At 36.9% G+C, this 482,480-nt stretch overlaps 1 protein-coding gene across 1 annotated transcript; it reads right to left on the reverse strand.

The window, feature by feature from the left end:
* Positions 1-159,015: 159,015 nt before the first annotated feature.
* On the reverse strand, positions 159,016-407,229 carry DIAPH3 (diaphanous related formin 3). Its single transcript, XM_067292601.1, has 28 exons — positions 407,080-407,229; positions 399,535-399,567; positions 388,291-388,467; positions 382,687-382,791; positions 373,812-373,942; positions 369,872-369,946; positions 369,712-369,781; positions 369,214-369,350; positions 368,635-368,740; positions 354,533-354,643; positions 353,979-354,097; positions 353,714-353,830; positions 352,438-352,556; positions 352,234-352,298; positions 351,465-351,569; positions 348,669-348,998; positions 347,538-347,652; positions 310,964-311,059; positions 309,860-309,954; positions 303,380-303,481; positions 281,476-281,715; positions 272,418-272,547; positions 257,104-257,228; positions 248,183-248,347; positions 244,043-244,178; positions 226,596-226,691; positions 226,097-226,156; positions 159,016-160,517 (listed from the first exon to the last, which is right to left on the reverse strand). Exons 1-28 carry the CDS (start codon positions 407,227-407,229, stop codon positions 160,258-160,260), a joined length of 3,570 nt encoding a protein of 1,189 aa, XP_067148702.1. The 3' UTR covers positions 159,016-160,257.
* Between the last annotated feature and the right edge of the window lie 75,251 nt (positions 407,230-482,480).

Below are 482,480 nucleotides of genomic sequence, written 5' to 3' on the forward strand. Positions count from 1 at the left end.
AAGACTGGGGTTTTCATTTCCTAACCGAGTATATTGATAGTATTTTAACTAAGCCATCATCTTTATTGCACTTCTACAAAGACCTTATCACAAACCAGTGGTGCTTGAGGCATACTAAAATTATAAGGCTTTTCTCTCTCAAAGAATTAACATGATGCCCCTCTGGCACTGTTTAGAAATTCTTTATTTGCTCTACAAACATTAAAATGCTGGCAGAGCATGAGTGTAACAGAGAACACCAAATTAGCATTATTTAACAGCATTCAAAAGCAGCCTAATTTTTATAAATGATATTTGGAATGTTATTATCATTTAACACAATCAGTGATAGAAAATAAGGAGACAGAAAGTTTTCAGAATTAAAACCAAAGTTACTAACATTGTGATATTAGGGTGGTTCACCTACACCCCATGGTTCACCTACTTTTGTTTGGTAGTGCTAAAGCAACAAGCTCAATGCTAACAAGAACCCCTATAGCAGTAACATTTCCTAATGATCAGCCCTGTCTTTTTCTCTCTTTCATTTTTCTATTAGCCTGTTGTAAGTGAATATCACGAGTACTCTCACACCAAGCTATTGCAATTTAATCAATTTTGAATTAAAAGTAGGTGATTTTCTTGTTGTTATTCAAGACACTCTTAGTAATTTCAGACTTATCCCTAGAAGATGGCTTGCAGCTTCTCCAGAAACTTGATCAAAGGGTGCGCTGCACTCTTGTTCCAGCTGACTCCTGATTAGGGACGATGAAGCAGCATTTCAGCAGGTACTTGGGAGAGGTGCTTGCTGGACCTAGAGAGAGCAGTTTGAGCTGAAGGATGCAGAGAAGGGGGCCAGAAACTCTGCTGAGGGCAGCATACACCTGCTCAGCAGTGGTGGTGACACGCCACAGGGCATGGTCCTCAGCACCCACTGGAGCAATTACCCTGGCACATCAGAGTCTTCGTGTGTGACCGAGCTCCCAAGGGCAGTCGCAGCTCTGCAGGTCTGAGGCTGCAGAGGTGCCTGGAGCCTCTTGCTGTGGCAGAGGCAGTGAGAGACGAGCTCCTTGGCCACAGGGGGTGTGCGTGGTGAGAGTCTTTTTTTGGGCCAAGCAAAGGAGCTGTGGGAGGAGGTCAGCAGATGGTGCAGCATCAGGGATGATGAGAAAGTGATCTTTTCCAAGACCCTACAGCACACAAATAAGGAAGTGCCTACAGGACAGCATTATGGGGGAAGTCTCATACCTTTTCTGGGAAATCAGGACAACTGGGTGCCCATGTGAAGTGCCTGTACACTAATGAACCCAGCATGGGGAAAAAACAGGAGGAATTACAGGTTCGTGTGCAGTTGCAGGACTACAATCTCACAGAGATGTGGTGGGATAGCTCACACAACTGGAGTGCTGCAGTGGAGGGATACAGACTCTTTACGAAGAGCAAGCTGCGATGACAAGGAAGGGGAGTTGCCCTTGATGCGAGGAAGCAGTGGGAGTGCATAGAGCTCTGCCTTGGGAGGGATGATGAACCAGCTGAGAGCCAATGGGTGAGGATGAGCGGGCAGCCCAATGCAGGTGATATGGTTGTGGGTGTCTGCTACAGGACATCTGATCAGGAAGTAGATGAGGCCTTCTTCAGACAACTGGAAGAAGCTTCACATTTCAGACCCTGGTCCCCATGGGGGATCTAAACCACCCTGATGGAGGGAAAACACAGCAGGACACAAGCTATTCAAGTTTCTATAATGCACTGTTGATACAAGTGATCAAGGAACTGAAGAAGTAGAGATGCTCTGCTGGACCTGAAACTTACAAACAAGGAAGAACCAGTTGGGGATGTGAAGATCAGTGGCAGCCTTGGCTGCAATGACCATGAAATGGTGGAGTTCAGGATCCTGCGAGGAAGGAGCAAGATAAATAGCAGGATCACAACCTTGGACATCAGGAGAGCAAACGGCCTGTTCAGGAATATGTCTGGAAGAATCCCATGGGAGGTGGCCCTGGAGAGAAGAAGGGTCCAGGAGCACTGATTGATTTTTCAGGGAACACCTCCTCCAAGCTCAAGAACAGTCAGTCCAGAGAAGCAGGAAATCAAGCAAAGACAGCAGGAGGCCTGTGTGGATGACTAAGGACTTCTGACAAAACTCTAGCATAAAAAGTTAGCGAATAAGAGGTGGAAGCAAGGACAGGTGACCCAGGAGGAACACAGAGACACCATCTGAGTATGAAGGGATGGGGTTAGGAAAGCCAAAGCCCGCCTGGAGTTGAATCTGGCGAGGAACATAAAGGGCAATAAGAAGGGTCTCTACAAGTATATCAGCAGCATATATCAGCAGACTAGGGAAAGTGTGGACCAGCTGCTGAATGGGCAGGAGCCCTGGAGGCGCAGGACATGCAAAAGGCTGAGGTACGCAATGCCTTTTTTGCCTCAGTCTTTACTGGTAAAAACTTTAGAAATCCCAGGTCCCTGAGACCAGTGGAGAAGTCTGGAGAAAGGAAGACTTGCCCTTGTGCGTTGGTGGAAGAGGATCAGGTTAGGGAACATTCAGACAGACTGGACATACACAAGTCCATGGGTCCTGATGGGATGCACCTGGAAGTGCTGAGGGAACTGGCCAGTGTCACTGCAAGGCCACTCTTAATCTAAAACTGAACTCTCAGTCTGAAAGGTCATGACAACTGGGGGAGGCTTCTGAGGACTGGAAGAAAGCAGAAGTCACACCTACCTTCAGGAAGGACAAGAAGGAGGATCCAGGGAACTACAGGCTTCACCTCAATCCCTGGGAAGATGATGGAACAAATACTCCTGGAAACCCCTTCCAAACACATGAAGACCAGGAAAGTGATTGGAGTAGTCAGCATGGATTTACAAAGGGGAAATGATGCTTGACCAAACAGAGCCTTCAAAGATGAAATAACTAGCTCTGTGGATGAGGGGAGAGCAGTGGATGTTGCTTATCTAGACTTTAGTAAGGCTTTCAACCCTGTCTCCCATAACACCTCATAGACAAACTGATGAAGTATGGGCTATATAGGTGAACAGCAAGGTGAAGTGAAAACTGGCTGAACTGCAGAGCCCATAGAGTTATGAACAGCAGCACAAAGTCCAGTTAGAGGCCAGTCATTAGTGGAGTACCCCAGGTGCTGATACTCTTTAATATCTTCATTAATGACCTGGATGATGGGACAGAGTGCAACATTACAAGCTCAGCAAGCTTAAAAATGATACAAAACTCAGAGGAAAGAGTTGATATACCAGATGGTTGTGCTGCCAGAAGGACCTTGACAGGCTAAAGAAATCAGCTTACAGAAGCCTCATGAAGTTCAACAAAGGAAAGTGCCAAGTCCCACACCTGGGGAGGAATATCACAATGCACCAGCTGAAGCAGGGGTCCGACTGTCTGGAAAGCAGCTTTGCAGAAAAGGACCAGAGGATCCCAATGGACAAAAGTTGAACACACACCAGCAATGTGCCCTTGCAGCAAAGAAGGCCAACAACATCCTGGGCTGCACTAGGAAGACTGTTGCCAGCAGGTCGTTCCCCTCTACTCAGCACTGGTGAGATGATGTCTGGAGTGCTCGGTCCAGTTGTGGGCTCCCTAGTACAAGGGAGGCATGGACATATTGGAAAGAGTTCAGCAAATGATCATAAAGATCATTAAGGGCTTGAAACATCTCTCATATGTGGAGAGGCTGAGACAGCTGGGACTCTTTAGCCTGGAGAAGAGAAGGTTGGAGCAGGGGCTCTTACCAATATGTATTAATACTGGTTGTGGGGGGATGGTGGGAAGAAGACAAAGCCAGACTCTTCTCAGTTGTCCCTGGAGACAGGACAATGGGCACAGTCTGAAATACAGGAAATTTCATTTAAAAATAAGAACTTTTTTTATTGGTGGTTGAACACTGGGAACATGTTTGCCAGAAAGGCTGTGGAGTCTCCATTCTTGGAGATACTCAACACCTGACTGGGCAAGGTCCTTAACAACCTGTTCTAGCTTACTGAGCAGTGGGGGTGGACTAGAAGATTTCCAGAGGTCTCTTCCAATGTCTGTGATTCTGTAATCCTGTGAAACTAAATTCCTTCAGATTGATCTGATATTCCATAGTGCTAAACAATTAGCAAGAGGCACCTTAATGCATGATGAAGGGACCTGATTGGCCCTGTTCTGCTGAAAGTGATCCTGATGTTAGCCTATTTTTAATGAAGATGGCAGACATATAAACTGCTTTGTGTTGTCCTCAATTAATGCTAATTAATGAGAGCAGCTGTGTGGGGGGGAAACAGTTTCCAGGAACCTTCAGTAGAGATGCTAATAGAAATCCTCATAACTTTAAGAGTGTTCATTAGAAAAGGCATCTTCTAAAAATCACTATCCAACCATCAATGTATGATCAGTCAAGCATTTATTCTAAAGATACAGTGTTCCAGCTGAAGCTTCCTTCATTCAAGAACATCCTGCTGGTGAGGAAATGGGCATTCTCCATAACCTCTACATTCCTGCAACTAGGTTTTTGAAGTCTTTGATGTGGTTCAGGAGCAATGCACTGCTCTGGTTCAAGCAGATTTGTACTCCTGAGGCACCAGGATGTTTATGATAACATCATTTCTAATCATGACTGTTTCACACAACTCTCCAAGATCCCTTCAGAAAGAAAAGCTCTAGTGCCAAACAAACATCCATTCAAAACAGCGTAGCTATGTATCCACAGTATCTCTCAGATATTCCTTTGAGCATTCTTTTTCAGCCAAAGCTGCCTTCATAACAGTAATGCAAAAATGAAACTTACAGAAAGAGACAGGCATCAGCCTCAGTTTTAAGATTTGCTGGGAGTCAGCTTGAAAATGAGTGCCACTAGAAAATTCAAGTATTTAGAAAACAGCTTTAAGCTTATCTTTTTGATTGGTTTTATCACAAACGGCATAATCCCACATGAGGTCTATCTGTACTGCTACCCTCAGTAGTGCACATACATTGTTATATATAGCAGTTTACAGCCATATATAGCTCTCATACACCCTTAGGATCCCCAAAGTAAAATAGATTTTAATTGTGAGTTATAGACTCACCAATAAAAAGACAAGGGCAAGTATCCTAGCAACTTCCAAGGAAAAACAGGAAGAATGCATGTTTAAGTGAGGCAACAGTATCATGTAGTTCATTTAAATATTTTTAGTTTTTAGGTTATGGTAAGTCATAAAATGAGCCAAATACAATCATAAGTAACACACTGCAAAGGAGAAAAAAAGTTGGGATGCTATGTTGATCAGATCATGAATACAGGTGGAAAGGAGCAGGAAAAACAGAAAAAGAGGATAGATAATCTGCATGGGGATTCTGTCAACTAATAGTACAGAACAGTGAACTTAGCAGCTCTGGGCCACCATCTCTGAACTCAGCTCTTCATCACTCTTCATTAAGGAATACTGAGATCTGAGTTTCTGCTGCAAGTAATTGCTACATATTTCCAAAATTATTCCAGCCAGTACTAATTCTCTCTGTGGTGAAGGTAACTATTGCCCTTGAGCATGGATTGCACTGGGAAATGAGTTATCTTTGTAATGACGAAGGGATATGACACTAGTATAGGAACAGACACTGGTGTGTGCAGCAGTCATGGATAATGCTTCATTTACTTCAGTAGTGCTCTCTTTCCCTCTCTCTCCTTCCAAACTCCTTCCCAGTTATTCATTATTGCTGCACTGAGGTGAATTAGTGGTGCTTTAAATAGGAGGGGGAAATGGCATAAAAAAATAAAGCCTAGAACGTAAAATATGTGGGAAACTACATTCAAAAATAAAATTGCTATATTAATAAATAAAAAAGAGTAAAGCTATAATAACATCATTTACTGTTCAGCTACATCTGTGAATTAACAGTACCAGCACAACATAACACAACATTCATTTTTAAACTGCGAATTTAATCAACTACTAAGGCATGAGACTGAAATCCTATATATACATACATACAAACTGATGAAGGCATAGATATTAAACTATATATATATTTTACCTTAACCCTAATTATGGTTTACATTTATATGTTCTTCTGCTCTGTTTTAGGTACAGTAGGTACACAAAGGAAAATTGAAAATACAGTATCATTCTTAGCCCTGCAGGTCAGCTTCTTCAAATGGAGCTTGATTGTCTTTTCATTTGTTCCAATATAATTAGAAATAAATTCATTGAATTTGGAGTTACAATTAGAGACAAGCTGTGATGTATGACAAATCCAGTCTATTACTTTTAACAATAGATTAATGTATTTATTTGATGTTAAACAATGGTTGTGTCTAGTGCTTTGGTCTAAATCATGCATGATTCAGTTCAATAACTGCAAAATAGACTCCTTTCACAGGAATCTAAACAGAAAAGTTCATTTCATATAAGCACCGAACGTGCATCTATGTCATGATGGGGACCTAAAGGTCTGAACATTTGGACTGCTTTGAACCACACTCATAGCAGGGATGTTCAGTCTAGGGGATCATGCTAAAGTCAGTCCAAAATTAAAACTCCAGACTTCATATAGGGCAGATGTAGGTGCCAACATGACCTGCTTTGATCTGCCGATCCTTCCCCATTCAGCTGAATTATTTGTTATAGTAAATGCAGCCAGTAACTATTGATGCTTTACATGCTGACTCTTACCAGTGGTGGGTGTTGTAGTCATAATGGAACTATTTCACCCTAAAAAAAATTTCTGTCCACAAATTATCTTTTTTCTTCTTTTTTTTTTTTTTAATAAACTGTTTGACATCTCAGATCCACCTTGGAATTTATCACCTAAGGAACACATCCGTTGATTTTATGTGGCAGCAGGTGCTCAGCTCCTTGTAGTTCTCTAAATGCCACAATGTTCCACTTTACTGTATCGATATATGTGCTCTCTTCACTAATTCAGGATGGTTTTGACCTGCCTCACTTCTCAGTTTGCATGCTGACAAGGAGATACAGGTGGCCATTTTTTAAACTAAGTGGCAATGCAGTGAGCTCATGCCTTAATTTTAGGACATCTGTGACAGCAGATCCCCCAGAATGGGGGAATCAGAGAACCAGTGAACAGGGTACATGGCAGAGCACAGTGTACTGTCCCCAGGTTAGACAGCTTTAGAAAACTAAACTTTTATTTCCTTGCTCTGTTAAATCTCCTATAAAGAGCAGGCTGAATTTGTTGTGTCTGTATGCTTCCTCCTAATCTTCCCTGGCACAATTCTCTTTCTCCTTCTGTCTACCCACTGTTATTTTGCTCGTGTTGTCACCAACAAGTGGGGGAATCAAATAAACTTAAGAAACATGTTCACTGTAGCAGAACGGAAGAGCATTCACATCAAAAAAGGGAAAGAAGAAAAGAAAAAAATTTACATTGACTCACAGTTTCACTAATGCACTCCAATTTAAGTTGAGATTTCATGAGGTAAATGGCCCAAATCAGGCCGCAAAGGCATTTGAAAATGCATATATACCTTAAGGCTCTATATGGCATTTGGCTTTAAAACAATTATTGGAGAATTCAATTAATTTTGCAGGGTACTTTATGCTGATCTGTAGATGTCATAAAAGACAACTTCAGGCAAAAATAGTGCTTTCTCTTGGCATGAACATTGCCAAGTAAAGCAGCTTTCCTGGGACTGTATATATAGTTACTATATACTATACTATATAGTTACCTTTTCCTGTACCATTCTGGGGGATTCGAGGCAAAGGAGGGAGGAGGGGTACTATCAGCACTGAACACCTTTCAGATTTGCAATCACCTTTTAGTAATGGCTGTCGAGGAGCCATTTCACGGTGGCATTCTGCAGCACAAGGGAAGCTTATACACGGTCCACCTGAAAAAACAGCGAGCTGTTGGGGAGCAGTGACAAACAAGTAGTTTAAACCGACTTAAGTGTCCTGGATGCTTTTCATTTCAGTATCGTAATTTGCTGCATTAGACAAAGTAAATTAGTTTATATAACATTCCCCTCTGTATGATCTTAGATAAAAATCTACATAACACAGCACTATTCAGATAATCTGGGGAAAGAGATAACCCAAACAAACAAGCCTGATTCTTCTAAATGACGCTGCTCTGCTCCATTTTCAGTGAATGCTGTGAAGGGGTAGGGCGTGTGAGATCTGAGATTAGAGATATTCTCAAACCTTCCTTGCACTCCCTGGGAGAATATAAAGAAGCCCAAAGAGCTGCTGTAAATCTGTCCAACAGATAATATCCTTAACGAGTCGATTCTCCAGCTGGAGGTGGCTACTACCATGCATAGCAAACTACCATAACCCAAGAATGTCCCTCTGTAAATCAAATTAACCATTTCCTTTTCATAACAAAGACAAAAAAAGGTCCCAGAGAGCAAAGTCTGACCCAGTATTTTTGCATCTTTCCATGAGCCTCTGTAATTTAAATATGAGAAGGAGACAGGAACAAGCAACATTTTACTGCACAGTGTTAGCAACATGTCTGGTACATGCCTTCATTCACCTAAGGAGTCCATTTAGCATTTTGGGATGGATTCATTTGTCTGAACATCAGTGCTCAGTGCCTTTTGAGACACTCCAGGGAAGCCAAGATGTATGCAAAGGGCTGACAGGTTTCACACAGGAATTACAAGGGCCTTGTACCCTTCTGTAGCAGCAGCTGGAAGCCAGACAGGATAAACCTGCAGGATCTCATGAGCAAAAGGTTATTTACACATGACATGACACAAGTGCATAAAGCTACCTGGGTATTTGTAGAGAACCTGACTTTGCCAGAGTTGTAGAGTATAATGACAGATCTGACAAGTAGGTCTGAAGGACAGTAAGCATGAAACTAGCCCAGGGAAGGAATTTCCTTCCCATCGTTCCATCTCTTTCAGCACTGGACTGTTGGCACTGTAAAAATTTGTTGATATTTAATAAAAGCTAGCATCTGTGCCTTGCCTGTCTCCAATTACATAGCTTCATCCTAGGGCCAGTTTGAAGCTTCTTACAAGCACTGATGCTTGAAGCACAGCTATAACAAAAGAGTGGACTGACAGTTTTTTCTGCCTCTAGCTACATCTCAGTGCTTTTTTTTGCTTTTTTTTTTTTGTCTCAATTTTGTTTCTGGACACCCTAAATGACCAGCCTGCAGCAACAGCACCCCTGTAGGAGACCGTTTGATCAATCCTCTCTCTACGTAACACCTCCCCAGAACAGAAACTGTCAGTGAAGGATGCCGCCATGCCCCAGTTACATGCAAACACACATCACCACCACTACAGCATTGTCAAGGCTACTGAATTGGCTAGAGAGAATAATGGGATTTTTCGTGATAAGCCATGACAGATATTGTGAAAGTATGGTTTATAATTGTCAACAATGAACTCAATATATGAAGGTTACTTCAGAATCACTGTATAAAGCTACTTAGGGATAAAATTCACTTCAGATCATGGTCAACATTTGTTAGAGGAAAGCAAAAGCTGGAGGAAAAAAAACTATCCGATTTTATCCATTCTAATCTCTCTAAGAGTCTCCTCTGATAGCTAGATGACTAAAAATAACTGGTTTAGAACTTCACATTTAGGAAGTAGACAATAGAAAATAAGAAAATAGAGAAACAAGAAAATGTAAAAGGCAAATTAAGTAGTTCAACTGGCATCTGAATTGCATCGAACCAGGCATGCCTTCACCATCTACCAATCATTTGTTAGTTAAATAAATCCAATTTTTTCTGAGTTTTCAGTCTCTAAATATTCTGCTTTTTCTGCAGTGACAACATTGGTCTTTCCTGAGTCACCACTATTAGAGCTGACCTTTTTTATAGATGATTAGTAAGTCAGGTATGATTCAAGCAAAACATTTAGGCCATAAGATGATTAGAAATCACATTCTGCTATGCATGTAATTACAGCTATAGTAGAGCAAAGAATTTCTTGAAAGTAATGTAAGTTACAGGAATGAATATGTCTCTAATACATGTCTCTGTGTATACTTTTAATGTATAATTTGTTACATATTTATATATGTACAGATCATATGTATTTCTGGGGATTCATATGTAAGAACTACTAATGCTGATGTAAAGTAAAATGCACTTTGGTAGATAAATCTCTGAATTTATTTTGGACTGCATGCTTTAACATAAACTATTGAATTTGGTTAAGTTCTTTACAGACCATCCAAGATATCATTTCAGAATGCTGTGAAAATTCACATTTTAAAAACAAGGCCTTTCCAAGGTGTCTAGGCACACAAAATTGAGGCACTCGGCAATTCTGAAATTCTTGGACATAAAATTAAGAAAACATTTTCTTTTGTTAAGTGACATGCATAATATCAAGTGGTATTACTGATCCAGATCAAAAATGTATATATAATCTTCTGTGCAAAAATACAGATAACAGCATATTATTTTTGCTGTATTGCAAAATATTTCTCTAGGGAGATGCCTGATATTCCCACCACACTAGTCAAAGCTCATCTTAATACAAGCTATTGCAAGTAAGAGGAATATGCTTCTTGCATGCCAAGAATCAGGTTAAATCCAACATTCTCCGAGAGACAGTAGTTTTTTCCCCTTTCCCCCTAAGGACCTCCAGGTTATTCAGCAAATGAAGCTGAACCACTCGACTATTTTTCAGTTGCTGAGCAATAGGCCCTAAATGGAAAAGTAGTCTGATTGTGACATATAGCTTCAGACACTGATCTGTCATCCCACTCAACAAAATGCTTTACTGAAGAGTACCGAGATAGTAAATTTCCTTTCATACTCATAGCTGCAATTAATTACAGATTCAGTCTCACCACCAGAAAAGCCCCGAATAGACAATCAACACTGATGAGCACTGGGTCAAAGAGGAGCTAAGCACACACTACATCTCTATTTTTCCCTTTAATTGAACTTCCTTCTTAACGGTAGCAATTAAAATCTTCTTTCTCTGCTCATAAAAATCACATATAGCTACATCTTCAAATTCTAGTTTCGAAAAGAACTACATAAGTATGTCCACTCTTCATAAATATATAGCTGATATTTATAAGATAAGCAGCTCTTTGTGATAAATTAATAGATCGTTTATGAGCTAGCCTACCCTTCTGTAAAAATCCACGCTATTGAATACCTGCAGAAAACCAGTAGGGATTTTGTTGATTTTAAATTAAATGTAACAGACAGGTGTTACTTCTTTCTCTTTTCAAATAGGTAATTTTCCTCAGAAAACATGACTACCTCATATACAGGATGAGCAGGACTCACAGCACCTTTTTAATGTCTAAAATGTCAGAAGGTAAGTCCATTTCTTTGAAGTCTTGTAAGGCTAGAAATTAGAGCTTTATACTATTGGAAAGGATCAGTTTCCCAGTTTCTAACTTTGGAGTATCCCAAGATACTGGATGTTAATGTCATGACATTTTAGATATAGAGGAACTCTTTTAAGCTATATTTAGAGATTTCAAAGACTCCCTCTGAAACCTGCATGCAGTTGTACCTGCAGCAACCAAGGAATCTAACTTTATATTAGCTGTACAGGAGATAATCCATAAATATACTTTAATGCCTCAAAATGCACCTAAAATAGCTTCTCTCTAACATATGTGGCATGTACAGAAAATATAATGATATGATTATACATTAAAGGTTTTATCACCATAAATATAGGTCATCCAGAATAAATACTACTGATGGTAAAGACTTTCAGAAAAGTTAGCCCAAAGGGAAAATTTTCAGTCTGCTAAAGAAGAAGTCAGCTTCTTTTTTTTTTTTTTTAAGTCCACACAGCAAGTATTTCTCAATGAAGATATTGCTTTTTTCATTGCAAAATTCACACTAGAAAATGTCATTTCCCACTGCCCTGTCCCCCCCCCGCCCACACACACACAATGAAACTCACTCCTTTCTTCAGCACCAGAAGTTCTATGGAAAAAATAATAATTATTTAAAGACTAACCAAGCCAAAACTTTTGGTTTACAGGTTCATGAGACAACAAGGTTTTGTATAACTTTTTGAAATTTATTATGTTGTTTAGCTATATAAAGAATGCATTCGATAGTATATTTTTAACTAAAAGGAAAAAAATACATACTTTTAGAAGGTGAATAGATAGTAATCCAGGACCCTTATTTTTAAAGTCCACTGGAGTTTGATTTTGTTTTAATGTATATTCTTCATCATCCTTACCCAATTACCACCTATGAGCTAATAATAGAAGTTTTAAAAACCACAATCACCATGGAATATAACAAACAAAAAAAGGTGTAATAGTTATTTTGGTTACCATCTATTTGTAAGTGTATTACACTGACTCAGTCCTTCTCCTGTATTCTTCCCCTTGTTCCTAGAGAGCAATTATTTATTCATTTGTTAGACCAGATAGAAATAAAGAAAAATCATAATCCTAAGCACTTCCTTCAGGCTAACATTATTTCTGTGTGATAAATTTGTGGCATCAAATATTTGTCATTGAGTTTGATTTGAATGGTTTCTTTATGAATTAAAGAATAAACCATGGCCAAACACCCCACTTTATTACCCCAATGAATTCCATAAAAAGCAGCAGAGTTTTACCAGTGCAACACTGAAAAGAATTTAGATTAGCTTAGAAAAACTTAGTATGTCCTTTTCCTTTCTTTTCCCCTATAAATAATATAAGGTCATCCATACGCAAGTAACTCATATGGTGCAATTTATTATTAGTTATATTACTTAGCAGAACTTCTAAGCTTTAGGAAGCAGACCTCCCAGAAAGCCAGCAATTTAGAGATTGTTTTACAATGCACTGCAAAAATAGATGTTTGCACAAAGCCAGTTTTCCTATAAATGAGGTTAATCTGTGTTAGCAAACTGTCAAAGAACCTGTCATATCCTATTGTCTCTCCAAGTACAAAAATGTTAGACAGATTACAAGAGAGAAATAATACCCCAAAGAAATCACACACAATGAAGAAAATCAGCAGGTTCATAGCTTCTTATTTTGAAGTTATGTTTACATCTGATTTTGAGAAGTATTTGTTTTCTTAATTGTGTTTATTGAAGAATAGTACCCTGCATTCTCATGAGGTTTATTTTACTTTTATTATTTGCTTTAATAAAGTAATCGTTCTGGGGAACATGATGCAAGGGCAAATGTTTCACTCCATTATAAACTTGCACTAGTAAGTTTATCCTTTTCATTCTCTACATTTTTTAATGAATCAAAATATAAAATTTCTCATATTTGTGAAAACAAATACAGACTAAAATGAGTAAAAAGGGCTAATTTAATGCAGCTCTTTAAAATAAGAAATAGTACACCATTATTACTGGAAATATTCAAGAAAGATCCTATTTGTGTTGTGGCAACCACATGGCTAATATGATTATCAATACAATATTTGTGATTTTAAAAGCCTTAAGTATAGATTCTACTGTTCAGAAACTTTATGTGAAATTACCACTACAAAGATATATTTGAGATAATTCTAAAGAAATAAGTACCAAGAGTTGCCTGGCACACTAACAGGTGGAATGGTTGGAAAATAGTTTACAGTCCCAATTCACAATTTACCAGTAGATATCACTCCTTGTCTGACAATAAGAAACTCAGTGCATCATAATGCATAATATAAGGCAAATTCTGGCATCATACTGGTTTCCACATGGTTTTGCGAATAATTGTTTAGATTTCCTAGGATTTGAGTTAACACAAAAAATAGGACAAACTGAAAAATTTAAATATTCTCTTAATGCGTAATTGAAAGAAAAAATCAGTAAATATTTTAAATTTCATAGCTATATTAACTTCTGTCAGGTAAATTTGCTACCACTCGTATAAGAAATATATGGGGAAATTGGCCATTTTACCTCTGTTGCTTTCTTTTTCCTTTAAAAAAAATGCATTCAGTCAAATGCTTTATGTTAATATAGAATACTGAAAAAATAAGTCAGTGAATATTCTTCCTCTAAAATAATTCAAAATTGCTTCATTGTAGGCAACCGCTTACATACTAACTGCTTGCTGAAATCGCACTATATTTACTTTAGTATTATTGAAAGCAAACAGCTTTCTTTACTGTGTAAAGTTAATGAGTTCAATTAATGAGTCTCCAATACATGGGAGGAGAGATAAGGGAAAATAACATTGAATTCAGCTGTGTTACCTCAGGGAAGAATTTGTCATATTGTGCCTTTGAACACTCTCTCTCTCTCTCTGATAGCTACATTATCCCATGATTTAGTTTAGTTCTAATACTCAAAAATAGACTTTAAAAGTTTAATAAAAAGTGCAGTGTCCTTCGAGGCTGAGCCTTCTCATGATACATGCACCAGAAAAGTATACAAAAGTCACTATGTCCCTTGGTTAGCACTCATTAGACCGATATTTATAATTTCACATGCACAGGACTGAGTCTTATCATCTCCTATGAGGTGTAAGTACTTTGAACTCTCATCGATTAAAGGACATTTAGCATTTTTCAAGATTCAGAAAAAAAAGATATGAGCATGAAACCACATGAACCATTTATCTAGACAACAAAGTTATGCCTGCATAAGCTGTGAATTTACAATGTTGTCATATCAGTGTAACTCTCTCATAAAGAACTCCTTCTCCAAATGAAGTGGGTGTGGGTGTGTATATACATACATACATACACATACACATATACATATACACATATACATACATACATACATATATATATATATATCCCAATAGTTTGGAAATGGATTAACCAAAACCAAAGAGAGGTAATTTTATTCCGGAATAGGAGACTCCATATAGAGACTTATATCAGTCTACTGCAGCTTACTTTGCCACTACAACTATAACAATATAATATAAAAACTCTTCTATGGAACAGATCCTTATGATGCAGCTTAACCAGCATATTTCTAAATGGTTGAGACATCACTCACATGAAAAAAATGCAATCCACTAATCCTTCGGTGTATTTCATATTGAAAAATGTAGCCTCTGGAGTAAAATTTGAGATTTTTGATTCACAGATGCAACAAAATTTACTGGATGACCAAACTCAAACATGCTAACTATTCACAATATACTGTGTCATATCTCTTGACTTTTATGTCCTGAGTAGCTTCATCTGCCTACCAGCAAAAAGCTGGATTGAATGCATCCCTTTCTCTGCACATAAATACTTACCATCTATAACCTCAAACACAGACATATCACCTAGAAAATATTTTCTCTCTGAAGCACTCTTGTTTTCATTCTTTTCATTAAACATGAAAAGCAAAAGTATTTGAAATCCCCATTTTTTTTGTCTTTCTTCATTATTGTTTCCCAAATTGCTAATTAGAAAAGATATTTCTTACAAATGATTAGCTCTTACGTCTGCTTTAACACTTGAAAGGTTACAGCAATAGGAAAAGGAAGAGCTTTAATTAAAGAATGAATTATTGAATACTCAATTTTAATTGATATAGCCCTCTGCTATTATTTTGTGTGTTTATAGATATTTTATGTGAATCAGTAATCAAGATGACACATACTCACAAAAACAAGACTTTAACTACTGAGGCTAAAAGAAGGCAGGGCTGCTGTATTATCACATTCAGCCATTTAAGTTCAAGAATCATGTGAAGTATGGTTTCCATGACAACAAATCACTAATTGCTAACATAAAATAAAGTAAAAATCAACCTTGACTAAATTTGGCACTGACATGGAAGGTGAAAAACCCTTAAAATAATTATATTACAGTTTTCATGTATGATGAAGAAATACAGCCTACCCCACGTTCTGAGATGGGATGAAAGCATTTAGAGTCCCAGGGTTATTTCAGATTTGGCAAAGCTAGCTGCATACAAAAGTCATTGTGTATTACACTTGATAGTCAACACCTACCTTCAGCAACAGATAAGAAGAGATGTTTGTGGTGAGATGATGAAGGATTTTTGAATCCTTGGGCTAGAGATCAGCAAAGGAAAATGCTGTGGAAAATGCATGAACTAAATAAAAGACACAAATAACAGGATTTTAGCATAAATTCACAGACTAAGAAAAACAAATTAGAGGAGAGTGGAGGGGAAGAAAGGGGCTAAACTCATACATGCCTCCCATGCTAACTTATTAGTAAGGGTTTCAGACACCTCTGGCCTGCAGATAAAAAGAATCCTTTGAGACTAAGGGAAACTATTTGGGAAGAACAATGGTACCATTCAAAATTCACTGATTTATGAACTGCTACATATCATTTGTAAAAATTGCTTCAGCCTGAGTTACCTTTCACCAGCTCTGTAAGTCGACTCACTGGATCACTAGGAGCGAACAAGAACATTTTGATAAATTCAGTTTCCATGACAATGAATTAGCCATGGAAAAGGAGGAGGTGTTGAAAGATCTGTGTTCTGTAGAATACTCTTCAAATGTTTGCCTGTTTTCATTTTTAGCCATTTAGTTCTCATGGCTCTGTTCCAGGACTCTTTAATTTGCCAGTAGCTGTTTTTCCTCTGCAGATTAGAGGAGTAATTCATCAGTGAATGTTTCACTCAGTGGTCCCATCCAATGTAAGAGAACATAAAAATGATTTTTTCCAATTATGCTTTTTGTTTGTTTAGAAAGAATGCAGCAGGCTCTTTTTTGTTGTTGTTCCACTACAACCTGGCTATAGAATGCTTAATCTTTCTTATTTATTGCCCACTACTGTACTTATGAGTACAACTGTAACCCGCAAGATGCTGGGAGTTTGTTTTAAATACCAGTGAGCCCCTGAAACAAAACAAAACAATGATTTGGAGTTTGGTTCAAAAGGAACAAGCCAATAAAAGAATGTCATATTCCAAAACCCCGTATAGTCTACATGAACAGGAACTGCTGAGAAAAAGACTTGAGAAAACAGCTAGTATTTATTTCTGATAGAACTGCTTAAAATCATATTTCATTTGCCTACCTTACAAAGGGCTAAGAAAGTAGGACATTGCTTGAAAGACATTCAGAGTATTGAATGTCTTTCTGCTGATTTCAATGGCACCTGGATCAGGGCCTTATACTCAAAATATGTAGAGTGGAGGTATTTAACCATTCACAAAAATATACTTAATTCAGAATAAAAGGTAGCAGGAGCTCAAGAGAGCTGTTTCCACTGACTATTGGGACAGATAGTTTGCCATCCAGAGACAATCAAGACAAATTTGGCTCCTTCAGAAAGTAAGCTTGTTTTTACGTACTGCCAGCAATATGCTCCCCTTTGCCATAAATAGAAATTGAAAGGGCTGAACACCTTGCTTCCACTGCCTGTCTGCTGAATGGCATCATTTTATGTGCTATACAAGAAATGGAAGGTTTTTCTTCTGCGAAGTTGTTAGTGGCTGTGCCAGCCCAGCATGGGCCGAAGTGGCTGAACGATTTGTAAAAGAAAGAAAATGTTACTAGCAGAAAAAAGAAAAAAGCCACTACCTAGAAAAAAAAAAAAAGAAGGGAAGGAGGGAGGGAAGGAAAGGAGGGGGAAGGAAGAGGGAGGGAAGGGGAGAAGGAGGGAAAGAAAAAAGAAATGGAAAGAGAGGAGATAATACCTTTGTATATACACCCTAAAAAACATCTTTCTGTGTATTTCAGTAAGAGACCAAGTTCTGTTCCTTAATATATCCATATAGTATTTGTAATATAATAAATATATGCATAAGTGTTTTGGTTTCTATCTGTCTATATATGTAATTCACACACAGGAATATTCGCAAATAAGTGTATATTTTCACTTGCTGTCATTCACTCATACACATACTCATAGACACAAAGATGCTTATTTAAAATTATACTGCATGTGAGGCATTTATCCCATCCTAAGAAGCTTCTGATTGAAAAGAATGCTTATTCTCCATAATGCAAATGTCATCTGTATTAGGGTATTGTGAAAATACTGCACGGCTGGAAATCAAATTAGCTGTTTTAGTCAACGAGATTTAGTTGTTCTGAAGCAGCCCCTCACAAAAAGAAAAATAAGAGAAAGAAAAGATGAATATGGGTTGACTGAAATTCAGTAAACCTGTAGCCTTGAGTCTCTCAGTCTTGATTTAAAATAGCAGGGGCAGTTGCTGTCAGGCAGTTGAGTGCATGTGGACAAGAATAAGCCTAATGACTTCTTTTGTTCATCTGCCATGTGGAACTGTTTCAACATCCTTATCTAGGATGTGAATGAGGTGTGCTAATAGCTCCATGCTTCCACTCCTGGAGTCGAGGAACTAATGCAGGTAGCAGGCGCTCAAGCCGCATTGATATTAATGGTGTGAGATCACTCAGCCTGCCGCTTTCAGCAAAACACGGTGCAGTGCCCACCGTGAGAGACAGATGTCTGATACTTCCTCACTCTAGCCATGACCTTCAGCTGGCACCAGACGCTGCTGCATGTCTTCTCTTGTTAACATTTTCACAGGTGAGAGATGGATAAACAACAGTTGTCTCAAACCTGTAGATTGTTAATAAGTGTCACAAAAATACACACTGGTGCTCAGGTGCAGATCATTAAAAAAGAAGCAAGAATGAGAGGAATAATGACATGTCAATCCATCTTAAGTCAAGCTTGACATCCTCGTGATACTAGTTAGCACCATGCACAGGGAATTTTGCCTTCTGCTCGTCGGAACTTGGACCAGGAGTACAGCCATGGAACTTATTTCCAGATGCTGTTGGTTAAACTTTGAGCCTTTGCTCACATTTAAGGGAGAGAAGAAGAACATTCAAACATTCAAAATTTCATTTTTTTTAATAAAGGTTTAAATGATCTAGTCAAGCACTGTGAACTTTAACTAATAGTTTCATGCTACAGTAATGGCACCTATTATTTGAATTAATTCCCCTACTGACAGTACAACTCCACACTATGACATTTTAAGTGACTAGTGCTTTTCAGATGTACTTTCTACCGTACACATATACGAACTACAGAGTATAACATACATAACTCTGTATGTGTCTGTGTATGTATCTGTGTCCATGTGTCTGTACCTGTGTACACTAAAACTATATTGCTTTAACTTTCGCTATTATGTGGAGATATATATAAAAAATGTGGACTGTCCTTTAAATATATGCTTTTTTTCCATGCTAAATTTAACCAAAATAGGGAAATGCTTCAGATATATGATAAAATTTCAGAAGTTTTCATTGTTTCAGTCAAGTCCACACTATTGGAGCCTTTATCCTTATCACTATATTTTATAATCTAAAAGATATGAACTATAAGAAATAAATAGAAATGGTAGCTCCAGTATTGTGCGGAAAATTATTCAAACACAGATATTCTTTAAAGGATCATTCATCTCTCACAGTACCTGCCATAACTACCACATGTAAAGTCGCTCACTCTGTGTGTGGTAATTCTTATACACAAAAACAAGTCACTGGCTTTTCCCTGAAGTGCACTGCAAGCAGACATACAACTGCAATTTGGAAATCCGTACCTCTGAATAAGGAGAGACGTCTACTGAGCCACCTCTTAAACAGCGATACTTGCGGTGCATAAAATTGGAAGCTGATCCCAGACGATTCATGGAAAAATGTGGCAGGAACATTTAACTGCAATGTGTTAACTTTTGGTTAATCTCAATTAAGGGATAAATCCTGCAGCTCAAAATCTGGCATCCTATTCCTTCTGAACTTGGTATACAGATTCATGTTAACACTTGAATATTACCACTGACTGGTATAAACTAGTCTAGAAACCAAAGTTTTTAACCACAGAACAGGGATTAAAATAGCTCTTCATAATGACCAATCTCAATACTGAGGCACCAGTACCTTTTCTTTTTAATGAGTTTTGCAAAAAATAAAATAAAATCCAGGAATTTTCTTTTCAACAAAATATTTTCTTTAAAAATACATATTTTCAGGCAATGTGAAATAGCTTCATGTATTAACAGGTTAGTTACCATATGTGCTTTTTCCAATCATGTTATGGTTATGGTATTACAACATGTATTATTATATTATTATGGTTATGGTATTACAACATGTGAATATATTTTCCACTTCTCCATCACATCCGTTATGAACTGAAATCCTATATATACTCTTTGCATAGTTACTTTTGAGAATGAGGGGACATTCTGGAGACATACTAAAAAAACAGTTACTAGATCTGGCCTTACAGAAATCTTGTCAGTGTTAAAAATCAGTAAAACCTGACTTCAATAAATGGTATTAGGTTCTCAATAATGCCAAAGTCAATAGCTGCTCTTGTAACAGTGTTACAGTTTAAGCACTGTTGCAGACCTGTGCTAGTCTTGAACATGGGATCAAAGAGATAAAAGCAGAGTGACTTCATTGCTTTCACTTTATATTCTGACACTCCAAGGATCTTTACACGAGTTCGATTGTCAGTGACATTTTGTCATTGATCTTTTTTAACGTATCTTTTTCATCAATGTTTTTTTCAGGAACCTCCTTCGAGGAAGATGACGTCTGGACTAGTTAAGAGCATGTGTATCTACTCCATATAAAGGAGCGTGGAAAGTTTGCCCATCACCTTTACTAAAGATATGTAAGCAGTGTGCTGGAAGAAAGATCTCTATGTCTCATTGTCCAATTATTTCTGTGTCATCAAGCATTACAGACAGATTCTTTTGATTCAAATGCAGGTCAAAACAGAAGACGGTAGGTGAAATCCTCATCCCAGTGAAGTCAGTAGCAAAACTAACATATCAAAACTTACATTGATCTAACTCGTGCAGGTTTCACTCAAACTTATTAAGTCTCTATTGTAATGTATTATGAGCCAGATTTTGAAGTGACTGTGTAGCTCTCATTGTAACATTTTGCCCAGCGTTTCATTTTGTACAGATTTTCCCAAAAGCTCAGCAAATTCAGTGCTGAACTGTTCTGAAATCTGGCTGCTTTTTGGTGATATAAACAAAAGATGAGCTCTCTTTAAAATTCTCTTTGTGCATAACATAATACAAGGTACCAGAAATTATGTTTTTCATTGCTTCCAGTCTTGAGTAGATGGCTAAGAATCTAGATAGTAGAACACAACATAAACAGTAGAGAAGTCTAAAAGTAAGAATTTTATTTCATGAAAATGCTGAGATCCTACTTTCTATCTCAGTTTAGAAAGGATCTCGGACTTAAAAAGAAAAATAAAAACAAACAAAAACAAAAACCAAAAAACCCTCATCCTCATCACAGAATATTCAATAGTCAGAAGTCAGGTTGTACACTGGGGAGATGTATGTTCAAAACGCTCTACAGATTCTATACTTTTCCAGTTTTCAGGCAGTTGCTCTAACCATTAATCTCTATATGTGAGCCCAAAGTCTTCCTACCTACTCAGGAGAAAGAGACCATTATCTCCAGGGAGCATTTTGGACTTCAAATGAACTGAATCCTCCATTGGAGGTCCATACTTCTTCACAATGGAGACATTATGGGAAAAAAAGGACCATAAAATGAGAAATTCATAGTTTAGACACTTTGGTTAAAAGCCTAAAATCAAGAAGAACAAGCTCTGGACCAGTCTGGTTCACTGAATATTTCCTTATTCACTCAAAGAAATTTAACAGGAAAAATTGAGAAACTATATCTGCCAACAATTTAAATCAGAGATCTGAAACTATTTCTTCTATACTTAAAGCAAAAGTCACAGGCACTGAACTACAATTCAGGAAATTTTATTTCCGGGCAAAAATTTTGTCTATCCACAATATTTAAAAGCAAAATTACACCTTCCCACACAAGCTTTTCTTTTCAATTAATCAAGAAATTTTGACAGTAAAAAGTCCCATTTAATCAGAAAAAAAAATGTCTGACACTTCCTTTCCTTATTAGATAATCAGACCTTGCTCTACAAGTCATAGCCAGTAGTCTCGTATTTGGAAAAGGTGGGAAAAGTTGACAGTCTCTAGGAGGATAAAAGTCAGTTAAATATCAGAACTGAGTCATTTTAGTTTCCAAAGACAATCATATAGTACATGTGGAACTCATTCAGCCTGACATATCAAAAACCTAAATTATAATTCAAGAAAGGGCTATTTATTGTTTCAATAAAATCATGATTGATTTAAAGATAACAGTGGAGAACAGCATAAGAAATTTAGTTGGGAAATATCATTAATAGTATGGAGACTCCATTTGATCCAACCTTATCTAAAAAGATATATTCAATAGAGTGAAACAAGCTGGTGAAAGAATTAAAGTTACTGAAACTAGCTGGCAGATAAGGCCAGAATATACTAAGCCTATACAATAACGCACAGGAAAGACCATATAATGCAACAATTTTGTCAATTTACTTTCTTACATTTATCATAATATTTAAGCCCATGCATTCTTTCTCAACTGTTCTGTACAGCATATGTGTTGCTATTATGAGCGAGTCTGCACAGAGCTCATTCAGCATGAAACAAATTTTTCTCACCACTTCTTTTCTATTCAGGGATAAATATATTTGTTACGGTCTATTCAAGGAAAGTCCTGTTCCTTACAGGGAGCTGGTATATCATCATGTCTTACCAGAAAAATCCAGGTCTTCTTTATCTCACTGGCTATTTTTTATTTATTAATTTGATTTTGCACTTGTATTATCATTTGCATGATGATAATATCTCACAATTATATGTAAGTAGGTCGGTTCCTTTGTCACCACACTCCATTTTATTCTTCCAGAAGACAACGAGCAATATGGAGCAATATAATCATGTATTTTTTTTTTAATAAGTGAAACACTGGCTATGTAACCAAACTGCTGTGTGTGAAACCTGCAGTACAAACATACAGCAGAAGAAGCTTTTGGAGATCCCTAAAAATCCTTTAAAATATTTATAACGATATACTAAGTAGCAATGTTGTAGCTGTGCTTGTTTAGGCATGTAAGAGACACAAGGATCAGGATTCATATCATCATAACATACGGAAAGTAAACATCTAAGTCCTAGTGAGCTTTCTTGATAGTCAAAGGAGAGAAATGTTCTCTAGAGGGTAATTCATCTGACCTACCCTAAATACGTCCTTTAAGATGAGGTGAATTCTTCTCCGGAGGCAATTATTTTTATAAAGGGAATTTATAGAGGATAACTCAGCTATAGTAATCCAACAGTAAAATGCCTATCAAAAAAGAAATGAATCTTAATCAAAGCTAATAGGGAGAAGCTGTGTATCTTATTATATCTTCCAGTAGAGTTGGAAAAAGCACAGGAGCTCTGTCTAACCTGCTGAATGGACTTTGTGCCTGCAAGTATATCTACTTTTTTTCTGACTGTATTATCTGACCTAAAAAGAGATCTCTCCTTATAAACTTTGTGTCTCTACAGACTCTTACATTATCGTACCTCTTTTTCATCTTTAGAATACTTTTCGTTGCCACTGGATTTCTGTGTTCATAATTGTGCCAGGCAAGTGATGCACTTAGGTTTTTGAACCCTGAATACTACAGAGGTTATGGTTACTGTGGGAGTTTTCATATTAAGCTTTAACCTCACTTTACCGCACATTGCTTTCCTTTCAGGTATTTTGCTTTGCAATGAATAGAATTTTATGTTATTACATCTTACATTTGCATGTCTTTCCTATCCACAGAGATAATTTTGATACAGCTTATGCATATTTTATTCAAAGTTCCAAGAACATTCATTTTGTCTAAGTCCAGATTTAATATTCTTCGGTAACTTTCTTCTTTTTCAGTGACTCTTGACTCAACAGAACTAACAGTTTCATGATATGTTACCTAAATGGTGGGGGGGAGCAGGACTGCAAATAATTTTCAAGTCCCTTAGAGATCTGTTGTTATTGCTGCTCTGCAGCAGCCCCTGCTGGAAAAGGGTAGCTCTCAAATTCACATTTCTTGCCACAACTATGCCTGTCAAACCTGCTGTTTAATCACTGGCTAGTGGTGTTCCAGCAGTCATGACTGACCTGTAGGTTCACTGAAACCTGGAACTGGTTTTCCTACCATCTGCAGAATGGCAACTGCTCATTCTTATCACAGTCAACACTGAATGCCAAAAGAATAAATAGTGCTTAGGAGCTCTTTTTTTTTTTTTTTTTTTTTGTGTGTGTGACACATTTGTAGCCCAGAAAAATAAGGAAACTGAAAAATATTAGTATAAGAAAAGCAAAGCAAGATAGTTTAAGATAAACCACCTGAAAAGACTTTAGTTAAAGTACAAGTCATGACATAGTGTCAGAAAAGCATTTTTCACCAAATGAAAGCACATTAAATTATGCTAGTACTGTCTTCTCTTCCATGTGGTTGTTGACGGATGTTTGGAAAAGAAAATCTTCCTTTCTGCTTGACCTTAAAAGCTGTCCCACACAGATCTGGTATATTTACAATGCTAAATAAAAAATAAAAGAGGGAATCTTCTGGGATAGAAACAAAATACTTTGCCATGTTACTCAAAGTACATAGAGGTGATATTAAAGATGTTTCTCACAATAATATTAATAATAATTATTATAATATTTATTGTTTAAAATACAGTAACTGGAGTGGAAAAAAACATAGATGATGCAATTTGTTTTATCATGCAACAGTGAAAACTCCGTACAGTGGAAAGAAAATTTTGCAGGCAGGTTGTGATAAAAACATATCTATTTTCTCATATTTATCACCACATTTAAGCCATTCTTCCCAAACGGCTCTGTAAAAGGTATGTGTTTGTAACAGGGGTAATATTCCCTCGAGGTGAGGTTGAGTGAGAAACAGTACATTACTGTGAATCATGTAATGGAGAAAGCTGAAGGAGGTGGGTTTGGGGAAGAGAAGGGACAAGAACAATGGAAGACAGGAAACCAGACACAGAAGACAAAGTGATTTAAAGATTTGGAATGACTGGCTATTTTTGTACTAGGAAAGCTGTCTTAAAGAGGAAGACTGATGAAGTTTTAAACAATGACAGACACCAAAATAAAAGTTGTTTCAACAGGAACAGTCCCCTGCAAAGGAAGACGAGTGCCTCTGGGTTACCTCCATGAGGAGCTTCATGTCTCAGAGTGGTTGGAGAAGCAAGTGATATTTTCCTGTCGTTTGTCAAATCCAGACAGACAATCATACTTTTCCACATATTAAAAGAAAATCAGAGAGACATGACTTTGCTCACATTTCTGTTGTACACAATACACAGGCAATACAGGCAACACAGGCTAGCGTAGTATCTACATTGAGCAATACAAACATAAAAAAGAGTGATGAATTCAGGAAAAGTAGAACTAGAAGTGTGTTTCATCACAAAAGAAATAATCCCCACTACAACTTTTTTTTTTAATTTAAAAGACAAAGACTTTAATAAATATTTAAAAGAATTTAAAAGACATTCAGTAAGAATCTTCCTTATTTTGCCAATATTGATATTTGTATTGGGAAGGAATTACTTTCCAGATTGTTTTAATTTTAGAAGGAAACTACTGCTTTATTAGACCAAACTCTCCTCAAACAAGCTAATTGCCTTGCAACCAAACAGGGTAGAAGTATTGCATCAAAGCATTTTTACTCTGTTTGTCTTATAGCAAATATTTTGTTTTGGAGTAACAGTAACTATTAAACCAAGAAGTTCTGCCATTGACAAAGAGACTGTGTCTGGCTGTAAGTACTGACTAGTTAACTGGGAAAATTGTGCCCTAAATATTAGGCAAGAACTGAGAGGAAGAAACATAAATGGAGAAAGGAAGAAAGAGAGAGTAAGAGCTCCAAAGCTGGGCACTGAGCCTGTAAATATGACGTTAAGTTTACAACAATGGCATCTGATGGCATATTCACAGGATACATTGTTTTACAATTTTCGTGCTTGCATAAAACATTGCAGTTCTTAAATAATTTTCTGTGATTATCTTAGCAAAGTCCAAATTTCAGGGAGATATTAAAATTTACTTTTTCCTTCTTCCAAACAGCAATACTCAATAGACAAGTATGGTCAACCAGCCCAATTAAAAAATAAAAATAAAAATTTGTTAACTTAAAAAGTGGCCTTGGGTTTTTGATGTATATGAGCCTTTCTTATTACAGCGCATTGAATTTTGTTATGATACTTTGTATATAAATAAATACACTAGAAAAAGATTTTTATCTTTAAAATGTAGTGGGAACTAAAGGTTGAAAAGGAATTTCTGGACTTCTTGCAGCACTGATTTAAAAAGAAGTAGGGTGCAAGTGAGATAGTGTAAGCCATCTCTCTCTGTGCCTGCCCTCCAGCTGCCAGCAGTTCACCGCACCGCTGCCTAAGAAATATCACTGCCATAGAGCAATGCTGAAAAAGTCACTAATGTATTACCATACCCAGCCAGCAGAGCTCTCTGGAATTTATCCATTGTTAATGAATTAGCAATGCTTGGAGATCTTTATATGCTTTTGCACAAAAAAAGTAAAGTTTCATTATACCAATGGGTATTTGTACCTTTGACAATCTTCTTGGCAACTATTATAAAAGCTGTGTCTTTGAAAAAAAGTTGTAAGGGACCAGCTTATTAAATTTTGTAAATCATAAGGCCTGTCTGCAAATGCAGAGCACTGTGGCTGATTTAGTTGTTGGCCTAGAAACTGCTGTTAGGACCATTAAACAGGTCCAGAGTTTAAATTGTACAGTAAATTATACACAGAAGAAACAGCCACAGAATCTTGCTCCATGTTTCCTGTCTTTAACCATGGACTGGCTGCATTGCAGCACCCAGAGACTCTGACAGTATATGTTTGCTCTTGGGCTCCAGTTTAAAAAATCATGCACCGGTTTTCACAGGCTCAGTCAGTCCAAGGAAGTGAAGGTTATTGTGCTCTTTACCGAATCCAATGACAAGAAAAAAAGAATAAACTGGACTCTTAGCAAAGCTGGTGTGAGACAGTGAGGGGACCCTGAGCCAACTGTCTGTTACACATCCTCCTTCCTTACATTATAAATTACTTAAAATGCTATCTAAGTCTGACTAGGGTGGTCTTCATCTTTGCAAATGCTCTACTTGCTCTTCCTTAAGACCAGAACCAACTTTAAAAATAAATAAATAAATAAAATCCACAAAATAAACCACGCTGTCTGCATAGTTTATGAAATACTGAAACATGAGGTAATTACTGTAGACAGCATAAGATGATGGCAAACCAAATCTTAACTCAGGACAAAGGATAAATTACTTCTCTATCTATTTACTCTTATGTGTTAAGGGTGAGTATGCAATTGCCAGAATATAATTAGCAAAGTTCCACACTCTCTTTTGATGAATGTCCAGCTAGAAGCAAGTCAGGTAGCACTCGGGAACAAAAGAATGCTAATTCAACTGAAGCATGCTATGTTTTGATTTATAATTCTTAACAAACCACTTTCTCCTTTTACTCTGACTTACAGTGCACGTGTTGAAGTGCAGTGTGATTAGAAACTGTCTGAGACTGTGGCCTTCCATGAGCAAGGAAGCAAATATGTCAGTCTAACATGTTTGGTTTCTATTTACTCAGCAGCCCTGTTAGAGCTCAGTTTTCTATTAGCTAGCAAGAATTTATTTTTATTTTTATTTTTTTATAATAGCTGAACACAGGACTCGAGGGTTTTTTTATACTTAACTGTAGGCAGGCATTCCTTTTGTATTTAGGCTAATAAGTGAAATATTATGTTCCGTATTTTGAGTAAATAGAGTAGCATACCTAAGTAATGAAAATCTGGCTACATACTGAAAAATGTAAATCATTCTATACCAGCTGTCAGCAGGGGGAACTATTAATTCATGCAGCAACTTTTGAGGCTGCAATGACATGGACTGGTAACCCAAACAAGTTCACAAATGTTCAGAGACCTGAGGACTGGCAGCCAAGACTAACAAAAGGTGAATAGTGCAAAGACTTATGACACAACTTGAACTTATAAAACAACTAAAAACAAGCAAAGAGTATGTCCTTTGAAATATTTTATGGACATTGAAGCCCACAGTTAAAATATAATATGACCTTGATATATTGAAAAAAATATTCTCGCTGAAATCAGTAGAATATGATTCAATAAAGACAAATGGACAGCGGCTACTGTAGGATGGAATAACTAAATGTACATGTACACTTGTTCACGATACTGCCCCTCCAGGCATACCCCAACCTAAAACAAGGTGCTTTGATGTTTCTTTGGCAATATTCCCGCTCTTGACAGGAAGGCCATTCATGGCCATGCAGAAAAGGGCCAGAGACATGTTTGGCAAGGCTACTCAGAGTCATAGGTTTTATTAAAAAGGTTAAGGAAAGACTAGCTCCTTAGTGGAGATATTTGAAAGGACAATATCACAAAGGGTTTGAAAGCACAGATCACAACTCACTAATATGTTAGCAAGAAGTAGTGTTTGACAAATTCCATCAAACTTCTCCTTCTCTTCATCCTATCTAGGATGTCCCTCAGACCTCCATAATCTCAATGGATCCCAGCCATGTGTAGGTGACAAAGCCTCTTCAGATTTAGATTAATGAGAGAGAGCAAACAATAACAGGAAAAAGAGTAGAAGAAGTATATTTAGAGGCTTAGTGGGTACAGAAGATGATAGCATGTTTGTGAAATTAATAACACATGGAAAAATCTGGCTTCGTTGTAAATGAAAAACTAAATACATTTCACAACAGTACACTGTCACAAAGACAAATACAATATTGAATACTGTTAATAGACTTATCGCATGTAAAACAAGCAAAGTAATTATTTTGCTTTCCTCAACACTGATTAGGCCTCAGCTGGATTACTGTGTTTAGTTTGGGGCACAACATTTTTAGAAAGACAGACAAATTGGGAAGAGTTCAGAGGACAGCAACAAAAATGATAAAAGGTTTGGAAAATAAGATTTATGAGAAAAGGTTAAGTGAACTGGGCATGTTCAGACTAAAGAAAAGAAGACTGAAGGGAGACATGATCTGTCTATAAATACATAAAGAGTTGCTATAAAGAGGATAGGGACAAATTATTCTCATTAGTCAATGAGGACAGAACAAGAACTAATGGGCTTATGCTGCAGTAGGGAACATTTAGGTTAAGTGTAAAAGAAAAACTTTAACTAATAGAACAGTTAAAAATACAGCATGCTGCCAAAGGAGCACAAAAACACCCTCTGAGATTGAGGTTTTAGCCTATTCTTGATTTAACCTTGTAGAGGAAGGATTGCACAGTGGTTTTGGGTCCTAGCCAGTTTTTTTTCACTACAGGTTTTTTACATGATGTTGGGCAAGCCAGTTACGCTGCATTTTAGCTCCCCAGCTTCAAAACAGTGACAAAAGCAGTTCCCTAGCTCTCCAAGATGCAATAAGGATAAATAATTCAGGATTCTGAGACACTCCTAGTGCCTAATCTAAGCAAATAGTGCAGTTTACAAATTAAACATTCAAACGTGCCACAGCACAAAGACACCAACTACCTGACATACCTGAGAATCCCGTCCAAGCGAAATGACTTCTGTGACTGTTGCAATGTACTTTAGCTAATGCATGCAGTCGAGACATACCACATCTGAGAGCAAAAAGTAACAATAAATCAATAGTTGTACGGCTGATTTGACAATTCACTAGCAGCCTGACCCAACTATCCACTGAAATCAATGGAGAGACTAGTTTCCATAGAAAATGGTTCAAGACCAAGTGCTAGTTATTAAGTGTGAACAGGGGCCAGTCATCAGAGTCCTGTCCTAATTGTCTAAAAATGTTCAGCCACAGCAGTGTGCTGAGGCCAAACGTGGAAAGCAGATTAAAATCTAGTTGGAAAGGCAGAGAACATTAAATGTAAATGATAAAGGATATTCAAGGAAAAGATTTTTTTATATATATATAATTTTAATGGGAGTGTTATTCTTATCTGATGCTTAATTTCATATGGTTAGTTTTGACGGTTACAAAGGAGTTGCTTTTCTTACATAAAATAATTATTAATAATATGTTATCTGAAAGCTCAACAATAAAGGAGCAGCAACAACATCCTTTTTTAAGGAAGGAGTTATTAGTGATACTGAAAATAGTTGAGATTGTGAAAGCTAAAATATTGTTGTAAATAAATCTAGCCAATTTATATTTTTCATTTACTTTCTGTATTTCACTCAGCATTGACTGTGAGAAGAGATTAATCACATTCATTTTTCTAAATTTTCCTTTATAGCCTTGATGCATTTTCATTTTATTTATTTAACTTTCTAGATAGATTAAATACACATCTCCCAGGCTCTCTGTTCAGTGAGACTCATAATAACATAATGCAGTATTTCCCAAGCTATTTTGTCTTGTGCCTTCCTCTCAAGTGAGCCTTACTATTCCCACTCCCTCTCTCAGTAGCTCAGTTAAGGCATCAGACTGAGGTTAACTATAGTGAATGCAGTTCCAAAAACTACTTTTCCAAACACATCTCCCACATTCACTCCCTCTCCGTCACCAGTTTGCTGCTGTAGTAGAAACATTCCTTTTAAAAGATGCTAAAACCCACATACTTAAAAGACACACAAAAAAAGTTTAGTATCATCTAACTCTTCCATTGCAATAGGAAGCCCTGAATAAACATCAAAAATAAAAGTAAGTCATGAAAAAGAAATCATTTGCTATCAACTTGTAGATCAAAACAGGCAACAAAACATGTAACAAATCACTACGAACTAAAGCATTTATGTAAAGAATAAACTAAAACAATGTGAGATTTCGAGTGCTGAAGCAAAAAATGGACACATTTCAAGAAAAGAATAAATGTGTCCCCATGGGCACAAGTGATTTCACTGACTAGCAGCTACGTAGAGAAAAGTGATAGAGTGTAAATGACAGGATAACTGTAAAGTCATGAACCCAGGTGGAGCAAATGAAAAGCATGATATAGGATCTCAAAAGACCTTGACAGCACATAGCCACAAATAACTAACTGCCATTAACCCAAATGTTATATGCTTTTCATTTGGGAAGTTAAATAAATATATTACCTCATGGAATTATGTGCTATATACATATTCCTATCCATCTTCATGGCCTTTCTATTAGAGCTATGTGAACAAAGGATTTTCTTTTATTCAGTTGAGAAACCAGTGACAAAAATTCAGCTTAATATTTTGCTTTGTTTTCAAGTTATTTCAGCCATCTTCTAATCCTCTGGGGGGAAAATGTACATCAGAATTAGAAATGAAAAAGTTTGTTTGAAATAGAGTCAGAACATTTTGTTTCAAAGAAAAAAAAAGTAGAAACTAGAAAAAGACTGTTAGGTGAAAAAAAATCTCCAAAGGGAAAACAAAGATGCAAGTCTAACTTTGAACTTAGACACTTCCCACATTGTAATCAAGTGACTTGCCAGCCAGCCACACATGCATACCAGAGAAACAAGTGAGAATGAGACTGTGGGGAGTGTGATAACAGTTCTGCACTCACAGTGCTTTCATCTTGTAGTACATATATTTGTGCAGTTGATACATTTACCAATAGCATTTTTTTCATATTGTATGCCCAATAGTTTGTAGATAGCACTTTGCTACAAAAGTAGGAATTTAAAGGTTTAATAACATACATGCATCACACAAGAGATGGTCTGAAAGGTTTTCGCATGTGTATTCCTCAGCGACTCAGTCAAATTACTTTCAGGTTTTAGACCAAACAGGAAATACAGAATCTCTTCCCTCTCTCTTTGAAATTGCTGAGAAGGTTATTTCCCCTAGTTCCTATGGAAATAATAGAGATATTCTATTTCAATCTTCAAGAAGCACTGAATGTCATGGAAAAAAATAGGAGATTGCAAAGTATTTCCTGGTGTTATGTAGGAGTGAGTCATTTTGCAGTGCACGTTAGTCTAGAGCCATCATTAAATATTTCAGTAAGTTTCTTGTATTTATTTGCATTTGCTTTCCTTCAAGCTTTATAGCTTGAATGATGCCAGTATTAGAGGGGAAGCATGTTTGTCTTCTCTAACTGTCACTGATGACATAAATAAGTAAAATGGATGTGGGTGTTTCTGTTTTGTTTCTTACTAATGAGGCTTCTGAAGTATTTCAATAATGAGGAGTTTGACATTCAAAGTGTTTGCATCTATTGCCCTCAGCTGGGTATCCCATGAAGACAGAAGCCCAAAGTTTTTTACTGATATGAAATATAGGAGTAATCTAGCAAAGACAACAACAACTAGGGGAAAATGCAAACAAATTTAATCCCTCAGGTTTGGTGAAGCAAAACACATCTGGAGGGTCGGTTTGGCATGAAAATAAATATATTGCCAGTGATGCAGCTAGTGAGTAGATAGACAGTGGGATGACAACAGAGCCCACAGATCTCTCATGAGCTAAGAAAAGAGAAGAAAGAGGCAATAACTGGTATGTAGTTGGGGATGACTGTTTTCATCCGTGCACTTGGGCCCATGCCAACTATTCTACTCCCCTGTGTGCTATTAGATTATTTTTACTAGATCAATTAATCTAATTTTAGACTGCTCAGGGGAAGAGAAGATCACTTAGAGGAATATATTGATGATGGCATCAGATATGTTTGATTCAATCTTGTTTATTCACCAAAAATGTACATAGTCTTGCTTTCCTGAACACGGCAAGAATCAAACATTTTCCCTGCTGACTGCTTCAAGCTCTTGATAGGTAACAATCAGCTTCAAAACTAACCCTTTCCTCCATGTCATATTACCCCACTACTGAAACCATGTCCATTTCTTCCTTATTACCATCTTTTTCTTTCTTTTTCTTTCTTTCTTTCTTTCTTTCTCTTCCTTCCTTCCTTCCTCTTTCTTTCTCTTTCTTTCTTTCTTTTTTTCTTTCTTTCTTTCTCTGAGATTTTTGCCTCTCTCTCAGACCCCCAAAATACAATATCCGAGAAAAATCCCTCCACACTCATACCTGTCTCAAATATCCTGCTGGTGACTGCTGTTGTTTCAGTTGTCTGCTTCCACTGAGAAGTTTCACGGTTTCTCACCTTTATCCCAAAATGAAACAATGCTGTTTACATTCACTAATGAAACTAGAAGGCTTAACCTACTTCCAACAGTACCATTTCAAGAGCAATTGCTATGCATTAGGAATCCTGATGGAAATAACCCAACCCCAAAGCTAAGTCATGAAAAGAGATCTGTTCAGAAGCAACAGCTTAAACAGTACATCAGTAGATCTCTTTTGCTAGAATTGGGAAAGAAACCCGACATGAGAAGACATAGAAAGGTACTGTCAGAAAGGACATTGCCCAGGCTTCAAACCTTCCAGTTTTAGCATTGGCTAAAGAAGGTGAGAATAACATTTCCTTTAAAACTTATTGTCTCTTTTTCTCTGACAATAAAAAGAAAAAGGCGTACAAGAAGAACTGATTTGAAAATATAAAGAAATCTTACCTCTCTTTTACTTTCTCTAGCATTTTTCTCCCTCCTCACATGAGTTTTTAGTAATAAAACTGTTAAAATGGAAAAGCTATTTCTTTCCAAGACAGGAAACAAAACCGAAATGAAAAAATTTCATCAAAATGTGTTTAGTCAAAACCTATATGTTCTGCCAAAAAAAAAAGAATAAAAACTAGGTAATGAGCTATATTTGTTCTCTTTCTTCATCACTAGAAAATAGTGATATCCCTTCCCCCACCCTAATAAAAAGGAAATGCAGCAGCTCCTTTAAAAAATCAGGCCACTGGAAAGAAGAGTGAGACTTGGCAGCGACAGTCTTCCCTATGGCAGAGATCAAGCTTGCCTCAGCAGCACTGATGAAAGGATTAACTAAATAAGAGATAACAAGGTGGGATTCATGTCACTTACTTTTTTGCCTACAGTGTGGACACCTACCTTAATATTATTCACCCTAGTCACTTTTAACACTCAGTATAGAGAAACAGGCATGTCTAAGGTGATTCATCTGACCTATTTTAGGTGTTTACATCAGGATGCGGTGAATTGTACCTCAAGTGTCTTACTTTCTCCAGTGGGAGATATAGGAGCTCAGATACAGACATCTACGTTGTGTATCTTCATTGTAGATGTCTCCATTTGATCATATAAATCTTACTCCCAAAGAGAACAAAACCAGAGGAAAAGAGGGAGAAAGACTTAAGGAGACATCATAACACCAGAGATCCCAGTACATAATGCACCCTAAAATTCAAAAGCTAAAATGATACAACTGTAAAATTAAAAGAAGATAAAAATAAAAAGGCATCTCAAAAAGTCATTGAATATGTCAGTTCCTCCTCATTTGATGGATTAGAAGCAACATGTAGGCCTTTCCCCTCCCTTAGAGACCAAGAGGTCATCTGCTCCACTTCCCTAACACTGCAAGTTTGTTCTGTGTGGTACATTTAGTAGCATCCTGATAAGCTTCAAAACATATGAATTCAAGGGAAGTTACTCTTTCCATAAGGACTGAATGAAAGATTTTTTTTAAAGGCATCCTCACAGAAGTCTTTTTTTTCTGAAATTAACTGTAAATATTCTTTTTCCTAATTTGATTCTGTTTCCTTCTTATACCTGCTAAATAATTATCTCTATTTTTACAAATATTAAGCTACTTATTAGTACTAATTCTGGAAAAAAGAAAGGGGGTTAAACTCTACTATACTACAGTTTTAGCTGGAATCAAAGCTGTCAACTCAACATGGAGGTCAAAGTGTAATTAACAGATTTATAGATGAAATTATCTCATGACATTAAATTACTAAATTACAATAACTGCAGGGTTTGTTGGTTTTTTTTTAATTTCCAAATTACCATGCCATATAATATCGGCAATTTGAAACCTTTCCTTTTTTCAGAGTGAGATGGGGTTTAACAATTGAGAGTGAAAAAGAATATGTAAGAAAAAAAGCAAAGCACAAAAATTTCACTCCATCGGTGGAAGAAACAGTTTTTTGTGTTTGTTTGTTTGTTTGTTTGTTTGTTTTTGCAATTACAGAAAAGGCACACATAAAAACAGCCTGGTTTGTTTTAGATTTATTTGGGTTACACTTTTTTTGCTTTATATACAACTAGATATGTAGAGCATTTTGTACACAGCTTAAACGACTACCGCTTTTGAGCACTTTTGTGACTTTTTAAAGCTTTATAACAGTAGAAAAGGTTGGTAGCAAGAGTATTAATGGGGAGAAGAACCGAGTATGACGGGGAAGTTTTTAGAGTCTTTTGTCTCTTTTATACTTGCTACATTCAGTACTTCAGCCATTCTTAAATACTTTCTCTACCAGAGCTTTAGTATTCAGTTATACAATACTGCACTTCAGGTAATCTTATTTGCAAATGAATCTGTAGGATTGATGTTCATATGTAGTTTAATTTGTTAGACACAATCTTGAAAAGTCATAAACTCACTTTGCATCTTTACATGCTCATATATTAAAGAGGTATAATTTATAATAAACATCTGCTTTATAATACCAATGTGACAGAAGGCATTAGACAAGGAAAATTGACTGTGGGTGTGAGAGACACCACACACAAATATGCACATATATAATTAAACCTTTAAAATACAGCTGAGTGATTTTCTTATGCCAGTCCAAGGATTATTAATACACGTCAACATCAAATTTAATAAAGCTGTTGCGTTAATTGTAACTATGGTGTCTTGTATTAACACCTGTCAAGGTATTTCTGGTGCAGAAAATCTTTGTCATGAGTGAGCTAAATGACATAGATTATAAGTGAACTAGCCTTTTACCTCAGGAGAGTTGGATTCAAATACTGCTTTCAGTCTCAAATGAGTTGTTTGTCACACCCCACTGAACCTCCAAATACGGCACAGTTCTGCATGGTTGGAAGTCTGCACTCAGGAGAGGTGAAGGAGTGGGATATCAGGAGGTATCACTAATCAAGATTATGGTATATTGGCAGAGACGAGTGAGGAAGAGTGTGTGCAGCAATTGCCAGCTCCTTCCTTCGCAAGCCAGCACTATTCATGTCTTAACTTCCATAAGCAGAAGTCTGTTCACAAATTTTGGACAGAAAAATAAGCTGTTCTTACTAATGTCAGCTTTTGCAGATCAGCCTCGCACAACTGTTCATGATATTCTCCCACCGGAGGAACTATTACCCATGTGAGCTGCAACCAGTGCTATTTGATGTCTGAAAGTGCCTAAGACCATCTTTTGGAACTAAAATGCAAAGAGCCATGAATACTGCTACTTTATACATTTCAGTTTGGTACAGAACTGCCGTGGTATAAAATTAAAAATTTTGGAGAAGAATCTTATTCACGAGAAAAATGAAAGATTCCCAGTGGCATGTGAAACATTATAATCTTGCTGAGTTCAGCCAGTCAACAAAATGTCTCTGTAAGCCAATAATAATATTTGTTAGTATCTCTTTGCAGAAATTGTATCCAATAACATTAATCTACCCATTTTTTAATGTAGATAAGGCATCATATCAAAAGGCCAGCACAGTGCTGGATCTGTGCAGAATAACAGCTTACACTCATTTATATAAATGTACAGAGCCAGCTAAAGGCAGATTGTGTTATGTTCATGTATACAATATACAGGAACTGTGGAAAGGCGGCACCATCTTTCCTTAGTGAGCAGAAGAAAGGGAGAAGAGGAAGGTGCTAGCAGTACATTTTAATGATACAAACATTAGTAGAGGATATCATGGACTCACATGTCAACTTGCAGTTCTCATTGTTGAGCATTCCCTTTTCCACACACCTTTCTCTTGGACATGCCTTAAGGAGATATGTGCCCCAAGTTTGTATAGATTTAAGCAATACATCATCAACAATCTCTGGGCTGAATGTGGAGATATGAAGCCCCAGCTTACAAGTAAAATGTCTTTATTTTCAACATAAAGCAAGCAAAACACTAAGTAGAACAAGGCCAGGTTCATACTAAGCAGTGGGCTAGGCTAACTTAAAACAGTCCAAAGTCAGACTTTCTATATAACCTTAAAGAAAGCAAGAAGCAAAGAACATATGCAGAGTATATATAAGTGCTGCTCCACTTTGTAGAGGGTGAACACAAAGTAGAGAGTGACTTTTATGCTATAGAATAACAAGCCTTGAATCTTGTGTTAGCAGGCATTTGACGTATGCCATCTCAGTTTTACTAGCACAGTCTCCTGGCAGATCATGAAGAGGAGGCAAGAACCATTTTACCTTTACCATCTTCCTAAGCGAAGGATCCCAGCTGAACAGACCGAGCTCTCCCAAACAAAGAAGACTGAAAAGGGCCTCCTTAGCAGACTTCTTTTACTCCGAGGTTTCAGTATAGAAAAGTAAACTCATGTCCACATGTGAAAATCTGAAAAATATTTCATTTTTAAATATCCAGAAGCCAACAGAGAAACTGACACGGCCAATTTGGGCACGTTCATTAATGCACCATTCACTAATGAAAAACTGCCTCACTCTTAAATGGGAATTTTATTGCATCAGTGTAGATTGGGCTTTGTATTAGTACAAAATCACAAAATGGCAGAGTTAAGTGAAAAAGATTATTGAAATTACAAATAACTTTTCAGAATGTTTTTATAGGAGTATCTATATTAACATGATAATAGCTCAATACAATTTACACAATATGGAACCGTTACTGTGAAAGAGACATTAAAATAACATCTCTATAACACAGACTGACTCAATACCATTTAATGGCTCAAATGGAGCCAAATGTAGAATTATATGTTAGTCAAGAGCTCTGTTATGGTCTATCAGTCCAGTAAGCAACATATATTTTATAAAAAGCCTAATAAATATTTACATAAATAAACTGTTAATGTTCCAGAAGGTTAATGTAAATGTGTATTCAGGCATTTATTAAAACAGCAGTCCTATTTCAAAATAACTTAAAAATCTACATTTATACAAATTTATACAGACAGAGATAAGAATACAAAAACCTGTTCAAAATCTAAAACTGCACAATGATAAATAAAAGATACAAAAATCAAAATTAAGGCCAGATGCTATGCTCAGTTATGCTTATTATGTAAATGGTATTGTATAGGACAAAAAATATTGTCTGTGACTGTAATTCATATGCTTGTCCCTATGTCTTGCAGCTGATGTAGTCTTCTAGAACAGCACAGAACAATATGTGACATTTTGACACACTGATATTATAGTGAGGTAAGAAATAAATAGTGAATAAATAATGTGTAACGTGTAAATAAGAAGCACAGAGACTTAAGGAATAAAAATGATTTTATTCAGACTAGCTTTTCTGACATTTACCTTCAGATAAAGCAGTCATTAGAAAGCTATAGATACACACAGATATGTCCACATATATTTGTGTCTGTTTCTCTTCTAACCAAAAAGGAGAGGTAAGTATTGTTTCCCTCTCAAAGAGAAACCGGTAGTAGAGTGAGGTGTTTCTTTGATACAATCCTATTTGTTTACAAAAATGTTCAGAATTCTGGTTTTCATAACAAAGCAGGGAATAAGCAAAGGAATTAAAAATACATTAAACTGCCTTTGGTCACAGTTTCCAGCGCTATTTTTAATCAGAACATTTCTCAAAAGCTTTTACTCTTACCTTTTCTCCAAGCTGCAGTCTCAGGACTTGTTCAAAAGATGTCTGATCCTTACAGTCCTGCCTATCAGCTTCTCTGCACTTGCCTTTCTGTTTCACAGATGCGCACATCTTCAAAAACAATAGTCAGCAAAACTCTTTCATCCATATGGGCACATGCACATGCTTGCTTTCAGCGCTTTGGTTAGTGGCAGATGGCTGAATTTGGGGTAGAGGGTACTATTGTTTCAACTATCTGGTTCCATAAAGGATCTTAACTATCTCTTATAATTATATTAAATCATCCAAAAGTGGATTTTGTCCAGCAAATAAAAGATACATGTTTGCGTGTGCACAGATTTAAATGCATATTTTCATACAATTCGTGCAGAATCCTAATGTTACTACAATACATTTATTGGATGTACAAGAGATCAAAACAATTTGAGAAAATGTTTGTCTTTCATGGGAAAAAAAAACAGTACAAAATGGATAAAAACCATTCAAGAATTAATTACACTCATTGCTCTAAGATTCACAGAATGACTAGCAGGACCACAAAGTATACTCACTGGTAATTGAAGGGAAAAGATCACAAGCCTTTATTTATGCATAGGTAAAAAGAATTAAGTAAATCTTTTAAAAAGATAAAAAGAATACAATAAGTGATATACTGAAGGAATTAGCCAATCCAAATATTATTTTATGCTTTATCAAAAGATTTCTGGGACATCTGGGACATCTTTTGTCAAAAAAAGCATACCTTGCTCCATTTAATGTGTCTTTTGATTCTGATGGCCCAAAAAATACTAAGACTGAGAAAGACTGAAATGTTTTTATCTGGATAAAAGAAGCAGAAGAGTATCATCCATAGCTCTGAAAAGCTTTGAGAAAAAAAAAAAGAACAACTGATTTCGAATTAAACAATCAAACATGTAAATTCCGGGGACTAATGAATCTGGAAAACATGGTAAGTTGGAAAAGGCTATGAGTTTGCTCTTGATGTGGGTAGAGACTTTGATTGCCATGCCAGCCCCAAATAAAAGGGAAGAGATACAAGGAGCCCTTGGAATGGTAAAGCATAAAAGAACGTTTATAACGAGAACAGAAGTGCTACTATGGAAAGAAAGCCAACAGCAGTTACTTGCAAATCTTAATAAACCTAAGAAAAGAGTCCCTAATCCAAAGATGCTTTGGCAGGAAATTAAGTTGTCTCCAGGCTCTACCAAGCAGGATGTAAATCCAGTCCAGTAACAGGAGTCTGGTCAAAATTGCCTAATGACATAGTAATGAAACATGCATGTCAGTGCATTCAGACGGGGAAGGAGATTTTAGCTTTAGTAAATGGGTACAGAATGGCTCATCTCTTTAATTGCAGGAAGCCAGCAATAGATGAAAACAAACTGATTGTTTTGACATGCATTGTTAAAACTTAGGCAAGTGGAACTTAGGCAGAAAGGATCTCCCTCTGGAGGCGTTCAAAGGCATCCACTGCTTTTTACTGACTGTGTAGAGAAGTGAAGCACTCACTCTAAGAAAATCGATTTTCTAGCTGCTAAAATGGCCAGTTAGTTGACTAAACTGGAACAAGTGGGTCCCATTCCCCAAGTATAAAAAATTTTCCTTTGGTTACAGATTTCAGATTTGCAAATCGAGCATAAATCCAAGAAAGACCTGAGGGCTGTGCAGTCTGTGGAACATTCGACAGAAGTGAGGTAAAACAGATTCAAGTGCAAGATATTGTAGGTCAACTTGATTGTTTAAAAAGTAGCCTAGGAAAATATGCAGGCAGTGATTCTCAAAACAATCGCTCAGGAGAGGAAGTTGCAGAAAGTGTTCACAGCTCTTAAGATAGGACTAGTTACCTCCAGTCTCAAACCTTATCTGAAGACAGAGCTCTCAGGCCTACATGAAACTTTTCTTAAAGATATCACACATATTCAGCTAGGCACAGACTCCCAGAGCTTCCTGCAGAGCATTGATGATAACTTCCTGATACAGGTGGTGGAGGAGCCAACAAGGAGAGGTGTGCTGCTGGACCTCGTGCTAACAGACGAAGAAGGACTGGTTGAAGATCTGAAGGCTGGGGGCAGCCTTGGCTGCAGTGACCATGAGATGGTGGAGTTCAGGATCCTGCGAGGAGGAGGCAGGGCAATAAGCAGGATCGCAACCCTGGACTTCAGGAGAGCAAACTTTGGCCTCTTCAGGGACCTGCTTGGAGGAATCCCATGGGTTAGGGCCCTAGAAGGAAGGGGGGTCCAAGAAAGCTGGTTAATATTCAAACATCACTTCCTCCAAGCTCAAGATTGGGGCATCTTTACAAGTAAGAAGTCAAAGAAAGGGGACAGGAGACCTGCATGGATGAGCAAGGAGCTCCGGGCAAAACTCAACCAGAAGAAGGAAGTATACAGAAAGTGGAAAGGAGGACAGGCCACTTGGGAGGAATATAGGAACATTGTCAGAGTATGCAGGGAGGCGACGAGGAAGGCTAAGGCCCATTTGGAATTGAATCTGGCAAGAGATGTCAAGGACAGCAAGAAGGGCTTCTTCAAATACACCAGTAGCAAGAGGAAGACTAGGGAAAATGTGGGCCCTTTGCTGAATGGGGTGGGTGCCCTGGTGATGAAGGATGCAGAGAAGGCAGAGTTACTGAATGCTGCCTTTGCTTCAGTCTTTACTGCTCAGGCCAGCCCTCAGGAACCCCAGACCCTGGAGACCACAGAGAAAGTCTGGAGAAAGGAAGACTTTCCCTTGATGGAGGAGGATCAGGTAAGAGATCATTTAGGCAAATCTAACACCCACAAATCCATGGGCCCTGATGGGATGCACCCACAAGTGCTGAGGGAGCTGGTGGATGTTATTGCTAGGCCACTCTCCATCATCTTTGAAAGGTCATGGAGAACAGGAGAGGTGCCTGAAGACTGGAAGAAAGCCAGTGTCACCCTAGTCTTCAAAAAGGGCAAGAAGGAGGACCCAGGGAACTACAGGCCAGTCAGCCTCACCTGCATCCCTGGAAAGGTGATGGAGCAGCTCATCCTGGAGGCCATCTCCAAGCACATGGAGGACAAGAAGGTGATCAGGAGTAGTCAGCATGGCTTCACCAAGGCGAAATCATGCTTAACCAATCTGATAACCTCCTATGATGGAATGATTGTCTGGGTAGATGAGGGGAGAGAGATGGATGTTGTCTCCCTTGACTTCAGCAAGGCTTTTGACACTGTCTCCCATAACATCCTCATAGACAAGCTCAGGAAGTGTGGGCTAGATGAGTGGACAGTGAGGTGGATTGAGAACTGGCTGAATGGCAGAGCTCAGAGGGTTGTGCTCAGTGGCGCAGAGTCTAGTTGGAGGCCTGTAGCTAGCGGTGTCCCCCAGGGGTCAGTACTGGGTCCAGTCTTCTTCAACTTCTTCATCAGTGACCTGGATGAAGGGACAGAGTGCACCCGCAGCAAGTTTGCTGAAGATACAAAACTGGGAGGAGTGGCCGATACGCCAGAGGGCTGTGCTGCCATTCAGAGAGACCTGGACAGACTGGAGAGGTGGGCGGAGAGGAACTTCATGAAGTTCAACAAAGGCAGGTGCAGGGTCCTGCAACTAGGGAAGAATAACGTCATGCACCAGTACAGGTTGGGGGTTGACCTGCTGGAAAGCAGCTCTGCAGAGAAAGACCTGGGAGTGCTGCTGGACATCAAGTTAAGCATGAGGCAGCAATGTGGCCTTGTGGCCAAGAAGGCCAATGGTATCCTGGGGTGCATCAGGAAGAGTGTTGCCAGCAGGTTGAGGGAGGTGATCCTCCCCCTTTACTCAGCCCTAGTGAGGCCACATCTGGAGTACTGCGTCCAGTTCTGGGCTCCCCAGTACAAGAGGGATGTGGCACTACTGGAGCAAGTCCAGCGAAGGGCTACAAAGATGATTAGGGGACTGGAGCATCTCTCTTATGAGGAAAGGCTGAGAGAGCTGGGCCTGTTTAGCCTGGAGAAGAGAAGACTGAGAGGGGATCTTATCAACGTGTACAAGTATCTGAAGGGAGGGTGTCGAGAGGATGGGACCAGACTCTTTTCAGTGGTGCCCAGAGACAGGACGCGAGGCAACAGGCACAAACTGAAACACAGACAGTTCCATCTGAACATGAGGAAAAACTTGTTTACTGTGAGGGTGACAGAGCACTGGAAGAGGTTGCCCAGAGAGGTTGTGGAGTCTCCTTCTCTGGAGATACTCAAAACCCGCCTGGACGCAATCTTGTGAAACGTGCTCTAGGTGACCCTGCTTGAGCAGAGGAATTGGATTAGATGATCTCCAGAGGTCCCTTCCAACCTCAACCATTCTGTGATTCTGTGATATTCTACTCCAAGTTAATGTTGGAAATATTGAGGACTAAGATAAATATTGAAAACTATCCAGGAAGATTATTTATGGATGCCAAAATACAAGCCAATGTTTAGAGACAACATCTGCAAGGTAGGTATCAGTGTTTACCTCATATAGTAAAAACAAAAGCCAAAATAGAAAAAGAACTCATGTTTGTGACACAGGAGAAACTGCACATAGAGCAGAAAGCAGGCACAGATTTGTTGATGTTAACTGAAGAAATTTATTTCTTCTACGCTCACATTCTCATTTACATGAGATAGCTTTACAAGTGGATTTTACAGCTGACTAGATGGTTATGTATATTCTACCAATTCTTGCTGAACTGTACTTAACACAACAATATCTAATGATAAATATAAGGTTTTTGTTTACAAGTATAAAAAAATTGCAGAGGAGTTTGATGTAGTCATATACATGAGTACATGCAATCTACAACCTCTAGAGATCCAGAGGAGTAACATTTTTTTTTAACTTTCTTCCTTTTTAAAAGGTTAGAAAAGGCTTTTTTTTACTCATAGCTGGGAAATGTCAGAAACATATAGCTCATTCTGAAAAAGCTTGTGGAATCAATCTCTGATTGATTTATAGTACAATTAAATTACAGGATAGTATCAATGAAGCATGAGACCATTGCATCTTGGAAATTTAATTTTTATGATATTTTATTATGAGAAAACTGAAAATAAAACTGCATTTCAAGTTAGAAACTTACAGTAAAGAAAACATAAATTTGCATAAATCTATATGGGGAAGTTCAAATAAATAAACCTTAAGAATGGAGAGTTGCCAACAATTCATGTAAAAGTTGCATGAATCTTGCACGTACAATCCCTTGCACCTAAATATTGTTCCAGTAAATTGCTGTTCACCAGTCTGGACAGCAGAATAGGTGAATTTTTTTCAAATTTCCCCAAAAGAAGGAAATAAGGAGCACTAAGTCCAAGATGCTTTCAGCAAGGAAACAATTTCCTCAGGATAAGGCAAATGAGTCTCAGAGCATCATACTATCAAAATCAAAGGCTAACCAATTTTTACCAACAGCATTTTTAATATCTCAGGAGAAACTTGCAAGTACAAATTATGACTGGGTAACTGATTTGAGGAAAAATGTTTAAGATAAAAAGTTTTGAGGCAACTTAAGCTACTCATAAATGTTGCTTGTATGGAAATATTAGACTTAGAAAAAAATATACTTGAATTATTTTTTTTTTCCATTTTGGAAAGGCAATTGTATTAAAAGGATATTAAACTGATTTTATGAAACCTAGATATTTGGAAAAAAAGTCTAATTTTCAGGACATACATTATTTCTTTGTCATGAAATGAAATTTGTAGAGATTTTCATTTCACTGAGACAAAAACTAAAATATTGCACTTTGAATGAAACCCAAAGTACTTTTTCCAATGTTGTATTTCAGCCACAGAACTAAAAAAAATCAGTCTCTCAGTTTTTTCGTACTAACCCTTCTCTTATTTATTTGAGAAAGGAATAAGCAGGTATTATATTTTTCAGATGCTCACATAATGTAACAAGGAGGTTCAATCAGAAGTACCACAAGTATAATTGGGACTAAGACATGAGTGAAGCAAATCTCTGCCAGCCTCCTTGTCTTAAGATGATCTGTGAATATCTCATTCAGAGCAGCACTAGCCCCAAGCGGGTAATGCTTCCAGGTATGCCGGTACTTCACCAACACGATATTAATGGCTTCACCATGGAAGGAAACTTTACATGCTACTGGGCAATGATTATGAAGGAACGAACAAAAGAAGCTCATTTTGAATCTCCTTCCAGCTTTACAAGCATATGAGAAAGGATGATAACATAATACTAGTCCTTGTATGTGTGAACAGCAACATGTATTGGATAATTAAGCAAAAGTGTGGAAACTAACTGTAGGATCATTGGTGCCACTATATGCCTTGCAAAAATTATTCACACCCTAATATTATGCTTGCATGCTGAGTTTTAGAAGCAATATCATATAAAGTTCTTTTAATAATACATATCGTTCTTCCTAAAATTTATCATCAAATGAGAATGTAATAGGGTTTGGGGGGGGGGGTTGTTTTTTTTCAATACAGCCAGTAGAATGTAGCCTCACTCTATCTGGAGTTCAGCATTAAGGTATAAGCCAATATATACCTGCTAGTCCAATCAAGAGTCTATCTTTCAAAAATATCAGGAAGCCAAGGTCTCCCTACACAGAAACACTATTTCCAGCTCTCCATACACGCTAAACAAAAAGAAAGGCAGGTCAATAATACAGTGATCAGAAAATTCAAAAAGTTCTTGAACACAAAAATAAAAAAGCACATTATTATTAGAGCTGCAATGCAAGACTGTTGGTTTATTATTTAATAATGGATTCTCTATGGTTAACACAGCAAGGCCTAATTTATTCTATCATTTTCCGTCGGGTACAACCAAAGCCTTAATGAATGCCTGCTTTCATTTACCTAATGAACTTTAATTTCTAATTTTCTCAAGGAGTAAACTATATATTTAACAGGTTTTTTTCTTTTATTTTACTGCCATGTGTAAATGTCTTTGTATACTTTCATGATGGCAAATCTGCACCTCATGTAGATTACACATTTATGCAGTCATGTGACAGACAAATACACACCTCTGTCTAAATGCATACAGTGTGTATGTAGGTTTGTGGGATTCTCAAAATATTGTTTAGACAACTAACAGCAAAAAAGCATAGGTGGTATACTTGCCTAAAGCAGTGAGCAGCTTCCAGTAAAATCAGTATGAAATTATGCTCTAATGAAGCAATCGATAGGGAATAAGGACATTCCAGGCATGTCTCCAACAAGCAATGGAGTGTGGTAGGAAAACCCTGGGATAACAGTGATGAGGCTATCTTCTGAGCTAGAATGGGTATAGACCTGCCATCAGAGCTTTATTTTAAAACTAACTAGCTCTGCTGAGAGGGTGGGTTCAGCAGCTCAGTCACAAAACTTCACTTACAGCACTGGTTTTGCTATCTGAGTTTGTGCCTTTGCACAACTCTGCTCTACAGTATGTGACACACCAACAAGATGAGTTCTAGTCGAGGAGTGTCTCCCAAGCCATCACCCTGTGAACCTTTGCTGATTTTATACCTGACTATAGCGGCAATCTGAAACGTGCTGTCCAGTCACTGTCATGTCACATACATTAGTTCCTCTCTAGTTGTTCCTTGAGATGACCACATACAGGAGACTTCTAACCCACTTTTTTTGCAGTCTGAGTACTGAAAGACAAGATCTTTAAATGGTAGCCCCTCTGTATAAAGCATAATTTATTATTTCTCTGAAAATTTGAATGCATAGAGAACAACAGTAAAAATATTGTAAGCTTGGGTGTTCTCTTGCCGCTACAGAAGTTCTCAGTGCAAATAAGAGCAGTTTTAGCTTGGAAAAACACACCTGCAGTTTAGCAATAAGAAGGCATTCAGACACACCCCTTTCTTCCATGTTTCCTTGTGGACTGCCTCTAGGCAGCATCTGCAGACTATGCCACTTTTTGTGAATCCATCCCTCAGGCACCTCTCTCCCCCTGTGCACTGTGCAAAGGGCCCAGGTGCCTCAGAGACTCCTGGATTCCAACACAGGGTCTGAGGCATATAAAAGTTAGGCACTGAAAAGCTCAGCATTATGTCTTTTTTCAGACTGGGCTTTCTCACCCCAGGCACGTTCAGTCTGCATCAACACCTAAAGTGTGAGCCATTGCAGCATCTCAAGCAAGGCTCTTACAGCATTTCCCCTCCACCCTATTCTTATTTGCCTTCAGCATCCCTATTCTGTAACCCCATCACATAATCCTACCTAAAGAGTACTGCCTGACATTGGCCAACAAGAATTCAACAGGATTCTCTCACTTCTCTCTCCATCACCCTTTTGACTTGCATTTTGAACTACTGAAAGAAAGAGAAAAGATTGCAGATGATTGGTAATAAAGCTACAAAAATTAAAGTCTGGCAGTTTGGGTTTTTCTCTCTAAACCTTTCAATAGTAACAGGACAGAAATTCAACTTTCACTTCTGAACTTGCCCTTACTTCCACTCAAGGAGTCAGAGGTATGTTCGTCATTACTAGGCTTCTTCCTCATCACTGTTTCCCAGGACAGTGAAATCAATGCATACTTTCTGAAGCAATAGCACTGAAACTTTAAGTGTGAATTTCTTAGTTTGTAGTCTTCCCCAGATTTCACATTTTGTTTTACCTATGTGTCTTCGTGCTGTGTGTTGTTAAAAACAAACGAACAAAACAAAGGAATCTTCAGATTGTTGATCGCAATAGATGATAATAAATCTTACGTGTTATTATTAAGGAGAAACTAAGGGAATTTTAATCTACAGTGTATCAATACCATACATCAAACTACCTCCTTCAGAGCAGTTACAGTCTATCATCACAAAATAACACACAGTCAGTATCATACACCATGCACACACAAGAAACCTGCATATTAAAGCCTTTATTGATGCAGTCACATTCTATGCAGAGTGGCTGCTTGATAGGCCTCAGTATCCAATGCATTTACTTTTCCAATAAAAATATTCAAACCTTCATTGCATTGTCTAGTACAGAGAATGCTTTAAGACAAAAACCTGAGCTGTAAAAATACATAAGAAAATGCTTTACTTCTGTACAGCTTCTGCACACTTTTCAGACAAGTATATCAATGCTATTTACAAACATTAATGAAAAGTTTCAACACCTCTGCAAGACAGTAAGATAAATTACTGTTAATGCATGGAGAGAAACTGTGAGTTGCAAGATTGGCAAGTCACAGCAGATCTAGTTATTGAATCCAGATCTTGGATTTCTATTTCTTTTTGCTAAGATAAATAGCTTCCCAATAGGGGGGCCCTTTACTATGATCAGTAGGACCTTAGAGAATTGTTGTTCCAGGAGGTTATTGGTAAGAAAGCACAGCTTAAGTAAAGGAAAAAATAGGGTCTGGAGGCACCACTGTCTTTCCTCTCTCTCCCTCTCTCTCTTTCTTTCACTTTCCTCTTCAAACACCAAACACTTTGTATCACAAATGTGGAGTCAGATACAAAGAAAATAAGACAAAAAGGAGATAAAATAAGAGAAAGCAAAAATCACAATTTGCTTGCATAAGTAAATGATCTTGAGAAGAACTTTCTTGAGCAAGTGTGCAATCTTTAGCCCATACAGGGAAAATTGCAAAGGCTTGATTTAAAACAAATGCAAACTAAAGCTATGTCTAGACTGCAGGCCAACAGCATGCCACCTCATCCTTTCCCCTGACTGCCCAAACTGGAGGACAAAACTGAGGCATACCATGACTCTCCCACAGATTCACATTTCTTTAATATGCAAACTAGGGCAAGAAGAAGGGGAGTAGATGGTATGTATCTGGGTCTTACCTCCAAATAGATGCCAGTGCTGGAGGCATATTCATCAGGGCCTAGACCTGAGAAGTGCAGAATAGCTATACTATGAATTGTAATGTATACTCCAAGCTCTAATGGAATTTAGGTCTTTCAGAGAAAATCCTAGAGCTCTCAAAATCTTTATGGACACACAAAGATACTATATGAATTTTATCAATAACTGAAAATGAAGACTGATGGAATAACAAAGTATATTGCCAAATTGGACATGATGGCTGGTGTGTGATTCACAAATTTTAGGAGATAACTTAATTTGTGATAAATCAGTAACAGAAATAAAAAATACAGCAGCTGAAGTGAAAATGCTCAGAGATCCCATAGAAGCTCCACAGAAACCTACAGGTATGTGCAAAGTCAAAAAACTCCACAGAGCTTTAGTTCAGCAGAAAAATTGGTAATTTACTGATCAGCATCGAGAAAGCATGAAAATACAAAGGGAGAAACACCAAAATCCTCCCGAAAACAAATAAACAAATGTAACTCAAAGAAATAATAAGGCTACAAGGAAGACTTAAAAGCTCTGTGGAGAAAAACTTGATTTTGGAAATTCTTTGCATATGAGGCCATAAAGAACTGTTGTAGTGGAGTATGCTAAATTGGTATGCTAAATCAGGGAAAATAGGGGAAATACATCATATCAGGTAAGTAAGAATTGATTCAAAGGTTCATTTTTTTGTGCATATATGGCATTAATACAGTGGAAATAAGCAGAAATAAGTTGTTTACAAAGCGTGCACTGGCATCACTTCAAAAGCAAGATAGTAGAAAACATAGGAATTTTAAGGTCAAATAGATAGCAAGTTCACTACACAAAGATACATAGGCATAGGTACATAGGCAAAGAAAACAGCTATCAAACTAACCTCTATTAAAATCATAATATGGCATTTGCAATATCAATTGCAAGTCTAAAACTGATGAAAAGTATATAAGGGCTGGAATTTCAGGCATCTTGTCTGAAACAGGAACAATGCTTTCAGATACAGCAAGTTAATTCATAAATTTAGAAAAGTTCAGGCAGGGACAAATGATTCATACTGTAATCAAAGAAGAATCAAAGAAGAATCATGCTCTAATCAAAGAAACACCTAGCAGAGACAAAACCACTGTGGTACCTATCTGTTAAAGGTTACCATGATGTTTTTGAAGATCTGGAAAGGCTTCTTCTATGTTATATATGAAGATGGATGAATCTATGTTGCTGGAACAGCACCTGCCCTTCCATGTACCCAGTGCATTAGAAAAACAACAAACAAATAAGAGAAGCAACAAAGTAAATGGTATATGAAGACATCTTTGTGAAAGTTGCAGAGCATGTAAGTTGGCTAAGTAAGCTGGTATGGTAGGTATTGAAATGTCAGGCAAATGAAATGTCATGCCAAATGTCATGAAATATTACCTGACTTGGCAAAACCAAAATTTAAAATTAAAGGAAAAAAACTCTTGACTCAAACTCCAAAATGCAGAAAATAGATATTGGCAAGTACTATTGAGTAAGAAAAGCGGCTACCTCACTGTATTTTGCATAACAGAAGTGAATCCAAATTGTTTGATGATGTTCTCTGGAATGAAAGGTAGGCCAGCTATATCATGGTTGATGCCAATCAGGAACATTGCAGAGGATATAGCAGATCACAGTCATAAACTCCTTTGCATGCTAAAGGAACCAAGGAAGTCAGTCACAAACTTCTTGAGTACAGGACAACTTCATGATCAGCTACACTTACTACTGTACATGGCACATTTAATGGTTCTTTCTTTTTTCCACCAACATCTTAAATATAAGAAAGTAAACACAAAGTAGGAAACATCCACTCTTGAGATTTGTCAGAGGCTACTAAAAACTGTAAAAATACATGTATGGGGGGAAGAAAAAAGAAACCTGTGTGCAAATCTTTGAAGCTGCTGCTGAACAGAGATGTCATATGACAGTTAGTTCAACAACATGTAGCCATTAGATGTATCAATAAAGGGGTAACCAACCTTCTAATTCAACAATGGAGTGGTAGGAAAAAAACAGCTATCAGCTGAAGCTAGTGAGATGGGACACAGGGCAGTGGTCTTACAGAAGAGACAGCTTGAAGTTGTTATGTCAAGGATTACTGGCATCACCCAAACACAAATCAGTCAAAATTGAAAAGGAGTGTCTTATAATAGTGTTTGCATGTGAAAAGTTCAAACAACATGGTTCAAAGATACAAAACCATTCAGTAGGAAGTACCCAGAAATCACCTGGGAGTACTTATTAAAAAAGACTGTCAGTCACAGAAAAAAAATACAGTCACAGTGTATGCTACTGAAACTGCGAAGTGTACAGAATGAAAGAGACTGACAAATACATTGCTGATTTCTTATCCAGAACAGCCTTGCAGTGCACAACTTCAGCAACTGAACAAGAATGTGAAATCTCTAGCCTGATATTAATGCAGAAAATGCACAGAGACATAAGCATCAGCTAAGTCTGCGATATGCCAGTTTCAAGGTAGGGGCTACAAAATATCTAAGAACAAATGATACAAGACACAGATTTACGAGTGCTTGCATCTATCATTCTGTCACACTCTGTCAGGACAGCCAGATGCTGTGGGAGAAGCCTTGTCTGCTTCCCAAGAATACTAGAACTACCCAGATGAGCTGAGAATCCAAGATAGCATCATATATAAAGTCAATTGAATCATAAAACCAAGGTCAGTAAAATAAATTCTTTCAGGTACACACTGAAGCTGTACAGGAACAGTGTTCTGTTCATCCAGAATGAAGTGACGTTGCATGCTCTGCAGCAGTGCTGCATAAGCCAAGATAGCGAGACTTCAAGAGTAGCTTTGTGATACAAACGAAATGGAAGCTAGGATATAGGACACTGTGACTACAAAGTTTTATTGTGATGTTGCTAGTTGGTAAAAGGCAATGAAATTATACAGAACCCCAACAGGCCTTGCGAAAAAATCCACAACAATAATTATAACTGGACCACACAGATTACTTCTTCACTGCAGTCTATTATTCAGGCATCAGTGGCAGAATTCAGGTTGTCTAAATTTTGGTGTCTGCAAATATAAGTGTCTACATGTGAGTTAGGTGCCTAAGATCCCGTTACAGTCAGTAGAGACAGTCAATACGTGAAGTCCACAGGACTCTTCAGCTGACCGAATGTATACGTTTATTTTACAGGGATTAATTACTCTCCTGTTTCCAGGATAATGTATTGACTAGGCCTCTATCAACTGTGCTGGAATTTTAGACACCTGGTGCATATATAGACATCTAGATATATTAAAGACAACTAAATTTAGATATTTAAATTTAGAGCTGAATCCCACTCTAGTGAAGTCACTCATGTTGCAATTTTAGTCATCTAAAATTTAATATCCAGTCTAAGCATGTTGTCAGGTTCTTTCTGTAGTCAGCAGAAGCTTGGCAGATAAGCACTTCCAGTGGATGACTCATCACACCTACTTAAGGCCTCATCACACCACTTAAGATACTGTATGCCTATTAACAGATGCCTGTTACTCTCCACTGACTATGGAGGCAGTCTGCTGAGGAAGACTAGAGAGAACTCATGTCAGGCGAGACATTTTCCACCCCAAGGCACTACTACAGTGACTGTCAATACTCCAGTGAAACGTTTTAACAGGCTATCTTGTATCCTGTATCTACACCAAGAAACCAAAAATCACTTGGAATAAGTTTGTACAATTGATTCAGGAATAAAAATTTACTCAGAACACTTAATGAACACCCCACATAAAATGAAGAGGGAAAATGAACCAGCAATTAGAAGAGAAGATTATTTAAAAGGAGTGAGAAATAAAAGAAAATGGCAATAATGAAACCCTCCAAAAGAAGCAATAACAGCTGTACATTAACATGCTTGATATCAAGATCAGCAAATACCTCAGTGCCTAGGGCCAAAATTCTATTAAGTATTTCAAAGTGAATGCAGAACTAGGCATCTAAATACTTTGTTGAATCTGTCTATGCATCTAGACCTACATCCTTAATAAAAATACAATTGCAGGGTGGAAGAAGTGACAGATCAGTGGGAAAGAAATACACAATTAGTAAAGCCTAGTGCATTCATAGTGCTCTCTCAACAGTTACATCTTAATGAGTGTCCAGACTGAGCTAGTTCATGTCCAAATAGATTGGAGCAGGAGCAGACCAAAGTTGATGCTCTGCCCTCCTTCGTGCGTACATGTCCTCGGGCATGCTTTCAGGTGGGACAGAAGGTCTTTCCCCCATGCATTACACTTTTCTAAAAAGCAGAGGGAGAAGAGGAGTCATAAAAGGTTCCCAGGAAAGAAACTCGTGAACAAGGAAGAAAGAGGAGAGAGTGTGCTGTTGAGCCTGGGTGGCATGAATAGTGAAGTTCACTTGGGAGAGAGGTGCAGAGCAAAATGCTCAGAGAAACCACATCAAAGAGCATCTCATATTCCACTCTGGGAATCAGGAACTTAAAAGTTACTAATTGCAACATTCATTCACTCATTCATTCATTAAAAAATGGATAAATAGTTTGCAAAGCTTTATTAACTGAATGGTTAATCATTTGGTAAAGAATCTAACAGAATAGTAGATAGCTTGCATCTATCAATAACACCTTCTAATGAACAGATTATAACCATCTATTAAGTATTTATTAACAGTTTATCAGTACATTATGGACATAAGCACCATCTGTTACAGATGATTATAACCATGTTGATAGGTGTTATAACTGATTATAAGCCACATATTGACTGAGTTAGACTTTATTATAAATGATTAACCATTTTAAAGAATCATTTTGTAAACTCAGTATAAACTATTCATAAATGAATATTTAAAGGATTTCAAGCCTTGTTTGTTTTTCAAGATCAGACGATATACATCTAAATATGTGTTTTTCACTAAAGAAAGGCAGCCAGGTTAAACTATTGCCATTTAAAATGTATATTAGGATAACACGTTGAACAAAATTTGCCATAAATACACATACAAAGACTGAATTTTGAAGTGGCCTTTCATGATATATGCAATCTGGTATGCCGCTCATTTAAGTGATTGCCATGACTAATTTATGTTCACATTTAACTTTTCTTGGCTGTCTGAAAAATACTCTATTAAAAAATTAGACAAACCAAAGGGATTAAAAAAAAGAGCCTAGACTGAAGCTATTTATGCCAAGCTTTGTTCTGAACTGAAGAAACATTAAATTAGAATCTCCAGTTCAATTACATCACTAAAGCAGGGAGAAAATAAGGTTTTATGACAAAAACACTGACAACAATGGCAGTATAAGTGAGCACCACTAAAATATCCCCATCTACAGAGGAAAATGCTCAGCTCTTATACACACTTGTACTACAGATGGACACAGCTTAGCAGAGACATGCTCTGTACTTTAGCTGTTTACTTAAGCAGCAACAGAGTTCTAAGAAATAGTTGCTATGCCAACCCATCACAGGACTATATATATACGTTCAAGACCAGGGCTTATTATCAGAGCTTTGTTACCTTTTCTTTCAAAAGTTTAAATATGCTGCTGCTATATTGTTTCCATTAGGGCAAAACTCTAGTCTGTGGACAATTCGCAGCCCTGATTTTTTTGAGGTAGGGTGTGGAGTATATGGAATAACACGATGAGATTTCAAACAAGGAGCAGAACAGCCTTTTGACATCACATTTCTACAATCACTGAACAGACTGTTCTATTTGCAAGCCTCTAAAGATTTGGTGTTTAGATGATAAAGGGCACTGCTTTTTATAATCTATTATTAACTGTCGTGTGCGTATTACTGCAAGAGTTCTCTGAAGAGAAAGCAAAGCATGTTTTGGAGGTGCAATGATGAAGTGGTTTTTTTGGTACTATTTACTAGAACAAATTTCTGTATTAACTCCATCCAGTCAGTTTTCTTTTTGTAATACAGGAATAGTACGTAGTAATCTACCGTTGGTGTTTAGTAGTGATACCTTTATATAAATACGCACTTTTTTAATAAAAAAATCATAGAGGGAGCTCTTTAATTATCATTTTCTGTATATGTTACTTTAGGGGCTGTTTTTCAAGTGCATCTGAATTTTCAGTCTATTTATTTTATAATTATTGGATGACTACACGCAGAACAGCCATTTAAATTAGATCTTGGTGGTTGATAAAACCATTGTTGATGGGGAGTGTGTAAATGAATGAAGGGAAATCACATTAGCAGTGTTTGTGTTGTTGCATTTAAATAAAACTAAATGTCCTGGCAGTGATGTGATCAAATCCAAACATCTGAAGAGAGAAGAAAAAAAGTGAATGGGGTGGGAAGGGATCAGATCAGAGAATAATCATCTTCCTTTAGACATAAGGTTTTCTGAAAATGAGCTGTTTCCTTTAGACACATAATTTTAATTTCTGGAGGGCATAACCACTTTTTTTTCAAAGAGATTAGAAAATGAAAAACAATCATATAATCTCTTCTAACAAGAGTTTTGCAACTAGGCAGACTTCTTGAAATGTGAGGAAAGCAAGAAGATAGGAAAGATCTCAGTGCAGATATGGAGAGCTCAACCCACTAGAACTGATAAGGCAAGAAAAGCCATTGTGATAAATTCCAAAGGTTAAGACTTTCTGTCTACTGTAAAGATCAATACGAAGGGGAGAGGAGAGGAGGAGTGTGATAACACTTCCATATCCAGCTAAGAATGACGATATACATGCCAGATGAGAACCTGCATCAGACAGTTATTTTATTTTAGAGTAAAAAAGAGCATTGCTGAAGCAATTGTCTGTTGTGTCTCTCAGACTGAAATGAATGACATATTTTGTATTCATTCAAATGTCTAGAGAGAAGATACATGAAACTGAGGAAAAGTGTGGAAAAAAAAAATGTCCTGAGTTAAATTTGATACAATAGGGCTGCCACAGTCTAAATTCAGATCTCTTTTCAGTCTCAGGGCCTGATTCAGTTCAGCGCTGTTTTAGAGTCCTTCTTTGGATACGTCTCTAGGAAGCAACAAAGCCCCTTTCTCAGTGAGCTAACTTATTTTAAAGATTATCATATTCTGATTACTAGAGAAACTATGCATTTCTTGTTTGAAGGTCTGTATCCAATCTAAAACTTCTTAGAAGTAATTTGCTTTGTTCACACTTTGTACAATTTTATTTTATTCTTGTTTTTTAGACCTTTTTCTTTACTCGAAAGTAGACTGACATGCTACTATTGTTTCTACATAACATTGCTCTGTATCTTGCCCTCTTTCTTTGAGGCCAGGTAGGCAATCTGCAACATACATCAAAAAAGGGACCTCACCCTGTGTCTAAGCTATGTCAATACTGTATTTCATATGCAAACCTAATTCACAGTCACAAACTGTACATGGAGATCCTAACCCAGAAATGGGCTTGATACAACTTTAAGGAGCATGAAAGAGAAGAAAACGCAGACCTACAGATCTCACTAGCATAGTCTAAAGTGTGAACTTACTTGCATGGCAAATGGACAAAGAGTGCTATAGGTCACGGAAACTGATAGGAGCACCAGCACAAAATATAGGGTCTTCATTTGAGAAATCTGGATGTAATCTGTCAAAGGACAAATACAGACCACCACTGAAGGCTTGCTGTTCAAAAACAACATACCAGGGATATGCTGAGCTACAGATGTAGCAGATATACAGATGCAGCAATACAGACAGATAGAGCTATCTCAAGGAGCATGTCAGGTCTCTTATTTGACCTACTAAAGCCAGTACAGACAGACCCATAGTAACCAACCATCTTCCAGACGTGCTAACCAACAAACGTCTCTGACAATGTCAACAGCGTCATGGCACTTGGGTTCAGGGCACAGCAGTCGGTGACAGATTCTGTTGCAGAAGTGTTATATGACTTTGAGGCCGGGCACAGATAGTGCAGATACTGAGGCAGTGAAGATAAGATATCTCTGTGATTAGCCTTGACCTCCAGAAGAATCTCTAAGTCTGAACGAATCCTAGGGTCCCTAAGGAGGGGCTGAGGAGGTTGTTAACCTATTCTGGAGGACATTATAATCCTCGTTACGAAGTAACAATCTAATAGATTTTCACATGTCAGAGAAAACAATCAGAATGCATATATCCATCCTAACTGTTTATCTGATCTTTGCACTGACATTAAAGACAGATACTTTTAAATTAATTTGTAAATTTCAAATGCAATTTTAAAAGAAATGACATGTTTTAAGTTTACTGTTATTATTTTTAATGTAAAGACTTACGAAACTTTTTCATTCGTTCTTTGAAAAGTAAAGGAAAAAAGGTCTTCTCCAAAGTACATTCCATCAAATGGTCAAATTCAAAGCAGTCAGCAGACCCTCATCCTAAAGCCAAAGAAAAATAAATCAACAATGGGCCCAAATTACTGCAACATAGGAAATGTTTTCTTTCTTTCCTCCTCCTTAAATTGAATATAGCTGGCTTTCCTAAATGATTTATGGGGCTGGGAATCCTGCCTCTCTTATCCCTTCAAGAACAATCATGCGAGGCTGGAACAGTTTGAAAGGCTGAGCGAGGGGAGAATCTGCATCCTTTATCCTGTAGTACTCTGGTGCTCACCGATCTGTTGCCTCAGTGTTCTGCTCACAGCAAAACTGCTGATCTCCAACCAGCTGCATTATTTCTGTTTTAGTGCTCAATCAGTAAAGAGAGAAATACATGAGAGATTAATGGGAGCTTCTTCTTCTCGTGTTGTTCAGTTTATCTCACAAAATCTATTTCCTGAGCCTTTCTTTCCAGATCTGCCCAATACCTCTTTGTTTCCTCCAACACACCTCTCCAATTTCTCATTTTCTTTTCCAGTGCTTCCTCAGCAACTTCTCAAATTACCACATTATGGGAGAATAGGTAATAGTTAATCTTACATTTCCTGATAGATTCTGGAGTCACAAACATCTAACTGTGCACTGAAGATGAAAAAGTAAAAAAAATTTGCTGCCCACATACACCAAGAAAATTCTCACAACTATCATTCTATGCCACTAATTCAGTTTTTCAGTTGCTTGTAAAAACAGGGGAAGTAGACATGGCTGAATATTGAAGTCACCTCAAAAACTCTCATGTGATGGACATGCTAACATAAGCCTAAAAAATAGAGTAATATATAGACATTTCTTTCTCTTTCTTCATTCTGCTATTCTGAAGAATTGATAGTATTGTTGAATTCTAATAACTCCTGTGATTATTCATAGTTTGCACATTCCTATAGAATAAATGCCCAGAAAAAAGGCATACTAATGAAGTTTTTATTCTGAAAAACAAATAAAAAAACAAAAACAGTGTTTCTTGGACTGACACCTTGGTCTGACACCTAGTGCGTCTGATACCATTCCAAGTAACAGTGGCTGCAGAAATGCAGCGCAAGCAATTACTCACCATTTGTGTACAGTGAAATTCCTATGGTTTTGTAAAAAGGGAACAGTACTTAAAAACAGTATACTCACCCAATAAACAAACAAAAGAAGCCATGAAACAAAAGCAACAGTTTTGCTCTTCAAGACAGCACGTTTGGGTAAGGCTTCCTTTTCTTCCCTATCAAAGGGTAGAAGAAATTCCCAAAGACTATGATCACTACCATGAATTTCAGCAGCTGCCATCTCAAATGCAGGAAAAGTCTTCTTGATCTTGATTTCAATTGCAAATATCCATAGTATTGCATACATGAAATATGGAAGTATATGCAACTTTTTAAACTGAAAAACTTTGTATAACTTTCCCCTTGAAGGAAGGAAGGAAGGAAGTGAGAATAAGATGTGTCAAATGCTAGCCACATCAGTTAATGACCTTCTGGGATATACTCATATATTACACTGCTGAAGGCTGTATAAAAACCTGGGTAGAAGAGAGCAGAAAATTCCAACATGAATAATTACATTCAAAACAGATTCCTTGTCACAGTGTTTCAATTAGATACTTTTTTCTTCTCTACTTCCCACAATGCATTTTTGCCGTAGTGTTGTGTGCTGTTAAGCAGATACTGAATTTGTAATACAGATGTGCCTATGTATCTGTAGTTTGTCGAGTTATTTTATATGTTCATTTTATTGAATGCTTTTTTAATCTTTCTAGGTGAAAAGTGTGTTTATACATGTAAGTCATTATCATTCAATCTATCTTTAGAATGCCTAAAAGTAAAAATAATGTGCAATATCTTATCTATATAGATTTTCTTGTAAAGCTGAGTAACTGCAGAAGATATCTAATAGAGCAGTCACAATCATACATCCCATTACAGTTTTGGGGCCATTTTGGTAAACTAAAACTGGCTTCCAATGGCATAAATGGTATGGTTCAATCTGTGAAACTCAGGTAGGACTTCGATTTTAATTACAATGCTGCAAATCATAAACAAGAATACTGATTTTTGTAGAGCAGTTCCAGATTTTCAGTGAGATAATCCTGGCAGAGTTAGAATCTGCCTCTATGCTTTTCCACCCAAATATGTCTCAGTGCTGTCTTATTTCAATAGTCAAATCAAATTATTCTCACGATTCAGCTGTGCATCTTCTAAAATTGCTGCTGTGAAGGCTTCCCTCAAAAATAAATTAAGGGGAGTTTGAGGTGCAGGGAAACCTCAGCTGCCACTATTTGCGTTTCACCTGAATTAGTGTATTTATTTCACTTATTTGATTCACTGAAACAAAACAGATTTGTTTTCTTTGGTGTCACTCACAAGCCTAGAATTCAATTTTAAAGAAATAGTGGGATAGAAACTGTATTATTAGCCTGCTCTAAAATACTTACTGAAGATACTTCTTTGGTAAGCAACACTCACGTCAACAGAAAAATGATGCACTAGAGAACACACACACAGCAACAGGAACAGAAGAAGTATGGAAACCTGTGGCTCAACTGTCCCCGTAGGTGAGTAAAATTTTATTACAGATATCTCACACAGCAACTGTACAGCTAGCCCCAGTTGGTACCAGCAAAATCTTGGCTTGTAAGGCATATAATTCCTGTCTTCCATAGAAGTATGTGCAGCTTTAGCAGCCTGAGAAGCCTTTGAATGTCAACACAAAAGCTTCTGGGAGTTACTTCTGATAGCTGATTAGGAGGCAAGTAAAATGAAAATCCTTGTTTTATTGCTAAGTGTGATGCTTAAAAATATATGAACTCAGGGGAGATATTTTTAGGCACATATATTTTCATTTTTTCTTCTTCTCTCTGTTGGTATTTGAACATGCAAGCATAATAGTGATACCTTTCTATACACAGCAACTCTTACACAGGGGCAAATTCTGTTTGGCCTTCATGACAAAGAGGGCAAAAGGTACAACTACACTTTCAAAACCTTATCCCACATAGATAAAGACCAATCAAAATTGCCTGGTGTATGCACTGTCCCTTTTTTACTTTTCCAGGAACCCCAGTACCCTTGAAGGAGGAAGAGATATGAAGAAGATGGGGACATAGCCAACCCCTCCCACAAAATGAATCCTTTAGCTATCTGAGTGAAGGTAATAGTCACCTCAAAAGGTGTTGCAATTGCAGCCTCATGTCCTGTGCATGTGCAGAAAATTTTGAAGTTTTGCAAAAAAGCTTCAAATATTTTCCCTGAGGTGGTGTGTGTCAATATTTTTCAGAGTCAGTTAAAACAGAGTCACAGTGACATTAGCAGAAACTACAGAGAAGTAAGAGTCAGTTAATGGGAGAGTGGGAGGAAGGAATTTTATCATGTTTCTGAAGTGAATGCCTTTGGCACAGTACCATAATTAGCCCTAATTTACTACATTGCAAAAAAATGCCCTGACTCCAATTTTGAAGCTTTGGCATATTTTGCTTGTGTCTTGATTTTCATTTTATTTTCTTGATAATAGACAAATTTGAATAATATTACAATGTATATCAGGGCCTTAATCCTCCTCACGCTCAGAGAGAATGCTCATTAAAGGAGTGAATGGGTGAGCCCTTAGTACCAACACACTAGTCGTACTAGACAAGAGGAAGATGGTCATTTATCACAAAGGCACAAATTCTGCTACCAGGCAGTCTATCTCACCCAGTTTGATTTCAAGATTTTTACTGAAGGCAATATTCAGCTTACTGTCTTGTTCTAAGTTTTCACACTATTTTGAATTATACCTTAGAATTCCTTAAATACAAGTTGTAAAAAAATCCAAAGGGACTGAAGCCCACAATTTCCGTTGAAAAGTAATAGGAATCTAAGGTGCTGTAAGGTGTTCCTTAACATTCTCCCTCCATCTGATAAATCTGAGGAAATTTTTCCTGCACAAGCCATAACACTGGGAGAAAAGCTCCCAAATGGTAAATTGTGAGTAATCTTGGACTCAGAATTATTAGTACTTTACATATGGGGGATATGTGCTCACATAGGAGTCAAAGTCTTCCTAAAGAATAGAATTTATGTCACCTAGCTGCAACTATCTAATAATTAGGCATCTAACTGAAGTTTGATTTTATAGTCAGAGGAAAGATATAAACACTATTAAAGAGGTGAATTTCTCTTTTAAAAGTGAAATTCGAACACCTATCCTAAGCACATGTTAGGATGTGAGAAGATACTCTGGAGACAGAGTGCACTGGCAGTCTAGACATCTAGCTTAGACTAATATTTAACTTTTCTGTATCTGAAGTAAATGGGATGAACAAAGCTGTTTACAAGCCTTTTGATCTTTGTCTTCACTTGTGTGTCTAAAGAACATTGGGGTTGAAGTCTTAAGCAGATTGAAGGAAACTATGGTGAGGTTGAAGTACAACAGAAAGATCTGAAGATGTGATTCTTTAGAGTTTTCAAGAATATGCAGTTTGGGCCATACTTTACGTTCATGGGAGTCAATAAAAGCCCTTTTGATTTCAGCAAAAGCATGATTGCAACAACAATGGCTGCTTTGGAAAATTATATCATAGGAGTAAAACCACTATTGAAAGAAAATACAGAAATTGAGTCAAAAAATAAAATGGAGAGGAATTGATGGGATTAGAAGGACTGTTGAGTACATGTTCACAATGGCATGAGCAAGGTTGCAGGCCTGCTAGAGCAACAGCCCACAGTACTGTTAAGATGGGAGGACTGTGCACATTTACACTGCCATATTATTGATTTCATGGGTACTTTTGAGGAGGCACATTTATTGTCCATTTTAATAAAGTGATTAAAAAAATTTTTTGGCAGCTTACTTTCCCCCTTTGTCTGGTGGGGAACATTATCACTGTTACCACCCCAAGGTAACAATTTTACTGAATGCCCTTTCTTTTTTTTTCTTCCTTGATCACTAAAGATGCTCTGCCTAGAATAAGCTAAAGAGGAACCGAATAACATAAATTCTTTCAGTGTGTCCTCTGAAATGAAATGGAAACTCAACCTTCCTTCAACTCTTCATCTTCCTTCCATTACTCTATCAGTATTTTGCATTCCAGTTTTGCCACTTATTCTTCTATCTTCTTTATATTTTGATTTCATGCTAAAATCAATGCTGAAACTATCTTACAGTAAAAGATTTCTCTACTACAGATTGGCAAGAAGAAAAAGCCAGCAAAAATGCAAGCATTTTGCAAAGCTTAGAGACCTGTCATGGTAAGAGTCATCTTGTGAAACATTCTTGTGGTCTCTCAGCAAATACTTGACATACATCTTCAGATTCCACTTTATTCTTATCTTCTCTCTCCACCCATATATTTATCTTGTCTTCCCCTGAAAGATATTGTTGTCAGACTTTGAAACAAAAAAGCATAGGAACAAACAATTTAAATTAACTCTACCCTTTTCTCCAAAATAGGGATTAAACAAGAACTTTTCCCCCTCAGCACTCAGTAGAAACACATGAAATGTGCTAAAACAAACAAACAAACAAAAAAAGATTTCTTCATTGCTTACATGTCTTGAGTATAATTTTAATAACAGTTTTATACGCTTAGTATAATTTTTGCTTGATAATGTGTCAGAGAATGTCAATGATGCTTCTTATAGACCACTGACAACTCACAACAACAATGAACTTTAGGGAAAAAGACATGGAATAACCTCTCACACAGAGGATTAGACTAGAAACCATCTGACACAGAAGTTATCAACAGATAGAATATGACATTTTCATTAACTGAATGATCACTCGGACAGTCCAAATCTGCTGAGGTTTACAGAACTATCTGAGTTACAAGAAGTTGGCTTAGAGCTCAATGCAAGTCATAGCACAATGACTCTTACGTTATCATTACGTCACTTCATTTACACAGCCACTTTAATTGATTTTAATAGGTTCTGGATCAGAGCAAATATACAGATAGAAAGACTGGTTCTACAAAACTGGAATGCTTTTATTCAGTGTGCCTCAAGAATATGTAATCTCACAAAAATCTCTAAGTCAGGGCCTGGAGGCTTTAGGAATTTGTGATAGTCCATTCAGAGACATTTTGCCAGCTCTGATTTCATTTTGAAAAGATGAGACTTCCAGAAACTTCTTCAAGGGATGCATTTAAACACCACACCTGTCTCATGGACCACTCTCTGTTCACACTGACCACTAACATCCAGCTAATGATTACACACAGTCGAAATCATTTGCATGAAAACATAATGTTAGGAAACTATCTTATGACCTTTTTTATAGCTTTTTTTCAGTACGGCTTAGAAGGAGAAAAGAAAAATAAGAGGGCTGCACTATGTGACAAGCAACAATCTATACAGACAAAACAAAGTTTTCTGCAAACCATAAGCAGTCCACAAGCTACAGTTTAGAAAATGCTGTTCAAGCTGATATTGTGCTACAATGCGTCACTGCATTGTTCCGTTAGGAAAAGCAGGTTTAGATCATAGGCAAAGCTATACAGTCTGTTTTGTGAAAAAATGTTTTAGCCCATGCTGAGAATCAAAAATCACTAGTGTGGGTATTTTTGCCACAAAATGCTAAGTAAGTGTGAGGGACCTTTAGATCTTCAGAGCCTGATGTTCGGATTGGTCTCTGCTTTTATCTAAGAGATTTTGCATGCACAAACACCTGCCTTGATGCTTTCTCAGTATAAGTTCCACTGAGATCCATGGACTAAATTTGCATGCATAAGTCCATGTATGAATATGTTTTGCATGTGCAAATTCTAGATCCAGCAACTGTCAGGGTTAGCATTTATCCATTATACAAAAATACTCATTCTGGAAATATAAAACTACAAAATTCTAGAATGAATACTACACTGAACTCTTCTGTAAATCACGGTCTTAAATTGTATATACTGTATTCCTCTTTTGTCTAACCACACAAGCATGCCATTATTGTACTGTTAATATATTTATGAAAAAGAAAAGCATATTTGTTGAATGAACTAGTTGTAGAATAAATCGGTTCTTGTTTGCTGTATGTGTGACAGTAGCTCATCTTGGAACAATCATTCCTGTTTTGTTCCTGACATAAATTTCTCAAGGCTTATTCTGCTTGTGCAAGCTCACCTAAGATATTGGAATACTCAGTATATCCCTCTCTCACCCTCTGCTCCACCTTTTCCCTCCTCTCTCCATAACCATTTCTCAGTCTGTCAGGGCTTTTTCTTCCCCTCCTATTTCCTAGGCTGTTTTTTTTTTTTTTTTTTGGGGGGGTGCTCTTCAACTTCTCTGATTTTTAAAGACAAGAGAAATGAAATGAGATATATAATCAAGACAGTTTTCACTTTCTTTGTTTCTCTAAGAGACATTTAAAAAGAGATTTTGATGAGGAGGAAAAACAGCTCTACTATGTAATGATCTTTTCTATGGTATTCCACCCACAGGGGTATTTTAATATGTAAATCACGTTATTGTCTCACACATGACAATCTGATGGATTTTAAATTCCTCATTTGTTAAAGTATAATGAACAGCACTTTTGCTGTTTTTATTGATGCAATAGCACTTTGTTCACACATGAAGGCTTAGTTGTGCCAAGCTACATAAGGTGATACTATTAATGAATCATTTGAGAGCTGGCAAATATAAATAGTAAGAAGCTCATTTCCATAGAAATACACTCTCACCCCATGCTGGCAGCAAAGAGGTACAGAGACATTTTCATGTCAGCAAGCAGGTGTCCTCTGGCCTGCCCAGAGAAAATAATCCCCTTACTAAATTACACACACATAAGTAAACCCACACAAACACATATATCCTCATTGTACACAGATATCTAGATGCCCAATAAAATAAAACCAAAGGCAGGCAAAGCTCTAAGGACTGATTAATAGGTATCAAAGCTATCACAAGAAAAACAAACTCCTCTTCTTAAACACTGCTCTCTCTCAGCAGCTCCAAGATATAGGCAAACACAAACAGAATGAATCTAAAGAGGAGATAAAAATAACTGGAGTATCCCTTAGAAAGCTGCTGCAAACATACTTTGGCATATATTTATGGGAATGGCATTCTCTTTGCCCCATCTGCATCTTCTGGAGAGTATACAGCATATTCTTTTTAAAGATGTAAACATGAGAAACACAGACTCAAAAATTGTGTGTATGTTATATTGTGATCTTGAAAAGCCAACTCTATTTTCTAGAAAGGGCAGAAGTCTCAATACTGCTAATATCAGCAGAAATGAAGGTGTACAGAGTCAGAACAAGTCCTTTATTGACCTTATATCTTCTAAACCTTCAAACACTAAAAAAACAAAACAAAAATATTCTCCCACCAGATCACTGAAACTGTAAGTCTCATTTTAAAATATATCAAGAACATATAACGATCTTGAATAAAGGTCACTTCTTTGGACTGTCACCACCTTTTCATACACTACAATTGACCAATGAAAGATCCTTTAAACAGTCTTGAACATGTCTTTAAACAGTTTTAAAAGCTATAGCATTTCTTTCAGGTTCCTTTGCACATGTATATGATTTGCCTAGAAGCTGATGGAATGATAACTCATAAGTGCTTTTCTATTTCACACTACTATTTTTGAGACCTAGGAGTATGGGCACTTCTGCAAGAAAATTAAAGATATATGTAGACACTTTTTCTGACTAGTTAAAAAAGCCATAATGGATTTTACATAGAACAGGTATCCAAATCAAATCTAATTCTGAAGAACCTAATGGATAGCAAAAAATATCATTCTTAAGCGTAATAACAGATCTAGGGTGGTTGTGCAGCTTTGCTTTATTGTTGAAGTGAAATCACTAAATAACTGAAGAAAAACAGTGCTTTACTAATACTAACATTACTACTTTGACATGAGTATCAGAGAGATGGAGAGAAAATATATTTTTGCTGTGACCTTAAACTGCATCTAGCAAAATAGAATTGCTCATCACAGTAGCAATACTGTACAAATGGTAAATGAAGAAATTAAAACACATCACAGGAGTTAGAGTAGAGGCACATTAAATAATACTAAATATTTAAGATTACTATCTGTGGTAGTGGTTCTCAAACATTTCAGACTAATGGATCCCACCAAAGCAAAAATTTCCAATGGATGCCACACATCCTGATCCTCAAGCTTTTTATTTGAACATGCTATGCATCTTCTCGTTTAATTGTAGGTAATCAAAGTGGTTTGTAAAAGAGAGGGTAAAATGTCATGCCAAGAGCAGCCCAAACTTGTCAACTGTGAATCAAATTGCATCCTAACTGCTATCATTTCCAGTTTATTTCCTAATCATACATTGCATGGACAACCACCACTCTATGCCACTGAAAGTCTTCTGCTTTAATTCAGTCTTCCACTTCTTTCTTTACTCTTTTCCCATGTCTGCAATTTCTGAGGTGAAGAAAGGTCTATTTCTTAATGAATGTCATATTTTTGGTTAGGCTCCATCTAGAGAGCAAGCATTGCTGACTGTGGTGTAAGAATTTAGGATATCATGAGATTTTTTTTTACCTCACTGGCTGGGCACAGTGAACTGATTTTTCTGTTTTTTTTTTTTTTTTTCTGTCCGGGGAAACTAAGCAATTCCGATATTGTCCTGTTCTCCAAGGTGCTATAGATACAAGGTAAGACCTTAGGTGGGATTCATTTGACCGAGTGCAGACATCTAGAATGGAGACATTTCTGGATATGTCTGTAACACTGGGGGAAAAAAAAAAGCAAGAAATTATGAGCTGTCCCCCAAGACTAATTGACACTGCCTAGCTCCTATCCAGTTATGTAGAGCTAAATATTTCTCTGACAAGAGAGAGCTAGCTGGAACAGTCCAAAACAGAGCCAAGAAATGAGATAGCAATTAATCAATGTGGTTGTTCAAAGGTTTGCTCTTTGGCCCTCTTTTGTTTAGTAATGTAGACTTGCCTCATGTCTGAGATTGTCACACTAAGCTTCTTTCCAAGCCAACGAGTGGAAATACATAATTCTCAGGAATGACTCATCTAACAGGCATTTAATACTTTATGTTAATCATGCCTTGAAATATCTGTTTCTCACCACTGATTATAAAGGAAGGTTACAGAGGCTAGTTGAACTACAGAAGTTTGCAGTGGTAACATCTAAAGTTAGGTGAGATAAATCTCACCTCTGTGGACACTAGACCACAAAAACCAGGTTATTTGAAGAATCTGGTTTTTTCCCATTAATCTAGGTTAAGCTGCTATATGGAGAAAAAGAGGAGGAAGTGAAACTTCAAGCATGTTTCTTCTAACCTTAAGAGGATTTAGGGATGTCTTGTCAACTGTTTGTGCAGTCCTAACCAATTTGAGAAAGAGTACTATGGTATATGCACAGTATACATTCAAGGTCTACATTTGGTCTATGGCCAATTCTTTGTCCCACACATAGATATAGTAGCCTTTACATTTATTAATATAATGGTTCACCCAAACTAATAATTTAAAATATTATTATCTTAAAACATAATTTTAAAATACATTGTGGTTTTGTTTGATGTTCTGGCTTAAGGGAAAGATGTTAGATATACTTGCACGATAAGTATGACATTGCAACTACAGTTTTATAAAAGTATTTTTCAAATGAGTGATTTCATTACAACCATTTTGGACGATATACATATCACCTCATTTTAGACATCTATGGTGCAGACAACTACAGCTGAATAACTCACCTAAAATTCCCTTTTTAGTCAGTGAAGAAAAATGGACATCTGAAGGCACAACTCTTGTGACCTACTTTAGAACAAGATGATTCATGCCCTAGAAATGCCTATTTCTCTTCATAAAGGGAGATTAAGATGGCTGACTTGGATGTAGTCCTTTAAGTTCTATACCTCTACATTCGGTGAGCTGGCTCCCATTCTTTGATGTATTTTTACAAAAGTTTGTGTTGTTTTGTTAAATTGGAGAACTAGAGGAGACCTGAAAGTTAAGTACTGCATTTTTGGTTGCAAGTTACTAACAGATGAGAGGGACTATTTCCATATCTAAGTGTGCATGTCTGTGTGCATATGTGAACATATACAGTTCCAAAGATGTTTTGGAGTTTAGTTTTACTTGGACTTAATCTCCTTCTGGACTAAGTACTGAATATAGAGGTTCTCAGAAACTGGTATACATTTTTCATTTTTCTGGCCTACCAAGCACGTTAGGTCAGATTCTTTTCACTCTTAAATCATTTTCAGATCTCCTAAGCAGCATTGCAACACATTTTTGTCTTTAGGAAAAGGAAAACTTTTGAAAAGGCATGTTATAATCTTTGATAGGTACATTTTATATGGGAGTTCTTCCAGCTCTACTGCTGAAAGCAGCTACCTCACAATTTTGCACTGTAAAATGTAGCTAGACACCTATATTGTACTGTAATCATTACAAATAACATATTCTTTAAAACCAACCAAAAGCATCTAGACCTGTCACATTTCTAAAAATCAACATCTTTGTCATAGGTAATTCTTTACTGTAAACAGACACTGCACATAGAATAAAGTATAGAGTTAGGAGGAAATGAACATAATGATAGACTTTTTATTAAAAGAGACATAGAGAGCTTCACTACCAAGACATGGATATGCACGTAAATAACCCACTCAACTATTCACATGAACGAGTATTTATTGATGCAAAACAAGTTCCATGGAGGAGTCAATGCTGGAGACAACATGGCTAGAGGCAAGTTTGCAGAATTCTACCATTTTTATCATTTTAACCTTCTTCAGGTTAAAGCTTGTGGTTTTCTGCTTAAAGCAAAATGAAACAAAATCTCTATGATTTCCTTTATAAAGGAGACAGTCTATCCTTTTCAGACTAACACTTTTCTTCCTCCATACTGGTACAGCCACACACATTGGATTAGTTGTCTGTGACTTTTCTCTGATAATTACAACTCTCAGGACTTTATTATTTTTTGAACAGCAGTACAGCATTTGTTTTCTGCCAAAGCTCTTGCAACTCTGCCCCTGTCTCCTTGAATTTTCAACAAAAAATTATGGGTGATTTAATTTTACTAATTCCTTTAATACAGTAGGAAGTATATTATTCAGAACCAATAATTTCTATGTGTTTAAATTTCACAAGTATTCCTATACCTAATTTTCTCCTATTTAGCTTGTCTGACTCTTTTTATGCGACTGTTTTTGTAGAGATCACATTTTCATTTGGCTAATCAGTTCTCTTCTGACTTGAAATTTTTTTTTTTTTTTAATGTGAAATGCCTTGGATCCAGTTAAAATATTTAGTAACCTTTCCCACAGGAGCTATCATTCACTCCATAATGAAAGAACAATACCATATTCTCAGCCAAGATCCTATGCCACTGAATGTTTTATCAGGCTTACTACTTCTAGTACATAAGAGAAGTAAAGAAATATATGTATCACAGATTTCTGGTTCTTCTCTCCTGTACTCCTAAAACTATGTTGCATTAGTCTTGGTACAGCACTGCTACTGGGTAACTTTAAGAACAGGAGATGTGCCTAGTGTAGTAGTAGTATATGTTAAATAAGTACCATTCATTACTTCCCCACAGACAAGGAATTTAAAAATCCATCAATTCCTCACATGTAAGGCAGATTGTGATTTACACGTTAAAGTGCCCCTGTGAATTTATTTGCACAGGAAAGACTTCTGGGGCGCTGATGCAAAGAATTAGTGAGCATGACAAGAGTGATATTAGCACAGAGAATACAGATTCTCTTACAACACACCCTTCAAACAACGTAAATATATTCATCATGAATATATAGATCTTGGTGGGTTTCCCAGTCAGGAACAAAATAAAGGTTTTGCTTAAGAGTTGGGATTCTAAGGAGATAAACACTGGGTGAGCCTTGAAACACAGAGTCAGAGAGAAGTATTTGCAAATGGGCCTTTCTTACACCAAACTCAACTGGACCTTTTGGTTTGCTTCATATGGTGAGATGTAAACATCTATACCAGAGATAATTACCTAAATTTCCTTTTACAGACAATGTGTTTCCACACGTAGGAATGTAGCAGTGTGTTTCATTTATCCTAAGGCACACCTCTAAAATAATCAGCTGAATTGCCTCTTGCTATGATCATGTTTTACTCTCAGTTTTTTATAATAGAAAACAACAGTACAGACAACTGTACAGCCTAAGCTCCCATCATAGACAATGCAGAGCTCATCAGCATAGTTACTGGAGCCTTTTGGGCTATTCATCTTAATTCTATGGTAGACAGCTACTTGTAGGTATCTACAATCCAAACTTGAACCCCTACCTTGTCAATATCTGGAATAGGATTCAGCTGTCTAAACAAAATCTTCTAGCATCATTTGGCTCTGTGGAGTATCCTTCCTCACTTATGGCAAACTTCAGTAGGCACCAGATTTCTTGTATGTCCTGGATCATCATATCTGTCTGTCTTGGGTATCTGGGAAATCTCAGATAGTACTAGGTGCCTGTTTTTAAGCACCTAACTCAAAACTCAGGTAAAATGAATCACATTTTTTAGTGCACTAATACTGAGAAGGTTGTTTAAACTATTCTAGTCCATCCGAGAAATGGGATCTACTATATAACATGCTTGTTGGATTGTGAAATAGTCTGTGAAATCTATAGGCATTCTTTTCTAAGTAGCAGGACTGCTGATCAAGAGGGGTTTCCCCTCCTTTTTTGCTTCTACAAAAGCAAAATATAATACTGGTAATATAATATTTCTCAGTAAGTCCCATTTTTAGAATACAATTTCAGTGATATCCACTTGACTCTCTTTCTTCCTAACTGATTTTATATTTTACCTTTTTATGATGGGAACATACAAAAAAAAAAATCTGTTAAAGTGGACTTTCTGTGTACTCCACAGAGGGGTTACAATGTCCAGTGTAATGGCTGTAAGTTTTTATATACTTCCTTCTACTTTTGTTCATTCCACAGTCCTTCTTGATGTAAATGCATTCTACTTATTTTTAGTTGAAATATATGAAACATCTGGCCTGAAAAGCCTTTATAGATCAAGTATTTCAAGAGTTTAAAATTGTGAATTATTTTCAAGGCCTTCAACAGCACAATGAGCACTTTCCTGCAGTAGATAAAACCTGGACCAGTTTGGAAGCCAAGGCATCCAAACTCTGAGTCTTCAAGAGGAGGCTGTGCAGAGTATTCACAAAGTCTATCTTTAACTTATCGAGAGTAGTTTGCGTAGGCTCTATCTACAGTTGGTAAGCAGAAAGGATTCTCCAGTATGTGATTCAAAGCAAGAACCTAATTTTAGGTGCTCATAATAACCCCTGGTGAAAGTGCTCCACTCCACTGCTCATAAAGGCAGCCTTGGAAAAATAGTCCCTACTAAACTAAAGCTAACCTTTGCAGATATTTTCATTTATCTTGCCTCAGATATCTGCAGCATTATACTTAAGTAGTAATGAATACCTAAGCCAAAAGGGTCCCAACTCAATGCCGTTAAACCAGGCCCCAGTTCTGGAGTGTCTCTTGCAATCTATAGTCCCACCTTTCCCAACTGGGCCACTTACCTTTACAAGAGGAAGGGTGCCTCCAGCTACCTTGTTACACCACCCACTCAGGGAGACAGAGACAGTGGTATGGGCTGTAAATACTGGACTGCACAGGAGCAAGGAAGACGGTAAACTGTTATGTGTCTCTTTTGAGGAAAAGGTGGCAAGAGAGAGAGAAGTACACGTTAGGCTGGAGGCTACTAGTTGTGGGGAGGTAGAAATGAATTCAGGGTCTTTGTATACTTTCATGCTTTGCTGATTGAAAGTTCATTTTGGACTTTACCTCACTTGTCTTCTGCTGTTTCCCCTCCAGGAGGTTTGAGAATTAAATGTCATTGATTCTTCCTATGGAGATAAAAGACTGCAAATAAATTAACATTAAAAGGGAAATGCCCTTGAGAAAGCCTTTGTCAAAACACCAAGCTAGAGAACATCAGCTTTAAAAGATTTGGCTGAGGTTAGTGTTCTTGATGTCTTAGTATTGTGGCACTGACTGCAAGAGTGAAATTCTTTGTCTTCTGTAACATACTGCCCAAGGCACAAACGCTACTAGGATTTAGAACAGAATATCTTTATACTAGGCACAGTCCCACTAAAGTCAGATTATTTCAGGGTTAAGTCCCTGTTTTCTTCTTTTTGAAACAATGCTGCTGTATCTTTATATACTGCTGTTGTTCTCTTTAACTACAAAAATAAAACAACTGAATGTGGTTATCTAACGGATATTTGTAGATGCTGCACAACAAATCTTTTTGACTGTTAAAGATCGAGCTATTCAATGTGCAATAGGAATTGAGGAAAAAATTCATTGTTATATGAATTGCCTGCTGTATATGGAAGATTTTTAGCACAGTTATTTTTATTTTAAAAAAAATCTTATTCTGCATTGCTTTTCCTCTGTTTAGGACACAAATTAATTGAGGTCATGTTTCTGTTAAGGGAACACAGTCATATTTCTAGAGAAAACACCATGAAAAATTAATTTGCATCTGAAAGACTTTTGACCTTTCCAACTTGCAGGGTATTTATTATTCTGATTTTATTTTATGTTAGAAGTCTTCACATTCATCTGTTCTTTTTAAATGTTTACATTGTGACTTCGATGTGTAAAGTACCAGGTGCTTAGCTTGTACATAATGTTCATTATTTGTGCTGGTGCTTTCCTTGACCATTTTCCATTTTGTCAAGGGGTCTTCCACAATTATAAGTAACGCTCATCTTGACTACTGCTTATTAATTATATATTATAAATTATCTTTAACAATTACTTCAATGAAGTATGAAAAAATATCTGATTGAATGCAATTGCAACCTTCCATTTTTAATATATTAGTCTCACCTTCCCCACTTTTTCCCTTATGATCATTCACTTTCTTCTTTCTCAGGAAATAAATCTAAGTCTTCTAAACTCATTTATACTTTATATTTCATATTTTATTTATAATCTTTGTTTCGATTGCCTTTACTGGTAATTTATTCCACTTCTTCATTTATCTTTTTATGAAATACAGTAATTCTTTCCAAGTTCCCTAATTTACCTGTTTTGTTTATTTTGTTTTATCGTCTAGATTTTAACCCCTTATTGGAATTAAAAAAAAAGTCTCCATGTCTTCTTATTCACAATTTTGTATTTCCCCTTCAGTGTTTTATATTTTACTTTCAAGTATTTTCCAACACTTATTAGATCATGCTGAACTGTTATACCGTACTGTTATAAAAAGAACTAGCTATGCTAATCATGTAGTGCATGATTTAATTTGGTGGGTTTCTTACCAATGGGTTTTAAAAGACTTAAAGCCCTAGAATAAAAATCTCTTCAAGGTCCGATTACTTACCTATGCACCCTTTCCAAAGCAATTAAATCATATTTACAGTATAGTTACTAACATGGGCCATGATATTCCAGTGTGTTCTTGAAATGCTGTCCTTATTCAATAAATAAAAGTACCATATACATTTTTGCTTTCATTTGCTTCCTCCTATTACCTATATATTGATTCTTTTCTAAGTTCCCTGGTTGATCCAAGACAGAGTATATAGAAAGAGGTTTTCACAGCAGTTCATCTAAGAGATTCTCATTTTCCTTTTTGAGTTCCTGTGTGGATCTTTTGTGTTATGGAACAATAAGATAATATTTGAAGAAAATATTTTAAACACAGTAAATATCTGTAGGGATGATATTCAGCTCCTCTGGATCCAGCTATCTAAAACATAGGCAACTAATCCCAGCCAGTCACTTTATACTTTTTCAGTAATGTGTGGAGAAAGGCAGGAATACCACACAGGGACGGCATTCATCCTGTGCTAAGGATAGGTGAACAAACTAGGGATAGGTAGACACTAGTGAATTAAGCAATGCTCAGGAACCCTTCCAGGCACTGATTCCTGCCTCTCGGTGTTGTTAAACTACTCAAACGTTCCCAGGTAAAATTTTGGTCAATGCTAACAGTCACTCTCACAAATAGCTCCTGGGCACAGTCTAAGAATTAGGGTGTCCTAGGGACTATTCCCAACAGACAATTCACTTGCAGCCACACGGCTTTGAGGCCCTGAAAGTTTACTAAAAAAAGACATGGGGCATTATACACCAGCTGGCCTGCCCTACTTCCTCGGTTCTGATAAATGTTCTGAGGAACATAGCCTAAATGTCTGAACTTTAAATTGCTTGAGAAAAACATTATCTTGGGGAACATTTTGCATTCCAATTGCAACTACACAGAGTTCTCTCTTCATGAAAGCAACTGCTAGAATGACAGCAGGACTTTATTTTAAATATTTGTATTTTCTTTAATGAAATTTAATGAATGAAAACAAAAGAACCAGCAGCCAAGGCTCAGATACACACTATCTAGTTTTAGTTACTAACTCAGCCTTCAAGGATAGAAGATTAGTCTCTATAGCTAACAGAAACAGGTGTGCTGAATTTTTTTTAGCAGACAGAACTCTACAATCAATTTTAGCCCACAGACCACCATTTCAAACCCTTTCTAATGTGGTATTTTTCTATTTTCAATAAGGAAACAAAAGGAAAGACTGTACCAAGCGCAATCTCTTCTCTTTGGAAACATTTAAAGCTGGCTGTAATGTCCTTTCATCTTCTAACAATTGGAAATAATATTCAAATGGCAAGGAATCCTCTTTTTAACTTTTTTATTGTTCTGTTTGAGAATATGTGGTCAGCTCTGGAAAACAGATAGATCAAAATTTTTACTTACTTTTTCTTTTTTGTTATACTATAGAAAGATGGTATCTCATAGCAAAAGCTGGAATGCATAGAAAGAATTACTGAATTTAATTAATAGTCATTCTACACTGTCAATGTAATTTTTCAAGTTCTTTGTACTAAGCTTTACTATTACCTCAACATCTTTTTTACCACTCTGCTGATACTAGCTACATTTTCCAAAGTGGGGGAAGGAGGCAAAAAAATAGAAAAAAATATTCTTCATAAGACAAAAGTAAATTTCACTTTTCACAATATACAAAGAAGTAAAATGCTTTAAAAAATCAGGCAGAGGACCAGAGTTTCAAAGGGTTCAATACAGAGCAGGTCTACCTGAGAGAAAACTTTCTGAAAATTTACCTATTTAGGTGCTGTAGTAGGAGTTGCCAAGTTTGAGCTGTTTTGAAAATCTGCCCACTATTTACTCTTACTATAAGAACATGAGAAATGCCCTACTGCCACAAGGGCTCACCTTCCCCAGTATGGCCAATAGGAGGTGCTTAGGGAGTAGTATAAGAAATTGGGTATGCACAAAGCATCCTCTTTCCTAGCTAGGCCTTCCTAAATAGCAATTATTCCATATATATATCATTCCTGGTGCAGGTGCTAATCCATAGGTTCTGTAGCACAAACCAAAGCTCAGCTGTAAAATCAGACATACACAACGCAGGTGCTTCTACTGCAGCAGCAGTACTGTTTCCTGCAGCAGTAAGGAGCTGCTCAGTAAAGTCGTATTTTGAGGAGAAATACGATACCAGCGTTGGCTGCAAATGGATAAATACCTAAATAAGCTGCACTGTTTCACAGACGTCACAAAATTTTTGTGACCTTTTTCCAGTTTTGATATATTTTACAAGTAATATTTTCATGAGTCTTTTTCTTCTCTTCTAATTTTCTAAATTTAATGGAAATTTTATACAGTTCCAGGTCTGTATCCTCAACCTTGTTTTTTTTTAATCTGCTGGAATATTAAACAGAATTCTGTTCTTTTATAGGCAGGGGAGGAAGTAAAACAGAATTCTGTTCTTTTTTAGGCAGGGGAGGAAGTAGGAAGAAATTCATTCATCCCAAATTAATTAACACAATAAAGAACAGATCCTTCTGCACAAAGAAGGAGATTAAAAGGTAACTGCCTTTTGAGACACTTATTACTAAACATTCTTTGTCAAGACTTAGAGTTATAGGAGAAAGTTAAGGGACTATCCATGTAAATACGGACATGTTGGCAATATTCTTCTTAAAAAAAAAAAAAGAAAAGCAAATTTATGCACTCCAAGCACAACTCCCTCAATAACTCAGTAAGGGACTTATTTTGTTTTCCTTTTACTAGCTCCTCTTGAGTACTTTATGGACCAGTTCTCTCATCTTAAGTGTCTGATCCCAAGACATAAATTAATTTTAGATGCACCTTTTATTCTTTGTGGCTGCTAAGGCAATATTCACTATTTGTTTTGGTTGTCATGGAGAAAATTGACTTCCTGTGGTGGCAGAAGCCTTATTTGTGGTATTAAAGGGGCTTGGGTCCAGGGATTCTTTAATTTTCGTGCAGTGAAGAAAGTCATTTCATCAACAACACCTTTGCAAAATTTCACTCCCTCATAATTTGAGTCAGTCTTGTTACAATCTTGTGAATATTTTGTCTGGTTTTGCTCTGCTTCTGTTTTGTAGCTCAGCCTGCACGCTCCACAACGCTGACTCAAACCACAGGGAAGGGCAGATAGTCTATTTATTAGTGTTGTACATTGGTCAGGCACAAGCTCCCAACAGCGTATTATCTGATAGAACATCAACAGAAACAAAGATAATAAAACATTTGATTACAACACAGTCTTCGAGATGAACGGGTTAGGATTCAGGGACAGATGTTTCGGACAAACAATCCTGCACTGAGGCTGTCAATAAGCAACAAAAAGCAAAGTTTATGCAGTTTATATTAGCCGTCTTACTTACACAGCACTAAAGTTTAGGTGACTCGTACCAGAATGGTTACACAGATCTCCAAGCTAGAGCTCAGCAGCCATATACTCAACAGAGAGAGGGAAGCATGTTCCAGAAGCACAGCCTAGAGTCTATACATTAACCAGAAAACAGCTTAAAAATACCCACTAAAAAGTTCCAAAAGCAGAGGTGGTACATAGGTGCTTGAATCAGATGTTTCCAGCCAGAAAGTTTGGCAAAGGACTTCGTGTGCCATTCAGCTCAGGTTTTGTTTTGTTTTAGTATTTGCATAAAGAGCCAGCATTGGCAATCTGGCTCTGGCCAGGGAAGCGCAAAGATGTAATGTTTAGCTTTGGCAAAATTATAATATAAACAATCCATCCCTTTTCCCATGTGATTCACAACCCTGCACTCCCATATTCAGGCATTACCATGTTAATTAACAACAACAAAAAGCTAAACAAGTAAAAAGAAGCTGGGGCTAACATTAGGTGTCTTGTGTAGAGAAGTAAACTGTAGTACTGAGCAGATATTTATGTACGGCTACCCAAGATTTATATGCTCTTCAGAGTAGCTTGGTGCAGCTCAGGTAACTCTGTGACACTGGCCAGGAGTCGGGCATGAGACTGGTGGCAAGCACAGCTCCCCACAGCCAGAAGCTCAGCTGTGGCCCTATCTCTAGCAGAATGGACTGCGATGTGATGCGATATACCAACAGATGAGCTCCCACTGCACGTATCTTGAACTTGAGATAGCACTGCAAGTCCCTGAGGAATACTATCTCTAAGTCATCCAGCTGCACTGGTAGACTTGCATGCATTTCCCAAGCACAGGGCTTGCACTGATGGCACAACAAAGCCTTTGGACAAATCTTCATTAGTAACGAGAACAAAAAAGGGATTTGTCCTGTTTCCAAACTAACAGTGGATAAAAGCATATAAACACAGCAGGGATTATAAATGGAATCTACATTAATCCCACGATTAGCTCTCTGCCCTCCAACTCCCACCTCCTACTTCGAGGGTTATGCCCTTTAAAGCAGCAGATCCATTACAGTTAACAGAAACCACACAATAGACATTACAGTTCTTTTCTGGCACATTGGTTTTTTTGTTGGCTTGTTTTTAATTTTGGTGTACAATACCAAAACAATCAGTAGTATTATATTCAGGAGTATACTTTTGTCCCATGGAAATGATGTCATTTGCTCCTCAAGCATCTCATGGCAAAGGAAAAAATTAAAATCAATAATAAAAATGGAAATCTTTGAGAACAAGTAATACTAAAAAAAACTTAAAAAATCTTCTTTTAAGTGCACAACAGAAAATCAATTTGCCATGAACCTGAGAGCTGGGTATTCTTGTCCTTGTGACAGCAGAAGAAAAAAGAAAAGAAACAAATTAAAGCAGTACATAAAAGTCTTTTTGCTTTCCAAAGACTTTGGAGTGTTTTGAGCTAGGAGAACATTTAAAGTAAGCTTTTGAATTTTTATCATTATCGTCTTCAAACTTTTTTTTTTAGTATCTGCCTTAGCCCTCTAGTATATCTGTTACTTCTCCCTCCTTTTCTTTCTCTCTCTCTGCATGAAGATTGTCCTTTAGGTAGGCAGCAATCTGAGCACCTCTACCACTGCAGTTGCCTCCTGTGTTTATAGTCTCTCCACCTAATCCATTCTTATGTGTTTATTAAGGTTCCTTTTTTTTTTTTTTTTTTGTATTTATCAAAATCTGCATCTGAATAATAACTGAAGATCTAACTCTGAAAATATTCAGAAAATATTCACAATGCTCATTCTGGACCTGATCCAGGACTGATCATATTGGACCAACACACTGGATCTTTCAAAACATACAGAATAGCAATGTAATCTTCATCAACCCTGAAAAAGCAATTTTCAAGCAACTGTCTCACAGTTCTCTGAACTGCTATTGTGTTCAGCTGAAATTTCTATTAATCTTTTTGCTTAAATTAACTGAACTGAAGCATTCAGGGGTTCTTTTACAAAATGTTCATTTCTGTACAGTATTTCCCAAAGAACAGCCTAATACAATGCACATATGAGAGATATGAAGAGGAGACAACAATGGTAGTACTTAATTTTGATTTCCTAAAATAAAAACTTAAATATAGCTTTCTTACCACCTTTGCAAATGAAGTTAATGTCAGAGGTGTTTCAAGCCTCTCTCCTCATATCTGTACTGATACTGCATTTGGAAATCCTGAATAGAAAAATCCTATTTTCTTATTATAAGGTCAAGTTACATCAAGTTCTTGCCAGTAAAAAAAGATCTTTAGCATCTTATTGGAATGTTAATACATTTAAAACCTCTGAGACTCAATATTGTGATCTTTCATGATGATTTACTGTAGATAAAACTCTGCAGCTCCAGCAGTTCTTTAATACACAAGATTTTACTAAGTAGAAAAATATTTTCAAGCTAAAGTAACCATATGAAAAGATTCAATCTAATGTCACTGAGTTTGGAAACCTGTGTTCTAAAAATCCAACATGCATATAGTGTCCAAATATAATATCAGCTCTTCCCCACACAGATATGGTAAATGTGAACTCCCTGCACCTTAATACGGTTCAGAAGTGCAGTACAAATTTTACAGTTGCAAATAAGGCACCCAATACAAGATATTGCTAAAGTCTCTAACCCTTTTTTCAAGCCTACCCACTTCATATTTATTCATCATCTGCTCCAAACTGTGAATGCAAATATCAGGTTTACAAACTGCAAGCAGAATTCCATTAAGGGTATGGGATTCCCGTATTTTTGACCAAATAAAATATATGCATAATTTCCGCAGTGAAAGATGAAATCCACTTTCTAACAATATAAAGTTTGAGCCTGGCAAGGGACTAAACTAGATGCAGTAGCAGGTGCTTGTAATCCTGAATTCATTAACGCTTGGGGTTAATAACCACAGGTGGTAAATGCATTCAAAAGCAACAAACAGCCGTTCAAAGTTGAACATTTCCAGTTCTTTTACTGAATTACTCAGAAATGCATCTTTCCATTGTCACACATTTACAATTTTTTGCATACAATACAAGCCTAGGGAACTTGATTTTTTTCTTATAAATGGTGATGTTATAACTTTGTGGATTTTGGAAAACTGATGATTGGATTTTGTAAAATAAATCTCATTGGTGAATAACTTAAGCATAGGGATATGCATAACTTTGCAGAACTACCCAGTTAAAGGCCATTCCTTCTCTTACTGAATCTCATTAAAAACTTTATTAGTTCAATGGATGTTAGAATAAATTCTTTAGGACTGTTTCCAATTGACTTCTACTTCAGCTAGTACTGTATTCCCACAGGGAACCATGGCAATGAATCAACACAGGAAAGCAAAATTCTGGTAGTCAGTGATATGTTGGGTTTTTCACTCAAAATCTGAAGTTTAGTTTTAAATGTATTTCTAAAGTACTTTTTTCAGATACACAGTACCAAAATCATGTTTCCCGTTTCCCTTCCTCTGCCATCAAATAATACTTAAGCCCAGAACGAGCAATTCTTTTTATCCCACAAGTAACATGTTTAAGGTCCAATATCTTACAACCATGCAAGGCTATAAATGTGAGCTTTACACCACTGAAAAGAGGCCTCAGATTCTCATAATGGAAGGTCAGGCAGCATCAGGCCATAAAACAGTCATATTATTATGTATGGGAAAGCTATTTTACAGAAGGTAATTTTTAGAGGCTTCAAACATTTATTAGCTATAATTTTCCTCTCCCTCTGTATCACATATTCTGGAGCACATGGTAAAAAAGCCAAGCTAGACTTAAAGTAGAAGGGCATGAGAAATAGTAAAACAGTAATAATAAAAAAAAATAAGCTAAAAAATTCTAAAACAGTATTTTGTTAGAAGTACTGCATAAACAGCATGGACAATAGTACAGCGTGATATATAGGAATTATGGGTAGCGATGTGGCAATTGATAATGCCAAAATAAGAGCAACCAAATTCTCAGTTGGGAAAAATTATTGTAACCCTTTTAACAAAGCTATACAGACCAGCTCAGCATCTTCTCTCCTTTCTTCTCCCCCCAGATATTCAAGCTATCAAAAACAAGAAGTGCTAGCTCCCAGTATGCATGGATTAGTACACAATAATTAATTATGTGATTATAGACACTGTTTTTTTTTTTTTTTTTTTTTTTTTTTTTTTAACTAAACTCCTATGCCATTCAGTTAACAGAATGGAAACAAGCAATTGGCAGACTGACTGGATACCCACAAGGATCCACACTGGGACTTTCACTGAATTTGTATGCATAGGATTTCGCTGTGAATCCATAGCTATTCAATGCCACTTTATATTCCAGTCTTTATGTATGTACTCCCAAATCACTTTTATCATACATGATTCATTTTAATTTCCTTCTGGACATCATTCTTATGTTTCAGAAATTTTAAATAATGTATCACAAAAATACAGATTATACCATTGTCCAACTGGGCCACTGAGCTAAAATTATATTTAAGGTATGTCTACACATATCCTACACTGTGCTACTGGTAATGTCACTTCGGGCAGAGATTCTTGAGCTTATGCCAGTCCAAGCTAGTGAACTGTTTTGTTTATTCAAGAGATTGGGGAAGCTTGAAGCTGGCAAGGCTCCTTCTTTCACATACATAAATTGTTTCCAGAACTAAGCTGATGATACATCCACACAGTACAACACAAGTATCCATTAATATTTTGTGCTGAGTATGAAACACCTAGAACCTGATTTTCTCTGCTCAAATTGCAGATTCTGTTCAATTCACTTGCAATTTTTAGGTGGTAGGATTTCTGTAGTCAGTCTCAAGATGGAAAACAAGACAGGTCAGATGGACGACAGTCTAATAACGTTTATTTCTCTTCATTGTCCGTAAAGGGAGATGAGTTCAGTCATTCAAAATAAGTCAGAAGAATCCCGCTCCAGTTGTCTTAGAATAGACAAACAATGAATGAGAAACATTTATCATATCACTTTTCCTTCAAGGGAAACTTGTGGTATAAGTATGTTTCAGGATGAGAAAAACCTCTGTATTCCTTGAATTCCTGCCTTATTCACTACCAACATACCAATCTCAGCAGTAAATGAGGTAGGGGTCTTAGAGGCAAAACCTCATGCATTTTACCAGTCTGATTCTTTCAGGTAGTCTCAACAATACGCAGCTTTGTAACACATGAAGCAGGGGTCCCACTAGAAAAGTATTCTCTGATCCCATATCAAAAGGCTACACTGAAAGGGAGGTCGATTTAAGATTGCTTAGGCGACTTAAGTATTAAGCTTGATAATTTCTGTGTTTGTTTCTTTTAACTCTGATATTCTGATAGTTTAATAATATAAAAACTGTAAAACAGCTCTGTAAGATCAGGATTTTTAATTACATAATTATCATTTTTTCAGCAGAATCAAACTAAAAATAAGTTTTATTTTCCATTACAGAGAACTGCAAGGGGAGAGGAGCCATCAGTAGAGATCGAATCTTTAGACCTACAGTACAGGTCTCCATCCCCAGAGCTAATGGAATAACTATAGATGTAGTATACTGCCATCCTTCATGTGGGACAGACATCAGAAGGGAAGAAAGCACACGTTTTGTGACTGGATTTCATAGAGATTGGTTGACAGTACATTGATACTGCAATTTTGTAGTCATGCCTCGTATTCTAATCAACATCTTCTACAGGGAGAGCTAGCATAAAAGTGACAAATACCAGCTGAAATATACAGAGAGAGAAGTTTATTTTAAAACTTGTAATTGCTCATGCAAGTAACGACCAAGTGTACATTATTCAGTCAGGCAAAACTGAAGTCAATAGGATATAGCTTGACCGAGAAATTCATGATGAGGCCATGACAGCACAGTGTAGAGAAATAAGCAGAGAGGCCTGCTCATGAGACATATAATGTTGATGCACATGATGGGATTATTCATTGGTCTTTCTCAATAACCTCTTGTTAGCAGCATGCCTTTCACAGCTATTAAAAACATTTTTATTTATAAAGGATATTCACCCTGAAAACAACTTAGGGGTAATGTACTCTGTCCAGATCAAGCTGTTCATGAGATTAAAGCTTTTAAATGTCTGCATGTTTCGTTACTGAACAATGAGCTTATATTCCTGAAAAAGAAAGATAATCTTTCTGAACACTATTAAAATGCTTTATTATACTGTTTTTTTACACACATTTTAAAAAAATGGTACTCATATCTAATGTCCAGAATATTTGGAAGCATGTTTGCTTCTAAATCATCTTTTTAAGTGAAAAATACTTACTAAACAACCTCACTAGAACATCATGAAAATTACTTTTTAAGATGCTGCAAGATTGTTAAATATATTATTTTGTTGTAATACAGTCAAAGAAAAAAAAATCCACAAATCTTTTCAACATAATTCCATCAACAGTGACCATCTGTTTGCTGTCATTATTTTTAATCATATCTGTATAATGCTTGGTGTTGAATTAAAATGTATCACCAAGCCTCAAACCAGCTGGCTTAACCTGTTATTTAGAAATTCTCCTGCCTACATTGTCTGTCTACCTCAGGCCTCTTGAAGAAGAAACATGGCCAGAGCACTTTTGCACTAAAACAGCAACCCGCTATTATAATGGTTCCTCAGGGCTTTCTGAAGCTGTTATGCAGGACTGGCCCAGCACCTCCCAGCATTTACAAACATACGTGCATACGCAAAAAGGTGAGATAGGATTCACAGGAACTTTTTGGCATGAAGAACTGATACTTTGAAAGGCAGGCAATGACCAGGTAAGAAAAATATTGGGAAAGCTATCTGAACGTGACTGATGTAGTTTTTAGGAAACTGTAATTTTATTAACATAGCCATGTATACATACTAGCCAAAGGATTGATAGCAGAGGTTGATTCATATCGTCAGCTTCAAAAAAACACACATTCAAGCTAATAAAAACAATTTCTTTAGTTAGGAACATAGGACTGAAGGGGACCACCTGAGCCTTTGAATTTATTCCCTGCTGTCTCAGGCAAGTGATGGTTAGTCCAGAAGAGTATACTAAAGATCTCTTTTATATCTTCTTATACCTCACTCTACAAAATGTTTCCACGCATCTAAAAATAAAATCAAATGCAAAATAAAGTTAGACTTTGTAATACAGGCTCCACACAGCTGCCTGACATTGACAGTGAGCTAAAGACAGGCCATTTGAGATGCCCTGGGGTATGCCTTCTGGCTTCTAGATCCTAGCACAGAAGGGTGTAGGTCTCCTGTTGGTTCTGGTCCCAAATCTTCCAGTCCCAGTTATCTCCCAGATATCCTGAAGAACTTTGAATGGTACTCAACAACGAGGTTTAGGAAACTGAACAGAGCCTAATGAGGCAAACTAGGTGGGGTTTAGCTCACAGGCTAGGAAGCCCAAATTTAGGTATCTATAAGTAGAGGTATACACATGAGTTATTTGTCTAAGATTCCACTGTACTCAATGGTAATCTATGGTTTGATTCAACAGTCCACTCACAAGGTCCAGTGCCATTTAAGCTTCTCTGTGGTTTCCTTCCTGGCCTCTAGCTTTTTTTTCAGAAGGACACAGGTCTCTCATAGGGTCTATGTCATATCTGCCAGCTCCATGTGGATATCTCAGATACCCTAGGGCATCTCATATAGTGAGGTTGTACCCCGCTTCTGGTCAATAGTTAGAGGCAGCTGGAGAGCTATCCAGCTGACAAAATGTAGATGACTAGTCTAGGATAAGCTTGTGTGCCACAAGATGGCTGCAGACTAAAGTCTTTCACCTTAATTCTCCATTGGACTTGAGCACAGCTGCAGTATTAGTAGCAATCATGGCCCTAAACCAGCTGGCCCAGACAGACATAGCAGAGGTGTTAGCCTACTTTATCACTGTGTGCCCTGTCTCATGGGTGTCACGCTGTCATGCTATGAAGGTTCGATAGCAACGACTGAGACAGTAATATAATAATAATAATAAAAGATGTTTATTTCCTCACACAAGTTCTTGGATTAGTAACATCCATTAAAATAATGCGATTACTAATTTAGAAAGGATAACACAAAACCATCAGTTACTAATTTAGAAAGGATAACCCGAAACCACCGATTACTGTGTTATTAATTGGAAGGACTGCTTATCCCTACTTGAAAGCCTTCTTGTTCACTCTCCTAGTGAAAGGACTCTCAACCTCGAGGAGTTACCTTAACCCAGCATCCAAGGAAAAGGGGGGGGGGGGGGGATACTCACGGTCCAGCCGGAGAGGATGATCAGGTCACGTTCCCATCCCTACTCAAACTCTCCTAGCTGCCAAGTCTCTTTTTATACAGCTGGGGCTCTGGGCAAACACTGCTTTTGCTGACTTTTAGCAAGTTTTGCAATCACAGGACTGTTTGTCTGCTTGGGGGGACCCTGCTAGCGAGGCAAGACCCCAACACCTCCGTATTGCTTCTCCCCTCCCCGGGGGTCCGTGCAGATTCCAGGTGGCAGACTTCACTTCTCCAGTCTTGTTAATGCTGCCATTCCGCAGCCTTGCGCATATCAGTCCTTGCGCATATCGGTTGGCAGACGACTTTAGTCCTGTTAACTCCTCTGTTCAACAGCTTTGTGCAGGTCAGCTCTTGTGCTGTCAGTTCTTCTGCATATCAATTGACAAACTTCAGTCCTGTTAACTCTTCACTCGCCCGTCAATGGGTATTGCATATACCAGGCTTTGGTTCCATTGTGCTCTCTCTTCCCTCAGCAGAAGATCCCAGCATCCTTGATATTTAATTCTTTCACCCTTCTACACTAAGAGGAGAGACTGGCTTGTGTAGAGAAAGCATAAATATTCCTTTTTACCAAGGATGATCCTTTGTTCTCTGCCTTTTAAAGTCAGGATATGCAGTATGCAGCAGACCTAGCGAACTGGAAAATCCATTTCTATAGGTTCTATAGAATGAAATACAGTTATGCAGAAATTTCTCTACAAAGTTAAGAAATTTAAGAGGAAATTAGGTTATTTCTGTGCAAGGTTTAATCCGGTCTATAGAATTTAATAGAGAATTATATCTTTGCTATAGAGAGGTTTACAGTTCCCGGAGAAAGGTGATTATTCTCTATTTAACTCCCTAGATCTTTTTCTATAAGGGTAATTTTAGATTCATTCAAGTGATATGCTTCTTAAACCACCATGAAAATTTTCCCACCTTCATTTTACCATGTATTTGGCATGGACCCATTAAAAGAAGTAGAAACATGAAATTTCCATTCCTAATATAAAAGTGCAATGCTATACTCTTTCATAACTTTCCATTTGATAATTCATACATAGCAGTACCATCATTTTCCATTGAATTTAGATTTTCATTCTTTTGTTTTATTCAGAGAAAGGTCTAGCATGATTTGGCAAAAATCATGCTAGAACTCTGGATATTTCAGGTTACAGTACCACTCTCCTACTATCTTATTCTACTCAGTACAGTCCTTTTTTGGTCCTAAATGGTATTAATCTTTTCAACAAAAATTATTTTGCAGGTAAAAAATCTTCTTATTTAATCTGTAAATGTATATGGATTGTAAGGTCATTAGGATAGAAACCTTCACTCCTTACTTTCTGGTAAAATGCCATGCACGTAAAAGACACTACATAAATACTAAATAACAATTCCTTGAATGTTTTGCTTCATGTACAGTAGCTTTTGTGAATACCAGTGCGTTTCAGTTGGTGAAATGCAGTACAATTGGAAAAAATAAATAAATTACATTTGGACAGGAATAAAAGAATTCAACCATTAAGAATTTGTCACTTACATTATGAAAGTCTTGTTCATATCAAGAATATGCACATGTATCTTCTATTAAAATTAACCAATCCCAGTATAAGTGACTAAATATATTTTACGTTCTGTAACCTCAAGAGTAAGAAAACATTGAAAATAGATAATCCAGAGGCAGCTGAACTAGTATGCAGAATTAGCTGAGTGGACTGTAGCTGCATTGTAGGGGTGCAAATGTCACCCAAACCAGCACAAAAGTTATGAAGTAAACAAAGGTAAATAAACAGTGAAGTGCAATTATATCATATAACATCAACTATTTCTGCCTGGAGGGTCCACCCCTAAACTAATGACCTTAGGATTTTTTTACTTAGTGGAGAGAAAAAAACATGTTAAGATTTACGTCACAGTCATCTGACTAAGTAGGATGAGACTGTATGCCCTGAGTACATCTGTTTTTCTCCACTGATTATAAAGACAGCCTATGGTGACTGGTTCACTAACACTGTAGATGTCAGCCTCTAGTCAGATGAACGTCTCCCACTGTGTCTGATTTTAGTAGAAAGAAGCACAATGGCCATCAGCAAATATCCTTTTTTTCTAAACTGGTGTCCCTAAAAGTATTTTGTGAGGAGTCCAGAAGAGCTGGTCATTTGCATCATATAGATTTGCTTTATTTTAACATAAAGGAGCCTGCAGTAAAGCTGGAGCTTACTAGCTCCAGTGAACTGTGTGCTGCTAGCCATGACTTTTCTGCAAGTGTTCTGCCAGTGTCTCAGAGATATTGCACTCTTAATGAATTGAATGATGAACATACTCTAGTTTCTTGAGCAAATATTTTTGACTCTGCCATAGCAGATTCAATTTGGCTAGCAATTAATAATGGCTTTCTGTAAAGTTAGCTCTAATGCTAATAATACTCATTCACTTCTGCTAGAGATGGCTGATTTCATCTTAAGTTGATTTCAAATAATTGTATCAAATTTGCTGCTATACTGGCATGTAAAAAGTAGTTTCTGTGAAACTGTAATACATTCATTTCTAGATTCCCCTCCTTTTTCTGAGCATTTATGAAACATACATCCTTCTAGCACTGTGTTCACTTTTTACTCTAGTTTTCAAATTATTCTTTTAAGACGACTGTAAAGCAAGTATATAATTCTTGAGAAGTATTGTGTAAATATGCACAAAAAAAATCAGTTAAAGCATGGTTAAGATTGTAAGTCATGGAGTCACTGTGTGTCAAAACTGCATAAACATTTTTTTTGCCTTCACCTAATTTATTGTTGAGTTCAATATTTTTATGTATTACTTGAAATTTAAAATCTGAGTACTTTTTTAATTTCTAAGATACTTTAAAAATTTTGAGGTTAAAAAGTTGTTAAATTACATGGTTTCAATCTGTAGTTTTAAAAATTCTAGTTAAAAATTTACATGCTGCAAGGAATTCACATTAATCAAGTGAAACAGAGTACTGCTAACACCATAACCATACAAAAGCAATAGCCGTAGATGCTAGGGAATGAAAATTCACACACACACACAAAAAAGACAAGCTGTTAAAAGCTGCAATAAAGCTAAAATTTAAAATATGTTAGCACAGAAGTCTCCAGCACTATGTAAGATGGAAAACAAGCAAAACAAAATGAGGAAAAAAAACAACAAAAAAGAAAAAAATGAATTCATTTTCTCCTTAATGTATATGACATCAAAACACTGGAAAAATTTGATTCCTCCACTGAATTCAGTATTTTTGACTTAGGTGATAGAAAATTCAATATTCTCGTAGAAAGAAATGAAGCAAATACAGAGAAAAAAGTCTAGACTTTTAGATATCTTCCCAGCTATAGACCAAGAATATTTTTAGAAAAATTGGATTTAAGTGACTAATAAGTGTGACTGTCACCTAACAAGTTTATATGTGACATTTTCTTCAAGCAACAAAGCCTCTGAAATAATGTGTATCTGTATGTGTATGTGTGCATGTTTGTTTAAAAAAAAAAAAAATCAGGCTCCTCTATAACTTTTAGAAGAAGAAAAGTAGTATATTTTTTGCTCCTGAAAGATGAAGCACGTAAATAAAACCAGAAGCTAATTTTCCTACTAACAAAGTGCTAGATGGATGTTTCTTTAGGTGACGCAGAGGTGAACAGAATAATGCTAGTGCTCATCCAAAATTTATTCCTTACCTGAAATACTTCCTTCAGAGAAATTCACTTTGGTATAATTTGTTCACAAGCCCTGGGAAGTCAGAGGCTTCATATAAGGCTGGATTTTGCCTTTGGGTTCATATATGGGCAAAGTGAGGTTTAGTATAGATCAAAAATATTTCATTTTGTTTCCATCTAATAGATCTGAGGAATTATTTTAAGAGCCTTAAAACAAGTACACAATTTGTGTCAGCATTTTAATAGAGTACAGCTTTTTTCCTGAGCATTGCACTTTGAATCTGTGTCCTGATATCCTGTACAACTCCTTCTGATATGGCAAAATCTCAGTATGAACATTTATCATGAACAGATTTCCTTATTTCAGTACAGAGCTTTTTTTTTATGTTGTAATGTTTTCTAAATTTTTAGTCATAGCTTATGAACAAATCAAGTCCATCTTAAAAAACAAAAAACTTTATTTTTTTGCAAAGCTTCTCTATGATGTTATTGTCTGATATATCCTATTTGTTTACATTAATCCAGAGTTTTAAAGGAGTATCTTGTCTAGTATTAAAGCATCCTGTCTTCCAATGAAGGTGTCTGTGTCCACAGTCTCACTGAATCTGCCAGACGGAGGTATGCCAGGCCCACAAATCATATTGAAAAAACAGGGTCATAGTCTGAGTGCTAGGATATTAATTCAAGGTTGAGGAAAAAAGGTAAAACAAGTATTGCCTGTCTCAGAAATAGACTCAGAGGAGACTGAGTAAAACAGCATTGCTGAGTCATTAAACAATAGCTCTATATCCTCTGATTTTAATACAGTTACTTGCTGAGTGAAAAGAATTTACTTAAAGATTTTCCTAAACCTGGCAGAAATATTTACAAACTTCTGTGTCCTTATCTTATTTAGAAAGTCCAAATATATTTGCTTTTCATTTCTTGTAATGTGCTGTTACTGTATTATTTTTGTGGTATCTTAGTTGGTTTATGCTTTGCAACCCTAATAAGAAGCATATGTGGACATATGTGATACTTAATGAAGAAATTAAATCCAAATTGATTTATCTGCTCTACCTTTGTTTTCAAATGACTATTCTGCAGAGCAGGAAGATAGGGTATATGTTGTTTGTTTGCAGTAAGTGTTTGAGAAGCGAGCCTTATTTTCGAATGGCTTCATTTGCATTAAAATCTAGCTGAACTTATTGCTATAGAAAAAGTTTAAATGAACCAAGAGAGAGGCTCTGGCAATTGAAAATGGTAAATCCCCATGAATAATTTACACAGTTTTTGCGTATGCTAATGAAAACCTCTCATTTATCTCTGTTTTGTACAATTATTGCACAGTTGCAAATCTGGAAGAGTTTTGCTGAGCACTGTTTGGCAGGTCAACAGAGTTCAAGGTTATCTTTTTAGTAAATGTTACAACTCAGATGTGGATTAGATTTGGGTACCCACCACAAATGGAAAGACTTCATTATGACCCCAAGAAACATTATCAGACAAAGAGTGACAGGACAGAAGAACACCTCTGTGTTGACCAGAATGGAAAAGGTAGAAGTGTAGGAAAGGAAATAAGAATAGTTACCACTAAATATGCGATTTTCTTTTTAAATGAGCTGACATAATTTAAGCTATTCAGTAGCATATGTATTATACTTTCAATCAGATTTCTTCTTGTTAAAAGCTAAACACTGTAGTAAACCCCAAAACATATACATGGTTTCCTCTTGGATCAAATTTAGGAAAATATATCATTGGTAATTGGAGCAGCAGGTTATTGCTACTTTTATTTTTGCTAAAATGTTGTGAATAGAATACAACTCATGTACTAACAAGCTCATTTCTAGATACAGAATTTTGCTGCAGAGTTCAGATCCAGATCTGATCTTATTAAGTTTCATGCACAGACTATACTAGTCAATGTAATAACTTTTCAATGGAAAAAGAGAGCTTCCACCTTTTGCAGCTATGGAATCCCCATAAAAAATACAAATATAGTGCCTTGATGACTCAAAAAACAGTAAATCATATAATAAAATCCAAGTGTATTTAATTTTTAAAAATCATATTTAAAATTCATATTTTATCAACATTGCCTATTTTTGAAGGGATTAAAATGTTAGTTTTGAAGACTTGGGGTTGACAGCCTGGGCATCCAGATTTGATTTTCAGTAGACACAAAAGCTAAAATAAATCTATTGTAATAAGGGCTACATGTATCGATAACAGGGACTTGGTGCAGCTGCTTTCAAATGTCAAAAGCGAGTTTCTGGGGGCACTTCCATTCCTCCTTTTATCTTCTGTCACAGAGACCAGATTAAAAAATTATCAGGAGGACCCAGTTCCATATAGGTCTAAACACAAATGAGAAGAGTGAAGTCTAAAACAATTCTTCCAATTTCAGCTTTCCCTCTGGCTCTATTCTTACTACTTCAGGAATATTAAAAAGGAATGGGATGTTTTAATGAATTGTTGGCAGCATTGTTTTCATTAACAAAAGGGAACTCAATCAACTGTTCTGCCAAACCTCTCTATCTGTTCTTTGATGGGCATGATAAATGGTGCCAAGCACTGACAGATCCTGCCAGATTAAATTAAAATGATAGGTGTTCAAAACCCTTTAGGACTAAGCCTAATGTAATTTTGACTATTTCATCTGGAAAGAAAAAGAATAGTAAAAAAGTAGATTAAGGAAAACATTCTCTCATTAAAAGTCTCTTTCCAAGGTGGTAGGAATCCAAAATATGTCAATTTACACATGACTGCCAGCACTAGTAAGAGTAAGATGAAAAAAAAAAATTGCAATTACACCACAGAAATAAACTTTAAAGTAGTGACATAAAATGAAAATGTGTGTAGTGTTTTAAAACAACCCAAATTTTAGCAGGCTCTTAACTATGTTAAAACAGTAAGATTCTGCCTAGAATTCTTTTCAATGCTAGTAAATAAGGAGAAAATACAAAGTCTTTTCTATGGGACAAGGTGTTAGTAATTACAGATAAAGAGTTAAAAAGCAATAAAGAGATAAATAGCAGTAATAGTCATATTTGTACTAGCATGAAATAGCCTACTAGTTCTAAAGCACATCACGTGTTTAAACAGACAAATTCTACTCAGAATAACCAGTAAATTTGATGTCCACACAGCCAACAAGTAAAAACAGTGGGTTCAACACACTCCTGGCCTCTTTAAAGGAAGCCTGCCCTGCAGAACATGCTTTATTTCCAGAGGTGTAAGCACTCTCTTAGGAGTTTCAGGGAGAGTGGTATCTTAACCTAAATTTGCAGGTAATACAATCCAGATCTATTAGAAACTGTTGTTACCACTCTAGTGGTATTATCAAGTACAAACATCAATGACAGAAATACTAGTTTCAAACAATGACTTTGCAAAACTGCTGTTCCTATCAAAGGGAAAAGTTCTGGCTAAGAGGCAGCTATTATACCAAACAGAACATTAACACAACATGTAGGATTATATTTTGCTTAGAGCTGAAGGTTGGCAGCAGTTTTATAATAAGTCTTAAGGAAGTGGTGTAAGATTTACCACTACTATATTTATTGTTGGTGGTCTGGTGGGCCTATAATATTGAAGACATTTATGAAATATTCTTTACTTTTCTAACTTTATTTTATGTCAGTAGTTCAGATAATTTATCACTGCTGTTATGTGTATATCTGTACAGTGAAACTGAGTTTGTTGCAGGCATTCTAGCTCTCGTGTCTCCACCTACAATATGTCTTTTAATTTGCAGCTCTACTGACACAGTGTACTTGATTAGGGACTAGTATTGAAGTTACCTCTGTAGGATAAAATGCTTGTTCTATTAGCTGTGTTGTTATATAAATTCTACTGTGTGCATATAGAAAACCTGAGAGATGCATAAAATCTCTTGGTGTAAGTTGGAAACTTACACACACAAAAAATCTGAGACTTTGGCCCACAGTGGTTATGAAATTAATATGATAGGAGCAGCTAATAAGCAGTCAACAGATGCAGCAGTTTGCACAGAAGGGTGCAAAGAAGGGATCCTAATTTCAGTTCGGAGATACACATGGGATGCACCCACGAGCCCTGAGCAAACTGGCTGATGTCATTGCTAGGCCACTCTCCATCATCTTTGAAAGGTCATGGAGAACAGGAGAGGTGCCTGAGGACTGAAAGAAAGCCAATGTCACTCCAGTCTTCAAAAAGGGCAAGAAGGAGACCCATGGAACTACAGTCCAGTCAGCCTCACCTCCATCCCTGGAAAGGTGATGGAGCAGCTCAGCCTGGAGGCCATCTCCAAGTATGTGGAGGAAAAGAAGGTGATCAGGAGTAGTCATCATGGCTTCACCAAGGCGAAATCATGCTTAACCAATCTGATAGCCTTCTCTGATGGAATGACTAGCTGGGTAGATGACGGGAGAGAGATGGATGTTGTCTACCTTGACTTCAGCAAGGCTTTCGACACTGTCTCCCATAACATCCTCATAGACAAGCTCAGGAAGTGAGGGCTAGATGAGTGGACAGCGAGGTGGATTGAGAACTGGCTGAATGGCAGAGCTCAGAGGGTTGTGCTCAGCTAGCGGTGTCCCCCAGGAGTCAGTACTGGGTCCAGTTTTGTTCAACTTCTTCATCAATGACCTGGATGAAGGGACAGAGTGCACCCTCAGCAAGTTTGCTGAGGATACAAAACTGGGAGGAGTGGCTGATACACCAGAGGGCTGTGCTGCCATTCAGAGAGACCTGGACAGGCTGGAGAGATGGGCAGAGAGGAACTTCATGAAGTTCAACAAAGGCAAGTGCAGAGTCCTGCACCTAGGCAGAAATAACTCCATTCACCAGTACAGGCTGGGGTCTGACCTGCTGGAAAGCAGCTTGGTGGAGAAGGACCTGGGAGTCCTGCTGGACAACAATTTGAACACGAGCCAGCAATGTGCCCTTGTGGCCAAGAAGGCCAATTGTATCCTGGGCTGAACTAGGAAGAGAATTGCCAGCAGGTCGAGGGAAGTGGTCTTCCCCCTCTACTCAGCCCTGATGAGGCCACATCTGGAGTGCTCCCCAATACAAGAGAAATATGGATCTACTGGAGTGAGTCCAACAAAGGGCGACTAAGAAGATTAAGGGACTGGAGCATCTCTCATATGAGGAAAGCCTGAGAGAGCTGGGACTCTTCAGCCTGGAGAAGGCTGAGGGGGAATCTTATCAGTGTGCATGAATATCTGAAGGGAGGGTATAAAGGGGACAGGGCCAGACTCTTTTCAGTGGTGCCCAGTGACAGGACGAGAAGGAACAGTCACAAACTGAAACACAGGAAATTCTGTCTGAACACAAGATTTTTTACTGTGAGGGTGACAGAGCACTGGAACAGGTTGTCCAGAGAGGTTGTGGAGTCTCCATCTTTGGAGATATTCAAAAGCAATCCTGGGAAACCTGCTCCAGGTGACCCTGCTTGAGCAGTGGGGTTGGACTAGATGATCTCCAGAGGTCCCTTCCAACCTCAACCATTCTGTGATTCTGTGGTTCTGTGGATGATGTGTTCTTTTATATACTTTTGTTATTTGTCATGTGATAAGCCATTGTTTTGTTTTCTGCTACGACTAAGGGCCTTCATAGGTAAAGTAGTTGGACTAAATTGCAGGATTTCAGAGGTCTGTTCTCGTGAAGTAAATGAAGATGTTTTGGGGAACTGTTTTTTTTAGGGCTATAAGAGGCATTTTTTTAGCATGGATGTAATATGGATTATTCTATAGCATGCTCTCTAGAGACATAAGAGAGCAATTATAGCTAAATTGAGATGTGATATAAAAAGATTTAGTGATATGAGGAGGCTTAAATTAATCCTTCCTAAGGTAATATCGACATGGTGTTAGTTTTCTCTCTGGTTTGTCTAGTGCTTTTCCTTCATTTAAACTGTTTGTGATAAAGGCAATGGCACCACATTAGGTCCATCAATAAACAAAAATAGTCCAACAGATTCTCAAAATCTAGAAAAGAAAAAAAAAGCTGATGAAAAAATCCTAATGGCTGATTGTCTTCAAGGACTGTATCCTCACGTCTTGTTTGATTGCGCTTGAAGCAAAATTCCTTGCTTTCCTTCAAGGCCAAAGCAGGCTCAGTGTACTCTGGTATGCGTGAGAGAGCGGACAGAAAAAATCAGGATTGCCTCTTTATGTTGTGCCTCTGCTGTTACGGCCTGAGACACTCTCAGCGCCTCTGCACAGTCGACAACTGGGAATGTCTCTTCCTGGCAGTTTGGCCCTGCTAATGTGCATCCCCCAGGGAACTGCAGGAACATCTTGTAAGGCATGGCGTGGTGTGCCTCCTCCAAGCCCGCAGCGCAGGCCAGCTGCCATGTTTCCCACTGCCACGCTGCCGCGAGGGCACGACTCCCGGACCACACGAGACACCGTCTGACAGTGTGGTTGAAGCTCCAGCCCACCTAGCCCCACAGCAGTGACTAGAAAGCTTCCTGGGAAGACCAGAACAGCGACAGCACCGGACTTTTTGGCTTCAGCAGGCACCCGGCCTCTTCACACCCGCCTTCCTCTTGGGGCCCCCCCGCTGTCAGCAGCCTGCACAGAGGAGGGTTTCCAGGTGACCGAAATCTGCCTAACAACCAGTGATGTCATAGCCTGAGCCAACTGCAGCCAATCACACATCACCAAGCAGCCTCCTGTTGGCACCACTCTGCCAGCTCCTGGGGGTGCCATGTTCCCCTCGCCCTCCGGCCTAGGTGGCAGAAGTTGCCAGGGAGAAAAGCCCGGCAGCAGGAGTCTTTACTTCCACGCAGTGCCATCGCAGTGCCGCGCAGACCTCCCCACGCCGCCGTGCTCCAGCCCCGCGCCTAGGCCGCCCCTGCTTGCTCCCTCCCAGCTCTGGGTCACTGTGGCAGGGAGCAACGGGATGGTCGCAGGCCCCCATGGGGTGCCCCCGTTACCTCGCACAGCCCCGCGCCGGCGGTGGCCTGAGGGTCTGTGGCTTTGCTCCTGGCATCAGTACCTGAGGGTTAAAACTTTAGAAAACCTTTCTTAAAAAAAAAAAAAAAGTGGAAATGAGAATACAAAAGCTGTGCATCCTGTCTGTCCTATGTGAAGGACAATTCTCTGACTTTTTACATCTAGCGTGATTAAATACCTGTTCTAATATGACTGTGGTCCCATTCTTCATGTGATCTTCAAAGGTGAAACCCAAACTCCCCCGAGCCCCCTAAACTCAATGGAACTCTTCCTCCTTTGATGATATTCCACATAAAACACTTCCAATACATGGGACTTTAATTAGATCTGATCCTGAAAGCTGCAGCACTAGAGCGGACCAAAGGTTCATTTAGTCGTGTATCCCATCTTCAACAGCGGCCAAAGGCTTTGTAACTCTCAATGGATTTCTCTTCCACGTGAAGTCTCCACTTGAACCCACTCTAGATGCTCTGGCAAGGTAGCACTGAAATCTGCGTAGCCACTGAATAAACATGATGCAGGTTAATGATGCAGGATATTCTGAGACAGGAAACAAAAAAGAGAGTGCAGAAACAATAAAAAGCATGGAACATCGGATATTGCCTGGAAAATGTCAGAAACTGTAATAATGTGACTTGCTAATATAGCTTTGGAGGGAGGGAGCTCTTGAGCTGAAGGCCATAAACTTCAGAGAGAGATCTAAAATTAGAAAAATCCTGTTTAAAAAGCAGCTTTGAAAATCATAAATTGAGCTACCTTTTGAGGGCAGTTAAATACTAATCTCAGGGGACTGTGGGCAGAACCAGACAGATTTCAAATGGCTATAGCAACATTTTCTTGAAAGAAGCAATAAAGCTCGTGCGCTGCTAGCTTACAGTCTCAGACAGGGGAAAAAAAAAAGATCTATTTTAGCAATTAGGAACTGTATTGGAGCTATGAAATATAAAACAAAAGAAATTTTTGAACTCTTTGAAGATTTCTATTAACTCCTTCATACTTGCAAGAAACAGGTCTCTGGAGATAAAAGGTCAGATTGTGAAGGCTAATATGTCCTGTTACTCAGCAGAATAAAAGACCAGGTTGGACTGTCCTTCTGAGGCTTAGGAAATTCAAAAGTGATTTAAAAAATATGCCAGCAGGAGAAGCTTCAGGGCTTTTCCACCTGTGTTTTTTCTTTTAGGTTTTCCAAATGTACTGGTAACATAGGTAGCTTTGAGAACAAATTTGCCTTTCCATTGTGACGGAAGTAAATTTCATGCATTCCTATACCACAGAAACACATTATAAAATATAGGTATTATGGATCCACTTCACTGTTCTGTTTGTACAGTAGAGTATTCTCCATTATTATAGCCACTGGAAACTGAGTATCTTCATAGTTGTTGGTTGAGACATGCTTGAAACTGGGTAAATGGAAGGTGAAGGAAGGTAGAAAGCAATCTGGACACTGCATAGCTGAGTTCAATTTGAAGGTGGGATTTGGTTTTATTTGGAGAGATTGAAGTTGCCAATTGTAATCAATTCAAAATTGCAATTATTGCTCATGAATGTTGTGGTACCTTGGCTTGTCTAGGTGTATGTTATGTCGTTCTTGAACTGAAAAGAAAGACTGAAAGTGTCCCAAGCACTAGTGTCTACAATGGAAGGATTTGTGATAGCAGGCCCCAGGAGACTGACAGTCTTACCTAGTAGGTGCACATCTGTGAGCTCTCTGAGGTTGTCTGACATAGCCATTTGGCAGAAGCTGTGCTTCTTCATCTTAGTCTTTGTCGCTGTCTCCTGAATTCTGCACTGAGACCTTCCTGCTGATCCTCAACAGACTTTTGACTGCACTCTGATCTTGCCCTTTGGTTTCTGCTTTTCCTGATTCTGCTCTCAGCTTATCCTGATCATGGTACTTGGCTCTAGCTCCAACTCTTAGCGGTTATGCATGACTGCCCACATACATACATACATACATACAAGCTCATCTTGAGCGTACCTTTGTTAATATTCTTGCATTTCAGATAAGCAGAAGTTTTATTGTGGCTGGAGAGTCATTAGTGTAAAGTATAAAAACTTCTGCCACACAATAATGATAAGTTCAATTCTATCTCTGCTTATAGGTCAGGGATATTATAATGCTCTCAGTGGAATTCCTTCTCACCAGCTTTTTTTCTAGAGGCGTGTAATCTGCTGTTTGACTACTGCTGGCTCAAAGCCAGAATTAAAATACGGTCTCTGCTTGGATCTCAGCATTCTTTAAATATTGTTTATATAATCTTCATTTACTTGTGTTGGTCACTTCACCATTATCTTAGAAAATGAATCTCATTTCATCATTTTATGACTTAAAAAGACCATATCAGGTTGGCAAAGATTGACTGTATTTGCTCTAATGAAAGCATCTCTTTCATACCTTTTAAAAATAAGTTATTATGGTTTAGATTTCTGCACTGATTGTTCTCTAAATATTGTTAGTGTTAATAAAAATCTTCCTGGCCCACTTCTAATAAATATTTTAACAACTTGGGAACCTCTCAGAACAGATGACTTTGAGACTGACATGAATAAAGTTCAACTAGTGAGAAATTATTTGTAACAGCAAGAAGCTAAGCACCTGTTGGAGCACTTGCTAATAACCTGTTTGCCTTACCAGAGATAGCAGCTCTTCTCCAAAATTAAAATAACTGTATTTTAATATAGATCTTTTCTTCCAGTTTATTATTCTCCACATTCATTCTCTGCAAGTTCTGCCCAAGTATATTAAAATTTACGTAACATCCAGTACTGTAGTAGTGGAGCACTCTTCATGTGAAGTAAACCCAGGGTGCCTTTCCCTCCAGAGAAGTGCTCTCATTACAGGGCTACAAAGTCAAACTTCTTGCTTATTCTCTCCCAAATGCATAAGCTGGCACTCTTTTTCATGTTGTAGTGATAGAAAATGCTTTGGAAATCATAGAATCATGTAATATTTTAAATTGGAAGGAGCCTCTGAAGGTCATCTAGTTCACATTCCAGTTCAGAACAGGGCTAACTTCAAAGTGAGGTCAGGGTGCTGGGAGCCTTGTCCAGCTGAGTTTTGAAAATCTTCAAGAAGAGAGTTTCCAAGCCTTTTTGGGTATCTGTGCTCACCTCACTGTGAAGAATTTTATCCAGCCAGGATTTCCCTTGCTGAAACTTGTGACTGTTGCTTCTTGTCCCTCACTGTGCATATCTGAAAAGAGTCTGACTCTGTCTTTTCTGTAACCGCCTTCTCTGAAGGTGGGATTTGGGTCTGTCCTTAGCCTTCAGTTTGCCAGGCTAAACAAACCAAGCTCTCACACCCTCTTCCTGTATGTCAAGTTCTCTAGTTCCCTACACATTTTAGTGACCCTCCACTGGTCTCTCCTCAGTTTCTCATTATTTTTCTTGTACTGGGGACCCAAAGCTGGACATAGTCCTCCAAACCTCAGAATGATGTAGTAGGAAGAAATAATCACTTCCCACCCCTTGACCTACTTGCTATCCTCTTGCCAGTGCATTCCAGCGTGTGGTTAACCTTCATCTCCAGGAGGCCGCGCTGCTGATGTACGGACAACTTGTTCACCACAATTGCTCCCCCTCAACCAGTTCTTCTCTGCATAGCTGCTGCCTGGCAGCAGCTCAGGGCCAGCCTGTGCTGGGTGGGGTTATTCCATCCCAGGTCAGGGACTTTTCATTTGTCTTTGTTGAATTTGCTGAGGTTCCTGTTAGCCCATTCCTCCGCCTTGTCAACATACTGCTGAATAGCAGCCCTGCTCTCAGCATATCAACTGCTTGCCCTAGTCTCGTGTCATCTGAGAACTTGGCAAGGATGCTTTCCATCCCATTGCCCAGATCATTGATGAAGACATTAAACAGTACTGAGAGGGTAGCTAGTGGCTAGGATGTATACGAAGCTTGCAGAGGTAAAGTAGAGGATGGTTAACTGCTCATTTCTGAAGCATTCAAATACAGTAATAATAGATGCCATAGGGAAAACCCATGCAGAAAGTAATAATTCAGTCTTCAGAATGACATTTGAATAGTGTGCAGCAAATAGGGCCTGAGGCCACGTGTCAAATACTAAAGATAAAAGAAAAAAAAAGCATGTGCTCACTCTTCGAGCATCATCTATTTTTCGTGCTGAATGAGTCAGTATTTTTTAATAGTATATAGTCTTCTTATTTTGAAAGTTGTGTATACTGTTGCTACCATTAGTGTGTTCTTTTTGAGCATTAGCTGTGTAGGCATTTGGAATAAACTTCAAGCCCACTTCTGTCTTTAATCAGTAGCTCTTACTGAAGCCTATACCAAATGCACCTTTGTTTTGTGTATAAATATCTAGATGTTGAAAGGGGCTGATGGTATGGCATACCAAGACTTCAAATATTCACTTGCATTTTTTGCCAAGGGGGAATGGTGTGAAGAAAGTCACATTCAGGATACTTAAAAATTTTCCACTTCAAATGCTATTAGTGTGCTTATACCATGTGCACACAACATGTGTATACACAAGCACTGGGCTGAAACTGGAAGGCAAAGAAATTATTGTTACTTGTATTTTTTATGTTTATTATGTTTTATTACTGTTTTATTTATCAACTATTTTAGAATTCTAGCTGAAAAGGAACGGCAAATCATATTGTATAGGTGTGAAATATAGCCCTTTAATGATATGGTTTGGATACATGCTGCATATCTTACAATTTTCTTCTAACTAACTGATAGATATTTACTGTTTATTAAAGGACAACACATGATAAGGGAAGTGCAGATATCTGGAATGTATTCAGATGCTGAAAAATACATGGCCGTTCTTAGTTCAGTGAAAGTATGATTTCTGCAACTTATGGTTTCTTCTAAAAGAGAAAAGGCACCAACTTACTTGAAAAAGTAAGACTTGAAAAATCCCTACTTGCTTGCTTTTCTAGCAAGTTAGTGGCTTTTCTTTTTTACAAGAGAATATGAAGGTCAAGAAAGAATGTCACAAGGAAATTTGTTCAGTTTGAAAGGTGCTGAAACAATTAATTGGAATATCAGTATTATAATGAAGCAATCATGTATTAACAACTATTACGTTTACTAATGATCTGCAGAAGGCTTGTATTTGCAGCTAACTGGGGCGCAGTTTTTACTCCTGGAACTTTGAATATCTCCCTGTCTCTTATTAAATAGTGCCGTAACTTGCTAGCAAATTTAATTTTCACCTGAGCAGTAGAAAAAGCATGTTATGTTAATGACAAATATATTAATAAAATTTTTGAAGAATCATGATATTGCCTGAACTGCTGCACTGATTTCTTTTACTGTGCAGTCCCCAGTCCGGAGAACTTTAATTCTGTTCTCTCTTATATAAAAAGATGTGCATTTCTTTTCACTGGACATTGTAATTGCCCTTATAGGTGGCTATTGCTTCATAAAAGTGCCAAACTTATAAATAGATTTTTCCAGCTATCATATATATCTAGACATAGGAATTTTTTTACTACTACATTGAACTTCCACAAGAGTGTTAGCATTAAATAATGCATTTTAAACACCTAGAAACCATAAATTCTAATAGCAGTATTCTTAATCTCTTTTGTAAGGCAAATCTTTCACTGCTGACTAAAAGATAATAGTGGGGAGATGATCACAGATGGCAGTGAAGGACATATTTAGCTATGTAAAAGTAAATGTCATATTTTGATGTTCTATCCTGAATGAATGGGATGTTTTATAAAAACTAAGTAAATGAAATGCACATAGTCCTCTTTTCTTTGCTGTCCTGTAATCTACTTCAATACATTACAGATCATCCTGCCCAGCCCTTTGGGAACTGCTTTGTGTGCCCCCTGCTCTGTTAAGAGATACTGTGGTGTGCCACTTCTTGACTTAACGACAAATGCTTCTGGTTAGCACAAGCTCTTGAAAGTGGCAGACAGATCAGTTCTTCCCCATGTAAATTCCTCAGAAAAAGGAAATGAATTTGTAAAGTTTTAGTTTCACAGTTGGGTTTCAAGAGATTCTGCATAAAGCCTCTCAGAAGAGTTTATTTATACTTCTGCAACACTGCCATATAGTGCTGATGGGAGTTCGGACTATGGAAGCTTTGCTAAAAAAGTACAGAAATCTTTGGCTTCAATTGCAGAGTTGCACAGTGCCAAAGTTCAAGCAAGGTGAAGACAAAAGGTTTTATATGTGATGTACAAGTAAAATGTATAGGATATAATATGTGAAAGCATTTTCCAAAATTACTGTGAAAGGAGTTTATATTTTTTCTTTTTAATTTTAAACTAAGCACATTATTTATCACACGAATGGTTTCATGTCAAGTAGGCAAAGGAATTATGTGAGCTCTAGTGATTAAACACAGAGATTTTAAACCTTGTCATAGCCTTGTGTTTGTCTCTTGGGCTGTCACTGTAGGAGGTACCAGCTACTGAGGCCTGTCGAAATCGATTAAATGTGATCTGCTGCCTAATGCCCTGGATCTGAAGACAGGATAGGGAATCCCACAATACATGAGGGGGGAGTATACAAAACAGTAAACATGAGAGACTCCCTGCTAAAGCATGGAGATGTTCTCAGCATCACTTTTTGGAGATCTTTTTTGAAAAATAAGATGGGAAGCTGCAACAAAGGGGTGGTTCAAAACTGGAGAGGAGACACTGGTGGCTTTGGTTTTTTTGAGATTCTCTTTTTTTTCCTCTAAGACATGAATGGGAAATATCTGTCTGGTTCAAACTAAGCTAGCATTGGTCTTCCAGTGATCAGGAGAATCTAAATCTGTTATCCTATTAGAAGGGTCCTTTCAATCCAGGCCATGAAGGTTGTGGATAAAAATATACTTCCCAGTGAGGCCATGGAGGTAGACCTAGAAGCTGACAGACTACACAGGACAAGCACAGAATAGGACTTGCATGCACTGTTGCTGTATGTACAAAATAAATGCAGGAAAAAAGACTTATTCCTGTGCAATCTTTCAGTAATTTCTCAAAGGCGATTACTCACATCAGTGCACGAAAAGAATTTGTACCATAGGTTTTTAGTTTTCTGTTCGTTCACATCCATTTAAATGTGTGTGGGCAGAAAAAGTAATTTGAATTACATAATGTCAGGGCCCTAAAGGCACCACCAGCCCTTCCTGTCCCTGCCCACCGTGGACTCCCCCCCGCCCAGCCCAGCCCCATCGCAGCCCAGCCCGGGACCGTCAGTCGCTGCCCTGCGTCATCGCAGTGGTGCCGGCTCCAGCCCTGCCATGGCCCTACCCCGGCCCTGCCCCTGCCCCTGTCTGGCCACAGCAGTGTGTGTTTCCATGACTTTTAGGGGAAGAGTTTCCACGGTCTAATAAAACTTCACTGGTGAGATCACTGAAAGAAGCCTCCCTGTTTTGCAGTGTTGTGTCATTTGATTGAGAAAAACCTATGTTAAACCATTATTTGGGCAAAATCAAGAAATGTATTTAAAATTCTAATTACATATATCCAAGCAAAATATCAAAGGGACGTACAGTAGATTTGAACTAGAGTGGCACCTTTACTGTATTAAATGTTTGCTCAGTGGTTAAAGCATAAAATTTTTTGAGTGTTCACAAAATGTCCTAGGCTTTTCTTGTTTTTTGTTGTATTTTCTTCTCATAAAAATACTAACTTCAGAACTATCATACTTTTTTTATGGGCGCTTACTGGGGTATTAAATTCGCCCCACTTCCTGAATTCACAAATATATACACAAATATACAGGAATATTAAAAACTCAGGAAATTTGCCGCTCAGTTTGGACGTGTTTTTTATATCCATGAGTTGCTAGTGTTTTATGTAGGTCTAAAAAGAATCTCTTAGGTCATAAAGCAAGAATTCTTCTCCTGCACACAGGAAATCACAAACATGATTTTATAAGTTTATCAAGTGCCATCTTAGAGCTAGATAGGATTTTAATCTCATTGTTCTACTCTATGGCTGTTCAAAACCTCATTTCTGTAAAGGTTAGAAACCCTTCTCTAACTTGCAGCTTAATTATGTTTACACATTTTGTTAATTTTTGTGCCAATCTTATCCTTTAATTTAGTTTTTCCTTCCCATTTTTGCTATACACTTTTGGAAACAGGAAACATCCCCTCTTAGCTTTCATCTTGCCAGGCTAAACAAACCCAACCCTCACTGGAAGGGTTTGCATTTTCAGTCCTTGTCCTAACACCTCATGTATACCGACTGCAGTTCATCTTTCTTGACTACAAATGACTAGAATAATTTATTATTTTAGTCTATGTAAGGCCTGTTTTAGTCAGGCCATAAGAAAATCTAATTCACTGACGCAGTATATTTTGCTTTGGTAATATAGTGCCCTATCCTGTGACGTTTTGAGAACCTTTTGGAAGATGCAGAAAGTACTCGATTGCATTTAGATGGAATTGAGGTCCTCTTTAGGTTTGTGGAAATTTGGGTGCTGACTTCAGTGAGGTCAGTATTTCAGCTATTCTTTTCAGCAGTTTTATGAGTCAGCGACACATCTCGACATTTTGTGGGTAAAATAAATCCCTGTAATTATAACAAAATGTTAAAGCTCCACAAATGTTCTATAGATATTACACAACTGGGAAATGAGGCAGTGTTCAGAAAAAAAACAAATATTTAAACTAAAGAAGAGGTGGACTGGGGAATAATACTGCTCTCTTGATAAATGCAATAGCAGAGTTATATTTATAGCACTTCATTTTCACTGCCTCTAGCAGCTGGGGGAGCTATCTGGTTTTAAATCCAGTTGTTTCTTTGATCTGTACATGAGTTCCCTAAAGCTCCAGGCTGGGCTGAGAAAAGCTGTGTATGGCTAGAGCTGTGGTTCAGGTATTAGTGGCCTGAAGTATTGAACCAGACTAAATCAAAGGTGACTCATTTTCTGCCACTGCAAGTACAGTAAAAGTTCATCTTCACATCCATTCCAGTATTTTCAACTGTTTCATTATCGTTACCAGTCACCTGCAGCTCATCAGGGCTGTTGTGTCTCCAACACAGTGGTAGCCTCTCTCTTATTTGTTTTACTAACAGGCTGCTGGCATGGGTAATAAAAAATTGTCCTGAGACAGAGACTCCAGGATCTGATAAAAATTAGCATTATGTCCTGATGGCATCCTGTTGTATGTCTCTTCTTCAGTAACCTCAATATCAAATTTAATTACATAGGTTGAGCTTTTTAGACTTGTCTCAGGATATAAAATTAATTCCCATAAATCTCATGCTCTCCTCATTCGGCTCTCTGCAGAGGTTAGCGAACAACTGTCCCCCTTCCTTGCTGTTCAAGAGGGCTTTCAAAAAAGCTGTAGTCTTAGACATAAATATTATCGAAAGACTGACAGACTTCTGCAAAACTAATTTTCCCATACTCTTATCAAGGATTTTTAGACAAGCAGGCACATGGAAACTGCTGTTTAAAAGCTGGACAGGGCAGGCTAATACTTCTAAATGGAACTGGCTGCCTTAGGTATATTTATTTGTTATTTTGCTTGTTCCTGTCCAGATTCATTCTCCCTCCCCTCTTCCCATGGAGTCTTAATGAATAGTTATTCATTTTCAACTGGTTGAAAAATAAACTGGTGGAGAAGATGAAATATCACCTCAGAGACATGACAAGGAACTGCATTGCTTAACCTTTCTGTATATTATTGGGTCAGTTCTTTATCATACTGGAGACATATCCCTCAAAAAGGCATCAGGAAATAGACAGTATCATGCAAATTTTAATATGAAAGTTAACTGTCCCAAAAGCAGACTGGGAGTGTGACTTTTGGGGAATTATTAACAGAATTATATATATTTTATAGTGTATGTGGGGCCCTTCATGCATGCATTTTTAAAGACTAGAGCACTTGCGTATTATTACACGACATTGCAATTTCAGGTATAATCTATAGGAATACAAAGAAATACGGAAGACATTTGTGAAATAACATGAGAGAAGAATGCATATCCCCAACAGCCTCAACCGTTCATTTTAATAGCATCTTGTAAACAATGGACTTAACTCTGCACTTATCTGCAGTATATGTATAATTTGTCAGCACAATCGTAGCCTGTTTAAAAAATAGGGCAGTAAGGTTATAGTTGTCATAAATAGAACTGGTCAGGAATTTTCCAATGGGAAACTTTATTTGATGGTAAAAGTTATTTGCAAGTAATAATTTTTAAAAATGCAGGAATATGTGTGCTAGTTTCAATAATGGTGGAATTTAAGATCAGAACAGGAGGTTAGCTCTGGGCTCTTTAGTATGAGGTGGGAAATCAGGATTAAGTTGCCGTTCTGCCTGATTCAGAAGGACTTAATCTGCACACTTTCCATTCTTAGATGAGTGGCCTGACCATCACAATTTGCAGCTACCCTGGATGTGCCTCTCCTTTTGGAGTTGTTCCACTTAAAATTAATAATGCATTGAGACAGAATGAAGGAGACGACTGGTTTCAGCATTGCTTTTGGGTATGGAAGATGAAAGATCAGATATCTTTTCCAAAGGATATTTATTTATACATCAAGTAACCCCAACAAAAGATACAAGAAAACCCTTCAATTTCCTTAATGGCTTAGTAGCCTAGTGGATTAGACAATCATCTGGGATGTCAGAGACTGAAGTTTAACTTGTTGGACTAGATCGCCTAAAATAAGCACTAAAATTTTAGCCTTTCTTAACTTAGGTGAACAGCCAAATATGATTGTGTGAGGATCTCCATGTTTTCTGTTCTGTATTTGAACCCATACAACATATCAGTAGCAGGATAGGAGGGCTTTCCTTTCCACTGATGCCATCATTTGGCAGTATCAAGTGACGCTCGAGCAATTCCCTGTCTCTAATGGTACACCAGGTGGAACTGACAGCTCCCAAGGCATGTTTTGTAATGATGAAGGGACTTCTGCTTTGTAATGCTAACTGTAGCATCTTTGCCAGAATTCACATCTTATCATTCAGTCCTTCAGATATACATTTGCTTTCTAATATCTAGAAGTTATTTAATATTGTCAGATAATCTAACCATCTAAAGCATGTATTACTGAACTACTAGATGTAACTTCTACAAACTGCTTTTGCATACCTGGGGATTAAATGGTGTTACACAAAACTGATTTTCATTCCTTTCCATATTAGGAGCGCTCTATAAAGTTAGTAACAAGAAGAGCATAGTTTTATCAGTTAGATTTTCCAGAGGGTGGTACTTTTTATTTTTCTTTATAATAACAATCCCAAAGCACTATGGATTTACACTTCTAGCAGAGAGAAGAATTTCACACACACCTAAAGCCATTTAATCTGAATCATCTCTATTTTCTCTCTCCTTTCTGCTTTCATCCTACTACATTTATTGTTGTTGTTCTTGACAGTGGATAGACATAAATGCTGTTGCAGGAACAATAGAAAAGCAGAAACATATATTTATGTAAACTGGTATTGATTCAACAAAAAAAAAGAAAAAAACCCTAAGGTTTTCAAGGTCTGTGTTGCAAATCATTATGATCAGCATTGCCTGTGTGCAAAGAATTTGTGGATGAGTTCTGTTGGTATTGCTTGGGTCTGCTATGGACATACAGAGTTAAAAATTACAATTACTATATGTAGTTAAAAATCTCTGTGCAATATTCCTCATCGGATCTAGATCCTTGTGTTGTTTTTTCATTGGTCTCACAATGATGGCTGTTTGATTTGTTTATGCAGCTCTGTGCTCTATGGTTGACAGTTCCACTTTTGGGAAAATCAGAGAAAGAGGTCACATGACCTTTCCAAACACGGGAAAACTCTGTTCTTCTCAAGATGACCTGAAATGTTCTAATTATTGCTTATTCCCTCTAGTTGGTGATACAGCCAACAAGCACATAAAGTTCAGTGAACCCACAAGTGTACAGCTGTTATCTTTGACTTGTGGCCAAAATAAAAATTGGAACAGAATTTATCCAGACAAGTAGAAAGTCTTCTGTTTAAAGCAGTTATTTTCTAAGCCACATAAACAGATTGAAACTAAGAAGGAGTGAATCCTTTTTCTATAAACTTTGAATCAAACCAGGGTCAGCATTTCAGAGATGAGATGTTAACACGGATTACCTACTTGACTGCACAAGTCTCCCAAAGAATGCCAAAGTCTCAAATCTATTGATGTGGGTGCAGTTTTACCTTTTAATCCAATTGTTCCAATTTCATCTCTTAAAACACGTCATCCTTTCTTACAGACCTGAAAAGAAGTTGATTTTATTTAGCTCCTCCATAATCAAAGTGAAGGTTGAAAGGTGCTAGGCTGGTGTAATTTGTGACACCCACCAGTGATATCTACACTAATGTGCCATTTCGGAGCACCAAGAATGAGAAAGAAATATTTCCGTACTATTTTTGCCATTAGTGCTTCCTGGAATATTTCTGTAGTTAACTAATCTGAGTCTTTTTATATGAGGTCAAAGAGATACAATAGAGATCATAAAAATAATTTAAATTGTATGCACCTCCTCTTGCTTCTGCTTATCCAGACACTGCTGTCTGCTCTGTTCTTTAGATCAATTTTGTATGACCCAGCACTGTAGGGAGACAGTGTGTTCAGAAATATAGTTTCACAGTGCTTTTCATAGCTGGAAGTCTGCAGTGCTTGCCTGTGCTGTACAGCAAGGAGGTATAAAAAAAGCTGATTCCTGAACATATGTAAGTCACATCTGTGGTAAGCGAGAGGAGAGAGGTCTTTCCACTACAGTGAATGTGCATATCAACTCATCCGAATGGATATTTGATTTCTGTTGAACTGTATCATGAGTTGCAAATCAGCTTCTACTTTCCAGGTAGCATAGTCTGCTTGACTGATAACAAAGCTTAATTAATGTGCATCTGAAAAGCTCCTTCCTCTCTGTTTATTTTGAAATGAGGCACATTTGTACAGGGAACAGTACAGGTCTTACTAGCAGATGTAATCCTATCCAAAATTCTCCCCACACTATCTGTTTGCAACAGTGACAGAAATGCAGCAGTTCACTGAGATAAGACTTTTTTGGATTAGAAAGCACCTTGTTACACTGGATGGCAAAAGCAATTGTAACTACAACCTGTTACAGTAAATTCTAAAATAGTTCATTTTTTAGGCAGTCAGCTCACTCATCTGTGCTGGTCAGGGACAGTTTGCGAAAGTCTGTTGCACAAATGAATAGAATGTCTCAAACTTCTGCAAATTGGGCACCTCAAAAAATAACAGTAGCTGGCTGTTCAAGTCATGCTTAACAGGATTGATTTAAATGTGAAATGCTTTTAAAGGACTACTGCTTTTGTATTGGTGGGAAATAGGACTTTTCATCAACTATCATAAAAGGAGAATCCTTGTCATGAGAAATAGACAAATATATACAAAACAAAAGGGAAATATTTCAAGGTAATGCTTGATAGACCAAGAAATAAGAGGCAACAAATTGGTGGTTGGATAAATGTGTGTATAAAAGCAATGTTACAGTCAAAGGTTTCTGCAAACATAGGAGATTATCAAAATGTTTCATTGCAGGTGTTGTGTATTTTAGTGAGAAAAGTACTAGCAAAACTCATCCCTCCTAAACTATCTGTTTCCTGTCCTTAAGTGGCCAATGACTTCTTAGCCAGGAAATGGATTTTCTCTCATCTTTTTCCTGTGGTTTGAATAATCATTTATTTAAATGTATTAAGCAATCTTTCTACCTCATTAAGTTCTTCCTGAGATGTCTCCCCAGTCTGCAACCCAGGCATTTAGCAAATAAATTGCTGGATAGAGTAATGTATAAGCAGTCATCTCCATGCTGTAGGTAGCGGAGTGGACATGGTTCTTTTCAGTATTCCAGGTATGAAGTGCTTTCTTTCATGTTTGGCTGCTTGTCTCTGTTTTTTCCCTGCAATGGGTGCTCTTTGTGAACTTATCTATCTAGTGCTTTACTTGTGTTATTTAAAGCACATTTTTCCTAGAAGACAAGAGAATAGGAGAGCTATTACCAGCAGGCAAACAAGATGGATTAATCTGTACGTGATAAAGTAATCAGATTTCAAATTAAAAAAAAAAAAGGAAAAAGGAAAAGGGAAGTATTACCATGGAATGTTATGAGAGGGACCCACACTACACAGAGGGAGGAAAGAGCATCACACCAGAATATATATTTAAAAAAATAAATATCAATAAAAATTATAACAATAGATTATTTTAACATTGATTACAAAAAAAAAAAATGTTATACCATGGACTGTTTGTTTTTTTTTTTTTTTACCATCTGAGTTCCCTAATGATTCTTTCTCCTCAGATCTTTCTGTCACAGAATTTCTTTGTAACCTTTCTAGTTCAGTTTCTTCCTTTAGTGGAAGGAGTGAGGAGGAGCCAGGAGAAAGATGAATTTGGGTTAGGGAATGAAGGAACTCCTTGCCGCTTGATCAGAAGTTAGTACTACTGGGAAGGATATCCAGATGGAGGAGCTTGGTTTGTTGCCCAGAAACCCTGCTTGTGTGTGACATGAGCAAGAGAGAATATCAGGTTGCACCTCAGATACATGTGTAGCACAGTCCCACTTGCTGAGCCATTCAATCAATCCTGCTGGATACTTTGAATCTTCCAGCATCCTACAGACTTGGTTAAGATTTGTTGTATTTTGAGAGCAGAGAGGTAAGAAGATGCCCATCAGGCAGATTAAAAGGGAGCTTAAACACTAGCAGGAGGGAATGCTGGAGAGGAAATATTCCTGAAAAAAGACAAAGACAGTATGGTCTTAACAAATTGATGTGACAAGATGGGAGCCATAGAGAGAAAGCAGGCACAGGAAAAGTGTGCCATCAGTGAGAAAGGGTGTCCACTGGGAGATAGCCCACTCTGGCAGAAGAGTAGTCTGGGTAAATAAGAAAGACTAATATGCTAAGGGGAGAGATGGGGTGAGGGTGATACCAAATATTTATGGCAAAGGAGAATGAGTAAGATGGGCAGTTGTGAAGAAGCAAAACAATAGTTCAGACAGTGGGCAGGAAGAAGCCAGGCTGTTTGAATGGCAGAAGATAGATGCAATGAAGTCAGGGAAGAGGAGGGAAGGGGAGCTGCAGGAAGCAGGTGCAGATGTTGATGGACTATCATGAGGTGATGCTTTTGGAGAACCTGGGGGTTAGAAATGACATAGGAAAGTTGGAAGTTTGGAAAAATGGCAAGTAGCTGGTAGCTGTGAAGTGGTAGCTGTGGCAGAAATGAGTGAAGGACAGCTTATGTTACAATCTGCTTCAGGCACCTGGTGACCTGCAGGATAAATGATGGTAGCAAGCCGGATGCATGTAGGGTATGTGCTCAGCTGAGATGGGCTTGATGCTGCTGTGTCTTGTGACCACCAAGAGGCTTGCTGCAAGCACACTTAACCCTCTGAATGTTAGAGAAGGAGATTCATTAATAAAAGCCAAGCAGGGAGAACATGTCTGCTGCTGCTTTCTTTACTGTGTCGTACCGGCCTCAGCTAAATAACTCTAAACAGCATTTGCTGCAGACTGAGAAGAAAAATGATTTTAAACATTTAGTGTCCTAAATTTGCCGTTATCCTCTGCAACAATGCAGAGCACCATTAAGGTTCATGACATTACACCGTAAAATACAGGGCAGTAAACTGCATATAGAAATGGGTGCAAGGTTTGTGTTTAAAAACAATGTTATAAGTGGATTGAGGGGCTCTTCTGCTATAAATGATGGTAACAACAGGATTAGTGGTTATATAGTACAGTTGTTCTCTTTAGTCAGTTAAACTGTATTCTTATTTACACTACCTACAGATAAATTATTCTAGATTTTAAAGAAAAAAATCCATAAATGCAATAAGGAGAATATCTATCACCATTTGTCATCTGCACAGGGGGACAAGGTCTACTGTACTTTTGACACAAGCACAAAAAAGTTGTGTTAGATTTATGAAAGTGTCAGCTAGAAAATGAAATTCTTCTATCTCCTATCCTGCAGAGCCCCCTATCAATGAGTTTATTCTGTGCAACTTGATTAATCTGGGGATATCTTGTAAATTCTTTTGATTTCCCTGCACATTATGAGTTTTTCCTCTCCAGAAGACACTGTTATGTCTTCCATAGACAACAGGTCACAAGTTTTTTTTATTTTGCTATTAAGCAAAGGGTTTTCTTTGAACACAGAACTCTGCAGCTTGTAAGTCAATGCAGTTATTTTGGGGGAAGGAACCTAAAATATATGGAAACATAATGTGACTGATCCTTTTGAACAGTTAGGCTCTGGCATGAACTAAAGCCAAACAGGCGAACCAGTTTGTCTGTGTTCACTTCTACAATTCTGTAAGATGAGAATGATTTTTAATGAAGTTGGGAATCAATGTCTGTTAGTCTTGAGTTGGAGTGAATCTATTTCTACTAAATGTGACTTCTCCTAGTCATTGGCAAATCAGTTGCCAGAAAATGTGATACAAATTTGTGCCAGGAAAAGCACCAACAAAGAACTTCAGAGAGAAGTTTTTCTTCTGGTTGAAATGAACAAGTGACATTTTCACCTTCCTGTCTGGGTTTTACCTCCTTTGCTGCTTCAGGTTTTACAACATGTCCACACTGCAGCCAAAAATGCAGCGCAACTACTGTAGGCTGCTAGCTTTGGTACAACAATAATGTAGTAAAAACAGCTCAGAGCTGGCTGAAGAAACCCTTAGGTATATAACTGGTAGGTATAACCATGATGAGCACCCTTCTTCCCTCACTGCACTGCTAGCAGGACCCAGCTTAGCTACTGTTAAAACAACCTCCAATACATCAGCATGAGCCACTTCCATAATTCTATAGTTAAGACTCTTCTAGTAGGGAGTAGGGCAAAGTCATCTTTTGTCTGGCCCCATTTCAGTGGGTCTGACAAAACAATGGAGCTCCAGTGGATGCCTCTGTATTGCTAAATAAAGGCGGGCCAAGGAGCAAGCTTGAGCAATGGACCCTAATTGTCACTGTATAATTATTAGTTCCATCCTTTTCTGTGCACTGAACTGCTCCTACCAGTTCTCTCCAAGACAGACCTTATATGATCGTTTGCAGACAGATGCAGTGTAGTTTTACTTGTAGTCTGAGTCAGACAAACAGAGACCAGTGTCAGTATAAAATCCATGCTGTGCTCTAACTCAGTTCTATGCTGTGCTTCTCAACATCATCATCATTGGCTGTATTTTTTTTTTAATTAACTGAATTCTGTCAGCATCTGTTAGACATTCTTCAAACTGGGCATCTGTGAGTGGATATGAAAGCTAACCGTCTCTGCCTGATGCTTCAGGACTTTGGAAAGAGATGTGTACCTGTCTCCCAAGGCAGGGTACCTCTAAGCTGTATCTATCTTTTAGGTGCCATGAGAGCATGTAGAAGGCCCAATAGTCTGTTTCTGATAGTGGCAAAAGAAGATGCTTTAGAGAGAGAACACATGAGCCTGTCTACTTTCTGTGATCCACCCCCTTGTACTACTCTGGCATTCACAAATATTGCATTAGCGATATTAAAGGGTGCATCCCTGTCTAGTCCTTTTAGTGTTCGTTAATAGATGTGTTGTCCCTGAATTTATCTAACCCCTTTTAAATCCTGCTGATACAGCCTCTGTGGTAGCAATGCTACCTGCTGCGTAAAAAAAAAACACTTTCTTTTACTCAGCTTAAACTTAACTCCTGCAGTTTCATTGGTTGCCCCCAGTTTTAGTATGTGGGATTTGGTAAACAACAGTTCTGCACTCAGCTCATCTATTGCCGTCATTATTTTGTAAACCTCAGTCATATCCCCTCTCCTGCTTATCCTTTCCAAACTCTTCAGCCTGTGCTCCTCATAAGACAGCTGCTCCTCACTTTTGATCATTTTAGCTGCACTTTTCCATGCTATCTGCAACTCCACTACACCATTCTTTGAGATGCTGACAAAAGAATGACACACACAACTCAGTGTGTGTACACAGCGAGGTTTTTATATAGCAGCAAAGTGATGCCCTTTTTGTCTTATGTTCAGTACCTGTCCTGATGATGCCCAACATTTTGCTATTGCACATAGTGCCAATGATTCAGAGAACTGTCAGCTCTGTTACTCCAAGATCTCTTTCATTAATTCTAACAGCAGTTCTGAGGTCAGCACAGTGTAGACATCATTTAGATTATTCTTCCCTAGATGCATTATTTCATGTCTATCTACAAGGAAGCTCACCTGCTCACCTTTTTGCCTTAGGTGGCTTAGCTTTCTGCAGATTAGGACATTTTGCTGTTTACTCCCTTTTCCAGGTCACTGTTGAAAATACTGAGTAAAACTAGTTCCCATGCTGATCTGTGGGAGACCCCACTAGTGACTCTTCTCCATTTAGAAAAGTGACCATTAACCTTCTGCATAGCTCCTATTCTTTAATCATCTTTCAGTCCATAAAAGGGTCTTTTCTCCACTTCCTGCGGCAACTTAGTTTCTTTAATAACCTTTGATGTAGAATCTTTAGACTTATATAGACACATATTATGTAGACAGATTCCTTTTATCCAAATACTTACTGACGCCCTCTTCAAACTCAGCAGGTTAGCAAGGCAAGATTTCACTTTACAGAAGTTGTGCTGACTCTTTTCCCAGCAATCTGTGTTCATCCATGTTTTCAGTGATCTTATTCTATATTATAAACTCTACCATTTTACCAGCAATGGAAGTCAGAATCACTAGTCTGTAGCTCCCACGATCTCCTCTAGTGCTGTTTCTGTAGATGGGGGTGATTCACCTGTACTTTGGCCCTGTGGCTGTTTGTGTCTGTAAAAATAGGCTTCACGCCTTGGCCAGCAGCTCTATAATTTCACTTCTGAATAAATAAAATACAGACTGGCTGAGAGCAGATTAATTATTTTGGTACCTGGCTAGACATCCAGCTTTGCTATATAGTGTGGCTCTCCTGTAACACATGTAATGCACTTTCTGCCTACCTTAGAGTCTCTGTCTAAAGCTGATATTGCCTTTGGCAACTACAGAATGTCTCTCACTCTCAGCTTCCAGGAGAATGGAAGATGCTAATACACTCATGCTGTTCTTCACCTTGTACTTGCTGTTTCACTCAGTATGTCAGTACTTGAAAAGTGCCAGGCATATGTTGGTTGCTGAATGTCATTCTTGCTGCCTTGGAGTCTTGAGAGACATACATTAGATATGTGACATATGCTAAGAGTGAACTGTTCATGTTTGAAAAGGATTTCCATTGCTTAACATCAACTTTGCGAGTGTTAGCCCTCCAGCTTCTCATACCTAATTCTATTTGTGTCCCCTGACTAGTTAACTCTGTTTTCTTATGAGCCTGCACAGTACGTGGAATTTGCAACATAACTATTTAGTGAATTTAATCAGTTGCTTATCAGCGCTTTCTTTGAGCTCTGCTTTGTGAAGATGAATTGGCAAATCCAAAATATTTTCATCCCTTGCCCTACTGTTCATTCTTTCATCTTTCATCTGCTTATTTTCCTCTTACCATTTAATTCTTTTGTCCTTATTTTCCCTCTTCTCTGTATTTAAAGAAGGTTTTAATGTATTTATTGCCTCTTTCCTGTTTGATTCTTTCTCCTATCTGTCTGTCACTCTTTCCATTCTCTAACTCATTTATTCAGTGCCTCACACTGCAGCGTCCAGCAAGCTAATGCTTCCAGAACTGGTTGAATTAATGATTCCCTTGGGTCAGAAGGATAACCACTTTAGCCTTGTATAATCAAGGAGGCATGGGTTGGAACTGCCTGGCATACAAGGATACAGTCCAATTTATTGTTAATAGGTCCAAATCCCAGATATCATCTCTTTAGGTGTTCTAGGTTTACATAGCTTCATTTGGACTAGATGGTTCAATGACATTTGCGCCAGTGAAGAATCTCACCCTTGCATATGCTTAAGTGAATGCCAGTCATACTGTGCTATGCTTTTCATCCATTCAAGCAAGTCAGAAATCAAAATAAGTATATAATAGTTGTATCACAATGAAAGTAAGATTTTACAGGTACTGTGCATACCAGTTCACGCCTAAGCATAGTCTTAATCAAGTCTCAATAAAGATCATAGAACTCCTTGCTGGTACAAACATAGCCAAACAGAGTCATTTAACTTATCTTTAAGTGCTGGAACCGGGCTTTTTTATTTCATCAAATAGAACTTCAAAATAAATTAGAGATGTGGCAGGAAGGACATACCAGCTGTCTGCTATCTTTTTTCCAGGAGAAGCAAAAATGCCTGATTTGCATGTAGAAACAGTGTTGTAGCTGCAATGTTCCAAGGGTTATAAACGAGGCAATTTTTGCAGGGAGATGTAATAAGCTTGATTAAACTTACTGATATAGTCTGGGAAAAAAAGACAAGCTTGCAGATTATTTTAGTGGTGATTTAGAACAATTTTCATGGAGGCTGAGTATGATTCAGTTTGTTTTCTTTCATTCACTTGAAGGATATGTTTGTTTCTGATCCTAGTATATTTTGGGGGGAGAGGAATAGACAAAATGAAGGAGATGCTTTTTTTTTTTATCCTCTTTTGCATGTAATGTAGTCATAATGGTCTGATAATCAGGGTTATGCATAATATATTTTCTGAGGATGATGTCATATTTCATGGGCCTCCAACAGAGATGATACAATCATTTCACAGAAGGAGCTATATGATGTAATTGCTAGTAACACCACATGGATCAGTAGCCCAGCAGGCTTCATTCAGTTCACATTTCCTACAGTGCTAATATGTCTTTTTAGGTGTTTTTCCATCTGAAAATGTCACAGTGAATAAAATGTTTTTCTATTAAGAAGTTTTATTTCAAGTGTGGGGTTTTTTTGTTTTGTTTTGTTTAAATAAAGCCATTTAAAGATGTTGTGATAGTTTTTAACTTGTGTGTTTTCTGCCTGCTTTCCCTGTTTTATAACCTAATCCTAGGTTATAAAAATATTAATTGTAAAGACACCTGAAGCTTTTTTCTCCAGCTTGCCAATTGCTAGTAGACTCTCAGGCATTTCCACAGTTATATATTTTTTACTGATCAACATAAGAGGTAAAGAATGGACGTCTACCTTGAAAAGTGAAATCCAAGATCCTGGTAGTGTTTGTACTGTAAGAAAGAAGAAAACCCAGATAGTGAGCTGATAAAAACATATCCCACCTGACATGTCCTCTTACTATTACTTTCCAGTATATCATATGTCCACAGAGCCAAAAACCTGCATTGTTTCAATCATCTCCAAATGTAATTTGGTAGGGTTACCATTTCAAGTCAATGGGACTTGATCATCTTAAAAGTTTATAATCCATTCAAGTGTTTTAGAAAATCCCATTCTGAAATGGGAAGCTGCCATATCTGGAATCTCACAGGCTGACCTGGCAAGTGATCATATTCCAAATGTATATGTCCAAATGTAAGGTTCCTAATGTATTTCTTAAATCTGGAAATTTTGCTTTGAAACTGGTAGTGAATCCTTTATGGCTGACCTGTGGGTGTGGGTCTAGAGATATACAATATTATATGGAAGAACTGAGGTTAATAATAGTGAAGGATCTCATCTGGAAGAAGAAATGGGAGGACATGCCAATTATTTCTTTGCTATCTTTATAAATGCCAGCTGTCCAAATATTTTGCAAGGATAAAAGGGAATCCATTGTAGGATTCTACCTGGCTTAGTGAAATAATTATTAACTGCGGTCTCAGCAGGTTCAGCATTCATCTGGAAAGAAAACATTCTGATCCTGAGTCTGCTTGATCTGAAATATCAGACAGTGCCCTGTCCTGTCACCATTAGTCAGGTTTATGCATGCTCAGTGAAACTGACCTTGCATTGTATTAAACTTTTTATTGCTTAATTATCCCAGAACCTCTCACCTATTGTTCTTTTCTTTTCCCCTCTAACTTTCAGGTTAATTCAATCCTCATCAATGTGTCAAGGTACTAGTACTTCCTTATTCCAGATATAGGGCAAATAGATACCATGAAAACTTACCCTCACATCTTTGTTAATGCATGTCAGTTCTGTTCCATTGTCTTCCTTATCTTCCATCAGTTAGAAACTACCAATCAGTGACTAGTCATAGGGTGCAAACAAACATAAGACCACATCAATTATTTCCTTACTCAGTTTTTACTAAGACCAGTTTCTCTTTGAAGTCTTCAACAGTTTTGTCTAAATAAAGATTGGATTAAATAAGATTCGATCCTCTGGAACTAAGAATAATGGGACTAAAGTTGTTTCCACATGCAAATTAAGTAGAGAATAAATTCAGACATTTACAAAATGAAGTATTGGATCTTTTATTTCCAGACCTTTCTTTCAGTCATATCCTGTGATGGCTTGCCAAATGAATGCAGTACTGCCCTTCTGACTGATCTCTGATTGCAGACTCTTATTATCAGCACTCCTCTTTGTGTGTATCAGAAGATACTAACACCTATTCTCTGGATGTGTTCAGTTGCCCTGGTCCATTCTTTTTTTACCTCTTTTCTTTTTCTGGGCTCTTACCGCTCTCTCTGTTTCTAAACTTTCACACTGCCGTTTCTGAGATTATGCAAAGAAAAATATAAATAGTTCAGGTTCTTTCTCTGAGATGATTATTAATGTGGTCCTCTGCATAATTCTTCTACAGGTTCTGAGCCATGCAGGTCTAGAATACAAAATCTTGTTTCATGTTCAGCATGTGAGCAGAGGGTACCTGTGCTGTGGGCTTTAGGAGTGGATGGATGCTCATTTCAACACTCTCATTACATTAAGAAAAAATCATCAGTGTGTCCCAGTTGCATCTCAGTGCGTCAGTGCATCTCAGTTACATCAGTGCTGTACATTCACTCTGGGCTACTAAGCTGCTTGCTCACATTGGGCCTGAACACCGTTCTGTTGAAGTTGGCTGGAAAAGAGAAAATCTGAGAACTTGCTTAAGAGTGCCCAATCTCAAACTAAGCTGCTCTGCAAGCATGGAGTCTTTCTGAATTGCTTAATCTTCAGTGTCCACTGAGGTTCTCTCCTTTTAGTGACTGAACAAAAAATGGAGTCTTCTTCTGTTACACATTTCCTGCTAGACCATGCAAGCATGATGAGACAGCTTGACTTCTATAGCCAGAGTTGAAGAATGGGATTCATTGCCTACAGCTTCAGCTGTAATGCATAATGCCAACACCCATTTGCCTAGCAACCCAAGTTCCGACGAACTTATTAACATACCATAAGCAATGGGAATCACAGTACTCCTTTTGCATTATTGCTTTCCATCAATATATGGTCTGAGTACACAGTCTGGTTCTAATTTGGTTGGCTCTCATGTGGAGCTTTCTGTAAAACCCTCTTAGGTAATACATGTTTTCTCTGAGCTCTGAGATTAGTGTCCAGTAGATACTGCTCATGTAGTAATGGATTTAGGCATGGGAAAGGGATATTTGTTTGGCAGGAGCTTTGCTCTAAAATATGAAAGCCAGTGCAAGCTGCGATGAAGTGGCCAGTGCTTTGCTGCTCAGATCCAAAGGCAAAATGCTATAGAAATACCTGGAGACATAACCATGCCCATTAACAAATAGATACAAGTCTTTTCCCCACTTACAGGAAGAGAAAGATTGGTTTTCTGCTTTTAATTGGATACACTGGAAAGATGCAAGCATTATTCTAGTCAGATTATATATGTATTTAAAGGGTACAGATCATGTTATTGGATGCTGAATCAGGATTAAAGAACTTCCAGAAATATCTCAATTACAAATTTAAAATAAAAATATCCAAAAAAAAGGTAGAAAAGTAGTAAGTTTTTTGAAAGGTACTGTCATCAGAAATGCAAATTGTGAAGAAAAAAATTCAGCACACAAAATGTCATCATTCCAAACTTTTCTGAAACACAGAAATTAATCCAGGTCTCCTACTATCCTGTTATTCAAGCTGTACTTACTGTTTGGTAAAATTGCTTGGTTATACTCAGATGTGAACTAGATTTGACATCCATGTTTCAAAATTCCTTCTCTTATTTCGTGTATTTGTCCTAGTTGTTTAAAGTTACATTGGGATCAGTTTCATTTGTGAGCATATATACACAGAAGTAGGTTCATCATTCAACTCTGATTACTCATATTTAGGTGGTCACAGCCCTTTGAAAATTAATTGTTTTTCCTGGATGATATACACTAAAAAATTGGTAAAGGTGAACTTCAGAACTGTCTCCATCAATATTTCTTTATGATTTTTCTGGATATAAATGTGTTTCTTTGTTGTTCTTACCCAAGGGTCCTTCAGACGACAGTCACAGTCCATTATCTTGGGCAGAGCTGAACACTAGCCACTGTTGCTTTAGAAACTGGTCGCTAGTCAAAAGTTTTTAAATGCAATTCCTTTGTTTCCACATTGGATAAAGAATAATCTTGTCCATTTCTTTCACATTTTGAGTTTGTGTGAATTTTGATCTTCGTTTAGATAGCCCCATTTTCTTGCCCTGTGTTTCATGGTCTGTCCTCCCAGATTTGTAGTGAACTTCCTCTTTAATGAAGAGAAATGAAAATGGCTTACTCCAGAGCAAGGGGCAAGAGCAGAAATTAGAGAAATGTAAGGATGTTGTATTCCATTTGATTTTTATGATAGAGTCTCTGATTTCTTTGGGGATGATTGCCCAATTTATGCTTTTACAAGAACTGAAATCAAGTGATTACATTGAAAATATGTCTTGACAGACCCGGCTGTGCAAAGTGCAGTCTTCATCATTTCCTCACACCTATTATCTGTAGCTTGTTCCCTTCAGAAGAAAAAAGGACTATCTTCTGTTTAGATATGATATTTTTTTACCTCTGATTTTTTTTCAAGCGGAGACCATCAAATAGAGAAAATGGATCTACCTGTAACTACAGACCTCCACCTCATGGAGCTCAGGTTAGTAATATAACACAGTGTATATGATATGGAATTTTCTAATCAGCCTGTATGTAAAAAATGATATAAGCCATTTAACAACTTCTGGGACATTTTGAAATTTCTTAAAACAGTTTTATTATTTGGTTACAATTAGTAATTTTAATAGTACCTCCTGCTCCTTTTATTGTTGCATGTTTTCCTTTGAAGCTTATTAATGCCATTTTATTGATCTCTTTCTGGTGCTGGCACTAATTATAAGATAGAGGTATTCTTTCTTCATTCAATAACTTGCAAGAAGAAGTGATTTAAAGGGAGATGCTTAGCATAGAAAACTCATAAACTGCCACCTAAATAAGCAGTTAGAGAAGAGCAGATGTTTTTAGATTGCATTGGTAAATGGTGCAGTGTTATAGACCAATCAATACAATTTATGCTAATTGTAATGTACTTTTGTCAAAATTATGCTTTTTCTTAAAGTTAATTTCTGATTTATACCATTTTCCATAGAGTAATTTTGAAAACCTGGTTTAGTTTTCCATTTGGTGCCTGCTAATGGAAAGCTGGATTCATTTAGATATTAATCTGGCTCAAGTATATCAAAACAGATTTCAGCATGCTTGATGGAAAAGTGTATCAGATATTTACAGAAGACTTTTCTTCTACTTTTTCATGCTGTTGTGTTAAGTTACTTGGCTTAGTATAAACCTAGTACAGTTCAAGAAGTTTCAAAGTCCAAAATTCTTGAAATTGTAATTATAATCTCACGCTGTTTTGTACAGTTGCATAATGCTGTTGGCTTTGGAAGCTTAACTGTTGAATTAGAAAGCAAATTGGATTTCTTGCTTTAGAAAGTAGGATAAATTTTTTACCATTTGATTTCTGAAATCCTGTAATTTGAAATAAGTGCTTCTAATGTTTTGTTTAAGCTCTCTCACAAAATCTTTGTGACAAGGGCTGTGTTGTATTATCATTGTGTACAGTACCTGGGAGAGTGGACCATTTTTTGAGTGCTGCCATCATGTAAATTGTAGCTGTTCTGTGAAGGAAAATGGTTTCTTTTTAAGTAGGTCACTTTGTACAGCTCAGCTCTTCTGAGGTCTTAAGTGCCATTTTGTAGGCCATTCTTTGATCATAATACAATAAAATACACAATACAAAATACACTAATATAATGAACAGGCTCACCTGAAAGGCAGGCAGCCTCTAAGACAACTGCGATAATGAAAGCAAAGTGAAAATATTGAAGAATTTTATGCTTATGACATATCAATATTTTCCTCCATCCACAACACTGAATATACATATGCTACACATACAGAAGGAAAGTTTCTCATGCCAGTTGCACAAATTTAAAAGAAAACCAAATGCAATTAGTCTGGGCCTACATCAGTCTAATGCTTGGCCCACTGATTTAGCACAGCTATATTTTATACATGCACTTTATTGACATCTGCTCAGGCAACTCTCCCAACATTAAAGTCTAACATTTCACAGGCTTTATGACCGCACATTTATTCTTCTAATAAATACTTGTTCAGAGCACTTCCCCTTCTGCCCTCTTTTCTTGGAATAAAAAGGTATTATGCAAGTGCCTACATCCATACAGCAGTGACAAAAATAGACAGTATTGCTCTGACTTCAGCATACTCCCTGAAAAATGGACTGAAAATAAATATTGTCTTTGTGACACTGCCAGTCTGAATTTTCGCTGTTGCTTGTACAAACAGTGACTCTGACCAAGGAAGGCGTTTTCTCATACCCCCAACATCAGTCTGAAATCATCTCATTAGCCTAATGAAGGAAAAGATGGAAAGAGTTAATACCACTGATCTGATCAGCAGGCATTAGAGTTGTTCCTACCTACACAGCTGGACAGTGGCAGACAAATACAGACTGTATACTGACAGGTCACCACTGAATTTCAGGATGAAGGAAAAGAAAGGCTTAGTTCAGATTTCCATTTGATTTTTCAACACTGTGCTTCTCTGTGCTCCTTCCTGGAAACTTTTTTAATGCATTCTGATACTATTTAGATTAAAAATGTCATTCACATTTGGATAGAGCTAAATCTCCAGTGTCCCTTTCTGCCTGTGTTCAGTTCATCATCAGCACAACTCCATTGACTAGGGTGGAACAGGGCTTTCTTATATTACTAGGATTATTGGTAAAATGACCCTCTGCTATTACTGGAAGTACCTCCTTTTCCTTTGAAATACTGAGAGATGCAGTATAAAAATTTCTGAATAGTTGAAATCTACAGTACACTGATACTTAGTTAATTTTTCTCTCTGTTGGGCTATACTGGACATTTTAAGCCAGAGAGGGGCTGTTTTGTCCCATTTCAGGAGTTCAAATGTGTAGGGACTGACAGATGCCAAGTGAAGTGCAGTAATACTGAAACAGTGGTTGATGTTTGCCTGGAAAACCTCCAGACTATTCTTACTTTTTTATAGCCTGGGATCATCAAACTTGAGACTAGCGCTAGATGAAGCTCCCTTCTCTCTCAGGCAGTCAGTACGAGTTGTTCTTTTTCAGCACGGCACTGACTGGGAGCCAGACTGCCCTTTAAACTCACGCAGCTGGGGAACATGGTGTGAAACTTTTAGATCTCCCTGTCTTTGCCTCTGACGCAGGAGAGAAGTGAATACCCCTGACCCTGTCCACCTCCCTGCTAGAAGAGACACTGGTGCATAAAGGGGAAGTGGGGAAGGAACTGGGTATGAGAACTTATTTCAAGTTTTCGTTATCTGAAAGGCTTCGCTGAAACTCAGCAGAGCTGGGAGGAAGGAGATTAAAGGCCACGTTCAAAAAAGCTGGGTCAGGATTGTGTCTCGAAAACTCTTTTCTTTTTTCTTTTTTTTTTTCCTGAGGCCTGGTTTACTGTACATGAGGAGGCGAAGAGCGTTGTAGTGCTTTTGGTCGCAGAACATGTTATCGGCTACATGTCTGCACATCCCTTCATTTACATTCTGCCCACATCAAATCCATATTTTCTCCCCTGCCCACCTCTTTATGTGTCAAAACTAGTGACTCAAAGGCACAGATCAAAACTCTTTTTATAGCGATGTACCTTCCAGTCTTTCAGTTTTCACATAGTTTCTTGGCAAGTAAGTAAGTTAGATACTCACAGGCCAGTCTATACCAAAACATTTACATGTAAAGTATCTATTTGCCACAATCTTTTCTGGAGTGGGGACCGATCCTGAGCACACCTCCTTGAAGTCAGTGAGGCAATGTTACCAGCAAGAATTTGTCAAGTATCCTGATAAAGTTGATTTCTGTGCTTTTCCTCAGGAAGATACCTTCTGAACTATTTCAGGATTCAATAGAGATAAAATTAGTTCAAAAATCATAGAATGTAATACAGGATTATGCTGTCTCCCACTGATGTAACTTTACAGCAGCCACTTCTTTTCAGACTCCTTAGGATTTTTCAAAAACCCTGAAATGTCTATATTTTAAAATGATTTTCTAAAAGGAGTAAAGAAAATACACAGGAACATCAGTGGCTTGAAATCTCCACATGAATCTTGGTCTACTGTCCATTGGCAGTGCAGTGACAAGCTACTTCTTTTTTGCCCAAATAATTAAATTTTATTTCAGTCTTTTTGAGTTCAGCCTAATGATACAGGATTCCATCCAGGAAGGGATCATGTGTGGAAGCCTGTCAGATAGAGTTTTCTTGCTTCAAGAATATACAAGTGTTCAGTTCACAGAAACATGTTAACTAACTCTTTTTTTCCCAGCAGCAGCTTGTTAAAGAGAAGTTTTGCCCACAGTGCAGAAGCACTCGTATGGTGCTCATGCTTGCTATTATTCCCATTTTGGCCAAACCTGTCCAGAACTGCAAAATGCTTGTGAAGATATTTTCTATTAAGGTTCCCTGAGGAAAGTGGGTTCTGACAGCATCAACTTCCTCTCTTGTTCCTTCAGAGATATATACCTCTCTCACAGTTGGAATTTCAGAGTTCAAAAATAAAGTAATAGTAGGAGAAGCTGATGCTAATCTCTGTAGGCCCCATTAGCTCAACAACTTGCTTAGTCTCTAATGTGTGATAGCGGGGTGCAAGGGAGGTTGCTATAGTGTTAGTTTGGCTTCCCGTGTATCTTTTAGTCTTAGCAGCTATGCAGAAAAGCCAACAAAACTCAAAGTAATTGTTGTGCCATGATAATCAGAATTGCTGTACTTTGTCAGCTTATTAGGAAGGAAATTTATCTCATGTACAAAGGAAGTTTTTGGCTGATGATTAAAGTACAAGACTGGAAGTCAGTTACCTAGGATCATGTTTCCATCTCCGTTGTGTTTTTGTTTTTTTTCTGTGAGAACTTTGATTAACCATATTGTACCTCAGTTTCCTTTCAGGTAGCAGGAAGATAGTATTTTGGAAGTTTTTGATTGACATGTTTAATGTTTGTATGGTCCTTTGAGGTGTTTAGATAAAAGTGTCTCTTGAAGTGCAAATTACAGAGGTAAGCGTGGCCAAGGCAGAAGTGCCCTATTCCTGTTTTGTTGTTGGCAGCTACCAGTGACAGTTAAATCTTTAACTGATTTTCTGTGAATGTCTGTCTGGCAGTAGTGGTTGATATTCTGCTCCAGGAGATTCATTCCATTTATTCGTAATGTCTTGTTTTGCTAGGAAGCCATTGATTTGTTTCCTTTCCTCAGAGGAACCCTTATTTAATTTTCTAGAGTGTTTAAGGAAGTCCATAAGCAGGACATGTAATAATTATTGTATTCAAGTAGTTTGGGTAAAATATTCATCTTTATTGAGGTGACTGCTGCACAGAGGTAAATTTCAGCTGATCAGAGTCAGCTTGTTAATGCTTAAGTTTAAATGCTAAAAGCTCAAAGAATGCTAAGTCTATACCTAGCCGTCCTTCGACTTTTGCCAAGAGGACCTCAAGGTGTACAGTCAATGTGTCTTTGTCACCCTTGAGCCATCTCAGCTCTCAGGTCTCAGACATCATGGTTCTTGGGTGGGAACCTTTTTCTCCCTTCACAGCAGAAGTTTAGGGAGAAAGTCATTTGGTGATTCTCTCTTTCCGACTTAGCCACCATGAGTTTAGCTTGCTATTTGAGCTCTGTACATGCTCTGTGCACAAATAACATAAGTGAGTCAGGGCGCTTGGTAGTTAGGCACCTCACATTACTGTACTCAGCCCTCAGGGTAGCTTCCATTCAATGATTTCTTTTGACCCTCCAGTGTAAATGAAAATGGATATACCTACAGTAACTCTTGGAAAACTGAAAAAGGGAGAGATTTTTAGGGGTAGGTCTTCATTAGGCTTCAGCTTCACTGCCTTTTTAGGCTTTACACAGCATCACAAAAAGATCTTTATTTATAAAAAGGGCAGAGGATATGTGTTTTGGCCTATCTGTGTATGAAATCTTGGCCTGTTTTGTCAGAGACTTTTTCATCTTATATGGGTGATGTTGGGAGGGGCTGGCAATTGAGGGAAGCTATTAATCTTGCACTTTTTTCACTATACCATGTCTATTTTTTAAAACTGACCTTTGACTGATATGCATTACTTTGAAGAGACAGAGCTTTTCTAAAAATCCACAGTGATGAACATATATGTGTGTATGTGTGTGTATACACATGCAGGCTTATAGATGTAAACCAAAGAGTTTACAGCTTCTGTAGTGATGTGCTCAGCTATGGGGACTTCATGTGGCTTCCAGCTAGAGGTCAGCACCTCGTAGGAATAAGCCAGTAGTCCACCTCCAGGTGGACAGATCATATTCACTTTCACTGTCTGAAAGGTGATAAGTTACAGTATTAACTTTAAAATGTCCATTGAATATCACTGTCTAAAATAACCACTTTAAGCAGCAATGTCTCATATAATGCAGCTAATGATTTCCTATGAATTTACATAAAACCTTGCATTCTTTTGCTTTAGTATCCCTAGAATTTACCAGGGAGGTGAGGTGTTCAGTTCTAAGGAATCTTCCTAGACCTCTAAAAAGGAAGCAGCCTTGAGGTCCAAGAACACTAGAGGACCTCTGTATTTAAAAGCAAAAAATAAAATAGTAGCATTGTCAGCAGCAGAGCTAAGGAAGCCTGGTTTTGTATGATGTTTGGTCTTCCAGCCAGATTATCTGATATAATTCAATTGAAAATTTTGCTAGTTGGAGCATTTCTAATGCACTTTTTTCACTGCAGAATGTCTTTGATGAAAAGTAATATCTGCAAGCTTTTCCTTGGAGGAGAGGGGACATTAATAGACATCTTTACTTGGCCACTTGCTTATGTATCAGTGATATCATTAACACTTGTCAGATTTTTTTTTAAATACTTTAGTGAGTTCAAAAGTTGTAAGGGGGAGGACAGGATAACATCTATGCATACATGCACTTGTGTAAGTTTTTTTATCATATACACCTCATAGCATATGGAAACCAGGCTAAAATATAAATCTGCAGTGTTAACAAGGCAGCAACAAGGTTAATTTGAGGGGAATAGGCTTGATGTTTCTTGCAAATCCCTGCTGAAAAGCTTGGAGTCAGTGGGAAGATAGGAAGCACTTCCACCTTCTGTGGTCTTTCCTTGCCTTGAGAGCGCAAAAGACTATACAACAGAAGATTTGGTCAAATACTCCCATTGCTCCAGGCCATTTTCATACACAAAAAGTGTAAAAATCTGTTGCTATTCTATTTTGCTTTTACAATATGTAGTATGAAAAGTCAGAGCTGTTACAAAATTCATTATAATCACAAGTGTGAGTGTATCTGGAGTAACTTTAGAAGTTGTTGAGTCCTCTGGGGGATGTTTATTTTAGTTGTTTCATTTGTTCTAGCTATTTAGATTTTGTCCCTTGCCTGGATTCCTTTCTCTATTTGCTGCACCTTCAAAGCAAATACATATCTGAGAGCCCTAACAGCTGACAGCTCTCTTGGGTTTAATAGAAGAAGCATATTTCTTCTTTCCACCCTCCCCACCGTTGAATGACTTAAATACTGTGATACACCCTCTTGGGCTTATGTGTTTCTGACCATACATAAATAAACCAGATGCAAGTTCTTTGGGGCAGGGTTCCTGTCATTCTGCATTTGTCTGTAAAGCACCTTAGTAAGTGTCTTTGGATTTAAACAAACAATTCAGTCTTATATCTGATAAAGCAGTACAGGTAATAATGATTAATCATATGAATTGTAATCTTCAAGTCTAGCTTTAAGAAATATCTCAGGATGACTAAAACCTTTTTTCTTCTTTCCATGTAAATGAGTTATTTACAGATACTAATTTTAAATCACCCTCAAATTTCACATGATTTATTTGTAGGGTTTTTTTTTAATGACCAGCTTTAAAATGCTCTCAGCTATTCTTATAACCCTAGTGAGTAGGTGAATTTTTTATTTTTGGTGAGTGAGATATTTATTTCAGCAGTGTATTCTGATATCTTTCTGAGATTCATAGGATTTTATGTTTAGTTATACTGTTCAGTTACAAGGATTTCCTTGAGGACTTCTATCTTCAGGCAATGAACACATTCCTTCTGTGTTTCTTTACCAGCCCCTGAATGTGTTAAGAAAGAATACTACCTGATTTTTTGCTTTTACCAAGCTGTTACATGACCATATTTCCCTCCAGTACATCAGCAAAAGGTTACAAGGACTGCAGGATACTGAAATTCATACATCTAAAAAGACAATTTAGCTCAGTTTGTAATGGATGGCTTGATTTTGCTCTTATGTTCTGAAGTAAAATGCTGTGCACTTCTGAACCTCAGTGGTGTAACTAAAGACAAAATTTGCATTTATAAAGTTTCAATGTATCATTTACATCTTTTGTCTGATAACTCCATAATACGTTAATATGTCCTTCCAGGTGAATACACTGATGTTACTCACAGTCGAGTATATATTTGTGACAGGCTGAGAGCAAGGATGCCTCTGCCAGTCTGAAACCTAAAGGCACAACCAAACCTGTCAATGACTGGTAGCAAATGCCACCATATATCCTCAAGTTCTCCCTAGTTTTTCTTACCCCAGAGCCACAGCACGCATCGTGGCTGCAAAGGCTGAACTTCAAGTTTCATTTCCAACTTGCAGACTAAAAGTCAGCTTGGTAATGTGTATAATTCCTGAGAGATTGTCTTTCTGGGTAGACATTTCTTCCAAACAGATTCAAGAACTGCACTGAGATATACTCCTCAAAATGCAATCTTTCTGTGAGTAAAAGCAAGAAAGATTCCTCTGTTGGTTAAACATCAAAGCCCAGTCCTTAGAAACAATGACAGGGGTAGTCATAACTCCTCATTTATCAACAAATGCTGAGCAGTATAACTATCAATATGAGAATACGTCAAGTTATATATTTTGAATGTTTTGTCTTAGCCAATTCCATTTTTTAAGCAGAAGTTGTAATTTGCCTCAATACCCAGAGCAGATGGTAAAGCTTTCGTTATTGAACGCTATTTCATCTTGGTATCTGCCTCAAAAAGTAAAAATGGCTGCTTTAAAATGGCCAGTGGACCTGCTTAGAGAAAAGAATAGGAAAACGTATCCAAGTTTTCCTGTAAACTTTAATTCTTCAAGTATTAGTATTTCCTGATCTAAGGGACACAAGATAAAAATGGTCTAGAAATAAAAACGGGGGTTGATGTCCAAGGATCTGTGTTTGTTGTTACTAGGTGAAGTTTGCCAGGCGGTCATGTTTTGCATGTATAGAGCATTGCATGACTGAGGACAGCAAATCTGAATGAATCTGGATGTAGGAATTATCTCAGTTAAAAGGAGTTGGGACTTTTTTGCTGTCAGTGGTAGGATATTGAGACTCCTACCTAAACTTCTGAGATTGCTTTGCATTTGGGGTTGGACTAGATGATCTCCAGAGGTCCCTTCCAACCTCAACCATTCTGTGATTCTGTCCAAGTCTCCGTTGCCTACAGAGTTATTAGGCCAGGCTTTAGCTCTGTGGGTGCTTGCCAAGGCTGGCAGCCTGGAGGTCAGAGGGACGCACCCTGATGGGCCTGGGAGCAGGGCACATCCCTCTCTCATCAGCCTACCCTCCACGTGATGGGATCACACAAGCTTTTGAGTACCAAGCCCAGCCTTGAGCCCACCTCCGCCACTGCCTGCTGCCAGCCCCGAAGCCAGGGTGCAACCTTGGTGGGGCAGCAAAATGAGCAGAGAAGTGTCAAGGGCAGAGTGTAGGCATCTGCCAGCTCATGCTCTAGCTGTCTAATATCTAAGATAGATATTAACAATATCTATCCAGCTAAACAAGGGCTGAGGACCAAGTGCTGACCCCAAGTGACACTGACTGGGTCCCTAGCCCTTTCTGTAACAGGCTGGCCTTGGTGAGACTGAGCTGAAACAGTGCGAGGCAGAGCTGTGGCATGAACTAAGGGTGATGATAAGGGGTCTGCCGCTAGGCCTTGCTCCGTGGACCTCTTTTATTCACATTACACACTGCTGCTGCGAAGAAAGGGAGGGCAGAAATTGTACAGGTAGCGCTGATCCCCAGCAATGTTACTTTAAGTTATTATTTGACATCCCCAAGGTGGCAAAATTCAGTTTTGCCTACAAAGCTGAGAAGCCTTGAACCAGCCATGGAGACTGACAAAATGTGTAGTTTCTTGCAAGCACGCAGATTATGTTAGTTAGTGTTGACTCTTCTTTTCAAGCTTTTCAGTTTTCTCCTGCAGGCTGTAGGAAAAATCCTTATAAGAATCTCCTTGATTTACACTTCTAAATCCTGTTTTCAGAAGTGAGCAAAATGACATTAACTGTCAAGGAGACTTACAATCCGAAATGCCTGTCCCTTTCAAAAGTGGGGCTTAGCTTTTAAATCTGTTATTTTTTGGAAATTGAAACTAGGTAGAATAGAATACAAGACTTTTTTGGAGAAAGACCAGATTTTAAAGACAATAAGATAAATATTTTGATAAATATGTATATATGTTGGTAAATATCCAAATATGCTTCACTTATAGCTGTCTGTGGAAATGTTTTCAGTTTTAAAAAATCAAGAACTAAGTGTTCATAAAATAAATAATAACTAATATTAAGTATACTTAGCTGTTCAAAGGGAAAAATCAGCTGTTGCTGAAAATGTTTATCAGCAATTAGTTTTGAACACTTCTCTGCTGTATGCATGTCCTTGTTACAGTTAGTGAAATGATGCCCATTCAGGATCTATGGAAATGACAACTAAACCATCCTCTGCAGAGATTATATTTCTAAGAAAAAAAACGCCAGTTTTTATTCTTTTATTTTAACTTAGAGACTCTGAATAATTATGTAGCAGAGGTACAGCTCTTCATCTTTTCCCTATACTTCTTCCCCTATACTTTTCAACAGTTTCCATTGTTTTTTCAGCTGGCATTACAAACCAAAATCTATGTTTATTGTAACAAACTCAGCAACAGGGACTTGCAATGGGAAATCCTTCTTTGACCTGCATAACCTATAGCGTGTGCACTAGCATGTCTATTATCAATACAGTGCACTATGCAACTGCAAACAGTAATACAATCAGGTTTTCATTTATATTTATGTGACTAAGCTCTGTGTTTGATCATGTTAAAAGATACATGATTTCTAAATGTAATTCCCATATATTAATATATTACTATAAAATGCTATTGTTTTTGTAGTGTGACTCACATGAGGATTCTGAATGAAAATTTATCAGTGAGACTGGCAAATATTCATATTTAGTTTTAGTTTAGAATAAAATTTTTAAAAAATAGAATTTACATGAAATCTGTAAATTACCATCAGAAGCATATTTACCACGGCCATCACGTGACAAAAGTTATCGTTATGTATAAAGCCAAATCCCACAATCCTGTTCACGAAAAGGCCCGTTATTACTGAGTGAAAACTGAACTTTGCATTCCTGCTACTCAGAAATCTCCTTAATGCATAGGAACTTTGGCAAAATAAAATCCAGATGTCAGCATTGTGGACCATAATGATCTCTATATTGTAATTAGGGTTATGCCGGTAATTGATTTTCCAGCAACTAATATTCATAAAGCTGAAAGTAACCAACAGCCTTGTACTCAGTAATGCAGCAGTTAGAGAGCATTCTTGAAATTCAGAAAACCTGGCTCAATTCCCTCCTTTGGGTAAAAGGACTTGAACTCTCATTTCCCAAAGAAGTCCATTTAGCTTTTGTTGTTAAGTAAACATGGACTGGAACAAGGACTTAGATGCAAGTACTCACATGCTGAGATGCCCTGCTTTCTGTCCTTACTCTATTATTATTATTTTGTGCAGTTCCTCACTGGAAACTTTTTTGTATGGCACCAGCCCTGGCTTCAACCCCTTCAAAGAAAGGAAGGAATTTAACCTGAGTCTTCCACCACCTGAAAAAGTGCATCCCCAGAGAGGTATGAAGTAGAAATATGTATACATAAAAATGTTTATACAAAAATGTGTATATATAAAAATGCATACAAATACATATTTTTCACAGATGTCACCTCGCTCTCCTGAGAAGATAAGAAACACTACATTCTTCTGGATACGTCCTTAAGATTTCTTTTCACACTGCACAGATGCTAATATAGTAGTAATTGGAGCTCTGTTAGTAAATTGGAGCTCTGTTCCCATTTACTTCAAAAATTCATCTGAACAGCATCTTATGTTAATATCACTTGGTTAGAGAATGAAAAGATGCCAGTTTGATTGCTTATTGGTACCCTGTATGCCTCCATTTGGATATCGCCTCCTTCCCCTAAAGTAAATTTTATCCTGCCTGCCTACACAGAGTTAAAGGTTTTTAAGAGGTAAAGCTACAGCAGAACAGGGAAAGCTACGGGAGATGGAAAAGACACAGTATTACACTATAGGGATTCTCTCTGGAGAAGTTAGGGAGTAAGCATTTATTGAGGAGTAGTTTAGCTAGGCTGGGAAATTTTAGTCTGCCAGGCTAAATCTAGTTTCAGAGGAGATAGTGAAGCCTTAAAGATTGGTAGGGTTTACCAGGAGTGAAGATGAATAATAATTTGTTACCAGGAGCTGTATGGAAGACTCTGGCAGAGAAAGGGATGCATAAACTGAAGGAAGCAGATTGCATATACTGGGCTGACTGGAATATATCAAAGCTTCAAGGAAAATTTACTTTAGGGGGAGGAGGGGACTATCTAAAGAAGGTTATTTTATTTTTAACTCTCTGCTCTGCATGTGTGCGCCTTTGAAAAAATGAACAATTTGTTCTGAAAAAGCCATTTTGTAAAAGCTTCAGTCAGCTCAGTAGTCACAAATCCCTGAAGGAGGAAGGGTTCACAGATGCCAGATGTACTTGTCATGCTACCAGAGTGGAGAAATGGGAATGGCTGGCTCATGATCCATTTCGAGTTGCATCTTTTGAGAGAGTGGCCCTATCCCTGGCTACATGGAAGAAGGATGGAAACAGTCCAAAGGGAAGCTCTCCCAAATACGATGACCTTCAATATTGTTCTGTGGCTGTTTTTAGTGGGTGACAAATACAGCTGAAGAAGTTCCTGCTCCCAGCTTACTACACCCTCAGTTTTGCCGACATTACTTCCTCCAGGGCTGCATTATAACCTGGAGCAGCAAAAGCATCAGGTTGAAAACAACCAGACAGACCTGGACTGGGGATATTTTTAAAGCCAAAGTCATGCTCCTGACCACCAGGTCAGTGTGGCCCCATGGTCACCTTGGTGTTACAAAGAAAGAGGCAGATGGCAGTGTGAAGCTGTGAAGGACGGGGAAGGGGGGCACCCTTTCGTCCTGCTTGACCAGTGCTGTTTACACCCCCGTGTGGTACTCATATTGCAACGGTGTGCACTAGGGGCTGGCCCTGTGCTTCAAACCGTTGCATGTGTTTCTAAGTTACAGTATATACTGAACAATGGTCTGTCATTGATCTGGAAAGATATGGTTAAATGGGCGTGGGTTTAATGTGGACACTCAGATTTGTCAAGAGAGCTAAGAAGTCTTCTTTTTCTAAAAGTATCCAATACCCCTGATTTTTTGCTTGCATACCTAAAAATCAGCATTTGTTTACAGAAAAGTCTAGAATAAGAGAGACAATTAACTTGGAGGTAATTAAAATCTTATTCTTATCCATGGGTAGGGGAATGACCTGGGATGTATCTTTTATATTATATGAAGTACAACATAAAATCACTGAAGAAATATCAGACGGCTCTTTGACACTGTATTATGGGGTGCCACAACATTACTGAAAAAATACTGGCATTTTTTAAAGTGAATGCTGCGGTGCACTTTTCCATGAGATACTGATTAATATGCTATTGAGTCTATAAATAAGGTACCAACTAATGTCAGTTTTGACAGCATTTCTGCTCTTTGCTGGGATGGGACTGAGATCAGTAACTCAGTTCATATAGGCCAGCTATCTACTATCTAACAGTAATGAATGGTGAAAGCCAGGATATGAGTTGCTATTTAGAGACTAAGTGTTCAGAAAAGAGCACAAGAAGGTCAAGATGAGAATTTCCTCATACAACTTTAGCTAGGTTACAAACATACTCAGACAGAAAAATGAGAAGTGTCTAAGTGCAAAACAGGCAATAAATCCAAAGATAATAAAAAGCAATGACTGACAGTCCAAGGCCACTAACAGCATTTCACCATGTGTATTAAAAATAAACCCAAAAACCAAAACAAAACAAAAACTGTGGTCATTGGTTTAGGCTTAAGGTAGTTAGCCCATCATGTAGGACTGCATCATTTCTCATTCAAGTCCCTTTTTAATACAGCTTCAATCGGTCTACAGTTGAACAAATACATAATAGCATAGCCTATATTTTCTGTGTTCTGGACCAGATTCTGATTTTGAAATACCATTATGGATCTCTTGGAACATTCTGGAAATAGTGAGAACACAGTAGAAAAGTCAGAGAAATGAGGAGAACTGTTTCATGAACTGCTCACTGAAGTTCTCTGCTTCAGGAATTACTCTTTCAGTAGGGTCCTGAAAGAAAGGGGGCGGGGGTTGTAATTAAAAACTCCAATTATCCTAGGAGGTTAATGAAAGTCTGCTCAGTCTTTTTGTCTCCATTAGAAGTAATGAAATAGGGTAGTTCCCTTAAAGAGATATAATAGGAAATAGAAGTCAAGCATACACTAGGAGACAGAAATTTTAATATCTTCTATATTCCAGATAGTGGTTTATAACTACTGGTAGGGATTACATTTTTTGTGGCAGTTGTGTATCCTAACCAACACTAGTTTAGAAGAAGACCTATTTGTATTGTCACATCCTGTATCAGTAATTTGTGTAAAATTTATTTTGCTTATAGTTAAGCATTCCCAGTAAGCCTGTGACATTGTCTGATGTAGGCTTTTCCAGGAAACTATCATTAAGAGGCAAGTCATCAATGCTGATGATCTTCAGAGAAGAGCAGATACTACCAAAATTATACCAATTGTGCTCAGATGGAGGGCAGATAAGGTGCCCTCTGCAGGCAACTGTATTTCAACTGACTACCAGAAGAAGGTAAATGACAAGCTTAGATCTAGATTTCTGACTTTCAGACCTCTAAATTATGACAGACACATCCCACCCTTGTGAACCTTGTCATTTTTTGCCTCATATTGCCACTCATAGTGAACATGTTATTCACCTGAATGTTTTCAATTTAGACAGTGGCATTCCTCAGTAGTGTAGATTAGTCAGAGTAAACATAGTTTGATATGGAAAGCTATAGAAATCTTCAAACAGGGCCCACATCAAAAAGTTCTAATTGAATTCCAAAATAACTGTTTGCTGGTTTTTTGCTCATAGAAAATATTTAAGAATGAAAATTCTGGCTTACTTTTTAAAAGTAAACCACTGGCTATTTAACAGCTGTGAATAGAGATGTAACAGAAAAGTGTGAAAATAATACCATAAGAACACAATGGTATAGGAGAGGGGAAAGGAGAAAAGAACATTAAGACAACATAGTCTTCTGGAGCTGAAGAAATTCCAGCTCTTGAATACCCACAAACTGTGGGCAGGCAAAGCTTGGAGGAAGAGATAATATTTATGTTAGACCAGCTCACATGACTAGAGAAGCAGCAAATTTTTGTGCCTACAAGAAGCAGCACAGAATCACAAAATGGCTGTAACTGGAAGGGAACTCTGGAGATCATCCAGTCTAATTCCCCTACTCAGTAACATCCAGATACATTTTGAATATATCCAAGGATGGAGGCTCCACAACCTCTCTGGGCCATTTGTTCCAGTATTCAACCACTCTCATAGTAAAAAAGCAAAACAAAACAAAGATCATTATTATGCTTACATGGAGTTTCCTGTATTTCAATTTGTGCTTATTGCCTCTTATTCTGTCACTGGGCACCACTGAGAAGAGTGTGGCTCCAACTTCTTTACTCCCCCTCATCAGGTATTTATACATACTGATAAGACTCCCCTGAACCTTCTGTTCTTCAGGCTGAACAGTCCCAGCTCTCTCAGCCTTTCCTCATATGAGAAATGCTCCACTCCCTTCATCATCTTATTAGCCCTTCGCTGAACTCACTCCAGTAGCTCCATGTCTCTCTTGTATTGGGGAGTCCAAACCTGGACCCAGCACTCCAGCTATGTCCTCACCAGAGCTGAGTAGAGGGGCAGGATCACTTTCCTCAACTTGCTGGCAACGCTCTGCCTCATGCAGCCCAGGATACTGCTGGCCTTCTTTACCATGAAGGCTCACTGCTGGCTCATGGTCAATTTGTTGTCCACCAGGACCCCCAGGGCCTTCCCTGCAAAGCTGCTCTCCAGGCAGACAGCCCCAGCCTGCACTGGTGCATGGGGTTAATCCACCACAGCTGCAGGACTTTGTATTTACCTTTTTTGAACTTTATGAGATTCCTTTTGACCCTCGAGAAAGGTTTTGCACACCTGAAAGCTCATCTGCTTTGGGGTTTTGTTTTCGGTTTGGTTTGTTGGGGTGTTTTTGTTCCACCTGCAGTAGTGTGTCCAATGATAGATGCCAGCTATCCCTGCAAACTTGCTTGCACTTATGTCCTGAGGTCATAATGGCTATAGCACTAATACTACTGCAACTGATACTGTAGAGTATTCAGGGTACAGATTTAGCTTTGGTGGTTTAGTTCTTTATTTCCCCAATAGCATCAAGTTTATAACAGGAGCAAACAATAAAGTTTGCATTCAGTCTTTTCCCCTCAAGGCCATTTTTGGATTGGAAATTTGCAAATTGGTTTCCTTGTTACTTAAAAAATTCATCCCTTTATTGATAGGTCTTTAAGAAAAGTTACTTTATATGTAACTATCAGTAACAATAACGTATACTGCAGTGGAATATAGAAACTGATCTGCATGCTAATTTAGGAATTGTCATATGAGGGTATTCAGACTGATTAATTTGGGGCATCTGTCTGTCCATGTTTTGAGGTTAGTCTGCATTACATAGGGGCTAATACCAAAAGCTTTGGAGAAAACTGCAAGAAAGGTAACGGTAGGATATAATCTGGTTTCTAATATGTCTTCCTTACAGGTCAGCCCTGAAACTTTAAATTCCACCTAGTGTTGACATTTCAACTGGACAATTTTATTAATAGGATTATGTGTAGACTTCCTTTAATCCTGCAGGTTTATTAATCTCAAGAGCATCCAGTGACAATCCTTTCCACTGGTTACATTTTTTTGTTTTTCCTACTCAATCTTTTCTTCCTTATTCAAATTTGAATTTGCTGTCTTTCAGTGTATCTGGCTGTCATTTTAGTCTTATCCTGAGAAAAGAAGAGAGAAGATAGCAATTATGTTTTTTACACTATTCATTATTTACACTTATTATCTCTTGCATCTCCTTCTGATTTAAATGCTTTTACATGAAAAATCCTATTCTCTTCATATATGATCTTTTTTTTCTTGTAGTAATCATTCTTGTTTCCACAAGAGCTTTGTTTTTGCAAATGATGTCAGCAGAATCATTTTATGGCATTTTAGCTTTATGCTGAATGGTTGTATATCAAAGTATATAATCACGTCAGGTCTGATGATTGACTGATTACTGTTTTTCCCTGTAAACATGCACACAGGTATCTCTCTTTGTATTTCACCTTGCCAGCACAATTGAGTGTGATTTTCCTTTAGTAAAAAAAAAAAATCTATTTGACCACATTTTTTATTTCTTACCTTTCCTAAGAAAAAAATCCCTTCCTGCCCGTTATGATTTCCTTGCTGTTTACCAATGGGACATCAATTAAAAAGATCAGGCATTATGAAAAGTCATTTTTGTTTAAAGACTTTAAAATCTATGTTTTTGTGACTCCCTTGTTTCCTATTTTCATATAACCTCTTCCAAATTTGCTAAACTGATATGAATTGAGATAAATGAGATCATTTGTAGCCTACTCTTTACTGCCAAATTCAGATCAGTAGTCTATGTGTTTTCTTGTACAGAGAATGACATTGTATGTTGGGGTCTCTTTGAGGATAAAATTTTGGAGTTAATTTTCAGTGCAGACAGTTATTTTGCTTCCCCTGTGTAGGCAGTTTTTGTTTTCCTCATTTTCTTTCCACAATTGTCACCACTTACTTTCCCTGTGCCAGTTCTGTCCAATGCATCTGTACTTAAGAAAATATCAGCAGGTTTGATTGCAGTGTCCCATGGCTCTTTGCATAATTTTAAAAATTTATAGTTGAGAATAGCCCTGCAGGTGTTGTGAGCTAGCGTTTTCTCTTTTGTAACGATGGCAAGTTACTTCATTGGGCTCACATTTTTTGGTTTACAGGGGATTTGGGAATTCATTCATCTTAAATGACAATCTTATTGAAATATTACCTTAACTTATTTTGTGCCAAATAGTAATTTCCTATTTGATCATCTAATTAGACTCACACAGAGGAGAACATTTGTCCTTGTGTGAACTGTGGCTGGCTTTGAAGGATGGAAAAAACTCAGTATTGAAATAAGTGCCTGATTCTGCAGTCTCTGGGCCTTAGTTTCTGACTTAATATGCATATTTTCTTCTTTTAAGAAATGTGTATCTTCTAGGGCTCAGTTCATCCTGCAGTACTCTCTGGAAGAATAGCAAAGAAAAGTAGAGCTAAGCTTATAAAACACTTGAATTTTTGTTATATTTGGTTCGCTTGAATTTTTTATCTGAACTTTCCAAATTACAGTGTTTTTGAGTGGAACCTGCCTTCTAAAATACCCCCAAGTTTGGTTTTGTAACAGCTTGATAAGATTTTGAAGGGGAAAAAGCTGTTGTACATCAAATTGTCTCTCTGAAACTTGACAAATTTAGATTTCAAGAGCAAGGTTAGGATTACATTAGGTGTTCTGGCAAACTGCTGGGTATAGTTAGTACTTTGGAAAACTAGGTAACTTATTTTCTATTCCAGTTCAGAATGCAGAAGAGTAACAAAGCTGCAAGTACTTTTAAAGGGTTCATCTTAGCTACGGTTTGCCAAGACTTCACTGAGCTGGTTAAAATTGTTATTCTTTTCTACTTACTACACTCCTGCTTCCAAAACCTACAGGTGCTCCAGAGAATCAGAGAGAATAGAGCATCTTTCTGTGGTTTAAAAGGATGTTAAAGCTTAATTGATAGAAACTCTTCCATGAGTTGCCTTGCAGTGTATATGTTGAACAGTTGTTTTGCTGCAAGTGAATCATGACTTCAGAGGTCATGATTTGGTGCTGGGTCAGACTTGAGGAAATGAAGTGCTGCTGCTAGCAAGCTGCTGCATTAAGGATGGGTCTGCACAAAAAAATTGAAGGCTCTAAGAACTGGATTTATTGATTAGGAATCACAAAATGACCAACGATGATTGTCCTGTGGGACCCACTGTTTCACCACAAGTCAGCTGTAGTTCACTAGCCACATGAGCAGAGCCAGTACACTAGTGGTTTCCGGTGCAGGCACTGTTTTTCTGGAATGTGTAGTGGGAAGGGAATAATGATAAAAGAAGGGTCTCAATCAAAGAACAATACAAGATTTGCAAATAAGCCAAATTTTCTCTTAAAACTTTCCTTATCCCTCAGTTTTCAGTTTGAAGAAACTGCAGGAAAAATGTTGAGCAGGTACTTACATTGTACTGGAGCTGACCTGGTTTAGAAAAGTGACAGCACAGCTACGGTACTTTAGCAGTACTATGTTGATGAATTCATATCTTCCCCTCCCCCCCCCAAAAAAAAAGATTGTATTTCTGTGTATTTTTGTATTTTTCAGCCTTTGGAGTATATCTGGGACATGAGTCAAGATAGTCACTTTAAAGATTGTTAAGCTGATCTCTACTTAAGCTGGGCTTAGCCACTGAAAAATCACCAATAGTGATTCAGGACCGCATAGCCCTGTACATTGCTAGATTCATAAGGTGCCAATGTATATGACTCAGACATACCTGTTCTGGAAAGATGAGTATGTACTTATCCTTTGTTAATCTTCACAGATCCAGAGGCAGATGTATAAGCACCTCAACTAAGTCACCAGAAGAAGCCTTCAAAAGTTAGGCATGGTTGGTATTACAGCTAACTTAGTCTGAGAAGATGATGCCTAGTTTACGTCATCAAAAGTAATTCAACCAGGAGAATATACCTAGGAAAATGGGAAACCTCAGTCTAAACCTCAGTCTTTAGGGGGTTTGGCTGATGAGCACATACAGATCAACTTCCCTATGTATTTATGGTGAGAATTTCTTTTTTTTTTCTGGAGATATTTGTCACAGTCTCACAAACTAGAAGGTAAAAGCTAAGAAGAGCAGAAGAAGGTATCATATGCCAAAGCTAATTATAATTGTTGATTTTTTGTATCAGCTTGAGCAATCAAGATCAAACTGTCATTGCATATGTGACAAACATGAAAGGTATAACAATGTTGTTCCTTTGGGAATCCCTGTCTATGCTATTTCCAAACTGTGGTAAATCTGCTACTGCAAAGCTCCCCTAGGCAGTACATGCCCCCTTGCCTGGTCCCTGGAGAAGGGAGGGAGCAGCCTGTGGCAGAGAAGACCACTAGTACATGGCCTGACACCATCGTTGGTTGCCACTGACCAAGGAGGCTGTGGGAACTTGATTTGTGCAGGACTAACAGACATGCTTTCTTTCCCCATTACCTCTTCTCTCTCCCTCCCCCTTTCTCTACTTGTTCATGTGTTTTCTGTGGACTGAACAGCTGGTGACAATATTGTCTCTCTCTTTTCTTTACCCCTTTCTTCACTTTCTGTGGCTGCCACCCCCCACCAGGTAACAGAGCTAAGGGGCTGGAGGATGCTGTGAGGACTAGTGGGGAGGAGAGGAGAGGCAGCAATACCAGCAAAGAAACATCCAGCAGGACTCAGAAAATACAGAAAATAGGGAATGTCCTAGACTGTCACAGTTTCTGCATTCTGCTGGCTGCCATAGTCAGAGTGTTTCAGTGAGAGATCCTCTTTTCTGTGAAGTGAAATGTAGGACCGTCCTCCAGCATATAAGTTGGCACTGCAGATGCCCCAGCTCCATGCCAAGGTGTGCTGTGTCTCTTGACTGGACCTCACCAGTGATGTGGTGGTCGGTAGGAAAAAAAAAAAAAATCACTGGCATAAAGGAAATGCTGTGAAATAAATTAATCTGTGGGTCTTAAAAAGGAGAGGATTCTTAGACAGTAGCTGCCAGAGGGGGCTGTGATCTGTCTGTTTCTACTTTGTTAGCAGCACTGGTATGGATACAGCATTGGAAGACTTAAGATTTATACTTTCTTTTCAGAGCATAACAAACTGATTCAAATAAACAAAAAGGGTAAGATTGGCTGGCAGCAATTCATGCTTCTGAGGAGATCACCCACTGCAGATTTTGATACCAAAATTAGTGGCTGAAACGCCTCAAAATTGGATACTTTGGGGAAAAAAATACCAAAATACCTTTGAACACCAAAGTCAAGTTGGAAGAAAAAGAAATCAGAGGACTTTGAGGAGAAAAAAATGCATGCTTTGTGTTGTTTGGAGAAAATGTAAAAGTGAGACATTACCATGTACCAGTGGAGCTGAACAATCTCTGTAGCAGATGTGAGCTGCTGTGATCCGTGAATATGCATTGTCACAGGTCAGAGCAGGACTGAAACCTCTGGTGAAGGGGGGCCCTTGACTCCTTGTATCTGTGTCAGAAGATCTGGTGATAGATTAAAAGTTCTGTGCTTTCCCCTGTATAATAAAAAAGGCAAAAGGAAAAAATATATCTATTTTGCTTTTACAAGGGAAAAGGCACAGATTTACTGCAAGAAAGAGATTTGAATTGGGATCCTGTTTGCACCCACAGTTTGCGAAGTCTCAGTGCCAGCTCATCCATTTGTAAGAGTTATGGGTCTTATAGGGTGTAAAATACAGGGTGTATATTCTGGAGGAGATCTAGCCACAAGACCAGTTACTTTTGTCCTCAGGATAAAAACAACATGAAAACCAATTTATACAGGCTGGGAAGGAGGACATTGTTTCCCTAGCGTGCTTATTTTCAGTGAACTAAACTTTACTATAAAACTGCTAATATATTGCTAATTGGCCATGAGTTCCGTCTCTCAACAAGGACCCTCTCTGGGTAAAAAAGCTAATAAATTGGTCAGGCAGAACAACAGCAGAAGCTGGAGGACTGTTGGAAGAATTGGATCAGTATAAACTCCCGAAGGTGTTTTTGTCAGTACTGTGGAGTGCCATATGGTAAATTATCAAGATAAGGCAGGACAGGTGTCCATTCTCCTTCTCTGAGGCTGGGTCCATCACACCTAAAGTATCTCAAACTGATGTTTGTCTAACGTTTTCCTTGAAAATCTTTGGTGATGGGTATCATGCCTCATGGCAAAGGTGTAGCTGTTGCCCACTCACTCCTGGGTTTTTTTCATCTCAAAAGCTGCAAGCTGGCAGCACAAGCATCCTGTGCTGGCTCACTGCAGGATGGCAACATGCATTCTCCAGCCCTTGGACTTCTTCAGGATTCAGGGCTCTACAAAACACTTAAGACTGATCTGTCACTTCCACAGAGGCAGTGCATCCCAGTTTATCAGCTCCACCCCATCTCAGTTTGTCCTGTGACACTGGGCTGGCTTTTTAATGAAATAAATTACAAATGTAATTATCTGGCCTCATATATCAGAGGAATAGATACAAAACCTGGAGGAAGAAGATTACAAATGAAGTAAAATTTAGTCTTAACAGAGGGATATGTCCTTTATTCCAGTACTGGCCTGGGATATAGACTACTTCTCCCATTTCATCTCTTCTTAGCAGAAGATCATTATTTTCCAGGATTAGCTTCTTCATCTCTGCTCAGGAGATTCATACATGTCTTCAAAATCTCTTAGATTTAGAATACTCCATGTATGGTGCATTGCAAAAAGTGTTGTATGCATGTTCATTTGCATCAGTGGCCTGCAGTATAGTCTCAGATTTTTATTATTAAAAAGGTACCACAGGACTAGATACTTTCCCTTGACTTGTCTCTAAAGGCAGGCAGTCACCTTGTGTGTGTATGTATTTATTTATTAATTTTTATATATCTTACTTCCCCTCAGTCTTTTCTCTTGGATGCAGAGTCTTTTAACCTTTCCTCATAGATCTTATGTTTCCAAAAGTGTTGTCTCTGTTGTCTTCTACTGGATAGGTGTGCTGCTGGACCTTGTGCTAACAAACAAAGAAGGACTGGTTGAAGATCTGAAGGTTGGGGGCAGCCTTGGCTGCAGTGACCATGAGATGGTGGAGGAAGAAAGCAGAGCAATACTTAGGATTGCAACCCTGGACTTCAGGAGACCAGACTTTGGCCTCTTCAGGGACCTACTTGGAGGAATCCCATGGGTTAGGGCCCTAGAAGGAAGGGGGGTCCAAGAAAGCTGGTTAATATTCAAGGACCACTTCCTCCAACCTCAAGATCAATGCATCCCTATGAGTAAGAAGTCAAGCAAAGGGAGCAGGAGACCTGCATGGATGAGCAAGGAGCTCCTGGCAAAACTCAACCAGAAGAAGGAAGTATACAGAATGTGGAAAGGGGGACAGGCCACTTGGGAGGAATATAGGAACGTTGTCAGAGTATGCAGGGAGGCGACGAGGAAGGCTAAGGCCCATTTGGAATTGAATCTGGCAAGAGATGTCAAGGACAAGAAGGGCTTCTTCAAATACTTCAGAAGCAAGAGGAAGACTAGGGAAAATGTGGGCCTTTTGCTGAATGGGGTGGGTGCCCTGGTGACGAAGGATGCAGAGAAGGCAGAGTTACTGAATGCCGCCTTTGCTTCAGTCTTTACTGCTCAGGCCAGCCCTCAGGAACCCCAGACCCTGGAGACCACAGAGAAAGTCTGGAGAGAGGAAGACTTTCCCTTGGTGGAGGAGGAGTGGGTTAGAGATCATTTAAGCAAACTTGACACCCACCAATCCATGGGCCCCGATGGGATGCACCCACGAGTGCTGAGGGAGCTGGTGGATGTTATTGCTAGGCCACTCTCCATCATCTTTGAAAGGTCCTGGAGAACAGGAGAGGTGCCTGAAGACTGGAAGAAAGCCAGTGTCACCCCAGTCTTCAAAAAGGGCAAGAAGGAGGACCCAGGGAACTACAGGCCAGTCAGCCTCACCTGCATCCCTGGAAAGGTGATGGAGCAGCTCAGCCTGGAGGCCATCTCCAAGCACATGGAGGACAAGAAGGTGATCAGGAGGAGTCAGTGTGGATTCACCAAGGCGAAATCATGCTTAACCAACCTGATAACCTTCTCTGATGGATTGACAGGCTGGGTAGATGAGGGGAGAGCAGTGGATGTTGTCTACCCTGACTTCAGCAAGGCTTTCGACACTGTCTCCCATAACATCCCCATAGACAAGCTCAGGAAGTGTGGGCTAGATGAGTGGACAGTGAGGTGGATTGAGAACTGGCTGAATGGCAGAGCTCAGAGAGTTGTGATCAGTGGCACAGAGTCTAGTTGGAGGCCTGTAGCTAGCGGTGTCCCCCAGGGGTCAGTACTGGGTCCGGTCTTGTTCAACTTCTTCATCAATGACCTGGATGAAGGGACAGAGTGCACCCTCAGCAAGTTTGCTGAAGATACAAAACTGGGAGGAGTGGCTGATACACCAGAGGGCTGTGCTGCCATTCAGAGAGACCTGGACAGGCTGGAGAGGTGGGCAGAGAGGAACCTCATGAAGTTCAACAAAGGCAAGTGCAGGGTCCTGCACCTAGGGAGGAATAACCCCATGCACCAGTACAGGTTGAAGGTTGACCTGCTGGAAAGCAGCTCTGCTGAGAAGGACCTGGGAGTGCTGGTGGACACCAAGTTAAGCATGAGGCAGCAATGTGCCCTTGTGGCCAAGAAGGCCAATGGTATCCTGGGGTGCATCAGGAAGAGTGTTGCCAGCAGGTTGAGGGAGGTGATCCTCCCCCTCTCTTCAGCCCTGCTGAGGCCACATCTGGAGTACTGCGTCCAGTGCTGGGCTCCCCAGTGCAAGAGGGATGTGGCACTACTGGAGCAAGTCCAGCGAAGGGCTACAAAGATGATTAGGGGACTGGAACATCTCTCTTATGAGGAAAGACCGAGAGAGCTGGGCCTGTTCAGCCTGGAGAAGAGAAGGCTGAGAGGGGATCTTATCAATGTGTACAAGTATCTGAAGGGAGGATGTCAAGAGGATGGAGCCAGACTCTTTTCAGTGGTGCCCAGTGACAGGACGCGAGGCAACGGGCACAAACTGAAACACAGACAGTTCCATCTGAACATGAGGAAAAACTTGTTTACTGTGAGGGTGACAGAGCACTGGAAGAGGTTGCCCAGAGAGGTTGTGGAGTCTCCTTCTCTGGAGATACTCAAAACCCGCCTGGACACGATTCTGTGCAACGTGTTGTAGGTGACCCCGCTTGAGCAGGGGGGTTGGACTTAGATGATCTCCAGAGGTCCCTTCCAACCTCAGCGATTCTGTGATTCTGTGAATAATGACAAGAATTCATTTTATCTATTTAATTATTATTTCAGTATTCTGTCCTTCTCCTAGCCTATGCTTCTATTGCCTCATAAAATTATTGCTCTAAGTGGCTGATCACACATAATCATTTTTATGAAAATGGATGCAAAGAAAGAGATAAAATATTTTAGCTGTCTCTGTGCCATTAGTTATTTGCTGTCCTCTGATTTGAATGATCAGCCAATCTTTTCCTTTGTCTTTTCCATACCTCTATTTTTATTTGTAAACCCTTTCCTAGTTTCCTTTTATGTCCTTTGTTACTTGTAAATCATTTTGAAACACAGCTTTTCTGATTTGATCCCTGTATGCCCTTGCTGCTTCTTTAATACTGATGCAATCAAATAAAGTGGCAGGTTCTTGCCTGTAGTACTAGAAATAGGGAGTTGCTTCTTTGTACAGTAGGCAAATGTGGGAATCCAGAACTAAAAAGCCATTTCTGCAAGATGTTGAGATGGAAGTCTTCAGCCCTAATTTGTTCCCAGGGAGCACTGAACATCACAGTGAATGTGATCTTTAATGCTTAAAGAAAATTGAACTGGATCACTTGGAATTTCTTGATTTCCTATAGATACAATGTGGACTTACCATGCTATAATAAAATATATAAGACAGCTTCCTGAGTAATCTTTGAAAGCAGGCTAGTACATATCCAATGGAATAATCTTCAAATAATGTTTTTTCTGAGAATTGCTGTAAGTTTATATGTTACCTTCTCAAAGTATATGAGTACAGAGCAACTGAAATGCACACAGTTCTGCAGTGAAGGGCAATAGCCAGGCAGACTGTTGACAAGACAGAGAAAATGCTGATGAAGGACAATGGGGCAATCCCTCTTTTCGTGGGAAAAGCGTCACTCATTCTTTAACGTCCTTGCAGAGCAGACAAGGCCTCATTTTCCACACTTCCATATTATCATAATGGCTCTCTGTTATACATTGAGCAGGCACTAACAACGCTACCCCCTGCTCTTTCTTTTTAATTACTTCCAGATTAATGCATCATGTTTCATCCAGGTTCATTTGTGCAGGCCACATTTCTCCTTGCTGGATGCCCATTCTGGCCTCTCTGTGTCTCTGTGCCTCAAACACTGACAATATGAATATCAGTCTCAAAGTAAAAAGTTCCTCTGCCTATCAGACAACTCTGCAATTTACATTTAGATTTATTTCATTTCTCAGACTGTGCAAGTTACAGAGCTGGGAACATTTTGGCCTGCAAAACCTTTTTCAAATAGCTGAAGCCGCATTCTCATCCTCTTTTCAAACCATCAGACACCAGGTGCTGACCCATTCCCATTAACCAATTACTCACACGTCACACAATTAATCTTTCACTGCGATTCGATCAAGTTCATTCCTATCTCCATATTATTCTTTACAATCCCACTGCATAAAAACGTGCACATTTTTGTCACTGTTCATTTTCCCGTGGTCTGCACTGCTTCAGGCTGGGAAATGAAGTGACTGTAAATGTAGTTTATAGAATCATTGCCTGTATGGAAACTCTTTTCAGGCTGACCTGATATGACAGGTTGTAATCGTTTCTTTTGAACCATTCTGGTTTGTCAAGCAGACAGGCTTTTTCCTTTAAATATCCAAAATAACAGATTTGTCTGAGCAGGATTAGGTGGTGTTCAGAGCTCTATTGCTGTCTCATCCTTTGTCTCTTTTGTTTCACACAAACCCTTGTTCTTGCAGCCTTCTCTTTATACTGAGCTTTGGAAAGAAAAGGAAGGGAATTCTAGCAGGAAAAAATTAGGTACCAAAATTGAAATCTCCACCCTCATCTTGTACTTCAGGTATTTGAACTGAATTGAGTAAAAGCCTTTGCTGTAGCTGGAGTGAAGGAGTGTGTGCTATCTCTTCTGACAGAAATAAACCTCATCTTCCCCCTTTCTGCCCTAGTATTCACATGCAACGGACAGGGCATTGAGTTAGCATTAGGCCCGCACAGTGCAGGGCAGTCAAACCTCCTGGTCTGGGTCCAGAAAAAGAATAGCACATGCAGGCCACACGTTTTGGTGTTAGTGCAGGCAGATCAGTGTAGGTGTCAGAGGATTACTCTGAGTAGCGTATCATGAAGGAGGAGGAGAAAAGTCCTGTTTTTCAGATGGACGAACAATTAGAGGGCAAGAGGGGACCTTAAGAGATTGCTTACTTAATTCACTGCCCTGCCACAGGGCAGACTCAGCTCTAACTACAGAAATCCTGATAGGCACTTGACTAAGCAGCTAAAGGCTTGCAATGTGGGGGCTGCACATCCTTTGCCGATGGGGGTGTTTACAGTGGACGCAGTACATGCAGTGCAATCACTGCCCCGCTCCACACTGCTGTAAAGTTTTCCTTATTGTCTGTCTTGAATCTCTGTTGCTTCCATTTAAGTCCGTGACTTTCATCCGAACCATCATAGGCACCAACAAGAGATTATTCCTCTTCTTGTTGTGATCCCTTTTACTACTTTATCATATCCCTCCTCATTTTTTTCTTTAGGTAAAAAACCTCAGATCAATAAGTCTTTCCCTCTAGGTCATGTTTTCTAGTTCTCTGATTATTCTCCTTGCTTTACTCAGGATTTCTGTGTCTGGATCGTACATTTATTAAAATGCAGTGCCCAAAAATTAGACACAGCTTTCCAGTTGATGTTTTACCACACCTGAATAAAATGGTAGGATTACTTTAAGGATGCATCATGATGTACAAGCATCTATAAGTCCCAGTATGATAACTGCCTTTTTTTGCAAGTGTGCTCCTGTTCACTTGTGCTTGCTTTTGTTCTACAAAAATCATATTTTTGCTGCCACTTAAAATTGTTTTTTGTCTGTATTTGTGCTAAAGATTACCTGCCTACTACAGATTACATTGTTCTGATAAGCTTTTTAACTATTTGGGATTCTATTCATGTAGTCTATGTTTGCTAATTTTCTTTCATGCAAAACTGCGCGAAATGTCATAATGATGTCAAGGTAAATGACATTTTTAGCTAATACTCTATTGCTTCTCCTTCTTTATATTAGGCACCGTGCTTGCTGTTTTCCAGTCTTTTTGTACTTCCTGACCCTCAAGAGTTCTCAGAGATGATTGCTGACGTTTCATTAGCTGGAATGAAGTTCCTGAGACCCTGCTGATTTGAAAGTGTTTAACTTCTTTATGTATTTAAAGCTCTCCAGCCCATATTTCCCTATTCAAAACTGAGGTCTTGTCCCTTTCTCATTCATATGAACTGTGACAGCCATGTTATTACAGTTGCTCTTTCCATAAAGCATGCAAAAAAAAAAAAAAGAGCTTTCTTGAAGTTGTCTGTTGATAATTTTCTTTCCCTGTTGAATATCAGATCAACACTTCTCTCAGTCTTTGTGTTACCACCAGTGTTGTTACAAACCAATTTCTTGCTACCTGCCATGTTTTTTGCTAGCTGAATCTCATGTTGCATTGCTTACTTCCTTTTTTGTGCCTTCGGTGCCTTTTTTTTTTTTTTGTCCTTAGAAGCCAGACTTAGATTTGGCTCCTTGTGAAATCTTTGTCTCTCTCAAATCCAGCTTATTCCTATTGGTATCTCACAACATATATTACCTTTTTCTCTACAAATTTGTACTTATCCCCATGGGTTGCTTTTTTTTTTTTTTTTTTGATTTGTTAGGGTTTCTATTTTTTTAAGGTAATACCATCTTTCTTCAACTCTTTTTTTTCCTTTGAATCAGATCCCCAGCTGATTTTACCCAGCAAATCTCTGAATTCATTGAAGTCTCCCTTCCAGAACTCTATTATTTTATTATTATTCTTTTACTGGTATGCATTACCCACCCAGTTTTGTTATGCCACTTAAGTTATAAACTTGATCATGTATTAAGACTTCCATCTTCTCCTGTTTACTTGCATTAGTATACAATAACTGATTTGTTCTGGGGACTGATTTACTGTCCTCCTTCATATTCGTCTGTTGACCTGATCGCGAGACCCCCAATCTCCCATCACTTTTTGGGGCAGCCTGTTTATACTGTTCCTCTCTTCCTTTATCTCCTTTCAGTATCCTTTTTATTAAATGCAAATAGAGCAATAAAGTGGACTTAATCTTTTCCCAACAGCTCATTGAGCAACAGCCCACAGATGAGAAAGCCAATACTCCAACGCTACCTCCAATGCCTTCTCCGTTTAACTGAAACGTGACTCTTTTTAGGGAGAACTGGCACATGCAAGTTTTTCCACCCATGCTGTAGCTCCTTGTAGTCACTTTTGGTCTGCAAGGGTCATTCTTGTCAGTATAAATACCATATGGATGAGCAGCATAGGGTAGCAGTTGGTGCTGACTTTCCCAGGATGTCATGTCTGGCTGACAGATGTGTTCCTCTTTTGCCCTTGGGAAAGGTTAAGCAATCACCACCACAGCTCTTTTGCTTCCTTCTGGAAATGATGATGAATTGCAGAGCCTTTGGAGTGTGTCCTAAACTGCCTTGCAGGTTGGAGCTATACCTACAACACAAGAATTAGGGGTCATCACATGGAGGGAGCAGGAGTCAGGTTGAAAACAAATAAAAGGAGATGCAGAGTCGGGGTAAATGGGAAAAGCACTTTGCCAAAAGACAATGTGGAAAAGAGGTGTTTACATGGCTGGACAAATAGCAGAAAGAGAGATCAGCTGGGAGCTAGACTTGTTTACAGAACTGAATGGTTTCTATAGCAGGTAACTCCTCCTGCGGTAAAATCTGCAGTCTGCTAGACACAGGTAAATCCCTGTGTTCCCCTCCAGGGATCAGAGATGGGTTGCTGTTGTTGCTATATTCCCTTAACTGTACTCTGGTTATCTCCAGAAAAATCTCATGTTCTTTGTGAGCTGCTACAATAAAGGTTTCTCTGGATTCAGTGGTACAAATATCTTTACTTAGGAATAAAATCTTACTGCTTTTCATCTTGATGCCATGCGTGTGCAGCAATCTTGGAGGACTGTGAACTTTACATGTCCCTTTGTTAAAAAAAATGCATATCTACACTAGGTCTTTTGCTACGTAACAACAGCTGGGCCTTTCAGAAGTCCCCTGCACAAAAGCGACACTCTTAGGCTATTGCAATGCAACAGTTGACAATCTCCCTTTGCTTTCTGTGAGATGGTGCAAAACTGCCGCAAAGCCAGAGGCTTTTTGTGTCTTGTTGCACCTATGATCTATGAAGCATCTTGGAACACTGTGTCAGGGGATTATACAGTTCTGCAGGTAGCTGTAATTAGGTGAGATAAAGGTGAAACTGGGAGGTCAGCATTCTGGGATGTTCTTGTTTGTGTGAAATTAAGCAATTTTTTTTGTTGTTATTTTCAGAGCGTTTTCTTAAATAATGGCTGTAGAAGACACCATAGCAAGTCCTTTGCCATGTAAAACCTATACTATATCTTCTTTTTATTTTTATAAAGAACTTACAGCCATATTATAAACCTTCAAGGTGAAGTTCAAGTAGTTTGTCTTGTGCAACAACATTTTGTGGTTTGGTTTATATTCAGAATAAGCAGCTTCTGCAAATGCCTCAGCTTTACACCTGCATGCAATCACCTATAAAAGCTGTGTGCTATCTCATAGTCTACCACTAAGAAAATTCTCTTTTAAAAATAATGCATATAAAATATACAATACAAGACTGTATTTTTACCTCAGGCTTTTGATGACAAGAACAAAGGTTGATGCAAGGCAGAGAAACGTACAGGAGAAAGAGGAAAAGAAGACAGTTCTTTGCTGTGTGATTTCTTCAAAGTTTATGCTGCTGTCTTCTTCAACCTGCAGTATCTGTTGCTTTGTTGATGGATTGTTTTCATTGACTAGTTGTATTGCCTTGGGCTTAAGAGTAAACTGTGGTGGCCAGGTCAAAGGTGACTATTTAAGTTCAAGGAGTAAACTGAGTGGAAAATCCCTGAGATGATAGACACCCTATAGTACTAAGCACCAGGTTAAAATGGGGGCAATATTGGATCATGGTTAGGGCTCCAGCCCTCAGGTTGTATAAACAACATGTAGTCAGCTGCAAGGCAGAAAGAAGGGCCCCGGGGAAGAGAATAGTCTCAGGTATTTTTTATGTTCTGGAAAAAAAAAAAATTGTGCTTACACTATTCAAGGAGAGATTTTTGTGGCAAGAGGACTCAGTTCATTTGCTTCTTTTGAGGGCTGCAGAGACGGCTGCTGTTTTAAGTCCAGCAGGAAAGAACAAAGCAAGTGAGGTTCATGACACGATGCTGAGCTGGGGTTCCTTCTTCCCTTTATTCTTGATTTAGGTAGCATGCTGGTTTCTGTTATCATTTGCAAATGCTCAGGGTCATCTGTCCACATCTGAGCTGGCCACCTCAGGCCCTCTTTCTAGTCAGAGCAGGGAAATAGGCATGGCTACAGATTGATTTCTCTCTTCCCAACATATGCAGTCAAAATAGTTTTGTATTGGAAGAAAGCCAACATGAATGACAAAGAAAAGCCAAATGAATGACAATCTTAGCTGGAGATGTTTACCTCAGAAACATCTCAAGTTAAGTGAGCTGAATCCCACACAAGGGATCGTGTATTGTTCCAAGCAAAAAGAATTTTCTTTTTACTTTTGTTATTAACAAGAGGTATTTGTACAGAATGCATTTTGCACTCCATTATATCTAGATTGTGTGCAGGGACCCAAGATTGCAGTGGCACTGCCCTCCTGCAGCCCTCAGTCTAATGTTGCTAACAATAAGCATCTTCTTTTATGCGTGACATCTCCCAGGGAAGCATAGAATGGTGTCATATCACAGACTTCTGGGCCTCAGTTTTATATAATTAACTGGTTTGCCACCTGAAATGTTGTAATTAAGCTTTCATGTGAAAAGCAGGAGCATATGCCACTGTCAAATGAATGTGAATGAGACAAGTCAGGCATTTCATGTTAATTTAACTTTACCATGATTAACTTTCTTCCACTTGTTAGAGGTGACCATAGGCACAATACACTGGTGGGGACTACTGAAGGCAAACAAACCTGACAGATTTCTTGGTAAGGTTTTGTACTGCACCTAGGTGCACCTCAGACATGTACTTATAACTTGACAGATCTTAAAGCAATAAGTTAGTTTAGTCCAGCATGACTAACCTCAGTGGCACTGAGAAAATTTTACCAAGATTTCTCAATTCTAGTCAATAATCTATGACTGAGTTAGTGTTGGATGGACAACAGACATGTGTTCAACTACTTTGTTTTTATAAGAAAGCTAGAGTGTGTTAGAATGTGCATTTCAAGTTCATAAAAGCTCTGACTATATTAGTATGCTAAAAGGGGTCAGGACATCGGCCCTTAATTGCCCCTACTATATAAGTGTTAGAGTTGCCCCTGACATAAGTTTGACCCACGCCAACCAGCCCCTACACAATTTTGGGGATAACACAGCAGGCAATATGGAGACCATGTGTTTTGGGATACTTGGAAGTTTACCTATCCAGACAAAACCATGAAATGGCACTTGCCTTTAGGGCTGGATGATGAGTGTGTTATATTTCAGTAGAAAGACTATGTGTTCTAGGTGCATTTACCTCTGCAAAAAATAGCCCTTGCACCACCCACCATGCTATGCTACTTTCTAGTGCTGTGGCCAAGTCTAGCCTTAGTAAGGCTGATAATAAAACATCCAGTTCTGAGCATTGGGCCTTCAACAACTGCTTGCCCATTTCTTTGCCCCTCAGTTGGTTCAGCCACTAACTGAAATTTTGCCGTGTAGACCATGTGTCTTTTTCTGTTGAGTGGATTCAGTAGCTGTGGCTCCTTTAAGAAAAATGAGAACTGTACATAAGACCCAGCCTTACTCTTGCTTGAGAGCCTTTCTATTTTTTCCTTGAGGAGCCAGTGTTATGGCAACACATAAGTGTTATGTGAATTCTGATTGCAGGATCTTTACTGCTGGTTAAAATATCAGGCAGAAAGAATTCAACTTGCCTATTCAGCGTTGTGTTTATTGGGCTGGCAAATAGAAAATAATAATTATACTTACAAACTGCACAGATTGGAGCTGGAAGCAATGAGACAATAAAGTCCCACAATACCATCTGTATAGCTGCCTCCAGGCAAGAGCCACACTTCGAGTCATCCCATTTAGGAGCTGTCTCCAGCAGTCACTGAAGTCAACAAGAGCCTTTGATTTCTTCTCAGTGGGTGCTGCATCAGATTGCTGTAGTCTCCTTTCAAAGTCTAAGAACAAGGGGCCAAAAGGCAAGTTTAGTGAGATACACTGTACAGATAAAATAATATTACTTATCCTTCCCTTTGGAGGAATGTTAAATCTGCAGGTGGATGAGAGTTCAGTGCACTGCAATTGCTACATAATATTAAAATTTCATCAGTGAGCAAGGACAAAGCTGAATTTCTAGGCTACTGCTTGATGTCCAGCATGAGAGGTATTTGCAAAAAGAACCATGTTTAGAAAACATGACGATCATTTATAAATAAAAACATAACGATTAACAATATAGTTTGCGTGCAAGGCAGTTGCAGTTGAAAAGGTATTATGCACTACCCTGGTGCTTTACAGCGGTGTTAGAGGCATCTACTGAGTATCTATTGCATATACGGACAATTTTTATTTTGTACTGGTGACCTATGCAACATAGCAATCCTTTGGCAAAAAAATTGCCCAAGAGGCAATTAGAGGGGGCACATGAATTGGTTGGTTAGAGCAGTACCTGTTCCTTTGTCAAGGCCAGTCAAACAGAGGTCAGTTTGTCGTGCCAGGAAAATGTCCTAGAAGGAATATTTTATTTTACCTTTGTCAGCACTTTGGAGAGGATTTTACTCAAGTCACCCTTGTATATTTTATTCATTAGGGCATGATCCTGAAAGGCTATAGTAACACTGTGCTCTGAATGATTTTGTGCAATTTGAGGATGATGAGTACCTACCAGGATATGCAGAGGACCTCATAGGTTTAGGCCCTTATTTTGGCCATCTGCATTCTTTTATTGGACTTGTGTTCTGATCTGAAAAATGAGATGGGTTCATTCTTTGGGACAAGGTGCTGAAACTGCGATCAAGCATGCTAATAAAATGTGTAGCATGAACACTGAATCTTCTAACTCTATTTTAATATAGATTTGTGTATTTAGTAGTATAGATAGTGTAAGGGGAAAGGGAAGCAATGATCCTGCACAGCCTTTCTCAGGAAGAGTTTAATTTGTTCTTGCCTGCTGATTTTGATGCTCTATCCAGGTGCTATTGAATTTAAACAGTTTATTAATTTGTGGAAAGATTTACTGTAGTGCAGTGCTTCTGAGAAAAATAAAAACTTTTGATCCTTCTTTGGGGATCTGGTAATCAAGGAGAAGAAAATTGTATTCTGGAGCCAAAGTTAATGAGTGATCATTCTGTTCTTTATGGGCTAGATTGCCCTGCACTGCCCGCAAAAGGGACATGGAGGAGCTGGCTCCTGTCCCCCCTCATCCTGAGGTTTCAGCAGTAAATCCTGCAGGGTGGATTTGCAGGGTGGAACCTGTTACACCTCGAGTGAAGAAATCTCTTCCCACTTCAGTTACTATTACATCTGATTCACCACAATGTCAGTTGATTCAAGGATAATTATGAAGATGTGATTTTAGTTATCTTACAGGGACGCTGCAGCACAGAATGGCAAGGTGCCACCAACTATGCAGCGGGAACACATTCTTTCTGTCTAAGCATTTTTAATGCAGTGCCCAGGCACCTTGGAGATAAATTTGGCATAATCAATTCCACTTCTACAGGGGTGGAAAGCTCTTATCCCATTTTTCATTTCAATCCCCTTTCTGTGGTTCTTCTGCCTCAGTGGCAGTCTTTCAGGAGAAACGTTGATGGGTTGTACTCTGAGATTCATTACCGGAGAAGTCCTGTGCAAAATTGATGGGTCTTGCATTATACTGTGAAGATGACTTGTTTGACTGGACTGTTTTGCTTTCCCATCCATTAGCAGAAACTACATTTCATTAGTAAAAAATCCGATCAGCAGACTGCATAATTGCCATTTTTGTTGTACTTAATGGAAGGAGGCTTGTTGCACTTCGTGTTTTCAACTACGTACAACAATCTTCAAATTAAAATGCAACAAATTAAGCAGTGGCTTTTACGGAAGCCATTTTTTTACTAACTGTTATAGACTGTGAAGTTTATATGGCTTGGTTTGGACTGAAAATTTCAATTAGAGGTTGAACAATACCTAATGAAGAAACTTAAATGAGTGAGAATTAAAGATCCTTCTGAACATGTAGATTGCATGGAGTCATCAGAACCGGAGACTTGATGTTATAGCTCACGTATTGCTTAAGACTTTTTATCAGGAGTATACAGGTATTCTGCTGCCATTTAGACATCCTAAGATTTTAGAAGACATAAAATATAGTTTCTTTTTTATACTTAATTTGTGTCTGTAGAATTGTTCTTTTCTTATTATGATCCCATGAATTGACCCCAAATTTGTTAGTCTTGACCCCTATATCTGGCTTTCTCCACAGTATGAAACACTATCAGGACAGACTGCCTTCTGCGCAGCTTCCTCCATGTCAGCCACTGCAGGTACCAAGAATAGCGTTTTCCAGCAGGGCAGCACAGAGGTATTTTCATTATATGGACTCATCTCAGATTTCTCATCTCCTCCCTGTATGTATCTAAGTGAATGGGAGCAGGACCGACCCTTGGATTTAAGAAAAAAATATCCTTAGATTTTTATGGGGACTCATATCTATCTCTGTCAGACTTTTCCTTCCCTTTATGCATTTGAGCGCTTTGAGAACTAACAGCCCAACAGCATTGCCATTTGGAGGATATTCTGATATGTGTCTTCGAATAGACAAGATACCTTGGCCATACCAACTCTGGATCACCTACCATCATTTCCTTCATGACCTTTAAGGATGTCAGATGAGACAATTTTTTTCCAGTTGCTTCATTCTGCACTAGATGCAATTTCAGGTCCCACAAGTGAAATAAGGCAGCACATTAATCAGCTCTGCTTCCCAGTCTTCTCACTTCTGTCTTTCCATAGTTTATTTTTCTGCCTAATGTAACACAGATTTAAAAACAGGGGTATATTACCCTCTCCGAATACATTCTGCTCTGATATTAACAATGGAATGAGCTCACTTAGATGAAAGGAGCAGTTTTGTTTGGGGGGAGTGAAATACCTTGTCTTGCCTCGAGATGCATTACATTCAAGTGTTATGCCTCCTATGGTGTACAGGAGGATGTTGCATGCAAGTCATCTGCTCAGTGTATTTGTGGTATGTTGTCAGAAAATATTTCCATTAATAACTCTTCAGTGTAAAGCACTATATGGATCACAAAAAGAAAAAGCCACATTAGTGAAGGAAATAAATATACAGAAGGGCTTAAAATGTACTCTGCTAACACAAGAAACTTAATGGCTACCTCTGTAATTGAGAAGGAGGAAAAAATTGTAACTGGACCACCTCTTGTTTATTCTTTGCTGATGTTAGAATGACCGGAATGTTTTATCAGCATGGTTTTACAATAAAATATATAGCCACAATCTTAATATTATACTTTAGGTAAATACACAGTAGTGTGATGTAGAAAGTGCATTTGGGGAGTAAGAAAATGTGTTTGCTTTGTATGCCAAAATAATTTAATTCAGATTGATTAATCTATGGCATACTTAATTTAATAGCAGATGGTCATTTTAGAATTTCTTAGATATAGGAATCTTGGCATAAAATGAGACTCAAAGCTGGTAAAATCTGCAAGTCTAATAGTTTTTATTTCATAAACTAGACACCGGTTCCACAGACAGAATTATAAGTAAAGGTATTTTTCTGCTCTAGTTCAGTCATGTAAAATCCACCCATGACATACATACATTAAAAAAAAAAAAAAAAAAAGTGGTTTGGTTGTGTTGTATTTTGTTCTAGAGAAAACAATGTACTCATGTAATTTTTTTTTTCCTGAGCTCTTTTATTTGATCCTGATTGCTTATTATAATGTTTTAGCTAGCACAGTTGAGGGTTTATTGACCCTTGCTTGTTCCCCATTTGTTTTATAGTTGCTAAGTATTGCAGTGCTTGGAAAGATTAGCTTAAAACATTGTAATTTAGTCCCATTCATTAGAAATGGATGTGGAAAAAATGTGAGCAGTAAGTGTCTTCTTTTTCAAGTTTTCTGAAAAAGCTTAAAGGGCTGGAGTACCTCAAAGTACTCATTCAGTTTAGGAGAGTGTGGCTTTGGCTGGGCCAGGGTGAGATTTGGGCATATGAAGTGGCTGTAGGGGAGTAAAGCAAGGAAAATTATGTTTGTGTGTTGGAGGAAGGGGGTTTATAACAACTGCATGTGAGATGTGTTTTCAACATGTGGTCTTTCCTGTCTCATAAGCAGTAGTGCTGCCATCATTAAGGGGGGCCCAAAAGTAATTAAAATTCTTTCAGGTTGCTGGTCCCTGCTCCATTCATGGTGCACCTGGTTCAGAAGATCATCGCATCTCATGGTAACCATTTTCTCCTGATGCTGTTATGCTATTTTATAATAATGTTGCTACCAGCATTTTTTCTGTTGGGTTCACATGGCCTCATGTATTACCTACGGTCCATAAGCAGGATGTCAAGCCTGGTTGCATGCAGCTTGAGGAGACTGATAGCAAACATAAATATCTTGATAAGGTCAAACCATTACAATTTGGTACATAGGAATTTAGACTACTGCCATGAATAATATGGTATACATTAACTAAAAATTGATGTAGTAATCAAAATTCTTTTACTGAGTGAAATGAAAAGTCATCCAAAATGAATGTGAAGAATCAAAAAAGTGTTAGACCTTTACAATTGTGCTGAGAAGAAAAGCTGTTGGTATTTGTGCCTTGTGTGTGCTGCTCAAGTAAAGAATAAGCAGTGGAATGCACCTCACAACATTATCTTATTTAAAAGACTTTTATTTGAACAGTCATGTTTGAAGAAAGCAGAAAGCTCTTTTTATAAGGATTTAATTTTCAAGTGTGAATTATAGAAACAGAAGGATTTTACTGTATGTGAAACCTTCTTCAATACCTAGCACAAGTGGTATATGGTTCAATCCTACAGTTCAAGCAATAGACTTGATACTCAGTAAAATTGTCTTACTAAATGTAACTAGCACACAACATTAAAAGTGTTCCTAATTCTTAAAAACTGAAGTAAAACTAGAATCCCAAACAATTTATTCCATATAATTTAGAAGCTGAGGTTTATACCTAATAAAAACATAAATACATAGAAATAAAATCCAGGCATAATATTTTCAAATTTATTTTTACCTGAACTTATAAGGCAATATAAGTATTTTTCCCATTAAAAATGTCCTGTGCATTCTGCATTCTTTTATTTATTTATTAATTTTGTTATAAAGTAAGTTAGACAAAGATGAAATATAGAAAGAAAACCTACTGTGTACTTCAACTGTACAAGTCTGAATCAGTCAAATTATGATTGTACAAAGAAATATTGAAGGGGAAAACAATTACATATTGTATTTGAATGGGTTCTAAGAAGTTGTATAGCTTTTTATTATTATTATTATTATTATTATTATTATTATTATAGTTATTCAAAAGAAACCAAGAATTAATTTGATGGCTGCTTGAAAAGATTAATTCAGAAATACAATGTCTAAGCAGGACTAAAAGCACTGGAATACACTTTTAAAAGCTTCTCAAACTGTAAAAAAGGTGGCTTAAAATCTATAATTTTAAGTATAAATGCTATTTAAAAATAGAAGATGCTAGGCTGCTGGAAGCTCTCTGCTCATTGAAAATTCCAATACAGTTTTGTAAATTTTATTTTCCTGAATAACTACACAGTAGTATCCTGAACTGTCAGCTTTCTATTGTGGACTATTAGCCACTAACTCAAATGAACAAACTTACGGTGTTCAGGACAATGAATTCGTTCTTCCACATTCACTTAATAGGTTGTTGTGTTAATATTTTAGAGACAGTTCTCCACTCCCAAAACCTTTTGTTTTTAGCATCTCTTCAGCAATTGAAGACATCCATTAGATGGTTAATATCTTTTTTTCGTTCAACATACATACATTTTCTCTGTGTTTGAGATACTATTTTAGTTAGTCATACGTAATGTACTTTGCAGATTGCAATTTGTACTGTACCCTGCAAATGGGGGTACTAAGTCTTGACAACCGTGGAGTAAAAGAGCTTAGTGGAACTTTAATAATAGTTGTATTACATACAATTATTGCATACAATTTACTGTAGTAATTGTACAGGAAATTGTCAATTCCAGTGTGACTCATACTCTACTATAGTATGTGGACCAGCACTTGCTACTCATCCATTAAAGATGCATTAAACCCCAATTCTGTGCTATTTTGAGCTACCAAAGGCAGCCTTGTATGACAGCTTTGCCCATTGCTTGCAAGTAGGGCTGAAGAGATGACCATCTGATAGGATTTCTCTGCATCTTTACAAATCTGATTTCTGTTTATAGCTGTATTTTTTTTTTTTTAAGCAAAAGTGGGAAGTGTAATTAGAGAGTTACAACAGCCCCAGAAACAGGAGATTGATTCCCATGATGGCTGAAAAAAACCCCATGCAGTGTTCATAAACAGGCCCAGTTTCAGAGTTCTAATTAACTTTATTAATGTTTAGTGCAGGAAGTAAGAAGGCAACTTAAACAAGGATATAAAAAGCACTGAAGCATTGAAACACTGGTTTCATGTAACTGCCTCTTATTGAAAGACATATTTCTCAGGATTTTGTAAAGAAAAATAGAGTAATTTGGAAGAAAGATATTAGATAACTAATACACTCTTATTATAAGGAAGCTTTAAATAATGGAGCAAAGATACTAATAGTAGCTTCCTGCTTGATAACATAGATAGCAATTCTTTATGATGTGCAATTAATAAATATGATAGCGAACATGCAACAATGTACAATGACAGTGCGATAAAAGAGATGCAATTATGTGCAAGATTCCTATTGTGCCAGCAAATAAGATTTTACAGACTACTGGAGAATGAGGCTGTGAAAACACAATTGTAAAAATCTTTTCCATTTTATGTTCCTTTTACAGAAACATATTAACTCACATGTGAAAAGTTAAAAGATGACATTGGCAAATAATTTGAACAAAGATTTTTCTTCCCCTATGGACACAATAGCAAAGCATTGCATTCACAGAAATATATATTATTTTGATATAATCATCATAACTAAGCTTAACAGCAGTGATATATTTATTAATCGTACATAAAGTATATTCTTTGCATAGATTTCTTGTTTACTGCCCATAGATTTCCATTTTGTAAATGCATATATAATTCAGCAAGCTTTGGTGCTCTTCAGTGAACTCAAACTGGAACATAGCTGAGAAATTTATATGATACACATTTCCCATCATTATAATTGCAAAGAATGCTATAATAATACTTCTTAGGTGCTAAAATCACTTAAGCATAAAAACTGTAGTACAAAATGTAAGAATACTTTTCCTGTTATTTATTGACCCTGATTCCCAGGCATGATGATTTAACAATATTTAGAAGGTATTTTACTTCTATTTTGAGAAGCTCTCAAAACACTGTGGTCAGCAGTGTGTCCACTAAAAGGATTGTGCCTTGAAATAATTTAGTGTCTGTTTCTTCTAATACTTTTCGCACACTCGATAGGTAAAAACATATAAAAATCTGCTTACAGTTAAGCAATACTATAGTATCACTTTGTACAGTTTAGGAGTGGCGTATTCACATATTGGGAACTCAAAAATGTGCAATGTCAGTAATGGAAAATTAGTGTATCTTTACAAGATGTAAGCTATTATAGTGTATTTGGATTTAATCCTTTATATGATTAGCCTACAGTGCTCGCAGTCTTGCCAGGAGAGCTTCTACTTCTGGAATGACTTCTCCCTTAGAAGGAGACCCAATGTGCTCTATTTTCTTTTCTTTGTTGCCTTCTCCATTACAAGCTTCCTTTCTCCCAGCAGCCTTGCTCCATGCTGTAGAAGAATTTGTTTCCATATCATAAGAAATCTCTTTGGTGACTGGGCTTCTTGTCGAGTTTAAACTGATATTGTGGTGTGAACATGATTTCTCTAGCTGCGCTTTCTGGTTTTCTGTGGAAAATAAAACAAAGCAAATCTCATTTCACAATCACAAAATAATGAAATTGAGTATTTCAATGTGAAAATACATCTTGATCAGACAAAATTTTACATGCAGATGAAGTACTAGAAGGAGGAATGATTGCCAGGGAGGCAAGAAAAAAATACTGTCACTTCAGAAGTAGTGCGCTTGGCCCATTGGAAATGATACGGAGTTTACATGCCTTTATCAAATTAGCATTCATTTCCCACAAAATCAGGGATAGATGCTGCCAATATCTTCCTTTCACACTGGAGTCAAAGAGAAAACAGAGCACTCAGCATTTCACAGTGGCTTCCAAAATTGTATCTAGATAATTATATTTCCTATATATTTTGTAATTGACTGAATTTTTAAATTCATAAAAAATCTATTTCAATTTAATTATCCATAGTGATCATTTTTCTTTCCTTTATGATCTTTTAGGCAGCTAAATAGTTTTAGAAATTTGCATAAATGCTGCTACTTTTTGCTAAACATTACTGGTTTTGACTGTCACAAGAAGGGGTATCAGTTTAAGATTCAGGAGCTTTGCTGGATTGACATATAGTAACAGACAGATTTTTTTTTCCTTAAATCAAGTGACTGTTCTCTATACTAGCATCTGAGTGATCCCTCTCATAGATCTCAAACTTCTTAAAAACAGGCATACTCAATATTCATGTAACCTTGAACAAGGCTTGAAAATGGCTTCAACAAACTTGACATGACATTTAAAGTTTTTTGGTTATTCACTGAAAGATGTTCCATCATCCCAATAGTAATGACTTTGGAGCACAGGCAGTCACTCATGACAGTGTGTTTTATGTGAGTGCTGAAAATTCCTACCGAAAACAGCTTGTACATTAAAGGCAGCTGCTGAAGATATTTACTGCACTGTCATTCCCTGACCAGGGGCTCACAGTGATGGATGAGGATTTTACACACTTTCTTGGACAATCTCAGCAAATTTTAGAAGTATGATCACCTTTCGGCAATTGGAGGAAAATAAATATCTTCTTTCTATCATCTTCTAAATCAGATAAACAATTCTTAATTAAAATCTGGGAAGAGCTGAATTTTTCACTTAGCTGAAAATGGTAATTTCTATTTTATGCTATGGAAAATAACTTGACATTGAAGATGAAGCAGCACACATTTCATTTTTCCTGAATCACATAAGGCCAAAGATCGAGGATGAACACATCTTTATAATTACACAAAATAAACCCATCATATTTAATTAAAATAACTGTGGTATGTACATTCTTAAATATATTATTCCATTTAAAATGCATATATTTATTGATTTGAACACATATTTGTAGGCTGATAAAAACATACTACCTCTATCAATATACAAAATACTAGCTGCTCCTTAGCCCTTTTATTTATATTTAGTTGAAGACAGTGTAGGGTTAGTAATAAAAATACTTGGTCTCTTGAAAATCAGTATATTTTTAAGCATAAAAAGATCTATAATCAGGGTTAAGTATAGATGTCGGACTTCAGAAAAGGCAAAGGAAATTAGGTACTGAAAGTATGCTTTTCAGAATCAGTTCCTCAAGCATACCAATACCCAAATTCTAACTACTTTGCAGTTCAAAGGAGTCTTCACCTCAAAATAGGCATGCATGAGGATTAAGTATGATGAACTAGGCTGAATAACAGATGCAGTGAACATTTATGCATTGAGGCCTCAAAGTAAAATCCAGCAATACGTTCCTCAGTTTTTCACATTTCACAAGAGGCAGAGTTAGGTGTCTTAGAGTGAGATTTAGAACAGCAAATAATCTAAGCAGGGACCTACTTCAAAGGAAGCTATTAAGAAATAGTAGATGTTGAAGTCGATTTCGAATCTTGTCCGTCTTTGAAAACTAGTAACTGATTTAACATTGCAGAAAGATGCCTCCCATAACTGTTGATCTGCAATCTGGAATTCATGTTTGAAGGTAGTAATTGAGTAAAGTTGAGTACAGCTTTCTCTTTTTTTCCCCTTAAAACTACAGCAACGGTGTTGGTAGTCATGACTTTCTAGGTATAGCCTAATGGATAGAGAATTCAAGTTAAGACCAGAGTCCTTTCCTTCTATCTGAGAGGTCCTGCGACAACAAGCAGTGTGAATGGGAAAGTGCCTTAATCACCAGCTGCTTTATGTGAGTAGTCCTAATTTCACTTGTTGTACATACTGCACAGCAAAGAAGTCACGATTCACTGGAAAATGAAAAAGTGATACGTCCATAATACATCATGCTGTAGTCTAGCAGTTAATGCACTTCCTAAGAAATGAGAACACTTTGGTCTCAGCCATGGTACAAAAAAATACTAAGCAGTCAGTGTCAATTCCTGAAAAAGATTTGGACACACACATTTTATCTAAATCCAGTGTTATCATCTCAAAGCTGTGATTTCAGCTGCTTCCTACATCAGACGGCATCTTTACCCTGCATGTTTGTTCAATCAGGAGGAAGTTCTCCATAGAGCGTTGCTGCACCTAAGAGCACGTCCAGGTTTGTCTGCAGGCAATTCCCTGCTTCAAAGTTGGCTCTTATGAATCCCATCCAGAAACACAGAACTTTGCCAGGCACAGTTTAGAAAGCACACATACCTTGCTCTGAGCCCTAGATTGCATTTTGGTAAATATGAACCTAAAGAATTAAATGCTGCAATGCTTGAGCTATATATACAGAATACTGGTTGTATTCTTTTCATCCAAAAACTCACACTGAAGGATCACTTCCATTTAAGTCAAAGTTTAAAATTAGTTAGGTGCTAAGAAGTTTAAAAGGAGAAACTTTCACTATTTTCTTAGAAATACTAATTTTTACCTTGCCACTTTTTCAAATAAAACAAGAATTATGTTTTGTTAACTCCAGGCACTCACACGCTCTGTACTGCTTCACACATTCCTTTAAAGCTTTCATACTTTGGTGCTTTGGTACCTCATCCTTTCCACAGTCATTTCTTTGGATTGTTGCTGCACCTCCCTCAAATGCTGGGCTATAGGGGTAAAACTGAGAAAGTGCATTTTCAGTCTGTTGGAATGAGTGGTTTAAAAAAGCCAGGGCACATTGCGTATGAATTTAAAAGCACAAGGATGCAAGCTGCTGCAGTTTAGCACATAACTGACCAGGACCGAAGAACTGGACTTCTTTAGGTTAATGTAATAAAGGATAGGAGGAATATGGTTACTTATTTTCAAAAATAGCACCAAGTTGAGATTAACTGACAAAGTGAGCAAAAGAATAGATGGCTATTAATAAATTTGTTAAAAATTAGAATATTTCTAACCATCAAAATAGTTCTGGAATGCCTATATAAGTGAGAGCAAAAAATATAAGCAGTTACAAGCAGGAATTTGATCTGTTTCTGAAAAGAGTATTTGATATGGCTGCCTGCAACAGCAGGGAGATGGTTTAGTGACATTGGGCCACCATTTTAATCCCACATTTCTAGAACAAGGATACACACAGAAACTCCATATATCAGCCAGAGAGTAACAGACTTTTCCTAAAAAGTCCTATAAAGTTTTTCTGTGGTAATTTCATCAGTAAATTCCGTCATGAAAATTCATTTAGCTTGTGCTTTTGTCAGTGTCTATTTTTGAAAAAAAAAATGCAGAATAAAATAAATATGTTTACACACTTACACATCTCAGCTCAAATGCACTTTTAAAGAACTTAAAAGAACAAAATTATGAAAGGTTAAAAGAAAACTATTTATGGAAAGGCACATCTTCAGGAGGTCCTGTTAACAGGAAAGCTTACATTTCTGGAGATGCGGTATTTGTCCACCTAGTATAGCAAAGTCTACTTTCAGGTAGTAATAAGTCAGAAAATCAGAAAGGCATTAAAATCACTGGATAAAGATGGAACTTGCTAATCGGCTGTATACACTGGAAGTAGTTGCATTGCAGAAGACTGAAGTTTCTAATGTTTGGTCACTTTTAGCAATATTAAAAACAATCAAAAGTTGTCATTCACCTGTATCATAACAATCCCTACTTGTGCAGATTAAAAAAAAAAAAAAGGCAAAAAAATTGAATTCACAGTAAAGGTTTCTAAAGGCAGGCAGGGGTGATAAAACATTTACCCATACTAGTTTTGACTTTACCAGTGCTGAATGCATCCAGGCAGTGGTTAGGCAGAGATCCCATTTTACAGTACTAAAGCCTCAGTGTCCAGATTCCATAATACTTAAATCTTTTTCTTTCCCTTGTTCAATACTTAACTGTTGTGGGTCCTTGACATTTTCAGACCTATTAAAATTCAGTTTTCTTAGGTATGAAATTCCTGAGCACTGTTGTTAATCAAAAACATTTCAAAATCATATTCATATAACCTACAGTCAAATAGCTATCATCTAGATACAAGTCTTTTAAAATTACTTTGATTAACAGCAATGCTCAGGAAATTCAGTTGACAGAAAATTGTCCTTAATAGCTTTCCTTGGTTTAAATGGTGTCCTAGCAGAAAATAACTTATAATGATATGCTTATAATCTATTAAAGGCTACATACTTTATATTCAGAAAAAGGAAATTGTGCAATAATATGTGAACAAAAGAGTCAGTAATGTGAGACCTGCCTGCTGTAAATCTGGGGAAACAAAATATGATCAATTGGAGATTTTAAAATCCTGCCTAATGCTGTTATATATTACATTTAATAGTAAACAAAAATGATTGTAAACAACTTACTGAAGTAGAGATATGGATTTTTTTAAAGCCACTAATAAATATCTAAAATAAAACAGTACTTTGAAAAGCTTTATTTCATTGCATAGTTTCTCAATAAAAGTCTTGATACTAAGGACATATTTACTTTTTATGTAAATACTTGTACACTGATTGAAAAATAAAGTTACAAAAACAAGAAGGAAAACAGTACTTTACATGGCACCATATGCTTGTATTACAGTCATATGTTTCAATGTAGGGCATGATAAAATCATAACATAGGAAAGAACAATTGCAGTTACAATCTCATTACATCTGTTATTGAGAGTTACTATGGAAAACTGTTCAAAACCCCAGTGGAATATTTCTGGTACCTCTGGCTTGTGCTCCACAGGCAACATTGCATTTGTGAAGCTGCATCTACGCTGATAGATTTTCTCTAGCCCACACATACAGACCACCCTTACCACCAGTTCAAATTCCTTTTACATTATGGGTTATGACACATCTGTGAAATATATTCTGGCAGCATGACCTTATGTCAAACAGCTTCAGCTTGGAAAAAGTAACAGCCCTAGCCATAATCCTCCTCATCAGCTCCCCAGCATGATGCCATAGCTTGTCTTTGGTTCCCAGGCCCTGATGTGTGAAACTGAAAGTCAGGGAAATGCTCACATGATTTCCCAGCACCGCACCACAGGAAAAGAGAACATGCTTTTGGAAGCCCTGTTGATCTTCCACACATTACATTGACTGTGCCATCGTTCACATTCCTATGAAACCTTTCCAAGTGCATTTAGACCTTGGTTGCACACCATGGGCCGTGTCAGCGGATCAGTGTATACCGCCACTATTTCCATATGCTTCACCTAGATAAAGAGAAGTCCTTGAGGTTAATCTGCAGATCAATTTCTAATGGGTTCCCTTGCATATACCAAGCTATAAGGCAATCCTGGCGCTTTGCTGAAGATACGAGGAAAATAGCAAAACAGTTTTGAAGTGTGAACTACTTTTTCTGATGTAAACTGGGAAATAATGGCTTATGTTTCAGCTGGTTGAGAATTACTTAGATTGACTCTAAGTTTGAAAGGCTGAATATGATCACTGCTAGCAGACATTTTAAGAATCTGTGTTTTTAAGTTCAAGACAAGGTTGAGGTTCTGAATTCCAGCTTCAGAGGCATTTAGCTCCAGCTCTAAAGTAGAGAGCTTGGAGATAACAGAACTCAACCTATCTTTTAGCATTTCCTATTTTAATTTCCAGTTAAAAAAACAGCATTTTTCATCATCATTTTCAAGTTCCAGATTACAAACTTCTGGCTTTTTACTAGGAGAAATGCCAAAAGGAAAATTGGTATTTCTTGTTTTCCTCTCATGTAGGAAATGAAGGGTTCATTTTCTGCATTGAACTGGCATTCCTATTAAGGCTCAATGTACTGGACCCTGGTGAGCCATGATTTTCTTCGGGCACCCAACTTGCCTTAATGTAATTTATACGGCCCAAAGTCAGCCTTGTGAAATCCATTTCCAAAGCTTGGCATTGGTGTTGGAACACAAAACCTAATTCTCTTTCTCTAAAGTCTACCTTATTACCCAGAAACAGAATTTAGAAGTAATGAGAAAGACTGCTATAGCTAGAAGCTCCATGTCTATTACATCACATCACTCATAAAAAAATGGGATATCTTCTTGCTGCATAGTATAATGGAAATTACTTAAAATACTTTTTATTGCCACTTTTTATTAGTTTAATATTTTTTCAACAATTTCTGTGACTGACAAGGGCAGGATTGAAGAATGTTCCTGAAATGTTAAAGGAGTGTTGTGGGTTGCGAAGACTTCAGTTACGCCCTGCAGCCCCTACCCCAACACCTAAAGTAGTGTCAGCTGTACTCAGATGATGTTGGTTTGATAAGTAGTTTCTGACTCCTTAAGACTTCCTGATAGATGCTCACAACTTGACTAATCCAAACCAGGCAACAGCAGCAACATTAATGAAGCACTGAAATGTGTTACTGAATTTTGGAAGTTTTTTTAAACATTTATAGCATTTCTTTCATTTAATAGTAGCTGCTATTCTTGTATAAAAGCTGTGGAATGCAAGGAATAACCACTGTAATCAATAAGTTCAATTTAGATGAGATTTACTAAGTTTTCAGAACCAGTGAATATAATTTTTTGTTCATTTCAAAGGAAAGAAGAGAGCAGGCCAGCACTAAGTGAGACAAGGATAGAGGATTTATAGGAACTAAATTTCAAAGAAAATCAATTACAAACTGTGAGCAAACTGATCTGTGAAGAAAGCAACTATGCCACACCAGCTCCTTTTTACCTGGCACTAAAACAAAGCCTTTAAAATTTTTTTAATCACTTACCAACCTACACCTTCCCAAAGACTACTTTAAGCTCTTGCTGACCATGCCATTCAATCTTTTTTCCGATCATTTCCAGATATACTTTGCATTTGTGTTGAAATGGGACCATTTTCTCTGTTCGAACTAATATATTCTCATCTCTAATATGGCAATGACTTTTGTTACAAGAAATGCAACTTAAAATTACTGGAATTTAAATGAAAGTCTTGAGTGCCTGTCAAGATTAAAAGAGAACATTATAGACAAAAGTCCAAGGAAAAAGATTAAGTATTTGGTCAGCTGATGATGCCTGTTCCCCCCTCTGAATTTAATATTAACCTCTGATGTGATTCATGCATCCTTCTTTTCAGAGAAGCTGGTGATGGCCAGCTGGATGATGTCTATACCTGGATAGTGTGTGGTTAGGATATTCACAACACCCAAACTACTGGGCAGTATGTGCCAAAACTACTTTTAAAATTAGGTGCCTGCCCCTTCAAGTATATATGAGACCTCTGAAAGAATTCACTCAAGCTTTTTATGTAAGTGAGGGAAGGAACCTCTGAAGGTCTCCAAAGGCTGATTCCCTGTTCCATGCTGAAATACAGTGGATCTTCTGAGTGGATCTTCCTATGTATCTTTCCTCAAACCAAGGTGCATTCGGGAGTTCCTAGCAAACTGAATGTTCCAAAATGGAAACATTCTTTGTGGTCATTACTGATTTTTAGAGCACATGGCTTGAATCACTCTTAAAAAACTAAATGGCTAAGTCTCTTAATTCCAAAATAAACAACTAAATTGGCACAACTTAAATATTAATAAATAGCAAATTAATCCCCTCTTTATTTACATTGAGAAGAAGGGGATAAAAATAAATTGTGGTACTATCTACATGGCTGAGGCACACCCAGTGGCAGTGGGTCTTCTGGAAGTGGCCAGAAATGTTATGCAGCCTAGGTGTTTATGGAATTACAAATAGAGGTACAAATAGAATAAACATCAACTTTTCCTCTTTTTAAAGACAGGAGAGACAGGAAAGATTACAATGATCTGTGATAAAACTAGAAGTTAACATATTTAGACTATTTTAAATTCCTTAAATGTATTAAGTTTATTACTTGTGTTTTTACTTTCTTCTCAAGGAAACTGAAGCCTGCTAACTCTAGACTGAAGCCAGTCTAGAGTTAATAGTCAAAAATGATGACTGTATCAGATGGTGATCTGTGAACAAAATAGATCAAGGCCCATAGTCTAAAGTCATCCTCTCTTTTCAGCTGATAATAATTCATATAGGTTCCACCTACTAAACTTCCACTGATACCTTTAAGCAGTAGATACATTTAGTCTCCAAGCCTGTCTGCACAGTATCTACCTATAGATGAATACTGCTTTCAAGGTAGACTTTGATAAAGAATTTAAGCAATATGTATAAAGATTGCTGCCATCAAAGGAAAGCCACTGGCAGCTGCAATGGGTAATGATGAATAATATGCTGATGAAAATATCCAAAGTGGAAAGGAAACGCAAAATTTGTGGCTTTCTTTTACCAAATGTTGTGGAAAAAACACAGTAGGAAGCCTTCTACCCATGAAAAAAAAGAAAAAATAAAAAACAAAACAACAAAACTCCTAAATACTAAGCTATGTGATTCCACTTCTTTCAGTTCTAAAAATGTTTTTTGTTAAGTATTTATTATTTTAGCATGAACATTTTGCAAAAAAAAAAAAAAAAGTCTAGTAATTGCCTTAAGAGTTTAACGCTAAATTATTTTTATCCACCATTCCTGGTTTTAAAGGTTTACAGACAAAGATACTAACTATTCTGATAACTGCTGAAAACATACAATTTATATTCCCTATTTTTAGCCCAAACTTCCATTCCTTGGCTTATATGGGGAACCAAGGTATTGGTAGGCTATATTACAGAAGGCAGTGCAGAATATTTTGTATTGTCAGAAAGTGATGTGACATCCTCTCAACACCTTCTGCACTTCTCTCTTAATGAACCAATTTGTTTTTAAAGGGAAAGGGAAATCTACAGAGTCTTGCAAATATTTTGGGGAGCAGCATATAGGGCTGGGGCTGAAGGTAAGTTAGGTGCGTGTTAGTCTTAACAGTTGAGCAGAAACTTAATTTTCTCCCATTTCCATAACAAGTACTAGACCAGTGCTCTGAAGAAGTTTTTGCCCACACAGGTCTCAGTCACAGCAGGCTGTCGTTCACTAGTATCCAAAAGATTGCAAGAACAGCATATGGCTCTCAGGCTGCTCTCTTAAAAACAGGTCTCTGGAGGGAAACAGAGCAAAGAGAGGGCTGCTGTTGCTCTGACAGGTGAGAGGTGTGGTGATTTAATAATCGGAAAAAGTATTTATGCAATGAGAGCTCCAAATCCTAAGTAGATAAAAAAAAAAAAAAAAGATTTACACAACGCTGATGTCAGCTTAAAGATATCTGTACTTCCTTATAGTGTGGGTGCTTCTCTACAGCACAGAGGCAAAGACCTGTTTGTGAAGTTCAGCCTCTGTAAACTGACATCCAAGATTGCCTTCATGAATAAACTGGAGATGGGATGAAGAAGGATTCTCTTAGTTCCTGTAACTTTCATCATTCAAGCATTACTATTGTGGTCCATTCCCCGATGAAACGTTGCAGACAACTTATGGTCAAAAGCATGCTATCAAGTAGACTGTAACTGTGTAGCAGGAAATACAGTAGCTTTTTAAGAAGTTCTTCACACAAAACTGAATATTAGTCAATAAAGATATATGAAAAGTGATTCAGCTTTTGCTAGTTCAAGATTATTTATAAATTGCTTTAACAATTCCTCTTTCTCTCTCTCTCTCTGTCTCCCTCTTTATGTGTTTTCACTGAACGGTTTTCTCTCTTTGGGGTGGATTCTAACTGGGCCTTGTTCATGTGCGGAAGGAGATGAGATATATAAAAATTTCTGTTCTGCACATGATCCAGCAATAGCTGTGTTGGACCCCCAAATGCAAATGTGACAGATCACTTTGCAAAAGGACCAGGATCTTCACAGAGTGTACATAAGGAAATATTTTTTAAAGATGGCTTTTTATTGAATCTTGACTTAAATGTTCCAAATATCGTTGAATTATCATCTGAGACAAATTCTAGACATGCTGTCATGGGTAATTAATTGTTATTGTGCTATTGTGAATTCAAAATGCAGTGTTTAACATCATTAATAATATGCATTTTTCAAGCAATGAACATATTTATTGCCCTATATTATAATGATTAAGGTCTTAGCAGCCACTTTACTATGCGAAGTTTTACTTTAAACATCAGAAGCCAACTGTGCCATTTCCAGTTTTCTCTTTCCTTAATCGATTGCACAAAATTACTGTTCAGCCACAAGCAAATATCAGCAGAGCCCAGATAACCAAAAGTTAAACCTGCTGTGTAAGAGATTTTTTTTTTTTAATTTCAAAAAATTTAAGACACTATGCATTAGAATACATAATTTGGGCTAAAATCACTTAGAGGTAAGCTTAAAGTAGAACAGAGAACCAACCAAAAAAATTAAACACAACAACCTGCCCTCCCCCCCCAACAAGACTGAAAAAAAGGAATGTTTTACGCTTTCACACACATTGAGAACTGAGGCAGAAAGCAATTCAGACCTCTCAAGGCAATGAAACAAAGTATTCTTATATATAGACTTGGTTTTCCTTTGTCTGTTCTGACTTACAAAGCAGCCTTGAAAATGTGTCTAGCTCAAAAGGTGATATTAAAAACAAAAGGTTAGACATCATCATGGTATATTAATTATGCAAAAGAAGCCAAACTGAATTTAATCAGAAGCAGCAGTCTCCAAACAGGAAAAAACTTCCCTTTTTTATGACAGAGACGGTTAAGAAAACATTTATGGTAATGCCAGAGCATCTGCTGATTACAGTCAAAGCTGCAGGATGCCAACATTAAATCACTGAACCATCTTGACAGCTTCTGGGTACTCAAGTCACATTCCAATAATAATTTGCTGTGAAATTTACCCAAATCTGAAAATTAGTCGGAAAATGTTTACAAAGAACATAGGTGAGAGTCAATAAAGCAGATACAAAATTGATTTGCATCTGAAAAAACCTTATCTAAAATAAATGTTCAGCCCTCAGACATTTGAGAGATGCATTTAAAATGATAAATCTTTTAAAAAAAGACTAAGCCCTTTAAGAACAAAATATAATTTTATCATCCATTTCCTATTGCCTGTGACCTATAATTTTTTTTTGTGTAGAATGCTAGTGTGCTTATTTGTTTAATATAAACACAGTTTAGCAATTTGAAGAAGGTCTGAACCGTTTAAAATCAATTTTTACCTCCTGACACCTGAGGATTCTGCACAGAACAATATACTTCATTGTAAAGCTTTAATTGATGCATCTATGTGCTGCAGAGGGTGATTGCTTGAATAATAAGTATGAAATGTGTGATCTGGTTGCTAAGCAAATGTGAATAGGAAAAAAAGCCCAAGAAACTATGTAACAATGAATCAAGGTGTGATGACAGGATAATTATTCTGTGAGCTGTCATGTTGAAGGACTTGCAGAACATTGACCTGCACATGATCACACATCAGAAAATTGCCTGAGGGGTAATTAAAATAATAACACACAAGTCCAGTCAGTCGCAAAGAGAAAAATATAGGCTTAATTTATTTCTCTGTAGCATGCATGGTCAAATGCATTCTCATGTTAAATGTAAATGTTTGAAGTGCAAGAACTCAGGGGACAACAGATTAAACTGAAGACCATTGACATTTATGACCACTGAAGTTAACCTGAATTAGCACTAATACTTTTCTTTCTTCAGTAACTCTGGACATTTAACTATTATTGATAATATGACACATTAAAGCACAAAACCTGTGAACTAAGTTTCTGAATGAAGTTGGAAAAGAAAATGTAATGCTTTCAAAATACGTTTAAGGCTGTAACATAATACATTACAATGAATTACTGTTGATACTGTAACAACTCTGTACTTAGTTGCCATTGTACATTTAAATTTGATAAGAGCTGTATTATATTTCACGACTGTTTTAAGATTTTCAAGACAGACTTTTACAGATTTAAGACTTGCCTAACACATTTCCACTTCTCTCTCTTTAGGATTTTGTTCAACTGTTTGCTATATCAGTCTATATTGGCATACATACCTCTACAGCCCTATACTGTAGCTCAAAGTACGTGGCTCCTGATCATTCCCAAATCACACTAAGTATTGTATACATCCTTCTTGCATGCACATATGCAGACATATTTGAACTGTCTTTAAACTAGCCATTGGCAGTCTTGTTATGGCAGAAATTATCTTCGCATAGCCTCACATCTGTGCTCTTCATCCTGCTTTTTGGGTGAGCTTTGCAGACTGCATGGAATCATTGATGGTTACTAGTTTGTGGCTATAGTGGTTATAGATGTCTACTCAGTGTAGACAAACACACCAAAGCGATCTAGTTCTGGCAGCAAGATATTCTATGATGGAAACCACTTGATTGCTCAGAAGAAGAATAAATTCAGAAAGATCACTTTTTTTTTTCATTATTCCCTATTTCTGTAAAGACACAGCAAAGCAACTAATTAGGAGAAATTTTGCAGATAATCTTCAAATATTCAAGACCATTGAGATCACTGGAAAAGAATTTTTGGAACAAGATAGGCATATAGATTATGTATAGACAAATTCATGTAGACCAGGATGTCCATTGGTTATTTTTATGTCACACTCTCATGTCTCATGATCATTGCACAATTCTAAAAAAGAAATTTCATTTTATCCCATCCTATTCTAAAGAAAAGCTAAAAACATCTTTTAGGAAGCACAGTACATATAATAATTGAAATTGTCTTAATGACACTTCTTCCTAGAATGAGTATATTTTCTAAAAACATTGCCAGCTCATCAATTAAGTTACTCAGTTAGGCTAAATATGCTACAGTTATATTTTCATTTTTTTCTAGCATCTTCATTAGTGCTCATTTCAAAAGAGTAATACTATACCCAAATAGCTTTGAATGTTGTGCATAAAAACAAATACCATTGAAATAAATGCCAACATTCAGCAACTCATTACGGTCTAAGTAAAATTTATTACAAAGCAAATCTCAAACACAGAGGTATTAATTCCAAAGTAACATCCTATAGAAAATTAATTTTCAGTTTTGTGTTATAAAATAATACCATGTACAAATCTAGATTCACAACATTAGCCGGCATTCATGAAGAATGACAATTCAGCAAACTCCAAAGAAATCTATAAAATTTTCGGAGCAAAAAATAGCAGGCTAGATATTTACATATTTTCACTTCAGAAACATCTTAACTGAGGAAGATTATAAGGGAGAAAAAAACAAGGAATATCCTCTACCTCTAAGAATTTAACTATTACAACCAAGAATTTATCTAGTGTCTTTATTTTAAAATATTTGCTTCTTCTAAGCTTAATAACCACAGAGTTTTTCCATACTTTAAGCTTAAAACCAGGACACTTTCAATAAGTTGAAGTGAATTTGTAAATTTAACTCTATTATTATCTCAGAGTATAAGAGCACAAGCCAAAAGTTTGATTACATTTGTGTAGGCACACTTCCCCTTTCTTTAAGATAACAAACAGCTTTTTGGTGGCAATGAATACTCTAAAACACTCACAATTCCCTCCAGCAGAGGGAAATCTAATATAACTGGGCTTATTATAACTACAATTAAGAACCATATTTAATTCATTGACCACAGATACATATGTACTGCAACTAGAAAAACAAAACCATCTTTTTTCTTCAATATTGTATGAAATTAAATTGATTAGGCTTATTTGAAACAAGGGAGCATGCTTGGTCCTGTGTGTCCTTATGCCTGACCAAAGGCCATTGATCCCAGTGTGAGATTCATTGGACTAAATTAATTTGTGCTCGTTGCCTTAGGCTCCCTTCACAGTCAGTGAGGAGAAACGAGCACTTCTAGAGTGTGGTTCGGTTCATCCTGATGTAGATATCTAAAACAGCTAAAGAGAGTTTAGGATGACTAACTTGGATGCAAATACCTGCACTCTATACACCTAAAACTAACTGAAAGTCACCACAAACTATTTTTAAGGGCTCCAACTTTTGACTTGAAGCAAAACCTGCCTAAAAGGTGGACTTGCTAGCCTATTGTGAGGGTGTGCTCCTTCCCCCCACTGACGTGCTCTCTCCCCCTCAACCTGGCCTCCCTGTAAACAGCACGTATGTAGGGGCTGGTTGAGCATGCGCCAACTAAGGCCCGTCTAGTATGCAAATATGACTATGAGTCAATCATCTCCCCCCCATAAATAGGGGGCAGCCCAGAGCCCCTTGAGCTCTCCTGCATGGCAGCGGGCTGCACTGCAGAACCTCCCCTTGAGCAGGGACGCCTCTCAAGGTTACTCCTCGAGGTTGAGAGATTCCTTACCCGCAACAGATCCTCGGTAAGTGACTAATAGCATGCTGAACTTTTGTGAACTTCACAAAACTTTGCTGAGTTATATCTCTGACTAATTGTGCACATAATCCCTTAGACATGAACCATTGACCAAGTCTGAGATGAGGATCGGATCCAGCCGCACCTAGGCTCCTCTCTGAAGGAGTTTAGAAAACAAGGGGGTCCAGTCTGAACCTCGTGACTCAACGGGAGGGTCTCCTTTGCACACACTCCTTTAGATATGAACTGTTGACCAAGTCTGGGACTAGGACTGGATCCAGCCACACCTAGGCTCCTCTCAGAAGGAGTTTAGAAAGCAAGGGGGTCCAGTCTGAACCTCGTGACTCAACAGGAGGGTCTCCGTTGCACACACATCTGACCCTGCCCTTCATGCAGTAAATAACTGAGTGAACCTTGCCAATCGAACCTCATTAAATCATTTTTATTTACGATTGAACTTTGTTAAGTCGCCGTCTTACTGCAATAAAAGTAGTGCTGCTTCCCTCTTACGAGTGAAGTGCATCACTCCTTTCGCGACACCTATATGGTGACAGCAGATTTTAGAGATCAGAAGTTTTTCTCTCAGAGGAGAAAATGAGGGAGGGAGGACAGGGCAAGATTTCAAAGATTCGATGTTTTTAAGACCTGATAGAACATTATGGGCATCAATCTGAATATCTATTTAACACAAGTTATAGAATTTCACAATGTTTTTTTCTGGATCCAATACACAAAGAATAGAATTGAAATAAATTATATTCTGTTTGCTGTAGTGAATAGTTTGAATATGTACAGCTAGAACTCTTTTTTATACAGTATACTGACATGAACCATAGGAGGGAAAGTAGCCATTGTTAAAGTAAGTCACTCAGCCATTATTTAGCACAAATTTCTCCTTTAAAAATCTTTCTGTTCAGTAACCATTTTTCTAAGTAAGCGTAGATCTTAAAGGTATTTAGGTTCCCATGTTTTACAGATTTGTGATACCAATACTTTTGTATAGTTTTGCAAGTTTCTGACAAGCCTGAAACATTTTCGGGATTTAAAATCAACCTATGAAGTAAATAATCCCTATTTCTCTACTGATATATGTAATATAGGCCTCACATGAAAATCATCACTACCTTAAACTGAATTTGAGTTACATTTAATCCAGGCCCACCAAGAACTTTTAAATACCAGCAGTGTAATTTCAAATTTTGGAATTTCACAAGCAAGGAGGACTGCGGAATTTAGTTTTAGTCTTTAGGGATGAAGACACAAATGTGATGCTTTGCATAACTAAGCAACTCTGCCATTTTTTGAAATTTATTATTCAGGCCCTTGTGTTTGAATTCTTGTTAACTAAGAGACCTAGGTTACTAGATGAAGGAATTAAAGGAAAAGTGATTTAAGTCCCATGAAAATTTTACCAACTTTCAAAAAAATCCTATAACAGTGCTTATGGAAAGTATGCAGCAAGTTAAAAAAAAAAGATGAAAATAGTATGTAGCAAGACAAACTATAGCAGCACCTGTTATTCAATGCTGCTTTAATTCATACAGTCACTCATTGCCATTCAAAACACATGGTAAACAAAAAATTTTCATTGGATCTTATCATCATATTTTATGCATATATTAAAGTTTATTTGCCTCTTGCTTGTAAACATACTAAATATGATGTTAAATTTGAATTATTCCATAAAACATCAAGCTAAAGAATTAATAAAGAAAGCCTTAACAAAAGTTAAAATTCCATCATAAGAAAGGCAAAAATAAAAAAACAAAGGTTATTTTTGGTACAAAATAAATACAGGCAGCTACTTAGGTCTCAATTTTTGCACATCTCTGGACTCAAACTTTGTTCACTTTTCCCTATGTTTAACAGACTTCTGCACTATATTCCACCTTTCATTCACAAAGAAATCTGAGTGATTTGTGCCTACCAGAATTAAAAAAGAAATGTTACTTCCCTTGTCAAATTATGCACGGTTCCATATTCTTCCACGCATGTAGGAAGGATCTGTTCTGCACAGAAGAAGTCCTGCTAAAATGTATCTTAAATTTATAAGACACCTTTTTCATATGCTTGTACCTAAATCATTTGTAGGTGGCTGACTAAGGTTGTTTAGTACTGTACTATGCAATTTTCAAGTGCAACACAGAGTGAGGGATGTTGTCTATGGATTCTATGCATCCACTAGTGCTTTACTGCACTAAGATAAGAGCGTGTAGAATATAGTAGCCCCAGTGCAGAATCATTATGCCTGACTCTGCAGGAGAATTATGGTAAAAAGATTGCATTGGGACCAGTCAAGGGACATAGGCTAACTCCAGACGATGGCTAAAAACATGTATTTTATATATCGACCTCCATCTTTTGGTTAGACTGAACCTAGCTTAGATTAGTTTTTAAATAGATAAGTCATGACAGGTGGATCAGATCCCACGTAATTAAGTGGAATACACCTACATCACACTATGAACTTTGTTTACCTGTTTTACATGTGTCTAAACTTGTCTGAGAACTGCCAACTCGGAATGGCAACTTCTAACTCATCTTTTTAAAAAGTGTTTTTTTCACACAGAAGTGGTGCAAGGCAGCCAGGGTAGGGAGCGGGTGCTGCTAAACAGAGCACGCAGCAGATGGACAGCCCCGGCTGACAGCAGCGTGCTGCGGTGGATAGGTGGCCGCCTGCTGAGGAGGTACAGGTGCAACTTCCCAACCAGAAGTCCTGGTAAATCTCGGACTGATAGCAGAGTCCTTAGCCGCCACTGGTATGCATTTCTGTTATTTTTGGAGAATAGTGACTCTTCACTGCTTTAAGGATGAAATGAATGTGGTTAAAAAAAGACTGTACTGCGTGTGCTAGTTCAGTAATAATGGAATTGTTTCAGCTGCAATCTGTTTCCTGTGCAAGAGTTTAATTCTAAATCAGGTCTTAATGAAAGCATAACCTACAACCTAATTCTAGCATCTTCACCAGTTCTAGTATCAACTGACTGCTTTTATTTGTAGTTTTACTTGCTTTTAGACAGATTTATTTATAGTTAAAGAAAATGGTGAATAAATATTTTACCGTGAGATAGAGTTAATTACGTGTATTTATATAAAGCATTCATAACTACATATGTATTGGTCTTAGATGACATGGTGTCTTGGAAAGAATTAATGTAAGCAATTATGATGGATGAGAGGATTTTGGAAAATCAATTTCGGCTGCCTGGTAGTATGTAGGGAAAAGGACAGGGAAAGAGAAGATATCCAAATTGATGAGAATATAGATCTAAGGCTCAAAACAGCACTTAAATTTTATCCAGACTTATTTAACTTGGAAACATGTGAAATCCACTAAATGGGATCACTTACAATAGGAAGTTACAATACAGTAAGATGCTGGGTCCAGTTTAAGAAAGTACTCAACCACCTGGATTTTCTAGGTTTGGAAAAACATCTTAGAGAAAAGCTAGAAATGAAGAAATGCCATGGCTATGAAAAAATATTTTAAGTCTCTCAGTTGTAGTATAATTTTTGATCAATGCTTCATACTGCTTCTCTTTATTAGCTGAAATAGTCAGCTAACAGCCTAATTAAATAATCTTTATTATTACTAAAGCATGAGATTTTTATTGGGTTGAAGTAATATAAAGCTAGATACAGCACCAATTAAATATTTTATTCTCAAAAGTACATTAATTACTACTACTTGATATAAATACAAGATGTTTCTATTGCAGAGTAAGACAAAACATTCACTAATGTTAAATCATCAATCCTGGAATTCTAACTTCTTTGAGATGTAAATATTCACAGATTAGAAAGTATAATTACAAACAGACTATCAAAGACAATATACTATGACTAACTGTAAAGCCTTTTTTAGCTGTTAAAGTCATCATGTAAAATGGTTTTCATTGAATAATTCTCATATTTCAAAAAATACCGTAAAATGCAAGAGCAGATTGAAGATAAATGTTCTCACAATTCACCCTTACGATTTGCAGCAAATCATAATTTTATCATTTTTATTATTCGTTTCAATAACAGGCTTTATTCTTATAAATAGGAAACATTGAATTTGGCCTCATTTGAAAAAATAGGTCTTCAATGTAATACACTTCAATGCATTACTTTTTTTTTTTTTAACAGAAAAACACAAGTTTGTAGTAGAATGCATACTGTTGCAAGTAAGACAGTGGTAGCTGTATCACACTTTATTGGTAGCCAGAGTTTTCTATGAGTAGTAGGAGAGAAAATGTCCTTATTTAAGACAAAAAAAATAATAATACAATAGATGGAAGCAATTAAAAAGATATTCACTACTACTCCTTTTAGCAACAGGCACTGGAAAATATTTAGGGTCCAAACAGTGTTATAGTATAGTAAAATTAGATACATCTTTGTGAAAAATGACCCCCCCCAGAGAAATAGAAAAAATGCAAACACAAACTGCACCTTAGATGATATTTTATATGGAAGACTTTCAATTCTTTTAAGATAAACTTCCATCTCTGGTCATAAATCTAATTGCATCCTTACCACATGTATTGCTTTTAAGCAGTGGTAAGAAAGAATTATTTCCCCAAAGTAAACAAAACCTTACATACTTGTTCCTCCCCCCGCAACCAACAGTAATGTTGATTAAATAACTACTGCTCATTTAAAAAATGTGATTTTTTTTATACAGTTTTTAGTTGATTTCAGTTAAAAGAAATACCAGACAGTTATTAATGGTACATTACTATAATGTAAAATTAGGGGCAGTTTAAAAACCTGTCGCTTGATGCAATTACTGTTTCACAACGGGAGGAATAATTTCTTGTAGAGTGACATGTTCCTTTATGTCACAGCTATTCTTCCTTTACAAAAGCCATTACTTTGATGGGGAGGACAAATGCCTGCCATATATTACTATGCAGTCCATTACAATGGGTTCATTCATATTTATAATACCAATCTGTGATGTTGATGCAATCACTTTAGACTTCACTGTTATTTCAAACAAATCCATAACTGAGAAAAAGGCAGGCTGTTGACAGGAGTTAATGTGGGTTTTACTCTGTTTACAATTGCTTTCTAATCTACTAAAGGGCTGTGAAAATTGATGCACTGTTAGAAGTACTTTTATACACTACTACAGATAAAGGGCTGTTATACTGCAGTAATCTCTGTAATGCTAAATCGAATTTTCAATAGTGTTTTTTGTTTTTTGCAATTTGAATGTGACAGGGTAGGCTACTCAATTTACGGTAAGTTTAATTCCACCAGTTCATAGCATTTTCCATTTTTATTAATTGAGATGCCAATTATTGCTGGAAGAAAGTTAGACATAAACTTGTCAGTGTCAAAAATATATATTTTAGGAAGAATCTGTAGGGAGCCAATACATGGGTCAGAGTTACAAAATTTTGCAGTTGAATTCAAGATCAATTGAAGAGATGCAAGTGAATCCTCGGCAGGTAAAGCATAGCAGCATACAGCTTGCAGAACTGCTCAGCTTTTCATTAAGGTACACACTCTGCTTAAACATCACAAAATGAAATTTGGAACTGATGAGATCATCTGCCAATAAATAGCTTTCCAATGGGATTTGAGGGAGATACCTAGGGATATTTTTTTCTTTACAAGACTAAAGACCAATGAAATCACAGTCATAAAGAAGTCCAAAGAATGTAAACCTTAGCTTACTATCCTGAGAAGTAAGTCAACCAGGAAAAAAAAAAAAAAAAAAGCCTATTAAGCTTTAAAAATTCCCTTCCCTAAAGAAATACCAAGACAGTTGCTGATATGAAACTACGTAAGACTTTGGCATAGTCTCTGTAGGATAGGTGCCCTATGAAATCCTGATGCACTTCTCTGAAATGTCTGGTGTCTTGTTAAACACTTAGAATAAAGAATGCAAGACTAAACATCTTTTTATGTTAATCAAGGAGATGCTAATTTTCTATATGAATAATAGGAAAATAATACTAAAAAGAGATGAACAAATACATTTTTACATGCCTTCCAATGGAAAAAAAAACCCAAAAAACTGTAGGATCAAGATATTTGCATGTCTAGTAATTATCAAATTTGCCAGCATGTTTTAATTCTACTGGATTTAATAAAGAGGCATACATCTCTCAGAAAGAGACCTCTGAGGGTATCTGGTTCAAACCTAACTTTTAAGTGAGATACAGCTGCTAAATTGGATCATACATTTTTTCAATAAATAGGCTGTTAGATATGAAGATGAAAACATCATAAGTCATCCAATGTCACTGGTGAAATTTAATCACATCAGCTGACTTAAGTAGTCAAATATGCCACAAGAATACCCACACATTTCATGCAGGAGAATATTATTGGTCTATGCAGAGTGGTGAAATTCACTTAAACAGTCAACAAGAAGACATAAATGCGTAGTAACCAGGCTCCATGAACAACAAAGCTCACAGAATATTTTATTTCTCTTGTTTTTTTTTCCATGTGACTCATCATATTTGTTTTCTGAATGTTAACTTTTTTTCTTCTCCATTTTGAAAGCAAAAAGGCTTAAGGGCTAAATTCTGTAACTCATACTGACTCAGATGAAGGAGAACTATTAAAGCTAAGTGCTACTCAGTAAGTCTTATAGATTCTGCACCATAAAGAGTAAACGAAAGCTTGGTATGTAAAGACTGAATAGCTTTTAGAGGATGAAAGAATCATATGAAGGTACTTCCGGAGTTGTTCTAAAATATACCAGGATAATATATCACTGGTAAGCTATCACTGATAGTTTAAAACTACAGTAATGATTGCTGTTACAAATGGAATTTCTTCCCCTACCAAATTAAATAAAATATTATTCAAAGGGGATATATAGATAAGTGATAATTTTGCCTGAGCAGGGATAAGAAAAAGACAAAAACCTGCTGCACAGCTGTTTTCCTCCAATATTATTTTCTTATTTAAATCAGCTAATATAACTAGAAAAAATATAAGCTCTTCAACACAAGCATGTTTTTTTCCAGATAATCAGCAGGCATTTTCTAAAGGCTATTTAGTATCACTTTGTCCTAACTTGTAGTCACTTATGAAACCTGACCAAAGAAGCCAGATAATTTAGCAACACTGCTTACTTCAAATACTGTCATTCTTCACGGCTATGCCACAAATGTTGCTTACATTGAAGTTCACCATTTCTATAGAGCTTCTACTCTGCAACACTGCATCATACAACACTGCTTTCAAATTTTCAAACATCTAAAAAATATGTTTAAAACTACATGGAGAAGAAAATAAAAATTACAGAAGACTCATAAGCATATTATCTGGGAGACTAGCTCAGATTAAATTTAGTCTTTGTTAGTCTACACAGTATCTCCTCTGTGTCGTCACAAAATCCAGGAAGTTGGTATAAGAAGTGTCCCCTCTTGTGTATTATAATAATATATTTGCCACATAGCACTTCAAAATATGGCTAACTGAGCTATTCCTAACTACGACTGAAAGACCAGATTAGGAAAAAAGGGATATTTACATAATATTGAGAAATACAGTTTCCTGGAAACTAAACTTTTAAGAACCATTTTATTTTTGCTAAAATATTCCAATGCATTGGAAAAATCAAAATCAATAAATGAAAACATTAAATATTAAATATTTTAATAATATCTATATGAACATGACAATGCTTAGTAATACTATTTTTTTCTCTTTTTAAAAAGCATAAATAGCACAATGTATAAAGATTTATTTTTACTAAAATTGCTACAAGAATCACAGTGAATATACCTGTTAGAATGGTTAAACATTTAGGAACAACTGTGTGCTATAAATAGATTAAATATGTTAAATTATCATATACAGTTTTCAGAGTAATGTTAAATATTCAGTAATCTAATCAAGTTGCATTACTATGCTTTTCTGATGAAAAATAGGTAAGATTCTCAACTTTTCATTTTGTAGACAATATATTTCATAACTGTTCTCATATACATTTGAATATTGAATACTGAATTTTTCCACTCTCTGAACATTTTGAGTTCCACATTTTTTCTCTGTCTTTAGTACTTGACTAAATGCAACTATTTAATTATCATACAAAATCTTTATTGTATAATTTCCCAAAGATTTTGGGGGTTCCTCATTCAATGTCTTTTAAACTGTCAACTCTGATTTCTCCAAAGTTATTTGACCATCTCGTGCTCGGTTTCAGTTTCAGCAGCCAGCTAGTCTTTTTCTCTCCTTTCCTTACTCTTCATCCACTCTCATCCTCCTTCTTGACAAATTTTCCAGCCGAGTTGCCCTCTCCCTGATCAAGCTTAATAGTTCCAGTCTGCCAGAGCCTTGAAAGTGAGGGACTGGTCTTCTGCCCCTACAGACGAGTTTTAGTTCAGTTTCTTTTTTTATACAGTTTGGGTTCTTCTGTGAATGTGGGGCAGCAGAGGTGAAAGTGAACACCCTGAGGCAAGGGGGATGATCAACCTGAGACAGAAGTCTGTAGAAAATCTAACCTCAGGAAAAAGAAAAATACACTCAGCAGGCCTCTTTGTGCCAGTTCTTAAACTGTCTGATTTTTTCACTGTAGTTTTCAATTTCATATGCCTTTGCAAATCTTTTCTTTTTCCTGCATACAGTGAAAGGTATTTTCCTTTAAAGATAGTGAGCATACAAACCAAGATGACAGTGGGGAGCCTACAGTCCTGAAAGGGAACGGAGACATAAAAAAAACATATCGTTCTTTGGTATTGTCTAAATACGTAAATCTTGAGTCCCTATACATGGCCATATTAAAATTGGACCAAATCTTATTAAAGGAACACAGGATCAAGTCCCACTGTTATGTTGGATGAACAGGCTTAGGCACTGTAGTATCATGAACCCCAAGGTTTGCTCATACTGTATATAGTAGCACTGGTTAGCAAAGAACAGGTCCAAAATGGACTCTCCAGCCTCTCATAGATCATCGGAGCCACAGTGTGAAATCGTTCTTAAGCACTCAGTCAAAAGTTTTTTAGAAACTGCTGTATTTTTATGAAGAGTTTCTATTACGCAAAATGAAATTTTCTCGACAACAGGTGGTTTCACAAAATTTGTAGTCATTTCTAACATACAGTACATTCATTTCTGTGTTCTGTATATTTCCATTTTTGCTGTCATGGCAGAAAAGCAGAAATTAAGTAATAATAAAAACTCACCTACTCATCCTAAAGGAAAAGAAATTACAGAGATCAATTATACATTTCTAAAGGAGACGCACATTTTGGATAGAAGTCATAATGAAAGTGGTAGCAACTGAAAAATGGAGTTATTACTAGTATGTAAAACGATATGGTATGTCAGGATTGGCTGGTCATTTAATGAGTTACAACATGCAGCATGATTCTGGAAGGCTGGATTTCTTGTTTAAGTACAAAAGTCAATTTAATAGAAGATACTGCACCTGTGAAAGCATAAGCATTTCCCCTCTAGTAGGTTGATGTGCACGTGGCAGACATACAGTTCTGTAGAACTAGACTTCCAGAAGCTTTACCTTACCATGCTCTAAAGAGAGACTCATTACTAGTAAACTGTAGTAAACATGACTGATTTGAGATTTGTGGAAATTAAAATTACCTACTTTGAATAATGTACATAATACAAAGGATTGAAACACTTGGAGCAGAATTTTGTACATATTTAACAGAAATAGACATGTATGATTACAGAGAAGTTTGACAGTATTTCATAAATACACTTAACTGAATATCACAGAAGTTGAATAATATTATAAATGAACTGTAGTTGCCAAGATTTTTGAATTTTGAAAAGAGGCTTTTCTTGAACAACAGGTTCATAGAACTGTAAGATCCCATTTTTTCTAAGACACAGTGAGGTGGGAATATGGCAGTTACACCATTTGATAGTTCCTTCTTTTCCTTCTTCTCCCATATAAGCCCGCTAAAGTTTTGTTGCCTAGCCACACTGGAATCAATCTGAAATATTAATGAGATCTTTCTTTAGAAGTTCATATGAACATCTCAGAGTTAAGAAATAAGTTTGTCCTCAAACTGGCACTACAATAAGATAATTCCATGTCTGTTGCCAAAATTATTCACTGCAAACAAGTTTCCAAAGGATTCTATAACAGGCAGCAGATATGGACATTTACTTTCATACAAATGAATACTCATATCTCACCTAGCCCTTAGATATGTTGCAGATAAGTATCAATTACAGAATTTGAAACTGGAGATGAGTGTAGACAATCATTCCCCACCTCTCTTAAGAGTCTGTACAAGTGCATTCACTGAGGAAAGGCGTGCTAATTAGGGACAGGGAATGATAAAGAATAACCAGAGTGGCTGAACAATTGTAAATTTATAAATTTCTCTGGAATTTTAAAATAGATTAAACTGAGAAGGCCATCTTTTGGATCTTAAACTTGGGAAAGTACCTGCAGATGGTACCACGTGTACTCTATACCACTAAATAGAGAAATGACATTTTCTTATAGTGACATTTCCATACAGGAAACACCACACAATAGATGAGAAATCTCAGGAAAGGTTCATACAACTTCTCTTTAAGACTTTAACACTGACTTTGAACAATCTATACATTGCAATACAGGAAGTTATTCTTTACAAATCCTAAACAGATTCTAGAGAAGGACGAAATATCTGGATGGTGACAGCTCAACTGAGATGTTACTACTTTGCTCTGCTGCTTGAATAACTGCAGCTTTAAGCTGCAGCCACCGGCCAAAATTCTACTATGTATTCCTATCCTCATTAGCCCCTCTAATTCACTATAGTAGTCCAATCCAACTCCTTCTTTCAGAGCACCATTTTTACTTTGCTGCATATTCCCTGTACTTCTTATTCTACTAACATGAAAATGTTAGTAAAAAAATGAAATATAGGTCTGGCAAACTGATTATATCTCATGCAATCAGACTGGAATCTAATCTAAATCTCGCTGCAATCTACCCTAAGTGGAAATGTTCAGGAATACTTCTATACCACTTAGTTGCCCCTGGTATGTTTTGTAGCTGAAACCTACAACTCTTACCTTATATGTTTCTTTGAAAATTTGATTAGTGAAGTTTAGCTTTAAAAATCTAAATCTATTTCACTTTTTAAATGAAATACATTTCCTGAAATGTTATTCAATTAAAACATAAAGGAAATTATGATTAATGGGCATAAGTAGTTAAGATAACAGTGAGTGAGATTTTAGTATACAATATTTTTAATGCTTTAAGTTAATGAAATTTACAGTTTTGTCACTAACTTTTGATAGAATTGTGATAGGTGATAATTTGTTACATCAACTCGGGAAGTGATTTTACCATGAAACTAGGCACTAAGTACGGGCTATCAACTCGTGAAGTGATTTTACCATGAAACTAGGCGCTAAGTACCGGCTATCACCACAATGATTGTACTGAGCCAGCAGAGCGATATTGCATTGTGAAATGTATGCGCGCGACCTGAAGGGCACCACGCACAACGCAGAGGAAGACCCCAGCTTTCATCCCGACCCCCCCCAGCAACAGCCGGCGCAACCACAGAAGTTACAGGCATATAAGGGGACTGTGAGCGGGGATCGCGCGCGCCGTTGGTGGAGCAGGAGACTCCCCGGCCGCCCAGCGCTGTTTTGCTTACTTGTGACTTGCTCAATTATTCTATTAAATTGGGATTTATGCAACCCGGCCCGAGTGGTTGTCAATTTGTCGCGTTTACCTATAACAGAATTACTTTGCACCAAATGCTGTTTTGAAAAGAAATACACCAAGTTGCTTTGTTACTACTCGTGCCTCTTAGAATTCCTTCTTTAGGCTTCTCAAAAGCATATTTTATCCCAGTCAACTCAATATCTAAAAATATTACTATTTTTGGTTCACTGTTTCCAAAACAAAATATCAGATAAAGCCTATCTTCAACAGTACAAAACTTATTATTTAGTACTGCGAAAATTTTTCTTTTCCCTATATACCTTGTTAGTACAAAACCAAAAAGAACTTAAGTTCAGCTTTATAATTTGTCTCTTGAAATTGTGTCTAAAAGATAAGAAAATGAAATCAATCACAATTGTCAGCACTGTTCTTTTAAGATGTTCGTTGGTAACATTACAGAAGCTGCAGTTTAGAAGCATATAATTTTAGGTCCAGATTGCCTGATTTACATTACTGATTCCCTGATCTAGCCTAGTTGAACACTGAATTTAAAAAGAAGTGCTTGAATTCAGGAGGGACTTACATATGTGCTTATATGATGAATCAACATCCCATTGCAGCAAATCACAAGCACTGTATGTTTAACAAACTTAACATGGCAAGCATATCTACCTATCTATCTACTTATAATGAAGCCAAAAATGATACATCTCCTTTATGCATTTTTGTGAGTTGACAGAAATTAGCAGGCAACAATATCCTTACTTCATACCTCCATTTCCTTAGGAAGAATTAGTTTAGCATAATAAACCAGAGTATATATTTTGAAGTTGAAAAGAAAAAAAGTCCAAACTGGCACACATTAGCTGTTTGTTAACTGTGTTTTTCCTAATGAATTGCCCTGTTGCTCTGCATCACTCTGATTGCAGTATAACAGCTTTCATTAGTTACTGTAAACAAGGCTTTGCGCCACCTTATTTACATTCTTACTGCAAATAGCTAGAACTTCATGTTATAATAATTCAGGATACTTCTGCACTTGCTGGAAAACCATTTGATAATGTCTAGTACATGATTTTACCTTAAAGAACCTTTAAACCGAATCTTTTTAAAGTATTTTTGATAAAACTCTGCCACCAACATATTTCCACCATGCCTAGTGTGGGGGGATGCTCCCGGCTTCCCCCCCATCTGGTGCCAGTTACAAGCAGTCTGCATTCCTGTGCCTCACACTCCAAAAGGGAAAATGTCAAAACTTTGAGATAAGGCTTGCTGGGGCAACAGGACTTTGAGAAACAAAGCCTCCTCTCACTGCTGGGGCAGTGTTAATCACTGGGCTCTGGAATTATCTCCTCTTCATCAGGACCTTGGGAGACAACACCTGCTTTCACTGCTGGGGCAGTGTTAATCATTGCGGACTGGAATTAACTCCTTCTTGTCCCAGCTATGGGATCTCTCCTTGGGACCACCACTGCAAGAGTAAAGCAGTCATTTGCAGTCACTCAAACTCCTTTCTTCAGTGCTGAAGATTGCGCAAGGCAGCTAGCCTGCCCTTGGGGGTGTTCGGCCACTCCCCACCCCATGACTGTGAGTGTGATCATCATAACAAGGATGGAGGAGAGTTGAACCCCGCAGCAGCCAAGAGCTAGGGACTGCGACTGCGTAAAGAGAACTGCAACTGGCCAAGAGACTACACCTCCACCTTCCCCTAAAGGGTATAAATAGGTTGGCCCTGGAGGTTGTCTGGGGCTCTTCAGGGATGCCCTCTCTGAGTTACTTCCCTGGGATTGAGCGTATGCTGTCCGCGGAGGCAACGCGTGGGTAAGATCAATCAGAATTGGCTTGCCTAGTTCATTTGTTTGGGTAGTTACAGAATCACAGAATCACAGAATCACTGAGGTTGGAAGGGACCTCTGGAGATCATCTAGTCCAACCCCCCTGCTCAAGCAGGGTCACCTAGAGCACATTGCACAGGATTGCATCCAGGCGCGTTTTGAATATCTCCAGAGAAGGAGACTCCACTACCTCTCGGGGCAACCTGGTCCAGTGCTCTGTCACCCCCACAGTGAAAAAGTATTTCCTCATGTTCAGATGGAAGCGTCTGTGTTTCAGTTTGTGCCCGTTGCCTTGCGTCCTGTCGCTCGGCACCACTGAAAAGAGTCTGGTCCCATCCTCTTGACATCCTCCCTTCAGATACTTGTACACGTTGATAAGATCTCCTCTCAGCCTTCTCTTCTCCAAGCTAAACAGGCCAAGCTCTCTCAGCCTTTCCTCATAAGAGAGATGCTCCAGTCCCCTAATCATCTTTGTAGCCCTTCGCTGGACTTGCTCCAGTAGTGCCACATCCCTCTTGTACTGGGGAGCCCAGCACTGGACGCAGTACTCCAGATGTGGCCTCACCAGGGCTGAGGAGAGGGGGAGAATCACCTCCCTCAACCTGCTGGCAACACTCTTCCTGATGCACCCCAGGATACCATGGGCCTTCTTGGCCACAAGGGCGCATTGCTGCCTCATGCTTAACTTGGTGTCCACCAGCACTCCCAGGTCCTTCTCCGCAGAGCTGCTTTCTAGCAGGTCAATCCCCCACCTGTACTGGTGACTGGGGTTATTCCTCCCCAGGTGCAGGACCCTGCACTTGCCTTTGTTGAACTTCATGAGGTTCCTCTCCGCCCACCTCTCCAGCCTTTCCAGGTCTCTCTGAATGGCAGCACAGCCCTCTGTTGTATCAGCCACTCCTCCCAGTTTTGTATCATCAGCAAACTTGCTGAGGGTGCACTCTGTCCCTTCATGCAGGTCACTGATGAAGAAATTGAACAAAACTGGACCCAGTACTGACCCCTGGGGGACACCGCTAGCTACAGGCCTCCAACTAGACTCTGCGCCGCTGATCACAACCCTCTGAGCTCTGCCATTCAGCCAGTTCTCAATCCACCTCGCTGTCCACTCATCTAGCCCACACTTCCTGAGCTTGTCTATGGGGATGTTATGGGAGACAGTGTCGAAAGCCTTGCTGAAGTCTAGGTAGACAACATCCACTGCTCTCCCCTCATCTACCCAGCCTGTCAATCCATCAGAGAAGGCTATCAGATTGGTTAAGCGTGATTTCGCCTTGGTGAATCCACACTGACTCCTCCTGATCACCTTCTTGTCCTCCATGTGCTTGGAGATGGCCTCCAGGATGAGCTGCTCCATCACCTTTCCAGGGATGCAGGTGAGGCTGACTGGCCTGTAGTTTCCTGGGTCCTCCTTCTTGCCCTTTTTGAAGACTGGGGTGACACTGGCTTTCTTCCAGTCTTCAGGCACCTCTCCTGTTCTCCAGGACCTTTCAAAGATGATGGAGAGTGGCCTAGCAATAACATCCACCAGCTCCCTCAGCACTTGTGGGTGCATCCCATCAGGGCCCATGGATTTGTGGGTGTTAGATTTGCCTAAATGATCTCTAACCCAATCCTCCTCGACCAAGGGAAAGTCTTCCTTTCTCCAAACTTTCTCTGTGGTCTCCAGGGTCTGGGGTTCCTGAGGGCTGGCCTGAGCAGTAAAGACTGAAGCAAAGGCGGCATTCAGTAACTCTGCCTTCTCTGCATCCTTCATCACCAGGGCACCCACCCCATTCAGCAAAGGGCCTACGTTTTCCCTAGTCTTCCTCTTGCTACTGATGTATTTGAAGAGGCCCTTCTTGCTGTCCTTGACATCTCTAGCCAGATTTACAGTTACAGTTAGTTACAGTTACAGTTAGTATAAATTAGCTACCTTTTTCTGTTTACTAAGTAGTTACCGTTAGCATAACTTTTAGTGTAATTAGAAAATAAGTATTCTAGTTGAGTTAAGCTTCTGTTGATAAGAATCATTGCTTTGTACCGTTGTAACTTGTGCAGTAAATTTTGATCTTTGAGACAAGTTGTGGAGTTGTGCAGTAAATCTCCTTCTCCCCCTCCTCTCCTCCCTCGCGCCATCGGAAACCCACGCCACTTGAAACCCGTGCAGTCCAGGACTGTAAGGTAGTCAGTCGTCCTGTGACACCCAGAATTCCTGCCAATAAAATAGCTAAGGGAATCAGAAGTCTACTGCAATGAGACTCTGCAAACTAGGCTTCTCTTGTGGTAGTACCGTCACAAAGGGAAACAATGATATTCAAAGCTTAAGATATGATTATTGTTTGAAAATGAACTTACATTGTAAATAAACACAAAAAAATGATCTTTCGAAAAATCAGAATCACAAACATAAACAATAATACTTTAAATAGTATAGCAATAAGATGTTTTTCATAATACACAACTATTTTCTAGCTACTTTCAGTAGTATTTCATTAAAAGGCTTTATTTTCTTCCTTACACTTTAGCTAGGCAAAGAAGAGAACGATAATCATTATCCACTACACTATTTGATGGTAGACAAACTTTATATAATGTTTGTTATTGACTACATTGTTTTATATAGGTCAATCTGAAGTTAATGACTTTCAGTAACCACTGACCTATTCTGAATTCTAGCTAGTGATCTAGGCATAAAAGTCCAGTATTTATTATCCAAAAGTCTAAAAAGACACTCTTTTCTTTCATATTTAATTTTTTAAATCAAACTGTTTTCCTAAAGTTGAAAACCAAAAGTGATTGAAAGCATCTCCACACTTGAACAATAAATATTATAAAGAATATTTTTTACTATTAGTATTCTTCATATCCATGACTTTGGTACTACTGAAACAAAATCTGTGCCACTTGAAAAAATACATGTATTTATATATATACACACAATACATATAAGCTTTATTTATCTATCTAAAACTTCAACTTTAATAAAACTGTTAATTCCCACACAAGTTTTATCAGTGCTCTACACTGATTCTTTAAAACAGTGACAGTTAGCAAAATCCCAGCTGGCAATCTAAGTTCAGTTAGAAAAAGACATTTCACCTTTTAACTAACTTATTCTGCCAAAGAAAGATTTATCAAGTGCCTTACAAGGATTCCAAAAGAATATTTACATAATATAATGGGAAAAAGTACAAAGACATGCAAAAATGTCTATAAATGAGGCTTAGTCAACAAAAAGAAAAAAAAGATAATCGCTTTCTTTGAAAGAGGAACAATGCTATTTTTTAATTCATTTTTATCCTTCCCAAAATGAGGAATTAAACTTCTTCTGTTCAAATATTAAAATCTTTTCAATGAACAGGTAAACACTCTCTTACATTTAGTATGTTCCTCCCTGTCTAGCTAAGTCTATATGCATCTCTACAATCCAGGCTGTATTCAGCATGTCCTGAGCCATGCTGCTGTTGAAGATAAACCTTACACTGAGGGTTTGTAAGCTATAAACTTCAGCAAGTAGGAAAGAATAGTAATATGAGGGATGTAATTTTTAGGTATATTTGGTTTATTATTCGGCTGTTTTTCTTCCCAGTTATGTGTTGGCAATACAACTCTGCAAGGGGCTTCTTTTCCCTAATTAACCATACATCACAGAAGATGTGGCACCTACAATATAAACCAGTTCAGCAACACAGTTCCACAATTGACATACTTAATTTCATGGACGAACTGGTTCTTAGAATAATTTTTGTATTCTTCTTAATATTTGAAATGCTCTTCTAATAGACTTCTAGACACAATCTACTCACTTTCTTTCAATGCTAGAATCATTTCCTATTCAGTGAAGATGAAAAACACACTGTTAATGCTGGTCAACTGCTATGGCTGTGAAGCTAGTTAACTGCATTTTTATCAAGCTCTAATGTAGTAACTTTAATCGAAATATTATGCCTTTATCTCTAATGAAATTATCACCTAGTTATTACATAACAGGTTCTAACACTTTGTACTAACAATGAGATCAACTTGGCATCATTATATTTATGCAGTAGCATTACAGGGTTATGTATAGCTCAGAATAAGGACATTAAGGCAAACCACCCCCTTCCACCAACATACTCCACATATGCTAGAACACTAAGGATAATTTCTGTGTAGGAAAGTAAAGAAACATTTACTACACACAGTGAAAAATTTCTCCATTGCATATGTTGAATTTGATATGCTGAAGAACATGCTCAAGAAAGCTCTACAATATGGTCAAAATCAAGGAGAACTTGGTGTCTTTTTGTGTGCAGATTAATCAGTAACTATCAAGTGATCTAAGCATACTATCCATTTGAAATGCTAATCTAGTTGGAAACCAAACAGATTATCAGTATGAAGAGGTACCTACTTTGACCTGCCTGATATGGGAGTTCAGAAACTTTATCAACCAGAAATTTTACCAAACTATAGATTTTAAAGTACTCCAGAAATCAGATTTAATGCCAGACAACCTAGTAATTCTCTTTTCTTAGATGTAATTAAGGAATAAAATAAACTGGTTTTCACCACAAGAGAATATTTTTCTTCAACTGCTTTAGAAAAAAAAGAACATGTTCAAGTCACGGGATACACTACTTTACCTAATCTTTAAGAGAGAAATTATTACTTAGTGCTATTTTTATTTAAAAAAAGGTTATAATACCAACCTTTTAATTTAATTAGCACTAGAAATATTTTAAGTTCTCAGAAAAATGCTTTAGCAAAGGATGAATCCAGGCTTTAATACCTTTATCATAAACACAACCCACATTATTTTTTTTACACAGAAGTAAGTTCCCATAGCAAGAAATCTTAGGAAAAAAGAGGCTTAAAATTACTGGCACATTTTTAAGAACATGATATGAAAGTCATGAACCCAAATTATCTCAATGCAAAGAAAGTACAGAAAAGGTAGTATGAAATCAACATGATTAATTCACAAGGTCTTCTATGACTTGAAATTCAAAAAGGAAAAAACAGAGAACATTGTAATTGGATAGAAATAGTAATGATGAATATACAAGAATAATATGATTGTGTAAGGACAAAAAAGAAACATCAGTGAGATATAACTAGCAAACAAAATCATTCTGTAAGTACATGAGTAAGAAGGAGACTTGATTCATTACTCAAAAAGGAGTAATGACTTCTTTTACTGCATCGTACACTAAAATCATTTTTGGAACATAATTAATACCACTGACAGAGCACTAAGAGTCTGGTAGGAGTAAAGGAAAAATATGTCACAGAATGCGCATCTAGCTTTGTATTTTCAAAATAACTGAGTCAGAGAAAATCAAGCCCAGGGCATTAGTTAAAGTAACCTCAAAAGGACTCACGGTTACATTTGAGAACTTTGGTAGAATGATTTGATTTAAGAAGACTGAAAGAATGTTTCTAAGAAAGTTCCATCGAGAATGTACACTGGACCCATCTGCATGATAGGGAGATAGATTAAATACCCTCTTAGCCATTGCTAAGTATTATGATTCGGGCGCATGGGGGAAGGAGGAAGAAGTATCCAACATAGAAAAAAGTGAATTTACTATTCCTCTTACACTGTGAGTATTATAACAGCATTTTGTTTTCCTCAAAATCAAAAGAAAGCACAGAAACACAGCAAGATCACTAACAATGCAAATATGGATTTGCTGCAAAAAATCTGTTGCTTATTTGTCACAAAGAACATAAAACTTCCATTTAATCCTTGTTAAAGCATCATTGAGAAGATAACAATGTTTTTACCAGTTAAATTGTGTTTGTGAACCCATTTTTTTAGGTAAACTTCTTCCTAGCATTCATTAACAGCTATTCCACAGTGAGAATAAATGGAGCTAAGACAGAAAACTAATTTTTTTTGTTGAAGTATCTAAAATGGTCTAACACAGTTCTTACTTAAAACTTGTTCATTTTGTTGTGAAATTGGACAGATATAAAGCAATGGCACAAGAACTGTGACTTTTACTGCAGACTTACTGAAATCAAGATCAAACTGTATTGAAGTCTTATAGTCATTGTAGTCTACACTGAAGCATTTTTATTTGGCTACTTCTTCCTAGAGTCTTTTTTTTTCTCTTTTAAGTTGTAGAACACATACACAGTTATATTCTAAGAATGTATAAATACTCTAAGTCTGATTTACACATGAACAAAATAATATATTAATTTCATTTGCAAATAATTGTTAGAATCATATTAACAGTCTGAATGAGCCTAAAAGCAAAGAAACAAATTAAAACTATGTTAATTTTTTTTCAGAACAAGCTTAAAATATGTATTTATATGCAAGATGAGGTACAAAATGTGTGCCAGTTAGGCAGCTGGGGATAACTCTTCTCCCTTTGTTTCCTATAGTTTTCTTTCTGGCTACTGTATATCCTTCTTCCTACTATATTTAACAATTTGTTTCATTTGGTTTCTAAAATTTAAAGTTCTGTAGTGATGAATATGAACATTACAAAGAATTAACTCAATATATGAACTGGGCAGCTACGCAATAATCAAACAGTTAAAACAGATAGACATGACAGTAGATCTAAAGGCTCTAATATTGGAATGGTATGTGCACCCATGGTTTTACATCTGCAGACCCTTTTCCCACAACACATAAATACACATTATATATATAAATCTCATAACAATATTAGGTAGCACAAGCTACAGTGTTTTTCTAAAGCTAGTTCTTTTCATTCTAGGATGTATCTTCACACAGAGACATTATCTATTATGTTAAAACATATCGAATTTGATGTGCAAGCTGACAATAAATATTATAGTCCATACCTTAAGTATTCATTCAGAGACATCCCCAAAACACACAAAACTTAGCACTGGTAGGGCAGATTCAGATATTTGCATATCTATAATGCATTAAGGTGTATTTTGAAATATTACATATCTGAATGTATTATAGGTATACACACACATACATGTGCATGCATACAAATCACAGAATCACAGAATCACAGAATCACTGAGATTGGAAGGGACCTCTGGAGATCATCTAGTCCAACCCCCCTGCTCAAGCAGGGTCACCTAGAGCACATTGCACAGGATTGCATCCAGGCGCGTTTTGAATATCTCCAGAGAAGGAGACTCCACTACCTCTCGGGGCAACCTGGTCCAGTGCTCTGTCACCCCCACAGTGAAAAAGTTTTTCCTCATGTTCAGATGGAAGTGTCTGTGTTTCAGTTTGTGCCCGTTGCCTCGCGTCCTGTCGCTCGGCACCACTGAAAAGAGTCTGGTCCCATCCTCTTGACACCCTCCCTTCAGATACTTGTACACGTTGATAAGATCCCCTCTCAGCCTTCTCTTCTCCAAGCTAAACAGGCCAAGCTCTCTCAGCCTTTCCTCATAAGAGAGATGCTCCAGTCCCCTAATCATCTTTGTAGCCCTTCGCTGGACTTGCTCCAGTAGTGCCACATCCCTCTTGTACTGGGGAGCCCAGAACTGGACGCAGTACTCCAGATGTGGCCTCACCAGGGCTGAGGAGAGGGGGAGAATCACCTCCCTCAACCTGCTGGCAACACTCTTCCTGATGCACCCCAGGATACCATGGGCCTTCTTGGCCACAAGGGCACATTGCTGCCTCATGCTTAACTTGGTGTCCACCAGCACTCCCAGGTCCTTCTCCGCAGAGCTGCTTTCCAGCAGGTCAGCCCCCAACCTGTACTGGTGCATGGGGTTATTCCTCCTGAGGTGCAGGACCCTGCACTTGCCTTTGTTGAACTTCATGAGGTTCTTCTCTGCCCACCTCTCCAGCCTGTCCAAGTCTCTTTGAATGGCAGCACAGCCCTCTGGTGTATCAGCCACTCCTCCCAGTTTTGTATCTTCAGCAAACTTGCTGAGGGTGCACTCTGTCCCTTCATCCAGGTCATTGATGAAGAAGTTGAACAAGACCGGACCCAGTACTGACCCCTGGGGGACACCGCTAGCTACAGGCCTCCAACTAGACTCTGCGCCGCTGATCACAACTCTCTGAGCTCTGCCATTCAGCCAGTTCTCAATCCACCTCACTGTCCACTCATCTAACCCACACTTCCTGAGCTTGTCTATGAGGATGCTATGGGAGACAGTGTCAAAAGCCTTGCTGAAGTCTAGGTAGACAACATCCACTGCTCTCCCCTCATCTACCCAGCCTGTCAATCCATCAGAGAAGGCTATCAGGTTGGTTAGGCATGATTTCCCCTTGGTGAAGCCATGCTGACTACTCCTGATCACCTTCTTTTCCTCCACATGCTTGGAGATGGCTTCCAGGATGAGCTGCTCCATCACCTTTCCAGGGATGCAGGTGAGGCTGACTGGCCTGCAGTTCCCTGGGTCCTCCTTCTTGCCCTTTTTGAAGACTGGGGTGACACTGGCTTTCTTCCAGTCCTCGGGCACCTCTCCTGTTCTCCAGGACCTTTCAAAGATGATGGAGAGTGGCTTAGCAATAACATCCACCAGCTCCCTCAGCACTCGTGGGTGCATCCCATCAGGGCCCATGGATTGGTGGGTGTCAAGTTTGCTTAAATGATCTCTAACCCACTCCTCCTCCACCAAGGGAAAGTCTTCCTTTCTCCAGACTTTCTCTCTTGCCTCCAGGCTCTGGGGTTCCTGAGGGCTGGCCTGAGCAGTAAAGACTGAAGCAAAGGCGGCATTCAGTAACTCTGCCTTCTCTGCATCCTTTGTCACCAGGGCACCCACCCCATTCAGCAAAGGGCCCACATTTTCCCTAGTCTTCCTCTTACTGCTGATGTATTTGAAGAAGCCCTTCTTGCTGTCCTTGACATCTCTTGCCAGATTTAATTCCAAACGGGCCTTAGCCTTCCTCGTTGCATCCCTGCATACTCTGACAACATTCCTATATTCCTCCCAAGTGGCCTGTCCCCCTTTCCACTTTCTGTATACTTCCTTCTTCTGGTTGAGTTTTGCCAGGAGCTCCTTGCTCATCCATGCAGGTCTCCTGCCCCCTTTGCTTGACTTCCTAAAATGGTGAGTGGATGAGCAAAAGCCCACTGGCCTTCCTACTAAAATGTATTAATATAAAACTACTATAATAGGTGTTCTCCATGTTGTAATTTTTAGTCAATGCCAAGTTTCAGAATACAGTATCTTTAGAATAGGTATTGTTTATATCCTCCTTTTCTCTGTCAATGGAACCAGGAAAAATATGGTGAAAGGAAAAGCAGAAGATTTTAGTAAAATAAAAAATGGAACTTGTTCAGTACCTTGGTAGAATTCAATTAAACACCAGTATCTGGTACAATGTTTTTAAGTGTTTTAGAAAAAGGAACAGACAAATTAAAAATCACGTTCGCCCAATTGCTATTCACAAAAAGAGAATAAGGAAAATAATATGCCTTCTGTAAGGGAACATTCTGCATTATTTACCTTACTTAGCTTATCAATTTCTTCTTTTGCATTGGTCTTTTGCAAAGTGATAATGGTCAGAAAAACATGAAAAATACAATAATAAATCCACAGAAAATAAAAGTGGAATACACAGTACTAAGTATAAATGCCTACAATTAAAACTTCAAGTGACAAGGTGTCCTCTGAAAACTCCTAACACAAAGTATTAAGCTGTAAATATGCCATACACTGCAGTATGGCATGGCCTTACACATTAAGCTGTAAAAGAGGAGAGTAAAATTAAAAACAAATTTAAAAAACTAAAAATAATAATAATTTATAAAAAAAGAAATAAAACAACCTAAAATTCATGGACAATGTTACAGAAGCAAACACTGAAAGCCTTCTATATCTTTTATCTAAGGTATTAGATAAATTTTAAACAGATTAAGTGATTCAACTTAGCTTACAGTCATGTAACAGTATTATATAGGAAAGCTTAAAGATAGAAAGTTATAAGTGCATTAGAATATTTTATACAAATCGTGACCATCTAGAATACAAGATGATGAACCTGGTCAGCTGGAGAAACATCACTCTACAGGTTGCAAATAACATTGCATTTGCACTGAAATTTGTTTCAAAGTTATAATGAGCTTTATGACACTTCTTTGACTAGAACAAGTCAATTGATGCAATTACTGACGAATTTTTCCAATTTTTACACAAAATATTGTGTACAGACAGAAAGGAAAGACAATAACTCATATGGTATGGAGGACTGTAAAAATGAAGCTAGGAAAAGCTGCATGACTCTGATCTTATTCTGCCCGTTTTACTGAAAAATACATTTTTGCTAGTGGTTAGTACTTACTGAAAATTCTGTTTTCCCTACATGTTCTTGTAATAGTCCCTAACAAAAAAAAGCAAAAACAGAACAACCCCCTCTCCCTTCCCTGTCCCCTTGTGCCCCCCCCCCAAAAAAAAAAACACAAAAAGCCACACTCATACGGACTGGTCTACAGTTCAGAGGAAAAAAAAAACCTTTCAGAAGGACATTGTTCACTTCTTCACTTTATAGATGGGAAACAAAGTCACTTAACCCCGAACCTGATGAATATGATAAATTACCACACTAAGAAAACAGCTGACAAAGAAAAGGGGGAAAAGAAAGATAAATAAATAAAGCAAATACTTGACAGAAAATAGGAAAGCAATGGATACATCATCTGGATACTTGAATATACATCCATTCCAAGGAGGACTGAAAGCTTGGAAATTAATGCTAGTAAGTCTAAGCAGGAATGAAGTTTTTGCTGATGAGCAAAACCAGCATCTGGAGTTGAACGATGTGCTATTTCTTTGAAAATCTCAAAACATAAAGGGATCACAACACAGAGAACCAGCTATGACAACGTAGTGAAAAAAAGATTTTCAACAAATAAAACCAGAACTGAATCCAATTTTATAAAACAGTCTTTCAGACTATGTGTTCTGATAGAAATAATTAAAAAAAACTCAGAGAGTCATATCCTGCTTATCTCTATGCCAGCAGTAGAGGAAGAGACAGTGTGAATGTAGCTGAAGGGCATGATCTTGCTCCTACTGAAAAAAAGCAGCAGAACAGATTAAGAAATAAAAAGAAAAAAAAAGCTGATGACCATCTGTGACAAATGAAATAGCTGTAAAGTTTGTTCACAGTTTGCTGCATGGGTATAGTGATGCACATTTTGTGAAAAGAATGTATCAGCAGGGAGAAAGGTTGCCCGTTTACCACCTCCTGACCGTTGCAGACCAGGTGAAGTTGAACCTTCTGGAGATGGGGGGAAATTGCTTTTTGCCTGAGAAAGTGAACATGCTCAGCTTTAATGAACTTTCCTAATGCAGGATAGAAGGAATGGAGAACAGATGCTCTTTTCCTGAAGTCACTGAGGACAGGATACAAATGGCTTTTGAAAACTTTACTGTCATCAGGCTTTCCCATCAGTTCTGATTTTTCACTATATACAGAATTATTTTATTCTTTTCTATATTCTTATATAACTGAAAAGATAGATAGGGAGCCTTTGGTCTCTATTGGTGCACTTACTTCAAAGCTTTGGCTGACTCAGAGTCCCATCATAATACTCTAATCTAAAAACATGCAAGTTTCTAGGGCTTTTGACATACCAGCTTCTGAGGCAAGAAGCACCTTGGGAATCTCAGAGGTGATTTGGTCTCAAGCTATAGCAAGTCAAAGGACAGTCTGATGAGATACTATGTAAATGTTAATGAAATACTCTCTGAAATGTTAATGGACTAATACAGGTGACCAGAAGGAGCATCGCTGAATAAGTACAATAAGAAAAATTGGTACCTACATATTAGCTTCATAAAGCTGGCCAAAGTAATGAAATCACATTAATGAAAACAAGCTATTAATTTTTCCCATCTGTAACTATGATCAAATGTCATATCTTATTTAGCTTACAGGGTATGTACATTCAGATACTATCTTTTAATTCTGTTTCATATCTATTTAGTATAAATACTGTTTTTGGAAATGATTACTATTGTATGACTCATACTGGATAACTGTCCCCAAGGAAGAAAAGGTTCACTGTATCTAAGGAAAGGTGACGAAGGACAGAATTTCTAGAATTTACACCCTTAAGCCCATTAAGGTCAGAAGCTGGATTATAAATATTGCATGCGAGTGACTCGTGTTGCTGTCAAATTTTGTTAAGTAGACATAGGAGTCTAAAACAGCAATCAGAAAATAGGAATTTGGGTGGGGGGGTGGAGAGAAATACTAGTTTAATGACTGAGATAATACTTCAGAAAATTTTTTTGGGGGGGAGCGGGAGGAGTTAGAAATTAGGGATATCATAATGAGCATACAATCAGTATAGAGCAGGCATTTTAACTCAGTAAGAGTCTCAGTAAGAGTCCTCACCGCAGTGCCAGTCTGTAATGAGCAAGCGTTCTACTCACTTGAAGAACTTAGTGTATTACACAAATCACTAGGATATAAAAATATCTTCTTGGGGAAACAAGCATAAGAAGATAAGCATTAATGATGAAGTGGAACAGATAAAATAAGGAGACAAGGATACAGAAACACCACTAGTTTAAATACATCATTAGCCACAATCACCTTTGACACAAGCTGTTTTGCTATTTCAGTACTCCACCTGCGTTTAAAATTATGAACTTTAGCACCTTTACAACAGTGTCTTAAAGGTTCCAGCTAATTAACCCAGATTGTCTTCTGCAAGTCCTAGATCTGTTTCTTGTGGGACAGAGCTTTCAGCTTTGGGTTTTTTGTTTGTTTTTTTTTTCACAGCTTAAATTGATCAGATTTGCAGTGTTACTCTTTTTTATACAAAAGTGGTATAAAAGCAGAGGAAGTAAATGCATCATTTTCAATGAATAAGTTGTACAGAGTTTTCAGCCAGTATTTCTAGATGTGCTGCAATCAGTCAGTAATCTGAAGCAACGTATTACGCTTGTGCTCTTATGCCTGGCTGTAGCTGCATCTAGGTAAGATGTAAGATGATCAGACTGCATAAAGCCTGAATAGTTTAGACCTCAAGTCTTCAGAAACTGTTTTCTCTCACAGGGAGCAGTGTTTGGTTATTTGTTCCAGAGTAACATATTTAGCAGCTGGAATAGTGACCTCATTTCAAGTTTTTTCACTCATAGAAACTCAAATTCTTTATCTTTAAGATTATACACATAATATTGCCTTTACCTACATCTTTAATCCCAGTTGTTTCAATTTTCTCACTCTCTCCAGATTCCTTTCAGACTTCAATGCTCCTTTTGTGCCTTCTTTAAATCTCAGTTTCAAGTGCTCTATCACAACACCTATGTAATTGAAACAGATTTCCACTTCTTATCCACCTAATGCCCTCTTTAAACTGTGTTTTTAAGAAAGCAGTATGAAATATGAAGGTTCTTTTCTTCCATCAGTTGGCTTTTCCTTCTCTGTCCTGTCTGTAATGTTGCTCTGAAAGGATATCCATTTTGAATTTAGCAGAAAACAAAATAAACATTTTTGTTAACATGCAGATAGATTCTCTCTGAAAAGAATCTAAGCAATGAGAGAATTTAAGTAATGAGGAATGGAAAGAATTTAGAGAAATCATATATATATATTTTTTAGAAGAACCAGTTATAGTTGACATTTGGAATGCAAAAAATTCCTTAAAGACAACAAAGATTTTTCTACAACATAAACTCAACAAACGATCACCTCTGTTTCAAAAAGCATTTTATATAAAAGAGAATATGATCCATGTAAGCACACAGACACAGACTGGTGAAGATTACAAATAAATCTGTAAAAAAATCATGGTTAAAAATAAAGGATTTAAGTCTTAAGAGATTCCAGTTCCCTATTACTTTTAACGATGATGCTAATATAACCTCACTTGTCTATTAATTAGATGACATTTTAAAACATTCAGTCCATCACCCATCCTAATAGAATGCTGTTTGCAAAACTCCTCTTATTCATAACTAGTTTATCTTTTTGCTCTTGTCCTAAGCTGCTAGCTCAACATTTCTTCTCCCACATTTACCCCCAAACATATTATGTGTATATACTGTATATATTATTACATATGTATTTTACACACACACACTCTTCTTGCCTTTGTTCTGTTAGGCTAAACAGGCCAAGCTGTTTCAATCACCTCATTTTAATTGAAGTCTCCATTTTTTCATATTATCCTAACAGCCTCCAATAACTTGAACACTAGTTTGGATTAATTCTTTCTGAATCCTGGTGAACTAAATTGCATTGATACGTCATTTTTGTTCCTGGAAAATACTTTGCTTGCTACAGTTATGGAATTGTTGATTCTTCTTACAGCTACACTGCATTGGTATTAAAAAATAAGTCTGATCTTTCCACCTACTTGCCTATCAGAGTCCTTCCTAGCTCATGAATCCCCAGTTTATGCAAAACACATGATGCTTTTTCATCCCTGATGTTCTCAAATACATGCAATCGTTATCGAAAGATAGTTTTGTTTGAAGATGAAAGTCTGCAACTAATTTGTATACTTTATACCAATATTATATACTTACATACTTGAGAAAGAGGGGTAATAGCTCCATAATTTCCATGTGTTTATAACAACATAAGTTTTGAATGTTTCCTAAGATAATTTTATGCAATATGAGTTTTTTTATTCTCTGATCCCTACCCTTCTAGGGGAAGATGAAGAAGATGATGTGTCTTTGTAAATTAACTCACCTGGAACTTCAAACTTTGAAATTGTTCATGAACCAAAAACGCACATAGAAACAAATAAGATTTTCTGGCCATTACACTGTAGAATAATTTGGGGTTACCTTAGAATTAGGTCCCAATAGCCTTATCCAATAATCCTAGTAGGTCTCCAATAGCAATCACTTACTCTCTTTTTACAGAGAAACAGCCTATTACAGAGGATCAACAGAGGATGTCATAGTGATATTCTATAGCCATGGTAGGTATAACTGGGACAGATACTGTATCAGAGCAAAAGCTTCACCAAAAGACTGAAGTGAATGAAATCATGTAAGCTGATGTTTAAAGCAAAGCAAAAGGTTTCTTTACCCATGCAAATCCTTTTAGGTCATAAAATATCTATTTCATGCCACAATATATGATAAACTCATTTCCAGATTAACCTCAAAACTGGATGCTGTCAACAAACTGCATCTCAGTCTGAAAATTCTGATTTATACATGTTTTGATAAACATATCCCTTTAAACCATACAACTCTGTCTCTGAGGAGACATGTCACTTCCTCTTCATGTCAATTCTCTGAACCACTGCATTGCCACAATCTGTGGTGGCCACTAGAGCTCAAGTCAGATGGAGCTATCAAATCAATTATAACAGCCTGCCACTGTCTTACACTGACAACAAATGACTGATAACAAAATCTGCCTACTTTCAGTTCTCATCCGACAGCAACAAAACAGTCCCTGCCTGCTTTTACTGGCATTTGTCATAAATCAATAGCAATTTCATCACTCAGAAAGGTGCTGTCAACTCTACTCGGTCCATCTGGTTTCACTTTACTGTTATAATTTTTAACACATAAACTATTCAGGAAGGTTAATGTATAAAACAGGTTTCTTTTAGAATTTCCTATACCCTGGCATCAGAGCAACACTTACAAAATATAAAGCATCAATCACTCTTAAAGATGGGAGGAGGAACCAAGAGAATTATGCCCTGTAATCTCAACAATCTATCTACAACCATCTTTGCTGGGAATTCTGTCTTTAGTAGGTAATACTATCATCTGATCCAAAAATAAATTGCTTTTTCTGACTCATTATTATGGCCTTACAGTAATTATACGTGCAAGTTGGAACAGTGAATCATTTAAATGAAACACTTACTTTTTAAGTCTGAGGTGATAGATAAGCTCTGTATTCTTCCTACCATGCTTAGCTCGACTGTCAATACAAAAAAAAAGTTTAATATTCTGCAAACATAAAAAAGACTAATTATAATACTTTAAAACACTGTGAATAATTATAAATATAAATTTTTATTATCTTACAGAATTCACTAATCTACCAAGTGGCACAATGAACTGTGTGACAACAAAGAAGCTACACATCCTAACACGTGGATCTACTTCATATCAAAGTTTCAAGGGCTGATCTAGAAAGAATTGTATCACAAAATGAATTAGAATCTTCATTTGCTTAAAGCAAGTGGTGAATGTTTCAACTTCACTGGAGTGTTTGATGTAGAAGAAAAAAGCTCTGAACCATATTATTTAACAGGTTACAGTGTATGCTTAGAAATAAAGGTCTCCCGCACTCAGTTTTCTAGCAAACAATTGTTTAAGCAACATGCACGTAGAAAAAAAAAAAAGATGTTGCTGGGGGGGATGCTGTTTTAATGAGCTATATCTGTATTTTGGGATGCACAACGTTATATTCCCATTTGGAATAATGCTGATACTCCCTATAGTGGTACTATATAGTAATGATACTATTTGGATTAATAATATAGGCATTGACTAAAAAAAAATCCTTCTTTAAACCTCTTAGGAAGTTTATTTCTGATCCACAACACTCATATTAGCTAGTGAGTCAGCAGAAAATAGCTCCATTAACCCCTAACTTTTCTATATGAAAATACTACAATATGCATTCTTCTGGGAGAGATGCAGGATTGATTAATCAAGGACAGATAACCATGTTTTCCCTTCTGCAAGAAATTACCACGCTCACAGACATTCACAGCATTCCCTGTGCTAATCTCTAAAGGATTCATGAAAGAATACAGCAAAATGAGTCAAAGTAGCCCAAACAGGTTCCTGACTGTTCTGTGACATCCAACTTTATAAAAATATAAGTCATGTTTAATGGGCTGACTGAAATCCCCTTTCTGATGTTTCGAAGCGCTGCCACTACTTTTTTCTCCCAAATGTCTTTTAGGGTCTTTCACTTGTATTTATAGCAAGGCACAGGTATTATAACCAGTTTCCACATGACTTGTCTCTCTGAGTTTCCTCCCTTGGGGACTCGGTGCAAGCATCATTGACTAACAGCCTTCCCAAATTTTTTTATACTTAACAGGCAGACTAACACATCAGAGAAGCCATGGATTTTAAAAGAACAAATGACTTACAAATATATTTAGAATGCCACAGGCCAATTAAAAAGAGGTTTCTCTCTTACATTATGAAATCTCAGAATACTTCATCTGCTATCCAAATGAGCACCTATGCCTAAAGTGTCATTTCAGCACTGTCAAGCACTGCCAGATTTGAATCTGGAATGTGTAGCCAGTTCAAAAAAGAGTTGTTGTTTTTTTCCTCCCTACATTCTATTGCGACAGACATGTATTGAAACCTAAGAATTTGTCTTAAGAAATGAATGGGCTAATGAAATGAAGACAGATGCTAACATTACAGTGTAAAACTTGAGAATGAATAAATTTACTTTTTCATAAACCATAGATAGAGGAAGGATATTTTTCTTTGGGATAAAAACCTAACTTGAATGCTATTTCTAACCTTCTGTTAGTGTATGCAGAATGATAGGGACATTAAAAAAATATTTTGTGTTTTTCAGTGGTTTCCTTAACTAATGGCTTAGAAGGGAAAGATGAAGATAAAAGGAAAAAGAAGAAAAATACAAATAAATGAAATATACAAGCAAGGACTGGATAACACTCTCATACAAGAACTTAATTCATAGTGGTGATTATTTGAAAGAAAAATGTAAAAGACATTCTTGAAACTGCAGAAGAACTTGTTTTGCTTAAATAGTTGCAGCATCTTTTTAAAACAATTTCTCTTGTGAAGGACCCAGAAAAGGGCAATGAGGGAGATCATCTGGAAAAATATGAATTGAAGTGTGAACACTAACTTTTCTCAGAGATCACTATACTCATTTTAATCCTGTAATAAAACATGATCCTCGAAAAGAACAGAAAGAAAAAAAAGCATACAGAAGCAGTATTGGTCCTATGATCTATAGAACCATGTCAAACACATTATCTTTTATTCCCAAGGAACTCAGAGAAAGTGCCTCGGGACTTGTGTTTCTTCAAAGACTGATAAAAAAAAAAAATCATTTATTGTGGCATGTTTTTGAGGGCTATTACAAAAGGAAGAGATTGTATGAAAGTTGTGAAAGAAAAGCTGCAGTCATGTTTTCTTTTAATTTTACTAGCACACCATCCACTTAGAAAATCCCGCACCTCACAAAATAGGCCCACATATCACTCTAAATCTTCTTAAATTGTCTGAATTGTAATAACTGAGGCCATAAAGCTCATAGCTTCAGCAAAAAAGTTGCTTAAGATCTAATGCAGTGACAGTATGTCTTGATTAACCCTGTGATACCCATTTCTCATGCAGTCTCTCCACCCATCAGGACTGTCCCATTATTCACAGATATTCAGAATGTGCACTGATCAAGAAGGAATACATAATCCAGTGGGTAGGTGACTTCATTTCCTGTAAATTTGCAAGTATTCTCGAAACACACTGAACCTGTGTTTTTCACACCCCAGCTAAATGACCAAGTAATTTGGATGCTGAACAAAGGTAGTAACATCCATCTTTTTTCTCTATCACCTTTTTTTCCTTTACCTTCTCAGAAATACTTGAAAATTGAGACACTTCAGATCAAAAGAATTTTCAATTTTCAATACAATGAGAATAAATGAGGAAAAAAATGCTTTTTTGTCAAACTGACTTTTTCTCTTTGTCTTCCTACCAGAAAACAAACAACCACCACCACCACCAAAATAGAAGACCAACCCTGCACCGCTCTGCTCCAGATATTTCTCTCAAGTGATACTTTCACGAACTCTTAAATTCCTCACCACCCTTTCTCCAAAGACATCTAAACTGGTGGAAATGCCTCTCTTTCATGGCAATCAGACCGCTGTTCAATGACAGATTCACTTAAGGAACAGCCTAGGATTTCTCCTGGTACTTCCAGGGTATCCTATTACAACTTTAACAAAAGTAAAACAAAACAGAAAAAAATCCCAAACCCCACTAACTGTAGAGGAAGTTCAAAAATTTTTTTTATGGTTAAAGGAAAGAATTGAGAGCTGATTTAGACGTTATAAGCGAATAAGCATCTGTACACAGACACAAAATGACGAACGATAGACATACTGCCTCTTAAGTCAGTATATGTGGTCCAGAGTTAATACAAATCACAGCCACCTGAAAATATTGCTTCTAACAATCTATTTTCAACTTTCTGAAACAAACACAAATTATATCCTACTTTGATGAAATTCTTCAATACTGAATGCAATTGGCTATTTTAAAGGCTCCTTCTGGTATATAAAGACCAATACACATTTAAAACCACATATAATGCAAAGTTGTACAGGAAATTTTATGAATGTGTTACTAGTATCAAATCTAAATGGTATGAACGAATACATTTCATGACTTCATTTTTATGCAATTTTCATAGAAGATGTTTGGAACAATTATAGTATCAGTTTCATAAGCAACTATATATATTTTTACATAAATACTAAAAAACGTTTAATTTCATCACCACTGGTTTCCTCTATTCAGTATCAGTGTTAGTTTGTATTCCAAAATTGACTTTTACCCTTATGTGTTATTTCTTAAAGCTGCACAAACACCCTCAACAAGCAAATTTCAGTGAATTTTCAACACTTTTTAAAAAAATTGGTAACAGTCTTTGCAACGTGGGTTTCTTCAGCCAGGAATATGTTTCGACGGTCAAGTGTCAGGACCACTGAAACCCAGGCGGTAACAGGAATTCCACAACGTTTAATTACAATGCCGCTAACGGTGCTACTTTAGTACCTTCGCTAATCGCAACACTGTAGGCACCAACCTAATGCCGTTGAGGTTTTTTGGGGAGGTGTGGAGGGAGGCCTGAGGCCGCGTTAACACTGGTTTGAAACGAAAACAGCGGTAGCGCCCTGCCAGCCCCTTGCGGCTGCCGCTACCCGCGCGAGCGGCGCGGGTGGGGCTGGGCTCGCCCCGCCCCGCCCCCGGCCAGCCGTTGCCGTTGCGCGCCCCCGCCCGCCATTAGCATGCGCCGCGCTCCCGCCACGGACCTCCATCGCCATGGCAACGCGAGTTGCCCGGACGACGCGGGGCTGCGGCTGGGGCCACTGCATGTCGCTGCAAACACTCCCAAACATAATGGCCGCGGCTCAGCCGCATCTACTTACGCACTGGTACTTTCTATCGTTCCCTTTATTTCCGACTTTAATTAATAAGAACCGGCTTTCTTATTTTTTTTTCCTAACCTGCAGTATGTCCATGACTATTTTAATAACTAGGAACATCTGAAATACCTTTATTACTCCTTCCCTTATACAGCCATAAAAAATACTTGGAATGCAGCCAGACAGCCAAATGCAAGTTGTCCTTCCAAATATGCTAATTTTTTCACAGGTGGTTTGCATTCATTTCACAGCAACTGATGGGGAGAAGAAAAGATTTACTGCTAAATAACAGAGCTGCTATAGCAATGGAGTAAAGGCAGCTATATGGGTGGGCTATAGTCTGCATGGTGAGCCCAGATAAGAGGAGACTGTAATTTAATTATCCCAAAGCACATTGAGTTGTTAATTTGGGCTGAATTTGAACTAACTGAAAATATTTTAACAGAAACTGAAAAGTGTAAATAAACTGCTCTGTAAGCACTCTTTAAAACTTTTAAACCAAACAACAGAGCACTGCATGCTGCTTTTTGCTGTCGGGCCACACATTTAACTCAGGAAGCTGCTGTGAATTTAAAACATCTTAGAATTACTTTTTTTTTTCTTTTTTTTGATAATGCCACCAAGTTTATCAAATGCAGACTCCGCTCTGAATAATGTGTATAAATGGTCCCTTGGCAGATTCATTTTATAATACTCTGCAGCTGGGCCAGTGACCTGGCTGGTGGTGAAGTACTCTGCACCAGAAACTAGTGCGCTGCTAGTCTCCAGCAGTCAGGTCGGCTAAGATGGCAGCTGCCACATTTTCAGCAGCTTCCTACATGCTGAGACAGGGCAAAAAACCCCACAGACAACCCCCCCCCCCAAATTTATCAACTCCTTTCTGCAAAACGAGTTTTTTTGTTTTTGTTTTTGTTTTTTTAAGAGGACATAACAGCAATTACAGGAGTGGATTTAAAAAAAGTGATTATTGCAGGATAAATCACAATCTCATTTCTAGCATCACAGTTTCTGTGAAATATTTTAGTTCCCTAATTCCTGTCATATGCATGAGCAGCAGAGGAATGGGCACAAAAAAGTAAACTTCTGAAAAAAAAACAACCACCCCAAACTCCAAACACTTTCTTTGAAACAATAAAGCCTCTCCCCCAACCCCACAATTCTTTAAGATAATCACTGCTGTTGTATTAAAAATCAAATTTTTTGGTAAATTACAATTTTTGATAAACAAGTAAGTTTCTGATAATTAATTCCAATGATAGCATTGGAATAATTTATAAATTTTCTTGTTGTGGCTTTGGAAGATAGCCTAATTTAACTTGCGTTAAGCTCTAGTTTAGTTTGATAAATAATACTGGTTATATCACCTTATTTCTTGTTTCCTTAAACTGTTGAAAATTTAATTCATCAATAAGAAAGAAATAAGCAATATTAATTTGAAACCTTAATTTGAAATGAAAAAAAATATCCTAGAAAATCATTGCTTCTGATTGATGTTGCTCTGTGATCCATATTTCTGAGTTTCAGGGGTCACCCAATCTTTGGTTAATAATTAATGGGATTTTATTTACAAAACTGTAAAAGGAAAACTAATACAGATACTTCACATGAATATAAATTACCAGAGAATGTCTCTTGTGCATTGATCAGTAATGAGTTATTATATGCAGTCCAATAATAAATCCCAGTAGAAAGTTTAAAGGATAGAAGTTCTATTCTTAGGTTGATTTAACAAGTCTGTACTGATTTACTGAGTAAACTCAAAGTTATTTCAACTTTCTTTGGGTGAATTTGTTCAATTTCACAAACCACTTCCATATATGTATAAGAGCTAAAATTAAATCCAACATTGTAGCACTCAGCTCATGTGCCTCAAAGATAAGAAACTCCATAAAAATGATGGGTAAAATATTGTAAAGTATACATTACTTTCATTACATGTTGAAATTCTACTTCCTTTTTTTACTGAAAAATGGCATAGATTTGAAGCTCAACCTTAATTTCTTTAATGCATCAAAAAAGAACATTTTAAGACGACTTGTAATACTGTTTATGATTAATTCAGTATTTTTTGGTGCGAGAAGCACAAAACTTTCTGTCCTGAGGAGACAGAACAGAAGATAACGATTACGGAGAACCACTCTGAGCTTCAACAGAGGAAAATAGGTAAAGGGCAAGTATTTAAGCAAGTTGATATTGCCCCCTGCTTGTGTGTGTATGCGTGTGCATGCACGCACACTTACTCATGTAAGCTACCATGTGCTGATCCAATCTGTAACAATTAAGAATTTGGTCTTAGTGTTTTCCCTTACTTTTTCTGGATAATTATAACAAGTTTCGCTAGGCAACAGAGAATCATACTGTTCTGCCCATAAAGGGGATTTGGAAAGTTCAGGAGTTGCTGTTACTGAAGAAATAAAACTTCTGTGTGAAAATCCAGGATGGCAAGAGATTGATTAGTGCAACAGTTTATTGGGGCGATTAGGGTGGGCCACAAGAAGTGGGTTTTTTCTTTTGGGGGGGGGGGCGAGGGTATCTTAGACCTTTTTAGTCTAAGATAGCTCTGTTAAAATCAGAAAAATCAGGTCACCTAAAACATATATATATGCCCATTGTTCCTAAATCAAAAAGAAAGATGAAATACACACCCAAGGAAAAAGTGCCCTTTGTTCATACTTTATCAGGTGACTATTAACAGCTACCTGTTAGTGTTGTCTATATTCAGTATTCGGATCTCTAACTGTATAAGTATTGTATATTAAATTAAAAATGTCTTCCCTGTATTTTCTTTTACTATTTTTTCTCCACCCTTTAACAGAAATACATCTTTGATTTCATAAGAAAAATCCACAGAAAGCTTAAAAACAGGAGTCAATGGACAGGTCTGAAACATCTGACCTGAAACATGATCATTCCTTAAAATAGCCTGCTTGGGATCATTGGATTTTAGATGCATATTTTTACTGTATTTATGTAAAATCTTTGTATTACTTACACAAATTGCTAATAAGAGCTCAGACAAGATATACTTAAGAGTGTGCGGATTTTCAGTTTTTTTTTTTTTTTCTGCACTTGTAAGCATTAGTTCATACGATGGCGGAAAAAAAACACATTATGTTGAGATGTTACTGCAAACTACATTCTAAGATTCGCTCTTCCAATCTCTTTCACTTTCCCTCAGAATATCTATACACTCTTATTTGGAACTTAAGAGGAAAAAGGGGAACATTACTGAACAATGTATCTACTCTTTTAATGGCTGGAGAATCATTACAGAATTGCACAAGCCACTATGCCATCGGCATGGACTGGCCTGCATCATGCTCTGTCTTTAAAACAGACTAGCAGGCTCGTGACCTTAAGAAAAATAATATTTTTTGTGTTTTCCCAGTTCATGCAAGTATACCTCATGCAACTGTGCCATTATCTCCAAAATCTTAAAGTGTAGTTTAGGGCAACAAGGTTACAACACTCTCTGAATATAAAGCTCTTTGAAGTGGACTTCTGCATTAGCATGCTTATCATAATCCAAAAAAACCCTAGCAGACTATAAACTTTTACTGTCCTCCATTCAGCTTTTGAAGATGAACAATTTGATTTAAAGATAATTCCACATCAATAATTACAAAAAAATAATTTAAGGTTGAAATCTGCAACTGAAGCCAAGAGCATGAGGCAGTGTTACTAATGTACATATTGGCAGTTTAGAAAGAGCTTTCTGATTTCTGATATTGTCCTATTGTTCTCCCTAACTTGTTCAGTTTAGCTTCCACAAAACCAAACATTGGAAGATTATTTTTAGTCAAGCTTTATTTCCATATAAAATGCAGTTAGTATTCTTGTTAAAAAGTGTTCTTGACCAAATGAGTTTTCTTATCACTTGCAGAAATATATTACTTATTACAAACATTTTTTGCAGACATTCAGTGTATCAATGAAGGCTATAATACAGGGAATAAAGATTTGCAAACTAAAAATAAAGGATAACTCCTACTTTTTAAAGCACTGGGCTAAATTAAAAGCAGAGAAGAGCTACATATAAGAGAAAATACCCAACTACTCAACTTGCTAGCGTTTTAAAGGCACAGATGAAGAAAACCTGAAAATCCCCTGGATCCTTAAATGGGGAAAAATAGCCTAGCTATTTAATTTAAAATTATTCTACTAAGTTTTGACAGTATATCACTCAGTTATTGCTGACCTGAGCGCATTCAGCTCTTTGTTGTTTTAAGCAAGACATCCTACCAAAACCAAATGTAATGATGTTAAATTTGACCTAGAACCTGCTTCTTAATGTGTTCTTTTGTGTCTTCAGCTCTTACAAAAATAACAAATCAAAAATGTACTGTGTTGTGTATTATTGTACCAGAAGAGATTAGTTGGAGATTCTTTTGCAGCTTTTCTGGTTGTTTTTCTTTCAACTTGCACAATTTCACCAATGCTTTATGACTAGTAAGTGTTGAAGATTTCTGTAAGTAATATGGTCATTTAGGCCACAGTGTGTTTTACAGTTTATTGATACAGGTAAAAAAAATCCCTTTTTGTTAGACTAAATTTGCAGACTGAAGCAGGAAAATGTTTTGTGTACCGCAGTAAGTGGTACTGTTGAATGTTCTTGTGTCCTGCAGCACTGATAGATGGGTAGAAAGATGGGCTTAGAATAAGAAAGTGACAAGATGGGGTAGGAAACCTGAAAAGCTGTCATTAGGTATCTCTCATAAGGCTTAAGAAACTACCAGAAAGTGGGGGGGAAGGGGAAAAAAAAAAAAAAAAAAAAAGCAGCCATGAAGGAAGATCAAACCCCAGACTAGGAAACTAGGAGATTAGGACAGTAGAATCCTCAGTTATAGACACACACACACACATACACACACACACCTTTAAAAATAAAGGATAAAGGCAGACTATTTTTAGCTGACTGTCACTGGAATGTGGAAAAGGGGGGAAAAAAAAAAAAGTAATACCACTAAAGCATATTTTGTTTTCAGGTCCACAGGAAGCAACTATTCCAAATGATATGATATTCAGTCTTGGACTACAAGTCTCATGTTTTGACAAAGCTGAAACAAAACCAACATTTTATAATAGGAGATCTCCCTACCTAAGAAGTTTTCAATAAAATGATCTCAGGGCAACTGCTTTTAGGTGGATAAACAGAGACTGGATTAACTCACTGGAGAGTAATTGGCTGTGTCCTGTTTTCAGTCAGTGACTAGCAAACAGAGAAAGACCAGACTTAAAGCACTGGTGTAAGCTTGGAGACTGATTAGTCAGGAAGCTATTGCTAAAGGCAGCAAGAGTAGGAGCTATCCCAAGAGCTCCCTCACAGCAGTTTTCTCTGCCCTGTGAGACACAACTGGAAATCCATTAATGCACTCTGCCCTTCATCTATTTTTGCTACTGGACATTTGAGAGCATTTAAGAACATTACTTTTTTGAGTAGTTGCCTGATGATGGATCACACAGAATTAAAAAGATTTCATATTTCTTAGGGAAAGGGGAAGACTACCATCTACAGTACAATTATAAAACTAGGGATTACCTGATAGCATAGTACTTTCTATTCTGTGTTGAATAGCCAGCACAGAGTGTGCAACTACTCATGCATCACTCTGAGTTACCCTTTACACCAAAACTGTGAACATAACATGTCCATTAAAAGATATAAAACTGAGACACTTTTCTTATAATTTGTATAAATAATCTTGCTGTTTTAAAGCTATTTTGATGTAGTCTGAAGTCTACCAGGATTACATTTCATGTAATGTTTACATTTGTTATACTAGTCAGCAGTTGTGAAGCATTACCTTTAAATACTGCATACGAGGAAGGCTACATAATTTAAAATCACAGTACCGATTCATTAGCTGTTATCTAGCTATTCTAATGAAACATTAGTACATTGAAAAACATTAGCATTGTAATTAGCTGTATCTTTATATAAATTACACAAACACACAAAAGAATTGAAGTTGGCTATACAAACTTAACACAAAGGTTTACGTATATGCATTGTAAGAGACTTAATTCATTATTTTTCTCCCACAAGATCTTGCATCATTCAGTGCACAGAAAAGACTATACTCAAAGAGCAGCTATTCAAACTATTGGTTTTATCTTCAGTATTCAGTGCACTGCTCCCATGTTTTATTAACTTTATTATAGATACAGAATTAAAACATGACAAAACACCTTCAGGTCTCTGAACTTCAAGCACTTACATTGATACAGAATTAAAACACGGAGAAACACCTTTAGGTCTGTCAACCTCAGGCACTTAAATTTGATGCCTAGGCTCATTGCCTATCAACAATTTATAGAAAACTCCTGTCTAAGATGGTTATGTACCTCTCGCTATCTAAGTATAAGTAGAGCTATCCCTAGATTATATATCCCTAAATTGGTATCTTTATGCATGCAACCTGAATACTCTTTAAGAAATCAAATATATACATTAATTTTGGCAGATCAAAAGTGCTTAATACCTGATATCCCAGGGTAATTAGCACTATATAGCACTTCACCTTTTCAGAGCTTTGATCCTACTAAATTCACTTGCAGCTGTGGATGTTTGGTACTTCTGTAAAGCAGACCCCGTGGATCTCAACTTAGTAACCAAACAATGAAAATTGGAGGGAGAAAAAAAATAACCAAAACAGAAACCGTTTAGGACCAGGGAGAAGGATAGGGCCCATTTCGCAGTATGGCACCTTCAAAAATAGTGCCTTTTGCTGTAGTTGGTTTCATTCGTTAAACGCTGTCCAAAATTTACCACAACATCCTCCTCCAGCTCCTCTAACCACATAATTTGGCATCATGTTCATATGGGTTATAAGCAGGCTTGGAATCATTAGATTCACTCATGCACTTTTTGAGCTAAGAAAGGTGGAATGAAAGATCAGATGCTGTGAATTTTACTTTTTTGTGGAAAGGATGGAACAATGGAAATATTTACATTTTAAAATACAGGAAGAAAAAGTGTATTAGGAAGAATAATGAGCAATTTTCTCCCTGGTAATGATAGCAATGCATAAAACACACATACTGAAATAGGAGTAGGTCCTCAGATAAACTTCAAGAGAAATTTCCTGTGGGAAAACAATTTTGGCAAGGGATTGAAGTAAGGCATGTGGGGAAGAATCTCTCTATTTTTGAAACTAAAAAAATGGAAAAGAAATCACTCAAAGTAATTGTGACTATAGATAAAAAATACAAAGATATAAAGTTTCATAATAGCTTGGATATTGGCTTTATTAATGGAGTATATATTCTGATCCCTTCTCCAGAGGCTGAAGAAACAAGTGGGAGATGCATGTCACATCAATCTCTGTCTTGAAGACTTATTTCTCTGGCTAACACATCTATAGTATGTCAAACTTCTACCTTTTTAACCTTTAGCTATGCTATGTAATTGTAGTGTTATGTGAAGGTATGTGATTCCTTTAATGCACTGGTTCCTTTCCATGCACTGCATGAAAGATCTGTTGCATTTATGAGCAATAGCCATTGCCATAAGAGAAATTAAGTAACATAGTTCTGCTACGAATTTCTTTTGCTTTTAGTAACTTCTGTTACCAAAGTAAAAGACAAGTGAAAAGTAGGTGCCAAGTTCAAAACTGAGATTATGAAAATCCCCACCCAGTTGCACTTAGCCTTGTTTCATCCAGGTTCAATTATTCCCTTTCTAAGGGGATTTAAACCATATTTTCTATATCTCTGGAAAGTGCCCTTCTGTTCATTACCCCTCTTCTCACGGAATTCCACTATAAATAAGTACAAAAAGAATGTGAACTAACAACATTACTGAGCTTACTGATTCAGGCATTCATATTGAATGGGGAAGGCTGGTTATCCTGCAACAAAAACTATCCAGTCTTTAATCCTGGAGGCTCTGACCATGAAAATACTGGCCTGTTCATTTGCTCATGTCCCATTAGGCAGGCATTTTCCAACAAATAGTTCATCTACGGTTCTGTTAAGCTCTTTTATCCAAGATGTTTATACCAAAACAGCTGTGATTTCATTCCATTCATGAGACAATATAATATTGATACAAACTTCTCCATTTCCCACTATGATTTTTTGTGTGAAGTTCTAGAAGTTTGTCTCATTAAAAAACAGTTTTCAGATTATTAAAATGGTTTAACTCTGTTTATGAATGGAGATTATCAGAAAATGCTGTATTTCAAGTCAATATATGTTCTGAAATGGCAAGAAAGGATACAGATGACAAAGTGATTCTTGGTGTAAGAATGTATACCCTATTAAATCATTGAATTTAGATTTTTTAAATAGGAAAGAAACCTATGAGAAAGTATTACAGAAGTGTATGCTACTTTTTTTGTGGTTTAAGACTTTTCAAAATTCTTGGACATAGCTCCTAAAGCTGCCTCTGCACAGCTTAATTCAGTGCTGTACAGAGATACCCACATTTGCTCTGAATGAGTGAGCTGACATACTGGAAGTAGGAAGGCATGTTTAGCCTGATCTTCCTGGTCTAAACACAACTATCCTCCTTCAATTAGAGAAAACAGTATGTCCAGATCTAACTCAAATACCTCTATACTGTGTCCCTACAGGACACACTGTACTGTAATGTACCGTATACACTTGCCTCTTTTCAAGTACAAAAAAACAGACTGAAAGCCTAAGAAAATGGCAGGGAGAGGGGGGAACCTTACTCTGGAATAAGTATTTGCCAATGGTTAAAACCGGCTGAGGTTTCATTCCATTTGCCTTTTTACAACAACTAAGTGTTCTCAACGTTATCTTTTCAACTTATGCTATCATTTTGTGATGCAACAAGAAGATAGAGAATCAAATGCTAGGCCTACACATTTGGATGCCATGTAGAACAAATTCTGTCTTAGCTTTCTAACCTCATTAAAAATCTAAGGTAAGTAAAGTCAGACTTGTAGGGTCAGAAAACAGTTTTTCTTTGGTTCTTCTATAGGGAGTTAGATAAATGCATCATGAGATAATAAAGCATAAGATAAACTCTTCCACCCAATAAAATAAAAAATTCTCACTATTATAGGAAAAGTCTTTTTTTTTTTTTTTTAAGATATCATGACAAAATATAGTGATCATAGTCTTTTTGTTGCAAATAAGGCAGCATTGTTAGTCTTTCAAAGGTGAAAACATATCAGCAATCTTGGCTTCCAAAAATCTCTTTAAAAGCTGCTAGAAAACTACATTGACTTCAGGAAATTTTCTACTTTTCTGTTTGGTTAAAATCTTGTTTAAAGAATGTTTCATTTAAACAGCATTACCATGCCAATTAAAGAACAAGGGTAGAACTGCTTGCAGTGTATGCTGAAAGTGACTGCTTCCCTGATTAGCCCAATATCCTCCAAAATCGAAATATTCTTTTCTGAAATTGCTTAAGCTATAGCTTTTCATTCTGGAGTCATGAGCTACATCAGCTTAAGAAAAGGTGTTCACTGATGGAAATGCAATGGGTAAAGCATGTGGGTGATGTGCTATAGTGGCATAGAAGGCCATAGGTATATAATGGGTATATGTAACGGGTAGGGTATAAACTGAATGCAGAAAGTCAAAAGTAGGGAAGGTATCAGAGTGCAAGGGCAATATATTCACAAGGTCTTTCCTCACTGATGAGACGCATAAATGTATTGTATAATTTTTGCAGGCACTACATTGCATACATGTACAATCCTAGAAACAGTTTAAGGGAAATCATTATGAAACTGATGAAAACCAGGGTCAGAGCATCATGTAAAACCCCCCCAGTAATTTCCTAAACAATTTCCATAGAATCTAACAGAGTTACAGCTCAACTATCTAGCACTAGTCTAGATCATGCAGTATAATTCTGGCTATCATCTTTTCTTCTGCCATTCTTGTGAAAGCTGTATTTGCCCCTATATTTACTTCCTTTACCACTAGTGTTGGTGGCTCAGAATTATCTTTAAGTCTTTTGAGGCTTCTCATTATTTTGCTGGATGGTTGATGTAGATTTTCACTTAGGCTTGCATGTTGGAAATACACAAAATTAGTCTATTTTTTGGAATGGAACAAAGATGATACTGCATTTATCAAGGAACTTACAGGCAAACCCAGCAGTTTTGCTTCATCTTAAACACTAATTTCCATTTAGAATATCCCAAGACCTGAGAGTAAAGCTTCCAAGTGTTCCCACTCCAACAAAGGAAAGAAACTACACAATACTCTTGTTTTCCCTGCATCTATTCAATGTCTTTTATTTGTACGTTTGCTGAATGCTGATTTAAAATGGAAAAAAGAAAAATCAGGCAGAAACTTAGATCCAGTATTTCCTTTACACTCTACATTTTTATTCTATTGCAAAAAACACACTTGGGTAAAAAATGGAACCAAATTTGCCAAAAGGAGAAAAAAAAAACCAGAATGTGAAGGGAACTCATTCACTTATCTGGCAAAAGATGAATTAAGAACTGTAATTAAAACATTTCATGATTAATATTTTGTGCTTTCTTTACATCTTTTAATACTGACTAAATACTGTTGCATTAACCAGACATTCCTTGAGTCACAAATCTAGATTCAGGTCAGGGATGATGCACCATTTGTATCAATCTGGGATTCTGTCCCCAGTGCAGCCCTTTAACCAGACAAAATGCATTTCTAGCATCTAGATGAAATTTCACCACTCAATATTTCACAAACATTACAGCTTTTAAGAAAAGATAATCCCTTAAAAAGAAAAAAAAAAAATATATATATATATACACACACACACACACACAGAGCTCTATGACTGTTGTTCAGCTGGTACATATTTTTTATTCTGTTTGGTTCAAAGTTTTTGAAGATGTTGAAGAAGGAAGCAAGAGTTAGATATCACTTGTTCTTAACATTAGCAAAACAATAAACAAAGTTGAAAGCCTTGTAAATTTATGCCTAAAACCTTGTTTAACAAATACAGAATTGACTTGAAAAGCACTCTGAGGAGTGACAGAACCTCTTTACTATACAGATCAACTCAATAATTTTCTTTGAAAGGAAACTTCTGCATGACTAAACAATGAAAATACAAATACGGGTAAATTGCTGGGAATTTATAGCTCCTGTAGCTGATTTAAGATTCTCCACTGATGCACAGTCAGAATACTGCTTTGAATATAAAAAATTGCCTATAGTAGGTTTTGGAAATCTGGTTACCTAGCTAGATGTTTAGGAAGCTGACATTTACTATATGTGCAATTACGAAATATACAGTGTCACTGCTTTCAAATGTCACCTCTTTGCGACAGTTCTTATCTTGCAGCAAATGTCCTTGCTTCCCTTGAGAGAAGCATTCATATTAAACCAGCACCAGCGCACACCAGCAAGATATTTACAAAAGCAATTAGCACTTCTGAGTGCCTAATTTGACATCCTCAAAGGGTCTCACTTTAGGAATAAATTCTGCAAACCTCTGAAGAATAAGTCCCCTTATAAGGCCCTATTCTTGTCTCAAGTTGGCACCTAAAATCATTACTTTTAAAAAAGCTTTGCTTCTCTTTCTTGTCTATATTATGTTCACATATAATTCTTTATGATAGGATACAGAATGGGAGGATATGTGTGTCACCTTACTCATGGGGATTTTATATCTGAAAAGTCTCTAAAGACTTTACATGAAGAGTAGTGAAATAGACACTGAAGTTTTTTGTAGGATTATAATTTCTCATCTCTTTTTCTAAATATGGGTAGTGCTAAGGTTGGCTGCTTGAGTTTGGCTTATACAAAATGTTAACAGAACTTATCTTTTCCTTTCTATACTCATCTCTTCACAGTATACTAATATTCATTTACTACTGATTTGAAGTACCCTTTTCTATATGCAGTTTTAACAGAACCTGCACATCCCTTTTGCAGTGCTTGGCATTTTAAAATAAATAAATGAATACACATTTTATATCTATCTTTATATCCATATTTTTATTATAAAGGTTGATGTTACTAACTTGGTTGAAAAAGATTTGAAAGAATCCAACTTTTTCCTCATTTTTCATTCAAATCTCCACTCATTTGCTGTCATCCCCTATGACTCAAATGCTTTGTCCTCTCCAACATTAAATTACAAGAGAAGGAGATCACTAGATAAGGATACTAGAAACTTCGCGTCAAAATTAATCTTATTCCTATCTATTTTAGAATGTAAATTCCTCAGGGCTGTCTCTGTGAGAGACTGCATGTGTGTGGAACTATGCCAATGCTGAGGTAGTTCTAAACAAATAAAAATGAGTAAATAAACTTTCCTCGTCTGCATATTTTTTCCACACATGCAAAATTGACTTTTATGGTCACAGTTTCTTTGAATTCTGCCGTCTGCTCTAGGAAGAAACTCTTTATAATAAACAGTGCAAATTGTCTCAGGGGAACTATTTCCATTAGAATAAGCAGTAATTTTACTTGACCTGTGAAGTGAATATTGAAGTGAAGTGTTGGTCTTAAACAGAACAACTGAGAACTACCTGGTTTTTATAGAAATCCTATTAAACGTTTTCATTTTCACACCAGTGCCTACAGATATTCAAAGTTTTCTGCTGAGGAAACTGGCCTATTGAGTAAAAACAAATCCTTACAGAGGTTTTCTCCACCAGAGATACAAACAGTGATGTTTTTAGATCAGATACAGAAAGAAGAATAAGCTAAAGGTACACAGTGCCTTCAAAACATCTCTGCCATGAGGAACTGGTTTGTTCATCTTTAGTGCTACAGGTTAAGCAACATCTACTAGGAAAAAATTATCTTCACAGGTTTCAGTGTTTCTCCAATGTTAGGTACTTCCTAATGTTCACTACATACAGCTATGGAAAAGATAGCAACATAAAGGACATGTACAAATTTAAGAAAAAAAAAATAGGCTAAAATGTCAATCAAGGTATCTTGCTGTCATATAAAGCAATGCTGAAATAAAATAGTGACCTCTAAGTGGTTGCACTATTAGTTTCAAGAATTCAGATGAGGCCGAGCTCATTGTCAGCTATCATTGTCAAAAATAAGGTGGCAGAGACACTAATTTGAACCTCGGATGACAGTTCTATTACAAATAAGAATTGAAAAAAGGGTTTTCTTTTGCTTAACTGGGACCAGAATGACATTGTTTGAAGAGAATTTTATTTAACAATAAGGTGTTTAAAATACTTCGGACTAAATGTGATGTGCAAATTATTCTGTTGTTTATGGATTTACTGAACAAGCAGCAATGGTAATCAAATAAAGACTATCTCTTATCATAGAAGTTTGATTTTAATATAGAAACTAGACTTTATTTTCACCTTTGGAAGTGCAGTCACAATCCAGTTACCGATTGCAAAAGATAGATTTCTTTCAGCCTTTGTAGTCACAAAAGCAACTTGTATTTTTACTATAGCTTTTCTTTACTCACACCATTTTGAATATAACCTACTAGGAAAAAAAAACAAAACCCTCATTTCTTGCTGCACTTGAGGTATGTAAACATGCAATCAAAGCTGTATCTGGAATTTTATTCATGCATTTCAGGTAACATTAACTTGGCTAATGTTACTGCAAAGAAAGTGTAGCCATAGCAGCAGAGAACTTGATGCAGGCTGCAAAGCCTGACTGAAAACTTAAGTGAATTATGAAGGTTTCTATGCTGCACTGAGCACTATGTTGGATATGCTGCTATGTATATTTGAACTTAACTACCTTAAAATAAATGTGCAAGTTGCAACTATGTCTCGAGTGTTGTAAATAACTGATAAACTCAGCCTTAGCTATTAGCTGCTTCCAATTATCTAACTTGCAAAAGCCTGATCACTCAAAATTAAGTGCCTTCTACTACTGTACTGGAGTACTACTCTTCTACTACTTTTACTTCAGTAAAAAAAAAAAACAATTAGATGCTATTGAATCAAAAGTTCCTAATATACAATACTGCCCTTATGTCATACAATACTCCAAACAGGAATTACAGGAAAAGCATATACCACAATATTTACTGCAGTTTATAGTTCTTTGCAGATAAAGTTAATAGTAACATTAACAGGTAGATTTAAATTTATGTGCAATTCAGTTGTTAATGAAAAAATACAAAGCAGCATGAAGGGTAACAAAAGAAATAAATACACAAATCATGGCAATGTCATGAAAAAAATCTAGTGAAAAACTTTTGTATTCTTAAGGTGTTATGACATTTCCAAGCGCATATTATTTCTGATAGTTATGCCGTAGAGCTTTTCCTCAGAAAGAAATTGTCTGACTTGATGGACCTTGTCACAAGCGGAAAGAAAAGTGATTGGTAATTCTGATCACAGCAATAGAGTAGATTTAGACCTGACAAAAATCACGTACCATATGAGAAAAAAGTCTGCTCAATAAAAGAAGAGTATAGTAGGATTGAAAATAAAACACACCTAGGAGGCTACCCTGGGAAGCAGCAGTACACCTTTTAAATCAGAAATCTCAGTTAAACACTACAAGAGCTTTCTAGGGATCTCAATAGTTCATGAAGAGACAAATGGCCAAACTATGGCTAACATTCAACCAAATCTGCTCCATCATCTTTTTCTAGCAGTCCATTTAACTAAACGAAGCAATTTCATTTCCCAGTTCTAGAGCTAAGTAGCATTTGTTTGCTCCTCTGTATTACCTCTTTATAAGGCTCAGCTCAGCCTCACTTGTAAATGCTAATTTGGTCCCTTGACCAGTATCATACTGAGGATGCCAATGGGAGATGGCTGAAGAAGTTTCTTTTCTGTTTGAGTTTGTATTACAGCTACGGAGAAAAATGTGCATTCTGTCTGTGTTTCCCTCTCCCTTCCCATTCCCTGTGAGACATGAAGCCACTACTCTCTAATTCCCTTCTGTCTAGGAGTCTGATTTATATTCCACTTTTAGAGAAATATCTTTAATCACAATGACTAAACAGTGTTGTTTTTTCTAAAAAAAAATTTTTTTTAAAAATCAGATTAACTAGAATTTGATTGCTACACTCTGAATGTTTCAATGGGCAGATATTTCAAGTCATGGCTTGTAATTCTTTTTGACTGCATCATGAGTCAAAGTTGTTCATCCCAACTATGCATCTGCAGTGTGTATCAACAAAGCTTATCCACTATAAGTGAATCTGTTAGTCTCATCATCAGAAGCAAACAAGGAAAGTACTTGAACTGCTACCTGAGGACTTAATTGGTCTTCACATATTTTAAGCTTAGTTAAGTAAGCCAGGAGCTTTTTTGGTACTGTGATATGATATTTAGCATCCATTTGAAATTTTAGGTTGGGAAAATGGTAAATCAATAAAAAACCAAGCTGATACTTCAGTCTAATGATAAATGTCAACTTTTATGAACTAGAATGAAATTTGAGATGTATTGCTCGTACATTATAAATAATAAAACATTATATATAGTATACATCACTTAATACGCACATATACATGGAAATAATATGTTATTACATATATACTCATATTAGATATAAAGTGCAAGATAAAATTACTTCGAGGACAAAACTGAAAAAAACTGATATGATACCTTAAAGTCTAAATTGTTGAATGTCTCTATAATAGAGAATCAAGCAAACATTTAATTATATATATAGTTTGACTGACCACATTATTAATTTCAATGAGGTTAGTATTTTATAGAAATAAGCTTTGACATCGATACCCTAGCATATATAGTATATATTCTAGGTACTGTACAGCCTACATAATTTCTGATTTCCCAATAACAAAATAACTTATTAAACAGCAAATTCTCAAATTACATATACAGTTTCTGAATAATATATATATATATAAAAAAAAACTATATGAAATCTAAAAGATGAATTCAAAGCAACCAGTGATTATATATTTCCTTCAGAAAGCCAAAGATACTATGATAAGTGAGCTCCCCAGAATCTACACAAAGTTTAGTGCTCCAGTTGGCTCAAGATAGGAAGCGGTAACATGTAGATATTGTGATAAGCATCAACAAATTGAAAACATATTACTGCATTCCTTAAAAGCAGGCTTAGAATTGTATTATCCTATTCCTAAACTAATAAGAAAAGAAAAACTGAATTCATTTTAAATTGTCTTGGAATCAGCTTGTCAGGCTTTTCTGTGGGAAAAGTGACTTCAGGAAAAACAAAAGTTCCAAAACAAATCAAACTCTCTAAAACAACTGTTTGAACTTATAATCAGATGGTTATAATTTGGGATTAAAGTTTGATGTACAAATCAGTCTCCTAGATTATACTGAGACTTTACAAAATTAACAGTTTAGGCATTTATTTAATTTTTAACTTGAAGCAAAACACAACCCTCATGTTTGTCTAACTGCATTTAGTTTGGAAATTGGAAACTATATTGATCGCCTACACATAGGATGGGTTGAAAAGTAGCAACAGTTAACATAACTATTCTTAAAAGCAGAAACACATACAGGATAAACTCAGATCTGCTCTGTAACCATTATTTAAATATCAATGTGTGATGTGCTAGACAAGCACCTGTCAAGTATACTTGATTCTTCCTTGGGCCAATTCCTAGAAGTGAATTAATCTTTCAAGTGTTCTTCCACCTCTATTCTTTGTGATTTTAATTTCCATAATGCTGAATTCTGTATGTTCTTCTTCTACTAACGCTGAATTCTATGTGTTCTTCTTCTACTATAGTAATTTAAGAAATAAACATTTAACAAACATGAGGTGTAATCCATATCCTTAATTTGATGGCATCTACTTTATAAATTCAAGTTTATTTAAATAATCAAAGGATAATGCATTCTGCTTAAAAACATTCTGTATCAATATAAGAAAAAACTTCTTTACTGTGAGGGAGGTTGAACACTGGAACAAGTTGGCCAGAGAGGTTGTGCAGTCTCCGTCCTTGGAGATATTGAAAACCCAGCTGGACATGGTCATAGGCAACCTGCTCTAACCAGCCTTATTTGAGCAGGGGGGTTGGACAAGACTATCTCCAGCCCTCCCTTCCAACCTCAACTATTCTGTGATTCTGTGAAAAATACCCAAGTCCAGACTGTAGCTTTACATATATGAGTAGTCCTACTGAGTTCGATGAGAATTCAGGAGTATAATTTAAACATATGCATAAGATTTGTGGTCAAAATTTGGAGAAATATTTGCCCTTGAAGTCTGCTGTGAAGTAACTAATTTCCTATCTTTTTGCTGATACAACATCACTTTTGTGTTGTACTGATAAATGGTAGCTTAAGCCATTCCAACTATAGTACCAAGAAAATAAAGAAAAATAGAGTGAATGCTAAAGGTTCTCTAATTCAGTATCATAAATACTTAGCAACATTTAAAGCATGCGCCACAATCTCTGCTTTCTAAGATAGTTCATAGTTCATTAAAAAAAATCCTTATATAAACCTGAAGAACAGTTATGTAAAATCTACATTTACAAACATAACTGCATTTTAAATAAATTAAAAACCCCTCAAAAGACAGAAGAGCTTTGCAAAGTAATCAACAAGAATAGTTTAAGAATGTAATATACAACTCAGGTGATCCTTATCAACTAGGTTCCAATACTACTTAACTATTCCACTAATGTAGAAAACTGAAAATATCACAGCAGCATTCTAAAAGCACAGATCAACAAGATAAGCTAAGTTAAGAGCATGCAGTTCATGAATATGGTTTATTACCATGGTTACAGGCTTTCAGCACAGGCCTCTGAGTGGCTGGACTGAGATTTTGTGGTATATCTGCAAAAGCAAGAAAACAATGGAAATAAAATACTCTCTGAAACTTACTGGACTATAGTAACAATATTATTAAGCAGAATTCTTTAAAAGTTAGATACTTCCAGGGGTAAAGCTACAGTTAATACCCGTGAAATGTTTGATCCACCAGGAGTCAGGATGACTTTTACTTCCCCCATTCAACTGTTGTTACTGTAAACCTCAAAAAGCTAAAGTATACATGGCTGTATGGAAGAGTCTTGTCATAATAATCAGGCTATGCTAAGTTCAATACATTGATCTCCAAAGTGTGACTGACATCAGCCAGATAGCATGAGAACCTCTGAAAGATGTCATTACAGGAAAGAATTAAACCCATTAGTGTTTTAAGTTCTAGAGCACTGGACTCATAATGCTTTTAACAAAATACCCTGGAAAATAAAATGGAAAATAAAATATTCACCTTTAGACCTTGGTGTCTTTTTCCTTCGGTCTCGAAAAGCAGCGCCTGATTGCAGGGCTTCCAACAGACTATCCATCACTCCAGTCTCCTCACCTTCTGTGAAAGAGAGAGAGGGAACCCTCTGGGTTACCACAGCAATATCAAAGTATAAATAATAATAATAAAAAAAGATATCTGTGGTATTATTGAAACTAGTTATTTCAATTTTAGACTAGGCTTTAAACTTCCACAAATTACTCTCTCACAATTAATCACAACAGAATCGGTCTTTTGTACAATAAACTAGGCCAAACTTTATTCCATTCTGGTGAGATTCATCTGTATTTTTAAGAGAAATGTCATTTCACTCATATTTTCATTTCAGTACCCTTTTGCAAATGCAAATAATAAGTTTCATGTCAGCTTTTGAGAGCTGTTCCCTAAAATGATTTGCTATGTTAGACAAAAGAGATCATTTGAGTTATTGTTATAAAAAGTTGAAATTGTTTCTCAGCAGGAAGCCGAGCGAACAGTATTAGACTAGATAGGATATAAAATTATATCAATAGGCAGCTTTAATCAAAACCCATTTTCTCTTCCTATTTAATAACCTCTGGCCAATATTAAATGACTTATGCAATTCCAGTAAGTTCTACTCATCATATAAGTATAATACCTTCCTGAAAGAATTATGAATGTTACTATGAGATTATAATCATATGCAAGCATTAAACAAAAAAAACCCTACTCTTATTTCCTCAAATAAACACACGTCAGACAAATTTTGGATTTGTGAATCTTGTTAACCCCTTGTCTACACACACATGAGAACGAAGAACACAACTCTAGGAGTTCACGATGAAAAATCTACTAAGAGGAATAAAGAATGACACAGGAGAAAACTCATTATGCTTCACCATGCAAAACTCCTTAGGTCAATACCCACCCTAGATGCAGTCAGAGACAGCACATGATTCTGCAGTTATTGCCAACAGTGAATATTCAAAATCAGAATCTAATCAAGCTGGTGAGTAAAGCTAGTTGTTGCAAGAGTGACATTTAAGGAATCCTGGAAGGGCTAGACTACCAGTAAGGAAACAAGGCTATCCTCTAGTCCTGAATATGGGGGTGAATTATTATGGGAAATTATGATTTCTATTTGTTTCTCCACATTACATATATTTGTATATGTATTCTGAGAATATATATAAAATCATTTCTGGCAGGTAGAGTTCTTGCTTGCCTCAAAATTTTAACTTTTTTGTCCCCCAAATTAAAGAAAAATGATCCCTCAAATATGACTTGAAGTCACATGTTAGTAATACCTATAAAAGTAAAAGATTTTGTATTTAAAAATTCCATACAAGTAAACACATAAACAGATATAAAACTGAAACAGACATTCTCTAACACTGATTCAAATTTAAATCACGTTTTAATAAACTTTGTCACTTTCTTCTGTTGTACCAACAACTTCAATATTTACAGAAAGATCAAAAATGAATAATTTAAAAGTCGTTTTTGTGCAATTGTATCATAAAATGCATTTAGTTTCCCCTTATGCTCCTTTTGCTTGTGTTTTTGCCCATTCTATATTTTCTGCTAATTCTATATGTTTATTTGTATTTAGAGAATGATTTTTGTTTAATTTGCAGAATGTCCTACAATATATATTCTAAGGAGAACACCCTTCCTTCCTTGCAGTATTACATTTGATACTATCCCAAGATACTGGTCATTAAAATGACAGAATTATTTGAGAACATTAAGAGTGTTACAGCCTTAATTATTCTCTTTCCTCTGCAGTGTGTACTATTGGACTAGTTAGCTTTAAGAGCTTGCCTTTCCACACAAAGAGAAATAATGGAAAAATTAGCAATATTTTATAATTTTGCATATCATTCAAGCACATATTTTCTGTACAATATATAGTAGATACAGGATAAATATGAAGACTGAAATACAATTTTTTTCTTGCTTTACATTTGGTATAACATGCTTTGCTGGGTTGCAGTTTGGTCTCTCATGACTAATGGCCTATCACAGCTCTTAACATGGCTTGGAATATACCTAAAAACAGATTTCTCAGACCGTATCTTCAGTTTCCTGGGTTTTTTGCTTTCTTTTTTCCCCTCCTGATGCAATTGTCTGAAATACTCATGTCTGGAATTGAAGCATTCAGTGAGCAATTTGAACCGAAAGTGATGCTTGAGGAAATCCTGAGGCCAAACCATTAGTTATATTAAGGTACATGAATGCAGGAGGAAAGTTTGTAAGCATTTTGGTTATCAGCAATTCAAAAAACATTGAATAACATGACACTCCCGCAAACAATACCGTAAATGGTTATAGAAGAATAGTTCATAAGCTTTGTTTCAGGGAGTAGGAAGAAGAGCAAAAAGAAAATTGCTTTTAATTCTATTTCAATGCGTCATCTTTTTTCTTCAAGTCTTCCCAAGACTTCTATGGATTTGATGTTTATTTCAAAAACTATTAATAAACAGTTTTCAGTAGAAAAAAGGCTGGTGCATAATATATAACTCTATACAAAGATGAAACAAATACAAAATAAGGATTTTAAATAATAGAACAGAAATACTGTTGTTAACTGCAAAACCACAATTTTTTGTAGCATAATTATATAGCATGTTCAGGGTACTCTCTCTTTCTCCTACTTATCTGAAATATACTTTAGTCACAAGCTGTATCTGTGTTTCCATTGAATAGTTAACAGAAAAAGAAATTACTTGAAGACAAAAAAAAAAACTCTTGTAATTTTCCTGTATACACATATGCCTTGAAAAAAATAAACAAATGAATGCAAATAAAAATATCAGTAGTTAATATCCTGTATCCAAAACACTTAGAAAGTCTGTTTTTCAAACTTCTACACCTTCTATTAGACTCCAAATTATGTTTTTGATGCTTACACCAACAGCTGATTGTGACACCTTCTATGAAGTTACAAAGCTAACTGTTCAAACCCCCACTTACTGAGCTATCTATAATATTTAACAAACGCAAATGTATCATACAGTGTTTTAGAAGTCTCTTAAACTGCCCTGGGAGAACTGCATAAAACATTGCTCTAGCGATAGAATAAAAATAGCAAATATTGTTCAATATTAACAGTTCCTATGGGACCTTTAAATCAGCTTTCACAAGCTGCTGCAAACTGCTGTCACCAATCCCAACTGACTTTCTAATTAGTCAAGTGTATCAATCTTTTGACATCCTAGAACTAGTAATTCCAGTTGGCTTGCAGATAGCTACATAGTCCATAACAATTCCTTTGAGAAATATACTCTGTTATGATCTAAGTTATTTCTTTTCCTTGCCATTATCAGAGATTTAAATACTTTCTAATATCATACCTAATTAAAGCTCCTACAACTGTCTCTTGAATACCATCAAAGCAGAAGTAAACTTGCCAAAATAGCTAGTAAGCTTTGCCCTTGAAATTTCAACGCGAAGTCAGATGTAAACTAATTTTATAATTATGTCTTTAAAAGCATTAAGGATACTAGAGATCCTTCTTCTCCTTTAGTGTACTAAGTCTTACAGCTTTGCAGTATAACTTTAACATGTCTTAGGATAATAGCCATAGATACTGCAATTATTAATGACTCCTGAATTTTATGTAATTATTAATTAGCAAGTGATATATATCATAATTCAAAAAAGTGATAGTAATCCATTGATATGACACAATCAAAAATATCATTAACAATACTCTTTCAAAGTAAGAGTGGTGCAACAAGATTACTTTGGATTTAAAAAAACCTCTCATTTTAAAATTTCCCCATAACTGTCCAAAGACAAACTAAAATATCACATTCATATTAGGGCTACAGAAGTTCACTTTGCTAGGAGAACAACATCTAATATTATTCCTACTTCCTCTTTCAAGGAATCAAGGCTATATTCAGTTACTTTAAAAAAAAATCTATGTATTTATTTAAGAAATACAAAGGAAACTTCAGAACAACAAAAACAAGAATTCTTCAACATGTTTTTTGTCAATGTTAACTGCTCTGTGTATGCACTTAAGAGATTTCTCTACAGGAATTTAGACTGACAGATTCCACTGGGATCTAATTTACGACATGGCAATTACATACAACTTTTTGTTATTAACTGAGAGAATCAGCTCCTACAATCAACTTCTCAATATTCACTGAATCATAGAATAGTTGGGGCTGGAAGGGACCTCTGCAGATCATCTAGTCCAACACTCCTGCTCAAGCAGGGTCACCTAGAGCACGTTACCCAGGACTGCGTCTAGACGGCTTTTAAATATCTCTAAGAATGGAGACTCCACAACGTCTCTGGGCAACCTCTTCCAGTGCTCAGTCAGCCTCACAGTAAAAAAGCTTTTCCATATGTTCAGATGAAATTGCCTGTGTTTTGGTTTATGCCTGTTGCCTCTTGCCCTGTCGTTGGGCACCACTGAAGAGTGTCTGGCTCTATCCTCTTTACACCCTCCCTTCAGATACTTATACACACTGATAAGGTCCCTGCTGAGCCTTTTCTCCAGGCTGAAGAGTCCCAGCTCTCTCAGCCTCCCCACATATGAGAGATGCTCCACTACCTTAATCATCTTTGTGGCCCTTCACTGAACTTAATCCAGTATGTCCGTTTCTCTCTTGTACTGAGGAGCCCAAAACTGGATCGAGTACTGTAGGTGTGGTTTCACGAGTGCTGAGTAGAGAGGGAGGATCACCTCTGTCAACCTGCTGGCAATGCTCTTCCTAATGCAGTCCACAATGATGTTTTATTAAGCAACATCTAAAATTAAAGCTGTTCAACTTGGATAAATGTGTACATTGAAAACAGACCTTAATATTTCATATATGTAACAGAAAGAAAAGGTTGCAAAAACTGGTGGGCTACTCATCTAAGTTATTTGCATTAGTAGTCAAAGGCTTGAATTATCTGTATATCATCTTGGAAGTAACTCCAGATATCATGGAAGTACTCAAGCTTTTATATCATTCAAAAACAAGCTTGGAGTGTTGAAGCTGTTGTTCTTGTTTGAAGAATTAAGCTCTGAACTCACAATTTAGTAGATACCAAAATGAATGCTATTCTTTTTTTTTTTTTTTTTTTTTTTTTTTTTTTTTTACTAGAATAGAAACTGCTTTTCTTCTCTTAATCTTCAGGATATAATTCAGATCAGATATATTATATCTAAGTTCTGACCGAGTGCAGTCTAATCCCTTTGTAGCCTTCTTGCAGGTTGCACTACATTATGTCTTGGGCCTCAGTCTATAAACATTTTGAGTGAAGTGAATAAATATGAGACTTTGGACAGCAGCTGTGCAGATTTTCCAGACTGTCCACACAAGACAAAGCAGCAGAGAAGAGGGTACTTCTTTTAACTTGGTTAATGCTGTACCTTTCCTTTCAAGATACCATAACTCTTAAGCATGGATTAGAGAGAGTTAAAAAAAAAAAAAAGTCATAAGAAAATAACTTCTTTTTCCCTCAAGAGCCTCACTATATACTCATTCGTATTATGATTGAGTGTAAGCAGTACTGCCCACAAAACATTTAGCTGACTGGAGGTCCCTATGAGTAAGAACTGAAGGACTAGTCTCCTAATAACATCACAAGAGAAAGCTTCAGCAGCAGTACAGTGGTTGGTGACTTACACTCCAGGAAACAGACCACAGAGAAAGACACAATTTAAGTGATAAATGCCGGCATGAGCTCTAGTGGTTGGAGGTGCTTCCATCTTTTCAATTTCACATAGATTCTAAGGTGGACAGATTCTGTGAGGTATTCATTGTACTGATGCATACAACTTCTAGATCTCTCAGCCTTATATACAAATAGGTGAGGGGATTTTATGAAGGGACTTACATTGTCAATATAAAAATGCAAAGCAATGTCCAGAGAAAGTGAGGTTTCAGAATGTGCAACAATGTGCTGGGGGGTGGGGGGGGAGTACCCAAACTCTTGACTCCAATGAAATTCAGACACAATCTTGCACAGAAATTTTGGGTGGGTGTTAAGGTTAGCTCTGACCAGAAAATGCACAGTATACAGAGAATTAATCCTAAGGCCTTGAACTTGATCTTTCTGGCAAAAGCCATAGACACTAATCAGATAATCTTTATTGATAGGTGAGTGAAAGAATAACTGCCTATTGCTTCAAGTTTTATTAATAGTGCAAGGACTAGAATCATAACTCATAATAGAACACAGGCATTCTTTTGACCCTAACCAACCCCTATAGGAATCTTACTACAATACTGTGAGGGAAAAACTTAAAATACTTGGGGGGGAAAATATATATATATAACCCATGTGCAGATGCAAAGTTGAAATAGCTGCCAAACATGCCTTAAGGAAACTGTCCTTTCAGCCAGTCCATCCTAGATTTACCTAGAAGCTTCTTATTCCTATCAAACTTCAGCCAGGAAGATCATTATTCACTTATCTTGTCATTCCTCAGAGGTGACTTCTGACAAAAGACAAATACTAGTCCTTCCAAAAAGGAAGAACAGGTGTGCGCCTCACAGGAATCACAGAAACAGTCTGCTCCAGATCAGAAGGGTTACATTTCTCACTGATGCCCAAAAGAATGAAGTAAGCCTTTGCTAGTGCTTCAGAGTCCTAGGCAGGTATCTTATAAAAAGGTATGATTTTATCTAATGATTGAGGTACCTATTGCATAAGTCTTCTGGCTGGGGAGAGGGAGCTTCAGTCCACCTCGTTTGCTATTGCTGAAATTGTGCTACCACTGAATTGTCATAAAGTGTGTTTATGGTACAAAAATAGATAGATTTTGACTCTGAGCATATGAATGAAAGTTTGCCCCAAGTTCCAAAGAGTTCAAAACGAGTGAAAAGCAAACTACGCATCCATTCTTCACAATCTTTACAGAGAGCTGTCCCTTACAAACCACTTGCTGAAATTAAAGTTGTTTGCTACACCATTTTAACTTCCATAAGATGGTTCATATCAAGGAAAGCCAAATGGTAAAATGTGGTTTTAAAAGTGGTTCTGTACCACAGTGAAACAAATACTTCAGTGATGTAATACAAATAAGACGCAGAAATAGATATCTTACAATTTCTCTTTTAAGTAATGGGACTGATAGTGACATCATCTAAATCTTGAGCTTTGTGATAAAAACATGCAATTTTCTGATGTTCATCCTGAATCTATAGCTTTCATTCTTTCTGTGACAACAGAAAATAGTCATTGTAAAACCACTTTCCCTTAGAGATCGTCCAGGATCGTTTCTATTGACTCCATATCCAATAAAGATTTCACCAGAGCAAGTTTTGCAGAGAAAGTTCTCTGAAAAATTTTCCTGAGGGAAATTGGATTAATAGAAGAATAAACGAAATGCTAACTCTTTGAAGTGGTGTAACCCCAGGGGTTTACACTGGGGCCAATTCTGTAACATCTTCATTAATGACATGGATGATGGGACAGAGCGCACTCTCAGCAGTTTTGCATATGATACAAAATTTGAAGGCGTGACTGATTCACCAGATGGCTGTGCCACCACTCAGAGGGACCTCAGTGGGCTGAAGAAATGGGCAGATGAGAATCTCATGAAATTCAGCGACAGGAAGTGCAAAGTCCTACCCCTGGGTAGGAATAACTCTATGCACCAGGACAGGCTGGGGACCAACCAGCTGGAGAGAAGCTTTGCAGGGAACCTGGTGGACAAGTTGAACATGAGCCAGCAATGTCCACTTGTGGCAAGGAAGGCCAACAACATCCTGGGCCGCATTAGGCAGAGCTTTGCCAGCAGGTCAACAGAGGTGATCCCTCCCCTCTTCTCAGCACTGGTGAGACCACATCGGGAGTGCTGGGTCCAGTTCTGGGTTCCCCAGACATGGACATACGGGAGCAAGTGCAGCAAAGGTGCTCAGGGAGATCTTATCAATATGTATAAATGCCTGACTGGAGAGACTAAAGAAAATGGAGCCAGGCTCTTCTCAGCGGTGCCCAGTGAACAGATAAGAGACAATGGGCACAAAATTGACATACAAGAAATTCCATTTAAACATAAAAATCTTTTTTGCAGTGAGAGTTGTCAAGCACTAAAACAGATTTTCCAGGCAGGTTATGGAGTGTGGATCTCCTTCATTGGAGATATTCAAAAGCCATCTGGACACAGTACTGGGCAACCTTTTCTAGGTGACCCTACTTGAGCAGGGGGTTGGACTAGATGATGTCCAGAGGCCTCTTCCAACCTCAACCATTCAGTGATTCTGTGAGTCTCAGAATTCTATGTAGTCTCTCTACTCTCTAACCAATCTCTATTGGTTAGATAACCCACTGTTTTGACAGTGGCTTTAGGGTCCTACATCAAACAAACATTTCTGGGGGAACAGAAGCTGAATGGAGGGTGAAAAAGCAGAAGGGAGAATGAAGAATTAGTCACTGCCTGTCAATTTCCCATTGATCTGGTTACAAGCATTATTGCCAAAGCTGTGCTAATTATGTAGTATTTAGTTAAGATAATCGGTGTATAAAAAACCCTTTTTCTTCAAAATTAGTTTGAAATTAGTTGTGAAGTACTCTGTTAGGCAAGTCTATAAACACAATTTTGTTTGCTGTTACTGTACTCCTGAAGCAACAACAAAAGCACACTGTGAAACTCTTACCCAGCTAGTACATCAGTCACTTTCACTCAATTCAGAATGCTTTTACAACAATAGCGAAACAAAGAACACATATGGTCACCCAAGCGCAATTGAGACCACCACCTCCGGAGAAGCTATAACAAAAAGGATGTCGCAGAAAAGGCAGATTATATTTTATGAGCAAACATACATGATTGACAGTAACAAGACCCATTAGATGAAAGAAAGAAACTTAATGGATTCCTCACTTGCTCATTCTTTGCTTCGTGTGAAAACAGCTTTGCAATAGGAACAAATCTGCACAGATAGCTGTCCTTGATGTGGAAGCCATATGATATTTTTAGTGGCTATTGTTCTAAAGCAACACTGGAGTTGAGAGAAGAACATTAGAAATAGTTTGTTTTACCTAGCTAGGCAGTTAGCTGCAAATACCAAAATCAGGAAACAGCTTTCAAAATTTTATAAAGATTTTGAAATTCTGAGTATCAATACTGATGCAAAAATGGAGTGAAGTTATGGAACTCCATTAAGTGACTTTGCACAAAGATAAGCCCCTTCTATAAAAGCCTGCAGATGATCCTCAGCCTGGACTCATCATTCCCAAGTTAGAAAGGGAAAGGGAAGACACACACAAAGTCCCTCCATACATTAAGTAACAAAGACACACTTTAGCATTATTTTAAAATAAAATCCCAACTCTTGAAAAAAAGTCTAAAGACTCAGACTTAAGGAACTTAATAACTTGTGGGTTATGGAGAAAGAAGAAATCCACAATGGAAACTCTAAATATGGCTAACTTCAAAAATAGGTTGTATTTCTACTAAGTCCACACAGACAATATCTGAAAATGAAATGGTTTATCTCCACGTGTTCCTACTCTCTCACCCACTCAGCAATACAGTATAGTCTAATAATAATCACATATTGCATTCCCTGATAATAGTTTAAGAAGGCCAGTTTAAAGATGTATCCTTCTTATAATCCTTTTTCTGTTCTCTGTGGATACTCTGCTTTTTTTGTAGAAAATAATAAAACCATTGAAGTTAGCAAAATGCTAAGTTTTAGTTACTTATATTTAATTACTCACAACTAAGAGAGACAAAGCTTAGGCACTGTTATCTAAGATTAAGATCTGATTTAGCAGCTGCTAGTGAGAACATCAAGTCACCTACATACAAAGAGGTCAGTTCAATAAATTTTACTGCTTATGCATTATTTTTCTGTCTTCTCTACACATTACAGCTCCAACTTGGATGATACTGACAAGAATGCAATCAGTTTTGCAGATTAGTCAAAAACTAGTATTTCCACTAGTGTTGTTTCACAGAGGAGGAAAAAAACTCCACCCTATTTAACACATTTTAATTACAATTTCACTTCAAAATTACTTACAAGCAGCCAGAACCACTTTATCATTCTTAAAGGAAATTGGATTCATATAAGAATACTGTAGCTGAATATAATATATATGGGTGGGTGTGTATGAATATCTTGTCTTTTGGTTACTGTATGACTCTGAAGGAGGTCATTGTACACAGAGACATCACTATTTCTATTCAAATTTATTAACAACCAGTAAAATCTGAAAGTACATACAATGATCAGTCACACTGAAAAATGTATTACAGAGATGAAGGACTGAAGGAACCTTAACATTTATATAGTTTCTCACTTGCAGAGTGAGAAAATTCTGGTTGGATTACATGACAGGGCTTAGTCACAGGAAAGTTTCTACACAGTTTTGGGTAGGCAAGACCCTTTTTGCATAGAGGTTATAAGTGCAAAAGAATAGCCGGGAAGATCAGATCAAAGGTTCACCTAGTCCTGCATTCTCAATCCATTAGTAGCCAATAGCAAAAAATCTATAAAAAGGACAAGGTAAACATGTAATGACATTCCCCAGAATGCTGTCTCCAGCAGTTTATGATTCAAAGACTTTGCATCTGCATTTGATAACTTTGAGTGGATAGAAGCTGCCCAGAGAAATCAAGCATCTGCTGGCAGCAAGCTTCAGAACAAGAATATTTTGGAATGCAGTAGCAATAATACTTCTGTAGAACCACTGAGGTATTGCTGAGTGAAGATAAGAGCCATACTGAACAGCACAGCAATAGAAGGAGCAGCAGAGTCCATTTGAAGGAAGAGTCAGAAGCATGACCTTCTCTTCTGCTTGCTTTCCAGCAATAACAAAGGAGGTTCTTAGCTCTTTTACAGCCTTGGACTACGGAAAGGTAATGCTTTGGTAAGGATATTTAGTCCTCTCCTCCTCTCCCACTGGAGAGAAGAAAGTTTTGATCATTCAGAAAAAAGAATAAAAGCATTTACATACAGTAGAAGTGAAAGTTTAAAGAGGACTGTGATGTCTGTGCTCCTTACAGTAGAGATGTGAGGTAGTATTTGGAGTAGGAAATACTTACTCAGCCCAAAACCTACTGTCTGCATGTCTACTAAATGTTAGAGCTCTTAATCCTAAAGATAGCTCCAGAGATTGTTTTTATCGGTGTGCCATTTTAAGTTTGCAATATTCTTTTCACATTTCTTTAGAGATTATCATACAACAACATAAATGAAAATTCTTATGAGAAAATTTATCTACAGACATTACTTTAACAGCACTTAATTTTTTCAAGAGTTCTGTTTCTTTTGAATGATTACTTCTATCTCTCCCAAGCACTGCTATTATTTATTCTTTCAGTGGCTTTGTATAAACCTCAGTTTCTAAACTACCTTCAGCTACTATCTCCACAAGTTCCACTTCTATATATACTTTTCATAAAGGAAAAGTCTCAAAATAATTGTTTTTTCTGCTAAACCTCTTGTTCTTTTGGAGCTAATACTTAGTACAAATGCACAGCAACTGCAGCACACTGAGCCTATGGATTGACAACAAGTATATGAACTACATCTACATATTTCAGATATTTAGCACCTTTGAGATCTTGTTAGAATATGGCTTCTATCAGTTTAGTTCTGTGCTTTTGTTTTTTTTTTTTTTAAATATACATTCAGATCAGCTCTACTTTCTGTGCATTAAAAACCAACTAATTCCCTGAATATGCTATCAGTGTGAGACTTGATGAGGTTTTGCTAAGTCTCATCTTTTGCTGTGGCTTCTGCAAATGTATGGCATATTGTTTCTCAGAAGAGGTTTTAGGTTTTTTTTTTTTTAATTGAATCTACCTGTATTTTATCATTCTCTATACCATTTTCAAGTACAAACTTGACAAATATTCTTGAGGGAACATCTGCTCTTAGTAATTTTCCCAGATTTGTACTCTATTTTCAAACAATAAAATTGCAGCTGAACACCAACCTCCATATTTAGTTACCTATCACCTGATGTCTCCTTTCCTGGGAATTCATGGTCAATTTCTGTCACAACTAGCTCCTTGTGTATGGTTTTTTGTTTTTTTTTTTTAATAGATATAAAACAAAGTCAGATGTACTGTGCAAGCTTGTCATGAGCTTACTGTCAACCTTCCACTAGGTATTAATATTAGTAAGTACTGACTAGACAACTGTCCTACAGTTTTTTCTGTCCATTGTTATTTAACTTAAGAGAACAAGTTAGACTCCTCAAAAAATTTGCAAAACATATTTACTTAAATGCACAGAATCTAGTAATAAGCCTACTGTTGTCCAAAAGCTGTGATTTTCAGGAAAGCAGCCTGGCAGACATATTAAAATAACAAATTACAAATGTGTTAGAAACTGCTGATGCCATAACATAAACAGATTTTCATAATCTCCAACACCTGCAGTCCCTCACTCCCCTCAGAGGAAAGAGCACTATGTTTCTTTGCTTCTGAGACATCTGGAGAAGATCATTTGAAAGAGAAGTATTGATTCACTCCTCTGAACTTGAAGAAACTAATAAAATGGAGGCCTTATAGACTTGAGCTGGGGAGCTTTTTGAGGGGTCTTACCCTTAGGTAGGCCTTTTTAATTTCAAAATTTCATTCTATCTGATGGAATCTGAATTTTAATTACATGTCCTGTTCTCATTGTTTAAACTGTCAGTGCTGGGATCTGTGGTGCATTTTTGTTTTACAGAATATTACATGTCTAATGAAAATATCCATATTCATTACTGTTTGCTAAGTTGTGAAGTAAGTAAACTTTCTGGAAAAAAAAAAAGAAAGACAACAACACTAAGACACTCAAAGATTTTATGAAACACAAACATTTTCTTTCCAAAAACAAACACACAACTTCTGCAAAAAGAAATTCTGCAAAATTGACTGCTAATAAAGTCATGACTGTTTAAATCAACTGAAATATGGATTTTAAACCAGTGAACTGTGATAAAAGTGAAACTGAGTAACAAAAACAAAGTAATATTCTAGATTAGAAATGAGATATTTAAGAGAGCATTCCGGCATCACTTCAGTGCTTTTGCATAGGAAAGGGCAGCCTTTGTAAATAACCACTGATTAAAGTGGCTTGTTACTAAGTAGCATTCAAAGTAAGACACAATGAAGATGCCACAATGATGGAGCTCTCAATTATATTACAATAAATTTAGCTGGTGTTATCACAGTTATAGGATTCTTTACACTATGATAAGATCAAAATAATTGATTGGTGTGCTTTCTACTGAGAATCTGAACAGCATGAGAAAGTATGTCTCTGAATGTTAACAGTATGCAGACAAGTGGCATTTACATAAAGATCCCCTTCCACTGGCTATTTACCTTTGGAACTATAGCATGTGATAGTTTGAGCTGGCTTCACAGAAACAAATAGAGCAATCTGATTTACAAAGCATCTCACGATGACTATCCTGGAGAGCATTTAGAGGACAGATTTTATTATCATAAATTTCAAAATAGCAAATATCATTCAACATTTAGATGTTCAAAGTTTTGACGGAATTCCATATACTTTTCAAGTTAAGATGGCACTGCAAGGAAAATATAGAGCTGCTATTTTTATTATGTAAACTTAAGACTATCAGCCTATTATAATGGTAAGTCATTTGATTATTAGGACACGTGTCACCATCTGAGCTGCAAAATTCAAAATATTAGCAAATTAAAATTTACAAGGATCTGGCTCTGACATTTGGGTTCAGATCCAAATCTGAAAAACACTTGCAAGAAGTCAACTTATTCAATATACAACAACAACAATGGTCTCATGATCAGAGATTCAAATTTATTTTATTATGAAGCCTACCTAAAATTTGTATTCATAAAATACTATACGTATTTTATGAAGCCAAAAAATATTGATATAAATATATTTGAAACATAAAAAAATTTCAAATGGAAAACTTCATGAAGATTTAACATATAGATTACATATTTATCTAATTTGGGAAATGACCATATAAACAGCAAATTTGGTGTAAAAGCATTTCAAAGGCAGTCTGATGCAGAAGTGCTTGTTATTGCATCTGTAGTGATAAAAAAAATGAGAGCGTATAAGTTGCAGTCCAGATGGCCAATACGTTGCCTGTATGTCCAAGTCACAATATAGACTAAATAAGAAAATTGCAGCTCACAAGAAGTTTGGCGCATTGTAGGATGATCTGGGTTCTCACGTTTGCAAAAAATGTTGATTACTAGTGGTGAAATTACTATATTCTCCCAAACGGAAAACAGTATTTTTTCCCCCTCAAGTAGTATAGTATAACTGTACAAACATTTTCGTACTCACCAGCCCAGACAAATAGTATTGCCACTGCTAGGTCCACAGGCCTTATGCTAACTGTGCCTTACGCTAACCATGCAAGGGACCTGGCCTGGCTTCTTAGGTTTATCAGCACACTCTAAGAACTTGTGGGAACCAGAGCATGATATCAGGTTTCTTTTGTTATGATGTACAGTTTAAGCCTTGGGCAGCTCAGGTCTTGAATTTGTGTGCACAGGTTGAAGGCAGAGGCTCCAGATCCATAAGCAAGTCACTGATGATCATTTAAAGATCACTGAAAAAAACCACAACCTCACGAGCTTTTGCATTAAGAAAAGCAGCAGCAGCCAAGCAGGGAAAAAAAATCCAGCTGAAGGCACTGCTGTGGCCTGGGAAAGTAACACCCATCAAGTATCTTGCATCATATAATCCAGGGACTAAAAACAAGGGCTGGGAATTGTCTAGAAACTCAACCATCCTATTAAAGGGCAAAATCCCAAATGGGAGTAAGGGGTGAGAAGAAGGGGATGAGAGGGGAGAGAAGGAAGAGGAGAGGCCCACTTCAGTTCTAGCTTGCTTTGCTGAAGAACTCTCGAGCTTGGACATATCATCTTGTTGAATAAGGCTGCAGCCGTTATTGCTAACTACACAGCATTAGCTCTGTGGTATTGTATTCTCACATCTGACTTCAGACATAAGTGTTAAAGACTGACTGGTCTGAAAATGTAGTGATAGTGATTGGTAGTAAGAACAAAGTCATAGTGATAACGACAAATAATGTGCAAGAACAAACTATTAGCACAAAGTGCCATTAATGATTGTCAGTCTAGTAAAATTTTGTTCTAAAGTTTAAGAAATGGTTAAACTCAGAAGTGGTATACAGTACAGTCTGATGCACAGGCATCCCTAACGTTCAAGTCATTTTCAGTTAAAAACTGATGTTGCTGAAGACTCTGAAGAGTAGAGATGCAGGCTACATTATGAGCTACTCACTGAAAAATATCTTGAAGAACCAGTTAATAGACTGTAATTTTCTCTTCAAGTATGTATCTATTTGAATCCCATAAAAGGTAACTGGCAAGCAGTATCACTCTCAAATGGTGAGATCGAGCAGCTTTCAGCTGCTTCATTCAAACAATTGAAATAATGATATTACAAATCTAACATCTGATCTAGTCACCATAAAAAGAGATAATTTGTAGCAAAAAATCAGTTACACTCTACATTGTCACACTCCAAATAAGAGTGTTTTGGTATTCTGACAGAAAGAGAACCTGGTTAGACATTTGACAGCAGGTCAAATGGAAACATTTTGTGACTGATTTACAGATTCTCCTTAATAAGAATCAGCCTTTCAATGAACCAGTTATAGCTAAACAGAAAAAAAAAAGTTTGAAAGTCTATGTTACTATTGTAGCAGAACCAGAGTAACATTATGCCCTCTAGTAAGTATGGTTTTGATAAGTAAAAAGGAAAAGTAAAAACAAACAACACTTCCCATCCCTCACACACACTTTACTTTTTAGATTGTAATTGCTGCTCTTTCTGACAAAAAACAAAACAAAACACAAACTCACAAAAAACTACCACAGGTTCTACTCACTGCCAGAATACTGTTTTTTAGTAGACTTTTAAAAAAGATGACTCAAACAACACAAGAAACCATACAAGGAGTTCTGCAAACAAAAAACAATTCAGCAGATGCCAGCTTACTGAGTATCAGACTCAAGACATTTATAACTTCAGGTCACCTTAACATCATGTTTTTCCATTGCTGCTGTTTAGATCAGTCATTCTAGACTGGACCTTAAGTGGCTGCTAACAAGATGCAGAAACCTCTTTCCATGCATTTCTTTGATCTAATCAAAAAGCAAGCTACCAATGGACAAACCAGCATTTTTAATCAATGACTTATCTGATTTGTGGATGACAAGCATGTAATTCCTAGCCACATTAGTTGAAGCAGTAGGTTTAGCAACCAGAATCACACATACACACATGGACAAATGACTCTGAGGTCCATAACATCTGAACCTGTTCTCTGGAAAGCCTGAACACAAAATTATGAAGAACAGGGCTAGAGAGGAGCTTTAATTTTCCCCAAAGCACTATCAATCATATGTATAGCATTTCTTAGAGAAGAATGTCTAACCTGTTTTGAAACACTTCCAATCATGCATGAATACAGATACCAATTTTGCACTTTCCTAATCTTCTGGAGCTTCCTTTGTCTTCCATGAGCTTTAAAAAGATAGTCGCTGATAGTTTTCTGATTGGGTCTTGCATTTACTTTGAGAGAATTAGAAATTCTGTGTTCAGAGGACAGCCTGCTGACTTCCAACTTAAGAGGAAGCTTTAGCCTCATACCCCATGACATGTATATACTTCTGAAAATAAACCAAAGATGTACTTGGTCTAAGAATCTCTGAAATTTAGCACACCTACTACTGTGGCTATTAGTCAAGCGCAGAAGAGAATCATTTAAGCCAAAGGTACCTACCAGGGTTTGAGTGGAGAACTGTTTAACAATGTCTGTTCGGAAAAAAATGAAAGCAGCTCATGGTAATTTACACAGTAAATCATATATCATTCTGAAGGACTCCAGAAGAGATAAAAACCTAACAGTATGGAGGATTAGACATCATCTTTAGCAAGAGAGAACTCACAGTGTCTGGTCTTTTTTGGTACAAAAGACAACACAGCATAAATGAATAAATTTAAAAGAAACCCCAACCATGCATTTTTTAAGGTGTTTCAATAGGGACCTATTGAAATAACAACTGACATACTCAGAGGAATCTATACTACTTCAGGAATGGCTTATTGTCATAAAAGGAACAAAAATGAATAGGTAGCCTTAGTTAAAAGAAATGAATAAAATGGTTTTGTGATATGGAAAGTGTCTTTGTTCTCAGATAACATAATAGATTCTCAGTGTAACTGAGATAATACTTGGTCACACAAGGTTCAATAGATTCTAATGGAAAAGTACTAATTAACATTACATGTACTAAAATAGCTTGAGGAAACCAGATAAACCAAAGCAAAAGTTGTAAACAAAAACAAATTTAAGAAATGCTTTGCTGTAAATTTTAATTGGTGAAAAGCAATCATTTATTCTGTCTTTTTTCCAAAACGCATGGAAACAATGAAAAAAATAACAGCTGAATTTTTATTTCTAGTAAAACTCAGATAAAATGGGCTGTTTTCTACATTACTTACCTGCTTTCATTTCTAGCAAGCGCTTTTTCTTTTGTTGCCTCTCTAGTCTTTCTTTCTCTGCTTTCTCCTTAGCTATTCTAGCACGTCTCTGTTTTTCTTCTGCTTCCCTTCTTCTCATATTCTCCTTTACAGCTTGCTATGGAAAAAAAGAGTTCTATTAAAACTGAAGTCTTAGCAAGAAGTAATTTGAACCTTAAAAACAAAGAAAAAAAAAACTTTTAAAAAAATCACATCTTCCAACTAGCCTTAATTTGTCAAGCCAAATAAATATTTTACCATCCATATTTAATACATTTTATTCAGAAGAGTAAGCAAATTCAGAATAAATACATTAGAAGCATATTAATTAGCCCCCAAATGGGAATATGTATCTCAGAAAAAGATACAGCTTAAGAATACACATTAAGGTAGCAAGAGGTGAAAATATCTTAATTACCTGATTTCACAAAACTATAAATACATGTTACTACTTGTAGTTCTAGAATAGTTTCAACATTTATTTTCTCATGCTGCCACTACATCAAAAAAGCAAGGCTACCTGCATGATTTAGCTGTGCATTTTTCTTATTCGTAACCACAAACTTACTAATTCACTGGGTTTATAAATTCTTGTCTTCTGGCTAATACCCATATAATGTTGTTTACTTTGAATTATAGGTAAGTACTCCAAAACCTCCAATGAAGCCAAAATGGACTTATCTAAGAATTTCAGAGTTTTTCTAAAAATCAATATTTTGCATATATGGAAATCACCTAATTGTGTCAAAGTAAATTTTTAACAAAGCCATTTTAGGATTACCTTTTAGTTACCTATATACACTGGTAAATTCAGTGCTTTACTGTGGCTCATATTAAATGAAAAAAAAATGAAATGTAGCTGGAATATACATGCCAATTTCCCTCTGGTATCTCTCCTTGCTTAAAACATATTTATTTACATACCTATTCTCCTAGCTTGCTCTGCTTCTATATAAAGTTTTAGTTTTTCTTCCTCCTCCTCAAATTTTGCTAAATTTCAGTGTCTGTTATATGAATCTGGTATAGGAGGGACTTTTAATATTATTTTATTTTAAATAAAATGTTTAGAATAAAAACTAATTTAGCCCATTACTCTTCATTGCAGAAAGCTTCTATTTTCGAAATGCAGTTACACGGAAAATATCATTCACAACAGATCGAAGTATTCCTTCCTACAAAATGTCTAACATCTTCATAAGGTCTGAGGCAGAGGCTTCATGTTTGCAAGGGTAATCAATGCCTCATGTAGTTTTTCTGGCAGAAAAACATCCAGCTTGCACTCAGAGAAAATGTAAGAATGTATTGAAGAATAATACAAAGCACAGGTGAATGTGGACTGCAGCAACATTTGCACAGGCACTGCTTATAGCATCACCCCAAAGGAGAGTAAATTCCCGTAAGTTTTGTGAGGGAGCACCTTTCTCATTGATAATTGATGAAGAATAAACTTTCAATCATCCAAAATAACACAGAAATGAAAGGAATCTTAAAAAAAAAAAAAAAAAGCAAAATTTTACTTCCACAATGGAAAGGTAACTTTACGAAAAATTACAGAAGTAGACACCTTTTGCGTATCACGACAAGGGTTAGAGTCTGCAGGATGGAGGCATTCTTGGGTTCTCTGCTGTGCTTCCCAAGATTATTTCTGACTGTTATTCAAGTTTTTGCATAATATAAAAGACAAGTGCTCTAGGAACTAGGGAACAAATGTTAGCATGTCCTCTCACACTTGTATGTTCTAACTGTGCCACAGATTCATGCCCTTACTTGGTCTCTCTTCTGGTTCTGTTAGTCTCATTTCTACTGCAGAGCAACCTAGTTCCAATCAGAGCAAGGGGTTTCTACAGTCTGAGGCTTTGGAGCATCACACCTGGCCTCCAACCTGTCTCCAGCAGGGCACAGGTCTTCTATAGTCCTTATGCTGTATTTTAAAATTCCAGGCCAATGTCTTGGATGCCATTTGAAAAATCACTCCACAATACTAAGTGCTTCTGTTGATAAGTCTCCTTTGAGATCTACTTATTCAACTAACTAAACTTAGGTAACTACTTACCATGAGTGAACAACTCTCCAGACTCTGTTAATTTTACTGAATACATATCTCCCTCGACTAGAACAGGAGTTTAGACATTTAAACTCACATGAAGACACTGACATTTAGAGGTCTAAATTCTGGAGCCAAATTCTATCCTACATGTTCTTTGTTTTCAACACAAATGTCTAACAATCTGCAAAATGTTTTAACAATCACAGGATCATCACAAGCTTGACTGAGATAAACACACATATTGTCTCTCTGTTTGCATTTCAAAACCTACATGTCTTAATGCTAGGCTGCCTAAAAGGCCTAAAAAATTAGATGTGGTCTGACCACATTTACTACAGAAGTTACCACTCTTGCTTGATAACAGAGACGACTGAATTTCACCCTCCCACACCTACTGGTGACCTAAGTAGTCTTTCAGCTTTAGACTTCTAAAAAATTCAATGATTTTTCAGCAGTGAGTTTGAGCACCTTTTGAGCCAAGAATTCTAGGATATCGAACACCTTCAGTTTCTGTCAGTAATCAACACCAAAGTTAAACAATTCTGTAAGTCAGACCTCAGCTGTCTCAAGCTAGGCACCTCAGAAATCTTTTCGAAAAAGACTCAAAACTGAGCAGCTACTCAATATTTTGCTTTAGTGTCACTGAATGATAAGTGGTTTCATGCCTTGTCTACACACCCTTTTCGCATAGCCTTCAAACTGTGCTCTGAAAGACAGAATTATTAGTTTTACTCTAGCTTTCTTCTACCATGCTCATCAATAATATCTAACTGTTTCAAAGCATTAATTAATCTATCTTTATAACACTTCTGTGAAGCTGGAGTTAATATCAGTGCTAGTTGTGCAAACACAGAAGAGTAATATGCAACCACTACTTTGTGTCTGCAAGCTGAGATGAACCTGAATATTTAGAAATCTTGTCCTACAGCATTTCAATGGGAGGTGTGGTTTAAACTTCAGAATTTAAATTCATGTGACTACTTCGTAACATTTAGCATTTTTGCAAATCAGATCCCTGAGTTTCAACTTAGACACTAAGCAAATTAGGAAAACATAATTAATGCCCCTGTTTGAAAAATTTGGCATATTGTAACTTGCCAAGCAATTTATTCTGAGTGACGATGGTGCATTCTCGGTTTTTAGCTGTTAAACTCTGAAATAACAGAGGCTTTACTAGTTCTAATAACTTTGCCTAATATGGGTCAGATCTTAATTCCTTTCTTCAAAGTAGATAGACACAAGAATTTCTAAGCCATTTTTAAATGTGTACAAAATAAGTATTTTTCCCTATCTACACCCTCTAAACCTCTAGACACAACTAGCTACCTAACAATAATGTGGATCAGCCTAATGTCTATTTTTCAAACATAATTAAAACATCACAAAAAAACCCTTTAAATAAAAAAAAAAAAACAGATCATCCTTTAAAAAGGCAAAAAAAGAAAGCAAGCAATTAAAGTGCATACAAAGTAAAATCCTAGACAACTTACTCTTACAAAAATTAAGGTTCTTAGAAACAGACTGAGCTTGAGAAAATAGGTTGTATTTTAAGCAACAGTAAGGAGCTTGGGGTTTCTGTAGTAGGGAGCCTGCTTACAGCTTGACACTGATCACTGACACTTATTTGCAGGCAAATAAAAAATTAAACAAAGTAAAATATTGGGACTTGATTTGGTATGGGAAGAGCATACATTATAAATATAGAATGATTGTAAGAAAATTTATCTTTAAGTAAATAACAAGCATCCTTTAAGCAGGAAAAATATATTAAAAAAAGTAAAGAGTTTCAAGTTTTCCCCCTTCAGGTTATACATACACATAGGAGGCTCAGTTTTAAGTTACACTTGCTGTTATTTAAAGTTTCCAACTCTTCCAGGAAGAAAATCTACAAACATTTCAAATCCTATTATCCTTACCTGAGAGAATTTAGGACATGGGAAGTAAAATTCCTGATATGAATATCAAATGTCATTTGAGAATGGGGAAAATTATTTTTAGTCTGTTCAATAACTGAATGATTATACAAATAATTTCTAAGAAACAACAACTTTAGGCATAAAATAGACAGACTGTACCATGAACATAGTCCTGAAGTTGTTCAGGTCAGTTAAAAACTCCTCCACTGAAACTTTCTTCAGATCAATGGCATAATATCCCATCACATTCTGATACAACTTTTCCATGTTCTCATGCATCCGGGAAAGTTTCTGAAAATCTTCTCTGGCATGAACAACAAAGCTGTGTATTGCTGTTAAGGCTGTAAGAACACTTAGTAAATCCAGTCAAAATCACAATTTTTAACATTAATTCGTATTTCATATACGTTTTTCATTTGTATCAGATGAAGTATGAAGATAATTCCTTCCATATTGTATATGCCTCATAGCATTTAGTGCATACATTAGCACTCTGAATAAATCAAGAGTTTTCAGCCACTTTTGTAGGCTAATGGAATATTTTTAAAATATGTATACATATAGATACGTATATATACATATATTTTAAGCACACAAACATATATATCTTAAGATAAAATGTGTAATTTTGGTTTACTGAATTTGGTTCTATATCCATAACAAAAATATGTAAGTAACAGTAAAATACAGCATCAAGACTTATTTTTAAAATATGCTCATGTTAAAATAAGATTTAGACGTATTAGCTAATTTCACTAAAAGACAAATGGCATTTACATAAAATTCAAAATGGAATTCAGATACAGATACAAATTACTAATCTGAATACTTCAATATTTCAAGAAAAAAATGTACCTCCTACTAAATATACAATAAAAACAAAAATTTGAAAATAGAATTAAGAATCAAAACCATGCAAGACAGAAGCTTCATCTTAACAGCTTTTATAAATGTTGTAGCAAGACCAGCAGTAAAGCATTCATTTCTATTCATGATGCCTGCATCAAGTATTTATGCTTTTTAAGGCAATTTGCAATGTGAATACAATTTAATTAAGTTGGAGGTGAAAACAACAGAACTGCTTCTACAAGAGACAGACGATTTATAAAAAGCACCAAAACACTGCAACACATAAATGAAGTAAAAATCAAGAAACTACATTTATTCAACATGCGTGACAATGTAGTTTGTCAAAGAAGCAGCTCAGAGAGGAAATATCACATTCAGTTATTTCCCTATGTAGAACTACTTCATAAAGTGTTTATTTTAGTGGAATGGCAGCTAAGCAAATATTTGTGTTCCATGATTTTCATGCTCCAGGTAAGACTGTACAAGAAAGAAGAAATGACAACAACTTTACTTTTTTACCCACTTCCCACCCCAACTATTGCAAAACAGAATATGCTGTATTTGCATACTACACATAATACATACAAAAACTGTGGTCATTTTGTTTTATGAAGCACAGCATTTTTAATCCAGTGAATTAAAATCTAGACAAACAGAATTTTTGTCTGCCGTGCTGTTCTAAATACAGACAATAACAACCTAGTGCTCAGTGACTGCTTTTAGCCTTCATTCTTTTTTGGATGCACCCTTTTTTTAAGCCATGTATGGTTTGCATGTTGAATCCCATTTGATTTTCAATAAAAAAAAAGAGGCCCTTCTGGTTTGTTAAAAATGCTCTTAAAATATCAATCAAGCAGTTAATGGTTTTTGTAGTTTAGAATCCATGCCAGAAAAAAGCATACAATAATGTTCTCAGACATATGCAGAGGAGGAGAAATAATGCATTTCCATAACGTTCAAGATAGTCACTATGACTGCTATAAGCTGGGTCTGTAAGGGTAGAACGCTCTCCACTATATGACAGTCTTCTAGAAAAGGATGAACAAAGCCTAGATTTCTATGCTTTTGCATTATACATCTTCCATCACCCTCAACCACAAATTCAGACTTTCTCTACCCCGGCAAGGTTCCTCCCTCCCTACCCAACATGAGCTTCTTTCCCTGTTTCTATTGACTGGACTAGATGCATCGCGTGAGCAGCTTCAACCTGCCTGTGCTGCCTGGTTAGCAACAGCTCCAAGAGAATTGATGTTGCAGTCGCACTTTTTCTTCCATATTGATTTGGACCTCTGCTCAGCTCCCGAGTTACACAAAGCTTATAGGAAACTAATTATCTTTCCAAGCTCGCTGCTTCCACTGAGTTTACTTATAATTATTAAGGATGTTAAAAAGTTATTGGTGGGACAGGGAGGAAAGTGTATGAGACTAATACGTAACAACTGCCCAAATCTTAAGGAAAAAAAAACCAAAAGCAGATGATGAAAAACAAGACATGACACAAATGCAAGTTAGGACTACCGAAACATATAAGTCAGCAGTTTATATATATATATATATATATATAAAATAAGGGAAAGCAGTAAAATTCATTTAAGTCCAGCTAGAAACAAATATCTTTACATCCTGTTTATTTTAGAACCTTCCTTTTAGGGTACCTATTTGTGATTCTTAGATCATTAACAGAATTCAGGGAGAACTAAACAATTTCTTCCCAAGTTTGAGCTTATTTATTCCCACATAGCAGAGGAAGGGCAAAGGAAAACCTATGTGTTTTGTTTTGTTGTCAGTATGTATTAATACCATATATCAAACATTCCAGTAACTTTCTTCAGTTTTCTAGCAGGGGGAAAATCCCAGGAAAAAAAAGTTAAAATGATCAATAAAATGTATAATTCATATCATGAGTGAAAGATATGCCAGAATACGTGCTAAAAAAAACCCAACCCTCTGTGCAGGGAGCAAATTACCATGATATACTATAGGATATCATAGAAATTAGAGCTATTCTAAAGGAGTCCCTATAAACTGCTTAGTTTTCACTGTTTAAACTGACTCGCCTTGACTACCCAATGCACACTTTTATACCCAAAATGTGGCATTCTGGAAAGACTTGCTACTAACCAATATTTCAATGCCAGACACTATGAACTCTGAGATTTTTTTTTTCCTTCTGGTGCACTATGGGATACCCTAAGCACTTGGTATTCTGCTGAGACCGTGCTTCAATTTAGGCAATTTTAATAAGTCCTGTTTCTTTTTTCCATAAATATGGCTTTTGTTAACCAGCAACAGCTAAACTGGAAACAACATGGAATACGACAGAGTATGGCGGTCCTAAATGTAATTATTATTAACAGGATGATATATATGCTTTATCAGTCACACAATCTATTGGCTTTGGATGAATGAGGACAGAAGTACAGCTGAGCTGCAATACAGGTGGGAGGAAAAGGAAATCAAGAAGTTAGTTATTTGTTAACTTTTCCTGAAGTAGCTTCGCTTCATGGACTGCCTTTTTGGACTTATGGGACTACAGATCACAATTCTGCTCATTAATGGAATATGAAAGCAATGAAGGAATGAGATGAGTATTATCTGTGGCAAAATTTCATACTTCTGTGTTTGGTCTTGCATATTTATGACAGATCTTTTTATAGTGAATCACTTGACATTTATACTGATTTTAATGTATTGTGCTAAATAAAATACTAATATAGTGCAGGGTATCATGACAAATAAGAACAGCTATTACCCAACAGTAGGTACAGAATGATGTTAAATTATACTGAAAATATTTCCTCAAAAGTACCCATATACACTGCATTTGAATTATTCACAAACTAACCAATGTATTAAGTGTAGACAGTCAAAAAAGGAATATGATTCTGCATAAGAACAAAAAATTAACAGCTGCATAGGTGCTGCACATATTTGAAAAGAATCTTCAAAACAGAATTATCTGAGAGACTGCCACTACACTAGTCAGCAAGTATCACTGAAAACATAGCAACTATTCAAAGACCTATGCAAAAACACTTTAATGTCACTTCAAACCAGAATTTCAGCAAATGATTTTTTACTAATGCCGAAGGGCGGGATTTTTTGCAGGGCTCAGGTGAGGATTTCCTGTATGAAGTTTTTGGGAAAGCAATTATAATTTACTGAAAAAAAAAAAATGTCATAGAGACTTCATCATAGATAGCATATGTAGCAAGGTTCAACAGTAATTCCTTATCCGCATATAATAGTTCAAAAAAATATAAAATGTTTAGATTTTTAAATTAGAACCTTCTGAAGAGTATTTGTCAAAAAATGTATTTTCCTTGATTCACCCTCTCCTACTTATCTCTACATTATAATACTAAAAGCAAATTGGCATGTATTTGTATCACCCATACCCATGTATTACCCATAGCTGCTGCATCCAGTACGTATATCCCATATATTATGACCAAAACTAGTGCTATGTTATTTGTCTGAAGTCCAGACTAAAGAATAAAGACCTAGAAAAAAGAATCATACACTTCAAGTTAAATTCACACCGTTTGCTGAAGCCCTATCTCATTACCTGTCCAGACAGCCAACATCTTGACCTTCTCCTAAAGACCAGTGTAAAATCCCTTTTCACCTAACCAGCTCAGGTGCTATAATCTTCCAAACCTTAAGACAACAGGAGTTCTTACATGCTTCACTTCATTTACGTTGCAGAGAATGAAGTTCATGCTATGTGGCTGATTAGGTAACTGCGGAGGGTCATGACAGGGTTAAACTGGTAGAGAAGTACCAGTAACAAAGTGCATGGGAAAGGAGAAGCAAGTAGCAAGGTACAAAGTTACAAGTAGCAAAGCGTATGGGAAAGAAGAAACAAGTATCAAGGTACAAGGCATGATGTAAGGTACAAGGCAGGATCGCGCGTGCGTGATCGGTGCAACGACTGGCTACCTGTGACATAACCAGCACGATGACTGGCTTAGCGAAGCGTGTCTGTGACGTGAACAGTACGTATCTGTAAAACCGCTGAAGCAGCAAACTTCTTAGTATAAATATGCTTAGAAACAAACAATAAACGTCTCAAGATGCACCACTTCTTGAGTCCGTGCCTTCATTCGCTACAGGTAACCAGCGGTTTAGAGGCAGTGTTTAGTCTCGCTTTTACGGTTGAAATGAGTTTCTTCTACCTCATTTGAGTCTAGCTCTGACTGGGGTAAGTTCTGTTCCTTATTTTTTATATTTATTTATTTAAAGCAAATTCAACAAGTTAGCTTAAACTACAAGTGGAATAGAGAACTGATCAAAAAGGACGGACTCTGTCTTAGCTGAAAGGCAGCAACCAACTCCTTGTCTCTCAGGTATTAGTTCCATAAGCTTCTGTGAAAATCACCATCAACACTACATTCAGTAGTGGGCTCAAATTTGTCCAAGAGACTGGTTCTCTTGCTACTTACAAAATTATGAGACATGAGCTAGGTTGATAGAGAGGATGTTCACTTAATTACTTAATTAAGCTGTTAATATGCAATTTCAATATTCTTCATAAACCCACTATATATTTATTTTGAACTTATAAGTGTATTTTGTTCAATGTGCTTTTTATTAAACATTTCACTGAATCAATTTAATACTCTAAATCAATATCAATTCAATATTCTTTGATTTTCCTAATTAAAGCAAACAAAAGAATTGCAACAATGACTAATTTCTTTTCAGCTAGTATACCTAAGATGACTGACAAACTAGCACAATCTAATATATAGGAGAAATATTCATAATTACAGACTTTGTCAATAAAAGACTGCAGCAACTGTGCATGTATCTGACTTCCTAAAGAAACGAGAATGGTAATCAGTTCATTAGGGGCCTCTGGGTTGTGATATTTAGTGACAGGATGTAATAGCCTGCTTGTCCATAGAGCCTAATTGTACTCAGGATGAAAAATTATTTCCAGCAAAGCACCATCCTTCCTTTTTCAGATTTCCTGCTGGTTTCTTTTTATGAGCTGCATGCCTTTCAAAACATCAGCATCATTCAGCTTTCCTTGTCACAGGAATAAAAGTAAAGACAGGTCCAGGCTTCATCATGCTGTGCAGGATTATCTAACCTTTACATCAAACCTTTTTGGCTTTGTAATTTATTGAAGCTCCTGTTTTTCTAAAGGAGAGCTTCTTTAATTAGTGTGTTCACAGACATTACTACAAACCATATGCAGCTTCACTGTTCTGTAAATTACTGCCTATCTACTGGAAGCGGTAATAGGTGAGGGCTAACTATTTCTGTTAATAATATTTACTGTTCAAAATGTTGTGTTTGAATAGCCTAATATAATGAAATACGTGGTGTCGTTGTTTTTACCTGTAGTGATTTATTTTGAATAAGACCAAATATTCATCTCACCTGCTTCTGACAGCAGTCAATACCCAATGATTAGGGAAAACAGGAAGTAAACAGGATAAGTATAGCACAGTAACTCAACTGAAGTAGTATCTAGCTTTTAGAAGTCTGCAGGTTAGTGATTTTCTAAGCTAAAGCTGCCCCGGACTACTGTGTTTAATAGCTCCAGAAGTACTACCTTCAGTTAACTAAGCCCTTTATGAAATTCATTTACTATTTTTAACCTCTACAACATCCAGTAAAAGTAAATGCTACAGTTTAAGTACCTGTTGTGTAATAAAGCATTTCCATTAGTATGTTTTAACCTGCTGCTCCACATTTACATGGGGGTGAACCCTGGTTATAAGAAACAATTAATTATGTTCCCAACTCTCCTCCTCCATGGCATAAAAAATTTACAAGTATTTTTATGCATTACTCCATAATTACAGAAATTTACCTGCCCTTTTGTCACCTAATCATTCAGTATCTGCCTTATGACATAACTTTTTTTTTTTTTTTTTTACTAGGTATTAATCCAGAAAAAATAATCATTCTACTTTTCACCTAACAAGGACTTCCAGAGAAACAAATTTCTTAATGTTGCAAGCAATCTGGAAATTCAGGTATGCTCTGCCACTTATCTGCAGGCTATAAGAGATTTGTGAGGCATGGTTTCCCTTTACAGAACCTATACTGGCTCTCCCCAATATCATATCTCCCATATATACACGTTAGTTCTATTTTTAGTCAGTCTCCCTTAATTTTCTCGGTACAAAAGTCAGACTTACTGCTCTGCAATTCTCATTTTTTGCTTACAGCACTTTAAAAAAAACTGATGTACCCTTTGCTGGCTTTCATTCCGTGGTGTCTAGAGCCAATTTAGTAGTTCACTTAAGTTTACATAGTCCAACAGTTTCATATGTGAGTTCACTTTCAAATCATTTGTAGTCTTTTGTGACCACTGCCTTACTCCTGGGGATTTATTACTGTATATTTTGTTTTCTTTTAAAACTTCTTCTACTGACTCCACCATTTGAGATTGTCCCTCAGATTTTTCCTCCAGCCAGGAAAATTCCACAGAGGGGTCAACCAAAGTTTCTCCCTAGTGAAAACTGATATAAAGAACTCATTTAACTTTTCCATTATGGCTTTATTTTCTTTGTAAACTTTGGCCATCTATCAGGCCTACATCTCCTCTAGCAGGATTCCTGCTTCTGAGATGCTTTAAAAGAAAGATACACTGAACTTCCTCTGCATTTCTTACAATGATCATCATCCTTGCTAAGCGATCAGTAAATTGCCATAATACTTTTCTTATATGGGGATAGAACTTAAACCTATAGAAAAGTCATGGTATTTATTGACAAGGTCTACCTATTAACCCTACCTGACTTTTATTGTATTTTAACTTACTACGTTATTGCTCCACCACTGTGACCTATTCTGTCTCAAATGTGAAATGAGGCATCCTAATTAATCACTTTTGGATTTTAGATGTCTGATATTTGCATAAAGAACGTACTCATTCCTCAACATACTTTTTTGTGCTCTCCTTCTTAAGTGAAACTAATTTCTTTAAGCTATTCTTCACTCCTTCCCAACTGAATTTTATCAACTTCTTTAGTATTTTCTTTCCCAAAGGCAAGGAACTATCATGGATCACATCTCCAAATAAAGTTGTATACTAAATTATGTGTTATTTCAAACCCCAGTCCTCAGCTTAAAAATATAAAGTTTATAGGGTGTGCCAAGTGCCAGCATCATGATTATTTCGGATTAAGAAGTGTCTGCCCATTTTTCATAGGTTTAATTTCTTAATAAATGCCTCCCATTCCTAACTTCCTGTTCCACACATCATTTTCTTAACCATGCACAGACCTTACCTCTTTGTCTAGTCCTGGCAGTATTTCTGAGAACGCTATCATGTATATGTTTTCTTCTAACTTTCTAGCAGTAGTTTACCTCTTGCCTTCAGAACCTGTTCTCCTAATTCTCCTCTATTCTGTTTGCTTCTTCGGGGACATAATTTATGTATCATACAGTAGAGACACCATTCTGGTGGACTGCAACATATCTCTCAAAAACACTTCAAGCTGGGGAAGAAGCAAACAAAGAGAGAGAGAGAGAGAGAGAGAAACCACACCAATGGAAAAAACCAAACCACTTCATCAACAAAACGTCGAGCCCTACAAAAATCAGTAACAGCACTGAAGGGTAATAAGGACACCACAGGGAGTCCAGAGGGCCTCAAGCCAAGTGAGTTGCAGTTTGGTTGCAGCTAGTCGACTGAAGAGGGAATTGACCCTAAAGCAGCAATGACAAGAGCCAGTATATCCGTCACGTCCCTTGCTGTCTTTTATTTAATAGTACTTGATTAATCAAGAGGACTGAATAACTAAGTCCTCCTGACTTTGTACATGGCAAGGTAGTCTTCCCATAACCATAAAAACGCAGCTATTGCTGCTAAGCAAATTTCAGCCTATCTCCGTCTATCTGCTGATATTCTACTTCCAGGATATCCTCAGTGCCAAGCGTATAGGGCCAACATCTGGTAGGGAGTTCGAGCTAGAGAATGCTTTTCTTTGCTTTAATTAAATATCTTCATGACACAAGGCTTTCTTTTGAGAGATACAGGCAATTAAGTTAACCACAGAGTTTGGAATAGTGAGAAAAAAAATTCTGGCAAAAATAAGATCAGAAGCATGCTTTCAAAAGCTATGAAACTCATTTCTCAAATATGAGAATTATATTTTTCAAAAATAAATGCTAAAGACTAGGTAAAAATTATGCAAATAAATTAAAAGTCTAAGGCAATGTACTTAAATTACTTTTCTTCCTTTTACAAATACTCCAAAGGATATAGACATTTTTGCCACAAACTTATCGTGCTTATCTTCAGGAACTGGAAAAGTCTGTAAATCCTTCTCAAGCTGTTGGAGTTGCCTTTCCATATGCTTCAGGCTCTTCTCCAGGTTTTCTGCTGACACTAAAATATAGTACATTCATTCTGTTAGCATCTTAAACATAAAACATTGTTTGTAAAGTACACGAGTTATAGCATTACCCAAATCAGCATACCATTTTAATTCTGAAATAAAAACCTCATTAAATGAATTACAGTAACAAGACAAATGGGTCACTCTATAATGCTCAGTTCTCCTCACTTATATGGTTGCCTTATTCTGATTAGAAGTATGCAGTGTGAATGTCTGCATTTTTTTCTTCAAGCACAACATATTAAACTTTTTTTTAACCTAAGGTTTTGCACTGCAATTAGCAGATTTTTTATTTTTTTTATTTTTATTTTTTTTTAAGTAACCAGGGATGTATATATGCCAGTCTGTCTCTTCTGATTAATTACTATAGGCAAAGACTTGAACTTACTCCAACATCCACAAAGCTTTCCTCAGTCTCATTTTGTTAAAACAGAAAACCTGAGCTTTTCCACAGATCATGAAGAAAACAAGAACCTCAAAACATAGAGAAAACAGGGGTATTAAAGGCCTAAGCCTGAAACCTAAGACCCTGTTCCCTAGTTTGAAAACACAATGCTTGGTAAAATACACAACAAAATTCATCAGAGCCAAAGTGCTTGTCAAGTCTGGGGGGAAGTGCAGGTACTAAGGACATGCGGCAGAGGGAAGTGGGGGCTTAGGAAAAAGAAAAGAGTACAGAGGAAACATCAGGGATTTATAGAAGGATGTAGAAAAACTGCTTTATCAGAAGAAGAGAAGTTTAACTTTCAACCATCTTAAACAAGGCATGGAAGTTGAACACTTAAATAGTTAATTTAAATATTAGGAAAGTAATAGTACCCTGAGGGTAACTCCTGCTAGAATGTATTGTATATTAGATTTACATTAATTAAAGCAGTTAAAGATATACTTGTTACTTTCTGACAGTTTAAGAAATAAACTGAGCATTTAAATATATTTCATACTTAACAATTGGTCCATATGTCATGTGGTCCATATTTCATAGGACCAAAACATATATTGATAAGAACATGCTCTGAATTTTAGTCTAATGGCACACTTGATTTTTTTCATTATTTCTTACCTTCATAATATATTATACCTATAAAGGTAATGCTACCTATAACTTCATCTACAAAATCCATGGAGAAAATTTATGGACCTATGATATTAATAGGATCTGTAACGGATCCATGATTTCATTCTCTGAGTAGAGTTATGTGACAGAAAATACAAGATACACTCACCGAATGCATATTTCTCTCATACTGACAGAGTCCCCAAACAATTGGATTACAATGTTGCATAGCAACTACAATTCCATTCATAGTAGAAAGGTTACCACAACCTTAAAACGATCAGTGTTAACCTGTGAAAATGCTAGTGCAGCCCATAGAACCAATTTCCACACAAGGGAGCAATAATCAACTTTTCTAAAAAGAGTAAGTGTAATATAATATGTGAGTACACATCATACTTGAAAAAAATACTCTGTTTACTAAAAAACACCATTTTCCAATCATATTTTAGGCTTGGCAGATTCTCACTGAGTGATTGATAAACCCTAATCATCACCAGGTAGGTCAGTTAGCTTTAGTACTTAAGAAACTGCCTTGTTTGAGAAGCAGAGCTAAAATTAGAAGCTGACAAAGCTGACTACAGATGTGTTTGAGTCTTCACGTATTTCAGAAATAGAAACAAAACTGAAAGCTAAATATAAGTTCGTAATTCTGTTGGCATAAGTTGTCTTTGGGGATAGGCACACACAATCTTAAGATATTGATTTATTTATAAAGCTGCTAAGAAACAGAATATATGCCTTCTGTTTAATATTGCTATAAATTTCAGAGAGGATTCAGTACAATATGGTTTCTCTTGCCTATAAAGAGATCACAGCATAAGATTAAGACAACATACTTAGAATGATCAGACCCAGCAAGTAGACAGGGCTTTTTTGTGTGTGTTTGTTGTTGTTGTTTTTAAATCTTCATCAACTGCAGCAACCGAGAAAGAGCTGCTTTCGTTTTGCCAGATATAAAATCTCCATGCCTAGAGCTGATCAGGTTGTATAACTGTTAATCAGCTCTAGGCATGGAGATTTTTGAATTTTTGCTTCTACCAAGACAATTTTTTTATTTCTATTACTTCACTTCTTTTGACCTTGAACAATTAAATATTCGTTCAAGGATCTTTACATCTCTGTCTTGTTCTGAAGATTTTTTTTCCCTCTGTCATGATCTTAACTTGATCCTGAGTATAAACTAAACATTCCTTTGATTTTAGCAATGAGCATCCATTAGATTTATTTTCCTTTAAGACTATATTTCTGGTGACAGTCTCAAAGAGTGGCTAACTCACAGTATACTGGTATAACTCTGGCTTACTGTCTTCACAACTTTCAATTTAGTGAAAATAGAAGAAAAAAGGAAACACAATATAAGCAGCTCTTCAACAAAAAGAACACACGTAACAGAAATACCTACTAGCATTGCCTCAATGCCCCTCTAGAAGATATGGTATAAAATCTGAAGGGAATTAGAAGAATGGCAGAAGAGAGTAAAATGAACTAAATCCCAGGCTCTTTCAGATATAAACCAAGGTCAGACTGAAGTAAGCAACTCATGTGATAGCTTAAAAAGAAGTCAGTGAGTGAGGTTTTAAAAGCTAGTAAGCATCTAAAGCCAAGTTTTGTTGCATATAAGGCATGTCTGAACAGAGTCTCATTTATAGCCCCTGTAACCCTCTTCCTTTCTTTAAAAAGCTTCCTGATACTTTCACAGGCACCAATTAAATTTCATCACCTTCTGTCTTTCAGGGTTAAAACACTTGGCTTTTTAAGCTTCCCCTCTTGATTCAGTTTTTCTAACAACATGATCTAGAAGCTTTGGCACCTACTTCATTTTTAAAAGCTTCTGTATAGTATTTCAGATGATGACTCACCAGCCCTTTTACTGATATCATTAATATTTCTTCAGCTCTCCTGGAAATACCTTATCTGATTATCTTATGATCAAATATCCTCTTTCTTGACCAAAGCTGTTATTACAGTATTGATATGCATGATCTTGTACTTCATATTATCAAATTTAATTTCTTTTATTCTATATCCTCAAGATCATTTGGTGATGACAACCCAATCCTCCTCCAAACAGACAATGCCTCCCAACTTTTGTTAGATATGCTCATTGGCTCAATACCACAATTTTGTTTTGCTGACAAGACAAAAAGAGATTACAAAATATTATCTTTCCCAAGACTGGTCTTTGGAAGATTCAAACAATAGTTTTCCTCTAGTCTTACACTTTTCTTATACTTTTTTCATAGATTCATATGTCAAAAAAAAAGAAATTAATAGTCAAAGGTAGCAGATTAGTCAAATACTAACGAACTCATGAGGGCTACTAAAATGATTAAGGGAGTGGAGCATCTCATATGAGGAAAGGCTGAGAGAGCTGGGACTCTTCAGCCTGGAAAAGAGAAGACTTAGGGAGGGATCTTATCAGGGTGTACAAATATCTGAAGGGAGGGTGTCAAGAGGATGGAGCCAGACTCTTTTCAGTGGTGCCCAGCGACAGGACACGAGGCAACAGGCACAAACTGAAACACAGACAGTTCCATCTGAACATGAGGAAAAACTTCTTCACTGTGAGGGTGACAGAGCACTGGAAGAGGTTGCCCAGAGAGGTTGTGGAGTCTCCTTCTCTGGAGATATCCAAAAGTTGCCTGGATGCAATCCTGTGCAACGTGCTGTAGGTGACCCTGCTTGAGCAGGGGAGTTGAACTTAGATGATCTCCAGAGGTCCCTTCCAAACTCAACCATTCTGTGATTCTACTCGCTATTCTCATTAACCTCCACATGTTTGATTATTATTTCCTCTATAAACTTTCAAACCATTGAGGTCACACCAAGAGATCTGTAGTTGCCCAAATCATTAATTTTCCCTCAGTTTCTTAAATATTCTCTAGTAACACCACTTTATTAATGCCACAGTGAACTTGCTAAAAATCCTACTTACTGAAATTTTAGTTCAGTATCTCAGTTATCTCAGAATTCGGAAATGGGCAAATAGTATTTACAGTATGACAATATGGAACTCTGATTTTCGTTTCCATAAATTTCTAAGGTGACATTTTGACCCCCTCCTGCTCTCAGTCAAGATTATCATTCTTGCTTAAAATTAAGGCAATATTTCTTCTATTTTGGGGACTATATCTGTTTCATCTTTAATTTCTGAAATAATTCTCCAAAGAAAAGCAATCCCACTTATGTTCTTTCTCACTCATATTGCTGTAAAACTTCTACTACTTCTTGCAACAGATACTTCAGCTGATATTTTAAAAATTCCCACTTTATCTACATGCTGCCTAAGCTCCATGACAGTTTTCTTTGATGGTCACAGTCTCTGTATCAAGAGAATCCTCCTCTCCCATAGAGATATTTAGCTTTCTTTGTACCTATTCTGGTGCCTACATTCTTAAGGGACAGTGTGACAGCAACAAGCTGACCTATATCCTCTGCTGATGTAGAGAACTACACTGTTGGGATGAAAAATTAAAAAAAAAGATTCTGACAATGTACTATTGCTTTTGCCATTTGAACTTCATGAATGCTGGACTCATGGACTTAAGTCTACTGAATAATTATCTAAAAATGTCAACATATTATGTTGATGTAGCATTTCAAAGTAAAACATATTTGTTGAATGACAAAATATCACCTCAAAATTCTGCTGACTTCTCTGAGAGGGGAAAAAAAAGACAAAATTGCAGCATCACATGGTATTATGCACTAACGAACATTTCAGAGACAAAATATTAGAAGGCTTCTGTAAACACCAGCACAGGCCTCAGATAACCAGTAACAGTGGAACAAGATTTAGCTGGATATATTCACTCAGTGTTACAGAAAAGGATTGAAAATCCATTATTTATGCTTTTTTTCCCTCCCAAGATGACCTTTTCTCTTGCTTTCTGTAGCCACTTCCTGGCATTCTTGTTTTTCTTCCTTTTTTGTAGAAGACAGCATACGTTATGGCTGGTGAAATCCTAACTTTTTCCCAAAGATCTGACAATGCCATTGTCTCGAGCTCTACGAGGGCTTTCCCTTCTGCAGCCAAAGCAAAGACCAGTTGCACACATGAAAGCGGAAGCACTCTAAAGCAGGATTTAATTAATTTTTGTTTTGAACTTAAACATGAGCACAATAATATAGTGTAACTGGTAATTGATACATATGCATTTTTATATCCAGTTCACCAGTAAAAGTACTACTGCTATCACTAGATATAGGTGTAGGACCTCGTACTAACTATGTGCTACACTAACTATACAAGGGCCCTGGCCTTGTTATCAACAAGAGACCTTCCTGTGTGAATTAGAGCTTGGAAACACAGGTCTCTTCTTATGATGTACAGTTTAAGTATTGAGTAACAGTTCCAGCCTTGGAAATATGGGCACGTGTTGAAAACAGAAGCCCCCAAATGATAGACAAATTGCTGATGATTGATTATAAGTGCTTTTGGTTTAAGGAAAGAAGCAGCAACTAAAGGGGGGGGAGGGGGAATGGCTAAGCAACAGGATAAGGTAGCTGCCACAGCATGGGAAAAATACCACCTCTCAACATTGCACAATATGTAGTGATACGGGGCAATGGTGAAGGTCCAAGGCTACAAATTTTCTAGAGACTGAAAGATCTAATAAAAGATGATCTCAAATTTGGAGGAGGGAGAGAGGGAAGACGCCCACATCAGTTCCAGCTTCCCTCAAAGAAGAGTTCTCAAGACTCATCTCCTCCACCTGGGGACTAAGATCATAAAGGACTGTGCTAACTTCAGGGCATCGCTCATGGTATTGTATACTCCCAGCCAACTAAAGATATGATTGTTATGAACTAATTGCTTTGAATATGCAGTGATAGTGATCAATAATGATTAAGAACTAACCATTATCATGAAATGTGCTGTTAATGAATATCTCTCTAGTAAAGTTTTATTTTACAGTTTAAAACTGGCCAAATTTATCGGTCTTCTAAACACTCCCATTACAGCAATCTCTAACTCCCTGAGAAATATATATGTGTGTGTGTGTATGTGTATCTATATACATGAATATGTGTGAGAGTGTGTATGTATGTCCACACACTTGAGAAAAAAATTTTAATGGATAGGAAAGTGTTACATCTTCAAGAGTCTATACATATTCACAATTTATTCAGCTTTTTAAAATCCCATTGCCTTTTCCACTGTTTTAATGTTCCTCTTGAAACCAATTTCTGCATAACACATTTGATGTTTTATCTTCTCTTCTAGCAGATAGCTAGCCTTTTTTCTGTGGTGCATCAATAATGTTCTATTTGTCTTAATCTAACTAATGCTTAAAATGCTATAGACCAATAGAGTCTCTCAATAACAATCAGATATTTAAACACAAACGGCATATATAAAAGGTTAAAAATACTGAATAGCTTTATTTGAACCCTGATCTTTGAAACTGTCAATCTTGTTAAATAATTGAAGACTCAAGGACTGCACCAGTGATTGTCCATGCTGCTTAACTGTTGGATAACTGGAAGGTGATAGAGCAAGAATGCTACTTTCACAGACTACGGAAATATTTCATTACCATTCCAGAAACTGAAGAGCTCTTTTGGTTAAAATATGCAAATACTTAAACTCTTCCTTAATATTTGATTTTATAATTCATGCTTGGAAGAGGTGCATATTTTTTTCTACACCCTAAAGGAAACAGGTTATTTCACTTACAGGTAAGTAGTTCAGTTCATAATCACATCTTAAAATCACTAGCCAGATAGCACTATTATGCAAAACTTAAAGTCAAAAGTGTAACAACAACAACAACAAAGATTATTTTCAAAAAAAGTAAAAAACAGTATTCCATATATTCCCTAAGCTTTTAAAAGCAAAAGTTTTATATGGTGAAATGCACTCAGAAAAAAGATTCACAAGAATATATATTTACTTAACAAATTTTGATTGGGTTCAATTCATTATTAAAATGGTTTAGACAGAATATGGCAAGTTTGTATACTGATGTAAGATTTGCATCCCAATAGTTTAGGAGCTGTTGATTCTTTTGGAGTATGAACAGCAATGCAAAAATATCAGTAAACATAAAATTGTGGAAATATTTAAATCTGCCCTCAAGCCTCACCACCATGAATTTCCCATTGCAAATATTTAATGCTTCTGGTGTGGCATTTTAAATGCTGTATTAGTACTTTTTTTTTTTTTTTTTTGTCTTGAACAGTAAGTTTCTGGGAAATATATATTTTTTGCCTAAGATTTTCAAGATTAGAAAAGAAACAAATGTTCTTCAAATAATTTCAAAAACAACTAACATGCTTACTCAGTCTTCTATAAAAATTTCCCAAACCGATTTAGAGCTTGACATAATCTTCCAATCTAAGTACAACATTCACAGTCAAATATTTACTTTATAAATTCCACTATTGCCTAGTGAGCTATGGTATTATAAAATTAATTGCTAAAAATATTCTATGTTTTCTCAGTCTTGACAACTTTACCCCCCTAAGGGGGGGGGGGGGAGTAAGAAAAAGGACAGTTTTTTTTTTTTTTTTTAAACAATGGTATCTCAAAATTCTGCTTCCATATGGAATTCTCTGTCTGTCATAAATCTACTACACTTCAGTACTTATTCTAAGGCCATTAGAATACCATTGCTTTAAAGTTAATAGGAGTCTTGTTTGAAAGCCAGATCAAACCAAATCTTCAATTCCTTCTGTAATTTATCTCCTGGGTCATAAAACTTAGTATATGCTATTCTGAGCACCATATTCATATAATTGTTGTTCTTAACTACTGAACTCCATTTTAAAAGCATATAGGGTTTTTTTTTACCCAAGGAAATTAGCTCTTAAGGAGGCTATTCTGAAACCTTGCTCTTTTAATAGTTAAGCATATTGATCTAATTTCTATGCTAATTTATACTTGTGGCAACATACTTAAAGAAGAGAAAAATATTTCACTTATTACCCTCGTATCCACACCTATGATCTTTCTGATTCTCTGTGATATGCTAATCCTCATCTACACTAACAACAGCTATTAATTTTGTCTCATCTCTTCATTCTATTAGGACATTTCTACCTCCCCACATGCCCAAAAAAGAATCAGGAAATAATGGTAAGCCTTTAGAAATTGCAATGGTTATGACTGTTTGCCAACTAGTAAATTCCTTTTCAAAAGTACATACTGGGTTCTTGTTTATACAATTATTCACTGACCCTCATTTTCTCCAACTTTGATAGCAGTTTACCATGTGGCATAAGGTCACATTCTTTACTGGGTGCCTGTGATGAAATCACTGAAATCTAAGTCCAAATTTCTTTTTAAATATGTTACTTGTTTTAATTGACCTGCACCCTTGAGAAATGCCTGGTTTGTTTAGACATCTCTAGACTAACCTACAGGAGTACTCAATAGCTCTTGTAAAACTTACTTTGGCTTCTTTGGCATAGAAACTAGGCCATGAGACAAAGTTGACACCTCCCTTGAGTGCTGCCTTGATATGCAACCAACAGGATCACAAACCAAGGAACTAGGAAATGCTCACAGGTGCAGTAATAAGAGTAATTTCACTCAGATGATAAACCCTGTGCTTCCACACAGGTTGATTCCTGATGTTTTGGAACTGTTAACACTAGATTTTGAGTTAAAGTACTTAAGATTTTGTAAAGTTAAGATTTGTGTTTATGTATTAAAAAGTGGCAACATAAGCTGTTTCTTACATTGTTCTCTGCCATTCATGGAAACCACCTGCACAGCTATTTTTGAATATATTTCACAAACCTACATTAAAAAAAAACCCAAAAAACTAACAAAACCACAGATTAATTATGTCTTGTAAGTGAAACTATCTAAGGGTTGAATTAAATTAGAATTAACATCTGAGAATGATCAAATATACTGTTCCTTTTTCAATATTCTGAAGAAATCTTATTACGCTCTTCCTGAAGAGTCATCAAAAATAAAATTTAGATGACAGGTATGTAATGAAAAACATGGACCTGTAGTTGGTAGCAAGTCTTCTGATTTTCAATTCATAGGAACAAGCTGTTTTTCAAGGCCATTGCTCTTGAAAACTATCAAAGACGACAAAGGATCACTCCACACATAACTGTAAGCTTCTACAAAAGTATAAACTGGCAATTAAATCTTGCACTAAAAAAAAAAAAAAAAAAAAAAAAAAAAAAATTTTAAGATACCGGTGGTCCTGGTAGACAACAAGCTGAACAAGAGCCAGCAATGTGGCCTTGCAGCAAAGGTGGCCAACAGCATCCTGGGCTATATTAGGAAGAGCACTGCACAGGTCGAGGGAAGGGATCCTTCCCCTCTATTCAGCACTGCTGAACCCACATCTGGAGTGCTGGGCTCAGCTCTGGGCTCCCCAGTACAAGACAGACATGGACATACTGGAGCAAGGCCAGCAAAGGGCCACAAAGATGATGAAGGGTTGGGAGCACCTGTCATAAAGGAGAGGCTGAGAAAGCTGGAACTGTTCAGCCTGGAGAAGAGAAGGCTCAGGGCAATAAATACCGAATTTGGAGGAGTGGCAGGGAAGGGAGTAAAGACGACAGAGCCAGACTCTTTTTAGCAGTGCCCAGTGAACAGACAAGAGGCAATGGGCACAAATTGAAATACAAGAACTTCCATTTAAACACAAGAAAGATCTTTTTTAGGGTTAGAGTGGTCAAACACTGGAACAGGTTTCCCAGAGAGCTTGTGGAGTCTCCACCCTTGGAGATATTCAAAACTCAGCTGGACACAGTCCTGAGCAACCTGCTCTAGTTAATCCTGCTTTCAGCAGAGGGGTTGGACTAAGCAATCTCCAGTGGTCCCTTCCAGCCTCAACTATTCTGTGATAATATAGTTACGTTAGTTACAAAGATTTTTTCAAAGTAAATCTCTGACTCTGCCATTATTCTACAATACAAGTCTGCTATAAGAACTTACATACTTGAGTAACCTGCAAGATAGCAGAATCACTTGGTACTGCTTGAGTAAAATATGTTTTCCTGGAGTAACTGTAACAATAAATTACAATACTAGTACACTATATCTAAAGGTTTATTTTGTTTGTTTTTAATAGAACTAAACTCCATTGTTTAATAAGGCCTGAACACGTAATGAAAACTCCAAACCTCTCCTTTAAACAAATAAAGAAAAAAACACTTGCCATAAGTGACTAGAGTGGAATGAACTATGAGGATTTCACTGTCTACAGGAAAAAAAGCAGGCAAACAGTGAGCCTGAGTTATAGCAGTAGTAGTCTAACAAGTTTCCAGGAATTTCCTGCTGTTAAGAGAATGGAAGAGGAATACCTGAAAACACACCCTGTGAACTTTGTACTTAAACAAACAAAAAGCCCCCAAAAGATCCCCCCAAAACCTTAGGCAATGCGTAATAGAAAGTATGTTACTTAATACTACCAAGGAATTTGGCATAAACTTTTAAAAATTCAATTGAGAAAAAAAAGCATTCCTCTTGACTTAATGCATATGCTATCGGCAATATGTTATATTGCTATTTCATGCTGTCCTAATGCTTTTAAATGTTTGGCAGGGGATTGAGTGTTGTTTTTTTTTAATAAATATGGACTAATCCTCACTCTCAGACTTGGTCTGTTTTTGTAGGAGAGAGAGATCAGGCAAAGATAAGTAGCAAATGCCCCACAAAAGCAGTGGTTAATATAAAGCAATGCTGACAATATCATGATAAAGATTACTTCAGAAGTTGCATGAAAATACTTTTAGAATCCTAATATCAAAAACATCTTTGTGATAAAGATAACATCTCAAAAAATATTAGCTCATAAGAATATGAATTAATAAAAAGAATTCAATAGGAGAATGTATTTTTAAGTACCTCCTTCCCCTCCAAAAATATTTCATAAGACAAATTCTCTTGCTTCTTCATTCCAATTCAGTGCTTATATGTTTACCAGCTCTTTTCTAAGATTTTTCTTTTCCTTCCTTCAATGAACAGGGAGAAAGATCTAACTAAATGCTTACCATTCTCACTTAGTAACTAACTTAACAATAGCAATACTTGTAATTTATTACCATATGAAATTTTCTCCTACAAAATTAAAAAAAATACAATTTGGTTTATAGTTAAAAATAGTGAAATTATCATATTAACTATTCAGAAAAAAAAATGAGCAAAGTTTCAAAAATGAGAAAATGGATAAGTTACTTGTAAAATGACAGAGTAATGTCTTTTAGAGGAAGGGAAACCTGCAGCTTCATATTGTTCTTACAACGCAAGGGGAAGACTCTGTACACTGTTACCTCTAAGGCTGGTGTAAATTAGAGTCAATCAAATAAAACTGTGGTCTGGATAAATACAATATAAATCTTTAGAATGCAATAAGATAAGGAATTAGTACAGTAAAGTGTACAAAATTACCAAAATATTTCGTGTCTGAAATACTAACAGAAAAGTGAGAAAGCCATTATGTTTAAGAGAAGAGACAGTTTTAATTAAATGAATCTTCAGAAACTGTCCTATCAGTAAGCTCATTAGTTGCAATGAAAGTTCCTCCTGCTGATCTAAGAGTACTTAAAAAAACAGAATTTGTTATACTTCAAAGAAAAAAGGCATCTTTAACTCATGTACTGCAGCAGGGTATTAAGCCTACTTCTCCTATTACAAAAGCAGAAATGAAAACTTTAGCACTTAATGGAAAAACAAATTTAATAACCTGAAGTAAACTACTATTGCATAGGCCACATGTCCCTTGCTGCTTGCCTGTCACAGATATATACATATAATATCTAAAAATCCCTTTTTCTAATGGATCTTTTTTTTAAACACATATTTCTAATGGAGAATTTACACATTTTGAATTTCTTATATTTCAGGAATTATACTAAGATTTATAAAGTACTATAAAATAGTTATTAGCTTGACAACAGACATAATACTGCTCTTAAAGTCTCACAAGCTATGTTAACAGCTTATGTATGGCACTTAAAACAATGTTATGGAAAATATTTGATGAAACAAAAAAAAAAACAACAAAAAAAACAAAAGGGAACCAACATCCATAGTATAGTTCTATAGAGTGTGTTCAAATTAAAATTTATGTGGCAAAAAGATGTGTAAATAGCACTTGAACAATATTAACAGAAAACTTTGATTTATAATTTAAAAGGGCACTTGCAGATAATAGCTTTATCCCACAATAATTTCACACTTTATTTACAGAAACAAATATGCAGACATGAAATAAAAATAGCTAATGACAACAAAAAAATAGCTTGCAACAAAGCTATGGAAGAAAATAATATTCTTATCGAACTTCATAGATTTATTCTTCAGAATTAATTATAAAAATGACTTCAGAGCACAAAGTTTAGTGAAACCATGAAGAGAACAGGCATTCTATCATCCCTATACTGCCCCTAACCTTTACTAGGACAAAAGGTAGAGAACATGATTTAGAAACAAAACTTTGGAATAAAATACGACCAGTATGGTTCACAGAAAAATTGAGCATTGTATTATTACGATACAAGTCCAGAAAAGCATGATATATTTCCTCACCCAACAAGTTTTCCACCAAAGAATCCTATATGTAAGCAGAAGCTTCCTACTGGATGGCAGAGAAAGGGTAGGCTGACTTCCCTCCTTCTATACTATCATCAGCCTGTAACACTTGGATGTAACCCTTACAGCCAGCAATTCTCCAAATTTACTAGAAGTTTGAACCGCCTCCAGTAAATACAGCCCAGGAAGGATTATTCTTAAGTACTGTTTCTTGGGATGGAGGAGAAACTCTTAGCTGTATATCCAAATTCTGCCATAACACAACCAGTATTCTTTCTAGAATGATCCTATTTGACTAGATGATCATTAAGTTAAAAGATTTTTGATGACTTTCCCTCTATCTCAGTCTCCCTAGTGGGTACAACTCCTTGCAACACCTGTGTTTCCCAGCTCACTGCACAAGTTGCAATGTGTTAATGCAATAAAAGCGTTGTAGCACTATCAATCTCTGTTAAAATAATTAGAATTTGGCATTATATGGCACATATTTGAATAGTTTGTAGTATTCACGTATAGAGTCCAAAATCAAACATACAGAGACTAATACAGGACAAAAAAAGACTGAAGTAGTAAACTAGCAGAATATATAACAACTAAGAATGTTATGACAACTTATTTAAAATAATACTGAGAAGGGCTAAAATATAAAAGCATTATAAATTATATTCTAAAATATATAATTTAGAGCTCTGGGAATTAAGGAAGATATCTATTTACCTCAATTTAGAAACAGACAGATCATTATCTGGTTGCATTAGACAAACGCAGCTGTTTACCAGGTTGATAAGTAGATAATCTAAGACCATCTTGGTACACCAAAATTGTCATCTAATCTTAATGCGCTTTTATAAAGGAAAGCATTCTTTGACAACGTAAAGGAAAAGATCACCATCATTCTTGGTCAATCTCCCTTGATCAGCATATCAATAGGATAAAACCAAGTTAGTCCGTTAGGTTGGATATAGCTGACTGTAACCACAGGTTATTCATAGACATTTCTGAACTGACCTTTTGGTAATCTTAAGCAAAAACAGCCACTTAATTAGAAATTTAGTGTGCATATATTGGTGTATAAAGCAAGTTGATTTAATATAGAAATATACTTCTGCATAAATACTATGTTTTACAAATAAATGAGCTGGGGCTTTTGGGCTCTGCAAGATTTTCAAAAATTTCAGCACAGGGAAAGAGTCTTTCAAACAGAATGGAATTTTACAGGAAGGGAAACAGGTGCAGATAAATACACCAATACACTAATCTGTTAAAGACATCCTGAGGCTCTGTCTTTTTCGTACAGTAAAATGTAAATGCAAAATACCTTTCAAATAATATGCTGAAACAAATGCAATGTATAAACCTGAAAACATATGATCATTGATTTTTGTCCTACAGCATAGCTGAATCAGAGCAAAGATCTATCTAGTCAATAGCAGATACCTAAAAAAGAACAGAAAATCTACACTAGCAAATGATAATTTTCCTGGCCACTCCATGTGGTCAATTTTTTATACCTTGGAAGCTTACCATACAACCATCAGCAGCCTCATACAAAACAATTATCTATATTTAAAAAAAATGGCCTCTAATAAAGAACAATTTAGTATTCTGGCTGATATACAAGATTTAATTAGAATATAGCCAATAACATATTAATAACAAAAAATCAGTGACAAATTAACAGTGGCTTTTATGAAAATAGTGCATAAAAATTCTGAATATATAATTACCAAATATATAATTACCGATACAGTTATATAAAGGACTGGAAAGCATTTGGCAGTTATTTAAATATACCTGAATTTCTAAGTATTTATGAAGCACTAAAATTGGAAGTGTTAAGAACAGTGATAACAGAAACAAAACTCTACATGAGTGACCGCTATCTCAAGTTCTCTATCAGGAAGAGTTTTTGCAATGCTATAGTTTGTTGCAGGGAGACTGAGTGAGGCATAAGAGTGACACTGTGCAAAGCAATACAGATATACACTGATATCCTCCAAACTGACAAAGCTAAAATATGATTAACTCAGACAGCCCACCCAATCTCATCCTTCCTGCAAGAACATGATAGCACTGAGGTGGTATCAATTTCTAACTTCATGCTTAGTCAGTTTAAATTAGTTAATCTGTGACTTAATTTGCAGAAGGAACTTCTAATTAGGAAGTTAAATGTAAAAATCTGCTGCTGCTCATATTGAGATTTAAAAGATTCTATGCTGTATGATGAAGCAGTAAAAAGACAAATTTGTTTTTCCTGACTTCCAACATTACTGTTGTATGAAGAATTTACGTGCAGAAAAGAAGTTGTTTTTCTAATTTATGTTTAAAATGAACAAAATTGAAATGATAGTATGAAAGCCTTTATTCATTTCTGAATTAGAAGACACTGAATAACTCTACTACTCTTACAATATAGAAGATTGAAAGACTAAAATAGTAAATAGCAATAAATATCTTCAAGAACACTTACGGTAGTTCAAATTGCTGATTTATGATATATACCATTAATATGCACTTTGAAAATAATATGAGTGTAAAACAAACATCAACTCACAAAAAAAGACACTGATATGCATTCAGAATCAAAACTTTCAGTTAGTTAATACAAACCTTTACTAGCTTTATCTAAATGCTGAAAATCCTCAATAAAATTTAGGACATCCTGATATCTTTCTTCACATACTTCTACAAGAAAATGAAGCAATGTTGTTTTTTGATCTGCCGACTTTGTGTCCTTCAGCTAGGGGAAAAAAAAGTTAAAATATTGAGAATAAGATTCTGTCTAAATACTTTAATAATTAATATACACTATTAATTGTGAATACAAGAAATGTAAGAACAAACTGCTGAACTGGTACAGACCTTAAATTCCTAAGTAGTTTGCTGTTTCATTTTCCCCCCCTTGTTAAAAATCCTTACAAGAATCACATTAAATGTTTATTTTTTCATTCTATGCAATATGTGAGTTTCTGTACAAACACAGCACATATTTTTCTTTGCAAATTTAACTATTTAAACAATATAGAAGTTTTGTTTGCAAAACTGAGTAGATTTTTGAAAGTGAAAATTGTCAGAACTAAATCAGCAAAATCTAACAATACATGACACACCAGTCCACACCCTGACAAGATTTCACTACGTGTGAAATGAATTGTATCCTAACAATACATATGCAACAGAAACCACAACCCCAGCCCTCAGAAGTGCTAGCAGTCATCCATTCGCAACAGAGCACATGATTTTGCTATTCTATCTTTTATAGCACAGACATTTGTGTTCCAGCATTCTTAACCATAAACTTTTCTGTCTGATCCCTATATACAATGAACATGATTTGAAGCTCCACAATTTTAAAACTTGTATCTAGAAACAGAAAATGATATTATTTGTTCATTTTAAAATAACATCTCATAGGAAAGTGCTTGTCTACTATCTTTAAAAAACTATTTCTGCATAAGAATTCTGCAGAAAAAGCATACGTATACATTGACACACATGAAATGTGTGTATGTATTAAAGGGTTGCCAGATTACACACAGAACATTAGAGTATCAGGCAAAAAAAGTGTTAGTGAAGTATTATAATTAGCACTAAATAAAGAGAAAACTCATGTTAGCTAGTTTCAATTTCAAGATTGTTTCTTAATTTGGTTACCATGAAAAACATAAATGATTGGCAATGCAAAACAGCAGAAGAGTAACTACAGCCAAGAGGCAGAAAGAAAAAAAAAGGGGGGGGGGGGAGAGAAAAAATGCTTTCTTTCCAAAAATAAGGTTCAAATCAAGCACAATGCCATACGGTGATTACTTCTGAATTAGGAAGCAGAAGCAAGGTCAATCTCAATCTAAATATTCATGCACATACATAATTCTTACATTACAATGCATTTCCCATGGTTGCCAATTTCTTATAAAGAAATTTTTTCCCACACTTCTTGTACTTCCCAATATCCTCAAAGATCACATAAAAGGCATTTTAATGATGTAAAAATCAGACAAAAATACGTTGTTTGCTTTTCCCATACTGTCAAAATAAAATGGAGAATTTTGTATAGGCAATTATCACTAAAGTTGATATTCCATATTTTAATATGAAAATTCAGAGATTATTTTCAAAGATAAAGATGATACTATGTTAATAAATATGATGGTATATACTCTTCCAGAATATATATTTTTTTCATTTAGACAAATGGATTAATAATGAGGTGAGACAGAATTTTCAAAATAACCAGAAAATGGAATATATATATATATATATATATATATATATATATCAAAACAAAAAGTATTCTAGGGTCTTTACAGCATGCAGTGTTATAAAATAAATTACTTATACTGTACTAGAATTCTCTCTAATAAATGTCTCAATTGTTGGAGCATCACACAAAATTTCTACTATGATACTTTTCTAGAAAGTATACAATTAACAAAAGTTAAGTTTTAAAAAACAATAATATGTTGGTATTTAATAGATGATAGCATATTAGCACATCAATATCATATCTCTCTTCTGAGAATGCAGGTATATCCTCTGATGCAGAAGAACTACTACATTCAATTCTACATGGTGCAGGGAGGAAAGTGCAAAGTGCAGAAGTATGCAAAGTGCAAAGTATGAAGAAATTCATATAGCTCTTGAGGCATAGTTGGTCACCAATGGAGAATAGCAGATATATCACCTATTCTACAAATATTACAGAAATCAATAACTTTGAAGGACAGAAGCCAATGTAAATTTCTTAAGTTCTGTAAAACCCTACCGAAAACTGCTGTGAAGACAGCCAAGACATCTGTAATTTGCAGCTTTCTAGTTTTGGGCCTTGAAAGAGTAGCAGTTTGGGTGGGGTTTTTTTGTTTTTTTTTCTCCTCTTTTTCCCTGTTTTAATACTAAAATTTTTAATAGGTGAAGCAGTTTATTATTCTCAGAACAGAGGAGATTCTGCATTAGTCCAGACACTATGCATAGTAAAGAAAATCCCAAAACTTACACATACATAGTTTTACCTCCTTATTTCCAGACAAAGTGATCTGTGTAAGACACTATTTTATAACCAGTGAAGGCTTGCACTCACGTACTTCCTAAATGAGGCCACAATTAGATGAAGTGAATTAGAAATTGGTGACTAGTACCCTGAATTTCATACTATATAAGAATCTATCCAGAAGAGCTATACTCTTTAGCACACTATCCTACCCTAATCAGGAGAAAGGCAACTGCACCCTGCAGTAGTTGACAAATTCAACTGGTTTACAAGGTTATTTTGCAACCAAGACCACGACTAGTCAAGGCATAGATGACTATGGGGGAGGAAGCCAGTGCAGCACCTGAGCTAAAAGTGCTGGAAAGAAGGCACTAATCTCCTCCCTTCCTCACTCCCTTGAAAAGAAGTTTCCCTTTTTAAATATGATACTAAAAGCAGTTACAAATCTAAGAAGGCCATCATGATGATGGTTAATAAGATATCCATAATTTAATAAATGATGACTCTATTAGATAAGGGTATGACTGCATATTTTTAAGCAAGTAGATGGGAGCTTTCTTAGTTAAGGCTCTTAAAAGGAAAAAATAGCATAGTTTGTGCTTAGTATTACACTAACAGAATGAGCTAGCTAGCTTTCGGTTCACTTTGAACATGCAAAGAATAAGTATTCAGCTATGACAACAGCAGATAAGCTCTGTATTTTTTAAATTCATCTTCTGTAGAATGATGTCACCACCATCTTTATTCAGAATGAGATTTAAATAACTAGTATGATTCTAAAGTTTTATTTCAAATAGTTTGAGGGAATACAGCTACGTTCACACCAATTATATGTGAAAGAATATATACATATTGATGAAAATATAGCCTACATTCTATTTTAAACTTCCACAGGGAATGCACATGAACTGAGTGCAAGGGGTGGTTTAAATTACTTGGAAGAAATACACAGCCAAGAGCTCTTGGGGAAGAACATTACTCAGAATGAAACAATTCCAGTCTTCAATATTATTCCATGTGGCTATATTCTTTAACCACTAACTCTATGACCACCAGAAATGATTAAGACTATCTTTAATGGATTGCTAGCTCAAGGTTGATTGAGTTTTTAAATTGAATTATACTAAGACTGTAGTTTGAGCTCAACATTTACTAGATGTTAAAAAAATCCACAGGAGAAAATTTTATGACTGTTCTTACTATAAGAATAATTTTAGTTTAACTTATTAGATGTCAGCTAATAAAGAATAGAGAAATCTTGACTGAAAAGTCTAAATTTTCTCTTTGAAACCTTCAATAAAAGAGATTATAATCTCAATATATAATATGAAATTATAATCCATGACATTGCTTAACCATCTTCATATGACTAGCCAGCCAATTAGCACATACTTTCCTGTGGACCATTGCTAAGGAAAATCATTTAAATATTCTAGTATAAAGTTTGAATTCCACAGCATTTATTTGGCTCAGATACGCCAATATGTCCTGAAAGATCTGAGCTTCTCAGAGGTGGTCAGTAACTCCACATCCGTTCTCCAGAACAACTTGCAGAATTCTAAAGGGTGTCTAATTCAACCTATTGCTCTTATATAATCCCTCTTATAAGGGATAACTGATGATATAGTCCTCCTGTTTTACTAGTCCAGTATCTAAACACATGGGGGAGGAGACACAGACAAATAGACATAGCGAAACTAAAATTCCTAATCCGGATACATGAAGGACCTTCTTTCTTTTCTTCAAACATGGTATTTATACAATCAGGAATAAAGGACAGACCAATGTGGGCAACATTGTGATGGGTCTGCCACAGACTGCCTGATCATGAAGAAGTAGCAGATGAGACCTTCTTTAGACAATTGGAAAAAGCCTCATGTTCGTAAACCGTGGTCCTCACAAAGGACCATAAGGTCCCACCCCAACCCACCAGCAGTTGCTGGAAGGGCAACACAGCAGCGCACAAGCTATCCAGGTTTCTGGAGTGTATTGATGATAACTTCCTGACACAGGTGATCAAGGAGCTGATGAGGTGAGATGCTCTGCTGGACCTGATAGTTACAAACGAGGAAGAACCAGTCAGGGATGTAAAGGTTGTGGGCAGCCTTGGTTACAGTGACCATGAAGAAAGTAGAGTTTCAGATTCTGAGAAGAGGGAACAAGACAAATAGCAGGATCACAGCCCTGGACTTCAGGAGATCAGACTTTGGCCTCTGCTTGGAATTCCACAGGAGACAGTCCTGGAGAGAAGAGGGGTCCAGGAAAGCTGGTTGATTTTCAAGGATCACCCCCTCCAGGCTCAAGAATGGTCCATCTGCATGAGTAGGAAATCAGGCAAAGGCAGCAGGAGGCCTACTTGGATGAGCAAGGAGCTCCTGACAAAACTAAGCATAGAAAGGAAGCATACCAGAGGTGGAAGCAGGACAGGTAACCCAGAAGGAACATAGAGACGCTGTCCAAGTATGTAACGATGGGGTTAGGAAAGTCAAAGCCCACCTGGAGTGGAATGTGGATGGCAAGGGATGTGAAAGGCAACCAGAAAGGCCGCTACTGATGTAACAGCAGCAAAAGACAGACCAGGGAAAATTTAGGCCTGCTGCTGAATAGGAATGGGGCCTGGTGACACAGGACACAGAAAAGGCTGAGGTACTCAATGCCTCTGTCTCTGATACACCTCCGTCTTTACTGGTAAGACCAGTTTTTTGGAATCCCAAGTCCCTGAGACCAGTAGGAAAGTCTAGAGCAAGGAAGACTTACCCTCAGAAGAGGAGGATCAGGTTGGGAACATTTAAACAAGTCAGACATGCACAAGTCCAGGGGACCTGATGGAATGCACCTATGAGTGCTGAGGGAGCTGGCCTATGCCAGTGCAAGGCCACTCTCAATTATCTTTGAAAGGTCACGGTGATTAGAAGAGGTTCCTGAGGACTGGAAGAAAGCAAATGTCACTACTATCTTCAAGGAGGCTAAGGAGGAAGATCTGTGGAACTGCAGGCTGGTAAGTCTCACCTTGATTCCTGGGCAGGTGATGGAGAAAATTATCCTGGAAATCATTTCCAAACACATTAAGGACAAGAAGATGATTGGAGTAGTCAGCATGGACTTATAAAGGGGAAATCATGTTTGAACAACCTGTTAGCCTTCTATCATGAGAAGGCTGGTGCAGTGGACAAGGGGAAAGTAGTGGATGCTGTTTATCTTGACTTCAGCAAGGCTTTTGAGACTGTCCCCCATAACATCCTCAGACAAACTGACAAAGTATTGACAAGATAAGTGCAGAGTGAGCTGGAAAGAAAACTGGCTGAAATGCTGGGCTAGCAGCAAAGTCCAGGTGATGGTCAGTCACTAGTGGTGTACCTCGGGGTCGATACTGGGGCCAATATGGTTTCATATCTTCATTAATTACCTGGATATGGGACAGACTGCACCTTCACCAAGTTTGCAGATGATTCAAAACTAGGAGGAGTGGTTGATACAACAGATGGTTGTGCTGCCATTCAGAGGGACCTTGACAGGCTGGAGAAATAGGCAGACAGGAATCTCATGGAGCCAAACAATTGAAAATGCAGTGGCCTGCACCCGGGGAGGAATAACCCCCTGCACCAGTACAGGCTGGGGCCTGACAGGCTGGAAAGCAGCTTTGCAGAGAAAGACTTGGGGGTCCTGGTGGAAAACAAATTGACCATGAGCCAGCAGTGCACCCTTGAAGCAAAGAAGATCAGCAACATCCTGTGTTGCATTAGGAAGAGCGTGAACAGCAGGTAAGGGACAGGATCCTTCAGCTCTACTCAACACTGGTAAGACCACATCTGCAGTGCTGTGTCCATTTCTGTGCTCTCCAGTACAAGACAAACTGGAGTCACTGGAGTGAATCCAGCAGTGGAACAAAACATTTGCTGATGTGCTGAATACCTGGGTCTTTTTTGGTATTCGGGATGATAATAAAATCCATTGTCCTTAGCTGATGCTGATAATATGAATTCAGTACAACAGAAGGATGACAAATACAAACTCCCAGTGATTCTCTCTCTGAAAGCTGTCAACCTTCAAAAGGACAAGTCTTTGATTGCAGGCTGCACTTGCCCTGAGACACGCAGTGCCAGACACCTGAAATTTTATAGATTATCTCTATGGCCATAGCTTTTGCTCTGCCTCCAACAGAACCTGTAACAGTTGGTCTTCCTTTACTAAGTCAATACACTCATCTTCACTGTCATTAAGGTGGCATTATCTTCACTCAAAAAACAAAACAAAACAAAAAAAACAACCAGCAGCATCCAGCAGCATGGTCTGGTATTTACAAACTATCAACTTGAAGTGATATATATGAAACATTTTGTCATTTGAACTTCATTTTATACTTGAAGATTTCTTATGCAAATTAACTATATTGAGTACTAGGATGTATGTTTATGCACAGTTAATAAAGTCCTGAAAGGAGCAAACCAGTACCAACACTTCTGATCATATGACATTATACAACGTCAAAATTACACTGAATCAAGCATTATGAGCATAGGGATCAAATTACCTTTTTCATGTCCTTATAGCCTTATGTCTACTTCACCAACCTGATCAAAAGTAGCATCATATATGCCAGACTACTAATAATGCTCCGTTTTCTCTTGAGCAGAAGGTTGGACTAGATGCCTCCTGAAGTCCATTCCAACCTGAATTATTCTATGATTCTAAGAAACCCTTATATATTTCTCAACTAGTTAACTGAATACTCTATCCAAAATATTATTTATTTTGGCTCTTTCTTTGGCCTCATGGAGACTCTTTGAGAACCATCAGTCTACCTTGATTTCAAAAGCTTTATACAATCCCCATCACTATCAAGTTCTTAATTATCTTTGTAGTTAGAAAGCTTTCTTAATTTTTAATGAAGCTTCCTTTGCTACCAGCAAAGCCAATTACTTCATCTCCTACCTTAATTACATAGACAAACGTTTAAAAGTCTTCTTTATCACAAATTAATAACATAAGGACACTCTGATGTCCTCTTCATATTCCTCACGTCTTTTCTAAATGAAATACACCCATATGCTTTTTTTTCTTTTCTTTTACAGAAGTTTAGAAGTGTTGTGTTACTATACTCTGGATTCTTACCAGCCAGTCTATATATTTTCCGCAGTGCTGCAGACAAGATTTCCCTTAATGCTCTATCAGTACCAAGTAAATAGGAATAATTACCATCTTTATATTACACAGAAGGCCTTCTAGAACACAGATAAGACAATTTGCCTCTTTTGCAACAGGATTTATTGTTGAGACCTGCAACCCTAAATAACCTCTAAGTCTGCAAACTTAAATACCTATGAGATCCTAGTTTATCAAATGCATTTAATGCCAGTGTACTATATGGTTAGCCAGGACTTAAAACACATTTTCTGGAATACTGCCTAGCCACTCATTCTTTATTTTCATTGTTTACGCATATCAGATCCCCAAGTTTAGTATTTTGTGATAGTCTTCAACATTTTCATCTTCTAGATCTTATATTACTTCTCCAGGATCATTTTGATCCTGCTCTCCAAAGTGCCTATAACAATTAACTTTACATCACTTATTACTTCCATAAATAGAATTTCTTTTTCATTGGCTAAAAATATTAAAAATGCATAGAATATAACTAGACCTAGGAGAGATCCTGGTAATAACATATTTTAAAAGTACTCTCAGTTGGAAAGAGAACCTTTAATTCCCACCTTCTAAATTGTTTGTTTCTCAACAAATTGCACTTATAATTCAATGATTTCATCTATACTGTATTGCTCTAGGTGGTTGCTGCATACTTAAATACTTATTTTAGAATAGGTATGTTATATAAGTTACAACTTAAATATACATAGAAAATAGGTATCATATTCAACACTGGAGGACCACAGTGATAGAACTTTTCTGAACCATGGCAGACTAAGGCTGATTATTTTGAAGAATGCAGGAGTTAACATAAAAGTGTCACATTTTCTTCATTGCGTAAAAAGATAAAGAAGCTATGAAAAGACAAAGAATACATCTTAACTTCAAAATAATTCCTTTCTCATAAGAACTATTAAATACATGTCCGTGCACAGTCTGCAGTGACCTCCCAGTGGGCACAGGAAAACAAAAATAAGAACTGTAAATAGGGGGAAGGCGATTAAGCTTAGATTGGATTACAAGTTAAAACTCAGAAAAGGATAGATATCTTGTTGCATATATCTTAGTCTTTCATCTTTCAGCTTTTATACAAGAAAAATTAAATGAAACATAGGGAACTGATGAGATTGAGCTTTAACATAGAAGAGTCAGATAAGGAGAAGTTTTACGTACGAGAGACAACATAACTGTATAAAAACAGATTAAATGTGACAGTCAAAAACATTCAGACACACAAGACTGTAATGCTACTATGACAACATTGATATGGTCCTTCTATAACCTTATTTAATTTGGCTTTCTATTATTTCCTTAATATAAAAACTTCTAAAATTTTATATGTAAGCCAAACTCAGTGACTGTACACAGATTAGCTCTGTATCATTCAAACCACCAACTACTGTTAAGAATAATGTCAAAAATGAAAACAAATTGTTAACTGCAAGGAAGACATCAAAACAAAGAATTTAGGAGTGTAATAAAAACAAATGAAAGAGTGAATGTAATATTAGAACTCAACATGGACATTTCAAAACTCACTTTACACAGGGAGCTGAGGTTATATCCAAAGGTCTGTGCATTCCGAGAACCTGCATTCATGTAGTTTCCCATTAACAGTACTAGTTCCAGCAGCTTGCTGAAGCTTTTACTCTTCTTTATCTCTTCACAGGCAGCACTGACAGCCATGATGTCAGGTTTGATGTTGTTCACCTGCTCCTCAAACTGAAGCTTAAAAAGAATAGCACTGAGCCGTGGCCGTAGTCTCTTCACATTACTTATCTGAATGAAAAGAAAACAGAAGATTTCCTTTAAAATTCATGCTACACTTTGGCACTGTACAAATGCATACAATCTGAAGTGATTTATTGGTGTGACAGGCTTGAAGAAGCAATATATCTGCTATAACTGATAGCAAATGAACGAATGAATGAGAGACACTTGGGTAAGCAACTGAAATCTCATCCTGTGGTTAATAAGAACTGCCTCCATCTTCCCATCCTTTCCCAATAACTAGTATGTGTAAGCAATAAAAGATAAAGTGTCATCATATATCACATCTGTCAACTCATATACCAAATCCTATAAAACTAATCCAAGTTTATGACCCAGTGCACAGTAGTTGCAAAGTAATAAAAGTGGTTTGCAAATTTTGTATAACTCGGAATGTACCAAAACAAGGCAAGTCTCATATTCTGGTACAAATATTTTAAAGCTGATTGCAATAAGATTATACTATAAATTTGTAGGAAAATATAGGTTTGAAGAACAATCTCAGCTATGAAACATTTATGATAGCATGTGTTTATATATGTCAGTATTCAAACCCCACTATAGTCCCGAGTCTTATACAGTTAATCAGATAAAACAGAATGCTCCTAAGGAAAACAGTAGCTTCTGTAGATTATATGCAAAAGACTTGGCTTTCTTTGTGCTTTACGGGTCAGGGATTTTCAGCTGGAATTTCAATCTTCCCACATGACTTAGGTCAGTGAGTTCCCACCCCGGAGACATTTTGCATATCACTTCCCATATCCAGACTGCAAGATTGCAAGTTTTATTAGTTCTTTAAATCAAGAAACCTGGAATGCATTCAATGTACTTAAATTCCTCCACCTCTCAAGCTTCCAATGTACTACTCTGCCATCCAAATCTATCACAGTAATCTTCACATCTTAGGTATGGTATCACATACAATCCCAGAAGATTTCTGTTTTCCACTCTTGCCTCTTTTCTCCCTGCCAGGCATTTTATGCATCCGTGCTGTTTCCTGGAAATCATAGTTTTTCCCCCACTTTGTAGTTCTGTTTGCATCAAAGACATGCTCCTCCAAGCTGTTCCTTGAGCTTCTTTCCCCACTCTTCCTAACCATGTTCTCTCATCAATCCAATTAATTCTTTAAGTCCTTCTCCCCATAGTCTTTCTCCCTTCAAGGCAAGATTCAAGCCAATAATGCCTTGACAATTCCTGAGATAAAGTCTATAGAGTCAGCATTGCATTAAATATATACATACATACAATGGTTTGCTGCTATCAGTGCTTCTCAGTGCAGGAAGGCAAGGAATAATATTGGCACTTTTCCTGCAGATGCATAGGTTTCATACAGAGTAGCCTTAAAAGTTCACCTTGAAATTAGCAACATCCCCCTTGAAACCACAGCAACCTCCAAGGTTTTATGGAACAGCTCTCAACCAGTACCTAGGCTAACAATGGAAAAATAGCTGCGACAGTGCAAGAGTCACAAGCTGTTTGTTGCTGATCATCCCACAGTTGACTCAGTGAAATGGAAAATGGTAACATTCTTCATCCATTTCAGTGCAAAGACAAACAGGTTATCTTAAACTGATAGCAAAGGCTGCTTAATCCAAATGATTTGACATAGAAGCAGAAGAAAGATCTTGCAGTCCATTCTATTGGTTTTACCATGAAAGTTGTAAAAATAAGATCAGGAGGTGGAGTAAAAATTTATGCTACTAAAGTCACTTCTACAATGCCTGCCTGGTAAAGCAACCACCTGGCAATAGTCTTATTGAAGTAAACATATACATCTGCATTTTAGCTCAGAAAAGAAATCTTGAAGTAAAATATGCGATCGCTTCCACTAGCAGTACTTTGGTTTGTGCTACAGAGCAGAGCATGCAAACAGGATTTCTTTCAGAAAAAACTAAATTGGAAAAGCAACTCTCAGAGCACACAGGACACTTCAACCACTACTGAGCTTTAGCCCACAGACTAGCTTCCATCCTGGTCCTACAGTAAAACCACCAAAATGCGTATGGTTTGGATGTTAGCTCAGTATCAACTGTAGGCAGATATTCTGTATTCATCATATATTAAATAGCATCCAATAGTGTGGTACATTTATTACAGAAGAACAGGCAAACAAGAATAACAGGATTTGAATTTAAGCAGCACATACCTCAATGAAATAGAAATGGAAATATCTAAAAGCCATCTAAAATGAACTTAGTGCTTTTACACTTTTCAAGTATTATTCAAAAATCTCTATATTCAAGTTACTAATTAAAATTACTATTTAAAAAAAACAGCATTCGTGAATTAGTTCCTAAAGGCATGGCATTGGGTGCACAGAAGAAAAATCAGTTTTTGAAACAAAGAACTTTGCATTCAATGACAGGAACACTTGCTAAACAGGACTACAGACACTATGCTTTCTTAATTACAAAGACATGCTCATTGCATATACACAGTCATTGCATATACAAGTCCAAAAAGCATCAGTTTTCAGATTTTCACAAATACTTCAGGAGTACAAAGAGTTCCAAGCTGAGAGCCTGCAATTCCTTATCAACACCAACACTTTATTGATTTATGGTAATATTTATTATGGCTATTTTTTTAAGTCATTTTAGGTTTCAAACCCTCTATTAATATGAGTTGCAACTGAAACTTGACATCAGAAAAAGCACCCAAGTTTTAGAGAACTTTTCCCTTCAAATCTCCAGGGAATTTTCATGCATAACAAACTTTACAAGAATTTCAAAGTAAATTCTCTCTTTTATTTGACACCCAAACTAAAACACAGAACTGCACTGAAATTATCCAGATTTTTATTACCTGTCCCTACTCAACATGCAATAGAGATGAGCGTTCACATCAAATCACTAGAACCAACAAAATAAAGTGTCAGTTCCATTGATTTTAAGTGGAGCCAAACACAAAACCAGAAGATGATGCACTGACTCTTGGCTTCTCAGATTGCTTTGTGAAAAGACAAAGAAAAACATCTAAAGACTAGCAGCTTGAAAAAGATACTTAAACTTTTTGGTTGTTGCATTAAATAAAATTCCAGGAATCTTGAAACAATTTTAGCTTTTAATAAAGCTAAATTATGTATTTTATAATTATTATATAACTATATAATTATTATAATTATTTTCTGAGACCTAAATGATTTTTTTTCCAATTTTATAAAAGCAGCTGCAGTTAGACTGAACCTATACCTATAAGATTGACATAAGAAATTTAAAAAGTCACTTCAAAGAGATATTTTTCATGCAAAAACCTGAATCAAGATTTGTGACAAATATTGCTCTTATTTTATTGCTATTTGGTATATACATAACACATAATTACACACATCCAGCTTCACAAAACTTTACACTTTAAATACCACTGTCCGTCAGATAAATAAATGTCTTGAAACATAAGAATTGCACCTATTCTAGAAGAATATGAACCAGGATTTTAATTATCAAGTTTTCTGTTTTTCCAGAAAAACAATTTTTTACTTTGCTATCTTAAAACAGAGCCAGACATTAACCGCTAGAAAAAGACATATATGTTAGTATTACTCTGATGGAATATATTACTATGTCTCATTGAAAAGTAAAAAGTGGACTGTGACAGACTTATTTTATACTCAGATTGATAAATAACTTGAGACTTCTGCTTTCCCACCCAAAGTAATATGTTTAATTTAATTAATTTAATTAAACATATTACAAATTTAATTAACATTAATTAAAATGTTTCCACACCCATTTCATATTACCTCTTTCCTTTTCTTTAAACTTTCATTCATAGTGTTTCATGTGGCATTTTAACAAGTACAGGAAGTCTTAAATCTTGTATTTTTATTTTTATTTGATTGCACGGCCCTTGGGAAAATAAAATCTCACTGTTGAACTGCTGTAATTATTCAAATCCTCCAATACTACTGCCATCACTACCATACATTCATAACCAATAATACCTTTCCTTTCCTCCCAAAAGGTAATTTAAACCTTACTCACTAGCTTATTGACATGAATGAAGAACATTCATTTAACATTCAATTTTTTTCCCACTCACTATAGGTAACTAATTTTTCTTCCAGAACAGTAAAATAGAATTTCAATCATTCAATGCTCTTCCACACTTTTAAAGCCATTATTTAAACTGACTAGGGAGGGGGGTGGGGAAGAGAGTCAGGAGAAAAACAGCTTCGAAGGAGTATTTAAAATTACATTTGGCTCTTCAAATGTGCAAAATCTGTTTCAGTTCAGCATTCCTATTCTTAACTGCTGCAATTCTATTCTAAATATGCAATATATATTATCTACTTCAAATGACTTCAGTATGAATGTTTTGTGGAATTAATCATATCCAATTAAAATGTTTATCAGCACTGAAATGATGATTTTGATTATAAAAAAAGCTACAAGTACTACAAAAATTCTAATGTTACTCTATCATATACCAAACGGAAAATGGGAATTTCTTAAAACTGAAATAATCAGGTACTTTTCATCACAGATGTGTTGTATGAACATGAACAAGCACATATGTATAAAGGACACAAAGTTTTTATCAGAACTGGTGGAACCACAACAAATCATGAAGTTTCATAAATAAGTGTTAAAGATGGAAACAGAACTGAAATGGATGGAAACATTTTTGGATGGAAACTGAAAAAATCAGAAACAGAAGCACATATCAGAATCACAACAGAAATGCCACTGGTTTAAAAACAAAACAAAAAAACAAAAAACAAACAAACAAAAAACCCCACAACCCCCCCCCCCCCAAAAAAAAAATCCATAGATCCTGCACAATGCATATTTTTGGTACTATGTTTACCTGTTTGCTAGGTCAATGATTGAGAAGGGAAGAGGTGGAGAGTTTCCTTAACAGTAGATGGCTTTCTCTGTGATACGTAGTCTACAAATACATTCAAACTGTCAGGTTCATGCATCTTATCACAAGACAGGTAAGTGGTAAGAATGCAAGTGGTGCAATATTAGGAGGGTTATGTTCATGTCCCATACTTTTTTATGCTCAGCTAATATGTACATAAGTCTGAACATACCTATACTGGAATTCTGAAAATAGACAATGAGAATAACTAAAAAGAGAAGTTAAGACAGAAAGTTAAAGAACAAGTGGACTACAGATGTCAGAATTCTGTGTACGGGTAACAATTTTTTTTTTAAATATTCAAGTAACAGCCCACAGGAATATTCTCACCATGCAAAAGTCCAAATAGTAACTGCCCACTGAGTTGTGTTATCTGCTCAAGGCTCTCTCACCCCTTTATCCAACAGCAAAGACAGACTGTTCTGACAAACAATACAATGTAACTCAGAAGGGACCTGCAATATTGTGCCATTTGGTAAACGTGCATATCCGCTGTCTGTTTTGTGGATGTCTGGTAAAGGAACATGCTGCAGAAATTACACTGACATTAGATTTTGATCATGGAAAGTGATCCCATCTTACCAGAAGCTTGTAGTGAAAAAAACACAAGGGCTCCAATTTGCCCTGAATTTCACGATACACCTTCCTTAAAGGACCAACAGAGTCCTAGGCTGTCAGAACACCTGAAAGTGTTCCTGTCCAAAAAGTAAAACATAGTTACAGCCAACCTGATTACAAGAGTAAATTGGAAGGGTATCACCTGTGGAAAATGGATGGTTCTCATCACTGCAGCATAAGTGAGCTCTACAGAGCGCACAGGGAAAAAATTGTGAATTTCTGAGCATTCATCTTTAGATTCAGGCACCTGAAGAGAGGAAGAACTGAAGTAAGGAAGAACTGATACTTTGACAGATCACCTGTTTAAAGAAGGAAAAAGGATACCCTGTTCAATTTGAGATGGGTAGCCAACATGTCTGGAATCTTAGTGAAGAGCACCAGCATTCTGTAAAGACCAAACAGACGATTTCAGTGAGGGAATTCAGCCTACCATAATGCAAGAGAATTTTTATTGACATGTTTTACAGCTATGAAACACTGCATTTTTCTTCACCTTTAAAACACACAACAATTGAGTTGATGATTTTTCAGTCTTCCTAACACTGATAAAAGGCACCTCATTGCTCCTCCATTTCCCCAGCTTGAATTATAAACAGCTCGAATTTGGTCCACTTAATTACTTGCAAACCCAAGATTTTCCTAATGGATATCCAGGAGAGAAGAGAAGGAAACATACTACAAGTGACACAGGGACAATACGTATCAACAACCTTCTAGCTACAAACAAGTAGCCTTCTTGTCTCTTGTGGATAATAGTGCACTTATTCACAGTATAAACAGTCCCTGGTACTGTTATTGACGGTATTATGCTCAACAAAGATGAGCCTACAGCACCAACAGGGCCAGTTCACAGATCTCTGAAATTGGAACTTTTTTTTTTTTTTTTTTTTTTTTTTTTTTTAAGTGCTCCAGAGGTCACCTATCTTATGAAAAACTTCCAAATTGCCAACAGTGGCTGTAACAGAGATGTCAAAACAAGCTGAGGCAACAGTCTGCTATACAATGCAATAGTCTTCATGCTTCATATTCACAGATAGGTATGTTCCACTATGAAAAGAAAGAGGTGATTTTTTTTGTCTTATCCAAATAAATAATTAGCACATACCTAATATCCAAGATACAAAGGGATTGTTGTTCAACCTGGACATGCAAAACATTTTTATTTTTATTTGGGGGATGAGGCAGGTGGGAGGAAGCTGTCAAACAGACTTACTGATATCTTGATCAGAATGGATCACAAAGACAGCTCTAGTTTCTTTGAGTTTAGTGGGTGGTATTTTCCTAAAAAGAAATCATCCAAGAGTGAAAGGATCTGATATTAGACCCAAATTTTTCCAAATCTTCTATTTTTAGTAGATCTAACAGCTGTCAGAAAAAATATTTTCATTAAAAGGTACATATGGAGCAGATGCCACTAGGCTGAAAAGCTTTCCTCATGGGAAACCAAGTCAGAGTTTAGCTTAGGAAAAATCTTCTATAAAACCTCTAATTCAGCCAGATGGCAAAAATAAATGCATACCAGCAGTCAAGAGCAGAAGTCATTAAGGAATTTGAACTAGAATAATATAATCCTGAACCAAATGGAAAAAAATTTCTAGAAGTGGAAGGGATCTAGCTGTTTTCCAGACAGAAAATCTGATAAACCTAGCTGTAAAAGCACCACCTCATTTTCTTTCCTGTTATTGTTACGAATACCTCTCCTAATAAAAACAGGTCCATTCTATAACTTTTAGTCTACCAACATACAGGCCATGAAGGTACAGATAACCAAGGTCTGGACAGCAGAGTCTGTAAATTATGACAGCAGGTCTAAGAATTAAAGCTTCTACACTAAACAGCAGACTTAGTGCTTTCCATCAGATTGAACCATCAGATTTACTCCAACATTAAAGTGGGCTTTGATGCTATGTGGTTGTCTGTGCAATACACAGTGGTAACAGACCATAATAGCAGCTGATTATGATATTGTTTGATGTGAGAGACATGACATATTTCAAAAAAGCTCAGATCTCCATCACACTCTTATTTAGTGTGGTATTTATACTGATCCAACAACATGTTCAGTTTCCTAAGAGGGAAGATATGCATCTATGATAACAGCATTGATAATGAAAGAGCATCCCCCTGTAGATCTTCCTTAGTCCCACCAGAGAATTCAAAACTGACTTCAGCATTTTTATCCATATGCTTATAGGATGTATTCAGAACCAAAGACAATTGCCAGCCAGAACAGTCCGACATGAAATGCCACACAAGTAAATGCTATTGGAAGATAGCTTGCAAATCTTGGAGAAAGCTCCCCAAATCTAGGAAATGACCACAAGGAGAGTAAATCCTAGAGGACTTCGTGTCCATAGGAGCTTCTTTGAGCAATAAAGTCCGAAGCTGGAATATGTGAAATATCTGCATAGTAATTTCAGCGTCCAGTGATCCAAAAGATACTACCCTCAAGACTTTCAGTGCAGCTGCCCTATGTTTGCCAGTGATTTGGTTCCCTCCCTCAGTTTAGATGCCTAAATTCCAAAAACCTTATATACAACCCTTATAGCTGTTGAGAGTAAAATGGAAGGATCCTGTACTGCCAATGGTCCAGACTTGGAATAAAAGTCTGTTTGTTCCCCCCCCCCCCCCCGAAGATATTTAAATCACAAAATGAAAAAAAGCATCATGAGGATTACATTTATAGTGAAGCAAAAGTATTGTTCTAGCCTGGGCTGCCAACCTAAACTCAAGTCTTCCTGAAGCCCAGCCCAGTCTACATCTTTCTTTGGCACCAAGATATCTGGAACTCTTTTTCACTGGAAAAAGAGGGAATTGGTTTTATAGCCCCTATAGCAAGAAAAATAGCCACCATCTATCAAAACTGCTTGTCGGAAGACTCTTTGAACAAAGTCAGGATCAATGGGTTGGATGGCAGTAGGAAATGTAAGCAATGGAAGTGGCATCAGCAATCTAGATGGCCCATTTCCAAACGGATTGGAAATTGTGCAGTCTATTCCTCAGAAATGAGGAAAAAAGGTCATAAGGGAATTAGTCTTCCTCTGTGCACCCTCAATCTTTGAGGAAACCAGAGCAGAAAGTCTGCTTTGGGGATACCTCTTCTTGATTCTCTTTCATGATTACTAAAAACATGGGAATAAACACATTAAAAAAAAAAATACATGGTCGAATAAGTGTTAAATTTAGTGGCCACTATGCAAGTCTTCTTTCAGAAGGGGTAAAGAAATTCCTGTTAATCTCAGGGTCTTTCAACTATCTCTGGTTTAGTTTTAACTGCAACTTGCATTTCATGGTCAAGCCAGAACTTCTAAGCTGAGAATTAGTTTACAGCAGTAACAGATTTTATCACTTTTTTGCCAGGATCCAAGCTTCCAGCAAAATATTAGAGCCTATTACAGAAGAATTACTCTGTTTCATCTGAGGAAACTGCCACCCAAAGCAAAAGTATTGACAACATTGGAAATTTGAAGTTGCCAGTAATTCAGATTCTGTAAGAGCTTGCCTAAATTTTCAGACAGCTTTTAAATTCACAGGATACTCCACAAGGTCCATATAAGATTGTTGCTATATATGTAAAAGAAAATCCATGCCAACACATGATAGCATTTGTAGTTACATTGAGTCATAATAGGACACCCACACTTGCCAAAACTTCTAACCTGGAAGCAATATGGCATCAGTTTTCATCAGTACTGCTGTGTGAACTGAACTGAGTTCTCACAGAACATCAAATCAGAGTCAAGACAAGCTCTTGAGACATTTAGAGGAATCTGCAATGTGAACCACTGATGTAGCTTCAAAATGAGCAGAAGACTTAGGGTTAGAGTCAACAGCTAGGGACCCATCAGACAAACACATGGATCTGAAGATTTAGAAAGATTTGCCAAGGAGAAAACTGAAAGAGGTCATTTTAGCTTAAACAAGTGCTGCAAGAATCAACAAATTAGTCACTTCCAACCATCTGAAGTAACGTCAGACAACAATAATTGCTAAGACAATCTTTTTAAACTACAGTTTAGATTTTGCTGGAGGTACTTGAGATATCCAAAGTGGTTTTGCCAGGACTGAGTAGGGATAAGAGTGGGACCTGCTGGTGCAATCATAGAAGAACATTGCTTCATTATTCAGCATCAGATTTTTTCAGTGGCACAGAGGAGGGAGAAATATAATCCAGTCCAGACAAATATCAGTCTTGGTAACTGCAAAGACTAAAATCAGTGCAGGTCACAATGGAGTCTTTCAAAAGATATTTCTGGAGCCTGGATCTAGCCTTATGCAGGTTCAGAGTTTGAAAGACTGATATCCCAAGAGCTAGAGGTGTTCTCCTTCTAAAGTATCTTGACTGTAAATTTGCATAAAGAATTTTAAAGTGTCACAAATGGTGTATCGTAGAAAATTAATCTTTGGAAATTCTCCTGGAAAAGCTGGAATTACTGATGGAGAACACTGACAAGTAAAGCAACAGATACACACGACATCTACAGGTTGACAGAATAAGGTAAGATTTACACAAGAAATTCTATGGAAAGGAGTTAACACAATCAAAATCTCATAGATATGTTGCATTTCACCACTTCAGGATTTTAAACAAACTGAAATAGCATTAGGTATACTCATGCATCAAGTTTTAGAGGGTAGAGTACACACCTACAGATATAGAGTTAAATATTTTCCAGACTCCAGTGAAAAACATTCATACATTCTGAGTTAGCCTCAACGTGAACGTACAGGTGAAACCATCAGTTGAATATGGAATATCATTTTAAGTGTTTGCTGAATTATTTAAGACAAACTGGCCTTCATTAGGCCTCACTCTAATCTTCAATTTACTCTAGTGAAATCCTCTCCTTTGGTATGAACTCATTAAAAACACATCCATCAATGAACAAGCTGTAAAACCATGTGAGGATAGCTTGCCAAATTCTATTCAGGTTAGCTACCACTGTACTTCACAACAAGGTCTGGGCATTAATTATTTCTGAAAGAACATTCCATAATTCCCTCGGTTTTATCTTTGAGTGAATAAAAGTAAAGTGGAAAAGAGTGTTTCTCTTTCTTACCCAGAAAATATGGAAACATAGTTGTGGGGTTTCCAGATGTCCCAGGTTTTAAGATAGAAAATAAAGCAAGAGCTATCACACAGGACTCTTGAGACACTATTCTTGGACATGGGCTGCTAGTATAGTTGCCTACACCCAGGGTCAAAGGTCCACTAAAAGCATCCTAACAAATATTAAAAACTTTTTAAAACAAAATAGTTTAGAAAGAATGACAATATTATGATTTCAGAAATAGATTTTGGATTTTAAACCCATATTAATAAATTAAATGTGCTGAGGACCATCCTCTGTCACTAAGGATTACAAGCATGGAACAGTCTAAATCCCTTACTATAGGATTCAGCTCGCTCTACACAGCATGACCAAATTAAAACTACTATTACGAGTGGTTCCTGGTGTAACAGGTTGTTAACGTAAGTTGGCATGGATAGACCGTAAGCCTTAGCATTAGCAACATTAGGTAACATGCAAAATAAACTTCTGACCTTGCTGTGTGGGCAAGGAATTGGGAGAAGGTGGATTTGTGCTGCCTGCTGGGCAGTTCTATAGTATTAACTATAGTTTCCAATTTTATTTTTTTTTCTTTTTGTAGCCACAGGAAAGCCTAGCCTACCAGAACAACATGCAACTCGTCAGAAAGCCAACTATATTACAAATATTTTGGCACTTATCTATATAAATTGAAAGAGACGACCGATGTGGAACCACACCTTGCCTTGCCCCTCTGCACCTATCGACTGCAAGAGGGCCTGGAGATGTCTGGCTTGGGAGACATGGGGATGCTTGCTAGACACTCAAGCCCTGAACAGCTGGAACCGACATGGTTGTACCCAGCTTCCCTGTGACATGCCTCTCCATCTTCCCCATCAAGAGAAAGAAATATGCTTTGCAGCCATTAGAACTTCTTTTAATAAACCAATAGTCCTCAGTAGGCACAAGTCTTTGTTCAATCTGACAGGTCCTCAGCCCATGAGACCTGGCTCATGCTAACTCCCAAACTATGCCAGGAATCGTTTGGGAAACTGCAAGTCTGCACAGGCCAAAAGCATGCCAGTGTCTATTCTAACAAATTAGCATTGTAGTCAATGGAGTTTCAATGCCCAGAAGCATTCTCTGGCACTGTTTAGTTGATTACTACACACAGAGCCTTAAAATGTCATCTAGCGGTTTCTTACAACTGCCAAAAATAGTGGGCTACAAGATGGTTCAGGAGTTTGTTTTCAAAATATTGAATCTGAATCAAAACCAATATAAAAAGTGATGAGAACTGAATTTGGATGGTTCTGGTCACTATTATACCCTGTATGATTCTAGGGAGAGAGAAAAAAAAAAAAAATCTGCATATGCAAAACTTCACTTACAGATCAAAGGAACTAAGAGTTCATGATCTCATACAAAAAAAACCAAAACAAACAACAACAAAAAAAACCCCACACTATTAAAACCTGTATGGATTCTCTGAATCATCACCAGGAGCAGGCTATTTTAATGAACCATTATTTTGCTTCCTCTCAAACAAAAATATATTGAAGAGTAAGAGAAAACCAAATCTATTCAACATTTGCCTCAAGTATTCTAGCATAAAACAGCAATGCAGATGAATTCACTAAATCTGTGTTATTCCAGAATCTCTTTTCCCTTATTTAAAATAATAACTTGTTGTGCATGCAAAACCTGAGGTAAGTGTAACTCAGAAAAAAAACTTGCCAGTTTGAAATGAATTTTCAGGTGGCTTATCTGGTAAAAGGAGATCAGATAATCATGCTATAATCTGGGCTATAGCCAAGATTTGCAATGTGATATCATAGGCAAGCAGTATTTTCATCACAAAGCTGTTTATAAAATATGTATTTAAGTAGTGATATCACAGTAATTGCAATGTTTATATGCCAGAAGCTATCCAAAACAGATCAGTGTATATATAGAATCATAGAAAAAGCAAGGAAACAACCTTCAGGTCACTCACTCCATTCTGCTCTCCTATGAGCAAATCAACTATGTCACCCAAAAGGGATATTAGCCTCGCATACTCACAAAGACCCCTGATTATGAAGACTCCATAATCTCCCTAGTCAATCTATTCTATTGGTATTCTCACTATTAAAAAAACCCTTCCCATTATCTATCTTTTTTGTAGATAATAGAAGCCTGTTACATGCTGTTGTACCAACCATCAGTATGCAGGATAAATTATTCCCTTCCTTTTTCCAGTTTTCTTGCACATGTTTTGAGAGGAAAGCCTGCCTTGGCCTTAAGTTAAACAACCCTAATTATTTCAGAGTTTCTTCACATGCCATGTTTCTACAGCTGTCACCACTGCCCTCCTCTGGAGTCTCTGTTTTGGTCCACACATTTATAACCGATGTACAAAATACCTCCAAAACTGGATGTAATATTCCAGGTGAGACTTTAACAATAGTGAATAGAGGGAACTTCACAAATCAGAGAAGCTACATTTCTGCTTCTATATCTCAGTTCGATGAATGTTTATTAGTTCCAAAATAATGACATGATTGATGTCTGACCTGTGATCCATTGCAAATCTGGTTCTCCGTCAGAACTGCATCTATAATTACATAATTTAACTCTAAAATCACTGCCATTTAAATCTTAAGTCACTGATTTTCCTAAAATATTTTTCACTCTGGTCAAGCAACCCATGCGTGTCAAAACCTCATTAATAAAGAGGTGCTCAGCAACAAGGAAATTATTCAAGGTTCAATCACAACAGAGCAACATAACAGAAGACGATAGTTACTATAATCTAAGTTATGATGTGAAACGTCTGAATATGAAGCTGACAGTTAATTTTGACCACTGATGTGAAATAAAAGCAAACAAACCAAAAACCTAAAAACCTTCCAGTATCTCAGAAAAGCAGTTCATGGGGGATTATGGGGGAGGTTGACTTTCAACCCAGTGAAAGCATATTGTGCATCCCCATTGCCATCACCACCAAAATGTCTTCAGTTTGAAATGAAAATCATTAATTTTATGTCAGCATATCCAAATGCTTATGTATTTACCATTCCTACATTCCTTCAAACAAACTCTACAAATAGGGAGGAGAGCTGCCTGTGGACAAGTTTTTTTTTCAACTGTGTGTTTCTTGCTCAATGGATTTACAGAATTTAAATCGCAACGTCTACTTTTCCTTAGTGGCACCTCCTAGCTACAGGATAGATGTTCGCAAAAGCCCTTTTTACTCTGCCTACATCACTGACCTAAGATTAATTCTTCCTGCTGCATAGATTTGTAACAGAAATATTAAGGTTGGTATGAATAGAAATGTAAGTGTGCAAACTCTGGAAGACACAGCAGCGCAAGGGGTAACAGAATGACTTTTATTTGTTTCCCAGAACACTGTTCTCAGCAATAAAACCGCACAATTCATGTAGTTCAGGTCACAGTGAGAAGGCCTGAACTCCAGTAAGACCAGAGCACAGATGACTGGGTCAGCAGAAGACCCTTCGTCCTAACACCTAGAAAATGGCAGTGTGGTCACAACATATCATATACATTATTCCTTTTTTTCATTAGTCCACTAGTAAACTAAAAGTACATAAAAGTGTACTTCAAATAGATTCCAAAAAAGGAAAAGCAGACAATGGGCAGCAACTTAGCCTAACATTTACGGAAGCTGAAGTTAGAAGGTTGAAGTAAAGGATAACCTCACGGCAGCTGATGACTCCTAAGGACATAAAAGACCTGTCCAAAACTAGTTTGTTGTCACCAGTCAAGAACTCCAGGGACAAAATGAGGAGTTGAGAGCATCCATTGTCCTCTGTGTTGCACATAAGTGATCTTGGCCAGACGACTTCGACATGCACATGTTAGTGCTTGTAAGAATGTGGGTGTGAGAATTTAGGTGAATTCAATCTATAAGAGATCATTAAGCAGGTAAAATGAATTTACATAGAGATATTGTAAATAAAAGTCACCTTCCTTTTCCATAAGTTCTGGCACTGAGGGGTTTTCCTCTATGTTCATTTTTCCATGCAAGCCTGAAACTTAAAAGCTTTAGGTTATTGAAACTTTTCCCTTCTATTTCTCCTTCAACTTCGGAGAAAGTTGAGAAAGTTTGCTTCAAACAACCAAGTAATAAGATGTCTTTACCAGCTGTGCCATGACCCTTGCATTTTGAACATATCAGAAAAAAATTCAACAGTAATAAAATTAAATCTTTAATACCTGGTTATTTTGCATTCACATATCTCTTACAGCCATATTAAAAACAATTATAGTGATAACTGGTTTATCTTCTAACTCTCCAGCAATCGCCCAAATAAGCAGATATTATTTCTTTTCTCACACTGTATTTCTTAAAAGGCTTTGCTTGCCTGAAATTAATACCACCGTATTATGAGATCATATTCTTAATTATGTTATAATTGAGCAAATGAGCTCCATTACTTCTCTTTGTTCTTACTTTCAAAAAGTCCTGCAAAACTGCTAATCATGATTCAGAATAGCACTTAACCTGGACTTCTTATTTGTTTATAAGAGAGCATATGTTGTTAAAAGAGTTAATAAAAGTTATCTTGATAAGTAACTCCTATACAAGTTATTTCCCAATAATCCATCTGATCTAGAAACTTTTCGTTTCTGCTGTCTTTAACAAATACCTGCATTTTTCCTTTATTTTGTAATACCTAAGTTTTCTTCCTGTGAAATATCGTACCTCTGTAGTCCAAATTCCTTTATCTTAACTTTTCTTTATACTTAAGATAACATTCATGGTGTTGTTTCTCCTTTCCATTTTTGTCTCAAGAGAATATCTGAATTACCATTGTTTTTTCTGAAGTTATCAACACCTTCACCTGGAGGCCAAATAGGGGCTTTAGATGTCCAAAGCAAGCGATAAGGAAAACAGGGCTGTCCACAGGCGAGTCAATAGTGTACTCATGCCAGAAGACCACAACTGCCCAGGGAAAGCAGCAAGACCTTGCAAAGAAAATGTGTGCTCCAACAGAGTGGAGTTGAAGCAATGTTAGATGTTGGATTAGCTCATGTAGCCACAGAAAGCCCCTGTTGCTACTGGGAAGCCACAATTCCCTGATATCTGTACTGGGGTGGGGGTGGGGGAAATCTAGCTAAAACAGCTATGTACACTGGTTTCTGTCTCAGTTTAACTGAATAAATGTTGCATGGTCAGCAACATTCTCAAGATAGATATGGTGCCAAGCCAGCCAGACAAAAAAAATAAAACTAAAGGAAGCTGAAACTCAAGATGACCAAATAATAGATAGAATAGAATAGAATTATGTGCAAACAAATCAGAGAATCTCTTCAACTTCTTACAGGAAACTACAATATTTCACGGAACTAGAAGAGGAAACAGTCAGAAGCAGGTAAGTTGTGGAGGGGTTCAGGATGTAAAAAGAGGGCTGGTAGACCCTGATCTTTGGAAGAAGGGGTAGAGAATTTCATACACAAACCAGTTCAATTCTTTCTTCAAAGAAGCCCTGAAAGAGACCAACCCTTTAAGAATTTCACACAATCAGGATGTAGAAGTTTTACTATCTAGAGGGTAAGGGTGAGGAGGAAATTGAAATGCAAAGAATTTAGGAAAATATTTTACATAAAGAAGAGAGAAGAACAAAAGCCAGCAATGAGCTCATCAACACTGCAAAACAAGGAAAAGATAAACCATCAATGATGTCACACAGATGGACGTAAGTAAGGACATATCTGAACGTACATGAATTTTTGGATAAGAGATGGGACTTACTCATACAGCAGAATGAATGTCTAAATGATAGGTAAGATGCATTCTGAACAATCTGGAATGGACCAGGCTGAGAAGCAAGAAATTCTGAGAGAAAGAAGTTGCTGCAAGCATGAGCGAAAATAAATAATACACGAACCAGTGTTTTTGCTTGCCAAAAAAAAATGAAGGGCCACAAAGATAAACATTTGGTAATAGAGACAGACAAACAAAATGCCAAATTGTTTGTACTAAGGAGAAAACAAGTTAAAAATTTTAAATCTGGATCATCGACAAAATGACAACTTAAAGAACAGCAATTGCCACATGAAATGGCAGACATAGTGTCCAACACTAAGTGCTTCAGAAGGAAAAACACTGCAGAAGGTATGTGACTTCTATGGCAAATGTCTTCAACTTCTGTCATACAAACAGAAAAATCACCTTACACTGCTAAAAACAGTGCTGAAAATTCTTTATACCCATGCCTAACCCTCTTTTACAATCCTTTTGCAAAACAAGGTATACAATGTAGTTGAGCTCAAAAAATACAGTCAGGTAAATATCAGGTTTTTTGCTGACATACATGTGCCTGGGCCTGACTTAGAAATGCCAAACCACAGGTATGATATCCAGAAAAGGCTTTATTTGTAACAGTGACTTTCAAAGTCTAATAATTTATTCCAAAAATCTCAAGTGTTATTTAATAAAAATACGTTCTTAAATTGGGTTAAATCACTAATTAGTACATTCTTCTCGAAAATTCTAAACTCCTGCTTGACATCTCAAAATTTAACTTCTATTTTATCAGATCTTAGAGTCCAGCTATGATCTTTTCTTTTACAAGAATATTCAAAATATTTAGTAGATATCTGAGTTTCATTAACATAATCTAAGCAATATGTTCAGAACCTTATCTATGGTTTCAGATGCACTGTTTGGCTGTGAGGACCAAAAAAAACTTCAAGAAGCATAGACCAATTCAACAAGGGATGCAACAGTTCTCTGGTGTTTTGTTCTGTCATCTTGCTTGACTGGGGGAGAGAGAGATAATCAGTATACTTCAATAACTCAATTTCCCCTTTGCCCAAGCAACTTAGCAAAGTAGTTCAGTTTTTCAGTGCCTTTATCGTCACTTATGCAAAAGACTCAAAGAAATATAATCTATATTCTGCCCCTTAGATATAACAAAAGCTTGTAGGGCAGGATAAGACTACACAAAAGCAAAAGTCTTTGAGGAAGGTGCCTGAAGTGTAAAGCACCACTGCTGATAGGAAATACACCGGGTTTTATTTCAGATGAAAGTCAGGTATATGCCGATAATCAGTAGGTGTTGAGGGTTTGAGTGGTGCAATAGCTCTTCAATGAAACTCAATTAAATGGATTATTGCAATCAAAGCATCAATCACAATTAATACATCTAACCAGTCAGTATTAAATCAACTTACCTGAAAACACGTGAGATTGACATTACTAGATTAAATGATCTACTCCTTAGTCATTGTAATTTGAGTATGATGACAGAGGTTACAGGCAAAACTAGAACATATTTCTGTAAACTAATTCTATACTTTTTTCAATAGGGAAAAAACTACTGGTGAAACAGATAAACATGGAGGAGGTGGCAAAATGTGAAGTCCTAGAGCAACAAGATACTTATTCTGACAATTGGAGAAAGCTTAAAAAAAAAAAAAAAAAGAGACATCTGTCAACAGTCACCTGCTGAGATGATCATCTAGCTGAAATCCCTTTCTTCTCAGATGAGTCTCACATTGCAACTGTGCAGTCACATGATTTCATTTTTAAACACACAGTATTCATGATTGACAGGTTTTATAGAACATATCACTCAATATCCAGTCATAACCAATGAAGCCTCCAGGAAAATAATATGGAGGTTAAATTAATTTAGGAAAAAGTTAATCTGAGTAAAATTAAGTGCAAAATATGAACTAGAGTAAAACAAAATACAACTGAATATTCAAATTTTTGCAAGCACAAGCATACTTCGTCAAGAATTTGACCAACAAAATATAGCGTTCAAAACAGCTTAAGATAATACTGTGAAGCGAAGGTAAAGCTCTCAAAATGAACAGATTTAACACAGTTTTCATAAAATAGTTCAAGGATGCACACAAGCAAAAAAAAACAAAAACAAAAAACACACACTCTAAAATAATAGGTGATAACATCTAAGTTCTGAGACAGCAGCCTGGAATAAGTGAAAGAAAGAACATACAGGAAAATAAAGCATTTTATCTAAAGAAAACCTGAAGTCTGGAAGGGAAGATAAGGGTAGTAAAGGATTTTATTTTATACTTACTGCTGTATGAACAGAAAATGTAAAAGTATAAAATGACTTAAAAAGAGGAAGATAAGTGCAGAAACCACAAAAGCAACCCATAGAGTCACCCCCCAAAAAACCCAAACCACTCTCATGGGAAGGACCCTGTACTGTTTAGAGTCATGCCCTCAATGTCTTTAAAGCAACAACAAAAGTTAATTAAGTTCAGTTGAAGTAAAGCATACAATACTGTAACAGCCACAGCATGACAGTATCTTAGTAAGCGTCTAGCTGTTTCTTTCTGAATAACAGATCTTGACTTTGAATTCAAGGTCAGAAAGTTTACATTATAAGAATTTTATTATCACACAAGTAGTAATTATCAGTTTATTCTCTACTTAGGGGTTTCTTTTGGGGCCAGTTTAGTCTTTAACTTAAGACAATATGCTTTATGTGCTTTAGAGCACATTAATAAGGGATGTCTGAATTCTTTGAAATACCATAATTAAAAGATGCTCTTCACCTAAAAGATAAGCCTGAAGGTCTTGCACTGCATATTTTCTTTGATCTTTGAACTTTGATCCTTTACCAAATCCTCTCCAAACATTTCAATTTTTGATCAAATGAATCAGTGACTCTACCAGCAAATTTTATTCATTACATAAAAAGATATAACTCTTGAGGCATGGTTCAACCTATACGCTCATTGATATATGGGCTTATGAAGAAACCAATTGTTAGGAAATTCTGCATTATCATATATTATTTAAATTTTGAACAGTTGAGACTCCAAACTAGACCTGGTACATCTGACTTTTAATTCCACCAGCTTCTTTAATGGGATTTAAGATGATGACTATTATTCCAGGTCAAGGAAGAAGTCTGGGAAATCTAAGATAGCTGTTTCACCCTTCAGGTTTGAAGAAATTTGCAGAGGGAAGATAGAAGTGAGAGAAAGGAGAAAGCTCTTATTTCAGGTAAGAGCTCTCCTATACCATAGTTCTGGCACTCCAAGCATGTGCAGTTAGTGTCTACTCTTTGATCAGTTGAGGTATTAGCCTGATCTTGCATTAGAGTCCATGTTCAAAAAAAGAGAAATAATATACACATAAGAAAATAAAAATCTTCACAGCCCAGAACCGTGGGAAATCTAAAGGCAATTTGACAAGTCAGAGCGTGCAATTTAATTCAATGTAAATGATTTTTAAAGAGACATTCATAAATTGATGCATCTTAACTTTAAGTTTGTTACAATAACTAACTACATAAATGTAGGAGTTCTCATTTATAAAATTGCAGATTTAAACTACAATTTCCACCTGAAGAACAGATTCAAACATACTAATGTAATCATTATCACAGCGCCCTCCCACTTCTCTCCACCAAATGGAGAAGCTCTGTTGGTCATGACAGGTTTAATCGTTAATCTGTTGCTCTCTAAGCAGTTCTGTAATAAAAGCAGGCTAAAAAACAAACCAAAAAACTATCATTGAGAAAATACTGTTATTTTCTGAATTGAACAAACAAATACAATATAGAAGCAAGTGAAAAAGTAATACTTTCTCTGACCTTAGACTTTGCAAGCAGAGGTGATGAAAGACCCTCAAGCATTAGCTCTGGATCTCATAAAACAAGAAAATAGGCTTTGGCTGTTTTTTTTTGTTGTTGTTTAGGAAGGAATACTTCCTTTAAAGGATCTCAAAGACCCATTTAAAGATTCACATGGGGTCCAAAAAATGTAACAGCAGAAAACATTTTTCTTTCTTTTCAACTACTAGGTAACGAGAAGAATAAAACCAAGAAGTTCTACTACTGAAATGCTGCTTTTCTAGCATAAGAGAAAGACGAGAACAAACAGCTTAGGTGAGTGAATGAGTGAGAGGGCATATGTGTGCATGAGTGTGCATGTGTGTGATGAGCGTGTGTGAAATAGTGCAATAATAGTACACCAACTGTTGCTCTTTCTTAAAGATGGACTGCAAATGAACAGTGGCAACAGTTTTCAAGAAAAGCATCGCTTCACAACTAGTTCTGTTTTGCAGGTACCTATATGGGAAGTAACGTCTGCCTGCTTCACATCTGTAACTGACATCAAACAGATGTAGTACTGTTTCATGACCAGACCAAATTTGTTCAGCTGATTCAGTCGTGATCAATACTCTCATAGATAAGTCCCATGGCTGTACTCCAACTCTTCTGATATCCAAGTATGGCTATTAGGTATCTGCACAGATAACTACTAAGAACAAGTGTATATCATTACAAAGACGTGATACTCCTTTTCCTGAAGCCAGAGATGCATGCAAAATAATTATTTCCTCCCAAGGGAAAAGAAGTCAACAGCGCTAATAGACAAAGCAAATCAAAAAGTCATATGGGTATATGCCCCAGGTATGCCCAGGGAAAAGAAATAACCTTTTTCCAGGTTAGTCTAGATTAAAGTTATCTATGAGCTATATAGGGAATGATAAAACTATATGCAAACTATATTTCCATTAAAAGTATCAACTACCAACACTGAATAAGCAGTGTTGTTTTTTTTTTATTTTCTCCTCCAGTCTTCCTTTTTCAATTCAAACTGGGAAATTTCATAAACATGTCCTCCCTCTGGGAATTGAAAAAGTGACTATAAGCACTCTTGATAGAACAAACTATAAAACACAGGGGGAGGGAGGCAGAACAGGTTAACATGGTAATAACCTACAGTATTTTCTCCCCAGTTACATGGGGAATAGAAAGAAACAACAACGTAGAAGACTTAATTGAAAACATTATGATTTATTAATGCAGAAGTAAGGCAAATACTTTTAGCTATAGGAATTTAAAAATAATTCCACAGTTCCCAGTGAGAGCTTGTCACAGAAACTACCACTGCAAGTTATTCGGTGTTTTTTTTGTTTGTTTGTTTTATAAATCATGCCACTAGTTTAAAGACAGACAGACAGACAGACAATAACAATCACGCCTTCAACATCCATTGATATGTCCCCTGAAGTCAGATTAAAAGTCAGCACTTACATTCTTCTCCCAGTGTGGAGCTTCTTCATATTTAGGAACAAGAAGCTGGTATTGTTTCTGTAATATTACATTAAAACTCTGTTGCAGATAAAAAACAGTGATAACCTAAAGAGAACTCACCACAACTCCGAACTGCTCTGGCTCAGACAAATTATTATACTCGCTCTTGAACTTGGATAATGCATTCAGTTGTTCTTGTTCAGGAAGATGTTTTATTAAATTCTATCAAGAAAAAGAAAGACTTATAAATCTCAGATTCTGCACTGCTTGTATAATTGTGGGTAAAGATATTATTTATGTATCATTAATGTATACTCCAAAGACAACATTCCTGCCCTGAAGTCTGTAGATAGTAAATAGGCAACACGTATTAACATAAATGAGAATGTACAAAGCAAGTGCTTGATTATGGCCAGCTAGCATCTCTTGCTGATTCTACACACATCTACATATCTGTAGTCTTCTTCTAAACACCATGTTGAAAGAAAGGATATGTTTTATAGGCACTATAAAACAGAATGCTTTTAGAAGCCAATAGGGCAGAGAAGACAAAATAAGAATTCCAAGCGTAATGTCTCCAGCTAAAGGAGGGCAGGAATGATTAATGCTAGACAAAAAAAAATACTTTAAAAAAAGATAATGTATTTTCCAGTAATTCAAAACAAAACCAGACTCTAAGGTGATGATGGAAAAGTAACGCCTATCTCTACAGAAGCCATTGTAGAGCCATAAATCCATTAGCCACTGCTTCGCCTAAAAGCTCCCTAAAAGTAGGAATTCAGAGGTGGGACTCAGCTCCAGCTGAATTCACAAGTTCATAAGGGGAGCTTGGACACCTACATAAGTGAAGGTTTAGTAAGGGAGTCTAAAGATGTCGTATTCACCTGATCAGCTGAAGAACCTTCAAGACTTCCTGGAGCTTCTTGAGCACTTAAACACCTATCTTCACATATAGGTGCCTACATTTAGGCATCCAAATCTCACTCTAATTATAATTAGTGATCTAGGCTGAAAACAGAGATTCTGAGCAGGTTCTTAGAAACAGAGTTTCTCAAATGTCTAATTATGGCATACAATTTGACAATCACTAGTTCATTTCTGTCCCTTCCCAGATGATTGCTAGAACTACTAGGCAACAGTCAGATTCCCTCTGGCTTGCCTTCTTTCTGACTTCATGACTTTTGTCTTCCTGGCTATGCAGAGAAGAGAGAGATTGTGTTCTCACTTAAAACACTCCCTGGTCTACTGATAAGATCACTCTTCTGAACTGAAATAAGGATTCAATCCTTCTAACATTGAATTAGGCCTAGAGAACACAGCTTCCAGCTCCCTATTACCATATTTTCAAGGAAGGACACCAGAAGGACCAACTCCAGTATTTATCATCACTTGATAGAAAAGTTAGACACTTAGGTTAAGCCAAAGGCTATTTACATACTCAGCAAGTAATAGCTATTTGCTTGCAGAGTATGTAAATAGAAGTTCTCCAATATAATCAACAGACAAGATAATTTACTTCAGTTAGTGAACACGATCTCCCTCAAAGTCTTGAAAAACTTAATTTTATCCACAGAAGAATCTAATTTCTTCCTCTACAGGAAATTCAGACATTTAGGATACACAAATTAGATCTCGGGCACCAGACAGAAAAGCCATAGCTAAGCATTGCTTAACACTTGCCTAACTTAAGAAGAATTCAACTCTAACTAGTATCCAAAAACATATCCTGAGACCAGTACTCAACTCAGTGGCTATTCAATTTTCAGAACCCCTATTATTAGCTAGTTAAAAGCTAGCACTTAGTGTTTATTCAAGCTGCAATAGTGCCCACAGATTGCAATATAGATCTTCCTCTTGTTAAAGAATGAAAATACTGGATTTCCATCTAAGAATACATGTATTTAAAGTTTTAATTTTTTTAAGCCACTTTGTTTAATAATTTTTCTTTTATTTGTTCAATACTCAAACTCTTAGCTCTTGTAACAATCATAAATTTATCTTAGTTCAGTAGTTACAGTTCTTAAAAAATCAAATTAAGCTTTCAATTCTTAATACAAAAATAGTTGTTTTTTTTAAAACAAAACAATGATGAAGAATTGCCTAGGTCTTTTTTATCCATTATAAAAAAGGGGGTTTGTAAGTAAGTAAATTGTTTATACAACTTTTTGTGATAGTTACAGTAAGGACAACACAGTTTATACCTTATTAAGAAAGTAAAGTCGGCAAATCAAAAAGGAAAAAGCTAGACTTATGAGCAATGATCTAGATAAACCAAAGGAAGGGTAAAAGATAGTTAAAGAGTAGATGGCTTCAATAGATGGCCCATATTTGAATAAGGATTTTGGTAGAAGAAAAGAATCTATTAAAAATGCATGAATGATGAAGTTCAAAATAATAATGTAAACTTAAATTTTATGCAATTGGATTTAGACAAGGCCAGACTGATATTCAGCATGAAGAATTTATGATAGTAGTCACATATATCTTAACCATTATTACATTTGAAAAATATTTTTGTAGAAAAGACTACATTTATTATTTATGGATAGTGGTGTCCAGCACTAAATCCATCACATTCAGCAAAAATGAAAGGGCACAGACAGCCAGAATGTAAAAAGATACATTTTAAACTACAAATTCATAACCCACTTATTTATGTTTTAATACACTAAATACAACATCCATGTTACTAGCTATTACCGGTATCCTAAACACATTACAACTGCTGAATTTTTACTGAAGTTTAAATGTTATTGTTTGATGCTAAAATAATTTTCACACATAGAAAAATTGATCACAACATTTTTCAAAAAGAGAAACAGTCAAGTGGCTGTTGTATGGATGTTTTCAATATTGAGCATCAGAGAAAAAATAAGCAGCAGCTGATATCAAAGCAGCTTTATAGTGTTACAATAAAGCTTTTGACCTTCTAGAGATTAAATTCATTTTGAATTTCAAATAGAAAATAAGCAGGAGAAAGAATTTTTACCGAGTCACAAGAAACATTGAGAATCAGTCAATAACTACTTGGACCACAACATGATTACTGGAATTCTGATGTCTTTCAGCGCTGGACTTAATTCTGAGCAGCAGAAAGGCGGAGACAGGGATGGAGAGAGAGATAAATGATACATTTTAGTTATGTTTCTTAAGCATGCTGTATAACCAAGGTGTAGGATGAAGGACAAACTTCCAACTTGAGAAACTGTGGCATTAAGATACCCTGGGAAATACTGAAAACAAGACAGAAATTTTGATGAAGAAATCACTGAAAAGAAGCAGCACCATATCTAAAGTATCTTATATAAATAAATGAAAATAGCCATATACTCGCAAACCTATGTACGGTTTTGCTCAGCTCAGAATCATGAACTACATCAAACTACATTTTCACAGGATGTCCACGGCCCATACTGGTAAAGATAGAAATAGAGACATACAGCCATATGTTTGAATTTCTTTAGTGACCGAAGCATACAAGAAGGTGACTAATGGATTTTTAAAGCAATGAGGCAACTAATTCAAAGGCTTTCAAAGAAAAATAGGTAAGTGTTTTTGCAAGTTTCAGATGGTGCACTTTTTAAAGTAATTACAGAATTGTTTTACCCAGAAACAAGCTTAAAGAAAGGCATTTAATAAAAATGATTACTTCCAAACTTGAGAAGTAAATTTGGAAGTCCCATTCATTTTTGCATTTGATTTAAGTTTGCAAATATTTAATCACTTTGCAAAAAGTGCAATCTATACTCTTGAATCACTTGTATGCTTAAAAATCCACAATGTTTGTGACCTGCTATCCTCTAATAGTATGCTTTGTTATATGTATAGAGCTGTTTTCATACAGGATACTGTAAACATTACAACTTGTGCAAACACCCCCCACCCCCCAAGGGGTGACTATGAAACAGCCTTCCAACTCTCAATTCAAATGTCAAGAAGCATATAGAGTGCTTACTGGATACGTGGACTTTCCAGTACATCCTACTGTTAATGCTAGAAAAACAAAAGCCACAAAAAGATCATCATAGTGTAAAGAAAGTATCTCCTATTATTGTTAATCATGCCTACTACTCGGGGAATTAAAGTGGGAATGGGTTCTGTTAGTCATTTTAAAGACACAGAAAAGCAGCTATTCACTCTCCCAGTCTATATACCATCTAAATAGAAATAATGGCCCACAGAAAAAAAAATCGAAGAAAAAAAAGGTAAACAATCCAATGAAAGTAAAGGGTTCCCCCCCCCCTTCAACTTTTTGCAATTGATGTTCATGCCATATGTTCACATAAAAGAATGTCATTAATTAATTATGCACTAATGGTTTGATGATTGTTTTCCCCAGGGCTTAGAAATGCCAAAAATATTTTGCCTTCTTGAAATTGCTGTCATCAAGTCCCCCGGTTCACATAATATTATTGATATATAATGTTTATATACAGGTCAGTAAATAACATTATTGATGACCTAATATTGTTAACGTGATAAATTTTTACTTTTGGAAAATAGTGCTAATGTCAAATAGCATGACACAGTTTCAGAGGAAGCATGGACTATGAGACAGAGTTCAAGCTTTACATAAGCATAGCATATTCCATCTCTCAACTTGTTATGCTGTTCTACAAAATTTCAGCTATTATTCACAAAAGATATAATACACATGACTTATGAGCATGATAACTGATGTAAGCACAAATTAGCATAAACAGCTCAGAGATGTAAACTCCTCTGTTCATCTAATAACCTTAAAGCAATAGACAGTTTCAATGCCAATATTAACTGCTTCACTGAACAAAATGAAAAGAATTATACAATGATTACATGTACAGTCACTGGAGATGATGGCTCACGTTGGTTCCCTTCAAATATTTCTTAAGAAAAACATATCATTCCACAAATCAATCAAGTAGATAAGCTCCCTTTAAAGAAAAAGGAAGTTCAAACCACTCAAAGGAGTCCAAAGATCTGTCGAAATCCAAGGCATTAGGAATGAGGACCCAGCTGCAGACTGGAAGAAAAGGAACATACTGAACACTGTATGGTCTCCTCAGCAGGATCTCATTTTTAATACTGAGGAAAGTTATTTTGTGGACAAAGCATGCAAACATAAATCTGCCTTTTTAATTTTTTGTGCTTTGACCTTTGAACACAAATTGCAACATGTTGCAGTGTAAGTCATACATTTTGAATTTTGGAGACGCTTTTGAATCTTGGAGACACTTAACATTATGAGTCATTTTACAACCCTATTACCTGTATTTATCTCTTTAATAATCAGCATTCCTGCAAATAGCTTACGTTCCTAAAAATCTGCTTTTAGCTTTCTTTGATGTATCAGTAAGGATTGGTACCCATTTGTCTAACACTTTTGGGTACATTTTAGAGGTCAGTCACATAAATCCTCTTTAAGTAAAACCTAAGCTACATTAGTAATAGATTGATAACAATTACGACTTGACCTTTATAAGCAATAGCACTAATAATTTGAGGCTCATCATGCTATCTAGGAGTCCTCTCCAAAAGAAAGACAATCCTGGTGTAAATAAGTAAGTCCAGTGAAGGGCCATCAAGATGACTGGGAACAGGGCTCACAGACAAGGAGAGGCTGAGAGAACTGGGTTTGTTCAATCTCAGGAAAATAAGAATCAGGGGAAACTTTATGTGGTCTTCAGGTACCTAACCGGGTACCTGAGGGTATAGATAAGATGGAATGAGACTCTTCTTGGAGATGTGCAGCAGAAGGACAAGGGGCAATGGTCACAAGTTGCAACAGTGGAAATTCCAACTAGATAAATGGAAAAAGGTTTTCGCCATGAGGGTAGTTCAACACTGGAATACGTGTGCAGAAAGACTGTGGAATCTCTGGCTGTGGAATTATTCAAAGCTCAAAGGGACAAGGCCCTGAGCAACCTGGCCCAGATGACCTCCGGACATCCCTTCCAACTTAAATGATTCTGCGATGAAGTATTTGCATTAAGACTAGTTCCTCTGAGGTTTTTTTTAACTTATCCTTTAAATAACCTTGCCTATAGAAGAACAGAAGAACAACAGGATCTCCAAGTAACTTTTGTCTCCACACAGAATCATACTGTTTTTGTGCTTTGAACAAAATAATATGGAAGAGGGAAACACTATTCAAATAAGCTCTAGGGAAGATGAGCAGTAGATACCCTAAGGTAAGGTCCCAGATTATATCAGCTCTAATAGAATAGAAAAATCTTTTTCCACCTAATTTTTGACCAGAACAACATACTTGTATGATTGAGATGAAGGTAAAAAAAAATTTTTTTAAAGTAAAGAAGAAATAGAATACTATATGCTATTTGAATATATACAAAATAGATCACTTAGTTGTGGAGAATATAAATGCAGAAAATAGAGAAGAATATAAAACTCAGCTGATTCCATAAAAATTATTAGCTTTGCAAGTGTAAATATATGCAAATGTAAAAAGAACCAGAGTTCATAGCAAAAAGAAAAAAAATGTTGCAGTGACTCACTAGCCAAAAAAATTTATGTTAATAGTCTTCTTAGTTACAGGTTCCAATTTAAAGAAAAGTTTACCCTGAAATATTGGAATTTAATCTATCTGTCAATTTTTTTTACCTGAATCATGGACTCTGCCAGCTGTGTTTCATCTACTTCCAATATCATCATTTTGATTTCCTCATAAGGCATTCGGAAAGAGCCAAGAAAAATTGCTAAAACAAAGATTCAACACATAATGAAGAAGAAAAGACAACATTAATCTTTTTTCTATTTATAAAACACAAATTAAACAAGCTATATCACCTACAGGTCAAACACTACACAAGGTAATATAGAAAATTTAAAATTTTTAAATACACTTTTAATTACTTTTCTCCTCCAGTTCCAGTATTCTCTATCCATTTGTCACAGACAAACATCCACTATCACAGAAGACTACCATAAGTAGCCAAGGATCTACTCTGCAGGATAACCACTGCTGCTATATTATTTTGCACTGAGATGATAATTACTACACTTTTTCCTTCAGTGATGTTGGTTAGTGCTTTCTCACAAAAAAAGCACCTTGAGAAAATATCACTACCAAACCATGTAAATATTTTTAAAAAGCTCTTTTAATAATGGCTTATATGTTCACCATAATCCAGTAATTTCTGGATTTAATTTTATTTAATTTCTGCCTCCGTTTAGTAACCTATTTTTTATGGAACTCCTCTCCCCCAAAACTTCATTATCTTTATTTGTATATTATTGTATACTATTGTATAATACTGGCTGTTGCTTTTTTAAAATTTTTTTTTTTATGATTTAAAGCACACACAAGAAGGCCAGACACCTTGTAGACATTACTGTCTTTTCTTTCTTTCTTTTTTATTTTATTTTTTAACTTTTTTGGAGTGCTACCTAAGAAACAGCTTGAAAATAAAGGTAAATAATTGAATATATAGCTGTGGGCTATTACTTAGATATGTACAGAAGAGAATAATTTCAGTCTTAATTGAAGGATATAGTTCAACTGTTTTCTAGATTTGCTTAAACATACATTTAAATTGTATTAACTCACTTGTTTGAGCTTTATGCCAGTTCCTATGCACAAGCGCATGTTCTCATACATGCTTTAAATAAAATGTGGTTACAAGGCAGTCAGACAAGGAAAAATACCCACAGTTTTATGGAACATTAAGGGCACATTAACTTATCATCAAAGCAAAATCAGCTTACACAGATTCTGTGCAATCCTTTGGTCCAAAACTTTCAATTCTTTGATTCGTTTCTTAATGGATTTCTTTTCTTCAAAATCTTCTTCCTCTTTTTTTACTACCAAAGTAAATACAAGTACACTCACTGTTAACTCGTAATATATAGAAAAAACATTTATGAACGTAGGAAACATTTCCTATCAATTGTAGTAAATTCACAAAGAAAAGATCAAATTATAGAACGTACAGACAAAAATACAGCAGTTTCACATATATTCCTTATGTTTGCCTCAAAATTTTTGTTCTTCAGTCAAATTTTCCAGCTTGTTAGCCTTACATAACAAGTTTGGGGGGGGTTTTTTGGTTGTTGTTTTTGTTTTTTTTATATGAACTTAATAAAGATGCCAATGTTAATTGCAGGAATCATCTCAGGTCATAAAACTCGTATCTAATATACCAGGCAATATACTTCGGTTAACCTGGTCAGGTTAATACACCTAATTTGAGCACAACAATAATAAAAGCTAAGGAAGAAATGTCAATACCTCTCAACATTAATAAATAAAGATAAAACCCCAAATTTAAGTATTTTTGTGACTGCTTTTCTCTAAATTCACCAATATTCACCAAAATTATTAAAGACCACTGGCTCATGGGAGCAGGGGAGGAGGGGAAACTTTAGAATCTAAGCAAGTATATATTTATTACCTACTTTCCTTATCTCCTCCAGAAAGATGTATTTTTAAATGTATGATGCAATCACCTTTTTATAAAAAACTACATAAACAATGATTATAGAAATGTACATTAATATTGCTGGATGTAAAGTCATAGAAGTTCTGGCTTATTCTTCCTTTTCAGAAAATAGTTCATACAAATAGAATTTCCTAAATTTCCCAAATACAATCTGAATTTATTTCTTGTTATTTACATATTGTCATAAGAATTTCACTTGAAATAACAGCATACACTTGATAAAGTATTGGTAGAAAAAGAACCATTCTAGCTATTATGAAAAAATAGATAGATAAAACCATCAAAATCCCAAACCTTAAAACTTTATTTAAATCTAACCTGGTCTTCTTTTCTAATTCAGCACAAATCTTTACTGTTATATCCTATCATTCAACTAATTCTATCCACTATTTCACATGTGAAGTTAGGTTCCAAGCTTTTACAGCATGATTGTTCTAATTAATACAGTTCTTCATGCTTCAAATATTTGAAAGTAGAAAATACGTTGTAATAAAAGTATAAGTTACTCACTTTGGAAGGAGATGGATATAGATGAGAAGTCTAGTCTAGCATACACAGAAACCTATTACCCTTTTGAGAATATTCACATCATCAACTTACCCTACTGATTAAGAGAATACTTAACACACAAATGGATAACTTAGTCTTTCCAATTTGGGGAGACATACACCCAGCCTAACATTGCCCTTTCCAAGCACTGAATCTTGTTTTTCACATATGTATTGAAACTATCCAACGCTTTAGTCAAAGGCATGGTTGGGTTTAAGATTTCCAGCTCATTGCTGACTTGACAAAACTAGATGTAACATCAATTACCAGCAGAATTTCCCCAAATTGGAATGATTTCTCTAAATTGTAACAGAGATTTCTTACAAAAATTTTTTTCTAAACATAATAAATCCTTCTCAGGATAGGGAGACACATTAAATGACCTTTTGATGACTTTGAGCCTTTTCGTCTATGATACTACAGAAGTGGCAAGAAACTAAAGACCTCACACTGGGATTGAAGGAGCTTTCGAGTTGATGCAGATACAAATTTGAATCATTTCACAAATCCCCTTCCATGCTCCATAGCTGTGGGGAGCATGAAGTTCCTTCTGAAAATCTGCCACAGTGCAGAAGAGAACCCGACATGCTGAAAGACACAGTCTCTGAGCCAAGGCATAAAACAGTCCTTGGAGGAAGGACTGATATCCAGGAGTGATATCCACGTAACTGGGTCAAAACACAATCCTCTTTTTCTCTTTGTTTTCACCTCCCCCCCCCCCAACTTGTTAGCCTTGAATGTCTTTTAGCACAGATTTAACAGAAAGGTTAGCATTCTTTTGTCCCAAGGAAACCTACATAGTTTGCTTTCTACACATGTAAAAACAAAAGAAGTAGGTTTCAACCGCCAATCTGAAATCTCAATACCCGTGTTCGAAAGGAGCAGGATGATATTTGAGCTATAAAGAGAATAAAGAGGAGATTACCACTAAGGTTTTACTTTTTTCTGGCTATGCCTTAAGAAGAGCCCTAACTGAACCCAGAGGAAGGCTTTAAAGGCTGCAGAACCTCAGGATCATACAGCTGTTTTCTCCTGCGGTTACACACCGTAAGGGACCTCTCAAATTTCTGACTGGCTACATGCTGAAAACCATAATTCTTAAAAGTATCATTTTGAGTTGCCTATCTTACAGATATCAATGTTAGGACTGTAGATTCCACTGCAAGATCTGGACAGCTCTCTGTAGCTCAGGTATATCCATGCCATCTTTATGTCTTACTGGCTTAAATTGTGATGAAAATACACTAATGCTTATGCCTTATTTAGAACATGACAGATCATTTTATAGGAAAAAAAATGATTTCCTTAACAGTCACACTAAAAAAGTGAATTTATCTGAATTTAAACTTGACTTCAGTGATAGCCTTAAACTAGATACTAATGGGGACTAAAATAGAAAAATTACAAATATATTCAACTTTTCCAGCAGTAGAAAACAATGTCTATTCATTACAAAGTCTCGTAACACAGATTAATACACACACACAAGAAAACAGCAATTAAACACACATTATTTTAACTCTCAATTTTCAAATCAAGAAACAATGTTGCAAATCATTGTGTGCTATGCACAGAGTTATAGCAATATCTAAAGCATCATAACCTTAAGGAAAAATAGATAAGCATAGAAAATTTTGCTCTAGGAACCCATGCAAGAATTGTATGCAGAGTAATACAATTATACAACAAACTGAACTACTGTAAACTTGCATGATACTTCGTCAGGAGAATTCAGGTTACATCCTTATGTAGTTGGCAGCAGAAAGAAGCAAAGGATACATATTACTTGTCTTCCCTACAGTAAATGCTGCACTCTCCAATGAAAATTCTGATACCTACGACTGCCTCAAGACATTTTTACCTAATCTGCATATTAGCTTGCAAGGGAGCAATAAACAGAGGCACAAAACTATTACCTATTTCTAATATGGGAGGGGGGGAAAAAAAAAAAAGGAAAAGCTCACTGCAAAAGAAAAACTGAATTAAACATAAAGCACTGAACAGGTGAACTGAACTGAATTTCTAGATTAGCAGGAAGTCAAACGAAAGAAGAATATAAGCAATAAGATTTTTACTTTAGGAGGGCAGTGGAGCAGAAAAAAAAGTATACAGGAGGTAGAAAATGGGAAACATCTGCTTACATGGTAAAAAAGAAAGTAGCCCAGTGGGAGTGGGCAGCCGCTGCAAAAAGGAGGAGACTATTTATAGAGTGAGGTAGAGATAAGACACTATTGCACTGAAAGAGAAGAATCAAACCAGAGGATCTCAAAATGCAGATCCAGCTCTCATGGCTGCAGAAGCTGGACCATCATACTTCTAGTTTTGAAAAAGTTAATGTCTTATCTGTAGCACTTGAATTACTTCAGGTATCAGGTAAATAAAAAGGAATGTTGCATATCAATAACTAGATTTCTTTAGATGATCTGTCTATATGCTACATCTACACTGAGGGTATACACAGGGCCCAAGCTGGATAATTTTTTAGCCAGCAGCACCTGATATAGTGCTCCAACCTCTCTACCCTTCAGGCTGGGAAACATAGTGGTATAAATATGCAGAGTTCATCTCACAACTTCACAGCTCCTCTTAATAAATTCTTTCTTCTTAATGTGACTCCAAAACAGAGACAGACAGGTGTGGTTATGAATGTGCAGATAGACAAGTATCTCAAAGTAGTTTTAGCTAGCAGAAAGATTGTTTTTACTGTCTCCTTCAAATGTGTATCCATATACACTTTCAGCTGTAGCCAACTCTCTCTGTCTGTGCCAATGATCTGACCGAAATCAGAGTCCTGAAGGAAACCATGTCAGAAGGACAACTCTCCAAGAGTAACATATAAACGAATAAATAAATTAATAAAAAATGTTGAGTTCCTGATTCAGAAACTACATTACACAAGTATACAGCATACAAGAAATGGAAAAAGAATCCAGTAAGAAAATTCAGGAGTTCCCTAGTAATCTAATACTTTGGGAGCCAGAGTCAACAAGCTGTCCAAGGAAATCTCTTCCGAATTCTCTTTGATGCTCATTTTACAAAAACTTTGCAAGGCCTTTTTGCAACCTTCTCCTAACCAAAATAAACATTAAAAATGCTATTGAGCCTGTGGCTACTGCCATGTATCCTGTGGGGAAGAGACTCAACTTAAAGGTAGTAGGTTTAGACAGGGTCAAGCCACTTAAGACAGAACAAAACATACTGTGTCATGCTTAACATGAAAGGCATTAGAAAAATACAGAAAAGAAAGATCAATCAAGGAAAGTAATTTTTTATTAGAATATTGCACCTAAAGCTTGGAAATATCCCCTGTAAAGAAGCTCCAGCTGAAAGAAACTGAGATCGTGTAATACAAAATTCAACATTGCAAAAACATGAGTATAACTTTATGAAGATTTTCTTCATGGTAGTTTAGGTGAGCATCAAGGTGGTCAGGAGTCCAGTAAAAGGCAAAATTAGAATTACATCCTAAAGAAGTAAATAACTAAAGCATTTGGGGAATTTGAGAGTGCAGTTTGAATCTGAATGGGAACTTCACAAAGAGAAGCACATACAAAGCAAGTATATATATCCAAATTTATATTTATATATCCAAATTTTGCTATTACTGTAACAAAGTAAAGGATAAGCTTTGAGTAAGAATTGTAATCCTATGTATGTGTTTAGGTGAACATTGCAAACAATCTGTCAACTAGATGCTACAAAGTGAGAAACCTCTTCAGGGAAATCTAATAAAAAAATATATACACATATACATACATATATACATACATACAAGCATATATATATATATATAAAAAAATACCTATTCCCCTATTTTTTTTTACTCTCACCTTATCCTGGCTTATGTACTTTTAAGGTAATCACTGAACACTATGGCATTTCATAAATAACATGAGGATCCTCAGCACACAGCACAGGAGCAGGAGGACTGCCTGAGCACTGAGCGGTCGGAGAGCTGGGAGACAGTCTTCTTTCCAAACAGACCAGCCAGCTTTAAGGTTGTATCAACACAAATGATTTTAGCCTCAGGGACTGTTTATCACTCCTAACAGTCTGTCCCCTCAAAAGGGCCAGAGAGATTACATTTCAAGTACTATCAAGTACTATCAAAAAGCTTTCACGCTCACTCTTACTTTATATCTCGCTACATATACAGAACTTGAAAAGCAGTGTGAAGCTGTTAATTGAAGTAGGAATATGCATAATGTTTCACAGTTTTAGCTGTCAGCTTTGAAACTGAGCAAGTTACTATTACTTTACATTAAGTTTGACTACAGCTTCTTAGAAAATATGGGCACTTGTCATTCTTCACTACGATAGATACATGGAAAATATACCAACAGTGCTGATGCAGTTTGGGCCTCTGTCCTTTTTGGCAATTTCTGTTCAGCAGTAACTCATATCTTTGGAGCACTAATTGCTGGAATAGGGATATTTCTTAAATTTTAATGTTTGTCTTCTGAGCAATTTGTATGAGATTGTTCCTCTTTACCTCCCTCAGACGTACACTTTATTAATAATTTTCTACCATTAGTCCGGCACAGATATCAAATTACTATTCTGTAGATCCTTAAACACCTCCAGAAACCTTTTTAAAAATTGTTGTCATATTTGAAACCCTCCAATGCCAGCATAGGTTCGAATGACAGTTTACACATAACAGTTAATAGTTGGATTATGTCATCCATCAGTTCGCTTAGAATTCTTGGGTGAATACCTGCTGCTCCGAGCAATTTGTGACTGTCCATTTTACTGACCTATTCTAAAGCTTCCTCTACTGATTGTGCAACTTGAGATAGATCCTCCAACACACTGCTTCCCCCAATATCCTCCCCCAAAGACTAGTTTGCATGTGACCTCCTTATTTCATCAACTGAAATGATTTTAAACTTCAGATGCTGAAAGGAGGACAGATATTCAAACTTTCTTTTTTTTCTTTGAAAGACAGATAAGAAGCGTAAGTCATATTTTTCTATTGTATTGTTATTAAATCCTTCTCTGTGCTCAAAACCAGGACTAAAATTTTAACACTCTAGCCCTAATTCAGTAAAACAGTAAGAATTAGAACAGAATTTAAAACATATTGAGGTCCCTGTAATTTAAATACAGGCCTACTGTTAAGCAAGTCTGCATGAAAATGAGGACACTTCAAGGTGTTGCTTCTGCTGCTCATTGATTTTATGTAGTATATATTAAGTAGCATTAATGCACTTCAGTATTTCCCTAACCATGGTCTATTCTTGATAGTTTTACTTGCAAACTATTAATTAAAAAATATGTTTTTTAATCTTCTAATGAACAATTAATTACTTCGCTTGATATCAAAACTGTTTCAACTTCACTTAACAGCACCCAGAAGCTGGACAATGACTTGTACCTTGAATGTTGTTCTAGAAACAAGCAACTTCTAGATTTTCTTACTTTGCAATTTTACAGACTATTGCAATTTATCTTTGTTTATTTAGAATACTAAGAAAAGATACTTTTTCCCATTCGTTCCTTTATTCACTAACATTATCAAAATTGTTTCATGATAATCTTTCATTTTAATATGTACATTTCCAGCCCTTAAGTTTCAAAGGCTGAGAGTCTGGACTGAACATAAACCAACGAGAATTTTTTCCTCTTCAGTTTCTCATACAAGAACTACCTTAGTTCAAATGCCTCCCTTAATAGTAAGGCTTTTAATTGAAAAGCAGACACTTGCACAATGTTGATTTAGTGACCATAGTTCCTTTTAAGCAGACCTTTTCAAGAATGACGCTTAACAAAAATAACTTTCAGATTCTTATAGCCTAAAACATAAGCTTAAGCATTTCAGATTCTAAATAAATAAATAAATAATAAAATAAAATAACAAATCTCCAGGGCACTTCCTAAGGTCACAAAACAAATTAATGTACAAAAGATTTATAATGCAAAAAATATTTTAAAGCTCTAATTTCTCCTCCTAAATTCTACAAAATCTGTCTCTTCTATTTAAGTGACTCTTATTAGAGCAATAACTTCTTGCAATAGCCTCTTTCCCTTATTTCCCTCAAAGTCAATGTTAAGTTTTCTACTGTAAACACTTTAAAGAATGGAAGCATTTAAGTATTTAAAGTTTACAATTTTAGAAGTTTTCAGCTGTAGACCACATGAAACAGTACAAAAGAGAGCAAACAATTACGTTAGTAATAAGAAGAACTTACAAAGTTATAATTGTGCTTCACACATGTATGGTGAAGTACAAAGGAGTAAAGCCAGACCATTTTTCCAAACAAAAAACAGACTGACTTCCCATATAAATAATGGCAGCATGCAGTGATCATTGATTCTGCTACTTTCAAATGACCTAGTGCCATTCAGAACTTTAGATAAGGGTTTCATGACATATTTCTTATCATTGCAAATACCACATGCTTACTAGTTAAGATATAAATATGTGCATTTTTAAAAAATAGAAATGTGTTGAGCCTTATTCCTCAAGCAGTGAGGAACATGCATAAATATATTAATCTCCTTTTTTGTCTTTTTTTTTTTTTAAATGCAGTATATGCAGAACAGAAATGAATTCACTTCTTTGTATTGATGCCAGTCCTTAAATTCATCATATGTTATACCAACCTAAAAGATGAAAGAAATTCAGTGGATTACAGTTCAAGAGTAAGTTCCAAAAAAGTACTCAAGCAGTTCATCATACATTTACCATTTAAACACATTTTCATAAATATGATGTACATTTGTTGTGCAGATAGCACTGTGTGACAGATCTGAAAGATACCATCTATTCTGAAATTTGTTAGTTTGCTAGCAAAGAGCATATTTTACACAATAGAAATGAAATATCTGGATTTCTGAGTTCCTTAAAACGTTTGAAACATTTATACCTCTTATTATCATTAGGAGAACATTTTCTTCAATATACATCAACTAAAAGCCCTTTGGCTAAAATAAACAAACTGAGCTTTTCACTGAGAAAGACTTTTTTCCTGTCTGAGCCATGTTAAACAGATCTCCTATTAAATCCAATGACTTGGACCATCAGACATCTTAACTCCAAATCTTTGTTCTAAATTACTCTTGACTCATGTAAAATTTCTCACACTTCTAGTTAAAAAATAAGTGTTTAAGACAAATGTGTGAAGGTCTTCATGTCAGAACATCAGGCTTCTTCAAAAACTTTCAACTCACCAATGCAGCAGAAAAATTATCAAGGAAAAATCCAAAAAAGCAAGCAGTTTTCTGCCAAGGTAGCCAGTTCAATTGGCTTGTGAAATAAACTAAAACACTGGAGTGAGCACAAGAGCAGGCAGAACATGCATCTGGGAGCAGGGAAGAGGACATGAGTGAGGCGTCTCCCCTTCAGCATCCATGAACTGACATCTGCTCTGCTGCTCACAGAACTAGAGCCATGATCCCACGATCACAGTTTAGCAGAAGTCGACACTGCATCTGAAAGAGGCTGTCCCACCCTTTTTCCTGAAGCTTTATTCTGACCAGCATACCTTTATCTATACTGGGAATGCCAGTAGCAAGTTTTCAGTTGCACCCGTGCCCTGTCCCATTAATGAATGCTAACCAAACACTTGTGTCAAATAAAAAAGAGGAGGGGATCCCCCCATTTCTAGCAGCATCAGTTCTGCCAGATTCAAATGTCATTGAAATGTGGCATAAAACCAATCCATTAAATTGGTTAACACATTAAATTATAAATAAAAAAAATTTAGACTTTTGATTAAATATTTCCTTTTTCTTAAAGGATATTTGTCAGAAAGTTTTATTATAATACATTAGTAAGACATAAACATTTTTCATTAATAAATTCATATTTGTTAGCCTAAGATTTAAAGTTAACAAGTGTCATCTATATCTACAGCAAAGTTGAAGACACTTCTGACAGAAAAATGATTCCATTAAAATCTCATCTCCTTCCCTTAAACTATGCTTTTAATTTGACTTCATAAATTCAAGATATGTTGTACAGTCTTGCCAGCACTCAGCTCTCAAAACCATTTAAACTGTTTTACTACATATCCTTATAGATGAATGATACCTCAAGACACCCACAGAAAGACAATTTATACTAGTTATTATGTAAAAGTTATTTCATCACAAAACAGGTTTTATGCTACACAGTAAAAAATTTTGTCAGTACTTTCTTTAAAGCCATGTTTTTAAAGAGTATACAGTGTATTCTGATGTTATTTTTAATTCTTTTATTAACCACTGATATCACCTTAAAAGGGGGGGGGGGGAAAAGAGATCTTTCCAGCAGGAAAGCACCAGATCAGGCTTTCAATTTGATTCATCAAGTGACAGCACAAAAAAAGAGATGGAGCATCACAAGAGAAGAGGTAGTGCAAGGGCAGGAACGAATGATCTGACAGAAGAGACACAAAACCAACTATGGTAGCACTGTCACCTAAAACACATCAGTATCCCATGTACCAAAAAGGAGGCAGTCCTAACCTGATAGAGGACTGACCATTAATCTGTAGGAATCGGCAGCAGCACACACGACTCCACATTGAAAGGGCTGTGGGAGGCTGTGGCCACACCATGATTGCTAGGGAGGATCTGGGCTATCCTGAACGAAACTGAAGGAGGAAGCTGCTGTCATTAGTGGACTGCCAACTTGCACAGACAGCCCGAGACCAAGGCCATCAGAGACTGTAGCATTTCTTCACACCAGTTCTGAACTAGCTCAAACCCCTGGGGGTGTGGATGGTTTGTCTCTGCTAAACTAAGATATCAGACATTTGTACATAACCAGGAGGTGAAGCATGTCCAAGGTGATGATGTTATGCTGAATGCCAATTTGGAAATAGCAATGGACTTGTAGGTCAAAATCTTAGATTTGAGTCTTTAGAGCAAGGTTACTTGCTCGTGGTGTCAGCTACAGGAAGCTGGAATACCTGGCAGGCAAGTGGTCAAGCCAACAGCCAAGAAATAGCCGCATCACTGGAGATTTTGCATCCTGCAATTTGCAGCCCAGCCTCCTTCACACACTACTACATTTGTTGTTCATACAAACTCACCCTATGTGGTGTATGGGGGAGAAAAGATGAAGGAAAGCAAGTCTACCCCTTAGCTGTGAATCTTTGCAACAGTAACACTAACTTGTAGAGCCATCTAATAAACACAAAATAGGAAGCACCATAATCCAAAGACCAAGTCATTGCTATTTGAAGGCACAACATATAAGCTTTTCACAATTTTACTAACCTCTATCTTTGAAATAGAGAGGTCTTTTCCTCAAAGATAGATTCATAAGTGTTCCAGAATCTCTCTGATCTGGTTGACTGAAATCATTCTCCAGTTTAAACCAAGAAGAACAGGTATAAACTAATCATGAATAAAATGAAACAGCTCTTTTCCCTTCCTAATACTCATCTTCTGAAAGAATAAGAAAACACCTTAGCACTACATGATCTTTGCTTTTACTTAAAGAAGTCAAATCCATTTAGACTCTTCACTTGATGATACTAGCAGCCTCTCTGCATCTGCAAATTAATACATCTTGAGTCTGAGACGCTAAAACTGAAATCGAGAACTTGTTCTCTCTTCCTCCCCACATTTTTTTTTGGGGGGGTGGGTAATCAGCTGATACATATGTATACATTCATACAGGTACATAAGCACAAGTAAAAATCACAGATTCTAGACCTATCTGAAAGCTCATGCACACACTTAAAACCTGGATGTAAGCACCTCTTGGCTTCAGCTCAGATACCTTCTCCAAGGACAGCAAGGAGAGGCAAGTTCTACTCTGTGCCATAAAAGAATATAGAATGTGTTTGAATTGACTGGTGAAAAGTGAGTTCATTTCAGACACTTTCTCAGATCATTTATTACAAGTTTTTCCACTTTCTTGCGACACGCATGTACACTTGCATTCACACTCTGCTCTCAAAACACCACTGATTCTCTCTGCCATTTTGTAAGTCATCAGATCACTGAAAGTCTCCATATTAAAGTATAGCAGACAGATGCTAGCATGGTTACACAAAGATAGTAAGAAACATTTCAATGACTGCTACAAAAGTTTAACAAAAAGTTGCTCTTCCCAACCCTACACTTTCCACTTCTCCCAGCACCATACAGAGACCCTTTGGACTATAGCAGGCTGTTAAATAGTAATTAAACAAAACCAGCAGGATTTAGTAACAGTACAAGGAATTGAATATATTGAAATTGTTTTGCTATGTGCTGAAGTTTGTTTAAATACAGACAACCCACATTACAACTTAAATTCTGTACAAAAAGAATCCTGTGGTACGTAAGTCATAGATCATGTATGCACTATGAAAAGCTTGAGATACCCTTCAATTGCACAAGAAGCTTTTTTAGAATTGATAGACTTACAAGTCATAGCAAAATTTGCCAATCATACTTAAGTATTTGGCTTTTTCCCAAAATTTAATTTAATATTGTTTCTGTTACTCACCCAGCTTCTTGTTTGTGATATCCTGACCTCCTTCAACTCAATGATGGCTCCAAAATCTGTCATCACAAAGCTCATCCCTCTCCTAATGTATGCAGCAACATCATTTTGAGACTATTTAATAAAGAATGTCTCAAAAGAGATCCTTCAGAATCAATAGCCTCATTATAGCCAAATAGATCCTTTTTCAGTATTCCACAGCTCCTCTTGAACTTACCTGTTTTACAAATCTGCTGCCAATCCCACTCTTCATTAATATTTTATGTGGCACAGCATCAAACATCCTATTGCAATCCACAGAGACTAAACCTACCACATTTATTTTTGTTTAGAAGTGATTATCTTCTCAAAAGAAGTCATATTCTATCAACTTAGTCTAGCATAATTTACTTTCTGTATGTTGAATCTGATCTTTTTTTCTACCTCCCTCCATATGTTTGATTATACTTTTGTAGAAAATCTGTTCAGTAGTTTTGCATGTCATTGAAATTGGACTAATAAACCTATAAAACAAAATCTCCTGTGATTTTAAATGAACTTAGAGAAGAGGTACTATAGGTTTTTTTCCAATCAAAAATAAACTTCAAAAAACCTCAGTGTTCCCTTGCTACAACTGCACTGTAATGATCACTAAAAATTATATAATTGTTGCTAATAAATACAATAAAATGCATTTTTAAAACCCAATATACAATTAAAAAAAGAAAAAGAACAATAATGCACTATAGTATAAGCCAAATCCATGGTCTTTATGGGCATGAGCAACCCAAATACTAGGCTGAAACAAAATATGGCTTTAGCCAACATTTTTCATTGCTAAATCAAAAGCTGTCAATCAGCACATTTGTTTGTGTGGTCTCATTAGAGCACATTGCCTCGATCTCAACAGTCATAGTAAGAAATGCGGAGAGCATAACTGTATCTACTTAACCTTCATCAACCAGCATTCATGCTCTCTCATTACTTTTTTTCATCTCACTTTCAAGCATGACATGGCTCATACCAGAACAATAACTTGCTGATAATTGTTTGAGACAACAGCTGGACAGGCATAGTGCAGAGGTGAACTTTCTTGCAGATTATAGGATGCCTCAGTGAATTACAATTAGTTTAAAAAGTCATCTGTCCTGTTCAACAGTTTTGAAAAGAAGACATTTCATTAGCAACTGCAGAAATCCTAACATATTTTAAGCTTTAATGACCCAATTGCATTGCACTTTAAGATAAAAATTTCTCCAGATCACATGACAAACATTAAAAGGTTTGAGCTCACAGCTCAGTACAAGACCTAATATTTATGAATTACGTCATCTGGCATAAACTGAAGCAGCTTAGCTTGCCACTCAGTATCACCTAATTTAGGCACTAATAGAAGAACAAGCTAAACATCCTCCAGATTACAAACCATCTTTACAAAACTCTGATGGTATCACTACTGCACTCCTTTGAAAGAAATTCAATGTCATATCTAAATGGGACATCAATATGGGAATTCAGATTATCGAGTATGCAATGCAAAAACAAACTTCAAAAGAAAAAAAATACTATATATACATATATACAGTTGTGTAGTTACATTCATAACAAGCAAAAGGAAGATATTGTTCTTTCACTAACGGGATAAGAAAACAGCTTTCCCCAAAACCAATCTTCCTGTCTTCCCCAAAACTCCAAATATAGTTTGTTGCAGTTGAAAAAAAATAAATATTTTTGGAAAATTTAGTGTATGTTTCCCTTTTTGTGACAAAATACTATACCTACCTATATGGTAGGATTATGGTTCCTATTATAGCATATTGCTAGTAAAAAACAACTAGGCATCAGATTATTTTTTTTAAAAAAAGTTAAAATATAAAACCTTTCAGATGTCTATCTCTATTAACAAACTGCTGTATGCTCATCATGTTCCTTCTCTCTTCTACAAAAAAAATCACTTCAGTGCTGCACTGTTGCTTGCTTTTCCTGTTCAAAAAGTCAACCTTATGAAAGTCAGAGGACAGTTCTCCCTGTTTAGTTTTCTGAGGATAGAGCAAGTGTGCAAGAGAGAGACCATGTGTTGGTAGGTGGGATGGAAGGAAAATACAGAAGATGCCTCTCCTTCACCAAACATACAACCCCAGCTTCTAGAAATACTGTCTCTCTTTGCTTATCTCCTACAATTGTTATTTTCCTAAATTATAAAAATAAATAAATAAACCAATTTTTCAGTCTTGCTAAGTGGTTTTGAAATATGTTCAGTTTAAATCCCAAATTCAAAATTCTTTAAATATTCCAAGCATTTCCTGCTAGATTGGGAAGAACTAAAAATTACTAAGTTCTCTACTACTCCATTGCAGCAGCATAAAAATCTCCATATCTAGAAAAACAATATTTCTTTAAACATTACTCATAGTTAGAAGGCTGACTTCATGACAAAAATGAGGGGTTTCTTCTTATTAGGTGATAGATTTCTGCAGAAATTAATAAACAGATTCAAAAAAAGAAAAGTTCAGTGATGAAAGAAGAGCTATCAAAAAGGATGGCTTTGGATGCAGAAAAAATTTGCAGTGCAGGGTCCATTAAAAAATATGTTCTGCCCAAATTCTTTACCTTGGAATAAGTTAATACATGGGGCTGCAGCAATGGCAAATGGCATACATTTATATTGAATGTATTTGCCTCAGAAAAAGGTAATCATCATTTATTTATTTAAAGAAGATTAACATGAGAATTCCCTGCCTCCATAGAAAGGGGTATATATAAATGACAGCATGAGATGGAGCAACATGCCTCTTTCAAAAAGAGTGTTGCAGAAGGTACATTTAAAAACACACACACACAAAAAAATAGAGAGCTCAAGACTAATTTTCCCTTCTGCATCAAACAACCTGTAATAAACATCCTTCAGGAGGCAGCAAGGATTTCAGGTACAGTTAAAAAAAGCTGATCTTCAATGAATTGTTTTCTGTAGCATCTATCCCCCAAAGGCAGCACTACGGAAAGAACTATATCAATATTGTGATGCTAGTATTACTTTGAGAAAGGCAAGTTATTTTTCAGTAACCAGAATTCTGAGACGTGTTATTCCAACATATATCCAGTTATAATTTCTAGCATAAGAGCACAAATATACCATAGTATGTTTGCCCCTGCCATTTCTCAACGCATATAATAAGCCACTGTGCTCCTTTCCACACACCCTTCCCCAAAGCTGAGCATGTTGCCATACAAATATGGTGCAAGACCTTCCCTTTCTCTCATCTTCAGAAATTCTGAGAGAGGAAAGTTACAAATGAACACATGGATAGCACATCGCAATGAATTCCAATTACTGACAAATAACCTCTATCTCGAATAGTTAGTTATTTGTATATATGCTTACACTGTGAGCCAAGTACTTCATACATCACCATTTACTTGGAATACCGTCTTGATGTTTAATAAAATAAATATTGCTTTTTCAAAAGCAACATGATACTTGGAGATATCAGCAGAGTGCTGATAAAAGCATAAACGCACTTGAAGCAACCAAGAAACAAGTTATTAACGCACAGATCTCTCCATACGGCAATCAATGCTTCTTCATCACAAATCCCATCAATTCCTTTTGTAATACTGCCGATGAATGTAAATGAAGCTTTCTGGGTCCTCCAGAACCTAGAAATTAATGTACTCGCAATGGATTGGCCGGGCAGGGGGGGAAGGGAGCGCTGTTTTGGTTTGCTTTAATATGACCAACATAAGGCAAGAAAGGACAGCTTTTTAGATGTCTTAATCTTAGTGGGTGGTGGTATTTCTCCTATTTTCACCTTTGTCCTTTACAGTCATTTTATTGCCATATTGGCTATTGCTAATCAATAGTTGTATGTGTTGCATTTCATTTTAACTCCACTTGAGTTAAAGACAACTTCAAGGTAAATGGCCAAATACATTCAAATGTTTTTAGTTACTGACTAGTGTACAGGTCTTGAGCACATTCTGCAGAGTATACAAAGGATAACAGATCGTGTCCCCATAGAGGCTGCACAAGGTGCAAGCTGATATCAGAAGGGGCACACAGGGAAGAAGTGTCCTTCAGTGACCAGAGGTAACCGAGAAGGGTCTCTGGCACAAGGTAACATATTGGGAAGCATATTTGAACACCTTCACAATCCCTTAGAGGTTGTCACGTTTCCCCCACTTACTCTGGAAAATGAGACTGTCACAGGTCAATGCTAACAGTGTTTTACAGAAAAGAGAAGAGAAGGTAGACGCAATCACATGCCATCCCGTCTATGCATTTACATATTCTCTCCAGTTAGGGCTACATTGGACTTGAAGCATGTCCCAAGATGCAAAGACGTATACTCACAGTAATTTTGCTGGACAGACTTTGGGGAGAAAATGACAGCAAGAAAGGATCTCAGGGGAGAAAGGAGAAGGGAGAAAAAAAAAAAAATCATCCTGGATGAATGAAATTTACTTTAAGAAAGATAGAAAAGCTTCCACAAATGTGAAAGCAAGCATCACCGCAGCATCTATGCAAAGGTTCAACATTACCCAAGATCAAGTGCAAGAAGAATGGGAGAATACCATATACTCATCTGGAGAATCTTCCATTTTCTGCCTTCAGAAATAAAGACTTATTTTCTATATGTTATGCAACCATATGAAGGGGTTGTCTGTCAACTGTCTTCATGCCCTGTCCTCTCCTCCCTGTTTCCACTAGCACAGAAGCACTAGGACAGAAAATGGCCTGAACTCTGCATACATCCAAAATCTATTGGTCTGCCTCCATTATTCAGTCAGAATGGAGATACTCATAGTTCAGACCACGAAACTAGGAAGTCAAAGTTCTTTTCCCATTTCCTTTTTGGTAACAAGATTTAGAGAACCATGCTCTTTAACGCTAAATTCAGACTAAGAACAGAATGAGAGATAACATGTTAAAAGATAATATTTATCATGTCACATTTAATAAATCTAAAGAGATTCAGGGCAGGGGTGGGGAAGGGGCTTTTTAACAGAAATATTAAGCACCAGAACAGGTTTGACTGATATTCAAAATCAGGATGATAACTGTCTTGTATATTGATCTTTTCTGTCCACCTAAAGCATTAAGCCTTCATTTCTCAAATACAAAAGGAGGAGTTGCTGCCTTTCCAACCTGATTTGGCAGTTAGATCCAAAACGAGCTTTTGATCAGCCAACCTGAGCAGAAGTATGGCTGGGTTTCCACTGCCCTGTAACTGAAAGAAGGGAGGCTATACAGCATGTTCATACATTGAATTAGAGTCTTCAGTTCTTTATGACTACTATGAAAAGGTTCACACTAAGCTAGAAGGAAGTCAGGACTGTATTGTATTTGACACTGAAAAAAAAGGTAAACTTCTACCCCCCAAAGCTTTCCGATTCTATTTAGCTGTATTTTTTTTCCATAAAGCTTCAAGCATTTGCCCTTGCCACCGGGAACAAGCCAACTAGAAGAGGAATGTCCCAAAAGTTCCTCAACTCCCCAAATATTGGAGAGTTTTTGTCATTGCCAAATTTGCCATATTTCCAAAATAAACTATATTCCGTGCTGTAAAATATTGAAAAGGAATGCCTTTCTGTACTCCCCACTTGCAGAAATAGGACATTGAAACTAGAAATCCATGGGCATATTCTAGCTCTACAATGTCGATTTTTTTGTGTTGATCATCAGTAGCAACAAAAGTCACTCGTGAGTAAGTGGCTGGGACATGCACTTTACATCTAGAGTTTGGCGTACTATCAATTCACTTTTTCAATTGGAATGAGGTCTAGAATATAGTTCTGAGACTTCACATGATAATTCTACTAAACTAAGCCTATTGCAGCATAAAAATGATTAACAGTTACTTTCTTGCATCTTCTTTCTGCATATAGATGCAAATACAAAAGCTACAAATAATAAAACTGCTGTTCAATGCTTAAGACACTCTTTTTGTCCAATTTATCTTAAAATCAACATACATATGTAGACCGACTATACACAGTACTCAAAGACATAGCATATGCTCTTGTCATTGGCTAAAAACAATTATTTCTAAGCTATCAACTGTATTTTGTCTGAAGGGTTTGTAGTAAACAATCCTATTTTATGCGTTAGCACAATCTACAAAATATTACATTATAATTTTATTCTGAGAGCTACCATGATAAAAACCTTTTATGGGGAAAACTGATCCTATGGTTCAGAAGAACATTTCTTGGTTAGAAAGTATAATATGTAGCATTTCCATAATTCTCTATGGGAATATTTAGAACCACAAGTTAACTATAACATACAATATATTAAAAAAAAAGTCACTGTTTTAGAGACTCAAAGAAAAAATAAAGCTGTGTAGCTGTTACTTTCAACACACACTAATTAAAGCTTTAAGTAAATATTTGAAACAAAGATCTGAAATCACAGTTCTAAACTATAATGTAGGGGTGGAGGGTAGGGCGGGTATTAGGTATTTCAGCTTCATCACACCTAAAAACATTGCATACATATTAAGTATATGCCAAAAAGAGACTAAGTTATATAGAGAAACACAAACTAGTAAGTTATTCAGTATGATGTTAAGATTTGTTTCTAATAAGACTTTAACATGAGTAAGGTGTAGAGCCTTTTTTAAATATACAAAGGCCAAAATAATAAGACATAATACAGGCTGAAAAAAGATCTAAAAAACGCACTAACTTCTGGTTGCTATGGTGAAGACAGAAGGAAGTGGAAAGTCAAAATGGCATGCATATAAATAGTTAAAAAAAGTATTTGGATACAGAACAAAAAGATCTGATGCAAGTATGCAACAAGACATTAAAACAACTGATTTTCTTTAATTTCATATTATGTAATAATAAAAATCTGAAGATAAAGAATATATTGAAGATTACTGAGAAATCTAAAGTAGTGCAAAGCCACATACATTTAGCTCATTATGACTATTTCTATGAGAACATGACAGTGCCAACCATAATTCCAGATCTTCATTAAGTTTTTGTTAGGTAAGTGATCTTATTGACTACAAAAGAATAGTTTACATAAAACTAAAAATTGCATATAAGGTTAATTTTAAAAAAATCTTTAATAATCATTCTCATTTCATTAACCTTGCAACCCTTAAGATCTAATATGGCAAAATGGTTTACCTTTTTATTTTAGGATTTAATTTAAATGATCTCAGACATTAAATGACTGGGTAGATTTAAACAAATGCTGAAATGCAGAAAGTTTATCATCTCAAATTTAAATTACTAAGCTATATATTTTTATATATTTATGTATTAGTTTCAGTTCAAACAGCAAAGATCCAATTCTGATCTATGCATTCTTAAAAGTATACATAATTTCCTCAAAGAAAAAGGCTGAAATTTAAAATAAGTTAAAAGTTACAAGAGTTAGAAAATGGAGATTAATAATAGAAGTTAGTTATAATATTTCAAATTTAGTAACTATAACTATTGAAATTTTTTCTAGCACATAGAACATGGTTTCATAAACCACAAGCTGAGTTTAAACAAAAAAATGCATTTTTTCAACATAAATTCAAAATAGCAATAACTGGAAAAAAACAAAAGCGACTACAGTAAATTTAAAAACAAAATCAATGTTTTTTCTCTAATAAGAGGGTGCTTATATTTCATGTATCTGCTTGCCTAAAAGAAAGCTATATTCCACCTTAGTTAAATTCTACTAGCTACTGGGGAAGCAGATCCCACACAAACTGGAGAAAGAAGTTTGCAATTGGAACACGCCAAGTGCATACCTCTTGACACATAAGCAGCTTATAGATTTAGTCTTGAATGTCCAAGAAAGAGGGGAATATGCTTTTCTCTCTGAAACCCATATTATATGTACACAGTTTTCTAAAAAACATCTTTGTGAAGAAACTTTGATCTGACATATGGAGTTTAATATATAAGTAACAATCATACGAAGGTAAACTAACAGTTGCACAAGGGAACATTGCAGTTTCGATAAGTCTGTCAAAATTGTTTGAGAAAAATAAAGTTGAAAAAGGGTCCCAAAAATATTTGTTCACTGAAAACAGCATTAATGCATCTTTGAAACTAGCCAACAGCCAATAAAGAACAAGTTAATTCATTTTTAAATCTACTAAAAAGATCTCAATGAAAGTCAAACCTCTAGAGTACAACAGAGTACTTTTAGAATAAACAAATTATATAGAAACATATAACTCTAACTGAATTCAGTGTCAATTAGGGTCACACACAACCCCCATGCTGCTAGAGTTGCCATATCTAATAAGTAACCCAGGCATCACAAACAGCCTTAACTTCTTGATAGGTGAATATAAACAACGTAGTCCACATTCTGTAGAAAAAAAGTTAAGTAGGAAAAGAACTGCCTTGCACAAGTCTCTGTACTATAACTCCTTAGCAAGCCAGGTTAATAGCTTTACATACTTTACAATGGGTATTTAATAACCATCATGAATACTAGGCTTTCAGTCATACACTGCATATTAAAAGTAACTTTCTGACAACTGCTTGCAGACTTCAGTCCAAATACTAACAATTAGCTTCAGAGGTGTTCATTAAAGTGAAGGGAGAATTCATCCCTCATTTTTTCATAGGAAGCTATATTTTCTCCCCAATTTCAGGTCCCCCTTTTGATCATTAGGTACCTAGAAACTACTTTAAGGCACACTGTGGTGCCTGTATCATGGCCCAGAATCTCTACCATCTTAAACTATCTTCTGTCTTAATAAACACTTTCAAAGTACTTCCAATGCAAGTCTTTAAATAACAGCAGAAGATTAAAAAGCAAGAGGCATGAAAATATTCCTAAAGGTAATTTTTGTTCGTTTGCTTTTTGTTAAACATGAAAAAAAGCTGGATATTACTCTGTGGGACTTATACAGGTCAAGAGACCTGACTGACCTCCTACCCTAAAGCTGGAAACAGCTGGATTTACAAAAATATTGCAGTTTAAGAAAATTCCACTTAACACACTACAGTTTACATCAAATTATAAGATCACTTTGGACATGTTTAAAGGTTGCCTAGTCCATTAACAGTGGTTAAGATAGGATATTGGGAATACTTAATGAGGTTTTAGAAGTTGCAATGCACTGTGTGTCAAACAAAAGATTATACTACTATAGGATATACTGCTTAAGCATATGAATTACACTGTTAAGTATTCTCATGGTCATCATATTAAGCGCTAAGCTCTTGTAGACTCAAGCCATAACGAGATTGCAAGTAAAGGTAAATGGAGCATACCTTCATTTAGATTATATGTTTTAAAATACTCTAATAAGCCAATTATTCAAGGCTGTTCGAAAGACTACCCATTTCAAGTATTGATTTTGGACGCTTCTAAAATGGAAAAAACCCTAATAAAAGGTACTAAGAAAAACATATAAAATGAGTCAATGACCATTTATTTAATTTTATGACCTTACAGAATGTCTGCTAAAGTTCTGTTTCTCTTGAAGAAAGTCTTGAAAGAGGAGGGGGGGGAAAAAAAAAAAAAAAACAAACAGCTAACAAAACAGAAAAGCAAGCAAGCACCAACTATTAACTGTAGCCACAAGTTTAAATCATCAGAAAAGCATTAAGTTACAAAATATAATAGATATAATTTCTATATCCATAATATACCCATGAAGGTATGTACAGTATGAGGAAATCACATCATCTACCTTTAGGCACCAGTTTATTCAGGTACCAAATAATTTTTTTCCTTTGAAATAAAGGGACTGTTGTGTACCACTTGTATAACAATGCTCTGCAAATTACAGCTACAGTTTCTTATTGTAAAACATTTATTAAATAGAAGAAAGTAATATTTTTCAACACCCTAGAAGTAAGACAAGTCACTAGAATCCCCCTGATACACACACACATGCTCTTATATACGTACATACATACATACGTGTGTGTGTATTTATATTTAAATAGAACATTTTGCAGAGAGCGGGGTTTAAGGTTGATATGGTAATTACAGAAAATGCCAAGGTCGGTTCTTTAAAATTCTGGCAAAGGAAAAAAAGGAAAAGTAGCATATAGTTTTCTTACTGTTGCTTCTGACACAGAGACCACTCCAACTTCTTGAAAGATACAAGAAGTGTAGACCTTTTTTCTCCCATGAAATCAGCAAAAGCTGTAAAACTTGCTTGATTACCGTAAGCCAGATATACTCTAGTTCCAGAACTGAGATGCTGAAGCAAAATGCACATACTTCATTCTCAAAGGAAGCTCAGCCTAACTCTGCTGTCGTGTATCCACAGAGAACCTTGCCTCAAAGGCTGATTTTATGCAAATAGTCCTTGCTTCCTTCTGCCTCTTTCCTGAAATCTACACTAAATTCTTCTGTAACCAAAATGAAATATCATCTTCATGTGATTGTGCACAATGGATAGTTTTTATTTTGCATCAAGAAAAACTGGAAAATCTTGTCCAACTTTACAAAGTAGATAGGCCTTCTGAAGCAGTATTTATACCTCTCCAGTGTAATAGGGATTCAACACCAGCCCTCTTGATTATAAACCCTCCCTCCACAGTCAAACAGTTGCACATTTTCTGTAACTAGTATTTATCTTCATTTGCTGTATTCAGACATACAAAAATCACATAGAAAAAACATTTCCAAAACACCACTACTTCCTCCATGTCCTCCTTTATATTGTGCTCTCCTTTTTGATCATTTGTCCCATATTTTGGAGCCTGTTTTACATAACTGCTTTTTGGTAAGGTCATAAACTACAGCCAAAGCCAAGAGTAGGATTTCTGGGAAAACTGAAAGTAAATTAAATAACACTAAAATACCATATATACCTTAAACACTATCTACCTGTAGCCTTTTAAAATAACAAACAAATTCTTCTGCTTATTCAAAACAGTTAACAGTACCATAAAACCCACAAGATAAATGCTATTTATTTGTGCTCAGTGACATGAGATAAGTAGTAAAGTAAAATGTAATAAGAGGAGGAATTCCCAGCACTGAAAACTGAGTGGAGTATAAAACCTATTTGTTTAGTTAATGCACAAATATAATTGCTAAAAAAAACCCAAAACTGACTTCTATAAGGCAATTAAAAAGGATGCCTATGCACTAAATACATGCAAGTCATCTTAACTTTTTCCTTGGAACTGGAGAGCATAACAGCAGCAAGCAGAAATGTAGTTGATGCAAAGACAGAAACAGCAACATGATTTTCCCAAGAAAATATTAGTGTTCTGATCTTAGAACGCCAAACTATTTGCACATTAAAACTTTTTAATTGTTTATCAAAAAAAAAGATAGTAGAATAAGTTTAGTAAATTAAAATATTTCATTTTCGGTAGATGAATTTCTAACCCACGAAAGAACATTTTCCAATAGTTCATAGCCTAAATACTTAGAAATATTTAAATATTCTCAGAAATTTTGTATGAAGGGTAATATTCTCCATAAGCAGCTGACAATCTGATAAGATATTCTTCAAATACAAATATTAAGAGCTTTCCCTAATATGAAAGGGGAATATAAAAAACAATGAGCTAAAGAAGAATTAGTTAGGAAACTAGGTTCTGAGTTGCAAGACAGATCTTGCTAATTTAACTGAAAATATGAATTCACAGGAAATAATACCGAGCTCACTTTTCCAAAAAGAGAACAAGCCAACCTTCCATTTTAAAGTATGTCTGTGCGTCTTCCAATTACAAAGCGATGTTACCTCAGCATTGTTACAAAAGTACGACATATGTTGCTACCAGAGTTCATATTTATTAGAGTTTTCTCTCATTTTTTACCAAATCGGTAATAGATATTCAGTAATACAGATCATTTACTGTCCTATGACACACTCTTGTGGTACATGAAGGAATGAAGTGATCTGCCAATCATAAATGAGAAAGTAATTCAAACTGAGACAGCACCCGTCGCAAATGTTTTAAGATACAATATTTCAAAATATTATGTTAAAAAGTGAATGGAAAAGAACTGTACCATCCATTCTTACTAAAACACTGTCATATCTTCACATATTGTTTGACTGAGACTAAACTATGGTGATGATGGATTCCAAGCGAATTCTAGCCCTCACTGGCTACAGACCATGGAAATACCACACCTTATTATATAACTGGGCATAACTTCACTCATAGACTCACTGCAAATTCTCATTTCTTATATTCAAAAAGGATATTTATTTCTGCATTATAAATGGAAAATAGGAAAGCTAATATACTCCACAAAAGCTGTCACATCAGAGAAATACTGCAGATAGAGTTTTAAACTACATATTAAATGACTTTCTAATTAGCATACATTTGAAATTCTGTCCAGAAAACATTTCATTTCTTCAGCAATTCAGGCACACACACACACAAAAAAAAAAAAAAAAATCACATTATTAGAACTTCTGGGATTCCTGCTCTTCAAAATCCATACTATAGTTTTGTGAAACTGAAGATAATGTAGATTCTATTATAGAGATTCTTAATACTCAATTTAGAATGCAGATTCAATTATTTACATCTTTTACAAAGAAAAATATCATTAATTATACAACACTAATAGTAGTATTTTTTCACTATATGGTCACACAACGTCATGTCAGCCTCAAATTCATAAATGTTGGAGAAAGATAAAAGCAGAAAATAAGTCTGCTTTGCATAAATTTTAGTTCTTTTCGTATCGATTACATAACACCTCCAAATACTGTGGAAAAGAATTTTATCTTTCTCACTGTTAGGTTTATATATGCATAAAGTTGTTTACTAGGTAGACCTAACCGACTTTGAAGGAATTAGTCTAATCTCATACACATCAAAATTATTTACTAGTTTTTCTTGCGAACAAGCAACCAAGCATTTGTTCTAATTGACCTGGATATATAACTAATGGAAATGTCATTATCAGTAAATGTGGTTCTTGCAGCAAAACTGTACTTTGATACACACACACACCATATATATCCCCCCCCCCCCAAATAAATAGAAAAAAAATCCAACTGGTGATGAAAGAATAGGGATTATCTCCAGTCTCTATATAGCCTTGTAAGTACCAAAAGGTGTATAAACAGTCCAGACCAAACACTTATATAAGTATGAATGAGCAAACTTTTTATTTTTAAGGATGTTAGGTGTAATATACTTTCCATTTCACCCTAAAGAAAGGTGCAAGTTATAGCAAAACAAACTACAGTGCTTCCTTGACAAATCAGAGGCACAAACATCTCTTGACACAACAAACTTTTCACTCTTAATTTCCCTTATCCTTTTCATACTGACTCCTATTTTTGCCACCAATGCTTCAGGAACGTTCTTAATCAGTCCTAACTATGCTTCCTACTTTAGTTTTGGTCCATATTTTCAGGTTCTCTCAGCAGACAGTTCTGATCTTCAGATTACTGTTGCTTCTCTTAAAAAAGATTTTTGTTCAAGATTCTTTACGACTATTATAAAGCAAGCATCTGCACAGCACAGCTTAACTATTTCCCCACTTGCTCACTACCTCTTTCATTATTTTGCTGAATAAGAAAAAGACCCCCCAAGGCCAATTTTAAGTCATTTGATAGCAAGGAATGTATTCTCTTTTCCCCCTTTCACTTGAAGTTTGACCAAGTCTAGTCCTCCATTTATCACTGCTGCTTCTATTCTACAGAACATTAAAAGAGCAATTTAGTTCATACTGCTAGATTACTACTAACAGTAAACTTTCTCCCTTAGCTTTCTTGCAGTTAGGATGATCTAACCCCATTTGCTTTTAGCTATATCTATCCGGTTTTGATTTCTTTTCACAGTAGTGTTATAGATCTGTTGAACTCCATGTGCCAAGATTTCTCCAGCAATGTGCAATTGAGCCTTGAATCCCAGTATCCCTTCACGCATTCCAGTTATATCTACTCCCTGTTTTATCAGCTTTGATAACAGCTTTCATTCAAGCAAATTTGCTGAACATTTAGTTGCTTTTTCCATCTTCCCACCGTTTCTAATAGATGACCCAATACTTTGGGATTTTACACTGAAATGACAACAGCAACAAAAAGCAACATTCTGCAGCACATGAATCAAGTAGGTTGTAGCCAGATTTTAAGTCCCACAAGGCATCACTCTGCATGATCAATGAACTGTAAACATAAGCAGTCACCCTAAGTAGGCTCTTTTTAGCTTGTTACCCTTTTGAGCTATAAATATGCATTTACAATTTTAGAAAGAAGGCATTTCTATATCATTTCAAAGGACAAGCCAGACTGTACAGCAGCAAAAAAATGTAGTCTTTACAGCTGTTAGGTTGAGTAATAGAGCAGATAAGGTTTCTAATTTCATTACTTAGGTGCTGCTAGAGGCTAGTAGAGTTGTTACAAAAGTATCCTGTAAGTTAATATTTAAAAACAAAACAAGACAAAAAAACCCCTGTGCTTCAGTAACTCCTAAAAAAAAAATCCCCCAAAAAACAAAAAAAAGAGGAGGACTGGGAAGAAGCAGCCATAAAACAGAAATGCAGAGTTGTTGAGAGCTACAGACATTGCTGTCAGTTTTCTGCATTCTCTTAGTTTAAATGAAACTGGAAGTAGTTGACTGGTTACTGATCCAGAGGAAGAATGCATATAAAACCACAACAACTGGCAGTCTCACATCTCTCATTTTGCTATGAAGATTTACTTATTCTGCCAGACAAGGATCGGTTTGGGGACTTTTGCTTGTTCATCCAGGAAGAAGGCTGCTTTGGGGATGTTTGTACAAGAATAACTTCATTAGGACAGAAACAGTCTACTGTAGCCTTTCCAGAATGGATGATAATGGATTTGACCATAGCAAAAAGGCTTCAAAATTCTCTACATTTTTAAGTCTTTAAAAGAAAGGCAATCATGTGCCAACCTGCTTATACCATCAACACTATGAGTTGAGGGTTTTTTCCAAATCCAGAAACTGATGTTTGATATTCATTGCTTTGTCACCATCCAATAGTAACACTGATTTACAACAGGCAGAACACAAAAGCTGTTGCTGATAGCTCATCTTGCTGAGAACACACATACATGGGTTAACGGATCTTCCATTTCACTGTGGGCCAAAATCCTAGCAGAGCTTTTGGAACCTAAGCATTTTTTTTTCCCATAAAGATTTCTTTCTGCATGACAGACCAGATGAAGAACCATTCCATTAAAGTATCTGGGACCTTAAGAAGAATAAAATAAATAAATAAATAAATAAAACAAGCAGTTTTCAGAATAGCAAACTGGATTGTATCCTGTACAAGAGAACTTTTTGTAGTAACTCCAATTCAAGCTGAACAATTTGTTTAAAAAAAAAAAAAAAAAAAAACTCCTACCAATTCAGATCAATTACGTTTTCTTCATTCTTACATAACCTTTGTAATTGGATTGCTATTAATGACAAAAAAAAAATCTACAGGAACTTTATAGCACACACATTATTTATGGTGGTGCCTGGTTCATACAAAGTTTTTAAAAAGACTCCTTTAATGAGTCTGCTGTGAAACTATCAAGGCAAGATATCTGCAGACTAAAAGTATCTGTTTAGAACAAAGAAACTATATGAGAAATTTATCATGTAGATACCAACTGGACATGAGAACAGCAGCCTATGATGGAAGTCTGCATTTCGAATGTTCACATGAAGTAATCAACTTACTTTTCTTTATACAAGACCCCACTTAATTAAGAATTAATTTCTTTTCTTGCATTCAAATTATTTTTCTAAGCTCCTAGTGAAGAAAAGAGGACAATAAAAGCACTGTGGTAATGAAGATTTTATCGCACTCAGATATAGTATTACCTTCAGTCCGATATAAATACTTGTAGCACAAGATTAGAAATTCATTAAAACCATTGAGTGCATAAAAATGTAAAAAACAAACAAACAAAAAATCCCCACTAAAATAAAAACTATGAAAATAGGTTTGTAGAATTTTAAACGTTGTGTGTAATATTAAACGATAGCAAATTAATTATTGAAAGATTCTTGCAATTAAAGAGACAAAAATATGAGATGTTAGGAACACAGCAAAATGAGTATTTTTCATTAAAAAAAAACTGACCAAGCTGAGCAAGGGTACATGATGGATTTTTTAGCTTGCATTTTAATTTCCAAACCTGTCTTTTCATTCCATCAGCATTTATGGTTTAGGACGTATGATGTCTAGGAGCAGACTTTTTTTCCTCCTTAGTCTACATGAAAATAATACCCTTCTCCTATAAGATTTTACTTATTCCCATTTTAAAAGCATTCTCTACTAGAAATCAATAAAAGGACACTCTTACGGCTTCTAGAACATCAGGCCCTCCCTGTTCTGGTCAAGGCTTTCCCTCCAACAGTGTTGCAGAACAGGATCCGGTTGTTTTGTTAGCCTGAATACACTTTTGTGTTTTCTTCAAACACAAGCTCACTGCAGACTAACACTGCATTTTGGGAGAGAAATCAATTATGCAGGGGAAAGAAAAAAAAAAAAAAATCACTTGTTTGAAGAAAGTGGTAACAGCGAACTATAGGAACTACCCCCTCAAAGCACTTCACTGAGGAGAAAGCAAAACATTTCGATATGTTTTGAAGCGGACAGGAAACAACAACTAGTTTGTGCTTAGAAGACAAGAGCCAATCACCTAATAATAATACATACTGGAACTTTCCTGTTAAGGTTTTGGGGGGTTTTGTTTGTTTTTTTTTAAATTACCACCAAAAGGAACATACTCCATGTAGAAGGATGCAGCCACACTGCTAACTGATAAGGCTCATAAAAGAGAGAATGTAATAGTTGTATATGTTCCCATAAGTCTTAGTGTTTATTTTCAGCATCAATCAGTAATAAACACTAATCAGTAATTTTTTATTCCCCCCTGCCCCACACACAATTTGACAAACATTACCTAAATTCACAAATAATCCATACCAAACCCACACCAACCCCCTCCCCGCCCCCCCCCCCCCCCCGGCCCGAACATTTTCTTATTGAAGCCTTTATTTGCCCATTTATTTAACAGTGGCTTGAGGGGTAGGAAATGAATATCCAATTGCTTTACACAAAAAAAGAGAAAAGAGCATAATTTCCTGTTCTTTTTTGAAAGTCTGGACCAAAAGAATGCCTGTGGTAAGAGCTGTCCTTCTAAGCCTTCTCTAAGGATAAAAAACAAATGAGCAAAAATTACTTTTAAAAGGGAAAAAAAGAGTAAAGCACAAGCTAACAGAAAAAAAAAAAAAACCTTCTAAAACATGAGTTCATCCCAACAAACTGCCATAGAAAGAAAAGGAAGTAAAAAACCCACAATTTATAGCTTAGAAAATATTTAGAGAGAGAGAGAGAATAAATGGTATTGTCAGATTATTCTAATCATTAGCTACGAACACAAGAGAAAAATAATTTTAAAGATCACACCATAGTCTATGTTTCTGTATGCTTTACAGCTAAGTTTGCATCATTGAAAAGAACCCTTTCGTGATGCAACTGGGGTCTTTCAGAGAATCTAGACAGCTTGACTTTTTTTTTTTTTGCGCACACGCCAAAAATTGTTTTTCCTTCAGAAACAGAAAGCTACTTCTTAGTCACGATGAGCATTTTTTCATTCCCCTGCAGATGCAACAGTCACATTATTAGCCCAAGTGTCATTTCTTATACTTGACTAGTTAACTAAGTCCTCCTTGTGTTACCAAAATGTAAAATTGTCCTCCTCCTCACCAGAGAACCAGTTCATACATTTCAGTGTGAAGTATATTCATTCACTGATTCTTATACCAATCTGTACATAGCAAATATAACTGATACAACTATCTAAACAAGATAAGCATAGCTCATTCTATCTGTGTTAAGAACAGAAACAACTATAATATATTAACTACTGATAAATATGCCATTTCTTTCCTCCATGGAAGGATGACATATTGAAATTACAAGGTGCCATTGACATTTCAGTGCTTTACAAAGTAGTGACTGATCGGTTGCCACCCCTTGTAAATGCTGCTTGTAACTTACTCCCACATTCTTCAAAAACAAAATCCCCCTCCCTCCATTTTATGGGAAAAACTTTCAGAATAATTTGGATTTGAAAAGCAGCTGGGATGATACTGCAAGGTAGCCAAACCTAAACACATAGCAGGCTTGACTTATACTTTAATACAGTTCACAAAGATTACATTAAAGGTAACTCGAGTTACTCAGTGCTACATTACGCACAGAAGTTGCTCCAGGCTGTGCGACTTGTAGACTCAAATCCCTTACTCTCCAGATAAGTAAAGTAAGAGGATACGGAGTTCCACCTAACCCTTAAAGTATTTACTAAGAAACTCAGTTGACACCACAGCAAACTCGGCCTTTCTGCTTTTGGTCCCCCCCCCCCCCCCCCCACACACACAGAGTGTATGCAAACACATTTATCACTACAATATAAAAACAGCACCTTCAAATAAATTTGGCCAAAGGAAACAAGATTTTCACCAACTTGCAGTGAAACCCCGGAACCAAAAATCTCTTCAACGTTCTAAAGATTACATCAGCCTACAAAAAACCTGCTTGCGTGGACTTAAGTTTTCATTTTTAAAACTCATTTGCTAACACAACTGAAAAGCATCTTTGAATATATGCAGAGGCAAAAGTGTCAGTCCAATACATTCTAAAAGAATGTTCTCTCTACTACAGGTGTTAGTGCAAAGGGAAAGGTCTTCATACCAAAGCTCTAATATTAATCTGTATCTTGAATTGATCCAAATATTACTATACTCAACTAGGGTATTTCTGTTCACTAATGGAAGCAAAATCAGTATTCCTTCTGGCATGTTTCAGAGAAATCTGGCAGAATTAGAAAAGAAAAAATAAAATAAAGTCAGAGGGAACTATATTGACCTTTTCAAGACAACAGTGATAGCACTCCCAGAGAAGAGTTTCATTTCTGAATAATCAAGTCTGGCAGGAGCTCTGGAGTGATGGGATCAGACTCTGCCATCTCCAATAAGATTAGGATGAAAATCTATCCCAGTCAATAAAAATAAAAAATAAAAATGAACTATATAAAGATCATGCAATCTTTCTCTCTTGAATTTACTAGATGAGTTCTCTTTCATACCTAGAGAGAACTAAAAAAAAAAAAGGTTTTTTTTAATTATTTTTCTTGCCATCTCCCATAAACTGCAGCAGTTATCTGCATATTGTTGCAAACAATGAAGATAAGAAACCATTTCTAAATACTGTTTGATCTGTAATTCCAAATTCTCATTTGGACTATACCACATTATAAATAATGATCACATAAAAAACTACTCTTATTGACTCAAGTCAAATCAACTTATTACTTGTATGTTTATAAACCCAGCGCACTAATTATAAAGCATCCATTTCATAAAACTACCACCTTTCTTATATTCTGCACACATGAAACAAGTTGCCATTTTGTATTTAAACACTTGCAAAGATTCCTTCATGGTTAGAGATTGCTTTTGTGAACACTCCATAGACCTCCAGAGTCTTATAACCACTTCTGGCAAACCATTTCCAACACCAGAAAGATGGCTTTTTAGGAACATGTAGCTGGCTCTGTCTTCAGTTATCCCCACCATATTACCCTGAATCAAGCAAAATTATCACAGTTTTACTATATTAATTACACTTATTCACAGACTTCCACAAACTTCTTGCTGTATTGTCTCCACACCAGTACTCTTCAAAGTATCCCCAAAAACTCAGTACTTGTCTTTAAGGCGTTTCATTTCTTTTCTCCCTTCTGTAAGTGACCAGGCTGAGTATCTGTATGTAACAACTCACCTTATTCAAGCATTTTAAGTCTTAAACACAGTAGCTTGGAGCTACTCCAAGCAAACCACAGGCATCCTTACTCTGCGTCCAAAATTAAGAAAATTAAGAACCTACGAAATGCCCTACTGGGTCAGGCCAACAATCTGTCTATCCAAATACTCTGTCTCCAAGAACAGTAAGACACGTTACTTGGAGAGATTCTGCTAGCCTCATCACTATTTATAATCCATTCTCTTCACTTCTCCAAAGAGGATGTTCCTTCTCCTATATACATTGAAGAAAGTTTGCTAGAAAATACCTGCTTTCCTATTTCCTTTAGTATTTGTTTTGGATCTGTTGTCCCTGAATTTGTCTAATGATCTTTGAATGTGCTGAACTTTTGAACTTTTCACCAAGTGGTCCCATCAATTCCCTAGCTAACTTGCTGGGTTTGATTATTTAAATAATCCTTTTAACATCGGCTTAAGAAATTCATAAGTCTAAAAAAGAATGTGAAGAATGTCCTACTTATATTTATGTTGCTACATTTAATGGGTTTTCCTGTTCTCTTCATTTGGGCAAGCCTTCCCATTTTAAATATTTTTTTCCCTATGATACTGTCCTTAACTCTCCTATAAGCCACACTTCCCTCTCTCTCTCTCTTTAAAAACAAACCAACCACACACACATGCTTTGGTTGGGCTTTTTCTGAATGACGATGCAGCATTTTTTGAACAGCCACCAGGTTGCTTGTAGACATGGAAATCCGGTCTGCTTGATCATTTGCCTCTTTCATCGAGTTTCCTGTCCTGAAGTTGAATACCTGCATGCTAGATTTGTTTGACTTGTTCTCTCTTGGTACAACATTAAGATTGCGATCACTATATAAAGAGCAGTTGTCATTTGATATGAAGCATTCTTGTTTTACCATTTTAAGTTTTAGGCTTTAGACAATATAAAAGCACATGTAAGCTTTGCTCCAGCTGTTCTGCTCAGTATTTCACATGTCAGTCAACTATAAATCATATATTTGGTTTAATGTTTTCAAAGAATTATAGTACGTAAGCTATTTCTTTGATACTGGTGTTGCCAGAAAGACTTGTTTCACATTTACACATTGATCTGCAGCCATGAATGTAATCCTGATAAATCTTGAACACTTTCTAGTTCTTGTTATTTCTTTCTTTTTCAAGCCTCAAATTATCCTTGGTACCACATCTTTCTTTCTGCCCTCAAAAAGAACAGTTGTCAGCATTCCAAAAAACATCAGTGCAAACCATTCACATACACCTTATTTTGAGAATTTCTCAGTTATCAATATTTTCTTTTGCCAACACATTATAAAGACAGTCAAGGGCAGTATAATACTCCCACACTGATATCCATAGGGCAGTGATTTTTCTCTTAAGTTATATTCCTTTAAATGCTGACACAAAGCTAATAATTTGAGGATTCCAGAATCTTTTAATACAGTCTTGGGGCAACTCACAAAAAAATTTTTTTCCCCCTAAACAAATATTTTAAAGCATATGTGTACTTTTCTGTCATAATCCAATCTTTTCTTAAGTAGTTGCACTGAAAATATTCCAAATTGATCTATATTCCCAGATTCTGAACTAATGTTCTCCTCCTACGACCCGTATGTAGCAGTACATTTATGAGGTTTTCTATGACAAAGGAGTTGGTTTTCCATTTTGCCCTTGCCTACTTTCTTATCTAAAAATAACATTTCTTTTAAGATTACAAATTTATTCCAAGTTATGAAAAAGAGCTTTTCAATAAATTACACCTTGTTTCCAATAATTTGCTGCAAGAACACAGTCAGTCACTGATGTTCTGGTATTTCTTATGTTCTATCCCAAAATTCTAACATTAAAAAAGAAAAAAAGTATTACATTCACAAAATGTTCAATTCCTGGAAAGCGACTAATATACCTTTATAACAACTATAAAATTAAGAGAAATTATCTCCACCCATATCTCCTTAAGTGGTCTCTTCACCAATAATCAAGGGTTTTTTTTGTCTGTTTGTTTTTAAATAAAAAGCAGCAATGTGAAATCACTTCTTTCAGTAAGTTGGCAAGACTATAGTCAGCAAGTCAAGAGAAGTGATTATTTCACCTCTATTCCTCTCCTCCCTCAGGGAAAGGGGTACATAGTTTTAGCCTCCCCAGTCCAAGAAAAGTCAAGATGATTAGAGGGCAGAAACACACAGTGTATAAGGAAAGGCTGAGAGAGCTGTGATCGTCAGCCTTGAGAAGAGAAGAATAAGGGCAGGGGGACTTTACTGTTAACTTAACTACCTAATGAGAGGCTACAAATAAGATGAAATCAGACTCTTCTTGGAGGTGTACAATGGGGGGGGGGGGAAAGAGTAGTAACAGACAGAAGTAGCAACAAGCGATATTCCATCTAGATATTAAGAAAAGTTTTCACCATGAGGGTGTTGGACCATGGGAAGAGGTTGCCATAGAGGCTATGAAATCTCCATCCTTGGAGATATCCAAAACTCAAGGGGAGAAAGCCCCAGGCAACATGAACTAGCTTGGCTCTGCTTTAAGCGGGGGGTTGAACCACATGACCTCCAGAGATCCCTTCCAACCAAAATAATTCTACAAATGTACGAATATCTCCTTGACCTTCTTGATATCGCCAAGAGCTATTTTGATCATGTATAATCTTTGTTTCATGTTACTGTTCAGTATTTTTCCTACAGTCTGAAACCAGATTCTCATTTTACTTTTTTGTACTTGCAGTAATGTTTCTTTCATACCTCTATCACATCTTCAATTTCTATTCAGAATCGGCATCACTTATAACTTCTATACAAACATCTGCTAAAGCTTCAAATCTATTCTATACTATTCTATACTATTTTCTAGTAGAAATTCCTCGGTGGATTATATATGTACACATAAGACTTCCTCTTCTGGATCAAAGCTGAAATACTTTTGGAACATCAGCTGGTAATATGCAGCAACTGAACATGTGAGTACTTCAATCTAATTTTACTTAATGAGAACAAAATTCACTTAAAGCATCATTGAACATTCTGGTCCCCACTTCCTCAACTAGATACCCCTCTTTTATACAATGACTTCAAATGAAAAGAATACATAAGCAGACCCTTCAGCATAGTGGAAACCAGCTCATTCTCTCCATCCCATCATTTGGCTATAGAATCATTTAAAAATCCTCTTGATTTTCTGGTGTCAGAAACAAAACTTTAGAGCTTTTTAGAACAGTCAAGGACTGTTCCCAAATTCAGTGTAATGAATAGCTTGATGATTCTGAATTAGAAAGTATGGTGCTAAAACTCTTCAAGACTGAGAAGGGTAGAAAATAGAGGTATCCAATTTCTTTGGCAAGTGGTGTTCTAATTAACAAGTTATATACAAGCTACAAAGAAGCATCTCCTCCCCCCAAGGTGCTGAGAACAAAAACAGTTGCTGTGCTGTTCTTTGTACTTGAATTCATGCTGTTAATAAGACAGACACCAACATACCAAATGGTGTCTACCTAGGTGTTTAAGCATTCATACAATTTTTTTGTAAACCACTCGCTTGAGCAAAGGTGAAATTTAGTTTCATGTTGCTATTTAGACACCTACTTACTCATCTAAACAAGATATTTAGTGTCACCACCTCCTTCAGAAAATGAAGGTGATGGCACATTCTTGTACCACCCAGGTGACAATCATTTCAAAAATTAAAAAAGCTACAAGTCCCATGTGTTTAAAAAAAGAAAAAAAAAAGTCTCTGCAGGCTACAGCATTTTTATTCCCCCTGCTTCTGGAGTAGAGGGTTATAAGATTTTTAAACTGTAGACCCACTACTCTCTTTGTTTTGTCAAAACAACGTATTCAGTCCATTCAGTTAAATTCTGATGGGATGTTAATCTCATTAACTCTTAATGTTCTTGCTGTCTGTGGAGATTCACAATCCTCTTCTGAGATATTAACATGTTTAGCTTAAACATCTTGTCTCCCAAGTTTTACTGTTTAATTACATAGGAAACATTACTTCCTCCAGTGGCTCTTAAACTCTCCACCTTATTAATTCAGGGAACTTTCTAAGGAACACTCTTAATGCTATAAATACACCACAATTATCTTTCAGACTTTTTCTAATAGATTCAAGCAAAAATGTTTATGGTCTATGAGATTTTCTTGCCTTTTTATTCTTTGTACAACATTTTTAATATCATTATGTATCAACATTAATAAATTGCAATTCTCTACTCAGTAAAAGTACAGCTAGAGCAACTGAAACATTAAAAAAAAACTACTTTGCCAAAAGCAGAAGAGTTCTTGGTTATGTCAAAAAAAAAATCCACAAGATACCAAAGCATTGGGCAAAAAAACCGGAAGGGGGGTGGTTTGAGAACCCTTTGCACTATATTACATATTTCATTCTAAATTATTTTTTAAACAAATACATATAATAATTTCTTTTCAGTTTGGAAGACTGAAAATCTGAAAAGGAATTAATCATTGAAACCTTTTGGCTGTTCCAAAGTAGTAAGTCTCTGGTAGCAATCACAGGGGGTGGGGAGTGGGGGGTGGAAATGTCAAGAAATAACAGTGGAAATATGAACATTTCATATATGGGGTAGAAGTAACCTAATCTACTAATGAGACTACTTACTTCTGGAAAGGAAAAAGAGGTTTAAAGCCAGGAGTACTTTAAAGAGTTTGCTCTTCCACAGGGCTGTAAAAGCTGATACAGGAAGAAACTAAGCAAAATATCAGGGGAGAGCTATGTTGCTACATGCTTATCAGAAAGTAAAAATTCTCATTAAAAAGACTATTCTCCTCCAAGGAATCAAAGCACATCAATTAGCTTATGTATTCTGAGGATAAACATATCATCTTCTGAATTCTAGATTGGATCACAGTATTTTATTAAGGTACTCTGACAACATTTTATAAATGATTTTTCAGATGTGACCAAATAAAAATTCTGATCTACCAAGAAACATTTCTTGACTTTTTGGTAAGATTTTCCTTATAAGTCACACAATTTTTTTTGTTTTTTGAGTAAAATATTATTTCTTTAAGCAGTTTGGGATTTTCATTTTTTTTCCCCCACACATTCCTTTTAAAAAACAGAACATTAGTGTTATATACAGAAATCTTTCACATAGTATTTGAAAGACATCTCTAAAAGCTGAAAATTAAAGCAATTAGTTACTTACCCTTCTTTTGACAACAAAACGTAAGTTCCAATTTGCAAAGCATATCAGCATTCTCATATTTGTCCTCTTCTGCCTTAACCCAAAAACACGATTCTGTCATTTCCTGAGGTCTGATCTATGAGCAAGAAACAGAACAAACATTTATTAGTTACATTCTTTTAAGGCTATATATTAATACAGAGTTTTAATCATTTTTATATTGACACAACTTTTAATTTTTAAAATAAATCTATAGAACATGGGTAACTGTAGAACCCAGAGTAAATGAAATATTTCAGAGGTCTGTAAAACACATGAAGTATTGGTACAGGTACACAACTCATCTTTAGAATTCGTAAAATGCTTCTGATTCAAGATAATAAAGCCTAAAGTACTTTTAGACAAAATGATTCTGACAATATAAAGCAATACTGACAACATACTCTGTTACCCAAGGTCTAAACACAGCAAACTATTTTTGGTCTAGATTTTAAACTTGAGCAAGTTTTAAATCGTCCCTGAACACATTTGGTTCAACTAAACACTGTATTTTTTTAAATTGAGGCTTTGATTTGCTTCATAAAACTCAAGCTCTTTAAATTGACTTATTTTGGGCTAAATAGCTATCGTTTCCAAAACTCAACTGATTGTTCCAGAGAAGAAAAGATTAGATGGACACCATACTTTTTAAGCATTAAATTATATGAGTACATGCACACAGAGGACAAATGGAGAGACCTGCAGTGCTTCTTCCCACAATCCAGACTAGATAGGTGTACAGATGTAAGACACTTGTCTTGGAAACCATCAGTATAATGCAATGACTGATCCAATGTAAGCAGTTTACTATAAGACCAGGTGCAGCAGGACCCAGGAAGCAAGCGGGTATCAAGGTTGTATTATTTCTTCACCAGAAATGACTCATCCAAATATCTCAGAAAGTCAACAGATCTGCCCAGATGATTTATGAGTCAGTGCAACGTAGTTTTCAAAAAGCAATAAAATTAATGTAAAGGCACAAAGTCTTTATGAGTTCTTACATAATTTTAACTAATTTATCAATTGTTCGAGATAGGATAAATGGGTTGTCAGAAATGAAACTAAGCTCTATGTTAGATTTTACATCAGAAATTTTCCATTAATCAGGCTTACCTTGGACCAGTTGAGTCTTTTCATGGTAACCTCAGGCCTGAATTCTTTTTTAGGCTTCAGGCCAAATGGCAAAGCATGTGGAGGTGGAGACCACTGTGCTCCAGGCAGGCCTGGTGGAAGTGGTGGTGGTGGAGCAGCACCAAAAGCTTGAGGAATTCCCAAGCCATTTAAAGATGGAAGAGGAGGGGGAGGAGGTGGTGGTGGGATTACTCCATCAGAAGGCAGCGGTGGAGGAGGCGGAGGCAACTGATGTGGTCCTGCAACTTCCAGTGCAGTGACAGATGCATCTCCACGTGTTGGTGACAGAAATCCAGGTGGCAAGGAGCCATACTGATAAGGAAAAAATATTCTTATTCATATTCATTACTTTTAATAAACAAGATGTCATAAGAGCCGTAGCTTATAGATTAAATCCAGAACCATTTGGCTTTTGATTTCATAACTGAAAGTCTCCATATTCTAAATGAACATTCAGACCACAAGGTACATGGAAAAAAATGAAAACCTGAAATGCTATAACCCACTTGTCATATTTCACTGATCACAATCTAAAAGGTGTCTGATAGGTATCTTGATGAAAGTTTATCTAGACTACCAGAGTTTAGCTCGTATTTAAAAATAACATCAAAGTCTCCAATATTCTTGCTTACCCTACAGAACAGAGAAGTATCACCAGGATTTACTAATCCAGAACAAATGAAAGTATCTGACTAGATTAGTAATTCTCTTTTGGGAGCCACCACATAAACAAACAAACAGAGCTGAAGGATAGATATTTTGCTATAGATGAGCATTCTCATTCTGCAGAATTAAAAGGGCAAAGGATGATGAAAAAAATCCTTAATACATACAGTGCTGCCTTAAATCTGCAAACACATAAAACTAATGGCCATTATATTTTTTAAATCAGGAAACATTACCCTTTATAACAAAGTCGATAGAAAATGCAGCAACTGCACAATATTGTGTAGTACTTAATCAAGCAGTTTTGACAACTATATTAATAGTTTTTAAGATACTGCATTGATTTATTATTCTAAATGGTGAAGATCTGTACTGTATGGAGATGGGTCTTTTTAATTTGCACTTCTATAAGCCTAAAAATATATCTTTGTTTCTACTATTTGAACAACTTCTACCATAGGCTTTCAAACATTATTAAATAGGGACTTGACAAAAAAATAAAAAATAAAAAAGAAATATTTATCTACTAGTGATAATATCAGCTTATTCAACTGATAATTATGAACTGGAATAGTCCATTTCATTTTTGAAATGTGGAAGGGACTATGTTAACCAAAGGACTGATGTATTGTAAAAAGGAAATAACTGAATATCAAGGAATATAAATAAATAAAGGCACAACAGCATTATTGTTTTTTGAATTGCTGAATGTATGTGTTCTTTACACTTACATGTAGGCACTGAACAATTAAGTTCTAATAAATGAAAGAAAATTAATATGAATGAACACCAAATAATACAGAACAGTAAATGAGGAATGAGACCAGGAGAAATACGGTCATAACATGCAGAAATAGTAATGCTAAGTAGAAACTGATGCCAAATGGAAAACCAAACATTCCTCTTTGGGTAGATTTAAAAGGGTATAAGTACTAAATTGAAGTAAGAAATTATTTGATATTTATAATGTGTTTCAAGAAATATTAATTATAGGAAATTCATGGCATAATAATTTGTGAGTATAACCATATACTGTGCTCACTGTCTATCTCCACAAAAAAAAATTATGTTTAATCTAGTGAACAATAGAACAGTAGAAAATAGGAGAGAAAAAGCTATTTCACTTGCAAAAAAATGAGTATTTAAACAGGTTTTTCAGGAAATGCATATAAAACTGTTTTCTTAATGCACGATATAAAGCTGTCAATAAAATACATTCTGGAGAAGCAACAAGTTTTGCAATTGCCTTTTTTTAAAGATAGATTCTGACATTAATAGTGAATTCTGACCAGAAAACTGAATCAGAATGACATTTTTAAACATTACCAAAACAGAGCTGAACTAATTTTACTTGTTAAAAAAATTACACAATCAAAAAAAAAAAAAAAAAAGGACAATCAAAACATATTTCATCATCTCCCTATACTAAAGAAAGACAGCATTGAGAAACGTCATTTTTAGATTGTGCCTCTTATATCCACTGTAAGGCACAGGAAAAAAAAAAATCACTTGGTCAGTCTCCTTACACAGATCGTAAAGCTGAAGCAGTTACTAGTTAACTGAAGTATCACTCAAAATCTGCATGTCTTCTTTCCATCGTATTTTAAAGTATCTATTAAAGCTTGAAAATTGAAAAATTATCTGGAAATGTTCTTATCCAGCCACAGGTTATTTCTTTCACTGCTGGACATCCATGGTAAGGCTTCAGCAAAGTAAACTATATAATGAATATTTTCCTGTGGAGGGATAAAGATCACAGTGATGAATGCTAATCTAAGAGCATAAGACTTATTACCCTGTGTGGTTAATTACTTCTGAAATATATGACACTGAAAGCAAAACCCAAATGAAACATAAGAAACTAGTTTAATTAACAGAGGTCAGGCACAAGTAGGATCAACTGGGAACTCAGAGCTAATTAATGTCACACTACAATTCTTTGTATAAAACTCAGGGAAAAAAGGAAACTAATAGTCAGTAATAATAGATAAGAGAATTCTTTAAAAAAAAAAAAAAACACTCATTGAAATGTACTATTAGAATACACAAAAAGTACCAAGTGAAATTTATTTCAACAACAATACTTGTTATATTCTTTAAACTGTTTTATACCTGTGATTTAAAAGCCTGTAATTCTGCTTCAAGTTCACTGATTCGTTCTTCTTTTTTTTGTAGCAGGGCCTGGGTCTCCTGATGAACTATAAAATCTTTTTCAAACTAAGAAGGGGAAAAAAAAAAAAAGCAAAAGAAAAGAAAATTGTTGCAACCTTCCGGTTCTATGTAGTTTCTCTAGATTCCAACTTCTCCTTTCATGTTTCATTATATTCTTACTATTAAACTTACATGTAACAAAACTAAGGACACATACACAATATTTGCTATTCTACTTTAACTTCCCCATGTATCCACTGAGGGTGAATGAAGCACCATCTTCATCAGTTCTACAAGTCTTTACTAATTGGCATGAAGTAATTAATATTATTTCAGTTGGAATTGTATAGAGAACTCTAGCTTAAAAAAATAAACTTTTGTAATACAGAGTCTGTAAATACAAATGACCCAATATATATTCTCTCACTGTTAATCTTGACAAAGAATCTGATAAAAACTATTCAGTGCAAGCACTCAGTTGATTTTTGATAGATTTGTACATGAAACTTCAAAATAAATAGCAGGAAGACCTTCTATTTATGGTAACTATTTCACATCAATTTTCTCTGCTTCCCAGTGTGCACAAGAAACATCCAGCTTTCCACTAATACATAAGTGATCACAGGATTTTGAAGTTAAAAGCTATCCTATTTTCAGTTAGACTATTCATGAAGCTATTCTGTAATTCCCTGTGTCCATCTTCTGATCACATAACTTCAGAATTACTTACTTTTCTGGAAAGTTCCGAAGCCCTCTCTTCACATTCTTCTAATCTTGCTTTATCTACACAAATATCTTTAAAAAACAAACAAACAAACATATACTTGTACATATACAGGAACACAAGATTCTTAATCACATATACAACTTTAACTTGGTTTTTGGAGCATACAAGAAAAATATGATACCGTAATCATTTCCAAGCAGTACTTACCTACTAAGTGACTGAAATTTATATCTAATCTTTTACGATATGTGAAATCTGGGTCTGTTCCACTTCGATGCAACACTATCTGGGACACACATTCTTCAATTAATTTGAAATACTGTGGACTAAAGACAGACATAAGATCATTTATTTATTAGCATACGTTTAAAATCCAGTCTACAGTAAGACCAAAACATTTGGACTGACTTTTTCCACAGAAGGATAGATAGAAACCCCAAACGTCTCATTTGATTTCTTAGTGAAGGACAAATACATCTGGCTGTATACTAATGGTTTTGTTGAAGCCTTAAAAAAAAAAAAAAAAAAAAAAAAAAAAACTATGGATAAACCTTTCTTGTATAATAAACTCTGCATCTATCCTTCTACAGAACTATAAAAAGAAAAGACTCCCTTCTGCTTCCTCCCAATACAAAGCAAGCCTCTTAGGCTCTCCCTTTAGCCTGATCTGCTTTTGTGACTATTTGAACTATGGATGCATTACAGCCCTGCTTCACTAAGAGGAATAAAAAGCCACTGCTTGAAAATGCCTGGTAGTATGACAGCTGGGTCACTCGTCCAGAACATGAGACATGTGAATTCAAACCATTCCAGGGGAAGAGGTCTCGCATAAATGTAGCCCTGTCAGGTAAGCACTTTTAAAGACTACACAAAAATCAGCTTGCTTTCTCCCTCTGTCCAGTTTATGTCTGGTTGCCCCAATGTCTCTTCAAAAAGGACACAAGAAGCTTTCTTAATAAAAAGCATTTGTCGCTTCAAACATGCAAGATTAACTATTGCCCTGAAATTTATCTGACAAATTTTCAAGAGACACTAACGTATTCACACCAAATCATAACATGTAGAGAATATGCTATTCCCAACAGAACAATTTAAATTAAACGTGTTCAGATTTGCATAAAGTAGTGCATTTCTGTACGTACTTATTTCTGTCATTTGACTCACACACGTCACAAGATTTCAACGCTACTGCCACAATAGATCAGGACGGGACCTTTAATCTGTTATGGCTTATACTTGCAGTCAGTAACCTTCAGATCTCAACAAGAATAGTATTCTAGATTTATATATAATTGTATTCTAAGCAGGAGGGACAAAGATGTATAGATCACTTATTCAGAGATTATTTTCTTCACCAAAGGGATATTGCCGTCTGCCCAGAAAAATACTAAACTGCATTCAACATTAAATTTTGTAGAATAAATATTCTATTAATGACTATACAATAACCAAATTCACAATTAACATTTACCATTAAACATACCGTACAAAATAATCATTTCTTATCAGCAAAAGATGTTGGAGTATAGAAAGAAAATATCCTTCCGCACTAGTGTCCTTAACTGTATTCCACACCATGTTGTAAACATCATTTACTTCAGTAAAAGAGTTAAGGAAAATTATAGTAAGAAAAAAAATTTTCAGTTAAATGTTGACCGGTAACTTTTTTAAACAAAAACTATATCAGAAAAATGTCCATTATATACACTATTTGTACATATTTCTCTTGCCAATACCAGAAAGGATATTCCAGTTCAGATTTAATATCTTCCAAACGATGAGAGAACTCAATCATGTCTTCTTCCTTATGCTCATTGAACACTTTCAGCTGAATATCCAGAGCTTCATTCTTTATACATTTCAATTGCTGCAAAAAAGAAACAGGAGAAAGTCTGGCAAAAACTAGAGTTTCCAGATGTAAATATATCTTATCTTTTTAATAACTTCTATAAGTCTACGTTATTTTAAAGGTTAAAATTACAAGAACACACAGGTTAATTAAATATTCAAAAGCTAAACATGGCTTCAGTATGGCTTAACTAGTATCTGCACAACATTCTGCTGCATATTCTCAGTCATTAAAGTCCTAAAAGGTTGAGAATTCAGCATAAACTTCAGAGAACACACTCCATCTTTTCATTCTTATTTTAAGACTGATTCTTATATCTAACTGCTCACACTCAGACTTAATAAAATGCCTTTGAGAATAATGTATTAGAACTTGTTCTCCCATTCCCCCTCACAAGCTCAAATAGTCCAATAATCTAAACAGTAATGCAAACAGAGACTAGAAGACGCTTACTGGCAATATCTCTTTCAATCCACTGCGCATAAATTCATTTCTGATGTGAAGCCTAAAATCCAAATCATCAGGAGATGTAACAAGAGCATTGATGAGCTGCATACAAGCTACCTACAACAGAGGAAAAATTGAACTATTGTATTTCTTAGTTTTCAGTACAGAATTAAAAGAACATAATGAACCACTTGAGAATCATTCCACATTAAGTCCTGTCTAATTATCACACCATTGTAATCTTATAATTAAGATACTTAAACTTATCAGCCACATGAGTTGTAGATACCAAACACTAATCACAAATTTCCTTAGAAAGTGAATATTTCCTCTCGCCCCACTGAATTTTGCCATTTAATGAAAATACAAAGTTCATTCAGCACAGTCATGTTTAATTGTGCTTACAAGGTGCTTATTTTACTAAAGCATAATTTAAAAAAAAAAATCAAGTGTTAATATACATTTATTTATACGTATATATAAAGAGTTAGTGACATAATAAAAATAGTAAAGGTTAAAGTGTGTGTGTATAGTGAAAAATATTAATCAGCATTTTGTTATCTAAACTAAACTAAAGAACAGAATGGGCTTTTTTTTTTTTTAATCTTCGTTCTTCAGAACTGCAGAATCTCGATGTACTGAGTTTCATAGAATACTTGATGGGAGCCAGTATTTCAGCTCAAAGGCAAATATCAGGACAACTATGGTGCAGAAATTTGTAAAATTGCACATATCTGATTTAAAGTACTTAGGTACCAAAATCCATTTCGTTTTCATACTGTCATTTGGTCTTAAAACACAACATGGGTCGCCATTTTTATTAGGCAAATTTTATCTGTTACAAATTCACCAAAAAAATCCACCAAAAGGGACCATGGTCCCTTTCTCTAGGTCTAAAACTCTAGCTCAGCTAGAATCTAGTTCAGCTGTTAAAACCTACCATGATTGCATCTATTCTTATGCTACTTTGTCATACAACATATCTTGTGTCAAACAACTTTAAAACAGTAATAGGAGTAGGAGTAAACTTCCCTCCTTCCCCTTACATGAATGAAGAACTGAATTTCAGTTCTATTCCCTCAAAATTGCTATGAAGCTCAGTACATGCAAGTACCTGGATTCAGATAATAAAGAAAACAATTGCTTTTATTTTATTGACATCAATAGCACAAAGCACTCTAAATTCAAATTTTTAAGTCAGCTGCATAAAAATAAGATAGACTCTGTAACTTATTCCAGTCTTAGACAATAATTAATCAAGTTACAAAATCTAACTGAACTGAAACTGGAGGAAACAAACAAAAAACTTTCAGTCAAACATAAAACTGGTGTAAGGCAGGCTAAACAAAGAAAAAAGTTTGAGGGACAACTTGCAAAAACCATCTAAAATTAATACATCTCTCTCCCCCTCCCCCCACAAAAAAGAAAAAAAACAACTAAGTAGTGTACCAGAGAAAATGTAGGACCAGTAAAATATCCTGGTGTAAAAAAAAGAGTACTCAGGAAAAACGAAGGCCAAATGTTCTACTTGTTTATGAAAGAAATTGCCACAGGAGAACACTTGGAGACAGCCAGGATCTATCACAAGTTGAAGGGCTGGCAGAAGAACTTAAGAAACAAAGCAAATAATTAGATGTCACACACAAAAGTTTTGAAGGAACTCAAGGATAAAGTAACTTTAGTACTCACTACGATATATAAGTTCTACCAAAAAAAAAAAAAAAAAAAAAAAAAAAAAAAAAAGACACCCAAGAAAAGGAAGGTGGCAAAATGATACCACTATTTATAAAAAGTTTTCATGGGAGATCTGGGAAACTATAGATATGTTTCCTTGAGAGAGATTTGTCATATTTGAAGATTCTTCTTTAAAATCCTTTTTCTCTGAACAGCCTGCTACAGTGGATTCCTCATCTTCGTAGAGCTAATCAGAAGTATTAAGACTTTTCTTCTCCCCAAAATCTGTGCCATTTCCCTAAGCTTACTGTAATTCAGTTTTGTGCTGAATGTTTAGTCTTTTAGAAACTTAAAAGTTTACTACGTCATATTTTTTTTATTTGTTCAAATAAAACCAAACAAAGCCTTTGTGAACCTTGTGTTACTGCACATACACTATTTCTAAAAGTTACTTTAACATTTGTTTGTTTGGTACTGTTGAAGCATCACTCAACATTATGTTAACAAGAAGCAGTGCTAACCTCAAAGCATGAAAGTAGAAATATTGAACGATAAATAAAAAACATCTTTAGACTTACCTAGATCCAAAACCTCATACAGCAATAAAAACATTAAGGTACACAGCCTCTTAAAAAGTGGACTGAATAAAAACTTCCAGTAATTGTCTTAACAGCACCCGATAGAGAAGAAATTAAGACTCTCCTGTTGTAAAATCAAGCATTTCTGTACACTGAATAAGCTCTTCACATTCAATATTTGTCTATCATGACCTTTAAAACCTTATTCAGAATGTGGTTGCAGCCTTGTAGCCCAGTAAATATGGTGTTATTTTTACTAGTAACAGGCTTTGCATTAAGCTAATAACACAGGTTTGTGGACTTGTCAGGCTTTGCTGAGACTTGGCTCAGCCTGCCTGGACCTCCGTTTTGACTTATTTAGCTACAACAGCAATTATCTAATAACTGAATGAATACTACCCCACTTATTTTAGATTTTGCTTAGCTTGTACAAGTCTGTGTTATCTGCATTTCTGTAACTAATAGATAGCAATATTATCCTAAACAAAAACGCAGCATAGAGGAGCACAGGCATGAAATGACAGGAGAGACCTGTAAATAATAATTTTAGTCTGTTAAGACTTTAGTTAGACTAACACTACATTCTTGGCTTTGAATACAAGGTGTCTTCCTTAGGCCCACAAACTGCACAAGGTTGCAGTGCAACAACTTGGTGGAGAATCTGCTCAGCCTGGTCTGTAACTTGGATCCAACAAGTGGTGGAGCATGCAGGCATCCTAAACAGTTAAAATTCAGTGCAAAAGTGCCTTACAGAAGATATTCTCTTATGCTCTAAATATGGGCTGTATTCTTTATTCTTAAACCTTTCTGTACTTGTTTTAGCATGAGTCTACTTCACCAAACACTTTATCAATATTTGCATTTTTCTTCAGCAGCAATGACAAAAAATTTACTGCCTTTAATTTTTACTTGGCTTATTTAGCTGAGACTTGTTACACCATCACCAATTTTTTTGTGATTTCTCTGGAATATTGAATCTTTCATTCAATTTTATTTTCTTGATTCAATTAGCTCTGCCATTCAAATCCAGTAGTTCAGTATATAAACAGACTCCACACAAACACCCATATTCCTGTTGACATTAGTGAGGTATTTCACCGAGTAGAGACTACACTGGACAGCACTGCCATAAACTCAATATTAAATGTGTATCAAGTCCAATACTGCAAGGTTACAGTTACATTTCAAATGAAGTGAAACTCCATGTTGCTTGATTGCATTAGCACAGGAACCCTTGTCATTGTTACAGGCAGGCAAAGTGTTACGAAAAAGAAGGGGCAGCTAAGCAAGGAATCAGCATTTGGCACATCGTTTGATTTAAGCCATCAACAAAGATGCAATCAGACACTGAACAGCATATGCTACCTCAGAAATCCTGATTAAGAACAAACTAGTTTTGTCTTTGATGTAGCAATGCAATGTAGATGCAAGGATGTCTACAGATGTAATTGCTGCTACAATATTTGCTATTTTCTTTTAAATTTGCCACATCAACAAGGTACATGTGCACATGCTATTCAAATAGAACAGAGACAAGATACCACCATGAAAAGCAAGAGCTATATCATTTTAAAAGTACTGTTATTCCAGTATTTGAGTCAAATTCGCTCAAGTGGGAATTTGCAAGGCTGATTATAACCAGAACGTATTTTGGCTTTTGTGGGATAAACAAGACAAAGACCAACTGGACTGTGTTAGCAAACTATTCCTAAAGGAATACAAAGACAACGTGATTGTGAAAATTCCAAAGAGAAGTCTACAAAAAGCAGAATGAAAAAAATTGCACAAGTTGAAGCAACCAATCTAAGCAGTGCCTTGCTTAAATCTACCTTTGAGCAATTTGCTTCATGAAGTTAAAATAATAATAATAATATATAACAATTAGTATACAATACTTAAATCGCACATTATCATAATAATGCGAAATTTGGTCATTCACTCAAAAGTAGATTGTCACAAGACAGGACTGTTTAGTGAACTTTAACTGTAAAGAAAAGTATCTTAAATTCTACTAAAACAAAAAACAAGTTTGTGAACATTTTAGCAACACCAGAAATCTGGAAAGTTATATTTTGGGGAATATTTAAAAAAAACAAGAAAAAGAGAAGAAATGCCCCTTTTAAGTTTGATGAACATCACAGTGGCTTATTAAAAGCCAGTCTTAACCAACTGCTCGGGGCAGACTCAAGAGTAAAGAAACTTTCTAGTACTCTAAAGCTTGCAGTTGGAAGAAATATGTTAATACTACCCTATGTCTGAAGGTAAAAGAAGCAACAAGTTCAGGACAATTAGCAGTGTCTGCATAAGGTGCAAGAAAGAACTCAACAGAACTCTCAGGAGTTTCCCAGGACTTCCCAGAACACGGTACAAGCTTCAGACACCTACGTTTAGATGTCTACATATAGACAGACATCTACATGTAGCTATATGCATAGCTAAACTTCCATTCTTATTAGTCAGTAGCTGACTAGGCTCTAAGAGCTGTTCAGATCTTCCTTACAGTGCACACTGAGTGACTGATGCGTTCTAGGATATATTATCTTTCCTGACTAGGACCTCAATTCACTGGCTTAAAAGTGAGCACATAGTACCATTACAGCTGCTTTATCCCACCTAGCTTCCAAATAGGGGTCCAGAAGGGTGGGGACTTCCTAAATGACCCGAGTCATCTGTCAGAACTGTAGATACTTCTCAGATAAAAAAAAAAAACCACATCTGAAATGACATTAGATGTTCATGTGTGGCCAAGTAAATTGAGCCTCAGGGTTCCCTGGGCTATATGAGAACTTTGACTTCTCACATGCTTAATGGAGTAATAGTTGGCTTGCATGCAAACTAAATCCTAATTGTAGCATCTTATTTTGCTAAAGAGGTAAGATCTGTTGTTTGCAAGTGATTTAGAAAGCTAGTTTGCCCCTAGTTTTGTACTTGAGTTCCATCTGCATCTAACCATTCAATAAGGAAGTCTCAACCACAAAAATGCCTCAAAAGGAAAAAAAAAAAAAAAAAGACTTCATAAAAGTATACAATCAAGGATTAAAAGTAAGTGAACAAAGTTCACTAAGGTCCAGAAGTTAAGGTGAGATCTGAAGAACATCTTATGTTCAAAGGGACTTTAGATCAGTACACTGTAGTTGCCACTGTTGTTATATTAATGGAGGAGAAAAACATGCTGGTACTGGATTATCATTTCCATTAAATCAGAAGCAGGGCAAATGAAAAACAGAAAAGCCAAGAAGTCGCACAAAACCTCCCTTGTAAACACAGAATGCCAAATTTAGCAAGGACATAAGACTTCAATGTCATGATTTTTTTTTTTTTGATTAAAAAGATGGGGGTATGTGCCTTTTCTTTAGAAAAGGCTAGATTATGAACTCCCCATCTTAAAATAGTGCCATATCTGCTTAGCACTTCAGAATTAAAAAATTCTGAAGACTCAAATACAGATCAGTATTTACAATTATTAAATTCCCAGATCTAACAGTCTCATGAATTTGCTCCGTACTTCCAGAGAGTGGCTACTAATTACAGAAATACAGCAGAAATAACAGATACCATAATTTATTCCATTAAAAGAAATGAAATGTATTGAACCTCCAAATTTCAAAGATAGGTTACTTTAGCTTTCTTCGATAGGAAACTGTTCTTTGAAATAAGATGTCTCCTGCTACCTTCACTACCTATTCACAGAGTCCATCAGAACAGAGTACAAGCAAGCCTTCCAAGTTCCCCAGCCCAATCTCTAATGTTGCTAATAAAGGAGCAGATCAAAGAGTAAACCAAAACGTCCAAAGAGTAGAAAGAACTTTTAAAGGGAGAAAGGAACTGTTAAAGGCAAGTAATTTTCTACCTCAAGTGTTTGTTTGTACCTATGTCCATACTACACACAATTCCAAGGAGTATCCACTCATACTCATCTCCAATATCCCTAATTAAGCAAAAATTGAACAACAGTTATTCCAAATGCAACACCATTCCTTGACAATTCTCAAAGTACATAACACTTGCTGCAAATACAAATGAAGCTTTCGTTGACAGCTCTATAAGTGTCAGCTCTTGGGACACAGGAGACACAGTCATTGCTTGCATGCTAGATAAGTGTGCCTAAACTGACAATTCAACAGCATTCTTTTACACTGAGTTACCTTTGATAAGATTCTGTAAGCAGTCTGACAGTCTTTTGAATTTTTCAGTCATGGACACAAGCAGGCAAGTCCATATAAAGTCCATATAAGTCCATATTTAAAAAAAAAAAAGAAAAAAAAAGTCTTCTTCAACATATGAAGTTACTTCTGCTGAGGTAGTATGAGGTTTTGGGCAGACAGGTAAATTAGCTTCCAAAGAAGTCTGAAATCATTGCGAGCAAAAATTCTGGGCAAGTCCTGAAAGTTAACATATGTGTAAGGAAAACAACTCCCTCACATATACTTTCTTGGTGGAAGTAGTAGCAATTGAAAAGATCACTTAAGAAGAAAACACGCAGTCAAAGTTTCAACGGCATTCCCCATTAGAAGGAAGAGGAATGGAGTAAGGCCTCACTAAGAATAATTCTAAGAATTTAGAGAGAAAGGTGCAGAAAAAGGGAAGCATATATCAGGGGGGTTTTTTTGATCATGGTTGCATGAATACATCCTATATTGACCCAGATCGCAAAAATACTTTGGGGGCAGTGGGTCAAATCCTTTTACACTATGAAATAAAGAAATTTCATTTCTGGGATTCTATAAAACTTGAAGATTGCTATTAAAATAACTCCTCTCTCCCAGAGAGCTGAGAATCCTAACAGTTTGATATGACTGAGACTGTCTGCTAATGTTCAGCATCCGTTATCAAAAGATTTCAAGACAAGTGAATGAGGTGTTCTATGAACCAGTTTCAAAAGGTAGCTGCTTCACCGAAGTGCCTGGGGATGAGAGGTGGTTCTGCACAACCCTGAAAGCTGATGCAGAAAATAGTATTACTGGTAGAAATCTGAATAGAGTGATCTGTGATGAATGAAAAAGGCTGTAACAAGCCTATCTGACAACCAGTACCCATGCTACATGTTATCGAAAGATAACTTTAGTTGGATTCTATCCAAGTAGGCTCCTTAACTTAAAAACACACCATCCTGGCTTGAGGAGGAGGAAGAGATACCCTTTGCAAACATTATTCAGGTCTTTTCACTACCAGGAAGTTTTGCATGCATATTCTAAAACACAGATCCTTATGTCTGAGCCAGACATGAAAGTCAAGGCTGAAAGTATTTCAACTAGAGTCTAACAGAAGGGATAGTGAAAACACATGCTGCTACATATCACTGAAAGGCCAACAGATTTCAGTGATACACAAGAATGAGAATTTACATGAGCTGTGGATTTCAGAACGTGAAAAGATACTAAGGGAGGCACACCTGAGCCAAAGCATGTTGTTCTTATGAATTTTAAGTCCAAAGTAGAAACTAAACATGATTTTTGAACATTCAGTGGAAGATTTCAAGAGCTTAGAATTAAAGCAACAGTCCTTGAATTCACTGCTTTGCCAACAGTATCATCCTTTGTGTCAGTCATTGAGAAGAAGGAAGGAAAACAACAGCAACAACACACTCCCAGCGTATTCAGTACATGACAAGTGAAGAGAGGCTCTTTAGGAAGTTAAACACTAGAATGAATCTCAAACTGATAGTAGTTAGACCTACCACAAACTAAACATCTATAATACAAAGATCCTACAGAGATATGGCAACAAGCATCTTGCAGATTAAGGAAAATGAGTTCTCTTTTTTTTATTAGATGAAGGGCACAAAAACTGTTGCTGGTACCCATTCTGCATTTAAACTTTGGAGAAATGTGTTAATGTTTCTCACATTTAAAAAAAAAAAAAAAAAAAAGTACCTGACCTCTTTTTTGTAACAGGAAAATACATACTGTGAAATTTCAAACATTTGTTTGAACACTTTCCAAAATGGGCTGGATGGCCATATGTTCCTTACCCAAAACCAAGTCAAAAGTTGTAGATTCTAGCAGAAACTAGGAATTTTAACAGTCTGCTCTTGAGAAGATGCCTGAAGAGGTGAAGTTGTTATTATTTCTAATAGTGAAGGACATATGGTAATACCCAGCTCTCTGGTGCCTCTTTATAAGTTTTATTGCGGTGCCAAAGACTGCAATTTCTAAGTACTCTTTCCTAAGAGGCACCTCTAACCCAGACAGTAATTCTGAGAGTATCCTGCTGTTGACAACAGGCATGCAGAGGCATTTTCCTCTCTTCATGAAAAAAGCCAAGAGCAAATCTTTCACTTCACCTGGCAGTCTGGTTAGATGCTTCCTTCCCTTCCCTTCTCCATCCCTAAAGGACTGCAGCTGAATACAGTCCACCATGTAGTCTTCAGAGAGCTTTCAGGTCTAAGAGTATATTCCACCTGGAATGTTTTTTAACCCTTTGCTGTCAAATGGTAGGGAAATCTAGAATACTTGCATGCTTATCTATGAGATGAACACAAAAAAATAGAAAGAAAACTGTGTATATATTACTTTTAGGTGAAGAAGAGTTTTGCATAGATGATGACACAATTCACTAGAATATCTAACATTTTTGAAATGCTTTTCTGCATAAGCACCTGGATCAATGAGATTTGATATATTCTTTATTGAAGAAGCTACAGTTTGAAATTCTATGATGGATTTTCCTCCATGATTCTAACTGGTGATGTCTCTCAAGCTACAGGATGCACTTTGAAAATTAGATTTCACAGTCTGTACTTTAAATTGGTATTCTTCACAGATAAAGACCAGACAGAATATACCTGCTCCTTTTCTAGTGGAAAAGGTCAGGTTTATCTCAGTAGCTAGAGCAGCTTTTACTCACATACACAAGATTTTCAATGTTAACTATATAGACAAGTATCATCTTATGGCACATCTTCTCCATTTAAATAAGAGAACCGCAGTAAGATTTTCTACTCCACTTTTCTCACCGTTACTGCAAGGGTATGCAGTTGTAGTAAAGGCTGTAAAAAGATAATGTAGATTTAGTTACATCTTGCTTGCCAGGATTTAACTATAGAATTGGCTTTGGTAGAGACACCATATTGATGTTCAACAACTATTTCCCCTTGCTGATAACAAAAAAGTATGCATTTTAGTAATGACTTGAAATGTACTGGCCATACATGTACATTTGTGCATTTACATGAATCAAAAGTATCTGAATATTAAGACTATCGGTCTCTGCATTTAGATAAGGTGAACTTTAATCTGCTTCATCATATTTCCTACTGGGTTATAAAAAGGATCTCATTAGCACAGAATGACCAAGAATTACCAAGTGAGTTGTGAATATAAGGGGAGACTGCATCAAGTCACAAAAAAGAAAAAAACAAAACAAAAAACAACCCCCACACACACACTAAGTCAAATCCAAGGAACTTAAGTGAACAAAAATTCAAATGCAGATTGATGTTTACATTGAGCTCTCTCTGAAATGGTATGAGCAAAGCTCCAAATAGTTGCTCTACAAACATCTAGAATGTGTCTCTCTTCGCACACAATATATGAGTTCATGCCTCAGCCTTTGAGGTGTGAAGTAACTGAAGCTGTCAGTGTGCAAGCCCAAAGGTGGACAAAAGCAGCACATACTTGATATTTGATGCATCATTCCCAGAGACTGATGACACCCCAGAAATAGGAAGGTAACTGAATGGAAGGTAACTGAAGTTGGGAATGAATTCCAGAATAAAAAAAGAATACCTAGAAAGCCTTACAAACCAGCCTCACTGCTAATACCTACTAAATTCATCTAACCAAGATATCAGACACCCTACTGTCCTATGTTCTCATATTATCAAATGAAAAAGAAAGATGAAATGGTATCCTCCAATAATTATGAATACTGAGAGGATGATGCTACCGATGAATAGATAAGACCTTTTTCCTTTGTCACAAAAAAGCTTTTGTTAGGACATGTGTGAAGCACCTGCATGTTTCCACAGGCATGATCAGTGCTCGTTTCAGTAACTCACTTGGAAAAGAAAGAACTGCACCTTTGCTGCAGCCTTGTACCTCTTCTCAGTTCTAACTGAGAAATTGGAAGAGGCTGGCATCTGCCACCAGAACTGAATAGGAGCTACAATGGCATTCTCCCATTAGTTTAACTACTTGCTTGAGGAACAGTGATGAAAGACGATGATTAGAGAGTGAAAGTGTTCACTTAATTCTACAAGAACTGGGCAACTCACTTTTTTTTTTTTTTGGTCTTAAACACATCAAAATGGTTTGTGTCAGAAGAACAGTATTTCCTGCTTCTATGACTTGAACAACTAGAGTAATAGACTTCTTCAGTTGCCACCATAAGTATATAGGGTACAACACTGAGCAGAGACATAAAAAAGTTAAATTTCATTTACTTTAAGAAAACCAGAATCCTCAGTATTACTGCTGGCTATGGTTATATTTTCAAACTAGTGATCACCAGGCTTCTGTTTAACCAAAAATATTTGAGTAGTCTTTCCATAATTTGGGGTTTTATGAAAGAGGAAAGTGAGAATATCCTTTGTTTTCAGCAAATGAAAAAAGTAGATACATAGAGCTTTCACTAAAAATACAAAAATTATCATACTAATGCTTCTCATATATTCAGCCTTCAAGTAACAAACATTGGTCAATTCAGAATGAAAAGGTCAGTTGTGTCAAACTGAATTGTCACAAAGCAAGCCTATATATATATATATATATATATATATATATATATATATATATATATATATATCGAGCAAACAATCAAACCAAGTATGCCAAATAACTGACAACTGTGAAATTCTGTCTCATTAAAACACTGTCAAATTAACCACCAGGTCATTGTCACTGTTATAAAAGTTTACAGCTGATTCACATGAAGAACCTTGATTTTTCTGATCACACACACACACAAAAAGCATCCATTTGTGTGCTGTCTGAAAAAGCACATAGCTTTTTACCAAAAGTGTTTAAATGTTTACCTCAAAAAAAGCTTCCATACCCCTATAACATACAGCAAATTAAACAGTGAAATATGAGCTATTTTTAGGAACATTAGAGTAATACTCTAAATAAAGCCAGATTCATGTATTTAATGTAACTCCAATTGTAAAAAATGTAATAATGAACTTCCAGATTTAAAGACAGTTATCTTCTACATCGGAGATTAACAAAATACCAAGTGTAGTTATAGAAGCATTGTAAGAAGCCATAACTAACAGAAGAGTACTTAGTTAGCATCTGAAGCTTAGTCCTAAGAAAGATAAAATGTTATTACCACACAATTAACAACTCAGCTGAAGTTTTCTATACTGATTCAGGTATCTCATCAGTGGCATTACACCAACAGAGTTGAGCATCACTGTAAACAGCAAGTCTGAAAGTATTCAGGTTTATAAGAAAAATCCAAATTGTTAGAGATAATCAGACATGACCTTCCCCCCTTCATGCTAACAGTCTCAGCTGCTATCAATATTGGTATCTGCCTATTTCTTAAAGGAGCTGATTACCAACCAAATTATAATCCTATAATTTTTGAAATCTACTCCCAAATCTTGATCTAAAATAGCTGCTCTCTGTTCATATTCAAGTTATACTGGAAGACCTATTTATAGACAATTTTATTTTTTAAAAAAGGGGAAAAAGGAGGCCTTGTTTTCTTGCAGTGTACAATTTCCTTCTGTGGTCCCTTTCCAGCCCCACTACAACTGGAGCTCAAAGTTTTTTCCTTTCTCTCTCAACTCTAACTGTAGACTGAGCCCTAGGCAAAGCCTCCCCATTTGAGCCATTGCTCAAACACAGAATTTCTCACAGTAATGTTCTCCTTCCAGCCCCACTCCAGCCTTGCCAATACAAAGTCTCCTTTTTGACCCTAACGCCAATGAGTATGATTTTGAATATATGAGCAAAATGCACTAGTGGAAAAAGTATATATACATATGTATACACACACACACTTACATATGTGTGTATATATAATGTAAAAACATGCACTATCCTGGTATCAACATCTTTCAAATTAAGTCAATATCAGGATGATATGCTTCAAAAAAATAAATAAAACATGTGAAGTGAACACACAACATCTCCCACATTCCTAGCCAATACAATGTATTGGGAGGGAGGAACTGGGAAGCCTTCCTGACCCTAAAGTACTGTCTGAGGTTCTTAATTGTTATAGTCAAATTTTGTACTTGACAATGGAGAGCAATAAGCATTACAGGCATTTACATATTTTCACCAAGCCTCAAGAGAATGGAGAGAAAAAAAATAAAATGGAACAAGAGAATCCATGAATTCTTTGATTTGATATTCATATATAACACCAAAACCCCATTGTAATAAATCCACATACACATGCTGAGTTAACAAGCATTTAACAAGATTAATGAAAATCTTGTTTTCAGGATCATCCTTGCCCCAGCTATCACCTCACCTGCCAGATTACACCATGGCTATTGATTCCTACTGTTAGAAAAGTGAGTAGGAACTCAAAGCTGAATTTGTCCTATTTCAGTTTCTAGTCACCGATTCCTGTTACACCTATGACAGCAGGATTCAAAAATATCTTGCTATTAGATCTCTGGCCCAGGAAGAAGTGGGGATACCTATGAACAGTAAAACAGGAAAAGGAATAAAAGTACGCTTTCTCTTTGTCAGATCAAAGTAACCAAGTTTAAATAACTATGCTGGAAGACAGTTTTCTGTCCCCTTTACCCACCCAATCTGCCTTTGACCTCAGTTTAGCTACTTCCAGATCTTTCTAGAATAGGTATTCCAAAATGCACTTCTGAAAACAGAGCATTTTGGTAATGATTTTAACAATACGCAGTACATGATACTACAAATTAACATCTAGCCTACTGAAAAGAGTTAGAAAGCAACTTATTCACAGACTACAAATAGAAAAGTAAAGTAGCAATTGTAATAGTAAGAAGCTCCAATCTAGAATGAAGAGACATGAAATCAAGTAAGAGGGAGATGAAGCTAGAAAGAGTAAAAGAATGGCAATTTTTCAAAAGAGAATCCCAATGGTACTGGCATAATTCAACTACAAATGATTCTCCATCTTCAAAAATTTCCTTATTGTTAGCTTTTCTGTGAGAAAGATGGAACAAATAGCAGTCTTGCCTACTAGACATGGACTATTTAATGCTAAAGTGGAAGACCACAATCATTCCTTCCAAACTTGAGATATCTTTTGCCATTTTCCTAACATTCACAGAAAATGACAGTTATGACCAACATTTTCTACTTAATTGCATGAAAAATTAAAATAAGTTAATATTTACAGTCCTAAAAAATGATTTACAATGATCATTCAAATATACTGTAAGTTGTATCTCTCAGTCTTAAACTCTATATCCCAGCTTAAGCAGAAAATTAAAAATGAGTTGAAAGATCTCGTTCTCTGGGTGCAGTTTTATGAAACTAGGAAGTAGGCCCAAGGGACAGTTTTCCTGCTGATTTAAACAAACAAAAACAAAACAAAAGCATTCACCAGGAACACTTGCTTTTTTTTAATTATTAATTCTTATCTTGAAATTTCAGCAGATATCACCAGAAGTGAGATATTCTTTTTGCATCTGAATATACAACTCATGCTTTCGAATTTTATTCTCATAGTCTTTTTAAGTTTTGATAAACAGAAATCAACAAATTAACCCTGTAACACTGCAATATTTTTCAACACTGAGCCTTCAAGTTGAATTTTAAAAGACATTATAAACAACATTCCAAAGTTTGAACCTGATTTGAAACAGCATCCCTTCCCCTATTTTATTCTAAAGACTTGTTCAAGACAGAAAAATATCTGATCTCATTTTCACTTGAGGTAGACTATTTGCACAAAAAGTTTGCTTACTTGCAGCTGAACTGAGTTATCCTGAAGACCTTCTACAATAGGAGAGAATCTGTCAACACTCCTTTCCTCTGCTGCTGCTGTCACAGCTTCCAAAATTTTTTCAAGGCTATAAGAAAGTAAAAAGATTTCACTCAGGAGAGATGTTTAACCCTGTTTTTTGTTTGTTTTATGAAGAGTCACGCTGTCGAAGTATTCACTTGCTTCATTTTCTTGGGTACAAACTTATGAGATTCAAGCATTATTTATTCCCTTTGCAGAATTTTGTAGCCAAAGAATAACTGACTTGATAATAATGGTTAAGATACCTTAAAATACTGCTAAAAAATTTAATCACAAAGAATGGCTGCATAACTGTTTCCATCTAATTAGTACATCAGCATATATATAAAAAAAATCTTATTGATAGACCATAATAAAAATCAGAGAATAATAAGATGATTTTGAAAACTGACTATGTAATAATAGTACAGATATTACTTTCAAACCTAAGTTGAAAATTTTATCATTTCATTTAGATACAGCTATAATTTTGGATATCTTAAAATTACCTTACTATTTCTGGGAATATATAGTACTTACATGCTTTCTTCTCCAACAATGCATATTGCAGAAAGGAGTTTAACTATATCTGTCATCATGTTTGTTTGCCTGGGATCAATCGCTTTGGTCAGCAACAAAAGGCTCCTCTCTTCTCCCAGAATTCTTTCTAGTCCATACTAAAGAACAAAAAGCCAGGAAGGTCGGGGAGGAATCCAACTTAGTATATTCAATGTCCAATTCCCTCCAGTTAGTATGTCAAATGACATTTAAATCCTTTAAATACTTTGTTAAAAAAATAATTATAGAAAGATCTAAAACACATCACTTATTCTGTAATAAGTGCATGTATCAGCATCAAAAGTTTACATCATTATCCACTGGCACTTTTGCAGAGAGGAAGTGTCAGCAAAAAACTTCAAACCAGAGCTGACCAACACACCACTTCTACAAATTGCACAGGCTTATATCCATCGATCATGTACATTATCTGATTAAACTGCATTAACTCAAATTTCCATATTAAAGAAAAACCCACACCTTATTATTCATGAAGGCTCTCAAACACTGTATAACCTTATGCTGACTCCTCTTCACAGTTTTGTCCTGCCTAAATTGGTAAAAAATTCATTGTAATTAAATTCTGATTAAGAATACATATTAAGAAAAGCTGGCAATTTTTATATAAAGTTGTTCTTACTGTTTTTCCTCAACCAGTCTTTCCAAAACATCCAACAACAACCCCAGACCTTCCCGGCCAAAGTTTTCAACCCAGCTGGAGAGATAGAAAAAAAAATTGAAATTAATATTTCAAAGAGTAATTACAATAATGAAATTGTTCAGCATAGATAAAAATCAGTATAACTGATCATTTTAAAACCCCAAATCAACTCTTTACACAACAGAAGATCTTGAGACATTCCATTCACTCCTTGACTCAATTACCTTAAAATAAAGAGGTAAACAAAAATGTAATGCATCCATTAAATTAAGGAGGTTTATTTAAAAGTGAACAATTATAAATTCTTTGGCACAAAACTGATTTTAACAGTATTTAAAAACCTCGCAAAAAAGGAGAAGAAAAAAAAAGAATCTGTTACAGACTGTAATAGGTCTACTGGAAAGGTCAAAAATCTAACAGTAAATGGCAGAAAAGGGGTAAATGCCTAAAGGAATTGTAGAAATGGTTACCAGAGATGCTAATCTACATTTCATACTACTGACTTAAGAAAAGTCCTTAGAATTCTTCACTGTTGTCTTTAGCCAACAAGACAGAATGAATTCATAATAAATCTCTCTTGCATCCTCTTTTTTCTCCACTTTTAAATTAGCGTGATACTTTTGTCTATAACTGATGGCAAAACCATCCCTATTTAGAACAGATATAGTTAGATGGGATATGGATCAAATACTTTTCATAGCCATCATCAATGCAGATTCTGTTGTGGGTATAGAACCAATAGTTTGTGTATTTTTTTATTATTATTTCTTTGAAACAATTTAAGCTGAGCAAATTGCTTGTCATGTATAACAAAATAAAATCCTAAATTTAAATTGTTTCTCATTGTCCATATCATACAAAGGTTCCTTTGAACTGGAGCTTAAAACAATTGTGGATTTTTAGCAGTTTGACTGAAGTTCAGTACTTCTGTGTCAAAGCAAGTTCTCACTCAAAATCATAATGGTGGCTGATCACGTCTTATGTTTCCAGTATTTGTATTCAATGAACATCAACTGTTGTTAATCATTAGAAAGAAGGGGACATGTGATTCAACAATGATTACTGCACAAATTTTTAGCAAGAAGAGCAGTGCACTCCTGCTACATTTCTGATATTTCTGTAAATAAACCCTGGGAAAGAATTTAGTTTTTCTAACACTATTTAAAATGTGTTGTTATTTAAGCTTAGTGAGGTCTAGCTTGCTGGTGTCTTTTTGCACTGCCCAATACACTGGAAGACTGTTTCTGAATATTCTGCTGGTTGGGATCCTTCACTAGATATGTAGCCTGAAATGCATTCATGGCCAAGTAATAGAGACTTTGTGGCACTGCAGTCCTACTTAAATGCCTCTTTTCTGTGTGTGGGTGGGTTTTTTTTTTGTTTTTTTGTTTGTTTTTTTTTGTTTTTTTGTTTTTTGTTTTTTTTTTTTTACAAGCTCCAATCACTCTTTTTCAATTCAAATCTCTTACAAATTCAGAGGTCCTCTTAGGCCCTGCATCCATTCACTTATTAATGAGTTTCACTCTACTATTATTTTAATGCTTAAATATATTTGTGTATTCTTTCATGTTAACTCCATTTTCCTATATGGAAATCATTCCTTCCTACTTCGATTTAAAAAGCTGGCACTTCTAGAGTTGATACCAATATAAACAAAACAAACTGAAACAATAGAAATATGTCTTATGATTGATTTCTGAAACCTTTAGTTCAGTAACTTCTTTCAGGGCTACCCAATGTTGTATCCCTATTAGCTAATCTTTAAGTGTTACAGTTCTCGCATGTTGTCTGTTATATTTTGATTAGTGTTCCAAATCGAATTTAGATTTTAATAGACTATGGTAAACTTAGGACTTAGGCTCAACTGTCAATTTTTTAATATTATTTCTACCACCTACTACAATTATATTTGGCTGAACATAGATAAAATCAGTGTTATAATGCTAGAAGTGTTTGCACCAAGAAATTACTCTCAAATATGATTGCAATACTTTGATTTCAACAGCATTTCATACACTTCTAGCATGCTTTGAACAGTAGACCAAGTTAACTACATAACAAGAATGGGTATCACATAATATAATTTAGAGATAAAATGCACCAGGCTTACAAAGATGAAAACACTAGTTTTTTCCATTTCTCCACTCACAAAAGCACTTGCTCTTTTCCACCCACTCTTAACACATACCTCCAAGCTTTCTAATCCTTTCCTTTCACAGAAAGTGAAATGCAAAAATAACAAAACTTACTTTGTCCTAAGTGTCATTATATTAAGGTGCTCTAAAACTTCAAGTTTCTATATATTGGTCCTCCAGATCATATTGATCAGCAGACTTTGGTACTGATCAGATGCTCTATTACAACATCATAGCCCAATTCAGCTTGCCTTTTGTATAAAATGACTTAAATATAGACCTGCACTGTTTTCTTGTAACTGGCCTCCACATCGCTTATTCCCTTACATGGACACTGCTTCTCCATCTTCCCCACTCTTCAAGTCCTGTGCTTCAAGTCCTCACGTTGTCCTGTGCTGCCAGTCTTGTACAGAATTATTACTTCACCAAGATTGTTTTTTTGTTTTTTGTTTTTTGTTTTGGGGGGGAAGGGGGGAAGGAAGAAAAAAGAAAGGAGAAAAAAAACCCTTTTCTTTTGGTGGATAGGAGAGACAGAGGAAGAGGGAACGGAAGCGAATGGGAATCACACACAAAACCCTGAAATTATCCAATCATATCAGAAACAGATAGAGGAGAGAATACTCTAAACTTACATTATCACATATTTTATATATTTGGTATTTCTATCCCAATGCAGTTAACAAGCAAAGGATTTTTTTTTTTTTTGAATCAATATAGGTTTAAGATCTCCAGTTTTTTGTTTTGTTTTGAAATAAAGAATGGAAAGTAATATTATATCCAAAAAGTAGTTTTTTATCCATGGAGAGTATATAATAACTTCTAATACCCCCTGTCAGAGGTATTCAGGTTAATGCAAAGTAAGTTTCCTCCCTTGGGACCCATTACATATAATAGGTATATTAGACATATAATAAGACAATCCAATATAAAAACACCTTAATAGAAGGCAAGTACCCTTACAAAAGGCTCACGTCAACAATTCTTCAAAGCCAAATGCAGAAAGAAGAATAATGTCTAATCATCAGCAGTTCATTTGCATTACTTTGCACTAAAAAAAAAAAAGTTTCAGAAAATCCCATGCTCAACCAGTGGATGAAATAGGAACTCTAAAATGAAAACTTGTAAGGTAAATAAAACAGAATAGAACAGAATAAAATAAAGCCAACTTCCATAATTCAACCTGGATGGATGAAGCCTAAATTAAAACCTAAAGACTGACTTCAATTTCAGAGTTATGATTACAAATGGGAGGGAACACAGGTAAACTAATAATGTGTCCCCTGTACAGAAACCCCACAGATACAACAGAAATTACTAGCAGGCAGAGAGGAAGATACCTAAAGCATGCTGGACAGAAGGAGGAGCATGTGTTAAAACACGCACACACACACAAATCATTCTTATTGGTGATCCCATCTCCTATCCTATTGATCACCTTGACAGAATAAGTTGCATATAATCCCTCCCACTTCCCCCCCCCCAAAAAAAACACACAAAAACAAAAAAAAAAAAAAAAACTGCCAAAACCACATACTTTTGACTGCTTAGCACAACAAAACAGACTGAACTGGTTTTGATTTATATTTGTTTCACATTCTCTCACAACTACCTTACTTAAAATAGACCTACAGAAGGTACACAAACAATGCAAAAAAAGTACATTCATTAATACATACAAATTCATTAACTGGAAATTCTTAAGTTCCATTAGTTAAATACCTGAAGAAGTAAGAATACAATTAATCTTTGTAATATGTGTTAATGATGCTCAAATTCTGTACTACCTGACAGGATTACTAGTCAAGGACACACGAAGAGATTCTAAGCAAGTGACTAGTCTTTCATCTGTTGATCCAGATTTTAATTCCTGAATAAACTCTTGAGGTGAAATCTTCTTACTTTTCTTGAGGCTTCCCTGAAACACAGAAAGTACATTGATTTTTGTTTTGGTACATATAGAATTTAAACAGATAAGTGGCTAGCCTTCACTTAAGTATTTGTTCTCCATCTACTATGTATGCTGAATGGTGACTAAATTTTTGCCAATTTATGATCCAGTCAGTAGTCAAAAGCAGCATTCAAACAAAAATGCATTAGGCACACTCACTGAAATACAGTGTTTGTAATGAATGTATTCTGTCTCAGCATTACAAACATCTTAATTTCCAATACTCAACAGAAAAAAGAAATAACAACAACAACAAACTCTTCACAGAGCAAGTGTCCAGAAGGGTCCCTGTATCCATACGAGAATATGGATGGAAGAACCAGATCTCCAGAAGAGTATTCAGGATATTAGTGCAGTAACTTGAGTTCTCCCAAATAATGTTGTAAAACATGTTTTCCTTAAAGCTCTCAAGAGACTAGGACTAAATTAGACCGGGATTATGATAATAGAATAGCTTTGGTTCTAAGGGTTAAAGCAAAGAACCTCAAATAATACAGACTGGGAGCTTTCAACTACAGGTTGAAAGACACTGACTTCAAACTCGTCATCATATCTCTGGTGTCAAATGTTGCCTAAAAGAGAGTTCAAGATACTAATGCCTTCTTCAGCTAAGGCTCCATACTAATTTGGAAAACATCAAGTATCTAATTGTTTAAAGAAAACAATGGCTATACTGAACTAACGAAGCCCTACAATTTGCAATTAAAACTGCAAGTCTAAAAGGCACCGACCCCGTTTTTAAGACTATCCCCCCCCCTTTTTTTTTTTTTTTTTTTAAAGGCATGGCACCAAAGACAAAATTCTTGGTATAGTCAGAATTCAGAAACAGAGGAAAACAAGTCTATTCCACCTAATATCCGCCTATAATACAAGGAAGAACACAGATATTTTCTATAGAGCATACATAAACCTTAGAAGAGAGGTATACAATGGGGTAAAAGACCTACATTTGACCTGATCCAATTGGAAGGTCTCCCTTTTCTGGGAGCAGTGACATAACTATTGTAACAAGAGCTCTGAGCTTGCGCCCAGACAACCAACTGACTCGTAGCCATGCTGACTGAAGCAGAGGGTCAGACCCGAAACTGTGAGGGTAGCCATGCCCAAGGGCGAGTTGGGCAGGAGCTGTTGGCAAATGCTTCTGAAACAACTGGATGCTCTGCCATGCCAGCTCAGGGTCTGCAAAACCTATGATCTGTGTGGGATGGGAATGCATGATTGTGCAATTCTCCTTCCAGGAGAAGGAAATAATACCAAGGTGTTCTTCTATGGACATCTCCCAGTACCTAGAAAAAACTAGGAAGAGCTGCTGTTAACTCTTGATGATCCTGCTCTTGGTAGGATTTCCATGGTAATGGCCATCTGGAACCTCCCTCTTGTTCCCAGGAGCAGCAGCCATTGATCGCACCCCAGACTCAGCTGAGGAGCAACACCAACCACTAAATTTAAGGACAGGTATCTCCTCACTTTACTCATATGAGAAAGTGAAGTTCTCTCGTTCTCTCTCACACACTCACACTCACACTTGCTCTTTCTCTTTTCCTAATGCTCTCAGAAACTTCTATCTTTAGTTAGTCATCCATGCTGTATGTTTCTCTAAATTGTAATTGCATAATCTTCCAGATTCCAGGAGACCCCTTTGTCAGAGGAATTCCTGGGGATATAACCCCTATTTGATTAAACTGAGAGTTGCTAAATTAACAAAGGACAGAATAAAGATACAATTTTTTGCCAGTAGTAGAAATCCTGTATTACCAGCAACTATTTTTAAGGAACTGTATAACAAGATATGTAGGTCTGTACATTCCTGTATTTTATTTATGTGAAATAAGACTCTGAATTTATGAATATCTGGATCTGCATGTGACTCTCATTGGGAATTCAGATCTAAGGCTGCGTGCTTGCTACCCTCGACCTTAAGAGGTCGCAGATGAGTAGGCACCATTTGAACTAATTTCCCCCAATCAGTTTCACTTTGGCATTATGAGTGTGCATGTGATTCCTACTCACATGCCAAAGCCCTACACATAACACTATTCTATGATACAGCATTAAAGAGAGTTCCTTAACAATAGGATTTGATTCCCTACTAAATTAAGTCAGAAGCTGAATAGAATTAGACTTGCACTACATTAACAACTTAAAATTATCTACTGTCAGTGGTTAGGCAGCCTCATTATGTCATTATATATAGCCTTATATAGAATTTTTTTTCCTCATTTTGGAAAATGGAACCTCAAGAAGTGTGGAAAACTACACCTTCCTCCTCCTGGAAGAGGATGCAGTAGCTTCCAGGAGAGAGGTGAGGTTAAAAAATTGGGAAGAATTGTTGACACACCAGCTGCTTGTACTGCCATTCAGAGGGATCTTGACAAGCTGGAGAAACAGGTCGAGAGGAATCTTGTGAAGTTCAACAAAGGGAAGTACAAAGCCCTGCACTTGGCGGGGATAACCCCACACACCAGGACAGGTTGGAGGCTAACTGTAGAGCAGCTTTGCAGAGAAGCACCTGGGAATCCTGGTGGACAGGTAAGTGAACACGAGCCAGCAACATGCTCTTGCTCCACAGGCAAAAAGAAACTTGGTGTTTGCAATTTTCTTTTATATTCTGTGGTTAGTTCATACCCACATAATACTCAAGTCAGAACTGCCCCTACAGAAGGTGAACTCGCTTTAACCTGTTCGGATATTATCTGGGTCCAAGAGTTAGCAGCATGTATTTGATAAGGAGAGGACAATACCCTCTCTAAAAAAATCTAGTTGGCAGCTTATTCCATAAACAGATTTTGTATCATATTCCAAGCCATGAATCTAAAACTAAGGTGCTTCCAAAGTCATCTGCCTCATCAAGATGGCATAATAACTTGTGCTTCCATCAGACAAGGAAGCTTGGCTCCCTTACAATTTGGATAAAACTGTATCTAAGAAGGAATTATAAAAATAAAAAAATAAGTAAATTCTCATAACACTAAGAACTACATAATAGAGACTCGATAAAATCTGGAAGTTAAAAGCTACGACATCATAAATTGCACAGACCACTCCAAATTAACTGGCGAAGGAGAATCAGTGACAAGGGTTGCTCCCTGGTGACTAAACTGCTTGTATACAGTGCACAGGCAATACACACCTCCTTGTACAAAAGTCTCCAAACATGTTAGGATTAGGTGTTTATATGCTAAAAAAAGGTCTCAGGCAGAGTCTATGGAATTTGAGTTATGGCTGTGATACAAGGAAGAAATTCAGGTCACGACCGTGGTGTAGGAGGGTGTCAGGATTGTGCCTGCATGCACATCCAGTGCACTTAGTTAGCAACTCCCTGGGTGGTCCAGGAGCTCCCCGGCTCATCTCCGCATAGGCGAGACAAGGGACTGACCGGAGATAGGCAATTGACTCAGCTCCTAGCTGCCCTCACAACCCAGCATTTGACTAATTGTTACAGGAGCTCTGCGGGTGGGAATTTCAGACAGTCCCGGAAACTCTCCTGACAGCTCCTGCTGTGCATAGACTAATTGATAAACTCTATTTGTATGCTTAAGTGCAAGAATTAATACCCTGAGCGGAGGAGAATCTGTCATTTTCAATGACTTCCCCCAGCAGTTCCTACTGTAAAATTGACCAAGCTGCACACAGCTAAAATACTTCTAAATGGTCAGTTAAATCTGTTCCTGTTGAAGTAGAAATGGTCATGTAAAATGGTCTTTTGTGCATAGTTAAGATAGTTAGGAGATGTTTTGGAAGCAGTTTAAAATAATCAATAGCAACGGATCATCTACTCACTGTAGTAGTCACATAGGACCACGGCCCAGCTGGATTATAAGAATTCACAAGAATAACAGTTCAGAGAGTCTCATCTGATCCAGCTGAAGACACTGTCACAAGCTATGGAGACTCACTTCAACATCTAGGCAGTGACCAACCACCCTGTTTGAGATTCACTTTCCCACATGAACATTACCATATGCAAAAGATCCCAATAAAACTAGATGTGTGTATTTTGTTTTGGGGAGAGGTGGGTTTTTTTTGTTTTTGTTTTGTTTTGTTTTTTAAAAAAACATGCGCTCCGTGAATGTCTGCACAACACACTCATGGTACCAAGTACCACTTACCATTCACAGTTATGCTAAGGCTCTGCAACATAATAGGAATATGATACATCTGCTAGTGCTCAAGTAAAATGAGAACTGTATTTGTTACTAATGTGAAACAGATTATATTAGCTATATTCCTGCATAGGAAAAGATGTTTAAGTTCAAAATGCTTGAATTAACTGAGAAACAGGAAATATCTTGAGGCATCAGTGCCTCTAGAAATTTGATCGCTCAGCTGAAGAGCAACTGGTCTGTGAGCAGATGCAGTATGAAGTCAGCATTAATTAATTCAATTATAACATTACAAGGGAGTAAGCTGCACAACAACAAAATAAATCTAGCTGCGAAAAACTCAGTTTAAAAACCAGTTTCTGCGTGTTCAACATACCGAACAGTGAAACTGATGGTAGGGTAGCATTATAGTAATGCTACATTTATTTCCCCTTGAGTATGAACTCCATATTGTGGAAATTGATTTTAAAACTCTTCTGGGTAGGAACTTTATGTGCTTATATAGCACTTAAACATGCAGTCTGACCTCAGATTAAGTACAGTACATACAGTTATAAAAACATGGAAGATATATTTGACACTATAATCCCTTTAACAACAGACAGACTCACACCACATTAGCAGATGAGAATGCACACTCACATAATAGTCCCTAAACAATTGACAATCCCTTTTCTGACTGTTTCCTGATAAATAAGACATGACACAGTGGAAAAAAGCTGCATTCAAGGTTTTTCAAGCCTCAATGGTTTAAGCAATATGCAATATAGTGACATTTTTAAGGGAAGAAAAATGATTTTACCTAAACACTGTACATTACTGGGAAAGCACTAGCAGAATACTCAAGTACATAAACAAAATTCTTCCACATATACAATTTATGCAGTCAGTCAAATTTTCACCAAGTACTACTACACACAAGACCTTGAGACTGTTCATCCTTAACAGTTTTTCCACAGGGAGCCCTTAACATGATATGAAGCATGATGACAACAGAATACTTACAGGTAACATGTACAGACATAAATATACATAGTCACTGAGGAAAGTGGAAGTAAAATGAATGACTATTGGACTATGCATGTCAGGAGAACTCTGGCTACGTATAAAAAAATCTTTTTAAGCCCAGTAATGATGGATTCATTCTAAACAGCATCTCATGCATATGTGGAGGTAGGTGTCAGGGCTGCTTATATGAATTAGCACCTGGTATAGCCCTGCTGATCCCAGCATAATTTCTAGATGCATCAGTAGCAGAGCTGTTCTTTGTGCATATTAGAAAGGAGTTTTGCAGTTCTAAAAAGCAGAAACTCTGATAGTGAGGTCATTGATGAAGCTTCGACTCTAGTGGAGTGCGCTTTGATCACTGAAGGCTGCTTCATTTTCAGTGACTCATTAGAGGTGTACCCTCTGTTCTTCATTTTAATAGTCTTTATAATGATAACTTTGCCTTTGGATCTTTCCACAGAAATCAGACCACCCTGTGCCTTGTTTTAGGCATATGAAATACACAGAGACACTTATGACATCCAGATTGTGTAATCAATTCATTGGAGCAGTGGGGTTTAAGTTATTTTCCCAATTTAAATGAAGCCAGGTTAGAACTCCGCAGACAGGCTGGAGATGAGGTTTTTCTGTCCCCACACAAGATAGGATTTCCCCCCCCCCCTTCCATATGGATGATTGACTGGGATCTTCCACATTATCCATCTCCTCAGCAGACAAAGAAAGCTATCTCAAGGAAAACATGCAACAGTGTGCTTATACTGACATATCCCCCCCCAGGCAAAGTCCAACATGAGGCTCATAAAATAGAGGCCACCGTGTGTCCCCAGACAATCTCTCTGGACCATAGGTCTACTTAGGGCTGCAAATAAGGATAGGCCAGGCTCTTAGAACAACCTCGAGGGAGACTGTAGCCAAAAAAATACCTACACTGACCTCAGCAAATCCTGGGGACTAAGCTCACAGGTTTAACTGTAACTTCTTGATGTTCTTAGGTGAACCAGGTAATCAAAAGTCACAGGTTGGATTAGAAGAAATAAACTCTTCTTCAGCTAGCCTGTTTGTCAAAGAAAGGGACCACCCAGTCTCTTAGAGTTCAGTTGTTAGTATGGGTAAGGCCTCCTCATGGCCACAGAATATTTGGGGCAGCAGAATCCTAAATTACAAATAGTTTAACACCACCAAGAAGCCTATTGCCTATGAAATAACCCTTCAGTTGTCTCTCTAAAGGGCCAAAAGGATCTCTGCCAAGGTATGAAGATATTGGGCTCCAAAGTTTGAAGATAGAACTTCATCCTCTCTTCCTTTTCTGTACCAAGCAGGGGCAAGAATCAACCTTAGAAGTCCCAACTTCAACAGAAAATATACCTCCTTTCAGAGAAAATCCTGTAAGATAGGTCTCTAAAAAGGAGTTTGAAAGCAACAGAGTAATGAACTATATGAAACAGTTCCAAACCATAACATCTAGACCCATTCATCAGTGGCAAGAGAGCTTCAAGACAGAAGAAAGCAAACTAAAATTAGCTACTGGCTTGAAATGAGGACTGGGGGGGGGGGGGGGGGGGCAGAGAAAGAGAGAGGAAAAAATCAACTTCAAAAACATGAACTATCAGAAGATGTAACTGTAGTATCATTCCTAGGAAGAGAGACCTGAGATAGTATTAACTGCAAATAATATTCAGCAGCATATACAGCTCTTCTGAAAAGAAGGCATGACACCACTGTCTTCACTTCAGCCTAAGTAAAAGTTAGCCAAGTACCCTGAGCATGCCATGCACTCTCTCTAGAGAGGCAGGATACCTTGGTAGCTCAATGTGCTTGGGGCATGAAAGAGCACACCAACAGCAAAGAGTTTGTGATGGGGAGAAAAGTTTGCTATCACACTAGTTTCAGCACTGAGCTGAATTCATCTGCAGCACTACTATATTCAAAAGCCTGAATCTGTGCATTACTGGAAGTAATTCAGCAACTGCACAACTGAAAGAGGCTATTTCTGTGAAGGATACGAGAGTAAGGACAGTAAGTTCAGGAAAGACAAGAGTTTCTCTGCATGAATTAATCTTTCACAATCTCCCACAGCAGAAGTAGGGATGGGTGGGTTGTGAGGAAGGGAGATGGAAAGCAAACAATGTTATGGGGGGCTTTGGGAAAACATGCAAGATGAGTGGGTTGGAACAAATCAGGGAGTGCTCCTACCCTAGGTCAGAAAGCAGGTCAGTCCACCTTAGAGTTCCTTGCACGGTTGCTTTGGACATAGTGCAAGAAGCTCTGTTATCAAAAATCAAGTGTGATGACAACATAACTTCAAATCTAAATGACACTCGGAAGGAAGGATCAATGAAACCATCAGCTACAGACTTTAGTTCTTTGCAAGTAGTAAGTGCCAGGAAGTCAAGAGTCACCATGATAACGTTTCTCTTAAGGAAGAGAGTCTCAACAACATCATGATAAGGTTCCAGAAGAAGACACAGATGCAGCAACTCTGCACAGGCATCCATATCTTATTATCACCTTACATTTTAGGCCAAACAATTCAGTTTTGAAAATAAGTGCAGAAGCTTGGAATATCAACAACATACAAACTTTGACATTAGCTGTTATGTGCTAAGAAACGTCGAGAGTGTTATGAGACTTACTAGCCTGAAGTTTCCTGATTTCCTATGGAAATATCTTTTTTAAAAAAAAATTGGCTAAGAAAATTGGCTAAAGACTTCCCAATCTTCTGCTACCATGGAATTTAAAACTAGACCTTTTATGCCATAAGGTGGCTAGCAGCTTTGACAATCTTTAAGTAGAACAATATCCAAACTGTTCTGTCCTGAACTAGACAACTACCTTACTAAAAACACTAGAGCACTGGACTAATAAGATAATTCTTTTTAAGTAGACAATAATATAATTACCTCATTTAAATGATTATATTTAATGTCTTCCTTTTTCAGTATTTGGTAATAATTACATGCTGGCTATTTTTAACTGATATCTTTGCATGCATGGAGCATTGAGAATCTAAGAATCGAATATGTGAATTCTAAACCAATCAAATGGTTCAAAAAATATAAGCATTTAGCACAGAGGCCAGCCTCCACTTTGCAACAATTAAGCATTTTTTTAATGCCACCTTAATTCTTAAGCTGTTTAGAACACAAGTCTTCACATCACCCTCTAAGACAACCAGTAAAATCACTATTACAAATAATAACGTAACTAAAAAATGGACCATTACCTGGGTTCATGTGCAACACTTGTTAACAACATAATATCACACCATGAATTCTGTAATAAAGTCAAGTATGAAAAAAAGTAATTAGAGAAAAAAAATTAAAATGGTACTGAAAAGAGTGAGGCATCAAAAACAGGAACACTTCTGAAGAATCTTTCTGTCTCCACTAACAGCCATACCTCTAACATAAAGAATTACTCTGTGTACAGAAGTCACCTTGTGTATCAAAGGTCATCTTTCATTGAAGTTTCTAAAATAAAGAAATCTTGCCCTTAAAAAAATCAGTCAGAAAAATATGCCTGCATCACTTTTCCTTTCAAGTGGTAAATAATTTACTTTTCAACTTTTTTTTTTGGTGTACTTTACAGAGATTTACTTACAGACTTTGAAGCAGTACTAATATATTGCATCACCATTTCTTTTTTGGTATTAAAGTCCTTTTCTCTCAGTGGTGCCTTCTTGTCTTCATTTAAATTCATATCCTCCTAGTAAGGGGGGGAGAAAGAAAAAAGTTTTAAATGTCTTCCAACTATACTGTTAAGGCACTGATTCCAAACTAGCTTTTCAGAACAAAGATTTTGAAACATAAAACTACTAATGAAAAATTTCTACTTCTAAAGCAAAATAAAAGCACAAAAAATATGAACCTGAGCAACTGAAAGCTATTATACAAGCAACTTGTTATAAGCTACATGCTAATTCGTGCTATTAAAAAGTTTATCCACTTTTCCTCATAAACCATATTAAAAACAGTCAATTGTGTTAGGATAAACAAGTGCTTAAGATGAGATTATGCTAGTAATGGTTTCAATTTAAAAAAAAGGAAAAAAAAATACCAGAGGAAAAAAAAATACATATATTTAACACTTCCTAAAAATCATATAAATGTACCCAAGCCTGCCTCTTCTGAAAGACATTTTTAATGATATATCCTTTTGTTCCATAAGTCTTTCCCCCAGTTCCCAAACACTTAATCCTGGACAATGGAATCAACACAGTAAGTTCACAGAATAATATTCACCTTCACAATACGTAAAGCCCAGATTCTTCACAGAATCACAGATTGGCTGAGGTTGGAAGGGGCCTCTAGACATCATCTAGTCCAACCCCCCTGCTCAAGCAGGGTAACCATGTCCAGATGGCTTTTGAATATCTCCAAGGATGGGGACTCCACAACCTCTCTGGGCAACCTGTCCCAGTGCTCAGTCACCCTCACAGTAAAGAGGTTTTTCCTCGTGTTCAGACAGAACTTCCTATGTTTCAGTTTGCGCCCATTGCCTCTCATCCTGTTACCGGGCACCACTGAAAAGAGTCTGGCCCTGTCCTCTTTGCAGTCCTCCCTTCAGATATTTATACATATTGATAAGATTCTCCCCATCCTCAGTCTTCTCTTCTCCAGGCTGAATAGTCCCAGTTCTCTCAGCCTCCCCTGATATAAGATGCTCCAGTCCATTAATCATCTTTGTTGGACTTGCTCCAGCAGCTCCATGTCTCTCTGGTATTGGGGAGTCCAGACCTGGACCCAGCACTCCAGATGTACCCTCTCCAGGGCTGAGTAGAGGGGGAGGATCACCTCCCTCGACCTGCTGCCAACACTCTTCCTAATGCACCCCAGGATACCATTGGCCTTCTTGGCCACAAGGGCACATTGCTGGCTCATGGTCAACTTGGTGTCCACCAGGACCTGCAGGTCCTTCTCTACAGCAAATCTTGACAATTTGATCATTAAATCAACACCTCCAACTGCTGTCAAAACTACTGTCACAATGAATTCATGCCAACATAAACCCAGGGGTTGATAAGAACAGAAGCAAAACCACATTCAAAGACACTCAGCAGCTATTCATTGACATTTCTGATGCAATGACTTCTAGTGTTCCAGCCTAGAGTGCTCTGATCATTAATCAGTCACATATCTATGAGAAATGGCATTTCCTATTATGCTGGAGGTAAGAAAAGCTTTAAATAACAGTTTATATACACACACATATGTATGTGCACATAGACATTATTACAGTCACCCAAGCTTAGCAAGAATTACTGCAGTTACTTTCAGCTGAGACTCATAAGATGCATCACCATCAGCTTCCACAAGAGTAGTGATAAGAAATCACTGGTTAACCACTTCCATATCAAAGTTTATTCCACCTAGGCAGAAATCAAAGGTAGTCAGCAAGCAAATTTACACCTGTAGAATTTTAAGAAAGAAATTAAACACTGAAATTTTATACTATAGTGATATTTAAGTTTCCTTCTTTTTCACTATTTATATAGTGAATAGTGTAGACTCAAGCACAGTTCTGAGAAGAATTTGAGAGTTTTGTATAAGCATGAGCTGTGAGAAGGCAATGCAGAAGATACTTGAGCTCATTAAACTGAACTTCTTTAAAATACAATTCGGGCAATTTTGTGTAGACTCTGTTTCCCCTCCCCGCTCCAGGTGTTATTGCCTCCTTTTCTTAAGGCCTAGAAAAATTTGCTCAGTGTAGTATGCTCTTAAATAATGTCTTTGCTTTTACTTTTAGTGCTAAATAGATACAGGGTGCACTCTGTAAAAGGTTCCTTCACTCAATCAATATTAATAATATAGACTTTTCCTTCCTCCAGAACTACTTTACATACTGCTATTATTTCCTACAGCTGAAAACAAACGCAAAACAAGTTCACTTAAACAAGCCAGAATAAAGGAAGCCATACATACTTTACTCTTTTCTCATAGTTGTGAGAATTGTGTTCCTTTCATCAAAATTGTATTCCTTTCATCAAAAATTTCATGAAGAAACTACCTGCTTATGCCCAAAAGAAAATTCTAGCAGTACATAAGGACACACACACAAACACACACACCCTTGAACACTTTTTCCTCATGTTGATGGCCACATTTATTCTGTATAACACAAGTTATGTGAATATCACCGGTTCAACTTTTCTTCCTCCTACTACTATCTTTCCTATCCAGTTTACTTGATATAAGAACATCCTCAAGGTTAAATCAAATGTTCTTAAATCTTTTATTTTATCATCTATCTGGATCTGGAGGAAATAGCTAATAGCTATGCATTGACATTATCCTTTTGACAAACACAATCCATGAATCAGCTTGACAACTGCCTTATGCAGTACTTGCATATAGCCTAACATTAAACCAAATGTTGGGGGCATTACCTTCACAAGGAACACTGCATTTTCTAGTTTTTCTTGGAAGAAAACAAAACCACAACATTGTAATTTACTTAATGATGGGAATCAGGGCATCACCCAAGAACACCGCACTGACACTCAATATTCAATGCTGGGAAAATTTAGGCTTAAACACACACTCATAAAAACACTGTTGGGATCATAGACTGCAAGCAAAGAGCATTTCCTTCCAAGACACATAAAAAAAAGGGGCAGGGGGGATCTTACTTACACACACACACCATTTGGAAAAAAAATGTTGCAAGTCATTTAAAGTTACTTTTCTCTATCATAACTTTCAAAAGATACTGCTGCTTTAAGATGAGAAAGGATTTATCAGCCACAAAAAAATGTCTTTAGTATTTCAAAATCTAAGACCTAGAGTACTCAGCTGCTCAACATAAGGGCACATAAATTCCTGTGATAAGCGTTCTTTTAAATGGTAATGTCAAAACCTAAAAATTTAAACCAGTTAGACAACAAATCAATCTAAATTTTTTTTGTGTACTATTCAAACTTTTAGCAATTAATTACATAAGCAGCCAGGACTTTTACAATGCATCTGTGACTTCAGACATGAATGCGTATTTTTGAATGTAAAGCTTTAGAGGCTACTAAAAAAGCAGGTAAAGAAAATATAGATTAAGAAGTTGTTTCCAATTTACTTCTTTAAATAACTTTTTTCCAAAACCAAAAGATTCTTGTAAAGCCAAAAAAGTACTACAAATTTAAATTCTCAAAAAGCTGTTTGAATGTCTTTGTGTCATATCTAAGACATTTCTTTAGCTAAAAAAAAAACAAAAAAAAGAAAAAAAACACTAAATCAAGCTAGACTTCAAAAATACTAAGGAGTTAGTAATCTCTCATCTTCTAATTGTTATCTCATACAAGTGTTCTCATTTTAAATAATATTACAATTTAATTACCTTTCTGTATTAAATGCAAGACAACTTATGTATGACAACTCTTATTGCCAGCCAACACATCCATTATGATATATGCATTACAAAATACGGTAAATGACTATTGCCACCTCTTAAAACACGCTTAAAAACTAGTCCAGCTTGACATTACCAGTTGTTGTTTTTTTTTTCTTCCATAAGTTCCAATAACCATCTTTGGAGCAGTGTGCCTCAAGATTCCTTTCCATAGCCACATAATTGTATGGCAGTACTTTAAATGAAAATATGTTTTACATGCATATTTATTAAAGTTAACTTTCTTAAAATTAATACATACACGGTGTTTTTAAAACCCAAAGATACTTTCCCCTTAAATAGTAACCAACCGATTATTTTTGTTTCGGCAAAACTAGCCCTAAGAACTTGATTACAGCACTCAGATTGTTATAAGGGGGGGGGGGGGAATGCAGTACTGGGATTCTGAGGATTTATTGGAAGTTTCAGGTTTTTTATGGCATAGTCTTAACATTGCACACTATCCTATAATAGAATCTCTGTGGGATGGTAAAGAAGTGTAACATATGCTGGGGGGTGGGAAGTAGAGGGAGGGAGGCAACTTGAATGAAGTTTTACCAAAAAAAACAACCCTCCCCAAAAGACCCTTCCCCATTTCCTAACATTTGAGCATTTCTTAACATAAGTAAAATATCCTAGACACCACGGTATACCAAAAATAAATAAATAAATGAAGACTACAAGAGCAACAAATACAAATACAACAGTTGACAACATCGCAAATCACCCCTCCCCTTCACCATCAAAATCCTGAATTCTACATTTATACATACCAGAAAGGAACATAGTCTTCAAGCACAGCAAATTCTCCCTCAGAAATTAAATAGGCCACAGTGACCAACCATTATCACTAGTCTGAACTTGCACAGAATCAATACAGAATAGAAATACTATGCACCGCCAGTAAAATGTTTTCAAAAAAAGTTACTCTATCACTGATCTATCATACTCTTTCAGCAGTTCTACAAAAACATCTTCAAAACTAAACATTACTGAGTACCAGGAATTGTAAACTTCATGAAGGTACTTCTCCTGTAACCCTTTTAATAACCCCAAATGCCAGTCCCTGCTAGCCCCTTAGTGTTTCCACAGGCAACAGTTACTTGTTGCTTGCTGAGGCAGAAAAAGAAATAATCTAGGTATCAGTTCCCTTGCTAACATCTATCTTGTGCTCTTTAGCTCACAGTCATCCTTTTCTCTCAAGGCCACTCCACGTTTAGTTTGCAATTGCCCGAAATGTCATCATCCTGCCAAAAACTCTGAGCCTACTGAGGCAGTACCAATGCCACATGGTGCTTCAGAGAAGCGACTGCTCTTTCACAGCAGAGCAACTATTGCAGCTAAGGAAGGAGATGACTTTAAGACTGAGCATGCAAGAGACTGCATGTGTTTTAGAGCCCTTCTACAAACCCTGCCTTAGAGGGAGGAACCTTAAATGCTTTTGTGCAATAAGTGAAATAGAATATAACACCAGAACAAAACCTGCTGTCACATTCAAGGCACATAACTCCTTTATGAATTTTTCAAATCCTCTTAAAAGTAAGCAGGATTCCCAGTTTCATTGTTCCCCTCAAAAACTGCTGCATAACCTCACTTCTAATATCTGGAACCTTTAATTTCCACTTCAAGTATATTGGCAGCAAAACATCCTCAAAATAATCCAAAGGCTTTATCCTTTGAGGAAGCACCTCAGAAAACATACCATTATAATAATAATAATGATGATAATGATTTAGGTAAAGATCCAAACACATGCATTAAAGCAAGCTTCTCTCTGTCAATTAGCAATGTTGTGGGCCTGTAAGAAATCAGTGGTAAGACTCTTACCATCATTTTTTCAAAGAGCGCTATGATTTCTCTTTCTGACAGGGGTTTGGGAACAAAATCCTCCACATCCATAGGTGATGACGACGACCAATCGGTAGAGTAAGATTGTTTCATGTGCGGCAGAGGAGGTCTCTCCTTTTTACTCCCTGGAATTCTTATACTAGCAAACCTATCCAACTGAAAACAGAAAAGGTATAATACATCAGATACTATTTCCATTCTTCGTAGCCCTAATTAAACAGAGATATTCTTGGAAGCTTAACATTCGTATTTTTCCTTGAGTAACTTACCTTATGTTTAAATATCTGGTTTTAAAGGGTTTTCCTAAGGACACACAACCATCAGTTGCCTTAGTACTTTGGTTAACAGACCAGAATACCATTACATTTTAGAGAAATCATGCAGAACATGAGAATTTTTTGGAAGTTTTGGAAGAAAAAATTATCTACAAAACAAACAAATGCTTTGAAGACTTCTCCATAACCATTATGAGCAGCATATGCAAAAGCATGGTTTTAAAGTATTTTTCATTAGCCTGGAACTGCTGTACTCCTGACATTGAAATATACAGATATGCAAAAAAATTAGTTTTTATTAAAAGATGAGTTACCATAACTAAGACACTTGTCTATTTAATTTTTGTCTGTACTACATTATCCAAAACTTGGGTTTAATTTACAAATTCATTTAAGAAAAGCACACAAAAAAAGCTACACCATTCAGCTCCTTTGTTAAAGCTAGGTAGGATACATTTATAGATTATCAATAATCCTTAGGGCTTACCACCAACGTGAGGCAAACACCCCAACTTTACCTTTGAAAAGTCAAAGAAGCTTCTTTGGAAAAGCTTTCTCCCCTTCCCCCCTTTCTTTATGGTTTAGTATTTAACTGATTTTTTAATAAAGACTTATTGGTAATTTTTTTCATTGTCAGAGCTTGTATGTTTTAATGTATATTGACAAGGACCAACAGAACACAAAAGCACGGTCAAGCTGACATTGTCAGTGAGATAAGCTAGATCTAAATTATCTTTGTAAATCCTTTCAACAGATTAAAGCAGCAACATTACATTTGTCAAAACAGAAGAAAGTTCCAGTAGCACTTGGTACATAAAGGATTTTGGATCTGATTTCAACAGTATTGATGGTCTTCTGTTTTTGAAATGTGAGGCAAAATATTCTGAGGCTTCAACATATGCTGTGTATGAGTACTTTGAGATATCACTTAATAAGAACAAAATAACCAAATTAAATAGCAAGTTACCATAATATCCGTAGTGTTTGGTAACAAAAACAGGGTTCAAGTGTTCCACTCTAGCCAAAACAGAGTAGGAATTGACTATTAAACATCTATGAGGAAAGGTTTCCTCTCCCTCCCCCCCCCCCAAAAAAAAAAACAACAAAAAAAACCACCCACTGTAGCTTGCCCTATTCAAAACTGAGAAGGGCATCTTCAGAACACTGAATTAGTTTGCAAGCCACTCACAAACAGATGGTTGTAGTACTTGCAAAAGCAGAGAAGAAACATAATGTAAAAAAATAAAACAGTATGGAAGATGGAACCCTTCAACATCACATCAAACCAGAGCAGGGCAATGAGAAAAATCACGCTCTAAAGAAAAAATTACACAGGCAAGACCTAGGAAGAAAGAAAATGCAACAAAACCAAAGGATGGATAACATCATTGGAAGAGAAGTGCAAGTCACTTGTGGCAAAGAATATCTCACATCTTGACCGGACAACTATTTGACTTCTTGTCTTTACAATCAGGTTTCATCTCCTCCATGCTTGCTATAGAGTCCTGATTTTAGACTGAAGTGACCAGACTAGGATCTTAAGAAAATATATCAAATGAGATTCTTCTCCTTAAATAATGGATTTCACTGAGCACAGATGACAGGAGAGTATACCTGTTCCAAAATGTGCATTAGGCAGTGGCTGCTTCCCCATGCCCCACACCCCAGGGCCTTTTTCCTATCAAGCACATAACTTAAGAAACAAACCATGATATCTGAGGATTCTCAGTGTGCAGAGAAAGCTCTGGAGCAGGGGTAGGAAGATTTCAGCATATGGCTCAGTGAGCAGAGAACTGATCAAGTTAGCTTTAGGAGATGTGTGCCCTACATCCCCAGCCCATCTCTCCTCAAATATTTCAGCTTCTTCTTTGTAACCCATGTTCCCCAAGTTTCTCCTCTTCCTACCCCTGCACATCCCTTATACCTTTATTTACCCTTATCATCTTCCCAAGTTCCCAGCTCATCACGCAGGCAAAATGTAGTGCACGCACATTGATTAGCTAGCCACGTTTTACAACACAAATGAAGAGGTTACACAGCAGCTTTCCTTTTAGCAAAAGCAGTAGTTTGGTCTTCTCTCAGAAGCCAGCCAACAGCTGGCTTCAATGGATTTGAAACAGAATATCATTTTTCATAGAAAGCTAGGATAACTATTAGCAAATAGCCAAATAACCATAAGTTATGGGGGAGGAAGTAAGCTGTAGGCATTTTTGTTTGTTTGTTTTTTGAAACAGGTTGCCCAGAGAGGTTGTGGAGTCTCCATCCTTGGACATGTTCAAAACCGACTGGACATAGTCCTGGGCAGCCTACCATAGCTGACCCTGCTGGAGCAGGGAAGGTTGGAACAGATGGTCTCTGAAGGTCCCTTCCAACCCCAGCTATTCTGTGATATAAACTTAAATCGAATATTCTGACATTTTTCTGGAAGCAGGACTTTTCTGTTGATCTAAGGCAGCAGCCACAAGAAGTGCAAGTCTTAAAAGTTAGAGAAATTATTATTTTCATTTTTCTCTTTATGGAGACCTTCCCTACCCAAATACTGATTAGATAACTAGTATTACTAGTATCTGGGTCATATCATTTATGGAAGAAATGCTGCTTATTACCACATCCAAAAGCCACAAAGAATAGAGTCAATACTGTCTAGATACAGTGTTAACAAGTAAAAACAATTCCATGGAAGTGCTGCTAAGACATACACATACACAAAAGCCTTGGTCAAGAGAGTTAGAGTGAAAATAAAACAAAACAATTGAAAAGTAGAGACTTCAAAGAGCAACTTGCACATTTTTCATTAGTATATTTATTCTAAAAGGAACTAGAAGTTTAGAAACACCATCATGGAGCAGGCCTGCAACTCAGATGCACAAGAGCTCTCAGATTCTGCTTCAGTAAAGGAGGGGGCAGAAGGGGACAGGTTGGGGAGGGAAGGACACAAGTTTTCTACAAATGGCTGATGAAGAGCAAGCTAAGTATATTTGTTTACTCCATATTTCAGAACTGAACAGGAATGGGAAGAACATTCTTGACATAAAAAGCATTTAAGATTTATGTTTCATTAGCACATTTTGGCAAAGTATTAATGTCATGTCCTAAATTTACGATCACTTAGAACAAAAGCATGAAATGAGAACTTTCACCTTCTATTCCTTCTCATTCTCCTTCATCACCAGATGAGCACCACTAGCCATATGTTTTATAATGTTATACAGAGCACTTTGTTTATATATAGTATATACAAATATACAAGATGTATGAACAGCAGGCCAATTTTTGGCTCAGCCAAACAAATCAAACCATCTAATCCAATGGCATAACCTGGGACATTTAGAGACTTTCTCTTGCACATCACATAGCTAAATAATAAGAACTATCAGTTATTCAAACATGAGAACTGTGTGCAAGCAATCAGGCTGCTCCCTCCCTTCACATGGAAGCAGCAATAACAGTTCCTTTAAGACAAAAGGAAGTAGGCCGGACAGAAACACCCTGATCTTTGACATGAAATACTCCATGCAATCCCAGAACTACTCTTATTCCATTAGAAACAGTGCCACAGGTTCATGGACAAGAGCCAGTTTATCCTTGAAAAGTGGTATTTTGCTTCCTTTTGCTTGTTCACATTTTCAGTTTGTTCTTTGTTTTTAAATTCCTGTAAAACATTAGCATATATAGAGATGCTTTGCAACATTAGAGATTAGGCTATACCATTCATTTTCACAAAAGCACACTCTTGGAACCTGTTTGATCATGTAGAACAAGTCAGAGGAGTCAGTCAAGAGTAAGCCAGACACCAGGATTTTAAAAACATTTCAACATGTGTCCAAGTAGTTATTTTTAATAATTTAAAACAATACAATCTAAAAATAGCGTTCCTTAGATGAAAGAAATCCACAACACCTTCACAGTAGTAGTGTGGGTATTCTATATAGATTTCTCTTAAATTTCACATCAACGGTGCTTTAAAAAAGTTAGCGCCTCTTGGTATTCCATGTAAGTGAATAATTTCATGGTTCACAGAAGTCACAATGCAGAAAGAATAGAAATTTCATTGCTTGAATGTAATGAAGTTTACTGCTGATGCTGCTGGTGATCCAAGCACAAGGAGGAGGAAATGGCAAAAATACAGTTCAATAATCTTCCATGTTACATCAAAAACACTTTAAATCAGGCTAAACAGGGGGGAATATCTAGAATTAGCTTTGATACCAAAAAAAAAGTCACTACAGTTTAAAGATGGTTTGACCTTCCATCTTTTAAGATGCCTGCCCTGCATTTCCCAATAAATATATACAGACCCATACAGAAACAGTTTTTAGAATAATAATTTTCTGAAGAGGAAAAATTTTTAAAGTCTATGTAGAGCAAACATTAAAATTAACTGGGAAGGGGGGAGGGGAAGTGTTTTGTGTGGCCTTGATACAAAGTATTTCTGTAGTGAAGTTCCTTTTAAGTCCTCTAAACTGAGATCTATTTTGATGCACTGATGGAAGATGAGCTGAAGTTAGAAGTTCAAAGGCAGTGAGGAGTGAGACAAAAAGTGACTGCAATTAAATGCTTCTGACCACTCAAAGAAGAAAGTTAAAACTGTTTCTAATGCAGTATACAAAAATACTACAAGGAATCTGTGACAACTCAGAAATTCAGACAGTGTATTCTTATCATCATAGCACTTCAGTGTTAGTGAGGAAAATCTATTTCAGGTACATATTTGCAAAAGAAGCAACAGTAAAACCATTAAATTTTAAGCACAAAAAAATACAGCAAAAATATTCATTAAAAGCTATTCACAGCTCCTAAGTTGTAAAAATAAGCTGGCCATATAACAATAGAATGGCCCGCTTAGTGGTCTGAAGTTAAAAGATAACATGATATTGAAAAAAAGAAATGAAAGTAATTAAAAAATAATAATAAAAAGCACTTCAAGAAAAAAAGAAGAAGAAGAAAAAGAAGAGAGTAAGAGCTTCCTTAAGGTAAGCATAGTACTAGAAGGTTGGTTGATTTTTCTTTCTTCTCCAGGCCAACCCCCCTCCTTTTTTTTTTAAATGTGTCAGGGGTGGGGGAATAAGAGAAAGGAGAGAGAAAGAAGAATGATCTAGGACAGAAAAGAAGCTTTTAAAGATGTAATTCACAGTGTTCTCTCCCAAGACTATACCCCCAACATGAAAGGCATGAGGAGTCTTTTCTCAGAAACTTGAATTTAAAGCAATGGGGTGTTTACATATACTTTAGCTTTTAGTCTTTATGCTGCCTACTGCCAAAGGCTGGAACTTCTCTAATTAGCCATGCATTTTGGCCTGGCAGTTTGTTCTCTGTGAGACAAACATGGCAGGGCAACTGAAATAAAAATCTTAATGTTAGAATTGAAATACAGTGAAAAAGTAAACTATGGTCAACATAAACATGAGTTACTGCGAGGCAGCTTTTAAGTAGCCTTTTATATTTAGAACCCTAAAGATTCTAGGGGAGTCTTGGTAGAAACTCTAGCACAGCCCCTTGGACTGTAATAGATTTTAAAACTGTCTTAAGGTAGCATTCCTTCCAGTACTCTGTTCATCTCAAAGTTTAGTGAAGCTACAACTTCGGATACTAAATATGGCAACCAGACATTATTAACAGGCTCTTACAGCACATGAGACACAAAGTTACTGTACTGCAAACAGTTGCACTACACAGTGAAAAGCTGTCTCACTCATCTCTTGGCAGCAAAAGACACGCGAGTGAATGACAAAGTTTGCATGTGACTAAGTATAAAAGGTTGAGCAGGCAGGCCAAAGAGATCCAAGCTACACTTTATTTGTAGAAATACAAGAAAATATGATAATTTATTATAAAGGTAGTATCACCACAGCAATGTTCAAATCCCACAGGGGTTTAATTTCTAATCAGAGTTTTAAAACAGTCATATTAAAGATATTACTTAAAGGGAGCAACCGACAGATAGGGGGTATCAACAGTTTTTTCAAGGCCCATCATTCCTAAGAGAGACAAGAGGAGAGGAGAGGAGATGCATGCAGTGGGATCAAGATTAAATGAAAGGACGTCTCCTTCCTCACAGAAAAGAGATTTATTTTACTCAGCAGGGCCATACATTCATAGTCAACCTGCTATGAATGTCACATATTCTTAACATGGGAACAACATTTTTGTTACTTCAAATAATAGTCATAGGGCTTCAAGCCTACAAGCTGGCTATCAAACTTTACAGAATGCTCTCCTTCACTGAGGCTATTATTAACAGTATCAGAATTTGAACCATTTGTTAGTCCTGGAAATAACAGTTATAAAAACCAAAATTAAGCAGTTCCCAGTTAACTGGGCACTCTAGGTTGAAGGCGATTAACCATTAGCAGATGGTAACTCCTAGAATAGCCCATAATCCAAAGAGAAAAGAACAGAGTTATTTTCTGAGTAGTGCTGCTAATGCCTCTGCTTTGGGAATGTTCTGGGAACCAACAAATCAAGTGGGAACAACCTGCATGGCTAGGCTTAGTATTAGCACAGAGGAGAGAGTAAGGAACAACTGAAATGAGCAAACAGAGATCACACTAAGTTTAATAAAATGAAATATGACAGTTTTGGACACTGTTTTGGCATGCATTTGAAGCATCTATCTTGAATTTGGCAATACAAAGTTCCACAGTCCATAATAACAGAGATCCTAGAAATACCGATAGGCTCTCAAGAAATGGAGTACTTAGTTTTGGCGAAACAATTGCAGTTTCTTTAAATAGTAAACCTTCTATTAGTAGCATATTTCTTCCAGAGTTCACAGTTGCAACAACAAGGCTGTTCCCACAGACACAATAGCTACAGACTTATGGCAAACAGCATCAGCTGCATCTATAGACATTTCTTAAGAAAATCTTGACAGCAAAGCTGTTTCCTCAGTTCAAACCTGGAACTTCCTCCAAGTCCTGATCGTATTTGTCAGTCTACATCTTATGTAAGCACAGAAACATACTTATCAAGTATCCCACTCATCATTAATAGGAAGAGCAGCATGGTTAGCAAGGATGAATAAAGATGTTTAAAAATCAAATTCCTGCAATCAGTACTTCAGTTAGCACCTCCAGTGTTCCAGTAATCTTTAAGGTGTCTTGACAAACTTTTTTTTTTTTCCCCCTTTTTTAATCCTCTGGAAATAAGGATATTATTCCACCTAGACAAAGTGCACCAGTTACCACAAAAGAGAATTGATCTAAGGCTGCAGATCAAAACTAATCAGTTTGGAGCATTTTGATTTTTGCATTTTTTTATTTGCCAGATAAACAGCAAACCTTCCACATCAGACAAGTTTATGGAGTATATATCACCAGAAGATATTACTGCATTACAGGAAAAACTTAACTGCCAAATTAAAACAAAAAACAAACAAAAAAAAAACTCAGTACCAGAAAAAACTTCTGACTAAATGAAACATGTAGTTTGTCCACTGCTTCTAATACCTCATTAGGAAAAGGTGGGATTACAAAATTGTCCTGTTTCAGCCTAAAGTGACTTACTAGAAGTACTAAACAGTCTTCTTTCTCTTTCTGCCCCCCGCCCCATTCTTAAGAAACACACACAAGAAACATCAAGACAGATTAAGATCACTTAAGCACAATTTAACTGAAAAATTCTGTATGAAATATACAGGTAGGTAATCTTCACTCTCTGGTTGATGGGATAAAGATAAGAAGAGTGTTGTGCAGAGCTTTTCCTTCTTTCATTTGGTGTCCCTCTCATTCTGCCTTACAGATCTGTGGGACAAAGTACTACCACCCTCCAGTTTTCAAGTTTATATTTGCTAGATTTCCACACTATTTATATACTCACTAAGCACAATTCCATGTCTGGAAAATCTGCTCAAGTACTACAGCATAGATCAGTCTTTCATGTATTTTACCAGTCATATCAGTCACAGAAGCCAACAGCTCAGTCCTGGAAGTCTCCTATACCACCCTGATCTAGAGACATGACTAAGAATTAATATTCTGAATAACCTGGGAGGGAAGGAGAGAACAAATCTGGACAACTCCTTTGACTTCATTTGAAATAGCTTTGAATTTTAGGGGATGGGGAACATAAAGAAAAAAAAAGTTTGCATCAGTACCTTTGGAAGTAAAAACAAACCACCATTTTCTCTTACTGGCAAAAATATTTTACATAAGATCAAAGAAATTACTTCCACAGATTCTGAGTCAAATATCTCTTACCTTTTCTCCTTGATGCTTCAAAGGATTAAAAAAAAAAATTAAAAAAAAAATAGTATAGTCCTTTGACAGTCAAGTAGCTCTATTACAAGATTAACTTCTTACTATATGAGAAACTTGACTTGCAGCAGTAGAGCTTAGTAGGAGAAAGGGTTACATAACAAGTCATCTCATCAGAAGGATTCTTCTGTGCACCTTGGTTTATATCTAACATGCTCACCTCCCAGAGGTGTTTTTACCTTTCTTCAAAGCAAACCATTTAACTAATGGTGGAAAATTAAAAGTTGCAGAGTATAGGACGATGCACAGCCCCATCTTGAATCTGTAGAACGTATTTTATTCTGAATCTTGTTTCTCTGTATCCAGGAGATTATAAAGCCTGTGTTATTTTTGTAGCAGCTGCTATGAAATCAGTCAAACCAACTTAATGTTATAGGGAATTTTAATACATATTATTTCTGTTTACATAGGAACAGATTTTTTTTAATGAAAATTTGTTAATATGCAGATTCTAATCTTTCTTATAAGCCTTACAAAACACTGTTGGAAAGCAAAGCACTTGAGAGAGAAAATAGGTTTGTTTTGCCAGTGATCTTGCAAGTAGATATTTTGTTGGATACCTGCTTGCCTCTTCTGCAGAATGAAAGGAAGATTCCTGTCCTCATAGTTTGTAAATATGCAGTTATGTATTGACTGTGTTCTAAGAATGAGATGTTTCTGAACCCAATGAGTATTCTTCATTCTAGGTACAGAATTCATCAGCATCATCTTGGAAACAATCTACTAAGCTTCAAATATTGAAATGCAGTCTGAATTTAGGCTCACAAAAATGTATCTAAACAGCAACAGAAAAGTGCATACATATTCATTGGTTTCTGGCCACTGTCATGCAATACTATATTTGTAGTAAACAGACTGGGAGTAACAAAATATAAGTAGTTTAGAACGTGTAATACAGCAGAGAGTTAATATGGAAGTGATTACCCATGAAAGGAAAGGAAATATATCCTTTCATTAAAAGCTACAGAATCAAGTACTCTTAATCTTCAGCTTCTTAATCTTCTCTTACTACAATTTCCCCACTTGCTGCAAAAGGAATTTGGGGAATATAACTTCACTAGTTTTTCCATTAAACGGATGAAATGTCAAAACCCCTCTGGTCTGAGCCATGTTTAAGTTGCCTAGGACTCAAATACCTGTTATTAGCTGTTTCCCAGATCCTGCCACAAGAAGATTAAACCAACAAAAAAATCAGTTGGAAAACACACTCTTGTTCCAAGGTGAAGTAGCAAATGAACAAAATAATTATCCAGCTTTAAAACTGTAAGCCACTGCAACATTTGAGATTTTTTCTTATTATTAGTCTTTTACTTCACAGCTGTTGTTTCTTAAAAGTCTATTGATATATTAATATGGACAATCTGGTACTATTTAGTAGGTCACTTTTTAGTCGACAGAGCCACATACAGAGGGTTCTCAGGATATGCTGAAAGAATGTGAGGCAAGGAACAAAAAATAGATGAATAATCACCTATTACAGGGACATTAGTCTCTTCTTCATTATTGAAGCTAACACAATAAATCTGCTGACTTGTAGTGGCTAAAATTACAAGTTAGACGAGTCTAATAATCTATGAAGACAAGAGCCACAAGGCAGCACGCTAGCTTCTTCAACAAGTAAATCAGCAAGATTGTGTACACCACGTCTATAACCTTTATGTAGCGGTAGCAAAATTATTAGGTTTTGGTTGCAAAAAGTAGTTTTTCATTTGAAGAGAACTGAAAATTTTCTCTGCTCTCTAGAGCAAGGCACAGGTTTAGGAAATATGGGTTGTATTGCAAACGATTTTATTCATAATCATTTCTAGCCCATGAAACTCCTCTAAATACCAACAAACAATTTAAGTCCAACAGTCTATGAATAGTAGGTGGAGGTAATATGCCCTACACTACAAACTTTGCATATCTGATCAGCAATAACCAGATCACTGTTTTCTGAGGTTAAAAAAAAAAAAAAAAAGTGTTTCTCAGTGCAGTCTGTTGCATATTGTCCAACATAAAACTCCGCACTTTGCCTCAGTTATGAACAAGTATTTAAGAGCACTATGTGACAAAAAATACACACTGAAGTCATAATAGCTAAACCTTAAATGCCTTCAGAACGTTATTTCCTAGGTGATTCAAAGACTCCATAGAATGATCCACTTTAAGAAAAACTGTTCTCACCAACAAAAAATATACCTATATTTCATTGTCTGTGCTATTCTTAATAACAAGCAAAATCTACTTTGTGATGCAGAACATCTGCTGCTATCAAGAGACAGATGAAGTTTGAGGAAAGCACTGTTAGCATGACACAATGTATTTAACATTTGAAGTGAGCATTAATGAGTTTTACAAGCAACTGTTAGTTTGTTAAATGTGGTGTTTTAAGGTAGCCATCCAGTGTTAGTAACTTTAATATTAAATATGCAAACACAGATAATATCTTAAGCATACTGCATACCACCTGGTACAATTATCTGCACCAAACTCATTTAGCCATGATTACAACATGCTTCAAAGCCATCCACGGAATTACGCTACCTTCATTGAGCATATTACAGATAATTAACAGTTTAGTGAGATTTTACCAATTAACTAAGCTAACATCCCAATTAAGACAGTTCCTTGGAGCAACCAGGTTATTTATATTGAAATAGCAATTAGGTTATTAGCTTAGCAAAGCCAAAGCAAAACTTAATTTGTCTTACCACATCATCTGTTAGTGTCTTGATATTTAAATGCTGTAAATTAAAGAAAAAAAAGTCATGTCACAATCACACAATTAAAAAAAATAAGTGTCAGTTATAGTTGCAGTTACTCCAAAAAAAAAAAAGTGCAAGTTCAACAGTATTGAATCATGGCATTTGAAGTACTAGTTTCCTTGGCAAGCTGTACTTTGTTGGCTTACAGTGCACAGCAAGTTATTTTGGACAACTGTGTACATTCAAAAATGCAGTAATCCAAACCTTACATAGAATAATACCATGCAGACTTACACCAAATACAACTTCATGCAAATTATAACACATTTATAGCTAAATACACCAGAACAGAAGAACTGCCCATAATCTAGTGATTAAAATTACATCTCTGCAGAATGGTCAATTCCTTGGTGGTGCCCCCACAGCCAAGAGATTTTAAACTGTGACCAACAACCATAGAACTTTTCAACAGTTCAAAACTCAGACTGCCAAGTTACAATATTCAACAATTCAGACTGTTAACTGCCCTCAAGCAATGCCAGTGAGGCAAGCAGAGAATGCAGTTATTAGCAGAAACCCACACAAGAATTAATTAGTAGTAACATCCAAAAAGCTTTAAATTATCACTCACTGCTGTGCGAAACAGCAGTTCCTGACCCAACTCTCTTGCGCTGCACAGAGACAAGCACAGCAAGTGCGAGGGCACCCAGGTCCTGTACAAAACCTAAGAGCAGCACTGAAGAAGAGAGGGGACTGAAGAGTCAGTGTCAGAGAGATCCCATTTACAGTTTTATATGAAGAAGATAAGAACAGGCTTGGAAGGGAAAAGGGGAGAATCTAAAGTCACACAGTTGGCGAGATGGACTCTTTACCTAACCTTTCACTCCCGTCACTACACACATGTAATCACTGCCTGGTGCACAAGCTTGGCAGTAGTCACAGTGATTGTCAATGGCTATATCCAAGCTATTCAGATCTGGGAACCCCTACCGTGTCTTCACCAAATCAACAACACATAAGAATTGTTGCTAAAAACATCTTCACTGGCCCTTCCCTCAGCACTGACAAACTTTGTGTTAAGTCAAATACTACACTATGATAGCTTATTAGTATTGTTGGGAAACTGTTAAAGAAGTGTCTGATGAAAGGCTATGAAGTTAAAAATAAAAAGCAATTCAAGTATGAGTAAACGCTCGGCACTCAGTGACAAGCTGCAAGTTCTAACATCAATAATTAAAAAAAAAAAAATGGAGCTATGTCAGTACTGAACATTTATGATGATCCTTTCCACATTCCAGCAGATGAGCATTTGTAGTAAAATGACAACGATAACAAAAGGGAGAACATTTCAACCTCTAGTCAGGAGAATCTTCCATCTCAGTCTTCCCACTGTTGTTCCACCACTGTAGTGGCAGATCAAACTTTTGTCCCACACACTGCTGTGGAGCTGGGGTTTATAACTGGTTCTTCTCGTTTTGCAGATAGTAACAAAGATAGCATGAGTCCTAACTTTAGCTAGCCATTCGCATGAGAGCCCCCTAATTTACATTTAGCAAGTTCTTAGAAGAACACCTCTATGCTGAAGTAATTAAAACAGCAGGAAGAAAACACTAACATCCAGTCTTAAAATGAAACTTTGTAGCAATAACAAATACTTATTCCTTTTTCATGCTCTCAGCTGGAACACCTAAGCCTTAGGCAATGCACAGTCATCACTGTGAAGCTCATGGTAGGACAGTGAGTAATCTACTTAGAATGGAAGTCTTTTGCATTACATCTTTTGAGAGGGGATTTTGAGAGGAGATGCTCATTCACATACATTCCACTAAACAGACATAGGAAACACAATATCAGGCCCACTGTCACTTAGAAACAGATACTGGATATTCTGCAACTGCTTAATAGAAAACACCATCAACATCATCATCATCATCCATGGTATCAAGACAATATTTTTCAGGTTCAGAGCTTGTTCTTTGAAAAAGGCAAAAATTAATGGGATGGTTCAAATCAACCTTGTACCATTCCTTTAAGCTGAAATTTAGCGGTGGAATTTAGTGTGAGAAAGGCTGAAAGTTCTCTACCCTCCACATCAGGGCATCTCTCCAACTTAAGTCATTTGACTACTTAGTGAAAAAGACTACCATGAAACCAACTTAGGTCTCCATAATGACTTAAGAAACTTAATATGCAGCTATGAGTCTTGTAAGCCTGCTTCTCCTCAGCTTACTGGCTACCCACAGTGCATAAGCCTGAAAATATCAGCATAAGAGCATACGCAGACAGCATTATGAGGCCTGGTTTGAAAGTAACTGCTACTTAGCTAGCACTTACAGTGTTTCCAAAGTTGCCAGATATTTACAGATCTCTTTAGAAAGTACTAGGAACCCTACAAAAACCATAACCTAGTGTTCAGAGCTTCTAGAACTTTAATATTAAAGCACTGTATGACTTGCAACAAGACATCTGGAAGACTTATTCTGTGAATTTTGTTACATCACATTCCAGTTAGAGATGCTAGTTAGAACATGAAAACTCAGATGACCTTTTCCACCTCAATCCACAGTTGTTGCTAAAAACATAATATGAGCCTACAGACAGGCGCTGCTTTGCAGTAGATGAAAATACTAATATGCTATTTTGTGCCTTCCATGAACTACTCCAGAAAAGTAAGAATTATTGCTTGTGAGAACATAAAAGCTATGTAAAAGTATTCTTCTAGTCTGATTATCACACAGAAACTAGATACGTGAAACTGAAAATCAAGTTAACAGCATTTTAAGTATGTAAACATTCTAGTCAAAGAGATAAAAACATGAAGAGATTAAGAAATTGACTAGGGCTCTTAGAAAGTCTAAATTTGTATATATCAGTGGCACCTACAGTTGGAAAAAGCATAAGTATCACCATTACTTTGTTTTCAAAAAGTTACATTTTGAAATGAAGTTTTCCAGGCTAACTTGCTTTTTAGCTTGGGACATGAAGGAATTGAGGAGAAGCAGTTCTGTTAAAGCCAAATAATAAGTAAAAAGAGGTGTATAGATGCATGATTTTAAAGCATGCAAAGACCTGACATGGAATTATCCCTTATTAAAGGAAATACCCACCAGGCATACTGATAAGTAACTGATTTGACAGGACAAGATACACACAATCAGTGTATGGTACAGTGTTCTTAATCAGCTCTCTTAATAAGCTCTGACCAAAGACAGTGAAAGCCTTTAATAAATACCGATGAGTACGATAGAATGCAAAAACCAAGGTTCACAACACATGCTCAGAGAGGTAGCAGACTATCCACAAAACAGAGAAAGTGCCTTTTAAAATGGTCACATATGAGGAAGCCATGTGATGCAACTTCTATGGCACCCAGCTAGAGAAAGCAAGCCAAGGACTGTTTAGTATTACACAATAAAGGATCCTATTATGGTACAGAAGGGGATGATCTTATGTTGCATATCCAAACAAACAGTTTTGTAGCACACATAAGAAGTGGAATTTGAATCTGCAAGACAGAGTTTAACAACTTAAGCCATCATCTTTATGATTACTCTAGCCAACTCTGGGTAGAGACAGTGAAGTGAAACAGTGAGAAATCCACTTAAATTGGATCAACAGTACTTCTTTGATCTTCTATGTGATTACATGTATTTCTGTACCTTTGCACATGCATATTTACAAACAAAGTTATATCTAAATGCAGTACAAAAAACAATCCAGGAAAACAGTACCAGAAACCATGACAGGGCCATCTTCCCATCTAAGACTATCTTTCAGGAGTGTGGTATTTTTTCCTCCAGCAAAACAGCTCAGTTTGGGCCGGAAAGAATGAACAATATCCTGGAACAGTACAGGGTACAGTCTAAAGGTTTGGGCACTCTATCAAACCATTAGACTGTACAGAGGGGCAGCATCTCTATTCTCCCACCTAATAAGATATCTCTATTCACCATCTTATAAACACAGAACGACATCACTCATCTGAACTTCTGAATGAAAACACCTATGTTTTGTACTGGAACTCGGATCATGCTTGGCAGGGATGGTCATTGTTAGTATGTCATCAGGGAAGAAAAAGTCTGATTTGTAGAACATCAGTGGAGTTGGAGGCCAGACAAGCACCCAGCCGTACAGCCTTACCAGTACGACAGGAGCTCTAGGCATGCAGAGTAACAGAATGTCAGTGTGCTAAGGAAGAATTTCAGCATGCATTCCATCCATCACACTAAGGTAGTTAAATAATCCCCACATACATAAAAGATATTTTGGCACCCAAATCCTTTTTTGGATATTCTTCTTTGCCTTCCTTGCAAAGGCAAGAAAATCTGCATAGCTTCTTTGATAAATTAAGAGTAGCTTGCAGTCTACAAGTAGCTATGAGAAAAAGAAAAAAAAAAAGTTAGAGGAGTACTTAATCAAAATGCAATTAGTTTTAGAAGAGCTGGCCAACTTAAAGCTGGATTATGAAACTAAATAACCAAAACTAAAGATGTACATATAATTACACAATCCCCTCTGTACCTTTTTAAATTAGGAAGGTGAGGAGGATATAACTTATCACACCCTGCCATGGATTCCATCACTAAACAGATTCAACACTGGCTTTTCTTCCCTGAAAGCTATTCTCTGGCTGAAACAACTAGAAGACTGAAGCAAGAAATGCAAGGAAATCTGTGGATTTGGTTACAGAGATGTAAATTGGATGATTACAGTGGACCCTGTTACTTTAGAAAGAATCTTCTTTCTCACAATATTGACTTGGTAATTTTCTTACCTCAAGCCATAAGAGCGCTTCAGGAATTGTGGTATAATCAAACAGTATTTCGTACTTTTCTAATGTACAACTTCAGCATTTATTTAACGGTCTTTTACACACACAAACACACACTTTGGAAATCAGTCCAAAAAGCAGTAAGGAGCAAAATTATCTTGGCATAACAGTTTCTACCTAATGATATTCTTTAGGCACTGATGAGTTAAACTCAAAATTGATGCTTACAGGTAAGATTATATAACAAAGTGCTAGAACACAGTGATAAAATTTAATATTATGACCCACAGTGTTAATTCAAACCAACAAAGACAACAGCATGAGGGATCATACAGTTTTAAAAAGCTGCAGTAAAGTGTTTTAGGGAACATCTGTTCAGCAATCATTTCTTTAAAAGACTAATTTACATTCAAGGTCTTACACTGCAGTGTAACTGCAACAATAATTCTGTCACTTCATAATTAAAGCCATCGATAGAGATCCTTCTTGCCTTTCTCCTCTATCAATGCTAGTCAAACAGAATGCTTTTTCTCTCAACTACATCTTTCTTTGATTTACAATTATTGTCAAAGGCAAGTATTAATTTTTCTATTTTTAACAGGTTGGTGCAAACAAGAAAGTCTTCTGGATTTTTTTTTTTTTAATAAGGAACTTAATCAAAAATACAATCTGGAAGTCACTGAAGCCTAGTCAATGATATACTGAAATTAGTAGAAACACTAACTTCAGTTAGAAATTGAAGTTGACGTTTTTGAGGAATACCATCCACAAGATTGAATCCCAACAAAGCACAAATAGAAGTCACCTAATCAAGTAATCTAGCAACCACCCTTATGATTTCCAAACATTTCAAAGGAGGGAATGAAAAAAAAATAAATTAATTAAAAAAAAAAATCAAAGACTGGGAGTGGCAGGCAGCTGCTTTTTACCCCCCACCATAAATTTCAAAAGCCTGCCTGTCAATATATACATAGAAAACAGACATAATCCCTGCCATCCTTTTATCCATTTCCCCTTTTCCCAAACTCTAACCTCCAAAGAAGAATGTAAGAACTTTGGACAAGCTAAAGTACCAGACTACCATATAATATTATTGCCTTCTATTCTTGGAAGAGTGGAACTCCTCCAAAATTTTGGCCCTACTGAACAAAGCCAAGTTGATGAGGTTTTAACTGCTTCAAAATTAATCATCACTCCTTTAAAAGAGCTTTGTTTTATTTTGTTTTAATAATTCTGTAAGAGAACTGAGAGAACTAAGGAATTACAATTCACATTTACTTCTGAAAAGCTTGCTTATTCAGAAAAGCAATACTTCAAGAAGCAGTTTGACTGGAATCAAAAGCTATAATTATTGACCCTAAAGACTGTTGGTTTCTTTGGTTTCCCTCCCCTCCCAAGTGAAGCAGTAATAGCAAGAAATTTTCCTAACACTATACCAGAATTTTCTTTGGAGAAAGAGGGTACCTGTTAATGAGGTCAACTTTGTCATCCAGAGATGGATGACAAACCCAGCTCTATAGACAAGGGATACTACTCTCCTTAAGTTCACCCAGTGAACTAATGCGTATCTAGAACACAATCCAGGTTAGAAGGAGGACTGTCATTCTCAATTCCACATCAGCACCTGAGGGTCAGATCTTTGCTTTAAGAGATTACTTAAGAGGATGAAAAAGGGGACTGCTGTCTAAGATCAAATATTTTTATAACCTGTAGAGTTTGACAAGATGCTCTCCCGAACTGAGAAAAAAAAAAAATCTCAGTTATCCCTGCTTAAAAAGTTTCAGAAATTGGAAAGAGGAGAAGAAGAAGAAGAAAAAAAAAAAAAAAGTTGTGGCCTTCCAGGGTAGTTTGTTCAGCCCACAGCTCAGTATTGCTATCAGTTAACTTCAACCAGCTTCATACAAAGTACGGTATACCTTTGGATCCTGCTCTCAAATGGCAGATACTCCAGTACTGTATGCAATGCAAAGAGACCTTAGAATCAAGACTCTAATACATGTTATGCATTACAGTAGTTATTCTGTAGGAGCATAACACAGCTCAGAGCAGGCAGCCTCAGAGCTGGCTGAACACAAAGACCAACAAGTGCATCACCTAAATACGAGTGCAGTATGCATCTGCTCTGCATGTGATGGATGCAAGACCTGTAGAATACATCTGTCCCAGCTTTAATACTTGGGATTTGCCTCATGTCTAAATAAGAATTGGCTACTCTTGGGAGGGAAGGGGGGCAGGGGGAAAGGCGTTAAAGCATATCTCATACATTGTCTCATAAACAATTGTCAGCTCTTTTGAGCTTCCCAATTTCTATATTGGCCTAAAGCTTGGAAAGGTGAGGTTGTGGAGGAGAACTCTACTTGTCCCCTAAATTCAGAGGCTTGTTTTTTCCGCTATAAAAGCCTTCTGATTATTCAAACACAACTTACGTCACTTAAATCCACCTCTAATACAAGTAACATCATTTTAGAGCTGAAGCCCTGTTGCGTTTCCCTTGCCGCCTGCAGCTGTCGCACAGGCACCGAGGAAATGAAGCTATAGGACAAAGAGGCGAGACCTGAAAAAGCAGAGCCAGGCCCTCGCGGGAGGCTGAGGCACAGCGCCAGGGAGAGGCGCGCACCGGGAAGCCCGATCCAGGCCGACGGGGCCGCCTCGAGCCCGGCTTTCCCTACCGGCCCGGGACCGCACGGCGGGCTAAGCTCGGGCGGCCTGCGCGGCACCGAGGGGCAGGGCGGCGCCGGGCCGTGGCGGCCCCAGCGGGGCCGGGCGCGGCTCGTACTTACGAATTTGGGTTTCCTGCCGTCCGCCGCCTCCTCGGGGCCGCCGGCGCTCCCGGCCCCCAGCGGGCCCTTCCGACGCAGCGCCTTGTTCTCCCTCCCGCCGCGGCCCGGCGGCGAGGACGGGCCGCAGTAGCGCGGCCGCCGCGCCTCCATGGCCGCGCCCGGCAGCGGAGCGGGGCGAACAGCTGCCCACGACGGGGCTCGGCCCCGGCGGCCCCGGCCGAGCGGGCGCTCACGGCTCTAATTAGAGCGGTTTAGCCGGGCCCAGCGCCGTCCGGGGGAGGAGGGGGCGCCCAGGGCCGCCGCCACCCAGTGAGGGATTTAGCGAGGATCCTCTAATCCCGGCAGCAGTGGCCGGCGGCTGCTCCCCGCTGGCCCGGCGGCTGACCCCGAGCAAGGCGCCGCCGCGTCCGACTGCGGGGCGGGGGGAAAGGGGGGGGCAGGGGCGCGCGCTTCCAACGGCCGCCGCCGGCGCCTGTCAGAGCCCAGGAATGCTCCGCCGTCCGAATCGTCCCGCCACCGCCGGTCCCGCCCCCGGCGTCCCCACGCTAACCAATCCACGGCGGCAGGCTGCCGATGTCGTTTTTACCGATTGGCTCTCCTCCTGCCAATCTGCAGTGAATCAGCCGTTCTCGCAAGGCGCCATCGAGGAGCCCCAGTGACCGCACCTGTTTACGCACGCTGCCTCCCCGGACCACATGTCCCACAGAGCAGCGCGGCCCGGGCCCGCGGAGGGCGGCCGCCGCTGCATGCCGGGAGTTGTAGTCCCGAGCCGCCGGGGAGGGGAGCTAGTCCCGGTCCTGCGGGGCCAGCCGGGGAAGGGCGTCGCTGTCTGCGGCGTTTGTGGGTGCACATGGGTTTTCTTCAGAGTTCGGGTTGTCTGTTTTAGCTTTTTTTGGTTTGGTTTGGTTTTCTTTGGCCCCAAGCAGTTTCGTACTGTGAAGTAAGATAAAACAAGGGGAATGGCTGCTGTAAGGGTCAGCCGGGGCAGGGCGTTACCCACCCGCGTAGCTGCGCAGGTGCGCAGTCAAATTAACGTCTTCTGGGGGCGGAGGCGCTTGTTTCCTCCGGGGGGGGGGGGGGGGGGAGCAGCGAGGTACCCCACAGCCTGTGTGGCGGGGACACTCGTCCGGGGAGGAGCCCCGGCCCCCTCATGAGGAGGAGGGACTTCGCTAAAATACTGGAGGAAGGTGGGTAAATCCTTGTGATTCTGGGTACAACCGCCTCCATCTAAGGAGTTAAGGTGCGCACGCCCTATAAGGAAGATTTTTACCTCATTGCCTCCCAGTTTCTGCCTTTTCTTCTAAGGGATTGGATCACCTAGGGCCAAAGGATGGGCCGAGTCCTGCACCAGCTTGGCCTAAGATGCCAATTTCTAAAAACTGCTGGATTTAGTACAAACTCCAGTTTTATACATTGAGCTAGTGTTTGAGCTGTGTGAGCTGATTAGCCGATTAACTATTTAACTTATTATTATTACTTAAGGAATTGACTCATAAAGACCAGTTTACTAGTACTGGTTCACGAATGCAGAAAAACACAAGAGAGAGAAAAGCCCAGTTTAAAAAATGGCAATTTTTCATTGGCTTCCGATGGATGCAGTCTTTATTGAGGGCTATTAGCTGTACTAGCAAGGCCAAAAGAACAGAGGTGTACCTACAGTCTGAATTTACTTAATTCAATCTTTTGCTTTCAGTAACAGAAAAAACACCAAAACTGTATTTTACGGGGAAATACACAAATGCTATATGCTTTAGAAATAATTGAATTCTCATCAGTGCAATCAATATCGTGCATTTATCTTCAGTTAACAGTAGTTAGAATAATAATGAAAATTGAAGACATCTTTAGAGGGAAATTTATTTCCAAATCTCAATGTTCCCTGTTTCACTTCTGAAAACTACTTTATAAAATAGCACAAGTTTTCCTTTTTCTTCTGTAATTCAATAAAAAAGTTCCTTTGGTTTCCTTGTTCTTTTTATCGTTTTGTTTATCTTGAATGCAGTAAAAATAATATTGGTCTCCCCCCCCCCCCCCCCCGGCAAAAAAATGTGTTTACTTTTTCACCTGATTTGAATGGCTTCCATTACAATTCAGTGACATGGAAAGAGTAAAGATCTCAATCTTTCAGCATGACTTACACAGGCAATTTCCTACAAAATGTAATGGCTACAGTTATGTGGAGAAGTGCAAGAGAATTCAGCCCCAAATTGGACCTTTGTGGTACCAGGTCCCAACATTAGGCAGGTATGGGTTTATTTAGAGTTGGAGATGCTAGAATTATTTGTATAGATCCAACCATTTGTTCTTTGACACATCTCTATAGATTTTTTTATTGTGAATTTAGATTGGAATTCTTCATGGAAAGTATAATTAGCACAACACTGTTTAATGCCATGGTTAATGATTTCCTGGAACATTTGATTAGAAAATTAATCAGTCTATGTATGTGTATGATAAAGCTGTTTAAATGGACCTCCTAATTGCACTGTTGTAAAATGCAATGGCTTGTGCCAATATATCAAAGTACTATATTGCAATAATAGAGAAACACTGAAGAGAATAATTTATTAAAAAATTTTACTAAGCCAAAAATAAATGTTAGTACTTTTGGTCAATTATTATTTTATACTACCCTTCTTGTACTTGTTAGGTGCTTCATGGAAGAAATATGCTCTTTCCTACAGCTACGCAACAGCTTAGTTGATCAAGATTAATCATGGTCAAGGAGAAAGAGTGCGAAAGAATAGAATACATAATAATTTTTCAGAGATCGTACTTAGTCATAGCATGTGTATTGTCTGGGTATGCATATAGCCTGGCAGTTTTGCATTATTTTTGTTCTGGAATGAGAGTTTCTCAGTTGTAAAAATGTGTGAGACAAAGCAAATGCATGAAGTTAAACATATGGATTTTTGCAAAACTGGGCCCTTGAACTGGATTTAACTAGACTCTCCCAGCTCTACTCCCAGTCTCTTTTTTTATACTCTGACTCAGGTCTAATGAATGAACAAAATGAATACCCCCTGGATGTTCATTGTCCTGGGGAGGCAGTTTTCCAAATAAATCCCTGTGCACAGCATGTGTAGTCTGGCTTTTGACTGAGTTTAGGCAGTACTCCATATTTCATTCAGAGACGACTAGTTCTTCACTATTAGAAGAAGATAAAGCAGTTACTTAACTGTCCTTTAATTAGGTTCATCTTCCTAAACTGTCACATAAAAGTTATGAAAGATTTTGTGAGCAATCTTGTTGTTTTTATAGAGCAAGCATACAAGTTTAATGCTCTTTATTGCTAACACTACTTAAGTATTCTAACAAGCAAAGCCTTCCAGAGCCACAGTTCCTTTGGCTTAGCAGAAGCAAGATGAATGACAGAGAGAAGTGTCTTTTCAGAAAAATAGCTGCTCTTTTCTCTAATGAAAAGCATCAGACAGGTTCTTCTATCCCAAATCCAGCAAAATTGCATAGATACTTGTAAGTCATATCCATTGAATATTTATCTTACACCAATCCTAACATACTTTATTCTAGCAGTTAATGTAGTAGTTACACCACTACTATGTTATAATATTGCCAAACCCATAGTGCTAATATAAAATAAGTTGGAAAAACACAGCTTGTCTTCATGTCTTACAGAGCCAAATGATGCTTAAACATCCCTTTTGCCTACTAGACATGTATAATTAACACATAACACAAAATAAGTGCTGTAATTATTCCATTAAAAGTCCATATGCCCTTTATTAAAATAAAATAAACCATTCTTTACTTAACGTCAAAGATACAAACTCTTGTGTCTGTTACAGAAAGTAACAAAATTTTAGCTAAGTGTCTCAAAATCCTAGTTGGCTTCTGCTTGTATACCCCAAAGCAACTAGTGCTAAAAGCATTAGCATGGTCCAACCTCATAGACTTCATTAGTATTTCAGAATTCTGCTGAAGTCCTGAATGTATAAGTGCTATAACCACAACCTTCCCTTAGGTCACTGAGAAAGCATCGTTGTTTCACAAAAGATCAGTCCTCATCTTCAGAAGGAGGCTGTGTTTTAAAGCTTCTGCTCCATTAGTGCGGCCTCAGTTCTGCCATATCTTTTCAACTGTGTAAGTAATAATTAGCATTTAAATAGTCTGCCAATAATAATTTTTGATGAATTCGATGTCTCTCTCATGCCCCAGAACCATTACCATTGATTTCATTATGATGTGCAAATTAACTGTAAAGATGGAGTGATATTTTACTGAAGTACATATGATGTCATGACAGATCCATTTAAGTGTAACTTAAACTTTTTGTTGTCTAAAGAACCCTAAAAGTTGCATTTTCATATTGCAAAAGCAGTCATTAATAATTTAAATTAACTGTAAAACATTATCCTTAAATGAAGCCTATGGAGAAGATGTTTCTTAATTTTCACAGCATGGGAAGTTCAAGAATCCTATTATTCCATTATTAAGATAATTGTGCATAAAAATTGAAATAGTTCCTGTATTAAATTCACTAAGGAACCTGGCTGTTAACAAGTTTATCGTATTAATAAATGAACAAATTAAGAGAAAATTCATTCTCTGCTCAAAGAATAAATTTATGTTGAAGAAAATTCACTATGCTTTTTCCTACAAAACGAAGAGCTAGAATTGTGTTTTGGACACATTTGACATTATTTGATTGTCATTTAGTCAATACCACTACCAATATACTAGTACATGTTATCTCTGGTATCTGTTTGGGTCTTAGGTTAGGAAATATGAAAATTTATGGCTAGAACTCTATGCCAGAAGACCGTGATTATCAGTCAGAAAATGGGAGGAGCTGGAGTCTTTCAGCCTAGTAAGACACTAGTATGAAGTTCTTAAAAGGGAAAAAGGTACTAGACATTTTCTTATATTCAGTTACATGGTTAGGAATTTAGTTACGAATAGTTACAGAGTTACAAGTTTACTAACCTGTGAGGAAAAAGAGTTTGGGGGTTTAATATTCTTTTATTCTCGTAAAGGATTGAGTCTTTCCTTTGAGTAAGCTCTCAGGCAAGAAGACTTCCATTTGTTATGAATCTACTGAAAGGGAATCTGAGGACTGAGTTTATGGTAAAGCCTAAAAAAAATTAATTTTCTTTCTGGTTCCTTTGGTTCTTTTTGGTAATAAGATCCTTTTGCTCATGTAGTGTCGCGGTCCACGGGAGTGACGGGAAAGAATCATACGCATTCACAGAATGCAGGTTCAATTCCAACTTTATTCAGCAATTTGCCCACCTTATAGGTGCAGGCATGCGGCACCTTGACCCTTGATTGGTGGTTCATACAGATTATGTCACAGGTAGCCAATCATTGCACCGATCACGCACGCAGCGGTCATGCCTTGTACCTTGCTACTTGTTTAGAAAAGCTGTCTAGCCCTTAACCTTGGTTCCCACTGGCTTCTGCTGGTTTATCTGTACTTTCTCAGGATGTATCATTCCCAGCTGCACCGGTGTCCTTGGGTACGTTTGTCTGAGACTCCTGTTGCTTGCTACTTGCAATGTAGAGCTTTAGGATTTTATGTGTTACTGTCTTTTTATTATTATTATTATTATTTTTTAATCATGTTCCTAGTCCCATCTGTCTGACAGCCCAATGTGCTGCTTACAGTTAAATCTACTCCAGATACTTGTTTACCATCACCTATTGGCACCCTAGCAGACAACTATGTATGTACTAGTTACTATTTATTTGAACACTTCTCTTCTGAATATTTGGGCAGAAGCAGGGCCTTATGACAGGACAGATACTTAAAGAAAATGCTATCTGGTACATTGAATTATTTGTAGAGGCAAGCACCACAGACTTGGTGCAGTTGAACTAGTTAGTCCTCTTCGCACATGCAGTGCTTGTCCTTAGAAGATACTAGTTCAGAGATTTTTTAAAACAGTCATTATCTTCCCTTTTTAATAAAAAAAGAATATTTTGGTCATTATATTTCTTACAATTCATTTCTGCTACCAACAGAAATACATTTGTAACTCAGAAAATTGTTGACTTTGATTCTTTATCGTTAGGCGTCTTGAGCAGTCACACATGTACAATGGTAAGTATCAGTGTTAAATATCAAGGCAGCATCTATCTTGCACCTGTTATAAAAGAAAAAAAATCAAGTTTTTAGAGGAGGCCAAAAAACATCAAGACTGTTTTTCAGTTATTCATGACAGCTAGAAAAGAAGTAATTAGATGACTCAACATGAAATGAAGCTTTCACTGAAATTGCCTTTAAAATACTTTTATAACATTTTAATTATTACATGAGAGTTGTCAGTGAAGAAAACAACAGAGCCAATGCTTGTAGCAGATTCTGCTGGTATAGCTGTCTTTACTCGAGAATGTAAAGATGGGAAAGGCATCCCTGAAGATGGCATATGTCACCATCCTGTTCTTGTTTTTATATCGGTCATAACTTTTTGAAATGTCAAACAAAATTTTACATACAGTAGGTAACTGAAACCAAGTCCATAGCAGTAACCCTGATTTATTCACTCTCTTTTCTAACTAGAGTTTAAATTAAGGACTATCAGAAGTAGTTGTAGTCTGAATAGCACCATCCTCCTTTTTGAAGTTTTCAAAGTCAACCTATTAAAAATGAGAATATGAGAAGTAGGAAAGTGAGTTTGCTTCATTAATTTATTATAGATTACATGTTGTTAATAATTTTTCACAAAATACTTTAGGGTAGCCTCTCTTTCAGTTGGGGAAATTTAATATACCTCTTTCAAGATACTGCCTAGATAGAGAGAGAAAAAAAAAAACAGTAAAGTATTCCATTAGACAGTACATCAAATGGATCTTTATGAGAACATTGGAGGTGTGATTTGTGGCACTATTTAGGATACATTTCCATACTACATTATCATAAAGTTCAGATTTGTAATTTAATTATAGACCAAATTATCTGCACTTTAACTCTAGTAGAAGTGACTAGTCCAAGTCTGACAGCTGATATAAATTATAAATTGTAAGTGGTCTGAGTGTCATGGGCTGCAATAAAAACTATGTTACATACTTTTATGTGTAGTGTGGGATTTTCAGAGGCACCTAAAGAATTAAATTAATTGCTGAAACCCTGTCTATTCTACTATTATGCTATTACCTGTTTCTAGTTAAGCTATTGCAAATAGTTATGTTTTTCTGAAAGAAAATAAATATGTTTCCACAGGGGAAAATTCTGATGATGCTCTTTGTGGATTTAAAGGTCCGTAGTAGTGATTGAGCATAAAGACTTTTCAGGGTATTTACTATAAACTTTTTTAGGCTTATGTCAGAATACTGTGAAGTAATTATATGCCGTCATTTCTTGATAACTCACTGAATTTCTCATGGGTTTCCTTTTTCTAATATATTTCAATCATTTTTTATGTTTCCCTTTTCAAATTTTCTTCTAAGAGTCCATCCTTCATTATTAATTGTAATAATTCATATTACTTTCTACTAGGACATGATAATGTCTCCTTTCAAAAATCCCTTGTCATATAATCTGTATCATTTTCATACATGTGCTATATGTATGCTTATACCTGTATGTCTATATGTATGCACAGATATAATACTTCTTGTGAGTTAATTATATATTGAGGAAGGCTCAAAATTGACTCTATTTTTTATATAGCTTTTATTTCTCTCTGACTGATTTCCTTACTCTAATCCACCTTTTTAAGTTTATCATTGTAGTTTTTCCTCTTGCAAGAATAATGCATGTAACTGTTTCATGGTCACTGCTACTTAATTGTTCAGCTACAATTAGTACTGTAACAGGTACATTAAGAGGAAATGCTTCCTCTTATTGAAAAAAATAATCATCTTTGGAAATTACTGAAATATATTCTGTATAAAATATACATTGTGGGTTAGGGAAGTTACTTTACTGCTGTCCCATTTGCACATTATTTTTTGACCCTCTGTTCCCTGGTATGTTTCTATAAACAGACTGGGTTTTAATTGCTCTTTAACATGTGTAATCATACACTTGCGTAGAGTACAATGTGCTGTTATTCTTATGGTAGGCAGAAGCTTCATCTCTTGCCATAGGAAGATGAAGAATGTACTAGATTGCAGGGTGTACTTTGTATCACAAGTACTCCTCCAGCTACCAAGTCTCTTCTAAGAAGTTTATTTTCTGGCAGGTATGAATCAGGACAAACTTGTTGTTTCCTTTTTCCTTCAGCTATGTAATAATAAATTAAAGCTGGTGGTTAAGAAAAATTAATGCTTTCATTTATTTTTAAAGTCAGTGTTACATGCTAGTATTACAAATGTGTAATTTAAAGTGTTACTAGTATTACTAATGTGTAATTTAAACCTGGCCTACAAAGTATTCCTGCTGAAATTAGGGAGGTTATGTTGAACTGTGATACACAGGGCATCCTATGGGACTTAGAAGATGTAACTATTGTCAGTAATTTGGTTTGGGCAGCAGGGAGAGGTTGGTAAAGGAGAGAAATTTTGCTGTAATTATTACAGGTGTGCCTTTCAGCTGGCAACATTCACTCAGAATGTCTTTAGTTTATTGTAGCAACACCTTGCAGAAAAAAGACTTCTGAAACCAGAATGTACTTGCAAAGAAAAGTTAAAAATAAATAAATAAATAGAAAATGTAGGGAGAGCAAAATCTCAGCTTCTGTGTGTCAGGGTGCAGTGAGGGACAGCTGTTCCCCAAGGGAGAGGAAGCCGGGAGCCACGGGGGATCCCTGGACTGACAGGACAGGGATCTCCCCAGCCAGGGCCTTTCCCACCGCCTGTGAGCAAGGCAAGCAGGGCAGCCAGTTTCGACTGAGAGTCCGGATCATCAGGTAAGCTGACAGTGATGAGGCAAGTCCAAGGTCAAGCCAGAAAGTCAGTGCACAGGTCAGGGTCACGATGAGGTGCAGTGACAATAACTGGGGTCAGATACCACCCAGTAATCACTGGGCAGGTCCACAGTGATGAGGGCAAGTCAGGAAGTGAATCCCCAGATCAGGATCAACGGGGTCCATAGCCAAGCATGAGCATGTCTGAGCTGGAGATGGGCACTGCTCAGGTGGGGACTGATGGCCCTGGGCTAAGCCAAAAGGGTGTCCTGTGCCCATGGACAGGATGTGGGGAGGCCCTGGGGGAGACTGGGCAGGGCCAGCAGGACCTGTTAGTGCCCTGACAGTAACTTACATTGATCTGACAAAAGCTTGGACATGGAGTTTCTGGACTATGTGTCATAGGGGAAGATTGCTGCCCAATAAAAGTCTGATTGTTTTTTATGCTTGTCTACAACAGCATGTCTGGCAGAATTAAAGTCTTCCCTCTTTCCTGTGATGTGGAGTACAGTATATGCAAGGATCTGCCCTATTTGTGTCTCATGAGTCACCTCATTCTGCTCAAGATCTTCATTTATTACTTCTACAAGCAGCTTTAATCTGAAAAAAATCCATAACTGTCTTGTCAGTCTCTGAAAAAGGATATATAGTTCCTTTTCCCCATCGGTTCCCCATTCCTCTTCATTCATGACACCATCCACCTTGTTTTGGAGAATCAGGTACCAATGAAGAGGAAATCTCCTCAAGAAAGTTAGAATAACCTTTGACAAGATTAAATATCAAGCAGGGAGTCATCAGGGATTCAATCACTGTACCATGCTTAGTGCACATAAAGCTGTTATTTAGCATTATGTTGTGTGAGTTTCAGATCTGAACACTGGGTAGATTCAGTCTACCAGCTAGAAAAGTGTCAACAAAGACCTCTTTTTGTCCCATTGAAAGAGAGGGAATGTGATGAGCTGCCCGGTGGCGCAGGCTTGCGGAATGCTGACTCTATCGAGGCATTAATAAAGAAGGCCAAGCTGTGATAGTCCAGACACGTGGTTCAGATGGATGTTATGTGACTGTCAAAACAGCTTTCTTTGGGAAAAAGGAAGCATGTTGTCCCAAAAAGTGGTTCAAAGCATACACCATAAAGAGCAGTGCACTGACTAACCTTTTAGCATTCTTAGCTGGAAATAGGAAGAGAGCACTAAGTTGTAGGGCTCTCTGAAGAGAAACAGCATGCAGTTGAGCAAGCAGCATGCGGGGCAAAAAGCTCAGCACCAAGAGCAGCAGGCAGGCTTATGGTGCTGAGAACTGAACAGTGAAAGGTACTCATCCCAATAAAAATGCATTGCTTATGCTTATACCAAGCTTGACTCATCTACCCTCCACTACAGCAGTGTCATCCACTACAAAACTCTTGTCCCTGTAGTGATTACACTTAATCATACTCAGGTGATTATCCTGTGTCCTATTTTCCTGTGGCCCTGCATGACACAAATCAGTGATGGTATTGAGAACAAATGCCAATACACCTGAAATGTGAAAATATTTCCAAGTACTATGGTTTTATAAAAAAAAATAAAGCATATGTAAATTTTCATAGCATTTATTCATTAGGGTTGGATTCATATTGCCCAGCTTAGCTATCTAAAAGGTAAAGAACTAATCTAAGTTCTTTCTATGGTTAATGAAATTACACGTAACTGAAGCTCATTCTATAGTTAGTGGAGAGAAACTAACACCTCAAGAGGCACTTTATCCAGTCCTAAAATAGGTGTCTAAAACGAATGGAAAGAATAACCTCTAGAGATCCTTCTCTGTCTTCATTGACTATAGAATAAGTTTCAATGCCTGGTTTAGACTAGATGCCTAACTTTTTTATGCTGAAGGTAAGTGAGGTAAATTTCATTTTCTTAAACTATTCTGGGGACTTCAGCAATTTGCAGTCACTAAATTCACTCCCTTTCACTAGATTTTATTAGACTTACTCAGATTAATTCAGAAAAGGTAGAAATTTTTAACTGGCATTGTTAATAACCCCTTGGAATTAACATGAAAATTCTCTTGTGGTCCTCAGAGAATAAAATTTTGAATAATCATACTTCCAAGATAATCTGCACATCCTTAACAATAGTTTTTGATAGTCTGAAAATTGAAGATATATTTTTTTCCCCAAAGGATTAATGACTAGATCCCTTCTTGCTTTTGCTGCAGTCTGTTATAATTACAGATATTAAACAGGTTTAAAAACTGTGAGAAGTTACAAGTTAGTTACAATAGGAAGATATAAAAATACACAAGGGGATCAGAAATGGTTATTCATCTGTTCCATGCACACAATCTAATCATTATCTTAAGTTACAAATATACTCTGCTGTTGATAGAGTTATTTGGATGGTGAGTAAGGGTGAGTGGAGCTACAAACCTACATTTTCTAGCCCATTTTCTTGACAAAATCTATCCCATCTTTCTGTTCCATCTTTCCATTGTTTTTTTCCTTTTCTGTTTTAACATACTGTGACTGCTTGCTCTCACTTTCAAAACTTCCCCTTCAACCTGGGAACCTTTTGGAAGGAGATAACTTCCTCCTTAATCAGTGCGTGAGATCAGTCCCATCATGATTTGTTAGATTTCTAAATAGGTGCCTTTGTGCATTCTCCAAGATGGCACTCACAACAAAGTTACCTGTAAGCATCCACAAGCAACTTCACTACTCCTCTTCAAATCTTCCTTTAAAATTCTGCTTTGCCAGCATGGCCACAAAAATATAGATTTTAATTGCAGCCTCTCTCACTGATAGATATTGCTTCTGATTTGATCTCTATATCTTTTTTCCTTATACAAAGAGAGAGCAAGCTTTTGGAGGATTGCTGTGGTTTTTGTTCAAAACAGTTCCAGCTCTAGGACTTCAGGAGGTTACAATAACACAAACTTTGATTAATACGTAGAGCCTGATATTTGTGTTATGTGCAAAACCCAGAAAACCTAAACTCTTTTGTTTTCTGGACTTTCTCTCTCAGTTTCTCCCTGCATTTACATGGGAAAGTTCACCAGAATAGATATATCTGAATTAAAATATATATATATATATATGTACTTTCCAGAATTAATGTTCCACTCTTTTCAAAGAGGACAAAAAGGTGTTAAGTACATGTTGTAATTTCTCCAATGTACGCTGTATTTACTAAATAATATTTTACAGTTGACATTGTTCAATAAAGCTTTTGAACTTGTGGTATTTTATAGCTTAAAACTATGCATATGTATAATCTCAGAATTGACCCTTTTATCTTTTTTTCTATTATCATGGCTTGTGAGAGGAGTTAGGGAAGGATGTAATTATCCATTTATGTTTTGATGAGGTAGAAATAGAGAAAAACTTGGCCTATGTAATTAGAACTGAAATCTGTCATTGTACAACTATTTCTTTTAAATTGGGAGATTATACAAAGTATATTCATTCAGATTAAGTCTTATTTATGTAAGTCACATCTTTACAATCACTTAGTAGTTGTGTCATATTAATCTACAGTGACAGTGTTCAACAGAGTCTAGAAAGTTGTTTGATTTTACACTTTGTAAATGACAGTTCTTGCTTTCCTGTGGTATTTTGGATCACAGACCAAACCTTGTTTCAGTTACTACATATTAACTGGACAATTACAGATAAAATGCAGAAGTGTCGTTGTGGTTGGGTGATATTATCAGCATTCATCACAAGCTAATAAGGATGATTTTGAACATCTTAATTGTAGATCACAGAACTCTGTGTAGTGTGAAATAAGATGTCTGGATGATTGCAAAGAACTTGACTGTTCCTTGTGCTGATAGCCTGCAGGAGATTTTAATATTCTGAAGTCACACCAGATGGCCAATCTGCTGCATTATACCTTGGTTCAATTTTAAGCTGCAAGGGTTTGATATCAGATGTCACCTCAAGGGAAAAATAATAAACAGCTGTACTAATGACATTTTTTAATCTCTATACTCTTGATTTACCTAGATTTTGACTGATGCAATAGTCAGCTTAAGATAACTGCAGAAAGGCACAAACAGTCTACAATAGCAAGGTATAAAAATACACAAGGGGATCAGAAATGGTTATTTGACTGCTCTATGCACACTGTCTAATCCTACGGGAAAAATTTAACTTCTTGCAAAACAGGTTTGAGAAAGGATGAAGATATAAGGAAAAATGGCAGAGGAATGATAATTATAAAATGAATATTTCAGAAGTGTATAGATAAGATTTTGATTATTTTTTATGGCTGCAAGACCATAGTTTTCTGAATCAATGGAGTTATTTATTCTTGGAATGAATGAGTAGTTAGCAGTACCAGCACTCCCCTCCTTCAAGCTCTTGCTGGATAAATTCTATTATAGCATATTCCATGGAAACAGCCTGAGTCAATGTGACTTCTGTGGCCCTTGACTGCAGTCTCCAGAGTTGATCATTTGTGCTTTTCAATACTGGATAACTTACAGCTTCAGATGTTTCATGGTGTTGTGTTTCTATTTCAGCATGGACTTTTAGCAACAAAAGACCTATAGTTTGCAGTTCATCAGTTGGGTGAGTCTGACCAGTAGGTTATGCAATGAATATGAAATAGAGAATACATTCAACTTTTGTAACTGGCCTGTAAAATCAAGTTTTGTTTGTTTTTTGTTTGTTTTCAAAATTTTTCAATTATTTCAGACTGCAGCAAAGGTACTCACCTCACTTGTTAAAGGAGAAAGAAAGATGTGAGGAGTTAGGAGCTGTCATTATAATGGCTGGTTTTGAGTTAAGAAGCTGAGGGAGGAACTATAATAACTCATATTCCATTATAGAGAAGCAATTAGAACTGGTTTCTGAATAAAGAAGACCACTTTTAAGCACGTTGGGCCTACTGTGGTTTCTGAACCCAAATATAGTGAGTGCATGGTAGAGGAAATAATCTGAGTTAAAAACAGAACATGTAAAAGATCACCAGAACTTTCACCTGGAATGTGAAAGGCAAATGAACAAAATTAAAGGAACCATTACCTGAGCCCTATAAGCTCAGGAGGAAGGAGGAAGAGGACAATCAGAAGGTCCCTTATTTCTGACTATAACTGGTTCTGCATCACTTGCTATGTTTCATAAGTTTTAATTAACTGAAACAAATTATTAAATTCATCATGATAGTAGCTATAAAGACTGACTAAGGAATAGTGCATTCCACGGAAATGTGAAATGCATGAAAGATGTGTTTAAAAAAATGTTAAAATATATGAGAGTCTGTGAGTGATACAAAAGCCAAGTGCAATGCCAGGAAGGAAAGGATATTGATAACAGTGCAGATTATAATTGGAAACTAGAATACACAACTAAGTTTAATTCAAGATGCAAAATTAACACCTAAAAGCATGGCTTAAGGAGCATTTGCCTAGGAATTGAATTCAGCAGGGCCAAAATAGGCTTAAGGACTGTCAACAGTGCTCTGACACTACAGACTTGAAAGATAAAAAGAGAGAGATGTATGGCAGAAAGGCACATGGGTTCAAATTGAGATGGGGATCTGTGTATGCTGTGATAACCAGGACAACTACCAGCATACTAAGTAAAAATCAAAATTGATTCCACTACTCTGCAGGAATTGCAAGTGACAACAATGTGTTTACACCATAGAAAAAGATAGTGCCAGTCCCATCACCGCTTCCAGGTGGTCTTTGAGTACAGCAATATGTAAAATTCCCCAGAGTAAAGGGAGGGGGGTCAAGTTGGCCTTTCGGCTATTCCAGGGAGTCGCACTATCTCAAAATCTGATAGTGAGACAGGCTAGGAACTGCAATTTGCTAGGGAGCCTGTGTGTAGTTCCAGGCTACTTAAGATACACTAAGGTGGAAGACTAAACTCCCAACATTTTCAAAATTTAGGATAAAATACAGACAAAGCTAGATTCTGGTTGTGGTCTTCAGAAAAAGCTCTTCCATCTTTTCTTTCTTTAAAAACTTTACTGGTTTGCCTTTTCTTCTTTGAGATCCCTAAAAAACAAGATAGAAGTGAGAAGGAAAATTACATGGGACTCATTATTCTAGCACATTATGTGATAACTTACTTTTGACTTCCTATGAACAGGCTGAAAAGCCAGCCAGGTGAAGTGATTTGCTTTTAATGTGTGTTTTGCTGAAGTATGCTTGTTCTGTTGAAAGGCCATAGATAAACCAATTAAATTAATGCCAAAAAAAAAAAGACTTTGACTATTTAACTCGAAGACAACATATTCAACCTGGATTGTTGTAGACAAGGCTTATGGCTGAGGTTGGAATCATTGCTTGTCTTTTCAAGAACCAATGTCAAGTGTTATGCACCTCTGACACACTGATCAGTGAACAAAACTCCTCCTAGAACAAAAGGTCTAAATGTCTCCTTTTCTAAGTGAGAATTGAGCTTTCATTGAAATGCACAGTGCAGTACAGTGAATTAAAGGCATTTTGGAGTTTTATAGCTGAATGTCATTCTCCTTAAAGGAGATACTGGCAGTTAGATGACTTGATTGCTGCCAGCTGTTGATACCCCAGAGGAAAGCTCAGCTACTTCTCTGATAGAAGATGAACAAGAAGCCTGCTCATCAAACATATCACAAGTTATGTCAGAGGATTACTGAGTTAAATAAAATAGATGCATGTTTACATTCTTCTAGTCATAAACAAGCTGTCCATGAGTTTTTGGTTTTTTTTCCTAAGGAGAACTTTTCATACTCCATTATGTTAACTGCTTTTTGTAGCCACTTGTTCTTGAATTTACAGAATACATGTCTGTAAAGGGACATGAAAGGAGCTAAAACGTCATATACAAACTTGCCTGTTCATTTTCCTTAGGTAAATACCCTTTAAACAGACAACAAGAATAATAATGGTTTATTTGATATTGTCATTTGTTGTAGTAAATGGATATATGGGCTAAAATTTCAAAACAAGGTACTCACAACTTGAAACAACCAATGGCATGTACTTAACTGATGGATCCAATGCCCACTGTGTACTACAAGACAGATATTCATATTGCACATGGTTAGTTATCTACTATTAGTTTCTATATGCATTATTTAGAAATAAACAATATTGTGTATTTCAGCAGAAAATCAACTGAAAACAAAAAAAGCGAAAGAGAAAACTAGCAAGGCAGTTAAAAATGTTTTTATAAATCTGTCTTACACTGTGCATTATCAAGTTGCTGAGACTATAAAGTGCAGGGTTGAGTTAGTATGTACTTCTTTAATGTTAAGGCCCTTAATGTTAGCTGACACATTTTAAAAATATGTGGAGCTGATAAGCATGGGATGTTATATAAGTAATCTTAATAGGGGTGCCTACTGGGAGGACATGTCCAACCTTAACAATGCTAACAAAGACTAAATATCTTGCATGATAAGAGAATGTGACATTTCTGTACATTTTACTTGTCAAATCAAAAACAAATTATAAGTTTGTTGTTCTTAATAAAGGGCTAGATTGTGATTGAAATTAGCCTAAATCAATAGGAGGGTGTATATGAGTGTTGTATGAACATCTAGTTGTCCTAAACCTGCAAAAATTCTTTTAAAAAGTGAGTGTGACTTCTGGGTCACCGAGCACTGCACATGATTTTCTCAAAGAGCTGAGTAACTCAGAAGCTTTCAGGAAGGGAGCTGGTCAAAAATCTCTGTACAAAGGGCAAATATAGCAATATAAACAATTTCAGTGTTTGAGATATAAAAGTTCACTAAAATGACCAGCTTGCATTTGTATACTACTTTGCTCTATATTTTAACCAGATTTCGTGCATATTCAACATTACAGTCTAGGCATGTCTCAGTTTCTCCAGCATGATTTCAAAAAAAATATTTAAAACTAGTCATTTTGCAGCAGACACAATAGGAAGTCCTTTTGTGTTATACTTCATATTTGTCAGTTGTCTTTCTACTTGGGGATTCATACTACCAAAGTTAGGAAGTTAATCACCCGAGACCCCATTTGTACTCAGGAGGCAGCCCCTCAATTTCTCACAGGAAGCAGAGAAATCCCAGGCAACTCACAAACTAAAAAGGAAGCAAGACTGAAAAATCAGCTGACAGCAATCATATAAGAAGGGAGCTAGAGAATGGTAAAGAGACAGGAGTGAGAGTATGAGTGTATCATGCTCTTCAGAGCCATGTAGCCCACGTGCAGCTCTCGGTGATTCTGGCCTAGGCTTAGCTGTACGCATAGACCGGCATAACCTGGCTACGAACTGAAACCCATTGGGCAGGCAGTTTTGGACAACTTACCCTCAGCCAGATAGGAAAAAGCAAGTGGAGGCTGTAAACCCAGTCACAACGGTTGCATTTACGCTTTTCTAGGGTGGTTCACTGGAATATAGTTCCTAGCTTTCTAGATAGGGGATGAGCTGGAAAGTGCTATGGCTGTCCTCCACAAATGTGAATTTTTTTTCCGTGGATACCCAGTGGTAGGCTGGCGGTTGGTTTGTGCGTAGGTCTAGCCTTGACAGGGAGTCAGTGTACAGTTGAGTGAGTACCTGGACCCGGGAAGGCTTCTTGCTCTAGATGTAGCCAGAGGAATGCCTCTAACAAGTGATGGCATGTACCAGTAACCTAAATTGCTTCTGAACATGATGTACGTTGATTTTCCATTAACTCTGTGACTATTCTGTTAATGTAGGCACCTGACTGAAGTTAGATAAAAAGAATTCCCTCCTTCTCTTTTGTGCTATGAACCTCCTACATGAGTATTTTTAATCTTCCCTCTTCCTTCCTTTTGCTTTGAAGGGAACATTTATTCAATATCTTTATCAAGGTATTTTTTTAAAGCACTTACAATTTTAGTGTCTGACCATCTCACAGCTAGAACATACTTATCCTTAGGACTCCACTATGAAGCAAGAAAGCTCACCACCATCTTCAGGAAAAAAAGGAACTGAGGACTAAAGGAGATCAAGCAACTTGTCAGCAGCCACACAGTGAATCTGTAGCTTAGCAAAAAACTGAGTTCAGGTCCTAAATCCTGTTCCAATAATGTATTTGTGTTCTTCAAACTATGAAAAAATTCTGACCACTTTTGCTCAGCAAATACAGATAAAATGAGAGGTCAGTGAAAACAGTCAAGCTGATGAAATTCTTGTGATCTATCTTTATATATTTAAAAGGGTTTTTTTTTCTTTGATTGTTTTATACATTAACCTACACAGGAGGCAAAACAAGCTTGCCTCGTATGAACAGTAACAGTCTCAAACTTTTTGTAGCTGGCATTTTATGGATGGTAATATGTGTGGAAACCCAAGAATTTTGAGCTTCTCTTGAAAAAAATAAAAATAAGAAATTATTCTGATTTTTATCACCTGTGCTGTTTAGCAAGGTGATGATATTGGCTTATTTTTTATGATTTGTTCTTACATGAATAGATATTTATGCCTGAAGAGATGAATTATCCTTAAGTGTCACCATGTTATCCAAGTACTTCCCAAAACTAGTAAGTTTTTTTCTTATACCATTCTTCAAAGCTATGAAAGTATTATGTTTATGGAGAAGTGGGGCAAAATGATTAAGAACAGTATTTTCAGTGACTGCTCCTTTTAGGTTCCTCCACTTAAAAAAAAAAAAAAAAGAATGAGTGGATGTCCAATTTAAATCTCTTTCAGTGGACTTGCATCTTGTCATGATGTTCTAGATAATAAACCTAGAGCCCCTCTAAGGGCAGATGAGGTCCCTAATGCCCTATAAATAAAGGATTAAAAAATGAGAAATGAAAGATCATGACATTTTTGAAAATTTGACTTGTGGCTTGTCTCATGTTACACAGCAGGTGGGTGTAACATGCTGCTGAGGCCACAGCTCCCCAGCTGAGGTGAGCTAACTTTGGCTGTCTGAGCAGAAACCACAAGGAGAGATTCTACCAATGGATATAGTTTATTACAAAAGAGCTGAAGGGCATAGCTGAGTATAAGGTGGAGAAATTTATGCCATAGTTAAACCATCACTTTAAACTCCTGCAGTTTTCAAAAGAGGCAGTTCAGCCTTCCCCCTATTGCTTTTCCTGCCTCTGTTGTCACACAAACACTTCTGCTGGGCCAAGGGAGGCGATGACAAGTGGCCAGGCAAAATAAACATTTCATTTTTAACTTGTTCCAGTTTCTCTGTCTAGTTTACTACTTGGAAGCATAAGCTCTTCGTTGGCACAAGTGGAGAGTTAATACAAGGATGGAAATAAGCTAGCTGAGCAAGGGAAGAGGGTTGTATCTCTTCCTTCAGCAGTAACGCTGGTTTATGTTGTATAAAAGTGACTGCAGTGTTATGGCATTATAATGTCTCTGTAGATAAACAGGGAAATACTATTTCTCATAGTTCATAGAATAATTCCGGTTGGAAGAGGCCTCTAGAGGTTACCAAGTCCCACCTCCTGATCAGAGTAGGGCTAGATACAAAGTTAGTTGAGGTTGCTCAGGGCCTTACTCAGTTGGGTTTTGAATATTTCCAAGGTGGAGATGCCACAGCCTCTCTGGACAGCTTGTTCCAGAGCTTAACCACTCTTTGAGAAGAATTTTTTCTTAATGCCCAATTGGAATTTACTTTGTTACAGCTAGTGACTGTTGCTTCTTTTCTTTTTTTCTGTGTACCTCTGAGAAGTTGGCTTTGTCTTCTATATAACTCCCCTTTTAAATAGTGAAAGAAAGCAAGCAGGTCCCCCAGTAGTCTTCTCTTCTTCAGAGTAAGCAAATCCTCTCAGCCTCTGTTCCTGCATCCTGTACTCCAGCCTCCTAACAATGTTAGTGGCCCTCTGCTGTACTCTCTACATACAGTTTGTCAAAATCTTTCCTGTATTAGGGAGCAAAAAACTGTACATTGTATTTCAGCCATAGCCTCACCAGTGCTTAATAGAGAGGAACAATCCACTTCCTTGACCTGCTGGCTATGCTTTTGCTAATGCAGCTCAGTATGCCGTTAGCTTTCATCACAACAGGGGCACATTACTGACTCCTGTTTGAGTTATGGTCCATCAAGACAGCTTTCTCACTGGTCCTTTTCTGCAAAGCTGCTTTTCAGTCAGTCGGTGCCCAGCCTGCAATGGTGCATGGAGTTTTTCCATCCCAGATGCAGAACTTCTCAGTTGCCTTTGTTGAATCTGTTCCTGCTGGCCCTTTCCTCCAACTTGTCAAGGTATCTCTGAAGGGCAGCCTTGCCCTCCAGCATATCGACGGTTTCCCCCAGTTTACTGTCCTGCATGTATTCTGAGGATGCATTTGGTTTCACTGTTCAGGCTGTGAACAGTATCGACCCTTGCTGGGTGCTGCTCATGACCAGCCACCAGTTGAACCAGCGCTTGAAATTGTGAGACCAATATATCGAGGGTTTGGAGGGGGATTTTTGCTAACTCAAAATCACTACTTGCATTAGGACTAGGAAATGATGTCTCACCTGAATTTTATGTATTGAATACCTTGTTCAGCAATACCCATTTACATTGCAAATCTCTAGTATACGAGAGTATGAGATGAAATAGCAAAGTGATTCAGAAGACTTTGAAACAAACCCTTGATGAAACTGTTTCCTAGAATGATCTATCAGTCTTTTTGGCTCTTCAGATATCTGCAGTTTGTTCTCTTTCTATACATCCCTTATAGTCTACTAAGGTTTGTCTTACCATTCTTGCTTTCTACCCTTCCATGATTCTTCTCCTGAGAAGTTAAATATAGGCATGATAACAGCAAAACATTTCAAAATTGAGAATATAGGTAAGAAGAGAAAAGGATAAGAGGGTAAAACAGAAAGCAATTACATGCAGAAATATGTGGTACTTAGTTTGCAATTATTAGGGTACAGATAGATTGTAGAAATAATCAGAACGGAGACTATGAAACTGGCATATGTGAGTAACATTACAATAGTGTTATCATGTCAGATAAAGCTCTTGTGAAAGTACATTTTGTTCTCTTTGTAATAATTTTACTTTTGAAATTACTGTGTATGAAACTGTGTTTAATCGTTACAAGTATGACTATCTATATACAGTTCAAGTGCATTCTCCTACTTCACTTTATTTCTTATCAGGAACAGCACTCCAAACACTCGTTTCAGTATTCATATCAAAGCAAACAAAATCCAGACCTCTAAAGGACTGAATTGCCTTATGCATTTTTGTACATCACAGAGAACAAAAACAATACTTTCAAGTGCACTAGGTGTATTTGTAGTGCCTTGCCTATTGCAAGGAAAATTTTCTACTATAACATTCTGCTTTGCTCATTTTTTCTTCCATTGTTATAATTGAATTCATAAAATGGTTCTTTATTTTTTGTCTCATAAATGCAATGTTCTTCAGTAATAGAACAAGAATATATGCACAAAAGTCACTGAAGAGTCACCTCTATTGGGAAAAACTTCTGCTTTCAATAACGAAGTAACTGGATTTAATAAATGATGACATTTTTAAATGAAGAAGATAAATTTATTATTTTCTCATCTTAAAAACACTGACATTTGCCAAGCAAAAAAAAATTTGGGAATAATTTATTTCATATGCTTTTTATTCCATAATAATTTAAAGACAGAGAGACACCTAATTAGGGTATCATGTTGAGAAGGGAGAAAGAGTCATAATAAGATTCAAGTGTGAAGGTTAGATTCAACAGACGCTCTATCCATATTCTGCAATATAATAGCTCTGAGAAAAAGATCTATTGTGTCCCTTTTTAGAAGTTCTTGCAGAGTGTTCAGAGTTTACTTTGCTATTATATCCATCCCAAACACACTAAGAGACTGCTTTGTTATTATATCCAGCTCAAACAACAATAGATTATCAGACTGTAGTATGACAGGGTGAGATTGAGCTGCACTAATATGAGAAACCATGACAGTTTGAAAAGTTCTTGTGCTTTTGGTTGTTTTTCTATGAAGATCTTCTATCCAATTTGATCCCAGTTTTTTCTTTTATATAGAATAATATGTGAGAAATAATATATGCAAAACTTTTCACAAAAAGTATGACCAGTTTCATGAATAATTCATTCTTGTATGACTTCATTATGTCATGTATAACTAGCACTTTGTACTGTCAGACTGAAAAGCTACAAAAAATGTTTAACCTTGCAGTATAAATTCATAACTTGTAATTTGAAAAGTTACATGATATTGCACAAGTCCTAACATTCTCAAATGTGCTTTCCCAGATATCTTATTTAAGATAAAACAATACAAGACTTAAACTATTGCAAGACTTTTTTTCCACTCACAGGTCTGCTTTTAGAGAAACAAACCATATATTTAATAACACTCACTTATCTAACGGCTGTCATAAAGGAATTATTTTCAGCAGTTGGTCTTAATTGTGCAGGATAGCTAAAGCCACAGCTAAATATTTCACCAGTTCTGTCAGATAAGAGAACATAATGTTATACCCATCTTTCAGGTGGGGAATCTATAGCACCACTCAGTGACTAGTGAGTATTTTTCCCTAATTGTCTAAAGAAACAGTTACCAACACAGCTGTAAGAGTGGTGGTTTGAGTCTGGAGAGTGACATGGCTCATCTGGTACCCGGCCAATGGGTTAGTTGGTTGTTCTGGTGGGAAGAAGAGAAAGGTTTCATTCAAATGCATATTTGAAACTACTGCTGTTCACCTGTGTTTATATTAATATTCCTTCATACAGTTTCATAGGTGCCAACTGTAAAATGTGTGTCTGGAGAAAATATTTGTAGAGTGATGGTAAATTGCATCTGAGTCAACTTGCCTTAGGATGTCCGCCTGCAGAAAATGGAATGAAAGAAAACCTCTTCTTGCATCCCTCAAACTATACAAAATGGGTTACAAAGTCCTACCACATTCTCAATAATATTGTAATTCACACATAATAAGGAAAAGCTCTTAAGCACTTAATTTTAGACACCAAAATTAGGTGCATTAGATTTCCTCTGAGATGTTCTGAAGCAAACACTTCTCTCCTTTGAATATAGAAGGAATTTAAGCACTTAGTTTACAAGGATTCCTTCCGTCTAAATTTAAGGTCATGATAGGTTCCTAAATTAGGCAAATTAGACTTCATATTTAGGAGTTTTTCACGGTGTGAAAGACAGTTCTCTAAAAATACTATTTGTGGTTATTAACAGCTGCTCTTCTGTGGTATTTAGAAGAAGCTGCATTCAGAGTCAATAATTTTACTGTCTCGTTATAAAATCAGTTAAGAGCTGTGTGTACCTATCCTCACTGATTTGCCAGTGTGGCAGATAAGGAGGAGAATCAGGACTAGGTGGTAGTTCTTACTACTGTAGTGCCCTACAGCCTCAATGCTCTAAGCAGATTAAAAACATTTCTTGTTTTCTTTTTAATTGCTTATTTTTTCCATCACAATCTGGAGGTGAGGAGAATCGTAGGAAATGATACGGATTTCTTTTTTGGGTAAATAAGCTTCATTTTGAAATTTTAAACTATTGAACAATTTTCTCTTTCAAATAGATATCTTTCTGTTTAAGCATACCATTATGTATATATCTCATGTATGCAGAGAAAGGATCTCTATGCAGAAATGGAACATGAATGACATTTTGTTATCGTATATCATCATGGTTTTAAAAATAATATGTTTGTTCAGATTTCTTGCTTCACAAACTGTGATCTAAGAGCAAGTCGACCTCATGACAACTAACAATTATAGGCAAAACATCTCAGAAATAGTCTTTCAAGGATGCAGCCTCAGGCAAGTTCCATTTCCTGTAATGTCAGAAGAAAAGTTAATACAAAGGGGGTCTTTAAATGAATGGAAACTAATTTGATACTTGCAGTAGCTAAGGAAAACTTCTTTCTTCTTTAACTTTTTATTTTGTTTTGCTTTTCCTCTTCATGCAGAGAGATTTTGCAGTTTTTCACACTTCAGTCAAACTATTAAGGCAGAAAAGTCTATCTAGGTAAGACAAGTGATTCATTGGGCCAGACTTCCTAGCTGAAAGATCACAGAATCACAGAATCACAGAATAGTTGAGGTTGGAAGGGACCTCTGGAGATCATCTAGTCCAACCCCCCTGCTCAAGCAGGGTCACCTACAGCACGTTGCACAGGATCGCGTCCAGGCGGCTTTTGAATATCTCCAGAGAAGGAGACTCCACTACCTCTCTGGGCAACCTCTTCCAGTGCTCTGTCACCCTCACAGTGAAGAAGTTTTTCCTCATGTTCAGATGGAAGTGTCTGTGTTTCAGTTTGTGCCCGTTGCCTCGCATCCTGTCGCTGGGCACCACTGAAAAGAGTCTGGTCCCATCCTCTTGACACCTTCCCTTCAGATACTTGTACACATTGATAAGATCCCCTCTCAGTCTTCTCTTCTCCAGGCTAAACAGGCCCAGCTCTCTCAGTCTTTCCTCAAAAGAGAGATGCTCCAGTCCCCTAATCATCTTTGTGGCCCTTCGCTGGACTTGCTCCAGTAGTGCCACATCCCTCTTGTACTGGGGAGCCCAGAACTGGACGCAGTACTCCAGATGTGGCCTCAGCAGGGCTGAGGAGAGGGCGAGGATCACCTCCCTCGACCTGCTGGCAACACTCTTCCTGATGCAGCCCAGGATACCATTGGCCTTCTTGGTCACAAGGGCACATTGCTGCCTCATGCTTAACTTGGTGTCCACCAGCACTCCCAGGTCCTTCTCCGCAGAGCTGCTTTCCAGCAGGTCAACCCCCAACCTGTACTGGTGCATGGGGTTATTCCTCCCTAGGTGCAGGACCCTGCACTTGCCTTTGTTGAACTTCATGAGGTTCCTCTCTGCCCACCTCTCCAGCCTGTCCAGGTCTCTCTGAATGGCAGCACAGCCCTCTGGGGTATCAGCCACTCCTCCCAGTTTTGTATCGTCAGCAAACTTGCTGAGGGTGCACTCTGTCCCTTCATGCAGGTCACTGATGAAGAAGTTGAACAAGACTGGACCCAGTACTGACCCCTGGGGGACACCGCTAGCTACAGGCCTCCAACTAGACTCTGCACCGCTGAGCACAACCCTCGGAGCTCTGCCATTCAGCCAGTTCTCAATCCACCTCACTGTCCACTCATCTAGCCCACACTTCCTGAGCTTGTCTATGGGGATGTTATGGGAGACAGTGTCAAAAGCCTTGCTGAAGTCAAGGTAGACAACATCCACTGCTCTCCCCTCATCTACCCAGCCAGTCATTCCATCAGAGAAGGCTATCAGGTTGGTTAGGCATGATTTCCCCTTGGTGAAGCCATGCTGACTACTCCTGATCACTTTCTTGTCCTCCACATGCTTGGAGATGGCCTCCAGGATGAGCTGCTCCATCACCTTTCCAGGGATGCAGGTGAGGCTAACTGGCCTGTAGTTTCCTGGGTCCTCCTTCTTGCCCTTTTTGAAGACTAGGGTGACATGCTTTCTTCCAGTCCTCAGGCACCTCTCCTGTTCTCCATGACCTTTCAAAGATGATGGAGAGTGGCTTAGCAATAACATCCACCAGCTCCCTCAGCACTCATGGGTGCATCCCATCGGGGCCCATGGATTGGTGGGTGTCAAGTTTGCCTAAATGATCTCTTACCTGATCCTCCTCACCCAAGGGAAAGTCTTCCTTTCTCCAGACTTTCTCTGTGGTCTCCAGGGTCTGGGGTTCCTGAGGGCTGGCCTGAGCAGTAAAGACTGAAGCAAAGGCAGCATTCAGTAACTCTGCCTTCTCTGCATCCTTCATCACCAGGGCACCCACCCCATTCAGCAATGGGCCCACATTTTCCCTAGTCTTCCTCTTGCTACTGATGTATTTGAAGAAGCCCTTCTTGCTGTCCTTGACATCTCTTGCCAGATTCAATTCCAAATGGGCCTTAGCCTTCCTCGTTGCCTCCCTGCATACTCTGACAATGTTCCTATATTCTTCCCAAGTGGCCTGTCCTCCTTTCCACTTTCTGTATACTTCCTTCTTCTGGTTGAGTTTTGCCAGGAGCTCCTTGCTCATCCATGCAGCTCTCCTACCTCCTTTGCTTGACTTCCTACTCATAGGGATGCACCACTCTTGAGCCTGGAGGAGGTGATGTTTGAATATGAACCAGCTCTCTTGAACGCCCCTTCCTTCTAGGGCCCCATCCCATGGGATTCCTCCAGGTAGGTCCCTGAAGAGGCCAAAGTTTGCTCTCCTAAACTCCAGGGTTGCGATCCTGCTTATTGCCCTGCCTCCTCCTCACAGGATCCTGAACTCCACCATCTCATGGTCACTGCAGCCAAGGCTGCCCCTGACCTTCACATCTTCCACCAGTCCTTCTTTGTTTGTTAGTACGAGGTCCAGCAGCACACCTCTCCTTGTTGGCTCCTCCACCACCTGTGTCAAGAAGTTGTCACCAATGCTCTGCAGGAACCTCCGGGACTGTTTGTGCCTAGCTGTGTTGTCTTTCCAGCAGATATCAGGGTGGTTGAAGTCCCCCATGAGAACCAGGGCCTGGGATTGTGAGGCTACTTACAGCTGTCTGTAGAAGGCCTCATCGACTTCCTCTTCCTGATCAGGTGGCCTGTAGTAAACACCCACAACAGTGTCACCCATGCTAGCCTGCCCTTTAATCCTTACCCATAAGCTCTCGACCCGCTCTTCATCCACCCCTAGGCACAGCTCAGTGCATTCCAGTTGCTCTCTCACATAAAGAGCAACTCCACCACCTTGCTTTCCTGGCCTGTCTTTCCTAAAAAGCATGTAGCCATCCATGACAGCACTCCAGTCATGCGAGCTATCCCACCATGTCTCTGTAATGGCAATGAGATCATGGCCCTGCGACCGCACACAGATCTCTAGTTCTTCCTGTTTGTTCCCCAAGCTGCGTGCATTGGTGTACAGGCATTTCAGAGAGGAGATCAAGCATGCAGGTTTCCCAGGAGGGATACAAGAGGATCCTCCATAGCCACATCCCATGCATGCTTCCCTGGCTGCATTCACCTGCTGGAGGCGTCCTGACTTGAGCTGTCTTTTGCCAACTACCCTGGCACTATAACTCTCCACTTCCCCTGTCCTTCCTAGTTTAAAGCCCTCCTAACCAGGTTGGCCAACCTGTTGGCAAAGACACGTGTGCCCCACTTAGTGAGGTGGATCCCATCTCTCCCCAGCAGTTGTCGATCTTCAAACAGGGTCCCATGGTCATAGAAACCAAAACCCTGTTTCCAACACCAGCGGCGCAGCCAGTCATTAACTTGGGAAGTCCGTCTCCTCCTCCTCTCATCCATCCCCCTCACTGGCAGGATTGAGGAGAAGATGACCTGGGGTCCCAGACCCTTGACCACCATCCCCAGAGCTCTGAAATCCTGCTTGATGGTCTCCAGTTTGCCCTTGGTGTCATTGGCGCCCACATGGAAGAGCAGCAGTGGGTAATAGTCTGAAGCGTGGACAAGCCTTGGCAGTCTTGATGAAAGATGTATGTTAAAATTACATACAAAGAATGCAGATAGGAATTATTGCTGATATCCACCTTCTCCCCATAACAACCTGACACATGAGCTTATGTGGAGATGCAACTTTGTTCAATAAATTCCATTTTCACAGTTTTTGAACCAGCAGGAATACTAGGAATGCAAGTACTGTTCTTCTCCATTCAGTTTGCAGGATTTGGGGGTCATTGTAAAATTTCTGGTTCAGAAGCTTCTCTCCTGACCTGCCATCACCTCTTCATATCAAAAAAGTTGCTAAAGACATCAACTGTAAACACAAAGAGGACCAAGTGGATGACCATGTCCCTCCCCTTTGTGGAGGGGTTAGCACAATGCCTCTTCAGAACACCTGACCTTGCAATGTCATTACAACAAATTAATTCTGGCCTATGGGTAACATATTTGTGTAGAAGTTGGCAGAAATTGGATGGGTCTATCAATCTAGTCCTTCATTTGCAATTGTAAATAGAGTATTGAGTAGGCAAGTTCTATTTTCATCATACAAATTGACTTTCTTGTACAGAATCATTCCAATACTAATACTATTTTGCACCCAATGCAATACTATTAAAGGGTAAAGCAGGTTTTTCCACCTCACACAGCAATTGGTCCATTTATTCTTCACTGTGTTCTATTTCATGTTGTATTTATTAGAGAGTAAGGACTGTTCATAATTTGTAATTGTACTCCTATAGATTACAAAAAGAATGTGAATCCCTTTTCTGAAGCTGTATGTTGCCCTTGAGTACTGTGAGTTTTGTGGCTGGGAACTGGTTGTTACCAGTTCATTAAACTTCCTCCCAAGCCCAAGTTTTAATGTGGTAACTTCATATGGTCAACACAAATCTTGGAGCCTCATTTGCTGTATTGTGTTGGAGGCAGGAGTTCCGGCTTTGGTGCTGTGGCTGCACAGCAGAGAAACTTGTCATTGCATTTCCTTTCTTATCACCCTGCTTATCCTCCCTCAGAGTTTCATTCTGATCTTTAATGATACCTATCTTCATTATCACTTTAAAAATTTCCAAACAGGCATCTCTGTGTCTTCTCTCATGTGCTCATCTCACCTAGGAATATCTTCTTAGTAACACTTGCAAATTCAGCTCATTATCATTCTTTAAATTTCTCCAAAGACTTATTACTTTTACTGTGAGGTCTACATATTTTTGAAAATTGTTGGACAACTTGTGTTTTAGGACCCCCACTGCTTTGGTTGACAAGTATTGTTTCATTGGTGACAAAATTTTAATGCAACAAACTGCCCGTATCCACAATGTCTTTTTTGTTTAAGCTTTTGATGACTTCTTGTTCAGAATTTTTTTGTTTTTAATATTTTTCTAGAGTGCCTTTCCCAGTATGATACCATGATAATGTATGACTCTGGTTCCTAAGTGGAACCACAGTAATAATGAATTATGAAGAACACAATGTCAGGTAGCAATATATGATTGACTACTCCTATTCTCTCTATATTCTTTTTACATGCAAGAATATGTAATAAAAATAAGTATACTTGGTGCATTTCACAATTAGTTGAAAGATTAATCCTTATCCTAACAGCTAAGTACAAATCAATAGGATGAGGGGAGACATACAAGTAAAGCAATCAAAGTGAAACTTGACACCTTAATTCCATTTTTTCTTCCTCCTCACTTTATCTGGTCCCACTTACATCCTGTCCTCTAACACAGTGTCCTCTTTCCCAACCTTCCTTCTCTCTGTCTCCATTACGGATTTTGATTTGAACTAAAATGTACAGGGACCTACTGTCATGAGGCAAATAAATGAAACCTTGCCTGCACACTTTACAACTTCTCTTGTTCCTGAATTTGTATCTTAAATTTATTGTTTTAATATCTCCAAGTCCAACAGCTTATTAACTGCTCAGACACTCAGAATACACTTTTTCTGATCATGTGCCACTCATTCTAATGGCTTTGTTTTTCCAGAGACCACTAAATCTTATAAGCAGAGGTTTAATTTCCTCCTTTGAAAGAAAAAGGGAAAAATGATGGAAGTACTTGATGTTGGCTGTATAGCAATGAAGTATTCATCTCTATTTCTGTCTATTGAGATGCTTTTCAGGCTGATAATTGGGAACTGATCATTGCAGAAAGCTATATTACAGCAACAAAAAAAGGCGTGCACTGTGCAGATAGGATTTTAATATTGGAATTAATTTTTCGTAATAATATCTCATGGGGAATCATGAACTCACTCTTAAAATGTATTTTGAGAGTTTCAAGAATACTTATTATCTCTGATTGTTGCATGTAAATTTCAGTTCTCCCACTTGCATTGCTTAGTTAATAAGCACTGGAATTTTAAATTGATGTTCTCTCACTTTTTTCATTACTATGATGAGTATTTTATATTCTTTGGATGTTTATACTTCCATAGGTTATAGGATCAGTTGTTTGTTGCAAATCTCTTAATTCTGAACTGTTTTCTGCAGTTTTTGTGTCCATAAAATTAATCACAACAGTTCACTAATAAGAAGAGAATAATTGTTGAGTATCAAGTGTGGAGTGGAGGGCAAAACATAGAGATGGAAATTTTAAATATGGAGAATTACTTGAGGTGTAAGGAACCTAAAGAAAGACCTGAGCCAAACACTGAAAAACTGTTCCCTATAATCCCAAGTATAAAAGTGTTTCAGATGCAGTAGGAGAGCATGACAGGGTGGGCTTTTTGGTCAAATGGTCTGCATCAGAGGCAGCTCTTACCTTTGGGACAGTGGGGTCCATCTACAGCAGAATTTTATAAAATTCAGGAAAATCTTTCTGAGTCATAATTTTCTTCTGCACTAAGTGTGGTAGCAGACCAAGTCTGGCAGAGCCTCACACTGAAAGAGGGAGTACACACTTGCAGAAGTATATACTGTGTCTACACAGTAACTCTCATTGGAGGTGGGGGGATGCCCATCAGGTAAAAAGCATTAGAGCTGCCCCTGTTCTCCACAAGATAAAACCTATGTGGTCCATAGGTGGTTCCAAATGGACTCTTGCCACATATGGAGCTCTAGGAAGTCCACTGCTGCTTCTAGATTTGTCTGAATGAAAGCTGTGTATCTATCTCAGTATAGCTAGAAGTTTTGAAAAGGGAAGGTAAATTCATTCCTCCCCAAAGTTTTGGTGCTAAAGAGATAGAGCTAGGATGATTCTCTGAAGAGGGTACTGTGAAAAACAAACTCTGGATCTAGCTGGGACAAACTCTATGATTTCTACTTCTCTTCTGTTTTTCTTATACATGTACAAGTAAATATCATGGATCACAACAGGGACTGGGAGCTGGAAGTCTTTGACTCTATCCCTTTTGACCTGAGCCAAAATGCTTGTGATATATACTGGGGTCATACAATACAGGATTATGCACGGTCCCTAGTTCTATCACTGGCTGACTCTCCATAACTTTTTCTTGAGTGAAAGGGGTGGAATGTTAACTGTCTTGCAGTTGTATTGCAAGGATTAATTAGCTATTGTCTATTAAGTACTGCTTCCTGTTACTTTTAATAATTATGTAGTGACTAAGTAGTAAATAGTGAGTTTAAAGTATTTTGTTAATCAATCAGAAATATAAATATAGACTTCAGGAAGAAAATATTTCAAGTAAAAATATGCTGGGATGTGCCTCTTTGATAAGACCTTTCATTTGAATATTGATAAAATTATTAGCCATTTATTGGTATGATTATTTTATTAATTAGTAACAATGTCAAGTATTGATATTAATTAATGATGCTAATAAAACACTGACCATTCTATTTCCTTTTTCAATTATGCTCTTAGTAATTATTTGCAAGGTGGTTTAAGGCACTCGGAAGATTAAATGTATTTAGATGTGATTGCTGTTTGTTCTGGGTAGTAATGGTCTATTGACTTTTGGAGTTGTACGAGATGATGGAATGAGATCAATGAGAATTTGGAGATGACTAAAATATGTCCACAAACACTCATGTCTTGAGGGAGTGTTTACAGATGTAATTATCTTTACCTTTGCAGTATTCAGTCAAAATTAGACAAAAGCTTTTGCTGACCAGTGTTCTCTTTCAAAACTTTAAATTGTGTATTTTCAAATTTACAAAAATTTTCTTGTGTTTTATGAAATCATCTATCTCAAAATGTCTTGGTACAAAAAATTCAATTGAAATATTTTCTCAAATACAGTGAGCTCTAGCATTTAGGGTAGTCACCACTCTCATCATATTTACATAGCAAATATTAGATTTTTTCATTTACTGACTTTTGAATTTAAAAGTGTTTCATAAGTTTGCAGAGGATATTACATGTAGCTTTTTGACTCTGCAAGCCACACTGCGGTTATATCTGTGTCTCCTGTAACCTCTGCTTCAAGAACTTAAAATCTTTTTTCTCTCAGATACATAGAAAAGTTTCTGGTTTCAAGTGGCAACTAGTTATTCAACAACTCTGCTTACATTTTGAAGCTTATTAACTGCACAAACCTAAATAGATGTGCTTCAAGGAGTTGAGAGGCAAACTCCGTAGAAATCCCAGTAGCTTTTGCAAGTTCCGTGACCTAGTTACCTGAGGTCTGATGAATATAGCAATCTAGGTATGTGTTTTTTTCATAAAAGTATAGTTGTCATGAATATATTGGAAATTATTATTTTATTTAATAATTATTTTTAAAAAATAACTCCTCTTTATTACTCAAAAAGTCTATGGAAAACAAGATAAAGCTATTGGAGAGCCAAGCTTTCAGTTCTGTACATTAAATGTTTCTCATCATTTGGAATATGTACATATTTACATTATTTGTAGATTAAGTATTTAACATGCCACTTACACATAGAAGTAAGTTTTTAAGGTACCATTTACATATGAAAGCAAGTTTATGGACATAAAAATGCCCATGTATTTCAGGGGGCCTATTCAAATCATTATAATTATTTATGTGAACTTTTTATAGAATTGGAGCCTTGTAATCTCACCTATTTCCATATGCAGAACAGTCACAGATTTTATCCTGAAGGACTTTCAGGTTAATGAATACAAAACAAAGGAAAATGTCTTCTTGTTAGTCAATCATATGTGTTTTCTGTAACATTCTGCATTAACTCTATTTCATAAAGTAGCAGCTGCCCTTGTCAGCAGCTGAACTATACAATTTAAATGTGCAGTATATGGAAGTAACTGCCTTGATGACTTACTGAGTTTGCTAGTCTATCCTGAAGCTTGTGACGTTGTCACTGATACCAACAGGTTTAGCAAAAGCACAGTTAAAAATGTCTTTAATTCAAACTTGCTTTCATTTTTGTGTAGAGAAACTTGAAAATTCCTTCATTTACTATCCAAAATTTAACCCAAAAGGCAATAAATGGCTAAGAGCACCCTTCTTGTTGTGTTTTAAGACCTCTGGTTTCAATATCCATCGTTACTTGCTCCAAAGGTCGGTGACAAAGAACATAAAACATACCTTTATTTGGGATTCTTTTTACTCTTTTCATCTGTCCGCTATCTCTTGCACCATATACCCTAATCAGCAGAACTGTGGACTCCTTCAATGAGAGGCAATATTGCCTGTTAGCCATGATTATTTCCTGTAACTAAGATTTCTGATTCTCGCTACATGAAAGTGATACTGCTGACAAATGTGGTCTACAGATTTGAGTCTTCTTGGGATCAAGCTTTCCAACATTTCTCTGTATCTTTAGACAAGATCAGTTACATTTAAAGAGCCATCATGTCTCTCCATAATTGTGTAAATTAGTCAAATACTCCAGCATGTAGATGTGGTTTTGGGTGTATAAAAAGAAAAACTACTAGAGCCAAATTAATTTTGGTTAACAAATACAAAAACATATGTGAACTTAGTGGTTTAGGGTTGTGGTAAATATAGGAACAGGAAATGTGCTCCTTTTATTCCTGAGAGTACATCTGAGGAGGATGTGTCACTGGGGAGCCTGCAGGAGCGACACAGTGAATGCAACCAAAAGGCAGAAGGCAAGATGGGGAACAGAGTGGTGCTGAGAAGACAATAGTTGAAGGTGGGAAGAAAAAGCTCAAAAAGTAAATGAAGAAGCAGCCCCTGGTTTATCACTGTGACAGTTTCACATGTAAAGGTTCTCCAAAAGGACTAAAAGGATTCTTAGCACCTGTGCATTTCTTCTGCATCGTCTTTTTGGACAACTTACCCCTCCCCATTGCTGCTCCATTCCTGGCTCCACAGCCCTGCAGCAATGCCTGCTCTGCCACCAGCAGCTCCCTGGCAAAGCTCCCCTTCCCTATGTCCTAACTTAAGAAACATTTCCCAGGATGTGCCTCCCAGGGTGAGAACATTCAGGTAGGTGGGATATGAGGCTATGCAACATTCTCCTACCTTGTTCCACCAGTGTGCAAGAAAAAGAAGAAAAAAACAGGGAAACAGGAAAAAAAGCTTGCGAACTGATGTGTTAGGTACTTTGCACCTCCCACTAATTTTGGGTGTTAGAAAGGCAGGTCTACCTGACACTACACAGCACTATGTAGAGCTCCCTCATCTGCCTATAAAGGAGTTACTTATTTAAAGCAGTCCAGCTGTATTAGCACATTACTTTGCCTCACCTTATTTTGAGTTGGTTCGGGAATCTCTGTGTGCTGCTGCACTGTATTATCTAGGCACATTCTGTCTGACCCCTCAACAGAGAGAGATAGTGTATGTTGTATACACACTGTATAATAGTGACTATTATCCCAATCCTAATTTTATCAAATGGTGCTTCCTTATTATATTGGCTGAGTGAAAACGAAGAGATATAACAACGAAGTGTGTGAATTTGTGTAATTCATCTAGGCATAAAACTCATTTGACATGTCTGTTAACAACAGGGTTCAAATCTATTTGATATTTGGCTATTCCAGAATTTGGAATGCAGACAAATAGATCAAAGGCAAAATGAAAATATGAAATTTTATCTGAAACAAAGTTGGCCCTTTAATCACCCATAATTATGTATCTAGCAAATAATTTGGAACAATAATAGGCTGAGATCTGAGAGCCGTGTAAAGATTGTTTGAAAAACAAAGCAAAACCAAAAAAAAAAAAGTTCTGGTTTTAAAAGTGTGAATATTTTTAAATAAAAGATATGTGTTTGTAGTCTTAATACCATTAAAATTTGCTATATAAGAATAAATATCCAGTTGCAATGTGGCAAGCACACAAATGAGAAGGATTGCCATGCATGTGAAAAACACTCCATTGTTCTTCTGGTTCTGAAGTAAATGACAAAAATCACAGAGTAATTTGAATAACTGGGAGATTAGAATAGTATCCCTTTATCCTTATTAATGTATTTGCCCTTCTTAATTATAAAGATTTGAATCTTATTTTAAAATAACTTCATACAAAATATTCTTGGGGATAGAAACTGCATGTTAATTCTGGATGGATTGTTTGCCTAACCTTACAAAAGAGATAAATTGTATCTATTTGATAATTTAAAAAGTTATTTAGCAAACTTAAAAAAAAAGAAGAATTTAGAGTATCTAGCAAAAAATTGATCCCTACATAAGAAAAGGGTTCTCATCATAAGTTTAGATATGGAATTGTTTTTATCTATTACAGACCTTTACCCACCAAATTACATTTCCATTTATGTCAGTTACACTTTAATGCATATTTAAAATATTACACAATATAGGATTTCAGATAAACTGTTGTCTGTGTTTGCAAGACTTTTCATCCAACTCAATGTCATTCCTCCTGTATGTCAGTCTGTAACACAAGGATCTTGAATGATCCATCTGATGAATTTCAAAAGGTTGCAGAAAACTGGGGAGCATACTTGATTTGGGAGGAAATCTGAATACTGAAAGAAGAAAATGATAATGCATTTTCTTAAAAATATTTATTCTATAGTTGTCTGTAAGGGACAGAAGTGGTTAATGTTTCCATTCAAGCCTTCCAATTTATCTAGCTCTTATTTTTGTTCATTCTTTCTGAAGTGTTTGATAACTTGATGCCTTCAGCTGTTTGTCCCTGAGACAGAAATATTAATAATGGGGGAGCATGGAGTTGCTAAAGAATAGGGGCAGGAGACTCTGAGGGGCATGGTGAAATAGAAAGGGAAACAGTGGTATTAACTGGGGGAAGTAGGGAAGGATGAAAAAAGCAACACACAAAGTCAATGGGAGCGATGATGGGCAAAATGGGAAACCAACAAACTCCTAGCAGGCTGAGGAGACCAAGAGGAAGAATAGGAACAGTGAAGGTTTATACACACAGTATAAGCTCTTGCTCTGAGAGAAGAAAGTTCCTGCTTTGACAGGGTGGAAGCAGGAAATGTCAAAACACTGGTGGAACAAGGTAGGAAAAACTTGACCATACAAATGAGAGAGCTGTGTAGCAAACAAAGCTTCTGGAGGGCTCCTTGCTCCTATGACCTGGCTTCCATGCAAAGAAAAAAGTTGCACGAGCCTGGATGATCAATAAAACAGGACCTGTGGTGTCACAACCTTTATCAATAGGTAAATGTTGACACACTGTAAAAGAAAGTATGTTCCAGTTGTACTATTTTTGCTTTGTCCCCTACACACAGCTCTGTGAACCTTGCACCCCACTAAACTGGTCTTTCTATGAACCTTGATGCCGTTAAAAATACTGATGTTCTTTACAATTTTGAGACCTTCTCTTGAAGGTCTACTCAGTACTTCCCATCAGGATGACTCCATGACTTTAGCCATGATGGTGTCTCTGAATTCCAGCAGAGCAAAAACCAGGGTAGGAGATACACCATTTGCCTTCTGGTCAGGGACAGCTCATTGCACTCATTCCTACAGCATCTAGAAAGCTGTAGTAGATGGAAGGTAGTTATAAGAAACATAACCAAACATGAAATGCAGATTAACTACAGAGTAACTACTAAATTTGTCATTCGTAGGAAAAAGATATCAACTTCACAACATTTGCAAGTAGCAATTTTATTCAGAGTCCCCATGGTACAGTAGCACTATTGAAAGTGTCTCACTTAGACAAGCTTCACTGTTTTTAAAATGCAGAAAAAGTCAGTGAGCATCTGGTTGAGATCTATTATCAACATAATCCTAACACTTCTGTCCCTTCATTCATCTGTCTGGAGACTCTATCTTCTTAGCAGCATCTTTTTGTCTCTGATCTCCATAGGCTTTTTGCATCTTCTGGTGACAAAAAGACCTGGCTTCAAATGCAAACATTTAACAATAAGAATTGCGTGCAGGTGCTGTCTATATAGCCTCTAGGTTTCAATATGGCTTTTTTGGACTGACAGTCAGAAATGGGAATATCAGAAATAACTATGGGAGTGGGGAGAATAGTAATAGTAGAATTTAATTGATTTTGTGATCCTAACTTACCCAGGATTTACAGAGGCAGCCATGCCAATGACATGCCAAATGGACTTTCTTTGCTGTTCCATAAAAGTGTTTTTTACAGATGGTGTTTACTTAGTATGGACATTGGGGTTCTGTATCTGATCAGTCTTCATATTTCTCTTTAAAAAAATCCTTTGCAACAGAATTAACTCATTATCTGGTAGTGTCTGCATGATCAAATTTTAATCTAGTTAGTTTTGTATATTCAGCAGTATTTGCATATTCATAAGTTACCAAAATGAGATCATGGATAGAGCAATTATTATGAGGGCAGGGGATATAGCTTTTAGAAACTGATATTGCATTTCTTCTACTTGTTAATCAGACTTTTTGCTAGCTTTGGCTTCTGCCTGGACTTGAAAACACAAATATCATATGAATGCATGAATCAAATGACTTAAGAAATAATATTCCTGTTTGAGGGAGACAAGAAATCAGATAGAAAACAAAGTAACAGTAATTAAATTTTGAAGAACAACTCCAACAATAACAATTTAAAGTCTTTTTCCCTGGGGAGAAAAAGACTAGGCCAGCTGGTTACTCTCCCCCTCCTGCAATAATTTGCACTCACAGCTTGAAATTATTAGTTGGTAGCATGGCCTGATTCAGAATGAGCCAAGCTGGTCGTAAGAGTTATTTGCGTTAGTTAATCTCTCTGCTAGCTGTGCCTCCTGCTGCCAGGCACTGATGTTAGCCATGCTTGCCCTGCACTGCTGACACTAGCTGCTATCACCTTATTTTTGCCATTTTTCTTCACCAGCTGCTCTCGCTAGCCTCTCCAGCCAACCTTGCCTTGCTCTGTGAGCTGCTTTGCCTGGCTGTTCTCTACATCCCTCCTCACTTCTTCTTCAGCGATTTCCTTCAACTGTACCTTGGACCACTTCTGAGTCTTGCATTTCCCACAGCCATGCCCTGAGCTGCTCCTCTCGCAGCAACCCACGTGGGTGCTCTCTTGTTTGTTAGCAGTCTCTGTTACTTCAGCTCTTTGAAGTGTGCATGTGTATTGTCAAAAATGAAATTCTGTCTCTCAGCTTTTTGGAGACCCTTGAACAGTTTTTTTTTTCTGTCTCTCAACACTTTGCAGGAGCTTCTTACACAGGCTATTGCCAACCTCCTCTTTTTTTCTTAGTTTAGCCTTTACACTCCAATGCTGTACTCTGCTGCCTTGATATAATTGTATTTGTGTTGCCACATTTCCAAAAGGGCTCAACCATGTTGTTCTATACAAACATAATGCCTTGCCTCTTTTCTTTATCTACCTAAGAAATTACTACTTTATTTGGAATAATGGTTTCCACGACAACTTCTGTCCACTGAAAGGAAGCTTGAACGTATGTGAGCAGGAAAAATATTTATGCCATCAGATTTAGTCTGAGGAATTCACACCTGGGCTGAGAGTGGCCATGGAAGTCACCACATTTAGAACAGGACATAAAAAAAAAAGTCATTTACATAGTTTTTCATGATAATCCTTCATACATATACATGTAGGTACATAACTTAATCAAACTATTTCTACAAAGCTGGGAAATAGAAAAAGAGATTATAAGTGTTTAGGAAGCAGCTGGATACAGTGATGCCAGAAGCCATGGAATTATAAAGATGCATAAGACAAAAAGAAATGAATATAAAAAAGCTGAATGGACAAAAGTTTGAAATATGGGACTTTCACTTCCATGCTTTGCCTTTCCTATTTTTTGTTTCAGTAAGGTCATTGGATAAATTTACTCCTATTTGTAATCCTAATGATGATCAGGGCTTTTGTTGACTCAACCTTTTGCTTTTCTGAGGATTTTTTTTTCTCCTCTCTTCTGGAAAGCAAATCCTGGGTAATGGTATCTGCTAAGTCTTTAAGTTTTACGTTATTGGTAAAATGCTGTATGGCTCAAGATATGAAACTCTTGTATTTGAGCTCTTTTTTTCTGTTGGATTCTGTCACTCCTCACTGCGTCACTATTTTGTGTGATATATTACAGCATTGCTTTCCCTGACAAAGCAAAGGAAATCAAAAGCTGAGAAAAAGCAGCAAATATGTCATACCTTTGAGTCAAAGCTGAAGGAAACATTCAGAAACAAGTTGGTCCCATTTAATTATTCCAGGTCCTTCAAGATAAAATACATCATATTGATATGTACTGAGGTTATCAATGTCTATCTGTTTAGTGCACATGAAAAGAGAACTTTTGGATTTAGCGTCCAAGGACAGAGGTTTTAGAATGTCCTGATGGATAAGCTGAGATTTTTTGATGCAAGCCCAGAAAAAACATTAGCTGTACAATTGATGGAGCTCATAGAGTGACTGGTGAGACAAATTGTTCTGCTGGCAAAAAAGAAGTTTGGGTCAGAAAGGTCTGTCTCAGGCATTTTTTTCTTATGATATTTCATTTCTAGCTTTACCAGATACTTGACAAGTTAAATTCCCTTTGTGCTGCTATAAAATGGGAGTTCAAAATGAAGATTTGGAATCACAGGCAAATCTGGGCAATTACGTAAAGTATTAATGACTTGTAGTTTTATATCCACTTCTAACATATTGAGATCAAATATTTCATAAAAACAAATGGTCAGCCCTCTAACACATTGCTAGAGTCCTGAATCCTGGCCATGGTTAGGTGCCACAATTTCCTTTTCTAGATGACATCTATAAAATACTTTGTACTGTAATGTAATGTATTGTTTGAATGAATTTCAGTCAGAAAAGATTTAAGTAATCTGAAAGCCATTATAATACAATTGCATAGAATTTGTACTTTGCGTGAAATTTTTCTTGGGCTCCCTGTCTTCTGGCTCTTCTGGCTCTGTCCTTCAGATCCCAATATGAGAGGACCTCTTCTCCCATTTCACAGGATGACTTCATGAGTCTTCCCATCTGCTTGTATTTGTGGGTGATGAGTGTCTCACCTTCTGAGGTGGATTTTGTTTCCTTTTCCTTGCCACATGGGAAACTGGGGGAGAAAAAAGAGAAGAGGTCCCCATTGAAACTTCTTATTGATCCTTCTCCAAATGGGATAGTCTATACTGTGGTACTGAAGCAAGGTAAATTGGTTCCTGCTATTCTCCAGCCTCTTAGGATTTGATTAATTATCACTGACACTTCAGTCACCTACATAACTGCACTAGACTTAGGCATCAAGTTTAGATTTCCTTTGTACTCATTTAGGGACCATCAGACCTTTTTACGCCCATATGTATTGTCTCCTGTTATTTTTTTGCCTTCAGCTTTGCTTCTTTCACTATCCATTTTCCCACTTTCCTCTCAGTCTAGCTTCACAATCCCTTGTCATTCACAGCATATAGAATAATCCTCTTTGAAATGGGTGAGGGCTATGGGTCAGGTCAGGGCACATAACCATGTATTCATCCAGTATTCAGGACTCTAACAATGTGTTATGGGAGTGACCATTTGTCTTTATGAAACTTATTTGACCTCAATATGTTACAACAGGATATGAAACTGAAAGTCTTTAATACTTTACATAATTGCCCAGATCTGCCTGTGATTCCAAAGCTTCATGGATTATGACCTTTTCTTTCTCCTGCTCAGTTCTGTCATGGGTTATACCAGAAATTAGCAGATATCTAATGCTTAGACACAACAGCAGTTACAAATATGTCACATTTATTAATTTATGCCAAGAAAAGTGGCAGGAAATAGTTCTTTTCCACCCCTCACTTTTGCTCATTAATTTTTGGCTCTGTGCTGCAGAGTGGCCGCACACGTTCTGGCCCCTGTTTGGTGCATGTTGTATGTCAAGGTCTGTTGTGGCCATCCAAGTGTCAAAGCTGCACCAAGCTCTTACCTGTGTGCCTGCCTGCACACTGACACAGCAGCAAGAGGAACTGGGGCTCGACTCTTTGAGACAGTGTCCATGGTTCTTAATACCTCACTATTTTGAACTGTTTTAGAATTAGCTTGCAGTGAACAGCAGAGCATTTGCCTTTCCTTTCCAGATATCTGTGTGAAAATGTACCTAGTCAGGGAATGCACTTACTCAGTTAAGGTGCATCCTCCTCTTTATGCTGTGCATGGTCCAACAAATGCCAAATCTTGAATTAAATGCAGATAGATGAGCTGTTTCTTTGTGTCTAGGCTATTACTGCAGTAGAGTTCCGGCACTGGGTGGTAAAGTGACAAGGTTTATGAGGGCATGGAAGTGTGATATAACTGTGGACCAGTTATCAGAATTAACCTTATTTTAAACTGAGGAGGTTTTAAACAATGTTCACCTGCTGGAAATCAGAGAATGGAAGAAGCAGTAACATTCCCATGTTATCTGAACATAAGGCAGTATCAAAAGTGTATTCTGATCATTCTGCGGTAAGGGCAGATAGAGTAGTTGTCAAGCTTAGCTGTCTGCTGCAGGATGAGTTGAACTGATCAGCCATGGACGGTATTGACTGATTCGTTTGCTCACACACAGGCTTACAGTGTCATCTGAGATACCGTAGGGTACTACGCTGGTACCAGTTGTCATTCCAGGGGCATGAGGATCTGCTATAAGTCCTGTATCATATCTGCCAAGCCTGGACTGATGTCTCTGATACCTTAGGGCATCCATCTCAAATGAGCAGCTATGTGTCGGCACAGAACTAACCCCTGGATCTTTGTTGACTGAAGTGAGACCTTGGGCACCTAGTGCATAGGTAGTCAGCTGTATTTAGATATTGACCTGAATCCTGCCTCATATGTCTCATAGCTAATTTACATGTTAATTTAATGATTGCCTTTACAAATTATACTGTCTAATTCTGTGTTGCACTTCCAGAAGGCACAATGTAGGAAAATTCAGCCAAAGGAGAGAAGCAGGAGCAAGAACAGTTATGTGGCCTTGCGATGGACTCTTGCCCATTCCAGCTGGCTTGTCTCCATGCTGCCATATGAAAGCTGGCCCAGGGGCAGAGTAAGGCAGTGGCATAAACACATGACAGTTTATGTCTCCCAGAGCTACAGCAGCCCTAAATATTCCAAAAAGTATGGAGTATGCATCTTCCTCCAATACAGCTATTTTTGCCTCTTCAAACAGAACTTCAAAGAGATACTTAGTTAGTTCTTCCCACTCTCCACTGGGGAAAGCAAATGTGCTATTGCTTCTACTTTAATAAGTACATTTGCAGTAAGACAATCAGACAATTAGAAATAGGGGGTGACTTTTTTGTTTTGTGTGTTTTGCTTGTTTAACAGTATGTAATGGGAAATGCAAGCGCAGATAATATCCTTAACTGCTGATTTCAACTATACAATGTAGGGTCTGCTAGTGCTACCATGATGCTAGTGCTTCAGGATGCTGTTCCCAGATGATTCTGTACTGCCCTGCTGCCACCGGACCACTCAGCTGTATTTCAATGTTGAATGGTTTTGTTTTATATACCACTGAGATTTAATGAATACACCACCACGGTTGTTTCTGTGGTGCTTATAGGTTTCTGAAACCACAGATTATTGTTCTGCATGAACTCTGATCATTCTTCTAGATAGTAAGTTTTCAGATGCCATCTTTAATTTGTGATATTGATACTGAACTTGATCACTATTCAGTGGTTTTACTGAAGTATTTACATATAGATTAGAGAAGTAATTTTTTCTAGAGTATTGATAGCTCTCCAGGCCTAATTGGAATCATAAACATAACCACAGTATCTGTATGACATGGATATGATTTTTGTTTATGAAATGGCCTTGGAGGCTTACTTTCAAAACAAATTGAGTGTATTTCCTCTGCCTCATACATTTAGCTCTGACTACTGTGGGAATGATTCTACAAGTAAGTGTTTCGAATGAGTAGCAGTGAATGTATTCTGAGAATTGTTTTTTCCACATCAGCACCCTTTTAAGCAAGATGAACTGTCTCAGTGAGTTTTACCAAGAATTATATTTTAAATTAATGAACTAATTAGTTAAGACATATATTACTTTATTATGTAAAAAGAAACCTTCTTCCACAGTGATAGCTTACATAAAGTGCCCTTTCATTTTATATTAAAATGGAAAGATGGACCTGCTATAGAATACTTGGACCACTACTATTAATTATCTGATTTGAAGATCACCTCTGGCTGTTAAAAAGATTTATATTAATCTGTACTTGATAGATTCAGAAGGATTAAAGGAGTGAAGGGGAGTGAATAAAAAAAGAACATCTTCCTGGTTTCATTGTTAGATGACCTTGTGCCATGGTACATTTAAATTGCTTACTTCCTATAGCTCTATAAAATTCTGTGTTTTCATTTTCTGGATTAGATTGAAGTGTCAACTGTTTCTGATGAATTACACTAGTAATATATGTTCATGTTCTTCTTTGCTCTTTTCTTTTTTTTTAATATATGTCCAGTACAATTTAGTTCACCTAAAAAGATTTCAGGAGAAAGATATTTTTAATTACATTTTAGCAAAGTAAATTTTTTCAAATGCCTTTTACTCTGTACTGAACAAATAAAAAAATATTTCTAGCTCTTTAAAAAAATAAAATGAAAACTTTATGCCAAGTGCAGGAGTCCTGTTTTTCATTGTCCTGAAATTTTGCATACTTTGTAGTAAAAAAAGAGGGTGCAATACTATTTCAAACAAAATGGACAAATTATTGCAGTTAGTGACTTAAACCCTTATCCTTTAAGTTGATCTGTGTGAAACACTGCTGAAATCAGCAGTTGTCCTTGCAAGAGCAGGGGTTTTACAGTATAACCTCACCTTCAGGATTGGGGGTCTTATTTATTTATTGCTGAAAGGTGCAGAGGGGAAGAGAAGGCTTTAAGTACTTTACTTCTGTTATTGAAGATTCTCACTGATGCAGAACTTGGAAGAACAGCAAATAAAAACAAGACACATTTATGATATAGTATATATGCTGCTGACCAGAAACATAAAGGACTCTACATATTCTCATTGGTTTATAGCCTCACGTCAGAAGGGACAGAGATATCTTTAGTCAAGTGTATTTTGTGCTTAGTGAGATCAATATATTTACCTTATATTATTAAATTTATATTTTTTCATGTTAAAGTAACATAGTACAAGGGGCAACAACCTATATATATACTATAGCCCTGACGTGTTAAAGTACAGTGAATATGTTCTATGTGTATGCAAATGAACAAAGTCATTTTAGTGTAACAATTTAGTGTAACAATCAATAAAATACAAATTTGGATTTCTTTTTAATATTACAATTTAAAATGAAAGGGTTTGGTTTGTTCTTAGTTATTTTTTTGTCTTAAAACCAGAGACAAACATTTAATTTTCTGAAAGAATAGGGTGAGCCTGGAGAAGTCTGAGCACAGAAATTCTATTGTTGCAACTTTGACCAGGGCGACAGACACGAAGCTAATAAAATATGTCTACACATTTTATACATATTTTACATATTTCCTCTTTTCAGAAGCTGTTGGGGGGAATGAACTGTATTTCATCAAACAGGGGAGGTAGCCCATTATAGTATATAGTGTACACGGTTCTCATTTTTTCCCCTAGTGGATGTTTCTGCTAGCTGTGTTCCACACAAGAGTATGCACATATACTACAGTGAGAATAAAAAGTACCTTATGCTATAAAGGGTTAAGCATCAGCAGAAGGTTTTATCAGAGCTTGCTGAATCTCATGAATATCAAGGGCTTTTATGTGTCTTTGTTTGTTAAACCAGTCTATGATTTCTCTTGTGGCTTTAAGCAGCATCTCTGACTATTATTTTTCTGTATCCCACAATGTGCTGCCCCATCTCAAATAGAACTGGAGCTGCAGTTGTACTTCCATTATGAATAGTGATAAGCAAGTACCTGTCCTCACATCTGTTGTTTCTAAATGCAGCACTTGATTGAGGTGAACAGTTTCTCAAATTATACTGCCCTGCCTCTATTGCCACCTGTCATTTTACATTGCTGTTAAACTATGTTTAACTATGTTGTATTTTGCTTTCCAAAACGGTATAGAATCTTGAATGAGAAAACCTGGAGGAAATCTGCTCAACAAAGAGAGATGTTTAAAGGCAAGTCATTAAAGAAAACACTCTCTTACACAGTTTATTGCTGTAGTTCAAATATAGGAGTAAATGAAGAGATGCAGCTCTCCACTCTTAGACAAAGATTTTCTATTGTTGACTTCAGTGATTAATATAGGGGTAGTGTGTTTTACTGGCTATCTGCATATTGTTTTGATGCTTCTTCCTTTTCTTTCTAAATAAGAACAGTAGTTTTGAGGCAGAAATATGTTGTCATGGGGAAAACCTGTTTACATAGGAACATAACTCTAGGTACAGCTCTAGAAGCTCTAGAAACATAACTGTGGGTAGCTCAAAAGCCGGTTGCTCTGTTTCTATGAAGCAAGTTGATAAAGTCCTATAAGATTCTGGCAGGTACATATGAAATATTGTATATCCTTCCAAAAAAGGAATATAATACTTCCAAGAAATTACAGGTCTACTAACCTGAACCATCCTATCTTGCTTAGGTGTCTTGCTATGGTAGCTTGGGCCGTTATTTCTCAGAGAGTGGAGGGGAGGAAGAGGGACACATTTCCAAAGACTAACACTAACTTAGGGACAAAGGTCTCCATGGATTGTTTCGGTGGAAAGACAGAATAAGAGGCTTCTTCAGAAGGCAGTTCTTAGCAGGGTCCAATGTCAACAGTCCCAAGTAACATGGAACACTCCTGGGCACTGACACTCAACCGTAGATATTAATAATTTGTCAGGACACTCTTGGAATGCTTTTGGCCCAGGCAAACTGGCTGCATTTGCAAAAATTCCTAGGAACAGTTCAGAAGCTATAGGACCATCCTAATAGGGAGTTTACATGCAGCAGGCCTGTTTCTGGGGGTGGGAAAGTTTAGTAATATGGAGGTGGCCTCTTCTGTGCTATGTTGCAGTGTCAAAAAATGGTACCAGGATAAATTAATATAGTAGAGTAGATATAGCCCAAGATGCTTGCTGTGCAAGGTGAGGTGTAGAATTCAGACATCTGAAAGGTGAAGTGTGGAATTCAACTAAGTTTGATAAGTACCACTGCTTAGCTGTGGTGGTGACAACACAGGAGAAGAACAAGCTTGTAGAGTCATCTCCATCCCAGGATTTCCGCCAAACTGTTTGAAAGCTTCTGAGCAGAAGCCAACAATGTGAATTTGGGGAGTAATTCAAGGCTATGAGTTGGTAGATGAGTTGGACCCAGCAATGGAAGTAGGGTGGTAAAATGTCATTTATAATAAAGAGAGATACCTAGAGGAAATATAATTTCAATGGCAACAATGCAATAGCTTGGGTTTCACAACAACCCAAGCATAGTTAGGCCCATAGTACAAGCTTCCCCTCTTGTTAATGATTATAAGGCCTGAACCAGCCCGAAAGTGCAAATGCATCCTGCCCATAACTGCAAATACCTTTTCAAGCCTAGTGTTTCCTAGATGGTCCAGTTTCTAGCTTGTGAGCAAAATGGAGGTGGGATGGCAGTGGAAGAGGCAGCTGCCTCAGCATCTAGCCATGTCTACTAAGGATGATATGTACTTTGCATCCACCTGGGTCACTCTGGGAAAAGAGGAAGGTTGTGGAAAAGCTCTGTGGACTTACCTGCTGTTGGTGTCGCCTGGGCTGTGACATGAGGAAAGCAGAGTGTTTTTTTTCCCCAGTATGTCGCAAATGGAGAAGCCTTTGACTGAAAACACATGTGGATTGCTCTGTTGTTTTAAGTCTTTCAATAATAGTAAAATCAGCCTTGAGGAATGCAGATTGGCGTAACCTATAATACCATGATGCCCTATTTTCACCCCAAAAACCTGCTGTTTCCCTTGCAGAGCTTTTTCCTACATATGCAGGGGATATACTCTAATATCAGTCTATTTCTGTTATCTTCTACCATCTTCATTTCATTATCTGCTTTCACTTTCTGTATCTTTGTTTTCTTTTCTTTTAAATTAATTGTATAAACTTTCTGTTCTCCCTCTGCACCTGAAATTTCAAGCTTTTTATGTATCTTCTTTATTTATCTCTCCATATCTTTTCCAATTCTGTGTTCATCTGCTATGGTCTTTTTCTCCTCATAGGGTACATATTGTTGGATAATACACATAACCCTTAGATATGCAGTGATTGCTTTCAGAACAGTTTCCATTTCCTCTGCGTCCTTCCCTCCTCCCATTAGACGCTTAACCCGCTGGATCTTCTCCAGCACTTTCCCATTCTTCTAAATTCAAAGTTCTTTTTTTTTTTTTTTTTCATTCCTCTTGTGGGTTCAGTGTACAGTAATGAATCCAACTGGATTATGGTCATTAGTGAGTCCTCCACCTCTATATCCTAACAGCTGCACTGTTGAAAGTCAGAACTTTAGTCTTTCTTGTCACCTTTTAATACATTGAGGATATAGTACATGACTGTTGCTTGATTTATTTTTCTCATTGTGTCCCTGTGCCTGTATGTCTGGATAGCTGAAATCTCCTCTTACTAGTTTTGACTTTTTTGCTGTATCTCGTAATCTTCCTGTTCTTTCTGATCTTATTTTTCTGGTTTATATCCAGTCCCTACTACCACCTCACTCCCCGTATTGGCTCAAATTTTGAGCCATGATGATCCTTTCAAACTGCCACAAAAACTTTTAGCTTCTTCAGACTTTCAGCCTGTCTGAAAGAAAGAGTATTGAACTAAGCCATTCTGCCCTGAATTGTGTCTGGCTTAGTGGAGCACATTCCACCACCTGAGGCTCCCTCCTGCAGTCTTCGGAGTGTTCTGGCCCCAAATGAAGCAATTAAGTACATGCTTAAGTTCAACCATGTGAGGAGCACCATTAAGTCAACAGGGCTACTTGCATGCTTAAAGCTGGCACACAATTAAATGCTTTGCTAAGTCAAAATATTGCAGATGTGATTTTAATGCAACTTGGCTAATGAAGACCATTCATCCCAGTGATATGAAAAGTATACAGTAACTCATTCTGATAGATATTTGAGTGCGAAGGCACAGGATTCAGTCTCATATCTAGATCTTAATAGCGTGTGTGTGTGTGTGTGCGCGCACACATGTTTGCATGCACACACAATTGTAGGGAGGAAACCACAGTATTTGAGAATATCAAGCAGATTGTAAAAGTAAATATAAAGAATCTAGGCCTCATTCATTGCCTACAGATGCAATAAAAAATTCCCATTGACTTTAACAGACCCAGTTTTGTGATCATCTAAAACAAAATACTGCAACAGCATTTATCAAACAGCTCCCTACCATGGACACTTCTCTCACTGCAGTTTAACTTTACAGTGTCTCATACCTGATATACAAACTACACAGAGAGCAGTGGGTTGAGTTAGCATCCTTCTTCTGAATTGTGTTAAAGCCTGAAAAAACTATTTAATGAAGCATGTATAAATCACCTAATTTTCCTACCCTTTATCCTATCTCCTGCTCAGTCTTTAAATATTAGAGCAAAAATCCTGCTGAACATTTAGATAACTATATATCAACCCCTTCCATCATAGATGACTTAGCAAATAGTGTATTTGCCTACCGTATTTCAGTTGTAGGTTGAATGCTGTCAAAATTAATATCCTTATGGGACTAGTATATTTATTCTAATCTACCTCTTGTAGTTTTCGGTAGTGTTTTAAAGCAAATTAAATCGCCTCTGAAAATGGAATACTCAGGGTGAAATTACATATCATGGTAGCCATGATGTGTCACATTCATTTTGTTACAAATGAGCTTAGATTTATCTTAGAAAGGCTTATGTTTTCCAAATTCAGGTTTTAAAGGTTCACTTTGAACAGTAGTATTTCAGCAAGATGCATCTGGAGAGACAGTTGGATCTCATTTATAAGCATCTCTCACTTTCTGCCTTATGCCGTAATAAATGTACTTGACTGTAGGATTTAGATGAGATCAATTGTACTTCCCGCTTATCCCCTTATCTACTGGCAAGTCTGAAAAAAGTCTTTTTTTCTTTTTCACAGCCTTTAAAGAGGGAGGACTCACTTGACTCATTTTTTAAAGTAGATCATTTAATATTTTTGGAATTACTGCTTGAATTCCATCTGTAGGATAGCATTTATTATATCAAGCAAAATAAGAGAACTGCTCACATCACAGCTTCTTTCTTTCACTGCCAAGAACTATTTGCCATATCAAAGAAATTTGTCTCCTAAGTCTTCTTTTTTTTAAATGCTATAGTTTTTAATGGTTATCTTTGTTAGGTGATAATGCAAACTCAATTGCTAAAATGCATGAAGGGCTTGAGATACAAAGTATCCTTTTAAGGTCTTTGCAAGCAATCCTGGCTTGGGGAAAAGTTTTAAAATATTTGGTATATGGTGTATATATATATGGTATTCTTTTTAAAGTGAAATAATTTACACCGTATTGCATAGTGAAGAAGAAAACCCAGATGCAGACATTTAATGTTTGCTGGCCTTAATAAACTCATAATGGAGGGAATGAAACATCAGATCTTTCGGAAAGTACCAAAAGAGGTTTCACACCCACAGAGACTTGGGCAGAAGCCCACTTACAAGGCATTTTCAAAATCAGAAGGGACAAAAGCAAAATGGAAAATAATGAAAGACCATGTTTTCCTGTGGTACTCGTGGAATCCCATGGAATCCCATGGGAGTTTTGTAAGAGAGCAAAATAAGTAAAGCTTTGAATGGAAGGTGGCATGAAAGGCAGACTGAGATTCACAATGTTTGTTTTGTTACTCAAACACCAAGACACTGTTCCTGAACTTCCAATATTGCCACTGTGTGATAAAACTTATCAAACATATGCCCCTGAATGGTGGAAAAGCCAAGTGTCTAAGCTTGTGATAACATGTTATGCCACCATTGACACATTATACTTTTTAATTAGAAGTCATGCACCAAGACATGTATAAATTAAATGCAGCATTTTCTAAATGAAAACTAGGGGAAAAAATCTATTATGTGACCACAAGGTTTATTTTCACAGGCCATCAGCATAGCTTGAACTCTGTTCAGTCCTAGAGAACAATTAAATTCCCACTTGCCGTTTTCATTCAGAGAGGACTCTGCCTGAGCAGGTAACACTCCAATTTGCCATAAGAAAGGGATTCCAGCCTGCTCTGCCAAAATGCTAGCTCAGAGTTAGTGTGCGGTCCCACTTCATGATGAAGTGCAGGATGAGAGTTGCCAGCTTTCTAAAAAAAAGTCCGAGGTATTGCTACATAATAAGCTTCCCAAGACATACAAAAATATAAAATAGAGATGTGAAAAGGTGAGAATCCAATTTCTTCGTTCCTAGGTCAAAGCGCTTTCCCTCTGCTCATACATAAATCAAGAATCTCTCTCTCTTGTAGATGAACACCATAATGGAAAAACGTTTTGCATTACTTTGCCCCAGTCAAACAGAACAGTGTAACAAACATCTGTCCTGGATGACATGTCAACTTTACACAAAATCAAAAACATTTCATGTTTCTGATCACAATATACAATTAATTGAATTTGATGCCAGTGAGGTTGCAAGTATGGAAATAAGAATGGCCCCCATCTAATAGAACCATAGACACAATATTTAAGGAAGATTCATCAGAAATACTTAAGTTTGGATATAGCAAGGAAAAAAATCTGTTGTAAATGTGATGGTGGAGCTGTAACAACCTCCAGTAGGTGGCCTAGAAAAGGAACTGTGAGGTATGAAGGAAGCTACTAAATTACCATCCTCTTAAATAACAAAACCTGAAAAGGAAATGGGGAATAGGTATCTTGCAGACAAGTATCTTTCTATTAAAATACTGCTGCCAGTAATTTCTATTAAAGATACTGCCAGCAATTACAGTAAATGTGAATACTAGAGAGACCACGGGGGGGGGGGGGGGGGAGCTATCTGTTAAAGAAATAGCCTACATTTAAGTGAAATTATCTGATGTTAAATGGAATTTAGTGTTAAAGGGTGTGGAAGCACTTTCTGTTTAGATTAAAAATTACTGAGCACATCATGAAAATACCCCTTGACGAGATTTTACAACACATTTCCCTAATTTCCTTTCACACAAGGATATATGAACTGGCATCTGCTGGTGAAAAGATGAATGAGTGTGAGTGTAGGGTGGTCACAAGGTCATTAGTCATTTTTAAAGAATAGTTTAAACGTTCATTATTTGCTACGAGATGATAGAACAGCTTATACCACCTCCTGTGCATGGACTTTGCATGCGGCGAATATATTTAACCCTTGATTACTGCAGGTGAATATCCAGCTGGTGAGTTGTGGAGAGATACAGAGAGAGAGGCACTATAGCTGTAGCACTATATCAAGTTCAGATCTGCAGAGCCTCTGTGGTCAGGCACGATGCTGCGTGACCACAACTACACTGTTTCCAGGATCAGCACTAGTAAGTCAGAAGCCATTTTAGCTACTTCTCCATGGCCCATCGATGAATTAATGACTGTGAACTGTGAGCCCTGGCGTGCATGTTTCAGAGGCAATTACGGGGCCCTTTGCAGAATCAGCCAGGCTCGTTTGCTCTGGCTCAGTCCCAGCTCCCCTGAGCCCATGCAGAGCACCATGGAGCCACTCTTGTGTCTTTGCATTTTCCCTCCCTGTGCTGTGAATTCCAGGAGATTCATTAGCTTCCTCAGCAGCACTTTGGGAGCAGGCAGAGCCAGCTCAGACCTGGGGCTGCACGGCGGAAAAAGTCGATCAGAGGGTGCTGGAGAGCGCAGCATGGAGACCGAATCCGTTCTGTTCACAGCTCTGTCTCGTGCCGAACCCTGACTAACTCCTGCAGTGCTCCTTCCGCATCTCTGCACAGTGTTCCCTACTATTGATGTTTTGGGAATCTGCATTAGCTCGGATATCCAAGCCTTATCATACCCCAGATAATGGAGAGTTGAGCTTATCTGTAACACTTTCGGAGCTTAACTCACTGACAGATGAAATAGTGAATTTTTCCAAGGGTGTCTCCTGCGTGGCATAGTGATACCACAGTGATCTCAGCCCTAAAGCCTATCAACTGGGAAACAACTGGGTTATGTTAACTGTATGCACGGCATACAACCCAATATTTGGGTTAAAATGCTTAACCCAATATTTAAGAAGTCCAAAGCTGTTATCAAAGGTGGAATATAAGAGAATCACTTCCAGAGGTAACCAAAGCCACATGGAAGAGGGATATGTAGCTTGTTAACTAAACCTATAAACGAAGTGTCCCTCCCTCCTCTTGGATAGTCCACCCCACTCAAAAGGAGATGAGAACTGACTGACCTGGCTATGCCAACTAGCCAAATCTGCCACTTTCTAGAAGACATGTGCAGGTATCAAAATGTCTGACCAAGCTATTGTGTCAGTTATTGTACGCAGCACCTGCATAAATCAAAGTTCCCAAGACCGAGAAGTGAAAGTGGATCCTCTATTTCTTTTTTACCTGCTTTATCTTAAGGAATAATGCATCCTTGTTCTGTCAGTTCATGAAAGTGTAAAGAATGAGTTTAAGCAACTGTGAAAAAACAGTTCTGATAATAGTTCCTGAAACCTTAAAATGAATTCCCAAATTGGTATTTTATGTTACTAAGTGTTGCCAAAGTTATAGAAGTGTTATTTGGAGCAACTGTTGTGTGTAGAAACCTGTTGCAGTAATCACCTCTGTTTTATTTCTGTTGTTTAGTTTTTATGCTATTATGTGCAATGGAGAGAGTAATAAGAAGAGCAAAATAATAACTATTATAACAACTGTGACATTTAAGGAAAAAGGAAAACAGCAGTGAGATTGTAGCTAAAGAAGCCAATTTGGTCTCTGTATTTCCTTAAGAACATCCAGCATAAGCGTAATTCTCTGAAAGTAGTCATGGCAGTTGAACGGGTTTCACTGTCAGGGTAAGATCCCTACTTATATTGGAAAAGTGGGAGTTGTATTAGGTTGAAGTATAACAAGAATCTCTTTCATAACACAGGACTAGTGAAAAGTAGTTGTTTCTTTTCTCAGCCTCTTAGTTGTGTTTGATTCCTAGCTGTATTAATTTGATAATCTAAATCAAACCACCATTAACTTGCTGATTTCATTCTCAACAGTATTTTTGATTTGATTATTGTATTATCTCAGTTTTAGTTTAATGAGTAATGGTCTTTTAAGTCTTAATGATGTATTTGTTAAATCTTTCTATTTGCTGTCTTATTTATTAATTCCTTTTAATGCACAAAACCCAAAACTATACAGACTAGTCTGTTCTTTCAAACTGCATCTGTTTCAGCACGTCAAGAGTGAAAGCCACAGTATTTGGGAGACAGTTATTTCTCATTCTTGTAACCAAAAGGTTCAACAAGAGGGGAACCGAGGGGAAGGAAACCTTCCTCTGTCAAGGAGAGAGGAGAAAAAAAATTCAGTGAAAATGAAGAGATCAGTAGACAAAATATAATTAGTTAGTATGGATGCCTTTTGGCTGAAATTCTGTGTCACGGAAAATAGAGAAGAGTCGGGGGTAGTGAAATGACGGTATTTGATTTGTCACAGTGAAAAGTGAATTCACCCTTCAACCCTCATGTCTTAATTTTGGAAAGTTACTGCTTTGGTGGCTTCACCCTTCTACTTCTGTGGGCCCTGAAACAATGCTGTGTACACAAGTAGCCCCTGATCACTCAAAGCTCCCAAGCTGAGCTCTCCATTAGCCAAGGCAATTAAAGCCCTTTCCTCCCCTTTTCCTCTTCTCCACGTTCAGGAAGCAACATGTACTGAACATTTTGTTTACCTGAACAATTATGTTACAGTTTAGCCTGTTTCAAAAGAAGAAATGTTCTGATTAACTAGGTCTCTGAAGACTCATTGGAATCGAAATGGTTTCAGTGCTGTAAGCAGTAATATGTTTAAACTAAAGTGCACTGAAAACTTAAAAGTTGGACTTTCCTAAATAGTTTGGATTAGATTTGGATAGAATTGGACTTTACTAAATAGTTATCATGAGTTTGTGGTCTTCAACCTAGGAAGTAAGTATTAATGACAATTACTGTGTGCCGACATCTCTGAGGAATGTTTATTGTTTGCAAGGGGTTAAACATGCACAATTCTTTGGAGTTACTGTCAGTTTATTGTGGCTTCTGTACATGCTTTATTTTCAGGAATTATGTCTCAAGTTTTGGATTATAACCTGGGTTTTAGAGAATTGCCCCAAGGCTTTGCAGTGACTTGCCTTATTACTAACACAAGTGAATCAGCTGCTAGCTGAGCTTTACTAACTTGGACCTATAATTGGTGCAGTGGTGCTGCTCAGTACTTGCTGGCACCTCCTGCAGTTCTGCCTTTGGTCATTTAGCAGCTTATGAGTAGGGTATTGAAATGGTAGAAACCTGTTACTAACCATAGCTGCAACCAAATTTCATCATGAGGAGTACCCTCCAAAAGCAACTTCAGCTTTCTTCAGCAGTGGCCCTTTGCTGTTTTTCTGTACTGCATGTACTGGTAGTGCCATAAGAAGAAAAATCCACAGCTGGCTGATTTTAGAGAGCATCAGACTTCTTTCAAAATTGGAGATTTGATCAGGATGAAGAAGAGTTTGAAGAACCAAGGAGAATAACTGAAGAAGGAAAAGTCAGGAGAGGGTCGTTCAGGAAATGACCAGAAAGAAACATCTTTTCTTTTCTGAAGATACATTTTTAAACTCCTGTTTCTCTGTATTTTTTTTTTGTTTTCTCTCTTCTAGGGTAAAGAAGGGCTAAAATCATTTAATCTCTGCAGAAGCTTTTTCTGTCTTCAACCTGCCTCTAAATCCAAACCATTAAAATAATATATTTGATAGTAGATTCTTTGTATGCAGAACTGGTTAGGTCAGTTGTTATTATATACCAAAAAATTATAATTAAAGTCAAGTTGAAAAAAAGAAAAAGCAGAAGGTTTAGAGTGCTACATTAACTTGCCTTGCTAGCTCAGATCCAGACTGCAATCTTTAAAAAAAACTAGAATTTATCTGGATGTAATTAAATATGGCTAATAGCAGAAACTTATGCTGGGTCTCATTCATTGTGGATTATCCCTGTATGTAGAATGAGCAATTGAAAGGACCTTGATGAAGGAGTATACTTTAATTGTTTGCCATTTAATGGAAGAGAGAACAGAGATCAAATGATAAGCTCATTGTACCTAGCAGGAAATGAATCAGTTACGGGAGTGTGAAGATAGGTGAGATTTGTATCTGTGGAGAGAAGCGAATTTTAAGTCTGTTCATTCAGATTCCATTCCACTTTATCTGGGACACTTAGTGAGACAAAAGCTTAATTTTAAATTTGTACACAGGGGAAAAAAAATGCATTAATTTAGCATGGGCCACATTTCCAAATGTAATACCAAGTCCCTCTGCTGGTTAGCAGGTTCATAGCAATCTTTATCTGGAGACTTGGGAATGGCAGTGCTGATATGTTCACAGAAGTAATAATCCACTTGGGAGTGACGGAGATCAGAAAAAAACCTGACTGTAGACGAAGGCTTTTTTGCTTGTCTTTTAGATTTGTTCAATATATTTTTCTAAACAAAAATATCTTGGAGGCAAGACTAGTGAAAGACTTTTCCATATACATAAATAGATTATATATGTCTATGTATATACACACACACACTTTATATTTCCATTTAAACTCTTCTATGATTACAAGAATAAATGAGTTGCATTCTTGTATTCTACTGCTGCACCTGATGGCATTTCATCACAATAGGTTTTGCAGAAGCACCTTAGCCACTTGCTTGAATTCACTCCAATAATCATAGTTTAATTTTTTCGATCAATGCACTGTAGCAATCTAGAAGCTGGGAGTAGAAGCTATAGCTGTATAGTGAATGTTACAAAATGGGTCCCATTAGGAGTTCTACTTTTAGCACTCTAAAAACTTCATTTGAAAATAAGGATTTATCAAATAAAAGTCAAGCAGGCTCTCAGACTAGTTGGTAATTTTTTTTGTTGCTGTCACATCTGAAGAAAATTTAGCAAGTCATGGCGTTTTAGGCAAGAAAAAGAATAACTCTATATAACAATAATCTGATTTACTTGAGTTCTGTAGCTCAAACTTAAGGCAAAATGTGTGTCTCTAAGCCTCTGTTGGTTGGGCCAAATAAGCAGAAGTAGCCAAAGAGCAGCTGAAACAGTGAAATGTGAGAAAACATATTGCTTACTCTACTTTGAAGCTGTAGTTTACTGGCCAAGTTTCCTAGTGTGAAGAAAAGTGATTGTCATTAGCCCCAAATGGGGTGGGTGAGGAGACATGACATATTCAATATGCCATATATCCAAATGCCTTTGCCAAATCCTCGTGTCTCCAGCACCATCTCTTCTTCTGGTCACATGGAGGAAGCTGAACTAAGGCAGTTATGGTGACTCTGCTCCACCTCAAAATCCCCTTGTGTTGAATTAGGTCACCATACTGCTTGAGTATTTGGAGTGCAGCCCTAGATTGGGGTGAATATTTTTCATATACTGTAAAAATGTAGAGAAGAGTTTTGAAATACAGCCATTTGCTTCTAACCTGGATCTGAGTTAGCATCTGTGCCAAGAAGCATCTCACTGAAGGATGTTCCTTTAATTCTTCAGATATCAGCCCTTTTAAAAATAAGCTCACCTTTTCTTTGTGCAATAAGGCATTTGAATTATTAATCAGATAATAAAGTTGTTTGTTTTGACTGATCCTCTGAAAAACATTGTTCTTCTGCCATCCCCCACCCCAAATCAACATGAGTCTTCAATGAATAGCTCCTGAACGCAATGGATTTTTCCTTCTTCTGCATGTGTGCAATGGAAATGGTCTATAACAATATACTTTTAGGAGACATAGGCAAGAAAATGTCCTTATAAGATCATGGTTCTATCAGCTGAGTTGGCTAAGTTAGCTAAAAGCCCCCAGTGGGGAATTTAGTGGGGAATTTTCCATTTTCTTTATTGTTTATTGTAAATTCCCATTTGGCTTAGATCTACTTGATTATATCTGTGCAAAGGATGGATAAATGATGTTCAGATAAAAAGAACAGTATTCTGTTTTTTGCCTACAGATGTAGCTAGGTGACCCATTAGTGCTTTTGTCATGTAGATGACTGCCCTACAGAAACTAAATGGATTACCAAACTCATTTAATCAAAGTAAATGAACAATCACCAAATGGTGAAATCTGCATTTTGACCTAACATGGTTTTGAGCCATTCACCTAGAGATAAAGAGCTCTATATTCCCCTGAACCACTCTTGCATATATCTTTAATATCATTCCTCTCTATATTACACATCTACTGTATGGTATGTTTTATGAGTGAATTTTCCAGCCATGGGAATTTATAATTAAAATAACCTTCACATTGAGGACATTTCTGTTATTAGCTTTGTTCCTTATTATCCTACTTTTGTTTAAGTCTCTTAGATGTGAAATTGAAATAGTTAGTTGTACATGGTAAAACAAGGAAAATCTATTTCCATTTCCAAAAGATGAAACTTTCTGGTGCATTGGCTGGGACTAAACTCGAGGGCGGTAAATTTTCAGTATGGTATGTAGGGAGTTAGCTACACGACTCATTAACATTAATTCCCATCTGTAAATAATTTTGAAATACTTTAACTAGCAAGGGAGCTATTTCATCTTTTATACTTAGCTGATTGTAAAAATGTACGCTGAAACCATCTGGCCTTAGTGTTTTGTTGGACCTCAGACTCTTAACAGCCAGTCTGATTTCCTTCACTGAGTTGGGGTTTTCTAATCCCTGGCTCAATTCTCTTTCCAAACTAGGTAATACCATGTTGCTAAGCTGCTTGTCAATCAATTCCTATCTCACCAATTGAGATGAATAACAGAGTTGCTATAAAAATTTAGGAAGGCTTTGGGCCTAATTCTTATTCATGCTGAAGTTACTTTACACCACTCTGGTTGTTCATTTACTGGCTATAAATGTAATTTATTGCCAGAGCAATATAAAGCGACTGTAGCATAAATGAGAATCTGATCCCCTACGTTCAAAGCATCTAACAACTTCAAATTGCCGAGTGCTATTTTCCCCCAGGAGCTAGCTTACTAGGATTTCAATGGATATAAAGAATGCAACAAGCCAATTAAAAATGAAGATATTAAAATAGAAATTGAATGGTTATTTCTAAAGTCTGTTTAGAGCTGATTTTTCCAAACAACAGGACTGATTAAGCCTAGCTTAACATGCAGACTTCATCTGAAGTTCAAACCTGCATGAAGCTTGGATATTTGCTACAGTGCACGCAATGTATTCTCCATATCACTGGGAGAAGGAGGACTACATTTCAGAGGTATGTCCAGGACTTCCTGACTTGCCTTATGGAGCTTCTCTCCCAGGAACCATCACTGTGAGCAATTATCAGGCAGTGATGCACAACAGTGTGTTTTGGTAATGGGCGAGTCAGGGAATAAGGACAAAAATAACTTCAATTTTTACGAAACTGTAGTTAACAGAAATGCCAAAGCACACATTGCTACCTTACACCTTTTCTCATTGCTGAAGTCATGCGTTCTGTTGTCTAAAGACTTAAAAAACAGTATGCATTATGATGCCCGGTGATGACTGGCAAGATCTACACTAATGCTGGTCTGTACCAAGGAAGACATCCGATGGCACGTAGACTCTGGAGTGGGCTATTTCAGTTTGGACAGAGTTCAGTCATCCCTGTGTTGTTCTTGTACCTCTGGTGTATGGGCATGTATACCTGCTCACTTTGATGTGAAGTCGGTATTCCTGTCCCCCTCCTCCTTTTCTCTTGATCTGCCAAAAGAAACCACCGGTCTGCCACTTCAACCACTCACATGCTAATAAAAAACTGTTTTACTGTGGAAACCACAGAGGCCAGAAGACTGATTTGCTGATACATGTTCTTACACACCATAAGTGAACTGGCCTCTGTGCTCTGCTCACTAGCTCAGACATAGTCAGCTGATTTCAATCCTATCTGCACTTTGCTGAAGAATATAGGGAGAGTACTGTACATATCATCATATACAAAGATTAACAGCCCTCTGTGGTTGCTAAATAACAACCTGGTTGCTTAACCAAGAGTAGAGTTAAGGTGTCTATGCCATAGTCTAGACCCCTCATCTGCTATATGAGCATTCTTAGACAGTTTAGCATTTATGTTTATGTTGTGTTTAGTAATTAGTAGTCACAATAACTGGCTCCTGCGACTGGATTCTGTGAAGGAAAACCCATGTGTTTCCTGTCCTGAAGGAGTAGGTATGTTCCTGTTGCACTAAGAAACATCAGCAGGCTTTGTGTCAGTCTTAGTGTGACTTTTGCACTGTTCCAAGGGACGTCTATGTCTAAAATTACTTTGCTAATTTTAAAATGAAAGGTTAAATTAATCCTACTGCTTCTATGTAAGCACAGCAGGCTTTATGGGCACTAAAAGTTAGAATCCTTTTCTTATTCTTTGGTGCTGATAATTCTGATTTACACCAATGTAATTGAGAGCAGAATATTTCTCTACTTCCCAGTTCAGATAAATCATTGTAAGTAGTAATATATTTCTGAGATGTTGCTCTTGCTATCAGAACTGTCTTTTTCTATGAGAAAAAAAAGAAAACTATATTAATGCTTTAGAGCAGAGTTGATCATCATATATTACTTAGGCAGTTATGATTAGTTTTGCATATGTTAAAAAACTATAACATTATTTAATGTTGTGGCAAATGCAGGAAATACTAGTGCCATCTATTGTTGAAAAATGGAGATTTGTAAATGTAATTTGTATATTGTATAGTAAAGTAGCATTAAAAATTTAATATTTTACTGAATTTTATTGCAAAATCAAATAGTTAATGTAACTGCATGTTTGGAGTATTTGTACTTCGTGTTCTTTGAAATTTGTGTATCTTCAAAAAGAAGATCCCTGGATTTTATTTTCATTAAAATCTTGCATCAGAAACTAAAGCCTGTTTTAGTTTTGGACCCTGCAAAAAAGCTTGTAGTGATTTGCTGTACGGTATGGGAGAAATTTTTGCTTGTTGGACACAGTTAATCTTGAGTTGAAGGGTTTTCAAAGTGCACAGTAATTAATGGGCCTAAGTGTCATGTTTCAAAGCAGTGCTGTGACATAGAAGTCCAAGTTTCACTGAGAGACTTTGGGCCAGATTCAGACAGCCTTTTTAACATCTTTGTGATGTTTAAAAAGTAAGGACCTGGCCTTTACTTACAGCAGAGTGATGCAAGGCATGTTAGATGTCTCTGCTGCCAGTACGGGGAGATGGGTGGCTCCAAAAAGACTTCAGAAGACCTAAATAATGAGGATGTTACCTTTCCCCACCAGTCCTGCTGGAAACCCAGGTGCCTCTGACAGATGAAGCCATCCTATTGTCTAGATAAAGCAGAAGTAAATAGACACAGACCTTTCTCTCTCTCGGTGTCCTGGGGAACCGTTGCCTTGGGAGTCACAGTGGCAAAGTCTTGTCTAAAGGAAAGCTGTGAGTTGTTCCCTCGTCCCCAGGTGATGCACAGAAGTACTACTACAACATATCCAGAGCTTGGCGGTCTCAGGTTGTCAAATCAGGCAGACAGTCCAAGTCTTGGTCACATCTGCGCAATTCTGTGTCAGTATTATTTCCTCCATCCTGACTGTTCACTGCAGCTGCAACACGGTCACACCAGCCATGAAAGGTGCTAGAGAAACCGAGCTTCTAACAGGATGGGAGAGAAGAACTACCTGAAGGTCAACAGAAAGATTGTTTAGTTGCTTCTTATCAAGCATAACAATCCCTAATAACTGCTGTGTTGGTGCAACACAAGCGTGCAGGATGCAGGGCAAGGAGCTCACTGTGTCCAGCTTGCTCTGGGACCCTTGTTCAAGGACTCTGCAGACATTACGGGTGTGCTGGTTCCCATGTATACCTGCCCTTGTTTCCCTCAGATTGTTAGGAAATAAGAGCAATAGAAGAGGTGGTAAGCAATAGATGGGTCAGTGGTACTCCAGGAGAGTTAATTTGTCTCAGCAACACCTCTAAACCATACAGCTCATCACCTGGCTTTCTTTGGGGGCACCCTGGTCGCTGTTATCACACAACAAATCATGAGAAGATTGTAACTGTGGGAAAAAGGTCATGGCTGGCTACGTCAACAGCTTCATTTGAAGGATGATGACGTGATCAGAACAGAAGGAATCCAGTCTACCTAAATCCTTTCTAAATCAAACTAAAACTCGGTCAGATCCCAGACAGCAATCCATTCCACCTTGGTCTAATCCTTTAGGCACTTAAATTTATTAGATACCTCCCTGAAAGCTTTGTGGGAGTTTAATTTTAATTTTGGAGCATTCGTTCTGGGAGGTAGGAGGGGGGTTCTTGCCTGTCACTTAATGGCCCATTGCAATTCATATGTAGGCAGACATTCATTTGAACTCCACCTAAATCCTCTAGATATACCCTGAATTTTAGACATGCTCAAGTCATGACTAATGCACCCTTGTATAGCTAGGAGTTCAAGGATCATGTGGAAGGGAAAAGACAAGCAAAACCTAAATAAAGGTTTCTGGTTAAGGCAATCACCCAAAAGGGAAAAGATCTCTGATTTCCAAACCAGGCTCCTCAAATATATGTGCACTTTATGTTAGACCATCTTTGCTTTAAAATACATGCAATCTTGAGAGCAAGGACCAAGGCTTCCCCTGCCTCATATTCAAGCTGGGTGCACTGAACACTTCATGTTTTACCATTAGGAGCTTGTTAATTTTTTTAGCATTTTCACTTGATAGCAAATGAAATGTAAACTTTGAAAAGCTCTCCTATTTCTTTACCTCTGCCAGGAGTAATTTTAAAGATTGAATATTAACCATATGAGAAGGAATAGCTTTATCACTGAATAATCAAGATATATACTCAATGAAAGTACCCCATTTATGCACAGCAGAATGGCTTCCTTATAGCAAATTGATATTGCTGTTTTGCCTGGGGGAAATCACTCCATAAGTATAAGAAAAATATAACATTGAAATATAAATTCATTTACTTCTAAGGTGCAAACTCTATATTTTGCCTGTAAATGAAATGTGAAATAATCCCTTGCAGCCTCACATATATATTTTTTTTCCTTCAGTTTTTAACACAAGCTATAACAGTTTGGGTATAACACTTTTTTCTTACAGGTCTATAATAAGAAAAATAGAAAGACGGTTCAGTATTGGCACAGCCTGAGCTGTTAAGCAGTGGGAGACTTTGCAGACTGTTTTTTTTTTTTTTACCCCTAAAATTGATTTTGCAATCAGGCATTTATTTGCTACAATCCTGTTTATTTTAGAAGAATATACATGAAATTCTGTTTTCTTGAATATGGTGGAAGTAAGAAAGAGGAGGCAGTTACTTTGCATACCTTTCACTTGCTAACATTTTACTTCAAGTTCTCTGATTTGGGTTGCTCTTTGAATAATACAACAATTTTCTTGCCATTTCCTGTGTTTTCTAATCCCTGCTTGTTTCTTATGGTAAACACACATTCTGGTATACATACATAGCAATTTCAACTCAGCTCATGTATTACCATGTAGTCTAACCTTTGAACACTAGTTTCCAGTGTGTCAGCTGTTAGTAAAGCAATTGGAAATTTAACTGTTTCCTTCTTGGGCCTGAATGAAATAGCTGGCTTTACTAAACACATCAGCTGTTGAAAATCTGTGATCCTATATCAGTTAAAGACTGGACAGTTAGGAGCCATGCAGCTTCCAGTGTAACTGTAAATTCTGAAGAAAACATCTAATTTAAGTTTTTCAGTTGGGATATTTACCTCCTGCGTTTTTGTTTTTTTTTCCCAGTATTTAGGGCAATGGGAATAATGAGGACTTTGAGTGTGTACACTGCAGATTAATAATAATATTTATATCATGCCAAATTTTGTAAAGAAAGGCTCTCACAGGCAAAAATGAATTCTTCAATTTGAAATATAAAACCTGGGGAGTGCTCTAATCCAGAAATTAGAACCTTTTTGAAGAAGTTTAGCTATGAACTATAACTTAATTTTTAACATCATGTCCAACTTTTTGGCTTTGATTGATATCAATAGATGAATCACTATCATAAATATGGAAGCACAGTGTTTCAAAAAAAACCCTTAGAAACAGCCACAGGCAATTTCAAAAGTATAAAGCCCAACTGTTTTGTAAAAAAAAAAAGTCTCGACAGATATTCAGTTGGCATGTTTAATGTTATTCTGAAATTGGCTGAAACTTTGCTGGAGCTAATTCTTCATTCAAGACAAAATTAAAAATTGAGTAAACCGCTTTCCCTGATAGTTCAAATTATTAGATGTGACTAAGCAAAACACAGGTCACATACAAGGTCAATTAGGAATGTGAATTTTATGAACGGAAGGGTTTGTCAGTGGGTTGAATGCAAGCACAAAGAATTGTGTAGTGGTTAATGGGCACGTGTCTGAAAAAGCAGCAGCAGAAACAAAATTTAAAAGAACCACAGCTTCCATGGGCTCTTTTCCATTTTGTAAAGATTTTATATACTTGCCATCTTTTCTCCAAGCCAGAAGAACAGGCTACATCTACTAGGATCCCTTTCTGATTATGGGGTTTTATCTAGTGAGAAATGAAATAGTTTTGAGACTAATTTAACAACCAGTCCCCAGAGATGGTACACGGATCACTAGTCTGAGATAAAGTGTGATCCTGCATAAACCCAGTAATTCAAAGCCCAGACTCTGCAGGGAATGGGATCTTGAACTAGTATTCCTGCAATAGTTTGGAAATGGAAAATCTCAGATGTTATATCTAAACCCCAAACTCTTTTTATGAGAGCAAAACTACAACATGATAGTGCCATTTTGTGACCATCTATGTGGTTCTAGATATCAAATAGTTATAAACTAATGAGGGTGAAGGGATTTGAACATATGGGCCCATCAGTACTTGGCACTCCTCATCCTATGGTTTTACTCACAGACAAGAATGAATGAATAAATAAATAAATAAGATACAGAGATCACAGGCAAAATGCGTCTACTTCCAGTCTTGAATGGACCTGTAACCAGTACAGATATGGAGACCCAGGAGAGCACACACCCTCAGTCTGTGGGGCAAAAAAAAGATGTTGCAAAGTAGATAAGGAAATAATTACCTGCTGAAGGACTTACATAAATGCCCATGAAAAAAAAATTATTCACTCTCTTTGAAGAAGGACAGAGTAAGATGTTTGGAAGTATACTTTTTTACTTGAAAGAGGATGAATCTCCCAGATCAGATATGGCCAAGGGTTCACCTTGTGATGGTTGTGATTACACTGTACATTTTGTCCGCTGACTTAAAATAAAATCAATTTGGAAGATTATTTAACCTGAAAGGTGGTGATGATTCAGTATATAAGAATCAGAATCAGACTGAGGTTTCTTTGCTACCTTTGTTGCTTGACCATTCATGTCTTTTCCTAAGTGATAAAGCCTCATGAAATCCATGCAATGACCCTTGTAGAATTTTCATTATTATCCTCTCTTCCCCATATTTCACAGTAGGCAGCAATAATTTTGCCCTCGCTGTAAATGTGGCAACAGATCTACGCTGTGGTTTTATTGTGCAGAACAGAAGATAAGATGATTTTAAATTTGTAAGCTATCTGCCAGGTTGTAGAATTTAATTTGCAAGACCAAACTTCCACAATATTGTGTTTATGTTGCAATGTCATTTACTGTTTAATAGAAACATTCACAATGCCCTAGTTCCATCTGTTAGAAATAGTGAAGGCTGATAAACACTATGCAAACACAAGATGCAGCTTTCTGGCAAATTATGTTTAGTACAGCCCCCAAACATAAAGCAAGATTTATAACATTTACATCTCTCTTTTTTTTTTTTTTACTGTGCAGTAATTACTCTAGAGCTTTGACTAGATATACAAATAACGCACGCAGTTTTACATTTAAATTATTGTTTGAGAAGACAGGGACAAGTACATATATATCCACCCACTCACACACACACACATTTCATACCTCCATTTGTACTGCAGTTATGAATCTTGTTAAGGCTGTAGAATTTTTGATATAATTACTTGTAAATATATTTTTATCAGACAAATCTGGTTGAAAGGGAAGCCCACACAGCAGTATGTGTTGTATGAAAAAAACTTTCAGTTTTTGATTAAGAAAATGGTGATGAATTAGATGAGTAGTAATAGACCCACAAAGGGCACTCTGATAAATAACCAAAGATGAAATTACTGCTGTTCCCTGCTCGCAGGAGAGAGATTTTATAGCAATAGTGCAGGTGAGTCACTGAGCAAGGGTGTCAGCAGTTGTGGATGAGGTGTACTAGCAAGAGAAAGTTACTGATAATGCTGTTTGGGCATGATCTCTTTATCATCTGCCATGAATCAAAGAATGGAAAGCAAATTATATTACACATTTAAGGAAAAACAAACTTGCAGTCTGAAATAGTCAGTCTATAGAAACACTGCAGACACAGTTCAAATAAGCTGATGTCTTCTTTTTCTCAGACTTGGTGCCTGCAGATGGATCTTAATAGGTGGAAGGTTTTTTTTTTTTAATTTCATTTTTGAAGCAGGTATATTTCAAAGGCATTAAATAAATTGACAAACCTCATTGTAGTCACTGCTGACAGTCTTTGAAGTTCGTGCATATTTCTTCCATGGCAGAAAAAAATTGTTTGTTTTTCCAGTCAAGTTGCCTGACTTTGGCTTAACCATACCCTTTCCAGTACATAGCCACATTATTTAAATCTTCTAGGCCGTTTGAGCAGAACATGTTATAGCCTGATCTCTTGGAAAGTTAACCTGTAACACTCACTTTTGGAAAGAGAAGGTGTAAAGAGGAATAAGCTCTTTTCCCGAGAGAAGTTTTGCACATCCAACTCCTCAGTTATATTTGAATTTGGAGTAATTAGCAGGGGGAGACACGACATTTACAGAAAAAAGTATATCATAGGAGGCAACTACTTCCTAGGCTGTCACCCCAGGACAAAACACCTTTCATGACTCCAGCCTTAGCTGAGTAACCCACAACGCTAATATGTTTATGTTTCCATCTTACATTTTTCCTAATGTTGTAGGTATTTACTTTAAAGTCTTTTCTGCCTGTCACAATAGGGATGTGATTTTAATGTGAGCCTCAAACTGCAGAAGAAAATAGGGAGGAAAATGTGTATATTTACCACATATTGCCCTATGTAGCTGTAGTTTAATCCATTAACCTGTTTATTACTAGCTTTTCACTGCAATACTGTATATGTGGCTTCTCTGCAATATAAGTGAAGCCTTTTAGGTATATGAAGTCAGAAAGACTTCACTGGAGAAGTGGCCCTAATCTGGAATACAGTGAAGAGTCAATTAAAAAAGATTTCTGTCAGAAAGACGGAAATACACAGAAAATGCAGGTCCCTTATCCCTCTGGCCATTTTTTCTTTACAATATGGAGTCTTCAAATGTCCATTCTTCCCATTCTTTGCTTGTGACCTTTGCTGTAAGGACAAGCATTTTCTTATCTTTTTCTTCCTGGAGTCAAGTTAATTTATTTTACTGATCATATCAAAGGCCTAATTCTTATGTTTGTACCTGTATTTCACCGGATGAGTTTAACTGGGTGTAAAAGAATGTTAAGTAAAGATAACAGGATGATTCATTTGAACCCAACAGGTACAAATTAAGTTGTTAAGTGTATTATATACATTGCATTGCTTATCATGTCTGATAAGCAGGCTCAGTAACATTTAGCTCTCACACATCTTGTAGGTGCATCAAGAACATAACTTTTTGTGTCAATTTTTTAGTAGCAATGAAAGTAAAAAAGAAGGTTCCTGATTCAGAAATTAGGTTTGCCAGTGCTTCTTTTCCTCTTAAGTATCTGCCCTCCTCCTGCTGCAAGGAGCTATTACACTGCTGGAAATTACAACCTGGTCTGTTATGAACAATCAAAACTGGTGTATTATAAAGTGTTGAAGCGAATTCTCGTTGGGCTGTAAAGTGCAATTAGTTCATGCAGTAGAGACAGGGACCTCCAAGAGAAGTACGATGGATGGATGAAATGGTCAGTTAGCCACTGTCTCCAAAATAGCTGTTTGTTTGTGTGAGTCAGCACCCCGATAACTATATCTGTGCCTGTGGTCTGGTATCCCATAAGGTCTAAAGAGACAGGCCTGCATTTTGAACCTACATTGCAGCATCTGATGAATAAGGACAGAAGAGCTAATTAATTAGGTACAGAGTCAGAGTCAATCAGACTGGGAGGAAACCTCTCTATGGAGGTTATCTATCTATCTGGTCCAATCTCCAATTCAGAGTAGGTCCAGCAGGTTGCCCAGGTGTGTGTCCAGTCGAGTTTTGAATATCTCCATGGATGGAGACTCCACAGTATCTCTGGGCAACCTGTTCCAGCATTTGGCTGCCTTCACTGTGAATATTTTTCCCCCCTAATATCTAATCAGAATTTCCTTTGTAGCAGCTTGTGTCCATTGCATCTCATCATTTCACTGTACGTCTCCCAGAAGAGTCTAGCTCCATCTTCTCTACACTCTCCCATTAAGTAGTTGTTGTAGTCTACCTAGCCTTCTCAATGCTGAACAAAACCAGTTATTTTATCCTCACCTCAGGCCCTAATCATCTTGAGAGAAAACAGTTTGTCTAAACTTACACTTTACAGTAGTATACACAGCATAGAGTTTAGCTCTTGGAATCAGGTCCTGGATATATATCAGACTTATCTATGTATTCAGGAACCAAAAGAGCAAAATCAAAGTACAAGATTTCTCCTAGATGCATGTAAATTGTTAATCTGAATTAACTGCTGTGATCCTTAGACAAATTGCCAGGAAAAATGGAAAGGTGTGTTTGTATTGTTATATAGGGCATTAGTGGAGTGATAAGTAAGAAATAATGTTATGTCCTTCTGACTAATATTTAAAAAACATACATAGCAAACAATATTTGTAGCTTTCTTCTAAGCCTTTTATAATTGGGCAAAGTTTGGAAAATATACCATAAAGTCATAAGCTAATGACCATCACTTAATAAGTTTACCCAACAGAAAAGTAACTGGTTATTTGATTAGAGTCTATCAGTATGTACACTGGGATGAGATTTCTTGGATCAGAGCATTCTTGAATCAATAAGACAACACAAAAGTTCTGTGGTTGGAAGACAAATTTATAATTTGGGGTTAAAATAATGTACAAATATTTTTAAATTATGGTAATTTACAATCAAAACAACTTACCTTGGAAGTAATAAACTCACCATCATGTGAAGCCTTTACATTGAGATTGGATGTCTTTCTGAGAAATGTCCTCCAGCCCAACCAGAAATTATAGGTCAAATATAAGAACTACTGGGTGAGGTGTTGTGAATTTCATTATGCAAAAGCTCAGACTAAATTATCAGTATGATTACTTCAGGTTTTAAACTCTCTGTATCTATAAAGTAGCACCAGGGTGATGTGCCACATAGTTAAAACCCAATAGCTGCCTGGACTGGAAGAAATACCTTACTTTTATGTTAGATACTACCATGGTCTCCATCTTTCAAATTTCTAATCACTTGCATTTATTTTATCAACACCCACACCAAAAGATGGTAGGAGGAAAATATGTTCTTTTTATTTTGGACGTGAGTTAGACTGTCTTCTTTTGATACTCAAAGTAACATGGGTTATATCTCCTGTTGCAAATAACTAGATTTTTATGATTTCTGGCCATTTCTTAGGCATAATGAAAATGAAACTCATTAAATAATCTACATGGATAAAAATCCCTAATCACATTTCACTTTCAGTTCCTTGAAACTTACATTTTATTTATTGAATCTATTGCATATGAGATGATTGTATAAAACAAACAAATAAAAATGAACAAACAAACAGCTATGCATACGACTTTGGAAGAGAACAGAGAGAGTGTTCCAAACCTATGAAATAATTTGTTTTGCTCCTGTTGGCCACATGTGAAAGCAGAGCGATATTTAAATCACCCAAAGAGCTCTATTAGGATAATTATGAGCTAAAATCTCTGCACTTTATCTTTTTTTTATCTGTGATGTTCCTAGTCAGAAAAGCATTATGCTTGAATTTTCTGTGATTTCCCCTAGAAAGAGCTCTCTTCTTCACTGGGACTGCTCCTGCTTTGCAGGATGGGGCTCTTAGTCCCTGGAGCTACTCCATTACTGCTGTAGTAGCATACCATGTGCATTCCTCAGCCTATTTACACAACAGATTGTAGTAAATCTTCAACTTAATATCCTAAAACCTTTTTTTATGAGGCATAGAAATAAGTTTTCCTTCAGTAAGTGATGCTTTCTTAGCCTTCCAAAAGCACAACCTAAACTTTAGAAGCCTAAAATAAATTGTATATATCCTATAGAATTCCTCTAAACAAACAAAACTGAGGGATATTTTATAGCAGTAATCATTTCTTACTTGCAAATGTTTCAAAAGATTCCCACAGCAGCATGTGTTAAGGAAGTATCCATCTGTTCTTGTTTCTCTGCACAGAAATGTGTGGAATAGCATTTCTAAATGTTCAGGGCTGTCATTAAAAGGGGTTAGCTGTGACTGTCACTTAAAGCATTCCTGATATTGAAATTATGATGAAGAATAGCTTTGGTTCCCTTGCAGTTTGCGAATATGATCAATAGTTGCCTGAAGAAACATCCTATCAACTGACTACTGGTTAAAATTATATTCTGAAAACTGCTTCAGTATTCCTGTGACTCAACTGGAAACGCTGTATCAGCAGCATTACTATTCTCTGAAAATATGGCTCAAAACCCAGCTGTTGCAGCTATGTTAATTGATGAAAAAAAGTTAAGAGAACTGAAGCATTTGTACTGCACTTGAAATTTATTTTTCTATTTAAATATTCAAGGCTTTTCAGCTTTCTCCTCCATTGAGAAAAATTCTTTGAGTCACTTCTTAGGAAGGCTTCAGAGTCTCTAAACTTGAATGCAACAGCATTGGTGGATTGGAGTTTCATGGATGCAGCAGTGGGAACAGTATGAGAAAGGAGAGATGCATACAAGCTGAGAAACCAACAGATGAATGTATTCTGAGGTGAAGCAGAAAATGTACGGGAAAATGATAAGAATGAATCTATAAAATGTCTATGAAACTTCTACACACTTCAGGTTGTTATAATTTAAGTATGTATATTTAAGCTATGACTGTCATATATTCAGCAGATAGGAAAACATAATTTGGCAAACTGTGAAAGTGTTAAAAATAAAAATTCTCTCTTTGCTATTTAGCATTGTACCCCACTAAAAGTCTGGGAACAAAAAATATAAGCAAATTTCTACATATAGCACATATGACTATTAATTATAATATCTCAAGAATCAAAGCTAAAATACTAGCAACTGAGGTATTGAGGCTTCATATTAGTTCATGATTTGCAGTGGCTGATTGCTTCCATCAAAAAATACCCTGCTAGTAGTGCTTTCTCAAACGCCAAGGCTACATCTGTCCATTATGTTTTTACTTCTATTCCTATATTCCTTTGATTCCATCATCCTCTCTTATATGTGGATGACTTGATTTAGATACTTGGTCAACTTATGGAATTAATTCTGGTATTGCCAACCACAACTGTTTAAGGTTGAAGCTACAAGCAAAGCTTCAGAAAATTAGTTTTGAAACCATCAGTTAAAAAAAAATAGCAACACAGAGCTTTGCATCTTCCAAAGAAGCCCCTCAAACAGGTAAAAGCTGCCCAGTCCTCAGTTGGCACGGGATCATTTCATCCAACCTTAAATGCAGTTATAAGTGTAAAACTTACATTGGCTTTTTGGAGGAAACAGGTTTTTTGGCTGTTGACCTTACTGAGATTTTTAGATCTACAAAGATGTAAGTAGAGGAAACCGGGTTTCTAAGAAAACAGTTAATTAGGAATATTGAAACTGAAAAGTGAGAAAAATATGGTAACAGCATTTTTACCTAGAAAAAGCTACCATGGTCTGGACAATAGAGCATGCAAGATACTAATTTGTTTGATGGAAAAGCATGGAGAAGCACTGTGTACTAGGATTGTTTTGGTAGGAAGCATTTTGATAAGCCACCTGCCAGGTTAAGGCATTCTCAGAATGTAACCATGGTAATGTTGCTGACGCAAATGTGAAAGAGTGATTTGTTCAGTCACTAAGAATTAGGCACCTTAATGCATTAACCAGAACTGTTAGGAAATGCTTGGAAATAAATATGTAAAATAGGTATAAAAGGTTCTTTTAGAATGTTTAGTGTTTTACTTGGGGCAATATTTGTTAACAGCAGGCCCCTTGTTTATCAGGCTAAGTGAACGAGGTTGTGAGCACTGAAACAGATAACAAACTGCTGTGTTCTGCTCTGCTGTGTTGTGTTTTGTGCTTTGATGGAAAACAACTGTTTTTATAAAAGTATGTTAACCCATGCCTGTGTATCTGCTGAACGAGACCTGAGACTTGCAGCAGTAATTGCAGAAAATCTGAAGAGAGACAAGCCTAGCAAAACCAAAAAGGTTTAATTAGGCTTCATAACAGTGGCCAGCGATTTACCTTTGTCTTCGAGGAGTTGCTGCCACTTTCAACCCCTATTCTCCGTGTTACTCTTTTTTTCCTTGGCTTTTCCCCCACACACATATCCTGCCCTTCTCACATCTGCCTTTCATGTGGCCCTCAGTTCTGCGCTCTTCTCACACCTCTAATTTGCGGCTGCACTGCTCCACAAATAATGGATTTGTTTTCTCCAAAGAGGCGATGATCTGATGATATACTGCCTTCAACATGAGTACTGACTCAATTAATTTCTACCCTGATGTCAACACAAGTGGTTGCAGGACCGTGCTGCAAATCAGATCAGAAAAGAGATCCACTTTAAAATAAAAGCTAGCCACCTCTTTTCTCCCGCTCCCCCTTTTTTAGCCAGTTGCCTGGTTCATACTGTAGCCACACAAACAGTTTTCTAAGCATAATTAAAGGGATACCTCAGTGAATTTTATAGGGAGTGGAAGAGAATACTGATTCTTGCTTCGTAGCCAAATGAGGGAAAAATATAAATTTATAAAATCTGTATTCAATCTTCATGCCAAAATGTACTTTGTATGAGAAGAAAAGAGTCCTTAATGACCTCTCTCCATAGTTATACCTTGTGTTTATTTTGTTTGCTTACTACTAGCATTGCTTACTGTATTATTGTTTCATAAGTGATTATTTAAATTCATTGTATCTTATTTCACTGGTGAATTCCAATTAACACAAGTAGCCCAGACTGTTGCTCTTGGCTATGGCCCGGTTGTTGCCATCTTCTCCTTATTCTCTCAGTTTTGTTACTGACTTCCTCTAGAACTTTTATTCTGAACTCTCACTTATTTTTTTTTCCTTTTGCTCATTTTTCATGGTTAGCACCAGTTCTCAATGGTTCACTAATTTGCCAGACAGCATTCTGCTTTCCGGAGCATACTTGTGTCCCCCAGGCTGTCATCTGTTGGATTCTGCATAGAGTAGTTGCTGAATTCGCACATGTATTTGCTGCTGAACTGCATCATTTTTTGGGGAGGTGGAGGGGGGGACTGAGGAGAAAGTGAACTTACATATTTGTACAGAAGTAAGGGAGATATAGTTTTTAAAACTTGTGGCAATGGGTGCTCACTTGTAATAAGGGCTATTGTGGATTTGGGGTTATGCAGCTTTTTTCTGTCTCTGAAGCTTTTCTTTTCTCTCTTATGCCCCTGTAGCTGTATGGAGTACACTTGAAATAGGCACTCAAGGTAAATATCTGAGCTAAGGAAATTCAAAGTGTATACTTGCAAATAATGAGAAGTTGCTCAGTGTTCTAGGATTTCTGTTGTTGTTTTTTTTTAATTCTTCATCTTTGAGAATACCAGAATTTAACCTATCAATTATCTGAAACATATAGTTGGTAAAAGTATATTTTGCTTTTAGTAACTTAAAATATGTTGGGTTGCTTTAACCATGATTATATCTCTTCATAATTCTGTGGTTACTCACAATATAGGACCCAATTCTCCATTAAAAGAAGATTAAAAAACTACTATGAAGATCTGCTGATCCTTTCGTATACTCTTGGTTTCTTCTGATTTGCTAACACTTGGGATACAAGGTGTACTGGGGACAGAATTGTAGCTGAAATCAAAAGAGACATAACAGATATATAAATAAGAGCAGAATCAGAAAAGAAAGAAATTGAATCATTCATAAGTAAAGGGCAGCAAATAGCATATGCAGTTATTGCATTTGATTAAGTGTTGCAGAATTTGATTTTGCTGCTTCTTGAAAGTTCCGAAGAAATTAATTTTTTTCTCCAAACTGCACTGGTTTGGGACTGCAAACTACAGTGGAAAAGTGGTGGTAGCCAAAAGCTTCCATCTCTGAATAGGAAAGATACATGACACAGTATATTTTCACTGCCAGGAAATAACACAAAAACATTCTTGCCTGTTTACTCAATCACGTGTGTACTCAATCACGGAGAGAAAGTCAACTGCTTAGCTGGAGCGTGGCATAGGTTTCCAATAACTTGCTTTTCCTCAAACACAGACATAAGACAGCACTTCAGGAAAACTACAGAGTGAATCTTTTATGACCTGAAAATAACATTTTTAGATTTCTACAAGGAAAAAAAAAGAAAAGAAAAGTTTATTTATTTGGTCTTTTTCTCTCACCTCACAATTAAGTCAAGTGCTAACACAGTTTGCTGGATTATATATGCCCCAAACAACTCATATATAGATGATATCTTCTCTGGTGTTGTGGGTATACAAAATTAAAACTTTATATATTTAGTAGTAATAATAGTAAACCAATATACAGAGTCACCATACAGTCATATATGCTGCTGCATACTAGGTAGTCACTGTTTTGCTGTGCATCTGTGCTCTAGTAACTAATCTATCTCAACAGGTCAGGTCATATTCTGTTAGCATTTTATGCAGAATAATGCTGTCTATACCTGGCATTGCTCTGTTAGGTTGATCTATGGGCTTCCATCATCTGCAGTGTTTTGGGTGTTTTTGCCCTACTCCAGAGGAACAGCATAGAGACATTAGTCTCTACACTGGATGGGCAGCTCTAAGATGTTCCACCCATGCACACACTGCAGGTACTTTATTTGCCCCTAAGAAAACCTGACACTGTGAGGCACCCTCTTAAGACAAAGAGATGTCTCTTGCATGACATCTATCCCACAAAGCCTTTAACATGTCTCAAAGGCACTCCAAGTGCTGTCCCAAGCTCAACTGTCCCCTATACATGCCACGATTTCACTGTGCAACTCTTCATGGGCAGTTCTGCCCAGCACTGTCCAACAGTATCCACCTTAATTTCACTGAGACGAACTATGACAAATTCAACTTGAGATGCTGGGAAGCATGAAGAAAAGAGCAGAAATCTGCAGAGAGCATCAGTCATTCCTTGTCTGCTCTCCTTGTCTTTGAGGGCATCTCTTTCTATCTTGTATGTCGAGAGTCTTTATGGAAAGCTGTTGACCTCTAGCAATGTCTCTACTGTTAACGAGTTTAGTTAAGTTACATCATATATATCTATTTCATGCTTCAGTCATGAACTGACTGCCACTGTGACACTGATTACATGATGTAACAGACCACGTTCATAACTCTGGGGTGGTAGCAGTAAGCAGCAAGTATGGGCTGCACCACAAGGGAAGCCAGGAGCTGAGGGTGACAGCAAGGCAGGCAGGGTAGTCACTACACCAACAAGGGCACAGTCCCACAGGACCTGAGCAAGGAAAGCACAGCAGATCTGATGATGGTGACCAGGGTCAGCCAATAGTCTAGATCACTAGACACATCTGTAGTGATGAGGCAGGTTCAAGATCAAGCAAGGAAGTCAAGTCAATGGGTCAGGATCAGCAATGGACATGGCCAGGCACAGGCATACCAGGAAGGTAGCTCAGGCACATTACAAGGGTGTGGGCCTGAACTTCAGTGCAGCTCCGAAGCAAAGAGTAGGAGGCCTCCATGAGACTTTCCACAGCTCTTTCTCACACAGCTCTTTTCCTGGCAGGCTGACCGAAGGTTGCAGCTGCACCATAACAGAGCTGGCCTGGAACACAGACAGCCAGAGCCCTAAGAGGTGTGAAGAAATTGCAGAGCTCACTGGTGCACTCATGGCCCTGATAGTGGCATGCTTGTTTCCAGTCCTGAAGGTATCAGGCTCTTAAAGGTAATCATGTTAGAGGTTAGGCACAGTTGTTCGGGGCTTGGATATTTACTAGATCCTGGTGAAAGTCTGCAAAGCCATATGCTATTTGATCCTCTGCACCCTGGCTATTTACCAGCTCAGCGTGCTGAGGAACAGCAGGTTGAGCTGTGCCAACATCACCAATATTTTACAACCCCTCCCGCTAACCCTTGGAAGGGGCATGCCAGTGTCGTAATTACATGGAATTACATTCTGCTGTACTTAGTGATCCATCACACCCACCATGCAGGTTCATCCACGCTAACATTCGAACCTGAACTGGCCATATTTTGACAAGCACATAGAACTGGCCATAGCATCATCATGCCATTATATATAAGGCCTTGTCCTGACAACTTGATAATTGTCCTTTGAAAGCAGTGATGCTGCCTCTGAGACTGACATAATGCCAGTGTGGAATATACCTTCAAGACCACCATGGCCTGCCATGTATGTAACGATTTGTGGGAGAAAGAGCAGAGCTTGTTAAAACGGAACGGTACCAAAACTGCTCAGTCGGATGGCAAAACCAACGGGAGCCAGCCTGACTAAAACTTTAGTTCTGGCCTTAGTGGAAGTTATCTTTCCTTGCAACACCACCTGCAATTACATAGTTTGTGCCTTTGTGTGCTGGTATTACATCCAAGACTTCAGAATTAACGGTTCCCTGACAGCAGCTGGATTGCTTTGAGACAGAAGAGGCCACGCTTGGCCCCTCACCCTCAACAAACACCTCAGTGGTGCAAAACAGTTGTAATATGCTGGACTCCTTGCTATTCATCTACAACTTAGGGAAGTTCATGATAGAAAGAGGAGAAAAAGAAAG

This window comes from Apteryx mantelli, chromosome 1, assembly GCF_036417845.1.
Source record: "Apteryx mantelli isolate bAptMan1 chromosome 1, bAptMan1.hap1, whole genome shotgun sequence".
Lineage (NCBI taxonomy): Eukaryota > Metazoa > Chordata > Aves > Apterygiformes > Apterygidae > Apteryx > Apteryx mantelli.

What these genes read in the sequence shown, in the direction of transcription:
- DIAPH3 (XM_067292601.1), bottom strand. Translation starts at nt 407,229, where the DNA reads ATGGAGGCGCGGCGGCCGCGCTACTGCGGCCCGTCCTCGCCGCCGGGC. An exon ending in GATATTAAATCTGAACTGGA is followed by an intron (nt 353,831 to 353,978) that starts ATATCCTTTCTG and finishes TAACTCTTTTAC; the next exon opens with TGAAGTAAATGATGTTTACA. An exon ending in ACCTCAGCTCCCTGTGTAAA is followed by an intron (nt 272,548 to 281,475) that starts GTGAGTTTTGAA and finishes TTTTTCCCCTAG; the next exon opens with CTGAAGGACACAAAGTCGGC.